At 38.6% G+C, this 576,716-nt stretch overlaps 30 protein-coding genes, 6 long non-coding RNA genes and 1 pseudogene across 56 annotated transcripts; 19 read left to right on the forward strand and 18 right to left on the reverse strand.

The window, feature by feature from the left end:
* The first annotated feature begins 5,789 nt into the window (after positions 1-5,789).
* Positions 5,790-29,245, forward strand: akna (AT-hook transcription factor). 3 transcript variants are annotated; one of them, XM_032570143.1, is made up of 23 exons: positions 5,790-6,022; positions 9,250-9,622; positions 10,565-10,997; positions 12,096-12,393; positions 13,962-14,036; positions 15,914-16,055; positions 16,153-16,238; positions 16,313-16,372; positions 16,445-16,566; positions 16,903-17,224; positions 18,400-18,578; positions 18,762-18,908; positions 20,393-20,606; positions 21,149-21,252; positions 21,777-22,000; positions 22,838-22,976; positions 24,124-24,291; positions 25,993-26,135; positions 26,890-27,000; positions 27,076-27,174; positions 27,846-27,941; positions 28,057-28,195; positions 28,945-29,245. In XM_032570143.1, exons 2-23 carry the CDS (start codon positions 9,313-9,315, stop codon positions 29,195-29,197), a joined length of 3,864 nt encoding a protein of 1,287 aa, XP_032426034.1. In that variant the 5' UTR covers positions 5,790-6,022; positions 9,250-9,312; the 3' UTR covers positions 29,198-29,245. The 3 variants fall into 3 exon arrangements, with proteins under 3 accessions (XP_032426034.1, XP_032426035.1, XP_032426036.1); XM_032570144.1 differs by having other exon boundaries at positions 20,396-20,606; XM_032570145.1 differs by having other exon boundaries at positions 10,568-10,997.
* A 999-nt stretch (positions 29,246-30,244) lies between these two features.
* On the reverse strand, positions 30,245-59,242 carry stxbp1a (syntaxin binding protein 1a). Of its 2 annotated transcripts, XM_032570263.1 has the most exons (20): positions 59,074-59,242; positions 52,890-52,939; positions 52,404-52,485; positions 51,160-51,236; positions 50,009-50,087; positions 49,587-49,690; positions 47,217-47,365; positions 46,968-47,052; positions 45,641-45,771; positions 45,463-45,570; positions 45,308-45,368; positions 43,737-43,802; positions 43,567-43,647; positions 43,321-43,459; positions 42,303-42,412; positions 42,097-42,198; positions 41,735-41,820; positions 40,456-40,610; positions 37,324-37,479; positions 30,245-32,584 (listed from the first exon to the last, which is right to left on the reverse strand). In XM_032570263.1, the coding sequence occupies exons 1-19, from the start codon at positions 59,108-59,110 to the stop codon at positions 37,370-37,372; spliced, it is 1,812 nt and encodes a 603-aa protein (XP_032426154.1). In that variant the 5' UTR covers positions 59,111-59,242; the 3' UTR covers positions 30,245-32,584; positions 37,324-37,369. The 2 variants fall into 2 exon arrangements, with proteins under 2 accessions (XP_032426154.1, XP_032426155.1); XM_032570264.1 differs by lacking the exon at positions 37,324-37,479 and having other exon boundaries at positions 59,074-59,241.
* On the forward strand, positions 37,486-39,559 carry LOC116724675 (uncharacterized). The gene is made up of 2 exons (XR_004340231.1): positions 37,486-37,896; positions 38,165-39,559. It is a non-coding gene; the product is annotated as an uncharacterized LOC116724675 (long non-coding RNA).
* A 1,710-nt stretch (positions 59,243-60,952) lies between the features above and the next one.
* niban2a (niban apoptosis regulator 2a) lies at positions 60,953-87,434 on the forward strand. The gene is made up of 14 exons (XM_032570227.1): positions 60,953-61,172; positions 69,119-69,249; positions 72,087-72,215; positions 72,293-72,398; positions 73,745-73,912; positions 79,187-79,302; positions 81,343-81,447; positions 81,516-81,678; positions 82,912-83,099; positions 83,194-83,349; positions 84,352-84,465; positions 84,553-84,660; positions 84,737-84,848; positions 85,365-87,434. The coding sequence occupies exons 1-14, from the start codon at positions 61,118-61,120 to the stop codon at positions 86,192-86,194; spliced, it is 2,481 nt and encodes an 826-aa protein (XP_032426118.1). The 5' UTR covers positions 60,953-61,117; the 3' UTR covers positions 86,195-87,434.
* Positions 87,435-90,575: 3,141 nt separating this feature from the next.
* slc31a2 (solute carrier family 31 member 2) lies at positions 90,576-98,900 on the reverse strand. The gene is made up of 4 exons (XM_032570370.1): positions 98,486-98,900; positions 94,704-94,770; positions 92,907-93,120; positions 90,576-91,753 (listed from the first exon to the last, which is right to left on the reverse strand). Exons 1-4 carry the CDS (start codon positions 98,489-98,491, stop codon positions 91,564-91,566), a joined length of 477 nt encoding a protein of 158 aa, XP_032426261.1. The 5' UTR covers positions 98,492-98,900; the 3' UTR covers positions 90,576-91,563.
* A 677-nt stretch (positions 98,901-99,577) lies between these two features.
* arrdc1b (arrestin domain containing 1b) lies at positions 99,578-134,373 on the reverse strand. The gene is made up of 8 exons (XM_032570322.1): positions 134,176-134,373; positions 112,041-112,151; positions 108,920-108,970; positions 106,653-106,807; positions 105,762-105,944; positions 104,481-104,657; positions 103,419-103,875; positions 99,578-102,924 (listed from the first exon to the last, which is right to left on the reverse strand). The coding sequence occupies exons 1-8, from the start codon at positions 134,291-134,293 to the stop codon at positions 102,860-102,862; spliced, it is 1,317 nt and encodes a 438-aa protein (XP_032426213.1). The 5' UTR covers positions 134,294-134,373; the 3' UTR covers positions 99,578-102,859.
* A 1,733-nt stretch (positions 134,374-136,106) lies between these two features.
* Positions 136,107-184,502, reverse strand: LOC116724566 (glutamine synthetase-like). 2 transcript variants are annotated; one of them, XM_032570333.1, is made up of 9 exons: positions 184,393-184,502; positions 181,608-181,707; positions 146,103-146,219; positions 144,199-144,373; positions 141,821-141,982; positions 141,604-141,750; positions 140,606-140,733; positions 139,364-139,563; positions 136,107-138,418 (listed from the first exon to the last, which is right to left on the reverse strand). In XM_032570333.1, exons 4-9 carry the CDS (start codon positions 144,365-144,367, stop codon positions 138,097-138,099), a joined length of 1,128 nt encoding a protein of 375 aa, XP_032426224.1. In that variant the 5' UTR covers positions 144,368-144,373; positions 146,103-146,219; positions 181,608-181,707; positions 184,393-184,502; the 3' UTR covers positions 136,107-138,096. The 2 variants fall into 2 exon arrangements, with proteins under 2 accessions (XP_032426224.1, XP_032426223.1); XM_032570332.1 differs by lacking the exons at positions 146,103-146,219; positions 181,608-181,707; positions 184,393-184,502 and adding an exon at positions 145,706-145,819.
* LOC116724517 (tripartite motif-containing protein 16-like) lies at positions 150,219-152,375 on the forward strand. The gene has a single exon (XM_032570269.1). The coding sequence runs from the start codon at positions 150,260-150,262 to the stop codon at positions 151,970-151,972; it is 1,713 nt and encodes a 570-aa protein (XP_032426160.1). The 5' UTR covers positions 150,219-150,259; the 3' UTR covers positions 151,973-152,375.
* Positions 184,503-191,276: 6,774 nt separating the features above from the next.
* On the forward strand, positions 191,277-193,411 carry LOC116724524 (E3 ubiquitin/ISG15 ligase TRIM25-like). The gene has a single exon (XM_032570275.1). The coding sequence runs from the start codon at positions 191,311-191,313 to the stop codon at positions 192,979-192,981; it is 1,671 nt and encodes a 556-aa protein (XP_032426166.1). The 5' UTR covers positions 191,277-191,310; the 3' UTR covers positions 192,982-193,411.
* A 15,644-nt stretch (positions 193,412-209,055) lies between these two features.
* On the forward strand, positions 209,056-211,199 carry LOC116724531 (tripartite motif-containing protein 16-like). The gene is made up of 2 exons (XM_032570281.1): positions 209,056-209,569; positions 209,657-211,199. Exons 1-2 carry the CDS (start codon positions 209,106-209,108, stop codon positions 210,768-210,770), a joined length of 1,578 nt encoding a protein of 525 aa, XP_032426172.1. The 5' UTR covers positions 209,056-209,105; the 3' UTR covers positions 210,771-211,199.
* Positions 211,200-212,522: 1,323 nt separating this feature from the next.
* Positions 212,523-216,823, reverse strand: LOC116724627 (uncharacterized). Of its 2 annotated transcripts, none has more exons than XR_004340179.1 (5): positions 216,499-216,823; positions 216,337-216,402; positions 214,825-215,832; positions 212,813-213,285; positions 212,523-212,677 (listed from the first exon to the last, which is right to left on the reverse strand). It is a non-coding gene; the product is annotated as an uncharacterized LOC116724627 (long non-coding RNA). The 2 variants fall into 2 exon arrangements; XR_004340178.1 differs by having other exon boundaries at positions 212,524-212,707.
* Positions 216,824-218,667: 1,844 nt separating this feature from the next.
* Positions 218,668-220,796, forward strand: LOC116724526 (tripartite motif-containing protein 16-like). Its single transcript, XM_032570277.1, has one exon. It carries the CDS (start codon positions 218,696-218,698, stop codon positions 220,364-220,366), a length of 1,671 nt encoding a protein of 556 aa, XP_032426168.1. The 5' UTR covers positions 218,668-218,695; the 3' UTR covers positions 220,367-220,796.
* A 5,456-nt stretch (positions 220,797-226,252) lies between these two features.
* On the forward strand, positions 226,253-238,346 carry LOC116724520 (tripartite motif-containing protein 16-like). Its single transcript, XM_032570271.1, has 2 exons — positions 226,253-227,925; positions 238,161-238,346. The coding sequence occupies exons 1-2, from the start codon at positions 226,253-226,255 to the stop codon at positions 238,162-238,164; spliced, it is 1,677 nt and encodes a 558-aa protein (XP_032426162.1). The 3' UTR covers positions 238,165-238,346.
* On the forward strand, positions 236,454-238,079 carry LOC116724186 (E3 ubiquitin/ISG15 ligase TRIM25-like). The gene is given in 3 exon segments (XM_032569650.1): positions 236,454-237,419; positions 237,421-237,442; positions 238,059-238,079. Coding segments are annotated over 3 exon segments (981 nt in total). The 5' UTR covers positions 236,454-236,481.
* A 7,609-nt stretch (positions 238,347-245,955) lies between the features above and the next one.
* Positions 245,956-265,494, forward strand: LOC116724529 (tripartite motif-containing protein 16-like). Its single transcript, XM_032570280.1, has 2 exons — positions 245,956-247,476; positions 264,884-265,494. Exons 1-2 carry the CDS (start codon positions 245,991-245,993, stop codon positions 265,063-265,065), a joined length of 1,668 nt encoding a protein of 555 aa, XP_032426171.1. The 5' UTR covers positions 245,956-245,990; the 3' UTR covers positions 265,066-265,494.
* LOC116724522 (tripartite motif-containing protein 16-like) lies at positions 253,530-255,654 on the forward strand. The gene has a single exon (XM_032570274.1). The coding sequence runs from the start codon at positions 253,551-253,553 to the stop codon at positions 255,222-255,224; it is 1,674 nt and encodes a 557-aa protein (XP_032426165.1). The 5' UTR covers positions 253,530-253,550; the 3' UTR covers positions 255,225-255,654.
* Positions 263,377-273,048, forward strand: LOC116724518 (tripartite motif-containing protein 16-like; annotated as a pseudogene).
* An 11,412-nt stretch (positions 273,049-284,460) lies between these two features.
* Positions 284,461-285,328, reverse strand: LOC116724684 (uncharacterized). Its single transcript, XR_004340240.1, has 2 exons — positions 284,688-285,328; positions 284,461-284,614 (listed from the first exon to the last, which is right to left on the reverse strand). It is a non-coding gene; the product is annotated as an uncharacterized LOC116724684 (long non-coding RNA).
* Positions 285,329-286,009: 681 nt separating this feature from the next.
* On the forward strand, positions 286,010-288,168 carry LOC116724533 (E3 ubiquitin/ISG15 ligase TRIM25-like). The gene has a single exon (XM_032570283.1). The coding sequence runs from the start codon at positions 286,075-286,077 to the stop codon at positions 287,737-287,739; it is 1,665 nt and encodes a 554-aa protein (XP_032426174.1). The 5' UTR covers positions 286,010-286,074; the 3' UTR covers positions 287,740-288,168.
* A 6,111-nt stretch (positions 288,169-294,279) lies between these two features.
* Positions 294,280-296,440, forward strand: LOC116724525 (tripartite motif-containing protein 16-like). The gene has a single exon (XM_032570276.1). It carries the CDS (start codon positions 294,341-294,343, stop codon positions 296,009-296,011), a length of 1,671 nt encoding a protein of 556 aa, XP_032426167.1. The 5' UTR covers positions 294,280-294,340; the 3' UTR covers positions 296,012-296,440.
* A 5,012-nt stretch (positions 296,441-301,452) lies between these two features.
* On the forward strand, positions 301,453-303,688 carry LOC116724519 (E3 ubiquitin/ISG15 ligase TRIM25-like). Its single transcript, XM_032570270.1, has one exon. The coding sequence runs from the start codon at positions 301,574-301,576 to the stop codon at positions 303,257-303,259; it is 1,686 nt and encodes a 561-aa protein (XP_032426161.1). The 5' UTR covers positions 301,453-301,573; the 3' UTR covers positions 303,260-303,688.
* Positions 303,689-305,743: 2,055 nt separating this feature from the next.
* LOC116724620 (uncharacterized) lies at positions 305,744-326,697 on the reverse strand. The gene is made up of 3 exons (XR_004340171.1): positions 326,580-326,697; positions 305,988-306,148; positions 305,744-305,891 (listed from the first exon to the last, which is right to left on the reverse strand). It is a non-coding gene; the product is annotated as an uncharacterized LOC116724620 (long non-coding RNA).
* On the forward strand, positions 308,486-326,239 carry LOC116724532 (tripartite motif-containing protein 16-like). The gene is made up of 3 exons (XM_032570282.1): positions 308,486-309,913; positions 324,319-324,324; positions 325,971-326,239. The coding sequence occupies exons 1-3, from the start codon at positions 308,521-308,523 to the stop codon at positions 326,222-326,224; spliced, it is 1,653 nt and encodes a 550-aa protein (XP_032426173.1). The 5' UTR covers positions 308,486-308,520; the 3' UTR covers positions 326,225-326,239.
* On the forward strand, positions 318,483-325,894 carry LOC116724521 (tripartite motif-containing protein 16-like). The gene is made up of 2 exons (XM_032570272.1): positions 318,483-319,733; positions 325,258-325,894. The coding sequence occupies exons 1-2, from the start codon at positions 318,519-318,521 to the stop codon at positions 325,360-325,362; spliced, it is 1,320 nt and encodes a 439-aa protein (XP_032426163.1). The 5' UTR covers positions 318,483-318,518; the 3' UTR covers positions 325,363-325,894.
* Positions 321,767-324,018, forward strand: LOC116724527 (tripartite motif-containing protein 16-like). The gene has a single exon (XM_032570278.1). It carries the CDS (start codon positions 321,799-321,801, stop codon positions 323,467-323,469), a length of 1,671 nt encoding a protein of 556 aa, XP_032426169.1. The 5' UTR covers positions 321,767-321,798; the 3' UTR covers positions 323,470-324,018.
* Positions 326,698-335,405: 8,708 nt separating the features above from the next.
* mamdc4 (MAM domain containing 4) lies at positions 335,406-358,606 on the reverse strand. Of its 4 annotated transcripts, XM_032570156.1 has the most exons (29): positions 358,487-358,606; positions 356,431-356,523; positions 351,608-351,769; positions 350,350-350,475; positions 349,432-349,665; positions 349,230-349,355; positions 348,994-349,149; positions 348,740-348,843; positions 348,240-348,395; positions 347,738-347,828; positions 346,659-346,775; positions 346,132-346,224; positions 345,904-346,041; positions 345,685-345,830; positions 344,733-344,841; positions 344,557-344,661; positions 343,511-343,645; positions 343,282-343,409; positions 341,894-342,110; positions 341,683-341,820; positions 341,304-341,431; positions 341,144-341,234; positions 339,802-339,951; positions 339,011-339,136; positions 338,808-338,932; positions 337,651-337,750; positions 336,907-337,067; positions 336,745-336,810; positions 335,406-336,240 (listed from the first exon to the last, which is right to left on the reverse strand). In XM_032570156.1, exons 1-29 carry the CDS (start codon positions 358,536-358,538, stop codon positions 336,202-336,204), a joined length of 3,612 nt encoding a protein of 1,203 aa, XP_032426047.1. In that variant the 5' UTR covers positions 358,539-358,606; the 3' UTR covers positions 335,406-336,201. The 4 variants fall into 4 exon arrangements, with proteins under 4 accessions (XP_032426047.1, XP_032426046.1, XP_032426045.1 ...); XM_032570155.1 differs by having other exon boundaries at positions 341,144-341,431; positions 345,904-346,038; XM_032570154.1 differs by having other exon boundaries at positions 341,144-341,431.
* A 1,101-nt stretch (positions 358,607-359,707) lies between these two features.
* Positions 359,708-361,931, reverse strand: phpt1 (phosphohistidine phosphatase 1). Its single transcript, XM_032570377.1, has 3 exons — positions 361,560-361,931; positions 360,357-360,484; positions 359,708-360,267 (listed from the first exon to the last, which is right to left on the reverse strand). Exons 1-3 carry the CDS (start codon positions 361,723-361,725, stop codon positions 360,175-360,177), a joined length of 387 nt encoding a protein of 128 aa, XP_032426268.1. The 5' UTR covers positions 361,726-361,931; the 3' UTR covers positions 359,708-360,174.
* Positions 361,932-364,804: 2,873 nt separating this feature from the next.
* Positions 364,805-376,966, reverse strand: LOC116724539 (ectonucleoside triphosphate diphosphohydrolase 2-like). The gene is made up of 9 exons (XM_032570297.1): positions 376,591-376,966; positions 372,271-372,388; positions 371,438-371,588; positions 370,718-370,877; positions 369,537-369,764; positions 368,544-368,813; positions 366,800-366,919; positions 365,365-365,502; positions 364,805-365,284 (listed from the first exon to the last, which is right to left on the reverse strand). The coding sequence occupies exons 1-9, from the start codon at positions 376,705-376,707 to the stop codon at positions 365,072-365,074; spliced, it is 1,515 nt and encodes a 504-aa protein (XP_032426188.1). The 5' UTR covers positions 376,708-376,966; the 3' UTR covers positions 364,805-365,071.
* Positions 376,967-380,437: 3,471 nt separating this feature from the next.
* grin1a (glutamate receptor, ionotropic, N-methyl D-aspartate 1a) lies at positions 380,438-433,584 on the reverse strand. Of its 11 annotated transcripts, none has more exons than XM_032570204.1 (23): positions 433,090-433,584; positions 428,558-428,692; positions 427,723-427,899; positions 422,810-422,872; positions 421,885-421,982; positions 420,204-420,325; positions 418,826-419,000; positions 416,378-416,522; positions 414,594-414,680; positions 413,204-413,339; positions 412,455-412,582; positions 409,836-410,000; positions 408,821-408,939; positions 408,380-408,492; positions 406,114-406,262; positions 405,197-405,354; positions 404,582-404,743; positions 403,521-403,630; positions 403,057-403,202; positions 401,993-402,043; positions 395,181-395,207; positions 392,731-392,841; positions 380,438-381,979 (listed from the first exon to the last, which is right to left on the reverse strand). In XM_032570204.1, exons 1-23 carry the CDS (start codon positions 433,336-433,338, stop codon positions 381,911-381,913), a joined length of 2,895 nt encoding a protein of 964 aa, XP_032426095.1. In that variant the 5' UTR covers positions 433,339-433,584; the 3' UTR covers positions 380,438-381,910. The 11 variants fall into 11 exon arrangements, with proteins under 11 accessions (XP_032426095.1, XP_032426089.1, XP_032426096.1 ...); XM_032570198.1 differs by having other exon boundaries at positions 380,438-381,976; positions 433,090-433,451; XM_032570205.1 differs by lacking the exon at positions 422,810-422,872.
* A 10,211-nt stretch (positions 433,585-443,795) lies between these two features.
* Positions 443,796-457,797, reverse strand: LOC116724557 (cholesterol 7-desaturase). The gene is made up of 7 exons (XM_032570321.1): positions 457,237-457,797; positions 449,761-449,949; positions 449,299-449,477; positions 447,780-447,905; positions 447,341-447,460; positions 445,648-445,824; positions 443,796-444,344 (listed from the first exon to the last, which is right to left on the reverse strand). Exons 1-7 carry the CDS (start codon positions 457,604-457,606, stop codon positions 444,183-444,185), a joined length of 1,323 nt encoding a protein of 440 aa, XP_032426212.1. The 5' UTR covers positions 457,607-457,797; the 3' UTR covers positions 443,796-444,182.
* A 2,921-nt stretch (positions 457,798-460,718) lies between these two features.
* LOC116724528 (bile salt-activated lipase-like) lies at positions 460,719-467,058 on the reverse strand. The gene is made up of 11 exons (XM_032570279.1): positions 466,955-467,058; positions 466,616-466,763; positions 465,022-465,141; positions 464,745-464,942; positions 464,541-464,671; positions 464,347-464,454; positions 464,135-464,249; positions 463,802-463,988; positions 463,420-463,623; positions 462,137-462,346; positions 460,719-460,984 (listed from the first exon to the last, which is right to left on the reverse strand). Exons 1-11 carry the CDS (start codon positions 467,009-467,011, stop codon positions 460,795-460,797), a joined length of 1,668 nt encoding a protein of 555 aa, XP_032426170.1. The 5' UTR covers positions 467,012-467,058; the 3' UTR covers positions 460,719-460,794.
* Positions 467,059-469,584: 2,526 nt separating this feature from the next.
* On the reverse strand, positions 469,585-476,179 carry LOC116724514 (bile salt-activated lipase-like). The gene is made up of 11 exons (XM_032570265.1): positions 476,074-476,179; positions 475,766-475,913; positions 474,286-474,405; positions 474,020-474,217; positions 473,813-473,943; positions 473,015-473,122; positions 472,808-472,922; positions 471,674-471,860; positions 470,208-470,411; positions 469,926-470,126; positions 469,585-469,844 (listed from the first exon to the last, which is right to left on the reverse strand). The coding sequence occupies exons 1-11, from the start codon at positions 476,134-476,136 to the stop codon at positions 469,661-469,663; spliced, it is 1,659 nt and encodes a 552-aa protein (XP_032426156.1). The 5' UTR covers positions 476,137-476,179; the 3' UTR covers positions 469,585-469,660.
* A 1,344-nt stretch (positions 476,180-477,523) lies between these two features.
* Positions 477,524-483,321, reverse strand: gtf3c5 (general transcription factor IIIC, polypeptide 5). Its single transcript, XM_032570287.1, has 11 exons — positions 483,023-483,321; positions 481,850-482,048; positions 481,569-481,779; positions 481,018-481,198; positions 480,815-480,919; positions 479,987-480,101; positions 479,305-479,385; positions 478,954-479,042; positions 478,795-478,877; positions 478,586-478,728; positions 477,524-477,811 (listed from the first exon to the last, which is right to left on the reverse strand). The coding sequence occupies exons 1-11, from the start codon at positions 483,236-483,238 to the stop codon at positions 477,603-477,605; spliced, it is 1,632 nt and encodes a 543-aa protein (XP_032426178.1). The 5' UTR covers positions 483,239-483,321; the 3' UTR covers positions 477,524-477,602.
* Positions 483,322-493,613: 10,292 nt separating this feature from the next.
* gfi1b (growth factor independent 1B transcription repressor) lies at positions 493,614-499,995 on the reverse strand. Its single transcript, XM_032570340.1, has 7 exons — positions 499,803-499,995; positions 499,422-499,525; positions 499,105-499,281; positions 497,329-497,558; positions 496,523-496,660; positions 495,374-495,539; positions 493,614-494,251 (listed from the first exon to the last, which is right to left on the reverse strand). The coding sequence occupies exons 2-7, from the start codon at positions 499,516-499,518 to the stop codon at positions 494,073-494,075; spliced, it is 987 nt and encodes a 328-aa protein (XP_032426231.1). The 5' UTR covers positions 499,519-499,525; positions 499,803-499,995; the 3' UTR covers positions 493,614-494,072.
* Positions 499,996-502,377: 2,382 nt separating this feature from the next.
* Positions 502,378-536,130, forward strand: tsc1b (TSC complex subunit 1b). Of its 3 annotated transcripts, none has more exons than XM_032570148.1 (22): positions 502,378-502,701; positions 506,333-506,616; positions 506,692-506,795; positions 506,947-507,099; positions 507,610-507,754; positions 507,829-507,983; positions 509,173-509,246; positions 509,334-509,512; positions 521,267-521,391; positions 522,333-522,498; positions 522,583-522,704; positions 523,116-523,209; positions 524,180-524,287; positions 525,173-525,788; positions 526,821-526,864; positions 529,728-529,894; positions 531,171-531,353; positions 531,431-531,541; positions 532,099-532,221; positions 533,019-533,206; positions 533,288-533,461; positions 534,122-536,130. In XM_032570148.1, exons 2-22 carry the CDS (start codon positions 506,508-506,510, stop codon positions 534,711-534,713), a joined length of 3,732 nt encoding a protein of 1,243 aa, XP_032426039.1. In that variant the 5' UTR covers positions 502,378-502,701; positions 506,333-506,507; the 3' UTR covers positions 534,714-536,130. The 3 variants fall into 3 exon arrangements, with proteins under 3 accessions (XP_032426039.1, XP_032426038.1, XP_032426037.1); XM_032570147.1 differs by having other exon boundaries at positions 506,404-506,616; XM_032570146.1 differs by lacking the exons at positions 502,378-502,701; positions 506,333-506,616; positions 506,692-506,795; ... (3 more) ...; positions 509,173-509,246; positions 509,334-509,512 and adding an exon at positions 511,996-513,182.
* On the reverse strand, positions 510,092-511,902 carry LOC116724689 (uncharacterized). The gene is made up of 2 exons (XR_004340244.1): positions 510,658-511,902; positions 510,092-510,147 (listed from the first exon to the last, which is right to left on the reverse strand). It is a non-coding gene; the product is annotated as an uncharacterized LOC116724689 (long non-coding RNA).
* Positions 515,183-516,884, reverse strand: LOC116724687 (uncharacterized). Its single transcript, XR_004340243.1, has 2 exons — positions 515,749-516,884; positions 515,183-515,238 (listed from the first exon to the last, which is right to left on the reverse strand). It is a non-coding gene; the product is annotated as an uncharacterized LOC116724687 (long non-coding RNA).
* Positions 536,131-576,716: the final 40,586 nt, after the last annotated feature.

Consider the following 576,716-nt stretch of genomic DNA (forward strand, 5'->3'; position numbering starts at 1 on the left):
CTGGGAAGATGAAGGCCTCACAGGAGTTTGTTTCAAAATTTCACAGAGAAACTCAGTGTGGAGAAACTTAAACAATGGTTGAAGTGAGGAGGACTGAAAGTGACCGGAATCAGGCATTTGGTTGAACGGTAGGTTTTGTTTTATTTGTTTTCTGGCTAACAGTGTGGTAGCTAGCATTTGCTATGCTATGAATTCTGAAAAGCCTGTGAACAGATTGCTGCGTTAGTGTCACTACATCAGCTCGGTGTCGTGTAAAACAGTTCTTCATTTTGAGTGTTTTTGCGGTTGCCTAACAGCTGTTGGTGGGCAATAACCTAAACCAGCCGATCACAAACAAAATCAGCTGTTCAGACACAAAACGCAGCTTAACGCTCTTGTTTGTCCGAAGCTAAAATGGCGGCGGTGCTCTGTTCTAAATGTGGCAGTTGACTAATTTTATACAAGTGGCACAAGTTCAAAACAACATATTTATGTCCATTTTACACTGAAGGTACCTATATTATAAACTAAAATCGGAGATGTAGACTTTTCCAAGAAAATCTATAACTTCTTTAGAATGCAACGTTAGCATGCTACTGTTAGCGTTAGCATGCTAACACTAATGTTAACACTAGAGGGTCCGGCAGATTTTCCGCTGTACTTTATGGTGATTTTGCTAATGTATTTCACTGTTATGAAGCAGATTTTTAGTGGATAACTAATTAGGTTTTTATAAACTGCCACCTAGCAGCTTGAAGAAGAAGAAATTAAAACTATATTTCAGCTTGGTAAAATAAAATACCATCGAAGAAGACATATTGTTGACTTCAAAGCAATTTAAACTGTTTCTTCCAATTATAATTTTCTGTAAAAATAAGCGATGAGGTACATAATATTGCTCGTAAAGGTTTCTATGCCTGAGCTGCTGTCATATTTTCAGCATCTGAACAGATGATAGAAAAACTCCAACTGTTTGGGAAGGAAGTAATTATGGATGTACCAGGCAATCTCCCTGATTTATCTTCCTCTGTTAAACACAAACAGCCTGTCGTTTGAATGCATCACAAAGCTGAATCACAGATTTAATGATATACAGGATATTTTATTACATCTTTTTTCAGGGATACATTTTAGCAGTAAAAACAAGGTGATATTTTATCACTTTATAACTTAGTTTTTTCAAAACAAAACCCTATATTAGTTTTTACTTTTATTATCTTTTACAAGAAGGTTAATTCAGTGTCTGGTGAATTATTTCTCTGTTTATGTGAGGAGATGTTTTGGATCAGAATCCCATCAAAACTCCCACTGATGATGATTGTCAGTTTTCCGGTTTTTGAAGAGTAGATTAGACATAAATGTTTTTGTCATATAATAATAAAGTTTACCTCAAGAAAAACAAAACATGTGAATCAGAAGAAACAGAAGTTTAAAGTCTCTGATCAATCAATAAAGAAGGAAGAGAAATAATTTCTAGGAAACAAGTAAAGGCAAAGACAGAAAGTCTGAAAGTTACTTGATGTAATTTATTACCACCCACATATACTGTAGTTTGTGAAAACAAAAATTCCCAACCAGAGCGGACTCCAGACTGAATATTGTCAATAAAATCCACTAAAACGTTTTTAAAAAAATGATGATTTTGAGATGTATTTATTGGTGAGGAATTTTTAAAGATGGGAATCATTTTAACTTGGGTAATTATACTATAAAAACATATTAATGTAGGATTAGTTTATCAGGGAATAAAATCTAAACTTTGATTCTTTTACTTTCAGTGTGAGATACAGAAGAGGATTAAGGATTTAAGAATTTAATCTCAAAATTATTTTTTTACGCTCAAAGTTTTAACTTTAATCTCAGATTTCACTTTTTTTCCTCAGAATTCTGATCTTAGTCTTAAAATTTAGCCTTTTTTGTCTGAATAGTTCTCAAAATGTTGATTATACTCTAAATCCTGATTTTTGTTTCTCAATTCTGATTTCAATCTTAGTTTTTAGCTTTTTTTCTCAGAATTTTGAATTTAATCTCAGAATTTAGACAGTTTTCCTCAGATTTCAGACTTTTTTCTCAGGATTTTCATTTTAATCTTCAAATTCGACCCTTTTTTCTTTTCTTTTTTTTTTCTACAATTCTGACTTAAATCTCAAAATGTAAGCTTTTTTTCTCATTCTGACATTCCGTTTTATAGTTACAAATATAGTTACAAATCTTTTATAAATTGTGTTTTATTTACTAAAGTCATCATCATGTGACTTTAGTAGATTATTCCACAGATTTTATGGAAAGCCTGAACGTATAAAAATTTAACTGAGTTAAATAAATTAAGTTGGAGAGTGCAGAGCTTCTATTTTTGGTTTTAAGAAAAATTAACAACAATCTACAAATTAGCATTTTACCTCTGCAAAATAAGACGCTCCTCGTCCGTGTTTTGATGTGTTTTAGTAGTAAGAAAAATGGCTTTTTTGTTTGGGTTTTATTGCACAAGTTGCTTATTTTTAATGAATAGTTGAGTAATTTCCATTTTATTTAAAGATATTTTTATATTTTCAGATGAGACACGCTCAGTCTGCCTTTCACCCCACACTGCACCGGTTCCCCAGATGATGATTTAATTTTTTTAATCTGCTACATTTAATCACATTCCCCTCTTGTGGGCCTTTCAGGAGCAGCAATTACACCCGAGAGGGAAAGTAATGAGACATTTACAGAATGACATTGCTGAATATTAAAATAAAAATCCTACATGCAGAGCGAGCGGGCGTTCACGTTCGGTCCGTTTTTAGAAACAGTAATTAGCAGATAAGCGATGAAAGACGGAGAGGAAACAAAAATGAGTAATTTGTTGTGGAGTTTTTCTCCTCTCTGTTCATCACTTTGTTGACTCATGTTGGGTTGAAATTATAGAAATTAATCTGTATTTGGTGCAGGAAGGTGCATCCTGTTTGTTTTCTGCAGATGGAGATTTGCGGTTAATGGATGAAACGAGAGAAATATGGTCAAAACAAGCAGATGGTGATTAAAGATGAATATAAATGTCATCAGCAGAGAGGAAACGGTCCGCCTGGACGGTTCTGACAAATCACCATCAAACACTCGTCAGTCATTTTAGAGAAAAACACCGCATGAGCTTTTCTAACACATCCTGCTGCCTGTTGGCGAATGTCAGCGACTGATTGATGGAAACTGATTTAAAGTGAGTCTGTCATCGGATCAAACTGCTGATTCTGGATTCAACAGACTAATAAAGTAAAGTTCATTTAACCTTCACAGATTCAAAATGTGAAAGATCCACCAAAATCCTCAGAAAATAAACTTTATAACATTTTATTTAAAACCTTTTCAGATGAGTTAGTCTGCCTAGTTTTGCTCTTACAAAAAGAGCCTGCTGTTTAACACGGTGGAGGATCTGTGATGCTGCGGGCCTGTTTATGCTCTAAAGTCACTGGGAGCCTGGACAGAATGCACTGAAGTACCAGGATACTTATATGGAGCTACATTAGAGCCATGAAGTTTGTTCAAAGAAAAATTATTGAAAGTGAACAAATGCTTTATATGAAAACATAAATTTTGCATCTGAAAGAAGTAATTTGAAACTGAAAATATTTTTTATCCAATTTTTTGAATGAGAAAATAAGATATAAAGCTGAAAAAAAAATTAAACAAAAAAATTTTGAAACAGAAATAAAAAGCAAAAAATTTTGAAACAAAAAAAAAGATTTTGAACTGAAAACATACATTTTGAATTTGAATATAAGATTTGAAACTGCAAAAAATAAAAACAAATTGTTAAAACTAAAATGAAAAATTTTAATAATTTCAAACAAAAAAATTCTGTAAAGGAAAAGAATGATATAAAACAAAAAAAATAATAATTTTGAATCTGAAAAAAAAAAGTAACCAGATTTCACTTAACTAAAATAAAAAATGAATTGATTTGAAACTGAAAAGGAATTTTTGAAATTGAGAAAACATAGGAAACTGAAAAAAAATTTTATCAGAAAAATCTTTTGGAAATAAAAAAAACTGAAACAATTTGAAGCTGATAAAAAAATAATTAATAGAAATTGACAAAAACGTGGAAGTGGAAAAGTCTAAATCCACTTTTCAGATTCTATTTTTTCAGTTTCAAATATCTGGCTGTGTTTTAGTGGGCATTTTCTATGTTTAAACATTTCTTTTCAGTGTCTTTTTTTCTTCTTTTAAAAAAAGTTTTGGCCTCAATTTAACTCCATACATTTATATTGAAAAATATCACCATGTCAGTTTCCACTCATTAATCGTTCAGAACCTGCAAAATACCATGTCTAAAAATTAAAACAAGCTAAAGACGCTGAGTTTGTATCCAACTTTTGACACTTTCTTTCCTCCATATTCTCTTCCTTCGGCTGAAACGCCTTCAGGGCATTTCAGGACAATTAATGCATCAGAGACATGTCAGACGTGATATTCAAGCTGCTGCCTGTGTGTGTGTGTGTGTGTGTGTGTGTGTGGGTGTGTGTGTGTGTGTGTGTGTGTGTGTGTGTGTGTGTGGGTGTGCGTGTGTGTGTGTGTGTGGGAGTGTGTTCTCAGGGAAACAGATGACACTTCCCATCAGGTGGAGAAGAGGAAATATGGAAGAAAAGGAAAAATATTCAGCCTGATTTTTTACTGGTGATGGATGAAAGTTAACATCCATCCATCGTCTGCTAGGTGTCAAACTGAAGGCCAGGGGGCCAAATCCGGCCAGCCGTAGTTTTTTACATTTAAATATAACACACATGTGCCTAAATATTATTTTACAAGTCAAATCAAAGCAGTTTTTATCTGTTTATTGCCAAATTATATCAGTCAGTCCCTCCAGTTTTCACACAAATCAACAAATCCACAAACTCTTTTTGCCCTAATGCATAGTGAGTTTACTGCGAATTTTCTGCAAAAATGATCATCGGGTTTAAGTGATGGTACCTCCTACCTATAGGTGGCGGTGTTTCTTACTTCTACTACTCTGCTGCCTCAACCTCATGACAAACACGACAAAGTCACATTTACTGTCTTACATAAGTACAAATACTGTTATTTTTTTGCAAATATTTCTAAACTAGCACCAAAAGTCATAATTTTGCACACAAAAAAAGGCTAAATCCTGGAGGGCTGCTGTACTTTTAATATGAAGTATTTCTACTCATACTTGTGTAAAATTTCTGGATTTTCTACCCCGACTGAAAAACAAACATGTTTTAACCAAAAATTCACCAGACCCAGAGACACACCTGTAGCGTTTGTTAACATTTCTGAACTTTTATACTGAAATAAACTGATTTGGAAAACATTTATTTTGCTTGATTTTGTTATTTTTTGTTACTTATATGAATTATTGTCATTTTGGCCCTTAAAATACCAAAATTTCCATTTAATTTTGTATGTTGTTCCGTCTGATGATGTAATTTTTAAATATTAAATGATTAATAATTTCTCAGTACTTGAGTAGACTTTCTACCAAAAACATTTTCACTTTTACTTGCGTAAAATCTATATATATATTTGCTAATTATTTGATTTAAAAACTTATTTGGAAGAGTATGAAGTTAAAAAAATAGTTATTAAACAGTGTCCTCTTGTGGCGTCGCTTAATAACTACATTTTCTAAGGTTTATTCATGAAAGGCATATCCAGCCTCCTTTTAACATAATGACCAATCACAACACAGGCTGACGTCGGGAGGACATAAAGCCCCCAGCGCTGACTGTAAGGTAAACACTACCTGCAATCTCCAGAAATTCAACACGTATTTTAGAAAATCGTTGGAACATATTTAATTTCTAAAGCACACAAATGCTTTAAATCAGATGAAGGGTACGCTTGCGTCAATAATTTGACCAAGAAATACCTGCAAGTCATAACATTGGGCTAAATTTAACCCGTTTACTCTGCTTGGGGTAATTAGCCTTCCAGGCAGCAGAATCAGTGTTGCGCTCTGGACTGATGATAATTAGCTTTCTAAATGTCACCTGCGGCAACGTTGTCTGGAGGAAAGACGTCCTGTAACATTTTGTAAAACAAGGTAACGCCGTTTTTCTGTCAAAATTAATCTTAAAATGGGCTCTAGACATTTATTTTTAACTAACTTGCTGTCCGTGTTTGTAAACTGTAACGAACTTTTGAACTGCTAGCTAACGGTTTTCTGTGACGCACTTTCTCGTTAATGCTGAGTGACGAATTAGATAATTTTGTGGGTATGAGTCTATATTGCTTTTTGTGTGTTTTAACTTTCAGTGAGTAGTTCCCAGTGGGTGGTTTGTTGTGGCGTGAATGCCATGGAGACACGGAGGGGTGGGACTTTCATTTTGTCTTTTCTTTTCTTTTTTTTCTTTAGTTTTATGGTTTCTAGGCAACGAGCCGCTGCTGTAAAAACCTGCATTTTGCATCTAATTTGCTGCTCCTTTCTTTGGTAATTTGGAGTCGACAATAAATAAAGTTTTTATGCTGTTTGTGCTACAAAGGTTTGCATTATCCAGTTACTCAGTTACAACAATCCTGAAAAACATATAAATTTTAGAAGTAGTTTTACTACACCACACTATTTACTACTGCTAATAAATCTTAAGTACCTATTATAATTGTTGGTTTTATAAGTTTATATTGGGCAAAAAACATTAGGACAGCTTTTTATATCAAAATGACAAAATGACCCAAACAATAAAGTGTAGAAATGACCAGAATATTTATTTTAAAGTCTGCTGAACATAAGAATGAACATAAGGATTTTCTACCTCCTGAATGAAAAACAAACATGTACTAAACAAAAATTCACCAGACACAGACACACATCTGCATTTTTTATTAAAGTTTTTTATTGAAAGAAACTAATTTGGAATCATTTTCCTTGGCTTGATTTTGTTATTTTGTAATTATGTTATTTATATGAATCATTTTGGTCCTTAAAATACCAAAATTTACTTTTAACTTCATATGTTGCTCCATCTGATTATGTAATTTTTAAATATTAAACGATTTATAATTTGATCAGTTACTCAGTAAATACCTTTTGACTATTATTTGAGTATTTCTTTGATGGCTACTTTTTACTTGTATTTGAGTAAAAACATGTTGACGTAATGGTACTCTTATTTGAGTACAATTTTTGGATACTCTGCCCAACTCTGCTTTAAATTACCATTTTTGTTTATTTCAGTTAATGAAAATGCTTTCTTTTTTATCTTTTTTTTTTGTTATTTCGTCAGTTTTATTAACTTTTAGTAACATAGCTTGCGTATTGGTCCACTTGCGTGAGCCTCCAGTGTCCTCGGCTCTGCTTGGTGAACCATAAGGAGATTATCAGTCAAATATCTGAGCCGCCTATCAGGCCGTGCTTCACCCCATCCTCCTGTCTGTGTTTAATCTACCTGCATTTTTCTTTTTTTCCTCAACACGACCTGATTTCACCACCATTTAAAAAAAACCAAACAGTTTTATTTCCCTTATTTTCACCCTTAATTTCTTTAATGTCCATCCAAGATGGCAGCTCCCTGAATGTCAGCTGATTAGCGTTGTAGATGTATGCTGGTGATCGGGGTCTGTTGGGTGTCAGTGAAGCCCCCGGTCAGGAGTTTAGAGCAGATTAACCCCCATATGGCGGCTGAGATAAACCCTCAGTTCTGCAGGGAGATTGAACGAGTCAACAGGTGAGCTTTTATGTTTCTACTGATAAAACAATAGATTTTAAAAATCAGCCGCTCCGTGGGGTTTTATTGTAGCAACACAGCAGCGAATGTTAATCTTACTTCTCTGTGTGAAGGCAGGAGCCTTGCAATGCTCAATCAAACAAGACTGAACTAAATAAAACAATGAGGTGAATAATAAGACGTTAAATAACGTCTTATTTAAGACGTTTAAATAACATCTTATTATTACCTCAGATATTGCCTAATATCTGAGATAATATCTATTAATCCCTCTGAGGTCACATGGCACGACAGGCACATTTTGACACTTTTTTTTGTCTGATATCCTGAATTTATTACCCTACATTGTCACCAAACTACACGTCATATAAAATAACATATTTTATGTCTGTTCTATGCAGTTTTAGAGGATTACCGGGCCGTCTGTAATCAGTTAAAATCTGATGACCGTTTAGATGTGCAGATAAATGCTTACAGAAAACAACAAGACAAACAAAACTTCTGCTTGTGCTTAGATCTAAGATAGATTAAAAAAAATAGATTTAAAAAATTGTGTGGTCATTTATTGTTTTTAATTATTTAATGCAGTTTTTGTGTCGTTAGGTGACATTTGTCTGTCTCCCTTTTATTTTTGTGATTTTGATTAATAATTTAAATCTTAAAAATAACTAAAATTCTTGTTATAATTATACTAATAATAAAAATATTCATTTGTCTATTTTAATTTTCTTGGATATTTTTATTCAAGAAAAATATTTTTTTTCTTTTGCTTTTTTAATTGATTTTTGTTTTTCTTATCTAGAATAGAATATAATTTATTGATCCCAAGGGGAAATTGCTTATTTGTTCACAAGCTACTGCATCCAAAGTAAATACAATACAACCATAAGCGATTATACAATTTAAAATTTATTTTTAAAAATTAATAATATAATATTACATTTGTTTCTTTACAGAGAAAATTAAGTATATTTATTTTAATTAAGTGAATATATACCAAAATAGCTACCTGTTGACAAACATTCACTGGTGTTAATCTTTTTCTTCTCTACGGAGGGCCAAATATGCCACCATCCAGTAACTGTTGCCAAATACATATTCATTAATGTGATCATTTTATATAAAATTCAATGCATAACTAAAGGGTCAACATGTGGAAATCAATAATCTTGATACATTACACAGGCATGATTTAAAAAAAAAAAAGTTATAATTGTATTGTGGCACTTACAACCTTCCACAGTTTAAATTGACAGGTTTGCCATAAATCAGCAAAGAAAAAACATGAAATGATTACTTAACCATATAATGAACATCAGAAATAAATACATGAGGGCGTGCTGTGGTGGCGCAGGGGCCCCACGTTTGGAGGCCTTAGTCCTCGACGCGGACGTCGCGGGTTCGACTCCCCCTCTCCTCACCCTCCTTCCTGTCTGCCTACTGTACAAAAAAAATACAAGCCACTAGCGCCGCAAAAACTCTTCGGAGAAAGAAAAGAAATAAATACATAATTTGTTGAATTTCAGCACTTTTGACCTTCCGTATTTCAATTTCACTGTCGGTATTTCAATGAAGCGTCACTGCATTGGTTTTGTTGGTACCACAGAACCTGAGAACAATGCGACTGCTCCCTGTGCTCGACTGAGAAGCTGAGAGACGTTAGGGCTGAATGGACAGAAGAAAAAACAGATCCGGGGTTCTCCAGTGGACTCCGTCACCCATCCCAGAGTCTCCCTCCTCCACGCTGACCTCGGACGACTCCTGGGAGAAGGACAACAACAATAATGAAGAGGAAGAGGATGACTTCTTCAGGGAAATGAATGAAGATGGCATCATTGGACTGTCGGAGGCCCTGGAGGAGTGGGAATTAGGGAACCCGTGTGGCGATCCTTGCTCCCCAGAGGACACGGTTCCTAGTGGAGGCAACAAGGACTCATCTCTAAAATCCTCAGGAGACGATCTTCAACCCCGGCCAGCCCGTGAGTTTATTTCTCCTGGAAATGTTTTCTGCTTCCAAGTTCTCGTTTTCAAACTAAATGATTAAATATTTGACATATTTTAAAGAGGAACTACTATTAAAAAAATTTACTTTTTGCATGTTTTCTACTTCTATTTGGGTCTTAACTGCTTCTAAAAACTAATTTTAGGCAATAAGTTAAAGTTTTTTGGTGTCTTGAAAATGAGCCATTTCAAAATCCCCCACCCCTTGGTTAGGGTTGCTAGGTAACCAGTGTAACATCCTACCTATTACGTAAAAGCGGAGCTCCAGCATGTTTGGTCAGCTGGTTTTACTGCTATATGCACTGTACAATGGCTGCTGGAAATGACAAGTGTTTTGTTGTTGACTTACCATCCAGAAACCACTTGCTGCAACGCTGTTGGTTGTGCAGGAGGCTCTACTAATGCTTTTCAAAGATGTGCGGTTGTATAATTGCGCATCTGTTTGCAGCCATTTTCATATACGAGTGTAAACTTTGAGTAGGGAGTGTGGCCAGCAGCAGCTTATCTGAATTTATAGTGACAAGATACCCTAAAACGGCTAAAATCTAATTACCTAACAATGATTTTGAGCAAAATATGTTTTGTATCACCCATAGATATATTGTAACCTTTTCAAAGACGCATAATCAATCACATTTAAATGTTTCATCCAAAATTACAGTCCTAAAGTCAATCAGTTTCAGAATTAAATCAGTTTATTTTTGTAAATCTAAGCTTGTATTTGTTTAGTAGAATGGTTTTCTGTTGTAATTTGATAAACTTTTCTTATAAATTGCTAAGTTTAAAACTGTAAAACTAAAGATTCTGAGAAACCATTTTGTAAATCATTGCGTAAAATGAGCTGGTTTATCAGAAGTATTTGTTAAAAATGCCAACCTCTTTTATGTAAAAGTAATTTTTAATGTTTTCTTCCTCCATAGCAGCAGCTGAAAACCCAGAGCCTAACGGTCTGGTCTCTAAGTCCACGGTCACCTCCTCCTTTTCACCTCACCTTTACACGTCCACCGAGGAGGAGCTGACAGCTGCTTTAGGGATCGAAGCCGAAATGTTCCCAGACACAGAAACAGAGTCTTACTGCAGCAGCAGCAGCGTGGGGTCCAACCTGCCGCATCTGGAGCTGAAGCTCAGAGGTTCTCCTCAGCCAGCTGTGGCCATTTCTGAACAAGTTGTGTTGGAGAATATTCCTTCAGAAGGATCAGAAAAGCAGAAAGCTGGACTCCCTCCTGAAGCTCTGAAGTCCAGGACGTGTTCCCTCGGCGGAGCCAAGAACGGCTCGCCAGAGGCCAGAGGTTGTGACAGAAACATGAAAGCTGCTGGAGCCAGAAGTAAGCCTGCAGGAATGGACGAGCTCAGGTGGGCTCATCTGATTGTTTTCAGTAGCAAATCTTCCTCAATATTCTGCTAATGTCAAAAATCAACAGCAACATTTAACAACTTCTGTAATTACATGAAATAAGAAATTAAATTAAAATTGCCTGTTCACGCGATAAGTCATTAAAAATCCCAGATGTAAACAGTTAGTTTCTCCCAGAAAACTTGCTAAATCCGTTGGTAGCGAGGCGCTATGGCTGTCCTCCAGCAAAGAATCCTTACCAGGAAATGTGAAAATATGACTAGATAATGATGTGTTGTACATTATTTTGACTTTGTTTCAAACAAATAACATTTGTTTGAAATCTTTAACATGATGACAAATATCACACTGCTAGAATAATAAAAAAACCTACAGACATTGACAATATTGGTGTTAAGTAAAAAATAAATGTATACATATATGGGTGAAATGAAATAATGCTGTAGTTATACATAGTTCTCATGAGACGTCGCACTTCTGGCAACTTTGTAGCCGGCAGCCATCTTGGCAGGCAGTTGCTATGGATTTGCTATGACAACAATAAATAAGCCACAAGCTTAGAGCTAGCTCTCGTCTCCTTCCTGTCTAACTTATAAACAGTAAAAGCACATTACGAGTATTACACAATTTTGAGTACTCTACCCACCTCTGTGTAATACTAAGATAAACATCAGTGATATTTACTGTAGTACTGAAAAGGTTATTACTTTGGAGTTACTACATAAGCGACGTTTTGGGGAAATTGTAGCCGATGATTTTACACAAGAGACAGCTGCACATTATTCAAGGGGGAAAAAAAAGCATCATCCCCCTACTACTTCCTGTTGTCTTCTTTGTCATTTCTCTCAGTAGTAACATCCAGTCGTTGATCATCTAACTCGTGATGTGAAAAAAGTCTACTGCTGACCAAACCACCTTATTCTATAGAACAAAAATTTTCGCAGTAAAATGTGATTTATTTTATCTCCCCCAAAATGGGAGCGTTTCCATTAAGCAAATTTTTTTTTTGTAATCGCAAACTAAGCAATTTTATGGTTAATGAAATGCAGCTTCTGACACCTCATATCTTAGCTTTCATTTTTGTTTTTCCTTTCCAGGAGAGCATTAGTGTCTCATCAAACCCCAAACTTCTCAAAGGTGGAACCCAGGATTCATTTCCCTAAGCGAGGCTACAAGCCTCCGAAAGGCAGGAAGTCGTTAGAGAGAGCCACGATGTCGCCGCAGCCCCCCTTCGTGTTTAAATCCCCCGCCGACATCGTTGAGGAAGTCCTGTTCAACAGTGACGGATCCTCCTACTCCTCCGATACCAACATGCCCACCAAGGCTCCCAACTCCACCGTCCCTCCAGAGTTCAGGTGTCGGCAGCAGGCCACCACTCTGCTGCAACAGCTGCAGGTACGATCTGGAGGAAACGCGTCTCAGCTAGCGGTCTACTGCAAACCTGACTGGCTTGTTGTGCACAATGGTGAAAGTAGCAGGAGTAACTTAGGTTGGGTAATATGGAGAATTAGCATCATGGAGAACCATTGTCGGGATGATGGGCTGAAGACATTGTGTCAGAAAGAGGAGGAGTTTCTTAAAGAGACAGAGACCCAATTTCAAGGTTTTAAATTTAGGCACAATAGTATGTAAAATTGACTTTTTTAAGCTATACATCGTATTATAATGTTGTTCCGTCATCAAAACAAACCTGGAGTGTTGCTTTGATTCCTTCATGCATGTTTGAGAAATCCTTTAATCACCATGGCAACCATTCAGCTAGGCAAAATGCCTGGGTGGACCTAGCCCCGCCTTCGAGGCACAGCTCCTCCTCTGAGCTGCAGCTTCCAAGCCATAACTCCTCCACTCAGCTCCTTCAGACTAGCCAGCAGCAATTAGCAAACATCTGGTGGATCTGCTGAGCTCATTAAACGAGCTATCTGTCAGTTCAGCGCTGCTAAAAATGTTTTAAAGGGTTAATGGAGGAGCCATGTTGTGATGACATCCTGAAGGCAGAGCTTCAGGAAGAGCAGGAGTTTTTAAAGAGACAGAGGCCCAATTTCAGGGGTTTAAATTACTATATAAAACTTATTTTAGGTCATAGTTGATGTATAGAACATTTTTTATCAGCTGAAGTTAAGACAGTTACTTGGTTGTACTATAAAATGACATTAATACATAATACACTGTAAAAACACAAAAACATACCAAATGTTTTTTCTAGATTCTATGAATTTGGGAATGCTATTTATTTCCTAGAGAGAACAATGCCTATTAATCAACGTGAATACGTCATGTAAAGGTGTCAGATTAACCCAGAAAGGCTAATTTTCATCTGTAGCCCCCTAATCTGCTGATTAAAAAATACAGTTAACATGCATAGCAAACATACGTGACTTATGATTTACAGTAAGCATTTATAATAAAATTAAAACAAGTCACATCCGTAAGAAGAAAACATTATTTTATTTAAAAATTATTCAAGGTACATTTTAGATTATCTAGTAATAAGTGCTTAAGTAAAACGGTTAAACTTTCTTGACGAGGATTTCAGTATAATTCAGGTTAAAAAAAACAACGTAGTTGTCATTAAAAAGTTATTTTTCGGGGCGTGCTGTGGTGGCGCAGGGGGTTAGCACGCCCCACGTTTGGAGGCCTTAGTCCTCGACGCGGACGTCGCGGGTTCGACTCCCGGTCCCGACAACCTTTGCCGCATGTCTTCCCCCCTCTCCTCACCCTCCTTCCTGTCTGCCTACTGTAGAAAAAATACGAGCCACTAGCGCCGCAAAAACTCTTCGGAGAAAAAAAAAGAAGTTATTTTTCTTCATCCATGCGTTCATTCATCCCTCAGTGGATTCATTCATCCTTCAGAAATTATTTTACTTTATATCAACTAACTTTCTTTTATAGTCTAACTTCAGAATCTGGTTTTCCAGAACAAAACTGCTCTGAGGAATATCCACTCACTTTTTGTCGCTCTGCAGGAAGACTACGACAGGCTGCTGACCAAGTACGCGGAGGCGGAGAACACCATCGATCGTCTCCGTCTGGACGCAAAGGTAGTTCATCTCCTAGTCTGAAGTCATTTTTCATATTTGAACCTTTGTGTTTTCTCAGGAAAGCATCGCTTAGTAACGATGCCTTTGTGATTTATCATTGATCCCACTTTTAAAACAATGACTGCAGTCTCGTTTCCCAAAATTGCTTTTAGATTGAAGATTAGATGAAAGATTTTAGATTGAAATTAAAAAGAAAAATGAAATCCAGCTGCCTTTGTTTATTTTATTTGACCACTCTGCAGCTCAGCGAAATAATGCGTCCAGTTTTATTCTTGTTCCAAGATGTCGTCTTAACCACAGGGGGTCAGCTGAGTGCAAACAAATCACATCACAGGTGAACATTATGGTACTTTGTTGAAGGATTGCATCTTTTTAAAGTTACATCCAACTTTTTATTGGTGAAAAACAAGTTATTTTGTCAGAAAGGTGTGTTAAGTACAAGCTGAAACATTATGTCCTATAAAACAATCCCACTTTTTCATTTTAATTTATGTAAAAGAAAAATTCAGTTCAGCTCAATTCAAATACACTGCAAAAACACAAAATCTTACCAAGTATTTTTGGTCTAATTTCTATTGCAGATATCTTACTACTCTTGAAATAAGAGAAAACTAAAGCCCAAGTGACTCCTCAACAAGAAATATGGGCTTATTTTAAGTCAATAATTTATTGGTATTGATGGAAAAGTTAACTAAAAACACTGAAATAATCTGCCAGTGGAACAACTAGTTTTCTGCAATTTAAGGAATTATCTACTTAAAACCAGCTCATATTTCTTGCTGAAAAGTTTAAGTAAATTTTGTCTCAATTCAAGAATATTAAAAGATATTTCCACTAGAAACTAAACCAAAACTACTTATTTTGTGTTTTTTGCAGCGCGTACTTTATTTACCCCAAAAGGAAATCGAATGTTGCAACTCAGATCATCCGAATATCTTCTAAGAGAATCCCCAGTAGCAGTCAGTCATGCAGTGAATCTGGAGAGGTCTCTGACTGAAGACTGTTGTTGTTCGTGACATGCTAACAGCTCAACAATCTGGCAGCAGAGACGACATCCCACAATAACATGCCCTGGATGACACCAGGCCCTGCTAACCCACCTCTTTTGCTTTTGCTGCTCCTCTGTAAATCCATCTGGCTGTGTGGTTAGAAAGCCGGGGGAAGATTTGGGGTTGTAGTTCAGGTATAATTTGACCTTTTGAGATGCTAATCAGTTGTAAAAAATAACTGCTTGTTACCATCATAAAAAAACACCTGGAAGTAAAAGAGCAAAAATCTTTCCAGATTTTTTTTTCTGTGAGTCTTAAAAGGTCAATAAATGAATAAAAGTTCAGCATTTATTGACCAAAGTGACTTTAGATGTGCATAGACTTTAATCTCCTAGTATCATGTAATTATTATATAATTATAATTTCTGCCTGTAGCCATTTGACTTTCTATTAAATAAGAAATTATTATTATTGATATTTAACACTTTAGATGGAGTAGCTTGTCAACAAAGAAGCAATTTCCCCTTGGGGATCAATGAAATCTATTCTATTCTAATTAAAAATACAAAAATCTTGGCCTGACTCTGACATTCTGTCGTAAAGTTGACCTGAATTCAAAGGTCAAAATAAGCTAGAAAACAAGATGGCAGCTTTGGTGAAAAATATTCAGATTTTTCAAAATTCAATATTCAAAAAAACAAAAACTCAATTAATCAGTAAAAATTGATTAATCGCCCAATCCTTCCTCATGGTCCTGCAGTTGGTGCAACCTTTACTTTAACATGCAGTTTCTGGAAATAAAATGTGTAAATGAGCCAAATTGTGAAGTAGAATTAGATATTTGGAAGCAGGTGATTTATAATTTTTCTGGGGTTTTTTTCCGTGCAGGTGAACCTGGACTCCGAGCCTCCAAAGCCCGGTCACGCCGTGCCTGCTGGGCTGAACCAGAAGGCTTCATACCCCTTCAAGATGGATTTATTTCATCCTCACAGAGCTGTGACCTGCTCTCCTGGACGAGCTACTCGTCAGGGTAAGGCCGTCGTCTGCTGCCTTTTTCTAATCTGATTCCTTTTTTACAAACGGAACTGAAGGAATGTGTTTCTGTAACCAGCCTGTTTGTTGAACAGAAAAGTTAGACGCCTCTTCGCCATCCAACTTCGGACAACAACTCTCTAATATCCTCTTCACTCAGTCTGAGAAGTTCCTTCAGCAGGTAACAAAAAACTAAAACAAAAACAAAGTTCTACCAACAGGACTTAAAAATGTAAATTTAGATTTGTTTCCCAGGTGCAAACTTTTGAGGATCTCCTTAAGAAGGATAAACTCGCATCCTTAGAAGAATTAAAGGTGAGAGCAAACCAAGCTTTGATCAGTAATCTGTTTGGCTGCCGTTTTCCAACTTGAGCCGTTTCTCTCCAGCGCGGCGTTTCTCAGCTCTACGAGGGGCTGAACTCTCTAGAAAGAGGATACCTTCTGGCTCGAGATGAGCACAAACTCCTGCAGCAGAGAGAACTGGAAACCCGACATTTTGACCCCGAACGGTGAGCAGGAGAGCCACACAGAGGTTTAATAATCAATTATTCTGACGATTAATCGATTAATCGAATGAAAAAAACAAAGGGGCACATTCTGCAGATTTAACCATAAAATATTAGAGATGTAATTAAGCAAAACTTTGTAACTTTGTACAGTTGTGGCTCAGTTACTGCTCCGAATATGTTGTCCGTTTACTTCAGTTAAGCATTAATCAATTACTAAATTAGTTGACGATTATTTCAATATTTGATTAATCACGATTAATTGTTTCAGCCCTAAAAACTGTTTTCCAGTTCCTTGGCATTCGGTCTGTTTCACAGAGTTTTTTTGCTGTGTTTTAGGAACCTGGAGAGCCTGATCTTTCAGTGCGGGGTGCGGATGGAGGAGCTGAAGGAGCAGATGGAGCAGATTCAGCAGGATCAGCTTAAGCATCAGGAACCGATTCAGCTGGAGTTGATTGAGCATCAGAAACCGATTCAGCAAGAGCAGCTTGAGCAGGATCAGATTCAGCAGGAGAAGATTCAGCAGCAAGAGCCGATTCAGCAGGAGTTGATTCAGCAAGAGGTTCAGCAGCACAAAGCTGTTGCTTCTTGTCGTTCTTCACCTCCTCTGACCTCCTCATCTGGTCCGTCTGAAGGAGAAATAACCCAGACTCAACCGCAGGTTGCAACACTTTCTTCTTTCTGTCTTTTAACGGTTCGCATCTCTGAACGCAACGGAAAATCTAAAAAATGTTTTTGAAGTTGAATACGTATTTCCTGTGTAATTTGGAGTAGGAAGGTCACATTCAGTAATAAATTTCAGACCCTTCTAGGGATTTTATTTATTTATTTCAGCTGTTATCATGCAAAAATTATTCAACCAAAATAGGGCTGCAGCTCACTATTATTTTAGTAAACAATTATTTTGACAATTAATTGATTTTTCCTGACGATTAATCAATTAAACATAAAGAATTGGCATTTTAAAAATAGAAAATGCAAATAGACAAATTATCCAGTTCTTTTTAAAATAAGAAATAAACATTTTATTGCCTAAAATATAAAAACAACATTTCTTGTGATCATTTGTAGCAAACGATAAATTTGCAGCTAAAAGATCCTGAGTAATCCATCAGTACAGTGTTGGGCTAATTTTTAAAAATTATTTATTCGATTTACCAATTAGTACTTAGAGGCAGAAAGTGTCTAACAAGATTTTTTTTAAGAATATGATCCAAATTCAATCTACCAATTGAATTTTGTGTAAAACATACTTACAAAGTTTCTAATATCGTAAATGCAAAATGTATATATTTTTATAAAGTTTTGGTGAAACTACTGCCCTGAATATGTTGCTCTTTCAGTAACATTTTTGTGAGCCAGCAGTTAACGATTAATTGATTACTAAATTAGTTGACGATTATTTCAGCATTAATCGTGATTAATCTCATTAATTGTTTCAGCCCTAAACCAGAATTTAGCACACAGTTTTGTGTGTTAACTCAAACTATAATCACGGTTTCTAAGCAATTTTAAGAATACTTTTCAAATGTGCACTATTGTTTTTTTCCCACACATTGATTTGAATAATCAAAATTAATCTTGGTAACCCTGATTATATTTAACATAATCATTTCCCATAAATTTAAGCTACTTTAGTATCTTGTGTTAATAAAGGAGTATGGAGGTTAAATCCAGAAGAAAGTCTTAAATTTCTACATGAAAACCATAAATATTTTTATGTTATGTATAATTCTGACCATAGTTTTTTTTTAATTAAGTAAAAATGTTTAAAATAAATGTCATTAAAAAATGAAGGCGTTCATGTGTTTGATAAACCGCCTCCTCTCCTTTCAGAGTCCGTCTGAGCCTTCCCAGACTGATTCTGGTTCTGCAGCAGAGCTGGAGATAAACTCCGCCTGTAAAAGGAGTGAGGAAGAGGAAGATGTGGCTGAAGACCTCATGTCTCACTACTTAAGATCTTTGACTAGAAGGGGCAAACGTGATGAATTTGAACCAGCTGATTCGCTGGATTAGTAAGTGGAGTTTTGCTGATTTAAGCGTCTTGTTTTGTTTCTAAACATTCCCAGAAAATCAAAATGACCAGATCTGATGATCGGTAGCCATTTTTAATGTAAATGGAGAATAAAAAAGAATCTTTTTTTCCACTCCTTCAGCATGTTTACTTTGTTGTTTTTATTTATTTTTACTGTGATTAGCTGCCAAACAATGAGGGAGTGTTTCATAGTTCCCAAAGCTGCGTCCTCTCTTCCTTCAAACTCGCCTCTAAAACACGGAGGTGAGAAAGAAGAGCAGAAAGGTTGGAGAAATGGAAACGGCGAAGTCCAGGAAACTTTTTCACAGAGGTGAGTCGAGGTTAAATCACGACTGACTGTTCTGCTGATTCTGAGCTGATGTCTGTGTCAAATTTGAAGGGGACCTATTATGCAAAATTCACATTTTTAATGTTTTTATGCTTCCATTTGGGTCTCAACTGCTTCTGAAAACCAGAAACCAAAGTTTTTTAGTATCTGAAGAACGAGGCGTTTCAAAAACCTCCTGATTGCTAAGGCATGGAGCCGTTGCCTAGCAACCCAAGCAGAGCTCCGGCACGTTTGGTCAGCTGGTTTTACAATGGTTGTACAATGGCTGCTGGAAAAGACAAGTGTTTTGTCTTTTCAATCAGAACCCATCCAATCACTGAATAAATGCTTAGAACAGATAAATGTGTGGATGTGCCAAAACTTTCTCCACCTGAACAGAAACAAAACTGAAGTTATCTTTGGACCTAAAGAGGAACGATATAGAGTTGTAGATCTAGAGTTATAGATCTAGAGTCAATGTACACCTTCAGTTATTACAACTAAAACCAGCGATCAGGCCCGAAACCTGGGAGTAGTGATGGACTCTGACCTGAACCTTCAGAGCCACATAAAGACAGTTACAAAGTCGGCCTTCTATCACCTGAAGAACATTTCAAGGATTAGACTACTTAAAGTCCCTACACCTGTAGCTCAAAGAATAGACTTAAAAATACTGTTGTTGGTTTATAAATCACTGAACAGCTCAGCATCACAATACATTAAAGATCTGATGTTGTTGTATCAACCTTCAGACCTCTCATGTTCTGGTCTACTCTGCATCCCCAGAACCAGAACCAAATGAAGAGAAGCATCATTCAGCTTCTACGCACCACAAATCTGGAGCAAACTTCCAGAAAACTGTAAAACAACTAAAACACTGAGTGCCTTTAAATCTCGACTAAAAACCCAGCTGTTTAGAGTTGCATCTGAAATGTAATTAAATACTAATTTAACGATGGCACTTGACCTATTGTCATGTTTTGATTGTTGATTGTTGCATGACTTTGTGTTTTTGTGTTTTTATGATGTAAAGCACTTTGACATGCCTTGCTGCTGAAATGAGCTATACAAATAAAATTTGATTGATTGATTGATTGATTGATTGATTGCTGTTGACTCAACATCCAGAAGCCACTTGCTGCATTCTTGTTGGTTGTGCAGGAGGCTCCACTTCTGCTTTTCAAAGATGTGCGATTGTATAAATGCAAATCTGTTGGCAGTCGTTTTCACCTGTGACTGTAAACGTTGAGTTGGGGGGGCGTGGCCAGCAGCAGCTTATCTCGATTTAAAGTGACAGAGACTCTAAAACACCTGAAATCTCATTAATACGAATGATTTTGATCAAAAATGTAATGAACATTTTTTGTATCATAACTTGCTATGGGGCAGATAATAAGTTGAAAGGGGTGTGAATATTTTTGAAAAGCGTTTTTAACATTTTTATTTTTGAGGTTTAGATCATTTTACCCACTAACCTGTTTCTGCAGCAGAAAAGTGCAATCGGACGTCTTCTCTGTGTGGCGCACTAAGACCAGCCTTCCCTCACGCTGCCCCCCCTCCACGCCGCCTGCTGCTTCGGCCCGCAGCAGGAAACGTTTGGAGCGGAGCACCAGCCTGAGCAGCGCCTGCAGCCTGGCGGACGGAGCGCCAGAATGGAGGAGCTGCAAGGTCCAGGCAGGAAGCAGGAGGGTCTCGTCTCAGGTCAGCGCTGACTGGCGCAGGGGGTGACCTTCCTGTTACCAGCAGATCTACAATCAGTTTAATCTGCTCCATCAAACAAACACTTATTAATTCATACAACAATAGATGTTCATGATCATTTAAAGGTTTGAAATGATCTGGATTTTAACATTTACTAAAACAATCCAGGCTAAAGATTGAGAACCACTAAATCACATGATGTGTAAGACATGCTACTGGATCTTTCAGTTGCTTAGTGCACTAAGATATAAACATCAGTTTGAGAACTTAGTTTTACTCATTGGACGTCAACCCAAGTGAGATTTGATTTTACTTAATTTTTATTGGTATTGATTTTATCTGTCTGTCATTTTATGTGTTTTATTTTTCTTCATCTTATTAATTTATTACTGATGTCCAGCACTTTGTTTCAGCTCTGGCTCAAGTTGAAGCGCTTCATAAATATACAAGTTGATGAGGATCAAAAATAAATAAATGAAACGTTACTAGTTACTACCCAGTATCATGTCAACAGAAATGTTTTCTCTGTCTTCATTGCTCAGGATCGAATCTCCCCAGAGACGGACAGCGGGTTCATGGGCTCCGAGAGCAGCCATCAGATTCCTGCTGCAGTTTCACTCCGCTACCACCAGATGGCGACAGAGAGGTGGGACGCCCTGATCCACTTCTGATACCGATATTTGGGGTTTAGTATCGGTCGATACCGATCCGATACAGAAAACGTTTTTCTTTTTAAAAAACAGACATTAATGTACTGAATTAGAAATTTATTTTATAATTTTATATAGCGCACTTAAATACAGAAAAAAGTCAGAAGTTTGGTAAACGTCAGTGGAATTAGGAGAATAACAGCCGATGTAAAGTACATACTAAAGAAACTAAAACAATAATTTGGTCAAACATGTAAAAATAAACTGTAACAAACCCTTTTTTCAGAAAGTGTAGTTGGGAATTATGAATATAATTTAAATTAAGTATGTCATAAAGCATAGAATTAGACTGAATAGATCCGCCCTTATGGATCAGAAACATTGTCACTGATCTAGATTTTTTTCAATATCAGGACCAATATAAATATAAATTTCAGATCGATGCACCTCATTCATTGTGTTTCTGTTTCTCCTGGACGTTTGTTTCTGTTTGTTTGAATCTATTAATTTGTTTCTGCAGCATGTCGGCGCCTCAGGACAGAAGCCCAAACAGGCCCCTGTCTGCCTACCAGCTGGATGCGGGGCCCGGAGACGGCATCGAGCTGGGGCTCCGTCAGAGGAGGAGGAGCAGGCAGAGGAGGCGCACCTTCTCCCCCCAGAGCTTCATCAGCCAGAGGAAACAGGCCAGAGCCGACGTCAGGCCCTCTGACCTCTGGACGCTCTTACACTCGAGCACAAACAGCGGTAAAAATCTACTTAATGTGAACACATTAGGTTTTTATCTCGGATTATCGTTTGGTAGAGCATAACTCAGAGTATTGAGAAAATGTACATATTTTTCTAAAATATTCTAAAGAACAGCAATGCTACCTGACATGTTTACAAAGCAACCAATCCAGGAGCTCCATGTATCGTCCTTGGAGCTGATTGGATGAAAATGAAGAAGACTGTGACTATATTTGGTGTTTGGACTTTTAAATAGGAAATACTAAGCATTTTTAGAGAGTGAAGTATTTGCAGATTTTAGTTACTCAAAAGCAGCTGCATCCAGTACAGCTATAATTATTTTTCACATTACGCTACATTTTATAAACATATTGACCCAGCAGTAAACAAAACTCAAAATTAAATGTAAAAAATACACTACTTATTACAATAAAAACCAAAATGTGAACACTTTTTAAGCATGAAAAAGTAATAGTAATCTGTGAATGTGTCATAATCAGACTTTATCTCCCAAACTTATATATTTACATTAGTTACTGAATAACTAGCTTTCATACTGCACTTAACCCACATGTTTATTCATTTTTATATTTAAATATATGTGTTTGAGTTTGGTAAATAAATTTAGAGTCTTAAGTGTATTTCTTGAACTTCATCAGGGCTTAACACATGCTGACAAAATTATGTAAACTGATTAAAGTGACAAACTTGTGTCACAATATTTTGGCTAACTTAATAGTGCTTAAAAAAACCCTCAAATAAAACCAAATATTTTTAAAAGTATAAAAACCAAACATAGTGACTAGCTTCAGTATTTTCCAGCTGTGTTCAGTCATTTCTGTCTCTCTCTCTCAGCTCATTCGGCCTCTGAAGAGCAGCAGAGCGTCCGCTCCGCCGGCGGCTCGCTCTCCAGCTCCCCGCCGGCCGCCCGCCATCGCCATGGCGACCCCCCCAGAGCGCGGAGCTCCAGCCAGGGTGGAGGGGGGAGCCCCATGTGAGTGTGTAGAACTGCAGTTGCCACGGCGACGGCCGAGCAAACAGGGCCGAGTTGGCGCCGACTCCACTCTGTTCGGGTCGCCCTAAACGAGCTCTGGTTGTTATAATTTAACAGATTTTTAGCTAAATGAGTTACAGAAACATCTAATTTCCCTTTGGGGTCAGTGCAGTGGTTTAGAGCTGAGCTGAGTTGGTTCCAGTGTCAGAGTTTGTTTGGTAACAAGCGAATGAAAGCCTAAATTTGGGGGGAAAAAACAACATTATTTACATTTGAAACCATATATTTACTTACCCCTAATAAAATGACTGGCATATTTTTTTCCTCGCTGTCTGAAGTTTAAATCCAACTAAACTTTTCTTGTTTTAGGTCAAAGTCACCAAAATTATTTACATTTGCTAAACTTAGAGAGAATTTGTGTTTTTATCTAAAGTGGTGAAAACTTACCTTGAAAATGCTTGAATTTTACTGTTAGAAAAGTAAAATAATTCATGCTCATAGCTCAGCATGAATGATAATAATAGATTTTATTTAGGTAAATAAACTGAGCCTGAGGATAAAAACGCTGGTATTATTTTTCTTTATATGGTTTAAAAACATTCTAGCTTTCCAGTTCCTACAAAGATCTAGTGGAAAAACACTGAAAAGTTTTAGGTGGATATTTAAAGTAATTTAAAATAATGTGTGTATACTTTGCTGCTGATTATTTTGGTAAAAATAAAAGCATATCTATATAAGAAAACAAATAAGTTTTATTGATCTTATGTAATTTCTCCAAACTGAATTCTTGGTTTTCATTTCACCATAAACGCTGACATTTTCAGAAATAAAACTAATTAAATTTATCACTCTGTTTAAATCAAAGTGCTGGAATAAATATTCCGGTTTATGGAGGCGTTCTGTTTAATCCTATTTAATTTTCTGTATTTTATTGCAGAATCTGCTGCTTTTCAATGAGATTACTAATAGGAGGTACAATCTGTTGTTCACTGCATGGTGTGGTGCTGCATGTTTGTGGGATTTGACTGGCAATATTCCCAGTAAAGCAGCTTTTCTTACTGGTTTGCTGTGTAAAACTAAACCCGGGCTTCCAGGTAAACATGTATCTTATGACCCTGAATCACCCGCCTGTCTTTCTGCTCTGCAGTGACGCGTTCCTGACGTTGCAAGCCGAAGTTAACCTACTGAAGGAGAAACTGGAAATTTCTCAGTGGAACGAGGAGCTGCTGAGCTCGGCGAAAAACGAGAAGCCGCTGGGCGCTGCGACGATTTCGAGAAACTTCTGTCGCCGCCGCTCCTCCTCGTCTCCCATCAGGTCAGATTTTATCCTCCAGCTGCACTTAGTCCCAAGTCTGCAGACGCCTCATTGAAACGATAACTGAGAACGCACTGCAAAAACACAAAATGTTACCAAGCAGTTCTGATCTACTTTCTCCTGAAAATACCGTACAACACTTGAAATAAGACAAAACTAACTTAGAAATAACTTTTCAGCAAGAAATATGAGCTTGTTTTAAGTCAATAATTCCTTAATATTGATGAAAAACTGCAGATTATTTCACTGGGTGGGCAATATTGCAAAATACTTTATCACAATATATTTTTGAAATATCTCGATAATATCACAGAAGATATTCCACATTTTCTGCTTTGTTTTTTTCTTTTTTCAGGTTGTGGAGGAATTATTTTATGAATATATTTATTTGTATAAATATATTTACTTTTTAATAATTTTTATCAATAATTTTTTTTAACAATATAATTTTTATTTATTTTTTGCTTTCCCTTATACAGTCACTACATAAAAAATATTCATACGTACAGGTGCTGGTCATAAAATTAGAATATCGTGAAAAAGGTTGATTTATGTCAGTAAATCCATTCAAAGAGTGAAACTTGTTTATTATATTCATTCATTACACACACTGATAAAAAAACATTTGAAACACATCAGTATTATTATGAATAATAATAATATCTGGTGTGGCCCAGATATCAAGTGAAATAACCTGCCAGTGGAACTAGAACTGGGTTGCTAGGCAACAGGCTGGGCTTGTCTGGGGTTGCTAGGTAACGGCAGTGGAATATTCCGCCAATGGAACTAAAACTTTTTCAACAATATTAAGACATTATTCACTTAAATCAAACTCTTGTTTCTTGCTGAAAAGTCCCCTGTAAGTTATTTTTGTCTTATTTCAAGTTTACTTAGACATTTGTACTAGAAACTGGACCAAAATACTTGGTGAGATTTTGTGTTTTTGCAGTGCAGGGTAAATCTAAGACTGGGTGATATAACAGAAAAATAAAATTTCCAGTGTTTTCATGCTGGAATTGATTTTATATTTTATTTTTTTCTGACTTTCTTTTCTTAAAATGACAGAAAATATTTTCAAAAGTGAATTTTATTTCAGTCATCCCTTCTGTGATTTGTACAACAAAGTATTAGAACCAAACCACAATAATTTTAGTTCAATTTCAAGATTATAGTCATAATATTAGTAGAATAAAGGCATCATTTTACAAGAAGAATGTCTTAAATTATGAGATAAAAGTTGTTTTAATTAGGAAAAAGCTTCTCGTTGTCAAATCTTGTTTCAAAGTTCTGCTACTGATAATAATTTGATGCTGATGTGTTAGAAATACACTGTAGATCCTCGTTTGGTCATTTTGGAGAAACTAGAGCAACAAACATTGACCCAAAACAAATCTTACCTCTCATAGAAGAAAACAATCAACCCACGTAGCTGTAGACACATCAGTTTTCTACAAAAATTTTGTTCATTTTAATTAAATCAAAATTTAGTTTATTATTGAGCAGCTAAAATAAAATAAGGCACCAGAAGTTTGTTTAAAAGTAACCTTTTAGTGGCCCTGAATGTTTTCAGCTTAACGGAGAGACGTTTGGACTCCTCTGATCTAAATAATTCAAACTCCCTCTGAGTGAAACAAGAACTAAAAACATGTTGGAAAATATTTTTTTTCAGTTTTTAAATTAATTTTCTCGTCTGTTTGTCAGATCTGTGGAGTTTTGCAGTGACATCAGTCTGGAGAGGAGATTAGTTCAGACCTTCGATGACATCGAACCGGAGACGTTCGTCTCTCATCGAACCAGAGAGACGAGAGGCGCCGCTGCACCAAAACAACAACAAAATCACTTCTGTGAGTTTACCAATACTTTAACTAGACCCCTACAGGCTGTTCAATCAGCTGCACTATTTTAAAGGTTCCTGGAATTCTTGAATTTCATTTAGGTGTTTTCAAAGTTTGGAAATGTTTGATTTCTGTCCTTGATTAATGTTCAAACTGCACAGTTTAAATATTAGTTAAATTTAACTCTTAATTAAAATCCTAAATTTGGCAAATGTTATTTACAGTTGGAACCAAATGCTTAAAGATAATAAAAAGACAGACTTTTTTTTTTTTGCTTTTCCTTTTTTAGGTCAGTTGGAATCACAAAAATTATTTCTGTTTACCAAATGCCAGAAAACTTGAAGAAAACATTTTTTAGAGATTTTTTTGTAATTTTCTTGGACCAGTCAGTAGGTAGAGGGTGAGTAAGAGATAAAACTTTAGTTTACAAGAATACAATCACAAATTATCATTAATAACAGTAATAAATTATATCACATAATAGTGAATTAGAACTGCCTGCTTTAGTTCATCTGTGTTGTTTTTATCTCCAATCTGGTGCTGGAAAAGTTTGAAAAGTTACCTTGAAAATCCTTACAAACTGCTTGAACTTTACTGTTAGGAAATTGGACGAACCCTGAATATATAAAAACAGGAATAATCGTGATTCAGTCTCTCATTCTGGGTTTTACTGGTGCAACATGCCAATAATTATTTTTTCTCTGTTTTTTTCTTCGCTCAATAACAGGAAGTTGTTTATTGCATCTTATTTTGTTTTTTCCAGTCAGGGGATCAGAACCGGAGCAGCTCCAGTCTCAGGTTTCCAGATTTACCCCAACGTCTCTGGCGCCACATAACGTTTCCTCTGACGTTCGCAGCAGGAACACACAGACGTGTAAGGATTTATCTCACATTCTGCTGCTGATTTAAATAAATAAAACATGGTTTTACTCAGGGTTTGTTTCTGCAGGGATGTCCTCCGCTCTGGAAGCTGCAGACGGACCTGACAGCAAAGATGAGAGTCCTCTTTGTCCTCAGTGTTTGTCCATCCTCAGACAACCTGCTGAACGTAAATCACAAACTTTCATCTTCAGTCTGAGGCTCTGCCTACCCTGAGACGACTCGGGCGAATCTGCTCACGATTTCAGTCATATTGGCTGTTCTGAAAACTCATTCAACTCCAAAAAATATACAAAACCAGCCCAAATCTCAAGTCCTGATAAAACAAGAGCGTATCAGGGGCCTAGTAGGAGGGGGCAGAAGGGAAGGTGTACATTTCTGCCAAAAAATGCAGAAGTTTTCTAGCAAAAACGTATATTTATAGTTTGAAATGTTGAAAATTTGCTAGAAAGAAATCTGAATTTTTTAGATTAATCTCTGAAATTTTCTGGCAAAACCATGGAAATCGTAGAGTTTTGAAAAGTTGAATATTTGTTAGAAAGAATCCAGAAAATTTGAGATTAATTTTAGAAATTCTCAAGCAAAAACATGCAGATTTCTGGAGTTTGAACAGTAGAAAATTGCAAGGAAGAAAGTTTTTCTAGGAAAAACGTGGTCATTTTGAAAAAGTATTGTAAGAAAAGTTTTTTTCTTAAATAATATAAAAACATACCGGGCTTGTTTCCATGTGTACAAGCCTTCATCTACTGCCTCTGAGTTTTATTTAAACATTTTTAACACCTAATTCTGCATGACTTCTTCTGCATAATTGATGAATTTTTGTTTGATGTGTGCTGGTAGGTCCACTAGGTGGCAGCAGAGAGCCATCGGACCCTCCGTGTTGGTGCCGCTGTCCCATCTGTGGACTTCTCAAAATGCACATATGCACAGATTCAGGTGATATAAGGAGAAAATAATCGATTATTACTGCCAGGTTAAAAGACAATAACAAAACAATTATGAAATCAAAGAAAAACTGACTTACTTGGATATGAAACTGTTTTATTCACAGATTGTTACAGATATTTTCCCTCCAGTCACATAAACAACCAGCCAAGTTCCTCAGAAAGAGTTCCCACCAGGAGGTTCAGCGCCGCTGCAGTTTCACCTTCACCCCTGAATCATGTGCCTTTGTACTCGCAACAGCTGCTGTAAGCACTCATCACCCAGAAACACACAAAAACTAACAAACCGAAGGAAAATGCATGAGAAAACCATCAACAATGTAGAAACTGTCAGCCTTTTTATGTTCATCTACGATGATTTACACAATTTAAAACAAAAATCTGACCATTTTATTTATTTTAATAGTTGAAATTGAAATCTGAAATTCTGAGAATTTTCTAGAAAAAACATTGAAATTTCTGAGTTTGAAAAGTTTCAGATTTGATCGTCCCAGGCGATCTTCTCCTCCAGCCAGCAGAGGGCGCTCACATGAACTCTTAATATTTGTAGCGCAACAGAAAATATCAGCAGCCTGAGACGTTCCTGTTTTTATAAATATGTCCAAGTTTAATAATGAGAAAATTACTATTTTCTAATTATTTATTATTAATAAACAGAAATAATTATTTTTGTTTATTTCATTAGCGAGAAAAATAAACATAAACTTGTTCAACTTTTTATTTCAGTTGACATAAAAGAAATGTAATATAATCATGTGCTTTGTTTTTTAACAGTATCATAAAAATGTTATCCCAGTCGGCCATCTTGATACAAGATAAAACTGGGATTTTTAAGAAAATGGCCGCTTATCAATTAATCAACACTCTGATACAAATGGATTTTGATGTGAATTTTTATTTAATTGTGTTAAATAAAAATTTATTTAGCACAAATTGAACAGCAATCCTCAGTTTTTTTTATTATTAATTCTGATATTTTCCTCCTTTTTTCCCAGGCTGCCCTCCAAAACCCGGTATTCCTCTCCTGACATGTCGCCGGGCCGCAGCTCAGGACTCCGGCGTCCCAGAGAGAGGAAGAGCCGGCGCAGACGATCGCACTCGGTGGAGGGCCAGGCGTCGCTGGACGGCTCTCTGGAGCGCGCCATCCGCGCGGCGCGGCGCATGAAGCACACGTCCGGACACATGGCGCGCTCGCTGGCGTCAGGCCTCGTCTCCCACAAGCTGCTCACGCAGTCCTGCTACTACTAGAGGCGAGGCGACAGCAACTCCACCACAGTGAATAAAAACAGCAACTTGTCCGCTTTGTTACTTTTCTTTGGTTTTACTCTCAGGAGAAACTTTTCTATTCGGGTTTTGAAGCTGAATTTTATTGTTGATTTTCCTGCGTTTCGGTTATAAATGTGTGCAAAATTTTGTTATGTCAAAAAAAAACACAATTTTGTAATTATGTTGCTTCCACTTCCTGTCGTCGTCTTCTTTGTCGTTACCAGCAGTGGTAACATCCTGTTGTTGGTCACCTGCAAAACAAAGTTGTTGTTTTTTTTTTTTGCATCCCAGCACAAAAAGCTTTTAGCAAATTTTTAAAAAAGGTTTTTTCCCCATCAGGCAAATTTATTTTGTAATTCCAATTTGTGCAATTTTCTGGTCAGTGGAAACGCAGCTGATAAAAATAAATTAATTTTATGAGTATATTAGATAATGATGTGACATACACTGAAATAACTCATATTTAATAAATACTGTAGATCATATAGATTTAATTACTTCACAGAACATTACATGTGTTGTAAATGTTTTTGTAACTCTTTTCTATACATTTATAAATATGTCTTAACTGTAAACTAACTTCATTTTTTCTCTTTTTGTATTTAAATGTTTTTTATTCTGAACTTTAAACTCGTTCTGCCTGCTGAGATCGGAGTCATTTCAGAATAAGAGCTCGACATTATTTTAGGTATAATTTTAGTCATGTGACCAGATGGGATATGTGACCTACGACCTGCAGAGATCTCCGCTCACCAGCAGATGGCGCCAACCAGCTTTAATGTAAGTCAGACATTTAGCTTTTATTTTACATTAAACTTACACATTTTCACTTGAATTTTAGTCTGAACTTTTATCTAAATTCATCACATTGCTTTATATTTTTGACTTAACACCAAAAATATAAAATACTATAAAATTAATGATAAATCATAATTTCTTCTCCACTTTTCTCACCCATACCGCCAAAACCCAGCTTCAGTTTAATTTTAGTGAAATATTAAGTAGATAATAGAAATCCAGTGACATGTATAAGATGTGAAAGACGGCGATATGTCATGGAAGCCAATTTATTAGACAGCCTTAGTAACATGTCGGTACACATGGTTGTACTGTTTGTGCTTACACACTCGCAAACATACAGTCCCAATAAGTGAAAGAGGACAGACTGTTATTTTTCTCTGATGAATAACTTTTAAATAAATACAGTGATTGGGCAAATAAAGCCTAAATTATAATTATATATATATAAAAAAAACCTCAAGCATTTGCATCACAGAAAACTCATCATAGTGCAAAATACGACTTGTTTGGCCTACAGAAGGGAGGCGATATCACGCAGGTTTAGTTTTATCATTGCAAAGCCATTCAACTTCAGGGACGGGGTTACGTTGCACCACAGGGAAAAACAAAGTATAGTAGTAAATATTTTACCTAGTTTAACATCTACAGCTAAAACGTCACAAACACAGCGGCTTCACAGAAATGTTTTCACTACTGCACTGCTTTAAAATAAACCACAATTCAACAGTAAGACGCTTAAACAGCAACGTATGGCAGATACACGACACTACTTACTCAGTGCAAGGCCCGATTAGTACTAATAATCTGACAGGATACAATACTGAAACACAGCTGGGCCTCTTTTAGGATTAATCATTAATATCAGCAAGCAACAGCCTTTTTTAACAATAACTTCTGTTTGAGTGGAAAAAAGGTTGGTGCAGGAAATTACAGTAAGGAGGGGTGAAGGTTTTAGCTTTCATTTGATATTTTTTTGTTTCTCTTCCTAGCTGAGCTTATTGGGTGAATACTGAAACCAAGAACTTTGTTTTTTTGAGAGTCAAACAAGCCGACACAAACAAGAAGAACGTAAAAATCTCTAACATTGTTCTCCCTGTTGGTGCCCGTCATGTGCTTAACATTTTCAGTAACGTTTTTACTACAGAAAACAGCCAGGTTTGGTAGATTAGCTTATTAGCTTGGTTAGCAAATAGCTAGTTAGCAAATTCAACTGGAGAAAAACTGCTAAGATGTTTGTTGGTTGAAAATGTTTCTTTTTTATCAAATGAAATGTATTCAGATTTTCAAAATAGGAAACAAATTACAAGGATATACAGTAACAGAAGGAGAAAAATTGTTAACTTAACTGGCTAGCTTAGCCTACTTGTTTCACTCTAGCTAGCAGACAAGCTAAACTCGTAAGTTTAAGTTGTAAATATTTAAATGTGGTGACATAAAATTTATTTTTGAAATGGTTAAAAGAAGGAAAAGGTTTAGCTCATTAGCTCAAGCTAATGAGCTATTAGCTCAGGCCAATTAAATTTTGGCGGAAAGTTAATTGTTGTAAAACTTTTTTTGTGGATTAATGTAGAACTGACACACGACTTTAAAGACACTTTCAAAACAAAATTGGTTAAAAAATTTAGATTTGGCTGATCAGATTTCTTTGCTAATGGCTAATTAGCATTTTTGTTGGCAGCTACATGCTAAGAAGCTACTGTTGTAAACAAAGTGATTACCAACGTACGGTATTTAGGACTTATTTTTGCACTTGCTATAGTTTACTTTTGTGCACGTGTTACATTTTGTAAACAAATGTAACACGGTTTGGTTGGTTTTAGCCATTAGCTTAGGTAGCTAATAGCTTATTAGCATAAAACCTTGAAAGAAAAAATATTTAATTAAATCTGGAGATGAGTTGAGAGCAGGAGGCAGCTGTATTTTTAGTTACCCAGCATCGTTTTTAATAGTTTGACACTCAGAAGTTTTTGGCATCGTATTCAACCCCAAGATAGTAAGCTAATCGCTAACTCCTCTGCACTCAAAACACTCGACACAAAAACACGGAACAGTCCACACGAGTCCAAGCATGCTACTGAATACAAACATGTCAGATGGGCGGATGGCGCTCCTCTCTGCTGAAATATGTGAATACATTTATATTGCATGATATATTTTACAAAATGTCGTCTCAAATTGCACATCCCCCTTCGATCTGCCAACAGTAAAACCCACAGGGAGGAGGAACGCTGGAGGAAAAAACTGTTTACACATCCTGGCATAATGTTAGCATACAATAGGACATTTTGGTACATTGCATTTTATCTGGCCTTCAAATATCATCTTTTTTAAATAAATTTAATTAGTTGCATCCATTGTAAAACAAGAATACTTGCAACAGTTTTATTCTTTGATATATATTTTTTCCGTCTTTGTTTTTCTCTTTTCCAGGCATTATGCATACATAACTGATGGATTTGGCTGGGAAAGATGAAGAGGAGGATTCTTAGCTCGTGACTTCCTCGTCTGGTTTGTTCATGGCCTTGAGCTGCTCCAGCAGGCAGGTGGGAGTGAAGATGTGGGTCGATCCTGGAGACAACACACACAAACGCAGCATTAAATCTGAGCGTTTAGTTACATTTAAAACAAAATAAAATGTGTTCTCAGCTTTTGTTATGAATGCCTAAGGCAGATGACAGCAGCCGTTGAAAGAAAAGATGGAAGCCCGGAGTTATGAAATCATAATCAGTTAGTCAGAAGGTTAATAATGAATCATGTAGGGAAAAAAAAAAACAATATTCACTTTAAATAGACGCTATAAAAACCAAAGATTTACTTTGTCTGGTTTCCCGTTACTGACGTTTCTCAGAGAAACAAGAACAATTCAAAGGATTCTTTATTTCTTAAACCAAACAGCGGAAATATTTTAGCTATTCAGCTGTAAATGCTGCGCTGCTGGGACTTCGATGCATTATTAGCATGCACATGCGGCCGAAACCATCGGTCACAACACGAAACACATGAGCAGGCAGGAAATGACTACAAGCTCTCTCTACCAGAAACACTTCACAACATCCGGTCCAAACAGAAGCAGCTGTTTGGTCTCATAAGCACACAGAGAGAAATGTTCAGCATCGACTTTTACTGCGCTTTGAATTTAAACCAATTCCACATTGAAACATGTTTACGGCTGTGAAAATGTGAGTTTAGCAATATTTCATTTCCACTTTGTTATATTTCAGATGTTTGGTTGTGGTTTGCAGCGAATGAAACCCAAAATGTAGTCCTTCGCAAAAATGTGTGATCAATAAAGATTTATGTTTAATACAGCAATGTAGGTAGAAAAGTGATTAATCATGACTAACTAGTAAAATAATCTTCAACTAACTTGTAATCAATTGTTAACTGGAGTTAAAACAAAAAGGTCATTTGATGGAAAATAACATTCAAGCCAAATATATCAAAACATATGTGTAAATATGTTTTAACTTTACCAATAAAATGTTTATTTTCTTAGTTATAAAAAGAACTGATTTGTTTATTTGCATTTTTAATTTATTTCTAATATTGTACAAAAAGGTTTAAGCTGTTAAATAAAATTTTTAGAATGACATTTTTTTCCGATTAATCGTCACAATTATCAATAAGTTAATCGATTACCAAGTTCACACCAATTGCAAATAAAGGCAGATGCAAAATGATATAAATATTTTTCTACATCTCCTTTTCCTTCAACTAAACTTCCCATTAATTCTTGGGTGCAAACTTTTAATAATAATACATTTTATTTATAAATCGCTTCTCAAGACATTTAAAAATGCTCTACAATTTTGTAAAAAATATATATTTTTTAGCAATAATTATTAGCGGTTTAGTGTTTGCTAATTGTTTTGTGGGATATAACTCCAAATTATTCACAGAAAATTCACCTAATCAGAGATTTGTCCGTGAAGCACGTCCAAAATATTTGGGAGAAAACAAATCTAGGGAAGCTGACGCGCTATTGGCTGTCGTTTCCAAAGCAGCCAATCCGGGAGCTCCATTTGTCATGCTTTAAGGTGATTGGCTGAAACCCCAAGAGTGGAGATAAGGAAGACTGCAGGTGTTAGGGAAGTTTCCACCGTGCGTATGTTGGTATATTTGGTGTTAGAACGATTAAACTAAAACGTTTTAAGTGTTTTTAATGAAATTAGCTTTTTGTGGGTCATTTTGGTCCCAAGACCAACATACTTCTACTTTCAAAAATGTTTATTTTTTGTCTTATAAAAATACACCAAATTTCCAAGAAGCTACATTTTGGGTTTCTATGAGATGAACTCCACAATCACCAGAATCAGCAGAAAGTAAAATGCATAGATGTATCACTTTGTGTGTAACCTACCAGAATATACCAAGTTTCACTTAAGGTTTTTGAAGAGCAGGTTTTAGAGTCGGTGTGGTTGAAAGTAAAGTTAAAATAGCAGAATATCCGAACTACCAAACTTCCTAATCTAATATTCTGTCTGCAGAGGAAAAGCTACAAAAACCCTGAAGAAATTATAAAATCCAAAGTCAAAATATGAATCTCTGAGACAGAGGAGGTGCGTTTGTGGCGGCTGAAGACACATTAGTGACATCGTACAACGTGAAAGGTGCTTTTTGGAGTAAAGCAAACAGTTTGTGCCACAACTTTACCAAATTAGCTCAAATATTTGGAAGTTTAAATTATTTCTGAGGCAAACGGGAGTTTGATTTACTGCCAGCACCTTTCACCAGTAATAAGGTTTGTTTCTGATGCAAAGCTGAGAGTTTTTCCATCTGTTGGAGGCAGAATTTGATGGTGAAGTGAGAAAAAACTTGTTAAAGATTGAAATGTTTGAGTTTGTTGTTCTGAAAACAAACAGCTTTGTGGGGTTTTCCCTGCAACAGAAACACAACACTCTGGACTTTGATTTCTAACTACACAGATTCTCCGAATGCATCTAAAACAACAAAGCTTTAAACGTAGATCTGTTGGAGCAAGTGGCGGCCATTTTGCTCAAGAAAACCGTAGTTTATAAGATGGAGGCCAAGTTGTAGCATTACAGGAAAACCTTTTATTTATTGGGTTTGATTACTGTGTTCACTGATGTTTAGGTCTGTAGGAAGTTTAGTTCGTCTTTAAGGAAGCCTGACATTTTTTGCAATCTTTGGTAGAGATTTTGGGGCAATAGTTTTTCTGGTCAATTGAAGTAAGTGGCGGCCATTTTGTTCAGGAAAACCATAATGCTTTAGCATGTTAGTCGTACATAAGATGGTTTTTCTGTTTTTTTTTCTGGTTTTTCATAAGATTTTTTTCTGCTTTGTTTGTTTTCCTTTAAGGAAGCCAGACTCTTTTGTAACTTTTGGTAAAGATCTTGGGCAATGGTTTTCCTGGTCTCCTTAAGTAAGTGGCGGCCATTTTGTTCAGGAAAACCAAAATTTAGCATATTAATCTAAATATTTGATGTTTGGATGGAGTCCAAGTTGTAGTATTACATGAAAACCTTTTATTTATTGGGGTTATGGACTTTCAGATGTTGCTTTTTAGGTCTGTAGAAAGTTTCTTTCTCAACTCAGTTTTCCTTTAATCAAGCCAAACATTTTTGGAGTGTTTGGTAAAGATTTGGGGGCCATTTTGTTTAGGAAAACAGTAATGCTTTAGCAGGTTAGTCAGACATGAGATGGAGGCCAAGTTGCAGCATTTCATGGTTTAAGATGACTTTAAGATGTTTAGGTCTGTAGAAAGTTTCTTTTTTCTGCTCAGTTTGTCTCTTTTCCTTTAATAAAGCCAGACTTTTTTGTAATCTCTGGTCTCTAATGGTTTTTCTTGTCGACTGAAGAAAAACCTAAAGGAGCCTTTGCTGATATTAGCTCTTTGTTTTCTGGTTTTCCTTTTTATTGAAGCTTCTCTTGCGTCAGCTCTAATTAATTTTTTCACCAATGGAAAGAACCTCCTGTCCAACGTTTGTGTTTGTTGGTACCACTAACTGCACGTTTAGCCGGTTTTTAATTTTGGGGGCTTCAGAAGATTACAAAAAAAGTCTGCTTTGTGTTTTTTACCGTCTGCAGACGAGTCGCGAGTTATATTAGCACAGGGGTGTCCAAACTTTTGGCCAAGTTAGTCAAGTCACAGGTTCTCATGGGCCAAAAAAATGAAATAAATTCAAGGTGCTACAGCAGTAAAATTGTTTCATTATTCACTGTTGATTCACTTTGGTATTAAAAGACGAGAATCTAGTTTTCAGTTTCTTTTGGGCAACTTACTTTCAAAACGCTCTAATTAGTCAAGTTTAATTAAATACATTAAAAGTTGATTTCAGTGCAGCAAAGTCAGCTTTTCAGTAAAAGTCTCTGGATAAACATGGTTTCACTTGTAAACAGACAAATACTTTGTGTTGTACTTTATATTTTCTATTCTAAGAGAATTATGTTGGTGATTATGATGGAGTATTTGGGCCACACTAAAAAAAATAAATAAAATGACAAGAATAAAGTCGTAAAAATATAAAAGTAAAGTAAATATTACAAGAATAAAGTCATAATGTTACTAGAATAAAGCTGTAATAATGACTTTATTCTCATTATTTTTACTTTTTTCACATATTTTTATTCATTTTTCATTCTTAGTTTGGCCCTAAAACTCCATGATTGGTAATAATTTAAACCCTGACTAAAAATAAAAACTCTTCCTCTTTGTTAACCATCTGAGCTGAACGAGTCAAATTTGCATCATTCTTGACGACCACAAAAAAAATCATTCCAAGAGCCACAAACGGCCCCCGCCCCGCACTTTGGACACCCCTGTATTATCATGTGACGGCGGGCTGAAGGTGACCAGCCAAAGTTTGTGCTCTGCAGGACAGCAGTAGAACTGACGGCGCCACACGGTGAAGATGTCGGGGGTTAAAGGTGAATGAGTGAGACGGTCTGAAGGAGCTTTGGGTGGCCGTCATAAATCAGAGCGATTTAATCCACCGGCTGAGATGAGGAGAGGAGGCAGCAGGGATGGAGCCACGACCTCCTCAGGGCATGGCCGCCGCCGCCGCCGCCGCCCTCCACAGGCGAGACTCGATCTACAGATTCACCCAAATCAAAGCTTTTAATTTGATTATTTTGGTTTTAAATAGAGAAGAGCCTGCCGGAGTTGGAGCGGACCATGCAGTGAGGAGGGATCAGGAATGCCCATCCCAGTGGGAAACGGGGAGGAAGAGGAGGGGGAAGGTGAGGCACATAAAACAGTTCTGAGTGTTTAAAGAAGAGGGAGGAACCAAAACGAAGCCCTTTGTGCTAAACGTTCAGAAAGGGCTTCTCTGAGCGGCTGCCTTTACTTTGTCCTGTGATTTCTGTCTCCCTCCCTCCCAATCTGTCTCTGCCTCACTCGTCTGAGGGCTGTGCGTCCTCAAAGGACACCCTAGTGGACTCTCGGAAGTCGGGGTGCTGCAGGTCCGATAAGAATTTGGTTGGGGTGAGCAAGTGGGTGGAACCTGTGAAGGAACAGAGGCGGCTTCACCACTCGTCTCACAGCATCCCACAGCCCGACTCTCCAAAATAAACCCCCAAAACACGACGTGAAGAGAAAACACACAGACACTCGTCCACTTGCAGACATGGACCCACAGGGCGGTACCAACCGAGTGAAGTCGGACCCTCCGCCTGCTACAAATACAACTGGTGACCAACGTTTGTGCTGCTGATATTAAAAAAGGTTTAAAGGTCAAAAGTTCAACCAGCCATTATGAAAACCTAACAAAGTTGGTGTAAAATGTTTTCGTTTGTGCTGCTTTTGCTTTGACAATATTAATGAAAGTTGAAAGGTCAACTAACTCCCCTCATCACCCAAACCTAAAATCGGTGTCAAACGTTTGTTTTGTGCCGCTATTGTTTTAAAGATATTGATAAATGTTTCCAGAAGTCATTAGAGATCAACGATTGCCCTGCTCACATTTACTAAATCAAATTAAATTTATGTCAATCCACTCTGCGCTGTTTGTGCTGTAAAATATTTTGTTTGTGCTGCTTTTGGTTTGAAGATATTAAAGTTTAAAGGTTAAAAGTTCAACCAACAATTACCCAAATCTAGCAAAATTGGTGTCAAACGTTTGTGCAGCAAATTTTTTTGTTTGTGCTGCTGTCACTTTAAAGATATTAAAGATAAGTATTAATAAAAAGGTTTCTAAAGGTTATGAAAGGACAACCAGTCTTTTACTTTGAAGACATTAATCAAAGTTTAAAGGTCACAAGGTCAACCAGCCCTCCAGCCCCACATTACCCAAATCTAACAAAATTGGTGTCAAACGTTTGCACAGAAAAATGTATTGTTTGTGCCGCTATCATTTTAAGATAATAAAGTTTCCAGAGGTCAGAGGTCAACCATTTCCCTGCTCAGATTTACAAATTCAAACAAACTTGGTGTCAATCAACTTTGGTTGTGCAGCAAATATTTTCATTTGTGGTGGTTTTTCTTTAACGATATTGATAAATACCTCTGGAAAAGTTTTTTATCAATATCTTTAAAGAGACAGCGGCGCAAATGAAAATGTTTGCTGCACAAACGTTTGACACCAATTTTGTTAGATTTGAAGAAGGTGGGAGGAGCCAACTTCACTCGGGTCACAAACACGCCAACAAAAAAAGACAGAAGAAGACAAGGCTGCAAGTTAAAGATAACAGTTGATTGAGAGACAACAGCTAAAGCAACAGGAAACAAGAAAACAGTGGATGGTTCAGCTTTAAGTACTAATAGCCACAACAGAACCGATGTGACACAGTCGGTACCGTACCTTGCAAAATAATCCACACCTTCTGAGTTTTCCACATTTCGTCTCACCACAACCACAAACTGGAACCGTTTACTGGGATTCTATGTGATGGATTATCAAAAAGAAACTCAAGATTCAGAAATGGAAGGAAGTATTTTTGGTATTTTCCCCCAGAACCAAACATGGAGAAGCGGCATTCAGCTTCTATGCTCCACGAATCTGGAACAAACTTCCATAAAACTGAAAAACAGCTGAAACACCGAGTTCCTTTAAATCTAGACTAAAAACTCACCTGGTTAGAATTACTTTTGACTTTGATCGATGTATTTGATTGACAATTTTGACAAAATGTAATGTTTATTGTTTGTTTTGTAATTGGTTGATGAAATGTACTATAAAAATAAATTTATCTCTATCACTGCCAACTACAAAGTCAGCTGCGCTAACCTTAAACATGGTGTCCGTGTATCATTAAAAAGTCTTAAATTTGTTAACCACAGGTCCTTCATTTTGTTTCAACAGAACTATTTAATCTCATATACATTTTTTTTTTAAATTCTCGCAGGACTTTTCTGTCAGGTAAAAGTTCGAGTCACATTTAAACATCTGTGACTCAAGGCGGTTGAGGCTACCGCTAACTAGATGCTAACATACTCTAGACTAGCTAGCTAGTTTTTTGTGTGTATTGTGGGTAAGTGTAAATTTATTTCCATCTGACTGGTCGGAGTTCGTACATTTCTGTTGTGATATGGGTCTTAAATTCTATTCATAATTGTCTTAAAAAGTCTTAAATTTGAGTTGATGACAAAACATGCAGAAACTACGCTAAAGTACTAATTACAAACGTTAGCTCTGCTAATGCTAATTCAATTAAAAAATACTTTATAGATGCTGGAAATTAAATAAATGTAAAATAAAAAGTGCTACACCAACAAAGTACTGAGTGAAAGCTAACGCTAAAGTGCTAATATCAACCATATTGACACCCAGCATGTCAGACTTAGCATAGGACCAAATTTGCTATTGCACAACCTACATTTACAGTTTGAACTTCAGGAAGTGATTCTTTAAATCCTTCATTCCTGGTTTCATTTTTTATAGTTGTTGAGTTTTGCTAAGTACGCTAAACCTAGCTAAAAATGCTAAAGTTAGCAAAATGCTGAAGATTTTTTTTATTTATTTAGGGGTATCAGACTAAACTTCTCAATTAAGTGTTTTTAATGGAGAAATTATTAATTTCCTATTAACTTATTGTTAGCTCATCAAATAAAACCCCAATAAAATAGAAATCTGTGGTTGTAATGTCAAAAAATGGGAAAAAAACCTCAGATTATAAATAATTTTGCAAGACACCGTCAATAACTTTGAAATACAAATGAGGGAGGAGTTTGCTGGACAAAACTTTGAGTTTTTCCTTCTGGATGACCCAGACGGGACAGATTTTACTGCCCAGGTTTTGATGAAATATTTCCAAAACTTACTGGAAACTCACTGGACCGAACTTTAAAATCCCAACCAGGCAACCTTTCACTGAAGTGAACGAACTTCTTAACTGGATTCCAGGTTAATTAAACCTGTTTGGATTGCAGCTAACGATAAATGTAGGGCTTTTTGAAGCCACATGTCTGCAGATTATCTTGTGCGACTCAGTAGAAAAGTAAGTTAAAGTGAGGATCCAAGATCCAACGTTGCTGCACTCACCAATGACGGCTTCCCACTTCCCGTTAGCCTGCGTGACCTCGTAGGCGCAGCGCATCTCGCTGAAAGACGCGCCTCCGATGATGAACACCATCAGTCGGGGGCCGGTGCGGTACTCTCCCGGGGTCTTGTTCTTGTGCCAGTGTCCATATCGAGCACTGCCGCAGAAAAAACATAATTTATGTTCAAGATTTTAGCTTTTCTCTCCACTCGTCATGCTAACACGTTAGCATTATTTTAAAATCAATTATTATTTTTATCAAAGCAGCCCAGAGTTACCTATGAACTATTTTTAACACTTTGAACAGTTTGGTACAGAAAGTATTTTTTCAAACGTTTTAGCATTTGAGCGCATAAATCAGAAAAAATAAAACACTATTATTGGGTTTTATTGGTAATATTAATAGTTTGCACCAAAAATAATTTGGTTTAGTAATTATTGGTTTTTCCACTTACAACAGGAATACAACCTAAAATTGGTTGTGACGTTATAGCCAGGCCAAGCTCCAACTTCTGAATTGTTCAAATAGTTTAAGCTTTTTGCAAAAGTCACTACAGAATTAGCTCAACAGCGCCCCCTGGCAATGTAAAAAATTATCCTTATTTATCTTACTTGACAATGTGAAACTATGACTTAAAATATGAGTATAAAATTTGGCACAATTCTGGAAATTCCCAGAACATGAACAAAACTCTTGAACTCGAACTTTACAACAAATAGGAAGTCGGCCATTTTGGATTGAACTTGGAATTCTGATTGATTTTGACCCAGTTTTGGCCATTTTTAGCCTTTGAAAGGTTTTGATCAATTGGCCTGAAAAGTAGTGAGTCTGTTAAGAATGAGGGATCTAAAGTTATCAAAATACAGATTTTTTGTGAATGCTATTTGAATAATGGTCAAATACTGAGATCACCAAAGTCCTTAAAGGAAGTTTGGTGTTTTATTTTTGAAAGGTTGACCTACTTGAATTAATCAACACCAAACTGTTCCCAGTAACAGACAACAAGCTGGTGTAACTGGGTGTCCAGTTCAGAAATGTTTGTCTGAGCTGCAGCTTTAATTTTATCTCCATTTGTTCAAAACAGGCTTTTTATTAATCAATTTTCTGTTTGCATTTGGTCTGCAGAAAGTCTGATTGACGACCTAATTAATTTATAGATCACTACCTGCCAATCACCAGTAAGCTACAGTTATCTGACTCATCTTCTGTCCAACTAGAATCGATCCAAACCCTCAGTCTGTAGAGAGAAAAGATCCAAAATGTCTCCAGAACGTGAATACCTGACTGCAGTGGTGCTGAAGGAAGCAGAGGAGCGGGTGGAGATGTACGGATAGTGTTTGGTGTCCAGTTTGTCATCAATCGCATCCTGCAGGAAACACAATAAAACAGTTATTACTCATAGAAACAGGCATAAAACCACCTGAGTCACTAAATATGTTGATGAAACACAAACTGGAAATGTTTGACTAAAGCTGATTTGGATTCATGTTGAGTTAAAATTAAATAACCAATCAGTTAGTCTGACTTTTTTTTGCTTGAAGTAAAAAACAAATACCCAAACGTAATGGGAAAGTTCCTGAGTTTTCATTCTAGTTATTAATTTTTTCAGCTTCTTCAGCTGTGATTTGGAGCTGTGTGTTACCTCCATGATGTCCTTGATCAGCGGAGTCCAGCGAGAAAGCTGGTAGGTTTGTTCGCTCACTCGCTCCTTCCTGTCCATCTTCTTTCCTCTGCGAAGAGTGGACTGAGAAAGCAAAGGAGGACCAAAGAGTCAAGAAAAAGCAGAACGGAAATGACTTAAAAACACGTTAAATTAACAGGTTAGATGATCAGAGGCGAGAATCGTACGTCTGTGACGATGGGGACGCCGAGGTGAGCCATGTTGGTGATGATCTCACTGTCCTCAGGGGGGATCTGAGCGTGTTGGATCAGCTTGTTCAGGTTCTCCTCTGTAATACCTGCAAACACACTTAATATATTCAGCTCTAACGGGAAGGAAGCAAATTACATTTTGAGATATGAGGTTGTAAAATTAAAGAAGGGGTCATTAGGGGAAAAAAAGCAATCCCAACTTACTTTCTCGAGATCCCTAGAAAGTTTTTGAAAAATATTGTGCTTCTCTTTTGGTTGAGAAGGGTGTTTATAAAGACTTTGCAAAGCTGATAGAGGTGGTGGAGTTTAAACGAGAGACGGAGGACGATTTACAACGTTTCTCATGGACTAGAGACGATTTACGAAAGATACTGAACTGCAATCGGAAACCAACTTCAGCTTCGTGTCTCTTAGCATAATATCCTCATCTAGAACGTCTTCATACCGTAGACGTCGCAAATCGTCTCCATACCGTAGGAAACGTTGCAAATCGTCTCCATACCGTAGGAAACGTTGCAAATCGTCTCCATACCGTAGGAAACGTTGCAAATCGTCTCCATACCGTAGGAAATGCAGTAAATTGTCCTCTGTGTCTCATTTAAACTCCACCACTACCAGCTTTGCAGAAACTGTATAAACACTTTTCACCCAAAAGAGAAACACATTTTTATTACCTTTATCATCAGGTATTTGCTGTCTTGCAAAGTAAATAAACCCCTTTTTGTCCAGAGTTTTGTAGTAACTACTTACTTTTACTTGAGTAATTTTATGATAAAGTATTTCTATTCTTAGTTCAGTAAAATTTTCTACCCACTGAATAAAAAACAAACATGTTTAAATTCACCAGACACAGACCTGCAGTTTATACATATGGATTAAGAAAGTAGAGCATAGAAAATGTCTTCTCAGTCTTTGTTCACTGAATTATTCTGGATAAAATGTAAAATTAAAAACAGAGGAGGGGTTATTCTGTGTAAATGTATCGTCTACTCGCCGTTCTTCAGGAAGATGTAGAGCAGGATGATACGGATCTTGTCGTATGTGCTGACGTTGGCGTCCAGCAGGATGGGGACGATGGCCCTCATCGGGTCCTTGATCTTCTCCCCCTCGGCGTCGGTGCCCATAGCCAAGTCCTGAAAAAACCAATTCACACCAGTTATGCTTTTCCTCACAGCATTACCGCGGTACTGTCTGTCTGCTTTAACGGGTCGGGCTGTTCTCCATTCCGACGCGGGCCAACCTGTTCCACGCGGCACAGCTTGTCCACTGTTCCCTGGTAGTGCTTCATGCAGTCCTCAGCCAGCTGCAGGTGAGTGGAGTACTGGCAAAAACACGAAACAAAACACTGAGTGTTATTATCCAGACCCAACGCAGGGAAACGTTTTATGTGGATAAACATGAGGCTCTCACCTTGCTGAGCTCCTTCTGGTACTGAGGCATCTTCTTCAGCATCTGGGACAAATCCCTCATGGTGGTCTGAAAACACAGCAACACTTAAATAATAATCACAACCAAAGATTTAAATGGAGTTTATGTTAAAATTATAAAAGGTAATTCAACTTTTTAATGTCCTTTCACTGCAAAGATGGAAAATAAACATGAAAAACTTGAAACAGCCTCATTGGTAGAGAAAACATGATTTATTATTCATAAGTCTTTCACAATAAGCAATAAATCACATTAAATAATAAAGTAAGCTTGATCGTTTTAATTCTGTTGACATTTTTGAAGAACAATTGTTTTATTTATAGGTTTTGGTTGTGTTTTATTTTGAATATTTAATAAATCTTCCAGGTTCAGTTTTAAGTTTGGTGTCTGAGAAGAAAAACGTATTCATATTTTACTTTTAAATGATTTCAAAAAACCCTCTAAGTCCTAAGTTTCAAATCTCAACCCAGATATTTTTGCTCATTTTAACTGTATAAAGTTCTTTAAATGTCCTGTGAGGAAATATTTTTGCACATTTATCCATAACAACTGGAACTTTCAATATCTAGCAGGTTATTTTTGCAACTTCCATCTAATCAGATTAAAATGAAGTAAAACCTGCTTCCTGCAACAGTGGGAGTGAAATTACCGTAATAACCTGATGTTGGCTGGAAAGTGCAATGTCTCCCCTTTCAGGAACCGTTTGAATTTTTCAGATAGCGCAAAGTGGAGCAGAGTTACGGGTTCAGTCTGGAAGGATTAATCTACGTTTATTTCTCCATCATTTGCTGCGTTTCCATTACAAATGTCCGTAAAACTTTGTTGATATTCAACTAATGTCAATAAAACACAATTTTGCAATTGTGGTGTTTCAATTAAATAAGAAAGAATTTAAATCAAACATGAATAAGTTTGTGCATTTTCTAACACTTCCTGTTGTCTTCTTTGTTGTTTCTGCCAGTAGTAACATCCTGTAGTTCATCATGTGACTCGTGAAAAAAACTGTTTTTATGGCAAATACACTAATTTTAATAAAACCGTAAAAAAGAATCTCATCCTGGCGCAAAACTTTTCAATTTATTTTTATAATTACAATTTGTCCAATTTTATAATCTATGGAGACACATAAGAAACATTAATGTTCCCTCTAGTTGGAAGACTTTCTTTGTTTTGTTTTGTTTTGACGGTGCGCAAAACAAATTTTGCTGGACGATAAATCGTCCTATAAGTTATAAACAATAAATTCTAATAAATATTTAACCCAGGAACTGGGAGACATTTTAAATATCAAAAATAAACAAAACAACAGAAACAACAAATACATAAAGTCTCTGTAGAGAAAAAAGACTAGTTGAGATTGAAAACTCCAGACTGAAGACTACAAAAACTATTTTAATTTATCATATGATTAATTGATTTATTGGTTATTGCTACAGGCCTAGCGGCACCTAAAACAAATTTAAAACACTTTATTCGTTCCATAAACTAGACTTGGTATGAATTAATCTTTACACGGTTTAATTCATGGTATAGTTTCAGATTTAAGGTTTTACCTTCTCTCCAGTGTTCATCCTCTTGCTGGAGGAAAACTCCTTCAGCTGACGTGTTACTTCCCTAATATCAGAGCAAAACCAAAATAAACTCCTTTGAACTACCGTAGAGAGGTTCCTTTACTCCAACAGAGAACGTGACGAAGGCGGATACTCACTGGGACACCTCGGCTATGTGTTTGTGTCTCAGGCTCACCCACAGGTCATCGTCTTCGTGCAGCAGAACCTCCTTCACCCGGGAGTCTCCCATCCCGCTGGTCTCATATCTGAGGAAGACCAGAGACGATTTAACCTCCCATCTCAGAGACTGCAGCTGCTTTTCTGCTTTTCCCTCACTTGTAGACGTCGTTCTCGATGGGCAGCAGGTCGTAGCCCATGGCCTGGAAGGTGAGCTCGTGTAGGACGGGCGACACCGGGTCGAAGCCTCGGTCCAGGATGATCAGCTGAGATCGGGCCTTATCAGGACCCTGCAGACGGAGAAGCACTTACAGGCGTCAACGACACAAAAAGACCAGAGAAACGGACAAACAGGGTGCAGACGGTTGAAACACTTCTAGGTTGGCCTGTAGCATCGAGACTTTCTATGTTTTTCAACCATTTCTGCAAATGTCTTTAAAGGTATTTACACTCCTGACTGATTCGATTCGACTCGGCAACATTTGTTACATTTTCAGCTGCTGAGGTTCGCTTATTGAGCTGAGTGAAAGGACACAAACTAATTGAACAACCTGTTCCCCTCCTCGCCTGTGGGGGCGCTGCACCAAGAACCACAGAAGAAGACACTCAGCACAACTTCTTCCCTCACAAAATGTAAACAAAAATGGAGTAGCATCAGGTTTCAGCAGTTGTAGGATTTCTCTTTTGTCTTTGGTAAAAATCCACGAGCCATTTCTCTTGTTAGCTCTAACTTAGTGAGTTTGTTTTGGTTGTTTTTACCCAGAATGCCCTGGGCTGTAGTCCACTTCCTGCTTTTGGAGCAGTCTCCGGTTCGCTTAGTGTTCACATATGCATTCGAACAGAACCAAAGTTCACTTCAACCAAACTGAGACTGAGGTTTGAAGGCGAACCAGAGTTCAGTTTGTTGGTTCACACCAAGGTTTGCCTACAAAGTCCAGTTCATTAGGGGGGAGATGTGAATGTGCAACCAAAACCTAAACTCTAGTCCACTACAGTCTTCAGTCTCAGTTCGGTTGAAGTGAACTCTGGGTCTGTTTTAATCTGTAAACATCAAAAGGACCAGAGACCGTTCCAAAATCAGGAAGTGGACTACAGTGCAGGGCATTGTGGGTAAATACAACCAAAACAAGCAGGTGAGTCTAGCGCTAGTGGGAGAAATGACTCAAAGACAAATGAGAAATCCTACAACCGCTGCAGTCTGGCGGCGCTCCATTTTTGTTTACATTTCATGAAGAAGAAAGTTGCGCTCAGTGTCTTCAGAGGTTTTTGTCTCATTTCCTTCAGTGGTTCTTGACGCAGCGCCCCCACAGGCGAGGAGGGGAACAGGTTTTTCAGTTAGTTAGGATTGTTTCACCGAAAGGAAACTGGACCAATTGAAAATGTAACAAATGTTGCAATTTTGTCTCCCAATAAAACCAAGTCTACTGGACTAAAACAGAAAAGGAAAAAGAAATTAGAGTTTTAAAGGGATGTTAGATTAAATCACCTCTCCCATGGTGGGGTCGTCGGCCTTGTAGGCATCCAGTTTGTCCTGAACCAGCTGGGCTAAGGTGGCGTTGTCCTTGTACTCCCTAAAAGAGAGAAAACAAGAGGATAAACATAAACATATTAAACAGTCAAATACATTTAATTAAACTTCCTAAGGAGGAATGTCTCTGTTCTGTACTTGCTGTCTGATTCAGACCAAATGTTGCAGGTTTTGGTTCAGATTGTTGGAGGAGTTAAAATGGCTGACCCTCGGTATCGGACGGCCGGGTACTCCTTCAGCGTGGCGCAGAGCGTGGCCAGCTGCTCGGCCAGCCGCTCCATCACCGGGTTCTTCAGCTGGGCCTTATGGGGGCTGTAGAAGCTGTGGAAGGCGTCCGGGTTGTCCAGGGAGTAAACCTGCACACACCAGTTTAACCCAGTTAACCTGCACACACCAGTTTAGCCCAGTTTAACCTGCATACACCAGTTTAACCCAGTTAACCTGCACACACCAGTTTAACCCAGTTTAACCTGCATACACCAGTTTAACCAGTTTAATCGATTATCTTCTACTAGCTACAAACATTTAACATTTATTTTACTTAAACCAGAAAATGAGCCTGTTTGTTTGTTTCTTTCTTTCGCTCTTTTTATTTTTTCACTCTTTTACTTGCTCTTTTTGCTCTCTCTCTTTTTATTTCCTTCCTGTTGCTCTTTCCTTCCTTTCTTTCTCTTTCTGTAGCTTTACTTTTTCTTTTTTTCTCTTTCGTTTTACTCTCTTATTGTGTTTCATTCTTTTTTCTCACTATTTCACTTTCTTATTGTTTTTATTTTCTTTCTTATTAAAGTCTTTTTTCTATTTTTCATGTTTTCTTCCTCTCCTCCGTCTCCATCTGTCCATCATCAGCTCGTTTCTGCTCTGCAGTTGGATCCTTTGCTCAGCAGCGATTGGCTACAACTTCAGCGTATGTCCGGCTCCGACCAATAAGATTCATTCATTCTGCTTGTGGGCGGGACAGAGATTCATCGCTTTGCCTCAAGCAGAAAAACCACCGACTCTGAATTAATCGCTGCTGACAGGAGAGGAGAAACGCAGCAAAACCGCAAAAAAATGGGTTAATGGGGAAGGATGGAGGGAAAAATAGAGAAAAATAAAAAGATAAAAGAGGAGAGAGGAAAATTACAGAATCGACTGTGGGAGTGGAAACATGGAGGGAAAGGAAATGTGAGCGTTTCTGGATCAGTTTCTGGTAAACAGAGCGAATCATGACTCAGCATCTGAGTCTCTGTTTTCTCTCTGAATCTAAAACCGGATCAAAAAAACAAAACAAACTCGCTGATAGTATTCCTGTCCTTCACTTCCTGCTTTAATCAATCTAAAGACACTTTTTATCTCTGGATATTTTTTTCTGCAATTTTCCCAACAAACAACATTTTTCTCATCCAGTCTATGATTTAAATAACAGAATAGAAACAGATTTTCTACAAAGAGAAATTCAGGTGTAAATATTCACACAAAACGTATTAAATATTTAAAAGCAAATTTAAAAACAACAATAGTAACAAACATGGAGAAGCAACATTCAGCTTCTATGAACCATAAATCTAGAATAAACTTCTAGAAAATTAAACATAAACTAAAAACCCTAAAATTGTTTTTGAATCGTCATAAATGGAACTTAAATATTTTGATGTTACAACAGAAAAATGTAACATTTCAGTTTATCAGTGTATTTTTGTGTTTTTATGACGTAAAGCTCTTTGAAATGCCTTGTTGAAATGTTCTATACAAATAAACTTGATTGATTGGTTGATTGACTATAACAGATAAATAGTGTGCAGTTATTATATATAATAACATCAGACTTGTAGTCCATGCAGCTGGGTCTGATCACTTTTCCAAAAATGTACAAAAAATATTTAAAAACATGGGCATCTGTTCAGCTATTAACCTCAAAATACCTTTTTGCTTCATAATTATGCTTCAATATTGTAAGAATAAATATTAATTTTCTGTCTTTTTGGGATTCAGTAACAAGCTGCATCAATGTTAAAGTGAAATACGTTCATATGCAGATGACATCTTACTTTATCTTCGAGATTCACAAATTTTCAACCTGATACTTTTTCTCACATTGAAACTTCATTCTGAAATATACTGACAATGTATTCATATTAAACTTAATTATTTAACCATCTACAAAGAGAACTTTATGAGCAACAGTGAAGTTTTTCTCCTTGGGTCAGACTTTGCTGTTGCTGGGATGGAAAACTGGTAAAGTTGAAAAAGAAAGAACAAACGTATCTTATTGGGAAATGTGGAGAACAATTTAGTTCTGTTGCAGATTTAGGTTTCAAGGCTTCATCTGAATTAATTTAACACCAAAGTAGAGATGTTTAGACATAATTTCACCACATGTGGAGCAAATTAAAACACAATTTAGCACAAAAACACACAGAAACAGTCAAACATGATGGTGGATGAGCGAAGAGATGGACAAACTTACAGACAATGAGTTAAACATGAACTTCTACGTATTGTTGAGTGAAATGTGAGGCTAAAAAAACAGAAAATTGACAAGCAAAATGGAAAACCAGTCAGTAGCCGCGATGTAATTAAATGTAACTGTTTGTTTACCTGAGACTCGTAGGGCAAGAAGGCGATGTTGATCTCTGTCAGAGTCTTGGTGACTTTGGAGGTTCGGCTTTTCACCAGTTCATTGAAGAGCGGATCAGGACAGGCTGGGAAAAACAAAGAAAACATTTAAACCAATGTTCTATAAACTAATAAAAAACATTCATAGTAGAATAACTACAAATTTATACACTGAAGGACTCATTTTAGTTTAGTGATGGTAAAACATTAACAGACTTTTTAAAAGAATATATTCAAGTTCTTAAACACTGAACTTCACTGTTATGCTAACATTAGCATCTTATGCTAATGTTAGCATAAGACGCTAATGTTAGCACATTATGTTTCTTAATAAACCCCAGTTTAAGCAGAAATACATCCATGAAAAGCAACATTTCACAGGGTTGTATTTTTGTGTAACTCACAGTCAGTGAAGAAAACATGGGCTGCCTTGTATTTGGCTGAATGAGGGTCTTTGAAATCCGCCATGAGCGTGTGGACCGACTGAAAAGTTAAAAACAACAGACATATTCTCACTAGGTTAACATGTCTAAACAACCTGAGGTTAATGAGGCAAGTTAAATGTAAAACAGTCATTGTGTTAAATTGATCAGAAACCTGCATTACAAAGTGACTTTAGGTTTCTGCTTGCTAAGCTAATAAAAGAATGCTAGCTAAATTCATCACTACAAACAGTTAAATGATATTAAATAAAGATAAATGTACATTTATATTTTATTACTTTATTCTACTTCATTTTAGACTATTAGCAGCATTTTATGCCAACATAGTTTACCCAAATGGCTCTGTCAGTTTTCAGATTTATGCTAATAGCCAAATTTATCTTTTATGCTACAAAAACTAGCTAGCTCGTTAGCACAGAGGAGATTCTTTGCTTGTTGATTTCATAATTTACTTGTCAGTAACCATATTTATTTATTGATTATTTTTTTAAAATGTTAAAAAAAGGGAATTTGTTTTTCGTTAAATGTTTGAAAATAAACATTTAAAGTTAAATTGAGGTCTGAGCATTCAGTAGACATTAAATCAACTTTAGCTGAAACTGGTGAGAATAAATTCGGTTGTTAATTCATGTAAATGTTTTATTCTTCAGTAGAACTCATTCTGTTGTTTATTTTTATATTTTCCATTTCATCAATATGGTTTCTTGGGGGAAAAAGGAAAATGTGAGGAGAGGAAACGGAACAGAGTCTTCATTTACTTCAAAATAAGAGCATGAACATAAACGTCTAGCTACTTGAATAATTAACAGTTGATAACCAAAACTTTTACAAACTGAAAGTTTATAAAACAGCCAAGTAAATTAGCAAATTTGAAATTATACAGCAAAAAAGAAGAAGAAGCACTAAACACAGAATTAGCTTCGCTGTTAGCGCGTTAGCAGGAGTGTTGCCCACCTCTAGTTTCTGAATCTCTTACATTTGGTGCTTTTTGGGATCTTTTAGCAAACTTCATGTTGCCAAACATGAATTATTTAAATGAAGAATGGTAGAAAATAAACATGAAGTCCATAAAATGTGACAAATGAAAGCTACTGATGATTCGGTATTTTTACCTTCTCTGTTGGTGTAATCAGGTAAATGGCCTCCAGGCTGGGCAGAGGCTCTCTGCGCTTGTTGATGTCCTCCACAACTTTAAAGGTGAAGGCAGACATGTTTAATTAAACATTCATAATCATAATAATGTGTCCTATAACACAGACGTATCAAACCAAATCTGGCCCAAAATAGTGTTTTTAGACTCTAGAGCAAAACTGGCAAATTTAAACTTAAACTGGCCACAAAATTCATTAAAAAAGATTCAAAAATAAGTTTATTGTTACCTTTTTTATCTGCTCAATAATAAACCCAAATTTTATGGAATGTGTATATCAAACATAAAAAAGGCTTTTTCAATTCCCAAATTATTTCAGGTGATCAGTTATTTTCTATTTTCTCGGCCAAATTTGACTTGCGGTCCAGGGCCGAACAAAATCATTTCCAGGGCCACAGTTTGGACACCCCCCCCCCCTAGAGGGGGGTAAGACAACACTGTGTTTAAATATTATTTTATCAATCAAATCAAATCAGTTTGATCTATTTACTGGCAGATTAGTTTAGTTTCTTCCAGTTTCTTGTGGAAATTCACTCAAAACATTTTGAGCTAACGGATAATTGTGAGTTGAAAAACATCTGGTTTAAGTGATGCTAACGTTCTTACTGGTGCTAACCAGCTGTCTCTGCTTTAACTGATGTCAAATTATAGTCCATGATTTATATGGTGAGTAATAAAGTCGCGTTTAATGTCAAACAAAAATAGCAAATATTTCTACATGAGTACCGCAAACACTTTGAGTTTTATTGCAAATAATCACAAAAACAAATTCATTAATGTGAAGAGATGGTCGATAAAGTTTGATTTTAAGAATTTATTCATATTTTAACAGTTTAGTGGGTTTTATCAATGCAGAACCGGCCCTTTAATTCAAGATCTGGATTTGGCCTAAAATGTAAACTCATTTGATTCATTAAGTATAAAACACATAAACTTCAGGTTTTCCCTCTGGTGTATTTTAAGCCTGGCGGGCTGCCAGGCTTTACTTGCACCTCCTCCAGGCTGAGTTTGTTCATTTATTTCACTTTTTTATATATGTTTGGCATTTTAAAAACTTTATAATTGGCGTTTATCTTCCAATAACACATGGTGACATTTTCACATTTCCTGTCAACTTTAAACATTTTTTTAAAATCTCAGAAACAGCAGGAAGCTGGATGATCAACTGGTTGATGGGTTAAACCCTGAACTGGGTTTGTGTCTTACTGGTGATGCCCTCTGTCATGATGTCCGTCATTTTGCAGCAGGAAGACAACATCCTCATGCTGAGCTGGTCCACAATCAGAGCCTGGGGCAGAAAAACACCGACATTAATGCACATAATTATTATCAATACGCTTCATATGTTTAAAAAAAACTGGGAAAATTACTGGTAACTTATAAATGTCTGGGTAAGTTTTATAAATACTGACATTTTTCCCGTCTTAAATCTAATTTCAGGGTTTAGAGAAAGAATAAACTTTTTTTAAAGGCAGTTTTGGAGACAGAACCAAAGAGTTTAATGGAGGTAATTATTAATACGCTTTACGTGTGAAAATAAATTGGAAAAATTAACTGTAACTTACTAATATTTGGTTGATCTTTATAAATACTGACATATTTAGCCAGTTTTTAAATGTAATTTTAGGCTTTAGTGAAAGAAAAAAGTTATTTTAATGCAGTTTTTGGTGAAAATGGTAAGAAATGTCTCACCTTCCATTCTCCCTTCTTCTTCACCTTCTTGATGACATCGTTCATAATCTCTGTAACAAGAGAATAAAGAGATTTTAATCCTGGATTTTATGTAAACAAAGAGCAACAGATTCTCCAACAATTAAAACTTTTATGTCATAATATCACACAAACAATAAAAAGGTGAGTTTGATCAAAACTGGGAGAAATTAGTGCAAAATTTAGCCACCAGTTTGGCCAACTGATGAGTTAATGAATAAACTAAACTATGAATATTTCCTGTTTTGGCTGGAAGTCTTTAATCCCAGCCCGTCTCAGGGATTAACCCGGCCTGCTGCCACATGGATCCATGTTTACGCTGATATTGGCCCGATCAGTGACCGTCCATCTGCCAGCAGGTCCAGGCCGGAAACATTCACAGGGACCGGCGGTTTAACATCATGTTGGACCGAAAGGCTCAGCCTCTCAAACCCCCATGGATTATCACAGATTAACTGAAGATCAAATAAACTGGATTACAGAGCACTAATCTGAAGAAAAAACAGGAAGTGGCAGATTTATGAAGCTCCTTATTGGTTGTTTTCAGGGAATGTGAAACTTAAACTACATGTAAACAAAAATAGAAAGAAGAAAATTCAGATTATTAAGTAATTAAAGATTGGATTAGAGAAAAATTAGAACAATAAAATCTGAAGAAATACAAGAAATAGATATTTAAAAGATAATTTGCTTCATTCATTCAGTTGAAAAAGACAAAAGTTAAAATGTTCCTCACTTATTTCAGCCGTTTGTTGATTTAATCAGAAAATTAGAAAGTTTAAGAATTATTTCTAAAACAGAAACGTTAAAACCTGCAAACTCAAAGCGAAAGCTGCTGACTCGACATTTCCTTCACGCTGCTGTGTGACGCAAACGGATTTAAAAATTCACATTTACCTCAGACACTTTCTAGGAAAAAACTCAGAAATTTCAGTTTGAAAATCAAAAAAAAGAAACAAAATTTATTCTGAAAATAAAATTCTGAATTCTGAAAATTCATACATTTTCAGAAAAATCTCAGAAATTTAGAAAAAAATCAGAAAAAAATGCTAAAAAAATTCTGAAATTTTCAAAAATAATCTCAGAAATTTTCTAGAAAAAAAATCAGAAATTTCTGAGTTTGAAAAGTCAAAAATTGCTAATAAAAATAAATAACTTTAGCCTACAATATGAACTGCCTTAGCTAGTTTTGCTAAATAAGCTACTTGTTTTACAGATTAACTCAAATTTACATAATTTTAAAGCTTAATTTCACTGCTGGAGATGCTGCAATGAATATTTTAAAAATGTAGCATTAATAGAATAATTAAATCAGTAGATCTTACTGTAGAGTTAAATTCAAGCACTAATAAAAATAATGTTTAATTATTTATAAACAAAACTTTCCAACTCCAGCCTGCGCTAACGGATAAATGAGTGGAAAACTGTCAGTGTCAGGAGGAAAGAGCAGTGTGGACTTTTCCTTTCTGTCGTCTCTGATAGAGACACAATGAGAGGGAAGGAGCTGAACAAACACACCAACCAGCTGCGCAAACCAAACATTAAAACATTAACAAACACACATCTCTGCAGCCCCTCCGGCCTCAGCCTGTTCAACAGGATGCAGAATGTGGAGCCGAAGCTACGAAGCTCGTTAAAACGCTAAAGTTGTAAACGTTACAGAGCGATAAAACAAAATGTTTAAAGTTGAGATCTGATCCTGCTGCCAGCTTCACTCTAATCAGTCGGCCTTTAATAAACTGGAACATAAACGTGGATTTAAACAACAGTGATGTTACACAACGTACGCAACTAAAACTTTACAGAAAAGCAAAAGATAGAAGTTTGGAGTTTTTGCGGCTTTATTGAAATTCCTCTTGTAGGTCAGAGAACAAAATCCTCAAGGTGAATTATTTTGCTTCCAAGTTAGAATAAATCTACGGCCTAAACAAAACATGATCATTACATTTTTTGGGAGACAAAATCATTCTTAGATGAAGAGATTGTAGCTGTTTTAGGATGTCCTGTCACTTTAAATCCAAACAAGCTGCTGCTGGCCACGCCCCCCAACTCAACGAGAAAATGGCTGCGCAATTACACCGCCATACATCTTTAAAAAGCAGAAGTGGAGCCTCCTGCACAACCAACAAGAATGCAGCAAGAGGTTTCTGGATTGTAAGTCAACAACAGAACTCTTGTCTTTTCCAGCAGCCATTGTACAGCGGTAAAACCAGCTGACCAAATGTGCTGGAGCTCCAGACTCAACATAAATCAGAGCTCTTCATGCTCTGCAGGTACACTGAGGTGGATTTATTTGTGACTGCATGTTTCAGAGCAGCGTATTCATTGTTTGTTTTTTAGAGAGGGGAACTGCGTCACACACTGGAGCCAGACGAGTGTGTGTGGGGTGTGTGTGTGGACGTGTGTGGGGGTGAGTTTGTGTGTGTGTTGCTTTGGTTTTGGTTCAGTGACGCCTCCAAGGTCAGTGGGAGGCTTCTGTGCAGCATTATTTTAGATGTGCTTCACTTTCCAACATCCATCTCTTCAAATGCAGATTATATAATCTCACTCTTGCTTTCTGAGGAACCAGCAGAGTTTCTGAGTTTATCTGGGTTAAAGGACGAAATGTGAGGATGATTGTTTCTCCCAGCTCTGCTGTCAGGCTGACTGTGATCTGGACTGACTGAATGTGGTTCAGCCCAGTTTTCTAGCACAGAAGCTTCACTGAGTTTGTCTGTGGTAGTAAATAAAACAGCATATTTTGATTTGTGGTTATCTATAAATATGAAAACTAAAGTTATCATTTAGGACACAGTCAGTGCTTGGATCTAGTATAAAATATACCAGAGACAAATTAAATGTTCATATAGTAAAAAAGTCAAAAGGTTTAGCTAACTAACTAGCTGTTAATTCTAGCTAGGTAGCTATGTTTTGTTATATTTGTCACGTTTTGTTAATCTTGTAAGAAATATTTGCATTTTTATGTGAAAAACTAAACTTAGAGAGGAAAAAACAGATAGGCTATATATATACTTTATATATATATATATATATATATATATATATATATATATACTGTATATATATATTTTACCTTAGCCACTTTTTTTCTGCTAATAGAAACAAAAAAAAACAAAGAAATTGTAGTTTATGTTGTTTATATTTCCTACATTTTTGCACTTAATCTCACTGAACATGTACAGTAACAAAAAAATAAATTAAAAATTCAAAGAATCAATTATTATCTGCAGCTCTAATCAGGAGAGTCTAATCTCTCCATCCTCTCCTCGTCCTCCTGCATCTGATGGGGGGAGGGGAGCCTCCGCCTGCTGCCCTTCCCCCCTCTCTCCTCCTCTTCCTCCCTCCTTCCTCCTGGCTGCAGCAGGAACCCTCTCCACCTCCACCAATCCCGTCGCAGGGTGCAGGTGCGGCCCGCCGCCGCGATGTTCAACACGGCTCGGCGCTCCTGTAGTTGGCAGCTTAAATCATTAAAGATGGCGCCACAAGCGCCGCTCATGAGGGCGGAAAGGAAATTATTTTAAGGAACTGATCTGCTGTTAAGCTGCATGTTTAACATCACGGTGAGATTTAATCAGGGGTGTTCAAAGTGCGGCTCGAGGGCCATTTGCGGTCGCCGGACTGATCTTCTACGGTCCTGCAATGCAGGTTAACGGAGAAGGTGATTTTTATTTTTAATTTTAGATAATAAAAATAAAAGATACAAAGCAAAATAAAAAGAAAATTTTTACATTTTCTTTAATTTTATAGTAAATCTGACCACATTTATCCAGTAACCTTTATGCTAAAGCTAAATTTAATTTATTAAACTTCACCAAATACAGTAAAAAGTGAACCAAATCCTGTTTTGTGCTGAGAATAAACTACATTTTTATGTTTTCTTTTTTTCCCAAAACTGGATGCTTTTCTTTAAACAGAGCAAATATGTGATTGGATTAGTTTGTTTTATTGAAATATCTTGTTAGCTTTTTGGCCTGTGAGTATTTTTGACCTGATTTTAGCCCATGTGACCAAACGTTTGGACACCTCTGCTCCAAATTATAAAGAATCACAACAGTTTTTTTGTTTGTTCTTCTTTTGGATAAGGCTACATTAAAGGTAGCATCTCTGCAGACCACACACATCCTGGACACAAACTGTTTCTGATGAGGTTTCATCACCTGATTACAATTTTAATTTTGATTTTTTTTTCCTCCTAAATACTAAACTACACAAAACAAAAATAAAAAAAACTACTGAGTTCCCTGATGTGTTTAATGAAGTATAACATTATTCCTATGTGTGTATTAATATTTATAGGCAAACTAAACCTTTTAAAAAATAACTGATTTAATTTTTTCTCTGTATCAAAAGTGAGACATTTGGCATCTATTGCACTTATAGTATTTCTCCAACCAAAACAATACGAACTGTATGAATCCAGTAAGATAATAACAGAAATCCTATTAAACATCTAATAAGCCATAAATATACAAAAATCTTGTTTTATTTGGAAGGAAAAGCTAAAGACGCACCAGTCATGCCTTTTCTGACCAGTACCAGCTGCCAATATTTGATTTTTAATCTAATTTTGACTCGTTTTGACTCTGCCGCCATCTTTGACTCAGATCTTCCTCCAGAGACGAAGACGGGTCTGAAGTATTTGCTGTATCAGGATTTATGGGGGAAAAGTACCAAAAAAAGTAGCAAAGAAGCAGCTAACAGAAATATTGGTTCAGTATTTTCAGTTTTTTCTGTGGAACGTTACTAAAAATTCACAGAAAATTTATTTTTTATAAAATATTTCTTAAATATTCAACATAAAATGCAGCTGGTAAGTTGGAAAACCCAGAAATACTGAATATTTAGGTATTAATTTATGTTGGATGTGTCAAACATCTGATATTTAGATGTTTTTCTGTTTTTCCTATGAGTTATTTTGCTAAAACCTTTGAATTTGAACAAAGTTTATAGACGTTTACAAAGTTTTATTAAAACAATAAAACAAATAAAGAGCAAAAAACTTAGAATTTGAAAGAAAATCAAAACAAAATGATTTGAGGAAGAAATTAGAAACTACAATAGAAAAAGAAAATAACATTTCAAAATGGAATCTCAAACTAAACCATCTAATTATGCTAGTATTGATCAGATATTGATTTGGTATTGATATTTTAGTTCTGGTTTATACTGTGAGTATTAATGAATATTAAGGCATATTTGAACTATTAAAATAGGGAGCTGTGGGTTTTTGAAGTATCATGACGCAAAAAGATGGAATGGACCAAATGCGACCTGTAGGGGCGCCACGCTACAGGGGGCGCCAAAAAATGATTTCAAGTCTGCATTTTGTATATTTAACAGCTGTATGTGGTTTGAAAACCCTTCCAGCAGAGAGTGAAGGACATCAAGACTGAATTTAAATAAGAAGATAAATAAATAATAAACATTTCCAGTCCATTCCTGCCTTTAGCTTTTCATTCTGATCATTTGGACAAATGGAGCAAATCCTGCGCTGCATCCACAGCAACGAGGCTGCAGCAAATGAAAGCAAACCCACTTCTGTTTTTAATGACCTCCGTTATCCAGGCCTGCACCGAGCGGCGCCTCCATCACCAAACATCCAGCCCTGAACGGCCCGCAGACGGGGTCTAATCAAAGCATCGCCTCTTAAATCGCACATAACGCGCAGCTTCCTCCTCTACGCCCCGATGCGTCACTGAGGATGAACAAAGCAACAATCCGTGCAGGCGAGCTGGGTTGTTTTTACGCAACGACTGCTGCTCCATCAGAGGGTGAGGCTCTGCTGTGATCAGGGAAACCCGCGGGTCGCCATATTTCATTAATTTAACACCTTCAGTCAAACGTCACTGCAGATTATTGATGATATAAAATCGCTGATTGGCTGTTAAGCCGCGTTTGGATGTTTTCCTCGCTTCAAAATGAAGCCAGTAAGTAATTAGAGCTAATAATTACGTTCACGGGTTTCTGCGCATCAGCAGCGCATCAGCTCCCATGCAGGAGATCTGAGCTACACAAGCGATTTAGCACCATCATCATCATCCTCCTCATCCTCATGAAGACCCGCGGCCTGCGCTGAAATCCAAACATCCGCTGCTGCACGAAGCGCAGCGGCAGATTTTCACCAGAACCAGCCCGATAAAGCGCCGTGAACAGGATAAACTCTTACTTTCTCCGACCACCGCCTTTAATCCGATAGGTGCCATGATGCTGCCGACTGCCTGCCGCACGGAGCGATGCGCCTCCTCCCTCCTCTCTGCTCGACTCTCACCGCAGCGGAGGAGTCTCCAGCTGGAAACGTCACTGCGCACCCTTCCCGCAACAGCCCCCCTCCTCCACCAGACAGCCGGGACTGCGTGACATGCGTGATCATGAAACCCAGCTAATTAACACCAACACCGCCTGCGCAACATTTTTACTGCCCAAAATGAGACTTTTATCCCGATGCAGCAACAAAAAACTCGTTTAAAGACGTAAATACAGAGAATCTGCTGTAGGAAATGTCTTAAATTTGAAAAACTGATATTTTATTTATATTCTTAGGTATTAAAATAAAACAAAAACGAACATATGGACAATTAAGTAAAGGGAAAAAACCAAATGAAACTAATGAAAGAGCAGTGGCGCAAAATGTGGGCGCTGCACTACACAGGGCGCCACAAACTATTTCAAGTTGGCATTTTTTGTATTTAACAGAAAATAATATTTTTTCTGTTTATTTATATAGCACCAAATTCACAACAAATGTAGGCTAAAGTGTCGAAATGTTATTATTCTTGTTTCAAAATAAAATAAAAAATAACGTGGAAAATTATGCAGAAGGAAAAAAGTTGTCAAGTAATGAAAGTGAGGCACGTGTGACATGTAGGGGCGCCGTAGCAGAGCGGGCGCCACAATATGGAGGAGAAACTACTGAGTTGGCTTTTTTTTAATTAAACAGAAAAACATTTTTTTCTGATCAAACCATTAATCATTTAACAAATTACATAATCAGACAGAAATATTAAGTTATGTGGAAATTTTGTCATTTCATCGATCAAAATATAAATAATTTACATAAATAAAATCAGGCAAAAGAAATTGGTTTAAAGGAGACATTGGGATCTTGCACCGTTTTATTTATCCACCCAGTTTTAGAAATTATTTTCTTTGTAACTTATGTAGTAAATATTACTAATATTCAGAGTTGGGTAGTAACTAGTAACATTTACTCAATACTTGATTAACTTTTTTGGGGGAAAGAAAATCTACCTTTAGATTATTTTTACTACACTATATTTTTACTTGAGTAATTTTATTATGAAGTATTTATTCTCTTATTTAAGTAAAACTTCTGGATTTTCTACCCACTGAATGAAAAACAAACATGTTTTAATCAAAAATTCACCATAAACAGACACACCTGCACTTTCTGTTAAAGTTTCACAAGTTTTTTATTGAGAGAAACTGATTTGGAAACATTTTATTTTGCCTGACTTTGTTATTTTTGTTCCTTATATGAATTATTGTCATTTTGGTTCTTAAAATACCAAAATCTCCACTTAACTTTATGTTTTGTTCTGTCTGATGATGTAATTTTAAATAATAAATGATTGATCATGTGATCAGTTACTGAGTACTTCAGTAGACTTTTTACCAAATACCTTTGTACTTTTACTTGAGTAGTTTTTGGCTAATGTCACATTAGAAACTCTTAGTAGATTTTAGACTGTAGTTCTGAACGCCGCCACAAGGGGGCAGCAGAGCCCCGTTTTCATAACCCATCAGCAGGTATGCTGTCTGTTTATCTAAGCACACAAAGGGAAACTTCAACACCACATTAACTAAATGTTACAGCCTAAAATCAGAGCTCATAGATCTAATCATGACCGTTAATCAGTGAAGCTGTAAAACCAGTAAAAATATAAAATGTTTCCAATAAAGCCAAACAAGTAAACACATACTCCAGGCCACACCTTTGGCACGGCCGACTGAACACGTTGGACCAGTGATGACTCCCAGAGGGTGTGTCCTGCTGCCTCGCTGTGAAAGGGAGCAGTGTTCACCTCCTCCTCCTCCTCGTCTTCCTCCCTCTCTGGGGTTTTCTGGAGCCAAACAGGAGGGAAGCCACAGCAGCACCGGCCGGACTGGGAGCCTGAAGCAGATTCCCTGCAGAGCGCCGGAGTCTTGGAGGTTTAACCTGGGAGTTATCACCGCTGGGAAACGCTGTCGCCATGGGGGACGTGGTTTCCTCTCACCTGGACGAGAGCAGGCGGGAGATGATTACAGGTTACACCCATTTATCCATTTTATTCTGCCTTTTTAGGCTCTAAAGCACCAAATCGGATCACTTTTCTCCATTGTTAGAGTTCAAATGAGTCTTAAAATGGAGATAATAAGCAGGTTTCCAGCAGAGGCGGGGGGTATGTTTGTCTAAGTTTGGGTCTGATCTGCCTCCCACTGAGAAATGTTCCAGCAGAGCATGGAAGCAAACCCAGCCAAAGGGATTTTACATCAGGGTTCTGCTCCTTTACTGCATTTTTAAATTGTTGGTTGTTTCCCTGCTGCTACTGGAGAGGAGGAATCTGAAGATCGCTGAACTGCAGACTCTGTTTGTTTGTTGTTGCTTTTTGTGAAGCGACGAATGAAATGCTTTCTGATGAAGTCTAGAGAAAAGGAAAAAAGGGAAGGGCCTCTTTGTTCAAATGCTTCTCAAGCAGAGATTCAGCGTTTCTACAGCTGGGTTATATACTTTCACACACTTTGTCACAAGTTTAAATGTTTTTATTGGGATTTCATGTGGCAAAGCGGAGCATTAATGTTAAATGGAAGGAAACTTGTTAGGTTCAAAATCCAGCAGGAAAACCACCTTAGATCATGTTTTCAGATGGTCTAGTCCAAGTCCAGTCAAGACAAAACTCAAAAATTGTTTCTCAAAGATGTTCTGCAGCACCCTGTCTAATGAGGCAGCAGCTGTTTAGTAAAAAATTAGACAAAAAATCATCTCTGGACGAGCAAAATTCAGTTAATTTTTAATTCGTTATCCGATATCGATATCAGATATCGATATTGCCGTTATGGCTGATAACCAATATTTACCGATGTTTTATACATTTCACTACTTAAAAAAAGACCGGAAACAAATGGCAACAAGATAAAAATAACAATTGGTTGTTCATATCGACCCAGTTTTATTTATCAGACCAATATCAATGTGTTAAGAAATCACTAATATCGGCTGATACCGATATTAGTGCCAATGTATTGCGTATCCATATTTCAGCTGAATTTATTTAAATGAGTCAGGGATGTTGGCGAACGTTTGATATTGTCGTAAATCTACCGGATTTATCAAAATGCTAATTTCCATCTGTAGTCCAAACGTGAAGCTGTAGCTGGAATGAAAGGAGCCTGGGTAAATGCACACCACACTTTTCAGATGTTTTCCAGAAGAATGTTGAAAATAATAAACGTCTCAATAATTTATCTATGACTTTTGAACAAATTGAATAATAATACAGTAACCAATTACGAAACAAGCGAAAAACATTACAAAATAATCAAAATCAATCAAATATGTTGATCAATGTTCCAGTTATTCAGATCTAAACAGATCTAAACAGGCGGGTTTTAGCTTTAATTTACAGGAAGTCAGTGTTCCAGCAGTTTTGGAATTTTCTGTAAGTTTCTTCAGATTAGAGGAGAATAAAAACAGTAAAAACTGCATTAACTAATCTGTGACCAAAAAGCAGGAAAATAGTCAGAAACCTCCAGAATACAGAAACATCTGATTCACACCTAATGTGTCCGGATCTGTTGACATATTTGGGTCGAAAATATGCAAATATATTAACAAGAGTTGCGTCAATCCCACTTCTGATTCATTATCAGCACATTATTTCAAATCACAATTAAATGTAGGGAAAATTACACTAATGGTGATTTTTCCAACGTTTATCTGATTTTTTTTTTATTGAACTCTAAAGTGCATAAAGGAAAGTATCGTCTGTTTATGTGTTTACAGGACAAAAGAAGTGTAAATTTTCAGTTTTGGAAAATAGAAAATCTTCTAATTGATCATGAGATTTGTTGGTGTTCCTCACTGGTTGGTGCATCAAGGCTCTAAGCACGGTAGAGGATCCATCATGGTTTGGGTTCTGGTTACAATCAGTCAAATGTTTAAGTGTAATAGAAGAGCTGGTTTCAGCTTCTAACTTATTAAAATTCAATTTAAACTTTATGAGTAGACTCTACATCCTTGGTTAGACGATGTATAAACAATAAAGATTAAAATGTGGAACAATTATATAAATAAAATCTATGATTACTCAAAAATGAATCAATTCACATGAAAACATATAAAAAAATAAGAAGAAAAAAACAATTTGGAAAAGATGTAGAGGAACCAATCATGCATCTACTAACCAAAACTGATGCAGACAAAAAAAGAAAAATATTTAAATTGAATCATTTTAATTCATAATTTAAATGTAAGAATTATAAATGACAAATTAGTTTAATATTCCTTAATGGATGTATGAATTAAAAGAAGAAAAGAGAAAATAACTGCTGAATCAAATCATAAAATGTGGTTTTTATTGATGCATTTATGGGGCAGAAAAAGTGGGAGTTTTCAGTTTCATGGTTAGAATAATTTTAAAAATTACATCACCAGTCAAAACGCAAAACCTGATAAAACCAGAGACCAGATTCACCTTCAAAATGGTTAAAAATGAAGAACAATAAGGTTAAAAAAGACGTTTATTAAAATAAAATAAAAACTCTAAACATACTTTTGGACAAGGCAGTGGCAGCATCAGGCTGTGGGAACGTTTTTTATTTTAGTTAATTTTGTCCTTGCTATGGACTGTAGATTAATAAAACAAGATATTATTAATAACAGTAATAAATGATGGTGAACTGAAACTCTTTTTTTCTTACTTTGTTTTGATTTTATCTCCAAAAAGGTGCTGGAAAAAGTTTGGAAATGGCCTTGAACGTTCCTGGAAGGTGTTTGAATTTTCCCAGTGCAGAGCTGGCGTTGTTTTGAGAGTAGAGCGATGAAGGGAGCAGCAGTGGTAGGGGAGGATAACGAGGCGCAGCAGGCAGCGACATGCCTCACTCGGCCTGGCCGTGTCGCGCCGCGCCCTTCCTCAGCGCCGTCTCTACCTGCTCATCTTCCTCAGCGACTCGCGTGAAACCGCAACCTTTAAGAGCCTCTCAGCCAAAGAGAGCGCCTCGGTTCGTGTCTGTTATTACACGTCCTGGTCTGACTTTGTAACGGCTGTTCGGGTTTGTTTGCGTGGAGCTGTGCAAAAGTCTCAGGTCATTACTCAACAACCAGACTGTTGTTCTTTCAAAGTCGTCTCTCTGAAGGTATTTTATGGGACTCGTTGGATTATTTTCTATGTATTTATAGTAACTGATGCTGATGATTTGGTGTCCAAAAGAAATATGAAGGAAGAAAAGAGATGGAATTAGGGTAGGTTAATCAAATTTTCTGGTTTTGAAGATTTAAATTTATGTTCACCAATGCATTTCTTAGATTTATCGATTTAAAGTAAATCCTTACCTCAACTCTGCTAAGGTTTAAAAGTCCTGCATTTTCCAGGACTGAAGTTGGAATCTCAGTCATTTAGCCTTACTGTTCCCTGCTGAAAGTCTTGCTCTCTCTCGCTTGTTCGCAATCTGAACTGAAGTCAGATTTTGACATGCTGTAGGAAATAAAATTTTCTTTTAATTAGTGCGTATTTTCTCTCTCTGATCCTAAGAATTGATAACCTTAACAGCTTTCACACTGAAGAGTGTTGACAGCTTTTACTGATAGGAAAAAGATCAGATTTTTATCTGGATGCAAGTCCAGCCAGATCAGCGGTTTACATCTCCAGTCCTCCACCATCCTGACAGTTTTTGATGCATTCTTGCTCCAACACATCTGAGTCTAAACGTTGAATTATCTCTTTAGCAGGTTGGCAAGTTTAGCAAACACCTGGATGTTGATCACTCATTTAATCCAGCTTTGTTGGAGCAGAGATGCATCCAAAGATTCCCAGACTGTGGCAATCGAGGAGTTTAACTCAAAGCATATTCATTTGCTAGCGTTGCCTAGTCAAAGTCCAGACCCAAATCCAAAGGCGACAGAGACACTTCTCAAAAGATTTGCAGCTTTAATTGCAACAAAAGTTGGTTCTGAAATATTGCAATGTGGCAAAATGTGAAAACTGCAAGGGGAAGGATTAAGCCTGTCGCAATAAACAATCAATTAATTGCATGATAAATTTAAATGATTTTTATTCCAGTTATATTTTTTCAAGGGAAATTTTGTTTATAGGGATTTCATGACCCATTTTATTTGTGGTTTCAGTTGTAACTGGTGTTTGTTTCCACTTTATGTTGGATATTTAAAATATCTTCCAGTTCCAGTGTGTGAAGGTTTATTGCTCTTTGAGAGGGTCATTATCAAAATATTGATCTCAAACAACAATATTATCATTTATCGCAATAATTATTGGGACAATTTATTGTCCAGCAATATTTGTTATGGAACAGGAATAGGGAGGATACACAACAAGGGACGATTCAAGACTTTTGCACAGCCTTGTTCCTCTGTTGCATGCAAATTGTACACGGATCGCAGCACAAGAGATAAACGGATATCTCAGTTAAGCAAATCTTTAACAGTGGCTGACCACATTGTGTCAACAACCTGTTGGTGTAACTGGGATCACCAGGAAAGGCTGAACTGGAAACGGAATGGTCTGAATCTGCAGAAAAAATGAGATAAATGGGATTTTTTCCAGAATCCCGCGGTCTAAAAGCCGTTTGTCTTTTCTTCAGTCTGTCTGAATAAGACTCCCCACCTCGCTGCTGCGATGAAAAACACAACAGGATTACATAAGATAGGCCACCTGCTTCCTCACCACAGCCTGACCTCAGAGAATAAATCACATTTCCTGGTAAAAACACAGTTTGAATCAGTCTTACTCAGCAGTCCTTCACATTTCAAGACAGTACATTTCTTTTTTCTGTAGAGGAATTTAAGGTTCAACGAGGGAAACCTCCTTACATCAGACCCGGCAGGTGCTTCCACACAGGTCAAACACAGAAGACTGAGTGTTTTGGTTTATTTTTTCGCTTTCTAATCTTTGTCTCCAGTAGACTATTTAAAGCATTCCAGTCTGTTGACTTTGGCCCTGCAGGACGTCTGGTGGAAAGTACCAACTTGGTGCATGATTGTAGAGCCAACCGCAGTGACCCACACTTACCTGGTGCAAAATTTAGTTGGTATGAAGAGCATGAAAGCAAACACCCAACAGAGTGCCGCTGCGTTTGGAGATCAGAATGCAGATGGGAGGTGCTTGATGTGCCAAACCGTTGAGTCATCATTTTTTATTTTGGTTTCAATGAGGCAAGCAGAGCATTTAGACTTAAGAGAACAAAATGGAGAAGAATAAGATGGACTATCACAAAGATCCCAACTGACCTTTTTTAAAAAAACATCTTGACAGTTGGACGTGTTGGTGTGTTTTGAATCATCGTCCGGCTGATGAACCCAACCACAGTTGGGCTTAATATCACAAACTAAAAGTTGGTCATTCTACTTCAGAGTTCATTGACTGATTATGGCAATTCAACAAACTGGTTTGGATAAAGCTGTCCAAACCGACTAGGCGCGAAGTGGAAAAAGGAACCTCAACCCTTCTTAAACCATCATTATTTACAAATAGGGAAAACATAGAACAGTGGCAAACTTTTCCAGGAATGGCTAGCCAACCAGAAACCCTTTCACCAGAGGCGTGGCTTTAACTGGTTCTTCCCCAGTTGTACCAGCCCAGATCCGTCTCCATTTTCAGATCCTCCACAGTTCCTACTTGTTTCTTTGGAACCACTTCAGGAGTGGGACAAGTCGCTATCAGGCACAAGTGATTTGATTGGCAGCAGACTGAATTTGTTGATTGGCCTGTGGAATCCGGGACAAGACAAAATGGAGAACTGCAACTTGGAAGAATGCATACATCGTCAGCTGGACTGAGCAAATCCACAACGAACAAATCTGCTGAGAGATTTTGGAGAAACTGACCGCCCAAGTGTACCCGCGCAAAGTGACATAATCAGTTTCTGCTTGGCTCATAGGTCACCCACACTCCTGCCCAATTAGTGAGGATCACAATACCAATGCAGACACACCCAACTTGGCTGGAACCGAACCAGAGATTGACCAGCAAGAGTGAGACTTGACAATGAAGAAGGAACAAAAGTTACACCAAGAGAACACCGGCGACTCATCCAGAAGATTCCTGAAGAATCCAAAATATCATGTAAAGAACCGCAGAGTTCCTCAGTTACAGTCAGTGGACATGAATCAACAATAAGAGTCACAACTTCCTTCTTCATGAACTTTAAAATTGAGTGCCATCAGACTTAATCAGTTGTAGGATTAATCTGTTGCATAAGACCACGAGCCATTTCTCCTGCTAGCACTTGCACGTTTGTTTTGATCGTATTTACCCAGAATGTGCTGCGCTGCAGTCCACTTCCTGCTTTTGGAGTTGTCTGAGGTCCGCTTGGTGTTCATACATGCATTTGAAACGAGTTCGATTGAGCATCCTTACCTCCCTAAATGAATCAGACTTTATATGCAAACGAACTGGAGTTGGATTAAAGCGGACTAAACAGGGCTGGTGTGAATCCAAGTAAGGTTTCCTGAAATATTTGGGATGAAAAGAAGCATAACGTGGAAACCAACAGTCAAACAAAGTGGTGGCAGTGTGATGATGTGGGGCTGCTGCTTTCTTGCTTCATTACATTGATGGAACCACAAATTTTGGCCTCTAACAGAAAATCCTGACGGAGAATGTCCGTTCCAAATCATGCAACTGCTGAAACTCTAAAAACCACAAAATGAAGGTTGTAATCCAACTGAGATAGAGTGCTGTGACCTTAAAGAAGATGCTTTATGCTCAAGAACGATTGAATGTGACTGAATTAAAGTGATTCCTCCATACTGATGCTGGTTATCAGAAACTTGTCGTCTCTTGCAGCGTTTGCCGTTTCCTCACCGGGTTTTGACTCGTCCCGTCCTCAGACTCGTCCTCCCATCTCGTCCCATGAGACGCCTGCTGTTTTTTAATCAGCCTGTGCGTCCCTGTCCCCCGTCTCCTACACATTCCCTCCATGTCTATCCTGTCCTGTCAGCGTTTTCCTTCCTGCTCTGCTCCTGCCTTCCTGTCCCCACGCTTCCATAAACAGACCAGAGTCCACGTCTGGCTTGTTTACAGCAGTAAAAAACTTGATTTGTCCTCTGCAGGAGGTTCTTGGGACGGTTTTATTGGGATGCTACACGACTACCTCCAAGCTGACACAATCTGGGCTCTTTTCTGTGGATGTGGAAGTGACACGTCAAAGGTTCACTTAGTTACAGCTGCTAAAAGCAGAAACATCTAAATCTGCTGCTTCCCACTTGTTTCCCAAAATACTGTTCTGACTAATTGGACAAAATTAACTGGAAAGGATGAAGTTAGCATTTCAGCTGGGATTATTTAGCCTTGAAAGATATTCAGAGTAGGCTGGTCGCAATAAAAATAATTTCCATTTGTTGATTTATAATTTTCTTTCTACCAAAAACTGACAATAACTAAAGTCTTCAGTTTGGTGTTTTGGTCTCAACTAGCCAAACTAGTTTTGTTTACAGAGACTTTATAATTAATTTTATTTGTTGTTTCTGTTTTATTTATTTTGTATAATTAAAATTAAAAACTAATAATTGATAGTTTATAATGTGTTCTTGCGTTATTAAGCCATTATTACCGTTACGTTACTTAAAAATTGTCTCAAAACAACAATATTGTAATTTATCATGACTTCCTAGGACAAACTGCAGAGTAGTTTGAGAAATTAGTGATTGTCTCACAAACTAAATATTCAATTTAATTACATCTGTGAATAGAATATATTTTAAAAAGCCTCTAAACACAGAATGTCTGCAGTTTGATGCTTTTGGGTAATAATTGACAAATTCAGATAGAAATGATAAAAAATTATGTTTTAACTGACAACTTATTGATTAGATTTTCCAATTTGTGGTTTTGTATTTACAATAATAATATAGTTACCAGTATTTCTTTGGAGATATTAACTTTGCTTTTCACTTTGAAATGTGTAAATTTGTACAAATTGTGCATTTATTAAGAAAATAAATGAGTTTTCTGATTGTATTTGTGTTTTTGCTGCTGCAGCTCGGACCAGAGATGTGATGGGGCAGTTTGGCGATCTGTACGAGAAGCAGTACGCCGTCGCTCTCTTCAACGTCGTTCGCTTCGAGATAGAAGGAGGCGGCGCACCGCAGTCGCAGCTGCTGCACCGAAAGGCAAGTTTCACCGCCCCAAACGTCTACAACACAGAGATGAAAGTTAAATTTCAGCTTCATTTAATGACTATTCTACACCAACGGCCAAAATCCTCAAGATGAACGTGTCCAGGTCAAAGTTTTATTGTTTTCTCCCAATTAAACACGCAAAACTATTAGTGAATTCTTCCTCTTTTAGCTGCACAGCAGTAAATTAAATGTAATATTTTACGTTTGCCTTAATGTTGACAACTACTTAACTTTAAGTTTCTTATTTTCTCTATTAGTTAAATCTCTGTAACAAAAATAAGAATTTTGCTTTGCTGTATTTAGCTAGGAGTAAAGATTTGCTGGATGTTTATGGCACAACTTATTAAACAGAAATAAAAGGAGAAAAAAGTTAACTAAAGAAAAAAAAAGTGTTATACTTGATATTTTCCATTTAAAAAAATATAAATACTTAAAAAATCTTAAAATGTCATGGCAGCTGTTCTTTAACAGCAGTCTAAGACAAAGGAAAGGAAAAGGTCACACAAAATTAATCCAGGGGTCACAAATGGCCCCTGAACCTCACTTTGGACACCAAGTCATATTGAATGGCCTAGTCAAAGTCTTGATCTAAATCCAGGTGAGAATCTGAGGCAAAATCTGAAAATTGCTGGTCTTTAAATGAAGAAAACTGGTTGAAAATCCACAAAATCTAATTATTTATTTTTATTCATCTATTTCTTTTTATAGTATAAATACTATTTATACTAATAGTATAAATACTATTTGTAAATAGTATAAATACATATACTCTTTATTTATACTAAGTATAATTTCCACTTACTTAAGCATTACTTCATGTTGGTTTACCACATAAAACCCTAATAAAACATATAAAGTTTGTACCCAAGTTAAAAATTGTTTATTTTTGCTGCCAAATTAGCTTCACATCTGTTAACCTTAACCTTTAACCCCAGGAACCTAAGCAGCGCAGGGCGTTTTGTGTTTTCACTGCGGCGCTGTTTAGGTAAATCATCTGATGATGAGACAGTCAGTCACTCCTTCCTGATCCTCCCTGCATCTGTGTTGCTGCTGGATTCACAAAACTAATCAAGCTAACAGACGCGCCGCTCCCTCTATTATGTTTTAATCCGTTAACTTCCAGTAGTTTTTTATTTGCGCTGAGTCATTGATCCAGCTTTAAGATCTGAGAACAGAAACAACCTCCTTAAAACCAGGATGAATTTCAGAGCTAACTTTGATAACTTAGCTAACTTTGATAACTTAGCTAACTTTGATAACTTAGCTAACTTTGATAACTTAGCTAACTTTGAAATAATTTAGCACACTTAGCTTCCCCTAAATTAATTCTAAAGCCCTAATTTACTTGACTGTTTTGTAAACTTTCAGTTGAATAAAGTTCAACATCTGTGTTGAAGTTTTGGTAGTCAACTTAATTTAAGTAGACACTTATACTCATGCTTTTATTTTGAAGTGAATGACTGCTCTGTTTCCTTTGGGGTTTTTTTCCAATAACCTTTTCTAACAAGAAACAAAAAACAGACAGTAGAGAAGAAATTAAAATTAAATTGTTGTTCCAGGGTTGTAGTCTCTCAAATAATTTGATGTTAGCGCTTTAGCATTATGCTAAATACAGTTTAGGCATAGCGTTCTTAGCGTTAGCGTAGTTAATGTTTATGATTAACCCTTTATGGCTTCAGTGTTTCAAAGCAATTACATCAGAAAGTGTGACTTAAATCACTTGAAATCCTGAAAATATTTATTGCAAAGGAATTTCAGTTGATTTTGACGGTTTTAAAACTCACAAAGTTCCACGTTTGCAGAAGAGATTTAAAAATTAAAATGAAGATAAAAATAAAACACCTGATTCTCTCACAGCGGTTACATGCTATAATAAGTCACTCCCATTTAAAGACAAATATAACATCAACGCATCTTTTATGAATGAAGCCGAAATCTCTCAACGTCAAACCCTGAAATATAATTAAGTGAAGAAGTGAAACTGCTGATTTACACAAAGTTTTGTAGATGCATAAATGTGATTGGCTGATTGTTTTAAGTAGCGGTTAAACTAGTAAGTTTAATAAGGTTGCTGGAGAGTGAATATAATTAGATCAGAATGTGACTGTATTTAAATAAACTGCAAATCAGAAATTTTATGCATTTAAATGGTGCAAGATTTCTCTGACTTTATTTTGAAGGGATCACAGTTTGTTTTGTTGCATAAAATGCAGGAATGAGCCGATCCAGGATGTTACTGAATGTTTTTAGATTATTTTGTGGATCTTTAATGAATGAAGCTAATGTTGTTGAGCTTTTCCACCCATCACTGGAGAGAAACTGGAGCACATTTCACACATGAACAGAGATGCAGGCAGCTGCTCATATGCATGAAAAATCTTCCATTTTCTTCTGTTTTTAATCATCAAATTTAATATGATGAAAATCCTCAAAATATGGTGCAATGAAATAAAATCCTAACTAATAAATCCATTAGATTAATGCTAGCCTGTATTATCTAACACCTCTATGCTTTAAGAAACACTTCTTTGATTATTAATTGATACATTTTTAGGATACATAAAAGTAAATCTGTTGTAACTTTCCTTGCCTCTGAGTGGGAATTATTTGATCCAAGACAGGAACTCTGCAAACAAACCAGGGTGTTGCACGTCCTTCTGTAAACACCTTGAGGTAAAACTCTCCTCCCATCACTGTTCGGAAATTCCTCTTCAGGTTTTAAGACTCGTGGGAATGAAATGAATCCAAAACGTGTCAGAAATACGTCCAGTCTGAATTGTGTCAGGAACGTCTTCACAGGATTAACGGAAGATCTTTGGTTCTTCCAGGACCCTCTGGCGGGTCACACCATCTTCTCCGGGAGTTTGTTCCAGTACCTGGAGGAGAACCGGAAGTGGAGGAACCGTTTCGTCTTCATCCCAAACAGCTACGCCGTCAACCTCTACGAGAGCAAAGCGGTGGGTGGACGTCGGAGTGAACCGATGCTGGTTCTGAGGATCTGAAACCGGTTTGTTACCCTGTGTTTGCTTCGCAGGCCCACGACCGAATGCTGCATCCAAAGGTTTCCATTAACTGCGCCGGGTACAAGGCCCTGACCTCCATGGAGGAGTACATGGAGCTGCTCAACAGCAGCCTGCCAGGTGGGAAAACGATCCCAACGCCTCAAAATACCGCCGTAGTATTATCATTTATCATTTTTCACAACTATTGTCTCATCAGACATGGAAAATGGTTCTTTCCCATTTGTTTAATAGAGTAAGTAGTAAGTTTTCCTGGATGTTTGGTATAACAATTTGATTTTTAAACATTTTGTCGTTTCATCCAAACAAAAACTTCAACCAAAGTGGAGATTTGAGAAAACTCTGGCTTTGTGTTACATGACAACATGTAACACAATGTTTACATGTTTACATTTAGGTTCCCGTGCATTACAGTCAGTGACTAATAACGCACCAACATATCCACATGATTCCCAACTGACATTGTGTTTTATTTAGTTTATATTCTAATCTGTCCACACAAATGAACTTCCTGACGCCATGTTTAATTCCTAACAGGAAACATCAGGTTGTTTTGAAGCAATCTGATGTTAGCGCTGTAGCATTAGCTTCTGCATGACTAATGTTTATGGTTAGCCCTGTAGGGTTTCGGTGTTTCTCTGCAGTTGCATCACAAAGCATGACTTAAATCATAAACATTTTTGAAAATATTCATTTGTAGAGAAATTTCAGTTGATTTTGACGGTTATAAAACTCCTACAGTTTGTGGGAGAGATTAAAAAAACAAAAAAAAACTATGGAGACAAAAATAAAACGGTTGATTGTCTCGCAGCGGTTACACGACATAAAGGGATTATCTGTAAACACGGTGGATGCCGGCCTTTAGATGCTCACTTGTTGCCATGGTTACCCACATTTATCTTGCTGCTTTAACATTAGCAAGAATGTTGTCAGTCAAATGTGATAAAATAAGTTATTCTACCAAATTTACTATACTGAATGAAATGCAACTTACTGACATTAAACATTAAATGAAAGTGAGTCGATAAATGGCGAGAGAAAATGTTCCAACATTACTTAGTAGTAATAATAAAGCGATTTGAATGAGTGACGCAGGTTTAGCTTTGTGCTACACTGCCCCCTATGGGCCTGGCATGTTTAAAACAACGCTCAGAGCAGATGTATGAGAGTTCATGTGGATCACATGTTTTCTGATTTCCGTGTGTGCAATGACATTACATTTCTTTTAGATTCAGCTACGAGGCCTTAAACTACTTATTTTTTGTTTCTACAGAGTTGAATAAAAATCGGATCCATTCTGATTTTCCTGTTTAGGTTAATTACCCTAGCATTTAGCATACCAAAACATTGACCACAGTACTATCAAAAACACACAAACGATGCTTTAAAGCCACGTCTCTTCAACCGTTTTTAAAATATTTTCTGTCTAAACTACGTCAAATGACTCTTTCTGTTCTTTGTTTCAGAAATCAAGGCCAAACCGAGCAACGCTCCCTTCATCAAGTGTGCGACCCAGTTCCCGCTGATCCTGTGGCACCCGTACGCTCGCCACTACTTCTTCTGCGTGGTGACGGAGAAGGAGCAGCAGAAGTGGCACGCCGTGCTGCAGGACTGCGTCAGACACAGCAACAACGGTAATGACCTCATCACAGATAGGACACACTGTGTGAACGTGGCGTTAGTTTCTGAAGGAATAAAGCTACGTTCTTCAAAGCCTTCTTCACAGATATTTAAGCATTTTTATGCTACTTTGGTGGAGGAATAAAAAAAACTGTCCTTTTTTGTTTGGGCATTGCATTTATGTTTGGAAATATTAGCAGTGAGGAGGATACTTTAGGTTTTTCTTGGTTCCTTTCATCAGGGTGGGGAGCGACTCTTGAACTGTCTCTACTTGCTGTAACATGACTCACATCTCATTGTTTAGAGACACTGAAAACAGAGACGCAGCAGGAAGTTCGAACCACTTTGTTTGTTGTGTTGTCATGCCCCACCTCCTGCCTCGGTGATGTTCGGTTGGCGGCGCGCGCATCGCCTGCTTTCATGACAACAAGGGTCACGTTTCTGAAGTTCAGCACAGTTGATTCTGAGGAATGGTGACGAGCAGGAAATGAGGAACATGTGAACTCTCAGATTCATTGATGAAGAAACGCAGGCCAACATTCACATGAATGGACTTGTTTGATTTCTGCCAGGTGGAAAAGCAGGAGGGATGTGATATTTATGTTGCAACGTATTTACAAAATAAAACCCTTTCTGCTTGAGTAGATGTAGATGGCTGGGACAGACTTTATTTGTTTTAGTTTTCAACTGAACCAAAGCAGCAACAGCACTACACATGTCAGTGCTTTCACTTTTTATTTATAAAACAGACGCTGCGCCAATGACAAACTTCTCTGCTGCTTTTAATGTTCTCTTTAGCACATTCCTTTTTAAACTTCCTATTCCTTCTTAAGTGTTAAGACTGCAATATTATGTGCTTTTAATGTTCTTTATAAATCAATAAATGAAAACAAATCTTATTTTTTCCTTCCAGACCATAACAGGTCACAAGGTTTTATCAGAATCAGTTTGGTTTGTTGATTCTCGTTGCTCCGTATTCAACATTTATCTCCAGTGGTTCCGTCTCACAGAGGCAGACATTTGAAAATATGAAACCAGAAAAAATGAATAGGAATGTGAAACATTGCAGAGATAATTATTGATTTTTGGCTTTTATCAATTATCCTCAATACCTAGATGGGACATAAAGCCTTTTTCTTCAGCTCAGCTCAGCTGACTCTGATGTGGAGAAACAGCAAGTTAAATGTTGACTCAGACGAACCGAGGGCTCATTTGAATCGGCTAAAGCTTTCTTTGTTTCATCCTCGATAATCGGCCAGTAGAGCGACCGGCCACTGCTTTGCATCACCTTAACAAGATGATTTGCAAATAATTCAGTTAATCATCCGCTCAGCACGAAGGTCCCACTAAAACTGGTCGCACTCTAGAAATGTAGAACTGGACACTGAGTTTGTCCATGTTGTTTAAAACAAGCCGTAGAGCATTTTATTTTACAAAATGTGATTTGAGGAAAATTAAGTTTTGAGTACATTAGTAATTTTGTTGCTCATTCTTTGCAAAATACTTAAAGTTTAATCAGGCTGAATGGATGCAGAACATCAGACTCACTTATTTTGAGAATTTTAGACCTAAACTTTGACTAGGCCATTCCAACACACAACGTTTTGGGTTATTATTCCTGCTGGGAGGTTGGTTTTTTTCAGGATTTTCCTGCATTTAGCACCATCTTCCCATCAAGTCAAACTAGTTTTAGTCTCATTTGATCAGATCTTTTAAAAGTTGAATGAAGGTAGACCTGTTACAATAAGCAATTAATCAATAAATTGCTGGTTCTGTTGGACCTCAGTGTTGATCCTGACATATTACTGAAACGACTGGAGAGTTGGTTCGGACTCTTCGGTCCAGTACTTAGTACCGGTTTGAATTTTACATAAAGAACAGACAGAAGTACTCCAAGGTTCTATCCTAGTTCCTCTCTTATTCAATGTCTATATGCTCCCTGTACCTCAGGTTATAACAGGAAATAAGATTAGCTGCCATAACTACGCAGATGATACACGGCTCTACATTACAATGTCACCAGGTGACTCTGAATCCATCCAATCACTGAATTAACTTAACTTGCTCTTTGCACGTTGCTTTACGATGTGAAATCCTGCCTGGTTGTGTGTGTGTGTGTGTGTGTGTTAGCTTAAAGAACGTCTTAAATACACCCTGACTGGGTCTGCTGCTCCCATTCACTCCCAGGCCATCAGGCGGCCGGCGGGTGGGGACCTAAAGCTGCTCGGCGGTTGTGATGTCTGCGGCTGATGGTGTGTTTCCGTGGGTGTTTACTGTCCTGTGGGCTTGGCTGCTTCCATTCACTACAACCATATGGGGAAACAGCATCCATGCATGTCGCTGTATGAAGTGTTAAAGAAAGACGTGCTTAAATTAAACCAGATTTTATTTTAAAGGCGGGAGGAAATTACAAAAAGCAAAGAGAAAAACGTTCTGTGAGGTCAGAGAGGAAAGAGAGAACCGGCTGAGTGTTGGTGAGGCGGGCAGAAAGGGAAATGCCTTAAATAAAACCACCGTGGTAAGTGCTGCCACATGTTCTATTAATAATACATTCAGCACACGCACACACACACACACACACACACAGAGCAGCACAGCTGTAATCTGAACTGAGCTTGTTGCTGGAAAATGTTTAGATTTTTACAGCCTGACAGGATAAAACATGGAGAGCTCCTGGAAAATACATAGAATTAAGATTTAATGTTTTTCTTTCAGGGTCAAACCTGATGCAGTCGAGAATAATTATGTTTCAGATTAATTATGAGATTAATCTGAAACATTTATAAGAGTAAAGTCATAATATTAGCAGAATAAAAACGTGAAGTTAAGAGAAAAAAGCTTTGATTGAATCAATAATGTCAGATTTTGATTGTTTAATTATTTCAAAGTTCTGCTACTGGTGATAATTTGATGCTGATGTGTTAAAAGATGAAGAATGGGCGATTTGTTAAACGGATAGATTCAGAAGATGCTCAACATTCATCTTAATTACTTTTATTAGAGGAGGTCTCTAATAAAATTGCAACTTTATTAATATATTATTTCAACTTTGTCGTACAACTTTACTCTTGTAATATTTAGACTTATCATACGACCAATACAACTTTATTGTCTCAATTTCATCAAGTTATTCTTGTAATATTACAACTTTATAGTATAATTTTGACGGTGTTCTTGTAATATGACTATTTTCATGTTACTTATTCTTCTACAATATAACTAAATTATATTACTTTATTATCCTAATTTTATTTTTTTTCTTCTATGATTTTATTCTCATATTTCAACTTTAATCTCCTAAAACATGACTGTTTATCGCATTATTACAACTTTCTCACATAATTTTATTCTTGTAATTATTTGTTTTCTCAGTCCCAGGCTTCTCTGGTGCAGAATTATGACACATATCTAACTTTAAAAAATAAATCACGTCCAAGTCTGCTTAAATGCAACATGACCGTCCTGACTGCAGATTGTTTGTCTGACTTGTATCAGATTTAGTTCCTCATATGGAAGAGAAACAAACTGGATTTTCTTGTGCAAAAAGATCAGAACTGGGCTGAAATAAATAAATAAAATATTACACATAAAATGCAGTTCACAAGGATTTGCAAATAAGAATTAATAGTTTAAAAAACAAAAGGCTAAAATGTTTAAAAGTAAATAAAAATTAAAATATTTAATAAAATCAGTAAATAGTGATTAACCCTTCACTTTGCTGTGTTGCATCAGAGCGACTGCAGTGAAACAGTTATGATATATTTATATATCTTAATGAAACCACAGTAAAAACATCCAGTATGTTGAACTTTATAAAACATTGTTCTGTTCTGAATTAGTCGCACCGTCTGAAATGAACCTGAAGCCACAGGAATGTCAACAGGTTGATCCAGCAAGTCGCGCATTTTTACGCTTCTCCCTTCGTTGCATGTAGTTTTAATCTGAACACAGAAAAATTCATATGTGCGTCCTCACTGGTCCCAGTGATGCTGATCAGTCTGGTAACGTGTGTTTGAGGGCTGTGGCCATTTATCCACAGAACATGGAGCCCAAAGTCCGGCTGCTCAGCAGAACTTCCTGTCTGGTTTCCCTCCTGGTCCAGAGTTCCTGTCTTTGTGAGCCGCCTCTTAGTCACACACCCGTCAACGGCTTGACGGGCATTCAACGGGGTGTGTGTGTGTGTATGTGTGTGTGTGTGTGTGTGTTAGAGCTTTCAACAAACAAATCACCACTGTGGCTTCCTGTCTAACTCAGCATCCAACTGGAGAGCAGGAAGCTGCTGCTTCTCATGCAACCTGCAGCCTCCAGCAGCTTCCAGCGGCTCGGATCATAAAGTTACCGCTGCTGCTAATGTTCACAGTAAACTGCAGAAACACATCTGGGACGCAGCCACTCAGAATCAGAAGCTCAGTTCTGTTTTCGTGAGAGTAAACTTCCTCAAACCGATCCGACATTTTGTTCTGTCGTTGGCCGGGGGGAGGCTGGGAGGGTTGCCATAGCAACCAGCGGGTCAACATCTTCCTGTTTTTAGGGCTCACACAGACGTGTGTGACGGTGCATCAGAGATGTTCCCACTGATGCACCGAGCAGCAGGTGTGACTCAGTTGGCAGGGAAACAAAATAAATCCAAATATAACATTTTTTATTTTTTTTACTTGTTGCAAAGTTTAATTTTATTTAAAAAAAAATTTTATTTATTTAAATTGCCCGTTTAAATTTTTTTGCATCTTTGGATTTTATCTTTAACTTTGAAAAAAAATCTAAATAATTTTATTTTAATTATTTAAACTATAATAATTGTTATATTAAAATAGATATTTTATTTTACTTATATCGATTTTATTTGGTCAATTTCCATATTTACTTTTTATATTTTCACAATATTTAGATTTATTGGTTTTTTTAGGGATTCTTTTAGGCTTATCTTAATAATCATAATTTTATTGTTTTTATGGTCAGAATGTTATGGTTAAAATATTTGTGATGTTTTTCTAATATATTTAAACATATTTAAATATAAAAGGTATATTTACCTTTGACTAAAAGGTTAATATACAATTATACTTATTTTTTTATATAAAAGAACTTGGTTCAATTCTTTTCAAATACATTTGATGTTTTCTATTTTTCTGTATTAATTTTTTTAAACTTATTTTTAATTATTGAATTAATTAATTTTTTCATTATTAGTATAATTTTCTAGCTATTATGTATATATATATACACACGTGTATATATATATTTTTATTTATTTATTTATTTATTTATTTGCCTATATTTCTGTCCAGGTCTGTCAGAGGAAGACACGGTCCAGACTCCGGCCTTCACCGACTCTGTGAGGCGCTACAGACAGGTCAAAGGTCACTACGGTACCTGGGAGATGATGTGCGGATCGCCGCCTCAGGTCAGGACCTTAAACTATTCACGTCTCAAACATGTTCGCAACTCAGAGGGAGCCTCTGCTTATTTTAACGAGCCACGCCCTAATTGAAGGGCGGATTGTTACCGTGGTGACGGGTTTCCTTCAGGTTAAACACAGAGAAAGTATTTCTCAGGAAGAGTTCTGGTGGAGGTGATGAGAGACGTGCAGCGCTTCGTTTAACGGAGAGGTTTCCTCCTGAATTCTGGAGCTTTTACAAACATTTCTGATGATCATCTCTAAATAATTTACTTTCTGCCAAAGCTTTGTGCTTTTAAATTTCCTCCATAGACTTCAATTATTCAAATTGACCGTCCCGTTTCCTGAACACAGCATTATCTAGCCAACCACAAAAAACAACCGCCAAATTAATGTGCTCATAACTAGCAGGCAATTAGTTAAATTTGACATTAATGTTTCTATTTATATTTCTTTCACAGTGTGAAGGGCAGCTATAAAAGTAAACACAAAGCCTGAATAGTTTCAGTAATCCTGAAACTATTCAGGCCTCGAGCCCTTTGAGCTGCCAGATCCTTCAGGGCAGAACTGAAAACAAGCAGCAACATATTTCTCTGCGTTCCTGCAGCAGAAAAGCAGCAACTGTGTGAAATATGCTTGATATGGAATATTTAGGCATGACGAAAGAAATGCAAAGAGCAAAAGAAAGTCTGCAGCAATCAGTTTCTATGCTATATAGATATATGAAAAGGAGTTTATGAGTGTTACCTCATTTTGATTTCTATAAAGCTAATGCCTTAGATACCTAGCCTGCAGTCTGCTGCTTTACATGTTTATTTATATGTAAAAGTATTTTCTTTAAGAATTTTTTTTTCATAAAATATAGTTGTTTTTTTAAGAAAAAAATGTATCTTAAATATTTCAACAAATTTATATATATCTATAATATACTGTATATGTACACACATTTTTTTTTTAATTCTTAAAATAATGTAAGAATTTTATTCTTCTTTTAAAGACAAAAATTCTTTAAAAAATATGTATTGAAGAAAAAATATATTTAAAAAATTATATACGTTTAGAAAGAAAAATATATATTTACAAAAGTATATATATATTTTTAAGATGGTTTTTGTCTTTTTTAAACTATAAAAAAATATTTAATATACATTTATAAAAAAGAAAATTTAGAATATATTTTCTACAAATATATATATATATATATATATATAAAGATATATTAAAAAAGACAAAAATATATATTTAAAATGAAAAGAAAAAATTATATGCATCAAAAAAACAAAAGTAATTTTTTTCTAAGTTTGTGACTCTTGGACTAAAGCCACAATATTTGCTGCAAACTGATACAGTTTTATCTTGCAGGCCACTTCCAGGCTAACAAGCTTTTAAATAAACAGGCGGTAACAGTGGAGTTTGTCCAGCCGCTCAGTCTGAACAATGTCTCAGTAAACATGTAAGCCTCCATGTTGGTGCTGAGGTCGATGTGTCCTCCGTAAATCAGCCTCCCTAAAGCGACCATGCAGCCACACAGGAAGGAGGGGGTGCTGTTTTTAAACGTCTGTGTTTTCCCTGATTGGTTGTGACTAAAGCTAACACTCCCAAAACGCAGGGAAACTAAAATAAGAGCGGATGGGTCATTTTTAATTCAGTTTATTACGAGGTACTTTACAAAAAAACGTAATTTCAGTTCAATCAGATCTACATTCAGACGAAGCTTTTATTTTTCACACGTTTTTTTCTAAGTTTACTCCAACCTTCATTTCTGAAAGCTGACGTCTTTAGCTCGGTCTAGTTAGCCGGTATTACTTAGCTACATGCTAATGCAAGCTAAATGCTAAGCAGTAGTCACTACTGTCCTAAATTCAATCCATCAGTTTATCAATCCATCCATCTGTCCATCCATCTAGCTATCCATTGATCTATCCGTACACCAGTTCATCTGTCCATCTATCTGTCCGTCCGTTCATCATATTTAGTTCTAGGTATTTCGTTGGTCGTTGCTTACCGAACTGTTCGTCTCCATGACAACCGGGTTCTGTTTTCCAGATCCTGGCTAACCTGGTTCTGGAGACGCTCCAGCCTGAGCTCAGAAATGCGATTGGCCCTCGGCTCAAGGGGAAGCTGCAGGACAGACAGAGGAAGTGGATGTTGGTGAGTTTCTGTCCCACCGACACGTTCTCAGTCCATTCAGTCTCTCTGACCGTCTCCCTGTTCTCCAGATCTCTGACGCCGTGTACCGGCAGGTTCTGACCCAGACAAGCAGCCAGTACGCCGCCCTGGTGGACGCCTGTGAGGCCCAGAAGCCTTCGCTGGACGTCAGACTGCGCGGCGACATGGACATGCTCGTCACAACCAAAGAACACGTCATCGGCAAGATCAGAGGTGGTTGGAGTTAGAAGTTGCTATCGCTGGTTTAAAGCTGCAGTATGCAACTTGTACAAATAAATAAATGTTCTTCACATTTCTGTTAAACCTGTCACCATGTTGTGACAGTAAAATATAATCTGTGAAAACATCAACCTCCTCCACCTTTTCCATGAGCTACTGCTGCCGTCTGAAGAAATGCACCAAAAACAACCAAGCAGAGCTAGGAGGCGGGGCTTAACGCTGCCAATCAATCTTGTGAATGACCAGGAAACAGCTTACTGTTACCGTTTCTCTACCATCATTTTAGGCTATGCTAACTAGCCTCAGCATTGATGCTAGCTGCAGCCTAGCAGGAAGCAAGAAGGTGTATGAGAAGGATGATTGACAGCAGTAAGACCCACCTCCTGGCTCTGATTGGACACAGATTATCTGTCACATTAAAGGGTTAATATAGTTACAGTTTCAACAAATATTTAAAAAATATATTTTATAAAAGCTACATACTGCATCTTTAAGGCTTACTGCTCTGAATTCAACTTTATACTAATTTACATCGCTCTGATAACTGTCATGGCCGCATTCTGCCTGAAAACATCCTGAGAAGCTCAGTTTTCATCTGGTTTATTTTATGAATCATCTCTTATTTTAGGTTCCAGTTTTTTATCTCCGTTTGTTCTCATTGGTCCAATATGACACATCGAGAGGAAGCTTCTTGTTTGAGTCCTTCCAAATATAAAGAAAATGAGTTTCATGGTGATGTCATTGTCATGTCAGCATTGCAAGTTAAGGAATAAAGCAGCTCAGCAGCTTTTCCTTTTATGGGAATTTTATTGGCATGTTGAACTAAACCTAACCAACACGGCATTTAAATGAGATGCAGTAATGCAAACAGGTTATTTAAATAGAGGCTCTCTTTATTCTACTCAAGGTCTTTGTTGCCTCTTTGCTTCCTGGACGCTTGGTAAAACTTTTCCTTCCTGTTTTGCGTTTTCCATCATCACAGTGAACTTTTACACTTTAAAAGTGAGCCTTAAAGCATGTCATCGCTGATCCTGCCATCGTCTCATCATCTCAAAAATGCGGCTCTTCTTATTAAGGCGGGGTGGAATATCTGCATTCCAGCCATGTGTTGAACATACAGTCTGTAAAATCCTCCAGAACAACATGACACATGTTCAACAACGTGTTCCTGAGAGAAACCCACAGGTGTTCTGACTCTTCTTCTGGTGTTTTGTCGCTGACCTCCAGCCCTGGTGATGCCGAAAGCCGAGCAGCTCCTGCGCAGCAGCATCCAGCCGTACCTGGGCTCCATCCTGGAAGCCCTGATGGAGCCCACCAGCCGCGGCTTCGCCGAGGTTCGGGACACTTTCTTCAAGGAGGTGGTGGAGATCAGCAAGAACTCGCTCAACGGCGGCGGCAAAGACAAGCTGGGAGAGGTGAGCGGAGGAACGCGGCGGCCTTAGATTGCTAACCAGGGAGTGTCTGAGGCTACGCCTGAGATCATTGTGTGCGTTTTTGATTGTGCTGCAGCAACTGGGGCGGCTGTCCATGCTGGCCTTCCACCCGGTGAAGATGCAGAGCGGCTACCAGCAGATGCAGCAGCTGAACCTGGAGGGGCTGCAGCAGAGGTTCGACGTCTCCAGCCCCAACGTGTTCGTCAGCAGAGCCCAGATCCTCATGAGGGAGGTGAGACATGCACAACTTTGCTGCCACCTGCTGGCCTTTTACACGCAACACACTTCCTGTGAATATGAACCAATAACCAGAGGTGGGCAGAGAACCCGAAAATTATACTCAAGTAAGAAGGAAAAAGGTATTTGGTATAAAGTCCACTCAAGTGCTGAGTAAATTATCAAATTAATCATTTAATATTTAAAAATTACATAATCAGATGGATGAAAATATGAAGTTCAGTGGAAAGTTTGGTATCTACATTTATCACTTTGACTTTCTGGCATTTTCCTTCCTTTTTATAACAATTTCCTAACTGTACAATGTCAGACGATATTCTTGTTTTAGTTTTGTAAATTTATGGCTTTAATTATGGGAATTCTTAATTTGTAACAGCTTTTTGACAAAGGAAAATTTCTAAGCTTTTTCTTGTAATTATGTAAAATTAATCTTAAAAATTAAGAGGGTTTTTTGGTGGAAATTCACTCCTCCATGGCCAATTTTTAAATATTTTATCTACAGTTCCCCTAACACTCCACAGCAGAAAAACATTGGAATAAGGTACATGTATGTTCCAAGTATGAAAAAAAATATTTGACAGATTTTAGTCCCAAATTTTTATCTACCAACTGATCCATTAATTTCTAGGGCTGACCAATACAATGAATGTTGCCATGACGATATTCCTATGAAATCTTTAGATTTTCAGCTTTTAAAAGACAATAAATAAATAAATGAACATGAAGCTTGGGGATTAAGGGCATGGAAGGTTTATCCAACCAGCTGTAAATGTTATTTAAATAAATTTAAATATGATTTGCTTCCATTAAAATAGCAGCATCGTGCATGCAGGGCGCGCTTTGGTTTGTGATATTTTATGCTTTAGTACTGCAGTTCTCCATCCGTCTCTTTCTTGTTTGAAATCTTTGGTTTTTCCAGGTTTGATATTTAAACTTCTGCATTAACAATGATGGAGTTTCATGTGTGAAAATGTTTTAAATTTGCTCGTCTGGGCAGCAAATGGACAACGCGGTGTTCACGTTTGAGCAGCTGCTCCACCAGGCTCTGGAGGCGCAGGGCGAGGACGACCTCTGCAAAAACATCCAGAAGTGTCAGGACAGAGTTATCAAGGTGAACCAGCCGCAGATCTGCGTTTAAATCCGATTTATTTTTAACAAGCAGAATGAAAACAGTCGGCTCTGTTTGTGTTCCTGCCAGAAATACGACTACGACAGCAGCACGGTGCGGAAGAAGTTCTTCAGAGAGGCTCTGCTGCAGATCATCATCCCCTACATGCTGCAGCAGCTCGCCCCGTCCTGCACACCAGTCAGTAACGCAACGGCTCTGCCACGCTCCTGTCAGATGTCGGTTCGACGTGTTAAAGTTGTGATAATCTCTGCAGGAGCTGCCTCGCTTCCAGGAGCTGATCTTTGAGGACTTGTCCCACTTCCTGCTGGTGGAGAACATGTACGAAGAGGTCGTCCTGCAGTCCGTCTCCAAGGACATCATGATGGGTGAGGACAAAAAACAGCTGTCCTTTGGCTTCACTCCAAGAAAAATGATTTTATCAGAAATTGGGATAAACTATAACATTGTTGTTTGGAAACCATTTTCAAGTAAATATATTGAAAATGACATAATAATAATAAGATCAATAAACTTTAATTTTGTAAAGATCAGTTAGCCTCAGTGCATTGTAAGCCTGGCGGGCCACCAGGCTTTATTTGCTCCCACCAGCCTAAGCGTCAAAAATTTATATTTATTTTAATTCCATTTTAATAATGTCTTTTTTTTAAATTAAGCTTTATTAATCTTTAAGCAGGTAAATTTGCATTATTATACCATTATTAATGTATTACTTGAAAATAGATTAAACAAAATATCGTTTATCACAATTATTTCTGGGACAATTTATCGTCCAGGAATCTATGCTACTGTGACAGGCAGACGCCTTTTCTGAAATTTAAAATAAAAACATGTAGGAACTGTGTGAAGATAAATGACTTTGTCTCTGTTTTGTGTTTGTCCAGCGGTGAAGGAGGCGGCGGTGCAGAGGAGACACAACCTGTACAGAGACAGCATCGTTCTGACCAACAGCGACCCCAACCTGCACCTCCTGGAGGAAACCCCGCCGGTGGACTGGGGCGCCAAGTTCGGATCCGACGGTGGAGAAGAAAAGGGATTCAGAGGCAGACGTAAGCAAGTGGTCTCCATGATCCAGCTGGAGGGGCTGCCCATCCCGTACGAGTCCTGCCTCGAGGTCCCGGGGGTGGAACTCATTCCCGAGGAGGACGGGGACGTTGCCGAGGACGACAGAGAGGAAAACGAGGAGAACCCAGGTCAGTCCGAGGACCCCAAGTCTCCCGACAGCGTGAACCAAATCAGAGACCTGATCAACCCCGTGGTGGAGGTGGCTCTGCCGGATCCAGAAGAGGACGCCACCACCGGGACGGAGACCACCAACGGCACCATCACCATGGAGGACGGGCTGCAGGAGGAAGTGACGCACGTCACCACCATTGTGGGCGACAGCATCAGCAAGTCCAAGTCCATCATGGAGCACCTGATGGGCAGCAGGAAGCAGAAGGAGCTGCAAGACGAAGCGGCCATCCAGAGAGCCATCGAGGAGATGGAGATGGCGGTGCAGGAGGAGGACAGCGAACCGGCGAGCGAACAGGAAGCGAGCGAACACGCGACAGAAGCCTCCGACTCAGAGTCTCAGCCGCTAGCAACGGACTGCAGCTCAAGTAACGACGACAGCGGCTTCCAGTCCCCGACCAATGAGGCCGAGGCCGAAACGATCACCAACGGTCCGGACCAAACGGCCGACCCGGTGGACGTGGAACTGCTGCTAGCATAGAAAACTGTAAAAACCCAAAACCCGATGAGAAAATAGAAATTTATTTATTAATGTGTTCGTCAGACATTTAACAAAAAATAATTGTTAGAAGTAAAGAAAGTTAAATTCATACCTAGTCTAACAAAATTTGTGTCAAACGTTTGTGCAGCAAAATTCTTTGTTTGTGCTGCTATCATTGTAATATTAATGTTTCCAGAGGTCATGAAGGGTCAACTAATCCCCACCTTCTTCAAAACAGACTAAATCTGTCAATTAACTCGACTACATTTATTCCAGATTGTGCAGCAAACAATTCTGTTTGTGCTGCTTTTGTTTTGAAGATATTATTGAAAGTTTAAAGGTCAACCCATGTTACCCAAATCTAAGAGAATTGGTGTCAAATGTTTGTGCCGCTATAATTTTAAAGATATTAATAGAAGACTCTCCAGAGGTCAACCACTCCCTCATTCATATTTACAAAAATCAAAACAATTTGGTGTCAAACAACTCGGATATATTTGTGCTGCTTTGTGCAGCAAAAAAGTGCTGCTTTTAGTTTGAAGATATTATTGAAAATTTAAAGGTCAGTTGGGTCAGTTTTACCCAAATCTGACAAAACTGGTGTCAAATGTTTGCGCTACATTTGTGCAGTGGAAACTTTGATTTGTGCCGCTATATTTTAAAGGTATTAATAGAAAACAAATTTGGTGTCAAAACAACTCAGCTACGTTTGTGCCGCTTTTGCTTTGAAGATATTAATGATGACCTCTGGAAACTTTTTTATTAACATATTTAAAATGATAGCAGCACAAACAAAACATTTTACTGCACAAACTCACCAATTTTGTCAACTTCACCCAGGTTAAATTCATCATCTGCAAACATTTTATCACATTGTTTTAATCAGCTTGCTTCATTCGACTGTAAATGTGTGCATCTGACCAGCAGGGGGCGCTACAGCAACAGCTGAGAACCTCCTGTATTTCCTTTGCTTCAACACAATTATTGATCTTCTAAGGTAATCAGCAACATCTGTTTTAAATACATGAACGTGTTTATAGTAAATACATTGAGTTAAATATGATTTTTTTTTTTATTTAATGTTTTTGTTTAATATTTTATAATCTCATGGGGTTTGTAACCTGTCATGATGTTGTAAAGCTGATTTCATTCGCTCATATTAACGGGATCATAGCGGTGATTATCAAACTGTACGCTACTCTATCAGTTATTTAAATAAAGGTTTGTAGTTTTGTGTATTTCTCAAGAGGTAAAATTTAATTAGAACTGGTGATGGCATTAATTATGCATAATTTGGAAAGCAGTTTGTCTAAAGGCCAATAATGTTCTATAAACTCAGCTATGAAAACAATTTATAAAACTCATTTAAATGTTAATTAACCAAAATATCATCCAGCCACATTTCATACAGTACAAAGTAAATATTTATCTATAACTGAAACGAGTCTGTCAGCAGTCCAGGTTAGGGTGGAGGGTCCAATTCCAGTTTTTCTAGTTTAACTCCACAATGAAGTTATTAAGTAACAAGCTAGAATATCTTAATTAAAATTACATTTAAATATTTTTTTAATTGTCAAATCATTACTCCAGTCACTTTTATAATGGTCACATTGGAGATAGACACTAAAGGGCATTTAATAATTGCAACTAACAACTATTAATCAATTAATAATAATAATAAAGTTGGCACATTCTGCAGATTTGTCATGTAACCACATAAGATCTTTTATACAATATTATAAATACATTAAATGATGCAAGTAAGAAAACACTGCATTGGCTAAATTGAAAGAAAGTATTTCTTTAGTGAACGTTTTGTACCAAAGAATGCATCTGCAGCTAAAAATACTTTTAACATGTGAAAAGCTCAGCTCTTTCTGCTGGAAACAAAGTTGAGTAGAAACAGGCTTAATCTGATTGTTTGGGTTAATTGATTTTTTTTTTTTTTTTTTTTTTTGAACCAAGTGAAGATAAAACTATGCAACTTTAGCTCTGGGTAAAACATTGTTTTTTGTTTTTTTATCTCAAATGCAAAATATATGTATTTTTTTGCACAGGTTTGGCTTAATTACTGCTCTGTTTGCTTTTTTTTATCTCTATATTTAACGATTAATCAATTACTAGTGGCGATTAATCATTTCAGCCCTATACCTTGAAATCAGGGATGTCTGTCTGTGAGAGTCAAACGCTTAAAACCATATTCACTTACAGCTTGAACATAATAAACGCAGACAGAGAACCTTACAGATGACAAAACAAGCCAGCACTGCTGTCTTACCTCTGGTTGTCAGCTTCCTGTGTCCTCATGCTGGATGAAGCCATCTCTACAACATCCGCCGATACCAAGATCTTCTACTCCCATAGTTCCAAGCAATGTTTACTCAAAAAGGCTTTTAAAGATGGTAAGAATCAGGGGAAACCTCCCTGCACGGACAGCTAATGTGTAGGACAGATTCATAACGTGTGAAGGCAGCCATCTTGTTCAAGAAGTCAAGGCACACACAATAATCCCATAATTACAGAAGTCTTGGCATTTACAGGTAAATATTCTGGACTTTTAAAGCAAAAACCAAAAAACGTGCTATTAAACGGAAAAAACAAGAAAGCAGGAGTCGCAATATTACGCACAACACGGTCTCCAGAGCGGGTCTTGCTAGCTGAATCAGAGGCTAGCAAAGCCGAAAATGAGTCCCGCTTTATAAAAGCAGCACATAATGTCCACTTTCATGACTCCTGATAAATTTTAAATTCAACTGGAGGTTCGGGAGTCCGGTTTCCGCCTTTAGGTGAAACCATCCTGACAAAATGTCCGTCATTTCCCGTTTCATTTGTCGATGATAGCTAAGCTAGCAAAGAAGCCGTTGGCTACGTGACGAAAGTCGCGCTCGCGCTGATTGAGTTCAACCTTGACTCGTGTCACGTGTATGGCGCTAAAACAGTGTCAAAATTCACAGATGCTCAGAACAAGATCCACGCTTGTATGTTTTATGCAGACAGATATTTCTTGATATCTATAGTTTTTTTTTTACTTGCTCAGTAGTAAAAAGAACCTGAGTGAAGTTGGCCCCCCCACCTTCTTCAAATTAGACAAAATTGGTGTCAAACGTTTGTGCTACGTTTGTGCTGGTTTGTGCAGCAAAAATTTTCGTTTGTGCCGCTATCATTTTAAAGATATAAAGAAATGTTTTTAGAGGTCATCAAAGGTCAACCAGCCCAACCACCTTCTTCAAATCAGACGAAATGGGTGTCAATCAACTCGGCTACGTTTGTGCTGGTTTGTGCAGCAAAGATTTTCATTTGTGCTGCTATCATTTTAAAGATATTAAGAAATGTTTTAGAGGTCATCAAAGGTCAACCAGCCCTCTTAATATCTTTAAAATGATAGCTGCACAAATGAAAATCTTTGCTGCACAAACCAGCACAAACGTAGCCGAGTTGATTGACACCCATTTCATCTGATTTGAAGAAGGTGGGGGGGCTGGTTGACCTTTTGACCTTTACTCTTTCCTTAATATCTTCAAAACCGAAGCAGCACAAACGAAAATCTTTGCTGTACAAACCAGCACAAACGTAGCCGAGTTGATTGACACCCATTTCATCTGATTTGAAGAAGGTGGGGGGGCTGGTTGACCTTTGATGACCTCTAAAAACATTTCTTTATATCTTTAAAATGATAGCGGCACAAACGAAAATTTTTGCTGCACAAACCAGCACAAACGTAGCACAAACGTTTGACACCAATTTTGTCTAATTTGAAGAAGGTGGGGGGGCCAACTTCACTCAGGTAAAGAAGCAAGCGATAAATCAATAATAAAATAGAGTGAGGGTTCTGTAATAAATTTTTAAAAGCTCTTTAAATCACAATCTGAAACAAAATTATTTTTTAAGAAAAGCATGCAGTTTACAAATTTGATTTTTAATTTTTTTTAAATCTAGTGTTATAAAGTCTAATAGTCATTCTTTCTAAGATCCAGTGGACAACTGGTATTTGCAGGGGTTAGGGGCCACAAGTGCATTTTGTTTTAATTATTTTAGATATGATCTACAAAAAACCCTACACAGAGTCGAGTTTTCTGCAGATTATTTGGCGTTATGTTCAACAAAAACTCCATAAATACTGAACCGTGGACAGGCGGGGGCTCGCTGTAGCTGTCTTTTGCTAACTTTCCATTTTAGGAATATTTCTGTGAAAATATCTCCCCTGAAAAAAGAACACAAACTCTTTTTCCATCAAATACACTTTGGACATTATTCAGGAGCAATGATGCATTCAATGACAGAATGTGGTAAAGGAATTAATATTACTGTCAAACAAAAGATGTTCAAAAACACCCAACTTTTCTGAGTTGGAGGTCTATATTTTCAAAGAAAGATGCAAATATTCAGCAGCTTTAATCTTTATTTTTGATTCAAACAAAACCTTAAATACAGAATCACAAACACTGATCACAAGCTTTTAAGATATGGGTCGTAAAAAGTTTTCCATTTCAAGCCAAACCAAACGGCTACAAGGCAACAGCAGTTTCTGACGGACAAAAAAGGAAAAACAAAATGGAGCATGTGACTGCTGATGGCCAAAATGACTCAGAGGAGTTTCCAGACTAAAAATCAAATGATTTGTTTCCTCAATTAGCAGGACATTTCATTTGAGTTTACTGAAAATATGCAACACACAAAAAGTATCTGCTTTGTAAACAATCTGTTGAAAGAGGCAGATTTCTGATAGTGTTACTATAGCGCATGGGTGTCCAAAGTGTGGCCCGGTTGCCATTTGTGACCCTTGAAATGATTTTGTTTGGGCCCTGGCCACAAGTGAAAAATGGCAACTATTTGGCCAATGGAATAGAAAACAATTAATGACCCCAAAAAAATTTTGAAATTGTTTTTCTTTTAATAAGGCAACAGCCCAAAGGTCATTTGTGTTTTGGATGTAAATTTAGTTTGTTGTCAAGCAGGTAGAACAATAACATGATTACTTTTTGCATTTTTAATTTAGTGAAAAAGTGGCCTGCATGTTGTTTAAATTTCACAGTTTTGGCCTTCAGGGCAGAAGTTTGGACAACCATAGCGCCAACTATAAAGTTGCAGACATTAGCTTTTATTGCCAAAACAGGAAGGCAGAGAGCAGAAGCTGTTTTTTTCTACACACAACTCCTGACATGATACGTTTTAACATAACAGCCCATTAGCCCTGCAGCCAGACAAACCACATTATTTGTGCTCTCGTCCCCTCTGGCCTGATAAACACTTCCTGGTCGACTCCTGCGGTTCTGGTTCCCAGGTACAGGTGAGTTTTGTGCAAGTCATTGTGAGGCAGCTCTCTGTAATGATGCAGTGGAGTCCAAAGAAAGTGACTTCTCATCGCCTGTTCAGTGCCGGACCCGGCCGTACAGAGACATCTGGCCCAGCAGAGGGAAGGCGACGTAATAGCCGAGGGCGGAGCCGAGGACGACGCCCAGGAAGATCCAGACGTTGTAGGACATGACGCAGAGCATCAGCATGTAGCCCAGCGTCACCTGCAGGACGTGGAGGCACGTCTGGATGACGTGCAGCAGCCAGCTGCAGACCAACAGTCATTTCATCATATTGCTAAAGCTGGGGTGAAACGTTACACAAAAATCTACGTTTCGGCATCTCTTTGGTTCCCTTCAGTCAAGAGAAATGAATAAAAAACAGTCAAAATTGTTGTTTAAGGCGTTTTTATTTTACTAAGAGTGCAGATATTTGAGCGTAAACAATGTTTAAATTAGGGCTAAAACGATTAATCAGATTAATTGTGATTCATTGCGAGTATTCAAATAACCGTCAACTAACTTTGGAAAACGATTAACCGTAAACTGGAATATATGGATGTAAAAGTAAAATAACATTTAGAGGAATAATTATTGCAAAATATACATGCATTTAAAATTAAGATAAAAATGTTTCACCCAAAATTCCTCAAGTGGCTTCACTACTAGTTCACTAAAAGGTTGCTGCATTTTAGGAAATAAAATGTTTATTTTCTTATTTAATAAATGTATTCCATTCTTCTTGTTGCATTCCTAATATTAATAGAAAAAGGTTTAAGTGATTAAATAAAAATAAAAAATTAGCTCTCGGTTGAAGTGAACTCTGGTGCTGTTCGAATGTGTATGTGAACGCCAAGCGGACCAAAAGCAGGACGTGGACTACAGCACAGGGAATTCTGGGTAAATACAACCCAACAAACATGCTAACTAGCGTTAGCTGGAGAAATGTCTGGGTTTTTTTTTTTTAACCAAAGACAAAAAAGAAATCTTACAAACGCTAAAATCTGATGCTTCTCCATTTTTGCTTACATTTTGTTAAGAAGGAAGTGGACCTCAGTGGGTTCAAGGTTTTTGTTTGATTTTCTTCAGTGATTTTTGGTGTAGCGCCCCCACAGGCGAGGAGGGGAACAGGTTTTTTAAATAGTTTGGTTCAGTGTGAAAGAGAACCACAGCAGCTGAAAATGTAACAAATGTTGCAACTTTGCAGAAAAAGCCTTTAAGTTCCTTTAAGTTTGAATATGTATCAAATTGCTTATTTGTGCACACAATCTTGATCCATAAATTTGATCCAAAGTTGTTTGTGCTTGGTTTTGGCGTCGCTTTATAAAATTAAAAAATTACAGAACGTTTGTAAATATGTTCGTTATGAATGTGCGTAATCTCTTCACTCCTACCAGTAAACCTCAGAGACTCGTTCCCACCTGTTCCTGCTCGGCGGCCGGGTCTCTGTGGGGGCGAGCGAGGACTCGGAGGCGTCCAGCGCGGAGCAGCTCTCCGTGCGGCCAAACGCCGCGGCGGCGTACGCCGACGGACGCTGGGCCAGCCGGGAGCTGCTGCTCAGCCAAACCCGCCACACTTTGAGGATTTCAAAGACGACGGTCAGCAGCAGGACGACAAACACCGACAGCACCATGCCTGCAGGCCGGGAGAAAAACAGACAACCAGCTCACAGAGCAGCCACCAGGGTCATCAGAGCCAACTAAAACCCACTAAATGACGAAAACTGAAACCGAGAACGGAGATTTCAGTTAACAGAACTATACTCTTATAAAACTAACTAAAACAAAACTAAATTATAGATATAATGTCCTTAATTGTTAGATTTATAAACTATCAGGCTTTAAAGATGATGTGAAATTGATTTTTTCCAAACAAAAACAGTTTATGTCAGTTGTCGGGAAATTACAGCGCTCCATATTCCTCCTAGCAGCTACGCTACGCTAGTCTACAAAATGGCCACCGCAAAAGTCGGGTTACAGCTCCGAACTCGGTTGCTTGTTCAACAATAAAAGCTTATATCTTTAAAAAATTATATTTTCTGTTCAATAAACAATCACAATACAGTACTTGAAGTATTAAAAAACTAAACTATATTTAACTAATAAAACTAGCAGATACGCTCTGAAAAACTAATTAAAACAAACAAAAAGTCACAAAAAAATTAAACTACAATAAAAAACTCAAAACTATTATAATTCTGACATCTATCAGACATTTTATCATGTTTATCTTAATCCAAAAGCAACAAAATTAAAAGGCGGTCAATGCAAAACTTGGACAAAATATCCCCAATCAAATCCTGTTAAACATTATTTAAAGTTTTACTCTGACTGCCTTTGTTGTTAAACATTAAACTGAACGTTTGCAGAGCAGAACAGCATCTGGGTTTTTCTCACGTTTATGAAACCTGCAGAGTGGGAGGAGTTTATTACTGCAACAGGCAGAAACATGACCGAGTAAAACGCTTCTAAACCAGGAACTCCTCTACAGACTAAATAAAGAAAACATAAAAATAAACTTTTTAAATCCCTTGAAAAAGATGATGCCAATTTCATGGCAGATCTTTCCTTAATGTTCCACATTTTTCTACATTTACAGACCTTAGAAAGCATCTCAGATTTTCGACAAAAAAAAGTCTTAAAATTTGATTATCTCCCGGAGTTTATTAGTGTATTTATACATTGTTGCTAGCAATTATAGAATCAAATAAATTGTTAAAAAAGTCATGCAACAGAACAAGCCCCGCCCCTTCATTTGAATACAAGAACATGAAATTAAAACAGTTAAGAAATAAACCCCTAAAATACATAACGTAACGCTACAAAATAAGTATTACAAAATAACATTATGAAATAAATAAATAACTCTTCATTAAAATAATTGTTTTGTTTTTATTTCATATTGGCATTTATTTATTTGGAGTGTTCATTATTTATTAACAGTATTTATTTAAGTTTTCTCTTTGGCATTTGACTTGAGACCCAAATAGTTTGAGTTAAAAGAAAATCTAAATAAACTAAATTCCGATAACATTTCAGCAAAATACCTGGTTTCCCATCAGAACCAGTCTAAATGTTTGGGGATCATTTTTAGTTTGGTAGTTTGTTTCTGTGATCTTTTATCATGCGGTCTGATCTGTGACATTTGAACAAGACGTTCTGGTTCTGATGGGTTGACCTCAGGTGAAAGGTCGCCAGACACCAAGGAGCCTTACTCACCTGCAGGGCCGTGAACGTTCCAGACGTCGAACAGCAGGGTCACGCTGCTCGAGGCCTCAAAGGTCATCTGATAGAAAAAAGAGAAGAAAGCAAAGCTTTAACCAGTTGTTTACCTGAAATATTATTGTTATTACGCTTCCTGGTCTTTGTGGAAAGAACACGAGATTCATTTCCTTCATATTCAAGCTACTAAATAAGTTCGTAATAACTGAGATGCAGCCTCTGTGTGGCCAGATTTCACCTGCAGACGTGACTCTGCTCACAAGTCAGATCAATCAGTCCAACTGTCGTTTTGTCAGAGATCCAGACAGACGGGACCGTTTTGGGATTCTCTTTTCTGTTTCTGCACTCTGCAAACACAAACAGCAGTTCCTGAAATGGTGAAGTAACTGGCAGCCTGCTCTGTGGCCGATCTCTTCCCGACTCGCCTCTTCGTCAGAGTGGCGCTTTGTCCTCTCCAGCTGCTGTGGATGTCGGACTGAGACATTCTTTGTGTTCTTCCAGCGGCCCAGTCCGGCCCGTCTCCCGTCCGTCATCAGTCCTGGTGTGAAGATCTCTGAGCAGCTGCACTCACAGCCTGACGACAACCTCTAAACTCCCAGTACTCCCAGTACTTACAGCACCAGAACCTGCAACTCCGAGGCACTTTACTGCAACTCCAAAGTTTTACTACAATTCCACCGCTTTACAGCAACTCCATAGTTTACAATTTCTGCGCTTTACTGCAACTCCATAGTTTACTACAATTCCAGCGCTTTACTGCAACTCCAAAATTTTATTACAATTCCACCGCTTTACAGCAACTCCATAGTTTACAATTTCTGCGCTTTACTGCAACTCCATAGTTTACTACAATTCCAGCGCTTTACTGCAACTCCAAAATTTTATTACAATTCCACCGCTTTACAGCAACACCAAAGTTTTACTACAATTCCAGCGCTTTACTGCAACTCCAAAGTTTTACTACAATTCCACCACTTTACAGCAACACCAAAGTTTTACTACAATTCCACCGCTTTACAGCAACACCAAAGTTTTACTACAATTCCAGCGCTTTACTGCAACTCCAAAGTTTTACTACAATTCCAGCGCTTTACTGCTGAACTGCAGCATCTTCTGCTCCCCAGGAAGAACCAGCCTGTGTTGCTCTGTGAATCTCTTCCTGCCATCTTTTCTGATTTCCTTTAACTTTCCCATCGTGTCAATCCAGAAAACACAGTGTTCCCAGTGTGGCCTTAAAAATCCATCAACAGGTGTAACTCCAATTAACTCAAATGTGTCGGTTAACCAATCAGAAGTTTCCGAAGCCATGACATCACAATTCTGGCTTCGAAGACTTTAACAATCTTGGGCAGATTCTTTCTCTCATTATTGTGTCTTTTAGCAAATGGAATAAAACAAGAAACGTTTGGTCTGATTTAACTCCAGAAGTGAAAAAATAACATTTGCCTTTTTATTTGGTGTATGTAAACTTCTGGTTTCTTCTACGCTCATAATGATGAGATACGTGACTTTCAATGAACAGAGTCGTGTAAGAAAGAGGAAGAACTGCATCCAAATTCATTTTAGCTTCCTCTATAACTTAAATACTTTTTCTGTTTATCTACTAAACGTTCAAAACATTTGAATAAATACATCGAGCTAATAAACTTTACATAATATTAATAATGAAGCGTTTCTGGGAAGGCAGCAGACGTGTTTCATCAGATTGTGAGTCAAGATAAACACAAACATGAGTCGACTGGCAGGCTGATAATTAGGAGATTATCCAGGAAGATGATTGAGAAAACCTGGAATTTCCATTTTCCAGGTGAACAAAGAAAGCTGAACCGCAGACATGAAGTCAACCTGATCATCTGAAAGCCTGATATGTAAAATTTTGCACAACGAAGCACATTTTAGATATGACTGTTTTGGTTTTACTTTTCAAAGCCAACTTAAAGTCACATTTCTCCAGGATTTGTGACGATTTGTCATCGTTTCTCTTTGGATTTCTGTTGCTTTTCCACTCGGTTTCCCTCAGATACTCGGCCGTTTCCAGAGAAATGCCTTCCAGGTGTTTATTAAACCACTCAACTCCAACCTGTTGATGACTCAGGCAGGTCGAGGCACATAAACTCACATAAACTCGCGTTGCGTCACCTGAGGCTTTAATCTGCAGGTTTGTAAAGCAAATCTAACGGCTTCCTTTCAAAATCTTACACTTTTCACTTCTGGAAATGATTGTCCTACAGTAAATGCAGATTTTGACTTCTAAAACCTTATTCTGTTAATAAAAAACAGATGCAGTTAAAGAACCACAGGTTCAGATTACAGCTGTCATTTCAGACTAAATGGATTATTGCACTGAAATGGCTTTTTACAACATTTTTTATGAGTTCAATCATCTGTGAAGGTTTTTTACCAACTAAAAACTAACAAATAACTAATCGACTCAAAAGAGAAAAAAAAAATCCAGTTAACGATTAATATAATTTGGATACAAGTCATTAAAAAGCATATTTCTATTACAAATTTATAATTTTCTTTTAAATATTTTAAAAACACAGAGGAGTAAAAGTTGGAAAATCTGATTTATTTTTCCATTATATTTTTTTATATATTTACATATTTCCATTTTCTTTATAATTAATCTTTAGATGATTTATAATGTTTGACAAACGGCTAAATGTTTAAAGTTTGCTATATTTCATTAATCATTCTCTGGACATTGGCAGCTTTTTCCACTCATTCTTAATCTTGCTTTCAATCATTGTCAGAAGATTTTAACTTAAATATCTGCAGCTGGGACAAAAGACAAGTTTCCTACCAATTTGCTAACGGAAAACTATTTTTTGAAATACAAAACAGTTTGACAGAAAACTGTGAGTTAGCATCAGCTAAAACTGAGCTAACAGTAAGAGGTTTTGTCCTTTTATGCACATTCCTTTCACTTTTAAACACACTAAGTTTTCAAATTATAGTTAATTTGGTAAATATCTTCTTCACAAAAAATGCTATTTAAAAAAAAGCAAGGATTCAAAATAAGGAACCAAAGAAATAAAAGCAGCCAAAGTCCAAATAAAAAGCTACAGATTTTAAAATCTGATAGTTTTCCTACACCATTTTAAATATATATAATAAATGAACAACTGGATTGATTTTCAGGGATGATAAAAGAGATCTAGAGAAGCTTTGATCAAGTTTTAATATTTTCTAACCCAGATTAATAAAATAAAACTCAATTATAATTTAAAACCACAATATAGAAGTTGTTAAAGACCACAAAAGAGCAACAAATTTCATCAACAAACAAAACACGCCCTCAAGTTTAGCGCTGTAAATCAATAATAAAGTGTGTAATTTTAATATAAATCAATGTAGACTTGTACTTTTCCCCCTTTTAGTAACTTAGATATTAGATTAAAGGTTTAAGTTTGTAAATTTAAATATATTCCTAAATCTACTTTCTGTATTAACAGCAAATTCCACAGTTTCTAAGTTTTTGTAGGAAAAAATGTTTCAACAAATATTCAACAAATATCTCCAAACTGTTGAATCGGATTGATATTTAGAAAAACATGCGGCTGACTATGTATCTAAATATGTCAAGTAAAGTAGGAAAGTTGATGATCAGAGATGTTTTATGATCTGTGTTTTACTTCCAGTTTAAAACAGTGAATGTTTGTTAAACTTAAGCTCCGTCAGCAGTTAGAAAGGATTTTACACACACTAATAAACTTAGAATGGAGCATAACTTCCTTATATGTTGGCTTTGTTTTAACTGCAGACAGAAAACCTACCTGCATGTTGACGGTGAAGCTAACAGTCCGGTTTCAGCTGGTGTTGAGTTCGGGTCCCATCAGAACTTTAGCTGTAACTCCGAGTGCCGACAGGAACGGGCCGCCAGCTGAATGCAGCCCAGCAACCGTCAGCACTTCTTTAATGAACAGAATCACACCCACAGTGACGGCAGGTTAAACCCGTGACATAAATAACCCCCCGAGGCTCACGGGTAATGGAGTCTTTTACAGCCATTAAATACTAACAATTAAATAAACGTCTCCATCGGTTCAGGTTGAAAACAGCTCGAAAGACGAGCTCGTATTCTGTTTTAATCGCTAAATAACGCAGTTTATTAGCGTTAGCTCTCGAAGCTAGCGCAGGCGTTAACATAAACCGTTTTTGTTTACGACGCCATGTTTGCTACCGGAACCATGTGACTAACGGAAATGGCCGAGAGAAGCCGACTAGCTTCGGCGTCTCAACAGCTGATCACCTGAACTCTCGCAATCAGCTGGCAGGAAGTGGTTGAGCGCGGCGGGAAAAAAAATGACCCCCATTAAAATGATGCGCGTCCGCCATGTTGTGAGTGGCAGATTTTCCCACAACAGCTAAAAATTTGGTATCCCGATTAGAAGAAACACTAAAATCAATTAATTTTGATAAATAACTTCTTGACATGTGTTTACATTAGTGTTTGTCGTGGTTATCACTAAAATAAAAACAGAATATGTAAATCAAAATAAGAGGATTCAACTACAAAACACCACATCTTACAACACCAAATCACCTAATTTATTTTTAATTATGACAAAACTATAACTATTATTTTTGTCTTACAAACTTATGGATATCTAATACGTTTGTATTTAAAATGTACTTTTTCTGTTGTTGTTTGTATTATGTACATGTACATATAAAAATACTTCTCAATATCCCGGCTACTAGAAAATCAAAATAATTTTGCTAATCCTAACGACCCATTAAAGTTTCTTGTGTAAATAACTGATCAAAAGAGAAATACTGTATAATATTAACATTTTAAGCACAACAAAAAAGTAAAAAATTGTAAAGGAATAAATACTTTTCAATACAAAGCTGACGGTTCAAACTACAAAAACACATGATGTGATTTTTATTTTTATTATTATTTTGTACAGTACAACCCTGATTCTGCACTGGAAACGTTACATGAACTGGTGAAGGTGCTTTTCTCAGCATGTTCAAACTGCACCTGTAAACAATTTACAAGTAGAAAAATACAAAACTAGACGCCACTCGTTTACATGTAAAAGGAAAAAAAAACATAAACAGCAGGTTTTCATAAAGCTATAGTACCTTTAGTTGAAATAAACAGAAGCAGGTCTGAAAGGCAACACATGTGGAAATAAGAGGATGTCACATTTGTTTTCTAAAATCAGAAAGCAAACAAATAAAAGGTCCAGTGTCTCGCTGCTTTATGAGCTGCATAGAGTGCAGGCCAGTAGAGATTTCTTTGTTGGAAAACAAACAGAAGTGGCTCATGTTGAGTAAAATCCAGACGGTTTAAGGCATGCAGTCACATTATTACAGATACTTTAATATAATTACATTATGACAGATCTAAACCCGATGATTTCGTCTGACGTTGATTGCTTTAAAAAGTGAGAAAATACTCAGAAAATCAATCTGAACAGTAGCTGTGCTCTAGATTCTCACATTTAGGGGAAGGGCGAAAGTTTTCAACAGGGTTCCTTCACATTTTCAACGCTTTTACATGCATTTTAAGTGTGGATGTTTTATGTGAGGTTAGTGCTTCAGATCAGAGTTTCTAAAGCAATAAAAGCTCCAAAACTGGGAAATCTTATTTCTTATTATATTGAGATAATGAGATCTGAAAATAAAAGGTTTGTTGTTTCATTATTTCAAGATTCAACGACAATAATCTAATTTATTTTTAGAGATAATCCTATGACGGTAATCTCGTTTTTTTTGAGTGGTTATTTTTAAGATGTGACATTACAACAGTTTGATGAGGTCATTATATTAAAATATGAGTTCTTTGTTGCAAATACTGTTTCAATATCTCATTATCTTAAGATAATATGTCCTGCTCCTTTTTCTGCATCTCACTTTACTGAAAAAACCTCAGGCTTCATCTTAAGACAAGGAAACTTAAACCCATTTTTGTTGCAATATTGAACTAATAAATCTTTAAAAATACATCAAATTTAGCGACAGGCTAATTTCCAACATCGTTATCTTGAAAAAATGAGATGTCAAGCTTGTTTTAACGTGATAACAGGAGTGTGAAGGGACCCAGATTGACAGCAAAGTGGTAGAAAACATCAACATTCAACATAAATAAAGAGATTTTCTCTAAAACTCACAAATAAACAATCAGTTCACTTCCTTCTCCCTCTTCTGAGCCACACGAAATAAAATATTTTTAATGTGCAAAAGAAAAACAAAAACATTAAATGACGACATAAAAGATTTACAAACTCAGGTGTTGAGGGAAAAACTGCTTAACACAGAAATTAAGTAAAAAATCAGTGTGGCATTTAGTTTTTATATCTTAAATCCAAACACCTCTCACACACACACACACACACATACACACCCACACACACACACTCAAAGTTTCAGAAAGTGCTTTTTTGTGCACATTTATTTACGTTGTCGTCTACAGACTACATGAGCGTTAAGGCAACAGAAAACATCCTTGGATTCGTTTTAGCAACAGCAGAGACTGAAAATTTAAAACTCAGGATTTAAACGGCGAGTTGAGGTAAAGCCTAAACTGACCACCGGGGGGCGCAGTGGGATTTTCAACCTAAATTATTACAGATTAAAGTGGAGTATTAGGGCTGGACTAAGATTTTTATTTTTTTTTTTTAATTATAAGAAAAAAGTCAGAATATTAGCAAAGACACAATTTTACCAGAAGAAAATCTTTAAATTAAGAAAAAGTTGTTTTTTTTAATGAGGAAAAAAGATTGTCTAGTTTGTGTCGTTTCAAAGTCTTGCTGCTGGTAACAGTTTGATGCTGATGTGTTATAAGATTAAATATGTCCAATTTGTAAAACCAGGATAATTTCACAAGGTAGCTAACATTTTAATATTAGATATTTAATGTGTCATCATAAAATTACTACTTTCTTCTACTAATATTAATATTTTATCTAGTAATATGAGTTTATCATAATTACGACTATTCTTGTAATATTATGACTGTTCTCAAAACATGAGTTTATTTTCTTCTTGCAACATTTTTATTCTGGAAATATGACTTTATTATTAAAACTTTTTATTCTTTAATATTACAACTTCGTCTCATAACATTGAGTTTTTTCACATTACAACTTTTTATTGTATTATTTATTCTCAATATTATGGCAATTCTCACATTACTTTTTTCTGGCAATGTTGATTTTTTTCCCCTTTTGAATAAAAAATAAAACCAACACAAGGTGGCAGTATGGAGCAAAAGACAACGTTTAAAAACATTCAGTTAAACTAATAAACCAAGTCAAACCTGTTATCTTTCTGATTGGTCTCGATCAATCGCTGTATTGATTGTTTTTCCGTTACACAGAGCAGTTTGTGAACTTTTCCAGGAGAATATTTGCTAAGCCGATTGATTCGGATCAATCAATCAATCAATCAGGCATTTTCTTTAAGGAACCGACTTGCAATATGCTGAGCAAGCAGGCAGGAATAGTTTGAAAAAGCAGCCAGATACCAAAGGAAAACATTCACAAAGTCAGACAAACTTATCCAGACCTAAAAAAACGACAAGAAATTCTGACAGCTTGGAAACAACAAGAAAACTGAGTTTCTTTCAAAATAAAATCACTTAAACATCCTTCAGAAAGAGTTCCGGTTGGGTTCTGAGGTTTCTGCATCATCCTCAGACAGATGCAGCAGAGGAACTGGCACATTACAAACACACCGCTGCTGCTTTGTTGACGAGCAAAACGTCTGGGGGCCGAATACACGACCCTGACGTACACCCAACCGCTCATATTTGTTAGGACAGCAGAAAAGGGCCAGCCGGAAAGGTCCGAAAGCAACCGGGTGCTACAGTTACTCTAAAGGCATCACAGATGCAACAACTTGCAGAAATAAAAAACAGATTTCACACTCCTCCCAGAAAAAAACAGGTCCGTCACAGAAAATCCTAAATATTGATCTGAAAATACGTTTTAGGCACAAAGTTCACCTGTTGGGTCTGATGTTACCGGCTGGGAGACGAGGCGGAAACCAAAACTCTTAGAGAAATAAGAAACGATCCCTTTTTCAGCCCAAACGGACCGTCTGCAGGGCGGAGCTGTCCTCCAGCGAGTTTCTGTCCAGATGGTGGGGAAAGCATCCAGGCGGCGGCCATGACGCTTCACCGTCTGTTTCTTCTTCTACTGTCCGCTGTTAAAACTAGAGTTCACACTGCTGCAGCTTTCCTCGTACGTCGGCGGCGGTTCTGGAACACAGAGGGTCCAGAATGAGCAAACATCTCTAAAGATGGAGGAATTATACTCAGAATACGACAATATAAACGTTTCAGAAATAAAGATTTTTACTAGATTTAAATTTCCAGATTTCTGAGGAAAAGATGAAACCAAACAACGAATGAACAAATGAACGAAACAACAGACAGTTAATGGATGGATGGATGGATGGATGGATGGATGGATGGATGGATGGATGGATGGATGGATGAATGGATGGATGGATGGATGGATGGATGGATGGATGGATGGATGGATGGATGGATGATGGATGGATGTTTTAATAGATGAATGGATGGATGGATGATGGGTTGATGGATGATGGATGGATGGATGGATGGATGATGGATGGATGATGGATGGATGTCCTGGTAAACCAGTTTCTTAGACTCTGAAGCTACATAATCCTGTTTTAATCCCACCAGCCGTGCTGCTGTTTGGCGCCCCCTGCTGGGCGCCGTCTCACCTTGAGGATAGTCACAGCTGCTGTATTCTGGCGGCAGGATGAGTGAGCAGGATGTGGGGATTGGGTTCACGTCGCCCTCTGTGAAGAACGGTATGGTGGCTCCGGTGGACAGGCAGAAGAGCGGCGCCGTGGCGTCGGGGCGCCGGCCGGGCGGCAGCGCGGCGCCGGGGGCGTGGCTAAAGGCGCTGGGCGACATGGTGACCGGCGGCACCGACGGGTCCTGCTGCGAGTGGCTCTTAGTGGGGATCTCCTCGCTGGTGAAGCCTCCGGCGCCCAGCTCGCCATCCGGGTCGTCCTCCACCGGCGGGGCGCTGGGCATCACTCCGCTGGCGCTGGGAGCCAGTGACGAGCTGGGACTGGGACTGGTGGGGATGGAGCCGACGGGGGACAGGTTCACTGGGATGTTCCCGAGGAAGATGGGCAGAACGACGACCGCTTCTGGAGACTTTAGAGACACCTGGGGCAAAAACAGCGATTTAAACAGAACTGTTTTAATGGTAACCATGGCAACACAAAAAACCTAGTACACACAGGTCTGTTACCACAACCGAGTTCGCTAGACAATATTTTTTAAAATTCTAAATTTTAAACTTTAAACTATGTGGTACATTATTGGTCTCATAAAATCCCAAGAAAATAAATAAAAGTTTGTTGTTTAAATGTGATAAAATGTGGGGGTGCTGTGGTGGCGCAGGGGCAAAGCACGACCACATATTAGTCCTCGTGCCGCCGGAGGTCGCAGGGTCGACTCCCGTCTCTCATTACCCTCTTTCCTGTCAAACTACTTTCACATAAAGGCCACTAGAGCCAACAAAACCTTAAAAAAAGTGATAAAATGTGAAAAAGTTAATAGAGTACTAACATTACTAATCACACTTATTCAACAGAAACAGACAGCAGTTTATAAGTGTACGCTATTAATAATTCAGTAGTTTATATCCAGACTGGATCAATACTGTATGAAAGGATATTAGCGGTTCTCTGTAAAAATGTGAAAAACAGTCTAATAACAGATTTTTAACCACAAATCATAAGAAGATCCACAGACAGACCCATTATTACCTGAATGAAATAATCGATGTCAATAAGGCGGCAGCCGGTGAGCGCCGACTGAGGAAGAGGAGGGACGATGATCTGCTCCCTCCACTCCGCGTGTTTCCCGGCCTTCACTCCGGCTCCCTCCACCTCCGCGATGGTCCGCAGGTCGAAGACCGGCCGCTTGGTCCGATACGTCACTTTCTGCAGGGAGAAACACAGGAAGCTGCATGTAGGTCCAAACGGAAAACTAACCAGCGTTCCTTATGCAATGATTAATCGGATTAATCGTGATTAATCAATAACTGAAATAACTGTCCGTTAATTTAGTAATTGTTCACTGGACGATTTAGTGTCATAAAAAGGTTCTCTGCTGAAAAAACAACGTATTCAGAGCAATAATTCAGCCAAAACTTTACAAAAAATATAAACATTTTGCATTTAATTTGAAAACGAAATTCCTCTTCCCTTCAAATGAACAAGCATTCAACACAGGAAAGCTGTTAGGTAATAAAATCCTTCTTTTCTTATTTAATTAAAGGAATTTAATTATTGGCATATTTACATTTTTATATATTTTTAATATTGTATAAATTCAGCTAAAGTAGTTGAATGACAAATCTACAGAATGTACCAAATTTCTATCCAAATAATCGATTAATCGCCAGAATATTCAATAGGAAGATTAATCATTGAAATAATTGTCAACTAACTTAGTGATCGATTAATCATTAACTGAAATATACAGTCTCAAAAAACTCCTACACCCAAAACTGCATATTATATATACATATCTTGCATTTAAAATAAAAAATATGTTTATATTTCAAATGATCAAGTGTTCATTAAAGAAATGCTGTTGAATAAAATCTTTGTTTTTATTTTAAAAAGGGATTTAATTATTTACATGTTTACATTTTCATTTATTTTAAATATAGTATCAATTAAGATTAAGTGGTTAAATAAAAAAACTGTATGCCAATTTTTTTTTAGCCGATTAATTGATTAATCGTCAGAATAATCGATTATTTTTGATCAAATCAGAATATTTGACTGAATAATGGTGTGAAATTGAATTGATGTTCAGATTTGTAATGGAAGCAAATCAATAAAACCTGCAGATCAAACTTTATGATTTTGACACAAGTGTGAACAGCTTTTATTATTATAGTCGTTTCCATGGAAATATTAAGAGTTTTGTGATTTTATCAGTTCAAATCAAGGGAAAGTGGGGAAAAAAAATCCAGATTTTCAAAAACTTAAATCTCCAAACGTCCAGCAGGTCCTGGTGGCCCCCAGCAGCCGTACCTGGACCAGGCTGGCCAGGACGTATCCGGTGTCCTTCCCGGACTTGTTGTGTATCTCCGTGGAGAGCTTGATGACCTGGCCGGGGACGTAGCCCCGCAGGTCGCTGCGGGTCTTCAGCATCAGCGTCCCCGTCCTCACCAGCAGGTAGCTGAACTTCTTCGTCGTCACGGCGCAGCTCTGCTGCTGCGGGGGGAAGATTTGGATTTTCAAAGTGAATAAAAGCTGAGCCTCTTTCCTGGTGAGAGTCACTGACGAAGCTACGATGGATAGAAAGTACACCTGGGTTTGTGCTTAAATATTGGCAAAACTACTGCAGGGTGTCCAAACTGCGGCTTGAGGGCCGTTTATGGCCCCCAGACTGATATTCTATGGCCCCCCAAAGCTGGTTCACAGATAATTTTATTTTTATTTGAGGATAAACATAAAATTAGCAACAACACAAGATATTCATGTTTTAATAACCTGCCTTTTTGCTTTTTTTATTTATAGTAAACTGACCAATAACTTTTACTCTATAGCAAACTTTAGTCTGAATTTATTTTATTTATTAGCTTCACCACATATACAGAAAATGTTTTCTGAGGAAAATTGAATCAAATCCTGTTTTTAAACTGGATGCCTTGAAGCAAACATTAAAAATTAAATTTCAGGTTTTCCTCTACACCTTGCTTTAGAAAGTTGGATCAGTTCCAGTCTAGATGTTTTGTTTAGATGTGTCCAGAACTACTTCTGTGTTTATGTCTCTTTTTTCCCTTAATAGGACTTTTGACAGAACGTTAGACTTCTTTCCTATATTCTGGGTATTTTGTTATTAATTTTACGTCTTTTCCCCATAAAACGCCCTGAATTAACATCTGTAGAGAATCTACGTTGTGAAAGTTAAACCCTCACTTCGATGTCGGGAACCTCGTTGAGGTTGAGCATGTTGAGGACGTAGAAGGGCCGCTGGGCTTTGTAGTCCTTGGAGAAGCGCGGCGTGTCGATGGCGGCTCTCACGCGGTAAGCGATCTTCCCGAACGGTCCTTCGAACGACGTGGGGATGGCGACTAAAAGATCAAACAAAACAAGAAATAAAACGTTCAGGCGTGACTTTCCCAACATAAACAGATTCTGACGTGTGGCACCACAAAAACTGATCACGACATCAAAGTTTCATATCAATAATTATTATTTAAATATTCAAACATTTAATATGCTGGTTATTTTTGAGGCACAGTGGTGAGACATGAAACCGCTGCCGCGCAAGTTACTCAGCAGGTTGTTGCTAGGCAACCAAAGAGTGAGTGAGTTGCTAGGCAACCAAAGAGTGCGAGTCAGTTGATTAGCTTAGCTAGCCATGAGAGGTTGAAAATAAGATTAGAAGAATAAAACTGCAAATTCACGAGGATAAAGTCAGAATATTACATAAAAAGTCGTAGTATGATGAAAATATAATCATACAACAATAAAGTAGAAATAATACAATAAAATCACAAAAATAGGAAAATAAAGTCAAAATGATACAAAATTAAGTAATAAAAGTATGAGAATAAAGTCACAAAATTACGTGAATAAAGTCGAAGTAATACCAAAATAAAGTAATAAAAATATGTGAATAAAGTCATAGTATCACAAGAACAGAGTAAATATTACAAGAATATCGTCATACAAGAATAAAGTCACAATTATGAGAGTAAAGTCATAATATTTCAAGAATAATGTTGTAATATCATAAGTTTATTCTTGTCAATTTATTATTTTTACTTTCTTAGCGTGGCCCTAATCCTCTATCATTTTTTAATACCACAAAATATTGAAATTAAAGTCCATATGGCCCAGCTTCTTGTATTTAGTCCTGATCTCAGCTAGAAGATAAAGCCCAACAGTTGCAGGCGTGTTACTTTGCCAGCAGGGGGCAGTATGAGCCCCAGTGAACGTCTAACCTCTCCATGATGACGTTAATGTGATTCCCTTCTGACTGGGGGCTTCTGAGGAGGGGAGGATGGAGACCAATTACCCAGAGTGAAGGATGAAGGGCTAAAAATAAAATGGCCGCCCCCCGCTGAGTTTGAGCCGAATCATGCATGAGAGAAGAAACACCAGACAGACTGAAGGTGGCGCCATCAGCACCGCATGGCTTCCTGTTTCACTGCCAGAAGCTTTAAACTGAATTCAAGAGAAACTTTCAGGTTAAGATGTGAAGTTTTAAAGCAAAAAGGATTTAAAACTCACAAATCTAGATCATGGACGCTCTTAAAGGGCCGGTTCCGCCAGAACGTATTAACAAAACCCGTCAACAAATGTTAATAAATGCTTAAAATTAAATTATACTGACCATCTTTGTTTTTGTGGTTATTTTTTATTAGAAAATAAAGTGTTTTTGGTACTCATTTAGAAATATTTGCAATATTTCTGCTTATGTTTGACGGTAAATGTGACTTTTTACTCCTCGACGTTTAGATCATGGACAATAATTTGGCAATAATTAAAGCTGATGCAGCTGTTTATCACCAGTAATTACTTAAACCTGATGTTTTTCATCATTTTGGCCAAAACAGTTCAGAAATTTGTTGATTTTGTGTAAATTTCCACAAAAAATAGCAAGAAACTGTAAGAAATTAAATCTGGCTGTAAATAGATGAAAACGTATTTAATTTGACTGATAAAATAATATTTAAGCACAATGTTATCTGGACGGTTTTATTTATGTAGCCTTCTACAGGGGTGGTGTCCAAAGTGTGGCCTGTGGGCCATTTGTGGCCCATGAAATGATTTTGCTTGGCCCCTGACTACAAGTCAGGAAAGGTAAAAAAAAAGAAGCCTTTTTATGTCTGATATACAGATTTAATAAATATTGTGTTTATTATTCAGCAGGTAAAACAAAAAAAAGAAAAAGATAATAAACTTACTTTTGAATCTTTTTTACTGGATTTTGTTGCCTGTTTAGGTTTATTTTAAGTTTGCCAGTTTAGAGTCAAGAGGGCCACATGTAAACACTACAGCGGGCCGGATTTGGCCCCCGCGCCTCGAGTTTGGCGACTTCAAGCGTGCGTTAAAGATTAGCTAAGCGTTCTCCCGGCATGTCGTGAGCTTATCAGCTGCTGCTTTGTTTTTGTTTCTGTGACGTCGCTGTTGCTCTGATAACGCCGTGGGAACTGAAAGGTGCGGCTGAGACTCACCTGGAAGGACGAACTGGAAGGAGAAGCTGTGCTCGCCTGGAGCCAGGATTCCTGAGAGGGAGCAAAGGTCAAAGGTCACAAACCGGAGAGATATAAACAACTAGAGATGAGAGAGAGAGACTGAAGAAGAAAAGTACAGACTGAAAAAATGAAAGCAGGACGGAAGGAAGGAAAGATGGAGGAAAGAAAGAAGGAGAGGAAGGAAGGAAAGTAGGAATGAAAGAAGGAAGCAAGGAAGGAAAAAATGAAAGAACAACATTTAAGCAGTGAGATAAAGGAAAAAAGTTAGAGAATATAAAATGTTTTTACTAAACTACTACAGGTGAATATGTAGTAAACCTCTCCTCCCCTCCCCCACTTATTGCTACAAGCAAGAACTGAAAAAGAAACGCGTCCTGCTGCTGCCTTCTTCCTAATCAAGCAGATAATTATAAACTACCTTCACATTTTCTGGATACTTTAATAATTATGTTGTTTATTACCAGTTAATTTATAACATAAGGACCAATAAATAGGCGTGTGTGTGTGTCAAACACACACACCTTCACCAGACTGGCTGATTAATTCTCCAGAGGAGCTGACGGCCTAATTAAATCCTTGCAGAGGGAAACAGTTCTCGCCTCGTTAGAGACGGGAGTTTTTCCATTAATCTGATCTGCATCATGTTTACTGTTAGGAAGCAGCGAAACTTTAAACTAAACGTTTTAGCGAACAAGTAAAACCACAGGAAAAGAGGAAAAGAAGAAAAAGACAAAAAGAAACAAACACAGGAAGACAAAAACATAAAAAGAAAGAAAAGAATAAATAGAGAAAAGTAGAGAGAAAGAAACTAAAGAAAAGAGCCAGATAAATAGATAAATAAATAAATATTGCATAAATATGTAGCAGGGATATAAATGAACTCAGTCAGACTTTAGACAGGTTTACTGTGGCTCTGGCCCAGGGCTACACGTTTTGCAGCTGCCCACAATATGTAAATGTTTTGTGTATATTTCTTCTTGCATTCTTTTCTAAAAACAAATAAATTACAAATGGCAGAAAATATTTTCAAAACGTGGCTTTTATTTCAATAATGCTTTTTGTGAGTGAGTTATATAAATATGAATATTAGCACCAGGCTACGAGAATTACTGCTTAATTACAAAAATATGGCAGAATAAAGACGCAGTTTTACCATAAAACATCTTAAAATACGAGAAAAAATCTTTAATGATAAAATTTTTTTTAATGGAGATATCAAAATCTAACTGGCTCTAATTTTGCGCAAATGCATAAATGTTTTGATAAATAAACGTTTCTTTACTTCAGAAAGTATTTACTGGGGCACTAGCCCAGAGCTACACGTTTTTGGGGGGCGCTGACATTTTTATTAATGTATACTGTGAATGTTCATATTAGAGTCATGAACTCATTTCAAATGTGGCCTTTTATTAAAATATTGTTAGATTTTTTATTAATTGTAACTGAACTCAAATATTTGGAAATGATCTTTTTTTGGACCAAAACAGAGTCGTCTGTCGTACATTTTAAAGACACCAACCATCAATTTGTACCTGTAAATGTGTAGATGTGCCTATTAGTATTCTGTAATTTGCATGAGTAAATTATTTATTTATTTATTTTCATTTTTATTTATAATTTTTTGGGACAGGACACCAAACAGGCTCCAGCCCACGGGCCCTTATTCTTCTAAATCCGGCCCTGGATATGAATGCAGAAAGGTCTAAAGATAAAGTTTATTCCTATTGACTGGTGGAGAAACAAAATAATCTATTCCTGGTTTCCGTTAACAGAGAAGAATGACAGGATGAGGAGCGGACGCCGACGTCTTCCCTCGTCTAACCGTCGAGCGACTGTGACATTCCACATCATCAGTCGCCCAGAGCGCGCGCCTCTTGCCCTTTCTCTGAGACTGTGTGTGTCCTCATCCTCCTTCACCCTTCCTGTGTCACCCTCTGACGCCAAGCTGCCCATTTTTGGGAAAGAATAGAAAACAAAGCAACCGCAAAGATAAAGGGAAGCTCAGAAAGTGGGAGGGAGTGCTATGAATTATGTATATCTTCCTCTCTCTGAAGCGTGTTCTCTGCCCGAGTCTTGACAAGTTGATTAAGATCTATTGCTGTGAATCAGAACTATCACATTTGTCTCGTCTTTCATAGAAGTCTTTTCTTCACTCTAAGCTAAAATGCCAAAAATAGCCTTCCTACCAGAGGGTGGCCAGCTGAAACATTAACAGAAGTGTGCGCTAAAGATCAAACCGTAACGGAAAAAAAGCTGCGGTTTGCTGAAGTCGGGTGTTAATGAGTTGTTTCGTTCTGTTAGCTTAAAGAATTCAAAGTAATCTTAGTTTGGGGAATCCAGCCAGCTGCTAGTTAAACTAAAAGTCAAGGTAATAACCAAATGCTAGCTAATAATAGCAACTCAAGCTAAGATTTAACAAAGAGAAAACATACGAGTCAACCTAAAAGCTAATAAAGCTAACAGCTATTGGTGCTAGGAGTCCAGCCAAATGCTATTAAAGCTAGGAGCCAAGCTAACAGCTACTGAAACTGAAAATCAAGATACCTAGTTAAGCTAGGAGTCAAACTAAAAGAAGCTCAAGCTAGGGGTCAAAATAAGAGCTAGTCAAGCTAGGAGTTAAGCTAACAGCTAGTCAGGCTACGAGTCAAAATAAGAGCTAGTCAAGCTAGGTGTTAAACAAACAGCTAGTCAAGCTAAGTGTCAAACCAACAGTTAGTTAAGCTAGGAGTTAAGCTAACAGCTACTCATGCTAGGAATAAAGCTAACAGTAGTATTTTTAGCAGCTCCGATCTTTTTGCCTGAAAGTTTATCTTTAGGATTTGTTTTTACCAAATGTCAGGCATCAGAGCACATCTTTAATCTTAAGGCCAATAAAAATAAGAAAATATCACCAATAAACTTTCCCAAAACTTCTCTATCCTGCAGTTACATGGCGCTTAGCGGTGCAGGGCTCCCATCTACTGTGAGGCTAATACACACCTTTCAGTGTCTTCTAATAGTGGTAGTAAGATTATTAACCTTTTATACATTATATAATTAGTTATTTGAAAGAAAAGGGACTAAATTCAACCTGAACCTCGTCTGTATTTTCAGTAATTACCTTTATCGGCCACAGACAGCATGCTGTTCAGGTAGTGCTCCTCCAGACTCCACGAGGAGTCGTTCATTTTGTTGGAGATGCCGCATGAGCCCAGACAGTTCACCTTGATGGCTGCGGAAAGGAAAGGACAGCAAGCGTCACTCAGATGGCGCTACAAGTCTGCTCATATTTACACTGCAAAAAGCTACTCATTAGTCATTTTTCTATAAATGTTTTTTCAGTAAGTCAGACCAATACAATATTAAATAAAAAGCTTTCATTTACGGAAAAAAGCATCTCTCCAAACCAAAAAAAAGAAAAATATGCACAGAAACATAAAGTTAGCACCTATAATTTTAATAATAATTTGATGTTATCTGTGCTTTAGACCTTGGGTTTCAAACTCAAGGCCCAGGGGCCAAATCTGGCCCGCCATAGCTTTTTATGAGGCCCTCTAAACTCCATATAACATCATTAAGCCTTTCCAGTTTTTAACAAATCTGCAAAATTAACACAAAATCTACAAATTTCCAAAAAATAATTTCTGATTTTACTGCAGATTTTCTCAAAATTGGTCAGAAACATGAAATCTGTAACTAATGCGGCGAGTGATGAAGAGTCACATTTTACATCATACATTAGTGTAAAAATTCCTTACAAACATTTCTAAATATTCACCACAAAATCTGTCATTTTGATTGCATAAATAAATACTAAATAATCACAAAATCCTGGAGGAACAGCTATTTATTGATATTTTAACAGTTTAATTGGTTTTATCACTACAGTCCGGCACAAATAAAGAACAAAATGAAAATGAGTTTGACACCCCTGCTTTAGACCATAATTCATTAATAATTAATTGTTATAAATCATTTTTCTAAAGACCTGTAAAAGCAGGAATCAATTGAAAAACGACAAATCAGACTATTGGAAATTATTGATTTTTTTAAAATTAATTATGCGATTAATAGATTTATTGCTCATTGTGAAATCAGAGCAACAACAAACCCAAATTTGAATCTTAATGAATAATTTTCTCCTTTAGTATTTGTAAGTAGCGTCTCCTGTCCAGCAGCAGGAGCCAGAAACCTGAGCGTCAGCAACGCGGCTGCAGAGGGAACCACTTCCTGTTTGTCCGCCCTCGTCTCTGAGGAAACGCTAACTGATAACTCAACATACCCAAACACGAAAGACGCCGGGAGATGAAGAGGGAAGATGGCGCAGACGCGGCGTTATCTCCTCACAAAGACACAGACAACAATGCAGCAACTATTCATCGCATTATTTCACGTTCTGGTCTTTTATTCTCTGTTCCACTAGTTTATGCATTGGACACATTTTCCTCTCTAGTGACGTATTTTACAGTATTTGTGCGTAAATTACTCAAAATTAGCTTTAAGCTCAGTTATAAATGTATCTTTATCATGATTAAAATCAATAAGATTTAGTTTAAGGATACAAAAAGACTTGTCTATCATTCAAATCTTTTTAATTCTCTCTTCCAACCCACTAATTTCTGTATTTAAGAGACATATTGGATACTTTTTCACCCAAGTAACATATGAAAACCAAAATTTGGATTCATTTGAACACAAAACTTGCTTTAAATTCAATTATAAAAGCATCTTTATCAGGATTATAGTCCATAAAATTCAATTTTTGGTATAAAAACTTGGACTTATCATTCAAATCTTTTTATTCTTTGTTCCAGGTTACTAATTTCTGTATTTTATGGCCGTATTGGACACGGTTTCCATGTGAGTGACGTATTAATCACAATATTTAGAGTCATTTGTGTGTAAATTTGCTGTAAAATCTGTTATAAATTGATCTTTAGCATGATTATACTCTATAAAATAAATTTGTTTGATACAAAAAAATTATTTTACTGATTATTCAAGTCTTTTATTCTTTGTACCAGAATAATAACAAGCCACTAGTTTCTGTATTTAATCATCGTATTGGATACATTTTCCACTCTAGAGACTTAAAGTCATTTTTCTGTAAACGACTAAAAACTTGCTTTAAATTCTCTTATAAATTATAACTGATTGGTTGGTAAATACTTACATTTACTCAGTTACTTTTACTTGAGTAACTTATTTAAAGAAATACTTTTAAGAGTATTTTTACTACGCTGTACGTTTTACTTTTACTTGAGTATCTTTATTATGAAGTATTTTCTCTTAGTTGAGTAAAATTTCTGGATTTTCTCTCCACTGAATGAAAAGCAAAAATGTTTTAACCAAAAATCCACCAGACACCTGCAGTTTCTGTTAAAGTTTCATACGTTTTTTATGGAAATAAAATGATCTGGAAACATTATTTTTTGCCTGACTTTGTTATTTTTTGTTACTTATATAAATTATTGTCATTTTTGTTCTTAAAATACAAAAATTTTCACTGAATTTTACATTTTGGTCCATCTGATTATGTAATTTTTAAATATAAAATGATTGATAATTTGATCAGTTTTGATCAGTAAACTTTTTTACTCTTAAGTACAACTTTGGTCACTCTTTCCTCATCTGATTACAGGCCATAAAATTCATGTTTTGTTATGAAATATCCTAGCTATGCATTTTTGTGAGCTTTATCTTTTAAACAGACGATAAAACAATAAATGTTTTAACTGGAGGAATGTCCCTAAAGCTCGCCGCAGGCTGTGATCTAAAAGCGACGGTATCCGTCACACCCATGCAGGTTTCTGTTCTGCCTTCACACAGTTCGCTCACTCACACCCAAAATGGCAGATGGCTGAGCCGTTTGCACCGGCACGGCTGCTGGCACCGGCTACGGTCACGAGGAGGACGGACGCCTGGCGGGAACAAAACCGCTAGCTAAAGTCCGTTCCTGAAGCTCGACGCACGGGGAAGCAGTCAGATGCTGTTTACAGCCGTCAGCAGAAGAGCTCAGGCCGTGAAAAGGTCAGGACGGGGTCATCTGGTAAAATCCCAGCTGCAGCAGCAGGAAGAACAGCTGCAGCAGCTGGATGTGGAAACACTCGGAGATGCGCTTCAGTCCAAAACGGCTAAATAATAACAGTGGCTGATGGCAACTTTAAATGTTATCAACACGTGTTGTGGTTCCATCGCAGTAGCAGTAAGAACTGGGTGTCCAAACGGAGGCCGGGGGGCCATTTGTGGCCATTGGAGTGATTTTGTGCGGCCAATAGATGCAGACAGACACTTTTAATTTGTAATAATAGTAAAATAATTACAGATATAATTTTCTTACAATGGAAAATGTAAAGTAGTTTGGAAAAGGGTTAAGTAAAGTATTCTTTCCCATGGTGACATTATGTCTTCTTCTAAGCTCCTCAAATATGAGAGTATAAAATGTTTCATTTATTCAGGCTAACTGATCATGCATCATTGTGTCCAGACACAAGAGCAGAGCTCCAAGTTAATGTAAAGTAATAAAACACAGGATATACGGCAGAGAAACTGAAACTTAATTATGGTAGCATCTCTCTTTCCCAGCAGCAGCAATCAATCAATCAATCACATGATGAGTGAAGCTGTCAGTTAAAGAAACCGCCGCTGAGGTAAACTGCCAATTTCACATTCTGAACTCCACTTCCTCTGTAAACATTACTTCCTGTTTTAACCGAGAGCCTAAATGTTGAGGTCACAGAAGTTCAGCGCTAAAGTACCTGATAATATCACAGCTGCCAGATATTACCGCAGTTCAGTCAAGAAAACAAGGAATGAAAAATAGTTTTTAAACTTTAAGCAAAACGGATTTACTGCAAAACAGTTACAGGAACAGGTTTATTAGGACGTGTTCATCTTAAAGTGTAAATATTTTACAAATTAAATGGTAAAATGAAATCTGAGTTGTGCCATTCTGGTTCCTCTCCTTGTGGAGGTTGATTGGTTTTACTGCCAGTATTTATCATTCACTTCTTAAACAACAACAACTAGATTACTAACATGCTGTGCTTCCTTTACCAAAAAACCCAATTCACACATTTGACGTTGAACAGCAGCAGTTTGTTAAAACAAAACAAGATAAAAGTTGTTCTCATCGGAAGGAAGTCAGCTCAAACATCCTGTGTGGAGATCTGGAGCGTAATGTCGAAGAAACACAGAGAAAACCCAAAGAGCTTTTCCACCTAATGTCTCAGTTTACTGAAAACAGAACGAAAAACAGCAGCGGCCTCTGAAACCGGACCGAGTCATGACACACTGGTCCAAATGTAGAACCAGAAATCATGAGGAAGGAGAAGTTAACCAAAGCTTATGAGGTTCCCTTGAAGACATGAGGTGGGTTTTCTACCTACATTACACTTTTTAGCACAACAGTGATTAATTATTGTTTTTAACGGTTGGAAAGAATCTTAAAATAATAAAGATTTATTTAATATAAGTGAAAGACACAGAGACAATGTTCCAAAGTCAAATTCTTTAAAATATGGATGGATGCATAATAGGACTGATGGATGGATGGTTGATTGGTTGGTTGGATGGATGAATGGTTGGTTGGATGGATGATTGGTTGGATGGACAGTAGGTTTAAAACTGACCAGCAGCCATTTTGCAGCATTTAGACCAGTAGCAGGAAATAAAGCCTGTACATCAGATCATGTTTATATCTTAATTTAGTAAAATCAGAATCTCTCTCTTCTATCTTTCATCCCATCAGATCTAAAACTTTCCTCTTATTAGTGAAACCAGATTCTGATCAGGCTGTAAACACGGCAGCAGCCTCTCAGAATCCCAAACCTTTCGTTAAAACCCAAAAACCAATAATCTGAACTTCCTGGTGTGTCTGGTTCTCCTCCCTGCAGCTTATCTGCAGTCCATCCTGCGGCTCTGCCCACATCAGACAGGCAGCGGCAGGCTGGCGGAGCGTTAGCGGGAAGCTAGCAGGGCGTGCTCTGACTCAGCAGCCGCCCCGGTTTATCTCAACCCTGGAGTCCGTCCAGGTCTCAGTCCCACCACAGAGTCAAATTAAGACTCTCTGGCTTTCATCATATCAATGAGCGCCGATCTGATAGCAGCTAGCTACTTCATAAACCTATTAATCCTCATAACTCCCTCTGAGGAGTTTCTCTGTTTATAGAGTCAGTTCCTCCTGATGATTGGACCAGAAGTCACAGATTGGGAATTTATGAAGAGTTATGCACTTCTTTCACAAAAATATCAGAATTACAGCCTAACGTCATGAAACACAGAGATAAATGTGTTTTAACGTAGCTTCAAAACTTTATAGGTTATAGATGAGTGGGTTAAAAAAGACAAAATTATTCTCCTTTTCTATATCTTAGATGAATGGATGGATGGATGATTGAACGGATGGATGGATGGATGAATGAATGGATGGATGGATGAATGAATGGTTGGATGGATGACTGGACAAATGGATGCATAGACGAACAGATGGATGTTGGATGGACGGATGGTTGGACGGATGGTTGGATGGATGGTTGGATGGACGGCTACAGCAGGGACAAAATAAGCTAAAATATAATAAAATGTTATATTTTTAAATGTTTTTGTGGTTAGAGAATAAAACACTAATTTACCAAAAAATTCCCCCAATTTCAATAACTTTTATCTCAATTAAACCGATCAATAAGTCATTGAGCCATTGGGAATAATAAATATACCAAAGTAAAATAAAAAGAAAAGTTTAGTCTGATTCAACTTCAGCAAAGAGAAAAAAATGTTTTTTTGTTGGGTGTATGTAAATATCTGGTTCCAACTGTAAATATTTTCCTAAATTAGTCTTTTAATTAAACGTTTGGCTTTATAACTAAACTGCAGTCTGAGTATCAAGAACCTTCCAAACCTTGAAAACACCTGATCAAAAGTCAAGCATTTTCAAGGATTTCAAGCCGCCGTACAAACCTTGAAAACAACAGCAATGTTTCTTTAGCAACAAATTACGCAAATTTCCCAGACCGCAAGTTAAAAACATGCCGAGTCGACAGAGTCATGTTTCAGGTTTGGAGTTGGGAAAAATGTGTCATATTTCAACGTAAACAGAACTGGGTGAGAGCCGGTTCTGGTACTTCCTTATTTACTGAGTGGCAGCACAAAAGGAAACCTCAGCGAGTTTGTTTGAAACAAAAGATCTCAGCTCCTCAGACAAAACGAGGCGACACTTTATTTATCACAATGCGAGTCAAAAAACATTTAAACATCAACATTCTTCCCATTTCATGTTTAAAGGCGTTTTGTGGCTGCAGAAAAATTATAATATTCAGCTTATAAAGAGCGACAGCATCACAATGTAAACATTCGCAATCACAACAAAAAATAAAAAGTCTGCCTTTGTTGGAAGAGCTGTCATGCCTGCAGAGATCAGTAAATAACCTGCAGTCTGGCCGGGTCCGAAGCCCGGCTCCACATCGAAATCATAACCTGCACAAAAGCTCATTAGTGGAGGGAAAGCTCCAGCAGTCCCTGATAAAACACAGAGCACGGAGGTGGAAGTGTCATGGAATGGAAATGGCTCTGCTGCAGAGAAACCTGGCCAGCAAAATGAAGAAAGGCAAAACGCTGGGCCTAGTCAAAGCCCAGATCTTGATCTCACTGAGATCATTGAGTACAGGCGTCACAAAAAACTGGCGTCACAAACTGGTAGATAGCAACAATCAGTGCTGGACAGTATTCTGTCACAACACAGTGACAGTTTTAACAAATCTGTAAATATATATATTTTTATAAAAGTCACATGTTGTAGCTTTATTAAGACTGTTTTCTAACTGGATATTTTGATAAATTATCTTATATTACAGGCAAATATTAGCTGTTATGTGAATGTGGTAACTTTTTCCCTCATTGAGGAAACACCTTTTTGTTGCTTCCTTCACTTTAATCAGTAAAACAATCATAACACTGGAGAAATGGGGAATGTTGTTTTGATTGAGTCACAGCTCATCCTGTTTCCACCCCAGTCAAACGGCGCCACGGCGGCGGCCATCGTCTTCCTAAAACCGAACACATCATCTTCCTAAAACCGAACACATCGTCTTTCTAAAACTGAACACATCGTCTTTCTAAAACCGAACACATCGTCTTTCTAAAACTGAACGCATCGTCTTTCTAAAACCAAACGCATCGTCTTTCTAAAACTGAACGCATCGTCTTTCTAAAACTGAACGCATCGTCTTTCTAAAACTGAACGCATCGTCTTTCTAAAACTGAACGCATCGTCTTTCTAAAACTGAACGCATCGTCTTTCTAAAACTGAACGCATCGTCTTTCTAAAACTGAACGCATCGTCTTTCTAAAACTGAACGCATCGTCTTTCTAAAACTGAACGCATCGTCTTTCTAAAACTGAACACATCGTCTTTCTAAAACCGAACGCATCGTCTTTCTAAAACTGAACGCATCGTCTTTCTAAAACTGAACGCATCGTCTTTCTAAAACTGAACACATCGTCTTTCTAAAACTGAACGCATCGTCTTTCTAAAACTGAACGCATCGTCTTTCTAAAACTGAACGCATCGTCTTTCTAAAACTGAACACATCGTCTTTCTAAAACTGAGGAATCAAAGTTTGTGATTTGATATTAGATTGTAAACAAATTCCCCATTTGAGAAAAGGAGGGAAAAATGTTGGTGCCAATATACATGTTGTGTGAATAATTGAGATATTTAGCACTTAGCATGCACTCTGTGTGATTCAAGTCTGCACTGTGAAGTGGCTAATTTGGGATTAGCAATCTGGCTTTTGGAATAATATGTTAAGAGCAATCAGCTTGGGACTGAAAGCATCAGATTTATTATTATTTTTGGGAGATTGGTGATCAGTCGATAGTTACATGTGAAGTCGATCTCATCTCCCTCAGCAAAGGTCTAAAAATCGACCACTGTCCTGTTCTGAGAGGTTTGACTCCCAGATCGTCCCTTCATGTCATGTTGCAGCCAACAATAGTTTCCCCACTGTTACAACTCAGCAACTTTCTTGCTATATTTAGCAACATTTCAGACAAAAAATAAATGGAATTGGCAGGTCAGCTTTTCTAAGATTGGTAATCAGCAGTTGGTCAGAAAACTGCAATCGGTGCGCCTCTATTTTTAATACTGCAAACACCAATAGTTTAGCTTCTTTCCTAGAGATTAACCAAAACTGATCGTACGTTTAGGCCTGTCACAATAAGCAATAAATCAATGATTAATTACAACAAGCTGAATCATTTCCATTTGCATGATTTCTGTTTCTACCAAAAACTGGCCCTTTTTTTAAAAGGACAATTTCATTTACAGAAACTTTATGATTCATTTTATTTGTTATTTCTGTTGTTTTGTTTATTTACTTTGGATATTTAAAATGTCTTCCAGTTCTAAAGTTAAATGTTCATCATTTATTAATCTTTGAGGATGTGTTTTTACATTATTATGTCCGTTATATTACTTAAATGGTCTCAAAACCACAATATTATCGTTTATCGCATTAACTTCTGGGACAATTTATCATCCATCTAGCATGGTTATCGTGACAAGCCTACCTTTATTCTCTTGTTTAATTTTAGAGAATATCTGCATTATTTTTCATTTCTATTCCAGCCTTTCCATCAGTGTATAATAAGCCTGGCGGGCCACCAGGCTTTACGTGTGCCCCCACCAGGCTTAGCATAGTTAATTTATCAGTTTATTTCTTTACTTATTGTATTTTTTAAAACTTATAGTTGTTTTTTAGGTATTAATCTTACAGTCTTCCGGAAAATGCATAACTATCAAGTAATATTTTCAAATTTTCTGCCAACTTTAAACATTTTTTCACTCAAAAACATGGCAGCCAGCCTGATGACTGCCCTCTCGCCCCGAGTACTGGGTATTCCTAGATAAAATGGAATAGCTGTACTAAAACTTGCCATAACGAGTCATAAAGCTGACATCTTTTTGCTTCCTGTAACCTGAAGCCACTTTTACTACCTTCATTAAATCTTAAAGCTCTTCAACCGATTAGTCCTTCTCACTTTCCCAGCATCTAATGCCTCGTCAAACAGAGCCACCTGATCTCATGATCCATAACCTCTAACTGTAAGGGAATCCCTTACAGGCGAACAGAGGCTCGTCTGTTCGCCCAGACATGCCCTCGGTTACCTCAGACTGCCAGAGACGTTGCACTGAAAGCTGCTTCAAAGTACGACTCACGCAGCTGACTGATCGGTTGATGAATGTTTGTCTCCGGCTGAGTCTGCTGCATGTAGGACGCATCAATCTTTCGGTGTGTTTGCATGTAAGAGGCTTATCCCTGCAGAATTTACATCATGAAACCAGTAGACGTTTAATCCGCTCCCATGTTACCAAGTATCAGAGTAAGTTTAATTTATGTTAGTTTGGAGGGGAAGGATGGTTGCAGTATCAAGTCTCAGGTGAAAAACACTTCCTGTAACCGGTTTAACGTCACACAACACTTCCTGTTTTTAAAAAAAACAGAAACAAGCTGAAAATTAAAGACATATTGATATCCAATTATTAGTCTAAAAAATAATCATCAGATTAGTCGTACACTGTATTGATGCTAAGTTTTTTAGCTGCAGTTGAAGGATCCTTCACTACAAGAGGAATTAAATGTTATTGTCTTCCATTTCCAGTGTAAAATGTTCATTACAATTTAAAACTTATTGAGAACTACATGATAATGGGCGAAACAACAATATTATCATTTATCGCGATAATTTCTGGGATCCTTTATTACAGAATCAGTATAATATTGTTAATGACGGATTCTGTGCGTGAAACCTTGTGCCAACCAAAGATTAATCCAAAGCCGCCGCAGCAAAAACGTTATGAATTAAGAAACGCTGCTGCCAGGTTTAATCCTGATTATATCTGTGTCAGCAGGGACCTACATTCAGCAGCGGCTGCTCCCTCATTGTTATTACTGGAGGCCAAAACAAAGCAGCAGCAGCAGCAGCAGCAGCCGGAGCTGGTGGTGATAACAGCATACCAGCAGATCATCTCGTCTCTCAACAGGTTTTCTATTTTTAATTCTTCCGCCTTCGGGCGCTGACCTGCAGTTTGTTGCTGCTGCAGGACAGGAAGTGGAAAAGTTAGCAAGGATGCTGGGCAGAAACTAGTTAATTTACTCAATTACATCTAATTTCTTAAAAAAAAATTACTTTTAGGAGTATTTTTACTACGCTGTACTTTGAGTAATTTTATTATGAAGTATTTTTGTTCTTACTTGAGTGACATTTCTGGATTTTCTACCCACTGAATGAAAAACAAACATGTTTTAACCAAAGACTGACCAGACTCAGACACACACCTGCAGTTTGTGTTAAAGTTGTAAAAGTTTTTTATTGAAGGAAACTGATTTGGAAAGATTTTTATTTTTCCTAATTTTGTCTTAAGAATTATTGTCATTTTGTTCCTTAAAATACATAAATTTCTGATGGTGTAATTTTTAAATATTGATGATAATTTGATCAGTTACTCTCTACTTGAGTAACTTTTTACCAAATACTTTTTTAACTTTTCACTTTTACTGTAATTGCTGGGTTCTCCGCCCACCTCTGGCAGAAAAATCCTTTTCCGTCGGAGCTGAAGAACCAGCTGTGGTGTCAGACAGCCCCTCGCCTGTGGAGGTCAGAGGTCAGCTTAATTAAAACGGCTCTATCTGCAGGGAGCGGTGGCGGCAGCTGGTGCCGGGGCCTCCAGACGACCAACATGTGGATTGATGCTCCCCGCCCACCGTGAGCGGCGTTGCTCTGAGCCACTGTGTAATCAGATCCCACATTCCTGAGTCAGAACAGAGCGGCCCAGTCTCAGGGATCCAAAACTCACAGGCAGTGTCTCGTTTAAAGGGGAAGTATTAAAAAAAATCTACATTTTTTAGCTCGTTATAAAGTTTTTCAATCATCAAAAACAAAAATGGAGGTTGCTTTGAGTCTTTCATTAATGTTTGAGAAATCCTTTAATCTCCATGGGAACCATTCAGCTGTGCAAAACGCCTGGATGGACCGAGCCCCGCCTCCTAGGACGAAGCTCCTCCCCGCTCAGCTCCGTCAGACTAGCCAGCAGCAATTAGCTCATCAGCTGACGTCATTATACGTCAGCTGATGACGTATAATCGATAATCATCGTCAGCTGACGATAATCAGCTGATTATCGTCAGCTGATAATCAGCTGATTATCAGCTGACGATAATGCTGACGACATCAGTTTAATGCTGTTAAAAACGTTTTAAAGGGTTAATAGAGGAGCCATGTTGAGGTAACTTCCTGTAGGCGGAGCTTCAGAAAGAGCAGGAGCTTTTAATGTCCCGTCTTAACAAAATATTTTTAAAAAAGAAAAAATATATATATTACCAACAATCAAAGAAGTAGTATGTATGCCATTTGAGTTTATCCTTTCACTCAACTTTCCATTAAAAGAGTTGGAGACAGCACTTTTTAAACATTGCCTCTTTAGTGATGACTGATATTTAAATTAAATATTAAATTTTATCCTTAAACTAAATATTTTTAATATTTAATATCTAATTAAAAACTTAAAATATTTTAATTTTAAATTCAATATTTAATTTAAGAGTTAAATTCAATATTAAAATAATATGAGATTATTTAACATTTATTTTATCTCACAAACTGAATTTTGGGTTTCACCAGCTGTGAGCCAGGCTCATCAGAAATGAACAGAAATAAACATATTAGTAAAATATACTGGTCTTTGATAAGTAGATCCATATGTGTTATGAATTGTGATATTTCATTTCCTTCAGAGCAGTGACATCATTTACAACTCATGATTGTGACTCACACACTTTTCCAGCAAGAGATGTGCAGGATCAGAAGCAACAGCTGCCTGATTTACACAGTTTACAGCCTGATAACGATTCCTGTTCACCGTTTACAACGATTCCTGTTCACCGTTTACAACGATTCCTGTTCACCGTTTATAACGATTCCTGTTCACCATTTATAACGATTCCTGTTCACCGTTTATAACGATTCCTGTTCACCGTTTATAACGATTCCTGTTCACCGTTTATAACGATTCCTGTTCACCATTTACAACGATTCCTGTTCACCGTTTACAACGATTCCTGTTCACCGTTTACAACGATTCCTGTTCACCGTTTACAACGATTCCTGTTCACCGTTTATAACGATTCCTGTTCACCGTTTATAACGATTCCTGTTCACCGTTTACAACGATTCCTGTTCACCGTTTACAACGATTCCTGTTCACCGTTTACAACGATTCCTGTTCACCGTTTACAACGATTCCTGTTCACCGTTTACAACGATTCCTGTTCACCGTTTATAACGATTCCTGTTCACCGTTTATAACGATTCCTGTTCACCGTTTATAACGATTCCTGTTCACCGTTTATAACGATTCCTGTTCACCGTTTACAACGATTCCTGTTCACCGTTTACAACGATTCCTGTTCACCGTTTATAACGATTCCTGTTCACCGTTTATAACGATTCCTGTTCACCGTTTATAACGATTCCTGTTCACCGTTTACAACGATTCCTGTTCACCGTTTACAACGATTCCTGTTCACCGTTTACAACGATTCCTGTTCACCGTTTATAACGATTCCTGTTCACCGTTTATAACGATTCCTGTTCACCGTTTATAACGATTCCTGTTCACCGTTTATAACGATTCCTGTTCACCGTTTACAACGATTCCTGTTCACCGTTTACAACGATTCCTGTTCACCGTTTATAACGATTCCTGTTCACCGTTTATAACGATTCCTGTTCACCGTTTATAACGATTCCTGTTCACCGTTTACAACGATTCCTGTTCACCGTTTACAACGATTCCTGTTCACCGTTTACAACGATTCCTGTTCACCGTTTATAACGATTCCTGTTCACCGTTTATAACGATTCCTGTTCACCGTTTATAACGATTCCTGTTCACCGTTTACAACGATTCCTGTTCACCGTTTATAACGATTCCTGTTCACCGTTTATAACGATTCCTGTTCACCGTTTACAACGATTCCTGTTCACCGTTTATAACGATTCCTGTTCACCGTTTACAACGATTCCTGTCCACCGTTTAACGCCGCAGCAGTTTTAGGAATGAAAATGATTATCGATCAGGATCCAGCTGTGATTTATGAAACCTGAATAATGAGGAGGTAAAGACCCATAAGTGGCTCAATCTGCAACGTTGTTTTCATTCACATTCCAACATCAGGTCTGAATTTTATTCATATCTGGCTCTGGGGTGTTCAACATGCGGCCCTTGGAATTTGTGGCACTTGGACGGATTTTGTGGGACCCCAGCTGCAACTAAAAAATTTTATAAATTTGACCGATAGATGCTGATGACTTAATTTGTAATTTTCTTCCAATGGAAAAAAGTGGGCTGCACAGTGGCGCAGTTGGTAGCACTGTTGCCTTGCAGCGAGAAGATCCTGGGTTCGATTCCCGGCCAGGGTCTTTCTGCATGGAGTTTGCATGTTCTCCCTGTGCATGCGTGGGTTCTCTCCGGGTACTCCGGCTTCCTCCCACAGTCCAAAAACATGACTGTCAGGTTAATTGGTCTCTCTAAATTCTCCCTAGGTGTGAGAGTGTGTGTGTGTATGGTTGTTTGTCCTGTCTGTCTCTGTGTTGCCCTGCGGCAGGCTGGCGACCTGTCCAGGGTGACCCCGCCTCTCGCCTGGAACGTAGCTGGAGATGGGCACCAGCAACCCTCCTGACCCCAATAGGGACAAAGTGTGAACAGAAACTGGATGGATGGATGGAAAGTGTAAAGTACAACACAAAGCGTTTCTGTTTCTGTAACCAACCACATTTATCCAAAAGCTTTTACTGAAAAGGGAACTTTGATGCAGCTTTGATTTAATTTATTAAACTTGAGTAAATATAGCAAGAAAGTCACCCAAATGCTGTTCTTATTACTGAAAATAAATCTGTTCAATCGACCCCAAGAGAAAGTAAAAACTAGATGCTTTTCTTTAAATTCAGCAAATGTGCAAAATCTTCGATGGTGCATTGGAAAAAAGGAAAAAGAAAGTTTCCAAGCCAAAAATTCAGAAATTTTGATGTTATTCTCAGAAATTTTCTACCAAAAACTTGGAAATGTTCAACCTTTCAAACTCAGAAAAATTCAAAATTTAAAAAAAAAAAATTCTAGAAAATTTCTGAAATCTGAATTTTCAGAAGTTTTTTCTAGCAATTTTTCAACTTTTGAAACTCCAAAAGTCTGATTTTTTTTCCCCAGAAAGTTTCAGAGATTAATCTCAAAATTTCAGATTTTTTCCAAGAAAATTTTCAACTTTTGAAATTCAGAGAAATTCCAAAAGTTACACATTTTTTCTAGAAAAATTTAGATTAATCTAAAAATTTCTGGATTTCTTTTTCAAGCAAATTTTCAATTTTTCAAACTCAAAGGTTTCCCTGTTTTATTCCAGGAATGTACTTTTCTTTTTTTATCTGCGGTGGTCCTTCATAAAAATCAAAATCCCTTTCAAATTTTGGAATTACAATAAATACTCATTTTGAAAACAAAAGCAAAACAGACTTTATTTGCTTGATTTTAGGTTACTGGGTTTTCATTCAAATCAACAATTTTGGCCCAGGTGACAAACAGTTTCCACTCCTCTGGTCAGGCTGCATGTAACCGACCCGAATCACTAAAAGCTGCAGCACGAAAACGTTCCAGTTTCTCTCCAGAGTTTTCACCAAAGCAGAGCAAACGTTGCTCCGTTTTCAGATCCTGTGCTTTTCGGCCGAGCCGTCATGTGACTCAGCGACCCGCAGACGCTGGTTTCTGTGAGGTTGAATCACGCCAGACAAAAAAAAGAGAAGCACGGCGCCGTGGGGACGAACACCAACCAGTTAAAGTCGCAGCATTTTAGGAGTTTAAACCCAAAATATCAAAGCAAAGTCAGTGACTCAAAACTCTGCATGGAAAATATGAATGTTTAATAAGCCTCACATGTTAGCCAACCTTTAGCTCATTTTGCTGCTATCAGGAGGACAATAAGATCAATTTGACTGAATCTTTACTTTCACAAAGCACAGGGCGACAGCGGAGAAAACTGTCTAAAAGGAGGCTTTAAAAACTAGAGCTGCACCGATGGCACTTATCTGGCTGATCACCGATATTTAAAAAGATCAATCTGCCAATTCCAGACTTGGACGATACCGATTTATTTTTTGTTTGAAAGAAGTGGCTGAACACTCGGGCTGTTGTAAACGACAGTGTTGTATAGTAACGAAGTAAAAATACTTCACTACTTTACTTAAGTATATTTTGGAGTACTTCATACTTTCCTCGAGTATGAAAATTTTTGATGACTTTCACTTTTACTTCACTATATTTCCGAACTTAATTGCGTACTTTTACTCCGATACATTTTCAATGTGTGGTTTAGTTACTCGTTACAAAAAAGCGAGAGAAATGCAAGTGTTTTGACCCCACCTACTGATTAGCAAGTAGCAAGCAGGCTACCGAACAAAGTCCGTAGCCTGCTTGCCTGGGCTTGTTCATCACCACCAATAGGATACACCTGTTTCGCTTCTCCCATTAAACACAAAGCAAGTCTCGCAATCAGCAGCAGCCACATGGAGGAGGAGACGGAGACCACAACGACTGCAACTACGTCGGACACGGCTCCAGGGGAACCACCAGCTGGTGATGAGAGCCCATGGCCTTATTTAAACACAATATACTCTTTCGTGGGTGTTAAAGATTCGTCGTACCGCATGCAGTGTATGTTATTCCTGCCCGAAGATGTGGAAATTCTATCTTACAAAAACTCCCCGTCCAACTTGAAGAAACACATCGAGGTAACGTCTTATGAAATGGTTATAATCCTCCTGTTTCAGTAACTATAGCTTGGTCACTAGGCACTACTGTATTGTGAAATCTTGACCATAAATGAACTTTGTTTGGCATTGTTTCAGTTCCATACGTGGTGTATTTAGCTTAGGCCTAATGTTGACTGTAGCAGGCTACCTAGACTCCTCTGTTCAAGGGGGACAGAAGCCATAGCGATAGCAATTTAGACTAAATTTAACGAATATAGGAAAGGCATGCAAGTTCAAAACCAGGTTTACAGATGCCAATAAGCTGCATTTCCCTCCCAATTCTTTTTTTCTTTTGCGTAATGACCAGTTGTGTGCACCACCTACTGACTGTAGCATTGACTGATTCACTGATTTGTGAAGTAGAGTAATCGTAACAGATCTTTCTCTTCATGTTGGCCGCATTTTCTGTACTATTTATTTTTCTCATTTTCAGCACTGACCTTACTTGAAGGGAAAACTTAAGGCTTACAAAAACTTTGTATTTTCTGTCCTGGAGGGTTTACTAAGAAGCTGGTTCAGTTGTAAAGCAGGTTAAGTTAACCTTGTGCTATAGGTAAAGCACCTAATTTTCTTAACTAAATGATGCCTGCAGGTATATCTATTAGCAGGTTTAATTTTGCCTGCACTTGGTTGTGTACATTATTTTAACTGTATTTGATAAGTTTACCAAAATATAAAAAATGTCATTCAAACTGCATTTGCCTTGTTTTACTTTTTACTTGTACTTTTCATTACATTACTTGAGTACATCCATTTTTACAGTAATTTCCATACTTGAGTACAAGAAGTTTCAGATACTTTAAGACTTTAACTCAAGTAACATGTCAGTCAGTGACTTGGACTTTTACCAAAGTCATATTTTGGAGAGGTACTTATACTTTTACTTGACTCTGAGATTTCAGTACTTTATACAACACTGGTAAACGATTATTTTAGTAACTGAGTATTGATTATTCTGACAATTGATCAAGAAATCGAATAAAAAGTTGTTCTGTTCTGTTGTAGCTACTTAAGGTAGTAAAAGAAACACATGAGAAAATACTAGAAAGTGGGAGTGGAAAAGTGCACTCACGTTAAATCAACAATATGCATCACAACAGATACGTGATCAATATCAATCGCTAATACGCCTGACAGAATATCGACCGAACTTCGATCCAGAACTGCACAGCATTCTGGGAGATGTAGGCAGAGGAAAGGCTTTAGCCGCTCAACCCAACACCAGCTAAGCTAGGGTGGTGGAATCAACTAACTCTCTCACTCTTTGGTTACCTAGCAACTCACTCACTCTTTGGTTGCTTAGCAACAACCTGTTGAGTTACTTGCTGAAACACTGAAGCTAAAACTCCCACTTGTTCAAAGCTGCCTTTAATAACTGGATCATCATTTTCTTTTAGGAAACTTTTTGTTGTCTCTTTAATTTGTCACTGTGATGTAACATAAGGTTTTTTCTTTGTAAATTCTGTTATATTTCTGTCATGTAAAGCATTTCAAGCTGCCTTGTTGCTGAAATCTGCTACACAAATAACCTTTCCTGGACTACGAGAGGCTAAGTGTTAGCTTATCAACAACAAACACTCCAGTTGGGTTTGATTCGCTAGTCATAGATTAACAACATTGTACAGGAAATGCAACTTGTGAAGCTGAACTATTTAGCTGCAATGCTACTTTACACGCTATTGGCCGGAATTCACAAAGTAGCCAATCCAGTTGCGCCATTTGTGTTCCTTGCTGCTGATTGGCTGAACCCTGAAGCACACAGAAAAGGATGTTAGCTTCTGCGATAGCGCCAAAATGGTTTCCCCTGAGCATATTAATGTATATTAAGATATATTTCATGTTGTAAGCAATTTTTAAAATGGGGGTGTCCAGAAATTGTGAATTTAAGCCAAAAGTGGTCAGTTGTGATCCTTAAAATAATTATTTTAATTGTTTAAAATACTTCTTATCTTTATAAGAATTTAGATTCATCCTGACAATAAACTCCAGATTATAATGTGTGTTATTGGGATTTATTGGTTCTCCATAACAGAACTAATAAATATAGTTAATTTTAAAAAATATGATTAAATGAAATTATTCAGTGATAAATTAGACTGCTGCACTATTATAGGTTTATCTTTATTACAGCTGTATTTGTGTTTATGGCTATAAAACCTAATGCCAAAAAAGACTGGAAAAGGTGTTTAAATACTTTTTATCATTACTTTTGTTGTGATAAACCTTTAAGTTCATATTGTACACCTCTATAAGCATTAAAAGCTTCAATATAGGAACAATACACACGTTTCCTTTAGGAAAAACGCGCCACAAAGCTATAAAGTTCCTTCCTGATGCGTTTCCCTCTATTCTCAATACATTATTATTAAAATATTAGTCTCTAATGTTCTGTGAGGGATTTGGATAACCAAACGCTGAACCCTCTTGATCAACATTTACCGACAGCTCGGTTTTACAGCACGTTAGGGGTCATAAACTCCCCAAACAACAACTGTATCTTTCCATGACACAGAACAAGCTGCAGCTTCATGGCCTGACTCACTTCCTCCGTTTCTCAATGAAACGCTGCGTTTTTATCAGCGCCGATCACAAAGGTAGGGCGCTGATCCTGGAGGTTTTCTACTTTATTCCAACCGTTTTCTGTTTGCTCAAAACAGAAAAAGTTCATTAAAACGTCTTTTTAAACGCGTCCTGAACTGTTCGCCGTCTTTTGTTCAAAGACTCAAGGATCTGCTGTGATGTTTTTATGAAGGAGATAATCGATAGAAATGCTTTCTAATGGTTTCCATCATCAATAATGGAGACAGGCTGAGAGCGGTGCATCGGAAACATTCAGCACTTTAAGAAGCTGCACTTTCTTATTAATATCCACCTGTATTTATTTCATCATACAACATGGTGAACCTCACTGTAGTGTAAATAAATATGATACTAAGATGACCTCCAGTCTATGTATGGAGCGATGAAGAGTTAATTCTGACTGCAGAGATACAGAAAACCCAAAAAATGGATAAATTATTTTTAAAAAACAGACATAATTCACGGTGAAACATGGTTTTTACCAACATGGGCTGAAATGCCGCTCAGGGAGGAAGAAGCAACATGAACTCAGACAAAAACGTCATTTCTGAAGTTAAAGTTATAAGTTTTTGGCCCTATTGACGTTGAATCTGGTTTATAAGGGGGGAAGCTTTCAAGTCTGAGAACATCATCCCAGCAGCGAAGTACGGTGGTGGCAGCATCATGTGGGGGTGTTGTGATGCAAGAGGGACTGGTGAAGAACCAACTTGAAACTTTAAAATGGACAATGACGCTAATTAAAGCTGGAAAAGTCATTAAATCACAGAAGTTGTTGCCATAAAATATCTCAATCTCAAAAAGCTGCTGGGATGTAATAATGGTAGGAATTTTCAGGCATTCACATTTTGCATATCGATCAAATTTTCAGTCAGATGGAAGATATCCAGCTAAACTCAATGCCCAAAAACAATCTGTAGTGCCTGACAAGCTAAAAATTATAGAGATGTCTAAAGGCACAGAAGGAAAAATCAATAATTGATAACATGATTGCATTTTTCAGCTGTAACAGATAAAAATTAAATAACGTAAATCCTCATCAGAGAGTTAATTTATGGTGTTTTCACACCTGACAGTCCGGTAGAGTCGGTTTGATTGGACACCAAAGTTGCAACATTTATTACATTTTCAACTCGTGTCAAACGAACCAAAACCCTTGAAACAGCTGTTCCCCTCCTCGCCTGTAGGGGTGCTGCACGAAAACCTCTGAAGAAGACAATGAACGGAGCTTCCTTCTTCACAAAATGTAAAATAATGGAGTGCCGTCAGAATTTAGCGGTTGCAAGATTTCTCTTTTGTCTTTGGTAAAAAAATCAACGACCCATTTTACGCTAGCGCTAGTTAGCATGTTTGTTTTGGTTGCATATACCCATAATGTAGTCCGTTTCCTGACTTTGGAGCCGTTTCTGGTCCGCTTGGCATTTACTACACATTCAAACAGCAACAGAGTTCACTTCAACAGAACCGAGACCAGAGTTCACTTTTTTGGTCCAATTTTGCGTTCACACCGGCCCAGAACTTTCTAGATGAACAAACTGGGGTTCGATTAAACCGAGCTGGTGTGAATTCACCCTTAGTTAAAAAGGTGTGTGCTAGCAAGGTGGCTAACTAGCCTGGCCCAGTTACACCAATCCTACCAATGGGAATGGTCCAAAACTACAGAAAACTATAATAAGAAGGTTATGGAAAGACAAAAAAAATGCTTGAAAAAAGTCAAATACAGATGTAAACCTGTAATTTTTAAAAATATCTCTAAAAAATGGAAAAAGAAACGCTAACTGCCCTAAAACAAGACAAACTCAGCTTGACTTACTGTAAGAAAAGGTGTGTGTGTAATTATGCGTCATCAGCTGGATCTTTATGGAAGGCAGACTTGCACACTTTGCTGCTGATGGATAACGGCGACGTCAGATCGGACATATTGCAGCCGTGGCGTTTACAGAACATTATCGGACCGAGCTGAAAGCCCAGCTGACTCTTTAGAAGGACAACTTTGGCTCCGGAGTGAAAGAAAGAAATCTGATCCACACGAACATGAAAAGAAGCAAGTTGGAGTAAATCAAAATTAATAAATTGGAGAAGATTTAAATAAAATAACTTAATTTTTTAATCCCGGTTGTATAATCTCACTATTATTTTACATCAAACCTTTTGTTTGAAACAACCTGGTATTTCAAAGAAGAGAAAACAACATTACAGATCCTACACTGTACTCAACAGTCAGCCTGAGTCGTTATCCACATATTCACCTTTGGTTTTTATTTACTTTTTGCCAAACCCATCTGGAGTGTTTGCTACGTTTCCAGTTAAAGTCCCAGTAATGGTTACCCAACTCCAAACATTCACGTTAGCGATAAAAGCTGCACCATCCATTAATCTGTGAAATAATCCAGTTACAAGGGAATACTTTACTGCAGCATTCAAATGCAACACATGCAAAAAATGCTTAATAATTCCCAAACTAACTTATTGTGACATTAATTAACTGGTGCATTTATGCTTAAACATTGAGAAGCACATTCACCAAGGCACATTCAAGGTTTCATGGAAATATCTGCTTTTTCTTTTCTAACTGGAAACAAATTTCAAGTTACAATGCAAATCGTGAAACATAAATAACCCAATAATTTAATCTTTTAACTAAGTTTTACACATCTATGTTAGATAATAGTATAATATTCTTATTTTTAATATAACAATAATAATAATAAGTATATTATTAGTTTATACATGATTATTAATACAAAAAAATTTAAAGAAAATGGTGGTTTCCATTTTATTTGTTGTTTTGTTTATTTATTCTGGATTTTTAGAAATCCAGTTCCTGTGTTTCATGTTAATTAGAAATTAAAGTTTGAGAGAGTCTACTTGCATTATTATCATCTTATTAGTTGAAAATAATCTCAAAAATCAATATTATCGTTTGCTGTGTTTAAAGAAAAGCATCAAGTTTTCCGTTTCTCAGTTGAGCAAAGTTATTTTCAGTAATAAGAACAGGATTTGGGTCACTTTCTTTCAAAACGTTAGCTATACTAGTGGAGTTAAATAAAGTAAACTGAAGTTGATTTGGTTGCCTTTTCAGTAAAAGTCTCTGGATTAACACTTTGTGCTACTTTACACTTTCCACTGTTGGAAAACTACAAATTAAAAGTCTCAATCTGCATTTTGGGTCAAATTTGTATCATTTTCGAACTGCTGCTGGAGGCCACACAAAATCAGCCAAGCGCCACGAACAGCCCACGGACCGCACTTTGAACACCCCTGAGATAAAGACAGCAGCCGTTGTTATTGTTAGAGGAGAATCCCACACGGATCACTTGCATACAATGGACTCGTTGTTCTCCACTACACTTACTTACTTACTTACTTTCCCCCCCGCATAAATACGATGCAACAACGTTTACACACAGAAATCCTGACCGTTTACTGTCAAATGCGTTTAAAAATCTGATTTTTAAACGCGTGGACACCTGTTGTTAATCGTGTTTTTTGCTTCTTCCTCTTCTTAAGAGTTTACAAGCAGCAGACATGACGAAGCAGAGTGTCAGAACAAGCAGGATGTGGTTCAGGACGGCAGGACAAGTAACTAAAACAATCACGCAGCCTGCGGCGGGTTGTCGTGTCGGCACCACCGCAACAATGCGTGACGTCCACCCGCCGACAACTAAAACGTTAAATAAACGCCTCGTGAATTTTTAATCACAGTGGGAAAAGTTTAAGCTACATCCAAACCAGGCGGAGGAAAGAGAGAGGAGCCGCTGACAGACATGTTAAGAACCTTCTTCCTGTCTCTCCGTTTTGTTGCTACAAAACGAGCCCGTTACCTTTGTACTGCAGAGGGCTGCCGGTTCGGATTTTCACAGTTCCGCTAATGGACTCCCCCGGACCGTAAACCACCTTGTTGTTGGCGAAAGTGATGTCAAATTCCTGTAGCTTTCCCATAGCTCCGCTCCGCTACTTCTCTGCTCCGCGTCTGCCGCCGCCGCCGCCGCTCCACTCTCACCTGCTGCCGCCGCGAGCCCACCCTCCCGCCATGGCAACCCGTGACGTCACCGCGCCCGCTAACAAACGGCTGACAACGCATGCTAATTTTTACCAATATTTTTCCTATAACATCAAACTTACGAAGCACAACCCCCTTCTTGTACCTTAAACTGTTTTTAAAAGTTATAATAATAAAGTGGATACTGGATAAGTCACATATTTACACATATAAAACAGCATTTTGGCAGCAAACAGGTGATTCCTAGCGGGCTAACAGCTAAAAGTATAGCATGGTAAAGTTAGTACCAATTAACATCGAAGTCTATAAAATAAAGATACATTGTACAAAAGGGCTACCGGTATATTGAAATTGATTATTTTTTTATTAAAGCTGGTACTGCTAAATTATGTTAAAATTATACTAAATTTTTACCCAAGTAAAAGTAAAAAGTAGCCAACCAAGAAGTGACTCAAGTATATAAAAAGTATTTGGTAAACTGAATTACTGATTAATCAATCAAATTATACATAATTTAATATTTAATGTGTGGACATTTTGGAATTTTAAGGACAAAAATAACAACAATTCATATAAATAACAAAAAAATAACAAATAAAAAATCAAGCAAAAGAATATTTTTTTCCAAAATCAGTTCTTTCAAGAGTCTTAGTGCTGTCAATCAATCTGTGAACACCCTGCTAAAGTTGATAATGATTTCATTTTCAAACACTAAGGTAACTATTTCATTTAGTTTGTTTAATCAAATTGGAAATACTCTTTACCATAATCAAAAATTCAAAAGTACCTAAAAAGTCTATTTTTTCTGTATTTGAAGGTTTTCTGTCTCAAGTGAAAACTCAAGCAAGCTAAATCCATAAAAATGTATTGTCTGTTATCCACTAATCCAATCTTATGAATCATTTTAATTGCCCTGGGATTTTTAAAAAATGTTTACTTACTGAAAACATTTCCCTGAAACAGATTGAATAGCAAATTGTGTTGATGCCGTGAGGCTACCAATGAGGCAACACGTTAGCATTGCCATTCATCACGCTGACGTGGATCAATGATCAAGATTAGATTACCTCATTCATTCATTACGTCTCTGAAAAGTCGATACCAAGAGTCTTCTTTTCTCTGTTTTGATGCTTTTCACTGTGAAACATTCCTGTTTATGGGCTGCTGAGCTATTTTGAGTCTTTCCAGGTAATTCTGACTGATTTATTGGTCCATTTACTGGTAATTAGTAGGCTGTGGTTATGAGAGAAAATCCAACACCGCCATCTAGTGTACACCTGATGGGATTGAATACTGGCTAAAGAAGTAATTTTCTCACTGGAAAATCTTTACAAACACAAACTTTAACGTGTCTGGACTTTAAAATTTAAGACTTTTTGCAGTGTTTTTTTTTTAGTATTGTCCATTATTTAGTTCCATAGATCTTCCAATCATGTCTAACCAGTTTGTTTACTGGCTAAAATGGTTTGGTCTTTGCTCAGATAGGATGTTTGAGTGGGGATTGAATTATAAGGTTTAGCACAGGAATTTTATTTATTTGTCAAAATAATGTAACTTTTATTTAAAAAAGAAAAGTTTCTTAATGTCCAAATTGATCAAACTGAGGTCTGAACTTTGACTAGAACCTTGCAATATCTTGATTCTTTTATTAACATTTTTCTTTATATTGTGTGAGATGACTAGTTAGGGTGCAGTCAGTTTTTACCCCGTACTCCAGAACATTTGGAGTAACCAACACCAGAAAAACACAACTTTAGCCAAACTTTTAATGGATTCTTATTTGTTTTGTACAGAGACGAAGAAACAAAATAATAACCAATTCACTTTTAACCCACTTCAGACAGGAAAACGTAAAGTTTAACATACGAACACATATTTTGTGACAATACAAACACAAACATCTAATTCGAGCTCTTCTTCTATGATTACCGTTGACATTTAAAACAAAAATGGCTGCTTACAGGAAGAGACACTAAAACAATAAATCTAATTCTGTTTACATTTCTACTCTTTCTCATCTGTTTCTCATTGTGTCCATTCAAATCCACTTTCCATGCTCATTTGGTTTGCATCTTTGTTTTCAGATCCTCTTTATGAATCATTTGCATCGGTTTCAGTTATTTTCATGCTCCACGTTTTCCTGCTGCGTTTGTTTTCTTTTTCTTCTTCTAATTATTATTAGACTCTGTTAGATTTTTGTGCATTTTTGCCACCATCAAGTTTTTTCAATGCGTTTGGATGAAATTTGTTATTATTTTATTTTCATTTCATGCCTCTTTTTCACTGTTTTTGTCTATTTGGGGTCAGGTTAAACATGTTTAGTGTTTGTATCGTTTTGGCTGACAGAATTTTCTAAATGCATTCGAAGCTTTAAGTTTTTTTCAGATTTTATCATTAAAATAAAATTTCATTCATTTTAATGGGATTTTATGTGATAGATCAACATTAAAAGCCTGATTTTAAAAAAAGTCGTTGTTTTTTAAGATAAAACCCAACAACCTAAAATTAAGCAAATAAAACCTATAGCTGTTGCCCCTGGCGACCCGAAGAAAATGGATGGATGGAAAATAGTCAGATTTTTTAGGGTTTTTTTCAAAATGGATATTTATTATAGATCCAAAACTAGAAAGAAATTTTTACGATGGCGTATTAGAGCCGTTGTATTTTAAAAAACAGACAAATAAAGGGAGTAAATTTTCATAAACATTCTGGAAAAAACGGAGGAAAAGTTGCAAATTTGTTAGACAAAATTGTTCATAGATTTTGAGATTAATCTCAGAAATTTCCTAGAAATCTCAAACTTTTGGATATTTTCTGAATTTCAAAAGTGTAAAATTAGCTACAAATTACAAAAAAAATCTAATTTTGAGATGGCTCATAAATTTTCTAGAAAAAAAATGTCAAAAGCTTTCAACTTTTTTGAATCCGAGTTTGAGAACTTCAATATTTCCAAGTTTTTGGGAGAAAATTTCTCAGATTACTCTCAAAATTTCAAAGTTTTTTCCTTTTTTTCTAATGCGCCATTGTAGATTTTTTATGTTTGCTGTATTTAAAGAAAAGCATCTAATTTCCCGTTTCGTTTTGGCTAGATTGAACAAATGTATTTTCAGTAATAAGAACAAGATTTGGGTGATTTATTTTTCAAAACATTTGCTATATTTCGTCAAGTTTAACGAATTAAATTAGGAATGCACCGATACAAAAGCTTGGGCCGATATAGATATCCGATATCAATATTTCTTTTAATATTGATAACCGATATAATATACATTTCACTTCTGTTCCGACACCTTTGGAAAAAAACTCCCAACCAGAAACAGATCAAAATAAATATTGGTTGTTTATTAATCAGACCGATATCAATATGTTAAAAAAATGACGGATATCGGCTGATACTGATGTCGATGTATCGTGCATTCCTAAATTAAATTAAAGCTAATTTGGTTGCCTTTTCAGTAAAAGGCTGTAGGCAAACATGGTTTGTTATAAAACAGAAACACTTTGTGTTTTACTTTTCATTCTCCATTGTATAAAATTACATCCTTAATCATTTTACCCTCATTACAAATTAAAAGTCTCCGTCTGCATCTATCAGCCAAATTTGTATAATCTTTTAAATGCCGATTGGGGCCGCACAAAACCAGTCCAGGGGCCATAAATGGCCCACGGACCGCACTTTGAACACCTGTAAGTCAAAAAACAATCATATTTGTGTCACTTCACTCTGCTGTCTGAACACAGCCTAAGCTGACTCCTCCTTCTTGCTCTCTTCTTCCGTTGGATCGAGGAAGCAGGTTTGAGCGATCGCCATGGTAACTGCGTAGGGGTCGCAGTTCGCTGCAGGACGGCGGTCCTCGAAGTAGCCCCGCTTGTCCTTGCCCACCTGCCGCGGGATGCGGATGCTGGCGCCGCGGTTGGCGACGCCGGCGGAGAAGTCGTTGATGCTGGAGGTTTCGTGCAGACCCGTGAGGCGCCGCATGTTGTCCTTTCCGCCGTGCGGGTCGTACACCGCGATGTGCTGCTTGTGCGTTTTGCTCAGCTTGCTAATGGCCTTCTCAATGTACCTGTCAGAAAAAGGAGAGAAGAAAGAGCTGGATTATTTTTAAGTCGGAACTGAAGATGTTTGTGCTTTTAAAAGGGATGCATGCTAATGACATTAAAATTCAGCATAGATCTAAAGAATTTACCTACTTTTAGCAGATTTAAGTTAAAAAAATTAACTTAATCTGGTTTAAAATGTTTAAAAAAACTTAAAACTAATTTCAAGTGTATAAAAGAGGAGTGTCATTTTTGGGCCAAATCACAGGATTTTGCTTTTTGTGATTCTCACTTCAACACTGCAAAAAACAAAAAATCTTACCAAGTATTTTTGCCTAGTTTCTGGTGCAAATATCTTAATGCACTTGAAATGAGACAAAACTAACTAACAAGTAACTTTTCAGGTTGTTTTAAGTCAATAATTCCTTAAAATTGATTTTAAAAAACCTCCTTATTAAATTGGCAGATTATTTCATTTATAACATGGGAAAATGTCTTGTGAAATAATCTGCCAATGGAACTAGAACTGGCTTGCTAGGTGACAGGTTGGGGTTGCTAGGAGACGTCTGGGCTTGGCTGGGGTTGCTAGGTAACCGCTCAGTGGAATGTTCTATGGAACTAGAGCTTTTTCATCAATATTGAGGAATTATTGACGTAAACAATCTCCTATTTCTTGCTGAAACGCTATTTGTAAGTTAGATTTGTCTAATTTTAAGTGTAGTAGAGAGATGTTTGCACCAGAAACTAGACTAAAAATAGTTGGTAAGATTTTGTGTTTGTACAGTGAACTATCAGGAGCAGATTGAAACAGAATTTTCTAACTAAAAATTTTATGTTTTTGCACTTTATAGGGAAGTATACCACTTTAATCAATTCCAAACCCCACATGAACACATTTTTGTTGCTATGAATAGATATTTAGCTTCATGATGAAGTAAATAAAAATCATGTATTTATAAGTATCTACTCACTGCAGTCCTTCTTCTTCCCTCATCTGCTGGGTGCTGACATTGGTGTGGCAGCCAGCGCCGTTCCAGTTGCCTGTTATCGGTTTGGGGTCGAGGGTGGCGATGATCCCGAAGTCTTCACACACACGATGCAGCAGGAAGCGCGCCACCCAAAGATGGTCGCCCATCTCAATGCCTTCACAGGGACCCACCTGGAACTCCCACTGGAGAGGGAAACAGCGACGTTACAGCAGGGGTGTCCAAACTTTGAGTCATTTGGGCGAAAGTAGTATCAGGCCAAAAAACACCAACAACCTAAAGTCAGTTATTGTGCATCTAAACCTGAAAGGGATTTTTAGAATGGCGTATTAGGGTCTATTTAGATTTTAAAAAAATAAAACAAAAAAGTTTTTTTTCCACAAATTCAGAAATGTTCTGGGGGAAAAAATGGGAAGTTTGCAAAGTTAGAATTTTGGTAGAAATAAAAATCAGAAATTTTCCAGAAAAAATATTAAACACTTTTGTGAGTTTGAAAAGTTGGAAATTTGCTAGAAAAAAAAGTTCTGAAATTTTGGTATAAATCTCAAATTTTCTAGAAAAAATGTCGAAAGCTTTTGTGAATTTGAACAGCTGAAAATTTGCTAGAAATAAAAGCAAATTATGATATTTTCTAGAAAATGACAAAAACTTTCACATTTTGGATTTTTTCTGAGTTTGAAAACTTCTGCAAGTATTTTGTAGAAGATTTCTCAGATTAATTAAAAATTTCAGGGTTTTGAGGTGGAAACTTTCTCCTCCTCTTTTCCATTTTTCTTATGCACCATCATAAACTTTTCACATTTTCAGTTTCTTTTGGGGTTGACTGAAAAAATTTATTTTCAGAAATAAGAACAGGATTTGTGTCCCTGCCTTTCAAAACGTTTTCTATATTTAGTCAAGTTTAATAAATTACATCAAAGTCACCTTTTCAGTAAAAGTGTCTTGGTAAACATGGCTGGTTATAAAAACAGAAACAAGTTCTGTTGTTCTTTACATTTTCCACTGTAAGAAAATTATATCAGTAATAATTTTACCCTTATTACAAATTAAAAGTCTACATCTACATCAGTTTGTATCATTTTTTTTAACTGTAGCCGGGGGCCGCACAAAATCAGTCCAAGGGCCACAAATGGCCCACGCACTGCACTTTGGACACCCCTGAGTTAAAGGAAACAATGAAACAACTCGATAATTCAGTTTGATCGTTTTCACAGGTTGCTGATCTACCTGAGACGGCATGACTTCAGCGTTGGTGCCGCAGATCTGGACGCCGGCGTAGAGGCAGGCTTTGTAGTGACACTCCACGACGTCCCGTCCGTACGCGTGGTTCGCTCCGACGCTGCAGTAATACGGGCCTTAAAGTGGAGGAAAAACAAAAACTGTGAAACTAAAGTGGCTCAAAAAGGACACATATTTATTTGGTTTATTTCTTTCTTTCTTATAACATCAGGGATGTTGGACAGTTGGTTTCTTTAACCATAGAAAATTATGACATACCTGCTTTCATTGTTTCATTTTAGACAGATGAGAAAGTGAAACAAAACTGATACACTGGTTTTAAAAAATAAACATGGTTCCAGAGCTGGTTAGTAACTAGTTACATTTACTTGAGTAACTTTTTTGAAAAACATTCCTTTTAGGAGTATTTTTACTACGCTGTAATTTGGGTGATTTTATTTTAAAGTATCTCTACTCTTTCTTGAGTAACATCTTAAGATTTTCTACCCACTGAATGAAAAACAAACATGTTTTAACCAAATGTCCACCAGACAAAAACCTGCAGTTTTTGTTAAAGTTTCTAAAGTTTTTTTTACTAAAAGAAACTGAGTTGGGAAATTTTTCTTTCTATTTATATAAATTATCATTCTGGTCTTTAAAACAAAAAAAATTCCACTTAACTTTATATTTTGATCTGTCAGATTATGTAATTTTTAAATATTAAACGATTGGTAATTTGATCAGTTGGTACCTGAGTAGATGTTTTACCAAATATGTTTTACTTTTACTTGAGTAAAAATATGTTGAAGCAGTGCTACTCTACTTAATATGCAAATTTTAAACTTTTCTTTGTTCTTCAATATAAAAGAGGAACTATAATTTACTTTAGACATAAAATAAACACATTTTGGCCTAAAATATTTTGAAATCCCTGTAAAATACATGTAGGTTTTTCATTGGAAATATTTTTTCCGAGGCAGCTGCCGCTCTCTGGATCACCGCTTCACCTTGTGGTGCTGGGAATCCGTTTGAAGGCCAGCTGAACGGATGTCCATCGGTCCCCAGCAGGGTGTATTCCTGCTCCATGCCGAACCACAAGTAGTGCTCCTTCACCTGCTGCATCACTCGGTTGCAGCTGTGGCGATGGTTGGTTTCTGAAGGAGAAGGAACCGAATGAGACGCAGCACAACTCATTTCTCCAAATGTAAAGGGAGGAGAAGGTACCGGCAGGAAGGCGGTTGTATTTGAGGACCTCACAGAGGACGAGTTTATTGGGGTCAAGGGTGAAGGGATCCCTGAACATGCGGACTGGGATGAGGTACATGTCGCTGTTGGAGCCTTCGGACTGGTAGGTGCTCGACCCGTCGAAGTTCCACTCTGGGATTTCTGATGAGGAGAAGAGACAGCGTTACACTGCGCTCGTAAGATCCCACCCCCGTCTCTCTGCTGAAGGGCAAAAAGCTGCTTGCTAACGATAACTAGCTTTGGTTTTAGCTGTTAAGTTGTCAACATAATACGCTAAATCTTAAATGCACATCTGGCATTTAAAAGTGCTTTGTAGTAATTGTCAACATCAAGATAACAAAGTCAAGAAAACGTTTTAATTAAGGAAAAAAAACTGTGAGTAAGAGCGGAGTAGTTCAGTTACGCTAGCTTGACTATGACAACCTTAATGTAGATGTGCTGTGGAATTCTGTGTGTTTCAGTTCAGTTAAAAAATACAATAAGGCGACTTGAACACCAACTCTGACAGATCATTAGTAGAGCAGGTATTTAAATTAGCTAATCAACCACCACTGTGTTAGTCTAGCTAATAGCATTGGTAGATAATCTACCACAGTGATCACTTATTAATAAACCCCAAATAAACATCCAGCCTGAAAACATAAAACTTTTTGGGCCTCGAGTTTGACACACCTAGCGTAGAGCGAAAACGAAACTGGATTTGTAACATTCTCCACAGCGCTGACGCCACAGGACACAAATAAAATCCTATCATCTCATGCCGAGATCAGCCAAGTAAGAAAAAAGAAGGAATGTTGTAAGAAGAAATGCGTTCAGATTTACTGTCATGAAACATTCCCCACAGCGCTGACGCCACAGGACACAAATAAAATCCTGCTATCTTATGTTCACCTCAGCTAAGAAAGAATAGAGAAGGAATGTTGCAAGAAGAAATGCATTCAGATTTACTTCCAGCTTCCTTTAATGTCATGAAACATTCTGTGGGTTCCCACAGAACAAAAGCAAGGCTAGCTGTCAGGCGTGGCAGAAACTGTATTTATTGGCTGTTACTCATTAAATGTGAAGTTTAAACGTTTCCAGTAAGGTCTGTAAAATGACAGTAGAAACTATTCCTTTGTTTTGTTAAGATGGATGCCATCCTCAAAGAATAGACTTTAAAATACTGTTGTTAGTTTATAAATCACTGAACGGCTTAGCACCACAATACATTAAAGATCTGCTTTTATTGTATCAACCTTCCAGACCTCTCAGGTCTTCCGGTTCTGGTTCTGCTCTGCATCCCCAGAACCAGAACCAAACGAGGAGAAGCAGCTTTCAGCATCTATGCACCACAAATTTGGAACAAACTTCCAGAAAACTGTAAAACAGCTGAAACACTGACTTCTTTTAAATCTCAACTGAAAACCCACCTGTTTAGAATTGCATTTGAAATGTAATCAATTACAAATTTATTGATGTAACTTGACTTAATGATTGCTTCTATATTGCATTGTGATTCTGTGTTTGTTATGATGTAAAGCACTTTGAAATGTCTTGCTGCTGAAATGTGCTATACAAATAAAATTTGATTGATTGATTGATTGATCCTTCTGTTTATTTGACCTAAGATCAAATATAATCTAACTTCCTAGGGTATGCTGGGAAGTTTTAAAAATACATATATTTGACAGAGATATATATTGAATTTTTTAATACTATCAAATTAAATCAACAAACAAATTAAAGTAAAAAAAGTAAAATCACATATTGTAAATTATTTTAAAAAGCAAAATATAAAAATGTAAATAATATAATGAATTATAAATTTCATATATATTTTTACAAATGTAATAATTTCTGTCTTTTCCGTAAGATATTTATTTATTTATTTTTCTTTAAAGATTGTTTCCAGATTTTTTTATTATATGTTCCTTTTTTCTGATCAGTCACTTTTTAATAATTTACAATTATTTTTTATTTTATTATTTTTATTTTAATAATTTCTTCTAACTCTTCTAAATTAAACAATTATCAAGCTTTATAATTTAGAAAGATTAACATTATTTACAATGTTTTTATACTATACCTTGTAATTATATTACATTATATATGTGAATTAATTGCTATTAATATTTTTGAGATATCTTTTATAATATGCACAAATGTTGTCATAACTTGGCTAATAATTTATTTAAATACATTTATGTAATAGTAATAAAAATCACAATTATAGTACTGGAAGACCTGAATGAGTTCATTGATGTTTATTTTATCATTTTTATTTATCTTCATCATTTTATCACTAAATATGTTAAAAATATTTAACATATTTGCTTTTCATTAAGAGGCTGTATTATTAATAAAACAACTTTGTTTACCTTCGATGCTGGTTGGTTCTGAGTCCAGGGTCCTGGTCTTGTTGCGCAGCCCCTCTCCGGTGCCGTCCACCCAGATGTAGGTGACCTGGCACTTCCCGCCCTGAGGCAGGTTCATGTACTGCTGCCGGACCGCCTTGTTGAGCAGCGAGCTGCTGGATACCGTCGCCATGGTTTCCTGTGGTCACAAACGTTTCACCAACACATTTTTACATTCATTCCTCCATTCAGCTTCTTTACTTTTTAATTTTATCGCCTGTGATGCTTCCTGAGTCTCATCACGCTGCACTGATTGTTTTGTTTTTAGAGCCAATAAACACAAATTCTGCCGATTTACGGTAAAATATACAACATTTTACCATAAACAGAGCCAAATTCAGTAGATTGAGTTTAAAATCAATAATAATAATAATAATAATTACATTTACATTTTCTACAAAAACTGTCACATGTTTAAAATGTGTTTTTTTTTTTTATTTACAACATGCATTTTATTAGACAGATAGTGGAATAAATTAACACAGAACAAGGTGAAATAATCCAGTCCACACAAACACACTGTTAATTATCATTTTCATCAAATTTAATTAAGCACAAACATAAGCCGTCTGATATTTTTGCTTCCAATTAACTGAGAAACTGAAAGCAAAAGTCCCTTCAGAAATATTTATTCTCTTAATTTTTAGGTGCTTTTGTGAGTAACTCTAAGCAAAAATTCAGCCTATTTGTCTCATTACAACCAAAAACATTTAACAGACAGATCATTATAAAATGGTTCATATTTCTACAGAAAAATATATGTATTTTATGGAAATATAAATTAAAAACTCTGGAAAGTGTGGCATGCATTTGTATTCAACTTTATAGAACCAAATTTAGCTTGATTCAACTTTCTCTAATATTCAAAAGAAAACTGTTAATTTGCAGTAAATTTATCAGATCCTTATAACTAGCTTTCGGTTTTGAGCCTGGAATGCTTCCTTGGCATCACCCAAATTTTTAGCGACTGCAGCAGTTTCTCTCAGATTTAGGTCAGGTCTCAGGTCAAAAGAAACATATTCACACAACTAAAAGTTTACCTTAAACATAAATCTGTGCGAGAAAAGTTGAAATGTTGAAATAAAAAGCAAGAAGTTTTGTTTTCTCTGAGTTTGAAACTGATTTTCTGTCACATAAGTTTAACTGAACAGGATTAAAAAGAACAGACAGTGAACACCAGCCTGTGGGCTCTCTAGTAAAAATCAGTGTGTCATCAGCATATGTGAACATTTCCAATAGCTACATAACAAAATCAGAAGGACAAACCCAACATTATGTCCATATATTGTGAAATTTATGTCTATGTTCCTCTTTCCCTCTAACTATTGAACTACATATTGAACAAAATTTCCAAATTTGCCTGTAAGTCATAGGTTCAATCCAACAATTAGAGATTATTAATCCACCAATAACCCTATTGAGCAGGAGTTTGATTTCTAAGTTACATTTATTTTAAAACATTTGCACTTACGGTATGTCAGGTCGTTCCAGGTATAGTATCTGCTGTACTTGTTGATCCAGAAAGTTTTGAGCCTGATCAAATGAAACCTGTTTGTGGTATTTAAACTTCCTGCAGGATGACATTTCAAAGGCTGTCCTCCCACACTCCTCCAGGTATAGGAGGAGCTACAGGCATTTTATTGACTGCCAACGAACCCATTTGGTTGTTTTGTTTGAAAAACAAAATCAGTCGACGGTAAGACAAAATTATCTGATGCAACAAAAAAAACATATCTGTAATTCTGACACCTACAAGCTGGAAAAGCAAACAAAAAAACTTTAATCTAAACTGATAACAGCCAAATTAACCCACAAGAACAGCGGAGGAGACGATGAAACCCCAGGAGAGATGGAAATGAGAACCGAACCTGTGAGGCCTTCTGCTGATGCTGAGCGACTGCTGTTTGCTGAGCTGAGAGTCTCGCAGCTCACTGAACACAATTAGAGCACAGAAGCTGCTGGACGTTCAGTTTCCGTCAGATTAGCTGTGAAGAGAGACGAGGCGGACAGAAATTCAGCGACTCAGTCAGAAAAACGGCTGAAGTCACATGAGATGCCGAGGGGTGGCGGTGCAGAAGGAAGAACCACATCAAAATGATAAATTCAACTCAACATAGGCATTAAGATAATAACTGGACAAATTTATTGTAAAATGTCTCAAAATTATGCATTCAAGCACAAATTTACACATATTTACCAATGTATTTTAATAAGAACATATTCTAATTGGTTAAAAGCAAGCTGGTTTCTCATTGACGGGATTAAAAATCAACCAAGAACAATGTGGCACTCTTAGATGGTCCAACAAAGAGAAGTTAGGTAAGTCTTCTGGAGCCGTTTAGAAACTTAAGCATCACCAGATTATTAACGTGTCACCATGATCTGGAACCAGAGCCCAACTATCACTGTTAGATGAAGGGAACTGGTTGGTATGAAGAGGAATACACCAAGCACCACCAAAAAAACAAAAAAAGACACCTTCAAACTAGACTGACAAGACAAATGACTTTTAGAGAGACGTTTGGTAACAAAGCATGTTTAGAGAACTCAAGATGGGGCTTTGAAAGCCAAGAACATCAACCCACCTGTTACACCTGGTGGTGACTTTACCATGCTGTTTGACTACACAAAGTTCATGAAATAATGAAGAACTACCTCCAAATTCTTCAAGTTATGCAAATACGCATCTAGGTAGTGAAGTCTGAAGACAGTTGGATGGTCCATCACCGACCTCTTTTTTGGAATGGCCTTTTCAATCTGCCACTTGTTTAGTGTTGCTAAAACGTAAGTTCATGGATGAGCATCTTTCTTCGTTATCCCATCCATTTTGTTAAATTGTCCTTAGGACTGATGTTAAAGAAAAAATAATTTAAAATAATAATAAAAAAAAAAAGTTTTCCACATTGCTGGCAGTAAGTTGGACTCATTTCCAGTAAGAGTTGTTCTTAATGTTGCCGTTTGTCACTGATTCTGTTCATAACCTCCATTGACAGAATTTCTAGGCGCACATCCTGCCCCAAGTAGAAGAGCTCAAGTATCTCAAGGTCTTGTTCACAAATCAGTGAAAAATGAAACAGAAGATTGACACTGACTGTCGTGGTGTAAAGAGACCTGAGCTAAGCGGTTGGTCTACCTTCCTACCCTCAATGGTCAAGAGATCTGGGTATTGACCAAAAGAACTGGACTGAGGATAGAAGTGGCCAAAGTGAGTTTCCTCTGCAGGGTGCCTGGGCTCTAAGGAAGAAGCTCAATCAGAGGAATCAGAGGACACCGTCCAGGCATTGAGCCTCGGAGGTCCCTGGGCTCAATTTTTATCTAAGAACGGAGAGACGATGCTTCATCAATACTGAGGTTTGCTAAAGTCAGCGTTCCCAAACAGGTATTGCAACTATAAACAAGGCCTTTTAGTAGGATATTTGTCAGGGATTTCAGCGATTTAAGATGGTCTTAACTCTGCAAAGAATAGCGAGACGATGGTGGCTCAGGAGGTGGGAGCTTGTCCGGTAACCAGTTGGCTGCTTCATCTGTCTCAGTTGTTGTGTCGTTAGACATTACTCGGTTTGCCTGTTCCAGGACAGCAGTGGCTACAACGTAGCTCACTACCATCAGTATGTGAAAGTGTTTACACATGGGGGAATGATTGAATGAAGTGTGAAGTGTGTGGGGTTCTCTGCAAAAGATACAACTAAAGGCCATTTACCAAAAGGGGTTTACTAAGGGCAGAAACATATTATTGGCTAAAACAATTACTTAAACTAGATGCAACTAACTAAGACACTGCAGCACATGGAGAATGAAATTCTGTTTTCCTTGGAAAGAGATAATCTAAGGGTGTTTTCACACCTGACAGTCCAGTAGACCTGGTTTGATTGGAGACCAAAATTGTAACATTTGTCACATTTTTAGCTGATGTGGTTTGCTTTCACACAGCACTGAGTCAAACGGACCAAGCCTTTGAAAGATCTGTTCCCCTGCTCAATGCAAAAAGAACCACTGAAGAAAACAACACAAAAGCCAGTGAGGAAAATACTGAGCACAACTTTCTTCTTCACAAAATGTAAAAGAAAAAAAAAAATCTCTTTTGTCACTGGTAAAAGACTACTCATTTGTTTTTGGTTGTATTTACCCAGAATGCCCTAGGTCACAGTCTGCTTCCTGACAGTCTGTCTCCGGTGCATTGAAACAGAACCAGAGTTCAGTTCAACCACACCCAGATTTAGGATTTTTGGTAGACCAGAGCTGACGTTTTTGGTCTGCATCGTAGGCCAATGATAGATTCACACACCTACACACAAACCAGACTTTGGATGCAAATGAACTGGAGTTTGTTTTAAGTGAACTAAACAGGTCAGATGTGAATGCAGTCTATGTGTTACCCGCATATCTCAGTCAAAGAGACTGGAGTGGTTGGTTAACCCAGTTTGTCCTGAAGAACGATTGATGACTCGATCATGTGATTTCCTGTCAGAAGAGATGGCATTTATTGTAAACCTGCTCTCTATGCTGCAGATGATTACAGTTGTATTAACCTGCGAGTCCCTCTCTGACTCACAGGGTTCTTAAATATTTCCTTAAGCATGTTAATTTGAAGGTTTGTCAGAGAAATGACACCAAGATTATAGACAGATTAAAATCCTATTTTCAAGTTTCTCATGCATTCAATGAAAGAAATGGAAACAGATGGTGACAGGTTGCTGGTTATAGAGAGCCTTATGATCAGACACAATCTGATGTTTATGCAAAAAGAATAAACAAAAAAAACCTGCACAACATTTGTCAGTGTAGAATGCATAATTTTTACATTTATGATGCATTATCATTAACCGCTTTTTTGTTGCTATGTACCTGTACGGTTAATCACTTGCAGATTTTAGCAAAGGTGAAATCTTATTTTTGTTTTGAAGATTTTGAAGAAATTATCCATGCCTTCATTACATCTTGATTGGATTATTGTAATTCTTTACATAAAGGCCTGGATAAATCCCTGATACAGCGTCTTCAAGTGACCCAGAAAGCAGCAGGTCGGCTTCGTCCAGACAGCCGGAAGCGTGACGAAGTAAGGCCCGTATTGACCTCCTTACACTGGCTGCCTGGTTCATATCGAATAGATTATAAGACTCTAACAACTTTTAAAGTTTTAAATGGGTTAGCCCCTCCTTACCTTCAGGATCTTTTGAAAAGTCATTCAGTGTCCAGAACTTTAAGATCCAATAATCAGCTGCCACTGAATGTTCCTCGAACTCGACTTAAGAGAAAAGGAGATCAGGCTTTCTCGATGGCTGCTCCTACTCTATGGAATAATCTACCTTTCCAGATTAGATCTGCCCACAGCCTGGATCAGTTTAAATCGCTTCTTAAAACTCATCTTTATTCTTTGGCATTTAGGCCTTCTGGTGTGATGGTTTTATCCCTTCACTTATTATTACTCTTATTATTTTAACATTTTACATATATTATTCTCGTATTATTTTTTCTTTCTTTTGATCAACTTATTTTATTATCATTTTTGTACAGCACTTTGGTGCAGTTTTAATACTGTTTTTAAACTGCTATGTAAGTAAAGTTCACACTGACATTGACTTAAGAGATAATATCTAACATGTCCTACAGCTTTGTGCATTAAAATATTATTTTGTTCAAACTTCAGCCTTTGTAGACCTCCTCACTATAAATAAATATAATGCAACTTGATCTACAGACACAAAAATCAAATGTATCACACAGTCTAGTGAAGGTTGTTCATCTAGTCATTAATAAATAACCTCTGTTTAATAACTACAATAAATAAACTGATTTAAAACCCAATGGATATTAAGTTTTATTTTGTAATACTAAAGAGGTTTTTGGTGATGGTATCTGTGATTAACCTCATGGTTGTTAAAGCTTTGGGTGTAACAAACATCAGCTGTGGGTAAAACCTGATTGGCTGCAGCTTCTCTGCACTGAAACATGAGTTATAAATCAGGTCAAACCAGTTTCTGTTATCAAAGTGAAACGCAGACAGTCACTCTGACTGAAAACAGAAATGGAGCAGAGTCAGTTCGACCGAGAGACTTTCTCCTGCTCAATCTGTCTGGATCTACTGACGGATCCGGTGGCTACTCCCTGTGGACACAGCTACTGTATGAACTGTATTAAAGATCACTGGGATGAAGAGGATCAGAAAAGTATCTACAGCTGCCCTGAGTGCAGAGAGACCTTCATACCAAGGCCTGTTTTGAAGAAGAACGCAATTCTAACAGTTTTAGTGGAGCAGCTGAAGAAGACTGGACTCCAAGCTGCTCCTGCTGACCACTGCTATGCTGGACCTGAAGATGTGGCCTGTGATTTCTGCACTGGAAGAAAACTGAAAGCCATCAAGTCCTGTTTAGTCTGTCTGACCTCTTTCTGTGAGAAACACCTTCAGCCTCATTATGATTCAGCTGCATTCAAGAAACACAAGTTGGTGGAGCCGTCCAAGAACCTCCAGGAGAACATCTGCTCTAAGCATGATAAGTTGTTGGAGGTCTTCTGCCGCACTGATCAGAAGTGTATTTGTTATCTCTGCAATATGAATGAACATAAAGGCCATGAAACAGTGTCAGCTGCAGCAGAAAGGACTGAGAGGCAGAGAGAGCTGGAGGAGAGACGAGGAAACATCCAGCAGAGAATCCAGGACCAGGAGAAAGATGTGAAGCTGCTTCAACAGGAGGTGGAGGCCATCAATCGCTCTGCTGATAAAACAGTGGAGGACAGTGAGAAGATCTTCACCCAGCTGATCCGTCTCCTCCAGAAAAGAAGCTCTGAGGTGAAGCAGCAGATCAGATCCCAGCAGGAAACTGAAGTGAGTCGAGTCAAAGATGTTCAGGAGAAGCTGGAGCAGGAGATCACTGAGCTGAAGAGGAAAGACGCTGAGCTGGAGCAGCTCTCACACGCAGAGGATCACAGCCATTTTCTCCTCAACTACCCCTCACTGCCAGCACTCAGTGAGTCTACACACTCATCCAGCATCAACATCCGTCCTCTGAGACACTTTGAGGACGTGACAGCAGCTGTGTCAGAGCTCAGAGACAAACTACAGGACGTCCTGAGAGACTCATGGACAAACATCTCACTGATGGTCACTGAGGTGGATGTTCTACTGTCAGAACCAGAACCAACGAGCAGAGCTGGATTCTTAAGATATTCATGTGAAATCACTCTGGATCCAAACACAGCAAACACACGACTGGGACTATCAGAGGGGAACAGGAAGGTGACAAGGATGAATAGAGATCAGTCTTATTCTAGTCACCCAGACAGATTCACTGATTATTCTCAGGTTCTGAGTAGAGAGAGTCTTACTGGACGTTGTTACTGGGAGGTGGAGTGGAGAGGGGGAGTTTCTGTAGCAGTCGCATACAAGAGTATCAGCAGAGTAGGATCGGGTAATGAATGTGCTTTTGGAAATAATGATAAATCTTGGGTATTATATTGTTCTCAAATAAATAGTAATTTTTTGCACAACAACATCTGGACTTCCATCTCAGGTCCAGTTTCCTCCAGAGTCGGAGTGTACTTGGATCACAGAGCAGGTATTCTGTCCTTCTACAGCGTCTCTGAAACCTTGACTCTCCTCCACAGAGTCCAGACCAGATTCACTGAACCGCTACTGGCTGGAGTTTGGATTAATAAGTCTGGAATTGGGACTTGTGCAACTGGATCCTTTGTAGAGTTCTGTAAACCCAGACAGATTTCCTCTTTCCTCTCAGATTGTTGATCAGGGTTCATGGTTCTGATGTCTCTGCTCTGCTGTTCTGATCTTCTTTATTTTTCCGGTTTAGTTCTTTGTGTTACAGGAGCCATAAAGGAAATCACTGCTGATGATTTATTTCATTCTTATGACAGAAATATTTCATGAAAATCAAAACTTCTCTGGACTCTAATGGTTTCCCATAAATGTTTTTATCCTTGTATTTCGATGTTTTATTTGTTGTTAAATCAGTTGAGATCAAAGTGATCTGAACTTGCTTCTGTTTTCTATATTGTGATCCAAAAAACCTGAAACATCAAATCATCACTGATGCTGTTTTCTTCTCATATTTGTAGATGTAGATCAGAAAAAATGTCTGTAGTTCTGTCTCTTTGGACGTCTTCAATAAAGAAACTTGATTACAGAGAAATGTTGAAAGTTTTCTAATCATCCATCCATCCATTTTCTTCTGCTTATCCGGGGTCGGGTCGCGGGGGTAGCAGCTTCAGAAAGGAGGCCCAGACTTCCCTCTCCCCAGCCACTTGTTCCAGCTCCTCTAGGGGAATCCCAAGGCGTTTCCAGGCCAGCCAAGGGACATAGTCCCTCCAGCGTTTCCTGGATCTTCCCTGGGGCCTCCTCCTGCTGGGACATGCCCGGAGCACCTCACCAGGGAGGCGTCCAGGAGGAATCCTGAGCAGATGCCCGAGCCACCTCAACTGGCTCCTCTTGATGTGAAGGAGCAGCGGCTCTACTCTGAGTCCCTCCTGGATGACTGAGCTTCTCACCCTACGGAGAAAACCCATTTCGGCCGCTTGTATTCGCAATCTCGTTCATTCGGTCATGACCCAAAGTTCATGACCATAGATGAGGGTGGGAACGTAGATCGACCGGTAAATCGAGAGAATCGCTTTTTGGCTCAGCTCTCTCTTCACCACAACGGACCGGTACAGCCCCCGCTTCACGGCAGATGCTGCGGTAATCCGCCTGTCGATCTCCCGCTCCCTTCTTCACTCATTTGTGAACAAGATCCCGAGATACTTGAACTCCTCCACTTGGGGCAGGACACCCCCCCCCCCCCCCCCCGACCCGGAGAAGAACTCTACCCATTTCCTGCTCAAGACCATGGCCTCGGATTTGGAGGCACTGATCCTCATCCCGGCCGCTTCGCACACGGCTGCGAACGGCTCTAGCGAGAGCTGCAGATCACGATCTGATGAAGCCAAAAGGACCACATCATCTGAAAAAAGCAGAGATGAGATCCTAAGGCCACCAAATCGGATCCCCTGAACATCTTGGCTGCACCTAGAAATTCTGTCCATGAAAGTAATGAACAGTGACAAAGGGAAGCCCTGGCGGAGTCCAACTCTCACCGGAAACGAGCCCGACTTACTGCCGGCAATGCAGACCAGACTCTGACACCGGTCATACAGGGACCTGACAGCCCATATCAAGGGGCCCGGTACCCCATACTCCCAGAGGACCCCCCACAGAGCTCTCTGAGGGACACGGTCGAAAGCCTTTTCCAAGTCCACAAACCACATGTAGACCGGTTGGGCAACTACCATGCACCCTCCAGGACCTTGCCGAGGGTGTACAGCTGGTCCAGTGTTCCACGACCAGGACGAAAACCACACTAGTCTTCCTGAATCCGAGGTTCGAGTATCCAACGGACCCTCCTCTCCAGGACCCCTGAATAGACCTTGCCAGGGAGGCTTAAGACTGTGACTCCCCTATAATTGGAGCACACCCTCCGGTCCCCCTTTTTGAACAGGGGGACCACCACCCCAGTCTGCCAATCCAGGGCAGCTGCCCCCGATGTCCATGCGATATTGCAGAGTCAGCCAACATAACCCTACAACATCCAGAGCCTTAGGGAACTCCGGGCGGATCTCATCCACCCTAGGGGTCCTGCCACTGAGGAGCTTTATAACCACCTAGGCGACCTCATCCCCAGAGATTGGAGAACCCAACCCAGAGTTCCCAGTACTCTGTGTCTCTAATCACTATTGTGATAAATTGTATGTTTGGTCGTCTATTGAGCAGAAACTTTTCCTCCAGAGTGTCTTATTTGCTGCTGGAAAAGATCAGATGTTTGGTTTCGTCTTCATTCATCAACAACACTCAGGATCCACCACCACAGAAAGATCCTGGTAGCAGTAATGAAAAGGAGGTTAAAGCTCCTCCACTGTCAACATTTGGAAAACTTTAAACCTGTGAGAAAGGTTGGAGACGTGTCATAAAACCAGTGGCGATAAAAGTGGGTATGCACTGTAAGCAGAGGGGCGCTGCACTAGAGGGGGCGCAAAAACCATGTGGGAGATTTTTCTAGTCGGCATTTTCTGTATTTAACAGCTGGATGCATGAAATGATCAGTAATAGAGGAACAGCATTGATTCTGCGCCCCCCGCCCTTTCACCCCACCGCCTCTCCCCATACATATACAGGTAGTTTGGGCAGGCGGCCCTTTGAGAAAACGCTGAAGCGTGTTTTATGTTTTTATTTTAAATTTGAATGGTAGTAATGCACTCGACAACAAGGAGCTAAAGATGGGCGGCAGAAAACAAACTCCAGAACAGAATAAAGAGGAGGGATAAAGATGATGGAGGGATGAAGAAAAGCTTTTCAAAGTGGTTGAAAGACAATAGGTAAGTAAAGTCAGTGCATCAACAGGAGGGCTGTAAATATTCAGGTTAGCTTAAACTAGCCTAAAATGGCAGGTGGCTGTTGTCTTGTTAGGGTTGCCATCCGTCCCATAAACTACAGAATCGTCTCGTATTTGACTGTTAATAGTTGCGTCCCGTATTGAACCGAAACCAATTTGTTGGGGCCTGCCATGCAAAGCAATGGCAGGAACCTATTGCTATTCTCCCAAGAAAAGTTTCTTTATTATTGGGGCCTGCCATGCAAAGCAATGGCAGGAACCTATTACTCTACACCCAACAAAGTGTCTCTTTATTGGGGCCTGCCATGCAAAGCAATGGCAGGAACCTATTACTATTGTCGGAGAGAAGCGTCTCTTTAATCTTTATTTTTCTTCCGTAACCGTTAATGCGGCTCGTACCGCTGGGTGCACACCTACAAATGAGGTATCAAAACGTGCAGGAAATTCACGCCATTGGAGCTATTACTTCTGGTGGGATTTGGGCTTAACGTGGCGACATAATTCGCAAAAAACCACGAAAAAAACCCCATTATAACTCAATGGGAAAAATCCTAGAAATACCCTATTTTTGAGGATTTGCTGTGTCGTCACAAATTCACCTAGAAATGCCATTCAAATTTCATTTTGTAGATACGTCTGTGATCTCTTCGAAAGTGAAGACGGCTCGTCGATACCAGTTACGGTTTGTCCACAATTTGCCTCTAAGCGACCCAAACTTTCTCCTTTTTGCTCAAATTAGAGTGACAGCCGATGTAGGTTCAGATCTGGGCACAACATTTCTTTCTCTCATCGCTGTAAATGTTCTGAGTGAGGTACAGATATGAATCTCGGGACTATCGCAGAAGACACATTGAACTGTCATACGCTCGAAACGCTTTTCGAATATGTATTACGGTTCCCGAACAAGAAGGATTTGTTTCCAATGCTTTTTGTCAGTAAAACGTGTTTGCTCAAACACACAATTGTGTGTTTGAGAGCTCAGAGCTCAGAGCTCACACCTGCTGAGACCATTATTTGCCATAGCAACGGATCTCAAGAGGCTATTGGCTGCTGATTTGTACTACAAATACGCATCGCTGTAGTTCTATCTATCCTCAGTTGAAACAGATCAGGACTGAGAACTGGCCTTTAGAACTACCTGCTGCTATGGGCTGTATATAACTGATTTAACTCAGTAACTGTTACACATGGGATTAGTTTGGAACTTTAAAATTAAGCATATTGAAAATTTCAAAATAAAAGCCCTGAATATTTTTACATGACGTAATTGCTCTTTTTGGCTTTATTTGACTTTTCCATCCAAAGCACTGTTACACATGGGATTACTTTGGAACTTTAAAATGGAGCATAATAATAATTTCAAAATAAAAGCCTTGAATATTTTTACATCATGTAATTGCTCTTTTTGGCCGTATATGACTTTTTCATCCAAAGCAATGTTACACATGGGATTAGTTCGGAACTGTAAAATGGAGCATAATAATAATTTCAAAATAAAAGCCTTGAATGTTGTTACATCAGGTAATTGCTGTTTTTGGCTTTATGTGACTTTTTCATCCAAAGCAATGTTACACATGGGATTATTTTGGAACTTTAAAATGGAGCATAATAATAATTTCAAAATAAAAGCCTTGAATATTTTTACATCATGTAATTGCTCTTTTGAGCTTTATTTGACTTTTTCATCCAAAGCAATGTTACACATGGGATTAGTTCGGAACTTTAAAATGGAGCATAATAATAATTTCAAAATAAAAGCCTTGAATATTTTTACATCAGGTAATTGCGCTTTTTGGCTTTATGTGACTTTTTTATCCAAAGCACTGTTACACAATGGAATAGTTTGGCCCTCTGAAATGAAGCATACTGAAAATTTCAAAATAAAAGCCTTGAATATTTTTACGTCATGTAATTGCTCTTTTTGGCCGTATATGACTTTTTCATCCAAAGCACTGTTACACATGGGATTTGTTCGGAACTTTAAAATGGAGCATAATAATAATTTCAAAATAAAAGCCTTGAATATTTTTACATCAGGTAATTGCGCTTTTTGGCTTTATGTGACTTTTTCATCCAAAGCACTGTTACACATGGGATTAGTTCGGAACTTTAAAATGGAGCATAATAATAATTTCAAAATAAAAGCCTTGCATATTTTTACATCAGGTAATTGCGCTTTTTGGCTTTATGTGACTTTTTTATCCAAAGCACTGTTACACATGGGATTCCTTCAGAACTTTAAAATGGAGCATACTGAAAATTTCAAAATAAAAGCCTTGAATATTTTTACATCATGCAATTGCTGTTTTTGGCTTTGTATTACTTTTTCATCCAAAGCACTGTTACACATGGTATTAGTTCGGAACTTTAAAATGAAGTTTAACAAAACTTCCAAAATAAAAGCCTTGACAAAAATTTTAAATCGTACTGAATGGTGCACGTCCGCCTCGCTTAACGTTCTTGCGGTTCTCCGCGTGCCATTGGTTACGTTGCGGCGTTCTTTAGCGTCGATGCCGATTTGTGGCGTGACGACGCCGGGCCCGAACCCCACGGGCGCGCCTTGGCAGGCCCCGGCTAAATTTCTTCCGAAATTTTCTAGTTGGGGCCTGCCATGCAAAGCAATGGCAGGAACCTATTGTTATTGTCGGAGAAAGTGTTTCTTTATTGGGGCCTGCCATGCAAAGCAATGGCAGGAACCTATTACTATTGTCGGAGAGAAGCGTCTCTTTAATATTATTGGGGCCTGCCATGCAAAGCAATGGCAGGAACCTATTACTCTACACCCAACAAAGTGTCTCTTTAATATTATTATAATTCTTTATTTTTCTTCCGTAACCGTTAATGCGGCTCATACCGCTGGGTGCACACCTACAAATGAGGTATCAAAACGTGCAGAAAATTCACGCCATTGGAGCTATTATTTCTGGTGGGATTTGGGGTTAACGTGGCGACATAATTCGCAAAAAACTACGAAAAAAACCCCATTATAAGTCAATGGGAAAAATCCTGGAAATACCCTATTTTTGAGGATTTTCTGTGTCGTCACAAATTCACCTAGAAATGCCATTCAAATTTCATTTTGTAGATACGTCTGTGATCTCTTCGAAAGTGAAGACGGCTCGTCGATACCAGTTACGGTTTGTCCACAATTTCCCTCTAAGCGACCCAAAGTTTCTCATTTTTCTTCAAATTAGAGTGACAGCCCATCTCGGTTCAGATCTGGGCACAACATTTCTTTCTCTCATCACTGTAAATGCTCTGAGTGAGGTACAGATATGAATCTCGGGACTATCGCAGAAGACACATTGAACTGTCATACGCTACAAACGCTTTTCGAATATGTATTACGGTTCCCGAACAGGAAGGATTTGTTTCCAATGCTTCTTTTCAGTAAAACGTGTTTGCTCAAACACACAATTGTGTGTTTGACAGCTCAGAGCTCACACCCTGCTGAGACCATTATTTGCCATAGCAACGGAACTCAAGAGGCTATTGGCTGCTGATTTGTACTACAAATACGCATCGCTGTAGTTCTATCTATCCTCAGTTGAAACAGATCAGGACTGAGAACTGGCCTTTAGAACTACCTGCTGCTATGGGCTGTATATAACTGATTTAACTCAGTAACTGTTACACATGGGATTAGTTTGGAACTTTAAAATTAAGCATATTGAAAATTTCAAAATAAAAGCCTTGAATATTTTACATGACGTAATTGCTCTTTTTGGCCGTATATGACTTTTTCATCCAAAGCAATGTTACACATGGGATTAGTTCGGAACTTTAAAATGGAGCATAATAATAATTTCAAAATAAAAGCCTTGAATATTTTTACATCAGGCAATTGCTGTTTTTGGCTTTATGTGACTTTTTCATCCAAAGCACTGTTACACATGGTATTAGTTCAGAACTTTAAAATGAAGCGTAATGAAAATTTCAAAATAAAAGCCTTGAATATTTTTAAATCATGTAATTGCTGTTTTTGGCTTTGTATGACTTTTTCATCCAAAGCACTGTTACACATGGGATTAGTTTGGCCCTCTGAAATGAAGCATACTGAAAATTTCAAAATAAAAGCCTTGAATATTTTTACATGACGTAATTGCTCTTTTTGGCTTTATTTGACTTTTTCATCCAAAGCACTGTTACACGTGGTATTAGTTCAGAACTTTAAAATGAAGCATACTGAAAATTTCAAAATAAAAGCCTTGAATATTTTTACATCATGTAATTGCTCTTTTTGGCTTTATTTGACTTTTTCATCCAAAGCACTGTTACACATGGTATTAGTTTGGCCCTTTGAAATGAAGCATACTGAAAATTTCAAAATAAAAGCCTTGAATATTTTTACATGACGTAATTGCTCTTTTTGGCTTTATATAACTGATTTAACCCAGCAATTGTTACACATGGGATTAGTGTGGCAATTTAAAATTAAGCTTGATGAAAATTTCAAAATAAAAGCCTTGAATATTATTACATCAGGTAATTGCTGTTTTTGGCTTTATTTGACTTTTTCATCCAAAGCACTGTTACACATGGTATTAGTTTGGCCCTTTGAAATGAAGCTTAACAAAAATTTCAAAATAAAAGTCTTGAATATTTTTACATCAACTACTTGCGTTTTCAGCATTATATAACTGATTTAACCCAATGACTATTACACATGGGATTAAAATAGACTGTTTTGCATGAGCAGCAGATAGATCCTCTATTGCACATGTGTCAAACTCAAGGCCCGCGGGCCACATGTTGCCCGCTACGTCATTTTATGTGGCCCTCTCCCCCCTACCACCGTTTTACAGCCCCATTGATTGACTTAAAATAGGTTTTGAGGACGAATTGACTACAAACTACATATCCCATAATGCCTTCCGATTCTTACCAACCAACATTACGGCTTCTCGCCACTAGAGTGCAGCAGAGTCACCTCAAGCTGATTATTAATTTTCCCAGCGAATAAAACTGAAACATCGACAAGCTAACAAGCTAAAGAGCGAAGTCCCGTGATGTTTCAATCGAGGACTTTTACCGTCTACTGCCCCCTGATTTGATGCCACAGCTTCGACTCCATGCAGCTCGTGTTTTGTCCACGTTTGGAAGCACCTATCTGTGCGAACAGATGTTTTCAATAATGACTTTAAACAAGACCAAGCACAGATCGCGCATTACTGACGAAAACCTACACGCCGTTTTGCGGATTGCCACAGAATAGAACTAAAACCAGACATCGACGAACTGACCAGGGGAAAACGGTGCCTGACATCCGGCCAGAAAACATTGGTAAGCACAAACAAACTACATTTAAATAGAATGAATGTAAAACCAAAACTCAGTATACTGGAATATGCATATAGTTTATTGATTTTGCTTGTGTTTTGTTTATTTACAGAACACAACACAATGAGGATGTGTGTGAGTTGGTGACAGGGTGAAGAGGGATCAGCGTTGTGTTCAAGGACAGGCAACGTCACCTCATTGTTTTGTTCTTATGTGAAATGCATGTTCGTTGTGTAATAAATAACGAAAAAGTTTTGTGAATGAAGTTGAGAGTTAATATCAAAACTTGTTTTTTATTATTTGTCTGCTTATCTTCAAAGCAGACAAAGAATAATTTTCCCAGCGAATAAAACTGAAACATCGACAAGCTAACAAGCTAAAGAGCGAAGTTTAGCTGAGCAGTTTAAAAATACTGAGCATATTTTTAAACTGCTCAGTTTAAAAACTGAGCAGTTTTTAACAGTATTTAAAAATACTGTAATTTTTAAACTGAGCAGTAATTTTACATCCATGCAAACTCAAATGTAATATTTAAAACTTGAATACATAAAATCAGTTATTTAACAATATGAGGTGTTGTTTAAAAATAAAAAAGATAGCAATTTCTTTTTATTGCAGAGACATTAGATTCTTAAATTTATGGTATTCTTTAAATGTTGTAATTTTGGTTCATTGTAAACTTTACCTGTAAAAAGTTTGTAGAAATCTTTAACATAAGGTCAATATATATTTTTAAACTGTGATATGTTGTGTGTGTGCGTTATTGAAAATTTATATTTGTGACAATCATTAGGTAAATGCTAATGAACTGCCTTCCTGCAGTTTATGAGCATTGAACTGTTACTAAACAGTTCAATGCAAGGTTCATTAGCGTTAGCATTTTAGCTTCAATAAGCTATTAGCTATTTATTTTACTTTTTAGCAATGTTTAGTATACTGAATGGAGTAAATCAATTACAGAAAATATCCTAGTGATTTCCCACATACTGATGAAAGCAATGACGCTAACATTAGCGTTTCTGCTGATTTTAGCTGATATACTTACTTTATAATACTGAATGGTGCACGTCCGCCTCGCTTAACGTTCTTGCGGTTCTCCGCGTGCCACTGATTACGTTGCGGCGTTCTTTAGCGTCGACGCCGATTTGTGGCGTGACGACGCCGGGCCCATGCCCGACGGGCGCGCCTTGGCAGGCCCCGGCTAAATTTCTTCCGAAATTTTCTAGTTGGGGCCTGCCCATAGCAATGCATAAGGAGAGCAGTACTGACTTGCGAAGCAAGTCAGTACTGCCTCCATGCATTGCATGGCAGGCACCTATTATTCTACACTCGATAGAATGTCTCTTTATATATTATATATTATTATTCCGTTACCGTTAATGCGGCTCGTACCGCTGCGAGCCCACCCACAAAAGTGGTATCAAAACGTGCGGCTTATTCCCGGCATTGGAGCTATTATTTTTATAAGGAATCGGACTTACGATGGCGACGTAAAAAGCGAAAAACGAGCAAAATTACCAACTGCCGAAACGCAGAGCCTAACTGACACCAACTGCCGCTTTTTTAGAGTGAGAAATGAAGAGAATTTTTGACCCCAAAATGATTTTGAGATCGCCCTCACGCCCACAAATATCGCCCAATTGATATCAAACTCGGTCATGACATCGATACGCCTGCCTGCTCCGGTAAAATGTTTTCGAAATTTCTCTAGGGCTTACGGTTTTCTGTCAAAGTGCTTCAGAGCGAAATAATGCGCCAGGATAACTGACGCTCTCCCAGATTCACTTCCATGTATTTCTGAAAAATTTCTGTGCTCTGCATACACCATTTTTGTCTCATCACTGCAATTACTGTGAGTGAGCTACAAATATGAATCGCGGTACTATGGGAGACGACAAATAGCTCTTTCATATGCTTCAAACGGTTTTCCAATACGTCTCTCGGTTCCTGAACGGCAAGAAGTTGTTCAGGCTGCTTTTTCCATATAAACCAATGGGGTGTCTCACAAAGATAGAAATCTTTTTCCACCTCTCTGTGTCACACACACATGACAGTTAGCAGAGGATTGATAACCATAGCAATGGAACACAGGAGGGGATTGGCTGCTGGTTAGGACTACAAATACGCATCACTGTAGTTCTAATCAATACTCAGTTAAAACAGAGGGCTGAGCTGCCATTTAGAGCAATTGGCTGTTTTGGCCAGTAAATAACGGATTTAACCCAAACACTGTTAGACATCTTAATTAGTGTGATCATTTAATATGAAGCTTATGTATTTTTTCAAAATAAAAGCCTCATTATTCCCCTCAAGTTAATGCACCGCCGTAGGCGGTGCAATAATATTAGCATGCATTATATTTTTCTCTCAGGTTAGGGAACTGCCTTGCGCAGCAAGGCAGTTCATTAGCATTAGCCTTTTACCTTAAATAAGCTATTAGCTATTTTCTTACTTATTAGCCATGTTTAATATACTGAGTGGAGTAAGTCAATTACAGACAACATTCTAATGCCCTTCTGTCAGAACTACAACATGGAGGAACTGTCAGTTACTACAGAGGAGGACTGAGCTGGCCTTTAGAACTACTTGTGTTTTGGGCATTATATAACTGATTTTACCCAACCATTGTTACACATGGAATTAGTGTGGCAATTTAAAATTAAGCTTAATAAAAATTTCAAAATAAAAGCCTTGAATATTTTTACATCATGTAGTTGCTCTTTTTGGCTTTATTTGACTTTTTCATCCAAAGCACTGTTACACATGATATTAGTTTAGCTCTTTGAAATGAAGCATACTGAAAATTTCAAAATAAAAGCCTTGAATATTTTTACATCAGATAATTGCTCTTTTTGGCTTTATGTGACTTTTTTATCCAAAGCACTGTTACACATGGGATTAGTGTGGCAATTTAAAATTAAGCTTAACAAAAATTTCAAAATAAAAGCCTTGACAATTTTAACATCAGATAATTGCTCTTTTGAGCATTATATAACTGATTTAACCCAGCAATTGTTACACATGGAATTAGTTTGGCACTTTGAAATGAAGCTTAACAAAAATTTCAAAATAAAAGCCTTGAGAAATCTTACATTAGGTAATTGCTCTTTTGAGCAATAAATAACTGATTTAACCCAATGACTATTAGACATGGGATTAGTTTGGCCCTTTGAAATTAAGCTTAACAAAAATTTCAAAATAAAAGCCTCAACATGTCCCTAAGGTTAGTGCACCGCCGCAGGCGGTGCAATAATATTATTCTGCATTATCTTTTTCTCTGAGGTTAGGGAACTGCCTTGCCCAGCAAGGCAGTTCATTAGCATTAGCATTTTAGCTTATATAAGCTATTAGCTATTTATTTGACTTATTAGCCATGTTTAGTCTACTGAATGGAGTAATACCATTATAGAAAACATCCTAGTGATGTCCCACATGCTACTGACAGCAATCATGCTAACATTAGCATTTTTGCTAATTTTAGCTGATACACTTACTTTATCATACTGAATGGTGCAAGTCCATGTTAGTAAATATTCTTGTCAATCTCCACATGCAATTGATTACGTTGCAGCTTTCTTTAGCATTGATGCTAATTTCTAGCATCAGAACACTCGGTCCAAACCGACGGGCACACTTTGGCAGGCCCCGGTTAAATTTCTTCAGGAATTTTCTAGTTTATTTATATCTTTATTTATTTTTCTTCCATCACCGTTAATGCGGCTCGTACCGCTGCATGCACCCCCACAAAAGTGGTATCAAAACGTGCGGCTCGGTGCCGAGAAGGGAGCTATTATTTTTATAAGGAATCGGACTTACGATGGCGACGTAAAAAGCGTCAAACGAGCCAAATTTCCAACTGCCGAAACGCAGAGCCTAACTGACACCAACTGCCGCTTTTTTAGAGTGAGAAATGAAGAGAATTTTTGACCACAAAATAATTTTGAAATCGCCCTCATGCCCACAAATATCGCCCAATTGGTATCAAACTCGGTCATGACATCGATACGCATGCCTGCTCCGGTAAAATGTTTTCGAAATTTCTCTAGGGCTTACGGTTTTCTGTCAAGGTGCTTCAGAGCGAAATCATGCGCCAGGATAACTGACGCTCTCCCAGATTCACTTCCATGTATTTCTGAAAAATTTCTGTGCTCTGCATACACCATTTTTGTCTCATCACTGCAATTACTGTGAGTGAGCTACAAATATGAATTGCGGTACTATGGAAGACGACAAATAGCCCTCTCATATGCTTCAAACGGTTTTTCAATACATCTCTCGGTTCCTGAACGGCAAGGAGTTGTTCGGACTGCTTTTTCCATATAAACCAATGTGGTGTCTCACAAAGATAGAAATCTTTTTCCACCTCTCTGTGTCACACACACATGACAGTTAGCAGAGGATTGATAACCATAGCAATGGAACACAGGAGGCGATTGGCTGCTGGTCAGGACTACAAATACGCATCACTGTAGTTCTAATCAACACTCAGTTAAAACAGAGGGCTGAGCTGCCATTTAGAACTATTGGCTGTTTTGGCCAGTAAATAACGGATTTAACCCAAACACTGTTAGACATTTTAATTAGTGTGGTCATTTAATATGAAGCTTATGTATTTTTTCAAAATAAAAGCCTCAATATCCCCCTCAGGTTAATGCACCGCCATAGGCGGTGCAATAATGTTAGCATGCATTATATTTTTCTCTCAGGTTAGGGAACTGCCTTGCGCAGCAAGGCAGTTCATTAGCATTAGCCTTTTACCTTAAATAAGCTATTAGCTATTTTCTTACTTATTAGCCATGTTTAATATACTGAGTGCAGTAAGTCAATTACAGACAACATTCTAATGCCCTTCTGTCAGAACTACAACATGGTGGAACTGTCAGTTACTACAGAGGAGGACTGCGCTGGCCTATAGAACTACTTGTGTTTTGGGCTTTATATAACTGATTTTACCCAACCATTGTTACACATGGGATTAGTGTGGCAATTTAAAATGAAGCTTACTGAAAATTTCAAAATAAAAGCCTTGAATATTTTTACATCATGTAGTTGCTCTTTTTGGCTTTTTTTGACTTTTTCATCCAAAGCACTGTTACACATGGGATTAGTGTGGCAATTTAAAATTAAGCTTAACAAAAATTTCAAAATAAAAGCCTTGACAATTTTTACATCAGATAATTGCTCTTTTGAGCATTATATAACTGATTTAACCCAGCAATTGTTACACATGGGATTAGTTTGGCACTTTGAAATGAAGCTTGACAAAAATTTCAAAATAAAAGCCTTGAGAAATCTTACATTAGGTAATTGCTCTTTTGAGCAATAAATAACTAATTTAACCCAATGACTATTAGACATGGGATTAGTTTGGACCTTTGAAATTAAGCTTAACAAAAATTTCAAAATAAGAGCCTTGACAATTTTTACATCAGATAATTGCTCTTTTGAGCTTTATATAACTGATTTAACCCAATGACTATTACACATGGGTTTAGTTTGGCCCTTTAAAATGCAGCATACTGAAAATTTCAAAATAAAAGCCTTTAATATTTTTACATCAACTACTTGTGTTTTGAGCATTATATAACTGATTTAACCCAATGACTGTTATACATGGGATTAGTTTGCACCTTGGAAATGAAGCTTAACAAAAATTTCAAAATAAAAGCCTTGAGAAATTTTACATTAGGTAATTGCTCTTTTGAGCAATAAATAACTGATTTAACCCAATGACTATTAGACATGGGATTAGTTTGGACCTTTGAGATTAAGCTTAACAAAAATTTCAAAATAAAAGCCTCATCATGCCCCTGAGGTTAGTGCACTGCCGCAGGCGGTGCAATAATATTATTCTGCAATATCTTTTTCTCTCAGGTCGTTTTCTAATAGATGACTGCGTGTTTTTTAAAAACTCAATTGTTTGTAAAAGTTTTGTGTTTCTTTTTCTTGTCATTAGCATTAGCATTTTAGCTTAAATAAGCCATTAGCTATTTATTTGACTTATTAGCCATGTTTTTTCTACTGAATGGAGTAAGTACATTATAGACAACATCCTAGTGATGTCCCACATGCTACTGACAGCAATCACGCTAACATTAGCATTTTTGCTAATTTTAGCTGATACACTTAGTTTATCATACTGAATGGTGCAAGTCCATGTTAGTAAACATTCTTGTCAATCTCCACATGCTATTGATTACATTGCAGCTTTCTTTAGCATTGATGCTAATTTGTAGCATCAGAACGCTGGGTCCAAACCGACGGGCACACTTTGGCAGGCCCCGGTTAAATTTCTTCAGGAATTTTCTAGTTATATATTACTTCTTCCGTTACCGTTAATGCGGCTCGTACCGCTGCGAGCCCACCCACAAAAGTGGTATCAAAACGTGCGGCTTATTCCAGGCATTGGAGCTATTATTTTTATAAGGAATCGGACTTACGATGGCGACGTAAAAAGCGAAAAACGAGCAAAATTACCAACTGCCGAAACGCAGAGCCTAACTGACACCAACTGCCGCTTTTTTAGAGTGAGAAATGAAGAGAATTTTTGACCCCAAATTAATTTTGAGATCGCCCTCACGCCCACAAATATCGCCCAATTGGTATCAAACTCGGTCATGACATCGATACGCCTGCCTGCTCCGGTAAAATGTTTTCGAAATTTCTCTAGGGCTTACGGTTTTCTGTCAAGGTGCTTCAGAGCGAAATCATGCGCCAGGATAACTGACGCTCTCCCAGATTCACTTCCATGTATTTCTGAAAAATTTCTGAGCTCTGCATGCACCATTTTTGTCTCATCACTGCAATTACTGTGAGTGAGCTACAAATATGAATCGCGGAACTATGGGAGACGACAAATAGCCCTCTCATATGCTTCAAACGGTTTTCCAATACGTCTCTCGGTTCCTGAACGGCAAGGAGTTGTTCAGGCTGCTTTTTCCATATAAACCAATGGGGTGTCTCACAAAGATAGAAATCTTTTTCCACCTCTCTGTGTCACACACACATGACAGTTAGCAGAGGATTGATAACCATAGCAATGGAACACAGGAGGGGATTGGCTGCTGGTTAGGACTACAAATACGCATCACTGTAGTTCTAATCAATACTCAGTTAAAACAGAGGGCTGAGCTGCCATTTAGAGCAATTGGCTGTTTTGGCCAGTAAATAACGGATTTAATCCAAACACTGTTAGACATTTTAATTAGTGTGGTCATTTAATATGAAGCTTATGTATTTTTTCAAAATAAAAGCCTCAATATCCCCCTCAGGTAAAAGCACCGCCGTAGGTGGTGCAATAATGTTAGCATGCATTATATTTTTCTCTCAGGTTAGGGAACTGCCTTTCGCAGCAAGGCAGTTCATTAGCATTAGCCTTTTACCTTAAATAAGCTATTAGCTATTTTCTTACTTATTAGCCATGTTTAATATACTGAGTGGAGTAAGTCAATTACAGACAACATTCTAATGATATGCCACTGCTTCAAACAGTTACAATTCTGTCTCTCCCTCTCTGTCTCACTCACATGACAGCTGAGCTGCTCTTTAGAACTACAATGACTGAAGGTTAGAACTACAACATGGCGGACACTGAGTGCCTACAAAAGAGGTCTGAGCTGAATGTCAGAACTACAAACATGGTGGAACTGTCAGTTACTACAGAGGAGGACTGAGCTGGCCTTTAGAACTGCTTGTGTTTTGGGCTTTTTATAACTGATTTTATCCAACCATTGTTACACATGGAATTAGTGTGGCAATTTAAAATTAAGCTTAATAAAAATTTCAAAATAAAAGCCTTGAATATTTTTACATAATGTAGTTGCTCTTTTTGGCTTTATTTGACTTTTTCATCCAAAGCACTGTTACACATGATTTTAGTTTAGCTCTTTGAAATGAAGCATACCGAAAATTTCAAAATAAAAGCCTTGAATATTTTTACATCAGATAATTGCTCTTTTTGGCTTTATGTGACTTTTTTATCCAAAGCACTGTTACACATGGGATTAGTGTGGCAATTTAAAATTAAGCTTAACAAAAATTTCAAAATAAAAGCCTTGACAATTTTTACATCAGATAATTGCTCTTTTGAGCATTATATAACTGATTTAACCCAGCAATTGTTACACATGGGAATAGTTTGGCACTTTGAAATGAAGCTTAACAAAAATTTCAAAATAAAAGCCTTGAGAAATTTTACATTACGTAATTGCTCTTGAGCATTATATAACTGATTTAACCCAATGACTATTAGACATGGGATTAGTTTGGACCTTTGAAATTAAGCTTAACAAAAATTTCAAAATAAAAGCCTCAACATGCCCCTGAGGTTAGTGCACCGCCGCAGGCGGTGCAATAATATTATTCTGCATTATCTTTTTCTCTCAGATTAGGGAACTGCCTTGCGCAGCAATGCAGTTCATTAGCATTAGCATTTTAGCTTTAATAAGCTATTAGCTATTTATTTTACTTTTTAGCCATGTTTAGTATACTGAAAGGAGTAAGTACATTATAGAAAACATCCTAGTGATGTCCCACATGCTACTGACAGCAATCACGCTAATATTAGCATTTTTGCTAATTTTAGCTGATACACTTAGTTTATCATACTGAATGGTGCAAGTCCATGTTAGTAAACATTCTTGTCAATCTCCACATGCTATTGATTACGTTGTAGTTTTCTTTAGCATTGATGCTAATTTCTAGCATCAGAACGCTGGGTCCAAACCGACGGGCACACTTTGGCAGGCCCCGGTTAAATTTCTTCAGGAATTTTCTAGTTGGGGCCTGCCCATAGCAATGCATAAGGAGAGCAGTACTGACTTGCGAAGCAAGTCAGTACTGCCTCCATGCATTGCATGGCAGGCACCTATTATTCTACACCCAATAGAATGTCTCTTTATTATATATTACTTCTTCCGTTACCGTTAATGCGGCTCGTACCGCTGCGAGCCCACCCACAAAAGTGGTATCAAAACGTGCGGCTTATTCCAGGCATTGGAGCTATTATTTTTATAAGGAATCGGACTTACGATGGCGACGTAAAAAGCGAAAAACGAGCCAAATTTCCAACTGCCGAAACGCAGAGCCTAACTGACACCAACTGCCGCTTTTTTAGAGTGAGAAATGAAGAGAATTTTTGACCCCAAATTAATTTTGAGATCGCCCTCACGCCCACAAATATCGCCCAATTGGTATCAAACTCGGTCATGACATCGATACGCCTGCCTGCTCCGGTAAAATGTTTTCGAAATTTCTCTAGGGCTTACGGTTTTCTGTCAAGGTGCTTCAGAGCGAAATCATGCGCCAGGATAACTGACGCTCTCCCAGATTCACTTCCATGTATTTCTGAAAAATTTCTGAGCTCTGCATGCACCATTTTTGTCTCATCACTGCAATTACTGTGAGTGAGCTACAAATATGAATCGCGGTACTATGGGAGACGACAAATAGCCCTCTCATATGCTTCAAACGGTTTTCCAATACGTCTCTCGGTTCCTGAACGGCAAGGAGTTGTTCAGGCTGCTTTTTCCATATAAACCAATGGGGTGTCTCACAAAGATAGAAATCTTTTTCCACCTCTCTGTGTCACACACACATGACAGTTAGCAGAGGATTGATAACCATAGCAATGGAACACAGGAGGGGATTGGCTGCTGGTTAGGACTACAAATACGCATCACTGTAGTTCTAATCAATACTCAGTTAAAACAGAGGGCTGAGCTGCCATTTAGAGCTACTGGCTGTTTTGGCCAGTAAATAACGGATTTAACCCAAACACTGTTAGACATTTTAATTAGTGTGATCATTTAATATGAAGCTTATGTATTTTTCAAAATAAAAGCCTCAATATCCCCCTCATGTTAATGCACCGCCATAGGCGGTGCAATAATATTAGCATGCATTATATTTTTCTCTCAGGTTAGGGAACTGCCTTGCGCAGCAAGGCAGTTCATTAGCATTAGCCTTTTACCTTAAATAAGCTATTAGCTATTTTCTTACTTATTAGCCATATTTAATATACTGAGTGGAGTAAGTCAACTACAGACAACATTCTAATGATATGCCACATGCTATTGACAGCATGTAGAGAAAGATATGTTCAGAAAAACTAACTGCTTCAAACAGTTACAATTCTGTCTCTCCGTCTCTGTCTCACTCACACGACAGCTGAGCTGCTCTTTAGAACTACAATGACTGAAGGTTAGAACTACAACATGGCGGACACTGAGTGCCTATAAAAGAGGTCTGAGCTGAATGTCAGAACTACAAACATGGTGGAACTGTCAGTTACAACAGAGGAGGACTGAGCTGGCCTTTAGAACTACTTGTGTTTTGGGCTTTTTATAACTGATTTTACCCAATCATTGATACACATGGATTTAATGTGGCAATTTAAAATAAAGCTTAATGAAAATTTCAAAATAAAAGCCTTGAATATTTTTACATTATGTAATTGCTCTTTTTGGCTTTATGTGACTTTTTTATCCAAAGCACTGATACACATGGGAATAGTTTGGCCCTTTGAATGAAGCTTAACAAAAATTTCAAAATAAAAGCCTTGACAATTTTTACATCAGATAATTGCTCTTTTTGACTTTATGTGACTTTTTAATCCAAAGCACTGTTACACATGGGATGAGTTCGGCCCTTTGAAATGAAGCTTAACAAAAATTTCAAAATAAAAGCCTTGCCAATTTTTACATCAGATAATTGTTCTTGTGAGCATTATATAACTGATTTTATCCAATCACTGTTATACATGGTATTAGTTTGCACCTTGGAAAGGAAGCTTAACAAAAATTTCAAAATAAAAGCCTTGAGAAATCTTACATTAGGTAATTGCTCTTTTGAGCAATAAATAACTGATTTAACCCAATGACTATTAGACATGGGATTAGTTTGGCCCTTTGAAATTAAGCTTAACAAAAATTTCAAAATAAAAGCCTCAACATGCCCCTGAGGTTAGTGCACCGCCGCAGGCGGTGCAGTAATATTATTCTGCATTATCTTTTTCTCTCAGGTTAGGGAACTGCCTTGCGCAGCAAGGCAGTTCATTAGCATTAGCATTTTAGCTTCAATAAGCTATTAGCTATTTATTTGACTTATTAGCCATGTTTAGTATACTGAATGGAGTAAGTCCATTATAGAGAACATCCTAGTGATGTCCCACATGCTAGTGACAGCAATGATGCTAACATTAGCATTTTTGCTAATTTTAGCTGATACACTTACTTTATCATACTGAACGGTGCAAGTACATGTTAGTCAACATTCTTGTCATTGTCCTCATATGATTGCAGCTTTCTTTAGCATTGATGCTAATTTCTAGCATCAGAACGCTGGCTCCAAACCGACGGGCACACTTTGGCAGGCCCCGGTTAAATTTCTTCAGGAATTTTCTAGTTTATTTATTTTTCTTCCATCACCGTTAATGCGGCTCGTACCGCTGCGTGCACCCCCACAAAAGTGGTATCAAAACGTGCGGCTCGGTGCCGAGAAGGGAGCTATTATTTTTATAAGGAATCGGACTTACGATGGCGACGTAAAAAGCGTCAAACGAGCCAAATTTCCAACTGCCGAAACGCAGAGCCTAACTGACACCAACTGCCGCTTTTTTAGAGTGAGAAATGAAGAGAATTTTTGACCCCAAAATAATTTTGAAATCGCCGTCACGCCCACAAATATCGCACGATTGGTATCAAACTCGGTCCTGACATTGATACGCATGCCTGCTCCGGTAAAATGTTTTCGAAATTTCTCTAGGGCTTACGGTTTTCTGTCACGGTGCTTCAGAGCAAAGTCATGCGACAGGATTTTCTGTCGCTCTCTCAGGCTCTCTCCCATGTATTTTCATATATTTCTCAAAAATTTCAGATCTGGGCACACCATTTCTTTCTCTTATCGCTGTTAATACTGTGAGTGACGTAGAGATATGAATCGCGGGACTATCGGAGACGACAAATAGCCCTCTCATACGCTTCAAACGCTTTTCGAATATGTATTACGGTTCCCGAACGGGAAGGAGTTGTTTCCAATGCTTTTTTTAGTTCAAACTGGCTGGCTCAAACAGAGAATTGTCTCCCCCTGCATGTCTCACTCACAGCTGACAGTTGGCAGAGAGAATTATTTACCATAGCAACGGAACTCAGGAGGCTATTGGCTGCTGGTTAGGACTACAAATACGCATCACTGTAGTTCTAACTATAGTGGAAGACTAGGAGGACTGAACTGGCCTTTACAACTACTTGCTGCTATGGGCTGTATTTAACTGATTTAACTCAGTCACCGTTACACATGGGATTAGTTTGGAACATTAAAATGAAGCATACTGAAAATTTCAAAATAAAAGCCTTGAATATTTTTACATCATGTAATTGCTCTTTTTGGCTTTATGTGACTTTTTTATCCAAAGCACTGATACACATGGGATTAGTTTGGCCTTTTGAAATGAAGCATAAAGAAAATTTCAAAATAAAAGCCTTGAATATTTTTACATCATGTAATTGCTCTTTTTGGCTTTATGTGACTTTTTTATCCAAAGCACTGATACACATGGGATTAGTTTGGCCTTTTGAAATGAAGCATAAAGAAAATTTCAAAATAAAAGCCTTGAATATTTTTACATCAACTACTTGTGTTTTGAGCATTATATAACTGATTTAACCCAATGACTATTACACATGGGATTAGTTTGGACCTTTGAAATTAAGCTTAACAAAAATTTCAAAATAAAAGCCTCAACATGCCCCTGAGGTTTGTGCACCGCCGCAGGCGGTGCAGTAATATTATTCTGCATTATCTTTTTCTCCCAGGTTTTGCTGCGCAAGGCAGTTCATTAGCATTAGCATTTTAGCTTAAATAAGCTATTAGCTATTTATTTGACTTATTAGCCATGTTTAGTATACTGAATGGAGTAAGTCCATTATAGAGAACATCCTAGTGATGTCCCACATGCTAGTGACAGCAATGATGCTAACATTAGCATTTTTGCTAATTTTAGCTGATACACTTACTTTATCATACTGAACAGTGCAAGTACATGTTAGTCAACATTCTTGTCATTGTCCTCATATGATTGCGGCTTTTTTTAGCATTGATGCTAATTTCTAGCATCAGAACGCTGGGTCCAAACCGACGGGCACACTTTGGCAGGCCCCGGTTAAATTTCTTCAGGAATTTTCTAGTTGGGGCCTGCCATGCAAAGCAATGGCAGGAACCTATTACTCTACACCCAACAAGGTGTCTCTTTATTCTTTATTTTTCTTCCGTAACCGTTAATGCGGCTCATACCGCTGGGTGCACACCTACAAATGAGGTATCAAAACGTGCAGAAAATTCACGCCATTGGAGCTATTATTTTTGGTGGGATTTGGGCTTAACGTGGCGACATAATTCGCAAAAAACTGCGAAAAAAAACCCATTATAAGTCAATGGGAAAAATCCTGGAAATACCCTATTTTTGAGGATTTTCTGTGTCGTCACAAATTCACCTAGAAATGCCATTCAAATTTCATTTTGTAGATACGTCTGTGATCTCTTCCAAAGTGAAGACGGCTCGTCGATACCAGTTACGGTTTGTCCACAATTTGCCTCTAAGCGACCCAAAGTTTCTCATTTTTCCTAAAGTTAGAGTGCTTCTCTTGCTGATTAGAGTGAGAGATCAAGACAACTTTTTCCACCCAAATCATTTTTGAAATCGCCATCACGGCCACAAATATCGCACGATTAGTATCAAAATCGGTCCTGACATTGATACGCCTGTCTGCTCCGGTAAAATGTTTTCGAAATTTATCTAGACCGTACGGTTTTCTGTCACGGTGCTTCAGAGCAAAGTCATGCGACAGGATTTTCTGAGGCTCTCAGGCTCTTTCACTAACACTTCACACCTTGGTGTGAAACTTATTTAACATAGCAACGGAACTCAAGAGGCTATTGGCTGCTGATTTGGACTACAAAAACGCATCACTGTAGTTCTATCTATCCTCAGTTGAAACAGATCAGGACTGAACTGGCCTTTACAACTAATTGCTGCTATGGGCTGTATATAACTGATTTAACTCAGTAACTGTTACACATGGGATTAGTTTTGAACTTTAAAATGAAGCTTAACAAAAATTTCACAATAAAAGCCTTGAATATTTTTACATCATGTAATTGCTCTTTTTGGCTTTATTTGACTTTTTCATCCAAAGCACTGTTACACATGGTATTAGTTTGGCCCTTTGAAATGAAGCTTAACAAAAATTTCAAAATAAAAGCCTTGAATATTTTTACATCAGAAAATTGCTCTTTTGAGCTTTATATAACTGATTTAACCCAGCAATTGTTACACATGGGATTAGTGTGGCAATTTAAAATTAAGCTTGATGAAAATTTCAAAATAAAAGCCTTGAATATTTTTACATCAGGTAATTGCTGTTTTTGGCTTTATTTGACTTTTTCATCCAAAGCACTGTTACACATGGTATTAGTTTGGCCCTTTGAAATGAAGCATACTGAAAATTTCAAAATAAAAGCCTTGAATATTTTTACATCAACTACTTGCGTTTTCAGCATTATATAACTGATTTAACCCAATGACTATTACACATGAGATTAAAATAGACTGTTTTGCATGAGCAGCAGATAGATCCTCTATTGCACATGTGTCAAACTCAAGGCCCGCGGGCCACATGTGGCCCGCTACGTCATTTTATGTGGCCCTCTCCCCCCTACCACCGTTTTACAGCCCCATTGATTGACTTAAAATAGGTTTTGAGCACGAATGGACTACAAACTACATATCCCATAATGCCTTCCGATTCTTACCAACCAACATTACGGCTTCTCGCCACTAGAGTGCAGCAGAGTCACCTCAAGCTGATTATTAATTTTCCCAGCGAATAAAACTGAAACATCGACAAGCTAAGAAGCTAAAGAGCGAAGTTCCGTGATGTTTCAATCGAGGACTTTTACTTTTACCGTCTACTGCCCCCTGATTTGATGCCGCAGCTTCGACTCCACGCAGCTCGTGTTTTGTCCACGTTTGGAAGCACCTATCTGTGCGAACAGATGTTTTCAATAATGACTTTAAACAAGACCAAGCACAGATCGCGCATTACTGACGAAAACCTACACGCCGTTTTGCGGATTGCCACAGAATAGAACTAAAACCAGACATCGACGAACTGACCAGGGGAAAACGGTGCCTGACATCCGGCCAGAAAACATTGGTAAGCACAAACAAACTACATTTAAATAGAATGAATGTAAAACCAAAACTCAGTATACTGGAATATGCATATAGTTTATTGATTTTGCTTGTGTTTTGTTTATTTACAGAACACAACACAATGAGGATGTGTGTGAGTTGGTGACAGGGTGAAGAGGGATCAGCGTTGTGTTCAAGGACAGGCAACGTCACCTCATTGTTTTGTCCTTATGTGAAATGCATGTTCGTTGTGTAATAAATAACGAAAAAGTTTTGTGAATGAAGTTGAGAGTTAATATCAAAACTTGTTTTTTATTATTTGTCTGCTTATCTTCAAAGCAGACAAAGAATAATTTTCCCAGCGAATAAAACTGAAACATCGACAAGCTAACGAGCTAAAGAGCGTAGTTTAGCTGAGCAGTTTAAAAATACTGAGCATATTTTTAAACTGCTCAGTTTAAAAATACTGTAATTTTTAAACTGAGCAGTAATTTTACATCCATGCAAACTCAAATGTAATATTTAAAACTTGAATACATAAAATCAGTTATTTAACAATATGAGGTGTTGTTTAAAAATAAAAAAGATAGCAATTTCTTTTTATTGCAGAGACATTAGATTCTTAAATTTATGGTATTCTTTAAATGTTGTAATTTTGGTTCATTGTAAACTTTACCTGTAAAAAGTTTGTAGAAATCTTTAACATAAGGTCAATATATATTTTTAAACTGTGATATGTTGTGTGTGTGCGTTATTGAAAATTTATATTTGTGACAATCATTAGGTAAATGCTAATGAACTGCCTTCCTGCAGTTTATGAGCATTGAACTGTTACTAAACAGTTCAATGCAAGGTTCATTAGCGTTAGCATTTTAGCTTCAATAAGCTATTAGCTATTTATTTTACTTTTTAGCAATGTTTAGTATACTGAATGGAGTAAATCAATTACAGAAAATATCCTAGTGATTTCCCACATACTGATGAAAGCAATGACGCTAACATTAGCGTTTCTGCTGATTTTAGCTGATATACTTACTTTATAATACTGAATGGTGCACGTCCGCCTCGCTTAACGTTCTTGCGATTCTCCGCGTGCCACTGATTACGTCGCGGCGTTCTTTAGCGTCGACGCTGATTTGTAGCGTGACGACGCCGGGCCCATGCCCGACGGGCGCGCCTTGGCAGGCCCCGGCTAAATTTCTTCCGAAATTTTCTAGTTGGGGCCTGCCATGCAAAGCAATGGCAGGAACCTATTACTCTACACCCAACAAGCGTCTCTTTATTATTATAATTCTTTATTTTTCTTCCGTCACCGTTAATGCGGCTCATACCGCTGGGTGCACACCTACAAATGAGGTATCAAAACGTGCAGAAAATTCACGCCATTGGAGCTATTATTTTTGGTGGGATTTGGGGTTAACGTGGCGACATAATTCGCAAAAAACTACGAAAAAAACCCCATTATAAGTCAATGGGAAAAATCCTGGAAATACCCTATTTTTGAGGATTTTCTGTGTCGTCACAAATTCACCTAGAAATGCCATTCAAATTTCATTTTGTAGATACGTCTGTGATCTCTTCGAAAGTGAAGACGGCTCGTCGATACCAGTTACGGTTTGTCCACAATTTGCCTCTAAGCGACCCAAAGTTTCTCATTTTTCCGAAAATTACAGTGCTTCTCTCGCTGATTAGAGTGAGAGATGAAGACAACTTTTTCAACCCAAATCATTTTTGAAATCGCCATCACGCCCACAAATATCGCACGATTAGTATCAAAATCGGTCCTGACATTGATACGCCTGTCTGCTCCGGTAAAATGTTTTCGAAATTTATCTAGACCGTACGGTTTTCTGTCACGGTGCTTCAGAGCAAAGTCATGCGACAGGATTTTCTGAGGCTGTCTGAGGCTCTCTCCCATGTATTTGAATAGAATTTCAGATCTGGGCACAACATTTCTTTCTCTCATCACTGTAAATGTTCTGAGTGAGGTACAGATATGAATCTCGGGATCAACCCAAATCATTTTTGAAATCGCCATCACGCCCACAAATATCGCACGATTAGTATCAAAATCGGTCCTGACATTGATACGCCTGTCTGCTCCGGTAAAATGTTTTCGAAATTTATCTAGACCGTACGGTTTTCTGTCACGGTGCTTCAGAGCAAAGTCATGCGACAGGATTTTCTGAGGCTGTCTGAGGCTCTCTCCCATGTATTTGAATAGAATTTCAGATCTGGGCACAACATTTCTTTCTCTCATCACTGTAAATGTTCTGAGTGAGGTACAGATATGAATCTCGGGACTATCGCAGAAGACACATAGGCCTGTCATACGCTCCAAACGCTTTTCGAATATGTATTACGGTTCCCGAACAGGAAGGATTTGTTTCCAATGCTTCTTTTCAGTAAAATGTGTTTGCTCAAACACACAATTGTGTGTTTGACAGCTCAGAGCTCAGAGCTCACACCCTGCTGAGACCATTATTTGCCATAGCAACGGATCTCAAGAGGCTATTGGCTGCTGGTTTGGACTACAGATACGCATCATTGTAGTTCTATCTATCCTCAGTTGAAACAGATCAGGACTGAGAACTGGCCTTTAGAACTAATTGCTGCTATGGGCTGTATATAACTGATTTAACTCAGTAACTGTTACACATGGGATTAGTTTGGAACTTTAAAATTAAGCATATTGAAAATTTCAAAATAAAAGCCCTGAATATTTTTACATGACGTAATTGCTCTTTTTGGCTTTATTGGACTTTTCCATCCAAAGCACTGTTACACATGGGATTAGTTTGGAACTTTAAAATTAAGCATACTGAAAATTTCAAAATAAAAGCCTTGAATATTTTACATGACGTAATTGCTCTTTTTGGCCGTATATGACTTTTTCATCCAAAGCAATGTTACACATGGGATTAGTTCAGAACTTTAAAATGGAGCATAATAATAATTTCAAAATAAAAGCCTTGAATATTTTTACATCAGGTAATTGCTGTTTTTGGCTTTATGTGACTTTTTCATCCAAAGCACTGTTACACATGGTATTAGTTTGGCCCTCTGAAATGAAGCATACTGAAAATTTCAAAATAAAAGCCTTGAATATTTTTACATCATGTAATTGCTTTTTTTGGCCGTATATGACTTTTTCATCCAAAGAACTGTTACACATGGGATTAGTTTGGAACTTTAAAATTAAGCATACTGAAAATTTCAAAATAAAAGCCTTGAATATTTTACATGACGTAATTGCTCTTTTTGGCCGTATATGACTTTTTCATCCAAAGCAATGTTACACATGGGATTAGTTTGGAACTTTAAAATGGAGCATAATAATAATTTCAAAATAAAAGCCTTGAACATTTTACATGACGTAATTGCTCTTATTGGCCGTATATGACTTTTTCATCCAAAGCAATGTTACACATGGGATTAGTTCGGAACTTTAAAATGGAGCAAAATAATAATTTCAAAATAAAAGCCTTGAATATTTTTACATAATGTAATTGCTTTTTTTGGCCGTATATGACGTTTTCATCCAAAGCACTGTTACACATGGGATTACTTTTGAACTTTAAAATGAAGCTTAACAAAAATTTCAAAATAAAAGCCTTGAATATTTTTACATCATGTAATTGCTCTTTTGAGCTTTATTTGACTTTTTCATCCAAAGCAATGTTACACATGGGATTAGTTTGGAACTTTAAAATGGAGCATAATAATAATTTCAAAATAAAAGCCTTGAATATTTTACATGACGTAATTGCTCTTATTGGCCGTATATGACTTTTTCATCCAAAGCAATGTTACACATGGGATTAGTTCGGAACTTTAAAATGGAGCAAAATAATAATTTCAAAATAAAAGCCTTGAATATTTTTACATAATGTAATTGCTTTTTTTGGCCGTATATGACGTTTTCATCCAAAGCACTGTTACACATGGGATTACTTTTGAACTTTAAAATGAAGCTTAACAAAAATTTCAAAATAAAAGCCTTGAATATTTTTACATCATGTAATTGCTCTTTTGAGCTTTATTTGACTTTTTCATCCAAAGCAATGTTACACATGGGATTAGTTCGGAACTTTAAAATGGAGCATAATAATAATTTCAAAATAAAAGCCTTGAATATTTTTACATCAGGTAATTGCGCTTTTTGGCTTTATGTGACTTTTTTATCCAAAGCACTGTTACACAATGGAATAGTTTGGCCCTCTGAAATGAAGCATACTGAAAATTTCAAAATAAAAGCCTTGAATATTTTTACGTCATGTAATTGCTCTTTTTGGCCGTATATGACTTTTTCATCCAAAGCACTGTTACACATGGGATTTGTTCGGAACTTTAAAATGGAGCATAATAATAATTTCAAAATAAAAGCCTTGAATATTTTTACATCATGTAATTGCTGTTTTCAGCATTATATAACTATTTTAACCCAAGGACTATTACGCATGGGATTAGTTTGGCCCTTTGAAATGAAGTTTAACAAAACTTCCAAAATAAAAGCCTTGAGAAAATTTTAAATCGTACCGAATGGTGCACGTCCGCCTCGCTTAACGTTCTTGCGGTTCTCCGCGTGCCACTGATCACGTTGCGGCGTTCTTTAGCGTCGATGCCGATTTGTGGCGTGACGACGCCGGGCCCAAAACCCCACGGGCGCGCCTTGGCAGGCCCCGGCTAAATTTCTTCCGAAATTTTCTAGTTATTATTATAATTCTTTATTTTTCATCCGTAACCGTTAATGCGGCTCATACCGCTGCGTGCACACCTACAAAAGAGGTATCAAAACCTGCAGAAAATTCACGCCATTCCAGCTATTACTTTTGGTGGGATTCGGGATGAACATGGCGACATAATTCGCAAAAAACTACGAAAAAAAACCCATTATAAGTCAATGGGAAAAATCCTACAAACACCCTAATACCCTACTGGCTAAAACAGAGAATTGTCTCCCCCAGCTGGCTCAAATGAAGTATTGTAAGTCTGAAAAGCGAAAAGAGCAAGTATGAAAAAAAAAAAGATTGTGCCTTGGATATACTGGATTAAACAAAACTTTAAATTTGATTGGTAAACATCCAACAGGTAGATGTGAGTGTGGTATGGATATGGAAACAGTAGAACATGTAATAATTAATTGTGGAAAATATAAAGCAAGTAGAGAGAAGCTAAAACAATAAATTAGGAAATATGATATAGAGACATTTAAACTTAATAAGATATTAATTAAACACAAAATAAATAAAGCGGTTATTAAATTTTTGAAGGTAACAGGATTATATGTAAGAATTTAGATTGGGGGAGATGCTGTCGTACACACTCCAGCACAGTAGATGGCGATAATACATATTAACGTTAGATGTCACCCGCCGCTAAAATCACAAAGAAGCAGAAGAAGCTTAACGGTAAGAAGTGTTTGTGTTCTGTCCATAAAATATACTATTTCATTTAATTACTATATTATTAGAACTGCTTACAGTTGTTAAATGTAATGTGTTCTTTAAGAAATGTGATTGATTTTACAAGTTTGACTGCTGTGGGATATTTTGTTGTGGCTCTGATAGCGTAGCTGCTAGCTTGATGGAATATTTTTTCCACGACAAAAACCGGAATCACAATTTGTTCACGTTAGCAATTTGCTAACTGGCTTTCGTGAAAGCCAGTTATTGATTACATTGAAGCGTTCTTTAGCATCGATGCTAATTTGTAGCGTGACAACGCCGGGCCGAACCGACGGGCAAGCTTTGGCAGGCCCCTGCTAAATTTCTTCAGAAATTTTCTAGTTCTGTATTTCTATACATGTCTGATAGTCACACCACCTGTCACACAGATCTCAACAATAATGACCAAAACATAACACAGGAAATAGTAAGGTCAGCTAAATTGTTGTGGCGGGAGCTAAATAGGACCCCGGACGGTGTTGTCATGGTTACTTAGAGACGTTTTGTTCTCAAAACGATAGCACATTTGGCCACAACAACATCTGGACCTCCATCTCAGGTCCAGTTTCCTCCAGAGTCGGAGTGTACCTGGATCACAGAGCAGGTATTCTGTCCTTCTACAGCGTCTCTGAAACCATGACTCTCCTCCACAGAGTCCAGACCAGATTCACTGAACCGCTACTGGCTGGAGTTTGGCTTGGAGAATCTGCTGAGTTCTGTAAACTTTAACTGTGAGATTCTCACTGCAAGCTGGTCTGACAATAAAATAAATCCTTGAATTCTTGAATTTTTGTTGTGTGTGTTTGACTCAGAATATAGGCGATCGTGTTTTATTGTTTCAGATTTCTCTTGTTTAGTTTTTTGTTGTTTCTTTTAACAAAATTTATGAGAGAAATCCTTTGTGATGGGGCCTCATCTAAAGTTATTAAACTTTGGTTGTTTTCAAACCTGATAGTCCAGTGGACTTGGATTGATAGGGAACCAAAATTGTACCATTTGTTACAGTGTCAGTTGCAGGGGTTCACTTTCACATTACAATAGTTTATGTTTTTTATTTTATAAAGAAATAATATTATTGCTCACCTTTTGTCTTTGTTACGCTTTCCTCACGATCCGTCCGGTCTTCCTCGGGTCTCTCCCTCCTCGGCTAGTCGTCCTCAGAACCCCCTGACCCGCCCGGGTTCTGTAGAGGAAACACACAAGGACGAACATTCAAAGGTTCAGAGCCATAAACAATGAAGCGCCAAACAATTTTAAAATACTGGACATAAAAAGACAATTTTTATGGCCTCATGGGCGGTTGCACAGAGCAGCATTAGAAAAGGGGCGGCACAAACATGCCTGATGATGAGCAAAGTGAGTCTAGGTTACATGATGAGGAAAAAACTACACTAGTTTCAATCCTGCATCTCCCTGAGAGAACTTCCTTAACATTTAGCATATAAGCTACGTCGAGTTGAAAAGACACAAATGTACGGAAGCCCCTAACTGCCAGAGATAGAAAATAAATTCAGGAGCAGTTTCTTGTTAAAAACTATACAAAACTCTTTAACTTTTCTCATTTCATTGAGATATAAGCTATATTTTCATTAGAATGAGATTTATATTAAAGCTAAAATTTGTTCTAGTTTAAACAAGAAACAGTAAAACATCAACAACTCACGGGAAGTTTGAGTTTCCTCTAGACTAAGAAAAAGTTAGAAAATGGAGAGTCAGAGGGAGCCCTGTATTTTTATAACACATTAAAACGAGAAAGTTTGTCATTTTAACAAGTTTATTTTAATCATCATAAGTTTTGTATCTCATTATAACAAGAAAGTTTCTCGTTTTTAGAAATTTTGTACCTCGTTATAATGAGAACGTTTCTCATTGAGAGTTTTGTAACAGTATGGGAAAGTTTGTTGTTTCAACAAGTTTTGTATCTCGTCATTATGCAAAAGTTTTTCAATTTAACAAGTTTTGTATCTTGTTATTATGCACAAGTTTGTCTTTTAAATTTTCTCTTTATTAATTTTTGTCATTCATACAAAAAGGTGGAAAAAATATTATATACCCCTTGTTTAGGCCTGTTTCGATTACAAATTTTGATAGACAATACATTGTACTAGAAGTTATTGTGATAAACAACATTATTGTTGTTTGAGACCATTTTCAATTAATATCATGGTAATGGAAAAGTTATGAATGAACACATTCTAAAATATCAACAAACTTTAAATTTTAATGGACATATAAAACTGGAACTATAAGACATTTTACATATCCCAAAAATAAACAAAACAACAAATAAAATAAAATGAATTGTGTTAACAAAATTGTCCTGACTTTTGTCATCCAGCTTTTGTAGAAAGAGAGAAAAGATAAAAACAATAAGTCATGCAAATGGAAATTATTGAGCTCCTTTTAATTCATCGTGCAATTAATAGATCTGTTTATTGTGACAGGCCTAATCCATCCCTAAATATGTAAAATAAATCAGTTTGTTGCTATGTTACAAATAAACCAACGTTGTCATAAAAAAATAAAAAATGTGGAAGAGCAATGATAGAAATAAGTAATATATATATATTAATCAAGTAATAAAATTATCTACACAAACTTCCAATTATACATCAAAATAAAAAAGTAAATAAATAAACTCAGATGATCAAATACCTTTCTTCTTCGTCGTCGTCTCATTCGGCCTGACAGTGAGCTCTGATAAAGATCTGTGTAGCTCTTATGCAGTCTTTCTATTTTCTCTGATAGTTCGTTTCGGAGCATTTTAATATTGTCAATATTTGGCTCCGTCTGGTAATGATTAGATATCTGCGTATTTCCTGATGCTAATTTGATTTAATATTAATTCTTAAATCTTCACGATACGCACGTAGCCCGTTCCTACCGGAAGAGGGATTTCTTCCTCCATGTTTCCGTCCTGAGTAGACCCCGTAGCATCGTTGTTCGGGACGGTGATGCGGGGAGATTTACTAGCTTTAGCCTCGTTAGCCTTGGCGGTTGACGGTTTGCTAGCCGGAGCGGAGCTAGCAGGTGTTCTAGTTGGGATTCGGTCTATAAAGATTTTGAGAGGATTCCCGACGGTCTTTCATAATCTATATTGTTCATAGTTGCTTTATCTGCGAAAAAAATCAATATTTGTTGACCCGGGAAGCTTTAAAAAAAAAACATTTTTTAAAAATTACGGAGCTGCCTCCCTTTGCTGCTCTTACTCCATTCAACCGGAAGCGGAAGTAGAAAGTTTGTTTGACCGAGTTTTGTAAGAGTCTTGAATTTTGCATCTCGGCAACTCAATAAAACTATTTTTCTACCTTGTTATGATGAGAAAGTTTTTTGTTTTAACGAGTTATGTATCTCGTTGACGAGAGAGTTTCTCTTTGTAATTTTCTCGTTATAGTGACTTATGTCTCGTAGTAATGCAACATTTTGTCATTTAAACTAGTTTTTATCTCAATATAATGGGAAAGTTTTTCTTTTTAACTACTTTTGTAACTTGCACTATTGAAGAAGCTTCTCATTTTAATGATTTTTTTAGCTAGTTTTAATAAGTTTTTCATCTGTTGAGTTTTGAATTTTGTATCATGTTTAACGAGTTTGTATCTTTTTAACGAGAAAATTCATCATTTTAACGACTAAATATTGCGAAGGTTTCTCGTTTTAATGTTAATGTGCTTTGTATCTCGTTACAATGCGAAAGTCTGACATTTTAATGCGTTCTGTGTTTCATTATATAATTAATTTCTTTACAATATTGCGAATATTGATCTTTTATCTCATGTCAAATGTTTCAGTGTCAAATACAAACATTTTCATTCTGAAGCAAAAATGAAATGTTTCTCCAGGTGATCCAACTCGAGCTGAAATGACGCACCTTGAGCGCAACAAAGGTCCAGCTGCGGGTTTTCTGGGTCTGGCGCTCTGTCTGCGGTGTTGCATCAAGCCGCACACCAGGTCGTGCGCGATCATCACGTACAGCAGGAAGATGAGCACAGCGGGATCCATTCAAGCAGAGCTAGAGCTCCTCCTGCAAAACCACCAGGTGTCAACAGAACCAGAGGCCGATGGTGATGAAGAGGAAGAGGAGGAGGTGAAGTTACCTTGATATGCGCTCCAACTTCAGGCGCTCAGCTCGCACGTTTCTCCCCATGACAACGCGCCATGTTCAGAAATCCTCCCCTGGTTTTCGTGAAATGAGGATTTTCATGTTTTTTCTTATTTTTTAGCCCCGGTTTTCCCTCCTGCCTCCCTCGGAAACAGCAGATGGGGGTCGCGCTGCAGCTGCAGCAGCTCAGAGGGGACACCGGAGGATGTTGCCGTAGAGACGCGACCGTTGCTAAGGGCATCGTGTCGTCATCACTTCATCACGAGGTCCGGCGGAGTGAAACCTGTCAGCAGGTTTACAGGCAAGAGGATTTAAAACTCGCCATTCATTATGTGAGGAAGGTTTTACTGGGATTTTGTGGAAAAGAGAATCAAAAAGTGATGGTTTTTAAAAAGATTTCACAAATAAAAACATGAAAACTCAAGTGTGAATGTTTTATTCAGCACCTCAGAGCTAAAGATTATGACAAAGTAGGAACAGGCTAAGGAAAATATAGAAAACAAGACAATAAAGACATAATATTATGAAAATAAAGACGAGAATAAACACATTTTATAAATTTACTCTCGTAATTAGCTTAATATTGTGTTATGACTTTATTTTCCTAATTTTACTGTTTTTATTTAACACAGTGGTAATCCTCCGTCATAAAACAATCCACTAACAGCTGCACGTCTTTTGAAAGACATCAGTTGAGCTCCTGCAACACAAACAATTTTTATCACCATTGGTACTAAAGTCCATATGGGTCTGGACTTTGACTAAAATTAAGGTATTTTTCAGCCTTTAATGTTGCACAGAAGAATATTTTTTGCCATCTATTGCAAGCAGTTTCTATAATGTTTGGAGTGGCTCTTTGTCCAGGGTGCCATCTTGTCAGGGGGCGGTGTGAGTACTAGAGGGACGGAAATCATTTACTCCTAGAAAGGCTGCCAGAAACTACAATCAAACATGTTGGTGTCTCTTAAACAGGTTAGAATATGTCTGTGGCCTAAACAAAACCTGTTCATTACAATTTTTACACAAAATCATTTTTAGAAAATCAGATTTCAGTCTAATTAGTTCTTCCTATTTGAGACTTTTTAAACTACTAAACATGAACAGATATAACTTAGACTTAGACTGACTTTATTGTCATTTTGCATGCACAGGGTGAATACAGAACAAAATTTCGTTGCATACGGCTCAGGACAGTGTTTTGAGCTTCCAATGTTGTGAGGTTACTCCAGAATAAAATAAAATACAGTATAAAATATAAAGTGCAGTAATGACAGTAAAATATAAGTTATTTAGCTCTGTACATGTGCAAGGTATAAAGTGGAGACCAGTTTTTGAGTGCAGTCCAGTTAAGAGTTCAGCAGTCTGGTGGCAAGTGGGAAAAAGCTGTTTCGGAACCTGGTGGTCCTGCACCGGATGCTGCAGAACCTCTTTCCAGAGGGCAGCAGGGAGAACAGTCCATGGTGGGGGTGTGAGGGGTCACTGATGATGTTTCGGCCTCGGGACACGCAGCGCTGGGATGAAATGTCCTGAATGGAGGGAAGGGGGGCCCCGATGATCCTCTCTGCTGTCCGCACCACTCTCCTCACGTTCTTCCAGTCGGAGGCGCTGCAGCCTCCACACCACACAGAGAGGCAGCTGGTCAGAATGCTCTCTATGGTGCTTCTGTAGAACGTCTTGAGGATGGGCGGGGGCAGGTGTGATCTTCTCATCCACCGCAGGAAATACAAGCGTTTCTGTGCCCTCTTGACCAGAGACGTGGTGTTCCCAGTCCAGGTGAGGTCGTTAGTGATGTGCACCCCCAGGAATTTGGGGGTGACCACCTCCACAGCCGAGCTGTTGATGAGCAGTGGAGCGTGGCTGGGCCGGTTCTTCCTGAAATCGACGATCATCTCCTTCGTCTTGTCAACGTTCAGGATCAGGCTGTTGTCTCTGCACCAGTCCACCAGCTGCTCCACCTCCTCTCTGTAGTCCAGGTCGTTGTCATCTCTGATGAGGCCCACCACCGTTGTGTCGTCAGCAAACTTCACGATGTGGTTGGTGGCGAACCTGGGGACGCAGTCGTGTGTCATCAGAGTGAACAGCAGAGGGCTCAGGACGCAGCCCTGAGGGGAGCCTGTGCTCAGGGTGATGACATCGGAGGTGTGTTGTCCGATCCGGACTGACTGAGGTCTGTCGGTGAGGAAGTCTAGCAGCCAGTTGCGCAGGGGGGTGCTGAAGCCCAGGTGTCCCAGTTTTCCTGCCAGATGCTGTGGGATGATTGTGTTGAACGCTGAGCTGAAGTCCAGGAACAACATCCGCACATGAGTGTTCTTCTCCTCCAGGTGAGCCAGGCTCAGGTGTAGGGTGGAGGAGATGGCGTCCTCAGTGGAGCGGTTTCAGCGGTAGGCAAACTGGAACGGGTCGAATGTGGAGGGGAGTCTGGAGACGATGGGTATTTCACCTTGTTGGGTATTTTTATGTTTTTTCTCCCAGTTTGGTTCAGATCCGGATGAAAAAGTGGTTCTTCAGCGTCAGACTGAACCCAAAGCTAATAAACTCCTTGTTTTGCTGCTGAAGAGAAGAAAAGTCAAACCGCAGGGAAGCGATAAAGTTTCACTGCACAGCAATTAGGTTTTAATGCTGTTTAACAAATTACTCTCTGCAGCGTTTCAGGGCACAATTGATTTGATTTAAAACTTAATTTTACTCAACGTTGTTCTGTTAATGTAAGAAACTTAATAAATTATTAATACACAGATTTACATTATGGTCAGATATTAAATTGCTTTAATAAAGGAGAAACCTTTCAGTTGCAAACTGAAAATGTTGTCTGTTGCTTTTAGGAATATTTATCTGAACATGGCAACTAGCTTGTGATGCTGAAGTTGATATTTGATGTCAAAATGAAGATTTGACTTTTCAAATTTTGAGCTGAAAACAGTTTTAGATGCATAAAATCTTGTTTTTATACTTTTCTGGGATAAAAATGTGAAACATCACAATATATGGGAAACAAATGAGTTTACACTCATCAGATTTTTCAAAATGCATAATTCAGTGATAAGTCATATGGAGAGACCTGGTTTTAATTTAAAAAAGCAAAATGGTGCAAGTGTAAAGGAAATAGAAGAAATGAAATCAAAATGAAAACAATCAAAAGACAAGAGCTTTAAAATTAGCTTTATTTATGATCAGTTTGAAACAGGCGACCATGTCAACATAAAGGTTTTTCATTTCTTCTCCATTCTTCATTTGAACGCAAATATTAATAAAGCTGAAGAATTTGGGAAGACAATTATAAAAAACTACCTGAAAACTGACATTATCTCCTAACAGCTCTTTGACATCTGGATTATTTTCTACCAGCTTCAGTTAAATTATTAATTATTTTGTTTTTATGTTTTTGTGGTTGATGGAAACACAAGTTATGTGACACATATTTTACTGAAAAGTTATTTTCAGTTAAAGTTAATAAAGGATCAAAATCTAATCTAAAACTAAAATCTGCTCGGAACTGCAAGGTTCCCACTTCAGCGCCCGCTAACGCAGCAGTGATTTATTATTCAGTCCCGGTTCATGCAGCTTAGCGGTACTGAGAGCCACGATGTCGCTCCGACTTCCCCATGCTGGAGGTCCGGATCCCCTCAGATCTGCATTAATCAGCGCTCTGGCTTTGTGTTTTCTGTGTAAATGTGTGTTTGATTACATGTAGGTGTGATCATTTAGGGTGACACAAGCAGTTCTCCTGCTGTTATATCACCTGCATTTCCCAAAGCCACCATTAGGCGGCAGCAAAGCTCCCCGTGTCACTCCTCCTCCTCCCTCTTCCTGACCTCGGCAGAAATCTGCAGGACAAAGATCATCATTTAAACTGCAGTAATCTGCAAAGATCTTCAAATATTCTTGATATTTTTCATGAATCAGTAATTTTACACACACAAAACGGTTCAAATACAGTAGATTGTAGTAGTTAGAGACCAGAACCAACCACAAACAGCTAATGTCTGATTTTAGCTGCTGGTTTTAAAAGTTCAAACACCAAATATATTCTCCTGCCAGCGAAGAGAGGATGTGAGCTTCTTACTTTCACATCTAGAAAATCAAATGATATAGAATGCTGAAAATGTGGTTATTAAAGACAAATATTTCTATTGCACCAGATATTTTCTATTAAAAAAAGATTTCAATTTGTTTGTAATAATGTTGGACTGATTAATAAAATGTTTCCATCTGTTGCAAACACCTGTGGACAAGCCTGATTTTTAAATTAATAGTTGCTGCCCCCTAGTGGTGAAGCTTCTGTCATCATTTGGTTTCAACAATAGAAACTGAGTTGAATAAAACTCACAGAGACGTTGTTGAATCCTGCAGCCATTGGATGGTTTTGTCTTGGAGGAACAGTCACAGGATCCTCCTGAGATACAATTTAATAAAAATCAAACAGGTTTCAGGAGAGAAAAAGGTGAGAAAAGGTCAAATGATTGGATTTTATTGGGATCTTTTAACTCACTGGAACATATCCTTCGTTACTAATGCCGATAGCGAGCGATGGAGAGTTGGCATCTGGTTTGGTTCGCAGGTAGAAGACGAGCAGAGCGACCAGGGTGCCGATCAGCAGCACCACCACGATCACAGAGGCAGCGATTCCTCCGGCGTTGTCCGGCTTCGAGGCTGAAAGAGAGACGGAAATCATTTACTCCTAGAAAGGCTGAAAAAAACTACAACAAACATGTTGGTGTCTCTTAAACAGGTTAGGATATGTCTGTGGGCTAAACAAAACCTGTTCATTACAATTTTAGCACAAAATCATTCTTAGATAATCAGATTTCAGTCTGATCAGTTCTTCCTATTTGAGCTGTTTTAGGGCGTCTTGTCTCTTTAAATCCAAATAAGCTGCTGGCCACGCCCCACAACTCAACGTTTACACTCTCACCTAAAAATGGATATAAACAGATCTGTTGTATTAGAAACATACATCTTTGAAAAGCAGAAGTGGTGCCTCCTGCACAACCAACGAGAATGCAGCAAGTGGTTTCTGGATATCAAGTCAACAACAAAACACTTGTCTTTCCCAGCAGCATTTGTACAGCGATTAAACCAGCTATTATTTGTTCAGAGTTAGAATTATTTTATCCAGTTATCTGTTGACAAGGCCAGAATATGTGTATGTGATCTACATCCATCTGACCACAGAGTCTCCAGCAACACTAAGGGCCGGCCACAATATTCTTCCTAATCTTTGACTACATAAGAAAAATAGAGCTATTTCATACCTGGTAGTCAGGTAGACGTGGTTCAATTGGGAACCAACATTTCAACATTTGTTTCAGTTTCAGCTGCTGTGGTTTGCTTTCACACTGCATTGTGTCAAACAAACCAAACACACTGAAGAACCTATTAACCTCCTCACATGTGGTGGCGCTACAACAGGAACCACTGAAGGTAACAACACAAAAACCTCTGAAGAAGACACTGAGTGCAACCTCCTTCTTCACAGAAATTAAACAAATGGAGTAGCGTCAGTCGTACCAGTTTCTTTTTGTGTTTGGTAAAAGTCCAAAAGAAATTCCTCCCATTAGCGCTAGACGCTTTGGGTTTGTTTCAAAGGTGGGACCAAGTCAGTGTTTTACAAAACTCAAATCTTTATCCTCAAGTCCCAAGTCAACTCTCAAGTCCAGAGTTTCCCCCAGTGTATTATAATCCTGGCGGGCCACCAGGCTTTACTTGTGCCCCCACCAGGCTAAGCATTGCTTATTTATTACATTTTTTTTTATGTTGGCATTTTTGAAGACTTTACAGTCGATGTTCTGATGTTAATCTTCCAATAACACATAATTATCACGGGATATTTTCAAATTTCCTGTCAACTTTAAACATTTTTTAACTCAAAATCACGACGGGCTGCTGGATGAATGACTGCCAAGCGCCCAACTACCAGGCTTAGCAAGTTTTCTGGGGAAAACCTTGAAGTCCAAAAGTCTGAAACTTTTAATTTCAAGTCATTTTGAATCTTTTTTTAACAATGTTGCAGTTAAATGTTAAATATAAATAATAGGCCATGTTTTCGTTTATTCATCTCAAATCTTGATAGAACATGTGCAGAACACAAAGTATAAAAAACACCATTTTAAAATTGCATTTAAAAATATTGCACAGTTCAGTTAAACTTAGCTGCAAGAATGGTCATACTTAAGCTATAATTTTCCAGAATACAGAGAGGAAAATAAGTATTTGAACACCCTGTGACTTTGCAAGTTCTCCCACTTAGAAATCATGGAGCGGTTTGAAATTTTCACCTTAGGTTCATGTCCACAGTGAGAGACATAATCTAAAGAAATCTGGAAATCCAGGAGTGCATGTGCTATTATACAGACAAATGGTAACATTTAATCATGTTCCTTGATAATATTAGTTTACAATCATGTTTACTTTATTAACTATATTTCTTAAGAACAGTTGGGCCCATTAGTATTAATTATCGTCTTTTTACCTAAGATGAACCTCATGGTCTTATAAAACCTTAGGTGTAACATTGGCAGGATTATTTTTATGATCTGTACTGTGAGGCTGGGCGTAACCAGGATCTGCTTTGGGTGAACCTGATTGGCTGCAGCCTCTCTGCACTGAAACATGAGACATAAATCAGGTCAAACCAGTTTCTGTTACAAGGAAGTAAAACGCAGACAGTCACTGTGGCTGAGAGCAGAAATGGAGCAGAGTCAGCTAAACCGAGAGACTTTCTCCTGTTCAATCTGTCTGGATCTACTGACGGATCCAGTGGCTACTCCCTGTGGACACAGCTACTGTATGAACTGTATTAAAGGTCACTGGGATGAAGAGGATCAGAAAAGAATCCACAGCTGCCCTGAGTGCAGAGAGACCTTCATACCAAGGCCTGCTTTGAAGAAAAACACCATGCTAGCAGCTTTAGTGGAGCAGCTGAAGAAGACTGGACTCCAAGCTGCTCCTGCTGACCACTGTTATGCTGGACCTGAAGATGTGGCCTGTGATTCCTGCACTGGAAGAAAACTGAAAGCCATCAAGTCCTGTTTATTCTGTCTGGCCTCTTTCTGTGAGAAACACCTTCAGCCTCATTTTGATTCAGCTGCATTCAAGAAACACAAGCTGGTGGAGCCGTCCAAGAACCTCCAGGAGAACATCTGCTCTAAGCATGATAAGTTGTTGGAGGTCTTCTGCCGCACTGATCAGAAGTGTATCTGCTATCTCTGCACTATGGATGAACATAAAGGCCATGAAACAGTGTCAGCTGCAGCAGAAAGGACTGAGAGGCACAGAGAGCTGGAGGAGAGACGAGGAAACATCCAGCAGAGAATCCAGGACCAGGAGAAAGATGTGAAGCTGCTTCAACAGGAGGTGGAGGCCATCAATCGCTCTGCTGATAAAACAGTGGAGGACAGTGAGAAGATCTTCACCCAGCTGATCCGTCTCCTCCAGAAAAGAAGCTCTGAGGTGAAGCAGCAGATCAGATCCCAGCAGGAAACTGAAGTGAGTCGAGTCAAAGATGTTCAGGAGAAGCTGGAGCAGGAGATCACTGAGCTGAAGAGGAAAGACGCTGAGCTGGAGCAGCTCTCACACACAGAGGATCACAGCCAGTTTCTCCTCAACTACCCCTCACTGCCAGCACTCAGTGAGTCTACACACTCATCCAGCATCAACATCCGTCCTCTGAGACACTTTGAGGACGTGACAGCAGCTGTGTCAGAGCTCAGAGACAAACTACAGGACGTCCTGAGAGACTCATGGACAAACATTTCACTGATGGTCACTGGGGTGGATGTTCTACTATCAGAACCAGAACCAGAACCAAAAAGCAGAGCTGGATTCTTAAGATATTCATGTGAAATCACTCTGGATCCAAACACAGCAAACACAGAGCTGAGACTATCAGAGAGGAACAGGAAGGTGACAAGGATGATTAAAGATCAGTCTTATTCTAGTCACCCAGACAGATTCACTGATCGCTCTCAGGTTCTGAGTAGAGAGAGTCTGACTGGACCTTGTTACTGGGAGGTGGAGTGGAGAGGGAGAGTTTCTGTAGCAGTCGCATACAAGAGTATCAGCAGAGCAGGATCGGGTAATGAATGTGGTTTTGGACTTAATGATAAATCTTGGGCATTATATTGTTCTCAAAACAAGAGTAATTTTTGGCACAACAGAATTTCAACCTCCATCTCAGGTCCAGTTTCCTCCAGAGTCGGAGTGTACCTGGATCACAGAGCAGGTATTCTGTCCTTCTACAGCGTCTCTGAAACCATGACTCTCCTCCACAGAGTCCAGACCAGATTCACTGAACCGCTACTGGCTGGAGTTTGGATTCATAATACTGGATCCTCAGCAGAGTTCTGTAAACCCAGATAGATTTCCTCTTTCCTCTCAGATTGTTGATCAGGGTTCATGGTTCTGATGTCTCTGCTCTGCTGTTCTGATCTTCTTTATTTTTCCGGTTTAGTTCTTTGTGTTACAGGAGCCATAAAGGAAATCACTGCTGATCATTTATTTCATTCTTATGACAGAAATATTTCATGAAAATCTAAACTTCTCTGGACTCTAATGGTTTTCCTTTCATTTTTTTATCCATGTATTTCGATGTTTTATTTGTTGTTAAATCAGTTGAGATCAAAGTGATCTGAACTTGCTTCTGTTTTCTATATTGTGATCCAAAAAACCTGAAACATCAAATCATCACTGATGCTGTTTTCTTCTCATAATTTTAGATTTAGATCAGAAAAAATGTCTGTAGCTCTGTCTCTTTGGACTTCTTCAATAAAGAAACTTGATTACAGAGAAATGTTGAAAGTTTTCTAATCATTATTGTGATAAATTGTATGTTTGGTCGTCTATTGAGCAGAAACTTTTCCTCCAGAGTGTCTTATTTGCTGCTGGAAAAGATCAGATGTTTGGTTTCGTCTTCATTCATCAACAACACTCTGGATCCACCACCACAGAAAGATCCTGGTAGCAGGTAGATTTCCAGAAAAAGAGATGTTATACAAGATGGGGCCAAAATCACGTTTGCACAGGATCTATCTGCAGAGACGGTGCGGATCAGACGCTGGTTTCACCCGGTGGTGAAGCTGGTTGTTGACATCAGTGCATTCTGCGGATACCAACACAACCCCTGCAAACGTCGGATCCTCCACGGTGGAAAGATCCATCTCTTCTCAACACCTCAAGAAGCTGAACAGTTTTACAAGACTCTTCCAAAATAAACACAGCGGATGCTTTTGGCCAGTGAGTCATGAAAGACAAGCTGGTTAAGAAACAGGTAAACCGATAAGACATTCTAGCTATTCCTGCTCCAATAGAACTGATCAACGATCGGATCATAAGCAGGATAAGTTCTAAGTTAATGGGCAGTTCATATAAACATGGCTGATTGCTGTTATGTGCTCATGTATTCTAAGTCTAATTTGAACTGTTTTTGAATTAATGCTAAAAGTTAAGCCTTAAATAAGTTGTTACCGTTCTATTAAGGGCTAATGGTATAATTTTATTTTTATAGTGGACACTGTGTACGTATAGACCAGTGGTTCTTAACCTGGGTTCAATCGAACCCCAGGGGTTCGATGAGTCGGTCTCAGGGGTTCGGCGGAGCCTCTGCCGCGGAGGTAAAGACACACTTGTGTAAAGTCGTGATGACGCCCCGCTTGGCCATCACTGGCTGCAGAGGATCATTTACATTGCTCGGCCAATCAGGGCTGCGGGGAATTTAGTGCGCGCAGTATCAGCGGCTGTCGTAGTTGTACGTCACGTGGTTTCTTTCTCTTTTTTTTTTTTTGTAATTATTTTTTTATTTAGAAAGACAGATTTCCATCACATTCGTTGATTACAGCTTTATCCATTTAAGATCGTACATAAGTATACAACCTGAGAATCCAAGTGATTTTGTCCATACTGCCTTTCTGGTATTTTCTTTTACAGACTATTACTAATTTTCGTTGTGAACAATAACAAAAATGAACAGAATTGAACAATAACGGGGAATGCACCATCTCGAGCAATAAATAAAACACAAGAACATACAAGGGAAGGGCACATAATTCACAAGAACAATCAAATGAAGTCGGATCTAATTGGTTTTACATACTCAGTCCAATTGGTCCAGATCTTAGAAAACTTTCCTTTTTCAACTTGGAGGGAGAAAGAAATCTTTTCCATAACATAAATCTGATAAACAATTTCAATCCATTCATCGATGGTGGGTGGGTCTGGTTTTAGCCATTTTCCTGTGATGGCTTTCTTACTGGCTGCCAGTATAGCCAGAAGTTTTTTGTCTTGGTTGGTCCATGTGTCCAACTGTAGGTTGCCCAAGCACAACGTTTCACATTTGAATGAAATTTTTACATTGAATATATTTTCAATATGTTTGTGGAACTCTTCCCAATATGGTTTTATTACTTGGCAGTCCCAACAAACATGGAAGTGGTTGGCTCCTTTAGACCCGCAGAGTCTCCAGCAGGCGTCCCCGTTGTTTTGATATCGTCTCTGAATGGGTGGAACAGAAAATCGTGCAATGTTTTTCCAACAAAACTCCCGCCATGTGTTTGATCCAGTCGAGACCCACTGCAGTTGACATATTTCTTCCCAGCCTTCTTGTGAGATTATTACCTTAATTTCCTTTTCCCTTTTCCTCTTCATGTATTCTGTATTCTCATGTTTAGATAGCTGTATGGCATTGTATAACTTAGAGATAATTCTGCTGTCTGATCTGGGTTTAATTAGTGTTAGAAATACCTCCATGAAACTTGAATCATTTTTTCTCAACACCTCTTTAAAATTTCTATTAAAATAATGTCTCACCTGCAGGTACCTAAAAAAATCATCTTTTTCCAGTCCATGATCCTTCTGTAAGGTTTCTAAACTCTGAAATATCCCTTTGTTGACAAATGAATAATAGGTAGTTAAGCCTTTTGAGGTCCATAACTTGAATCTGTTATCATTTCTATTTGGTGTAAAATCCGAATCATAGGCGCACCACCTCATAATTTTAGATGCATCTCTTATTCTGCAGATTTTAGCCAATTCCTGCCAGGACTTGAGAAAGCTACCTGTTATGGAGTCTTCTGGGATCTGCTGTCCTTCTTGTAATTTATAATCACTAAGTAGGGCTGTTATTGGGATTCCTGTTATCGTCGTTCCTTCTATTTCCTTCCAAGCTGCAATATATGATGGTGAACAGAGGCAGACTAAAGGTCTCAGCTGGGCTGCATGGTAGTACTCCTGTAAACAGGGAAGGCCCATTCCACCCTTTTCTTTTTTTAGTTGCAGAGTTTTAAGCTTAATTCTGGCCTTTTTGCCCTGCCACAGATACCTCACTATTAATCTACCCCATTCTAAGAACTGTTTAGGTGGGATTCTGACTGGTAGACATTGAAATAAGTACAATAACTGTGGAAGGATAATCATCCTGATGGATTCTATCCGGGAGCTCAAACTTAAAAAGGGAATAACATTCCATCTATGTAAATCTGATTTTATTTTCAAATTTAGTGGGCCATAATTTATATCAAACAGTTTTGAGAAGTCCCTCGGTAGTGAAACACCCAAATATTTGATAGACTCGGCCTCCCAATTCCAGTTGTACACAGTCTTTATTGAAGACGGTGGATTGTAGTTAAATGTTAATACTTGAGTTTTATTTATATTAATTTTGTAACCAGAGATTAAACTAAACTCTTCGAGCAACTTCATCAGTTTTGGGATTGTCTGTGTGGGCTGTGTTATACTTAACAATAAATCATCAGCGAACAAGGATAGTTTTTGCTCCCCAGATGTCGTTGTGACCTCTGACCTCTGCCTGATCAGTTGACTCATGGGCTCAATAAACAAGGCAAAGAGAAGCGGCGACGCACAACACCCCTGTCTCGTTCCTCTCTCCAAAGTGAATGAATGGGTCAAATCTCCATTAATTTTAATTCTAGCTGTTGGTTTAGTATATAATGATTTAAATGTGTCGATTATCTTTGTATGAAATCCAAATTTTGAAAGCACTTTATATAAAAACGACCACCCCACCGAATCAAATGCTTTCTCTGCATCTAGACTTAATATCAGTGCCTCTAGTTTTTGCTGAGTGACTTCTCTCATAATGTGTTTTCCTAATGTTGTCTTGGGTCTGTCTTTGCCTGACAAAGCCAGTCTGGTCTTTATGTATTAAAGCTGGTAATATGACTTCTATTCTTTTAGACAGTATGGAGGTGAAGAGTTTATAATCATTGTTTAGCAGACTTACAGGACGATAACTCCCACATTCCAGGTTGTCTTTCCCTTCCTTCGGTATGACTGAAATCACTGCCTCTCTCCATGAGGGCGGATATTTTTATTTTCTAAAACCCAGTTGAAAGTTTTCTCTAATGTTGGGATTAGTTGGTCTTGCATAATTTTGTACCATTCTGTAGTGAATCCATCTGTCCCTGGAGACTTTCCCGTTTTAGTTCTCTTGATTGCTGATTGAATTTCCTCGTTTGTAATTTTGGATATTAATTTTTTATTTTGTTCATCAGTGATCGTTGGAAGATTGATCTTTTCCAGCAAGGCATCGATCTGGTTGTCGCTGCTTGTCTGTGACTGGGAATATAATGTTTTATAGTATTTTTGAAAGCAGTTTTTGATTTTCTCCGGATTAGTTTCTATTGCTTTGTTACGTTGTTTCTTATTTTATGTATAGTTCTGCAGGCTTGTTGTTTTCTTAACCTATATGATAAAAGTTTCAGGGATTTCCCACCTACCTCATAGTATTGCTGTTTTATAAAAATAAGCTTTTTTTGGATTTCCTGAATGTTTATTTCTTCTATTTCTTTCTTTAGTTTTATAATCTTGTGTTTGGTGTTGTCATCTTTGGGAGATTTTGCATGTTCTCTCTGTAATCGTTTCAAATCCTCTTCTAATTCCTGGAGTTTTTTTCTCTGATTCTCTTCTCATATGAGGTTATGGATATAATTTTACCCCTAATCTCTGCTTTTAACGCGTCCCAGATTATAGGAGGAGTCACTTCCTCATTATCGTTATTTTCTAAGTATAAATTAATTTCACGTTTTAGTTTATCTCTAATGTCCAATTTGTTCAAAATGTTAGAGTTCAGTCTCCACAGAGTGGACCTCCTCTTATTATTCAGACGGATTGAGATGTAAATGGGACCATGATCTGAAAGAGTATTAGGTCCCATTTCACAGCTGTCTACCCTAAAAAGATCTCCCTGAACATAAAGCAGTAATCTATGCGGGAGTAGACGTTGTGAGCATGTGAGTAGTGAGAGTAATCTCCACTCTTTGGGTTTCTTTCTCTCCAAACGTCCACGACCCCCACCTCACTCATCCAGGTATTTAATCTTCTGCTAATGTTTTTTGCGTCGGGTTTCCCATTTGAAGAGTCAATTTTCGGATTTAATCGGACATTAAAGTCTCCGCCGCATATTAAAATCCCCTGACTTTTTGTTATCATTATATCGACTATTTGTTTATAAAAGGACCAGTCACTTCCAGGAGGAATATACACGTTAAGGAGAGTTATCACGATTCCTTCTAATTTACCTGTAACCATCACAAATCTGCCTTCCTTGTCGTTATATTCTGAAATGTGCTCATAATTTACAGCCTTGGATATGAGGGTCGCCACTCCTCTCCGCCTCCCCGAGCCATGTGAAGAGAAGTAAACATGTTTAAATCCTTGTTTATTTAATTTGGCGTGTTCTGAGTCGTTGAGGTGTGTCTCTTGCAAAAAAGCGACTTGGATTTTATCTTTCTTTAATTTTGATAAGATTCTTTCCCTCTTAACTGGATTGAGTACTCCATTTATATTAAATGATGCTATTTTTAAAGATCCGTTTTGCATCTATGTGATTCCCTCCTCCTTCTCACTCAGAAACCTGGTGCAGTTCCCCCTCCTGGAGGAGAACCGGCAGGGAACAAACAATTAACATAATACACATAAAACTGAACATAATGTGTCCATGTAACTTCCTAGGTAGGGGTCTATTAACCTGACCCTGTTGAGTCCCCACAAGGGGCTGGAAGGAAAAAATCTCCCTCCTCGGTGCAGAGGGAGAGGCCCTTACCTGCAACAGTCGCATGGCTGAAAAAAAAGAGAAAAAACTGAGAAAAGTTTCCAAAGGAAAAAAGGTCCTGAATGAACCGGATTATTCAATAGTTTGTTTCCACCACTAGTTACAGATTTGGTTGAAGATATTTCACAGTTCCTCCCGCCGTCTTCGGTCTGGGGGAGATCCGCTGGGTCCCGGGGGGGCCGCAGGTGTTCTCCTGAAGGTGTTCTCCTGAAGGTGTTCTCCTGAAGGTGTTCTGCTGAAGGTGTTCTGCTGAAGGTGTTCTGCTGAAGGTGTTCTCCTGAAGGTGTTCTCCTGAAGGTGTTGTTCTCCTGAAGGTGTTCTCCTGAAGGTGTTCTCCTGAAGGTGTTGTTCTCCTGAAGGTGTTCTCCTGAAGGAGTTCTCCTGAAGGTGTTGTTCTCGTGAAGGTGTTCTCCTGAAGGTGTTGTTCTCCTGAAGGTGTTGTTCTCCTGAAGATGTTCTCCTGAAGGTGTTCTCCTGAAGGTGTTCTCCTGAAGGTGTTGTTCTCCTGAAGGTGTTCTCCTGAAGGTGTTGTTCTCCTGAAGGTGTTCTCCTGAAGGTGTTCTGCTGAAGGTGTTCTCCTGAAGGTGTTCTGCTGAAGGTGTTCTCCTGAAGGTGTTCTCCTGAAGGTGTTCTGCTGAAGGTGTTCTCCTGAAGGTGTTGTTCTCCTGAAGGTGTTGTTCTCCTGAAGGTGTTCTCCTGAAGGTGTTCTCCTGAAGATGTTCTCCTGAAGGTGTTGTTCTCCTGAAGGTGTTCTCCTGAAGGAGTTCTCCTGAAGGTGTTGTTCTCGTGAAGGTGTTCTCCTGAAGGTGTTGTTCTCCTGAAGGTGTTGTTCTCCTGAAGATGTTCTCCTGAAGGTGTTCTCCTGAAGGTGTTGTTCTCCTGAAGGTGGTGTTCTCCTGAAGGTGTTCTCCTGAAGGTGTTCTCCCGAAGGTGTTCTCCCGAAGGTGTTCTCCTGAAGTTGGTGTTCTCCTGAAGGTGTTGTTGTCCTGAAGGTGTTCTCCTGAAGGTGTTCTCCTGAAGATGTTCTCCTGAAGGTGTTCTCCCGAAGGTGTTCTCCCGAAGGTGTTCTCCTGAAGGTGGTGTTCTCCTGAAGGTGTTGTTCTCCTGAAGGTGTTGTTCTCCTGAAGGTGTTCTCCCGAAGGTGTTCTCCCGAAGGTGTTCTCCTGAAGTTGGTGTTCTCCTGAAGGTGTTGTTCTCCTGAAGGTGTTCTCCCGAAGGTGTTCTCCTGAAGGTGTTCTCCCGAAGGTGTTCTCCTGAAGGTGGTGTTCTCCTGAAGGTGTTGTTCTCCTGAAGGTGTTGTTCTCCTGAAGGTGTTCTCCCGAAGGTGTTCTCCCGAAGGTGTTCTCCTGAAGGTGTTCTCCTGAAGGTGTTGTTGTCCTGAAGGTGTTCTCCTGAAGGTGTTGTTCTCCTGAAGGTGTTCTCCTGAAGGTGTTCTCCTGAAGGCTCGCAGCTTCTCCTTGTAGCTGGACTCCCGGCCGGCTGTAAATGCGCCCTTCGTCGCTCGTCGGTCCACTCTCGTCCAGGACAGTTGCTGCACCTGCTCCATGAGCGTCTCCGGAGGTCTGATGGTTGGCACGGTGAAGCCTCGTCTCAGCAGGTCCTCTGATGCCTCCTCCACCGTATCGTAGGTTCTGGTTCCGTCTTCGTATCCAACACGCAGCTTCGCGGGAAAAAGGGTCTGAAAGTGGATGTTACTTTCCTTCAAAACTTTGAGGATTTCTTTATATTCCCTTCATCTTTTAAGTATGAGAGGTGGATAGTCATGATCCAGGTTGCTGTGATGTTCCTGCCATGTAAACCCCTTCCTCTGCCAGGCCTTACGGAGTATCATCTCTTTCGTACTGAAGCTTAAGAACCTGATGATGATGGAGGTGGTGGCGCGGCGGCTGCGGCCCCACAGACCGATGAGCTCTTTCAGTGTGGAGTTCAGGGTGTCTTCGTTTAACTCAACACCTTGACGGAGGAGGGCTTCGACAAATGAGATCATCGTCGATTCCTTCTCGGATCCCTCCGGTACCCCATATATCCTTATGTTCTCTCGTCTGGATCGACTCTCCAGATCCATCAATTTGTCCTCCAGCTTAGCGTGTAGCTTTAGCATAGCCGTGATAACCTCCTCCGTATTTAGGATCCTTTCCTCTGCTTTCTCCATACGTCCCTCCACCTCCTCCATCCTGGTGTTCACCTTCGCAAGTTCTTCTTTTATCGTCTCAAATTGTTCTTTATTTTCTTGGCGAAACCCTTTTAGTTCCCGCAGGATCAGTTCAGTGTCGGTCATTTTCAGGCGCTGCTCCTCGTGGCTTGTTAGCTTCAACCCGCTAGCTGCTAATTGTTGCTGCGTCTTGATGTTTTGTGTTTTTGTTTGTGTTACAATTCATATTGGTGTGAAAGAGTGTGTGTGATTGGAGATAGAATATCACTGGTATTTTATGTCATATAAATACAACGAGAATGTAAACAGCACCTCTGTCAGTGGATGCCATAGGCAAGAATTTCTCACTTGGGACACCAAGTAGAAGCAGAAATTACCCTGCAGAGTATTTTTTAGTGCTGTCTCGTGGTGCAAAATTTCCAGTTTTTAGAACACCCTATGTGTTAAACTGGATTAAATTATTAAAATTAAGCAACAACAGCAGTAATTGTGACCTGCAGTGTAAAGATTGGAAGGTTATTGAAAGATAGAATCCTGATAAAATAAAAAAAATGAGGTCACAGAGGATTGTGGAAATGATGTATTGGCAAATTAATAGATGACTAAATGAAAAATAAAGTAAGTAAATAAACAAATAGATAAATACATAAATGATTAGGTAGAGAAATAAATTAAATAAAAAATGTATATAGAATTGAGAACTAAAATAGTAGATAAAAATGTTAATTATTCCTTCTAGGCTGAGAAGGTAGTAGTAAAAATAGAATTAAATACAATGAGCTACAGTAGGACCTTTTTAATGAGTTGAGGATAAAGAAAACACAGAAAAGATCTTTGGAGAAACAGCCTCTAACTGTAAGAGGAATTGCTCAGATAACAACAAACTGCAGTATGCAACTGATTCTAGATAGTTTCACAATCAGTCTTTTTAAACTGACTAACATTGTAAGATAGATAAAATATTATTAAATCTATAGGACTTATTGATAATTAAGACAGGATAAATTAGAAGTAACTCTCTTGTTGAATAGAAATTGATTAAATATAGAAAAGTTTGCTAAAATTTACAAGATTTGTTGTTGAAGGATAACATTAAGTTTGAAATAACTTATTGGTTAATGAAAAGGGATCATGTGGAACTATTGTAGAGGATCAATATTAAACTGTAATAAGGGATGATTTAAAAGTGCCTACAGAAAGAAGAGAGGGCTGCAAATAAAATAAGACAAAATAAATAAATAGAACAAAACAGGAAAAAGCAACAAGTATGTTTATTTAGACATGAGAATAATGAGGCCCAGGGAGGAGTTGCAGCCCCCACTCACAGAAGCTCAGCACGGGAGAACAAGCAACAGCTGTGCTGTAACTTCTACCCCCACTAGATTCAACTAACCAACATGTGAGGCCTCTTTACAAAACACTACTGTTTTTTTTTTTAAGTACAGAACAACCCCCACTCACAGCAGCTCCGCAGGAAAGAACAAGAAGCTGTAATGCAAATCATTTTCTCTCCCATCATTTAAAGTACCTCCTGACAAAACATCAGAATATAAGTTACACTTTTAGTAGTGGAACGACAAAGGTACCCCAAAAAGGTTTTTTTTTTAAGTTCAAATTTTAAAATTAGATGAAACTAAAACATATCTGATGATACAAGTGCCTATTGACTCTCTTTCTTGCCATGGAATCATTCCCTCCAAGAGGTGAGGGAGGGGTTTTATGGTAGGGTTAAAGTTTGGTTTGTGATCTGACAATAGAGATTGCTCAGACTAGTGTAGTGACTTTAAAATATAAATTGTGAAATCTAAAAGTACAAAGGATTTAATTAACCTTTTTTCCTAAGGAACATAGAGATTGGCTGTTTAAATCTTATGGTTTTGTTTGGCACTGTAGATTATAGGAAGTTGTAGAGAGTCATTATCATCACATAAGGCAGGATTTTGATGTAGTTTAGTTTCCTACAATTCAGTGAAACATTTTCTTTTTAGTGTAGATAGTTTAAGCAAGCAAATACATAGTGAGCAATGAAATAATGTGGACAATGTTGAATGTAAGTTTTTAGCATCAAAACACTGAGTCTTAATAGGTAAACATGCTTTGTCAAACATTGGTGAAAATTCTTGAGAAGTTTGTAAAATGAATTATTTGAAAATCATAAGAGTAAAGTGAAATACTGAGTTTTAAAACTGGAACGTGAAGTGTTTTGGGAAAATAGAGTCATCTTGAAGGTTAAAATCATGCTGAAACAAATTGTTCTGTTGTTTTGAAAAGTTTACCTTTTAGGAAAAAGGGCAGCATTGAATATGGGTAGAATTTCTCAAGTAAAATAATAAACCTGTTTCATCAACATCTTTATTTAAAGTAGTAGAAATTGTGATGCATTAGCAGGTAATGCATCATCAGGGGGAAGAATATGTTATGGGTTTATCTTTTACATTGCTTAATTAGATTACTGAAACTTATATTACTTAAACAAAATTTTTGAGGAACATGTCTGATCTGTGCTACACATAAAAGTGAAAGGAAAGATATTGTCTGGTGAAATATATGCTTATTTTGAATGGATTTGAGTTGTTCTCCATTGAAGGATGTTCTGACAATGGGCTAAAGTATTTTGAAACCAATAGATGACAAATTTATAGTGATAATGAAGCATATTTTGGTTAATTAACTTGGGGAAATAATTATAGAAATTAAAAATATTATTGTGCTAGCCATTTTCAGAGCATTAATTTAATGGATTAAGAATGTTTTAAGAAATGTTTTGAAGAATCTGTTATTGATTAAGTTATCACTAATCAGTAGAAGTACTCAGGTGGGTCTGAGATGTGGGATTATAATGATCTTTCTAAACTTGATTTTTGTTTTGATTTATATCCATTTAAAATGACTTTGAATAAAACTTTAAATTCTACTACCAGTAAAAGCCCTGGAAAAAATTGGAATATTTTGAAAATGTCTGGATTTGTTAAGTTATACATTGACATTATAATTTCTCCAGGTCTAACTCTTTTGAATCTTTGTTTAAGGAAAGTAATTTAAACTGGACTGTTCACACTGATATTCATTGTTTTGATGGTAAATGTAAGCTGTACAACTACAGCACATCTTTAAGCTTTTGTTATTGTTTTGTTTTTGTTTAGTCTTATATTACAAGATTAGTTTAAAATGAAGATCTGCATATGCTTAACATTCAGGGCAAACATTAATTTAGAACCATGTCTTTTGAAGCAGGTGATTACAGGGTTTTGGTGTTTTCCATCTGTTGGAGGTGTAGTATATAATAATAGAAACGTAAATTGAATGGATCACATCCACCGTTTAATGAGCAGAACTGGACAACTAGGAGATATGCTTTGCATGATGAGTTGCTCATGGCTTTCTACATACAGACAGGCCTGGAGTTCAGAGCTCCAGGCCTGACTCTGGACTCTACAACAAAAGCTGTTGTCTTCGAGGAAGAGTGCGACTGCTTGGAGAAGCGGTTTCACATTTATTTTGATGATAGCAGCCACAGAGGCACGAGCGGTGGAGAATTCACTAGGACAAGGAGTGAAATGAAGATATTTGTGTTGAATACACAGATGAATGATGCCTTTGGAAAATCTGATCTCTGTTTTGTCATTACAGTTTTGCAGCTGTTTTTCTGGTGTCCTGTGGATGTGGTCTCATTCAAAGTCTGCGTTCTTTGATAAAAGATTAAAGTAATTCCCCTGATGGAAAATGACAAAGCCAAATTTACTTTCTTTAAGTTAAGCCATTGTTTGATTATGCTGACACTGATGAAGATGACACTAGAGAATGTTGTACTTATGTTTCTGATGCTAATGAAACTCATGTTGATGACACAATGTCTGTTTTGAAAAACCTGTGACAGGTCATGTCACAGGATGTAGTTTCCTCACGAGGAGATTTCACCTTCTCCTTAAAACTCGCTGTTTAATTGGCATAATAATCCAATTTTCAGTGAGCGACGGACGCTCAGGTGGAAACCTGAGGTTTCCAACCGAGGAGGATCAGGCTACAAGAGGATCGACATTAACTTTTTTTATTGCGTGTTTTCGTTCTTTGCGAACTCTGAAAGAACTTTCGTTCTTTTTTGCGCGTATTTTTGATCATTTCCTGACGAAGACTTCATATTTTGTTTTTTGAGAGACTATCGACGGACATTGAATGAAAAAAAAAAAAAAGAAAAAGACAAGCAGCAAATTGTAATTTTTATGTGTTTCTCATTTTTGACAGAGTGTAATTTTGTGGTGAGTGTTGTCTTTTAAGTTGCAGAGTATTTCTTAGTGATTTTTCTATGTATGTCTGTGTCTTATTTTTTGCGTTTTATACCTTGTGTTTTTGGTTGTATTGTGATAATTGTGTTTTCTGATTTTATATTTTTGAAATGATAAGTATTTCTTCCTCTTGGGTTTTGTTTAAAAAGGGGGACTGTTATATAATTAGGCTACGCTACTCTTTTGGTTTTTTATTTTAGTTTTTTCTTTCTTTTTTCTTTTTATTAGTTTAATACATAGTTTTTTGGTTCTGTATTAGAAGGTTTAATCAATTTTTTGTGAGGTCTGTTTTTTCAGACCTCAAAGGGGGACTGTTGAGGAAAAATGATTATTTTTAGTGCTTAATACAGTTAATCTTACGGCATGTGTAAAAGGTATATTCAACACTCTTATTTTGAACCAGACAGACAGGGGCCAAATGCAGATCACTCAATGGGGCCTCCCGCTGTGCGGCCGGACCACACGAAGCCATAAAATTAGCATTTTCCTGCAGGGCAATAAATTGAGCTTGGGAGAGAGAGACTTTAGATTTCACAGGTATCTGTGAAGTTTTATCTCAGGTTGTTCTGTACCCAGAATGGCCGTGGGACCAAAGGGGGTCAGGGCGAAGCGGTTCGCCCTTTTGTTTTACCAGAGACCAGATGGCCTTTTGATCTTTTCCGTAAATTAGGGGGAGTTCCTAAGTTTCTCTGAGTGCCTAAGGGAGTTTCCAGTTGGTCAACTAGAGGAACGCCTTGGGTGCATATATTAAACAGAAGAAACACGCCTATAGTATAAGACATCGTGTCAGCACTAAAAATTCAGAGAGCGGCCACTATTTTTGCTTTTTTTGCATTGGCTCTCTCCAAAGATGCGTCTTTGCTTTTTGTTCGTCTTTGTTTTGTTTTTTGTCTGTCTTTGTTTCTATAAGGTAAAGAATGCATATCTCTGTTCCTCTGCAGCTTTGTTGATTGATTCATGCGTTGCTTTGTATGAGATTAAACTCTGTGATTCTGTGATGTCAACACGCAGTGTTGTTGTTTCCTTGTTGCTGCACGTCGCTCACTGAGAGCATCACCCGCTGAGGACCCGGAAGATTTAAGGAAGAGAGAGCCAAACGTTTTGTCCAAAGTTCATTTTAAATAATCTTCCCTAATAGTCTTCTCTCGCTCACTCACCTGACTTCAGTCGGCGGTTATTTCTCGAGATAGTGGTACAATCTTGTCCCCGCTTTTTAAGTTATTATATTGGTATATTTACTTAGGTTCTAAGGGGAGAATGTCTCTAATTACTCCGGTTCAACCAGGAGCGCTATCGCTATACGACCATTGTGATGGTGGTCCGGTCCGGAAGTCTCGTATTTAGTATGTTTGATAAATTAATTAAAAGCAGTTTTGGGTACACCAACGTTTGCTTTTGAGTAAAAGCTCCTATTTAATATCAAATGATATAGAATGCTGAAAATGTGGTTATTAAAGACAAATATTTCTATTACACCAGATATTTTCTATTAAAAAAAGATTTCAATTTGTTTGTAATAATGTTGGACTGATTAATAAAATGTTTCAACCTGTTGCAAACACCTGTGGACAAGCCTGATTTTTAAATTAGTAGTTGCTGCCCCCTAGTGGTGATGTTTCTGTCATCATTTGGTTTCAACAATAGAAACCGAGTTGAATAAAACTCACAGAGACATTGTTGAATCCTGCAGCAGGATATGTCTGTGGGCTAAACAAAACCTGTTCATTACAATTTTAGCACAAAATCATTCTTAGATAATCAGATTTCAGTCTGATCAGTTCTTCCTATTTGAGCTGTTTTAGGGCGTCTTGTCTCTTTAAATCCAAATAAGCTGCTGGCCACGCCCCACAACTCAACGTTTACACTCTCACCTAAAAGTGGATATAAACAGATCTGCTGTATTAGAACCATACATCTTTGAAAAGCAGAAGTGGCGCCTCCTGCACAACCAACGAGAATGCAGCAAGTGGTTTCTGAATGGTAAGTCAACAACAAAACACTTGACAAATCGGTGTTTCAATTCAGTTAAAAAATAAAGGCAGCTCCTGTGTTCAGGCTACCACTTATTAATAATCACAAAAAAACCATCAAATCTGAAAACAATACAGTAACGGACTCAATGTTTTCACAACGCCGTATAAGGGCCATCGTAGATAGAAAAAAAAAGTAAATTTCCACCAAAAAAACTCCGAAATGTTTAGAATAATGTAAAATTTTGAAATTTGAAACTTAACATTTTTCCAGAAATTTTTTGAGATTAAACTCAAAATTTGAGTTTTTTTCCTTTTTCTGTTTAGTTTTCCTTAATAAGCCTTTGTAATTCTTTGTGTGGGACATGTTTGCATGTTCTTGGTGTTACTGAATACTGATACAATGGTAGAGCTGGTGTTAGTCAGTTGCTATGGCAACAGGTTTGTGTGTAGCATAGGTGACACACAGACTGATTAAAGAAGAATATGAGTGGTTTTCAGTTATTATTAAACAGTTTTCTGCATTATTCTCCCTTTCACGAGGCTCACCGCACTAGATTAATAATCTCCAGGTTTCATTCATTTAATCAACAGAGTTGTTCTGCTGCAGCAACACGGCGATTAATGACAAGTAAAAAAAATAGTCTTTTTGGCCTCCAATGTGGTTTGCTTTCACACTGCATTGTGTCAAACAAACCAAACACACTGAAGAACCTATTAACCTCCTCACATGTGGTGGCGCTACAACAGGAACCACTGAAGGTAACAACACAAAAACCTCTGAAGAAGACACTGAGCGCAACCTCCTTCTTCACAGAAATTAAACAAATGGAGTAGCGTCAGTCGTACCAGTTTCTTTTTGTGTTTGGTAAAAGTCCAAAAGAAATTCCTCCCATCAGCGCTAGACGCTTTGGGTTTGTTTGAAAGGTGGGACCAAGTCAGTGTTTTACAAAACTCAAATCTTTATCCTCAAGTCCCAAGTCCAGAGTTTCCCCCAGTGTATTATAATCCTGGCGGGCCACCAGACTTTACTTGTGCCCCCACCAGGGTTAGCATTGCTTATTTATTAAATTTTTTTTATGTTGGCATTTTTGAACACTTTACAGTCGATGTTCTGATGTTAATCTTCCAATAACACATAATTATCACGGGATATTTTCAAATTTCCTGTCGACTTTAAACATTTTTTATCTCAAAAACACGACGGGCTGCTGGATGAATGACTGCCAAGCGCCCAACTACCAGGCTTAGCAAGTTTTCTGGGGAAAACCTTGAGGTCCAAAAGTCTGAAACTTTTCATTTCAAGTCATTTTGAATCTTTTTTTTAACAATGTTGCAGTTAAATGTTAAATATAAATAATAGGCCATGTTTTCTTTTATTCATCTCAAATCTTGATAGAACATGTGCAGAACACAAAGTATAAAAAAACATTTTAAAATTGCATTTAAAAATATTGCACAGTCCAGTTAAACTTAGCTGCAAGAATGGTCATACTTAAGCTATAATGTTCCAGAATACAGAGAGGAAAATAAGTATTTGAACACCCTGTGACTTTGCAAGTTCTCCCACTTAGAAATCATGGAGGGGTTTGAAATTTTCACCTTAGGTTCATGTCCACAGTGAGAGACATAATCTAAAGAAATCTGGAAATCCAGGAGTGCATGTGCTATTATACAGACAAATGGTAACATTTAATCATGTTCCTTCATAATATTAGTTTACAATCATGTTTACTTTATTAAGTATATTTCTTAAGAACAGTTGGGCCCATTAGTATTAATTATTGTCTTTTTTTACCTAAGATGAACCTCATGGTTTTATAAAACTTTAGGTGTAACATTGGCAGGATTATTTTTATGATCTGAACTTTGAGGCTGGGCGTAACCAAGATCCGCTTTGGGTGAACCTGATTGGCTGCAGCCTCTCTGCACTGAAACATGAGACATAAATCAGGTCAAACAGTTTCTGTTACAAGGAAGTGAAACGCAGACAGTCACTCTGACTGAGAGCAGAAATGGAGCAGAGTCAGTTCGACCGAGAGACTTTCTCCTGTTCAATCTGTCTGGATCTACTGACGGATCCAGTGGCTACTCCCTGTGGACACAGCTACTGTATGAACTGCATTAAAGGTCACTGGGACGAAGAGGATCAGAAAACAATCCACAGCTGCCCTGAGTGCAGAGAGACCTTCATACCAAGGCCTGTTTTGAAGAAAAACACCCTGCTAGCAGCTTTAGTGGAGCAGCTGAAGAAGACTGGACTCCAAGCTGCTCCTGCTGACCACTGTTATGCTGGACCTGAAGATGTGGCCTGTGATTCCTGCACTGGAAGAAAACTGAAAGCCATCAAGTCCTGTTTATTCTGTCTGGCCTCTTTCTGTGAGAAACACCTTCAGCCTCATTTTGATTCAGCTGCATTCAAGAAACACAAGCTGGTGGAGCCGTCCAAGAACCTCCAGGAGAACATCTGCTCTAAGCATGATAAGTTGTTGGAGGTCTTCTGCCGCACTGATCAGAAGTGTATCTGCTATCTCTGCTCTGTGGATGAACATAAAGGCCATGAAACTGTGTCAGCTGCAGCAGAAAGGACTGAGAGGCAGAGAGAGCTGGAGGAGAGACGAGGAAACATCCAGCAGAGAATCCAGGACCAGGAGAAAGATGTGAAGCTGCTTCAACAGGAGGTGGAGGCCATCAATCGCTCTGCTGATAAAACAGTGGAGGACAGTGAGAAGATCTTCACCCAGCTGATCCGTCTCCTCCAGAAAAGAAGCTCTGAGGTGAAGCAGCAGATCAGATCCCAGCAGGAAACTGAAGTGAGTCGAGTCAAAGATGTTCAGGAGAAGCTGGAGCAGGAGATCACTGAGCTGAAAAGGAAAGACGCTGAGCTGGAGCAGCTCTCACACACAGAGGATCACAGCCAGTTTCTCCTCAACTACCCCTCACTGCCAGCACTCAGTGAGTCTACACACTCATCCAGCATCAACATCCGTCCTCTGGGACACTTTGAGGACGTGACAGCAGCTGTGTCAGAGCTCAGAGACAAACTACAGGACGTCCTGAGAGACTCATGGACAAACATCTCACTGATGGTCACTGAGGTGGATGTTCTACTGTCAGAACCAGAACCAAAGAGCAGAGCTGGATTCTTAAGATATTCATGTGAAATCACTCTGGATCCAAACACAGCACACACATGGCTGAGACTATCAGAGGGGAACAGGAAGGTGACATTGATGAATAAAGGTCAGTTTTATTCTAGTCACCCAGACAGATTCACTGGATGGTGGCAGGTTCTGAGTAGAGAGAGTCTGACTGGACCTTGTTACTGGGAGGTGGAGTGGAGAGAGTTAGTTTATGTAGCAGTCGCATACAAGAGTATCAGCAGAGCAGGATCGGGTAATGAATGTAAATTTGGATATAATGATATATCTTGGGCATTATATTGTTCTCAAAACAATACTAAATTTTGTCACAACAACATTCCAACCTCCATCTCAGGTCCAGTTTCCTCCAGAGTCGGAGTGTACCTGGATCACAGAGCAGGTATTCTGTCCTTCTACAGCGTCTCTGAAACCATGACTCTCCTCCACAGAGTCCAGACCAGATTCACTGAACCGCTACTGGCTGGAGTTAGGGTTTATGACATTGGATCCTCAGCAGAGTTCTGTAAACCCAGATAGATTTCCTCTTTCCTCTCAGATTGTTGATCAGGGTTCATGGTTCTGATGTCTCTGCTCTGCTGTTCTGATCTTCTTTATTTTTCCGGTTTAGTTCTTTGTGTTACAGGAGCCATAAAGGAAATCACTGCTGATCATTTATTTCATTCTTATGACAGAAATATTTCATGAAAATCTAAACTTCTCTGGACTCTAATGGTTTTCCTTTCATTTTTTTATCCATGTATTTCGATGTTTTATTTGTTGTTAAATCAGTTGAGATCAAAGTGATCTGAACTTGCTTCTGTTTTCTATATTGTGATCCAAAAAACCTGAAACATCAAATCAGAACTGATGCTGTTTTCTTCTCATATTTTTAGATTTAGATCAGAAAAATGTCTGTAGTTCTGTCTCTTTGGACTTCTTCAATAAAGAAACTTGATTACAGAGAAATGTTGAAAGTTTTCTAATCCTTATTGTGATAAATTGTATGTTTGGTTGTCTATAGAGCAGAAACTTTTCCTCCAGAGTGTCTTATTTGCTGCTGGAAAAGATCAGATGTTTGGTTTCGTCTTCATTCATCAACAACACTCTGGATCCACCACCACAGAAAGATCCTGGTAGCAGCAATGAAGAGGAGGTTAAAGCTCCTCCACTGTCAACATTTGGAAAACTGAGCTTTAAACCTGTGAGAAAGGTTGGAGACCTGTCATAAAACCAGTGGCGATAAAAGTGGCAAGGAAACCACAACACTGCGTGTTGACGTCACAGATCACAGAGTTTAATCTCATACAAAGCAACGCATGAACCAATCAACAAAGCTGCAGAAGAACAGAGATATGCATTTTTCTCATAAAAATAAAGACACACAAGGGGAGACAAACAAACACAAAACAAAGACAAACAAAGAGCAAAGACGTCTTTGGAGAGAGAGCCAATGCAAAAAGCAAAAAAATGGCAACTTTCTGCAAATTTAGTGGTGACACTAAATTTTATACTGAGTGGGTGTTTTTCTATTTAATTTATGCATTCTAGGCGTTCCGTTCTTTGACCTATTGGAAACTCCCAGAGTAACTTGGAAACTCCCCTCAATCTACGCAAAGATCAAAAGACCATCTGCCTTCTACCGAGACAAAAGAGCGGATAGCTGGCCCTGACCCCCTGTGGCTCCCACGGTCATTCTGAGTACAGAACGATCCTGAGATAAGACCTCACAGATACCTGAGAAATCTAAAGTCTCTGTCTCCCAAGGAAAATGCTAATTTTATGGCTTCGCCTGTGGCCCGGCCTCACAGTGGGGGTCCCATTGAGAGATCTCCCTTAATCTGCATTTGGTTCCTGTGTCTCTGAATGCTTACCCATCTGGTTTAGTTTTAAATGCTTAACACAAACCGGTTCAAAATAAGAGTGTTCCATATATCTTTTAAAATTAACTGTATCAAGCACTATATATAATCATTTTTCCCCAACAGTATGCGCTGTAAGCAGAGGGGCGCTGCACTAGAGGGGGCGCAAAAACCATGTGGGAAATTTTTCTACACTGTAAAATGTAATAAGTTCACTTTACTTCAAAAAAGTTAGGAAACCGATTGCCTCAAAATCTCCAAGTAAAGTAGCTAATTCATTTTAAGGTGTTATAGCTATAAATAACTATGTTTAGACCACTCAGATAATGGCAGTAAACCTGAGTGCCGTTAACTCAAAATCATTAATTGGGTTAACTGTAAAATATTCATTCAGACAACTCATGCAATGGCAGTTAACTTGAGTATAGGTAACTTCTAGATCTAGAATTATAAGACTGGAATATAAAAATAAAGATGATAAAGATGACTTACAAAGCATGTCTTGAAGAAGTCTGTGTTCTCATCTCCAAGGATCACAGGAAGGCCACGGAGCACTGCCGTTCGCTTCGCAGTAATATCTGTACTCTGAAAAATCATATCAAACACACATCACTCCTGTGGTAAAGAATAATCAATTAACAGCTCTGCATACACAGTGGGGTTGTGTATTTTGTTCCCAACATGATAATAAAATAATGACTTTGTATCTGAGAAACTCACCTCGGGTCTGACTTGTTGCAGATACGTCTGAAGTTTCTGGCCAACACTTCCCCCCTTGCTCTTGAAAATCTCAAAGAAGTATTTGTCTAGTTCTTAGAAAAATTCTGAACCCAGGTTTTTGCTCGACAAGCGACAGAACTCTGCCAGAATCTGAAAGAAAAGTATGACAAATTAATATTTAACATGTAGAGATGTTGGACCTCTCAGGACTACTTTTCACTAGCAGGACACTGAAACTAATTCTGTAAGTTAGCAAGAGACGTAACAAACAATGAATTATATGAGAACTAAAAAACTTGATGCATAAAAGATAGGAAGAGTTTTAAATTACCTGACCATCTGTAAAGCTGGCCACCTTTCCATTATGTCCGTCACTGGACGCTCTAAGTTAACCAACTCTTGTCTTCTCAAGGCCATGCATTGAAAACCTAACGTTGATTCAACGTCTAAGTCACTGACCACTTTTTGTATAACTTTAATGTCCAGTGTTGTATAAAGTACTGAAATCTCAGAGTCAAGTAAAAGTATAGGTACCTCTCCAAAATATGACTTTGGTAAAAGTCCAAGTCACTGACTGAAATGTTACTTGAGTTAAAGTCTTAAAGTATCTGAAACTTCTTGTACTTAAGTATGGAAATTACTGTAAAAATGGATGTACTCAAGTAATGTAATGAAAAGTACAAGTAAAAAGTAAAACAATGCAAATGCAGTTTGAATGACATTTTTTATATATTGGTAAACTTGTCAAATACACTTAAAATAATGTACCCAACCAAGTGCAGGCAAAATTAAACCTGCTAATAGATATACCTGCAGGCATCATTTAGTTAAGAAAATTAGGTGCTTTACCTATAGCACAAGGTTAACTTAACCTGCTTTACAACTGAACCAGCTTCTTAGTATACCCTCCAGGACAGAAAATACAAAGTTTTTGTAAGCCTTAAGTTTTCCCTTCAAGTAAGGTCAGTGAAAATGAGAAAAATAAATAGTACAGAAAATGCGGCCAACATGAAGAAAAAGAGCTGTTACGATTACTCTACTTCACAAATCAGTGAATCAGTCAATGCTACAGTCAGTAGGTGGTGCACACAACTGGTCATTTGCAAAAGAAAAAAAGAATTGGGAGGGAAATGCAGCTTATTGGCATCTGTAAACCTGGTTTTGAACTTGCATGCCTTTCCTATATTCGTTAAATTTAGTCTAAATTGCTATCGCTATGGCTTCTGTCCCCCCTTGAACAGAGGAGTCTAGGTAGCCTGCTACAGTCAACATTAGGCCTAAGCTAAATACACCACGTGTGGAACTGAAACAATGCCAAACAAAGTTCATTTATGGTCAACGTTTCACAATACAGTAGTGCCTAGTGACCAAGCTATAGTTACTGAAACAGGAGGATTATAACCATTTCATAAGAAGTTACCTCGATGTGTTTCTTCAAGTTGGACGGGGAGTTTTTGTAAGATAGAATTTCCACATCTTCGGGCAGGAATAACATAAACTGCATGCGGTACGACGAATCTTTAACACCCACGAAAGAGTGTATTGTGTTTAAATAAGGCCATGGGCTCTCATCACCAGCTGGTGGTTCCCCTGGAGCCGTGTCCGACGTAGTTGCAGTCGTTGTGGTCTCCGTCTCCTCCTCCATGTGGCTGCTGCTGATTGAGAGACTTGCTTTGTGTTTAATGGGAGAAGCGAAACAGGTGTATCCTATTGGTGGTGATGAACAAGCCCAGGCAAGTAGGCTACCGACTTTGTTCGGTAGCCTACTTGCTACTTGCTAATCAGTAGGTGGGATCAAAACACTTTTGTTTCTCTCTCTCGCTTTTTTGTAACGAGTAACTAAACCACACATTGAAAATGTATCGGAGTAAAAGTACACAATTAAGTTCGGAAATATAGTGAAGTAAAAGTGAAAGTTATCAAAAATTTTCATACTTGAGGAAAGTATGAAGTACTCCAAAATATACTTAAGTAAAGTAGTGAAGTGTTTTTACTTCGTTACTATACAACACTGTTAATGTCAGGCTTCAACATTGATTCAATATTTCTGCCTAACCATATTTCAACGTTGATTCGCTCATATTTTGCTATCTGGGTTGGGCACGCGCCCATAAAAGACTCACTCCTTTTTTTTTAAAAAAAATATTAAGACTACCACTTGTAGTGAACTTGACAACAAAGAAAGAAAAAAGCCTTTCAGTGTGGTTGAAAGTTAGTAGGCAAGCTAACGTGGGTTAGCTAACGTGGGTTAGCTTGCCTACTAACTTTCAACCACACTGAAAGGTTTTTTTTATCCCGCCAACATCTTTATCCCTTTTCCTTTTTTCGTTTTGCGCCCCGGACAGCTTTTTTCTCTGCCGCTCCATCTTGTTGCCACTAAATAAACATGATATTTTCGACTAACGTTAGTCCCAGGCATCGCTAAATCATTACACATAAAGTGAACCTCAAAACCTGGACTTAAGGATAAATTATACGGCCGAGATAACGAATATAAGTTTGCTAAAAACCAGTGGAACTTACCGCGACAAAACTTAGCTGCAGCAACCGCCATATTGTTGACAGTTTGGCGCTTCTTTCAGACACGTCGTCACTCGTCAGTGGCCAGCTGCGCATGTGCGTTCAACGAGAGCTGCCGAATGATGCCGAGTTTTCTGCTGGTTATGCAGATGCGTCTTGCTCACTGATAACTCCAAGTTCGGGTTACTTGCTGCTGATGAGTTTGATTACTTGCCTCAGTAGAAAGTTGTCTTTGCTAAGTTTAAGTTAGTATAGTCAACAGAGTAAGCTGGAATGAGTTAAGGTCACTTTTCTTTTAGAGTAAGATATACTATTACATCTTACAGTGTAGTCGGCATTTTCTGTATTTAACAGCTGGATGCATGAAATGATCAGTAATAGAGGAACAGCATTGATTCTCCTGCTGTTATATCACCTGCATTTCCCAAAGCCACCATTAGGCGGCAGCAAAGCTCCCTGTGTCACTCCTCCTCCTCCCTCTTCCTGTCCTCGGCAGAAATCTGCAGGACAAAGATAATCAATTAAACTGCAGTAATCTGCAAAAATCTTCAAATATTCTTGATATTTTTTCATGAATCAGTAATTTTACACACACAAAACGGTTCAAATACAGTAGATTGTAGTAGTTAGGGACCAGAACCAACCACAAACAGCTAATAACTGATTTTAGCTGCTGGTTTTAAAAGTTCAAACACCAAATATATTCTCCTGCCAGCGAAGAGAGGATGTGAGCTTCTTACTTTCACATCTAGAAAATCAAATGATATAGAATGCTGAAAATGTGGTTATTAAAGACAAATATTTCTATTGCACCAGATATTTTCTATTAAAAAAAGATTTCAATTTGTTTGTAATAATGTTGGACTGATTAATAAAATGTTTCCATCTGTCGCAAACACCTGTGGACAAGCCTGATTTTTAAATTAGTAGTTGCTGCCCCCTAGTGGTGAAGCTTCTGTCATCATTTGGTTTCAACAATAGAAACTGAGTTGAATAAAACTCACAGAGACGTTGTTGAATCCTGCAGCCATTGGATGGTTTTGTCTTGGAGGAACAGTCACAGGATCCTCCTGAGATACAATTTAATAAAAATCAAACAGGTTTCAGGAGAGAAAAAGGTGAGAAAAGGTCAAATGATTGGATTTTATTGGGATGTTTTAACTCACTGGAACATATCCTTCGTTACTAATGCCGATAGCGAGCGATGAAGAGTTGGCGTCTGGTTCGGTTCGCAGGTAGAAGACGAGCAGAGCGACCAGGGTGCCGATCAGCAGCACCACCACGATCACAGAGGCAGCGATTCCTCCGGCGTTGTCCGGCTTCGAGGCTGAAAGAGAGACGGAAATCATTTACTCCTAGAAAGGCTGAAAAAAACTACAACAAACATGTTGGTGTCTCTTAAACAGGTTAGGATATGTCTGTGGGCTAAACAAAACCTGTTCATTACAATTTTAGCACAAAATCATTCTTAGATAATCAGATTTCAGTCTGATCAGTTTTTCCTATTTGAGCTGTTTTAGGGCGTCTTGTCTCTTTAAATCCAAATAAGCTGCTGGCCACGCCCCACAACTCAACGTTTACACTCTCACCTAAAAATGGATATAAACAGATCTGCTATATTAGAAACAAACATCTTTGAAAAGCAGAAGTGGCGCCTCCTGCACAACCAACGAGAATGCAGCAAGTGGTTTCTGGATGTCAAGTCAACAACAAAACACTTGTCTTTCCCAGCAGCATTTGTACAGCGATAAAACCAGCTATTATTTGTTCAGAGTTAGAATTATTTTATCCAGTTATCTGTTGACAAGGCCAGAATATGTGTATGTGATCTACATCCATCTGACCACAGAGTCTCCAGCAACACTAAGGGCCGGCCACAATATTCTTCCTAATCTTTGACTACATAAGAAAAATAGAGCTATTTCATACCTGGTAGTCAGGTAGACGTGGTTCAATTGGGAACCAACATTTCAACATTTGTTTCATTTTCAGCTGCTGTGGTTTGCTTTCACACTGCATTGTGTCAAACAAACCAGACACACTGAAGAACCTATTAACCTCCTCACATGTGGTGGCGCTACAACAAGAACCACTGAAGGTAACAACACAAAAACCTCTGAAGAAGACACTGAGCGCAACCTCCTTCTTCACAGAAATTAAACAAATGGAGTAGCGTCAGTCGTACCAGTTTCTTTTTGTGTTTGGTAAAAGTCCAAAAGAAATTCCTCCCATTAGCGCTAGACGCTTTGGGTTTGTTTGAAAGGTGGGACCAAGTCAGTGTTTTACAAAACTCAAATCTTTATCCTCAAGTCCCAAGTCAAGTCTCAAGTCCAGAGTTTCCCCCAGTGTATTATAATCCTGGCGGGCCACCAGGCTTTACTTGTGCCCCCACCAGGCTTAGCATTGCTTATTTATAAAAAAAATTTTATGTTGGCATTTTTGAACACTTTACAGTCGATGTTCTGATGTTAATCTTCCAATAACACATAATTATCACGGGATATTTTCAAGTTTCCTGTCAACTTTAAACATTTTTAAACTCAAAATCACGACGGGCCGCTGGATGAATGACTGCCAAGCGCCCAACTACCAGGCTTAGCAAGTTTTCTGGGGAAAACCTTGAAGTCCAAAAGTCTGAAACTTTTAATTTCAAGTCATTTCGAATCTTTTTTTTTAACAATGTTGCAGTTATATGTTAAATATAAATAATAGGCCATGTTTTCTTTTATTCATCTCAAATCTTGATAAAACATGTGCAGAACACAAAGTATAAAAAAACCATTTTAAAATCGCATTTAAAAATATTGCACAGTCCAGTTAAACTTAGCTGCAAGAACGGTCATACTTAAGCTATAATTTTCCAGAATACAGAGAGGAAAATAAGTATTTGAACACCCTGTGACTTTGCAAGTTCTCCCACTTAGAAATCATGGAGGGGTTTGAAATTTTCACCTTAGGTTCATGTCCACAGTGAGAGACATAATCTAAAGAAACCTGGAAATCCAGGAGTGCATGTGCTATTATACAGACAAATGGTAACATTTAATCATGTTCCTTGATAATATTAGTTTACAATCATGTTTACTTTATTAAGTATATTTCTTAAGAACAGTTGGGCCCATTAGTATTAATTATTGTCTTTTTACCTAAGATGAACCTCATGGTCTTATAAAACTTTAGGTGTAACATTGGCAGGATTATTTTTATGATCTGAACTTTGAGGCTGGGCGTAACCAAGATCTGCTTTGGGTGAACCTGATTGGCTGCAGCCTCTCTGCACTGAAACATGAGACATAAATCAGGTCAAACCAGTTTCTGTTACGAGGAATGAAACGCAGACAGTCACTGTGACTGAGAGCAGAAATGGAGCAGAGTCAGCTAAACCGAGAAACTTTCTCCTGTTCAATCTGTCTGGATCTACTGACGGATCCAGTGACTACTCCCTGTGGACACAGCTACTGTATGAACTGTATTAAAGGTCACTGGGATGAAGAGGATCAGAAAAGAATCCACAGCTGCCCTGAGTGCAGAGAGACCTTCATACCAAGGCCTGTTTTGAAGAAAAACACCCTGCTAGCAGCTTTAGTGGAGCAGCTGAAGAAGACTGGACTCCAAGCTGATCCTGCTGACCACTGTTATGCTGGACCTGAAGATGTGGCCTGTGATTCCTGCACTGGGAGAAAACTGAAAGCCATCAAGTCCTGTTTATTCTGTCTGGCCTCTTTCTGTGAGAAACACCTTCAGCCTCATTTTGATTCAGCTGCATTCAAGAAACACAAGCTGGTGGAGCCGTCCAAGAACCTCCAGGAGAACATCTGCTCTAAGCATGATAAGTTGTTGGAGGTCTTCTGCCGCACTGATCAGAAGTGTATCTGTTATCTCTGCTCTATGGATGAACATAAAGGCCATAAAACAGTGTCAGCTGCAGCAGAAAGGACTGAGAGGCAGAGAGAGCTGGAGGAGAGACGAGGAAACATCCAGCAGAGAATCCAGGACCAGGAGAAAGATGTGAAGCTGCTTCAACAGGAGGTGGAGGCCATCAATCGCTCTGCTGATAAAACAGTGGAGGACAGTGAGAAGATCTTCACCCAGCTGATCCGTCTCCTCCAGAAAAGAAGCTCTGAGGTGAAGCAGCAGATCAGATCCCAGCAGGAAACTGAAGTGAGTCGAGTCAAAGATGTTCAGGAGAAGCTGGAGCAGGAGATCACTGAGCTGAAGAGGAAAGACGCTGAGCTGGAGCAGCTCTCACACACAGAGGATCACAACCAGTTTCTCCTCAACTACCCCTCACTGCCAGCACTCAGTGAGTCTACACACTCATCCAGCATCAACATCCGTCCTCTGGGACACTTTGAGGACGTGACAGCAGCTGTGTCAGAGCTCAGAGACAAACTGCAGGACGTCCTGAGAGACTCATGGACAAACATCTCACTGATGGTCACTGAGGTGGATGTTCTACTGTCAGAACCAGAACCAGAACCAAAGAGCAGAGCTGGATTCTCAAGATATTCATGTGAAATCACTCTGGATCCAAACACAGCAAACACATGGCTGGTACTATCAGAGGGGAACAGGAAGGTGACAAGGATGAATAGAGATCAGTCTTATTCTAGTCACCCAGACAGATTCACTAATTATCTTCAGGTTCTGAGTAGAGAGAGTCTGACTGGACCTTGTTACTGGGAGGTGGAGTGGAGAGGGTCAGTTTATGTAGCAGTCGCATACAAGAGTATCAGCAGAGCAGGATGGGGCAATGAATGTGCTTTTGGATGTAATGATAAATCTTGGGCATTAGATTGTTCTCAAATCAATACTAAATTTTGGCACAACAGAATTTCAACCTTCATCTCAGGTCCAGTTTCCTCCAGAGTCGGAGTGTACCTGGATCACAGAGCAGGTATTCTGTCCTTCTACAGCGTCTCTGAAACCATGACTCTCCTCCACAGAGTCCAGACCAGATTCACTGAACCGCTACTGGCTGGAGTTTGGATTAATGAAACTGGATCCTCAGCAGAGTTCTGTAAACCCAGATAGATTTCCTCTTTCCTCTCAGATTGTTGATCAGGGTTCATGGTTCTGATGTCTCTGCTCTGCTGTTCTGATCTTCTTTATTTTTCCGGTTTAGTTCTTTGTGTTACAGGAGCCATAAAGGAAATCACTGCTGATGATTTATTTCATTCTTATGACAGAAATATTTCATGAAAATCTAAACTTCTCTGGACTCTAATGGTTTTCCTTTCATTTTTTTATCCATGTATTTCGATGTTTTATTTGTTATTAAATCAGTTGAGATCAAAGTGATCTGAACTTGCTTCTGTTTTCTATATTGTGATCCAAAAAACCTGAAACATCAAATCAGAACTGATGCTGTTTTCTTCTCATATTTTTAGATTTAGATCAGAAAAAATGTCTGTAGTTCTGTCTCTTTGGACTTCTTCAATAAAGAAACTTGATTACAGAGAAATGTTGAAAGTTTTCTAATCATTATTGTGATAAATTGTATGTTTGGTCGTCTATAGAGCAGAAACTTTTCCTCCAGAGTGTCTTATTTGCTGCTGGAAAAGATCAGGGCCCTCATGCATAAGAGTGCTCAGTTTTCACACTAAAACTTGGCATACGGATAAATTTAGAAAAGTGCAGGCACAAAATAATTTGGATGTATAAAGCCGTACGTACGCACATACTGTAACTCCACACCTTTCCTTTATAAATCCCAATTAGAGCGCAGCTACTGGTCTGCCTGTCGCCACCCATAAATACATGTTAATGTAAATTAGTATAAATAGCAGGAAGTCTGCCACCAGGTGAGGTAGTAACCATGGCAACGGTCCTTGTTTGTAGCAGAATAAGTATTTATATTATAAATAATTATATATTTTATTTAAAAGGTGATTTTAGGGCACATAGAGTCGCCACACAGAAAATAATTTTAAAGAAAAAATTCCAAAAAAAATAAAATAAAGGGTTCGTGACAGACAGAGTCAGAAAGTCATTTGAGTTTGGAAAGTAGTGGAATCATGTGCATAAGTTGCACATTTACAGAACAGAGATGCTTTCTGTCCATGAAGACGCATCCGGGCATGGCTCGACTGAAGGATGACTGCAACTGGACCGGTACCGGTACCGCACGGCTCCTTCTTTAGGTTCTGCTCAGAGCTCCAGGATGATCAGTCTGGGTTAATCCAAACACTAATAAACCATCGTCAACATTTTCCAGCAGATCAATATGATCTCTGATCAATCGCTCCCTCTGGATCCTTATTGGCGATGTTCTCCATCAGAACCAAACGGTCCACATTTACGCTGCAGCTACTTATAAACGTGTGATTATACAAACCTTGATCACATTAAAAATAATCCAACCTGATTGGAGTTAATCTGCTGATCCAACCCTGTTTTCTTTTTCTTAGTGAGAATGAAATGACCCATAGATGCATTTCATGGGCTTTGGCGAACAGAACACTGCGTTACATCTTTATGAGACAAAAACTGAAGAAAAGTACTATTTACATTCTAGTGAGGTTTTCACATGCTTTTATTTTCCTTTTCTTTATTTTGTGTGCATGCTAGGTTATTGTCTGAGGATAAATGCGGTTCAGTTTCATCGTTTACGTTTAAACAATAAAATGTTAAATTTATGGAAAAAAAACATTGAGTTTGATTCTTCTTGGTCTAAATAACACCGAACGTAGTCAGATTTCAGTGGATTTAGGGGAGTTTTGACACTTTGTAGTTTGATATTGTTCACAGAAAGAGTTTGCGTGGCTGCCGAACATTTTCACACCAGGGAAAAAGTGTGTGTAAAAAGTGTGTGTATATTTACGCAAACCTTGACGCAAAGTTAATTTCTATACATGTCGACTTGTGTGTAAAATATGGCGCTGCACATTTTCACGCCAAGAAGAATCTGCTAGAGGAAACGGAGCTTGTTGAAGTATGGCGTGCTAAACACCCAAAGGTTAGAGATTATGCACATTTCTCAAAGGCTCATAAAAGCAACTCTAGAATTGACTCCTTTTGTGTCCCAAACAAGAGGTTCACAGATTAGAGGAATGTCTTATTGAACCCCAAACTATTTCAGATCATGGACCTGTGATGATGTCTTTAAATATGGACCTAGAGAAACCTTTAAAGCTATGGAGATTAAATGTGTCACTTTTAAACAACCCACAGACAATCCAATACACGAAAGACAAATTTAATTTATATTTAGATACTAATGATAGGGACATGATTTCCCCTTTAATTATAAGGGACACAGCCAAAGCAAACCTGAGGGACAAAATTATTTCATTTTCTTCAAAAATTAAAAAAGATCGTGAGAAAAAACAAAAAATCTACAAGAACAAATTAGGAAACTTGAAACTGAACATAAAAGAACAAATAGTGACATTGAATACAACTGAAAAGATGTAGACAAGATTTGAATGAGCTACTAACTTACAAGGCGGAGGGCGCTTTACGCTTCGCCAACCAGAAATACTACGAACAGGGAAACAAAGCAAGCAGAGTTTTAGCATTTCAGCCAAAGAAATCGCAGGCAAGTCGAACCGTCCACAAAGTTGCATGTCCATTGTCCAAAAAGCTACTATCCCATCCCAAAGAAATAGCAAATGCATTTTCAAAATATTACAATCAACTATATGATTCTCCCAACAAAGCAGATAAAATCAAGCAATTTTTTCAGCAAATGAATCTTACTAAACTTAATGATGATGAGGCTAAAGCATCGGTGGGGACAATTGCCAAAGAAGAGATTAAGTTTCAGGCTGAACTTATTCCACTCTCATGCAGAGTGTTTAATTAATCTTTAAGAACCAAAGATCCACCCAAAACATGTGCTGAAGCAATCATTTCAGTCACACACAAACAACGTGCCTCTTATAGACCAATAAGTTTAGTGTGTAACGATGTCGAGATTTTAAGTACCATTTTGGCTAGACTACAAAAGATTATTAATAAACTTATTAACCCCGATCAGACGGGCTTTACACCCAAACAATTCGGAATAAATAATATCAGATGTACCCTAAATGTAATTTCAATTGGTCAACAAAACCCAAACCCATCAATGCTTCTTGGCCTGGATGCTGAGAAAGCTTTCGATCGGGTGGATTGGATGTTCCTGAAACAGGCCTTATCGGAGATGGGTTTCGATTGAAATTTTATTAAATGGTATGAAGTACTGTATTCCAGTCCAACTTCCAGAGTACGAGTTAATGGTTATTTATCAGAATGTTTTCCCTTAAAGAGAGGAACACACCAAGGATGCTGCCTATCACCAATCTTGCTATCAGTGTAGAACCTTTAGCAGAGTTAATCAAGACAGAACCATCAATCTTCGGTATACCAGATAAAATTAGGACCCACAAGTTGTCACTGTATGCTGATGATGTCATATTGTACATTAGAGACCCAATAATTTCCATACCAAATATTTTAAAATGCTTAAGAACTACAGTCTTGTCTCAGGATACCAGGTAAATGAATCAAAATCGGAAGCCATGATGATAGGAGGGACCTGGCCCTCAGAATGATCCAAAACAGTTCATTTCAACTGGTCACCTGATGGGTTTGATATTTGGGAATCAACATTACTACAGATGTTTCCAAATTGTACAAAGCAAATTATGGGAAGTTATTGGATCAAATTGAAAAGGATTTAGAAAGATGGGAAATTTTACCACTATCCTTTTTTGGGAGGATTGAAACAGTCAAAATGAATATTCTCCCCAGATTGCTGTATTTGTTTATGTCCCTTCCTATTTGGATTCCAACAAGAAGGTTTAAAAAATGCAAAAATTGATTTTTACTTTTATTTGGCAGAAAAGAAAGACCAGAATGAAATGTACACAGCTGGCCAGCGGGGAGCCTTACAGAGGTCTTAACTTACCAAATTTAAAATTACATCATTGGGCAGCACAATTGTGGATTATTGGCTAATAAAGACACAACATGGTTAACACTGGAACAGAGCTCAAGCCCTACATTTTCATTACAGGTCCTTGCATTTTGTTCAACTGAAATCTGGAATAAGTGCAAAATTACAAATACGTGGATGAAAAGCCCACAAAGGATTTTGAGCATGTCTAGAAAAAAGCTCCTAAAACTATATCCAGGGCCTTGAACATTTTGGTTATAATGGATTTTTTTACCAGGGCAACATGATTCAGGGTTTCGAATCTGGCAAAATAATTTTTATTGATGATTGTTTTGAAGGTAAGATTGTGAAATCATTTGGTCAGATTCAGAAGTACGGGTTGACTTCATCTGACTTTTACAGATTGTTGCAGTTGAGAAGTAACCTGATGTCCCATATTGAATGGTCTCTTCTTCAATCACGACCTACTGATTAAGAAATGTTCTTCATAAAGGTCACTAAAGAAAATAAATCTGATAAAACTGTCAAATCTATATAAATGTTTACAGTCATGTATGTTGGGGGGCCTCCTGGGATAAAGCAGAGGTGGGAACTAGAAATGAACGTTGTGATTGATGATCAAGAGTGGGAGCAAGTGTGTGAAAATGGACATAAACTGACTAACAGCCCAACTTGGAAAGAATTTTATTGGAAAGTAATCGTTAGATATTTCAGAACACCATGTATTATTTCGAAATTTGATACGGCTAAATCAAATTTGTGCTGGAGACAACGTGCACTAGTTGGGGATCAAAGTCGTATTTTTTGGGATTATCCAAAGATTAAAACATGTTGGGAAGGAATGAGAGTGGAAATTTCAAATATTTTACACATTCATATTTAATGGAAGCCCCTTGTCGTCGTTCTGGGAGTACTCCAGAGAGATTTATTAAGTAAAGAAAAACGGCACCAGTTTGGAATCCTTGTACTGGTAGCAAAGAAAATGATTACGGTATGTTGGCATAAACCTTTACCTCCGACTTTAAATCAATGGAGAGAGAGAAAAGTGAGTGTTTTAGGAAATAATGATAAATCTTGGGTATTATATTGTACTCAAATCGATAGTAAATTCTGGCACAACAACACCTGGATCTCAGTCTCCAGTCCAGTTTGGATTAAGATCCGTAACTTTTACAACTAATGTATAATGCTTTCCTGACCATATGACTTAGTGGAGGCGCCAAAGACGAGGGGCGAAGGAGACAGACATGAGGTCAGTATCTGTTGTAGAGGAGACAAGTGATGACATCAGGGAGGAACAATTACATTAGGGAGGCAACAAAAACCTAAATACCATGATGGGCTGAATTTAATTACTATATTTTATAAATACATGAATAAGGCAGAGCTTTATGGACACATTAAACATGTGATGACATGTTTGCATTCACCTCAGAAAGAATGTAGTTGTGCATAAAACCCAGAAGAACCAGTCAGATGTTGAACCTTGAATTAAATGATTCTCTGAAAACTAAATGCAGAAATAGACCTCTGTCTCATATCTGGCAGTAGAACTACTAAATGCTGTTTTGTTAAAGTTTTACAGCTTTATAAAAAGACGGATTACAAACTGATATGAACACGATGCAAACATTGGACTCTGCAGTCTGTTGTCATTACAGAGCAGTTAGGAAACAGGAAGCATATTTTCCCTTAACCACCAAACACATCTAGTTTCTTCAGCAAGAATGATTCTTTCATTTTATTCTCTGAAGCTGCGGAGAGCTAACATGTTAGCAACCTGAGTTTAAGAGACTCAGTCAGTTATTTTGAACAGAAAACTGTTGTGAAGATGATTCAGCTTAAAATATTATTGCTTTCAGAGCGCTCCTCGTCCTGGTCTCACACACACTAAGTCTGGGTGGAACCAGCAGCTGCTGAAGCTGGAAGCTGATTGGCTGCAGCCTCTCTGCCCTGACATGTGATTGGTGGATCACAACTCAAGCTTGTTTTTTGTTCTCAGGAAATGAAACTAACAGTCAGTGCTACTGAGAGCAGAAATGGAGCAGCACGCGGTTCAGCTGGATCGAGAAACTTTCTCCTGTTCCATCTGTCTGGATCTCCTGACGGATCCAGTGGCTACTCCCTGTGGACACAGCTACTGTATGAACTGCATTAAAGGTCACTGGGATGAAGAGGATCGGAAAAGAATCCACAGCTGCCCTGAGTGCAGAGAGACCTTCAGACCAAGGCCTGCTTTGAAGAAAAACACCATGCTAGCAGCTTTAGTGGAGCAGCTGAAGAAGACTGGACTCCAAGCGTCTCCTGCTGACCACTGTTATGCTGGACCTGAAGATGTGGCCTGTGATTCCTGCACTGGGAGAAAACTGAAAGCTATCAAGTCCTGTTTAGTCTGTCTGGCCTCTTTCTGTGAGAAACACCTTCAGCCTCATCATGATGTGGCTCCTTTAAAGAAACACAAGCTGGTGGAGCCGTCCAAGAACCTCCAGGAGAACATCTGCTCTAAGCATGATAGGTTGTTGGAGATCTTCTGCCGCACTGATCAGAAGTGTATCTGTTATCTCTGCTCTGTGGATGAACATAAAGGCCATGAAACTGTGTCAGCTGCAGCAGAAATGACTGAGAGGCAGAGAGAGCTGGAGGAGAGACGAGGAAATATCCAGCAGAGAATCCAGGACCAGGAGAAAGATGTGAAGCTGCTTCAACAGGAGGTGGAGGCCATCAATCGCTCTGCTGATAAAACAGTGGAGGACAGTGAGAAGATCTTCACCCAGCTGATCCGTCTCCTCCAGAAAAGAAGCTCTGAGGTGAAGCAGCAGATCAGATCCCAGCAGGAAACTAAAGTGAGTCGAGTCAAAGATGTTCAGGAGAAGCTGGAGCAGGAGATCACTGAGCTGAAGAGGAAAGACGCTGAGCTGGAGCAGCTCTCACACACAGAGGATCACAACCAGTTTCTCCTCAACTACCCCTCACTGCCAGCACTCAGTGAGTCTACACACTCATCCAGCATCAACATCCGTCCTCTGAGACACTTTGAGGACGTGACAGCAGCTGTGTCAGAGCTCAGAGACAAACTACAGGACGTCCTGAGAGACTCATGGACAAACATCTCACTGATGGTCACTGGGGCGGATGTTCTACTGTCAGAACCAGAACCAGAACCAAAGAGCAGAGCTGGATTCTTAAGATATTCATGTGAAATCACTCTGGATCCAAACACAGCATACACACGACTGGGACTATCAGAGGGGAACAGGAAGGTGACAAGGATGAATAGAGATCAGTCTTATTCTAGTCACCCAGACAGATTCACTGATTATTCTCAGGTTCTGAGTAGAGAGAGTCTGACTGGACCTTGTTACTGGGAGGTGGAGTGGAGAGAGTCAGTTTATGTAGCAGTCGCATACAAGAGTATCAGCAGAACAGGATCGGGTAATGAATGTGCTTTTGGATATAATGATAAATCTTGGGCATTAGATTGTTCTCAAAACAATAGTACATTTTGGCACAACGACATTCCAACCTCCATCTCAGGTCCAGTTTCCTCCAGAGTCGGAGTGTACCTGGATCACACAGCAGGTATTCTGTCCTTCTACAGCGTCTCTGAAACCATGACTCTCCTCCACAGAGTCCAGACCAGATTCACTGAACCGCTACTGGCTGGAGTTTGGATTTATGTAACTGGATCCTCAGCAGAGTTCTGTAAACCCAGATAGATTTCCTCTTTCCTCTCAGATTGTTGATCAGGGTTCATGGTTCTGATGTCTCTGCTCTGCTGTTCTGATCTTCTTTATTTTTCCGGTTTAGTTCTTTGTGTTACAGGAGCCATAAAGGAAATCACTGCTGATCATTTATTTCATTCTTATGACAGAAATATTTCATGAAAATCTAAACTTCTCTGGACTCTAATGGTTTTCCTTTCATTGTTTATCCATGTATTTCGATGTTTTATTTGTTATTAAATCAGTTGAGATCAAAGTGATCTGAACTTGCTTCTGTTTTCTATATTGTGATCCAAAAAACCTGAAACATCAAATCAGAACTGATGCTGTTTTCTTCTCATATTTTTAGATTTAGATCAGAAAAATGTCTGTAGTTCTGTCTCTTTGGACTTCTTCAATAAAGAAACTTGATTACAGAGAAATGTTGAAAGTTTTCTAATCATTATTGTGATAAATTGTATGTTTGGTCGTCTATAGAGCAGAAACTTTTCCTCCAGAGTGTCTTATTTGCTGCTGGAAAAGATCAGATGTTTGGTTTCGTCTTCATTCATCAACAACACTCTGGATCCACCACCACAGAAAGATCCTGGTAGCAGTAATGAAGAGGAGGTTAAAGCTCCTCCACTGTCAACATTTGGAAAACTGAGCTTTAAACCTGTGAGAAAGGTTGGAGACGTGTCATAAAACCAGTGGCGATAAAAGTGGGTATGCACTGTAAGCAGAGGGGCGCTGCACTAGAGGGGGCGCAAAAACCATGTGGGGATTTTTTCTAGTCGGCATTTTCTGTATTTAACAGCTGGATGCATGAAATGATCAGTAATAGAGGAACGGCATTGATTGACTTCGCTTCCAGACCATGTACCCATCCAGACTTGGTGTGTTTTAAGAGAACGGCCATGTGGTTTACAACAATGCACAGGACGCGTCTGACAACATGAGGAAGAGGAACATGTTTGAAGCGACAGACAAACCAACGGAGGACGCCTCCCAACCCAAACCGAGAGCCTTCTCCCGGGAAGGAGCGAGCAGAACCCAGCGGTGGACCCGGGAAACATGAGCGAAACACATCCAGGAAAAACTGAGGACCTTCAGGCGCAACGACAACATCCTGTAACTTTCTGGTGAATTTCCCTGTAAAGTACGAGTATTACGGACGACTGCAGATCTGGGAACAGGCACGCTTTCTCCAAGGGCGCTGCCATGATGGAGGAGAGACGAGGGGCAGCACCGCGAGGAGCCCCCTGGGGTTCTAGGGACTCTCCTCACTACTCTGAAGGTGGACTGGTACTTCACTCTGGGAAGTCACGTATGTTATGTGTTGTTTTGTTGCTCTGCAGACCCGTCCTTGTTCACCAGAGCATCTGGAATATAATAGGTATTCCTTGTTTGTATATTAATGACAGAAATGAAACAACAGTATAAGATAATTACTCTTAATGTTAAGGTAATTACTCTTAATGTTAAGGTAATTACACTTAATGTTAAGGTAATTACTCTTAATGTTAAGGTAATTACCCTTAATGTTAAGGTAATTACCCTTAATGTTAAGGTAATTACTCGTAATGTTAAGGTAATTACTCTTAATGTTAAGGTAATTACCCTTAATGTTAAGGTAATTACCCTTAATGTTAAGGTAATTACTCTTAATGTTAAGGTAATTACCCTTAATGTTAAGGTAATTACTCTTAATGTTAAGGTAATTACTCTTTATGTTAAGGTAATTACTCTTAATGTTAAGGTAATTACCCTTAATGTTAAGGTAATTACTCTTAATGTTAAGGTAATTACCCTTAATGTTAAGGTAATTACTCTTAATGTTAAGGTAATTACCCTTAATGTTAAGGTAATTACTCTTAATGTTAAGGTAATTACTCTTAATGTTAAGGTAATTACTCGTAATGTTAAGGTAATTACTATTTATGTTAAGGTAATTACTCTTTGCAAAGATGAAACAAGAAAAACAAGATATAAGTTTTTGCCAAGAAACACATCTCTACTGCTGAACATGAAAAAATGAGCAAAATGGGGTTAAAAATGTGAACTTCTCTTCATATACAAAAAGCCGCTCTAGAGGAGCAGCGATTTTATTGTCTAATAGGCTGAATTTTCAGTTCTCCTCACAAATTAAAGACAGAGAAGGACAGTATATACTGGTCAAAGGATACATAGATCATAAAGAAGTCACCTTACTGAATGTGGATAGACCACCCGGAAATAAACAGCTTATTAGGAAAATCTTTGACATGATTGCAACAGAAGTATCTGGGACATTGATATGCAGGAGAGACTGGAAAGTTAACTTAAATCCTTTTCTGGACTCAACCAGCAAAATTACAAAAGCTCAGACAGAAGCAATATAGATTAAAATAACGATTAAAGAATTAGGGTTGGTGGATGTGATGTATGGTGGAACTTAAACCCTCAGGATAAAAAATACACCTTTTTCTCTTATTCTCATCAGATCCATTCAAGATTAGACTATTTCTTTATACAAAATGTTGATAAACATAGAATAATAAACTGTGACATGGGGTGAGAGATATATCTGATCATGCAGGGGTGTATATGACACTCCACCTGGATAATGATCGCAAAGAAACCCTGTGGAGTTTCTTTTTTTAAATAACAGTTTATTAAATGATACTAAATTTGACAGCTTGGTAGAAAAAGAATTGAAAGACTGTATGGACCACAACAACACCGAGTATATTTCTCCCTGGATTTTATGGGACGCAGCAAAAACTGTTCTGAGAGGGACGTTAATTATGTGGTCCTCCCATAAAAAAAAGAAAAAGAGAAATGTTTAAAAGATCTTAGTATAAAATTAAAATCTTTAGAAATACAGCACATGGAAAATCACGATGACCACAGATGGGAGAAACAAGACAAGCTCTAAACTGTTTATATGAAGAGCAGAGAGAGAAAAAAGTTAAATTCATTAAACAGAATTATTATGAAAATGAACCCAAATCAAAGAAACTTCTTGCCTGGAGAATACGTAAACAACAAACTGATAGATTTATGCAGAAAATTAAAACTCCAACAGATAAAAAGACATCCCATTCTCTAAGAGACATTATACTACACTCAGTTATACACACAGCCTCACGCAGCAGACCCGTCCTCAGTGAGAGCATTTCTTGCCTCTCTGGATTTACCATCGATAGGAACAGATCAAAATAACAGGCTAATGCAACAAATAACTGAGGAGGAGATTAATGAAGCAATTTCAAAAATGAAAGGGAATAAGATGGCAGGTGAGGACGGCTACCCGGCGGAGTGGTACAGACACTTCCGGAAATTATTCACCCCTCTGCTTAAGGATTGCTTTAATCATGTACTTTCTGGAGGGGAAACACCACCATCTTGGAGAAGAGCGGTGATCTCAGTGATTCCTAAGCCAGGTAAAGATAAAACAGAATGTGGTTCATACAGACCAATATCAGATTTAAACATTGATTACAGGATATTTGCAACAATACTGGCTAAAAGGCTGGAATTTATAATCCCTGAAATTACAGACACAGATCAGACCGGTTTTGTTCAGAACAGGCAAACCCATGACAACGTGAGACGGGCTCTTCACCTCATAGACCCAATGAAAAACACAGAATCGATGGCTGACAGTTTAGATGCAGAAAAGGCGTTTGACTCGGTGTGTTGGAACTATCTTTATTTGGATTTGGAAAGATTCGGCTTTAATAGTCAAATTATAGGTTGCTTTCGGTCTCTGTATGCGTCACCCTCTGCCAGGATTAGGATTAATGGGGATTTATCAGATAAAATACAACTAGGAAGGGGCTGTCGCCAAGGCTGCCCCCTCAGCCCCACATTGGTTGAGCTTCTCATTGAGCCTCTAGCGCAGGCCATCAGAGAACACAAGGACATTATGGGTGGAACCATTAAAGGCACAATGCACAAGATACGCCTCTACGCTGACGATGTGCTGGTAACGCTAACTAACCCGGAAGTCAGCCTACCTGATCTTCTTTCTTTACTCAAGACATTCAGAACTAACTCAGGGTATAAATCAAATCTACAGAAAACACAAGTTCTCACATTTAATTATCAACCGTCACTAAGAATTCAGAAAATGTCCGGGTTCAACTGGCACAACAAACCTATAAAATATCTGGGAGTCAAAAGTCCTGCAGTTATCCAACCTTTTTGAATGCAATTACATCCCACTGACAGTAGAGATTAAGGCGGATCTACAGCGTTGGTCTCTGTTACCCATGAATCTACATAACCAAATAGATAAAATACAGATGAACCTTTTACCAAGGCTTCTTTATCTTCTTCAGGCTCTGCCTATAAAGGTTCCTGACAAACAATTCCACGATTGGGACAGAATAATCTCACATTTTATCTGGGCTAAACAAAAACCGAGACACTGCAACTGTCAAAAGAAAGGGGTGGATGGGCTTTAACACACCTGAGGATTATTACAGAGCAGCGCAGATGAGAGTTAGTTGGTTGGTGTGACCCAACATGTGAAGCTAAATGGAAAGAGATAGAGCCGTCTTACAGTGATATACCTCTACAATCCTGGATCGGAGATCGTTTCCTTATTAAAAAACATATAGGTTCTGAGCTAATACCCTTATGGATAAAAATACTGGTGGACATATGGCATAAAATATTAAAGCAAGTAAAGACTGAAAGAAATGCTCGAATTTTAAGATGGCCTGCTTATGACAGAGATTTTCTCCCTGCAAGAATGGATAAGAGATTTACACAGTGGTCACAAAAAGGCTTAACAAGTTACTGGAAGATTACAAAGAATAGTGAATTAAAAAGTTTTAAACAACTTCAAGATAACTACAACCTGGAAAAATGTGACTTTTTTAGATACCTCCAGCTAAGACACCACTACAATAAAAGTATAAAATATTTGGAGGAGGACGAGACAGGTATTCTTAAAATCCTATTAGACTGGAGCAACGGAAGACCTCCCAAAGAAACAATATCCAAACTATACTCATGTCTACAAACGGAGAGAAAATGTAATACAACATATATTAAGGTTAAATGGGAAAAAGGAGCCAAAATAACAATAACTGAGGATGTTTGGTTAAATAAATGCAATTCTGTGATTCACACGTCAAGTTCTGGCCTGTGGAAGGAATTTTCCTGGAAATGCATGGTACGTTTTTTTGTTACATCTTACATTAAAAGTAAACATTGTAATGATACTGAAAAGGCAAAATGTTGGAGGAACTGTGGGAATGTGTCTGCAGGACATTTTCATGTCTTCTGGGAATGTATTAAGATCGCCCCCTATTGGTCAGAAGTGATAAAAGAAATCAATACTAAAATGGACTTAAATTTACGCTGTGATTTTACTGTGGTTTTCCTGGTAATTTACCTCAGGAACTGAAGAAATCTGATAGATATCTCCTACTAATATGCAGGTGCAAAGAAGGCTGTAACTCACAGGTGGCTTGAAGTGGAACCACCATCATATTTGGACTGGAAGGACATAATAGAGGAAATTCACGCAATGGAGAGACTAACTTTTTCATTAAGACTTGCCTCTTATAGACACAATAAACACTGGAAGAAATGGATCATCCATCGGAGCTTGACACCAACTGTATAATTAATGTAATTAAGCTTTTTTCCTTTTTTTATGTTGATTGTTACTCAACTGCTCCTGTCAAATTAGTTAGAGGGGAGTCTAACTGTTCAATGTATGTATGTGTATCTCTAAAACTGCTAAAATAACAAAAATAACAAAAATAAATAAATAAAAAAAGAAAGAAAGATCCAATTTGCTAACTTTAGGAGCTTGTTTGGAGGGGAAAAAGAAAAAAGCCTAAACTATTTTAAGATAAACTTTTTGGATCATAATTGTTGTATTTAATATGTTTAATAAAATAATTAAAAGCAGTTTTGGGTACACCAAAGTTTGCTTTTGAGTAAAAGCTCATATTTACTATCAAATGATATAGAATGCTGAAAATGTGGTTATTAAAGACAAATATTTCTATTGCACCAGATATTTTCTATTAAAAAAAGATTTCAATTTGTTTGTAATAATGTTGGACTGATTAATAAAATGTTTCCACCTGTTGCAAACACCTGTGGACAAGCCTGATTTTTAAATTAGTAGTTGCTGCCCCCTAGTGGTGAAGCTTCTGTCATCATTTGGTTTCAACAATAGAAACTGAGTTGAATAAAACTCACAGAAACGTTGTTGAATCCTGCAGCCATTGGATGGTTTTGTCTTGGAGGAACAGTCACAGGATCCTCCTGAGATACAATTTAATAAAAATCAAACAGGTTTCAGGAGAGAAAAAGGTGAGAAAAGGTCAAATGATTGGATTTTATTGGGATCTTTTAACTCACTGGAACATATCCTTCGTTACTAATGCCGATAGCGAGCGATGGAGAGTTGGCATCTGGTTCGGTTCGCAGGTAGAAGACGAGCAGAGCGACCAGGGTGCCGATCAGCAGCACCACCACGATCACAGAGGCAGCGATTCCTCCAGCGTTGTCCGGCTTCGAGGCTGAAAGAGAGACGGAAATCATTTACTCCTAGAAAGGCTGAAAAAAACTACAACAAACATGTTGGTGTCTCTTAAACAGGTTAGGATATGTCTGTGGGCTAAACAAAACCTGTTCATTACAATTTTAGCACAAAATCATTCTTAGATAATCAGATTTCAGTCTGATCAGTTCTTCCTATTTGAGATGTTTTAGGGCGTCTTGTCTCTTTAAATCCAAATAAGCTGCTGGCCACGCCCCACAACTCAACGTTTACACTCTCACCTAAAAGTGGATATAAACAGATCTGCTGTATTAGAACCATACATCTTTGAAAAGCAGAAGTGGTGCCTCCTGCACAACCAACGAGAATGCAGCAAGTGGTTTCTGGATGGTAAGGCAACAACAAAACACTTGTCTTTCCCAGCAGCATTTGTACAGCGATAAAACCAGCTATTATTTGTTCAGAGTTAGAATTATTTTATCCAGTTATCTGTTGACAAGGCCAGAATATGTGTATGTGATCTACATCCATCTGACCACAGAGTCTCCAGCAACACTAAGGGCCGGCCACAATATTCTTCCTAATCTTTGACCACATAAGAAAAATAGAGTTATTTCATACCTGGTAGTCAGGTAGACGTGGTTCAATTGGGAACCAACATTTCAACATTTGTTTCAGTTTCAGCTGCTGTGGTTTGCTTTCACACTGCATTGTGTCAAACAAACCAAACACACTGAAGAACCTATTAACCTCCTCACATGTGGTGGCGCTACAACAGGAACCACTGAAGGTAACAACACAAAAACCTCTGAAGAAGACACTGAGCGCAACCTCCTTCTTCACAGAAATTAAACAAATGGAGTAGCGTCAGTCGTACCAGTTTCTTTTTGTGTTTGGTAAAAGTCCAAAAGAAATTCCTCCCATTAGCGCTAGATGCTTTGGGTTTGTTTCAAAGGTGGGACCAAGTCAGTGTTTTACAATATTCAAATCTTTATCCTCAAGTCCCAAGTCAAGTCCCAAGTCCAGAGTTTCCCCCAGTGTATTATAATCCTGGCGGGCCACCAGGCTTTACTTGTGCCCCCACCAGGGTTAGCATTGCTTATTTATTAAATTTTTTTTATGTTGGCATTTTTGAAGACTCTACAGTCGATGTTCTGATGTTAATCTTCCAATAACACATAATTATCACGGGATATTTTCAAATTTCCTGTCAACTTTAAACATTTTTTAACTCAAAAACACGACGGGCCGCTGGATGAATGACTGCCAAGCGCCCAACTACCAGGCTTAGCAAGTTTTCTGGGGAAAACCTTGAAGTCCAAAAGCCTGAAACTTAATTTCAAGTCATTTTTAATCTTTTTTTTAACAATGTTACAATTATATGTTAAATATAAATAATAGGCCATGTTTTAGTTTATTCATCTCAAATCTTGATAGAACATGTGCAGAACACAAAGTATAAAAAAAACATATTAAAATTGCATTTAAAAATATTGCACAGTCCAGTTAAACTTAGCTGCAAGAACGGTCATACTTAAGCTATAATTTTCCAGAATACAGAGAGGAAAATAAGTATTTGAACACCCTGTGACTTTGCAAGTTCTCCCACTTAGAAATCATGGAGGGGTTTGAAATTTTCACCTTAGATTCATGTCCACAGTGAGAGACATAATCTAAAGAAATCTGGAAATCCAGGAGTGCATGTGCTATTATACAGACAAATGGTAACATTTAATCATGTTCCTTGATAATATTAGTTTACAATCATGTTTACTTTATTAAGTATATTTCTTAAGAACAGTTGGGCCCATTAGTATTAATTATTGTCTTTTTACCTAAGATGAACCTCATGGTCTTATAAAACCTTAGGTGTAACATTGGCAGGATTATTTTTATGATCTGAACTTTGAGGCTGGGCGTAACCAAGATCTGCTTTGGGTGAACCTGATTGGCTGCAGCCTCTCTGCACTGAAACATGAGACATAAATCAGGTCAAACCAGTTTCTGTTACAAAGAAGTGAAATGCAGACAGTCACTGTGACTGAGAGCAGAAATGGAGCAGAGTCAGCTAAACCGAGAGACTTTCTCCTGTTCAATCTGTCTGGATCTACTGACGGATCCAGTGACTACTCCCTGTGGACACAGCTACTGTATGAACTGTATTAAAGGTCACTGGGATGAAGAGGATCAGAAAAGAATCCACAGCTGCCCTGAGTGCAGAGAGACCTTCATACCAAGGCCTGTTTTGAAGAAAAACACCCTGCTAGCAGCTTTAGTGGAGCAGCTGAAGAAGACAGGACTCCAAGCTGCTCCTGCTGACCACAGTTATGCTGGACCTGAAGATGTGGCCTGTGATTTCTGCACTGGGAGAAAACTGAAAGCCATCAAGTCCTGTTTATTCTGTCTGGCCTCTTTCTGTGAGAAACACCTTCAGCCTCATTTTGATTCAGCTGCATTCAAGAAACACAAGCTGGTGGAGCCGTCCAAGAACCTCCAGGAGAACATCTGCTCTAAGCATGATAAGTTGTTGGAGGTCTTCTGCCGCACTGATCAGAAGTGTATCTGTTATCTCTGCACTATGGATGAACATAAAGGCCATGAAACAGTGTCAGCTGCAGCAGAAAGGACTGAGAGGCAGAGAGAGCTGGAGGAGAGACGAGGAAACATCCAGCAGAGAATCCAGGACCAGGAGAAAGATGTGAAGCTGCTTCAACAGGAGGTGGAGGCCATCAATCGCTCTGCTGATAAAACAGTGCAGGACAGTGAGAAGATCTTCACCCAGCTGATCCGTCTCCTCCAGAAAAGAAGCTCTGAGTTGAAGCAGCAGATCAGATCCCAGCAGGAAACTGAAGTGAGTCGAGTCAAAGATGTTCAGGAGAAGCTGGAGCAGGAGATCACTGAGCTGAAGAGGAAAGACGCTGAGCTGGAGCAGCTCTCACACACAGAGGATCACAACCAGTTTCTCCTCAACTACCCCTCACTGCCAGCACTCAGTGAGTCTACACACTCATCCAGCATCAACATCCGTCCTCTGAGACACTTTGAGGACGTGACAGCAGCTGTGTCAGAGCTCAGAGACAAACTACAGGACGTCCTGAGAGACTCATGGACAAACATCTCACTGATGGTCACTGAGGTGGATGTTCTACTGTCAGAACCAGAACCAAAGAGCAGAGCTGGATTCTTAAGATATTCATGTGAAATCACTCTGGATCCAAACACAGCAAACACAGAGCTTGGACTATCAGAGGGGAACAGGAAGGTGACATTAATGGATCATCATCAGTCTTATTCTAGTCACCCAGACAGATTCACTGGATATTCTCAGGTTCTGAGTAGAGAGAGTCTGACTGGACCTTGTTACTGGGAGGTGGAGTGGAGAGGGTCAGTTTCTGTAGCAGTCGCATACAAGAGTATCAGCAGAGCAGGATGGGGTAATGAATGTGGTTTTGGACGTAATGATAAATCTTGGGCATTATATTGTTCTCAAATCAATAGTAATTTTTGGCAAAACAACATTTCAACCTCCATCTCAGGTCCAGTTTCCTCCAGAGTCGGAGTGTACCTGGATCACACAGCAGGTATTCTGTCCTTCTACAGCGTCTCTGAAACCATGACTCTCCTCCACAGAGTCCAGACCAGATTCACTGAACCGCTACTGGCTGGAGTTTGGGTTTATGATATTGGAGTTTGCGTTGGTACCGGATCCTCAGCAAAGTTCTGTAAACCCAGATAGATTTCCTCTTTCCTCTCAGATTGTTGATCAGGGTTCATGGTTCTGATGTCTCTGCTCTGCTGTTCTGATCTTCTTTATTTTTCCAGTTTAGTTCTTTGTGTTACAGGAGCCATAAAGGAAATCACTGCTGATGATTTATTTCATTCTTATGACAGAAATATTTCATGAAAATCTAAACTTCTCTGGACTCTAATTGTTAGGTGAAATGTATATATTATCATATATTTGTTGTTTCCTTTATAACAATAGTGTTTCATATTTGATGTTCCTTGATTGTTTTCTTTTCCCTAAACATAAAGACTGTTTCTGTGTGTTTTGATCTACTTTATCTCCGTCTTCACAAGAGGGCCTTCCTGAAGAGAAGAGTGATAACCGTGCTCACGGGGTTTATTGCTCACCAGGACTTCTTCTTCCTTTGAACGGTTAGATAGCTGACGAATCGTCGCCTTGAAGATATACGACCTGTTCTGTTTTTACTCTGTGTTTTAATGCAAGATAACATGTGTTTAGTTAGTGATTGCCATTAGCACTGCAACTAAAATGCTTTGTCCCCACCCTTTAGAGTTGCAGTGCTCTCTGTGATAGGGACTCTGAAAGTAATAAAAAGAGAGGAGCGGACAAATGTGTTTCAGAGCGGTTGGAGATTTGTAACTGTAAACACATCTCTGTCCGTTCTCCTCGCGAGTACAAAAGAATCTAACTGTCTTGTCTTTTCTGTGTTTGTTCAACTTGTCTTTAATAGGTGTCAAACCTGACATTTACTTGGTCCTTCGATTGCCAGTCGCCAATACACCAGAAGGATTCCGGCAGGTCTGGTCGACCCCAGTACAGACCGTGCGCACGGCAAGTTTCCTAGTGGAAACTTTTCAGATCCTGTTCAAGGGCTGGAGCTCGACCTGCCTGCTGGGATCTGACGGTTGACGGTGCTCCAGGGAAAGACAACGGGGGTGAGTGATTCTTGTTTAAAAGTGGCGAGTGACTGAGGGTCAATTCTAGACTCTAACAGGTAACAAATAGAGCACGAAATCCGTGGAGGACGGCGGAGTCCTCGCGCAAAATTCCGTGGTTAGGTGGACGGAGCCTGGTGCCTTCCTGTTCAGGGAGACGGGGCCCGACGAATACCCGTTGCAAAAAAGGACGGAGGAGTCCTGCGAGAACAGGCGCTTAAATTCCGCGACAAAAATAAAAAAAGTGTGTGACTGTGCGAGTGATTTTTACCTCATGTAAAATAGTAGGACTGTAATCAGCAAACCTCTTGAGGATGCAGAGGTAAGAACCCCCACTTGAAAGAGTTGAAGCGTGGGTTACCTCAACAGGTTATTTCAATTGCTGGCCTACTGAACAGAACCCCAGTTTTTAGGACTCCCTAGGCGTCGACAAACTGGGCCAAATTTTCATAAAAATGGGGAAAGAGATAAGTAAAAATAAGCCGACAGACAGTTTAACATCAAATGACTGGAAATATGTCGAAACCCAGGATCCTGGTAAAATAAAACATTTGGATAATTGGATAACAAACTATAACTTTGACGGCCGTCTAAACTGACAAAAACTTTACTGCAGGATAATATCAAACAAAAAACAAAGTCAAATCCAAAGAAAATGCGTTAATAGGGGTATGACGATGTGAATTTTTGGTTAGAATTAGCGCTAAAAAGAGAAAATGGGCAGAATAACTCTAAAAAAAGGAGTGTAGAACAAAATAAAGAAAGGAATGTGATGTACTACAGCAACGAGGATAATGAAACTGGGTCAAGGAGGCAGATAACGCAGCAACAAGCAGCAGGTGGGGGTGGAGAACTAGATGGTGCTTCTACAAAAAACGCAGAGGGGGTAAAACCGGGAGGGCAGAGTAGAAGTTTATACCCAGCTTTGCCATCGCCCCCTGAATATGAGGAGAGCGATAGTGACAGACCTATCACTAGATCAAAAGAAGAAAAAAAAAAAAAAAAAAAAAAAGCCTTAGTAGGGATTACATCTTATAAGGAAGATGTAAACCGTTTTGTTGAGGAGATGAATAGCCTGCGCCAGTCCTACCATCTGAACGGACACGAAGTCCAGCAAGCATGGATGACTGCCCTAGGTAGCGACTGGCATCATGTTCGAGGAGGGTGGAACCCATTAAGTGGGTCTCCTCCTGCAGTTCTTGCACATAATGATAGGGAACTATCAACCAGAGTTGATGCTTTAGCAGCAAGAACAATTCAAAAATTTAAATGCAGAGCAAACTACACTGAGATAAGCAGAATCACACAGGGGGAGGAAGAAACTTTTGATGCTTTTAGAACAAGAATGATGAACACATTTAAGATGCACAGTGGACTGGTGGAAAATGATGACGAAAATGGTCCATATAAACAACTGTTAAAAAATGCATTACATGCAGGGTCAAAAGACGCAATAAGATCATGGGTGACTAAACATTACATAGGATTGGGGACTGGAACCTTAGATGAATACATTAATCATGCTATTCATGCCGAGAAGGTAGTAAAAGAGAAGAAAGAGGTTCCAGGGGTTTTCCTCCAGAATGAGGAACAAGTTTTTTATCAATGGGGACGAGGAAGGGGAGATTTTAGAGGCAGGGGTCAGAAATAAAAAAGGAAGATTTCTTTGTCGTCCAGGGATATGGGGAACCATATTATCACTATTCATTGGATGTGCCTAACAGGCCTCCACACAACATTGCACAGACTCTTCTGGCGGAGGGGCGTAAAGCCATCTCTGCCCCGCAGGATCAAAGATCTCCTGAGAGTCTTCACATCACTCTTTGGGTTAAAACAACTCCAGTAATTAAAGACCTTATTGAGGCAGGAGTCGTAGTACGGTGTGAAAATTCTCCGTGCAACACTCCTATTTTTCCTGTCAAAAAACAGCCCCCTTCTATCGGATGGCGGATGGTTCAGGATTTACAAGCAGTAAACAATGCTGTAATCCAGAGGGCACCGTGTGTACCTGACCCACACACATTGTTGAATTCCCTTAGATCAGATGCAAAGGTATTCACTGTTGTAGACATCAGTAATGCCTTTTTCTCAGTACCTGTTGATAAGGAGAGTCAATTTTGGTTTTCTTTTACTTTTGAAGGGAACAGGTACACATATACCAGACTGCCCCAGGGCTACTGTGAGAGCCCTACAATCTACTCTCAAGTGATGAGTGCCAGTATGTCAACATTTCAACCCCCAGGAGGGAGCCAAGTTTTGTTATATGTAGATGATGTTTTATTAGCCTCTACAAACATGGAAACCTGTAAGCAAGACACCTTAGCGCTTTTAAAACATTTAGCTGAAGAAGGTCATAAGGTCAATAAAAATAAACTCCAGCTATGTAAAGAACAAGTAAAATATTTGGGTCATGATTTGAGTGCAGGGGGACGAACCATAGTGGAGGATAGAAAAACAACAATTCTCCAAGCCCCCAAACCACAAACGAAAAAACAGATGATGTCCTTTTTAGGACTAACTAACTATTGTCGAACTTGGGTGCCCAATTATGCAGAACTTGTGGCTCCTTTAAGCAAATTGATGTATGAAAAAGATCTTAAAATGTCCTCTCTGCTGAGTTGGACAGATGAAGCAGAAGAGGCCCTTTGCAGAATAAAACAGGCCCTTGTGTCAAGCACAGCACTGGCTCTACCAAACTATAAAAAACCTTTTGTTCAAATGGTAGATTGTAAAGGTCATTTTATGACTTCTGTACTGGTTCAACAACATGGTGATAAAATGAGACCAGTAGCATATTTCTCTTCTAAACTAGATAGTGTGGCGTGTGTTTGTAGATCTTGAATAAGTCCTGTTTTCCACCCTCGGGCTTCAACTTGAAGTGTTTCTGTTATATAATTGTTTAGTTTTTGTTTTGTTTTGTTTTTTTTCCCCATTCTGTCTCATCCTGATGTAATGATTATTGTTTAAGGTATTTTAGGCTGCACCTACCAGCTATCGCAGATGTTCCCACATATGTATATAAACACCTGGTTCAGCTCAGCTAAAGCTTTTTGTAGGATGGGAGGAGGAGTTTTCATGAATGTTTACAAATGACTACTAGAAATGGCTTTTTGAGATTTTCTTTGTGTTTTTAGACAGTTATCTCAGAAACAATCAAGTATACGAACAGTCAAAACTTTTGTATGCTCTTTTCTAAGCTGAAACTAAAGTTTAAAGTGCTTTCCTCTGCCTTTTGAGTTGTGATCATGTACTTAGTCCATCTGTGCATTTATCTGTAGTTTTGTTACATATTGTTTTTGTTTTTCTCATTTCTTGATGTTTCGCAGATATGAAGGGCTACAAACTCATTACAAGAATTTTTAAGGGTTATTTATGAAGCATATGTAGCGATAAGTGAAGTCCTGCCGTGGAATGAAGGCACACCAACCTCACAATATGTAACGTAGTGTGAGAAACACTGACCATCACTATTTACTTGATACATTTTATTGTATTGTAAAGGACCTAATAATGTGTGTATTCGTGAAATGGCCATATTCAGACTTGTTATGTTGTCAGAGGGGTTGGGTTGTTTAAAATTTAATCACAGAAATACTCGACGAGGTTTTTCTTTTTGTTGATACTGATTTGTTGTTCTCCTTAAGTTCTGACCTTTGGTTCAAGAAAACATGCTAAAGGTTAATTGACAGAATTAAGACCTTCCAGTCACCTTTCTGTAATATGCTTGCATACAGCTCTCAATGAAGAGCCAGATTATTTTGCTGTGGTACATTTCTATTCAAAATCCTTTTTCTTTGGTCTTTAATGTTTTAATTTTCTGAGAAGCTAAAGTTTGGGTCTCTAGTAGCTGTAAAGAATCATTAAAACTGCCAGAAATAAGCACTTTTACTGTTTTAAATCTTAGAAGTTTCACTTTTCCGTTAAATTTCTTAAATAACATTTTGATAGTTTAGGTTTGATGCACTTTTAATGAAATGGCGAGTAAATATGTTGTTTTTGTTTTTATTTTTGTGTTTTCATCAGGGAACGACTGTTGTATTGTGTAGTATGTATGGAACCAAGGCCTCTACTTCGTGTGACTCCAGCAACCATCACAAAACAATGTCTATTAGAAGTAATAACTAAGACTAATCCTAATAGCACCTGTGTGATTTATGATTCAATATTTCCCCTTACAGCCGCAGATGAAACGAACAGGGTCTGGGAAAAGATTAGGAAATCTTTCAGACACCATGTGTACTGCTGTAATCAATGTAAACAATGACTTTAACCCTGTTTCTCGTGCAGATGTTTGGTGGTGGTGCAGGGACGACAGACTTTTTGATAGATTACCTCGAAAGGTAACAGGGTGTTGTGCATTAGTTTCCTTATTGTTACCTGTGTCTGTCTATCCTATGTCCGCAAAAGATCTAATTCACACCTTATCTAGCATTTTGCCACAGCAGTGGCATCATTTAGAGAAACGCGAACTAACATGGAAAAATTATGATGATCCCACGTACATCGACGCCATGGGCATCCCTCGCAGTGCACCTGATGAATATAAATTAGTCGACCAAATTTCAGCTGGTTTTGAATCTTCAATTTGTTGGTGGTGTACGATAAACTAAAACGTAGACAGAATTAATTACATCCATTACAACGTGCAAAAACTGGGCAATTGGACACAGGCTGGTTTCGAGGCGGTGCACGAGCAGCTGGCCGCTACCTCACTGATGGCTTTCCAAGGCCGCATAGCTCTTGACATGCTGCTAGCTGAAAAAGGGGGTGTGTGTGCCATCTTTGGAGAAAGGTGCTGCACATTTCTGCGAAACAATGCAGCAGCTGATGGGAGCCTGACGAAGGCCATTTCGGGTCTCCGCAAGATGACAGAACTCTCTGGTGTGAATACTTCCATGTGGGATGCATGGATGGATGTTTTTGGGAAGTACCAAACCCTTGTGTCCTCTGTCTTAGTATCAATTGCAGTCTTTGCTGCAATTTTGACCTTGTGTGGATGTTGTTGTATTCCTTGCCTGCGTTCCTTGTTTAACCGTCTCATTACCACAGCAATCTCTCCCATGGAGGACCGGATGGCACAGATGTATCCTTTGTTAGTCAAAGATCCTGACAAAGAATACTCTGATGAGGATTCTCCTGACCTGTATCCAGATCCTAACCTTTGGACTGAGTATGGTCCCTGAGTGTTAGCATGTTTGCGTTCCTAAAAATGAACTCCCGGCTGAAAATCGTTTGAAGTGGCTGCCTTTGGAGGGATATGAGAATTGGAACAAATATGTGATAAACAGGGGGGAATGTTAGGTGAAATGTATATATATTATCATATATTTGTTGTTTCATTTATAACAATAGTGTTACTTATATGATGTTCCTTGATTGTTTTCTTTTCCTTCAACATAAAGACTGTTTCTGTATGTTTTGATCTACTTTATCTCCGTCTTCACAAGAGGGCCTCCTTGAAGAGAAGAGTGATAACCGTGCTCACGGGGTTCATTGCTCACCAGGACTTCTTCTTCCTTTGAACGGTTAGATAGCTGACGAATCGTCGCCTTGAAGATATACGACCTGTTCTGTTTTTACTCTGTGTTTTAATGCAAGATAACATGTGTTTATTTAGTGATTGTCATTAGCACTGCAACTACATGTTCTGTCCCCACCCCTTAGAGTTGCAGTGCTCTCTGTGATAGGGACTCTGAAAGTAATAAAAAGAGAGGAGCGGACAAATGTGTTTCAGAGCGGTTGGAGATTTGTAACTGTAAACACATCTCTGTCCGATCTCCTCGCGAGTACAAAAGAATCTAACTGTCTTGTCTTTTCTGTGTTTGTTCAACTTGTCTTTAATAGGTATCAAACCTGACAGTATTATAATCCTGGCGGGCCACCAGGCTTTACTTGTGCCCCCACCAGGCTTAGCATTGCTTTTTATTTTATTTTATTTTTTTAAGTTGGCATTTTTGAACACTTTACAGTCGATGTTCTGATGTTAATCTTCTAATAACACATAATTATCACGGGATATTTTCAAGTTTGCTGTCAACTTTAAACATTTTTTAACTCAAAATCACGACGGGCCGCTGGATGAATGACTGCCAAGCGCCCAACTACCAGGCTTAGCAAGTTTTCTGGGGAAAACCTTGAAGTCCAAAAGTTTGAAACTTTTAATTTCAAGTCATTTTGAATCTTTTTTTTAATAATGTTGCAATTATATGTTAAATATAAATAATAGGTCATGTTTTCGTTTATTCACCTCAAATCTTGATAGAACATGTGCAGAACACAAAGTATAAAAAACACCATTTTAAAATTGCATTTAAAAATATTGCACAGTCCAGTTAAACTTAGCTGCAAGAACGGTCATACTTAAGCTATAATTTTCCAGAATACAGAGAGGAAAATAAGTATTTGAACACCCTGTGACTTTGCAAGTTCTCCCACTTAGAAATCATGGAGGGGTTTGAAATTTTCACCTTAGGTTCATGTCCACAGTGAGAGACATAATCTAAAGAAATCTGGAAATCCAGGAGTGCATGTGCTATTATACAGACAAATGGTAACATTTAATCATGTTCCTTGATAATATTAGTTTACAATCATGTTTACTTTATTAAGTATATTTCTTAAGAACAGTTGCGTCCATTAGTATTAATTATTGTCTTTTTACCTAAGATGAACCTCATGGTCTTATAAAACTTTAGGTGTAACATTGGCAGGATCATTTTTATGATCTGAACTTTGAGGCTGGGCATAACCAAGATCTGCTTTGGGTGAACCTGATTGGCTGCAGCCTCTCTGCACTGAAACATGAGACATAAATCAGGTCAAACCAGTTTCTGTTACAAGGAAGTGAAACGCAGACAGTCACTGTGACTGAGAGCAGAAATGGAGCAGAGTCAGCTAAACCGAGAGACTTTCTCCTGTTCAATCTGTCTGGACCTACTGACGGATCCAGTGGCTACTCCCTGTGGACACAGCTACTGTATGAACTGTATTAAAGGTCACTGGGATGAAGAGGATCAGAAAAGAATCCACAGCTGCCCTGAGTGCAGAGAGACCTTCATACCAAGGCCTGTTTTGAAGAAAAACACCCTGCTAGCAGCTTTAGTGGAGCAGCTGAAGAAGACTGGACTCCAAGCTGCTCCTGCTGACCACTGTTATGCTGGACCTGAAGATGTGGTCTGTGATTCCTGCACTGGAAGAAAACTGAAAGCCATCAAGTCCTGTTTAGTCTGTCTGGCCTCTTTCTGTGAGAAACACCTTCAGCCTCATCATGATGTGGCTCCTTTAAAGAAACACAAGCTGGTGGAGCCGTCCAAGAACCTCCAGGAGAACATCTGCTCTAAGCATGATAAGTTGTTGGAGGTCTTCTGCCGCACTGATCAGAAGTGTATCTGCTATCTCTGCTCTGTGGATGAACATAAAGGCCATGAAACTGTGTCAGCTGCAGCAGAAAGGACTGAGAGGCAGAGAGAGCTGGAGGAGAGACGAGGAAACATCCAGCAGAGAATCCAGGACCAGGAGAAAGATGTGAAGCTGCTTCAACAGGAGGTGGAGGCCATCAATCGCTCTGCTGATAAAACAGTGGAGGACAGTGAGAAGATCTTCACCCAGCTGATCCGTCTCCTCCAGAAAAGAAGCTCTGAGGTGAAGCAGCAGATCAGATCCCAGCAGGAAACTGTAGTGAGTCGAGTCAAAGATGTTCAGGAGAAGCTGGAGCAGGAGATCACTGAGCTGAAGAGGAAAGACGCTGAGCTGGAGCAGCTCTCACACACAGAGGATCACAACCAGTTTCTCCTCAACTACCCCTCACTGCCAGCACTCAGTGAGTCTACACACTCATCCAGCATCAACATCCGTCCTCTGAGACACTTTGAGGACGTGACAGCAGCTGTGTCAGAGCTCAGAGACAAACTACAGGACGTCCTGAGAGACTCATGGACAAACATCTCACTGATGGTACCTGGGGTGGATGTTCTACTGTCAGAACCAGAACCAAAGAGCAGAGCTGGATTCTTAAGATATTTGTGTGAAATCACTCTGGATCCAAACACAGCAAACACACGACTGGTACTATCAGAGGGGAACAGGAAGGTGACATGGATGAATCAGGATCAGTTTTATTCTAGTCATTCAGACAGATTCACTAATTATTATCAGGTTCTGAGTAGAGAGAGTCTGACTGGACCTTGTTACTGGGAGGTGGAGTGGAGAGGAGAACCAGTTTATATAGCAGTCGCATACAAGAGTATCAGCAGGGTAGGATCGGGTAATGAATGTAAATTGGGATATAATGATAAATCTTGGGCATTAGATTCTTCTCAAAACAATAGTAAATTTTGGCACAACAGAATTTTAACCTCCATCTCAGGTCCAGTTTCCTCCAGAGTCGGAGTGTACCTGGATCACAGAGCAGGTATTCTGTCCTTCTACAGCGTCTCTGAAACCATGACTCTCCTCCACAGAGTCCAGACCAGATTCATTGAACCGCTACTGGCTGGAGTTTGGATTAATAAGTCTGGATCCTCAGCAGAGTTCTGTAAACCCAGATAGATTTCCTCTTTCCTCTCAGATTGTTGATCAGGGTTCATGGTTCTGATGTCTCTGCTCTGCTGTTCTGATCTTCTTTATTTTTCCGGTTTAGTTCTTTGTGTTACAGGAGCCATAAAGGAAATCACTGCTGATCATTTATTTCATTCTTATGACAGAAATATTTCATGAAAATCTAAACTTCTCTGGACTCTAATGGTTTTCCTTTCATTTTTTTATCCATGTATTTCGATGTTTTATTTGTTGTTAAATCAGTTGAGATCAAAGTGATCTGAACTTGCTTCTGTTTTCTATATTGTGATCCAAAAAACCTGAAACATCAAATCAGAACTGATGCTGTTTTCTTCTCATATTTGTAGATTTAGATCAGAAAAATGTCTGTAGTTCTGTCTCTTTGGACTTCTTCAATAAAGAAACTTGATTACAGAGAAATGTTGAAAGTTTTCTAATCATTATTGTGATAAATTGTATGTTTGGTCGTCTATAGAGCAGAAACTTTTCCTCCAGAGTGTCTTATTTGCTGCTGGAAAAGATCAGGGCCCTCATGCATAAGAGTGCTCAGTTTTCACACTAAAACTTGGCAGACGGATAAATTTAGAAAAGTGCGGGCACAAAATAATTTGGATGTATAAAGCCGTACGTACGCACATACTGTAACTCCACACCTTTCCTTTATAAATCCCAATTAGAGCGCAGCTACTGGTCAGCTTGTCGCCACCCATAAATACATGTTAATGTAAATTAGCATAAATAGCAGGAAGTCTGCCACCAGGTGAGGTAGTAACCATGGCAACGGTCCTTGTTTGTAGCAGAATAAGTATTTATATTATAAATAATTATATATTTTATTTAAAAGGTGATTTTAGGGCACATAGAGTCGCCACACAGAAAATAATTTTGAAGAAAAAATTCCAAAAAAAATAAAATAAAGGGTTCGTGACAGACAGAGTCAGAAAGTCATTTGAGTTTGGAAAGTAGTGGAATCATGTGCATAAGTTGCACATTTACAGAACAGAGACGCTTTCTGTCCATAAAGACGCATTCGGGCATGGCTCGACTGAAGGATGACTGCAACTGGACCGGTACCGGTACCGCACGGCTCCTTCTTTAGGTTCTGCTCAGAGCTCCAGGATGATCAGTCTGGGTTAATCCAAACACTAATAAACCATCGTCAACATTTTCCAGCAGATCAATATGGTCTCTGATCAATCGCTCCCTCTGGATCCTTATTGGCGATGTTCTCCATCAGAACCAAACGGTCCACATTTACGCTGCAGCTACTTATAAACGTGTGATTATACAAACCTTGATCACATTAAAAATAATCCAACCTGATTGGAGTTAATCTGCTGATCCAACCCTGTTTTCTTTTTCTTAGTGAGAATGAAATGACCCATAGATGCATTTCATGGGCTTTGGCCAACAGAACACTGCGTTACATCTTTATGAGACAAAAACTGAAGAAAAGTACTATTTACATTCTAGTGAGGTTTTCACATGCTTTTATTTTCCTTTTCTTTATTTTGTGTGCATGCTAGGTTATTGTCTGAGGATAAATGCGGTTCAGTTTCATCGTTTACGTTTAAACAATAAAATATTAAATTTATGAAAAAAAAACATTGAGTTTGATTCTTCTTGGTCTAAATAACACCGAACGTAGTCAGATTTCAGTGGATTTAGGGGAGTTTTGACACTTTGTAGTTTGATATTGTTCACAGAAAGAGTTTGGGTGGCTGCCAAACATTTTCACACCAGGGAAAAAGTGTGTGTAAAAAGTGTGTGTATATTTACGCAAACCTTGACACAAAGTTAATTTCTATACATGTCGACTTGTGTGTAAAATATGGCGCTGCACATTTTCACGCCAAGAAGAATCTGCTAGAGGAAAAGGAGCTTGTTGAAGTACGGCGTGCTAAACACCCAAAGGTTAGAGATTATGCACATTTCTCAAAGGTTCATAAAAGCAACTCTAGAATTGACTCCTTTTGTGTCCCAAACAAGAGGTTCACAGATTAGAGGAATGTCTTATTGAACCCCAAACTATTTCAGATCATGGACCTGTGATAATGTCTTTAAATATGGACCTAGAGAAACCTTTAAAGCTATGGAGATTAAATGTGTCACTTTTAAACAACCCACAGACAATCCAATATACGAAAGACAAATTTAATTTATTTTTAGATACTAATGATAGGGACATGATTTCCCCTTTAATTATAAGGGACACAGCCAAAGCAAACCTGAGGGACAAAATTATTTCATTTTCTTCAAAAATTAAAAAAGATCGTGAGAAAAAACAAAAAATCTACAAGAACAAATTAGGAAACTTGAAACTGAACATTAAAGAACAAATAGTGACATTGAATACAACTGAAAAGATGTAGACAAGATTTGAATGAGCTACTAACTTACAAGGCGGAGGGCGCTTTACGCTTCGCCAACCAAAAATACTACGAACAGGGAAACAAAGCAAGCAGAGTTTTAGCATTTCAGCCAAAGAAATCGCAGGCAAGTCGAACCGTCCACAAAGTTGCATGTCCATTGTCCAAAAAGCTGCTATCCCATCCCAAAGAAATAGCAAATGCATTTTCAAAATATTACAATCAACTACAGTATATGATTCTCCCAACAAAGCAGATAAAATCAAGCAATTTATTCAGCAAATGAATCTTACTAAACTTAATGATGATGAGGCTAAAGCATCGGTGGGGACAATTGCCAAAGAAGAGATTAAGTTTCAGGCTGAACTTATTCCACTCTCATGCAGAGTGTTTAATTAATCTTTAAGAACCAAAGATCCACCCAAAACATGTGCTGAAGCAATCATTTCAGTCACTCACAAACAACGTGCCTCTTATAGACCAATAAGTTTAGTGTGTAATGATGTCAAGGTTTTAAGTACCATTTTGGCTAGACTACAAAAGATTATTAATAAACTTATTAACCCCGATCAGACGGGCATTACACCCAAACAATTCGGAATAAATAATATCAGATGTATCCTAAATGTAATTTCAATTGGTCAACAAAACCCAAACCCATCAATGCTTCTTGGCCTGGATGCTGAGAAAGCTTTCGATCGGGTGGATTGGATGTTCCTGAAACAGGCCTTATCGGAGATGGGTTTCGATTGAAATTTTATTAAATGGTATGAAGTACTGTATTCCAGTCGAACTTCCAGAGTACGAGTTAATGGTTATTTATCAGAATGTTTTCCCTTAAAGAGAGGAACACACCAAGGATGCTGCCTATCACCAATCTTGCTATCAGTGTAGAACCTTTAGCAGAGTTAATCAAGACAGAACCATCAATCTTCGGTATACCAGATAAAATTAGGACCCACAAGTTGTCACTGTATGCTGATGATGTCATATTGTACATTAGAGACCCAATCATTTCTATACCAAATATTTTAAAATGCTTAATAACTACAGTCTTGTCTCAGGATACCAGGTAAATGAATCAAAATCGGAAGCCATGATGATAGGAGGGACCTGGCCCTCAGAATTATCCAAAACAGTTCATTTCAACTGGTCACCTGATGGGTTTGATATTTGGGAATCAACATTACTACAGATGTTTCCAAATTGTACAAAGCAAATTATGGGAAGTTATTGGATCAAATTGAAAAGGATTTAGAAAGATGGGAAATTTTACCACTATCCTTTTTTGGGAGGATTGAAACAGTCAAAATGAATATTCTCCCCAGATTGCTGTATTTGTTTATGTCCCTTCCTATTTGGATTCCAACAAGAAGTTTTAAAAAAATGCAAAAATTGATTTTCACTTTTATTTGGCAGAAAAGAAAGGCAAGAATGAAATGTACACAGCTGGCCAGCGGGGAGCCTTACAGAGGTCTTAACTTACCAAATTTAAAATTACATCATTGGGCAGCACAATTGTGGATTGGCTAATAAAGACACAACATGGTTAACACTGGAACAGAGCTCAAGCCCTACATTTTCATTACAGGTCCTTGCATTTTGTTCAACTGAAATCTGGAATAAGTGCAAAATTACAAATACGTGGATGAAAAGCCCACAAAGGATTTTGAGCATGTTTAGAAAAAAGCTCCTAAAACTATATCCAGGGCCTTGAACATTTTGGTTATAATGGATTTTTTTTTACCAGGGCAACATGATTCAGGGTTTCGAATCTGGCAAAATAATTTTTATTGATGATTGTTTTGAAGGTAAGATTCTGAAATCATTTGGTCAGATTCAGAAGTATGGGTTGACTTCATCTGACTTTTACAGATTTTTGCAGTTGAAAAGTAACCTGATGTCCCATATTGAATGGTCTCTTCTTCAATCACGACCTACTGATTTAGAAATGTTCTTCATAAAGGTCACTAAAGAAAATAAATCTGATAAAACGGTCAAATCTATATAAATGTTTACAGTCATGTATGTTGGGGGGCCTCCTGGGATAAAGCAGAGGTGGGAACTAGAAATGAACGTTGTGATTGATGATCAAGAGTGGGAGCAAGTGTGTGAAAATGGACATAAACTGACTAACAGCCCAACTTGGAAAGAATTTTATTGGAAAGTAATCGTTAGATATTTCAGAACACCATGTATTATTTTGAAATTTGATACGGCTAAATCAAATTTGTGCTGGAGACAACGTGCACTAGTTGGAGATCAAAGTCGTATTTTTTGGGATTATCCAAAGATTAAAACATGTTGGGAAGGAATGAGAGAGGAAATTTCAAATATTTTACACATTCATATTTAATGGAACCCCCTTGTCGTCGTTCTGGGAGTACTCCAGAGAGATTTATTAAGTAAAGAAAAACGGCACCAGTTTGGAATCCTTGTTCTGGTAGCAAAGAAAATGATTACGGTATGTTGGTATAAACCTTTACCTCCGACTTTAAATCAATGGAGAGAGAGAATAGTGAGTGTTTTAGGAAATAATGATAAATCTTGGGTATTATATTGTACTCAAATCGATAGTAAATTTTGGCACAACAACATCTGGATCTCAGTCTCCGGTCCAGTTTGGATGAAGATCCGTAACTTTTACAACTAATGTATAATGCTTTTCTGACCATATGACTTAGTGGAGGCGCCAAAGACGAGGGGCGAAGGAGACAGACATGAGGTCAGTATCTGTTGTAGAGGAGACAAGTGATGACATCAGGGAGGAACAATTACATTAGGGAGGCAACAAAAACCTAAATACCATGATGGGCTGAATTTAATTACTATATTTTATAAATGCATGAATAAGGCAGAGCTTTATGGACACATTAAACATGTGATGACATGTTTGCATTCACCTCAGAAAGAATGTAGCTGAGCATAAAACCCAGAAGAACCAGTCAGATGTTGAACCTTGAATTAAATGATTCTCTGAAAACTAAATGCAGAAATAGACCTCTGTCTCATATCTGGCAGTAGAACTACTAAATGCTGTTTTGTTAAAGTTTTACAGCTTTATAAAAAGACGGATTACAAACTGATATGAACACGATGCAAACATTGGACTCTCTGCAGTCTGTTGTCATTACAGAGCAGTTAGGAAACAGGAAGCATATTTTCCCTTAACCACCAAACACATCTAGTTTCTTCAGCAAGAATGATTCTTTCATTTTATTCTCTGAAGCTGTGGAGAGCTAACATGTTAGCAACCTGAGTTTAAGAGACTCAGTCAGTTATTTTGAACAGAAAACTGTTGTGAAGATGATTCAGCTTAAAATATTATTGCTTTCAGAGCGCTCCTCTTCCTGGTCTCACACACACTGAGTCTGGGTGGAACCAGCAGCTGCTGAAGCAGGAGGCTGATTGGCTGCAGCCTCTCTGCCCTGACATGTGATTGGTGGATCACAACTCAAGTTTGTTTTTTGTTCACAGGAAATGAAACTAACAGTCAGTGCTACTGAGAGCAGAAATGGAGCAGCAGGCAGTTCAGCTGGATCGAGAAACTTTCTCTTGTTCCATCTGCCTGGATCTACTGACGGATCCAGTGACTACTCCCTGTGGACACAGCTACTGTATGAACTGTATTAAAGGTCACTGGGATGAAGAGGATCAGAAAAGAATCCACAGCTGCCCTGAGTGCAGAGAGACCTTCATACCAAGGCCTGTTTTGAAGAAAAACACCATGCTAGCAGCTTTAGTGGAGCAGCTGAAGAAGACTGGACTCCAAGCTGCTCCTGCTGACCACTGTTATGCTGGACCTGAAGATGTGGCCTGTGATTCCTGCACTGGAAGAAAACTGAAAGCTATCAAGTCCTGTTTAGTCTGTCTGGCCTCTTTCTGTGAGAAACACCTTCAGCCTCATCATGATGTGGCTCCTTTAAAGAAACACAAGCTGGTGGAGCCGTCCAAGAACCTCCAGGAGAACATCTGCTCTAAGCATAAAAAGTTGTTGAAGATATTCTGCCGCACTGATCAGAAGTGTATCTGCTATCTCTGCTCTATGGATGAACATAAAGGCCATGAAACAGTGTCAGCTGCAGCAGAAAGGACTGAGAGGCAGAGAGAGCTGGAGGAGAGACGAGGAAACATCCAGCAGAGAATCCAGGACCAGGAGAAAGATGTGAAGCTGCTTCAACAGGAGGTGGAGGCCATCAATCGCTCTGCTGATAAAACAGTGGAGGACAGTGAGAAGATCTTCACCCAGCTGATCCGTCTCCTCCGGAAAAGAAGCTCTGAGGTGAAGCAGCAGATCAGATCCCAGCAGGAAACTGAAGTGAATCGAGTCAAAGATGTTCAGGAGAAGCTGGAGCAGGAGATCACTGAGCTGAAGAGGAAAGACGCTGAGCTGGAGCAGCTCTCACACACAGAGGATCACAGCCATTTTCTCCTCAACTACCCCTCACTGCCAGCACTCAGTGAGTCTACACACTCATCCAGCATCAACATCCGTCCTCTGAGACACTTTGAGGACGTGACAGCAGCTGTGTCAGAGCTCAGAGACAAACTACAGGACGTCCTGAGAGACTCATGGACAAACATCTCACTGATGGTCACTGAGGTGGATGTTCTACTGTCAGAACCAGAACCAAAGAGCAGAGCTGGATTCTTAAAATATTCATGTGAAATCACTCTGGATCCAAACACAGCAAACACATGGCTGGTACTGTCAGAGGGGAAAGGCAAGGTCAGATTGATGAACCAAAATCAGTCTTATTCTAGTCACCCAGACAGATTCACTGATTATTCTCAGGTTCTGAGTAGAGAGAGTCTGACTGGACCTTGTTACTGGGAGGTGGAGTGGAGAGGGGAACCAGTTTCTGTAGCAGTCGCATACAAGAGTATCAGCAGAGCAGGATCGGGTAATGGATGTGCTTTTGGATATAATAATAAATCTTGGGCATTAGATTGTTCTCAGCACAATAGTGAATTTTGGCACAACAACATTTCAACCTCCATCTCAGGTCCAGTTTCCTCCAGAGTCGGAGTGTACCTGGATCACAGAGCAGGTATTCTGTCCTTCTACAACGTCTCTGAAACCATGACTCTCCTCCACAGAGTCCAGACCAGATTCACTGAACCGCTACTGGCTGGAGTTGGGATTTATGAAACTGGATCCTCAGCAGAGTTCTGTAAACCCAGATAGATTTCCTCTTTCCTCTCAGATTGTTGATCAGGGTTCATGGTTCTGATGTCTCTGCTCTGCTGTTCTGATCTTCTTTATTTTTCCGGTTTAGTTCTTTGTGTTACAGGAGCCATAAAGGAAATCACTGCTGATCATTTATTTCATTCTTATGACAGAAATATTTCATGAAAATCTAAACTTCTCTGGACTCTAATGGTTTTCCTTTCATTTTTTTATCCATGTATTTCGATGTTTTATTTGTTGTTAAATCAGTTGAGATCAAAGTGATCTGAACATGCTTCTGTTTTCTATATTGTGATCCAAAAAACCTGAAACATCAAATCAGAACTGATGCTGTTTTCTTCTCATATTTTTAGATTTAGATCAGAAAAAATGTCTGTAGTTCTGTCTCTTTGGACTTCTTCAATAAAGAAACTTGATTACAGAGAAATGTTGAAAGTTTTCTAATCATTATTGTGATAAATTGTATGTTTGGTCGTCTATAGAGCAGAAACTTAACCTCCAGAGTGTCTTATTTGCGGCTGGAAAAGATCAGATGTTTGGTTTCGTCTTCATTCATCAACAACACTCTGGATCCACCACCACAGAAAGATCCTGGTAGCAGGTAGATTTCCAGAAAAAGAGATATTATACAAGATGGGGCCAAAATCACGTTTGCACAGGATCTATCTGCAGAGACGGTGCGGATCAGACGCTGGTTTCACCCGGTGGTGAAGCTGGTTGTTGACATCGGTGCATTCTGCGGATACCAACACAACCCCTGCAAACGTCGGATCCTCCACGGTGGAAAGATCTATCTCTTCTCAACACCTCAAGAAGCTGAACAGTTTTACAAGACTCTTCCAAAATAAACACAGCGGATGCTTTTGGCCAGTGAGTCATGAAAGACAAGCTGGTTAAGAAACAGGTAAACCGATAAGACATTCTAGCTATTCCTGCTCCAATAGAACTGATCAACGATCGGATCATAAGCAGGATAAGTTCTAAGTTAATGGGCAGTTCATATAAACATGGCTGATTGCTGTTATGTGCTCATGTATTCTAAGTCTAATTTGAACTGTTTTTGAATTTGCTGTTCTTCTTGTAATTTATAATCACTAAGTAGGGCTGTTATTGGGATTCCTGTTATCGTCGTTCCTTCTATTTCCTTCCAAGCTGCAGTATATGATGGTGAACAGAGGCAGACTGAAGGTCTCAGCTGGGCTGCATGGTAGTACTCCTGTAAACAGGGAAGGCCCATTCCACCCTTTTCTTTTTTTAGATGCAGAGTTTTAAGCTTAATTCTGGCCTTTTTGCCCTGCCACAGATACCTCACTATTAATCTACCCCATTCTAAGAACTGTTTAGGTGGGATTCTGACTGGTAGACATTGAAATAAGTACAATAACTGTGGAAGGATAATCATCCTGATGGATTCTATCCGGGAGCTCAAACTTAAAAAGGGAATAACATTCCATCTATGTAAATCTGATTTTATTTTCAAATTTAGTGGGCCATAATTTATATCAAACAGTTTTGAGAAGTCCCTCGGTAGTGAAACACCCAAATATTTGATAGACTCGGCCTCCCAATTCCAGTTGTACACAGTCTTTATTGAAGACGGTGGATTGTAGTTAAATGTTAATACTTGAGTTTTATTTATATTAATTTTGTAACCAGAGATTAAACTAAACTCTTCGAGCAACTTCATCAGTTTTGGGATTGTCTGTGTGGGCTGTGTTATACTTAACAATAAATCATCAGCGAACAAGGATAGTTGTTGCTCCCCAGATGTCGTTGTGACCTCTGACCTCTGCCTGATCAGTTGACTCATGGGCTCAATAAACAAGGCAAAGAGAAGCGGCGACGCACAACACCCCTGTCTCGTTCCTCTCTCCAAAGTGAATGAATCGGTCAAATCTCCATTAATTTTAATTCTAGCTGTTGGTTTAGTATATAATGATTTAAATGTGTCGATTATCGTTGTATGAAATCCAAATTTTGAAAGCACTTTATATAAAAACGACCACCCCACCGAATCAGATGCTTTCTCTGCATCTAGACTTAATATCAGTGCCTCTAGTTTTTGCTGAGTGACTTCTCTCATAATGTGTTTTCCTAATGTTGTCTTGGGTCTGTCTTTGCCTGACAAAGCCAGTCTGGTCTTTATGTATTAAAGCTGGTAATATGACTTCTATTCTTTTAGACAGTATGGAGGTGAAGAGTTTATAATCATTGTTTAGCAGACTTACAGGACGATAACTCCCACATTCCAGTTTGTCTTTCCCTTCCTTAGGTACGACTGAAATCACTGCCTCTCTCCATGAGGGCGGATATTTTTATTTTCTAAAACCCAGTTGAAAGTTTTCTCTAATGTTGGGATTAGTTGGTCTTGCATAATTTTGTACCATTCTGTAGTGAATCTATCTGTCCCTGGAGACTTTCCCGTTTTAGTTCTCTTGATTGCTGATTGAATTTCCTCTTTTGTAATTTTGGATATTAATTTTTTATTTTGTTCATCGGTGATCGTTGGAAGATTGATCTTTTCCAGAAAGGCATCGATCTGGTTGTCGCTGCTTGTCTGTGACTGGGAATATAATGTTTTATAGTATTTTTGAAAGCAGTTTTTGATTTTCTCCGGATTAGTTTCTATTGCCTTTGTTACGTTGTTTCTTATTTTATGTATAGTTCTGCAGGCTTGTTGTTTTCTTAACCTTTATGATAAAAGTTTCAGGGATTTCCCACCTACCTCATAGTATTGCTGTTTTATAAAAATAAGCTTTTTTTGGATTTCCTGAATGTTTATTTCTTCTATTTCTTTCTTTAGTTTTATAATCTTGTGTTTGGTGTTGTCATCTTTGGGAGATTTTGCATGTTCTCTCTGTAATCGTTTCAAATCCTCTTCTAATTCCTGGAGGTTTTTTTCTCTGATTCTCTTCTCATATGAGGTTATGGATATAATTTTACCCCTAATCTCTGCTTTTAACGCGTCCCAGATTATAGGAGGAGTCACTTCCTCATTATCGTTATTTTCTAAGTATAAATTAATTTCACGTTTTAGTTTATCTCTAATGTCCAATTTGTTCAAAATGTTAGAGTTCAGTCTCCACAGAGTGGACCTCCTCTTATTATTCAGACGGATTGAGATGTAAATGGGACCATGATCTGAAAGAGTATTAGGTCCCATTTCACAGCTGTCTACCCTAAAAAGATCTCCCTGAACATAAAGCAGTAATCTATGCGGGAGTAGACGTTGTGAGCATGTGAGTAGTGAGAGTAATCTCCACTCTTTGGGTTTCTTTCTCTCCAAACGTCCACGACCCCCACCTCACTCATCCAGGTATTTAATCTTCTGCTAATGTTTTTTGCGTCGGGTTTCCCATTTGAAGAGTCAATTTTCGGATTTAATCGGACATTAAAGTCTCCGCCGCATATTAAAATCCCCTGACTTTTTGTTGTCATTATATCGACTAGTTGTCTATAAAAGGACCAGTCACTTCCAGGAGGGATATACACGTTAAGGAGAGTTATCACGATTCCTTCTGATTTACCTGTAACCATAACAAATCTGCCTTCCTTGTCGTTATATTCTGAAATGTGCTCATAATTTACAGCCTTGGATATGAGGGTCGCCACTCCTCTCCGCCTCCCCGAGCCATGTGAAGAGAAGTAAACATGTTTAAATCCTTGTTTATTTAATTTATCGTGTTCTGAGTTGTTGAGGTGTGTCTCTTGCAAAAAAGCGACTTGGATTTTATCTTTCTTTAATTTTGATAAGATTCTTTCCCTCTTAACTGGGTTGAGTACTCCATTTATATTAAATGATGCTATTTTTAAAGATCCGTTTTGCATCTATGTGATTCCCTCCTCCTTCTCACTCAGAAACCTGGTGCAGTTCCCCCTCCTGGAGGAGAACCGGCAGGGAACAAACAATTAACATAATACACATAAAACTGAACATAATGTGTCCATGTAACTTCCTAGGTAGGGGTCTATTAACCTGACCCTGTTGAGTCCCCACAAGGGGCTCGAAGGAAAAAATCTCCCTCCTCGGTGCAGAGGGAGAGGCCCTTACCTGCAACAGTCGCATGGCTGAAAAAAAAGAAGAAAAAACTGAGAAAAGTTTCCAAAGGAAAAAAGGTCCTGAATGAACCGGATTATTCAATAGTTTGTTTCCACCACTAGTTACAGATTTGGTTGAAGATATTTCACAGTTCCTCCCGCCGTCTTCGGTCTGGGGAAGATCCGCTGGGTCCCGGAGGGGCCCACAGGTGTTCTCCTGAAGATGTTCTCCTGAAGGTGTTGTTCTCCTGAAGATGTTCTCCTGAAGGTGTTCTCCTGAAGGTGTTCTCCTGAAGGTGTTGTTCTCCTGAAGGTGTTGTTCTCCTGAAGGTGTTCTCCTGAAGGTGTTCTCCTGAAGGCTCACAGCTTCTCCTTGTAGCTGGACCCCCGGCCGGCTGTAAATGCGCCCTTCGTCGCTCGTCGGTCCACTCTCGTCCAGGACAGTTGCTGCACCTGCTCCATGAGCGTCTCCGGAGGTCTGATGGTTGGCACGGTGAAGCCTCGTCTCAGCAGGTCCTCTGATGCCTCCTCCACCGTATCGTAGGTTCTGGTTCCGTCTTCGTATCTAACACGCAGCATCGCGGGGAAGAGGGTCTGAAAGTGGATGTTACTTTCCTTCAAAACTTTGCGGATTTCTTTATATTCCCTTCGTCTTTTAAGTATGAGAGGTGGATAGTCATGATCCAGGTTGCTGTGATGTTCCTGCCATGTAAACCCCTTCCTCTGCCAGGCCTTACGGAGTATCATCTCTTTCGTACTGAAGCTTAAGAACCTGATGATGATGGAGGTGGTGGCGCGGCGGCTGCGGCCCCACAGACCGATGAGCTCTTTCAGTGTGGAGTTCAGGGTGTCTTCGTTTAACTCAACACCTTGACGGAGGAGGGCTTCGACAAATGAGATCATTGTCGATTCCTTCTCGGATCCCTCCGGTACCCCATATATCCTTATGTTCTCTCGTCTGGATCGACTCTCCAGATCCATCAATTTGTCCTCCAGCTTAGCGTGTAGCTTTAGCATAGCCGTGATAACCTCCTCCGTATTTAGGATCCTTTCCTCTGCTTTCTCCATACGTCCCTCCACCTCCTCCATCCTGGTGTTCACCTTCGCAAGTTCTTCTTTTATCGTCTCAAATTGTTCTTTATTTTCTTGGCGAAACCCTTTTAGTTCCCGCAGGATCAGTTCAGTGTCGGTCATTTTCAGGCGCTGCTCCTCGTGGCTTGTTAGCTTCAACCCGCTAGCTGCTAATTGTTGCTGCGTCTTTTCTCTCTCACCCACCTGACTTCAGTCGGCGGTTATTTCTCGAGATAGTGGTACAATCTTGTCCCCGCTTTTTAAGTTATTATATTGTTATATTTACTTAGGTTCTATGGGGAGAATTTCTCTAATTACTCCGGTTCAACCAGGAGGCTCTCGCTATGCGAACATTGTGATGGTGGTCCGGTCCGGAAGTCTCGTATTTAGTATGTTTGATAAATTACTTAACAGCAGTTTTGGGTACACCAACGTTTGCTTTTGAGTAAAAGCTCCTATTTACTATCAAATGATATAGAATGCTGAAAATGTGGTTATTAAAGACAAATATTTCTATTACACCAGACATTTTCTATTAAAAATAGATTTCAATTTGTTTGTAATAATGTTGGACTGATTAATAAAATGTTTCCATCTGTTGCAAACACCTGTGGACAAGCCTGATATTTAAATTAGTAGCTGCTGCCCCCTAGTGGTGAAGCTTCTGTCATCATTTGGTTTCAACAATAGAAACTGAGTTGAATAAAACTCACAGAGACGTTGTTGAATCCTGCAGCCATTGGATGGTTTTGTCTTGGAGGAACAGTCACAGGATCCTCCTGAGATACAATTTAATAAAAATCAAACAGGTTTCAGGAGAGAAAAAGGTGAGAAAAGGTCAAATGATTGGATTTTATTGGGATCTTTTAACTCACTGGAACATATCCTTCGTTACTAATGCCGATAGCGAGCGATGGAGAGTTGGCATCTGGTTTGGTTCGCAGGTAGAAGACGAGCAGAGCGACCAGGGTGCCGATCAGCAGCACCACCACGATCACAGAGGCAGCGATTCCTCCGGCGTTGTCCGGCTTCGAGGCTGAAAGAGAGACGGAAATCATTTACTCCTAGAAAGGCTGAAAAAAACTACAACAAACATGTTGGTGTCTCTTAAACAGGTTAGGATATGTCTGTGGGCTAAACAAAACCTGTTCATTACAATTTTAGCACAAAATCATTCTTAGATAATCAGATTTCAGTCTGATCAGTTCTTCCTATTTGAGCTGTTTTAGGGCGTCTTGTCTCTTTAAATCCAAATAAGCTGCTGGCCACGCCCCACAACTCAACGTTTACACTCTCACCTAAAAATGGATATAAACAGATCTGCTGTATTAGAACCACACATCTTTGAAAAGCAGAAGTGGCGACTCCTGCACAGCCAACGAGAATGCAGCAAGTGGTTTCTGGATATCAAGTCAACAACAAAACACTTGTCTTTCCCAGCAGCATTTGTACAGCGATAAAACCAGCTATTATTTGTTCAAAGTTAGAATTATTTTATCCAGTTATCTGTTGACAAGGCCAGAATATGTGTATGTGATCTACATCCATCTGACCACAGAGTCTCCAGCAACACTAAGGGCCGGCCACAATATTCTTCCTAATCTTTGACTACATAAGAAAAATAGATCTATTTCATACCTGGTAGTCAGGTAGACGTGGTTCAATTGGGAACCAACATTTCAACATTTGTTTCAGTTTCAGCTGCTGTGGTTTGTTTTCACACTGCATTGTGTCAAACAAACCAAACACACTGAAGAACCTATTAACCTCCTCACATGTGGTGGCGCTACAACAGGAACCACTGAAGGTAACAACACAAAAACCTCTGAAGAAGACACTGAGTGCAACCTCCTTCTTCACAGAAATTAAACAAATGGAGTAGCGTCAGTCGTACCAGTTTCTTTTTCTATTTGGTAAAAGTCCAAAAGAAATTCCTCCCATCAGCGCTAGACGCTTTGCGTTTGTTTCAAAGGTGGGACCAAGTCAGTGTTTTACAAAACTCAAATCTTTATCCTCAAGTCCCAAGTCAAGTCTCAAGTCCAGAGTTTCCCCCAGTGTATTATAATCCTGGCGGGCCACCAGGCTTTACTTATGCCCCCACCAGGGTTAGCATTGCTTATTTATAAAAAAAATTTTATGTTGGCATTGTTGAAGACTTTACAGTCGATGTTCTGATGTTAATCTTCCAATAACACATAATTATCACGGGATATTTTCAAATTTCCTGTCAACTTTAAACATTTTTTAACTCAAAATCACGACGGGCCGCTGGATGAATGACTGCCAAGCGCCCAACTACCAGGCTTAGCAAGTTTTCTGGGGAAAACCTTGAGGTCCAAAAGCCTGAAACGTTTAATTTCAAGTTATTTCGAATCTTTTTTTTAACAATGTTGCAATTAAATGTTAAATATAAATAATAGGCCATGTTTTCGTTTATTCATCTCAAATCTTGATAGAACATGTGCAGAACACAAAGTACAAAAAAACATTTTAAAATTGCATTTAAAAATATTGCACAGTCCAGTTAAACTTAGCTGCAAGAATGGTCATACTTAAGCTATAATTTTCCAGAATACAGAGAGGAAAATAAGTATTTGAACACCCTGTGACTTTGCAAGTTCTCCCACTTAGAAATCATGGAGGGGTTTGAAATTTTCACCTTAGGTTCATGTCCACAGTGAGAGACATAATCTAAAGAAATCTGGAAATCCAGGAGTGCATGTGCTATTATACAGACAAATGGTAACATTTAATCATGTTCCTTGATAATATTAGTTTACAATCATGTTTACTTTATTAAATATATTTCTTAAGAACAGTTGGGCCCATTAGTATTAATTATCGTCTTTTTACCTAAGATGAACCTCATGGTCTTATAAAACTTTAGGTGTAACATTGGCAGGATTATTTTTATGATCTGAACTGTGAGGCTGGGCGTAACCAAGATCTGCTTTGGGTGAACCTGATTGGCTGCAGACTCTCTGCACGGAAACATGAGACATAAATCAGGTCAAACAGTTTCTGTTACAAGGAAGTGAAACGCAGACAGTCACTGTGACTGAGAGCAGAAATGGAGCAGAGTCAGTTCGACCGAGAGACTTTCTCCTGTTCAATCTGTCTGGATCTACTGACGGATCCAGTGGCTACTCCCTGTGGACACAGCTACTGTATGAACTGTATTAAATGTCACTGGGATGAAGAGGATCAGAAAAGAATCCACAGCTGCCCTGAGTGCAGACAGACCTTCATACCAAGGCCTGTTTTGAAGAAGAACGCCATGCTAGCAGCTTTAGTGGAGCAGCTGAAGAAGACTGGACTCCAAGCTGCTCCTGCTGACCACTGTTATGCTGGACCTGAAGATGTGGCCTGTGATTCCTGCACTGGAAGAAAACTGAAAGCCATCAAGTCCTGTTTAGTCTGTCTGGCCTCTTTCTGTGAGAAACACCTTCAGCCTCATTTTGATTCAGCTGCATTCAAGAAACACAAGCTGGTGGAGCCGTCCAAGAACCTCCAGGAGAACATCTGCTCTAAGCATGATAAGTTGTTGGAGGTCTTCTGCCGCACTGATCAGAAGTGTATCTGCTATCTCTGCACTATGGATGAACATAAAGGCCATAAAACAGTGTCAGCTGCAGCAGAAAGGACTCAGAGGCAGAGAGAGCTGGAGGAGAGACGAGGAAACATCCAGCAGAGAATCCAGGACCAGGAGAAAGATGTGAAGCTGCTTCAACAGGAGGTGGAGGCCATCAATCGCTCTGCTGATAAAACAGTGGAGGACAGTGAGAAGATCTTCACCCAGCTGATCCGTCTCCTCCAGAAAAGAAGCTCTGAGGTGAAGCAGCAGATCAGATCCCAGCAGGAAACTGAAGTGAGTTGAGCCAAAGATGTTCAGGAGAAGCTGGAGCAGGAGATCACTGAGCTGAAGAGGAAAGACGCTGAGCTGGAGCAGCTCTCACACACAGAGGATCACAACCAGTTTCTCCTCAACTACCCCTCACTGCCAGCACTCAGTGAGTCTACACACTCATCCAGCATCAACATCCGTCCTCTGGGACACTTTGAGGACGTGACAGCAGCTGTGTCAGAGCTCAGAGACAAACTACAGGACGTCCTGAGAGACTCATGGACAAACATCTCACTGATGGTCACTGAGGTGGATGTTCTACTGTCAGAACCAGAACCAAAGAGCAGAACTGGATTCTTAAGATATTCATGTGAAATCACTCTGGATCCAAACACAGCAAACACATGGCTGAGACTATCAGAGGGGAACAGGAAGGTGACAAGGATGAATAAAGGTCAGTCTTGTTATAGTCACCCAGACAGATTCATTGATTATTCTCAGGTTCTGAGTAGAGAGAGTCTGACTGGACCTTGTTACTGGGAGGTGGAGTGGAGAGGGTCAGTTTATGTAGCAGTTGCATACAAGAGTATCAGCAGAGCAGGATCGGGTGATGAATGTGGTTTTGGATATAATGATAAATCTTGGGCATTAGATTCTTACCAAAGTAAATTTTGGCACAACAACATTCCAAACTCCATCTCAGGTCCAGTTTCCTCCAGAGTCGGAGTGTACCTGGATCACAGAGCAGGTATTCTGTCCTTCTACAGCGTCTCTGAAACCATGACTCTCCTCCGCAGAGTCCAGACCAGATTCACTGAACCGCTACTGGCTGGAGTTTGGGTTCATTTTACTGGATCCTCAGCAGAGTTCTGTAAACCCAGATAGATTTCCTCTTTCCTCTCAGATTGTTGATCAGGGTTCATGGTTCTGATGTCTCTGCTCTGCTGTTCTGACCTTCTTTATTTTTCCGGTTTAGTTCTTTGTGTTACAGGAGCCATAAAGGAAATCACTGCTGATCATTTATTTCATTCTTATGACAGAAATATTTCATGAAAATCTAAACTTCTCTGGACTCTAATGGTTTTCCTTTCATTTTTTTATCCATGTATTTCGATGTTTTATTTGTTGTTAAATCAGTTGAGATCAAAGTGATCTGAACTTGCTTCTGTTTTCTATATTGTGATCCAAAAAACCTGAAACATCAAATCAGAACTGATGCTGTTTTCTTCTCATATTTTTAGATTTAGATCAGAAAAATGTCTGTAGTTCTGTCTCTTTGGACTTCTTCAATAAAGAAACTTGATTACAGAGAAATGTTGAAAGTTTTCTAATCATTATTGTGATAAATTGTATGTTTGGTCGTCTATAGAGCAGAAACTTTTCCTCCAGAGTGTCTTATTTGCTGCTGGAAAAGATCAGGGCCCTCATGCATAAGAGTGCTCAGTTTTCACACTAAAACTTGGCAGACGGATAAATTTAGAAAAGTGCGGGCACAAAATAATTTGGATGTATAAAGCCGTACGTACGCACATACTGTAACTCCACACCTTTCCTTTATAAATCCCAATTAGAGCGCAGCTACTGGTCTGCCTGTCGCCACCCATAAATACATGTTAATGTAAATTAGCATAAATAGCAGGAAGTCTGCCACCAGGTGAGGTAGTAACCATGGCAACGGTCCTTGTTTGTAGCAGAATAAGTATTTATATTATAAATAATTATATATTTTATTTAAAAGGTGATTTTAGGGCACATAGAGTCGCCACACAGAAAATAATTTTAAAGAAAAAATTCCCAAAAAAATAAAATAAAGGGTTCGTGACAGACAGAGTCAGAAAGTCATTTGAGTTTGGAAAGTAGTGGAATCATGTGCATAAGTTGCACATTTACAGAACAGAGATGCTTTCTGTCCATAAAGACGCATCCGGGCATGGCTCGACTGAAGGATGACTGCAACTGGACCGGTACCGGTACCGCACGGCTCCTTCTTTAGGTTCTGCTCAGAGCTCCAGGATGATCAGTCTGGGTTAATCCAAACACTAATAAACCATCGTCAACATTTTCCAGCAGATCAATATGATCTCTGATCAATCGCTCCCTCTGGATCCTTATTGGCGATGTTCTCCATCAGAACCAAACGGTCCACATTTACGCTGCAGCTACTTATAAACGTGTGATTATACAAACCTTGATCACATTAAAAATAATCCAACCTGATTGGAGTTAATCTGCTGATCCAACCCTGTTTTCTTTTTCTTAGTGAGAATGAAATGACCCATAGATGCATTTCATGGGCTTTGGCGAACAGAACACTGCGTTACATCTTTATGAGACAAAAACTGAAGAAAAGTACTATTTACATTCTAGTGAGGTTTTCACATGCTTTTATTTTCCTTTTCTTTATTTTGTGTGCATGCTAGGTTATTGTCTGAGGATAAATGCGGTTCAGTTTCATCGTTTACGTTTAAACAATAAAATATTAAATTTATGGAAAAAAAACATTGAGTTTGATTCTTCTTGGTCTAAATAACACCGAACGTAGTCAGATTTCAGTGGATTTAGGGGAGTTTTGACACTTTGTAGTTTGATATTGTTCACAGAAAGAGTTTGCGTGGCTGCCGAACATTTTCACACCAGGGGAAAAGTGTGTGTAAAAAGTGTGTGTATATTTACGCAAACCTTGACGCAAAGTTAATTTCTATACATGTCGACATGTGTGTAAAATATGGCGCTGCACATTTTCACGCCAAGAAGAATCTGCTAGAGGAAATGGAGCTTGTTGAAGTACGGCGTGCTAAACACCCAAAGGTTAGAGATTATGCACATTTCTCAAAGGTTCATAAAAGCAACTCTAGAATTGACTCCTTTTGTGTCCCAAACAAGAGGTTCACAGATTAGAGGAATGTCTTATTGAACCCCAAACTATTTCAGATCATGGACCTGTGATGATGTCTTTAAATATGGACCTAGAGAAACCTTTAAAGCTATGGAGATTAAATGTGTCACTTTTAAACAACCCACAGACAATCCAATACACGAAAGACAAATTTAATTTATTTTTAGATACTAATGATAGGGACATGATTTCCCCTTTAATTATAAGGGACACAGCCAAAGCAAACCTGAGAGACAAAATTATTTCATTTTCTTCAAAAATTAAAAAAAATTGTGAGAAAAAACAAAAAATTTACAAGAACAAATTAGGAAACTTGAAACTGAACATAAAAGAACAAATAGTGACATTGAATACAACTGAAAAGATGTAGACAAGATTTGAATGAGCTACTAACTTACAAGGCGGAGGGCGCTTTACGCTTCGCCAACCAAAAATACTACGAACAGGGAAACAAAGCAAGCAGAGTTTTAGCATTTCAGCCAAAGAAATCGCAGGCAAGTCGAACCGTCCACAAAGTTGCATGTCCATTGTCCAAAAAGCTGCTATCCCATCCCAAAGAAATAGCAAATGCATTTTCAAAATATTACAAACAACTATATGATTCTCCCAACAAAGCAGATAAAATTAAGCAATTTTTTCAGCAAATGAATCTTACTAAACTTAATGATGATGAGGCTAAAGCATCGGTGGGGACAATTGCCAAAGAAGAGATTAAGTTTCAGGCTGAACTTATTCCACTCTCATGCAGAGTGTTTAATTAATCTTTAAGAACCAAAGATCCACCCAAAACATGTGCTGAAGCAATCATTTCAGTCACACACAAACAACGTGCCTCTTATAGACCAATAAGTTTAGTGTGTAACGATGTCAAGATTTTAAGTACCATTTTGGCTAGACTACAAAAGATTATTAATAAACTTATTAACCCCGATCAGACGGGCTTTACACCCAAACAATTCGGAATAAATAATATCAGATGTACCCTAAATGTAATTTCAATTGGTCAACAAAACCCAAACCCATCAATGCTTCTTGGCCTGGATGCTGAGAAAGCTTTCGATCGGGTGGATTGGATGTTCCTGAAACAGGCCTTATCGGAGATGGGTTTCGATTGAAATTTTATTAAATGGTATGAAGTACTGTATTCCAGTCCAACTTCCAGAGTACGAGTTAATGGTTATTTATCAGAATGTTTTCCCTTAAAGAGAGGAACACACCAAGGATGCTGCCTATCACCAATCTTGCTATCAGTGTAGAACCTTTAGCAGAGTTAATCAAGACAGAACCATCAATCTTCGGTATACCAGATAAAATTAGGACCCACAAGTTGTCACTGTATGCTGATGATGTCATATTGTATATTAGAGACCCAATCATTTCTATACCAAATATTTTAAAATGCTTAAGAACTACAGTCTTGTCACAGGATACCAGGTAAATGAATCAAAATCGGAAGCCATGATGATAGGAGGGACCCGGCCCTCAGAATTATCCAAAACAGTTCATTTCAACTGGTCACCTGATGGGTTTGATATTTGGGAATCAACATTACTACAGATGTTTCCAAATTGTACAAAGCAAATTATGGGAAGTTACTGGATCAAATTGAAAAGGATTTAGAAAGATGGGAAATTTTACCACTATCCTTTTTTGGGAGGATTGAAACAGTCAAAATGAATATTCTCCCCAGATTGCTGTATTTGTTTATGTCCCTTCCTATTTGGATTCCAACAAAAAGTTTTAAAAAATGCAAAAATTGACTTTTACTTTTATTTGGCAGAAAAAAAGACCAGAATGAAATGTACACAGCTGGCCAGCGGGGAGCCTTACAGAGGTCTTAACTTACCAAATTTAAAATTACATCATTGGGCAGCACAATTGTGGATTATTGGCTAATAAAGACACAACATGGTTAACACTGGAACAGAGCTCAAGCCCTACATTTTCATTACAGGTCCTTGCATTTTGTTCAACTGAAATCTGGAATAAGTGCAAAATTACAAATACGTGGATGAAAAGCCCACAAAGGATTTTGAGCATGTTTAGAAAAAAGCTCCTAAAACTATATCCAGGGCCTTGAACATTTTGGTTATAATGGATTTTTTTTACCAGGGCAACATGATTCAGGGTTTCGAATCTGGCAAAATAATTTTTATTGATGATTGTTTTGAAGGTAAGATTCTGAAATCATTTGGTCAGATTCAGAAGTATGGGTTGACTTCATCTGACTTTTACAGATTGTTGCAGTTGAGAAGTAACCTGATGTCCCATATTGAATGGTCTCTTCTTCAATCACGACCTACTGATTTAGAAATGTTCTTCATAAAGGTCACTAAAGAAAATAAATCTGATAAAACTGTCAAATCTATATAAATGTTTACAGTCATGTATGTTGGGGGGCCTCCTGGGATAAAGCAGAGGTGGGAACTAGAAATGAACGTTGTGATTGATGATCAAGAGTGGGAGCAAGTGTGTGAAAATGGACATAAACTGACTAACAGCCCAACTTGGAAAGAATTTTATTGGAAAGTAATCGTTAGATATTTCAGAACACCATGTATTATTTTGAAATTTGATACGGCTAAATCAAATTTGTGCTGGAGACAACGTGCACTAGTTGGAGATCAAAGTCGTATTTCTTGGGATTATCCAAAGATTAAAACATGTTGGGAAGGAATGAGAGTGGAAATTTCAAATATTTTACACATTCATATTTAATGGAACCCCCTTGTCGTCGTTCTGGGAGTACTCCAGAGAGATTTATTAAGTAAAGAAAAACGGCACCAGTTTGGAATCCTTGTACTGGTAGCAAAGAAAACGATTACGGTATGTTGGTATAAACCTTTACCTCCGACTTTAAATCAATGGAGAGAGAGAATAGTGAGTGTTTTAGGAAATAATGATAAATCTTGGGTATTATATTGTACTCAAATCGATAGTAAATTATGGCACAACAACACCAGGACCTCAGTCTCCGGTCCAGTTTGGATGAAGATCCGTAACTTTTACAACTAATGTATAATGCTTTTCTGACCATATGACTTAGTGGAGGCGCCAAAGACGAGGGGCGAAGGAGACAGACATGAGGTCAGTATCTGTTGTAGAGGAGACAAGTGATGACATCAGGGAGGAACAATTACATTAGGGAGGCAACAAAAACCTAAATACCATGATGGGCTGAATTTAATTACTATATTTTATAAATGCATGAATAAGGCAGAGCTTTATGGACACATTAAACATGTGATGACATGTTTGCATTCACCTCAGAAAGAATGTAGTTGAGCATAAAACCCAGAAGAACCAGTCAGATGTTGAACCTTGAATTAAATGATTCTCTGAAAACTAAATGCAGAAATAGACCTCTGTCTCATATCTGGCAGTCGAACTACTAAATGCTGTTTTGTTAAAGTTTTACAGCTTTATAAAAAGACGGATTACAAACTGATATGAACACGATGCAAACATTGGACTCTCTGCAGTCTGTTGTCATTACAGAGCAGTTAGGAAACAGGAAGCATATTTTCCCTTAACCACCAAACACATCTAGTTTCTTCAGCAAGAATGATTCTTTCATTTTATTCTCTGAAGCTGCGGAGAGCTAACATGTTAGCAACCTGAGTTTAGAGACTCAGTCAGTTATTTTGAACAGAAAACTGTTGTGAAGATGATTCAGCTTAAAATATTATTGCTTTCAGAGCGCTCCTCTTCCTGGTCTCACACACACTGAGTCTGGGTGGAACCAGCAGCTGCTGAAGCTGGAAGCTGATTGGCTGCAGCCTCTCTGCCCTGACATGTGATTGGTGGATCACAACTCAAGTTTGTTTTTTGTTCTCAGGAAATGAAACTAACAGTCAGTGCTACTGAGAGCAGAAATGGAGCAGCACGTGGTTCAGCTGGATCGAGAAACTTTCTCCTGTTCAATCTGTCTGGATCTACTGAAAGATCCAGTGACAACTTCCTGTGGACACAGCTACTGTATGAACTGCATTACAAAGTTCTGGGATGAAGGTGAGAAAAAGGAAAACTACCACTGTCCTCAGTGCAGGAAAACCTTCACACAGAAGCCTGACCTGCAGAAAAACACCATGTTAGCAGCTTTAGTGGAGCAGCTGAAGAAGACTGGACTCCAAGCTGCTCCTGCTGACCACTGTTATGCTGGACCTGAAGATGTGGCCTGTGATTCCTGCACTGGGAGAAAACTGAAAGCCATCAAGTCCTGTTTATTCTGTCTGGCCTCTTTCTGTGAGAAACACCTTCAGCCTCATTTTGATTCAGCTGCATTCAAGAAACACAACCTGGTGGAGCCATCCAAGAACCTCCAGGAGAACATCTGCTCTAAGCATGATAAGTTGTTGGAGGTCTTCTGCCGCACTGATCAGAAGTGTATCTGTTATCTCTGCTCTATGGATGAACATAAAGGCCATAAAACTGTGTCAGCTGCAGCAGAAAGGGCTGAGAGGCAGAGAGAGCTGGAGGAGAGACGAGGAAACATCCAGCAGAGAATCCAGGACCAGGAGAAAGATGTGAAGCTGCTTCAACAGGAGGTGGAGGCCATCAATCGCTCTGCTGATAAAACAGTGGAGGACAGTGAGAAGATCTTCACCCAGCTGATCCGTCTCCTCCAGAAAAGAAGCTCTGAGGTGAAGCAGCAGATCAGATCCCAGCAGGAAACTGAAGTGAGTCGAGTCAAAGATGTTCAGGAGAAGCTGGAGCAGGAGATCACTGAGCTGAAGAGGAAAGACGCTGAGCTGGAGCAGCTCTCACACACAGAGAATCACAACCAGTTTCTCCTCAACTACCCCTCACTGCCAGCACTCAGTGAGTCTACACACTCATCCAGCATCAACATCCGTCCTCTGAGACACTTTGAGGACGTGACAGCAGCTGTGTCAGAGCTCAGAGACAAACTGCAGGACGTCCTGAGAGACTCATGGACAAACATCTCACTGATGGTCACTGAGGTGGATGTTCTACTGTCAGAACCAGAACCAAAGAGCAGAGCTGGATTCTTAAGATATTCATGTGAAATCACTCTGGATCCAAACACAGCAAACACACGGCTGGGACTATCAGAGGGGAACAGGAAGGTGACATTGATGAATTATCATCATTTTTATTCTAGTCATCCAGACAGATTCACTGGATATTTTCAGGTTCTGAGTAGAGAGAGTCTGACTGGACCTTGTTACTGGGAGGTGGAGTGGAGAGGGGGAGTTTCTGTAGCAGTCGCATACAAGAGTATCAGAAGAGTAGGATGGGGTGATGGATGTGCTTTTGGATATAATGATATATCTTGGTCATTATATTGTTCTCAAATCAATAGTAAATTTTGGCACAACAACATTCCAACCTCCATCTCAGGTCCAGTTTCCTCCAGAGTCGGAGTGTACCTGGATCACAGAGCAGGTATTCTGTCCTTCTACAGCGTCTCTGAAACCATGACTCTCCTCCACAGAGTCCAGACCAGATTCACTGAACCGCTACTGGCTGGAGTTAAGATTTATGACACCGGATCCTCAGCAGAGTTCTGTAAACCCAGACAGATTTCCTCTTTCCTCTCAGATTGTTGATCAGGGTTCGTGGTTCTGATGTCTCTGCTCTGCTGTTCTGATCTTTACTTTTCCGGTTTAGTTCTTTGTGTTACAGGAGCCATAAAGGAAATCACTGCTGATCATTTATTTCATTCTTATGACAGAAATATTTCATGAAAATCTAAACTTCTCTGGACTCTAATGGTTTTCCTTTCATTTTTTTATCCATGTATTTCGATGTTTTATTTGTTGTTAAATCAGTTGAGATCAAAGTGATCTGAACTTGCTTCTGTTTTCTATATTGTGATCCAAAAAACCTGAAACATCAAATCAGAACTGATGCTGTTTTCTTCTCATATTTTTAGATTTAGATCAGAAAAATGTCTGTAGTTCTGTCTCTTTGGACTTCTTCAATAAAGAAACTTGATTACAGAGAAATGTTGAAAGTTTTCTAATCATTATTGTGATAAATTGTATGTTTGGTTGTCTATTGAGCAGAAACTTTTCCTCCAGAGTGTCTTATTTGCTGCTGGAAAAGATCAGATGTTTGGTTTCGTCTTCATTCATCAACAACACTCTGGATCCACCACCACAGAAAGATCCTGGTAGCAGTAATGAAGAGGAGGTTAAAGCTCCTCCACTGTCAACATTTGGAAAACTGAGCTTTAAACCTGTGAGAAAGGTTGGAGACGTGTCATAAAACCAGTGGCGATAAAAGTGGGTATGCACTGTAAGCAGAGGGGCGCTGCACTAGAGGGGGCGCAAAAACCATGTGGGAAATTTTTCTAGTCGGCATTTTCTGTATTTAACAGCTGGATGCATGAAATGATCAGTAATAGAGGAACGGCATTGATTGACTTCTCTTCCAGACCATGTACCCATCCAGACTTGGCGTGTTTTATGAGAACGGCCCTGTGGTTTACAACAATGCACAGGACGCGTCTGACGACATGAGGAAGAGGAACATGTTTGAAGCGAAGGACAAACCAACGGAGGACGCCTCCCAACCCAAACCGAGAGCCTTCTCCCGGGAAGGAGCGAGCAGAACCCAGCGGTGGACCCGGGAAACATGAGCGAAACACATCCAGGAAAAACTGAGGACCTTCAGGCGCAACGACAACATCCTGTAACTTTCTGGTGAATTTCCCTGTAAAGTAGGAGTATTACGGACGACTGCAGATCTGGGAACAGGCACGCTTTCTCCAAGGGCTCTGCCATGATGGAGGAGAGACGAGGGGCAGCACCGCGAGGAGCCCCCTGGGGTTCTAGGGACTCTCCTCACTACTCTGAAGGTGGACTGGTACTTCACTCTGGGAAGTCACGTATGTTATGTGTTGTTTTGTTGCTTTGCAGACCCGTCCTTGTTCACCAGAGCATCTGGAATATAATAGGTATTCCTTGTTTGTATATTAATGACAGAAATGAAACAACAGTATAAATTAATTACTCTTAATGTTAAGGTAATTACCCTTAATGTTAAGGTAATTACCCTTAATGTTAAGATAATTACTCTTTATGTTAAGGTAATTACTCTTGATGTTAAGGTAATTACCCTTAATGTTAAGGTAATTACCCTTAATGTTAAGATAATTACTCTTTATGTTAAGGTAATTACTCGTAATGTTAAGGTAATTACTCTTTGCAAAGATGAAACAAGAAAAACAAGATATAATTTTTTGCCAAGAAACACATCTCTACTGCTGAACATGAAAAATTGAGCAAAATGGGGTTAAAAATGTGAACTTCTCTTCATATACAAAAAGCCGCTGTAGAGGAGCAGCGATTTTATTGTCTAATAGGCTGAATTTTCAGTTCTCCTCACAAATTAAAGACAAAGAAGGACAGTATATACTGGTCAAAGGATACATAGATCATAAAGAAGTCACCTTACTGAATGTGGATAGACCACCCGGAAATAATAAACAGCTTATTAGGAAAATCTTTGACATGATTGCACCAGAAGTATCTGGGACATTGATATGCAGGAGAGACTGGAAAGTTCACTTAAATCCTTTTCTGGACTCAACCAGCAAAATTACAAAAGCTCAGACAGAAGCAATATAGATTAAAATAACGATTAAAGAATTAGGGTTGGTGGATGTATGGAGGAACTTAAACCCTCAGGATAAAAAATACACCTTTTTTTCTTATTCTCATCAGATCCATTCAAGATTAGACTATTTCTTTATACAAAATGTTGATAAACATAGAATAATAAACTGTGACATGGGGTGAGAGATATATCTGATCATGCAGGGGTGTATATGACACTCCACCTGGATAATGATCGCAAAGAAACCCTGTGGAGTTTCTTTTTTTAATAACAGTTTATTAAATGATACTAAATTTGACAGCTTGGTAGAAAAAGAATTGAAAGACTATATGGACCACAACAACACAGAGGATATTTCTCCCTGGATTTTATGGGACGCAGCAAAAACTGTTCTGAGAGGGACGTTAATTATGTGGTCCTCCCATAAAAAAAGAAAAAGAGAAATGTTTTAAAGATCTTACTATAAAATTAAAATCTCTAGAAATACAGCACATGGAAAATCACAATGACCACAGATGGGAGAAACAAGACAAGCTCTAAACTGTTTATATGAAGAGCAGAGAGAGAAAAAAGTTAAATTCATTAAATTGAATTATTATGAAAATGAACCCAAATCAAAGAAACTTCTTGCCTGGAGAATACGTAAACAACAAACTGATATATTTATGCAGAAAATTAAAACTCCAACAGATAAAAAGACATCCCATTCTCTAAGAGACATTATACTACACTCAGTTATACACACAGCCTCACGCAGCAGACCCGTCCTCAGTGAGAGCATTTCTTGCCTCTCTGGATTTACCATCGATAGGAACAGATCAAAATAACAGGCTAACACAACAACTAACTGAGGAGGAGATTAATGAAGCAATTTCAAAAATGAAAGGGAATAAGATGGCAGGTGAGGACGGCTACCCGGCGGAGTGGTACAGACACTTCCGGAAATTATTCACCCCTCTGCTTAAGGATTGCTTTAATCATGTACTTTCTGGAGGGGAAACACCACCATCTTGGAGAAGAGCGGTGATCTCAGTGATTCCTAAGCCAGGTAAAGATAAAACAGAATGTGGTTCATACAGACCAATATCAGATTTAAACATTGATTACAGGATATTTGCAACAATACTGGCTAAAAGGCTGGAATTTATAATCCCTGAAATTACAGACGCAGATCAGACCGGTTTTGTTCACAACAGGCAAACCCATGACAACGTGAGACGGGCTCTTCACCTCATAGACCCAATGAAAAACACAGAATCGATGGCTGACAGTTTAGATGCAGAAAAGGCGTTTGACTCGGTGTGTTGGAACTATCTTTATTTGGCTTTGGAAAGATTCGGCTTTAATAGTCAAATTATAGGTTGCTTTAGGTCTCTGTATGCGTCACCCTCTGCCAGGATTAGGATTAATGGGGATTTATCAGATAAAATACAACTAGGAAGGGGCTGTCGCCAAGGCTGCCCCCTCAGCCCCACATTGGTTGAGCTTCTCATTGAGCCTCTAGCGCAGGCCATCAGAGAACACAAGGACTTTATGGGTGGAACCATTAAAGGCACAATGCACAAGATACGCCTCTACGCTGACGATGTGCTGGTAACGCTAACTAACCCAGAAGTCAGCCTACCTGATCTTCTTTCTTTACTCAAGACATTCAGAACTAACTCAGGGTATAAATCAAATCTACAGAAAACACAAGTTCTCACATTTAAATATCAACCATCACTAAGAATTCAGAAAATGTCCAAGTTCAACTGGCACAACAAACCTATAAAATATCTGGGAGTTAAACGTCCTGCAGTTATCCAACCTTTTTGAATGCAATTACATCCCACTGACAGTAGAGATTAAGGCGGATCTACAGCGTTGGTCTCTGTTACCCATGAATCTACATAACCAAATAGATAAAATACAGATGAACCTTTTACCAAGGCTTCTTTATCTTCTTCAGGCTCTGCCTATAAAGGTTCCTGACAAACAATTCCACGATTGGGACAGAATAATCTCACATTTTATCTGGGCTAAACAAAAACCGAGACACTGCAACTGTCAAAAGAAAGGGGTGGATGGGCTTTAACACACCTGAGGACTATTACAGAGCAGCGCAGATGAGAGTTAGTTGGTTGGTGTGACCCAACATGTAAAGCTAAATGGAAAGAGATAGAGCCGTCTTACAGTGATATACCTCTACAATCCTGGATCGGAGATCGTTTCCTTATTAAAAAACATATAGATTCTGACCTAATACCCTTATGGATAAAAGTACCGTTGGACATATGGCATAAAATATTAAAGCAAGTAAAGACTGAAAGAAATGCTCGAATTTTAAGATGGCCTGCTTATGATAGAGATTTTCTCCCTGCAAGAATGGATAAGAGATTTACACAGTGGTCACAAAAAGGCTTAACAAGTTACTGGAAGATTACAAAGAATAGTGAATTAAAAAGTTTTAAACAACTTCAAGATAACTACAACCTGGAAAAATGTGACTTTTTTAGATACCTCCAGCTAAGACACCATGACAATAAAAGTATAAAATATTTGGAGGAGGACGAGACACGTATTCTTAAAATCCTATTAGACTGGAGCAACGGAAGACCTCCCAAAAATACAATATCCAAACTATACTCATGTCTACAAACGGAGAGAAAATGTAATACAACATATATTAAGGTTAAATGGGAAAAAGGAGCCAAAATAACAATAACTGAGGATGTTTGGTTAAATAAATGCAATTCTGTGATTCACACGTCAAGTTCTGGCCTGTGGAAGGAATTTTCCTGGAAATGCATGGTACGTTTTTTTGTTACATCTTACATTAAAAGTAAACATTGTAATGATACTGAAAAGGCAAAATGTTGGAGGAACTGTGGAAATGTGTCTGCAGGACATTTTCATATCTTCTGGGAATGTATTAAGATCGCCCCCTATTGGTCAGAAGTGATAAGAGAAATCAATACTAAAATGGACTTAAATTTAGGCTGTGATTTTACTGTGGTTTTCCTGGTAATTTACCTCAGGAACTGAAGAAATCTGATAGATATCTCCTACTAATATGCAGGTGCAAAGAAGGCTGTAACTCACAGGTGGCTTGAAGTGGAACAACCATCATGTTTGGACTGGAAGGACATAATAAAGGAAATTCACGCAATGGAGAGACTAACTTTTTCATTAAGACTTGCCTCTTATAGATACAATAAACACTGGAAGAAATGGATCATCCATCGGAGCTTGACACCAACTGTATAATTAATGTAATTAAGCTTTTTTCAATTTTTTATGTTGATTGTTACTCAACTGCTCCTGTCAAACTAGTTAGAGGGGAGTCTAACTGTTCAATGTATGTATGTGTATCTCTAAAACTGCTAAAATAACAAAAATAAATAAATAAAAAAAGAAAGAAAGATCCAATTTGCTAACTTTAGGAGCTTGTTTGGAGGGGGAAAAAAAGAAAAAAGCCTAAACTATCAGAAGAGAAACTTTTTGGATCATAATTGGTGTATTTAGTATATTTAATAAATTAATTAAAAGCAGTTTTGGGTACACCAAAGTTTGTTTTTGAGAAAAAGCAACTATTTACTATCAAATGATATAGAATGCTGAAAATGTGGAGACAAATATTTCTATTGCACCAGATATTTTCTATTAAAAATAGATTTCAATTTGTTTGTAATAATGTTGGACTGATTAATAAAATGTTTCCACCTGTTGCAAACACCTGTGGACAAGCCTGATTTTTAAATTAGTAGTTGCTGCCCCCTAGTGGTGAAGCTTCTGTCAACATTTGGTTTCAACAATAGAAACTGAGGTGAATAAAACTCACAGAGACGTTGTTGAATCCTGTAGCCATTGGATGGTTTTGTCTTGGAGGAACAGTCACAGGATCCTCCTGAGATACAATTTAATAAAAATCAAACAGGTTTCAGGAGAGAAAAAGGTGAGAAAAGGTCAAATGATTGGATTTTATTGGGATCTTTTAACTCACTGGAACATATCCTTCGTTACTAATGCCGATAGCGAGCGATGGAGAGTTGGCGTCTGGTTCGGTTCGCAGGTAGAAGACGAGCAGAGCGACCAGGGTGCCGATCAGCAGCACCACCACGATCACAGAGGCAGCGATTCCTCCGGCGTTGTCCGGCTTCGAGGCTGAAAGAGAGACGGAAATCATTTACTCCTAGAAAGGCTGAAAAAAACTACAACAAACATGTTGGTGTCTCTTAAACAGGTTAGGATATGTCTGTGGGCTAAACAAAACCTGTTCATTACAATTTTAGCACAAAATCATTCTTAGATAATCAGATTTCAGTCTGATCAGTTCTTCCTATTTGAGCTGTTTTAGGGCGTCTTGTCTCTTTAAATCCAAATAAGCTGCTGGCCACGCCCCACAACTCAACGTTTACACTCTCACCTAAATATGGATATAAACAGATCTGCTGTATTAGAACCATACATCTTTGAAAAGCAGAAGTGGCGACTCCTGCACAACCAACAAGAATGCAGCAAGTGGTTTCTGGATGGTAAGTCAACAACAAAACACTTGTCTTTCCCAGCAGCATTTGTACAGCGATAAAACCAGCTATTATTTGTTCAGAGTTAGAATTATTTTATCCAGTTATCTGTTGACAAGGCCAGAATATGTGTATGTGATCTACATCCATCTGACCACAGAGTCTCCAGCAACACTAAGGGCCGGCCACAATATTCTTCCTAATCTTTGACTACATAAGAAAAATAGAGCTATTTCATACCTGGTAGTCAGGTAGACGTGGTTCAATTGGGAACCAACATTTCAACATTTGTTTCAGTTTCAGCTGCTGTGGTTTGCTTTCACACTGCATTGTGTCAAACAAACCAAACACACTGAAGAACCTATTAACCTCCTCACATGTGGTGGCGCTACAACAGGAACCACTGAAGGTAACAACACAAAAACCTCTGAAGAAGACACTGAGTGCAACCTCCTTCTTCACAGAAATTAAACAAATGGAGTAGCGTCAGTCGTACCAGTTTCTTTTTGTGTTTGGTAAAAGTCCAAAAGAAATTCCTCCCATTAGCGCTAGACGCTTTGGGTTTGTTTCAAAGGTGGGACCAAGTCAGTGTTTTACAAAACTCAAATCTTTATCCTCAAGTCCCAAGTCAAGTCTCAAGTCCAGAGTTTCCCCCAGTGTATTATAATCCTGGCGGGCCACCAGGCTTTACTTGTGCCCCCACCAGGGTTAGCATTGCTTATTTATTAAATTTTGTTTTTATGTTGGCATTTTTGAAGACTTTACAGTCGATGTTCTGATGTTAATCTTCCAATAACACATAATTATCACGGGATATTTTCAAGTTTCCTGTCAACTTTAAGCATTTTTTAACTCAAAATCACGACGGGCCGCTGGATGAATGACTGCCAAGCGCCCAACTACCAGGCTTTGCAAGGTTTCTGTCATGTGTTTGCAGAAGTGACTGTTGGTCGGACAATGTTCTCCGTATTGCGTCTGCTGGACTGAGTGTTTGGCCCGAGTGTTCTGTCATGATGGATTTACTATTTTCAGACCCACATGCAGAACACAATACAGGAGAGGTATGTACGGTAATTGGTTTATTGTGAAACGACAAGTAAAGGGTGTGGAAGCTCTGGTCTGGTCCAGGGAGGAAACGGGTTCACGGAGCGATCGGCTCTCTAAAGAGGCAGAGCAGAATGGTGAGTTGCAGGGTGGCCATCAACGTCACGGGGGGGGGAGGGGCGTCGGCTGGAGGGCAGAGCGGGCTGGTCCGGACGGGTTTAATGTGGGACACATGGAAGGTGGGATGGACGCGGAGGGAGGTGGGCAAACGGAGACGGACAGCGGATGGATTGATGACGGCTTCTATAGTAAATGGACCAATATAACGGGGAGCTAATTTTTTAGACATAGATTTGAGGGGAATGTCTCGGGAGGACAACCAAACCTGTTGACCGGGTGTGTAGGTGGGAGCAGGAATCCTCCTGCGGTCAGCCTGGCGTTTAATCTGTTCGACAGTGCGGTTGAGATTGTCTATAGTAGCCTTCCAAACCCTCTGACAGCGACGGATGTGGTGACGGACGGAGGTGACAGAAATATTCTCTTCCTCGGCTGAGAGTAGAGGTGGTTGATAGCCGAGGGATGCTTCGAATGGGGACAGACCTGTAGCAGCGGAAACATGGCTGTTATGGGCATACTCCACCCAAGGGAGATATTGAGATATTGAGTTGGAGGATGAAAAACAACGAAGGGTGGTTTCAAGATCCTGATTGAGACGTTCTGTTTGGCCATTGGACTGCGGATGAAAACCAGATGTGAGTGAAACATTGGCGTGTAATGCTGAACAAAAATTCTTCCAAACCTGGGAGATGAATTGTGGTCCTCGATCCGATAGGATGTCCTGCGGGATGCCATGAAGCCGGAAAACTTGTTTGACCAGAAGTTGTGCTGTTTGGAAGGCCGTGGGTAATTTACGGAGGGGAACGAAATGGCAAGCTTTGGAAAAGCGGTCAACAATGGAGAGGATGGTGGTCATGCCTTTGGAGGGTGGCAACCCGGTGACGAAGTCTATCGATATGTGGGACCATGGGCGCTTTGGAATAGGAAGTGGCTGAAGGAGACCAGCCGGGGGTTGATGGGATGTCTTATTACGGGAACAGATGGTGCAGGCTCGAACATAATCCCGGACATCTTTGTGAACGGACGGCCACCAGAACCTTCGGTTGACTAGGGCGACGGTGCGACTGATGCCGGGATGACCAGAAAACTTTGATGCGTGGATCCACTGAAGAAAACGGGCCCGGGCGGAGGAAGGAACGAAGGTCTTATTGGGTGGACAGGAATCAGGAGCTGGGTCGGACAGTTCTGCTTGTTTTATAATGTCTTCTATTTCCCAGGTTATTGCTGCAACTGTGCAGCTGGGAGGGAGGATGGTGGCTGGAACCTTCTCAAAGTCGTCAGGTGAGAAGAGACGGGAAAGGGCATCAGGTTTTATGTTGCGAGATCCTGGGCGATATGAAATGGAGAGGTTGAACCGGGAGAAGAATAACGACCAGCGTGATTGTCGTGGATTTAGCCGTCTCGCGGAACGTAGGTAGGACAAATTCTTGTGGTTGGTCCAAACCAAGACTGGAAGCTCTGCCCCCTCCAGCCAGTGTCTCCACTCCTCTAGGGCCATCTTTATGGCTAGTAGTTCCCGGTCCCCCACATCATAGTTCCTTTCAGGTGGTGTTAATCTGCGTGAAAAAAAGGCACAGGGGTGAGTTTTATTGTCTTGGGGTGATATCTGAGACAATACTGCTCCAACTCCGGAATCAGACGCATCCACTTCTACGATGAACTGCCTAGAGGGGTCCGGTTGAATGAGGATGGGTGCGGTGGCAAAGAGGTTCTTGAGACGAGAGAAGGCAGCCTCAGTCTCCGGGGTCCAACTGAAAGGAATCTTGGTAGAGGTTAGAGCGGTAAGAGGTAAGGCTGTCTGACTGTAATTGCGGATAAAACGACGGTAAAAATTGGCAAATCCGAGGAAACATTGTAGCTGTTTGCGGGTCTCTGGTCTTGGCCACTCCAGGACCGCCCGAATCTTTTCCTCCGTCGGCCTTACCTGTCCGCCCCCAAGAATGAAACCCAGAAATGACACAGACGACTTGTGGAATTCACACTTTTCTGCCTTGACATATAGCTTGTTTTCTAAAAGTCTCTGCAAAACCAGACGGACGTGATGCTTGTGTTCATCTAAGGATTTAGAGTAAATCAGAATGTCATCGAGATAAACGAATACAAAAATGTTTAGGAAGTCTCTTAAAACATCGTTTATCAGAGCTTGGAAAAAGGCAGGAGCATTCAACAATCCAAACGGCATAACAAGGTACTCAAACTGCCCAATGGGTGTTTTAAATGCTGTCTTCCATTCGTCTCCCTTACGAATGCGCAGAAGGTGGTAAGCATTTCTTAAGTCCAGCTTGGAGAAAACTGTTGCTCCATGGACTGGTTCGAAAGCTGATGACAGCAGCGGAAGGGGATATTTGTTTTTAACTGTAATATTATTTAGTCCCCTGTAGTCAATGCATGGTCTCAATGAGCCATCTTTTTTCCCTACGAAGAAAAACCCTGCTCCCAGGGGTGACGAAGATGGGCGGATTATGCCAGCGGCTAACGACTCTTTAATGTATTTTTCCATGGTTTCTCTTTCAGGACGGGAGATGTTATACAATCGGCTGGAAGGTAATGGGGCACCGGGTAAGAGATCTATGGAGCAATCGTACGGACGAGAAGGAGGTAGAGAGAGAGCCTTAGACTTACTGAAAACGGGAGCGAGATCATGGTATTCTGGAGGAATGATGGACAGGTCGACTGGATCAGCCTCCTGCGGCTCAGCCGGCGGAGGACCTGGGGGAACAGCTGAGCGGAGACATGATGAGTGACATGACGTGGACCAAGATTCTACACGCCTGTCTGACCAGTGAATTTGTGGGTTGTGTTGTTGCAACCATCGAAACCCAAGGATTATAGGTGAGTTGGATGTGGGAAACACGAAAAATGAAATGAACTCACTGTGATTACCGGAGATTATGAGGTGAAGCGGTTTGGTTTGGTGGGAGATCTGTGGAAGAGTCTTCCCATCTAGGGCAGTAACTCGCAATGGAACAGACAAAGGTTCGGTTTCTATGGCCATTTGTTTAACCAAGGATTCGTCTATGAGGTTCTGTTCGCAGCCAGAGTCAACAAGGGCAGACAACGGGATGGAATGATTGTGATAAATTATTGTGGCAGGTAATAATAATCGAGGAGAGTCTTTGCTTAACAAATGGTCCGCCAACCTCCTCGTTCCTAAAGGCGGACCTGGGGGTTTAAACGGACAGGGCACTGAGCGAGAAAATGACCAGGGGAACCACCATAAATGCATAGGCGGGCTGATATGCGTCGTTGCCGCTCCTCAGGAGTTAGCCGAGTCCGCCCCACCTGCATGGGTTCGGGCTCCTGGGGAGCTCGGGGAGGAGAGACCCCCGGAGTGAGAGTCAAACCCCCCAACTGTTTCGCTGGCAGATTTCTCCGGCTCCTTTCTCTAGCGCGAGACCGGATTCTAATGTCAAGACGAATAGTTAAATCTATCAACTCGTCTAACGTTTTTGGTTCGTCTAGTGTAGCTAGTTCGTCTTTTAATGATTCGTTCAGGGCATTAAAGTATGCACTCTTTAATGCCGCGGCATTCCAGCCAGTCGCTGCAGCTTTAATGCGGAAATCCACCGCAAAGTCAGCGACGGTTCGGTGACCCTGCTTAATGTTCCATAATTCACGGGAATTAAAGGATTTGTCAGAATCGTGGCTGAAAACTTGTCTAAACTCCTTTAAAAAATCTTCAAACGAGCACCCGTACTGAGCTGGATCCGGGAAACGGGCTTCTGCCCATAATAACACTCGTCCAGACAACAAAGACAGAACGTACGCAATCTTTGCGCCGTCTTGGGAGAAACTTTGTGGGGCATGGTTAAAGATGATTGAGCATTGAAGCAGAAATCCATTACATTTACTTATATCACCTGAGAATCACTCCGGAGTTGGAGGACGGATGTCGGAAAACGTAGGCTGGATTGCGGGGACTGGAGCTGGATCGGGTGCGGGAGCTGGGGTCGGAGCCCGAGGAGTGGAACCCTGGAGAAAATGTGCTAATTCGGTTAAACGTTGATTAGTCTCTGCTTGCTGTCTGCTTAGTTCTCTTAATACGGTTTCGTGTGTTTGCAGAAGTGACTGTTGGTCGGACAATGTTCTCCGTATTGCGTCTGCTGGACTGAGTGTTTGGCCCGAGTGTTCTGTCATGATGGATTTACTATTTTCAGACCCACATGCAGAACACAATACAGGAGAGGTATGTACGGTAATTGGTTTATTGTGAAACGACAAGTAAAGGGTGTGGAAGCTCTGGTCTGGTCCAGGGAGGAAACGGGTTCACGGAGCGATCGGCTCTCTAAAGAGGCAGAGCAGAATGGTGAGTTCAGGGTTGTCGGAAACGGGAGAGTCACAGAATTAACGGAGCTTACTTGTGGTTCGATGGTGTGAGATCCAGGAGGGTTTACTGGGAGGTTCGGGGTCTTTGTCTTTTAAGTGGTCCAGGTGGTCCTGTGCCTGACGGCTGGTGTCCAGGAAGGAAACGGGGGAGTGCGTCGGAGGGCGGACAGATAGGCTCGGGCTTGGCGGGGACAAAGGAGCGGTGCAACTGCCAGTTGTGGAATCCGGGGGGGGAACTTGTAATCAGACTGAGGAGGTGAGTCTGGGAACTCGGGCAACCAGTGGGTAGGACCCACGGCGTCACGAGGGGAATCTCGATCAGAGAAGCAGACAGGATCCGTAAGGGCTTCTCCGGAGGGAAAAACCTGAAGGCAGAAAACAACAGGAAAAAGTCACTGGGGAATTAAGGTCAACGAGGATTCAGATCAACGAGGAAAGATTAGAGGCTAGTTCTAGGAGGCTCAGAGGTACCGTGTCTGGCTAACACTCGGGTGCTGAAGGACTGGCAGGAGCCTCCTTTAGTATACGCCGCTGATGAGTTGATCAGGTTCAGGTGTGCTTGATGGCGGTCTACACACACACTCCAGTCGGGTGAGTATGGCGCCATCTGTCGTGAAAGGTGAGTGTATGCACAGAAAAACCCACAAAAGAACCAAAGGAACCCCGAACCACAACAGTTTCTGGGGAAAACCTTGAAGTCCAAAAGTCTGAAACTTTTCATTTCAAGTCAACAATGTTGCAATTATATGTTAAATATAAATAATAGGCCATGTTTTCTTTTATTCATCTCAAATCTTGATAGAACATGTGCAGAACACAAAGTATAAAAAACACCATTTTAAAATTGCATTTAAAAATATTGCACAGTCCAGTTAAACTTAGCTGCAAGAACGGTCATACTTAAGCTATAATTTTCCAGAATACAGAGAGGAAAATAAGTATTTGAACACCCTGTGACTTTGCAAGTTCTCCCACTTAGAAATCATGGAGGGGTTTGAAATTTTCACCTTAGGTTCATGTCCACAGTGAGAGACATAATCTAAAGAAATCTGGAAATCCAGGAGTGCATGTGCTATTATACAGACAAATGGTAACATTTAATCATGTTCCTTGATAATATTAGTTTACAATCATGTTTACTTTATTAAGTATATTTCTTAAGAACAGTTGGGCCCATTAGTATTAATTATTGTCTTTTTACCTAAGATGAACCTCATGGTCTTATAAAACTTTAGGTGTAACATTGGCAGGATTATTTTTATGATCTGAACTGTGAGGCTGGGCGTAACCAAGATCTGCTTTGGGTGAACCTGATTGGCTGCAGCCTCTCTGCACTGAAACATGAGACATAAATCAGGTGAAACCAGTTTCTGTTACAAGGAAGTGAAACGCAGACAGTCACTGTGACTGAGAGCAGAAATGGAGCAGAGTCAGCTAAACCGAGAGACTTTCTCCTGTTCAATCTGTCTGGATCTACTGACGGATCCAGTGGCTACTCCCTGTGGACACAGCTACTGTATGAACTGTATTAAAGATCACTGGGATGAAGAGGATCAGAAAAGAATCCACAGCTGCCCTGAGTGCAGAGAGACCTTCATACCAAGGCCTGTTTTGAAGAAAAACACCCTGCTAGCAGCTTTAGTGGAGCAGCTGAAGAAGACTGGACTCCAAGCTGCTCCTGCTGATCACTGTTATGCTGGACCTGAAGATGTGGCCTGTGATTCCTGCACTGGAAGAAAACTGAAAGCCTTCAAGTCCTGTTTAGTCTGTCTGGCCTCTTACTGTGAGAAACACCTTCAGCCTCATTTTGATTCAGCTGCATTCAAGAAACACAAGCTGGTGGAGCCGTCCAAGAACCTCCAGGAGAACATCTGCTCTAAGCATGATAAGTTGTTGGAGGTCTTCTGCTGCACTGATCAGAAGTGTATCTGCTATCTCTGCACTATGGATGAACATAAAGGCTATGAAACAGTATCAGCTGCAGCAGAAAGGACTGAGAGGCAGAGAGAGCTGGAGGAGAGACGAGGAAACATCCAGCAGAGAATCCAGGACCAGGAGAAAGATGTGAAGCTGCTTCAACAGGAGGTGGAGGCCATCAATCGCTCTGCTGATAAAACAGTGGAGGACAGTGAGAAGATCTTCACCCAGCTGATCCGTCTCCTCCAGAAAAGAAGCTCTGAGGTGAAGCAGCAGATCAGATCCCAGCAGGAAACTGAAGTGAGTCGAGTCAAAGATGTTCAGGAGAAGCTGGAGCAGGAGATCACTGAGCTGAAGAGGAAAGACGCTGAGCTGGAGCAGCTCTCACACACAGAGGATCACAACCAGTTTCTCCTCAACTACCCCTCACTGCCAGCACTCAGTGAGTCTACACACTCATCCAGCATCAACATCCGTCCTCTGAGACACTTTGAGGACGTGACAGCAGCTGTGTCAGAGCTCAGAGACAAACTACAGGACGTCCTGAGAGACTCATGGACAAACATCTCACTGATGGTCACTGAGGTGGATGTTCTACTGTCAGAACCAGAACCAAAGAGAAGAACTGGATTCTTAAGATATTCATGTGAAATCACTCTGGATCCAAACACAGCAAACACAGGGCTGAGACTATCAGAAAGGAACAGGAAGGTGACAAGGATGAATAGAGATCAGTCTTATTCTAGTCATCCAGACAGATTCACTGATTATTTTCAGGTTCTGGGTAGAGAGAGTCTGACTGGACCTTGTTACTGGGAGGTGGAGTGGAGAGGGAGAGTTTCTGTAGCAGTCGCATACAAGAGTATCAGCAGAGCAGGATGGGGTAATGAATGTGGTTTTGGACGTAATGATAAATCTTGGGCATTATATTGTTCTCAAAACAATAGCGAATATTGGCACAACAGAATTTCAACCTCCATCTCAGGTCCAGTTTCCTCCAGAGTCGGAGTGTACCTGGATCATACAGCAGGTATTCTGTCCTTCTACAGCATCTCTGAAACCATGACTCTCCTCCACAGAGTCCAGACCAGATTCACTGAACCGCTACTGGCTGGAGTTTGGATTTATGAAACTGGATCCTCAGCAGAGTTCTGTAAACCCAGATAGATTTCCTCTTTCCTCTCAGATTGTTGATCAGGGTTCATGGTTCTGATGTCTCTGCTCTGCTGTTCTGATCTTCTTTATTTTTCCGGTTTAGTTCTTTGTGTTACAGGAGCCATAAAGGAAATCACTGCTGATCATTTATTTCATTCTTATGACAGAAATATTTCATGAAAATCTAAACTTCTCTGGACTCTAATGGTTTTCCTTTCATTTTTTATCCTTGTATTTCGATGTTTTATTTGTTATTAAATCAGTTGAGATCAAAGTGATCTGAACTTGCTTCTGTTTTCTATATTGTGATCCAAAAAACCTGAAACATCAAATCAGAACTGATGCTGTTTTCTTCTCATATTTTTAGATTTAGATCAGAAAAAATGTCTGTAGTTCTGTCTCTTTGGACTTCTTCAATAAAGAAACTTGATTACAGAGAAATGTTGAAAGTTTTCTAATCATTATTGTGATAAATTGTATGTTTAATTGTATGTGATAAATTGTATGTTTAGGTCGTCTATTGAGCAGAAACTTTTCCTCCAGAGTGTCTTATTTGCTGCTGGAAAAGATCAGATGTTTGGTTTCGTCTTCATTCATCAACAACACTCTGGATCCACCACCACAGAAAGATCCTGGTAGCAGGTAGATTTCCAGAAAAAGAGATATTATACAAGATGGGGCCAAAATCACGTTTGCACAGGATCTATCTGCAGAGACGGTGCGGATCAGACGCTGGTTTCACCCGGTGGTGAAGCTGGTTGTTGACATCGGTGCATTCTGCGGATACCAACACAACCCCTGCAAACGTCGGATCCTCCACGGTGGAAAGATCCATCTCTTCTCAACACCTCAAGAAGCTGAACAGTTTTACAAGACTCTTCCAAAATAAACACAGCGGATGCTTTTGGCCAGTGAGTCGTGAAAGACAAGCTGGTTAAGAAACAGGTAAACCGATAAGACATTCTAGCTATTCCTGCTCCAATAGAACTGATCAACGATCGGATCATAAGCAGGATAAGTTCTAAGTTAATGGGCAGTTCATATAAACATGGCTGATTGCTGTTACGTGCTCATGTATTCTAAGTCTAATTTGAACTGTTTTTGAATTAATGCTAAAAGTTAAGCCTTAAATAAGTTGTTACCGTTCTATTAAGGGCTAATGGTATAATTTTATTTTTATAGTGGACACTGTGTACGTATAGACCAGTGGTTCTTAACCTGGGTTCAACAGAACCCCAGGGGTTCGATGAGTCGGTCTCAGGGGTTCGGCGGAGCCTCTGCCGCGGCCATAATTTATATCAAACAGTTTTGAGAAGTCCCTCGGTAGTGAAACACCCAAATATTTGATAGACTCGGCCTCCCAATTCCAGTTGTACACAGTCTTTATTGAAGACGGTGGATTGTAGTTAAATGTTAATACTTGAGTTTTATTTATATTAATTTTGTAACCAGAGATTAAACTAAACTCTTCGAGCAACTTCATCAGTTTTGGGATTGTCTGTGTGGGCTGTGTTATACTTAACAATAAATCATCAGCGAACAAGGATAGTTTTTGCTCCCCAGATGTCGTTGTGACCTCTGACCTCTGCCTGATCAGTTGACTCATGGGCTCAATAAACAAGGCAAAGAGAAGCGGCGACGCACAACACCCCTGTCTCGTTCCTCTCTCCAAAGTGAATGAATCGGTCAAATCTCCATTAATTTTAATTCTAGCTGTTGGTTTAGTATATAATGATTTAAATGTGTCGATTATCGTTGTATGAAATCCAAATTTTGAAAGCACTTTATATAAAAACGACCACCCCACCGAATCAAATGCTTTCTCTGCATCTAGACTTAATATCAGTGCCTCTAGTTTTTGCTGAGTGACTTCTCTCATAATGTGTTTTCCTAATGTTGTCTTGGGTCTGTCTTTGCCTGACAAAGCCAGTCTGGTCTTTATATATTAAAGCTGGTAATATGACTTCTATTCTTTTAGACAGTATGGAGGTGAAGAGTTTATAATCATTGTTTAGCAGACTTACAGGACGATAACTCCCACATTCCAGTTTGTCTTTCCCTTCCTTCGGTATGACTGAAATCACTGCCTCTCTCCATGAGGGCGGATATTTTTATTTTCTAAAACCCAGTTGAAAGTTTTCTCTAATGTTGGGATTAGTTGGTCTTGCATAATTTTGTACCATTCTGTAGTGAATCCATCTGTCCCTGGAGACTTTCCCGTTTTAGTTCTCTTGATTGCTGATTGAATTTCCTCTTTTGTAATTTTGGATATTAATTTTTCATTTTGTTCATCAGTGATCGTTGGAAGATTGATCTTTTCCAGAAAGGCATCGATCTGGTTGTCGCTGCTTGTCTGTGACTGGGAATATAATGTTTTATAGTATTTTTGAAAGCAGTTTTTGATTTTCTCCGGATTAGTTTCTATTGCTTTTGTTACGTTGTTTCTTATTTTATGTATAGTTCTGCAGGCTTGTTGTTTTCTTAACCTATATGATAAAAGTTTCAGGGATTTCCCACCTACCTCATAGTATTGCTGTTTTATAAAAATAAGCTTTTTTTGGATTTCCTGAATGTTTATTTCTTCTATTTCTGTCTTTAGTTTTATAATCTTGTGTTTGGTGTTGTCATCTTTGGGAGATTTTGCATGTTCTCTCTGTAATCGTTTCAAATCCTCTTCTAATTCCTGGAGTTTTTTTTCTCTGATTCTCTTCTCATATGAGGTTATGGATATAATTTTACCCCTAATCTCTGCTTTTAACGCGTCCCAGATTATAGGAGGAGTCACTTCCTCATTATCGTTATTTTCTAAGTATAAATTAATTTCATGTTTTAGTTTATCTCTAATGTCCAATTTGTTCAAAATGTTAGAGTTCAGTCTCCACAGAGTGGACCTCCTCTTATTATTCAGACGGATTGAGATGTAATTGGGACCATGACCTGAAAGAGTATTAGGTCCCATTTCACAGCTGTCTACCCTAAAAAGATCTCCCTGAACATAAAGCAGTAATCTATGCGGGAGTAGACGTTGTGAGCATGTGAGTAGTGAGAGTAATCTCCACTCTTTGGGTTTCTTTCTCTCCAAACGTCCACGACCCCCACCTCACTCATCCAGGTATTTAATCTTCTGCTAATGTTTTTTGCGTCGGGTTTCCCATTTGAAGAGTCAATTTTCGGATTTAATCGGACATTAAAGTCTCCGCCGCATATTAAAATCCCCTGACTTTTTGTTATCATTATATCGACTATTTGTTTATAAAAGGACCAGTCACTTCCAGGAGGAATATACACATTAAGGAGAGTTATCACGATTCCTTCTGATTTACCTGCAACCATAACAAATCTGCCTTCCTTGTCGTTATATTCTGAAATGTGCTCATAATTTACAGCCTTGGATATGAGGGTCGCCACTCCTCTCCGCCTCCCCGAGCCATGTGAAGAGAAGTAAACATGTTTAAATCCTTGTTTATTTAATTTATCGTGTTCTGAGTCGTTGAGGTGTCTCTTGCAAAAAAGCGACTTGGATTTTATCTTTCTTTAATTTTGATAAGATTCTTTCCCTCTTAACTGGGTTGAGTACTCCATTTACATTAAATGATGCTATTTTTAAAGATCCGTTTTGCATCTATGTGATTCCCTCCTCCTTCTCACTCAGAAACCTGGTGCAGTTCCCCCTCCTGGAGGAGAACCGGCAGGGAACAAACAATTAACATAATACACATAAAACTGAACATAATGTGTCCATGTAACTTCCTAGGTAGGGGTCTATTAACCTGACCCTGTTGAGTCCCCACAAGGGGCTCGAAGGAAAAAATCTCCCTCCTCGGTGCAGAGGGAGAGGCCCTTACCTGCAACAGCCGCATGGCTGAAAAAAAAGAAGAAAAAACTGAGAAAAGTTTCCAAAGGAAAAAAGGTCCTGAATGAACCGGATTATTCAATAGTTTGTTTCCACCACTAGTTACAGATTTGGTTGAAGATATTTCACAGTTTCTCCCGCCGTCTTCGGTCTGGGGGAGATCCGCTGGGTCCCGGAGGGGCCGCAGGTGTTCTCCTGAAGGTGTTCTCCGGAAGGTGGTGTTCTCCCGAAGCTGTTCTCCCGAAGGTGTTCTCCTGAAGTTGGTGTTCTCCTGAAGGTGTTGTTGTCCTGAAGGTGTTCTCCTGAAGATGTTCTCCTGAAGGTGTTCTCCCGAAGGTGTTCTCCCGAAGGTGTTGTTCTCCTGAAGGTGTTGTTCTCCTGAAGGTGTTCTCCCGAAGGTGTTCTCCTGAAGGTGGTGTTCTCCTGAAGGTGTTGTTCTCCTGAAGGTGTTGTTCTCCTGAAGGTGTTCTCCCGAAGGTGTTCTCCTGAAGGTGTTCTCCTGAAGGTGTTGTTGTCCTGAAGGTGTTCTCCTGAAGGTGTTCTCCTGAAGGTGTTCTCCTGAAGGCTCGCAGCTTCTCCTTGTAGCTGGACCCCCGGCCGGCTGTAAATGCGCCCTTCGTCGCTGGTCGGTCCACTCTCGTCCAGGACAGTTGCTGCACCTGCTCCATGAGCGTCTCCGGAGGTCTGATGGTTGGCACGGTGAAGCCTCGTCTCAGCAGGTCCTCTGATGCCTCCTCCACCGTATTGTAGGTTCTGGTTCCGTCTTCGTATCCAACACGCAGCTTCGCGGGAAAAAGGGTCTGAAAGTGGATGTTACTTTCCTTCAAAACTTTGAGGATTTCTTTATATTCCCTTCATCTTTTAAGTATGAGAGGTGGATAGTCATGATCCAGGTTGATGTGATGTTCCTGCCATGTAAACCCCTTCCTCTGCCAGGCCTTACGGAGTATCATCTCTTTCGTACTGAAGCTTAAGAACCTGATGATGATGGAGGTGGTGGTGCGGCGGCTGCGGCCCCACAGACCGATGAGCTCTTTCAGTGTGGAGTTCAGGGTGTCTTCGTTTAACTCAACACCTTGACGGAGGAGGGCTTCGACAAATGAGATCATCGTCGATTCCTTCTCGGATCCCTCCGGTACCCCATATATCCTTATGTTCTCTCGTCTGGATCGACTCTCCAGATCCATCAATTTGTCCTCCAGCTTAGCGTGTAGCTTTAGCATAGCCGTGATAACCTCCTCCGTATTTAGGATCCTTTCCTCTGCTTTCTCCATACGTCCCTCCACCTCCTCCATCCTGGTGTTCACCTTCGCAAGTTCTTCTTTTATCGTCTCAAATTGTTCTTTATTTTCTTGGCGAAACCCTTTTAGTTCCCGCAGGATCAGTTCAGTGTCGGTCAATTTCAGGCGCTGCTCCTCGTGGCTTGTTAGCTTCAACCCGCTAGCTGCTAATTGTTGCTGCGTCTTTTCTCTCTCACCCACCTGACTTCAGTCGGCGGTTATTTCTCGAGATAGTGGTACAATCTTGTCCCCGCTTTTTAAGTTATTATATTGTTATATTTACTTAGGTTCTATGGGGAGAATTTCTCTAATTACTCCGGTTCAACCAGGAGGCTCTCGCTATGCGACCATTGTGATGGTGGTCCGGTCCGGAAGTCTCGTATTTAGTATGTTTGATAAATTAATTAAAAGCAGTTTTGGGTACACCAACGTTTGCTTTTGAGTAAAAGCTCCTATTTACTATCAAATGATATAGAATGCTGAAAATGTGGTCATTAAAGACAAATATTTCTATTGCACCAGATATTTTCTATTAAAAAAAGATTTCAATTTGTTTGTAATAATGTTGGACTGATTAATAAAATGTTTCCACCTCTTGCAAACACCTGTGGACAAGCCTGATTTTTAAATTAGTAGTTGCTGCCCCCTAGTGGTGAAGCTTCTGTCATCATTTGGTTTCAACAATAGAAACTGAGTTGAATAAAACTCACAGAGACGTTGTTGAATCCTGCAGCCATTGGATGGTTTTGTCTTGGAGGAACAGTCACAGGATCCTCCTGAGATACAATTTAATAAAAATCAAACAGGTTTCAGGAGAGAAAAAGGTGAGAAAAGGTCAAATGATTGGATTTTATTGGGATCTTTTAACTCACTGGAACATATCCTTCGTTACTAATGCCGATAGCGAGCGATGGAGAGTTGGCGTCTGGTTCGGTTCGCAGGTAGAAGACGATTTTTTTAACAATGTTGCAGTTAAATGTTAAATAAGGAAAATAAGTATTTGAACACCCTGTGACTTTGCAAGTTCTCCCACTTAGAAATCATGGAGGGGTTTGAAATTTTCACCTTAGGTTCATGTCCACAGTGAGAAACATAATCTAAAGAAATCTGGAAATCCAGGAGTGCATGTGCTATTATACAGACAAATGGTAACATTTAATCATGTTCCTTCATAATATTAGTTTACAATCATGTTTACTTTATTAAGTATATTTCTTAAGAACAGTTGGGCCCATTAGTATTAATTATTGTCTTTTTTTTACCTAAGATGAACCTCATGGTCTTATAAAACTTTAGGTGTAACATTGGCAGGATTATTTTTATGATCTGAACTTTGAGGCTGGGCGTAACCAAGATCTGCTTTGGGTGAACCTGATTGGCTGCAGCCTCTCTGCACTGAAACATGAGACATAAATCAGGTGAAACCAGTTTCTGTTACAAGGAAGTGAAACGCAGACAGTCACTGTGACTGAGAGCAGAAATGGAGCAGAGTCAGCTAAACCGAGAGACTTTCTCCTGTTCAATCTGTCTGGATCTACTGACGGATCCAGTGGCTTCTCCCTGTGGACACAGCTACTGTATGAACTGTATTAAAGGTCACTGGGATGAAGAGGATCAGAAAAGAATCTACAGCTGCCCTGAGTGCAGAGAGACCTTCATACCAAGGCCTGTTTTGAAGAAAAACACCATGCTAGCAGCTTTAGTGGAGCAGCTGAAGAAGACTGGACTCCAAGCTGCTCCTGCTGACCACTGTTATGCTGGACCTGAAGATGTGGCCTGTGATTCCTGCACTGGAAGAAAACTGAAAGCCATCAAGTCCTGTTTAGTCTGTCTGGCCTCTTTCTGTGAGAAACACCTTCAGCCTCATCATGATGTGGCTCCTTTAAAGAAACACAAGCTGGTGGAGCCGTCCAAGAACCTCCAGGAGAACATCTGCTCTAAGCATGATGAGGTGATGAAGATCTTCTGCCGAACTGATCAGAAGTGTATCTGTTATCTCTGCTCTATGGATGAACATAAAGGTCATGAAACAGTGTCAGCTGCAGCAGAAAGGACTGAGAGGCAGAGAGAGCTGGAGGAGAGACGAGGAAACATCCAGCAGAGAATCCAGGACCAGGAGAAAGATGTGAAGCTGCTTCAACAGGAGGTGGAGGCCATCAATCGCTCTGCTGATAAAACAGTGGAGGACAGTGAGAATATCTTCACCCAGCTGATCCGTCTCCTCCAGAAAAGAAGCTCTGAGGTGAAGCAGCAGATCAGATCCCAGCAGGAAACTGTAGTGAGTCGAGTCAAAGATGTTCAGGAGAAGCTGGAGCAGGAGATCACTGAGCTGAAGAGGAAAGACGCTGAGCTGGAGCAGCTCTCACACACAGAGGATCACAACCAGTTTCTCCTCAACTACCCCTCACTGCCAGCACTCAGTGAGTCTACACACTCATCCAGCATCAACATCCGTCCTCTGAGACACTTTGAGGACGTGACAGCAGCTGTGTCAGAGCTCAGAGACAAACTACAGGACGTCCTGAGAGACTCATGGACAAACATCTCACTGATGGTCACTGAGGTGGATGTTCTACTGTCAGAACCAGAACCAGAACCAAAGAGCAGAGCTGGATTCTTAAGATATTCATGTGAAATCACTCTGGATCCAAACACAGCATACACACGACTGGTACTATCAGAGGGGAACAGGAAGGTGACATGGATGAATAGAGATCAGTCTTATTCTAGTCACCCAGACAGATTCACTGGATGGTGTCAGGTTCTGAGTAGAGAGAGCCTGACTGGACCTTGTTACTGGGAGGTTGAAGGGAGAGGGTTAGTTTATGTAGCAGTCGTATACAAGAGTATCAGCAGAACAGGATCGGGTAATGAATGTGGTTTTGGATATAATGATAAATCTTGGGCATTATATTATTCTCAACACAATAGTGAATTTTGGCACAACGACATTTCAACCTCCATCTCAGGTCCAGTTTCCTCCAGAGTCGGAGTGTACCTGGATCACAGAGCAGGTATTCTGTCCTTCTACAGCGTCTCTGAAACCATGACTCTCCTCCACAGAGTCCAGACCAGATTCACTGAACCGCTACTGGCTGGAGTTTGGGTTTATAATACTGGATCCTCAGCAGAGTTCTGTAAACCCAGATAGATTTCCTCTTTCCTCTCAGATTGTTGATCAGGGTTCATGGTTCTGATGTCTCTGCTCTGCTGTTCTGATCTTCTTTATTTTTCCGGTTTAGTTCTTTGTGTTACAGGAGCCATAAAGGAAATCACTGCTGATGATTTATTTCATTCTAATGACAGAAATATTTCATGAAAATCTAAACCTCTCTGGACTCTAATAGTTTTCCTTTCATTTTTTTATCCATGTATTTCGATGTTTTATTTGTTGTTAAATCAGTTGAGATCAAAGTGATCTGAACTTGCTTCTGTTTTCTATATTGTGATCCAAAAAACCTGAAACATCAAATCAGAACTGATGCTGTTTTCTTCTCATATTTTTAGATTTAGATCAGAAAAATGTCTGTAGTTCTGTCTCTTTGGACTTCTTCAATAAAGAAACTTGATTACAGAGAAATGTTGAAAGTTTTCTAATCATTATTGTGATAAATTGTATGTTTGGTCGTCTATAGAGCAGAAACTTTTCCTCCAGAGTGTCTTATTTGCTGCTGGAAAAGATCAGATGTTTGGTTTCGTCTTCATTCATCAACAACACTCTGGATCCACCACCACAGAAAGATCCTGGTAGCAGTAATGAAGAGGAGGTTAAAGCTCCTCCACTGTCAACATTTGGGAAAACTGAGCTTTAAACCTGTGAGAAAGGTTGGAGACGTGTCATAAAACCAGTGGCGATAAAAGTGGGTATGCACTGTAAGCAGAGGGGCGCTGCACTAGAGGGGGCGCAAAAACCATGTGGGGAATTTTTCTAGTCGGCATTTTCTGTATTTAACAGCTGGATGCATGAAATGATCAGTAATAGAGGAACAGCATTGATTCTGCGCCCCCCGCCCTTTGACCCCACCGCCTCTCCCCATACATATACAGGTAGTTTGGGCAGGCGGCCCTTTGAGAAAATGCTGAAGCGTGTTTTTTATTTCTATTTTAAATTTGAATGGTAGTAATGCACTCGACAACAGGGAGCTAAAGATGGGGCGGCAGAAAACAAACTCCAGAACAGAATAAAGAAGATGGAGGGATGAAGATGATGGAGGGATGAAGATGATGGAGGGATAAAGATGATGGAGGGATGAAGATGATGGAGGGATGAAGAAAAGCTTTTCAAAGTGGTTGAAAGACAGTAGGTAAGTAAAGTCAGTGTATCAACAGGAGGGCTGTAAATATTCAGGTTAGCTTAAACTAGCCTAAAATGGCAGGTGGCTGTTGTCTTGTTAGTGTTGACAACTTTTTAAAGTTCCCGGAGAAGAAATTTGTGAGGAAAAGAGATATTATACAAGATGTAGAAATAAATTTCTACAAGAATCTAATTTGATTGAGCCAGAAATACATCGGATAACCAAAAGATGGCAGGTTCAGGTGATTCACTCTTCCTTTACCTTTATAATAACGCCAGAGGAGTCATTATTCTTATACATAAGTTAATACCATTTCAAACTATAAAATCAATCAAAGACCCAAATGGGAGATATATGATTGTACAGGGACATATTTCAACATTTAAACTAAATTTGATAAATATTTATGGACCCAACAATGATAACCCATCCTTTTATGAAAACGTATTCTTAACCTTGTCAACCCTGGAGGGACTTTATATTAAAGGAGGGACTTTAATTGCACCCTAAACCCAAGTCTGGATAAATCTACTCAAATTGATACCAGTCATACACAAACCAGGAAAATACTCCTTGCAGTAATAAAAATAAACAATATAACCAAGAATTAAAATCATTAGAGAGACAAATTAAATCCAGCGAAGTAGATCTATATCAGAGCAATGATCCTACAAAATTACACAAACTGACTGTTTTAAGAACCAGATATGATAAATTAACAGAGAAAGTGGCAAAAAACTTAATGTGGACTAAACAAGCATTTTATGATCAAGGAGAAAAGGCTGGTAAATTATTGGCTTGCAGGATAAAACGGATGCAAGAGGAAAGAACAACTAACAGCATAAAATCAAAATCGGACATTTTAACCACAGACCCTTCAGAAATAAATGAAAATTTTAGAGAATTCTACAAAACCTTGTATAAGTCTGAATATTCTGGAAACAAAGAAGCACAAGCTGCATTTAAAAAAAAATTAAAATTCAAAACTCTTTTAGAGAAAACAACTCTTGATAGTCCTTTAACAATAAAAGATCTATCTGAACCAATAGACAGCATGAATAGCGGTAAAACCCCAGGTCCTGATGGACTTCCAATAGAATTTTATAAAGCATTTAAAAATAAATTAATCCCACCACTTCTCAACATGTATGAGGAATCATATAAATCTGGAAGACTCACTGAGGTTAGCTACAATAACTCTTTTACTAAAACCAAACAAACCCCCGACTGAATGCTCCTCTTATAGAGGAATCAGTCTTACGGGATGTGACACAAAGATTTTGTGTAAAGCCCTCTCTAGGAGATTAGATAAATACCTGCCCAGTTTAATAATAGATGATCAACAAGGATTTATTAAAACAAGACAAGGCTACCATAATATAAGACGGGTTCTTAATGTATTACATGAAAAACATAATTGTAAGGACACAGCGATGTTATCATTGGACGCACGTCAAGCTTTTGATAGAATAGAGGACATTTCTGTTTGAAGTGCTGCCCAAATATGGACTTGGTGAAACCTTTCTAAAATGGATACGACTACTATATACTGATCCCACAGCACAAGTTTTAACCAATAATAACATGTCAAGACCTTTAAATTTACAAAGGTCAACCAGACAGGGTTGTCCTCTGTCACCACTGCTGTTTGTATTGGCAATAGAAACTCTGGCGATGGCTGTTAGAGCAAATACAGGAATATCAGGAAGTAGAGCTGGAGGAAGAGATCAGCTCATTTCCTTGTTTATGGATGACATCATATTTTTCATAAGTAATTTAAAGATCAGTATTCCTAATTTATTAAATCTAATAAAAGAATTCGGTGAATTTTCAGGATTTAAATTAATAATTCTAAATCAGAGTTAATGTTTCTTAATGAAGAAGAAAGGAGAAATCCTATCGTGGTTACAAAATTTAAAATAACTACAAAAGGTTTTACTAATTAGGCATTAAGATCACCCCATCCCTCAATGAAATAAGAGCAGCAAATTATAATCCCCTTGAAGAAAAAGTTACAGAAATGCTTAATTGATGGTCAAATTTGCTTACATCCATCATAGGCCGAATAAATTTATTAAAAATGACAATCTTGCCTAAATTTTTCTTCTATTTTCAAACACTTCCATTGCCGCTGTCAGATTCATTTTATGACAGTCTGGACAAACTATTTAACCAATTTATTTGGAGTAATAGAAAAGCAAGACTCCGTTTAAAGCTACTCTATTTGCCCTATGAAAGAGGTGGACTTCAAGTCCCTAATCCCAGATGGTATTATATGGCCGCCCAACTAACACCAGCTACTCATTACTTTTGTCTGATGAACCTCCAGCTTGGGTAGACACTGAACAGCAATCTGTTCCAGATTTACCCTTAAACACCTTTCTATATTCTTCAGATAAAAATACACTTAAAAAAGAAGGAACCCTTTCTTAAAAAATACAATTATAACTTGGCATGCAGCACATGAACATGTAGGTGACAGTCCAGAGTTATCACAATTTACCCCTATTTGGGGTAATGAAAGGTTCACCCCAGGGAAAAATGATGAAGGATTTAAACTATGGATGATCTGTCAGTTGGTGTTCAAGTCGCCTTATTGTATTTTTTAACTGAACTGAAACACACAGAATTCCACAGCACATCTACATTAAGGTTGTCATAGTCAAGCTAGCATAACTGAACTACTTCCCTCTTCCTCACAGTTTTATTTCTCTTAATTAAAACGTTTTCTTGACCTTGTTATCTTGATGGAAAACCAAAGGCATTCAGAAAATTAAAGATCTATATGCCGATGGCATGTTGCTTACTTTCTATCAGTTATATAAGAAGGATTTAATACCCCCAAAACATTTTTTTAAATATTTGCAACTGAAAAATGATATGTCATCAAACCTGAAACAAATAGTTGACATTCCACCTTTAACAAAAATAGAAGAGGTGTGCTTTGGGGACTTAAAAGGGAAGGTTTTCTTTCTGTGTCCTATAATTTGTTGATGCTTTCCTCTAAAGATTCAACAATAGATAAGTTAGACGCTTGGAGAAGAGATTCTCTCAAAGATATAGATGAGGAAGACTGGAATCAGGCTTGTTTAAAAGCACAAAAACAAACAATAAACACGATCTAAACTTCTGCAATATAAATGGCTAATGAGAACCTATATAACACCAGTTAGGCTTCATCATATTCCAGATACTTGAACTAAATGTTTATTTGAAAAATGAACTCTTCTCCATTGTTTGTGGGAATGTCTTAAAACTCAGAAGTTTTGGAGGGATGTTATTGGGTGTCTATCTGAATTGTTTAAGCTGAAAGTCCCATTAGAGGTTAAAATCTGAGTTCTAGAAATAAACCCAGTGGAATGTAAACAATCACAGATGAAACCTAAACTGATAGTTACAGACTTCTTCAAGCCAGAAGATCTATTGCATTATGCTGGAGGAGCATAGAAGCTAATTAGCATTAGCGTCCAAGCTCCTCCCTGGGACTCTGGAAGAAAGAAATTGCAAATTTGCTCGGACTGGAAAACCTGACAAACATCACCAAGGTAACCAGCGAGACTTTGAGAACCTCTGGGAGCCAAATATGAGGATCATGGTTACTGAAGGTGGAGCTTATTAATGGGGGTCTTGAACAGATGTCTTGTCTTGTCTACAATTTCTATTCATATATTGCCTTGTTATTTTTCTCTGTCTTAATCTAAAGGGTTTTGTATATTTTTGGAACTGAATACATGTTTACAATGTTAAGTTTGTTGTTCGTAAGTTTGTTGTGTAAAAAAAGAGAAAATTCAAAAGAATATATTGGAAAAAAAAAGAAAGAAAGTAGTTGTGCATAAAACCCAGAAGAACCAGTCAGATGTTGAACCTTGAATTAAATGATTCTCTGAAAACTAAATGCAGAAATAGACCTCTGTCTCATATCTGGCAGTAGAACTACTAAATGCAGTTTTGTTAAAGTTTTACAGCTTTATAAAAAGACGGATTACAAACTGATATGAACACGATGCAAACATTGGACTCTGCAGTCTGTTGTCATTACAGAGCAGTTAGGAAACAGGAAGCATATTTTCCCTTAACCACCAAACACATCTAGTTTCTTCACCAAGAATGATTCTTTCATTTTATTCTCTGAAGCTGCAGAGAGCTAACATGTTAGCAACCTGAGTTTAAGAGACTCAGTCAGTTGTTTTGAACAGAAAACTGTTGTGAAGATGATTCAGCTTAAAATATTATTGCTTTCAGAGCGCTCCTCTTCCTGGTCTCACACACACTGAGTCTGGGTGGAACCAGCAGCTGCTGAAGCTGGAGGCTGATTGGCTGCAGCCTCTCTGCCCTGACATGTGATTGGTGGATCACAACTCAAGCTTGTTTCTGTTCTGAGGAAATGAAACTAACAGTCAGTGCTACTGAGAGCAGAAATGGAGCAGCAGGCAGTTCAGCTGGATCGAGAAACTTTCTCCTGTTCCATCTGTCTGGATCTACTGAAGGATCCAGTGACAACTTCCTGTGGACACAGCTACTGTATGAACTGTATTACAAAGTTCTGGGATGAAGGTGAGAAAAAGGAAAACTACCACTGTCCTCAGTGCAGGAAAACCTTCACACAGAAGCCTGACCTGCAGAAAAACACCATGCTAGCAGCTTTAGTGGAGCAGCTGAAGAAGACTGGACTCCAAGCTGCTCCTGCTGACCACTGTTATGCTGCACCTGAAGATGTGGCCTGTGATTCCTGCACTGGGAGAAAACTGAAAGCCATCAAGTCCTGTTTAGTCTGTCTGGCCTCTTTCTGTGAGAAACACCTTCAGCCTCATTATGATTCAGCTGCATTCAAGAAACACAAGCTGGTGGAGCCGTCCAAGAACCTCCAGGAGAACATCTGCTCTAAGCATGATGAGGTGATGAAGATCTTCTGCCGCACTGATCAGAAGTGTATCTGTTATTTCTGCTCTATGGATGAACATAAAGGCCATGAAACTGTGTCAGCTGCAGCAGAAAGGACTGAGAGGCAGAGAGAGCTGGAGGAGAGACGAGGAAACATCCAGCAGAGAATCCAGGACCAGGAGAAAGATGTGAAGCTGCTTCAACAGGAGGTGGAGGCCATCAATCGCTCTGCTGATAAAACAGTGGAGGACAGTGAGAAGATCTTCACCCAGCTGATCCGTCTCCTCCAGAAAAGAAGCTCTGAGGTGAAGCAGCAGATCAGATCCCAGCAGGAAACTGAAGTGAGTCGAGTCAAAGATGTTCAGGAGAAGCTGGAGCAGGAGATCACTGAGCTGAAGAGGAAAGACGCTGAGCTGGAGCAGCTCTCACACACAGAGGATCACAACCAGTTTCTCCTCAACTACCCCTCACTGCCAGCACTCAGTGAGTCTACACACTCATCCAGCATCAACATCCGTCCTCTGGGACACTTTGAGGACGTGACAGCAGCTGTGTCAGAGCTCAGAGACAAACTACAGGACGTCCTGAGAGACTCATGGACAAACATCTCTCTGATGGTCACTGAGGTGGATGTTCTACTGTCAGAACCAGAACCAGAACCAGAACCAAAGAGCAGAGCTGGATTCTTAAGATATTCATGTGAAATCACTCTGGATCCAAACACAGCAAACACACGACTGGTACTATCAGAGGGGAACAGGAAGGTGACATTGATGAATCAAAATCAGTTTTATTCTAGTCACCCAGACAGATTCACTGATTATCCTCAGGTTCTGAGTAGAGAGAGTCTGACTGGACCTTGTTACTGGGAGGTGGAGTGGAGAGGGGAACAAGTTTATGTAGCAGTCGCATACAAGAGTATCAGCAGAGCAGGATGGGGTGATGAATGTGCTTTTGGAAATAATGATAAATCTTGGGCATTATATTCTTATCAAAGCAATACTAAATTTTTGCACAACAACATCTGGAACTCCATCTCAGGTCCAGTTTCCTCCAGAGTCGGAGTGTACCTGGATCACAGAGCAGGTATTCTGTCCTTCTACAGCGTCTCTGAAACCATGACTCTCCTCCACAGAGTCCAGACCAGATTCACTGAACCGCTACTGGCTGGAGTTTGGATTTATGGTACTGGATCCTCAGCAGAGTTCTGTAAACCCAGATAGATTTCCTCTTTCCTCTCAGATTGTTGATCAGGGTTCATGGTTCTGATGTCTCTGCTCTGCTGTTCTGATCTTCTTTATTTTTCCGGTTTAGTTCTTTGTGTTACAGGAGCCATAAAGGAAATCACTGCTGATGATTTATTTCATTCTTATGACAGAAATATTTCATGAAAATCTAAACTTCTCTGGACTCTAATGGTTTCCCTTTCATTTTTTTATCCATGTATTTCGATGTTTTATTTGTTGTTAAATCAGTTGAGATCAAAGTGATCTGAACTTGCTTCTGTTTTCTATATTGTGATCCAAAAAACCTGAAACATCAAATCAGAACTGATGCTGTTTTCTTCTCATATTTCTAGATTTAGATCAGAAAAATGTCTGTAGTTCTGTCTCTTTGGACTTCTTCAATAAAGAAACTTGATTACAGAGAAATGTTGAAAGTTTTGTAATCATTATTGTGATAAATTGTATGTTTGGTCGTCTATAGAGCAGAAACTTTTCCTCCAGAGTGTCTTATTTGCTGCTGGAAAAGATCAGATGTTTGGTTTCGTCTTCATTCATCAACAACACTCTGGATCCACCACCACAGAAAGATCCTGGTAGCAGTAATGAAGAGGAGGTTAAAGCTCCTCCACTGTCAACATTTGGAAAACTGAGCTTTAAACCTGTGAGAAAGGTTGGAGACGTGTCATAAAACCAGTGGCGATAAAAGTGGGTATGCACTGTAAGCAGAGGGGCGCTGCACTAGAGGGGGCGCAAAAACCATGTGGGAAATTTTTCTAGTCGGCATTTTCTGTATTTAACAGCTGGATGCATGAAATGATCAGTACTAGAGGAACAGCACTGATTCTGCGCCCCCCGCCCTTTGACCCCACCGCCTCTCCCCATACATATACAGGTAGTTTGGGCAGGCGGCCCTTTGAGAAAACGCTGAAGCGTGTTTTTTGTTTTTATTTTAAATTTGAATGGTAGTAATGCACTCGACAACAAGGAGCTAAAGATGGGCGGCAGAAAACAAACTCCAGAACAGAATAAAGATGATGGAGGGATGAAGATGATGGAGGGATAAAGATGATGGAGGGATGAAGAAAAGCTTTTCAAAGTGGTTGAAAGACAGTAGGTGAGGAAAGTCAGTGTATCAACAGGAGGGCTGTAAATATTCAGGTTAGCTTAAACTAGCCTAAAATGGCAGGTGGCTGTTGTCTTGTTAGGGTTGACAACTTCTTAAAGTTCCCGGAGAAGAAATTTGTGAGGAAAAGAGATATTATACAAGATGGGGCCAAAATCACGTTTGCACAGGATCTATCTGCAGAGACGGTGCGGATCAGACGCTGGTTTCACCCGGTGGTGAAGCTGGTTGTTGACATCGGTGCATTCTGCGGATACCAACACAACCCCTGCAAACGTCGGATCCTCCACGGTGGAAAGATCCATCTCTTCTCAACACCTCAAGAAGCTGAACAGTTTTACAAGACTCTTCCAAAATAAACACAGCGGATGCTTTTGGCCAGTGAGTCATGAAAGACAAGCTGGTTAAGAAACAGGTAAACCGATAAGACATTCTAGCTATTCCTGCTCCAATAGAACTGATCAACGATCGGATCATAAGCAGGATAAGTTCTAAGTTAATGGGCAGTTCATATAAACATGGCTGATTGCTGTTATGTGCTCATGTATTCTAAGTCTAATTTGAACTGTTTTTGAATTAATGCTAAAAGTTAAGCCTTAAATAAGTTGTTACCGTTCTATTAAGGGCTAATGGTATTATTTTATTTTTATAGTGGACACTGTGTACGTATATAGACTCACCTGCATTCAGGGCCGTGCAGAGACCTATGGAGGGTCAGGGGCTCAAATTTTAAAAATGGCACATTGAACAAAAACTCTGTACAACAACACAGCAACAACCCATATTAATCAAGAATCTAATTGGATCCTACTGTATCATTGCCATCATGCGGGGAAATGCAAAGCAAATATAATCTATATTTTCCCCAACAGGTATAAAGTTTCTGTTTCTGCTGCTGACAGTCCTGGAGGGCTGAGCTGATCTGAGACTGTAGCTGTTAAACAGACCAGAGGAGAGAAGGTCAAAGGTCATAAAGTTATGAAATAAGCTAATTTGCTGCCATTTTACTAATGAAGCCCTAATAATATCTATTTAACCTCTAGAACAACCTGGCTGCAGACTGATTTATAGATCAGAAAGCTCAAAAGGGTTAAATCTATATAATAGTTTGATGTTAAACCTCTAGATCTAGAATTATAAGACTGAGATATGAAGTCAAAGAAAACTCAGTAGCTGCTGGTAGGGGCCGTTCAGGGGCCTCCAGACACTCAGGTTATGTGGTTATTAAAGACAAATATTTCTATTGCACCAGATATTTTCTATTAAAAATAGATTTCAATTTGTTTGTAATAATGTTGGACTGATTAATAAAATGTTTCAACCTGTTGCAAACACCTGTGGACAAGCCTGATTTTTAAATTAATAGTTGCTGCCCCCTAGTGGTGAAGCTTCTGTCATCATTTGGTTTCAACAATAGAAACTGAGTTGAATAAAACTCACAGAGACGTTGTTGAATCCTGCAGCCATTGGATGGTTTTGTCTTGGAGGAACAGTCACAGGATCCTCCTGAGATACAATTTAATAAAAATCAAACAGGTTTCAGGAGAGAAAAAGGTGAGAAAAGGTCAAATGATTGGATTTTATTGGGATCTTTTAACTCACTGGAACATATCCTTCGTTACTAATGCCGATAGCGAGCGATGGAGAGTTGGCATCTGGTTCGGTTCGCAGGTAGAAGACGAGCAGAGCGACCAGGGTGCCGATCAGCAGCACCACCACGATCACAGAGGCAGCGATTCCTCCGGCGTTGTCCGGCTTCGAGGCTGAAACAGAGACGGAAATCATTTACTCCTAGAAAGGCTGAAAAAAACTACAACAAACATGTTGGTGTCTCTTAAACAGGTTAGGATATGTCTGTGGGCTAAACAAAACCTGTTCATTACAATTTTTGCACAAAATCATTCTTAGATAATCAGATTTCAGTCTGATCAGTTCTTCCTATTTGAGCTGTTTTAGGGCGTCTTGTCTCTTTAAATCCAAATAAGCTGCTGGCCACGCCCCACAACTCAACGTTTACACTCTCACCTAAAAATGGATATAAACAGATCTGCTGTATTAGAGCCATACATCTTTGAAAAGCAGAAGTGGTGCCTCCTGCACAACCAATGAGAATGCAGCAAGTGGTTTCTGGATGGTAAGTCAACAACAAAACACTTGACAAATCGGTGTGTTTCAATTCAGTTAAAAAATAAAGGCAGCTCCTGTGTTCAGGCTACCACTTATTAATAATCACAAAATAAACATCAATTCTGAAAACAATACAGTAACGGACTCAATGTTTTTCACAACGCCGTATAAGGGCCATCGTAGATAGAAAAAAAGAGTAAATTTCCACCAAAAAAACTACGAAATGTTTAGATTAATGTAAAATTTTGAAATTTGAAACTTAACTTTTTTCCAGAAATTTTTTGAGATTAAACTCAAAATTTGAGGTTTTTTTTCCTTTTTCTGTTTAGTTTTTCTTAATATGCCTTTGTAATTCTTTGTGTGGGACATGTTTGCGTGTTCTTGGTGTTGAATACTGATACATTAGTAGAGCTGGTGTTAGTCAGTTGCTATGGCAACAGGTTTGTGTGTAGCATAGCTGACACACAGACTGATTAAAAAGAAGAATATGAGTGGTTTTCAGTTATTATTAAACAGTTTTCTGCGTTATTCTCCCTTTCACAAGGCTCACCGCACTAGACTAATAATCTCCTGGTTTCATTCATTTAATCAACAGAGTTGTTCTGCTGCGGCAGCACGGCGATTAATGACAAGTAAAAAAAATAGTCTTTTTGGCCTCCAATGTGGTTTGCTTTCACACTGCATTGTGTCAAACAAACCAAACACACTGAAGAACCTATTAACCTCCTCACATGTGGTGGCGCTACAACAGGAACCACTGAAGGTAACAACACAAAAACCTCTGAAGAAGACACTGAGTGCAACCTCCTTCTTCACAGAAATTAAACAAATGGAGTAGCGTCAGTCGTACCATTTCTTTTTGTGTTTGGTAAAAGTCCAAAAGAAATTCCTCCCATTAGCGCTAGACGCTTTGGGTTTGTTTCAAAGGTGGGACCAAGTCAGTGTTTTACAATATTCAAATCTTTATCCTCAAGTCCCAAGTCAAGTCTCAAGTCCAGAGTTTCCCCCAGTGTATTATAATCCTGGCGGGCCACCAGGCTTTACTTGTGCCCCCACCAGGCTTAGCATTGCTTATTTATTAATTTTTATTTATGTTGGCATTTTTGAACACTTTACAGTCGATGTTGTGATGTTAATCTTCCAATATCACATAATTATCGAGAGATATTTTCAAATTTCCTGACAACTTTAAACATTTTTTAACTCAAAATCACGACGGGCCGCTGGATGAATGACTGCCAAGCGCCCAACTACCAGGCTTAGCAAGTTTTCTGGGGAAAACCTTGAAGTCCAAAAGTCTGAAACTTTTAATTTCAAGTCAACAATGTTACAATTATATGTTAAATATAAATAATAGGCCATGTTTTCGTTTATTCATCTCAAATCTTGATAGAACATGTGCAGAACACAAAGTATAAAAAAAACATTTTAAAATTGCATTTAAAAATATTGCACAGTCCAGTTAAACTTAGCTGCAAGAATGGTCATACTTAAGCTATAATTTTCCAGAATACAGAGAGGAAAATAAGTATTTGAACACCCTGTGACTTTGCAAGTTCTCCCACTTAGAAATCATGGAGGGTTTGAAATTTTCACCTTAGGTTCATGTCCACAGTGAGAGACATAATCTAAAGAAATCTGGAAATCCAGGAGTGCATGTGCTATTATACAGACAAATGGAAATATTTAATCATGTTCCTTGATAATATTAGTTTACAATCATGTTTACTTTATTAAGTATATTTCTTAAGAACAATTGGGCCCATTAGTATTAATTATCGTCTTTTTACCTAAGATGAACCTCATGGTCTTATAAAACTTTAGGTGTAACATTGGCAGAATTATTTTTATGATCTGAACTGTGAGGCTGGGCGTAACCAAGATCTGCTTTGGGTGAACCTGATTGGCTGCAGCCTCTCTGCACTGAAACATGAGACATAAATCAGGTCAAACCAGTTTCTGTTACAAGGAAGTGAAACGCAGACAGTCACTGTGACTGAGAGCAGAAATGGAGCAGAGTCAGCTAAACCGAGAGACTTTCTCCTGTTCAATCTGTCTGGATCTACTGAAGGATCCAGTGGCTACTCCCTGTGGACACAGCTACTGTATGAACTGTATTAAAGGTCACTGGGATGAAGAGGATCAGAAAAGAATCCACAGCTGCCCTGAGTGCAGAGAGACCTTCATACCAAGGCCTGTTTTGAAGAAAAACACCATGCTAGCAGCTTTAGTGGAGCAGCTGAAGAAGACTGGACTCCAAGCTGCTCCTGCTGACCACTGCTATGCTGGACCTGAAGATGTGGCCTGTGATTCCTGCACTGGGAGAAAACTGAAAGCCATCAAGTCCTGTTTATTCTGTCTGGCCTCTTTCTGTGAGAAACACCTTCAGCCTCATTTTGATTCAGCTGCATTCAAGAAACACAAGCTGGTGGAGCCGTCCAAGAACCTCCAGGAGAACATCTGCTCTAAGCATGAAGAGGTGATGAAGATCTTCTGCCGAACTGATCAGAAGTGTATCTGCTATCTCTGCACTATGGATGAACATAAAGGCCATGAAACAGTGTCAGCTGCAGCAGAAAGGACTGAGAGGCAGAGAGAGCTGGAGGAGAGACGAGGAAACATCCAGCAGAGAATCCAGGACCAGGAGAAAGATGTGAAGCTGCTTCAACAGGAGGTGGAGGCCATCAATCGCTCTGCTGATAAAACAGTGGAGGACAGTGAGAAGATCTTCACCCAGCTGATCCGTCTCCTCCAGAAAAGAAGCTCTGAGGTGAAGCAGCAGATCAGATCCCAGCAGGAAACTGAAGTGAGTCGAGTCAAAGATGTTCAGGAGAAGCTGGAGCAGGAGATCACTGAGCTGAAGAGGAAAGACGCTGAGCTGGAGCAGCTCTCACACACAGAGGATCACAACCAGTTTCTCCTCAACTACCCCTCACTGCCAGCACTCAGTGAGTCTACACACTCATCCAGCATCAACATCCGTCCTCTGAGACACTTTGAGGACGTGACAGCAGCTGTGTCAGAGCTCAGAGACAAACTGCAGGACGTCCTGAGAGACTCGTGGACAAACATCTCACTGATGGTCACTGAGGTGGATGTTCTACTGTCAGTACCAGAACCAAAGAGCAGAGCTGGATTCTTAAGATATTCATGTGAAATCACTCTGGATCCAAACACAGCAAATACATGGCTGAGACTATCAGAGGGTAACAGGAAGGTGACAAGGATGTATCAGGATCAGTTTTATTCTAGTCACCCAGACAGATTCACTGATCGCTCTCAAGTTCTGAGTAGAGAGAGTCTGACTGGACCTTGTTACTGGGAGGTGGAGTGGAGAGGGAGAGTTTCTGTAGCAGTCGCATACAAGAGTATCAGCAGAGCAGGATCGGGTAATGAATGTGGTTTTGGACTTAATGATAAATCTTGGGTATTATATTGTTCTCAAAACAATAGTAATTTTTGGCACAACAACATTTCAACCTCCATCTCAGGTCCAGTTTCCTCCAGAGTCGGAGTGTACCTGGATCACAGAGCAGGTATTCTGTCCTTCTACGACGTCTCTGAAACCATGACTCTCCTCCACAGAGTCCAGACCGGATTCACTGAACCGCTACTGGCTGGAGTTCGGATTTATGAAACTGGATCCTCAGCAGAGTTCTGTAAACCCAGATAGATTTCCTCTTTCCTCTCAGATTGTTGATCAGGGTTCATGGTTCTGATGTCTCTGCTCTGCTGTTCTGATCTTCTTTATTTTTCCGGTTTAGTTCTTTGTGTTACAGGAGCCATAAAGGAAATCACTGCTGATCATTTATTTCATTCTTATGACAGAAATATTTCATGAAAATCTAAACTTCTCTGGACTCTAATGGTTTTCCTTTCATTTTTTATCCATGAATTTCGATGTTTTATTTGTTATTAAATCAGTTGAGATCAAAGTGATCTGAACTTGCTTCTGTTTTCTATATTGTGATCCAAAAAACCTGAAACATCAAATCAGAACTGATGCTGTTTTCTTCTCATATTTTTAGATTTAGATCAGAAAAAATGTCTGTAGTTCTGTCTCTTTGGACTTCTTCAATAAAGAAACTTGATTACAGAGAAATGTTGAAAGTTTCCTAATCATTATTGTGATAAATTGTCTGTTTGGTCGTCTATTGAGCAGAAACTTTTCCTCCAGAGTGTCTTATTTGCTGCTGGAAAAGATCAGATGTTTGGTTTCGTCTTCATTCATCAACAACACTCTGGATCCACCACCACAGAAAGATCCTGGTAGCAGTAATGAAGAGGAGGTTAAAGCTCCTCCACTGTCAACATTTGGAAAACTGAGCTTTAAACCTGTGAGAAAGGTTGGCGACGTGTCATAAAACCAGTGGCGATAAAAGTGGGTAAGCACTGTAAGCAGAGGGGCGCTGCACTAGAGGGGGCGCAAAAACCATGTGGGAAATTTTTCTAGTCGGCATTTTCTGTATTTAACAGCTGGATGCATGAAATGATCAGTAATAGAGGAACGGCATTGATTGACTTCGCTTCCAGACCATGTACACATCCAGACTTGGTGTGTTTTATGAGAACGGCCCTGTGGTTTACAACAATGCACAGGACGCGTCTGACGACATGAGGAAGAGGAACATGTTTGAAGCGAAGGACAAACCAATGGAGGACGCCTCCCAACCCAAACCGAGAGCCTTCTCCCGGGAAGGAGCGAGCAGAACCCAGTGGTGGACCCGGGAAACATGAGCGAAACACATCCAGGAAAAACTGAGGACCTTCAGGCGCAACGACAACATCCTGTAACTTTCTGGTGAATTTCCCTGTAAAGTACGAGTATTACGGACGACCGCAGACCTGGGAACAGGCACGCTTTCTCCAAGGGCGCTGCCATGATGGAGGAGAGACGAGGGGCAGCACCGCGAGGAGCCCCCTGGGATTCTAGGGACTCTCCTCACTACTCTGAAGGTGGACTGGTACTTCACTCTGGGAAGTCACGTATGTTATGTGTTGTTTTGTTGCTCTGCAGACCCGTCCTTGTTCACCAGAGCATCTGGAATATAATAGGTATTCCTTGTTTGTATATTAATGACAGAAATGAAACAACAGTATAAGGTAATTATCCTTAATGTTAAGGTAATTACTCTTAATATTAAGGTAATTACTCTTTATGTTAAGGTAATTACTCTTTATGTTAAGGTAATTACACTTTATGTTAAGGTAATTACCCTTAATGTTAAGGTAATTACTCTTAATGTTAAGGTAATTACTCTTTATGTTAAGGTAATTACTCTTTATGTTAAGGTAATTACACTTTATGTTAAGGTAATTACCCTTAATGTTAAGGTAATTACTCTTAATGTTAAGGCAATTACTCGTAATGTTAAGGTAATTACTCTTAATGTTAAGGTAATTACTCTTTGCAAAGATGAAACAAGAAAAACAAGATATAAGTTTTTGCCAAGAAACACATCTCTACTGCTGAACATGAAAAATTGAGCAAAATGGGGTTAAAAATGTGAACTTCTCTTCATATACAAAAAGCCGCTCTAGAGGAGCAACGATTTTATTGTCTAATAGGCTGAATTTTCAGTTCTCCTCACAAATTAAAGACAAAGAAGGACATTATATACTGGTCAAAGGATACATAGATCATAAAGAAGTCACCTTACTGAATGTGGATAGACCACCCGGAAATAATAAACAGCTTATTAGGAAAATCTTTGACATGATTGCAACAAAAGTATCAGGGACATTGATATGCAGGAGAGACTGGAAAGTTCACTTAAATCCTTTTCTGGACTCAACCAGCAAAATTACAAAGACAGAAGCAATATAGATTAAAATAACGATTAAAGAACTAGGGTTGGTGGATGTATGGAGGAACTTAAACCCTCAGGATAAAAACTACACCTTTTTTTCTTATTCTCATCAGATCCATTCAAGATTAGACTATTTTTTTATACAAAATGTTGATAAACATAGAATAATAAACTGTGACATGGGGTGAGAGATTTATCTGATCATGCAGGGGTGTGTATGACACTCCACCTGGATAATGATCGCAAAGAAACCCTGTGGAGTTTCTTTTTTTAATAACAGTTTATTAAATGATACTAAACTTGACAGCTTGGTAGAAAAAGAATTGAAAGACTATATGGACCACAACAACACAGAGGATATTTCTCCCTGGATTTTATGGGACGCCGCAAAAACTGTTGTGAGAGGGACGTTAATAATGTGGTCCTCCCATAAAAAAAAGAAAAAGAGAAATGTTTAAAAGATCTTACTATAAAATTAAAATCTTTAGAAATACAGCACATGGAAAATCACAATGACCACAGATGGGAGAAACAAGACAAGCTCTAAACTGTTTATATGAAGAGCAGAGAGAGAAAAAAGTTAAATTCATTAAACAGAATTATTATGAAAATGAACCCAAATCAAAGAAACTTCTTGCCTGGAGAATACGTAAACAACAAACTGATAGATTTATGCAGAAAATGAAAACTCCAACAGATAAAAAGACATCCCATTCTCTAAGAGACATTATACTACACTCAGTTATACACACAGCCTCACGCAGCAGACCCGTCCTCAGTGAGAGCATTTCTTGCCTCTCTGGATTTACCATCGATAGGAACAGATCAAAATAACAGGCTAACACAACAAATAACTGAGGAGGAGATTAATGAAGCAATTTCAAAAATGAAAGGGAATAAGATGGCAGGTGAGGACGGCTACCCGGCGGAGTGGTACAGACACTTCCGCAAATTATTCACCCCTCTGCTTAAGGATTGCTTTAATCATGTACTTTCTGGAGGGGAAACACCACCATCTTGGAGAAGAGCGGTGATCTCAGTGATTCCTAAGCCAGGTAAAGATAAAACAGAATGTGGTTCATACAGACCAATATCAGATTTAAACATTGATTACAGGATATTTGCAACAATACTGGCTAAAAGGCTGGATTAATAATCCCTGAAATTACAGACACAGATCAGACCGGTTTTGTTCAGAACAGGCAAACCCATGACAACGTGAGACGGGCTCTTCACCTCATAGACCCAATGAAAAACACAGAATCGATGGCTGACAGTTTAGATGCAGAAAAGGCGTTTGACTCGGTGTGTTGGAACTATCTTTATTTGGCTTTGGAAAGATTCGGCTTTAATAGTCAAATTATAGGTTGCTTTCGGTCTCTGTATGCGTCACCCTCTGCCAGGATTAAGATTAATGGGGATTTATCAGATAAAATACAACTAGGAAGGGGCTGTCGCCAAGGCTGCCCCCTCAGCCCCACATTGTTTGAGCTTCTCATTGAGCCTCTAGCGCAGGCCATCAGAGAACACAAGGACTTTATGGGTGGAACCATTAAAGGCACAATGCACAAGATACGCCTCTACGCTGACGATGTGCTGGTAACGCTAACTAACCCAGAAGTCAGCCTACCTGATCTTCTTTCTTTACTCAAGACATTCAGAACTAACTCAGGGTATAAATCAAATCTACAGAAAACACAAGTTCTCACATTTAATTATCAACCATCACTAAGAATTCAGGAAATGTCCGGGTTCAACTGGCACAACAAACCTATAAAATATCAGGGAGTCAAAGGTCCTGCAGTTATCCAACCTTTTTGAATGCAATTACATCCCACTGACAGTAGAGATTAAGGCGGATCTACAGCGTTGGTCTCTGTTACCCATGAATCTACATAACCAAATAGATAAAATACAGATGAACCTTTTACCAAGGCTTCTTTATCTTCTTCAGGCTCTGCCTATAAAGGTTCCTGACAAACAATTCCACGATTGGGACAGAATAATCTCACATTTTATCTGGGCTAAACAAAAACCGAGACACTGCAACTGTCAAAAGAAAGGGGTGGATGGGCTTTAACACACCTGAGGATTATTACAGAGTAGCGCAGATGAGAGTTAGTTGGTTGGTGTGACCCAACATGTGAAGCTAAATGGGAAGAGATAGAGCTGTCTTACAGTGATATACCTCTACAATCCTGGATCGGAGATCGTTTCCTTATTAAAAACATATAGATTCTGACCTAATACCCTTATGGATAAAAATACCGTTGGACATATGGCATAAAATATTAAAGCAAGTAAAGACTGAAAGAAATGCTCTAATTTTAAGATGGCCTGCTTATGATAGAGATTTTCTCCCTGCAAGAATGGATAAGAGATTTACACAGTGGTCACAAAAAGGCTTAACAAGTTACTGGAAGATTACAAAGAATAGTGAATTAAAAAGTTTTAAACAACTTCAAGATAACTACAACCTGGAAAAATGTGACTTTTTTAGATACCTCCAGCTAAGACACCACTACAATAAAAGTATAAAATATTTGGAGGAGGACGAGACAGGTATTCTTAAAATCCTATTAGACTGGAGCAACGGAATACCTCCCAAAAAAACAATATCCAAACTATACTCATGTCTACAAACGGAGAGAAAATGTAATACAACATATATTAATGTTAAATGGGAAAAAGGAGCCAAAATAACAATAACTGAGGATGTTTGGTTAAATAAATGCAATTCTGTGATTCACACGTCAAGTTCTGGCCTGTGGAAGGAATTTTCCTGGAAATGCATGGTACGTTTTTTTGTTACATCTTACATTAAAAGTAAACATTGTAATGATACTGAAAAGGCAAAATGTTGGAGGAACTGTGGGAATGTGTCTGCAGGACATTTTCATGTCTTCTAGGAATGTATTAAGATCGCCCCCTATTGGTCAGAAGTGATAAAAGAAATCAATACTAAAATGGACTTAAATTTACGCTGTGATTTTACTGTGGTTTTCCTGGTAATTTACCTCAGGAACTGAAGAAATCTGAAAGATATCTCCTACTAATATGCAGGTGCAAAGAAGGCTGTAACTCACAGGTGGCTTGAAGTGGAACAACCATCATATTTGGACTGGAAGGACATAATAGAGGAAATTCACGCAATGGAGAGACTAACTTTTTCATTAAGACTTGCCTCTTATAGATACAATAAACACTGGAAGAAATGGATCATCCATCGGAGCTTGACACCAACTGTATAATTAATGTAATTAAGCTCATTTCAATTTTTTATGTTGATTGTTACTCAACTGCTCCTGTCAAACTAGTTAGAGGGGAGTCTAATTGTTCAATGTATGTATGTGTATCTCTAAAACTGCTAAAATAACAAAAATAAAGTTAAAAAAAGAAAAAAAGTAAAAAAAGATCCAATTTGCTAACTTTAGGAGCTTGTTTGGAGGGAAAAAACAAAAAAGCCTAAACTATCAGAAGAGAAACTTTTTGGATCATAATTGGTGTATTTAATATGTTTAATAAAATAATTAAAAGCAGTTTTGGGTACACCAAAGTTTGCTTTTGAGTAAAAGCTCCTATTTACTATCAAATGATATAGAATGCTGAAAATGTGGTTATTAAAGACAAATATTTCTATTGCACCAGATATTTTCTATTAAAAAAGATTTCAATTTGTTTGTAATAATGTTGGACTGATTAATAAAATGTTTCCATCTGTTGCAAACACCTGTGGACAAGCCTGATTTTTAAATTAATAGTTGCTGCCCCCTAGTGGTGAAGCTTCTGTCATCATTTGGTTTCAACAATAGAAACTGAGTTGAATAAAACTCACAGAGACGTTGTTGAATCCTGCAGCCATTGGATGGTTTTGTCTTGGAGGAACAGTCACAGGATCCTCCTGAGATACAATTTAATAAAAATCAAACAGGTTTCAAGAGAAAAAGGTGAGAAAAGGTCAAATGATTGGATTTTATTGGGATCTTTTAACTCACTGGAACATATCCTTCGTTACTAATGCCGATAGCGAGCGATGGAGAGTTGGCATCTGGTTTGGTTCGCAGGTAGAAGACGAGCAGAGCGACCAGGGTGCCGATCAGCAGCACCACCACGATCACAGAGCCAGCGATTCCTCCGGCGTTGTCCGGCTTCGAGGCTGAAAGAGAGACGGAAATCATTTATTCCTAGAAAGGCTGAAAAAAACTACAACAAACATGTTGGTGTCTCTTAAACAGGTTAGGATATGTCTGTGGGCTAAACAAAACCTGTTCATTACAATTTTAGCACAAAATCATTCTTAGATAATCAGATTTCAGTCTGATCAGTTCTTCCTATTTGAGCTGTTTTAGGGCGTCTTGTCTCTTTAAATCCAAATAAGCTGCTGGCCACGCCCCACAACTCAACGTTTACACTCTCACCTAAAAATGGCTATAAACAGATCTGCTGTATTAGAACCACACATCTTTGAAAAGCAGAAGTGGCGACTCCTGCACAACCAATGAGAATGCAGCAAGTGGTTTCTGGGTATCAAGTCAACAACAAAACACTTGTCTTTCCCAGCAGCATTTGTACAGCGATAAAACCAGCTATTATTTGTTCAGAGTTAGAATTATTTTATCCAGTTATCTGTTGACAAGGCCAGAATATATGTATGTGATCTACATCCATCTGACCACAGAGTCTCCAGCAACACTAAGGGCCGGCCACAATATTCTTCCTAATCTTTGACTACATAAGAAAAATAGATCTATTTCATACCTGGTAGTCAGGTAGACGTGGTTCAATTGGGAACCAACATTTCAACATTTGTTTCAGTTTCAGCTGCTGTGGTTTGCTTTCACACTGCATTGTGTCAAACAAACCAAACACACTGAAGAACCTATTAACCTCCTCACATGTGGTGGCGCTACAACAGGAACCACTGAAGGTAACAACACAAAAACCTCTGAAGAAGACATTGAGTGCAACCTCCTTCTTCACAGAAATTAAACAAATGGAGTAGCGTCAGTCGTACCAGTTTCTTTTTGTATTTGGTAAAAGTCCAAAAGAAATTCCTCCCATTAGCGCTAGACGCTTTGGGTTTGTTTCAAAGGTGGGACCAAGTCAGTGTTTTACAATATTCAAATCTTTATCCTCAAGTCCCAAGTCAAGTCCCAAGTCCAGAGTTTCCCCCAGTGTATTATAATCCTGGCGGGCCACCAGGCTTTACTTGTGCCCCCACCAGGCTAAGCATTGCTTATTTATTAAATTTTTTTTATGTTGGCATTTTTGAACACTTTACAGTCGATGTTCTGATGTTAATCTTCCAATAACACATAATTATCGAGGGATAATTTCAAATTTCCTGTCAACTTTAAACATTTTTTAACTCAAAATCACGACGGGCCGCTGGATGAATGACTGCCAAGCGCCCAACTACCAGGCTTAGCAAGTTTTCTGGGGAAAACCTTGAAGTCCAAAAGTCTGAAGCTTTTAATTTCAAGTCATTTTGAATCTTTTTTTTTAACAATGTTGCAGTTAAATGTTAAATATAAATAATAGGCCATGTTTTCGTTTATTCATCTCAAATCTTGATAGAACATGTGCAGAACACAAAAGAATAAAAAACACCATTTTCAAATTGCATTTAAAAATATTGCACAGTCCAGTTAAACTTAGCTGCAAGAATGGTCATACTTAAGCTATAATTTTCCAGAATACAGAGAGGAAAATAAGTATTTGAACACCCTGTGACTTTGCAAGTTCTCCCACTTAGAAATCATGGAGGGGTTTGAAATTTTCACCTTAGGTTCATGTCCACAGTGAGAGACATAATCTAAAGAAATCTGGAAATCCAGGAGTGCATGTGCTATTATACAGACAAATGGTAACATTTAATCATGTTCCTTCATAATATTAGTTTACAATCATGTTTACTTTATTAAGTATATTTCTTAAGAACAGTTGGGCCCATTAGTATTAATTATTGTCTTTTTTACCTAAGATGAACCTCATGGTCTTATAAAACCTTAGGTGTAACATTGGCAGGATTATTTTTATGATCTGTACTGTGAGGCTGGGCGTAACCAAGATCTGCTTTGGGTGAACCTGATTGGCTGCAGCCTCTCTGCACTGAAACATGAGACATAAATCAGTTCAAACCAGTTTCTGTTACAAGGAAGTGAAACGCAGACAGTCACTCTGACTGACAGCAGAAATGGAGCAGAGTCAGCTAAACCGAGAGACTTTCTCCTGTTCAATCTGTCTGGATCTACTGACGGATCCAGTGGCTACTCCCTGTGGACACAGCTACTGTATGAACTGTATTAAAGGTCACTGGGATGAAGAGGATCAGAAAACAATCCACAGCTGCCCTGAGTGCAGAGAGACCTTCATACCAAGGCCTGTTTTGAAGAAAAACACCATGCTAGCAGCTTTAGTGGAGCAGCTGAAGAAGACTGGACTCCAAGCTGCTCCTGCTGACCACAGTTATGCTGGACCTGAAGATGTGGCCTGTGATTTCTGCACTGGGAGAAAACTGAAAGCTATCAAGTCCTGTTTAGTCTGTCTGGCCTCTTTCTGTGAGAAACACCTTCAGCCTCATTTTGATTCAGCTGCATTTAAGAAACACAAGCTGGTGGAGCCGTCCAAGAACCTCCAGGAGAACATCTGCTCTAAGCATGATAAGTTGTTGGAGGTCTTCTGCCGCACTGATCAGAAGTGTATCTGCTATCTCTGCATTATGGATGAACATAAAGGCCATGAAACAGTGTCAGCTGCAGCAGAAAGGACTGAGAGGCACAGAGAGCTGGAGGAGAGACGAGGAAACATCCAGCAGAGAATCCAGGACCAGGAGAAAGATGTGAAGCTGCTTCAACAGGAGGTGGAGGCCATCAATCGCTCTGCTGATAAAACAGTGGAGGACAGTGAGAAGATCTTCACCCAGCTGATCTGTCTCCTCCAGAAAAGAAGATCTGAGGTGAAGCAGCAGATCAGATCCCAGCAGGAAACTGAAGTGAGTCGAGTCAAAGATGTTCAGGAGAAGCTGGAGCAGGAGATCACTGAGCTGAAGAGGAAAGCCGCTGAGCTGGAGCAGCTCTCACACACAGAGGATCACAGCCAGTTTCTCCTCAACTACCCCTCACTGCCAGCACTCAGTGAGTCTACACACTCATCCAGCATCAACATCCGTCCTCTGAGACACTTTGAGGACGTGACAGCAGCTGTGTCAGAGCTCAGAGACAAACTACAGGACGTCCTGAGAGACTCATGGACAAACATCTCACTGATGGTCACTGAGGTGGATGTTCTACTGTCAGAACCAGAACCAGAACCAAAGAGCAGAGCTGGATTCTTAAGATATTCATGTGAAATCACTCTGGATCCAAACACAGCACACACATGGCTGAGACTATCAGAGGGGAACAGGAAGGTGACAAGGATGATTAAAGATCAGACTTATTCTAGTCACCCAGACAGATTCACTGGATATTTTCAGGTTCTGAGTAGAGAGAGTCTGACTGGACCTTGTTACTGGGAGGTTGAAGGGAGAGGAGAACCAGTTTCTGTAGCAGTCGCATACAAGAGTATCAGCAGAGCAGGATGGGGTGATGAATGTAAATTTGGATATAATGATAAATCTTGGGCATTATATTCTTATCAAAACAAATGTACATTTTGGCACAACAACATTTTAACCTCCATCTCAGGTCCAGTTTCCTCCAGAGTCGGAGTGTACCTGGATCACAGAGCAGGTATTCTGTCCTTCTACAGCGTCTCTGAAACCATGACTCTCCTCCACAGAGTCCAGACCAGATTCACTGAACCGCTACTGGCTGGAGTTTGGATTTATGACACTGGATCCTCAGCAGAGTTCTGTAAACCCAGATAGATTTCCTCTTTCCTCTCAGATTGTTGATCAGGGTTCATGGTTCTGATGTCTCTGCTCTGCTGTTCTGATCTTCTTTATTTTTCCGGTTTAGTTCTTTGTGTTACAGGAGCCATAAAGGAAATCACTGCTGATCATTTATTTCATTCTTATGACAGAAATATTTCATGAAAATCTAAACTTCTCTGGACTCTAATGGTTTTCCTTTCATTTTTTTATCCATGTATTTCGATGTTTTATTTGTTGTTAAATCAGTTGAGATCAAAGTGATCTGAACTTGCTTCTGTTTTCTATATTGTGATCCAAAAAACCTGAAACATCAAATCATCACTGATGCTGTTTACTTCTCATATTTTTAGATTCAGATCAGAAAAATGTCTGTAGTTCTGTCTCTTTGGACTTCTTCAATAAAGAAACTTGATTACAGAGAAATGTTGAAAGTTTTCTAATCATTATTGTGATAAATTGTATGTTTGGTCGTCTATTGAGCAGAAACATTTCCTCCAGAGTGTCTTATTTGCTGCTGGAAAAGATCAGATGTTTGATTTTAAACCTATTTAACACAAATTAATGTCATTCAGCGGTGAGGATGGAGAGAAAGAAGAGAAGATGAATCAGTACAGACAGAGGAAGGCAACAGGTTAGTCTGATATCAGGTGGAAGTGAGGGAACAGCTACTTAATCCCAAGAAATAATTTTTAAACATTATTTTTAAAAACTGTATTAAGATCTGTAACTTTTACAACTAATGTATAATGCTTTTCTGACCATGTGACTTAGTGGAGGCGCCAAAGACGAGGGGCGAAGGAGACAGACATGAGGTCAGTATCTGTTGTAGAGGAGACAAGTGATGACATCAGGGAGGAACAATTACATTAGGGAGGCAACAAAAACCTAAATACCATGATGGGCTGAATTTAATTACTATATTTTATAAATGCATGAATAAGGCAGAGCTTTATGGACATATTAAACATGTGATGACATGTTTGCATTCACCTCAGAAAGAATGTAGCTGAGCATAAAACCCAGAAGAACCAGTCAGATGTTGAACCTTGAATTAAATGATTCTCTGAAAACTAAATGCAGAAATAGACCTCTGTCTCATATCTGGCAGTAGAACTACTAAATGCTGTTTTGTTAAAGTTTTACAGCTTTATAAAAAGACGGATTACAAACTGATATGAACACGATGCAAACATTGGACTCTCTGCAGTCTGTTGTCATTACAGAGCAGTTAGGAAACAGGAAGCATATTTTCCGTTAACCACCAAACACATCTAGTTTCTTCAGCAAGAATGATTCTTTCATTTTATTCTCTGAAGCTGCAGAGAGCTAACATGTTAGCAACCTGAGTTTAGAGATTCAGTCAGTTATTTTGAACAGAAAACTGTTGTGAAGATGTTTCAGCTTAAAATATTATTGCTTTCAGAGCGCTCCTCTTCCTGGTCTCACACACACTGAGTCTGGGTGGAACCAGCAGCTGCTGAAGCTGGAGGCTGATTGGCTGCAGCCTCTCTGCCCTGGCATGTGATTGGTGGATCACAACTCGAGCTTGTTTTTTGTTCTCAGGAAATGAAACTAACAGTCAGTGCTACTGAGAGCAGAAATGGAGCAGCAGGCGGTTCAGCTGGATCGAGAAACTTTCTCCTGTTCCATCTGTCTGGATCTACTGAAAGATCCAGTGACGACTTCCTGTGGACACAGCTACTGTATGAACTGTATTACAAAGTTCTGGGATGAATGTGAAAAAAAGGAAAACTACCACTGTCCTCAGTGCAGCACAACCTTCACACAGAAGCCTGACCTGCAGAAAAACACCATGCTAGCAGCTTTACTGGAGCAGCTGAAGAAGACTGGACTCCAAGCTGCTCCTGCTGACCACAGTTATGCTGGACCTGAAGATGTGGCCTGTGATTCCTGCACTGGAAGAAAACTGAAAGCCATCAAGTCCTGTTTATTCTGTCTGGCCTCTTTCTGTGAGAAACTCCTTCAGCCTCATTTTGATTCAGTTGCATTTAAGAAACACAAGCTTTTGGAGCCATCCAAGAACCTCCAGGAGAACATCTGCTCTAAGCATGATGAGGTGATGAAGATGTTCTGCCTCACTGATCAGAAGTGTATCTGCTATCTCTGCTCTGTGGATGAACATAAAGGCCATGAAACTGTGTCAGCTGCAGCAGAAAGGGCTGAGAGGCAGAGAGAGCTGGAGGAGAGACGAGGAAACATCCAGCAGAGAATCCAGGACCAGGAGAAAGATGTGAAGCTGCTTCAACAGGAGGTGGAGGCCATCAATCGCTCTGCTGATAAAACAGTGGAGGACAGTGAGAAGATCTTCACCCAGCTGATCCGTCTCCTCCAGAAAAGAAGCTCTGAGGTGAAGCAGACGATCAGATCCCAGCAGGAAACTGAAGTGAGTCGAGTCAAAGATGTTCAGGAGAAGCTGGAGCAGGAGATCACTGAGCTGGAGAGGAAAGACGCTGAGCTGGAGCAGCTCTCACACACAGAGGATCACAACCAGTTTCTCCTCAACTACCCCTCACTGCCAGCACTCAGTGAGTCTACACACTCATCCAGCATCAACATCCGTCCTCTGAGACACTTTGAGGACGTGACAGCAGCTGTATCAGAGCTCAGAGACAAACTACAGGACGTCCTGAGAGACTCATGGACAAACATCTCACTGATGGTCACTGGGGCGGATGTTCTACTGTCACAACCAGAACCAGAACCAAAGAGCAGAGCTGGATTCTTAAGATATTCATGTGAAATCACTCTGGATCCAAACACAGCAAACACATGGCTGAGACTATCAGAGGGGAACAGGAAGGTGACAGTAATGGATCATTATCTGTCTTATTCTAGTCACCCAGACAGATTCACTGGATATTTTCAGGTTCTGAGTAGAGAGAGTCTGACTGGACGTTGTTACTGGGAAGTGAAGTGGAGAGGGGAACCAGTTTCTGTAGCAGTCGCATACAATAGTATCAGCAGGGTAGGATCGGGTAATGAATGTGCTTTTGGATATAATGATAAATCTTGGGCATTGCATTGTTACCAAAGCAATAGTAATTTTTGGCAAAACAACAGTTCAACCTCCATCTCAGGTCCAGTTTCCTCCAGAGTCGGAGTGTACCTGGATCATACAGCAGGTATTCTGTCCTTCTACAGCGTCTCTGAAACCATGACTCTCCTCCACAGAGTCCAGACCAGATTCACTGAACCGCTACTGGCTGGAGTTTCGCTTGCAGAATCTGCTGAGTTCTGCAAACTTAAATAACAAGACTGTCTTACTTTATTGCTCTGTTATTGGGTCTCTGGTGTCAATATCTGTTCATGTGTTTGACAAGGAATGTAATTGATCATGTTTTTGTGTAATATTCATATTGATTTATTTCTTATTTCTCTATTGGATTGTATTCTTATTTCTCTGTTTGTCCACTTCCTGCTTTTGAAGTGGTCTCTGGCCCGCCTGGTGTTAACATATGCATTTAAACCACACCAGATTTCACTTCAACCGAACCAAGAATGAGGTTTGTAGGTGGATCAGGATTCAATTGCAAAAAGTTCTCCAAACAAATCAGACTTTCTAGGCAAAAGAGCCAAAGTCTCATTAAAGTGGACTGAACAGGGTTAATGTGAACGGAAATACTTGTAGCCTACTCCTTTAAAATATTTTTGTGCCTACATTTCATAATTATATAAATTACTTGTGTGACCATGTCTAACGTGTGCTACAGCTTTGTGCATCTTTAAAATATAATTTTGTTCATATATCAGCCTTTGTGGAACTTCTCACTATAAATAAATACAATGTGAACAAACCAGACCATAATGTAACTTGATCTATAGATAGAAATATCAGATGTATCAGACAGTTTAGTGAAGGTTGTCCTTTAAGTTACTGATAAATAACCTTTGTCTGTTTAATAAATACAATAAATAAACTGATTTAAAACACAATGGATATCTATACTAAATAATACTCTTTAGTATTATTTTTAATACTACAGAGGTTTTTGGTGTTGGCGTCTGTGATTAACCTCATGGTCTTATAAAACTTTGGGTGAAACCTTAACAGGATTATTTTCAAGAACTTCACTTTGTAGCTGGGTGGATCTGACACCAGTTGTGGGTAAAACCTGATTGGCTGCAGCCTCTCTGCACCGACACGACTCATAAATCAGATCAAACCAGTTTCTGTTCCCAAGGAGTAAAACTCAGACAGTCATTGTGACTGAGAGCAGAAATGGAGCAGTCAGTTCGACTGAGACCCTTTCTCCTGTTCGATTTGTCCTCAATGCAGAGAGACCTTCACATCAAGATCCGTTTTGAAGAAAAACGTAAAGAGTATCTGCTATCTCTGCTCTGTGGATGAACATAAAGGCCATGAAACAGTGTCAGCTGCAGCAGAAAGGACTGAGAGGCAGAGAGAGCTGGAGGAGAGACGAGGAAACATCCAGCAGAGAATCCAGGACCAGGAGAAAGATGTGAAGCTGCTTCAACAGGAGGTGGAGGCCATCAATCGCTCTGCTGATAAAACAGTGGAGGACAGTGAGAAGATCTTCACCCAGCTGATCCGTCTCCTCCAGAAAAGAAGCTCTGAGGTGAAGCAGCAGATCAGATCCCAGCAGGAAAATAAAGTGAGTCGAGTCAAAGATGTTCAGGAGAAGCTGGAGCAGGAGATCACTGAGCTGAAGAGGAAAGACGCTGAGCTGGAGCAGCTCTCACACACAGAGGATCACAGCCAGTTTCTCCTCAACTACCCCTCACTGCCAGCACTCAGTGAGTCTACACACTCATCCAGCATCAACATCCGTCCTCTGAGACACTTTGAGGACGTGACAGCAGCTGTGTCAGAGCTCAGAGACAAACTACAGGACGTCCTGAGAGACTCATGGACAAACATCTCACTGATGGTCACTGAGGTGGATATTCTACTGTCAGAATATCAGAACCAGAACCAGAACCAAAGAGCAGAGCTGGATTCTTAAGATATTCATGTGAAATCACTCTGGATCCAAACACAGCAAATACATGGCTGAGACTATCAGAGGGGAACAGGAAGGCGACATTAATGGATCATTATCTGTCTTATTCTAGTCACCCAGACAGATTCACTGGATATTTTCAGGTTCTGAGTAGAGAGAGTCTGACTGGACCTTGTTACTGAGAGGTTGAAGGGAGAGGAGAACCAGTTTCTGTAGCAGTCGCATACAAGAGTATCAGCAGAGCAGGATGGGGTATGGAATGTAAATTTGGATTGTGAAGGAAAAATTTAGTAACAATGTTTAAATAAATTTGAATGTACACTTTATGATGTTTTTATTAAAGGTTTGCACTCAGTTGCAGCTCTTCTGACCCTCCTCAAATAAGTGAAGAACAGGGTGTTCAGCAGTTAGAAATGTGAGACATGGCTAAGGTGATAAGCCTAGGTTGTAGAAATTCAGTTTCTAGTATCTGTTTAGCCATCAGCAGAGAGGCCTTATTGGAGAAACGCCTAAAGTTGAGCTGTGAATGTGTATGCAACTCTGCTCCACTGGAACTGACAGATAAGTAACGTATAGATTTTTACCTGACACTTGAGCCAGGGGGTGTGACTAAGTAATGTGTGATGTATCCTATGTAAATGAGGGGACGTTCAGCCCCAAGTCAGAACTCATCCGATTCTCACTGAGATGTGAGCTTTGTATGTTTTCTCCATTTGCAAATGTTAATTAAAGCTGTGTTTGTTTTCTCCTAAAGCTGAAGTTTGGTCTCGAATTTTGTGCAACTTAACAGGATATAATGATAAATCTTGGGCATTATATTCTTTTCAAAACAAGAGTAAATTTTGTCACAACAACATTTCAACCTCCATCTCAGGTCCAGTTTCCTCCAGAGTCGGAGTGTACCTGGATCACAGAGCAGGTATTCTGTCCTTCTACAGCGTCTCTGAAACCATGACTCTCCTCCACAGAGTCCAGACCAGATTCACTGAACCGCTACTGGCTGGAGTTTGGCTTGGAGAATCTGCTGAGTTCTGTAAACTTTAACTGTGAGATTCTCACTGCGAGCTGGTCTGACAATAAAATAAATCCTTGAATTCTTGAATTTTTGTTGTGTGTGTTTGACTCGGAATATAGGCGATCGTGTTTTTTTGTTTCAGATTTCTCTTGTTTTGTTTTTGGGTTGTTTCTTTTAACAAAATTTATGAGAGAAATCCTTTGTGATGGGGCCTCATCTAAAGTTATTAAACTTTGGTTGTTTTCAAACCTGATAGTCCAGTGGACTTGGATTGATAGGGAACAAATATTGTACCATTTGTTACAGTGTCAGTTGCAGGGGTTCACTTTCACATTACAATAGTTTATGTTTTTTAGTTTATAAAGGAATAGTATTATTGCTCACCTTTTGTCTTTGTTACGCTTTCCTCACGATCCGTCCGGTCTTCCTCGGGTCTCTCCCTCCTCGGCTGGTCGTCCTCAGAACCCCCTGACCCGTCCGGGTTCTGTAGAGGAAACACACAAGGACGAACATTCAAAGGTTCAGAGGCATAAACAATGAAGCACCAAACAATTTTAAAATACTGGATGACATAAAAAGACAATTTTTATGGCCTCATGGGCGGTTGCCCAGAGCAGCATTAGAAAAGGGGCGGCACAGACATGCCTGACATTAATGTTGTTTCCACGTATCATCTCCAATGTCCGCTGGACTTCGGGTTGCGCCGTGTCAGCTGAGCAAAGTGAGTCTAGGTTACATGATGAGGAAAAAACTACACTAGTTTCAATCCTGCAACTCCTGGAGAAGACTTCCTGAACATTTAGCATATAAGCTACGTTGAGTTGAAAAGACACAAATGTACGGAAGCCCCTAACTGCCAGAGATAGAAAATAAATTCAGGAGCAGGTTCTTGTTAAAAACTATACAAAACTCTTTAACATTTCTCATTTCACTGAGATATAAGCTCTGTGTCGTCAGAATGAGATTTATATTAAAGCTAAAATGTGTTTTAGTTTAAACAAGAAACAGTAAAACATCAACAACTCACGGGAAGTTTGAGTTTCCTCTAGACCAGACATGGGCAAACTACGGCCCCCGGGCCATATACGGCCCGTTAGGCTTTTTAATCCGGCCCGCCGAACCTGTCCAAATTATAGTAAAAACCCATGGATGTGTAAAAACCTCATTCATTTCCCTTTTTTTTAATTCTCCAGGCAAATGTCAAACAAATCTTTCGCTCATTTTCCCACACTGGCCATGCAGAAGGCCACCCGAAACGTGAAGAAATACTGCAAATCAGGGGCGTGCTGTGGTGGCGCAGGGGGTTAGCATGCCCCACGTTTGGAGGCCTTAGTCCTCGACGCGGACGTCGCAGGTTTGACTCCCGGTCCCGACGACCTTTACCGCATGTCTTCCCCCCTCTCCACACCCCCCTTCCTGTCTGCCTACTGTAGAAGAAATACGAGCCACTAGCGCCGCAAAAACTCTTCGGAGAAAAAAAGAAAAAAAAAAAGAAAAAAGAAATACTGCAAATCACTGGACGACATGCACAGAGAATTCTGCCGTCGGTTCACTGATTTTGAAAAAATTGAAAAGTCACTTCAGCTGGTGTCCTGTCCCCTGTCACAAGACCCCTAAACAGCACCGCTGCAATGAGCTGCAATTGGAGCTGATCGATCTTCAGTCTGACTCTGTCTCAAAAGAGAAGTTCAGATCTCTAAAACTGAATGACTTTTACGCTTCACTTAAGGAAGCCACATTTCCAAACCTCCGGAGGACGGCACAGAAGATGCTGGCATTGTTTGGCTCGATCTACAGTACAGACCAAAAGTTTGGACACAACTGTGTGTCCAAACTTTTGGTCTGTACTCAGTTCAGACCAAAAGTTTGGACACACCTTCTCATTGAATTCAATGAGAAAGTGTGTCCAAACTTTTGGTCTGTATTGAGTTAGACCAAAAGTTTGGACACACCTTCTCATTGAATTCAATGAGAAAGTGTGTCCAAACTTTTGGTCTGTATTGAGTACAGACCAAGTTTGGACACACAGTTGTGTCCAAACTTTTGGTCTGTACTGTATGTGTGAGCAGACTTTCAACGTCATGAACATCAACAAAGCCCATCACAGATCCCGGTTAACTCACCAACACCTCAGATGTATTCTGCCACAACGAAACTAACTCCAGACTTTGATGCACTGGCAAAAAAAGGGGGAACGACAACACTGTTCCCACTGAAATGTGACTTTCTCTACTGTGTTATGAAAAAAATAGCAACTTGCGCATTTACGCACAGCAGCGGTACAGTAGCTTAATTAGCATGCCGCACATCGCTCTCAATTTAAAGACCCCCTTCTTTCGTTGGGTAATATGTTCTGAATGTTGTAAGTGATTCCATTGATCTTTTTCCACTAACTGTTGATTTCTTTAAATTTTCACCTTCAATTGTGTCTGTTTTTCATACATTTCAATCCCCATGTTTAATAAATTACATTGCGTGTCCAAATGCTTCTGGCCAGGCCCCTCTGCCAAGTTTTAGAACCCACTCTGGCCCGCAAGTCAAAACGTTTGCCCACCCCTGCTCTAGACTAGGAAAAAGTTAGAAAATGGAGAGTCAGAGGGAGCCCCGTATTTTTATAACACATTAAAATGAGAAGTTTGTCATTTTAATGTGACAAACTTTAAAATGACAGAAATTTTGTACCTTGTTATAATGAGAACGTTTCTCATTGAGAGTTTTGTAACGGTATATGAAAGTTTGTTATTTTAACAAGTTTTTTATCTCGTCATTATGCAAAAGTTTTTCAATTTAACAAATTTTGTACCTTGTTTTCATGCAGAAGTTTGTCGTTTAAATTTTCTCTATTAATTTTTTGTCATTCATACAAAAATGTGGAAAAAATATTATATATCAACATATATATATATATATATATATATATATATATATATATATATATATATATATATATAAACTTTACATTTTAATGGACATTTAAAACTGGAACTGGAAGACATTTTACATATCCCAAAAATAAAAAAAACAACAAATAAAATAAATTGTGTTAACAAAATTGTCCTGACTTTTGTCATCCAGCTTTTGTAGAAAGAGAGAAAAGATAAAAACAATAAGTCATGCAAATGGAAATTATTGAGCTCCTTTTAATTCATCGTGCAATTAATTGATCTGTTTATTGTGACAGGCCTAATCCATCCCTAAATATGTAAAATAAATCAGTCTGTTGCTATGTTACAAATAAACCAACGTTGTCATAAAAAATAAAAAACGTGGAAGAGCAATGATAGAAAATATGATAGAAATGATAGAAATAAGTAATACATACACTGCCTGGCCAAAAAAAAAGTCACCACCAAAAAATGGTCACACTCTAATATTTTGTTGGACCGCCTTTAGCTTTGATTACAGCCCGCATTCGCTGTGGCATTGTTTCAATAAGCTTCTGCAGTGTCACAAGATTTATTTCCATCCAGTGTTGCATTAATCTTTCACCAAGATCTTGTATTGATGATGGGAGAGTCTGACCACTGCACAAAGCCTTCTCCAGCACATCCCAAAGATTCTCAATGGGGTTAAGGTCTGGACTCTGTGGTGGCCAATCCATGTGTGAAAAAGATGTCTCATGCTCCCTGAACCACTCTTTCACAATGTGAGCCTGATGAATCCTGGCATTGTCATCTTGGAATATGCCCGTTCCATTTGGGAAGACAAAATCCATTGATGGAATAACCTGGTCATTCAGTATATTCAGGTAGTCAGCTGACCTCATTCTTTGGGCACACAATGTTGCTGAACCTAGACCTGACCAACTGCAGCAACCCCAGATCATAGCACTGCCCCCACAGGCTTGTACAGTAGGCACTAGGCATGATGGGTGCATCACTTCACCTGCCTCTCTTCTTACCCTGATGCGCCCATCACTCTGGAACAGGGTAAATCTGGACTCATCAGACCACATGACCCTCTTCCATTCCTCCAGAGTCCAATCTTTATGCTCCTTAGCAAACTGAAGCCTTTTTTTCTGGTTAGCCTTACTGATTAGAGGTTTTCTTACGGCTACACAGCTGTTCAATCCCAACCCCTTGAGTTCCCTTCGCATTGTGCGTGTGGAAATGCTTTTGCGTTCACAATTAAACATACTCCTGAGTCCTGCTGTTGTTTTTCTTCGATTTGATTTGACCAAACGTTTAAGTGCGTTGGACAGTTCTTAACCCAATTCTAGTAGTTTCTGCAATCTCCTTAGATGTTTTCTCTGCTTGATGCATGCCAATGATTTGACCCTTCTTAAACAGACTAACGTCTTTTCCATGACCACAGGATGTGTCTTTTTCCATGGTTGTTTAAGAAATGAGGAGTTACTCATTGCATCAGCTGGGGTTAAATAACTTGTTGCCAGCTGAAAGATAATCACCTATGCAGTACTTATCCAATAGGAGGCTTGTCCCTATTTGCTTAGTTAAATCCAGGTGGCGACTTTTTTTTTGGCCAGGCAGTGTATATATATATATATATATATTAATCAAGTAATTATTATAAAATTTATATAAAATATAATTATAAAATTATCTACACAAACTTCCAATTATACATCAAAATAAAACAGTAAATAAATAAACTCAGATGATCAAATACCTTTCTTCTTCGTCGTCGTCGTCGTCTCATTCGGCCTGACAGTGAGCTCTGATAAAGATCCGTGTAGCTCTTATGCAGTCTTTCTATTTTCTCTGATAGTTCGTTTCGGAGCATTTTAATATTGTCAATATTTGGCTCCGTCTGGTAATGATTAGATATCTGCGTATTTCCTGATGCTAATTTGATTTAATATTAATCCTTAAATCTTCACGATACGCACGTAGCCCGTTCCTACCGGAAGAGGGATTTCTTCCTCCATGTTTCCGTCCTGAGTAGACCCCGTAGCATCGTTGTTCGGGACGGTGATGCGGGGAGATTTACTAGCTTTAGCCTCGTTAGCCATGGCGGTTGATGGTTTGCTAGCCGGAGCGGAGCTAGCAGGTGTTCTAGTTGGGATTCGGTCTGTAAAGATTTTTGAGAGGATTCCCGACGGTCTTTCATAATCTATATTGTTCATAGTTGCTTTATATGCGAAAAAAAAAATCAATATGTGTTGACCCGGAGGCTTTAAAAAATTGTTTTTCTTTTCATTTACGAGCTGCCTCCATTTGCTGCTCTCGCCATTCAACCGGAAGCGGAAGTAGAAAGTTTTGTCGTTTGAATGAGTTTTGTAAGAGTGTCTTGAATGTTGTATCTCGGCAACTCATTAAAACTGTTTTTATTTTATTCAAATGAGAAATATATTATTTTCTTTACAATATTGTGAATATTGATCTTTTGTCTCATGTCAAATGTTTCTGACAAATGTACGGATATAAAATGAATTGACTACTAAACGAACAGATATAAAATGACTTAACTACTAAACATGAACAGATATAAAATGACTTAACTACTAAACATGAACAGATATAAAATGACTAAACTACTAAACATGAACAGATATAAAATGACTTAACTACTAAACATGAACAGATATAAAATGACTAAACTACTAAACATGAACAGATTTAAAATGACTTAACTACTAAAAATTAACAAGTATAAAATGATCTAACTACTAAAAATTAACAAGTATAAAATGATCTAACTACTAAAAATTAACAAGTATAAAATGATCTAACTACTAAAAATTAACACAATAGGCTCTATGCTGCCATATAAAAGCGTCATTATGGACACCAGCAGAATTTAAAGAACAGAATGATCGATGGGAAATATAAAATATACTAACTATACTAATTTTTCCTGAGTTTCAGGCTTTACATTTGGCTGTAACTCATTTAGAGCCAAATGTAAAGCCTGTGTTGGTTCTCTCGAAGGTTTATTACCGCTTCCCTGAAAGCCTTTCTAATTGAACTGAAGGTCTTCCAGCGCGGCTGAAGTCGGCTTGCCATTGTTACCAGGACATTTCTCTCTAGTATCGGGGTTCCTGCCTCCAGGAGAAGGAGGATGTTCTCTACCTTCTTGCACTTCTTCATCAGGTCTTTGAAGATGGTGTTCCCCTGGAGTATAATTGTCTCTGGACTCATTTTGAGAACTCTGGTTTCGGTTTCCGCCCAGAGTTTCTCAAAGAGTCGATCACAAATAGAATTATACTGTATTAGAGGGTAATGTCTCTTTCCTGATTTGTCAATAATCTGCTGGATAACTTCCCTGACCAGACTTCTTACAGCAGTTCTTCTCATGTTTACCTCTTCGGACTGGTCTACCTCTGGCATGCCGAGGGACTGGTCTACCTCTGGCTCACTGAGGGACTGGTCTACCTCTGGCTCGCCGAGGGACTGGTCTACCTCTGGCTCGCCGAGGGACTGGTCTACCTCTGGATCTCTGAGGGACTTGTCTTCCTCTGGTTCGCCGAGGGACTGGTCTACCTCTGGATCTCTGAGGGACTTGTCTTCCTCTGGTTCGCCGAGGGACTGGTCTATCTCTGGATCTCTGAGGGACTGGTCTACCTCTGGCTTGCCGAGGGACTGGTCTATCTCTGGATCTCCGAGGGACTTGTCTACCTCTGGCTCGCCGAGGGACTGGTCTACCTCTGGCTCACCAAGGGACTTGTCTACCTCTGGATATCTGAGGGACTCGGTTTTTGATCGTTCCAGTTCCAGCTCAGCAGGAATCATATTCTCACAGATTTCTGCTGGAGGTTTTACTGGATGAGAATCTGTCAATCTGTCTGGCTCAGGAGGTGAGATCTGATCAATATTAGGCTCCTCTTCCTGTAGCTCTGCTGTTGCCTTGACTTCTTGAGGAATATCGGCTGCTATGGCCGTAGTTTCCTCGTTGTCTTTGGCCGGCTGAGCTACAGACTCTTTAATGTCCAAAAGAGAAGCCTCTCCTGCCGACATTTTTACATCTTCCACCTGAATGATCAATGGAGCCACCTTCGCTGAACGTCTACCAATGAAATTCCTGAAAAATCTCTTTATCTTTCCTGTCAGACCTTTAGACTTAGGTTTTGGTTCACACGTTTCACTGTCGGCTTGTTCCTTGAATTTCTCAACAAATGAGGGCGTTCTATCCAAAAAGTCCTTTATAATCAAGATGGTTTCATCCACCATAAGTCTGACTATTGACGAGCAAGGTGCTTTCTCATCATTATCTGTTGGAGTAGCACCTGAGTCCAAGCTGTGTTTCCCTCTGGCCAGCAGATATTTTACAATCAGCCTGTTTAAATTATGTGTTCTCTGTAATTATGTCTTCTTTGATCTCCAGGATTTTCGCGACGCATTTGGAAACTTTGTTCCCCACAGCCTCCTTCAAGTTCTTCATGGTGCAACTTTCCTGACTAAGCAGAAGGTTGCAGGTAAACATCTCCAAAATGAATCCAATAGTTTCCTGCAGAGCTCTGGTGGTGGTGGCGTCTGCGTTTCCGTTTGCCAGTCTTAACCAGTCCTTTCGGATGAGGGTTCTGACAAACGGGTCGACCGCAGCCATCAGGGCTTCCACGGTGACGTTCTGGATCTCGGATGGTGAACTCTGACTACTCATTATTTGGCAAGTTGGAGATAATATTCGTTTTTTTGCAACAATAGCGAGATCAACAGGCTCTGCCAGGAACGAGTGCAAAGTGATGTTTAGGGGGAAAAAAGCAAATAAAGACCCTGACCTATGACGTCCGTCCGCACGTCATAGACATCAAACCGCCCACACAGCAGCGTCATGTCCTCACGTACGAAGTCACGTTGAGTCAGGAGCCACTTTACTGCGCCTGGATGAAGTGATGGAGCTGCAGCAGGAGGAGAAGAAGAAGAAGAAGTTCTTGTTCTGCACTTCAGTCAGGGATGAGATGATAACCTCAGTGTAGCTGGAGGTCCGGTTCCGGTTCGGTGGAAATGTCTCTCTGGGCGGTGAAATGGACACTTTGTTTCCTCGGCTCGGTGACCAGCAGCACCGCTTCATCTGACCTGGATGTTGGAGGCGAGTCCGGATCCGGGATGCTGCCGACAGGTAAGAGGACTCACCTGTAGAGGAAACTCACCGGAAATAACGCTTTTTCTGCGTTTCTATTTATTCAATCATAATTTCTGCCTCTGAATTGTCAGCTTTTTTGAAGTAAGTCTAAAATAAAACATTTAAATAAAGCGAAAAGTAAAAAATATGACATAAATATTCATAAATGGGAGTTATACTTACAATAACTTAAATATTTAATGTTATTATTTTAGAGTTTTGTGTTAAACATGAATTTATTAAACCGTTTTTATTAGCCATCTGTGGGCGGGGCTAACTTTATTAACCAATCAGATGTAAAGTTTTATTTCTTCATTAGTGACATATTAAATACATTAAAACAAGCTTTTAATATCTGCACATGATCAATATAGTTTCAATGTACATTACTATTTAAATCTATTTATTTATTAGGTTGTGAGTTTTTTGCTTTTAAAGTTAAATTTTCCAGGGTCTCTGTGGTTAATTAGTGTTAATCAGCTTCGCCTTGTTGGGTATTTTTATGTTTTTTCTCCCAGTTTGGTTCAGATCCGGATGAAAAAGTGGTTCTTCAGCGTCAGACTGAACCCAAAGCTAATAAACTCCTTGTTTTGCTGCTGAAGAGAAGAAAAGTCAAACCGCAGGGAAGCGATAAAGTTTCACTGCACAGCAATTAGGTTTTAATGCTGTTTAACAAATTACTCTCTGCAGCGTTTCAGGGCACAATTGATTTGATTTAAAACTTAATTTTACTCAACGTTGTTCTGTTAATGTAAGAAACTTAATAAATTATTAATACACAGATTTACATTATGGTCAGATATTAAATTGCTTTAATAAAGGAGAAACTTTTCAGTTGCAAACTGAAAATGTTGTCTGTTGCTTTTAGGAATATTTATCTGAACATGGCAACTAGCTTGTGATGCTGAAGTTGATATTTGATGTCAAAATGAAGATTTGACTTTTCAAACTTTGAGCTGAAAACAGTTTTAGATGCATAAAATCTTGTTTTTATACTTTTCTGGGATAAAAATGTGAAACATCACAATATATGGGAAACAAATGAGTTTACACTCATCAGATTTTTCAAAATGCATAATTCAGTGATAAGTCATATGGAGAGACCTGGTTTTAATTTAAAAAAGCAAAATGGTGCAAGTGTAAAGAAAATAGAAGAAATGAAATCAAAATGAAAACAATCAAAAGACAAGAGCTTTAAAATTAGCTTTATTTATGATCAGTTTGAAACAGGCGACCATGTCAACATAAAGGTTTTTCATTTCTTCTCCATTCTTCATTTGAACACAAATATTAATAAAGCTGAAGAATTTGGGAAGACAATTATAAAAAACTACCTGAAAACTGACATTATCTCCTAACAGCTCTTTGACATTTGGATTATTTTCTACCAGCTTCAGTTAAATGATTAATTATTTTGTTTTTATGTTTTTGTGGTTGATGGAAACACAAGTTATGTGACACATATTTTACTGAAAAGTTATTTGTAAGTTAATTTTGTCTTATTTCAAGTGTACTATGATATTTGCAGTAGAAATGTACTTGGTCAGATTTTGTGTTTTTGCAGAGCTGTGGTCATTTATCAGAAGGGAGGTGAAGAAAACAGGTCCAATAAACTAAAACCAGTCAGCATTTGGTAGAGAAATTGAAAAATAAAGGATCAAAATCTAATCTAAAACTAAAATCTGCTCAGAACTGCAAGGTTCCCACTTCAGCGCCCGCTAACGCAGCAGTGATTTATTATTCAGTCCCGGTTCATGCAGCTTAGCGGTACTGAGAGCCACGATGTCGCTCCGACTTCCCTATGCTGGAGGTCCGGATCCCCTCAGATCTGCATTAATCAGCGCTCTGGCTTTGTGTTTTCTGTGTAAATGTGTGTTTGTTTACATGTAGGTGTGATCATTTAGGGTGACACAAGCAGTTCTCCTGCTGTTATATCACCTGCATTTCCCAAAGCCACCATTAGGCGGCAGCAAAGCTCCCCGTGTCACTCCTCCTCCTCTCTCTTCCTGACCTCGGCAGAAATCTGCAGGACAAAGATCATCAATTAAACTGCAGTAATCTGCAAAAATCTTCAAATATTCTTGATATTTTTTCATGAATCAGTAATTTTACACACACAAAACGGTTCAAATACAGTAGATTGTAGTAGTTAGGGACCAGAACCAATCACAAACAGCTAATATCTGATTTTAGCTGCTGGTTTTAAAAGTTCAAACACCAAATATATTCTCCTGCCAGCGAAGAGAGGATGTGAGCTTCTTACTTTCACATCTAGAAAATCAAATGATATAGAATGGTGAAAATGTGGTTATTAAAGACAAATATTTCTATTGCACCAGATATTTTCTATTAAAAATAGATTTCAATTTGTTTGTAATAATGTTGGACTGATTAATAAAATGTTTCCATCTGTCGCAAACACCTGTGGACAAGCCTGATTTTTAAATTAATAGTTGCTGCCCCCTAGTGGTGAAGCTTCTGTCATCATTTGGTTTCAACAATAGAAACTGAGTTGAATAAAACTCACAGAGACGTTGTTGAATCCTGCAGCCATTGGATGGTTTTGTCTTGGAGGAACAGTCACAGGATCCTCCTGAGATACAATTTAATAAAAATCAAACAGGTTTCAGGAGAGAAAAAGGTGAGAAAAGGTCAAATGATTGGATTTTATTGGGATCTTTTAACTCACTGGAACATATCCTTCATTACTAATGCCGATAGCGAGCGATGGAGAGTTGGCATCTGGTTTGGTTCGCAGGTAGAAGACGAGCAGAGCGACCAGGGTGCCGATCAGCAGCACCACCACGATCACAGAGGCAGCGATTCCTCCGGCGTTGTCCGGCTTCGAGGCTGAAAGAGAGACGGAAATCATTTACTCCTAGAAAGGCTGAAAAAAAACTACAACAAACATGTTGGTGTCTCTTAAACAGGTTAGGATATGTCTGTGGGCTAAACAAAACCTGTTCATTACAATTTTAGCACAAAATCATTCTTAGATAATCAGATTTCAGTCTGATCAGTTCTTCTTATTTGAGCTGTTTTAGGGCGTCTTGTCTCTTTAAATCCAAATAAGCTGCTGGCCACGCCCCACAACTCAACGTTTACACTCTCACCTAAAAATGGATATAAACAGATCTGCTATATTAGAAACATACATCTTTGAAAAGCAGAAGTGGTGCCTCCTGCACAACCAACGAGAATGCAGCAAGTGGTTTCTGGATTGTAAGTCAACAACAAAACACTTGTCTTTCCCAGCAGCATTTGTACAGCGATAAAACCAGCTGACCAAACGTACTGGAGTTCCGTATGGTTGCTAGGTGACGAAGGAACTCTACTGGGGTTGCTAGGTCACGGTGCAGTCCCTGTCCAACATGGACTAATCAGAAAGTTTTTGAAGTGATGATAAATTTCCTCCCCTAATTTCCAGTCTTACTTGGTTTTGTGTCTCTAGTGGCGCAGTCGAACCCAACGGTGTACTCGATGTCATCCAGAGCTACAAAACCTGATGTGCCTTTGATGCCTTCAAACACAATCTGTTAAAAATAAGAACAAAATGCAGCAGAGATGTCAGCTTTGACATGCTTTAATCTCAATGACTTACAGACATGGTGGATGTTATTATTTCCGTACAACAATTTTGCACATGCGCACAACACGGGAGGGCAAAAAGACTATTTTTTTTACTTGTCATTAATCGCCGTGCTGCCGCAGCATAACAACTCTGTTGATTAAATGAATGAAACCTGGAGATTATTAATGTAGTGCGGTGAGCCTCGTGAAAGGGAAAATAACGCAGAAAACTGTTTAATAATAACTCAAAACCACTCATATTCTTTTTTAATCACTCTGTGTATCAGCTATGCTACACACAAACCTGTTGCCATAGCAACTGACTAACACCAGCTCTACTAATGTATCAGTATTCAGTAACACCAAGAACACGCAAATATGTCCCACACAAAGAACTACAACGACATATTAAGGAAACTAAACAGAAAAAGGGGAAAAAACTCAAATTTTGAGATTAATCTAAAGAAAGTTCTGGAAAATAAGGAAAGTTTCAAATTTCTAAATTGTACATTAATCTTAATATTTCTGAGTTTTTTGGTGGAATGTTTTTTCTATCTACAATGGCCCTTACACGTCGTTGTGAAAACCATTGAGTCCGTTACAGTATTGTTTTCAGAACTGATGTTTATTTTGTGATTATTAATAAGTGGTAGCCTGAACACAGGAGCTGCCTTTATTTTTTAACTGAATTGAAACACACCGATTTCCGCAGCACATTTGCATGTTGAAGTTGTCAAGCTAAGCTAGTAGTGCTAGCATAGTTAACTGACCTAGTTCCCTCTCTTTCTCTCTCTCGCTTTTTTTAAATTAAAACTTTCCACTCATTGTTATCTAGTGTTCGTAGTGTTGACAATTAGTAGCAAAGTACTGCTACTCCTTTTTACTTTTAAATATCACGCGTAGATTTGAGATTTAGCGCGTTGTGTCGACACCTAAACCGTTAATCTTAAGTAGTCGTCGTCATCGTCAGCGAGTGTGACGTCACGTACCAAGTTTCTATAGTTTTCTGGAAAGTCTGACCTGGTATCCCTCACGAGACGTGATGTTCAGTTCAAAATGCCTCCAAGGTCCACTGAGTTCGTTCACGATCAGCTGCTGGTAGATGATACCTCCAGACAGGCTCCATACCCTCAGCTGGCAGTCCGCTGGGAACATTTAACCAAACATGACGCATCCGACGATCCAGACTCTGGCGTCCATTTTATTAAAACAACCGTTCTTACATGACTGGGGCTTGTAGGCCCAGAACCTCAGACAGTTGGGCTTAAACGGCGGCAGTTGAGGGCTCACCAGCCAGGCCTTTTCATTGGCTGCTGTCCGGTTGCTGCTTGGGAAGAACAGGAAGTGACCTGGAGGCAAAACGAAGAAGTTAGTCATCTGCAGGGCGTATACACTTTTCCAACAGTAAAATTCAAGCACTTTTCAAGGTTTTCCAGCACAACATTTAGCTGTTTTTTAGTTAATTGGTTTTGTTCGTATCTCCATTTTCAATTCACTATTATATGATCATTTATTACTTTCCTGGTAGTATTCTAGTAAACTAAAATATAACTAAGTTTTATGTTTTGAGATGTCTCTCAAAGACGACCTACACACATGACTGGTCAGAGAAAGTTTTAAAAGAATCTCTAAAAATGTTCTCACTGAGTTTTATGTCATCCAGCAAATATAGGGAATTTTGGTATTTCTCGCTGGCCCAAAACAATAAATATTTTGTTTGATTTAGTTTCAGACAGAGAGAAAAAATGTGTATGTGTCTTTTTATTCTGTGTGTAAATATCTGTAGATAACACTTTCCAAATTTAACCAACATTATAATAAAACAGTTTCAATATCAAGCACTTTTCAAAGACTTCTTATAGAAATCAGGCACTTTTTGAGCCTTGAAAAACAACTAAGTAAAATTCAAGCATTTCAGGCACCAGTTCAAACCCTGATTTTGGATTAGAACCAGAAGAGAACCTCTTTGAAAACCGATCAAAGCAGCTCCAGTGTTGTTGTCTTCCTCTCTGACCTTTCTCTGTTCCCAGTGTGTGGTCGAGAGGTGGGACTGGATAATGCTTTTCCTTCTCCGGACTGGTCAGCTCCCAGTCCAGCTTCTCCCGTTCTCTGTCCTGAATGTTGATCCAGCTGCACATCCCGTTCTCCAAACTGCACTTGGACCCTGAGGTAGAAAGTCTGAACCTCAATATGCATGAAGTTCAAGCTTTTCCTTTAAGGAAATCTGACATTAATGATGCAGCTGATGGTTCCATGTGTCACATAAGATGCTCTTTTTTTCCACAATGTCTCTGCATAATATATTTTTTTATGTTATCGTATTAATCCAGACTCAGAGAAAAATTTCTGCTTGTTATTTTCTCCATTCTCTTGATATGACCTGAGTCAAATCTAACTAAATTGGTGTCAAATGTTTGTGCAGTAAAGATTTTTGTTTGTGCTGCTATCATTTTAAAAATCAGGGGAATTAAAGGTCAACCATCCCACCCTCCTTCTTCTAATCGACAAATTTGGTGTCAATCAATTCAGCTACATTTGTGCAGCAACAATTTTTGTTTGAGCTGCTTTTGGTTTAAAAATATTAATGAAAGTTTAAAGGTCAAAAAGTCAACCAGTGCTACATTACCCAAATCAAACAAAAATGGTGTCAAATGTTTGTGCTGCGTTTGTGCAGTAAAAAAAAAAAATACATATTTGTGCTGCTCACATTTACAAAGTCAAACATATTTGGTGTCAAGCAACTCAGCTACATTTGTGCAGCAAAAAATGTTTGTGCTGCTTTTGCTTTCAAGTTATTGCTGTTGACCTCTGATGATAACTTTTTTATTAATATCGTTAAAATGATAGTGGCAGAAATGAACATTTTTACTGCACAAACGTAGCACAAACATTTGACGGCAGTTTTGTTTGATTTGAGTAATGATTTGATTTGGGGGTTGACGGTTTGGCCTTTAAACTTTCATTAAATCAGCACAAACAAAACATTTTTTGCTGCACAAACCTAGTCAATTTGATAGATACCAATTTTGCCTGATTTGAAGAAGGTGGGGGCTGGTTGACCTTTCATGACCTCTGGAAACATTTACTAATATCTTTAAAATGTTAGCAGCATAAACAAAACTTTTTGCTGCACAAGCAAAGTTGCTTGGCACCAAATTTGCTAGATGTTGTAAACCTGAGTGGGGGCAGGTTGACCTCTAGAAACTTTTTTCATGAATATTTCTAAGATGATAGCGGCACAAATTAAAATCTTTGAAGCACAAACGTAGCACAAATGTTTGAGACCAATGCTGTTAGATTTGAAGAAGGTGAGCAGTGTCACCTTCACTCAGCTCCTGACTCAGATCAAAACAAACCTTGATCTTCACATGGATGAGCCGAGACTGTGATGTCATCAACAGCAACGTGGGAACCTCGACTTCCTGATCCGACGACCTCGAACTCCAACTGCGGAGCAAAACCAAGTGAAACACCAACCTGACTGGGGAAGAAATGCTCTCTAACGTCGCTCTGTACCTGCCACGACACAAGTCCAACGGAGACGTTGCCGTTGACGCGACGCCAGTCGTCTCCCTCATTCAGGTTCTCAGAGAAGATCGGGACTCTCTCTCCCTTCTGGGGTTTGACGTACACCGTAAAGAAGGCTGGAAGGTACACACCACCAAGTGATTTATAGGAGCAGAAAAAGATTTATAAGACAATTTTAGTTCTACTGGCAAATTAATAAGGTACAAATACAAAATAAAATAAAGGAAAAAAAGGGAAATAGTGAAGTGTTTTGACAGAAAGTAGCTTTTTTAGGCTATGTTCACACAGCAGGTGGAAATTATTATTATTATTATTTTTTGAACATGAAGGTCTTGCAGCCTTGCAGTGTTGTAGGTATAACACTCACCTGGGTTCCCTTCTGTCATATGATACCAGAAACTGACACATTCGGGTTTGGTGGTTCCTTGTTGGACGGGGGAGATGAGGACAGCGGCGCTACCTGGTGGTAGAATGTCTGCGTCTGTGTTGACCATCATGTAGTAACCTGGACAGAGACAGCAGGATGGGATAAATCTTCTGTTTTCCTGTTTTCTGTTCTCTGATCGGGTTTTGCTGACCTAGCTCGGTCCCCAGAGTGTGGTCTGTTTTGGGTCCGTTCGCCGTAGTGGTGTGTCCGTTTCTGTGGAGCCAGTTTATGGCGCCGTAACTGCTGTAACCACACTTCTGGCCTTCAAAGGAGCATTTTCTGGGTATGGTACACGGGCCGACCAGAAACGCCACATCGTCGATGGCAACCTGGCCGTCGAAACCGGACCGAACTGCTTCGAACATCAACTGTTGGGTGATGACAAAGATTTTTAAAGCTTCACTCTGTTGTATCTATACAGATGGAGCAGATTATTTAACTTATAATGAGACATTTTTCTCATGTTATAAGTGAAATAATCTGCCAGTGGAGCCAGTACGTTTTCATCAGTATTAAGGAATTATTGACTTATTAGTGAGGAAACAGTTTTTAAGTTGAACTTGAACTATAAGGAGAAACTTTGTAGCTGCTGGGTGTAACTATAGTTACAAAGTTACTTGTAATCTCACTTATTTAATTTTGAAATAAAGCAATCAGTTACTTTTTAAAGTATTAATCAGTAATCAGTAGTATGTGTGGACATTTATCGTATCGGTTATCATTTATCGTGAAACATTTCTTATAAGAGTTTTGATTTATCGTTATGATAAATTTCACTTACTGATGAAAACTGAAAAACAAAATTTACAGTCTGATCGGAAATGTTAGTTTATCACTGTGTTCCCTGAGAGCATCAATCAATATCAATAATTTGAAAACATGATTAAATGCAGTTATTGTGTGCAGTTTAGTGGCATTTTGAAGAGGCCTGTTTCAAATGAGAATGTTTTTCAAGAACAATATTTGTGTGCTGCAGTTACCTAAAAGATTAGTAATAAATAAATATTGAGATAAAATGTTCAGTCCATATTGCCCAACCTAATCAGTAGTTGGATTACTTTTTAAAGGTAACACTGGGAGGCATTTAGTTTTCATCTAAAAATGATTCTTTGTGTTGTCTACATGTGATACATAACATGTTCATTATACTTTGCTGGAACTCAGCTTTGGTTGCTAGGTGATGGTCTGGGGTTGCTAGGCGATGAGCAGAGCTTCTCTGGCGTTGCTAGGTAACCGGGCAGTGGCTGCTGGTTTGTGACATTCCGGAGGTTTCATATACTAAAAAACATTGACTTATTGCCAAAAGATGCGTTGGTGTTTTGTTTTTGTTCCTTTTTAAAGTTTTGGTGCCGTTTTTAGAAGCAGTAGAGACTCAAATGAAAGTACAAAAATGTACAAAATGTGAATTTTGCATTATACTTTTCACTCAACAACTAAAATCTGAAAACTGCTTTTTGCATTTCCTCAGGTTACATCTGATCATTTTAGACTTTCAAGCAGAACAAAAAAAACTTTGTATCTGATTGAATGGTTTGACACCTGAAAGTTTGTGTTTTGCTGCGGTACTGGGCAGTGCGCTTCGTGCCACTCGTTGCCGTGAGCGCCGCTGCGGGTCCACAGTAAAATCTCATATCCGAGGCCGTCGGTCAGCTTCACGTTCAGAGCACCTGGATGGGACCAGGGAGTTAGAGTCATCGTTAATCCCTGAAGAGATGCTCATATCAGGTGATCAGAACATCTTGGAGCAGTTAGCTCTGGGTTAGCTCACCTGCGTTCGGCCCATAGAGTTTGTAGTAGAAGGTCAGGCAGCTCTCTGTGGCAGTGGACTGCTGTGGGAATGAAAGCAAGCGCCCAAACGCTCCACGCAGCGAAGGACTCCACATGTCCACAACGAGGCTCGTGCCTGATCAACAGCAACAAGATCAGGATTTCCATCCCAGAGTACAGAAAGATTATTGATATATTATAATAATTCAATCAAAAAGTAAAACTCGCACATTATTTATTAAGCACATTTCTATTGTCCAATTATTTTTAATACAAAATGTTTAGTTTTAGAGTTTTTATTTATTTTTAAAAATAAAAAGTATATATATTTATTAAAAAATAAAAATATATTTTTTTTATTTCTAAGTTGATAGTGCTTCTAAGTTGATGATTTTTTCTAATTAAAGGTATAAAAATTATGTTTTTTATGTTTAGATGTTCAGCAATTACGACAGAATATTACAGCCAAGCTAAAAAAAATTAAAAATAAATAAAATTATAAGAATAAAATCATAATATTACGAGAATGAAGTGAAAATAACACAGAAATAAGTCATTGTATTACGACTATTACAAGTATTATCACTTTATTTTTTTAAATATTATGACTTTGTTTTCATTTTATTATGATTTTATTCTCATACAACCTTAATCTTGTAATAATGTGACTTTATTCTCGTATATGTATAATTTTTATCTCGCAATTTAAAAAAAATCTTTTCTTAATAATCCTCCATTGTACGCAATAAACTAAATTCAGTCTTTAATATTTAGTTTTTAAACAACTTAGAAACACTTTATTTAACTTTATTTTCTTATTTTATTTCTGTTTTATTCGTCCTCCAAAGAAAGATTCATTCACTATAGATAAAGGTTTTTCTGTTACCATCAATAGAAATGGTGAAACATTTTATAACCTGAAGAAATATTTCTGTATAAAACGATTCAATTCCTTCACATGTTGAGGTTTTCTACAAGTGATAAGGGAGGTAAAAATTAAGTTGGGTAAAAAAACCCAACTTGTTCCTGTATAATCTATGATCTCACCTACTCCGATGCTGTGATCCATCCCAGTAACCACAGACCAGTCAAAGTTGTCACTGTTGTCCTGATACCAAGCGCACAGTCCGTCCTCAAAGATGCATGACGCCCCTGTCATCCAGAGAAGTTAAATTACTTCAAACATTCGTTATTTTTTATTTAGAAATCATTCTGAAAGCTACCTGTCGGTGAAGACGGAATGTAGTCGGCGTGGCAGCTGATGAACTGAACATTCCTCACTTTGATCCAAGCAAAAGGCTGAACATCCACAGCGCGAGCTTCAAATGCTAGCTGGTTAAAAAAGAGAAGATTAGCTGTTTTGATACAGACAGAGAGTTACGATACGTCTACATTATATTTATTAACTGTACAGATCCCTGCCAAAATACTAGGTTTTTGTTGACATTAGTTCTACCAGCATTAAAGCGCTATGTCAACATAGAAGCTAATGCTAAAGAGCTAAAGCTAAAGCGCTAAATTCAACCATGTCTCGACAACAGGTGTCACAACACAGTACATTCATGTAAGTGGTGTATTCTTCTGTATACCTCATTCGTTTGTTATTGGGTTCTCTTGCCATTTACACAGCAATAAATTTACTTTGTAAAATCTGATCATGATCAGAGGAAACAAAACTGCCGATTTCACCTCCTTCAAAATAAGAGCATGACTATAAACAGCTAAGAATTTTTAAAAGTCAGTAACCAAAACTTCAACCCATATGTTGAACATTATTGAATGGAAGGTTTACAAAACAACCAAATTAATTAGAGCTTTAGAGTTTATCTGGAAAAATTTACTTAGCTAAAACGCTAAAGAGTTAGACAAAAAAGTAGGTCTGTCCAACATTGCTAAAATAAACAATAAATTTTTTTTCAAAGTTAAATTTGATATAGGCTCGGCTTGGGTTGCTTGGTAACAGGCTGGGCTCGGCTGGGGTTGCTAGGTAACGTCGCAGTTCCTGTCCAATGTGACTTATCAGGATATTTATATTTAAAAACATGAAATAATTGCCAAAAAAACAGCTGGTTGTTTTTTTAAGCGCCTGAGTTTTTTTTAGAAGCAACAGAAACCCAAATGGAAGAATAAAAATATGCAAAATGTGAATTTTGTGTAATAGGTCTGAAACCTGACCTGGAAGCGATGTTTCCTGACTCCTATAGGAACGTCAACGTGTTGCCAGGTCTCCTCCTCGTCCCCTGCTCCTGTTTTCCCACTGAACTCCCACAGGTTGGGCCTCACTCCCAACAAGCTGTCGATCACTCTGACAGAAAGCTCACCTGTACCACAGACAGACTTTCACTTCTGGGAAGAGAAAATGCTGCGAATTTCACAATTGGGATGGGAAATTACCAATGTGATCCAAACTCCCAGTGAGCGCAAAGTCGAAGCTCAGGTTACACACCGGACCGGTGGGGCCCAGGAGGGGAGTCCGAATCTGGGCTTCGGTTAGCTGCTGACCTGCAGCCTCAGCTACATATAGGAACTCTGCTTTGAATCAAGAAAATAAATTATAAATTAATGCCACACATTATTAGAGACACAGTATGCATCAGTTAATTGAAATGGCCCAGTTTCTACCTCCAGTTGTTGAACTTTTGTCCAGCAGCCAACCTTGACTCCCAATACTGGTGTCAGTCCAGCCTGAGCTGCCTTCAGGATAGGAGAAATCCCCTGCAGCAACGATCCAAGAAGAGGTGAAACTTTGTCTACATGGCTAAACAAAAACTTCTTTTATCAGATCTGCAATGGTGCAATAAGAACATTGTAGATGAAAAAAAGGAGGAAATTTCTGCCAAAAAACTCAGAAATATTCTAGAAAAAACGTGGAAATTTCTGAGTTTCGATAGAAAAAGTTTTTGACTTTTGACATTTCCACGTTTTTCTAGAAAATTTCTGAGATTGATGTCAAAATGTCTGATTTTTTTCTTGCAAATTTTCGACTTTTCAAACTCAAAAATTTCAATTTTTTTTTCTAGAAAATTTCTCAAATTTATCTCAACATTTCTGATTTTTTTGTATAAATTTAGTAATTTTTTTCCATTTATAGCATAATGGCCCTAATACCCCATCATACAGGTCCCTCAATTTAGAATAAACAAACTCACCGCATTTTGCTTCGTCCTCTGCAGCATCGCAGTCAGCCTGAAAATCACACATCTTCTCTGGATCATCAATGCAAGGATTCTTTGGAGGTTTGGGGAATTTTTCCAGGGTGGTATTATCTATTTTGTGCAGCAGATAATTAAACATTTTAGAAAACATTTTCACAAGAACCTAACTCGGCACAGGATCTAAGGATTTGCTTCTTCACAAAAAAACATTAGCCAGAGAAAAATCCAACATGGTCTTCAAGGAAATTGTATTTTTGCAATAAACTTTCCAATATTTATCACAGACGAACACTTCTTCTGTCAAATCATTCATAATCGAACGCATAAAAGTCATATTTTCTAATTATTTTTTTGATTTTTCAAAATGGCCAACACGGTTAGTGTTTGCAATCAAATTGCCAATTAGATGAATGTTTGGTGTCAAATCATAGCCTATATTTAAAGCCATATAAATCATCAGACATATTTTATTGATCATGTCTTCTTTTTCTGATGGACATTTTTTAAAATGGCTGTTATACAAATTATAAGGCCAGTCATGGGCAGAGCTACACAAAAAGTTAGGCTCACAAATTTAGCACTAATATGCTAAATAAAAATCTTAGCTATGCTAATGCTAATGCTTGTAGCAGGAGGCAACGCTAAATTGTGAAACACATTGAAAAATTTGCGGAAGCTAACGCTAAACCAGTAAAGGCATAAATAATTTGTAAAAGCTAATGCTAAAAATCATTTAATAGAAAATTTAAGGTTATTTTTATTGATTTATTTGTTTGATTGATTTATATTGCTTACAAATTTGCATATATTTTTTTTTTTTTTTTTTTTTTTTTTTTTTTTTTGTAACCCCTCCAGGGGGTCTTTTTGTGGGCTCTAGTGTCCCTTTTCATGAAGTAGGCTGACAGGAAAGGGGGAGGGAGAGGGGGGAAGACATGCGGTAAATGTCGCCGGGTCCGGGAGTCGAACCCGCGACAGCCGCGTCGAGGACTTGAGGCCTCCAAATGTGGGTCGCGCTAACCCCTACGCCACCACGGCACGCCCCACAAATTTGCATATATTAGAGATAATCATACCAGATGACCAGCGGCATTCAGGGGACAACATGATGCTGTCGACTGCGATTCCTCCATAGTCCAGGTCTCTGATGGCTGCCATGATGAGAATCTGTAGAGATTTAACAGAACAAAAAATAACAAGTTATATTTTCAACATTTAATCAAATGTTTTCACCCCTTTTTTGCTTTACCCTTTCTATTGGGTAAAGCAAAATGTGTTTTTTAACAAACATGTTTTTAAGAAAAAAGTACCTTTAATGTCAAAGTGAAAATGATTTTTACAAAAAGTCGACATTCAAATAAAAATAACATTAAAAAGTGATTGCATGGGTGTGCTGTGGTGGCAGGGTTGGCCCAGACGGCCATTTTTCACCATCAGTCCTTAAACTGATGGTAAAAGTCAGCGGCGGCCATTTTGTATCATCAGCATGTCTTTCATTGTTATTGAACATTATTTCTGTCTATATTAATGATAATCTACTGTATCGTTATTTATGGTAGGTGGTGCTTCATGTCTTACCTGGAAGGTGTAGTTGGACACTATCTCCACCTCCGCCTTCACCCAGAGGTCTCCTAAAGCTCCGCCCCTTTCCCAGACAGGGTAGATGAGCTGGTCCGCCACCAGCACCGTCAGCCCGCCGGACCGCGGCCCAAACTGATGAGTGTACATGACCATCTATGGAAAAACAACGAAACCAAAAACATGTAAACAAACTGAGCCCAGAAAGAGGCTCAGAGGACAAACATTTTATTTTTAGAATTTACAGATAAGAGACAGAAATATCTAGAATTTATTCCTTAAAATACTGAAAACCAACCATCCATCCAACCATCCATCCATCCATCCATCCTTCCTTCCTTCCTTTCTTCCTTCCTTCCTCCCTCCCTCCCTCCCCTTCACCACCAGACCTAGAACATCTGGAGGAACTGGCAGAAACTCCTTTGTATTTTGTAATGAAATGTTAATTTAAATAATGGTAAATAATGACTAAAGCTGTAATCCAGCCTGTTCAAACTGACCTTACATGGATGTGAGCTGTTGGTTGGTTGAAGACGTGGGCTCTGAAAAGCCGCCCAGTCCATGGTGAGACCGCCATCAGGGACCGTGACGTACAGGAAATACCCTGCCGTAAAAACAATCAAAGGTTTTAGTACGGGACCAAAAGGTTCTGTAGGCTGTAATTATTCTGGACCAGTTCAGAACTGGTTAAAGATTTAAACTTCAGGAGAATCTGACCAGTTTAGCTTTGACAGTGTAATAAAAAAAGAAGCACCTGATGCTGTATTGTTGGAGTGATCTCTGCCTGGACCTTTCCAAGGATCGGTTCTGGAGATGTTCTCCTGATTTGTTCTGATCCATTTGAGTTTGGAAAACGATCTCAGGTCCCAGTCACACAGATCCTCCTCAAAGTCACAGCGGTCGTAATCATCTGGAGGATAAAATAAAACAAATCTCTCTCAGTGTTTCGGCTGTTCTGCAGTTTTCTGATGACGTGTTGTCATCTCTTACCGCAGGGCGCCTCGTCGCTGCCATCACCACAGTCGTCCGTACCGTCGCAGACCTGCCGCTGCTCCACGCAGCCTCCACCACCACACTGCACCATCCCCTCTGGGCAGCTGGTCCCAGCAGGGAGCGCTGTTGGGTTAAACACGTAGAAACAAATCCATGATCTGCTCATGTGAAAGTTTTCTGTTCTGATTAGTCAACTCACAGGGCAGAGCGCAGTCCAGGAACTCCAGCTGGTCTATGGCTACGTCTCCGTTTTGTCCCGCCGAGCGCGCCGAGTGGAGATGGATCCGGAAAGGGGAGGAAATGCGGCCCAGGAAGACGGTGGCTTCCCTCCAGCTGCGGGCGCTGGAGGTCTCGGGGCGCCACACGACGGCCTCCTGAGAGTCCTGGTGGAGGATTGAAGCCCACAGAGGAGTTGGACCTAAACCCGTGAGTCCTGTGGTCAAAACATGTCAACACAACGAATGTCAACGTTGTCAAAAAGATGAATCTGGTAATTCTACACCTAGTAGAATTAAAGACATATATCATCATCCCTCTCAGAGAGCTAACTTTTAATGTTTGTATAGACCTTAAGAAGAGAAACAAGCCCACAGCATCACATGTCTCCACCATGCTTTAGGTGCTTTTCTGATGTCAGAACTTTTTCCATTAAGCTCAGTTTTATTCGTATCAGAGCAAAGATAACATCTGCAGTTCTACACCAAACTTAAATATGAAGAATTACAACATCTACTACTATAGATTTATAAGATTAGAACTCAAAAACTCAATGGATGGATGGATGAGCTAATGGATGGATGAACTAATGGATGGATGGATGGATAGATAGATGGATGAACTAATGGATGGATGGACTGATGAATGGATGAGTGAACTAATGGATGGATGGATAACTTAGTTGATCTGAATTGTGGCTCCAGTCTATGGAAACATTTATATTCTTCCTTTTTCAGGCTCACATTTCTCCAAATCCTACATTTTAACTAAATGTTCCTGTAGTTTATAAAATAACTGATTTTCAAGCTTTTCACATGTTTTTTTTTCTCTACCAGTGAATGTTTAGGGTGTTTCAATCGTTGTTTACCAGCCCGGCCAACGCTGAGCAGTCTACGGTTACCTGAGTCCCACAGGAAGTATCTGAGTCGCAGGCGGCACGTCGGCGAAGAGCCCTTTATCTCCGGAGAGATTAGAACTGAACTCTGAAGAGACTCTGCCCCCACTGCACTCACTGACATGAACCAGCCTGGATGGCAGGAGACAGTACATGTTTTCATTTAGGCTATAAAGATTAAAGTTTACTGAAGGATTTGTTCTAATGATGCTTCATGCTACCAGCTGATATCTATGGCTTTATCATCACCTGATATGTTAATGATATTTAACAGCAACATATTTTATTTACAGTGCCTTTCAAAAGTATTGTACCTCTTGAACATTTTGTCATGTTACAACCAGAAACTTTATTGTATTTTTCATCATGTTTTGAAACGCAGACGAGTAAAGTTTTGAATAAAAGGGTGCTCCATAAAAAAATACATGCCACACCATTCAGATTTTTACGAATTTAAAATTAAGGTCAAGACAAATGTTTAAAATATTTGTCGTTCAGTTAGAGGTGCTTATGTATGGAATAACTGTGTGAAGCTAAAACTTTGTTTTTCATTCTTTAAATTTACAAAAATTATTTGCTAAATAAATAAAAACAAGGTTTTATTTTGATTGTTTCTTTTTTATGAGTTTATCTACAGGCTGTCTGCAGCTTTGATTGTATGTATAAAAAAGTGAAGATATAATAAGCTTTTACTGATACTTTTTTCGGTTTATAACTGTAATTCTACCATTGCCAGGAATTATATTCTTTATTATCCATTTCTGTATTAGTTTTTTTATTTTGTTTTTTTCTGCGTTGTGTCGGTTTTTGACTTCTATATGAAAAGATTTAAATGACTGAATATTTTTTATTTATATATATATATATATATTTGCAAACCATGCATAATTTTCACGTTACTTCATAACGATGAACTACTCTGTGTTTACCTGTCACTTCGAATGGTAAAAAAAACCAAACACACACTTTAATGGTAATGTAAGAAAGATTTATGGGGTGGCCATACTTTTGCAAGGCACTGCACACAAAAGTACATCACTAACAAATAATCAGGGATAAGCATAATGAGAAAAGATTGTTTTAAGATCTTTAGACAACGAACATAATATAACATAATGCATATTTTGAGACAAATTTAAACATAAAATAAAGTATTTTCAATCAGTTTCTTGGCAAAAATGCTCCAAACGTGTTCAGAAAGCCTTTTGTACTTCAACTATTGTTTCTGTGTTGTGTAAAAATTTAAGAAAATGTAATTTTACACCTGTAGCTGTGCCGGTGGTGTAGTCGGAAGTCGGTCCGCTCTCCGGCAGCTCGCCCCCGCTCTGAACTCGCTGCCATTTGTATTCCTCACCAACAGATTCAATCTTCCATCCACACACTCCTTCATCCTCAAAGTCACACTCAAATGATTTTCCAGAGTACCCTTCAGAGAGTTTAGTTTTCAAAAAAAACCCCGTCATATATGTCGTGTTTTTATGAAAAATGCGCTGAGTCGAACTGTATCATCGTTATCAGTTTATTCCCGGATCACCAAACATCCAGCCAGACTTCATTACACAATCAGCCTCACCTGGACTACTTAAGCCTGTCGCTCCATGACGTCACCACAGGTGGCCATTTGTAGTCTTAATTATACATAACATTAACACCACATCTCCCCTCTCTAGAATCAATGGGTAGACTACCATTGATTCAACAGACCTTAGAGGATTATTCTGCCTCTATAGCTGGAAGGTCTGTTTCTACCTAGAGCTAGAAGAAAAAGCTACAATAAATAGAAATATATATTTAAATTTTTAGCATAACATTTACATCAATCATTTTATTTCCCTTAGCTACAAATTCAGTCTATCTGGTTTCACAACCCGTCTCCCAAACCTGGTTCTAGGAGTAGGTGAAAGTTCAGGAAAGCTCTGCTGTGAAGATTCCTCAGAACTCGGTGGAACTTGTTCTGCACCAACATCACCTTCTGGTACTTCTGGCTCTGTCGAAGGCTCCATGGTAACCAAATGACGACGATTTCGCCTAATCAATCCATGGGGTCCTTCCACAATGTATGACCGTGGAGTAGAATGACTGGTAACCACTGCTCCACTTGTGCCTTGATCTTTAATCCACACGCCTTGTCCTGGAGTAAGTTTACTAAGAACTCTTGCTCTGTGGCGTGAATCATATCTCTCTGCATCCTTTATCCTTCTCTCCTTTTCTTTTTGAGCAATGAACTTACTTTCTGGAAGAACAGGCCTCAACAAAGATGGAAGTGTTGGCACAGTCGTGCGAAGCCTTCTTCCCATAAGGAGCTCCGCCGGACTGTACCCACTCCAAAGTGGGGTTGCTCGGTAGGCGAGTAAGGCTAGATAGGGATCAGCTGCTTTCTTCAACAAGTTCTTTATGGTTTTAACTGCACGTTCAGCTTCCCCGTTACTTTGTGGATATCTTGGGCTACTTGTAATATGGCTAAATCCATATAACTTAGCAAATGTAGCAAAAGCAGCACAGGAAAACTGAGGACCATTATCTGTGATCATCACTTCTGGAATGCCGTGACGTGCAAACACAGATTTCAGGTGAGGAATCACATCTGCTGATCTTGTGGGACTCAGTTGAGCAATTTCCACAAATCTTGATGCATAATCCACAACCAGAATATAATTTTTCCCTTGCAAAGTAAACAGATCGGCCCCAAGTTTTTGCCATGGTCTGTCCGGATACTGTGATGGCATCAATGGCTCTGTGGGATTCTCTCTCTCTCTGTTGCAGGTGTGGCATTTTAGAACCAGTTCTTTTAGCTGCTGGCCCAGTCCAGGCCACCACACTGACTGCTGTGCACGTTCTCTGCATTTCACCACTCCCTGATGTCCCTCATGTAATTTCATGAGCACATCATTTCTCATAGTTGAAGGAATAACAAGTCTGTCTCCTCTTAACAAAAGACCATCCTTCACCGTAAGAAATGCCTTTTCAGCCCAATACAGTCTGAGTGCGGGTTCACTGTTGTAGTGTGTAGGCCATCCTTCCTCACACAGCTGCATCACACGGGCACATATACTATCCCTTGTCAGCTCCTGTCTCAGCTCCTCAAGGTAGCCAGTGCTTGCAGGCAGGTGTTGGATCACATTATCTACATAAATATTTGAATCGTCAACCAACTTTGCTTCAGTTGTTGATAAATTTTCTATCATAGGAGCACGTGACAGCGTATCAGCTGTCCACAGATGTTTCCCTGGCACATATGAGATGGAATAAGAATATCTCATGAGACGCATTCTAAAACGCTGAATACGTGGTGGAAGATCATCTAACATCTGGGAACCCAAAAGACTCAGAAGCGGTTTATGATCTGTCTCCATTTGGAAATGTTTGCCAACGAGATAATTACTGAACCTTTCACAAGCCCAAGTAAGACCTAAAGCTTCTTTTTCCACTTGTGCATATCTCTGCTCAGTCTGTGTTAGAGATCGTGACACGTATGCAACAGGTCTCCACTCCTGACCCCACTTTTGGAGCAGCACACTCCCCAGACCATAAGCTGACGCATCTGCTGAAACCTTACATTCTCGGTTAGTATCGTACATGGCTAACACTGGCGGGGATGAAAGCAAATCTTTCAGTTCTTGAAATGCTCTAGCTTGATCAACTCCCCATATCCAACAGTTTTTCTTTGACAAGAGATCCCTCAAAGGCTTGTCTCGCTCTGCCAACTTTGGAATAAACCTCCCCAGCTGGTTAACCATTCCAAGGAAACTTCTTAGTTCACTCACATTTCTTGGTTCTTTCATCTTTCTCACAGCTTCTGTTTTATTTGGATCAGGACTAACTCCATTAACAGAAATAATATGGCCCAAAAATGTTACACTCTGTTTCGAAAGATCACATTTATCAATGTTCAGTGTAATACCGGCTTCTTGAATCTTTCCAAGAACGGTATACAGACGAGCATCATGCTCCTCCTGTGTTCGCCCCCACACCAACACATCATCCATGTGGCAAACTACACCCTCTAATCCCTCCGTAACCTCTGTTACCATTCTGTTCTGGAAATGCTCAGGGGCAGAAGCTATACCGAAGGGTAGCCGTTTAAAATAATAACGACCAAAAGGTGTAATAAAAGTTGTATATTTTGCAGTATCTTCAGTTAAAGGGATCTGCCAGAACCCCATATTAGCATCTAATTTACTGAAAATGTTAGCTCCTGCTAACTTACCGAGTGTTTCATCTACAGAGGGAAGAATATACTTCTCTCTGCACACAGACTCATTCAGCTTGGTGAGGTCAACACATATGCGTACAGCCCCTGTCTTTTTAGGAACAACCACCATTCCTGAGCACCAATCAGTTGGCTCCTCAACTCTGCTAATCACCCCCAAACTTTCCATACGGGACAGTTCTTGCTTGACTTTGTCCATCAAAGGAAGTGGAATCCTTCTGGGCGTCTTTAATGAAAATGGTTGAGCTCCTGGTTTCAGTTTGATGGCATAAGGCTGTTTCACTTCTCCCAAACCACTGCATAGCTTTGGATAGCTAGTTTTTAATGTTACAACAGTTATCTCATTTAATCTAGCTACAAGCTCCAGCTTCTGAATGGCTGGTCTACCCAAAAGTGCAGTTTGCAGGTGTCTCATAATATACACACTTTCTTGTATCTCTTTTTCTCCTTTTTTCATTAACATCTCAGCAACCCCCACAATATCCAGTGCATTTCGCCCTGGTCCTAACAGCTGCCTGGTAGCTTTTTTCAGGGGGGGGGAACTCTTGTCTCTATAGATGTCTCTGTACATGGCGTATGGCAGGACCGTAACATCAGCACCAGTGTCAATCTTGAATGAGATGTTTCTTTTATTTATTTCAACATCCACCCTCCAAGGCTCATCTCCCTTGGTAATACTGCCTAAAAACAAAGAGTCATCTTTTTCGACAGCATGTACAGTCTTGAGCGTCCTACACACCCTCTTATAATGTCCCTTTTTCCCACATAAATGACAGTTTTCCCCATTTGCCGGACAATCACGTTTGGGATGGGATGGAGAGCAGCCACACTTATAACATTGAGAAATCTCCCTTTTATTATTTGTAGTAGTGCGCAACTTAGGTTGGTATTTAGCCTTGGCATGCTTAACACTGCTTTTGTACACCCTGTCGACAGATTTTCCATTTTCTGTCTCCGATCTGATGCCACTACGCAGACAGGATTGCTGCCGTTTCACCTCTTCACTTTGTCTCGCCGAATTAATGGCCTTTTCCAGCGTCAAATCTGGGTCGAGCTGCATACGCTCAGATAATCTTTTATCCTGCAATCCCACCACCAGTCTGTCACGAATCAGTTCATCATGTAGCGCTCCATAACTACAATGCTCTGCTAGCGCATACAGTGAAGTAACAAAGGCATCTACGGTTTCATGCTCCTCTTGTTTGCGCATGTTAAACCTGGCTCGCTCATAAATGACATTTTTCTTAACAACAAAGAAAGCTTGAAATCCATCACGAACTCCTTGATACGTGTTTCTTTGGTCAGGTGGTAATGCTAATCCCCGCAGAACATCATCCGCCTCGTCTCCCATGCAATAAATGAGCGTGTTAACTTGATTCTCCTGAGAACTAGAATTCAAGTTACTTGCCAAACGAAACCGTTCGAATCGCCGTATCCACTTGGCCCACTCCTGCGGCTTCGTGAAGTCGAAAGATTCCGGCGGCTGGATGCTGAACGTTGCACATGGACCAGCAGAAGCGACTCCCTGTACGTTGTCATCAGCCATGCCTCCGGTAGAATTGCAGCCTCCGATGATTTACACTACAGCACTCCTGACACCATGTCGTGTTTTTATGAAAAATGCGCTGAGTCGAACTGTATCATCGTTATCAGTTTATTCCCGGATCACCAAACATCCAGCCAGACTTCATTACACAATCAGCCTCACCTGGACTACTTAAGCCTGTCGCTCCATGACGTCACCACAGGTGGCCATTTGTAGTCTTAATTATACATAACATTAACACCACAATATATCAATTTACATTCAAAACTACTAATGGCTAGACTGTACCAGCCGTTAGGAAGTAGGCTAACGGCTAGTAGCTTCAACTTACCACAGTTTTGCTCGTCGCTACAGTCGGAACAATCACACACAAAGTCACATTTCCCTTCAGGAGTCTCACACCGCGAAGACCCCGAAGCACAAACTGCGCAAAAAGACGAAATATCCAGTGAAGTTTAGTATGTAGCTGAATACATATCATCAAGTGTAAACATGTTCACTTTACAAGAGTTTATTTTTGATGGAGATATACATTTTCAATTTAAAACATCTATGCTTTTATTCTTAAACATATTTTAAGGGTATTATTACAAAAATTATAGTTTTTATAGTTTTCCAGCCGAATTTGTTTTTAAAAACAATATTAATTTAGATAATATGTGGAAGTTGACGCAAGCTAAGCTAATGATGCTAACCTACGTTCCGTTTAGAAAATTTAAGCAGTGGCTATTCAATTTGAATGAATCAAACTTACTTTTAACTTGTAGTATGTATGTAAAATTTACTATAAATCAAACCTACTTTTACTAAGTAGATTTAACCTATGAGTAGATTGGCAATTCAGAAAGCACAGTATTATGAACCTTTGATAGTTTCTTGTATAAACATTTTTTTTGCTATGCTAACTGTATAAACAGGTGCTAAAATTTTCTATACCTGATGAAACGACTCTAAAAGACAATAATTTCCCCCTCAGAAAACCACATATATGAATCAAATTATAAAAACAAACATATTTGTTAGTAACTTTGTTAGTTTGCTAATCAAGCTATATGAGCATTCACATATAATTTTGTTAGCAAAAAATATTCTCTTAGTATAATAGCACCTAAAATTAATTGTGTCATAAATATACAAAAGTAATAGTTCTCTCTCTTTAAATAAAGTATAATATGTTTTTTCTATGAACTGCAACTAAAATTTATAGAGGAAAATACTCATAATTAAACTGGCATCATTTTGGCTGCTGTTTACATTTAGTCCTAGGTTTAGCATCCATATTTGAATTAAATCTAATCAAAATAAAGAAAATTTCCTTTACCAAGACAGTTTTGTTCACAGATTTACGGCCTAGCATGCCCTAGGCTAAACAATTCTGATTAAATTAGTTACAAAATAAGATGCTTTTTCACTAGCTAGCTTAGCAGCAGCTATGAGCAGCTGTTAGCTTAACGCTGTTAACCTAATTCCTTAATTTCTTCATGATTCTCCAAACTAATCTCATTCTAAATGCTGCAGTTTGGTTTAACATCCTAATGTGAATCAAATCTATTTAAAAGAAGAATTATAATCAAAGAAGTGTTATGTCCGTCTGCTTGACGCTTGCACTAAATATATTACATGAAGCTCTTCTAAACTCTTTATCAGGATATTTCTAAAAATGTAGCTATGACCCAGAATGCATCAGGCTCAAAGGCCAGAGTAATAAACATACTTTTCACATTTTTATAATAAAATGTTTAATTGATCTGATGCTTCTAATATGAAATGTCATGTTTTCATTTACTTTAAGTGGAAAATCATCATAATTAACAGAAATAAAGGTCTTAAACATCAGTCTGTGTGTAATTCATCTATATTCCTGAAATACTGTTTTCAGTAACATCCTTATCTATTAAATGGTATATATATGACTATATATACTCTTTGGTTCATTGTAGACCAGCATATGCCATTTATTAGACTTTTAAAAAATGTTTAAGCAAAAATAATTGCCAATAATAATGAATTGTTTACTTTAAACAATCTTAAATCTTTCTGAAAAGTTACTTTTAAGTAGTGTTTGTCTTATTTTGAGTGCAATAATACATTTGGACTAGACACTTGACAAAAAATTCTTGGAAAGTTGTTGTGTTTTTGCAGTGACGTATTCAACAAATAGGTCACCCATAATTTATGATGTAACTGGTGCAATAAAGTTATGACATCTTAATAAACCCATAAAACTTTCTGAATTCAACAAACTTCCAAGAGTCTGACTCTCTTTAATTTTGATTATTTGAAGCTAATATCATCTCTGAGTGTTGATTTTTAAAATTTTAATAAAAGTTAACCAATTTTCAACCACCTAAGTCATTAATTTAAAGTAATTTTTAATTTTTTCTTACCGAGCTGCAAACAAAACAGCAACAGGACCGTCGAGCTCCAAAAACGCAGCATATTTTCCCTTCCTTCACATCTCAGTCTGAAAACTGTCCATGGAAATTTCACCAGCCGATCCGACCTTTATTTCCCAGAGATAAAAGGCGGACTTTAAAATTACCCAGCATGCAAGTGACAGCCATAAAACACCCCCGGGGAACAGCGAACATCTGTATATTGCTCAAGAGATACTTGTACGTGCTGGAAGTAAATGTAATAAATACTATGTACTAACTTTAATATATCATAAAGGAAATTGTTTTTTTTGTTTCTTTAATAACTTCCTCCTTCCTGTTTGGCAATTCAGCACATGAACAAAACATTTCACTGTAAATAATGACAATATCTTACCTGATTCAGCAGTATTTTCACAAGATCTTTGAGTTCAGGTCTGGAGTCGATTTGTACATTTTCCTCTCCTGCGCAAATCAGTTCAATTCTCATCTCCCTTCAGTGTTCTGTCTGGATTTTCTCTCATTGACTTGGATTTCTCCAGTAGAATTTAAACCAAGCCAATCAGGAAACAGAGGAGACATTGTCAACAATAATGCTGATTTTCTGTGATGTTTTAGAATTGTAGTCTGACTGTACTTTTAGCAATGGCAGCAGAGGAATAAACGAAACCATTGAGTCCGTGTTGGCCACGGTTCCAAATATTAACAGCCATCTTTGTTTGGCTTATTGCTTCTCTCTTTGCAATCTCATAATAATGACTTTGAAAGTTGAAATGATTTCTTTTGTAAACGTAAGTATGACTTCTTGTTGGGCTTTTTTGGCTTCTGTAGGTAACAGATGTTAAAGAACAGGACAGATTTTCTCCACTAAGTCACAATTTTTGTTGCATAAACATGTGAAAATATTAATATTTGGTCAACCGCTAAGTGTATTGACTTTATTATTTGAAAACAAGAAGCAGTTGTTCATGAAGTGGATTTCAAAATTGCCTTTTCAGAACCTCAGAAGCTTTTATTGCTGTATTTCAAAGTTGCTTGTTCTGATTTCCCAATTTGAAATACAGGAAAAACTGCCTCGAATTTGAGATCCTTACTGGAAAAGTTGGAAATCTCATATTCAGTATATCTTCTGTTGTGCATCTTTATTATTGGCCATCTTATTTAAATGTTTGATGCATAGAAAGTACAGAATTATGTTGTGATTTTTTTCAGTAATTTTCACATTAAAAGAACCAAAATCCAAAGTAGATTTAATTGAAAGGTTTCTTTATAATCAGAAATATGAAATAATGCAGGAAACAAAATGTAACAAAGGACCATTACATCAAATTGAAACAAAAAAGAATTACGTATTTTAGTAATTATTTACTACCTTTACCACAGGAGTTCAACTCTTTTTCAATAACACAAAGAAAACATAATGTTCACCCTGTAAAACTATCAACATTTACATTTTTTACTCCACATAATCTGGACTTAAAAACCGATTATGCTAATATGTAGCTAGTATTTTGAATATTAGCACAACTGAAGGAGGTTGTAAAAACTATAAATGAGATTTAACACTAATGTATCAAGTCAACAATGACAACTATGCATTAGTTGTCCCTTCTTGATGCAGTGAATAATTGATGAAGTGTCTATCAGAGTTTCAAAGGTTGAAACTGAATGACAGTCCAGAATATTTAATCCTATTTATGTCAGTAGCCTTCGTTATCCCAGGTCACCTCATAGTCTGGATACTTCTCCTTCAGTTTCTCTGTGGTCTCTGCATGGTTTGCTCTTCCATAGCCCTGAAACAACAAGCCAAACATTAACCTCCCATCACAGTAACTGTAATTTAAAAAAAAGCATGAATTCAGGCCACATTGTTTCTCCGTACCAAGGAGTATCCGTACACATGGATCTTCTTGGCTTCTGGATTATGTTTTATCCTGCCTCCTCCGATACACTCGCAGTCCAGCAGGCCTCCGTCCTCCAGCTCCGCGGAAACCCTATCGTAGATATCACCTGCTCCAAACAGCAAGGGTGTTTTATCAAATATTATGTGCAAACTGAAATAAGAACTTATAAAAATGGTAATTATCACTTTTACAGTTTTAGATTTCATTATGAATAGCACAGAAAGGGTCATTTTGAATTCCCTCCTGTTGAAATCTCCTACAAAATTTCATGACTTGATGTTTTGCACCATGTGAAGATATTTTGTCAATTGGTAAATCTTTAAATTATTATGTAAGAGATTCAAATATAAATAAATATTTTGATGAATTTGCACAAAAATCAAATCTAATTCAGTGTTGAGGTCAACTTTTTACATTTCCAGGCTCTGATAATACTAACTCCCTCAAAAAACAAGCAAAACAAACAAAAAGATAAAATTATCAGGAAGGGGGAAAACGGAGAAATCTTAAATGTCAGTTAAGGTGTTCAGTTAAGAAATTTACAGAATATTCTTTATATTCATGAATTTATATCCTTATTTGCATCATTACATCAAAATGGAGACAGCAATTCCTAAAAATGGAAATTAATGAAATAAATAAATAAATAAGCCTTTACTTAGAGACAAAAAAATAGTCCATACAGTTAGAAAAAAATCAGTAAGAAAATTCTTGAATTTTTATTATGATTGGTGAGAAATTTAAGATAATACATTAATATCCAAAACATGTTGAAGCATAATATTGTAAGAATATTATGCTTCATTCATATTCTTACAGTATCTAAATGTTGTACTTAACAAACTCAGGTTAAGTCATTTATTTATGTAAAGCTTTGTTATCAACTTCTGAAAACTAATAAGAAACATCTAGGTGATACTTAATGAAATTGGCATTTGAAGAGTTCCAAAAAAACATAAATTTATAATTACAGCCTACTTCGAATGAATAATTGTTTTTATGCATATATTATATTTGATGGCAAAATTTGTTAGAGCATTTATAAAGTCCCAGAAAGAACTATAGCCGTTTCAAACGTATTTTTCAGTTAAAATTTTTTGTGTATTTGGTTTGAAATCATTTCTTTTTATGGCCCCAATTTAGCTCCATACAGAGTGTTTTATGGCAGTTTCAGTATTCACCGTGGTACTCAGCCCAGCCGTATCCTCGGACTATATCTATCTCCGAGTCGTCTCCTTCCTCTCGGCTGTAAACCCGGATCACGATGTATTTAAAAACCCCAGAAGGGTCGATGTCTGCCCGCGGTATGTTAGCCATGACAGCCGCTGCTTTGGTCTGGGAGCACATCTCCCAGCTCTTTAGCAAACCGAGCACCAAAGCAAGCAACAGCAGACCGAAAGCGCGGACTTTATCGTCAAACTCCAGCCCCTGCGACTGTGCGACGAAAACCCCAGCGGACGGTTGTGATAGTAGTTGGACGTTAGGAGAAAAATTAAAAGGAAAGTGCTCTCAAACCTGCGCCGCCATGATGCGGCTAACGAAAAACACGGTCACTTCCGGTTTGGGCAAACGATGTGGAAAACTTTAAATGTTAATTTAGTAATTTAAGCTACATACTAACAGTGCAAAAATGTTTACTACATAGCTAAATCGCTTCTATTACTTTATTAAATGTTAAGACAAAAAGCGTTTATCTTTTTCACTTAGCTTTTATTCTGAAGGCTAACAGGAAGCTGCTGTTCGTGCTCCACTACCAACTATACGTCAAGACGCCCGCCTTATTGTGAGGGTCATATTTGGCTAACAAAACGCCAAAAATGTGTTTTGAAGCAGGGTTTTCGAAAGATAGTTCCACAAAAGTGTTACAATAAATATAAAAAAAACTTTGGTTAGTTACTGTATGTTTATATAAATTTACGTCTAATACAGATGATCATTGAAACAAGGCTGTATAGGTTTATGACATTTGCAGCTTCACTGCTCCAGGTTCAACGTCCATAGTTCAAAATACCATAAATAAATCACTAACAATCATTCATGAAATACACTCCTGTAATCCATTTGCAGTGTTTAAGGAACCTCAGTCAGGATGTACAGTAATGGTCACAAACAACATTTTTATTCAGCAAAAATTCAACACAGAGCAGGCAGGTGTTGGCAGGAGAAGGAGCTCTTCCAGAGGAAGATTCTGGCAATACACTGGAGGAACAATGTAAACCAGAGGATGAAGGAAAAAAACATTTATTTGATTTGTTGTTGTACTGCCTCATTGGCCGGGCTGTTGAAACCTCAAGTTTTAGTGGCTCTCTTGAAGTTGTTCATGCCACACATAAATGGCTCTCAGAAAAGGCTTGGGCTGAATTTAACGAGGAGGAAATTCATAGTGACTCTCAAGAAGATTTTCAAATACGTACATCTGTAAAACCTTGGGGAAATCCAGTAAAGTTGTGGGAAGTTTACTCCTGTCAGAAAATACAGAACTGGACAAAACAATTGTGGCAGCTTTCTTGAAATGTCTGAGGAAACCTGTTGGGAAACCGTCCTTAGTTAAGCGTTTTTTCCGAGGCCTGGGTAAAGCCGTATGCACACCCTTAAAAAAGACAGCATCTGAGAAGTCCATCCAACATGTGCAGAGTCCAGTCTGCCAAAACGAGACCACCTGGGATGAAACTGAAAATTCAGCGGTTGAGGAACCCTGCATTGAAGATCATGCAGGAGAAGAGGAAGCACCACCAGGTTCTGATTTAAAATCAAAACCTGGGAATCAAACCTGTGGCATCCAGTCTGAGGACTCCTTTAGACCACCTTATGCAGGTATGCATTTCAGCGAGTGAGACTTGGAGGGAAGTCTGTAATCCGGATAAGCGTAAGAAAATGGATGGATGGTTGTCTCTAAGCATACAAGGGTTTTCTCCGGGTACTCTGGTTTCCCCCCAAATTAATCTCCCTTTGGGATCAATTAAATATATTTGAATTGGCCCAGTGGGTTTCTGTAGGTGTCTGTTTTAGCATTTCTGTCTGAATATTGTTTGTGAAAGGTGTTCCTCAGACAATCCCTTTACTTTTGAAGACCAGACTCAGCGAACGTCCATCAGAACAAAAATTATTCTGTTGTGGGTGTCAGTGTCCAACTAAAATGAATATAGCTGCCTTGTAAGGTCCTAATACCTTATAACATTTACAATAATTGTGTTTAAGTTTCCTTTGTTTGTATTTACTGTTTGCACTGATTGTGTTTATTCACAACATTTGGATAGTTAAGTCATTTTAAGCTTGTTTGTTTAGTAGTTCAGTCATTTTAAGCTTGTTTGTTTAGTAGTTCAGTCATTTTAAGCTTGTTGTTTAGTAGTTCAGTCATTTTAAGCTTGTTATTTAGTAGTTAAGTCATTTTAAGCTTGTTGTTTAGTAGTTCAGTCATTTTAAGCTTGTTGTTTAGTAGTTCAGTCATTTTAAGCTTGTTATTTAGTAGTTAAGTCATTTTAAACGTGTTTGTTTAGTAGTTAAGTCATTTTAAGCTTGTTTTTTTAGTAGTTCAGTCATTTTAAGCTTGTTTGTTTAGTAGTTCAGTCATTTTAAGCTTGTTTGTTTAGTAGTTCAGTCATTTTAAGCTTGTTTGTTTAGTAGTTCAGTCATTTTAAGCTTGTTTTTTTAGTAGTTCGGTCATTTTAAGCTTGTTTGTTTAGTAGTTCAGTCATTTTAAGCTTGTTTGTTTAGTAGTTCAGTCATTTTAAGCTTGTTTGTTTAGTAGTTCAGTCATTTTAAGCTTGTTATTTAGTAGTTAAGTCATTTTAAGCTTGTTTTTTTAGTAGTTAAGTCATATTGAGGCGCTAGCATGTTGATACTAGCATGTTGACTAACACAAAATTACTCCATTCAGCATGCTAACATTAGTGTATAAAGTAAAATTACCCAAAATGCTAAGGTTAAATGCTATCAGTATCATCTGTGGTACCTCCTGTATGTTGATTTACTCCATTCAGTAGGATAAACATAGCTAATAAATATAAAATAGTCTAAAATGCTTTTTTTAGGTAAAAAAAACTAATGTTAGCATAAGGACTACCACTAGCAAGAAGGGGGAACAGCATGTTGACACTAGCAGTGGGATGTGCGTAAATGCTTTCAGTAACATGGTGACTTACATCAGTGGTTCCCACAGTGTGGGGCGCGCCCCCTAGGTGGGGCGCAGTGCCATTGCAGGGGGGCGCAGGAAGTGGTATGGATGAATTAAAAAAAAAACAACAGTTACACAAAAGTGATTCACTATAAAGATGGTTTGTAGTTTTTGTTGCAACCTGAAGTGTGAAATAAACTTCAGTGGAGTTTGAAAACAAAATGTGTGCTTTATGTCTGGTTGAACGATGTGTGCCATGTTGATTCTTTTTTCTTTTTTTGGGGGGATTTTTTTCATTTATGACAAACCAAATAACCCAAATTATTGCTGTTCATTTTCGACAGTGTAGCTTTACAAACCAGACCAAACAGCCTCATTAAATACAAACTTATTGGCCGTCTGGTGTCACTGAAAGATTGTGTTGTATTATGAATCTAATTAAAAACACAAACAGTTCAAACAAATGCCAGTCCTGCAGATTATGGCGAAGCAGATGTACACTGAAGTTGCTGGAAGAAGCAATAACAACAAAAACCAAAAGTCCTGTACGTTTCTTTTCTTCACAGCATGATGTTGTATCTAGATGGCGTTTTCATCGCCTCCTTTCTTCCTCTTGCTTCGCGCTCGAAACAGCAGACAGACGCAGATGATGAGGAGGACGATGAAGAGGAAGAGGAGCATTCCCCACGCTCCGACGGTGAGAGATTTCCTCACCCCGGCGCTTTCCGCAGGCAGCAAATTGCTCAGCACCAGCATGTAGCCCATAGCCCAGCCCACCGACGCGTCGCCCGCCTGCAGAAAGAATAAACAACCAAACTGACGACTGAGGATCACCGGATGTCAGTTATTCATTTAAAAGTTGTTTTTTTTACCGTATTCTGAAAGGAAATGCCAGGGAACGACGCGTCGTCAAAGCCGTATCCTCTCAGCAGCAGAGCTTTGATGAACACAGAGGAAGCGCAGAAATCCTTCAGACGATCGGGATTTTCTGCCTCCGACATCATCTGCAGCTAAACAGAAGTTTAAATATTCAGTTTCAACACTAAATATTTAGCTTAGAAGGAGCTTTAGGCTAAATATAGATCGCTAAGTAAATTCATAGTTTGCCAGCAAAATAACTAGCTTCAAATTAAATATTTAGTTTCCTAATTAAATATCTAGATTCACATTAAATATTTGGATCCAAAATAAATATTTAGTTAAAAGCTAAATATTTAGCCTGCTAATTAAATATGAAGTTTACTAGCTATATATCCAGCTTCAAACTAAATATTTAGTTTACAGCCAAATATCTAGCTCCAAGCAAAACCTTTAGTTTGATGCCAAATATTTAGCTTGCAAACAAATTTCTTAATTTGTCATCTAAATATTTAGTTTTAAATATTTATAATATTTAAAAATGTTTATATTTTAAAGTATTAAATTTAAATAAGAAAGTTTTTATTGTGTTTTAATTCTCAATAAAACACTAAATTATTTAGTTTTTCAAAAATAAATATTTTTTAATTGCCTGATTATTTTCTGAGTGGCAATTAGTTGTTAAAAAAATACTGAATATCAGAAAACAAATATGATTATGAAAAGTTTAAGATTAAATAATTTATAGGATTCATTTTGAATTTTTTCTCATCTGAACTCCAACTGTATAAGGCTCCCACAGCGCCCTCTGGTGGCCACATCGTGGAACAACACAGGAAAGAGGCTTTTGCGTCCAAATAGTTAGTTGGATTAATCTGTGCTATGCAGCGTTTGGTAGTAACTAGTTACTTTTACTTGAGTAACTTTTGGGGAAAAAAAATACTTTTAGGAGTATGTTTACTACGTTGTACTTTCTGCTCTTACTTGAGTAAAATTTCTGGATTTTCTCTCCACTGAATGAAAAACAAAAATGTTTTAACCAAAAATCCACCATAAACAGACACACCTGTAGTTTCTGTTAATTATTTTATTGAAAGAAACTGATTTGGAAAAAATTTCTTTTGCTTGATTTTGTTCTATATGAATTATTGTCATTTTCATCTTAAAAACACCAAAATTTCCACTTAACTCTGCATTTTGTCCACCTGATGATGTCATTTTTAAATATTAAATGATTGATCATTTGATCAGTTAATCAGTACTTGAGTAAAGTTTTTACCAAATACTTTTTTACTCTTATTTGAGTAACTTCTTGGACGGCTACTTTTTACTTTTACTTGAGTAAAAACATGCTGAATTAGTGCTGATCTTACTTGAGAATTTTTTTTGGGTGCTCTGCTGACCTCCATGTGATATTAATGTGTTAAATAGTCAGATTAAATCGTTTACCTGGCTGTAGTTCATGCTGCACACCGTCTTGGTGGCGTTCTCCAGCTGCAGGGGCGTACTGACCTTGACCCCTGTGACCTTCTGCAGGGACGAGTGAATGAAGTAAAAAGCAGAAAACGCCTGGTGATGAAAAAGGAAAAAGAGAGAGTTTAGACGTAAAAACTGGTTAAATCAAAGCAACTCTGTGCGCCTCGGGGCTGAACAGAGTTTTACGGCTGAATTTTCCCTCATCTTGTTTTGACGTGTCCATAATTTATGCGCCTCGGTGCATTTTTAATCTGCAGCTTCAGGGCTAATGGCATCTTATTCCACAGAGGGACATGTGCTGCTTAATTTTCCTGCAAGGGACAGCAAGTTTGTAGAGCTTTGCTTGTTGCCTAGCAACCGATCTCTAATGAAACACAGTGGATTTAAAGTGGTAGTTATCAAAGAAATCAAAGGAAAACACACAAACAAACAAAAGTGATAATAGATCATCTCCAATCAATAAAATCTATCAGAAATCAGCTGGTTTTGGTTTGATTAGGGTTCAAATCAGTTTCAGAGCCTAAAACTGAATGTTTTCCACACATTGTGGTTTAAACCAGGGGTGTCCAAAGTGTGGCCCCGGGGACATTTGTAGCCCTTGGGATGATTTTGTGTGGCCCAACAAAACTGATATATTTTTAACCTGAAAATGTTAAATATACACAAAGTTCATTTATTAGCGTTTCTTTTATATTTCATATAAAAATCATGTGACTTTTTTATAGATGGAAAATAATTTCACTTTAAAAAGTTATGTGTAAACGTTAAGGAAAATGTCGTACTAGTGTTGGTTTCATCACAATATAGCTTTTAAATTCATTGCCGTGCAGGAAAAGGAGAACAAATTCACAATAATGTTAGTTTTATGTTTTTGATTGGAGAGAAAAAGCTAATTTTGGCCCCTGAAGACGTTCAGATTGGGGGATTTTGGCCTCTGATGCAAAAGTTTGGACACAAAAAGACGTTTCTAAGGTATCTGGGAGAAAAACAAACCCAAAGCCTCACAGATCCTCTGATGAATTTTACTGGCTTTTCCACATATTCTCTCTTATTTTTGAGCCATTTTCACCTGGAGCTTTTGTTGGTGAAAATCTTAAACTGCTCTCCTGTCACGACTTTAAAACGTGTTTTGAATAGTGGATGTCTACTGGGATCAAGGATGTGAAAATCTCAGTGTTCTGAAAGATCAATAAACTTTAAATTCTAATGAATATTTAACACTGGAACTAGAAGACATTTTAAATATTCAAAATAAATAAACAAAACAACAGAAACAACAAATAAAGCAAATTATAAAATCTTTGTAAAAAAAAAATTTGTCCGTTAAAAAAATTAGACCCAAACACCAGACTGAAGACTTTTCTCATCCAGTTTTTGGCAAAAAGAGAAAAAAACGATAAATCACATGTGTTTGTTTTAATTGATCATGCAATGAATTGATTTATTGCTTATTGTTACAGAACTGGTCAAGATCATTATTTATTTATTATTACTTTAGGATCATCTGACTGAGTGGGAATAAAATTTTTATGCTCAATTGGTCAGAAAATATTAGCTGATATAAGCGAAAAGTAGGTTATACATTCAGTTTCAAGCATCCAGCATCCCGATGTGAGTGAAGCATCTGACACAGAATACATTTCCTTAAACTAAAGGTATAATTTTAAAACAATTTTTAATTTGTTTTACAAATCTTTACTCCTTCAGCCTTTCTCACCATGAAGTTGCCGGTGACTTTCGGTTGGAAGACTTTATCAAACGAACACCGCGAGAAGGGGCAGCCGTCGTAGAGGAAGAGTTCGGACACGTTGTGAAAGCAGTTCTGGTAATGTCCGCTGCCACGTAGCGTCAAGCTCCTCTGAGGGTTGTAGGTGTCGGGTTTGTACTGCACGGTGCACGGCGAGTCGAAGATATTCTCCATTTTCAGTGTCCTGGTGAAGTTTGCAGGATAGCAGGGATGATTGACCTCCGGAGCGTAACCCTGAGACTGAAACACACAAACAAGGCGGACATATTGAATTAGAGTCAATAAATTGCAAAAGCTGCTAACTATAACATGTCAAATGTTGAAATTTCAGACTGAAATGTAAGATTACAAAAGGTGAATATATGAATAACATGAGTGAAAGGTAGATAATGATATTCTGTTGAAGTTCCTCACATCGTCCAGCAGAGGGTGCTGGAAATATTCATTTTCCAATGGCAAAGAAATATAATTTTTTTAATAATACAGGACATGTATTAAATAATAGAGTTTGTGCCCAAGTGTGTTTCTGAGTAAAAATTTGCTGAATTATATGAAATAAACATAAAAGCAGAGGGAAAAAATCTGCAGCTGACCATAATTTTATTAATTGATTATTCAGCCCTAATTGTACTTAATTAACATTTTATGTTTAGGAAAGTATAATCTTGAAATCTTATTCTAACACAATTACAAAAAGTTAAAACTTTCACCATTCTTGAACTGCAGTCAGGGGCCACACAAATTTATTCGAAGGCCACAAACGGCCCCCGGGCCACATGTTGGACATCCTTCCTTTAAACCACAATATAGAACTAATGATTATTGAACCGCAGGGAAACTTTCAAGTTTGTGGACTTTTTGTTTTGTCCCTTCACTGATTGGTCCCAGCGGTGCGACCTCAGATCAGTTTTAGTCAAATAATTGAGAAATTTGGACGCACTGAGAGCAGAAACTGCGTCTTACCTTCACGATTTGGGCCAGCAGTTTCTTTAAAAGCTGGTCCTGGCCGTAGCACAGGAAGCTGTGAGTGTACAGCGAGTAAACATGGCCGTAGAGACGCAGCTCCTTCCTGTTCGCTTCGTCCTCCACCTTCTGCTGAGTAACAAACGTGATCTGCGTCGACGCGCCGCCGAAGTCCAGCGCTCCCACCGTCGCTCTGCCGGAGCTGAACCAACGTCCCACAAACCCGAACTGCACAACACAACACAACACAACACACACTTAGATACAAACATTTACCAGGTAAACAAAAACCAAACACAGTTTTAATTCAGAGAAATATGACATTATTTCCTGTTAATAAGGTCTTGTTATGGTATTCAACAGCAACATTTGATGTTTTTACACCCAATGGGCATGACTGCACTGCAAAAACACAAAATCTTACCAGGTATTTTTAGTCTACTTTATTTATAGTGCAAATAAAACTAACTTAAAAGTAACTTTTCAGAAAGATGTAGGAGCTTGTTTTGAGTCAATGATTCCTTAATATTGATGAAAAAGTTCTAGTTCCACTATTAGATTATTTCACTTAAAATATGGGAAAAAATGTTAGTTAAATAATCTGACAGTGTAATTTATAATTTTCCATCCGTATTAAGGGATTATTGACTTAGGAAAGCTACTATTTCTTGCTGAAAAGCTACTTGTAATTTATTTTTGTCTTATTTCAAGTGTACTGAGATATTTACACTAGAAACTAAAGACAAAAATACTTGGTAAGATTTTGTGTTTTTGCAGTGTGGTTTGAGAACGAAGCAATAATTTAGAAATGAAACATCTTATTTATTATTTTAACAAAATAATAAATATTTTGAAACAATCCAAACAAATAATGTAAAATAACTTCCTGCTCAAATTAAAGTTTTCTGCCATTTAGCAAACAGGAATAATTTTAGTGAATTTTACTGACCGAAAACAATAAACTTCAAGTTTGATTTAACTTCAGACAATGAGGAACAAATTTTATCTCTCTTTTCATTAGGTGTATGAAAATATCTGGGTTCAAATGTAAATAACATTTTCCAAAATTAGGATTTTAATTTCAAATTGAAATTCAAGCATTTTCAAGGATTTCAAGGCCCCTGAATGAAACCTGGGTTATTTGGTAATGTTTTGCCCTGTCAGGTGAAAATGAAGTTGACCTTGATGAAGTTTCCCTGCAGGTAGTTGACGGTGACCCAGCCGTAGGCGCCCTCCTCCCGTCCGCTCAGGATCACCGCTCCTCTGTAGCTGAAAGGAAACGACTGGATCTCGCTGCCCACTTCGGCCAGAACCTGATCCGACTGCTGTGGACTGGACTTACTGGAGGGAAACACATGTTTTCTCAAAATCAGATTTATTTCCAGAATTTTGACTTTTTTCTCAGAATTGATTTTTCCCAAAATATTTTGATGTTTTTTTCTTTAGAATTTTGACTTTTTTAAATAAGATTTTGACATTTTTTTCATCTTATTTCTCAGAAATCTGATCTTTTGTCCTCATAACTGATTTTATTTCACAAAATTCTGACTTTTTTCTCAGAATTGATTTTATTTCTCAAAATGTATTTTTCCTCCAGAATTTTGACTTTTTTCCTCAAAATTCTGACTTTTAATCTTGGAAAGTTAAACTAAGAATAAATCTGGTGAATTCTATGAAAAAAGTCTGAATTGGTGCCTCTAACCTTCTTCTATTCAGAACTGATTTCATTTAATTGATAAATATTATTTTAACATACTATGGTTGTTTCACGTGTCCCTATGGGCCACATTAAACTTTATGGCGGGCCGGATTTGGACCCCGGGCCTTGAGTTTGACACATGTGCTGTAAACAAAGCATAAAAGCTCAAAGGTGTAAAGAGCTAAAACACAAAGTGACTCACTTCAACAGCCTCATGCCGGCCGTGGCTCCCAGGTACACAGGTGTGTTCGGGTGTTTCTCTTTGGGAATCTCTTCAACGGCCCGGTTCAGACACGCCCGTAAGCTTCGGCCCGCCGCGCCGACTTGGCCAGCGTAGCTAGAAATCCCCCCACCTTAGTGAGGGTTGGGCAGAGAATCGTAAAAATCAGCCGATTACGTCGCTGTGTTGCATCACTTGCTGTGTCAGGTTATGTGGCGGCTGTTTTATTATGTCACTGTTAGGATTTGTTTACACCTGTAAGGCTAGAAATGCTGGTTCCCATGACATCTACCTGCACAGGTAGCCATGTTCAGAGCAAAATAAAGCTAGCAATTATTTTAGTAATTGATTATTCGATTAATTATTCTGCTGATTAATCAAAAAATCAGATAAAAATGGGAGATTCTGCAAATTTAAGTTTATTTTATATAATATTACAAATACATTAAAACTTCTCTTTTCAGGTAGAAAATAAACATTATATTACCTAAAACGCTTTATCAGTTGTAAAGGATGGCTAAATAAAAATATGCAAAATGTGGCAAATTTTTAATCTGATTAATCATCAAAATAATCGACGAATAATCATTTAAATTAGTGGGTTTTAACATCATGTGAATTTGACAAAATAAATGGGTAATTGGGAAATAAAAGACTAAAAGTATTGACTTCTTGTGATAGTTTGTCCTTTTCCCCCTGTAGCTTTTCTACACAGAATCGTCGTGGCAGTTGGACGAGTTTCCCTGTAGGATTAAGTCTGACTGGTATTTGACATGCAAAGCACTGGTTTTACTGGCGCCGCCGCCGATTCTTACCGTCCACGGAGCATTCGCTGTGCTGGGTGACCACGCCGGTGCCATTTTGTTTATCTGCAGGCCACTTATAGATATACAAAGACGTGTGGGAAGAACCGGCATCCAGGACAATCCCATACTGCAGAGGAAAAACAGAACAAGGAGGAAGCCATCACTGCCTGTAAACCTCGGTCTCGGTTCGGATGAAGTGAACTCTGGTGGATATGTGAACCCGGTGCCGCTCCAACAGCAGGAAACGAACTACAGCGCAGTGCATTCTGGGTTAATACAACCAAAACAAAAGCGCTAACTAGCGCTAGCAAGAGAATTAGCTTGATTTATTTCACAAAATACAAATCCTGCAACCTCTAAAATCTGACGCTACTCCATATTTGTTTGTTTCATGAATGAAGTTCCGCTCAGTGTCTTCTTCAGAGGTTTTCGTGTCAGTTCAGCGCCCCCACAGGCGGAAAGAGGAACAGCTTCTTTCAGTTTGGATCGTTTGGCTCAGTGCAGTGTGAAAGTGAAGGTCAGCAGCTGAAAATGTAACAAATGTTGGAGCCCAGTAGAGCAGAATATACCGGACTACCAAACTCCACTTCATTTGTCCAGAAAATCCGGTTTGTTTGGGGAGATGTGAATGCGTAATCGAATTCTGATGCAAACCAAAAATAAACTCTGGTCCACCTAAAAAACTGAGCTATATAGTTTTGACTAAATCTAAAAGCATATTTTTAAGTTACCCAGAGAAAAGCAGTACTTAAAAGTTTAAAATAAAAGATTTCCCCAAGATGATTATGGTATTTCTCAGCCTGAAAAACACATTAATACAAGAAGATAAGACTTACACAACCCAAATGATCTTCTTTTTCACACATATTTCCACATGCAGAGTATAAAACACCGGGATATTCATGCACAATTACGCACCTGCACATATAAACCTAAAATTAATTCAAGTGTTCTTCCTTCAAATGTTTTCTCATTTCTGTTGTGCAGTGAGCTGTAGCAACCTACTTACTGGAAACACAATGAGCTTTCACGCTCCGCTTTGTCCTTTCACTTTATTAGGGGAAAAAATGTGTTTCTCTCCCTGGAAGCTGTAAGAAAATCATTTCTTTGTGTTTGCGTGTGGCCAGTTAATGAAGCAGCTTTAATAAACCTTAAACAGAAAACCAACGGATATCAGTCTGGTTGCATAATTAAAGTAGAACAATGTGGTAGAAACTTGAGCCAAACTGTGAAGAAATCCTGCTCTGAATATCAAAACAACTCTGCAAAACAGTTTCTCAACAAACGTGGAAATATCTCTTGCTAATTTAGTTAGTTACTCGTCGTCTTGGTTTCACTCGTTATCATTTTTCTCTCCGGTGAAGTTCTGATTTTTATCTGCCGTTTAACTGAACCATCTGCTGTTTATCAGTGTTTTCACAGAAACATGTCAGAACATTTTTATTTCAACAATGCCTGTAGAGTCATTTATGTTTTACTTGTATTTGACATGCAAAACGCTGGTTTGCATGTCAATTTGTTTTCTTTAGCTGCTGTTCCTGTTCATGTAAAAGCTACCATTAGCCATGAAGCACAGAAAGTTAGCATGATCTTTTTGTCTTTCCTTTGGTTTTTTATTTTGTTTGTATTTCCTTTTAATTCCTGTAAAGCACTTTGTATTGCCTAGTTGCTGAAAATGTGCTATATAAATAAAATTACTGTTACCTTCACCTTTATCACTGAATAACAGCAAGCTACTACTGGAAGTTAGTTTTTACAGCTAGCTGCTACAGTTAAGATTTGAACTGACACAGCTAACAAAAAGTTAACATTAGCACTAAAGCATTAGCTTGCTACTTCATGTAGTAGCTAGATCCTACATGACGTAGCTAGCTTCTTATTACTACAAGAAGCTAGCAATAGCATTAACGCATTGTAAACTACTTCTGAAAACTAGCTTTAACACCAAGGCAACAAAAGCTACTACTGAAAACTAGCATTAGCATTAAAAGCAATAGTTTTTACAGGAAGTTAGCATTACCACTAATAATGCCAGCAGAAAGTTTGTGTTAGCACTGCAGTAATAAAGAGTATTACTCACTTCTTACAGGAAGTGAGTATTAGCACTGAAGCTAGGTTAACTACTATAAAATTTCAGCATTAGTACTGAAAACACAAATAACTGCTATCAGAAGTTAGCATTAGCACCATGCTACAGCTAGCTGTTCCAGGTACAGTTAGGTAATATAGAAAGTTAGCATTAGTAAGGAGGGACAGCAGAAAGTTAGTTTTAGCTCTGCAGTACAGCTTGCTTATACAGGAAGCAAGAAGTTAACACTAAAGCACACACCAATTTAAAGCAGCAATCAAGCTACAGGAAGTTAGCATCAGCACAACAGAACAGCTGGTGCTACATAAATGTCTTCTCTTTCTCAATCTACCTCTTTTTTATGGCCAAAAACTTAAAAAAAAAGTGTTGTGATCATCGCTGTAGCTTGTGCTTCGTTTTTTCTACAACACACTTTTTTCATCCACTAAACTTTCCATTAATTTGCTTAGATGCAATGCTATTAAGCAATTAACTTGAGTACAGTGTCAGTGCTGGACGACTGTGAGGTCAGCAGTCTTCCCTGTGACTCTGTTGGCCAGAATCAGACATTTCTGCATTGAAAATCCTCTTTATTTTGCTTTTTATTTCACTCTGACGTAAAGTTTAATTAGCTGTAAGCCATAATTATGTAAACTGAATGTTTGAAATGTTAATATTTTCTCTTTTTCAATTGAATCTGTGAGATGAAAGTCCTAATCAGAGGTGATAGAAGTATTTTAACATATTTTTACTCAAGTAAAAGTAAAAAGTGCAGCGTAGTAAAAAAGTATTTATTTCCAAAATGTAACTGAGTAAATGTAAGTAGTTTCCACTCGGCTCTGATTCTATTTCAGGAGGTTTAGAAGAAACTCGACTGCAGTTTCTAACAAGTCGTTTCTAACAAGTCGTTTCTTGTCTTTGTGATGTAAACACGCCTGCAGGTAAAACGGTTCCTGACACAGGAATCAAACTCCGTTTCTAAAGAATATAAACATGACTAATTTACCGAGTATCAACCCTGATCCGTTTACTCAGCGCTTCATTTCCTCATATTTACATCACACACACACTTTTCCCATCCGCTGGTTGGTTTTACAGTCACTGTAAAAACCAAATTTTGTTGCTTCAAAATGTTAGTTTTCAATAAATTAATTGATAAAGTAACATTAAGTTAGTTTAATAAACCTGAACTTAATTTTTTAGTATAAATGCCAAAGTTTTCTGAAACTACTTGCATAGAAAGTTGAACTGGTTCACCGTATAATTTGACATCTTGAAAATAAATTTGCTTAAAGGAAACAAAACAATTTAAAATGTTTTGCCACTATGACGAGGTTTATTTTTTGTGTTTTTGTGGAAAAAAAAATGTTTTCACATCATGAGTCACATCAACAACCTGTTACTACTGGCAGAAACTACGAAGATGATGATAACAGGAAGTAGCTGGAGGATGATGGTTTTAATTAATAAACTTATTTATATGTGATTTTAATTGAATTTTTTTTAATTTAATGGAAGCAACACAATTGTGAAATTGTGGTTTTTCGACATTAGCGCAGATTTGTAATGGAAAAACAGCTAATGAAGCTTTGGAGTTTAGCTTCTCGCCTTAAAGCTGCATATGAAACTTTTATTTTAAAAAACTTCTCTTACATATTTGTTGAAACTGTTACTATGTTGTGACAGTATGTTATGAAACAAATAATATGTGACAAAACTGAGTTCTTCTGACTTCTCCTAGTGCTAATTGCAGCTAGTATAGCATATTGTGAATGCTAAGGCTAGTTAGCACAGCCACTGAAGATGGCGGATAAACGGTTTTCCTGTAATGGTAAGTTGTTCCTCTGCCATCAGCAGGTTTAGCAAGGAGTACATGAGTTTGATTGGCAGCGCTAAGCCCTGCCCCTGGCTCTGATTGGTTGGTTTTGGTCTGGTTCATTTCTTCAGATGGCAACAGTAGCTCAGGGACAAAGTAGAGGAAATCAGTGTTTTCACAGATTATCTGTCTCAAAACAAATTTAAAAAAGAAAAAGAAAAAAAAAGATTTTATAAAAGTTATAAACAATTGTTTATGACAAATAAAAAAGTGTTTTAATTAGTTAAATTGACTTAATTTATTTGATTAAAGTCAACTTTGTAATTCACCATAAACCCAAAAATCCTCTGGATTTAATTCAGCAAAACCTCAGTCAGAGTTAAGTTAAATTCACTCAAGTTTTTCAATTAAAAACAACGTGCCGGTTTTACAGTGCGACCCTTACCAAGAACCCCGGCGCGTCCTGGACGTCCTGGGAGGGAATGGTGAGCAGCAGGATGCCGACCAGTCCGAACAGCAGCAGCGCGATGGGAGCGATGGGAAGGGCGGAAAACTGAGCCATGAAGCGAAAGTGAGACTTTCTGCTTCTGGAAATGAGGCTTCACTCAGCAACAAGTGGAAGAGGAGGAACTGTTGCTCTTCCTCTTTCTGACCGCTCCTCTTCACCTGCTGGCTTCCTGCCCAGCAGCTGACATTTTAAAGTCTGACTCAGATGAACGTTCAAAGTCCGGAGCGGCTCCACACCAGCAGGAAGCAGAACCACGGATACCGGAGCCAGTGGTTCAGCAATGCCTTTATCCTGCCGGAGCTGCTTTACATTCAGCGGCTGCAGCGGGGAGGAGCCTCGGTGCGGCTCCGAGCTGCAGCCTGCAGAGGAGCTAATTCAACTTTATAACATAATAAACTCACAACTGGTTGGTTTGATATATTACTGAGGATTAGAGCAACTGTAGATGGGAAAAGACTATAGGAGAAAATTTCTGTCACAAGATCTGACATTTAAATAAATATACACTGCTCAAAAAAATAAAGGGAACACTTAAACAACACAATATAACTCCAAGTAAATCAAACCTCTGTGAAATCAAACTGTCCACTTAGGAAGCAACACTGATTGACAATCAATGTGATTTTGTTGTCAGCACATTCAACTTTGTACAGAACAAAGTATTCAATGAGAATATTTCTTTCATTCAGATCTAGGATGTTATTTGAGTGTTCCCTTTATTTTTTTGAACTTTAATATGTATATAAAAGTTGAAAACTTTAGACTTTTAATAATTTTCACAGGTTCAAAAGCTGAACGTTTTTCACATTTGAAGCAAAAAATAATAATTTTCTAGAGAATTTCTGAAATTAATCTCAAAGTTTCTTAATTTTTCTTGCAAATTTTTGTTTTTTCAAACTCAGATATTTTCATTTTTCTTTTACAAAAAAAATTGCTTTTTCTTGAAAGAATTCCTAGGAATGTATTAAACTCAAATTGTAATTTTTTTTTTTTGTAGTTTTAAATGTTTGATTTTAAACTCAGAAATGTCCAAGTTTTTGGAAGAAAATTTCCAACTTTTCAAACTCCGAAAGTTTTACGTTTTTTTTTTCATCAAAAAAATCTGAAATTTTTAGATTAACCTCAGAAATTTTCTAGAAAAAAAATGAGTTCAATTTCTGAAATGATTTTGAAAAGTTGCAGTTTGACAGAGAAATAAAAATAAATTTTACTTAGAAAAACTTTATAAAGTCAAAATTTTTATACTTTTATAAATTCAGAATTTTCCATACTTTAAAAAAAAAATTTAATCTCAAAGTTTCTGATTTTTTTCTGGAATCTTTTCCAAACTCAGAAATGTCTGTTTTTAAAAATAAAATATGCAAAAAAATAATAATAATAATTTTGATTTTACTATCAGCAATATTCTTCCAAAAAAAATATCCACAGTTCCAAAAATTTAAAATGTTCAACTTTTGGCAATTGTCAGAGATTCAAATTTTTCTGGAAAAGTTCAGATTTTAATCCTAACATGAAGCCTAGGCGCAAATTCAAACTGGAAGACTCTTTTATCCCCACCGGGACCCGTTAATTGAAGCGACCTGCCCACAATCGTCGACCTATCAACGCCGGACCAAGCCACGTCACGTCCAATCACCGACCAAGTCCCAGCTGATAAGGACCTTCATTCATGGTGTCCTTCGCTCTCCAGCCGAGCTCAACCCACCACCACCCCTTCTCCTCCATTCGCCCGGTCCTGAGGCCCGCACCCTTCTTCAACCTCCACCACCAGTGCCGGGCCCCGGGGGATGACGTTCCTAACAGCATCGGGAATGCTCATCTGAAGCCTATCGCTAACGCTGCGATAACCGTTATCCCCAGCCGGGGCCCGAGCGCCAAAGACTTTAAATTCTGTTTGTCAATAAACTCTTCTAATTGTCTTCTCATCTCCGTCTGAGTCTCTCCAGATTGAAATAAAAAACCAGACAAAATTTAAACTTTAAAATTCTAGTTTTTTCTAGAAATTTTCAGATTTTTTACAAGAAAGTTTCTGAGATTAATCTCAGAAACTTTTCAGGAAAACTTGGAAAATTTTGAGTTTGAAATGTTTAAAACTTTCTTAAAAAACTCTAATTTTGACATCGTTGTATTTTTTTAATACACAGTCGTACAAAAATCATAATTGTGACATAATTTTATACATACTGTATGTATATATTGATTTATGTCTCTGATTGTGATTTTATATTTTATTTCTTCGAATCCTAAACAGTAAATTATGGGAAAGTTAAACTTCAGCTCATCTCAAAGATTTATGAAAAAGTAGCTCAGATCTGAATCTCCGCATTAAAACAGTTCCCACAGTTTGTAAGGACAATGTTTACAGTAGCAGCAGCGTGAAGCCGTTTTTTAACGCTACTGCAGATGATGCAGAAAAAGCAGAAACACTTCAGAGGAAACGGCAGCAGCGCTTCGTCCTGCAGCAGGAAGCCGAAGCTTCACAGGTTCCTGTGGCTTTTATCTCAGCAGGAATCTTTCGCCAAACGTCCCATGAAAAGGTCGCAGGTTTCTGCAGCGACTCTGACCTCCAGCGATAAACTGAAATGTGAGTTTAACACATGGAGGTGAAAGGTGGTGGAGACAACTGAAGGATCTGACAAAGAGGTAAAGAGACTGACTGGCTCTTAGCTGCTGGAGGTGATTGAGCAACAGTGAAACTGTAAACTGAGGATTTGAACAAAGCAGGTCACTATGATGATGTTACACAACCAAAACGTTACGACTTATGGAAGCTTTATGGGCTCAAAAGTCTAAAAATTGCAACTATTAAAACTCAGAAATGCCCAAGTTTTTTTCTAGAAAATATTTTACATTATTCACAAATATTTGACTTTTCAAACTCAAGAAATTCAATTTTTTTCTAGAAAATTTCTGAGATAAATATGAACACTTTTCCACTTTTTGATTCTCAAACTCAAAAATTTCCAAGTTTGTCTAAGAAATTTTCTGAATTCTTTCTATCAAATTTTAGACTTTTCAAACTGGAAAATTTCCAGTTTTTTTATAAAATTTTTTGAGAATAACTTAAAATTTTCTTTCTTTTTTAAAGAAAAACTCTGGGACTAATCTCAAAATGTTGGAGTTTTTCTTGCAAACATAAAAAATTGCCTAGTTTCTTTTTTTTTCTTAAAATGTTCTGTGACGAGTTTCAAAATGTTGAAGCATTTTCTCATAAATATTCAACTTGTGGAGCAAGAAAGTGTTTTTTTTATTATTCTAACATTAATTTTAATTTCAGAGATTTTTCTATTAAATTTACTTGTTAAATTCAGAAATCTCCAAGTTATTTCTAGAAAATTTCTGAGGTTAATCTCAAAATTTCAGTTTTTTCCTTAAAATATTTCCAAGAAAAACAAACAAAAAAAATAATGTAAAAAAAAAAGAAAATTTCTGAGATTAATCTCAAAATTTCAGTTTTTTCCTTGAAATATTTCCAAGAAAAACAAACAAAAAAAAATAATGTAAAAAAAAAAAGAAAATCTCTGGGACTAATCTCAAATTTTTCCCAGCAAAATTCAGAAATTGCCTCGTTATTTTGTTTTTCTAGAAAAGTTCTGAGGTGAGTCTCAAAGTTTGACTTTTTTCTTGTAAATGTTCAACTTTTGGATCCCAGAGGTTTTCGTGTTTTTTCAAGAAAATTTCAGAAATTAATCTCAAAATGTAAAGAAGTGTTTTGTTTCTACACAGAAATCATGATGTCAGTTTTTCACCACTGAAGCCGGTCAGTCAGAACCAGAACCAGAACTTGTGGATGTCTTTATTTACAGCAGTAGAAACGTGAAGGTTTAAAGCTGCAGAATGTAGGAACAAAACAGGAACGTCGCCGTCGGGGTTTCCTGCTGCGCGTCTGGACGCGTTTCTGAGTCTCAAAAGTTCTCCGGGTTTCCAGCTGCAGCTCAACGTCCCACATATTTACACGTCGTTCAGTTTAAGTTTCCTCACAGCTCAGTTTACTGTACATGGCAAATATGCAGAAACAAACAAAAGCACTATGTTGTGTTATCAATACAGAAGCATGCAGAGGCTTTACAAGCAGCTTGGTTCTGTTGGAAAGTAAAATGCATTCTGGGTAGTTTTGAGCTGCAGTTCCTTGGTGATTCAGCTAAATTAAGGAGACCAATCAGGATAAAGTGCACAGCGGCGCCGGACGGCTCCAGCTTGGAGGCAGCGGGTGTTTCTCACCCCCAGTAAACGGGAAACGGCCCGTTTCCCCAGCTAACCGAGACGCGGCTGCAGCTTTCGACTCACTCTGGTCGTTTCGTGCAAAAGTTCGCCACACTCGGTTTTGCACGAAAGGCCGAGTGCTGGTTGGCTGGGGAACGCGGCCCTTTGATGCAACCCCTTCCAAGAGCTGGAGGCGAGAAAGACTGAGGCTGCAGGAGAGAGGAAGAGAGAATAAAAAACATTTTCAAATCCATTTTATCGTCTCCTTTTTTTAAGAAATGGAAAACTAAGTAGTCAAAGCTTTTGCTAACATTTAAAAAAGCTGCCTTGGGCATGTAAGTGCAAATAAACGTTTCCTAGAAATTGCATTAATCATTGTCATCATTCAAATACATAAAGCTTCTACGTTTTCATATACAAGCACACGCATGCTTTCATTTTCACCAGAAGACACGAGAAGCTCCTTTCTAAGTGCCATTATTCCCAATAAAATGTCTAAAAACGTTTAAAGTGTCGATAAAAACTCAGATATAATTCCTATTAAAAATAATTCATCTCTAGCTCTTTTCGTATTGCAGCACAAGTCGATTCTTCTGCTCTGTTTTAGCCTCAACTGGAAGAGAAACATCGTCACCGAAAACAGATTTTCATCCCTAAAATGAACCGTTTGTCTAAAAGCTACGCAGGAAATCGATAAAAATCAAACACCGAACATTAAGTTTATGCTAGTAAAAGGACAAAACAAGGCTAAGGTAATAACATACAGAAGGAAAAGATTGTATATGTGGGTAAGATGGGTTCTTCTGTGCATGCTTAGCAATCCTAAAAACATCTAAGACCAGGTAGAGAATCCTGGTTTTACTGGTTTTGTTTTTAAAAAAGGTGCAAAGTTCATCAGAGTCGTTTCTTCTTCTCCAGGTTTTCAAGGAAACATGGAGTCTTTTCCTTCTTCTTCTTCTGACTCGTCTGCTTCGTGAACGGCCTCAGCGTCGCTCTCTTTTCTTTTCTTTTCTTTCTTTCTTTCTCTCCCTCTCTCTGTTTTTGTGTTTTGTTTCTACACCACGGTGCTGACGGACGGGTCAGACAGGTTGAGCTGGCCCGTGGCGTCAGTGGGTGGGAACTGCTGCAAACGTGACGGGAAAAATGGAGGCAAAGAACGACAAGAAACACACAGAAGAAAGTCAGTTAGCGAGAAAACGAGACGTTTTCTAAAAATCAGTCTTTGTTTCTAATGTTGTAGCGGGAGGAAGCTAAACGCTCTCAGGGAGGAAAACGAGACGGAGCAGCAACACAAACGCAGCTTTGATTTGGAGAAGAACGGAGAGAGAGACGTCACACAATTTAGACGGAAAAAAGAGAATAAAGTTCAGCTGAGAGAATAATGAACTGTCAGAGACTGAAGTCTAAAATTGGCTGGAAAAAAATGACATAAATTTGAGATTAATTTCAGAAATTTTATAGAAAAAACTGAAACTTTCAGGTTTGAAAAGTCAAAAATTTTCAACTTTTTTTTAAAAACTTTTATGAAATAACCTAAAATAAAATTTCTGAGCTTGAATCTATCAGTTTAATATCTATGTTAGATATTTTCTGGAAAAACTGAACATTTCTGAGTTTGAAAAGTCAAACATTTTTAAAAGTTTTTCACTTTTCTAACGTAACCTACAACGAAATTTATTGGCTTGAAAAATGTCAGAAATATTTGGAAATATTTCTGACATATTTCCATATTTCTGACATATTATTCTGAAAGAATTTGGAAATTTCTGACTTTGAAAAGTCAAAAATGTTTTACGTTTTAATATTTCTGAGATTCATCTCAACATTTCAGATGGTTTTTTTTTCTAGCAAATTTTAAATTTATAATTTTAGGTTACTTTATACAAATAAAACATATCAACTTTTTAAACTCAAAATTTTAAAAAGTTTTTTCTAGAAAATTTTTAATTAATTTCCTAGTTTTATTTTTGACTTTTAAAATTTAAAAATGTCATGTTTTTTCTAGAAAATTTCTGAGATTTTTCTCAAACTTTCAAAATTCTTTGGCTGAAATTTACTCCTTTTTTTCAACCTACAACGGCTCCAATACGCCGTCATAGAAAGAAGCCATATTGTTTTTCTTTACAAATAAAACCAGAAAAGTGTGGCATGAATGAATATTCCACCCCTTTGACTTTGATACCCCAAAGTAAAACAAATCATTTCTTTTCTACGGTGAATATTTTTAGGTGATTAGTTTTCACATTTGCACGACTGCAAAAAGAAAAACAACTAGAATGTTGCATCTAAAACCAAATAAAATCATAATTTTCTCTCATTTGGCTGCAGATGTTCGACAGCTGAAACCTAAAATAAAACTTTCTGGTTAATAATGTGACCACTAGGTGGCACTCATGGCTCATTGTACTTTAATTCACAGATACACAGTTAGTAATAATTTAGAAAACAATAGTAATAATATGGGGAAAGTAACGCACCCGGTCATGACACAGCAGGACACTGAACACTTTTCACAACATGAGGCCACAAATTAATAAGTAATAACTTTTTCATCCTGTTTTTACAAACCGCAGCACATAAGATCAGCCTGTTGTCACGGTTACCATGGGGACAAAAAACAAAAATATTCAACCAAAAAATTAGATTTTCACAGATGCTTTCAGTTACGCCACAATTTTCTAATTTTGAAAAAGTGTTTTAGAACAAAACCTTATTTTCCTTCTGAAATTTAATAATGCTGCTTTGTGTTGGTCTCCCTCATGAAGCTCCAGTCCAGCACATATAATACAACACAGGAGTGTTAATACTTTTGCAAAGCACTGGACGTTTATTATAATTTTCGCTGCTGGATTTTGCCTGAGAGCGGTTAGACGGGAGGAGGCGAGACGCCGGACAGCAGCAAGTTTAACGCAGCATCATAATTTAGCCTCAGGAGTAGGAATTCATTTTTATTAAACACATTTGTAGTTTTTCTCTGCATTGTTGCAGGAACAGCAGAGTCTCTCATTTTTGCAGCTTAGAGGGAACCTGTGTGAAGTTTGGCTCGTCTTTAATCTGAGGTGTCAAATGTTTGTGCAGCACAAAATTTCCGTTGGTGGCGCCATCATTTTAAAGACATTCATAGAAAAGTTTCCAGAGATCATCCTCCATATCTTCAAAGCAAAAGCAGCACAAAGTAAAATTTTTACTGCACAAACATTTGACTTTTGTTATATTTGGGTAACATGGCGGCGGCTTTAAACTTTCACTAATATCTTCCAAGAAAAAGCAGCACAAACGGAGTGGAGTTGATTTTGTCGCTCATGTTGTGAGGTTTGAACAAGGTTAGAGGGCTGGTTGACCTTTTGTGACCTCTAGAAACATTTATTAACATATTCAAAAATGATAGCGGCACAAACAAAAAATTTTGCAGCACAAACATAGTTGAGATAGTTGAGCTGATTGACACCACATTTGTTAGATTTGAGGAAAGTGGTTGGGCTGGTTGACCTTTCATGACCTTTGGAAACATTTATTAATATCTTGAAAACAATAGCGGCACAAACAACGGCTTCTGCGTCACATGCAGAACAAAATGTTGTGGCGCTGGGCGACCTTTCATTTAAATCTTCAAAGTAAAAGCAGCACAAACTAAAATTTTTGCAGCACCAACAGTCGAGTTGATTGTCATCAATTTTATTTAGATTTGAAGAAGGCGGGGAGGGGGCTGGTTGATCTTTCATGACCTTTGGCAACATTAATATTTTTAAAAAGGTAGCGGCACAAACTAATCCTTGCAGCACAAACGTTTGTTGGATTTGAAGAAGTGGCCAAACTTCACTCAGGTTGAGGAGGAGAAGTTTAATTGCTGTCAGATTTCACGCTGCCGCTGCGTCAGACTCTCGCGCCTCGTCCTTCCTTCGCCGCTCTTATTTTGCGGCATCACAAAGAGCTGAGAGGGGAAACAAGATCCCGTTGTCAAGAGTGTAGCAAAACTGTTTTCTGCTGAATTTTGTCTCATTTTGGAGCAAAACAACATGTGGAGAAACATGTCCGCCAAACATAAAGTCAACTGCAATCCCAATCGTCACATTCGTTGTTCAGGAAAAGTATTTTTATGAAACTGGAGCAGTGAGTAGGGAAGGTGTGCCCGTCTCATCGCTAACGTTCCTATTCAAGCTGATTACGTTGCTTAGCTGCCTCTTACCTTGAGCTAACAGAGCCGAAACACTGGAGCGCCTGAGCTTATGATGCTAACATGCTAACAGAAGGAGCAACATCCAGACTGAGTGCTGTGCAAAACTTCTGTTGGTGGAAAGTTTTCAGGCTTTTTTTGGAGAACTTGGATGATTTGTTGGTTTGTTTTTATCTGAATTTGGCAACTTTTTCAATCAAAACGCCGGAAAATTTTAATTTTGATTCACTGAAATAGTTTAGGTCCGTAAATATCTGGATATTTGTTTAAACTGTTTGGTTTTAGTAGGAATAAATGAATTTCTGAAGCATTTTGATGCTTATTTTCAATAAAAGATTCAGCTATTGTTGTACACTGCAAAAACAGAAAATCTGACCAACTGTTTTTTCTAGTTTCAAACATTTTTGTTCATTTGAAGTAAGAAAACTAACTTAAAAGTAACTTCTCAGCAAAATATATACCAATAATTCCAAATATAAATTAAAAATATTAATTCCACCAGCAGATTTTTTCCACTTATAATGTGGGAAAAATGTTTTCTTATAAATAAAAGTAATTTGGCAGTGTAACTACAACTTTTAATTAATATTGTCTTATTCAAGTTTACTATAATATTTGCACTAGAAACTAAACTAAATTACTTGGTAAGATTTAGTGTTTTTGTAGTGTCGTCTGAAAATAAAACAATAATTTAACTAAAAAGAAAAAAAAAATCCCCAAATTTATTAACTTGATTAAAAAAAAGGCATTTGAAACATCAGAAATAATTAATATTATAAATATTGGACCAAATAAAACAAGTCCTGCTCAAATTAAAATGCGTAAATATAACTTTTTAATCAATATTAAGGATTTATTGGTTTAAAAGTTACCTGTAAACTAGTTTTGTCTAATTTCAAGTGTATTAAAATATTTGCACTAAAAACTAAACCAAAAATACTTGGTAACATTTTGTGTTTTTGCAGTGTACTGTAAGCCAAGTGTCCATAAAATGTTTTTTTTTTTTTGTATTTGTTTTAGAATTTCCTCTAACAATTGTAACAGATTATATCTTTGTTGGCTTTTTATGACAAAGGACCTCAACATTTGTACATCAGAGGACGCACCTTAAACAAAAATGAAAACTTTCTCATGAAAAAGCTGCCAAAAGCCAAAGAAAACCTGAAATCCGACTTTAAAAGGTCACAATAACGTCTAACGAGTCGACTGAAGACTTTTGCACAGTACTGATCATTTTTTAACCTCCAGAAATCAGTTTTGGATGTTCCTCGTCGTCAGACAGCTTACAGCCCCGTTTGCTCTCCGTATACCTTCCATTCCCTCGAGGGCGTTTTTAACGGCGTCAAGTGGACCAGTCAAAGTAAGACATTTTACTGACATCACAAGCACAGGTAAGGCTTATAAAGCTGCTTATTCCAGAGGACAGTCTACACACTGTTGCTACGGTAACTACAGCTAGGACAGGTAAAGGAGTCGGCATGCTTGCAGAGGAAGAGAGGAGCGGTGTGGCATGTGGGTGAGGGACACTGACACTCAAGTCCATTGATATCCATTAATATAAAAAAGAAGAACATTGATATAAAATTAAAATAATGGTCAAAGACTGGAGATGGTTGGTATTTAGATTTAAATTTAACTGTATCTTGATTAAATTTCTCATTTTTTCCCCCCAATCGGGGCTCCAGAGCCAACTTTCCAACCTTAAACTACACAAATTAACAACCGTATAGAAATAAAACTAGTAGAAGGAAACTTTGGCAGCAGAAAAACAGATTTTAAAAATAGCCTAAATCTATTTTAGCCATTTTTAAGAACGTAGCTGATATACGATACATGTGCCTTGATAAATACCCCAAAATACAAGAGTCAAACGTTTCCAGGTTATTTTCTTTCTCTCCGCAGATGTTCAGATAAGTAGTAATGTTGAGGTGAAGCAGCTTCAGGTGACCTCAGGGTCAACGTTAGGCAGCTTCAGGTGACCTCAGGGTCAACGTTAGGCAGCTTCAGGTGACCTCAGGGTCAACGTTAGGCAGCTTCAGGTGACCTCAGGGTCAACGTTAAGCAGCTTCAGGTGACCTCAGGGTCAACGCTTAGGCAGCTTCAGGTGACCTCAGGGTCAACGTTAGGCAGCTTCAGGTGACCTCAGGGTCAACGTTAAGCAGCTTCAGGTGACCTCAGGGTCAACGTTAGGCAGCTTCAGGTGACCTCAGGGTCAACATTAAGCAGCTTCAGGTGACCTCAGGGTCAACGTTAGGCAGCTTCAGGTGACCTCAGGGTCAATGTTAGGCAGCTTCAGGTGACCTCAGGGTCAACGTTAGGCAGCTTCAGGTGACCTCAGGGTCAACGTTAGGCAGATTCAGGTGACCTCAGGGTCAACGTTAGGCAGATTCAGGTGACCTCAGGGTCAATGTTTTGTCACTTCAAACTTTTTCCGTTCAATTCCTCAAACTCACAAAGAAACGATTTTGAGCTCAACTGTAAAAGAAATGCAAAAACCCTGAAACTCTCATTGCGTCAAGCAAACGCTTTGGGTGAATTGGCCACTCATTCACTATATAGTGTGCTGCACAGCAGGTCGTCCATTTTGTAATAAAAAATATTATTATTATTTTTATTACAGTAACTTTTCAACAGCTTATTAAAAAATCTGCTGGTATAGTAAAATGTTCATTTTATTGATCTTAATAGATCATAAAGAAATGCAGTCTATCAAACAGGACATAGTGTTAGCATGTCAATGCTAATATTAGCAAAAACAAACTGTTTTTATTATTATCTGCTATATAATCCACTAAATATTTGTTATGTTGAACATTAAATATGCTAATAGAGAGATTGTTTAATTCATGAGTTTATGTGCAGCATAATGTAGTGCTGTCTGAGCAAACAGAGAGCTAAATTAGCATTAGAATGCTAACATTAGCATTACCAAACGTGTATATACAGCACAATTATTTTATTTTTACTTGGCACACTAAATGTAGATGCTACATAAGTTGTACCCTGAATCAACAATTAAGTGTTTTGTAGTTGTGTTTAATCAAATATCATCAATGCTAGTGCTAACAGGCTAATGCTAAAGTTTAGTTGTAGTTGTTCTACCATGTAGTTGACTAGAAATGTGTTTTCTTGTACAGTAAATGTATTTTACAGAGGCACTGTATACAATATTAAGATGTGTAAGTGATGCTGACTTAGCCAACAAAGGATAATGTTAGCATGTAATCAGCAATGTTGGCATGCTAATGTTAATATTCAACAATCATTGTATTTTTAATTCAATATTGGGTACTAAAAATGCTTCACATGCTAAATACACTGTATATATGGTGTCAAGTGTAATATTGTGCTATCTAAGATAACCTAGCTTGATGCTAGTGTTGTAATGCTAATGCTAGCATGCTAATGCAAAAATTAAATTTTAATTTCTTTTATCGCCAAAATATTGCACCAAAAAATTGTCACATATATGAGTTAAAAAGAGAATTAATGTAGCATCTTTTTGGCATATGCTGCAATAAATGTACAAAACACAACGTTAGCATTTTGATATCGACGTTGGTGTTGTACCACAAATGTTCAACTATATTTTACACCTATCATACAGTGCACTAGAATTTTTTTCATGGTGCAGAAATTTTCTTTAAAATGCATAAATTATTATAGTTAGCATTCGCAGGCTAACATTAATGTCATGCTAGGTGTATCGGTAGTCATTTTTAACCAATCATTCAACATGTTAACATGTTAATGTTAAAATGTTCAGTAACATGTTAACATTACTGTTAACATGTTGTTACTAAAAATTAGCCATCATTATTAATCCTGTTTATCTGTTAATGTACTAAATGAATATTGTGGACTGATTCCATTGTTATATGCTAACGCCAATGTTAGCAAGCAAATTATAATTTCTAGCTGTATATTTTCATCTTCTATGTAACGCAGTAGAAACTGTTTCATATTAAGGTAAAAATACTGTAAAAGGTTGTGAAGTGAATCAGTTATCAAGAAGAGCATTGCAGTACTCCATGTTAGCGCTAACACTATTATGCTAATGCTAATGTCCAATTTCAAAAGACAGATCACAAGACATTTGAGCCAGGACACAGTAAACTAACTCCACAAAAAATTAGCTCTGTGACAATTATTATTACTGTTATGCAGTGAATCCTGAGCCAAGTAACTGCAGTGTTAGCATGCTAACGCTAATGAGCGACACAAACTTATTGGAGGATTTAATACGTTATCAATGTCTGCTATGATAGGAGCAGTTTCAGTTAAGTACCTTGTTTTGATAAGTAGTAAATAGGTTTTTTTTCATAACTGGTTTACGATAATCAGACTCCGACAAACATTTCGAAGCTCCAACATGTCCAAACAAACCCACTTGCTGCGCTGCACCTTTAATCAGATAAAGCTTGACATGTGGCTTCAGCTGGTGCATGTTTAAGTAATTATTCTGGCAATCAGTGGGATGTTCTACTAACATGTGGGGAATCGAGGTCAATCTGCTGGAATGATCTGAATTTAAAACAACCAACAACCAAACAGGTGTTTTATTTTTACTCAGGAACAAAAACCCAAAGGAGGAAAATCCGTCCCTCTTCTTGACCTACAACCAACCAGAAAACAATTAGCAGCACTATTGAGTTTAGATAGGTAAAAATTTAAGTTTTAGGAACAATGAGTAACAGCTACATCCTTTTATTAAGTGTAGGATGACCCTGCTGTTCCCTCTCTGACTGCATTTTCAACCTAAAACAAACAAACTACCATTTAAATACAGTAAACATCAAATGTACTCTTTGATTAAAAAGTACAAAACAATTTACCTCAATTCAGCTTAATTCACTGTGGTTGTACACCCAATCTTTCAAAATAAAGAACTACTATGACACTACCTCATTGATTTTCCCACATTTTTTAACATATCTGCTCTGCAAGAGATCATTTGTTTATAAATAAAAATACATGACCAGAATTTACCCAATGCCTCAGAAGATTTGGAATAAAGGAGACATAACGATAAAAAATGTGTTTTATGGCACAGAAAATGTGTTGTAGAGACGCTGTACATGGCATTTGTTATGAAGTGTACTGTTAGCATGATAATGCTAATGCGAGCATGCTAAACCTTAAGTAATAATGGACATTAAAGCTCAACTATCCTTCTTCTTATCATGATCGTAGTACAGAGTTGTTGAGATTAGTTTAAAAAAGGTAAAGTAACCAAAACTATCTTTAGCAAGCTAGAGGTTATGTTAGCATGTTTACGCTAATGTTTCTGAGCAATTAATCTAATGCAGAAGCACAACAATCATCCGGACCTGTAAAGTCGTCCTCCTGTTAGCTAATTCTGGAGCGCTAGCTACAACATTTGTTCCCACTGAGAAAAAGATGCTATGCTAAGGCTAACACATGTTAAGTGAAGCTAGCCCTGCTAGCTATATCTACTTTGTGAACAAAATATAGTGATTGAGTGACATTCACATTTCAAAGACAGCTGCAGTCGTTGAAAAATATTTAAAAAAAAATAATTATGCTTGTCCTGTGATAGAGTCTGACAGTCCTCAAAATCTGTTGCATGATTACAAAAGAAGAAGAATTCAAACAGAAACGAAGACAGTCGCCTTCACCTGAAAATACAACCTGAAAGAGACATGCACAGTTCAGACCACAAGGAAAATAAAGAACTGTGACAAAGAAAACATGAGAAATCAAAAGATTATCAATAAAAATCCATGAGTGTAATCCTGAAAATAGACATGTTGTTAAGTCAGTCAACGCGGTGGGTTTCTTCTCAGGAGGACTGGCCATCACTACTGCCTTGATTATGAATTTGGAAAGAAAACAAAACAACAAAAACAACATGAAACCAAAGTTACAGAACACCAGCGCATGCTCGACAAAACATGATCAAAACCCAAACTGAGGAAAGTGCAGGGTTGGTTGCAAAGGAACTGTGGATACACACAGGATCAAGCAGTCAAAATGACTCCACACAATCATATGAACAGACAGGATCACACACTGCAGCGCCACCACCAGGAAAACCACTGCCATAACCCACACCGAAACCAGGTTAGGAGGGAAGAGCAGCTCAAGACAAAACACGGCTTGCTGGCTTTTGTCGCCCCCGTCCTCTTGAAGACCCCAAGTGTCCCTAGAGACCCCGGATTATCGGGAGGCTTTAAGGAGACGCTTTATTTTGAAGGGGTGTGAATAAAACAGACGGCAGACTGTGGTAAACATGGAGGAGTCTTCAAGAGTGTTTATGACTGTTGTCGTTAAGTGTGATTCGGTAAATAATAACACTTTTAATGAAAAGTTGACATTGTTTAAGATTTCTTCTTGACAACTAGACATTAGACAAGAAATTATAAATATGTTATAACAGGTATTGATTGTCAGACTTTAAAACGTTACGTAGCTTTGTGTGTGAATATTACATTACTCTATAATTTATTGTTAGTCTTTTTGAATTAATTTGCAAAGTTCATAAGTGTTATAACATATTTATTACAGATTATGAAGACATGATTAATGTCAAGTATATAACAAAGACATTTATTGTTTTGGATATAGTCAAGTTGTCTTTGTTGTGACTACTTGATATTAACCAAGACAAAAATGTATTTTTGACAACCAGACATTAACAAAGATATTATTATCTATCATAAATACGTTATAACAAGTGTTGATTATCAAACTTTAAAAAGTTATGTAGCTTTATGTCTTAATATTACATCACTGTCATTTATTGTTAGTCCTTTTGAATTAATATGGATAGTTCATGTGTTATAACATATTTATTACAGATTATGATGTCTTATCAATGTCCAGTTATCATAGTAAAAACAACTTTGTCTTTGTTATGACAACTTGGCATTAACCAAGAAATTATAAACTGTTATAAATATGTACTGATTATCAAACTTTAAACAGTTAGATTATGATGTCGTGGTTAATGTCAAGTTAACAAAAAAAAAATTTATTGTTTTGGATATCAAGTTGTCAAAAGTTATTTTCCGTCTTGGTTAATGTCAAGTTGTCATAAAAATGTTATAGCAAGTATTGATTATCAAACTCTAAAAAGTTATACAGCTTTATGGCTTAATTTTAATCTAATTAATCCAACAATATTCCAGCAAGATGTCTACAAAGCACTTATGAACTCTGCCTATTTATTCAACTTGACTTTATGTCAAATTGTCATAACAAATAAATTTTTTCTTTGTTAATGTCAAGTCGTCATAACAGACACTTTAAACCAAGTCAACGTTTCATTAAAAGTGTCATTATATACGGACTGACATTAACGACAACAGTCAGACACTCCTGAAAACTCCTTCATGTTTACAACAGTCTTACGTCAGTCTCACACACAGCCCTTCAAAATAAAGCGTTTCTGTTTTCTCCTCTCAGCTGCTAACCTCGGCCACCCTGACCTAGGATCCTTCGCTGGTCGACGCTAACGGAGCGGTAAACCCTACATGGTGATGGCTGATCGATGGCAAAAGGGACAGACACTTGGCTGCGCAGAGTCGCGTGGAAATGAGTGGGCTGGACATGGGACTCGTTCGGATGTGGGGGGATGTATGCAGAGAGGACAGCGGAGGAGAGAAGGAGGTGAAACCAGAGACAGAAAAGGAGGAGAGAAACGTGGAGTGGAGGTCGTTGATCCTTCGTCTCCTTACCGTGTCTTTGGAGGACCTACGTCTCTTGATGCTGGAAGCCAGGGTGGTACTGATGGACCTAAAAGAGGCTTTCTTTTTGGGGTCGGGCTCTGCTCTACCACTTTTCCTATCCTAAAATGAATATATGTAGAAACATTATTCGTGCGCTACGGCCGGGGTGACGACTGTGCCGCTCAGTCTCACCCAGTCGCTCTACACCCAGCACCCGACACCCCACCTTAGTGTCTACGTTTTTTTTTAGAAAGGATCTTGTAGGACAAACACTAGAGCATTTAAAAAAGTAAAAAGAAAATGAAAGGAGGGAGGAAGACAGAAAGGGATAAAGCTTGTCATTAGATGTGTGTCTGTTCTAGGTCTTACTGCACAGGATGGTGGAGTAGTCCTCCAAAAATGTGCTCAAACATCCTCGGAAATGCACTGGGATGAGTGATGACTAGAAAAGATGTCAGTGATTGTGATATTTATATTTACTTAGACCATCTAAATGAATGGCTGCTGCCTGAAAACACCCAACGGATCGTAGCCTTGAAATGGGTTGACAAAAAATGCTAAACATGACCTATTGAGGTACGATGGATGTGAAAAGTTTGCACTCCTGGGTTTTTGTGATGTAAAAAAAATTATCAAGATATTTTTGATGCTACTGATACTTGACTGACGTTCTTTGCCTTTAAAGGGCATCTTGAGTTGGCAACAACGCTGAAAATCTGTCAGATTGACTCCAGTTGGGAGATTTACTTTAACTAAACCATATGAGAGTTTTTTAAGCACTTAACACAACATCTAAATTGGATCTGAATCCAGTTTTGTTAAGTTATCCAGATTTGGACTAGTTGTTGTTCTTCAGATCAAACTTCAAACTTTCCCAAACTAACAAACACTCATGGACCACCTAACTAGAAATTGCCCCCACAATAACACAACATCTCAATATTTACAACGTGAAGTAAAAATATCCGTCTCTTAACTCATAGTTTGTGTTTCTCCTACTGAAGGGCGATACTGTTTAGTAAACGGGATTGGCTGCAATAAAGTTCTTTGCTATTTGTAATTTAGAAAAAAATAGATTTGAGTTGCTTTGGCAAAAACAAACATTTTCTTTCAGCCAGTAGGCAGCCCAACATTAATAAATGTATTTTAGGTGTTATGATGCAGTTAGCCAGCGTGGGGCGCAGCGCTGCGTCACTGGCATATAGTGTTCATATTTTATAAATATGTTTGTTTAAAAACGTGAGAAAGCCACAATATTCTGTTTATTAATTCAGTATTTAACACAGTCGATACAAAATAATGTTAATATTAGTTTGTTTTTTTTAATTCAGCACATTATATTTACTCAGTCATGTCATGGAAAGACGGTCGGCACTTTTCAGACACCAAAATCCAAGTTTTTAAGAAAATGGCCTCTCATCAATTAATTGTCAGTTGATCAATAAGATCAATCAATTTTATTTTAACTCATTAATTGATATTTATCCTCATTTCGGAGGAACATTTCCAGACTCAACATCGTCTCATTTCTTTACATCACAAAAACAAATCATCTTCAGAGTTGTGTGCAAACTTTGCATATTCAGTGCAGTACGACGTTAAACGGCAGCGTATCAGGGCCATCATTGATACAAAAACCAGAAAACTTTTGCCAAAAAACGCAGAAACTTTCTAGAAAACAACAAGGCAATTTCTGAGTTAGAAAAGTCGAAAATTTCCTAGAAATTTTTAGATTAACCTCAAAAAATTTCCAGAAAAAAACTACAAAATTTTACGATTGAGCTCGGAAACTCTAGAAAAAACCAGGACATTTTTGAGTAGGAAAAAAATAAAATTTTTTAGCTTAACAAGTCAAACATTTGCCAGGAAAAAACTGAGAAATGTTTTAGAAAGAAACATGGAAATTTCTGAGTTTGAAAAGTCAAAATCTTTTAACTTTTAAAACTCTGAAAATATCCACAGTTTTTTCTAAACGTTTTCTGAAAATCTCAAAATTTCTGAGTTTTTTTTCAAGCAAACGTTCAACTTTTAAAACTCCAAAATGTCCAAATTCTTTCTGTAAAATTTCTGAAAACAATCTCAGGGGAGTCTGATTGTTTTGTAACAAATTTTCAAGTTTTGAAACTCCAAAATTTCTACTTTTTTCTAGAAAATTTCTGAGACTAATGTAAAGATTTCAGAGTTTTTTGGCAGAAATTTACTCCTCCTTTCTCTTTTTCTACCCACGATGCCCCTAATGCACCGTCACAACGTCACGATCGAAGCTCTAGCGAATACTTTCACTTACTTTTCAAAACAAAAAGTGGAGAAGTTATTTCAGAAATAACTTCTGCAGCCATTTTGGCGCCCTCCCTCCCTCACACCATCAGAGCCCCACAGCTACTCTCACAATGACTGCATGGTTTGTGTGCAGAAATAAACAAAACCAAATAAATAAACTCATATTAATGTATTCTTACATCCTGAGTCTCTACAGAGGAAGAGGGCTGCATAGGGGGGAGAAAAGAAAAATAAAATAAATTTCCATCCACCTGATTATTACTTTATACAAGATCCTTAAGCAAAAGCCAAGGGAACTAAAAAATAAAAATTGATAAAAAAATAAATTAAAATGTGGCGAATATTTATTTAAAAACGTCTAGCAAAGCAAACATCCACATCCAAAGCCAGGCAGGTATAAAAAAGTGAGAAGCTACAGTTTTGGATGCATATCGAAGGGAAAACAATAGCGACAAAAGTCGGTAACTGAAGCCCATTTAAAGTCATTATACCGTAAAGCGGTATAATGGAAATTCACCCCACACACAAGGGAATGTGATGGAGCATGACTGGGTGGAATGGGTCCCTAACGCAGCAGCAAACCCATGTTCTTAACTAAATTAAACCTTATATGAAGCAGTTTAAATAACCAACTATATGACGAGATTAGCAAAGATGCTCCTTCCTAAAAAATAAATAAAAATAAACGAAAAGGAAGCGCTCTAAGATGGATGTTGGTTAAAGAATATGTGGTGGACAGTTTGGGGTCGGGCAGTGTGGTGTGAATTTCAACATGCCTTCATGGATGGAGGGGCGTCATAAGGGAGGAAAACATAGAATAATAAGAATAATAATAATTAAACATTAAACAAAGAGCAGCACAGAGCGATGGCGGCCAGTGCTGGGCCTGCGGAGCATCGCCTCTCATCAGGTCACATGACTCGGCTGTGTCAGCAGGACTTTCACTTCAGGAGGTTAGCAGGAGATCGCCGCTTCACATTCAGTAACGGAAAGTAAAAAAGAACAAAATCTGTTTGTTTTTCCTGTTGAAAGATGAGACCTCATGTTGGTAAATAGTTATGCAAAGTGGCAACGCTTTATTAGGAGGAGGAGCACAAGGCTGCCATGACGACGTCTGAGACATGGAGGAGTATTTAGAAAAGTTTACGGCTTTTATGAAGTGTTATTCGGTAAATAAAGACATTTTTAATGCAAAGTTACATTAAAACCTGGATGAAAAGTGTTAACTTTACAATACTTGGCAAATAATGATAATTGTAAAAGAAAGTTGCGTTAAAACTTTAATTAAAAGTCCATTAAAAGTGTCAACTTTGCAATATCCTGTAAATAATGTTATTTTATAGCAAAGTTACATTAAAGGCCATTAAAAGCGTCAACTTTATAATACTCTGTAAATAATTATATTTTAGAGCAAGGCTGCATTGCATTAAAAGTGTCAACTTTATAATACTCCGTAAATAATTATATTTTAGAGCAAGGCTGCATTGCATTGAAAGTGTTAACTTTGCCTTATTTGGTAAATTATGACACTTTTGAATCAAAGTTGCATGAAAATATGCATCAAAAGTCCATTAAAAGTGTGAACTTTACAATACTTGGTAAATAATGACAGTTTAAATTAAAGTTTCATTAAAACTTGCATTGAATGTCCATGAAAGTGTCATCTTTGCATTATTCAGTAAATAAGATCACAATTTTCTGAGCAAAGTTGCATTAAATGTCCATTAAAAGTGTCATTATTTACCAAATGACACTTCATCTGTAAACTCCTCCATGTTTCTGACGGCGTCCTGTCGGTCTTATGCCCCCCTTCAAATAAAATGTTACCGAGTTCGTTTTGCTTCACAAGATAAAAACAACAAAGTCAAAATAAATCAAAGCCCGAGTGACGACACATCCCTTCTTCTGGTAACGTTTAGCAGGTGAAGCCGCCTGGCGGCTCGGAGGCCTGATGAGGCGCTGGTCGTGTCGGCCATGCTGGGCATGCGGAGTCATCAGACCAAGCCAGGAATGGGACTTATGCACCAAATAAACGGCGGCCGCCTGTTTCCCGCCGGAAACAAACTGCAGCGTTACTCTGTTACCGTCGCTCAGCTTCAGAGCCTGGTGCTTTTTCAAGGTGTGGCCAGTTTTAGTGGTTCAGAGAGTGCACCTCTGAGTAAGATCTGCTTCAAAAGGTGAAGCTAAAGCTCAAGACGGGAAGCGCCTCAGCATGAGAAATGGCAACAGTGATGTAAATCTTTAGAATGTAAGATGGTGCAATCAAAGGAGAATCCTTTATTCCTAGCTTTAGTTTCATTTCTGTTGGCTTTTATTTAGCCTAATTAGCTGTCAGCTTTATTTATAGCTTGTGCACCTATCTTAGTTTTTAGATCACTTAGCTATTAGCTGTGAGAAGTTAGCTTCACTCTTAGTCTGTTACAACAGCTTAAGTCTTAGCTTGTTTATCTGTCATTTTAGCTTAAGCATCTTTTGTCTTGACTCTCAATCTAAGCAGCTTGATTTTTAACTAAAGTTCTTGTTAGCTTCCACTTTAGCTTAAGTAGTCAATGGCTACTCAGCTTGTGTAGCTGTTAGCTGTTTTCTCAGACAGAACTGTTAGTTTTCCCTAAGCTTAGGTAGCAGATAGCTAGACCCTCAACCCAACTAGCTGTTTCTAGAGTTAGCAGTTAGCTTGGCCTTTAGTCTGCTACAGCTTGTTTAGCTGCTCATTTTCTGTTAGCTTAAGCATCTTTTATCTTGACTCTCAATCTAAGCAGCTTGATTTTTTTACTGAAGTACTTGTTAGCTTCCACTTAGCTTAATTTATGATTGACTACTCAGTCTGTGTAGCTGTTAGCTGTATTTTTAGACAAACTTGTTAGTTTGCTCTAAACCTAACAAGCAGTTTCTAGACGAAATAGCTATTAGCTGTTGAGAGTTAGCTTGACCTTAAGTCTGCTACAGCTTGTTTAGCTGCTAATTTTATGTTAGCTTAAGCATCTTTTAGCTTGGCTCTCAGTCTGAGCAGTTTGATTTTTAACTGAAGTACCTGTTAGCTTCAGCTTTAGCTGAAGTAGTCATTGGCAACTCAGTCTGTGTAGCTGTTAGCTGTAGGAGAGTATTCTCAATATGAGTAGCTATTAGCTTAATAACTGCATAGCTTTTAGCTACTTGAGCTCCTGGTTCCTTAATTCAGATTACATATCCATATGCTTGACTTTTAAATTGTAAAACTGACTCTGACTTGGATTAGCTGTTAGCTGATTTTAGCTAAAGTAGCTTTTGGTTTGAATTATACCCAGATCCGCCGTTAGCTTCGGTCGTAGCTGTTTAGCGGTTCATTTGATATAACGCTTCTCGTTACATTATTATTTCTATTCATCACTTAAACTCTGTAGGAAGAAACGTCGTTATTCAAGACAAAAGGTTACAACAAAAAACAAACATTTGTAAAATAACAGCGGTTATTCATGGCTCTTCATTGAATTAATTTGAATAGAATTACATTCTTAGGAAAATATATATTCTTATGATGTTAAAACATAGACACAAATTTAAATAAATATATAAAAATATACATCATAAGGATCTACATCACAATTAAGATAGAAAAACAGCTTAGTGCCTCTGAGTCATGCATTAAACCTTACAGCTTTTGCACAAAAAAAAGCAGCATCTTGCACAGATTTAGTCAGATGTGCACTTTCTCTGAAGCTACATTTATTTTTGAATGTGCACAGTCCTCCATAATGCTGTAATACACTAACCTGAGGCAGGATAGGCACACAATTACATATGAAAGACATACAAGCAGTAAAAATGATCCCAACGATGAGACTGCAGGTTTTTCTGCTTGCCGTACTAAGGAAGGAGGACGGCACATAAACTGATCTTATATCTCCGTCATCATGATTTGTGTCCTACATAAGCAAGTTGTCACTTCCAATTTATGAAAACTGGAGCGTGGAGTAATCAGCGCGCCCAGATAGGATTCGAAATAACATTCAAGCTGAACTAATTGAATTAGTTGGACTCTGCAGGCGCCCTCGGTGGTTGTTCTGCAAGATGCCGCTGCAAATACGTCTCCACAGTGACGGTCAATAAGCAGCGGCGGCCATCTTTGTCCGCCAGACAACGAGATCCTCAGAATATCAACATGTTATGTGTCGTTCTCCTTTCTCAGTGATGCCACCCTGCATGCATTCAATCTGCTTCATGTTTCTGAAACTTGAACATCCATATGAGGAGACTAACAGATAGGTCTATCAGCGTGACGTAGACGCCGTTAAACAGGCACTTACATTCATACTGTACCTTCCTCCAGCCCCTGCTGTGTCATTCCAGCAGGGACAAACACAGACAGACAACAGACACACTGCCAGGGCCGGATCACTGACTCTCAGTGCGATCGGCCGTCAAACCACAGAAAACCTGAGTAACGGTCAGAAACCTCACAGCTGCACTGATTGCGTCGGAGCACAGCTGCAAATCATATTCTTGATTGGCCGAATAGAGGAACTTTTTCCTGCTGCTGCTTGATTAGAGCTGAAATCAGTCAACCCGAGTAAAAAAAAGCAGATTCAGACGGATACAGTACCGTGCAAAACCATTGAGTGATGCTTTAGCTCTTTGTTTAGCCTTCATGTTCGTTAGCCGAGAAAGTTTGTAGCGAAGTGTGAATGTGCAATTGAACTCTGGTCCATCTACAAACCTGTTGGTTTGGTTGAACTCTATAGATATGTTGCAAGATCCTGCTCGCTAACAATGACTAGCGTTCGTTTTAACTGTCAAGTTCTCAACATAACGTGCTAACATGGCTTAAATGTTCGCCTGCTACAAGAAAAAGGATCCAGTGCTTTGCTAATAATTGCCAACACAACAAGTAGATAACAGGATCAGGAAAAAGTTTTAGTTAAGAAAATATTGCGAGGAAGAGGGAAGTAGTTCAGTTATGCTAGCTTGACTATGACAACCTTAACATGTAGATGTGCTGCAGAATTCTGTGCGTTTTGGTTTATTTAAAATCTAAAAAATGGAACCTAAACACACCAACTCTGGCAGATCATTAGCAGAGGAGGTGCTTAAATTAGCAGTGTTAGTTTAGCTAATAGCAGTGTTAGCTAATCTACCACAGCAATCACTTATTAATAATCACAATATAAACATGAAGCCTAAAAACATAAAACTGTAACGGACTGAATGTTCTGTTCTTTGTGTGGGAAATGTTTGAGTGTATTTTGGTGTTGAATCCTGAAACATAAAGTTGTCATTTGCCATGGAAACTAGTCCGTGCGTAGAGTAGCCGACACAGAGAGCGAGAAAAGAGAAGAATACAAGCGGTTTTGAGTTGTTCTTTAGCGTATTTTCCTGTGTTTTGTTGCTGTGGCACTACACTGGATTAATGATAGCTACGTCTCCAGGTTTCATTTAATTAACTGAGTTGTTCTACCGCGGCAGCGCGGCGATGGATGGCATGTGAAAGAGTCGTCTTTTTGCCCTCCATATTTGGGCGCATGTGTGAAATTCTGCGTAAATGCAACCAAAACTAATTTGAGAGTCTAAAGTTAGCGGGAAGAAATCCTACAACTGCTAAACTTTTACGGCTCTCCATGTTTACATTTCATGAAGAAGAAAGCTGCGCTAATTGTTTTGCTCAGAGGTTTTTGTGTTGTTTCTTTCGGTAATACTTGGTGCAGCGCCCCCACAGGCGAGGAGGGGAACAGGCGTATCAATTAGTTTGGTTAGTTTAACACAATGCAGTGTGAAAGCAAAACACAGCAACTGAAAATGTAAGAAATGTTGCAGTTGTGGGGGAACACCCTAAAAAACTTTCAAAGTTTGATCTTTGTCTTTGCCTCAGCAGATCTTAATAATCGTAGCGACCATGAACTCTCATAAATCTTAATTTTACTAATCTCATAAAATTTGAGTCAACAAATAAATCACAAAATTTTTGTTTCTGTTTTTTGTTGGAAATTTAGTAAAATATTTTTTTTTAAATTCCCAACCTGAATAAAATGATTTCATTTGGACTCGCTAACATAATTTATAGTAAAAGAATGAACATTTAAAAAATTTAACATTACAAAGTTGGCTTAACGTAGAAATTAGTTCAGAAGTTGAAAACATTTTGTTAAATAAAAGCTTTAAAAAGTTGGGGCAATATTTAAAAAATTTCTCTTAACTAATCATTTTTATTTTAATATAATTTCTAAAGACAGTTAAGTGTTTTGAACTTGACAGCTAAAGTCAAAGCAACAAGAAAACTAAACTGAGTCAAGTGGAGTGACCAAACTCTGTTTTACAGTGCAACTTTTTCAAAAGGCCAAAGATTTTCTCCTTTTTTTGTCTTCAGAAAGTGGATGGCACTGATTAATATATTTTAATGTAGCATTTATCAACTGTTTTAACCATTTTTAAATGTTTTTTATGGCATTGGTCTTTAATCTTGGTAATCAGACAGGAAATGGACGAAACATTTCAAATTAATCCCAAACAGTGAGCGTTTAAATACCAAACATGAAGCTTTTGCACAGTACTGTACGTGAATAGTAAAAATAAATAAACCAGAAATCTCTAACCTGGAAGAACATGTTGAAGGTTTGTGTGAACTGACCCTTTAAACAGATTGTTTTATGATTGTGCTGCTCTGCAGAGCCTCAAGCGTGTTTTTCCTGCTCTGCTGCACGTCATGTTTCCGCTGTCTAGCAGTAAAAATGGGTCGCTACTGTCCGACTCAGACAAAGCATTGATTGTTTTTATGCTCTATTTGTATGTTTTGCTCCTGGCTGTTGAGAGAGAGAAGAGGTCAATGTTGGGACAATCAAAGCATCAGTTCTGCTAAAACCACTGCTACTTTTCTTTGACCTTACGAAGCAGATCAGCTTAAAGAAACACTCCACCATGCCATGAAGCAGCTAAGAGAGGTTTTACATGACATCACTATGTTAGAGGCGACTTAGTTTACTTATTTTCTACTAGCGAGCGGTGACGTAGGAGTGCTACATACTAACGAGGGAGTCCCAGTCACCGCTTGACTTCCAGAGGCTTCCTTACTGTCCTGCAGGCACACACAAGAGATACGGCTGCAGTTCGACTCCTGAAAACAATCCGGACCCTGAAAGCGGCCTTCCAGAACCCGCAGGGACGACATAGAGCTGGGTTTTATTTTGGGCCGTGTCGAGATAATGAATGTCCTCAGAGGGCCGGTTGTGGTAGAATGTGTTGATGAAACCCAGGAACAAACCTCTAAAACAGGAATAAAGAGCCGCTCTGCACTCAGTGAGTTACAGTTAGAGAACGCTGGACTCCATTTCACATCGATGGAGTTTGGCAGAATGAAGAAGAAGATTATGACCACAGAAAAAAATAATTCTGGGTTTTATTTTCTAAAATCTAAAGTCAAAATTCTGAGAAAAAAGTTTTTCTCAGAATTTTGACTTTATTCAGAATTTAAATTATTTTTGGATACATAATTTTGTTTTCTCTGAATTTTCACTTTTTCCTCAGAATTTATTTGTTTCCAGATTTTTGTCTTTCGTTTCAGAATTTTTACTTTTTTCTCAGAAATTTTTTTCAGAATTTTGTCTTTCGTTTCAGAATTTTTACTTTTTTCTCAGAATTTTTTCTCAGAATTTTGTCTTTTGTTTCAGAATTTTGTCTTTTCTCTCAGAATTTTAAATTTTTCTCAGATTTTATTTTTTTCCTGAATGTTTACTATTCTGAGAATTTTGACTTTTGCTTCAGAATTTGTACCTTTTCTCCCTCATAATTCTGACTTTTGATCTTAGAATATTAAAATCTGAATGATTCTGGTAAATTCTAAGAAGAAAGACAGAATTTTTTTTTCCGGTGTCCCTAATCCTCTTCCACTGAAAACTGCTTTCCTTTGATTGGTAAAATATTTTTTAAGCATACAACTGTAAATTTCAAGGCTCTATTGCGTGTCCGTCTGGGCCACATAAAGCTTGATGGCGGGCCGGATTTGGCCCGCAGGCCTCCAGTTTGACACGTGTGCCTCAGATAAAGGAGGTGGCGGTTCTCGGGTTACCGGCGAAGCAGAATCGTTCCTACCTGCAGGTTCTTCCTCCAGACGTTGACGGCCGCAAAGGCCAGCTGCATCTGCTTCCTGCGGGCGTCTTTATGGCGTTTGTAGGCGATTTCGATGAAGATGAGGAAGATCCCCGCCGCAATGCCTCCGGCCACCAGCATGAAGACTCCTGGTGTCGGGGGAGAGAAACAGAAAAACGGAAACAGGTGAGGATCCGGTCTCGGATAACGCCGCTCCCGCTGAGCATGAACGCTTGTGATGCTCAGCGGTCGCCCCGGTTTCCTTCACCAGCTCCAAGTTGACGACAGCGGCTGTAAACAACAACAACAATATGGAAGAACGGCACAAAACTGTCACTGAGCACCCACACTGACACCAAGAAAAAAAGTACGGCAAAGGTATTGGACAAAAAAGGGCTACAGTAACTTACCACTGCAGTTTTTGTCCAATCACTTTTAAGGCTTTTTCTACGCAGAGGGGACCATACCTGCCATGTTCTCAAAGGTGAGTGTGGCTGGGGCATTGCTCCGTGAGTCACACTCCTGGTATCTCACCCAGGTTTTATCTAGGTCTTCCATGAAGCCGTTCTCATGAGAACTGCAGGGGGTCGGGGGGAGTGGGGAGAGAGGTGGAGAAGTTAATACGGCGCCTCCAGAGGCAGAACCTTCGAGCCGCTTACTCCCATGTGGAACAGAGACGGATGGTCCAACAAACAGACAGAAACTTGACAAACAATGCTGGAGAGGGAAGATATAAGAAGATGTCACATAAGCCGATGTATTGAGCATGGATGAGGATTAGGGCCTGAAAAAAGAAAAAAGAATTATTTTTTTTCTCAGGTTTATGAGAGAAAAAAATCCGAATAAGAACCAACAGCAACCGGACTTTTGATCTCAGGAGATTAAAGTTAAAATGTTGAGATTAAAGTCAAAATTCAGAGAAAAAAGAATTCAGAGAAAAAAGTCAGAATTCTAAATTTAAAATTAGAATTCTTTAAAAAAAGTTGAAATTCTGAGATTGAAATCAAAATTTGGAGAAAAAATTAAGAATTCTGAAATTCTGGTGAAAAAAGTAAGAAATCTGAGATTTCTGAGAAAAAATTATTCTTTATCTGAGAAGTCAAAATTCTGAGATTGAAGTCAAAATTCAAAGAAAAAAGTACGAATTCTTAGGAAAAAAAGTCGGAATTCTGAGATTAAATTCCAAACTCTGAGATAAACATAAAAATTCTGGAGATTAAAATCAAAATTCTGAAATTCTGAGGAAAAAAAGGTCAGAATTCTGAGATCAAAATCAAATTTTAGAGATTAAAGGAAGAATTTTTCTAAAAAATCAAAATTCTGAAATTCTGAGGAAAAAGTCAGAATTCGAAGATTTAAGTCCGATTTTTAATTCTTTAATTTTTTACATCGGCTCTAATCCTCCTCCATAATTGCATATTGAATGACTGTAAACTATCGGATCGTGACTATAAAATCATACGAATAAGAAAGAAATGAAACAAAAACCAAAGTTCATACGAGAATCGCAGCTTCCGCTGGGACAGACCTGAGAATGGCCAGGGACACATTCTGTTTCCAGGGGCTGTCCTTGCGCATGCCTATGCCAAAGCCCGAACGGAAAAACAGCTCTCCCGTGGTCACCAGGTCGCACTTCTGCGAGGCTTCAAACTCCAGCACCGCAGAGTCCCAGATGAAAGCATGCAGCTTGCTGTGGGGGGGGAACGGGCAGGAAGGGAGGGAGGAGGGAGGAGGGGAAGGAGCGGGTTATGGTGCAACAGTACAATGATTTACATACACATTTACGCCTCCCAACCTTCTCTTCCTCGCACACCAAATCAAGTGTCATTCAGCGTTTACCAAATGAAATCCAAGGCCAGACGGTCGAGGCCGCCTGCCCCCGTCGGGTTCTGACGTTCGGCCGGGTTTGACCTGGAAAAGGGCGCGCCTACGCTCAACGTTAGCTCAACCTCACGCTCGTTTGTGTCAGCGCCAGGAGTAATGGACCCGGGACAGAATGAAAGGTTGCAGTAAGTCCTGCTGCTTCCATCTGGCCCGGAGGTCCATGTTCCCTTCTGGCCCGCCATAAACCGGACTGGCCCTAATCTGTGCGAAGCAGCCGGCCGACGTACGCTCCGGTCGGCCCGGCCTGGCCGAGACTCACTTGTCACGCACGGCCTGGATAGCCTCTGCAGCACTCTCATAGTTGTGTTTCTCCATGTGGCGGTACATAGTGCTAAGCTCCACCTGTCGTCGGAAGTAGATGTCCACGGAGCTTTGCTTCACCGTGGCGTAGATGAATTTATCAGATGGGTTTCTCAGCTGCACACAGAGAAGGACAGCAAACATTCAATCATTCATCCTGTCTTCTGCTAACAGTTTGCATTGCTGGCTTGAGTTTGAGCGCTTGCTAAGATGGCTGTAAGTAGCTGTTAGCTTGAGTTTCATTATAAGTTGGCTGCAAGTAGCTATTAGCTTCAGTTTGATTATACTAGGTTGGCACAAAGTAGCTGTTGGCTTTACTCAAAGCAGTCATTAAATTGATTTGGATCAGTTTTTAGCTTGATTCTAAGCACCTATTAGCTGGAGTTTGAGCATTTTCTAAGTTGGCTGGAAGTAGCTGTTAGCCTGACTCAGAAAAGCAGCTAAAACAACTCAAAGCCGTCGCTAAATTGATTTTGAGCAGTTTATCAGCTTGACTCTGAGCATTTATAAATGTTACTTTGAGCAGCGGTCAGCTTGTGTTTAAGAATTTGCCAAGTTGGCCATGAGTAGCAGTTAGCTTGACCTAAGATCAGGCGCTAAATTGACCCCAGCAGCCATTAAATTGACTTGGAGCATTTGCTATCCTGAAATTTTGAGCAGCTATTGGCCTGAGTTCAGCATTTGTTAAGTTGGCTCCAAATAGCAGTTAGCTTGACTAAGATAAACCACTAAATCGACCCCATCAGCCATTAAATTGACTTTAAGCAGTTGTTAGCTTGACTCCAACCAGCTGCTAGCTTGACTAGTTACATCCTGGTTAAATAAAAGTTGAAAAACGAGCAGCTGAATCATCTGAATGGTTGGTGCGTTTCCCACCCTTGGGTCATTGATGCCGGTGATGCGCTCCTCAGGCCGGTCCAGCACCAGGAAGGCAGCCAGGTTGGCAGTGTAAGAAGCCACAATGATCATAGCAAAACCAGCCCACACCATGCCAAGGATTCTCGCTGAAAAGCTGCGCGGTGCACCTGTGTTGAGATCAAGACCTGTTTTCAGTTCTGGTGACTTATAATACTTCCTAGAACAGGTTAGGAAAGATCTATGGCCTATACAAAACATGTTTATTACATTTTATGCATAAAATCAGTCTTAGATAATGAGATTTTAGCTGTTTTAAGCTGTTGCTGGCCACGCCCCTTTAGTGAATCTTTACACTTGCATGTGAAAATGGCTGCAAACAGATCCACAATTATACAAACGTAGATCTTTGAGAAGCAGAAGTGGAGCCTTCTGCACAACCAACAAGAATCCAGCAAGTGGTTTTTGGATGGTGAGTCAATAACAAAACACTTGTCTTTTCTAGCAGCCATTGTACAGCGGTAAAACCAGCTGACCAAACGAGCTGGAGTTCATCTTGGGTTGCTCAGTAACAGGCTGGACTTGGCCGAGGTTGCTAGGTAATGGAGCAGTGTCTGTTGATTGCAACTTAACAATAAGGGGTTTTTGAAACGGCTCATTTTAACTTCAACTTATTGACAAAAAACGACTGGGTGATGTTTTTGTTTTATGCTTAGACTGTTTTTAGAAGAAGTTGAGACTAAAATGAAAGTATTAAAAGGTGAAAAAGTGAATTATGCATAAACGTTGTTAACCCTGTTGATCGGATTTGCCTTTAGCTCGACTGATTGGTGGCTTAGTTTGTCTGTTCTTGGAACAAACAGATGGATTCAGTATTTGTTGTCGGCAGATTGGTTGTATTTTCCCGGTAGCCCGCTTGTTTTTTGACTGATTCTGTCACCATGACGACGCCTTCCCTGGAAGCTGCAGCTTCCTGGGTGATTTTCTTCACCCTGTCAAGAATCCAAAGTGAGGAACCTCCAGGCATCCCAGAAGCCATTACCAATGAAAGGCAGCATTGTCTGCCTGTCCAGCAGAGAGCAAACAGACCAAAGCTGCCTTCAGCCCACAGAGGGACGCAGGGAGAACTTTCTATCATCTGATAAAAGTTAAACTTTATAACACACTGGATATTAATTTCTGATTAAGAGGATTTCCCCTTTTAATTGGAGTCGTGATCTATTCAAATGAAGAGGAGTGAAGCCAGGCAACTTTCAGAGCTGCTAGAGTTGGTTAAAGTAAGTCGAGATCAGGGACGCCTTTCATTTTGGATCGTATCGAGATTATGAATGTCCTTAAAATGTGTTAACAAACCTCTAAAATATGAATAAAGAGCCGCCTCTGCACTCAATGAGAACTTCTTAAAGGTAAACAGCCGTGAACTTCATGTCACACTCATGGAATTTGGTGTGAAAACTATAGAAGAAGATTATGACCACTGGAAAAGAAAAATCACTCTGGCTTTAATTTTCTCAAATCAAAAGTGAAAATTCAAGAAAAATGTCAGAACATTTTTAATGTTTTTTTCTCAGAATTTTGACATTTTCTCAGAATTGATTTTTTCCCAGAACTTTTGCTTTTTTCTCAGAAGGTTTTATTTCTCACAGATTCTGACATTTGATCTTAAAAAAATTAAAGTCAGAATAAGTCTAGTAAATTCCAGGGAACAAGTCAGATGTTTTTATTTTTTGGTGTCCTCTTCTGTTTAAAACTGCTTTCATTTGATTAATAAAACACTATTTAAGCCTACAACAGTTATTTTTAAGGCTCTATTTATGAATTCCTCTGGGCCACATAAAGCTTTATGGGGGGCCGGATTTGGCCCGCGGGCCTTGAGTTTGACACTTTGCTCTTGATGTATTAGTTCCAGTGGCATTTTATTTCATATAACATGGAAGAAATCTCATGTTTTAAGTGGAACTAGAACTTTTTCATCAACGCTAAAGGATTATTGACTTAAAACAAGTTTGCTGACAAGTCACTTGTAAGTTAGTTTTGTCTTACTTCAAATGCACTAAGATACTTGCACTAGAAACTCGACCAAAAATGCTTGGTAAGGTTTTGTGTTTTTGTAGTGTGGGAAATGCGCCGTTACCTAGCAACGCCAGTCGAGTCCAGTTCCGTTACCTAGCAACCCAAGCGGAACTCCAGCAGTTTGATGAGCTGGTTAAAACACACTTGGTAACATTTTGTGGTTTTGCAGTGAAAATAACCCAGTTAGATAAGCAAATACGTTGTTAAGTCTGACCTTCTCCAATTCCAGAGTTCAGCAACACTCCCCAGGAGAACCACATGGCAGATGACAAGGTGAGGGCATCTTCTTCTTCTTCCTCACTGTTTACTTTAAATCTTCCAAATGGACTAGAGGGAAGAAATCGGGAGGGTTGCAGAGGACAAAATGAGATTTCTTTGAGGACACACAGGGGAATGAATCCCAGCATTTTCCCAGGAGAAGGAGGGAACTGAACATGAGTGAGCGAAGCAAGACAGAGATTAGCTGTCGGAGGAAAGGAAAAAGGCTAAAGACTGTAGCACGGGGACAGAGCAGTGGGATGGTCGGAGGCAATCTTCACCTCTGTCTGCCATCTCATCCACACTGAGGGAAGATCTGCAGTGCTGAGGAGTGCATATAAACATACACACACTGTGTATACAAACACACATATGGACAAACACGCCCTTCTTGTACCTGAACCGGTCTAGAAGGTAAAGCATCACCGCCACCACATGCACCGAAAGACCCACCAGCAGCCACAGCGTACTCTGGAACGGCTGCATAAATGAGTCCAGCGTACTTCGAGGAATTTCCTAAAAACACATACAGTATATTAGGTTATCAGTCGATTACATCAGAATGATAGGCGGGCTGCAGAGGTCGCATCCGGTTTGTTGCAAAATACGTTAAACAGCAACAGTGGAGGCAAAACAGCAACAAAACTATACAACACAGAAATGATGATGAGATCTGAATACAGGAATTAGTCCACTTACTAGATTTTTATCTTAGATACTTATAACATGGAAAAAATTTCCATGTTATAAGATGGAAAAAATTTCCATGTTATAAGTTGGTTCTTGATCTGATTTCATGCTGTTACTCTGACTAGGTAGTTTTTAGCTTACAATAACTGTAAATAGCTGTTAAATCAACTCTGAGCACATTAGCTTGAGTTTGAGCAGCTGTTAGCTTGAGTTTGAGCAGCTGTTAGCTTGAGTTTGAGCAGCTGTTAGCTTGAGTTTAAGTAGCTGCTAGCTTGACATTAAGTAGCTGTTAGCTTGACTTTGACCAGCTGTTAGCTTGACTTTAAGTAGCTGTTAGCTTGAGTTTGAGCAGCTGTTATCTAAACTAAATTTTGTTAAGTTGACTCCGACTAGCTGCTAGCTCGACTCAGAGCTAGCAGCTAGCAGCTAGCTAACTATACTCTGAGCAGCCATTAAGTTGACTCAGCTTGATTCATAGGAGCTGTTAGCCACACAGAGCATCTGTTAGCCTAACTTTGAGAAGCTGACAGTGTTTCTCTCAACTGCTGTTCAGTAAAATTTGACCTCACTGTTAGCTAGCATCTGGCCAGCTGTTAGCTAGATAATGGTGGGAACTGTAACAGCTGAAATAATGTACAGAATAATCAAAAAAGTTAAATTTAACACAGTAGGACTTCTAGTAATAAATAGCTGGGCAAAAGGACCATGTGTGTGTCTCTCACCTTTTTGACTAGAATAGTGAGGCCTTGATATTTAAAGGGTTTAGAGAACTCTATGTACTGGGCACGCTCGTTGTTTATGGTCAGCGGGGCCACAATCATGTCAGCCAGCCCACCCAGCAGCTCTCCCATCATGCCGTTCCACTCCTTCTTGTTGCTGTTGTTCACCTGAAGTACAAAAGCAAAGGCATCAATAACCCTGCAGTGCGTAGGAGCGCTAGTCTGCACACACAGAGGCGTCAGACATGAAACTGGTTTGAGGCGGTTCACGTTGCAGGGCGCAAACTGCAAGAGCATCGTTTGCATTTCCACAGCTTTTTTAATGTAGTAGTGAGCTTTGCATCCCTCTCAGCACTTTCCAGTGTTAGAAAAAGTAGCATTAACCCAGAAACTCTGTGTGCTAATCTGACACGACGCTGCGGAAAACACAACAGGAGCGACCGAAGCATGAAGACAAACTCCTTACGACAAAACATCCTGGCTGACATCCATGATCTTCCCAGCTATAAGTACTGATTGTTGGCAGCCAAACCACTTTAAGGCACCATGCTCCCTCAATAATTCATCCAGTAACTAAATATGTTGTTTTTTTACAGAGTCTGAGTGTCTGCATGGCAGAAGTTAAAGAAGAAATGCAAGACAGAAACGGATAAATCATCCTGGTAATTATTGTTGTTTTGACACCATTTTCAAGATATTCAGCTCTGGGGAACAGAATTGAGAGAGAACTGCACTGAGCCCCATTGAAAACCTCCTGGTTATTCCTCCAAATATTGATTTCTGAGTTAAATTAGTATTGTTGTTTATGACCTTGTTTTCTTTGCATTATTTGAGGACTGAAAGAACTGCATCTTTTCTCATTTTCTGTAAATAATTTGCTTGGAAGTTTGTTGTCAGTAGTTCATAGAGTAACAGAACAATGTTCATTTCACTCAAACATAAACCTAAACAAAATTAAAATTGGAGAAACTGATCATTTTAAGTGGTCTCTTAATTTTTTCCAGAGCTGTATTTTGTTAGTATTTTGACCAATAAACTCTAAATTTGTATAGAACACTAAATAAACATTAAAAATAAAACATGACACCAAGAACAATAATTAAAAGCTTCTGTAAACAAAGTATTAATAATCAGAATGGAAATTATTGAACTTATTGGCTAAAAATGATCTATATTCATACGAATGAAGTAAATTATGATTTTGTTTGTGCTGCTCTTTGTGTTTTATGTCTGCTGCAGCGCTACAGTGGGATACCCTACTTTGATGTATTATGAATAAGGACAGAAGTTATTTTTGGTTCAGCCAGTTTCCTCCTCTTCTCCTCTACGGATCTCTGCAGTAACCTCAACCCAGATGAAAAGTGGACTCCTGCAGAGCTTCCCATAAAAGTACTAACCAAAAACTGACCTAAAACATTTAAAACGATGCATTTAACAACCACAGGGTGCTCTCTATTCTTCTTTTACTTTATTAAATTGTCTACAATAATTAGAAACCAAAAGGTGAGCTATTATGCTTCCTTGAACAGTTTAGGATAGATCTATGGTCTATAGATACATGTTTGTTACATTTGTTGCTAGAAAATCATTTTTTAATATAGATTTTATCTGTTTTATGGCATCTTGTCACTTCAAATCCAAATAAGCTGCTGCTGGCCATCAACTCAACGTTTACACTCGCACATGAAAATGGCTGCAAACAGGTGCCCGATTACACAGCCGTACATCTTTGAAAAGCATTAGAAGAACCTCCTGCACAACCAACAAGTGGTTTCCGGATGGCAAGTCAACAACAAAACACTCGTCTTTTCCAGCAGCCATTGTACAGCGCATACCGCGGTAAAACCAGCTGACCAAACTAGATGGAACTCAGCTTGGGTTGCTAGGTAACGGGCTGGAGCTCACATGTGGTTGCTAGGCAACAGTGGAACGGCAGGTTGAGGCTTAACGTTCTGGAGTTTCTTGAAATGGCTCATTTTCTAGACACCAAAAAACATTAACATATTGCTAAAAACTCAGCGAGGTGTTTTTTTGTTGTTGTTTTTTAAGTGCTTGGTTTGTTTCTAGAAGCAGAATGAATCCAAATATTAGTACCAAAATGTCCAAAATGATAATTTTGCATAATATGTCCCCCTTATCTGAGATGGAGTGTTTATTTAGTTTGTTTTATTCATTTTTCTTGGATGTTTGATGTGATACTTCCTACAAAACATTTAGTAATTAACAAAAGATGAATTATTCCCTTTTCTAACTAAGTTACAGATTTATTTGTGGGGGTTCAGGACCACAACCGCCTACAAATAACGAAAATTATGAATACTTGAGTCCTTTTAAAAACTCTTATTCGATAATTCAAACAACAGAAATATATGTCAATATGTGTTAATATGCACATATTATTTAGCATTACAACAGAATCTAGCATCTATGTTACTCCTTATCTGCTCTCAGCCAATCAGAGAGGAGGAAAATGAATGCTGCTCCTGGATTGGCTGCTTTGCAAACGCCCAGCCAACAGCTTCACAAGATGCATTTTCTTTCAAATATTTTATAGATGTGCTACAAAAAAATTCCAAATTAGTGATTTTTAATTTTATTTTTATGAAATGTGTTTTTTTTCACCCGCTCTTGGGTTCCAAACTTCCCGTCAGCCACCAGGTGGACCTCGTAGGTGAAGTTCATGGTCATGGCCAGTTTGATCAGCAGGTCGACACAGAAGCCGTAGCAGCACTGCGGCACGATGGGACGCCCTGGAAAAAACCACCAACATTCATGCTGGACGTCACATTTACTGGTTTTAATATAAATATAAAGGCTGAAGAGACTTTCGAAGAGATACGTCAGAACAGAAGCTGCATTTTAATCTAAAGTGAATTTATTTCAGAATGAACTCATATGCTACATAGATTAATTATTTTTGGAGTGAAATATTCCAACTTAAGCTTTAATGTTGATGATTTACAGGTAATGAAAATAAAAAAATATATTTTTGTTAAAGAATCTCAACCAGATGAGATGTTGTACCGTTTTCAATATTCTCAGTAGTTTACCCCGTATCTTTTTGACTGAACCGCTTCACAGTCCTACTGAGGGTGCAGTTTTCCCTGTTTGTTGATTTTTTTGCTCTAGCACATTTTTTTCTTCCACTAAATTTCTCATTTTTCATCTTGTGGCTTATCCACTTTGTAGAAGGTGTCAGTGATTGTCTGCTGGTCCAGATTGTGTCTAATAGATATTTGAAATAAATCCCTCTGTAGGTAATGAAACTACGTAACCAACTCATTTACTGCTTACTGAACTAATTTAACCTTTGAATAATATTCTAACTTACTGCATATGTGGCCAAATGAGAAATGCGTCTGTTGTTTTACCTGGGATGGTCTCGTTGGGCCCGGTACAGATAACCTTCTTTATAATCACTCCATTTAATGCCTTTTCCTCGTTGCAGGTCCCGTCTTGCATCGTCGGTTTCACATACACAAACGGCTCCTGGTGAATCGTCACAATCTGCAGCAGGTATACAGTTCGGATTAAACTGTAATCGTTAAAAAGCATTAAAAAGACTCCTAAACTTGAGGCATGGAGCATTTAAGCAAAATGATAATTTAGCAAAAGAGGATAATCTGTCAGCATCTTGTTAGTTAAATCCACAGATCAAATCTGAAGGGAAAGAAAAAGGATTTAGTTTCCTTCAAAGAGCTGAAAACCTGCAGTAGATAATACACTTTAAAAACAGATGGATAAATCTTACACTGCAAAAACTCAATCTTACCAAATATTTTTGACTCATTTCTAGCACAAATAACTTTGTCAACTTGAAATAATACAAAACTGACTGACAACTGTTCAGTTAAATACATGAGCTTGTTTTACATAAATAATTCCTTAATACTGATTAAAAAATACTAGTGATCGGTAGAATATCTAGCAGTGGAACAAGAAGTTTCCCCATATAATAAGTTAAAATGTCTTCAAGTTTACTAAGATACTTGCAGTAGAAACTAGACCAAAAATATTTGGTAAGATTTTGTGTTTTTGCAGTGTACACCATTTGAGTCAAAACAGGACAATTCATCAGAAAAGATAAATCTGTGCGTCTCTTTAGTTGAATCCACTGAAAAGTAACTAAAAAGATCAAATATCGCACAAAAAAATAAGGATTTTTCGGTTTTCAAATAGCTGAAAACTATTTCAGGAGTAGCTGACCGATGGTGCTGGTGTTCCGCTTAGGTTGCCAGGCAACAGGGCTGGACTTGGCTGGCGTTGCTAGGTAACCGCAGAGTATCCACAATGCAGAAACACAACATTTACCAAGTATTTTTTGTCTAGTTTCTACTGCACATGTCTTAGTGCACCTGAAATAAGACAAAACCTGCCCAGAAGTAACTTTTCAGCAAGATATAGGAACTAATTTTAAGTCAATAATTGGCTAATATTGATGGAAAAAGTTCTAGTTTTACTGTTTAACAAGATTAAATATTTTTTAAAGGTGTAAGTGAAATAATCTGCCAGTGAAACTAGAAACTTTTTCATCCATATTAAGGAATAGTTCACTTAAAACAAGCTCCTATATTTTGTTGAAAAGTTACTTCTAAGCAGTTTTTTTCTCATTTCAAGTGTACTAAGATATTTGCAGTAGAAAATAGACCAATAATTCTTGGTAAATGTTGTGTTTTTGCAGTGCAGCGCAGCTCCTGTGGTGTGAGGACATCGAATGGACGTGTGTGTGTCGAGGTGACAGCCGTGTCCGAGTCCGCCCACCTTTAATCGGGTCGACATCTGGAAGCCCTGCGGTTTCTCCGTCTCCCCTCCAGGCCAGATGATCTTGCGCTGATTGTTCATCACCACCTGCAGCGACGCCAGACACGCGGCGGCGGCGTTAGCACTGACAGAAGGCATGCTGCTGATGAGACTCCAAACACTGCGGGTGAGCATCACTAATGAGTCAGAGCGGCTCTGTTTTTATTGCCTTCACCTCTGCTCTGTGTTACACCTGCAGCAACTCACCAACATGCAACCCGATCCGCGCCGTCCAGGCGGGTTTTCTTCTTTTAAAAGCTTCCAGGCGACACAAGGAACAAAACTAACATCTTGTAAGATGTTTATGTTGGTGCTGCACTGCAGAATACTTTAGTAATCCATTACAATTTTATTCTGATGGTTAATTGATTAATCAGATAAAAACATTAGCATATTCTGCAGATTTTACTTATTTAATACAATATTACACTCAAGGTTCCCCCAGAAAACTTGCTAAGCCCGGTGGTTGGTCGCTAAGGCAGTTGTGTTTTTGAGTTAAAAAATGTTTAAAGTTGACAGGAAATTTAAAAATATCACTTGATAATTATGTGTTATTGAAAGATTGGAAGATTAACACAAACTATAAAGCCTTAAAAAATGCAATTTTTTTTAAAGAGACTTAAAAAAATAGCTAATAACGCTAAGCCTGGTGGGGTCACAAGTAAAGCCTGGTGGCCCGCCAGGCTTATAATACACTGAGGGAAACCCTGACGCTGCAAAAACACACAATCTTACCAAGTAGTTTTGTCTAGTTTCTAGTGCTAATATCTTAGTTCACTTAAAATAAAACAAAACTAACTTACAAGTAACTTTTTAGCAAAAAATAGCAGCTTGACTTAAGTAAATAACTCCTAAAAAGTTCCAGTTCCACTGGCAGATTATTTCACTTATAAAATGGGAAGAATATGTTATTACAAATTAAATAATCTGCCAGTAAAATTAGCACTTTTTAAAATCAACATCAAGAAATTATTGACTTAAAACAAGCTTTTATATCTTGATGAAAAGTTACTTGCAAGTTATTTTTTTCCTATTTCAAGTGAACTAAGATATTTGCACTAGAAATTAGACCAAAAATACTGTGTAGGGTTTTGTGTTTTTGCAGTGTAAATTTGTTTTATGTAATATTAAACATACAGGACAAAAAATACAAGTAAAAAACACAAAAAAAACATTTTATTGCCTAAAACGCAGTGAATTAAAGTAAAAATTATCCTGACATCAACATGTGGAAAGTTCAGCTTTTCTGATTGATTATCAATGTGTAGGACTGATCTGTTGATTGCTTTTTCTATTAATTGAGTAAGAATTGGATAGCCGAAGACTCTCAACAGATTTATTTTATAAATTTAAACCAGGAAAGCTAAAACTTGAGGAGTTCTGTGTACAAACAAAGAAGGTTTTCCACATTTTTAAAGCTAAATATTTATATTTTAGTCCAGTTTTGGCTTAATTACGGCTCTGAATATGTTATTCTTTCATAAAATGGTCTTTTTATGAATCTGTTTACACAAGTTAGCAATTTATCAATTAGTTGAAGAGTATTTCAATAACAGATTAATCGCGATTAATCGTTTAGTTTATATGCATTTGTAGCCCATAGTAGTGAAAAACACGCCTAAACATCCCATTTGCTGATGACATTGTGATGCTCAAACGGATTATGTATCCAGACTGGATTTATTTCAAACCAAATAACCAGCAAAAAGAAACAAAATACTAATTTGAGTTTTAATAAGCGTTACCTGTGTGCCGTTGTAAATGCCGACTTGAACCATGCGAGACTTCTGGTAGTTGAGGATGGTGTAGTGGGCGTATTTCCTGTCTCCGTCGTCGTTGAACTCGACGCGTCCAGTCAGACCCTCCGGATATTTGGACGACATCAGCACTCTGTGGGAAAAAATACAATTATTTACATATAAATATGTGTTTGCATTGCGATTAATTACAGTAGGGACATTCTAAGAGGAATAAATAAAAGATAAAGTCAAAATAAAATTAGAATAAAGTCATATTTTGAGAAGAAAACGTCATATTGAGAGATAAAATTATACTATTATGGGAATAATTTTTTTTATTTTTTATTTTTTTTAACTATATTCAAATTTGTAATGTTTATTTTGTTTATTTTTATTCTGTTGTGTGTTGTTTTTAACTTCTTTGTACAAGCACTTTGAATTGTCTTTGGCTGAAAGGTGCTATATAAATAAAGTTGCCTTGCCTAATGTTGTAAAGTTACAAGAAGAAAATCAAATTTTGAAAAAAGTCATAAAATTACTAGGATAAAGTCAAAATAATATGAGAATAAAGTCAAATTTTGAGGATAAATCACAATATTATGAAAATAAATACATATTTTGAGAAAAGAAACTTGATTTTGCGAGGTAAAATCCTATGACGGAAATAATATAAGGTTATGAGAAGAAAGTCATAGAATGATGAGAATAAAGTCAAATTTCAAGAAAATAATCATGATATTATAAGAATAAAGTCAAATTATTTTGAGAATAAAGTCAATATTATGATTATTCTCTGAATACTTCAACTTTCTTCTTGTAATTTTATGACTTTATGACTTCTCATACTTTTTTAAAGCAATTTTTAGCGTGACCTAAAATGATGAATTATGAAATAATTCATCATTTAATATGAATTATTTCCTTTCAGCTCCGTCTGGCTGTCAAATGCAGCAAATTGACACGTTTCTACCGGACAATGTGATTATCATGACAGAAAACAGGCTCGACTGTTTGCAGCTGCATCAGTTTTTATAAAAACTGCGTTTTCTTCAGTGACGCAGCAGCGAAGCCTCTTGTAACTAGGTCAGCTCCATCTGCAGGATGCAGAACCTGAACTGGGCTAAAGCTGATGGTAAAGGACATTCTCTGCATTTTCAGGCATATGTTCAGAAAAGAAAGCATGAAAAACACACAGCAAGTCAGCTGGCCTGAAGAAATGACCAAACCATGATGGGTAAATATCTGTTTTCATTTGAAATGAGCTGCCATGAGTAGGAACGATGGGTGGAGCATTAGGTTGTCTGATAGACGCCTCACCAGTTTCCTCTTGCAGGTTTGTAGTTATTTATTTAATAGTCATATGACAAACAACCAGCTTTATGCTAATTGCATTGCAGCACCTATCCAGTCCCTCCAGGATGTCACTCTGCCTTTTTGTTATTTGTTGTGGAATAAAACGACTCATTTTGCGGCAACTTTTCACAAAAACTTTGTCAAAGTTTCTCATTATTTTTAAGCTTTACTTTCCCATCGAAAAAGTCAAGTTCCCAAAAAACAGATAGGATTCCCATGTAGTTTACAATTACACAGCAAATCACATTTTCAAGTATCTTATTGAAACAGCACCTCAAATAAAGAAAACTGCAGAACAACTGAAACACTGAATTCCTTTAAATCCAGACTAAATCCACCTGTTTTGATTTGTTTTTGAACCATAATAAATGAAACATTGACCAACATTTTGATGAGTAATGGTGACAATTAACAAAATTGTTTACACTGCAAAAATACAAAATCTCACCAAGTAATTTTGGTCTAATTTCACATTCAAATATGTTAGACGAAACTAACTTAAAATTAACCTTTTAGCAAGATACAGAGGCTTGTTTTAAGTCAACAATTCCTGAATATTGATGAAAAATTACCAGTTTAATTGGCAGATAAATTAACTTACAACATGAGGAAAAAGTCTTGTTATAAGTGAAATAACGTTTTTTGCAAAAACAATTTAAAAAATGTGAATGTTACCATTAAGCGTCACACAGACTTTCAACTAACTCAGTGGTGTCCAAACTTTTTATCATTAAATTTAAAAAGCAAAAATTTGTAAATTGTGATTTTTATTTTTACCTGCTTAAAAATAAAGAAAAAAAGACAATTTCCAAATTTGTTTTCTATTTTGTTGGTGAAAATTTTACCGTTTCTGACTTGTGGTCATCGGGCTGATCAAAATTATTTCAAGCACCACAAATGGCCCCCGGGCCACACTTTGGACAACCCTGAGCCAGCAGGTTCGGCGTTCGACAGACGTTGTGAAACGGGAAGTTAAACTTGGCTGGATTGGTCGAAATCCAGCCGAGTTCCAGTGATTGGTCAGATTTACGGAAAAGTTGCAATGATTGGTGAAAATCAGAGGAAAATTTGTGAATGTTGAGTGATTTGTGGCGAGCGCACCGCTTAAAAAGAGGCCCCGTCTTCCAGATGTTGGTGTTGCCCACGCAGCCTTTCGGTGGTTCTGTGATGTTCTCCTTCTCAAACAGCTCCTGGATGGACTGGGCCACCACCGCCACGGCGTCGGTGATGTGGGCCGATTCGTTCTTCCCATTGATGAGCTGGAGGGCGATCAGTCCTGAGACCCGGCGGCAACAAAAACCGTCACCAAAAAAATCCACTTAGGACCACCACACCACCAGGGGGCCCCCAAGAACATCAGACTAGCATCATAACTTTTTTTTTTTTAAAGTACCATTGAATAATACAAACTAAATGACATTACACATGGAGATTGTTGTTATAGTTCGTACGCCAATTAAATCTTCCTCCTGTTGAGTGCTGTCACTGTTGGGGAAATATAAGATATCAAACTTAATTTGTTTCCTGTAAATTTAGTTTTTATCAGCCGATGTTTTATTTTTAAATAATTAAAATTATATTGCTCCTTAAACATTAAATATCTACCAATTTATTTTAAGTTTGCTACTCCTGTAAGGTTAAAATCAATAAAAAAATATAACGCTAGCATGATGTAAGCTAATTATAAATTATGCTAATGTTACGCACATATGCTAGCTAAGGAATGGTAAACCATGTTAGTATGGGTGTTAAATTTGGATTCATTTATTATCTTTACATGCAAAAGCCTGAAGTATGTTAACATGTAAAAGAGAATATTGTGTGCTATTTAAACAAAAATATAATTAGCATTTTTTAAATTCGCTAATGTTTTACATCAAAGGGGACCTATTATGCAAATTTCACTTTTGCATGTTTTTATACTTTTATTTGAGTTTCTGCTATTTTTTAAAAAAACAGCCCAAGAGCCTAAAAAACACCCAGTTGTTTTTTGGTGTCTGAAAAATGAGCCATTTCAAAAACCTCCCAATTGCTGAGTCACATTCGACGGGCACTACACCGTTACCTAGCAACCCCAGCCGAATTCCGCCCGTTACCTAGCAACCGGAGCTGAGTTCCACCACGCTTGGTCAGCTGGTTTTAGCACTGTAAAATGGCTGCTGGAAAAGACAAGTGTTTCCAAATAAATCCAAATAATCTGCTGCTTATTTGGATTTAAAGTGACAAGAGACCCTAAAACCACCCGACCTGTTCATGGAAGCATAATAGGTCACCTTTAAATTAAAAAAACCAACTAAATTACTTCAGTTCTGAGTGTTTGGGTCTATTTAATCCTTCAACACAGAAGGTTGAAGAGTTTAGCACAACATGCAGGTGTTCTGGTATTAATCTAATGATTACTAGCTAATCTCTGGGATCCTTTGTGTGTTTCTGTTTGATTCTGGACCAAACGTCGGGGCGAGTTTCTGGATGGACGTACCATCAGGCGCCTCGCTCAGAGCTTTACCGGACATCTCCCGCTCCCCCACCAGCCACACGTAGCCCGAGCCGGTCATGTTGAGGAAGCGGGCCGCCTTGTACACGGCGGCAGCATCGTCCTCGCTGGAGATAAAAAAACAAAAACATTGTTAAAATATTACACTGCTTCCGTTTGTTGGGACTTTAAACCCTCGTTATGTAAAATGACAGATTACAGGAAGCGAACCTGCTGGTAGCTTTTGTGTAACTCATTTTCTGTGGCCACATTTGCCTGCTTTTTGGATGCTGTGCAGCTGGAAGCGTTTTCTCCTCTCTCTTTTTGGATTTTTATGGTGCGTTGCCATGGCAACAAGCTTGTTTTTACAACCGGAAGCAGCTAATTAGCATCTCAAAAGCTGGAATATCACCTGAACTACGACAAATCCCAGAAGAGCTGAAAAGGAGGCCAACATTTCTCTGAGATTTAAAGAGGAGTAGCAAAAGCAAAGGAGGTGGATTATCAGCGCTTGCTAACAACTGATTCTGTCACCCAGGACATTTCTGCTGCCCGGATATTGAGGTCCAAGAAATTACGCAAGTAAGAGTAAAAAAGTGTTTGGTAAAAGTCTACTGAAATTATCAATCATTTAATATTTAAAAAATACATCATCAGACGGACAAAAATGTAAAGTTCAGTGGAAATTTTGGTATTTTAAGAACGAAAATGACAATAATTTATATATGTTACAGAAAAATAACAAAATCAGACAAAAGAAAATGTTTCCGAATCAGTTTCTTTTGATTAAAAACTTATAAACTTTAACAAAAACTCCAGGTTTGTGTCTGTGTCTGGTGGATTTTTGGTTAAAACATGTTTGATTTTTATTCAGTGGGAAGAAAATCCAGAAATTTACTCAAGTAAGAGCAGAAATACTTTATAATAAAATTACTCAAGTAAATGTAAAAAGTAATTTTTCTTCCAAAATGTTACTCAAGTCAATGTAACTAGTTATTACCCAACTCTGTCTGTAATTTGTTTTTAATTTTAGGAACTTCTAATGTTACAGGCAGCTGTGGGTAAGGTACCAAAAATTGTACTCGAGTAAAATAGTATTTGGTGAAAAGTTACTGAGTAACTGATGAAATTATCAATCATTTAATATTTAAAAATTACATCATCAAATGGGCCAAAATATAAAGTTAAGTGAAAGTTTGGTATTTTAAGAACCAAAATGACAATAATTCATATAAGTAACAAGAAATAACAAAATCAGGCAAAATATTTTTTTTCCAAATCAGTTTCTTTCAATAAAAAACTTACAAAACTTTAACAAAAACTCCAGGTTTGTGTCTGTGTCTGGTGGATTTTTGGTTAAAACATGTTTGACTTTCATTCAGTGGGAAGAAAATCCAGAAATTTTACTCAAGTAAGAGAAAATACTTCATAATAAAATCACTCAACGTACAGTGTAGTAAAAATACTCCTAAAAGTACATCATTTCAAAAAGTTACTCAAGTAAATGCAACTAATTACTACCAAACTCTGCATTTATATTTGTGGTTCTACAAAATGTGAGCAATATATTAAAGATATATTAAATATAATATATATATATATATTAAAGACTTTGTATATTTATCTCTGCTGACCATGCAGCTTCTTTACCTGCTGAACCGGGCAGAAAGGTGAAAGGTCGCCTCACCTGGCGGACAGGATGACGACTCGGGCCTCCAGCTCTTTAGCCTCCAGCAGCAGCGCGGTTAAGTTTGTCTCCTGACTGAACTGTAGGACTTTCTCTGCCTGCGGTTGGGGCAGAAGAAAGGTCAAGCCAGCTACTTTTCCCGAGCACAGACACCATGCTGCCGCTTTACCTGCGTGGTACGAGCGTGGCCAATTTGGTTTGAAAAAACGAGAGACAGAGATTAAAAAGGAAAGCGATCCAGGGGAACCGGCTGAACTAAAAAAAGAAAAAGCTTGAAGGGAAAAAAACTTTTGCATTTGTCTGCATGCAAACTGAGGGTTATATCAAGGCTCCAAAGAAGAACGTGCATGTGTTAGGTAGAGGGGGAGAAGAAGGTCAATGCAACCAGTAACTAAAAACAGGTGAGGAGGGGAGTGAGGGGGGCGTTCTCCCTCCGAAAAGATAAATAAATCAAATTAAAAAAATTAAAACTGCTGAAACCAGGGAGGTGCTACGGAAAGGGAGGAAGTAGCTTCTGGGAAGTCTGAGTCCCAAACTACCGGTCCTCCACAAAGGAATGAGCTTGCAAACTGTTTTCTTTTTTTTCGTATGCGTGTGTGTGTGTGTGTGTGTGTGTTTTTAAGAACATGCATTCCTTCATTGACGGAAAAAAAAAAATTAAAATGAGAAAAGCGGGGCTCGGTTCTCTTCTTCTTTTTTTTTTTTCTGGAACAACCGAAAAAAATCTATTTTTTTTTTCATACCAAAATCATTCTTTTTTTTTTTTAAATTATAGGGAAATGTCTGAAAGTAAAAAATCAAAGAAAAGACGTGCTACCAAGAGAGAGGGGGCATTTCTGGGTCGGCTGGTGACTGGTTTGGGCTGGTTTCTAGTTGCTACGTTTGGAAAGTTGGTGGGCGGCGTGCATTGACCATGCAAATATACCTTAGGTCCTCGCTTGTTGTCATAGGACAGTTGGTCGAGGTTTTCATAGTTCCTTTTTTTATTCTGATGAGTAATGTGCACAGAGAAAATATGCAGACACAGAAAAATATTATAAACAGTTGAAAATGGAGGGCAGTAAAGCATTCCAACAAATCTCCACTTTTCTGCTTCAAATTGGGAGCTTTAACATTGGGGCTTGCAAAGAACATCGCCACAGGAATCAGAAATGACTGAAATGTGCTGGGAAGTAAAGATCAGGAAGGTTTATTGCGCTTCCTGACGTAACTGGAACATTTTAAAATCTAATTTTAATGTTTTTGTGCTTCCACTTGGGTCTCATCTGACTCTAAAAACAGTTCAAGAACTAAAAAAAGACAACCAGCCGTTTCAAAACCCTCCCGATTGTCAAGTTACAGTCAAAAAATAGAAAATCTTACCGAGTATTTTTGGTCTGGTCTCTAGGTCAAACGTCTTGACAAAAGACAAAACTAACCAACAAGTAATATTTCAGCTTTCCAAACTGCCTTTCACTCATTTTCTAATAATATAAGTACACTCTACAAAAAGTAGAGAAAACATGTTCAGTACATTTCTGCAGTAAACAACAAAACTCTTGTCTTTACCAGCAGCCATTTTAAAGCGGCTGGCCAAACTGCTGGAGTTCCGTTGGCGTTGCTAGGCAACGGGCCTGGGCTGACTGGCGTTGCCAGGTAACGGCACAGTGCCCACGCTACAAAAAGACAGAATCTCACCAAGTGTTTCTGGTCTAGTTTCCACTGCATGTTTGTTAGCACACTTGAAATAAGACAAAACTAACTTACAAATAGAGGCTTGTTTTAACCAAAATTCCTTAATATTAATGAAAATGTTTTTAATTCCACTGGCGGATTATTTCACTGGAAAAAATGTGTTAGTATAAGTGAAATAATCTGCCATCTATGTATGAATTATTTTAATTTTGATGTTAAAAATACCAAAATCTCCTCATAACTTTATATTTTGGTGAGTCTGTTGATGTCATTTTTACATATTAATGTTTTGATCAGTTACCCAGTACTTGAGTAACATTTTTACCAAATACTTTTTCACTCTTGAGAAATTTCTTGAACTATCGAGTTTGGGTTTTAACGAACAAGCCCAGCATATCCTCCTACAACAGAAGTTTTTGTTTTTTCTGCTCATTTCTGTTCATCACGGCGCCCAAAATAAATCCCTCTTTACGTTCTTTATGCTCTTTTTTTCCTCCTTAAGTGGCGCCGCATCAAAATTACATGGTGGGTCTTTAAAAGGCAGAAGAAACCTGGCACTTTGTGTCTTTTCTCAGCAGTTTGTGCTTTAATAATTTACAGCTTCTCCAGCTTGCCTCCAGCTCTCGACCCAGGCTGTTCTCTCCTTTTACAGAATGTTGCATCAGTTCGTTTTTGTAAAGAAGCAAAGATCTACTTTTATAAATTCAAAACACTCTGTATTTTTGAAAAGTATGCAGAGTCCTCTAGACTTATTGACACAAAAAACCTTATAGTGAAGGGATATTTTATTCTGCAGGATTATTACAGTTCTGACAGAAAAAGGAGTAAAAAACTCAGATTATTATTTTTTTAAATATGGAAATTTCTGAGTTTGAAAATTTGCAAATTTGTGAGAAAAATCTCAGAAAGTTTGAGATTAATCTCAGATTATTGTTTTTTAGGAAAAACTTGAAAATTACTGAATAAGAGAAGTTAGAAATTTGTGAGAAAAATCTCAGACATTTTTAAATTTTTAGAAAAACGGGACAATTTTTGAGCTAAAACAGTAAAAAAATTTGCAGGAAATTGAAACTGGAAAAAAAAAGATTTGAAACTGAAAAATTATTTTGAAAATGAAAATAAAAGATTTGAAATTGGAAAAAATATTATAAAGAAATTTTTAATTTTAATTTAAATTTGAAATTTAAAAAAAACATTTAAAGTGAAAGTGAAGATTTGAAACAGAAAAAGAAAATGTTCAGATTCAAGGTTTGAGTTTTGTTTTTTCAGTTTTTGATTCTTTTTCAGTTTCAAATCTTACTTTTTTCTCTTGAACAAACTTTGTGGCACCAATTTAGCTCCATAGATGGCTGTATTTTGTACTGTATGACTTGGGTTAAAGGTTTTGTCAGTTTTATTCGGTGTGTGTAAATATGTGGCTTCAGCTGCAGGTTGTGTGGGAATTAGAAACACAACGTGTCGTTTTTATTCGTTTATTGACAGAACTGAACCCAGTGACGCGTACAGTAAACACACAATTAGTCCTAGAATCAATTTTCTCTCTGTTCTTGTCTATTTGTGTGGATTTTCAGTCTTCTTCCGTTCCACTCTGAGCTTTCGGTACAATAATCGCTTCCTGAACTCGGATGTATTTCCACAGCAGCTAGACGTTAAACTGGCGCAGCAGTTGTGTATAAATATCCACTCCTGACTGGCGTCTCACAGGAAAACGAGCGGCGGCGTTAGATGGAGAGCACAGATGGGCTCATTCTGACATCCAAACTGCACCGTGCATAAAAGCAGCTTCCTGGATCCTCATCACAAGCTTTTAATTGTCTGTTTTTTCTCCGTAAATGCAGGATGCGACTCTGGGCTAAATGATTTGAGCTGAGTAAATGGCGGCGTGATTTTTTTTTTCTTCTGAAGTGTTTTCCTGTTGGCGGCTCGCGCTGATCCCAGCAATCAGAGCAGCTTTCGCTTCAACTTGGGCAAACAGCCTCGGGTGGATGTCATATTCTGAATCTCTGCAGCTTCTGATTTAATTAAGCCTCCGAATCGGGACTCATTTCACTCCAGCACACAATTACAGCAGAAAGTCGCCCCGAGAGGAGCGAAAACCCGTCCCACAGAGATTACCTCCTGTTAAATGGATCGAGTTCAGGTTCAGTTTTTCTTTTCATCCTAATTGTGTTTCTACCTAACTGGGGAAACTTTGTTATGTTCTAACTCTGAATTCAGCTTACAAAAACATTTAGGAACATGATCCACTTTTACTTTTTCTCATGTCACAAATGCAAACTTGAATGAGTTTTATTTTGGATTGATTATTTGCATTAAAAGATGAACGTAAGCAAATCATTCGGTTCCTTTTTAATGATAAAATAAACATTTTATTACCTAAAATACAGAAATATATAATTCCTTTAGTACATATGAACTGGGTGAAGCTAAAATTCACTTGAGTTTTGAGTGAAACAAATTTACAATAATAGTGTTTTTATTTTAAATGCAAAATGTGTAAAAATTTTAGCAGTTTGGCTTAATTACTGCTATGAACACAGTTTTTTTCAACAATTGGCTTTTTTTAGTCTGTATGCGCCAATTCACGATTAATAGATTACTAAATAAATTGACAATTACTTCAATATAATCACAATTAATTGATTCAGACCTATTAAAATAACTTATAAAATAACTCTGGTTTATTTTTGTCATTTTTCTTTGCAAAACGATTTATTAGCTGCCTCCAGGAGTCAACAACACAAACGTAAACAACAAGAGAGAAATGTTTTCTCTGAAAATACGTCACTATTTTCAGTTTGTTTCAGCTAAACATGAAAACATTCAGGTTCACTTTACATTCTGTGCTGGTGACAAAGTTTTATTTGGCTTAAAAAACATAATTAAAGAGAAATTTCCAGCAGGTAGAGAATCAGAAAGCTCCAACTAATGCAGGAGGTTTCCCAACACAAACAATAAAAGATGGAATTTGGTGCCAAAATTGTGTTTTTCAGAAATTTATGCTATGTGAAGTCAAAAAAAATAAATTTTTATTTCATTTTTTAAATAAAAAATGCACATTTTTGTCAGAAAACAGTTTTGTAATGTCAGGAGGAACATTTCTGACATTGTTAAAAACTCACCTCCAGTAAAGTGACCGTTGGTGAGACAGATGTGATGTAACTAATAAAGTAACTTGTAATCCAACTACTTTTTAAACCAAGTAATCAGTAAAATAACCATAATAACATAAATTCAGTAACAACACTGATTTATGTAGGTTCAAACAAAGATGAAAAAGTATTAAAATATGTATAAAATAAACAAAACTAAGGTTAACTTATTAAGTTGCTATTAATGTTAAGTGTAGCTGAGAACCTTTTTAGGGTTCAAAAGCGCTGTATAAGAGATTTAATTTAATTTAAAATTACTTTTTGGTTGGATTACTTGTTTAATGTGTTTTTATTAAAATATTATGTTAAGCCAACAATAAAAAATCTATTTATTTTTCTGTCTGAATGTTTATATTTTTAATTTTCTAATCTTTTTGCAGGTTCTTGTGCAATTTCCCTATAAAAAATGTCCATAAACTCTAAACAGTTTCCTTGTCTTTTCTGTAGGAAATCATCCCCACAGCATGATGCTGCCACTGCCTTATTTCCCTGAGAGGATGTTCAGGATGATGTGCAACGCAAATTTTTTTTTTTACTTTCTTATGTAAAATTTTGCAAGTAAAACAAAAAAAAAAATCAACCTCCTTCTGCTAAAGGAAAAACATTAAACTTTGCATCTGTAACGTGACAAAACATGCCAAAGTTTCTACAGTAAAAAAACCATTTTGTTTTTCTGCGATGGTTTGCAGAGCCCCATGTTAAAGTCCACTATTTGGCTCCCAGTGTGGATAGACACAAGATAATTTGGACTGTGGCGAAAAGCAACGTGAAGATGAGCAAATAAACATACAAACTTCTGTCAGATTAGACCACATTAGACGCTGTTGATGTCTCTGGGAATGTTAGCCAATGTTTACACAATGGTGAGAAAGAGATGTGCTCAGACAACAGAGAGGGAAACAGCTAGGTACACAGAAGATCTCCGAAAAACACTCGCACACACTCGTTCTCACACACTCCCTAAAGGTGGAGGGAGGAGATGAGGGCGGGTCGCAGCGCCCCGGCGTCTCACCTTCGTCTCTCGCTCCTCCAGCAGCGTCTCCAGCCTCTTCTGAGCCGCCCGGCCCTCGTGGTCGTCGCTGACGATCAGGATGATGTGGTTCCAGTTGAACTCGCGCATCAGGTCGAACCAAACGTGAGCTTGGTGGGAGTACGGCGGGACCGTCCGCAGGAAGGACAGGTGGATGCTCTGAGGAGAACCGAGAGGGAAACGGACCGGTGAGGAAGGGAAAACTTCACAAAAAAGAAAACATAATAATTTACCATCTGTTAAGAGATTAATTTCAATCCCTGCAACCGCGGGAGGATGCTCTATCTCCAAACACTCATTATGAATCAAAAAAGAAGCTGCAGTTCTGTTGCTGGTAAGCTTTGTCTCTGAAAAGTTATATGCAATTCTGATATTTCAAATTTCAAAAGTATTTTTTATTACTTTTAAAATTAATCACTTTTCAAAGTTTACTCCAGGGTGTTTTTCCACTTAAGTAAAACCATATTACTTAAATAAAATCTGTAAATGTTTCCAGTGTTGTGAAATCCTCCCTCTGATGTTAATGGAGATCTTCCAAGGCCTCCTTTAAATTTTTAATGCCTCGGCTTTTTTTTAACTCGTCTGATTGCTTTTAAGAGTTCATTACTGCGGTTTGTGCGTCATAGCTTTTTCTTTTTTACATCAGGGGCAATATTAATGGCAGACTTTCGACTTTCATCTGGAAAGCCGTTTAATCACAACTCCCCTAATGGACGCTGATGGGACGTTTAATCTAGGATGCTCTGGAAGGCGTCCCTGGGGAACTCCTTAATTCATGCGAGTGCCGACTCTCCAGCCGTTTTCATCCGTCACTCACTTTGTCGGAGTAGATGGACATGCGCGTGGTGAGCCCCACCACCGGGATGCGGTAGAAGCCGGCGGTGTAGGAGACGGGCGTCGGGGTGAGATGGTCGCTGGACTGAGGAGGGTGACTCACCAGGATGGCGTAAACCTGCAGAGAAACGCAGGAAAAGAAGGATGAAAACGCTAATAAATCACAACAACACTAATATATATATTTTTTTAAATGTTTAATTTTTGTATGGAGATATAAGAGGGTCGTAAATGTGGAACAGACTTCCAGAAAACTGCAAATCCGTTAAAAACTCACCTGTTTAGAGTTGCTTTTGAAGCATATTAAATGGAACATTGACCAACATATTTTATTTGTATTTCTGATTTTGATGATGGCACTCGACAAAATGTAACATTTCTTATTCTAACTTGTTTCTCCATTGGTTCATGCATGTTGTTATTTACGATGTGAAACTCTTCCAACTGCCTTGACGCTAAAATGTGCTATGTGGTTCATAAATAACTCACTTATTAAATTATTCAATTAATAGTTTACATAATTAATTATTTAAATTTGAAAACAAAAAAAACTTTCTAAAAGTATAACTTATTAAATATTAAATAAAACTTTAATATTTAATTATGATTTTTTAAAAACCATATTTTAAAACATTTAAGTCATTATTTTCATCTAGTCTTTATAACTGTTCTGAACTTCCTCCATAGTGTTTGGTGTAAAAAGCAATAAAATATATTTTAGTTTTAATTCTATGGAAGAACATTTCAGCCAACATGTATCTCATAAATGTGACAATCTTCATCCCGGAGGGAAATAAGCTGCTTGCCGACGATGACTACCAGTAGTTTTAGCCATCAACTTGTCAACATAATGCACTAAATCTTAAATGTGCATATGAAAGTTTTACTTTTCTTTTGACAAAACTTTTTTGACCTTCCAACTTGCCGCTGTGAGGTAATCTCCTCCTGTCTCCTGTTCAGCTGGTAAAAATATAAAAGAAAAACCGAGCAGTGCTTCGCTACTAATTGTCAACACTACAACAAGATAAAGTTAATTTAAAAAAAATAACAAGGGAGAGGGAAGTATTTCAGCTATGCTAGCTTGACTATGACAACCATAACATGTAGACGTGCTGTGGAATTCCATGTGTTTCGGTTGAGTTATGAAATAAAAAAAGAAAGGCAACCCACAAACTAACTGTGACAGATTATCAGTAAAGCAGGTGTTTCAATGAGCTAACCAGCCGCTGCAGTGTTAGATTAGCTAACAGCAGCGTTAGCTAATCTACCACAGACACCACTTATCAATAATCACAAAGTGAACATCAAACCTAAAAACATAAAACTGTAATGGACTGAATATTCACTTCTCTGTGTGGGAAAGTTTTTTTTTTGTTTTGTTTTTTGTGGAGCCATTGTCAGTTGCTATGGCAACCTGCCTGCATGTAGCTTAGCCTACACAGAGCCAGAAAAAAACAACACTAGGGGTTTTGAATTGTTTCTGTTATTTCCCCTTTCCTGTGGCTCACCGCACTAAGTGAACAATCTCTACGTGTCCAGCTTTTATTTTGTTAACGGGGTTGTTCTGCTTCTGCGGCTACGGATGGCAGGTAAATGAATCGTCTTCTTGCCTTCTGGCATTGTGCGCATGCGCCAAACTTCCGGCTGTAAACAGTAACATACTCCTTCAAGTCACTCATCCTCCTACTCACCTTCAGCATCTGTCACATTTGAGCTGTGGCAGCTGGTGTTCTCATATTTTATAGACTAAAACATCTGACGAGAGCCGGCTAGCGCGTTGCTAGCATGTAAACAAATGCCGTTTCCGGTTTGCGGCGGAAGTCGCGCCCATTATTCACGCAAAGCCTCATGGGAGCTAGGAATAATGAATATGATTTTGATCTCAGTTTTTTAGCATCAGTTGAAATAATTTGGTTCTGAATCAACAGAAAAATCCAAACTGTGTCTTGTTTTATGATTATTAATGGGAAACCAGAAGATTTACCCCCATTAGCATCTGCAGCTATTAATTTAGACATCACATCCTGCAGATAAATTAAACCAGACTCCTCTCTGCTCCAAAAAGTTGCATAAAAAGGTTAAAAATAACATTGTCGTCTGGAAGGATGTTAGTCACGCAGGAGGAATAAGTCTTTTGTTCGTCATTGTGGGTGTTTGGGTTGGAAACCAGAGCGGATGAGACGCCTGGGAGGCGGGCGGGGAGGAAAGGGGATCAGGCTGGCAGAGACACTGCGGCCCGGATTATTGGATGGGAGCTTCCCGTATGGCTGGGTCAGAAATGAGGTCTTCCTTCCAAGGAATGCTCGCAGGCAGCTCTTCTCCTCCATCTGCCACTGCGTCCTACAAGCTAATCTCATCTGATTAAACTCCCCGCAGACTTTCTGTCCACTTCAGACGGTTTGTTCTCATTTGCACATCAGGACTGTTTGGTGTTTTGGGTGCACATGTGATCGGATGGGCCTGTGTTATTCCACGGGAGTGCATCGGTTTGAGGCGATACAGCAAGCAGAGGATGAGAAAGCAGATCTGAACCTGTGGGTGTTCTTTCTGGGTTTTTGTATGAAGCCTAATTATGTGTGTGGGAGAGAGATTCACGCCTCGGGTCGCTGTGACATAACGCCGGCGCTTCTTCCAGGGTTCACAGTAAAATTCCAGCATTTTCAAGGCGTTTTCACACTTTTTGCACCACTACAGTTTGGAGGCAATAACAGTACAAATGAAATAAAGAAGGCAGTTTTATATGGAAGACGATTCGGGTCAAGAAATAAAAATATAAAATAAAATTCTAACTTTAATCTTAGAATTTTCACTTTTTTTCTCAGATTTCTGACTTAGTTATTTTGTTGTTTCAGGACTTAATCCTCTTCTTCATTTCACTATTTTATGATCATTTATGATTGTTACCAACAAATTCTTGTGATATAGGTTTGCTAATGGATTTTATCATTTCAAGCAGCCCGTTGAGGACATTCATAATCTGGACACGGCCCAAAATGAAGATGAGTTTGCCGTCTCCGCATCAGCGCGGCAGTAACAGAAATCATCCCTCCTGAAAAGTTGTCGTCTTGCTCAGTTAAGCTGCGGTTTGCCTTGAACTATCCCCCGGCTGCTTCTTGCAGGCGTGTTTTAATGTTCTGCAGATTTTCACCCCTGACCTGCTCCTGTGCACTTCAGTAGATCTGCAGCTGTGCGCCCGGAAAAGTGGAGCGGTCCTATCGTCTGGAATCTGCCTCAAACCAAAGGCTATTTTTGAACGCCGGCGCTGAAAGATCTGTGGGGAGTTCGTCATGTAGGAGCAACACAAAGTGGAAAGAAACATCAGTTTCTAAATGTTGAGAGGAATATTTATGTTTTGAAGCTAAACTCAGATCAAGTCTGATTTTTATGTTGCAGCCGCATTTAAATGGATTTATTATTATTATTAAGTCAGCAGATGTCAATACTTTAATTCACAAAGGGCAACTTATGTAACATAGAATTATAACGCATGATATATGTCCACCTTTCATTTCTGTCAGTTTTGCTCATTTCAATACTATATAACACCAATAAATTTATTTCCTACACAGGAAACGTCAGTCGACTCAAAACTATGTCTTTCACAAAGCGTACTGAAAAATTACTGACTTAAAACAAGATCATATTTTAAAACTAACTGAAAAGTTGCTTTCCACTTAGTTTTGTCTCATTTCAAGTGCCAAGATATTTGCACTATAACTAGACCAGGAAACTTGTGTGAGGTGCAAATTCACAAATTCATTCTCATAATTCCGATTTTAATCTGCTGAGATTAAACATCAGAATTCTGTGAAAAAGTATGAATTTTGATTAAAGTCATGATTTTGATGTTAAAGTCAGAATTCGGTGAAAAGGAGTTCAAATTCTGAGATTACAGTCCGAATTATGAGCAAAAAAGTCAGAATTTTAAAATTAAAGTCAGAATTCTGACAAAAAGGCCTGAATTTTGAGAATTCAGAATTTGAGGGGAAAAAGTTGTAATTTTGAGTTTACAGTGAGAATTTAGAGATTAAATTCTGAATTGTAAGATCAAAGTCAAAATTCTGAGAATAAAAGTCTGAATTTTTAGAAAAACGTCAGAATTCTGCAAAAAAGTACAAATTATGAGACTAAAGTCAGAATTATGAGGAAAAGTTTGAAATCTGAGATTACAAAAAGTTTGAATTTTGAGATTGTAGTCAGAATTCTCAGATTAAATTCTGAATTGTGAGAAAAAAGTTAGAATTCTTAGATTATTCTCCAGATTATGAGGAAAAAATGTCAGAATTCTGAGATTAATGTTAGAATTTCGAGATTAAACTCAGAATTGAGTAAAAAAAAAAAACAACAGAATTTTGAGAAAAATGTCAGAATTTTGACAAAAAAAAAAGAAATCTGACTTTCTTTCCTCTTCCAGTGGCAATAATTGTCTTCCGTAGATTTCTCCTTCAATGGAAAATGAAAACTTTGAACGTGTCATGGTGGGGAGCCTCTGCTCCGACGCGGCGGGTCGGTTACCTGGCTGTGGATCAGGTCCTCGCACACCGACAGAGCCATCTGGATCGCGTTGGCCTTGTGCGTGACGGAAATGGCGTTCAGCTTGAACTTGTCCCGGCCGTACACCTGGTTGGCCTGGTTCACGGCATCCTTGAACACCTGCTCGTACCTCTTCTGGCTCAGGACGGCCCCGATGTTCACGATCTTGGGCTCGCAGCCGGCCCGCGCGCAGGAGCACGAGAGGAGCACCGCCAGCAGAAACAGACGCATCGCGTGGAGCGCCAACCCGCACAGCGCAGCCCGGTCCCTTTTCTCCGCGGTGGCGGCTCGGCTCGGCTCGTACTGAGCGAGGCGGGCGCGATCCAGGTGGGCGACGAAACCGGCCGGGGCGGGGGGAGGATGGGAGCCCCGAAAAAGGAAAACGGAAGCCCGGAGAGAAGCGCTGGCTATGCGAAATGCGGAGGAATGTGCCTGATCAGGAGCGGAAACCTCCGAAATGCATCTTTTTTCTCTGTTTCTCTAAAAAAAATAAAATAAAATAATTATTTTTATTTTTTTTAAAAAAAAGGCTAGCTAAATCATCGCACTAGCTTCCGTCGAACCGCGTCCCAGCCCGTTTGGACTCCCGAACCGCGTCTGGAGCGGAGCCGGTGCCGGTGCTGTCCTTGGTGCTGACAGCTGTGCGATGCGCGCCGCGGCGATCGGCTGCTTGTGCGCGCTCCCGCGGGATCCGCTTCATTCAGTCCGAGCAGCTTCTGCGGTTCCGCTGCTGCTGGGATAAAACAGGCAGGTTCTGGTTGGGAGGTTCTGGTTGGTCCAAACACATCAGAGGAAAGAAACATTTAAAAAACATCAGCAAATTGTTTGTTTCTGCTCTTTTGATGCTTCAAGTATTAATGAACAGTGGCGTACAGAGAACCAAAAGTGCCAAAATCTGATAAATAAAATAAAATAATGTTAAATTATTGCAAATAAGTGAATATTTGTGTGCAACTGTATAGTTGACATTATTTTTGTGTGTCAATAACTGATTAGATGAACATATTTAAGCACAAATTATTTTATACAATATTTTTATGACTAAACATAAGTATAAATGGCTCCTGTTATTTAATTGAGTTAAAAATACCGCAGCTCAACTGACCAATCACATTGCCTTCAGCAGTTTTAGCCCCACCCATTTGTTTAGATGTGTTACGTTATACAGAGTTAAATAAAATAATAACGTACTGCAACATAGGATTCTGAAACGATTGTCTTTATTTTGTGAAGTGAATTCCACTTTTAAAAAAAATATTACACATAAATATGTATTTACCAACTTGAATTCAAATTCAAATCCAATTCAAAAATACTTTGTTAGTCCCAAAGGGAAATTAAATGCTGTTGTAGCTTTTAATTCAAATTCTTCCATTTAAAATTCTCAGTTGGAGAATTTTGGCACTATTGGTCCTCCATACTAATTAATAATAAATATTATGAAACCAAATAATGCATAAAAAATATATGTAAGAAATCCATATAAAAATTAATGAAATAAATTGAATGCAAATTTATTTAAACGATGATTTAAAAAATCTCTAATCTCATAAGACAGTTAATTTTTTTTCTCTTGATCTTTATTTTATTTAATATATATTTTCATCTCAGTGTTTTTGAGCAACGAGGTGATAAAATTCAATTTGGGTCATTATTTATCCCTCCTGGGTATAAAAAAAAAAAAACCCTGAAACGAACCAAACCTCATTAATCACACCAAACACGGGCGCCATCTTTCTTTCTTAATTTCTTTCTTCCTTTCTCGTCTCCTTAAACATTTAGTCTCGTCCTCAGAGACGAGATAAACCCAAACACTAAGTAAACAGCGCAGGTACCGAGTTTCTCCTCCTGCAGTCTAATGTCTGCCTGTTTCTGTTGAACAAGCTGCTGCTGCTGCTGCTGCTGCTGCTGCGGGGATCGTCCCTGCAGCCTGGGCAGAAACCAGGCGAATCAGCCTCCCGGTTGCCATGGAAACAGGCTTCTTTCGCAACAAGAGCGCGCGCGCCCTCAGTGGAGCTCTCTCTGCCGCGAGGACAATAATGATAACAGTAATAACAATAATAGTAACAATAATAGTAATAATAATAATCATAAGGACGACACAGACAGAGCAGCAAAACCAGACATTAAATAAAAACAACCAAGAATCGTAATTTTAATTCACGTTTAATTCACATTATAACAACAAGCTTCGTTGTATTTTGCTAGTATTTATTATTTTGTTTGCGCAAACTGAAGTTACGAAATTATAGGAAACACGCCGATTTTGAGAAGAAAAGAAAAACAAACAATAAGATTCTGCGCTGGGATGAAATGACGACATAAAACAGACGAAGCAACCTATGGCGTAACATCGGTGTGCGCATGCGCATCGCCACAGCGTAGGGCGGCTTGATGGGTAGCACAGATAGTCAGAACACCAGCCGTAGTTTGATGAATTTCATAAAACTGTAATCTAAACATTTCTTTTCCGCATCACACGAGTCACGTGACCAACAGCAGGATGTTACTACTGGCGAAAACGACGAAGAAGACGACAGGAAGTAGTCGGAGGATGATGTCTTTCTCTGGACAATATGCAGCTCACAGGTTCGTCGCAGTTTATAAAAAGATTTTACATAATTTGAATGTGTTGCTCTTCTGTAAAAACATGTTATTTTAATTTAACTTAGTTTCTTATTTCATTAATGGAAGCAACTGCGAAATAATTGTGTTGACATCAGCGGAACAACAGCAAAGATTTGCAGCTAAAGTTGCACCGAATTTGAAATGGATTTTCTCATTTTGCAAATTGAAGTCTTAAAAGTGCGGTGTGCGTTTTTATTCAACACCACCTTCCACTGCAAACAGTCTCATCTAGAGGCTGAAATATTTTTCTTTCTTCCAAAAGAAAAAGCTCAAGCACAGGTAAATTGGAAGGAGAGCCTCAGCGAAGGTAAATTTGAAGGTTGTGCCAGTTGGATTAAGGTCTGGACTTTGACTGGACCATTCCCAACATATGAAAATGTCCTATAGTGGTATGCTGAGGGTTATTCTCCTCAGTACTATTGTTTTTGCAGCCTCCATCTTCAACTCTGACCAACTTCCTCATCCTTGCAGAAGAAAAACATCCCCGCAGCATGACGGTGCCACCACCATGTTGGGTGAGTTCAGCATGTAGAGTTAGTTTTATTTTACAAGCTGTAGCAATAAGAGCTGAGAAACATGGATTTAAAATAAAATCAATATGTAATAGCAGCAAATGTACTCATGTGAAAACTACACTTTTATTTACGTGAGGAATATTTGGTATAAATAACAGCATCTAAGTGTGATGATAAAAGTGTTTTTCCATTAAAGAGCTAAAACTAGACAGAAAGTAGAAGAACTACCAAATATGGTCGTCTTTGTTTTTACTGGACAGTAAAAATAAAACAAAGCAAAAGTAGTTAATATTAGATGCAGGACAACGAAAGAAACTGTATTTTCAAAGGAGAAAAACTTTTTTCTCTGTTGTTTTTTGGATCAACATCTGAATAAATCATAGAAGGATGAGCGAGCGTGAGTCCTGCTTTTCCCTCTGGGCTCGTCTGGAAGGATTTATTTTTAAAGGTTTTCCTCATTAAGGCGAATAAACAAAGTCCCTGGAGCAGGAAAACATTTAGAACATTACTCAGAGAGAAGAAGAAAGGTCTCTGTCATCTGACAGCCTATTGAGGTCATTATGGAAGAAAATGGGGAGTAAAATTCTGCCACAAAAAAATAACTGAAATTCGTAGAATAATCTCAGAAATTATCTAGAAAAAACTTTGACATTTTTGAGTTTGAAAAATCAAAAATGTGCTAGAAAAAAATCTGAAATTTTGAGATTAATCTAAGAAAGTTTATAGCAAAACATTGAAAATTCTGAGTTTGAAAAGTAGAAAATTTCACAAAAAAATCTGAAATTCTTAGATTAATCTCAGAAATTTTCTAGAAGAAATTAAGAAAGTTTCTGAGCTTGAAAAGTGAAAAATTTGCTACAAAAGATTCAAGATATAAAGAGCTTGAAAATTTGATAGAAAAAACATAACAAATTTTGAGATTAGTCTCAGGAATGACCTAGAAAAAACAAGAAAATATCTGAGTTTGAAAAATTCAAAAAAAATAAAACATTTTGAGATCACAAAAAAATTTCTTATATTCTTATATTAAAACAAAAGCAGAAAAATATTTTAAAAACAATTCAGACAGGAGAAGAAATGTCTCCATCACCACCAATTTCCTAGAAATACCAGAAAAAATAAATAAGTTTTAGAGTAAAGCTATGATTAGCTCGCAGCCTGACCGTCACAGGCGGCTCGTTATCTTCATCCTCCTCCTCATCCTCCTCCTCACACATCGATAAAACTGGACCAGAATCGGGCTTCAAACAGAACAACAACTCTCCGGTTGTTTGAGGATAAATCATAAACACAGCGAGACAAAAACCAAGTTCACACACACACACACACACACACACACCAACACACACACACACACCCACGCACCCACACACACACACACACACACACACACACGCTGCAGGAAGACGCTTTGAGTGATTCACACTCCGCCCACACACACAGTCCTCTGCAGAGCAAAGGGAGGAACTCGTGTTTCTGTGTGGATATTGCTCTAAAGCAGCAATTCCCATATCAGCAATTCCTTCTAATAAGTTCTGGAAAACAATATGAGAAGATGGAGGATGTATCAGAGCGGGGACATTAAAACGCACCGCGGGGCCGTTTGGTCCCGTTTGGTCCCGTTTGGTCCCGTTTGGCCCCTGAATGAAAGCTGGGCTCTTCAGCATCGAAGGCTGATGATGTTTTATTATTCATTACTGCTAAATCTGCTGTGGAATAATTTATTAAAAACTGCTGGAGTTGTGTAGTTACTTTTACTTGAGTAACTTTTTGGGAAAAATTTACTTTAACTACGCTGTAGTTTTGACTTTTAATTGAGTAATTTTATAATAAAGTATCTCTACTTTTAATTGAGCAAAACTTTTGTATACCCCGAATGAAGAATTAGTTTGTTTTAATCAAAAATGAACACACACCTGCAGTTTTTGTTAAAGTTTCACAGGTTTTATGTTCAAAATTTTATTTTGCCTGATTTTCAAATTTGATTTTTATGTGAATTATTCTCATTTTGGTTCCTAAAATGCCAAACTTTCCACTTAACTTTATATTTTTTAACTTTATACTTTTCATTTTTAAATATTAAATGATTGATGTTTTGATCAGTTACTCATTGCTTGAGTCACCTTTTTACAAAAACACCTTTTTACTTTCACTTGAGTAAAAATATGTTGAAGTGCTACGGAGTATAATTTTTGGGGAATCTAATACAATATTAATAGATCAAATTTAGGCTTGTATTTGGTTGTAACAATGTAGTTTGATACACACATAATGAAGAAAACATTCCTATGACAACAATTAATGCCTGAACGTAAAAGTTTCTACTGAAATCCTCCAAGTGTCCCCCCTGCTGGTCATTTCTGGTATTGCACACCAAGTTGCAATATCAGCAAGAAATTGATTGCTGTTTTCTTAGCGGCTTGTTTTACTTACGCAAAGTGATAAATATGAACTTAAACAAATGCAACCAACCAGAACAATATTTATATGCATGAATTAGAAGTTTGTTTTAGGAAAAGCAAACAAAAAACTTCACTCAACGTAAAGCTACAACAGTGAACTGCAGATATAAAAAAAGAGAAGTAAATTTCCACCAAAAAAACGTACATTTTGAGATTAATCTCAGAAATTTCCTAGAAAAAATAAGGAAATTTCTGGGTTTGAAAAGCTGAAAATTTGCTAGAAAAAAAATCTGAAATTTTTGGGAATTTTCTGGCTTTGAAGAGTTAAAATATTTACAAGAAAAAACAAAGAAATTTTGAGATTAATCTCAGAAATTTTCTCAAAATATTTCAATTTCTGAGTTTAAAAAGTCTAAAATTTGCTTGAAAAAAAATTATATTTTGAGATTAACCTCAGAAATTCAGTTTTGAAAGTCAAAAATTTTAAACTTTTAGAAATTTTCTGAGTTTCAAACGTTGAACATTTTCATGTCTTGAAAGTCAGAAATGTCCAAATTTCTTTCTTGAAAATTTATCAGAATTAATCTCAAAATTTATGATTATTTTTCTATAACATTTTTGACTTCAAATTCAGAAATCTCCATGTTTTTTCTAAAATTTCTAATTTTTTTCTATAATTTACTCATTTTCTCCTATTAACAACGGCTCTAACATGCAGTTGTAAAGAACAAAGGCTGAATAATATATTTTTAAAAATACACACTAATTAGGGATTAATGTCTAAATCATCATAGATTTTTGAAATGTTAACCAATTTTCCAATATGTGGAAGGTTAAATGACACAAAACTAAAATAATTTCACTCATTTCTTCAAGGTTTTAACATCTTAACGATATAAAATCTTTTTAGTCATTGTCCCTCCTCTCTCTAAAACCCTTTTGTTGTTGAAGATGAAGGCCTGAGTGAATGAAAGATGAATCGACGTCGTTGGAAGCATTCAAACTGCGAGTGAAGTGAAGGACAGAACAGTCAGAACGTGTTGCGCTTCAACGCCTACATGCCTTAGCGCTCAACATGACAGCAGCTTGCTTCTCTGCAAACTGCCTGTCCTCCTCCTGGTCTGTGCAGCAAATGAAAGCTAGCATGCTAAAGTGGAATGGTGTGAAGAAAACAACTGGTTATACGGGGAGTGAGGCTGAGCGAAGAGGCTCCTGTTGGACTGGAATCGAACCTCTTTCTGCAAGAGCTGTGACAAAAATGACGATGAGACCTTGAAATTTATTGATTTAAGGAGACATTTTCAGATGGATGCCTGCCTTTCCAATGTGTTTTTCATGTTAGCGCGAGCTTCTTGCATAAATCATGCATGTGGAACTCGACTATTCTTCCCTTCTGGTTCGTTTTGTCTCAATGCTGCAGCTGAACATGGAAAATCTTTTCCAGATTCTAATTTTTACTTTTAAAAAGCTAAAAATAAAAGCCCCGAAGGATGCTGCGGGCTTTATTAATCAGATTTTTGTGTCACAGCGGAGAATGCCTGCTAGCTAACTGTGTAGTAGCGTTTCTGAAAACCCCAACCAAGGTCAGGCGGGAATAAAGCCTTAAAGTTTTACAACCCAGCTCAATTGTAAAAAGGGAAAATTACATAATAAACTCTGGTGGATGAACTTCTGTTAATCGGTTTATGTGCTAACAGTGCAGCTAATTTTTCGCTTAGAGCTTTAGTGTTTTTGCTAGCTTTGAAAACAATTATCACTAGCCCATTTAGCTTTACTAGGTTAATTTTTACTTGACAGTTTTGTAAACATTCAACAGAATAAAGTTCAACATCCATGTTAAAGTTTTGGTTATATACTAACAGCACGGTTGAATTTCGCACTTTAGCATTAGCTTCCATTAATACTGCGTTGGTATAGCACTTGAGCAATAGCTTCTACTAATACTGCACTGGTGTGGTACTTTAGCATTAGCTTTGAATGCTAAAGAGCTACATTAGAAGCATTGGTATAGCATTTTAGCATTAGTTCTGTTAATACCGCATTGGTGTAGCGCTTTAGCATTAGCAGAACTAATGTTTTGAAAAGTGCTTTAGGATTATCATTATTCTTCCAGTCATTATGGTGAAAATCTTTCATTTGTAAATTAGATTACAGGACATACCTCCAAAAATGAGCTTTGTTGTTCCTGAGTGGCTTTACAAACTGAAATCTAGCATCGTGTCTCTTCTTAATATTCCGTTTTAATTGGCGTTGTCTCACAAGGAAGCAGCGTATTTGAAGTGTTGCCTTAAAATACATCCGCTGGTTTGTTAATGTTTAGCTCAAATATTGCTAATCCACCCACTATTAGCAAAAGATGTCACTATCTGACATCTTTTTTAATGTCAGATAGTGAGAAAAATATGTATTTTTATGTTTTTGATATAAATATCTGTTCTGACGTTTATTTCGAAACTTTTCTTTGTTTGTAAAACATGGTCATGTTTAGGGCTGAAGCGATGAATCTGATTAATTGCGATTAATCAATCATTGAAATAATCCTCAACTGTTTTAGAAACTGATAAACTGTTAAGTGGAATATAAAGACTCAATGTTCTGAAGGAAGACACTCAGATTTGAGCTAAAACTGTATAAATAATACATACATTTTGTATTTAAGATTGAAAAAAACATGTTGGTCTGTAAATATGTTTTACCCATAACTCATCAAATGGCATTTGTAGCTTCACCAGGTTCAAATTCTGTAAAAATCTCCTTTAAGCACCAATTAATAACTGGTATTAATTTATTAATCTGTTAAATCAACATTTACTAGCTGCTAAATGTTCTAATGTTCCTGTAACGTTACCTCCATCATCAGTGGCCATGCTAGCTAGCCTTAGCATTCATGACATGCTATGCTAGCTGCCCCTAGCAGAGAGCAAGTGTTAAACCCGCCTCATGGCTCTGATTGGGTGTTTCTAGGTATCACTGGGAGCACTGGGAGCACTGGGAGATGGCAGCTTGACTTTTTCACAGAATATGTCTCATACCATCATAGTGACACTTTGAACAGTTAGAAAGTATTTTTTTAGCTTTAGCAAATATTTTATTGCCTAATATTTGTATTTTCTTATCTAAAAAAATAAATGTGCTTGTTTGCATTTTTGTAATACTTTATATTAAAGGTTTAACTGGTTAAATGAAAAATCAGCAAAATGCAAATTTATCCTTTTAATCGTAATAATAATAGATATATTAACCAGTTATGTTAGTTGCAGCTGTATTCATGCTTATTAAAAGATGACTCCCGGTTTTCCACAGTCCTGGACTTACAGTCGTTCCGGTGAGATTCTGCAGAATGAGGTTCTGCTGGTCCGGTGGGCCAGGCGGGAGAGTGGTGCGGCGTGTTGTGTGAGCTGAAATCATGCGCACGGTTTGCTGCAGATGGGACCATCACCGACTCCTGACACTTCCGCTGCAGCCAAACCCAACTCTTGTGGAGCAGATGCCTGATGATGGGCCCCATCTGTTGTTGTTTGTCTGCTTTGTGAAGCTCGTCGCAAGGCTGCAGATTCAACTCGACATCCACTAATACAAAGAGCGTTTTCCGTACCTAGCGGGTAATTTTTCATACCCAAAACAGGCCTAACAAGCTTTCAAAACTGTGTCTTTCCTCTTTAAATAGCCAAGTTTACTTAATTATTAATGTGACGCTTCAGCACAAACAATCCTCCCATAAACCAAAACAGAAAAAGTGTTTTTACAACATGGCGAAATGCAGCAGACTAAAACCCTTTTCCCCGCCGATTCTGCTCGATTTAACCCGCTAACATATCCAACTGGAAGCTTCTAGCTAAGAAATGCATGAGAGACAGCTTTAATCTGCATATTTAAATAAACATTACAGCTGTGGATCATCTGTCGGCTACAAAAATTAATATTCAGGAGCAACCGAGATGATGACATTAGCTGTTTGGCTAAAGCTAATGTTGTTTCTGTCACACTTTAAAGTTTAACATCAAAAGATTTTAGACAAATAAGAAATCCTACAACCACTAAAGTGAGGCTACGGCATTTTCGTTCACCTTTCCTGGGGAAGAAAATGGCGCTGATCTTCTTCAGAGGTTTTCCTGTAGTCTACTTCAGTGGTTCTTGGTGCAGCGCCCCCACAGGTGAGGAGTTTTTTCAAAATTCGTTAGTGAATTCTAGTCTGACTAGAAAGTCCGATTCGTTTGGGGAGATGTGAATGCCTAATCAAACTCAACACCAAACGGACTGGAGACAACTCTAAACGCAGGAAGTGAACTACAGTGCAGGGCATTCTGGGTAAATACAACCAAAACAAACGAGTCGCAAGTCTATAACTAGTGGGAAAATTTTCCAGTAGTTTTTTTTTTTTACCAAAGACAAAAGAGAAACCCTACTACTGCTAAAATCTGGTCCCACTTCATTTTTGCCTACCTGTCATGATTTCCAACTGAAGGGAGTCTACCAGGTAGGAAAACACCTTTATGGTGCATCATTCATACCAGTCCTGTTTAGTCCACTTTTATCCAAGTCTAGTTCGTTTGCCAAGAAGGTCCGGTACATTTGTGGAGGTGTGAATGCACAATAGAACTCTGATCCGCCTACTAACCTCAGTCTTGGTTCTGTTGAAGTGAACTCTGGTGCGGTTTGAATGCATATGTGAACATCAAGTGGACTGAGAACCGCTCCAAAAACGGGAAATGGACTTCGGCGCAGGGCATTCTGGGTAAATACAACCACAACAAATTCGTGAGTCAAGTGTTGGCGTGAGAATTAGCTTGTGATGTTTTACCAAAGACAAAAGAGAAATCCTACAACCTCTAAAATCTGATGCTACTCCATTTTTGTTTACATTTCGTGAAGAAGGAAGCGTCTTCTTCAGAGGCTCCTGGTGCAGCGCCCCCACAGGCAAGGAGGGGAACAGGGTTTTCAAAGTGTTACGATAGTTTGACACAATACAGCGTATATTCATCAGTAAAACCAGCAGACCAAATGTCGTCTTTGGTTGCTAGGTAACGGCTCAGTGCCAGTGGAATGTGACTCAACATTCCGGAAGTTTTTGAAACGGCCCATTTTCCAAACACCAAAAAACATTAACTTATTGCTAAAATAAAACAACAACGAAACAGCTGGATGTGGTTTTTAAGCACTTGGGTTGTTATTAGAAGCAGAACAGACCCAAAAGAAACTATAAAAACATGTGAAGTGTAAATTTTTGTGAAACATTTACCTGTGAACAGAACATTCCTTCAGGTTCAAACCATCCCATAATAAACTTATACAACAAATTCACACTTTTAGACAGTTTTTTATGTGCTTATTGTTAGTAAAAATTTCACATTAAAGGGTTAAAGAGAATTTATTTCTCTTCATGATCTTGGATGGATAATTTTTGTGCTTGGCCTTTAGGAAAGCATAAAAAAAACTGCATAGCTAAATTTTTTCAACCTGAAACAGATAAAAATAATTTCTTCTCTGAGAGGTTTCTTGGAGCCAGACCGAGGCGACCTCCGGAGGCGGGTCAGAAGTCCAGAGTGTCCCGCCGGTACTCCAGCCGCGGGCTGTTCTGGCTGTAGAACTGGCTGAACCAGCGGCGGTGCCTCCGAACCGCGGCGTCCTCCTTCACCAGCAGGGGCTTGGAAATGTACATCTTGTTGTTCCAGATCATCACGTCACGTTCAAACTGCGGACGCAAACAAACAAACAAACAAGCATCTGGATCTGGTGACTGAACTGGGACCAGGAGTTTATTCTCATTATTATGTTTGTTGTGCTGTCTGGTCCCAGTAAATTATCGTGACTCAGCAGGGGGTCTGCTGTTAAATGTCACTCCACAGTGACTTTAGCTGCTGCTGAGATCTGGCATTTTACTTCCCAGCAGCTGTCAACTGTTTCTATTCGGCGCCACATTGGAGAAAAAAAAGATTTCTGGAAGTTTGATCAAACTATTGGATTGTAATTATAATATGCAGCTTTTAAACCAGGATTTTATTTGATATTTATGGTAATTTACACGTTTTTCTGTCTCGTTCAAACAGCTGACAGTGTTTCTTCACCGCCCAGCTAATTATCATCTTTAATGAGACAGTATTTACACTTTTTCAGTGACTGTACGGCGCGAGGAGGAGTGGGTGATACATGCACCCAGTGATCGCTTCAGATTAAAGTCATTTCGGAGGAAATACACAACATACTGCTATTAAAGAACAGATCCAACATTTAAAGATAAAATATTTAAAAATGGATTTTCAGTTTTCATTTAATTTGCTTAAAATTAAATTCATAATAATTTATTTTACTTCTAACATGAACTTAACATATGGAAATAAGCTTAAATAAAATAAAACTAAAGGTTAAAAATTATCCTTTCAAATTGATTAAATGTTAATATAGTATAGTATTTGAAGATTTAAAAAACAATATATTACAAAATAAAATAAGTAAAAATAAAATGGAAAAAAAGTATTGAAGGACTAAACCAAAGGTAGTAAAAATATTCCTCTAAATAAAATAAGTATTTATACGCACAATAAAAAATGAGCAATATAACGTAACAAGTGATTCAAAAGGACATAAAGAAAGACTGGATGATAAATGTAATAAATAAATCTGAGTTTATAAGCTCACCACTAATATGAAGCTTCTTTACTATTAAAATAATTTTTTTTAAAATTATTACAAAGATTAGCAGGACTAAACCATCAATGCAGTAGCTGATAAAGGAAAATTAGAATTAATCCTTTTGTTACAAACTTGCAACTGATAATGAGCAATTTTGGCATGTGTAAAATAAAGCAATTTAAAAAATATGAATAAAACAGAAAAAACAAAAGGTAAAGCAGCTGAAAAATACAGCCAATAATATATTCAGACCAGAACAAATCTCAAATTCACACCGAATGAAGAACAATTTCACTGTTTATGTTTAAGATTTAATAAAATATGAATTAAAAGAACTGAATAAATATGAATTCATAATGCTGCACCTGAATGGATTCTCCTTTGAGGATGAATTTGGGCACCACAGCTGGGATGTTTCGCTGGTAGAACATGGTGTGAGTTACGCACTGCAGCAGAGGCTCGACCGGCGTCACGCAGTGCATCATCAGGCCGCGGCCCAGGAAGCTGTGGTCGAACCGCAGGAACACCACGCCTGGGCCCACCTGGAACAGTTACGAACGGCACTGAACCGGGAATAAGAACATAAACTGCTGCGTTTAGAGCTTAAAGCCATTGATTACTGTTCTTAGGCCTGTGATTTATGAATGTAGTTATCAAAAAAATGTACAGTATACAATATAAATTAGCTAACTATGTAGCTACCAACACTGTGTAGCAGAAGCTAATGCTAAATCGCTAGCTTCAATTCAAATTATAACCCTTGAGCACCAATTTAGTTTTAACATGATAATTTACATGTTCTATAAAGTCCTTACATACTTTTTTATGTTCATATCTTTTTCTCTACTGTTTTATTTTGTTCTTTGAATTAAAGTAAAACGGAGGAAACAGGAACTGCTGTGTAAACGCTATTCAGTCACTTCAAAATAAGAGCATGAATATTAACGGCTTGAAGGATTCTTAGCAGTTTATAACCAACAGTTCATAATAATTTACATGTTCTTTAATTCCTTTGGATATTGTTTTTATGTTAATATCTTGTCTACTGTTTTATTTTTTTCCTGTATTTTTCCTGTTTGAAATAAAGTAAAATAGAGGAAACAGGAACCACAATGTACACACCCTTCCCTGACTTCAAAATAAGAGCATGAATATAAACGGCTAACTACTTGAAGTATTTTTGTTTTAGCAATTTATAACCAAATTTCATTGTACATGTTCTAGAATGTCCCTAGATATTGTTGATATGTTCATGTCTTGTTATCCACTGTTTTATTTTTGTTTCTTGTTTGAAATAAGGTCAGTAAGAAAACGGAGGAAACAGGAACTGCTGTGAAAACACTTCAGCTACTTCAAAATCAGAAGTATCTGACTAACTACTTGAAGGATTCTTAACAGTTTATAGCCAAAACTTCAACACAGATGTCAAACTTTATTCAGCTGGTTACAAAACAACCAAGTAAATTAGAGATTAACATTTTTTCTGAATAAATGTATTTAGGGGAATCCAAGTGCGCTACATGTTTTCACAGTTAGCTAAATTAGCTCATTTAAGTAGAGGAAACTTATTTATACATATCTACCAACCCTGAGTAGGAATATATAGTTTATATACTTTAGATCAACATTAGATTATTTTTCTTCTTTTGCTCTTTTCTTTGGTTTGTTATTCTGTTTGTATTTCCTTTTAATTATTGTAAAGCACTTTGTATTGCCTTGTTGCTGAAAATGTGCTATATAAATAAAATGACCTTTTACCTCAAAGCATCAATTTCTGATTTTTTGGACCTTAATGTACATTTTATTAAGCACTTCTTTGCTGCCTTATTTTTATATTTTAGGTAGACTTTCTGGGAAACTTATTAATATCCATCTTCTTTTGTTTTTTGGTTGTTGTTTTGCAAACTTATACACAGATTAAAGGGCAATTCTATAAAATAAACAAAGACACTTTTTAATTTGAAGAAAGTAATACAAAAAGTCTCATTTATTATTTTAATTGTATTATTTTAAAATGTAAATGTGTGGTTTCAGCTGTGTGTACTGTATTTACTGTACCTGTCTGGCCACAACGCGCAGGTCCAGCACAGGCAAACGGCATCCAAACACGGTGAGTGAATGATTGACCCTCATCTGAGAGCAGTGACTGGTGGGTTCAGGCTCTGGATCCCATTCAACCTACGAGGGAAACGGAGAAACAAAACAGACAAAAGTGATTCACTATTACAGTCACAGTGAAATAAGGATTACAAAGGTCAGATAAAGACAATATCTGGATTCCTCTGGCTTATCAAGAACGATTTGTTATATAAAGATGCAAATTCTCCCTGATAAGGCCGATAAAAGTGTTTCCATGAAACAGAAAAAGCTCCAGAGGACATCTTTGGTTGAATAAACAGGAGCAAAGTGCACAGAGATAACAGCGACTAAATGAAGCAAAGAAGAAGCTCTGAACATTTTTAACATTTATAGCAAAAGAGAAGAAATGTTTGATTACTTTCCAGTCGTGTCGCACAAACTCCCAGGTTTTGCTGTTGGTGTAGCGCAGATCCACTCCGCTGGGGATGCCCGGAGTGTGCAGGTGATCCAGGTGAGCGATGTCCGCTCCGTTTTCTGGAATCTCCTGAAGAAATAATTCATTTTAGCATCAACAGCGACATGTTTCTCTGTTTTTTAATGAACTGCCCCATAAATGTTCACTGAAAACCAAAAGTCAGCAAGTTAAATAATGTAAAAGACATCAAAAACTGAAAAATCCCACTCTCTCATAAGTCTGTAAATGCATCAGCAAACTCCATCTTCTTTGGTGCAATTTTTATTTTTACTTTAGTAGAAGATAAGATAAAGGCTATCAAGAGTATCATAGGCTTTAAAATTTCAAATGCAAAACTCTGAAAACAAACTTGCCAAAAACGTAATGATCCATAATTAAGGAATAATAGAGATTTAAAAAGTCACAAAAATATTGGTTAATTATGACAAGTAAGCTATATTTTGAAGTATTGTGAAGTCCTAAATCCAAATACAGTAAAGGAAAATTTAGTGGAAGAAAAAAAGTGTGATATAAAGAAAGGAAACAGTCAAGCAACAGATTTACTAATATGCAAAGTTGGAAAAGAAAAAAAACATGCAAAAATGTTGGTTAGTCACTGCCAATATTGTTGTTGTAATATTAAACAATAATTTGAACTTTTCCTGATATGGTCAAAAATACTAATGGAAAATTTAGAGGAAGAAAAAAGTATAGGACAAAAATCAGAAAGGTGGGAAATAGGGAAAAGTTAAAAAAGGGTTGGTTATCGCTAGAATATTAAGCAATAACAGGAAATTTTCCTAAAATAACCAAAAATATCAAATTTAGTGGACAAAAATCGTGTGATATAAAAAAGCAAACAGTGAAGCAACAGATTTACTAATAAAAAAAAAATAAAAAATACAGATGAAAATGTTGGTTAATTACCAATCTTGTCACTGTAATATTAAACAAAAAATTGAAAATTTCCTAATATATCCAAATATACCAATGGAAAACTTAGTGGAAGGAAAAAAGGCGAACGGTAAAGCAGCAGATTTAGAAGTACACCTCAAATATACATTATGTACATTATGTAGAAGAAAAAAGTGTGATAAAACAGATAAACTAGCACAGTTCACACTGTAAAAACAGAAAATATAATCAAGTATTTTTGGTTTAGTTTAGTTTATTACGCATGAAATAAGACAAACCTAACTCAAAAGTAACTTTTCAGCAAGATATAGTAGCTTGTTCTAAGTCTATAATTCCTTAATATTGATAAAAAAAAGTTCTAGCTCCATTGGTAGAATGTTCCTGTGCGCCGTTACCTAGCAACCCCAGGAAAGCCCAGCCCGTTACCTAGCAACCCAGTTGTAGTTCTATTGGCAGATTATTTCACTTGTATCATGGGAAACATGTCTTGTTATACATATTTTAAGCTTTAATAGTTCAGCTGCTTCCAGATATACGTGAATATTTAGTTTGAATTTTTTCCACCTGCCTGAATGTGGCAGTTGATGAAATGCTCGGTTCTGCCTCTGTAGACCCACTGGCCGTTAGCGACCTCCGGCTGCTCTGGGACGCTCCACTGCGGCTCCAACCCGTCACAGTGGAACCAGACCAGAACCTGCTGGTTCACCTCACAGCTGGGCCAGCGGCGCACCTGGGCGGACTCAGGTACTGAGAGAGAAAAACATACTGTATGTATACACAGGTAAGAAATTACAAGAAATATACTGACTTTATGATGCAATACTGAAGGAGCTCAGGAAGAAAATGTAATTATTCCAGATTTAAGAACAGAAATTGAGGACACAAGGAAGGAAGAATGGAAAGGAAGGAAGGAGAGACCATTGTGAAAATAGAAAACAGAGTAAAGACATAAAAACTAATATTTTCCAGCATATTTAGCGACTGAACCACTGAAACCAAAGACAGGAAGCTGCCTGTGCTGTTTTCGTACCTTTATCTGAGTACGGAATCTTCTCACATTTCCCGTCGCTTCCCCGATACTGCCAGCCATGGAACGGGCATTCGATGCAGTTTCCCAACACGCGACCCCCCACAGCCAGGTTGGCGCCCAGGTGGGGGCAGTACGAGTCCAGCACATAGGCTTTCCCATCGTGGCCCCGAAACACCACCAGCTGCTGACCTGAACGACAAAACATAAAAAAAACAGGCCATGAAACGGTTTTCCACTAGTAGGTGGTATCAGAACCTTCAACAGAACCTACTTCTAGCTGGTACAATAAGTTAGCTATAGCAGTGCAACACAGCTAGCTGGTACAATAAGTTAGCTATAGCAGTGCAACACAGCTGGTTGGCACAGAAAGTTAGCCTTAGTACTTCTAGCTGGTACAGCAAGTTAACTTTAGCATTTCTAGCTTGTACAACAGATTAGCCTCTGCACTACAACATGGCTAGCTGGTTCAGCAAGTTTGCTGTAACAATGTGACACAGCAGATGTGTCCAAATTCAGTAATGTAATGTTAGCATCAGTGCTGCAGCAACCCTAGCCACTAAAGGAGTCAAATATGTTGTATTTTTAAAATCTTTTTATTTATTCTTGTTGATGCTAGAGCGTGCTTAGCACCAGTTTTATCCAATTGTACATATTGATCTGGGTTGCTGTGGTCTGAGCTGAACAGGTAGCGCTAATACTTACTGAGCTAATGAGGATGGAAAGGACCAGAGCAATATTCACCAGGGTGTAGTTTGACATTTAACAGGCAGAAATGTCAACAGGGGCGGTCGGTGGAGCTGCACACTTGACACATGTTTGATAAATATCCAAGCCACTCAGAATATTATTTTTGGATCTTATGTAATATCCTTTTGCTGCTCAAAATAGCATCATATTTAAATAAAGCCAATGAGATCAGGCACTAAATACACTTCTATAAAAGTAAACAAACCAACTTGTATTGCATAATTAATGTAAGCAATCTTGCATAATTTTTTGAAAAATATAATCCTTTTAAATAAATGTAACAGAAACAATTTAGTCAATGATTATTATTCTATGGCATGCCATTATGGCATAACATAATCTGACACTTCATGATGGAAGTGAACATCATTAAGGTAAAGGAGATCTGTGTTGATTTCTGAAATGGCAACAAGACAATCCAAGAACTGCGACAAACAAGGCTGGTCAACGACCTTATGCAAATGATTAATTTGCATAAATATCCAATATGGCTGCCACAAATAAAATGCAGTTGCATGTAGGAACTATTTGTTATCATCTATAAAGGTTTGTATCTCTTTAAACCAGCGAAAGACACAATAAAACCTCAACCTACCTGCTAGCAGCAATTAGCAGCAAAAACAGATGGCTAATCCCACTGGTTTTCCAACTAGCAACGTGCTAATTTTGGTTGTGATGTCATTCACAAATCCGAGTTTTAAATTATCAATCACCACATAAGTAGGAGTGTGCCAAAATATTGTTTTGTATAAAAGTCCCGATTCGCCAAATAAAATTCCCCAAAATCTGCCGGCCTCCATCTTGTAGCTGTGTGAAACGCCGGCCTCCATCTTGTAGCTGTGTGAAACGCCGGCCTCCATTTTGTCACCATGCAGTGTTGATTGTTGTGTACAAAACCAAAACTTATTAGTCTCTGAGGGGGCGAACGTTCCTTGTGATGCCATTTTCATTATATTAGTTCCAAATTGTCTCAAAATAAAAAGACTATTGTTTATCGCAATAATTTCTGGGACAATTTACCAACCAGTAAAGTTTGTTAAATGCGCTTTTCATACCTGCAGTTCTTCAAAAGCAGAAAACATCTGATTTCAGGCCATTTCTCAACATTCTGTTGACATCTTAAGATTAATCCACTTTTTAATTACTTTTTCTTCAGCTGTCACAGTAATCGAGCCTGTAGGCTGAGCTGAAGATAAGGATGAATTGGCCTGTTAAATTAATCGCATGATGAATTAAAATGACTTCAAAAATTTCCATTTGTTTAATTTAATGTTTTTCGTCTTTCTTTTTCTCAAACCAAAAACTGGATGAAAAAGTTTTCAGCCTTTTGGTTTCAACTACCACTTTTTTGAAAGATATATTTGTTTACAGAAACTTCATAGTTCATTTTATTTGTTGTTTTGTTTCTTTATTTTGGATATTTAAAATGTCTTCCAGTTTCAGTGGTTCAAAACGACAATATTATCGTTTATTCCGATAACTGCTGGGACAATTTATCGTCCAGCAGAATTTGTTATTGTGACAGGCCCGTTTTAGGCCCGTTTTGGCCCCGTTGTGAAAGATAACTTACTGAATAAATGTGCTAAAAACAGGCCTGTCACAATAATACATTTTGCTGGACAATAAATTCTCCCAGCAATTATCACGATAAACGATAATATTGTTGTTTTGAGAGCCTTTTTCAAGCAATAAAATGGTAATAATACATTCTCAAAGATTGATAAACTTTAAATTGTAATGAACATTTAACTCTGGAACTGGAAGACATTTTAAATATCCAAAACAACAAACAAAATGAATTATGAAGTCTCTTAGTTGACTTTAGACCAGTTTTGGTAGAAAGAGAAAAACGATGGAAATGACTGAGCTCATTTTAATTTATCATGCGATTAATTGATTTATTGTTTACTGTGACAGGAATAATTTTCCTTCTTTCTTCCTCTGAGTTCAGCTGGAGCAGAGCGATCTGAGCCGGCTCCTTCATCGCCCTGGCAGGATATCGTGGACGGATAACAAGAATAATCCAAACGCACCGTGACACAGCACTGCGACGCTGCCAGAGCCTGTCGTACTGCAGAACTCGATTCCCGTCTCAATCTGTTATGACAGCATCAAGCAAAATGTGCTCTGTAGGCAGAATCTGATACAAGACGACTGCAGGAAGCGGACGAGAGGGAGACACAGAAACGATTCCCAGCCGGTGTCAGCAAAATATGGGAAACTGAAGCCACTGAAGGCTGCAGGGAAAAAGAGCCAAACACGGTTTTTATGAGTAACTCTGCTGCAGGATGAACACAACTGGTAAGAATGTAGGTTTTCCTACATCAGTATTTAAGAAAAGTTATATTTCAGGGGTATCCAAAGTGCGGTCTGGGGGTCATTTGTGGCCGTTGGACTGACTTTGTGCGGCCCCAAACTGCAATTCAAAAATGATCCAAATTTGACCCGTTGATGCAGATGGAGGGGCGCTGTAGAGCAGTTTGGCCACGCCCATGTGCGATTCCACCAGAATCTGAAAATTTTCCTCAGGGGACAATTTTTCGGTCAAGTTTGGTGAGTTTTTGAATATGATAAAGTGGCGGGAAAAAATTAAATAATAATAATCGAGAAATCTTGCGATTCCAATCGGCCCTGCGCCAGCGCTTCGCTGCTCGGGCCTAAAAAAACGAGAAGAAATCTGTAAATACACAGATAAATAAATCAGACTCTTAAAAAAAGTAACATTCTTACTGGCTGTAATCATCCCTGTTGCTTGCGCATCAATTTATCTACCCCAGGTTTTCCTTCCACTCAACCTTCTGATAACACAGCAATAAATCTGTAACCATTTCTTTGCATTTTTATTTATATTCTGCTGATTATCCCATCAAACAGATGGACAGTGAAAGGAAAATCTGGTGGTAAAAGCGGCTCTCCCTGTTGTGTTCCAGGCTCAGAAACTCTTTCATATTCGGCTTGTTTTGGTGATGAAATCCACGCGAAGCGACAGCAAACATGAAAGCCTCACATCCTCTTTGAAACCCCGTTTTTAAATGATCAAACGCCCCCAACCAGCCAGCAAACTGCAGAGAGACGAGAACAGAATGTGAAGCCTCAGTAAATCAGAAGGAAACATTTCCATTCTGCTCACCAAGCAGAAAAAACTTTATCATAATTATACAGATACAAATAAGAATCGCTGCGATGTAAATGAATGTCTTTGTAGAAAAATGTTGCAATTACAGCTGCAACTACGACTGAACCAGCAGAAACAAAGGATCTCAGCCATACACTGCAAAAACAGAAAATATTACCAACTAATTCAGTTTAGTTTTTACTGCAAAAAAAAATAGTATTTTAAGTAAATAATTTCTTAATAAGAATGAAAAAGTACCGGAGTAAATTCAACACAAACGTATGACGGACTTTTCAACAAATTTTTTCGCAACAGAAAACATTTAAATCAAATGAGTTAAGGAGGCAAATTACTGATTAATTACTTAATATAAAGTTAACTGGTCTCATTAATCAACTAGCAATTACTCTATAAGCGGCCAGTTGAGTTTTTGTTTCAGAAAACATCATTAAATTTCAATGTTATTATGTGTCACCTGCATTAAATACTGACTGAATAAATGTGTTTTCTCACACTAATAAACTTTAAGAATAAGATTAACCAAACAGAAACTTGTTATGTTCCTGAAAAGAAAAGAAAGATGAAACTAAATAATCTTGTCGAGTGTTTACAGTGGCATTTGGGGGGGTTTGTAGAAAGAAAAAAAAGGAAATTTCCACAAAAATTTCTGAATTTTTATATAAAAACAAGAAAATTTGTGAGCTTCAACGGTTGAAAAATTGTTAGAAAAGAATTCTGAAATTTTGACATTTCCAATATTTACTAGAAAAAACATGAAAATGTCTGAGTTTCAAAAGTTTAATTTGTTTGCCTTTAGAAATTACAAGATTTCCATGTTTTTCCAGAAAATTTCAGGGATTTATCTCAAAATTTGGCAGACATTTACTCTCTTTAAATTTACTTTATTTTTTAACATCTACAGTGGCTATAGTGGCGTCATAGATTCTGCACATTTTCTGTCTTTTTGCTGGACTAAACTAATTTATTTTCGGTAATAAGTACAGAACTCGAGTCACTTTCTTTCGAAACGTTTCCTAAATTTAGCCAAGTTTAACAAATTACATAAAAGCTGGTTTGGTTGCCTTTTCAGTGAAACTCTCTAAATAAACACGATTTAAAGCGAGGCTATAAAAACATAAACACTTTTTGTTGTATTTAACATCTTCTATTGTAAGAAAATTACAAATTAAAAGCCTCCACCAGCTTTAACAATTCAAATTTGTATCATTTTTGAATTGCAGTGGGGCCACACAAAATCAGCCCAAGTGCCACTAATGGCCCCCGGGCCACACTTTAAACACCCCTGGAACTAATTTGTGTCTAATAAACCAATAATCAACAAGTGGAGTATAATTTTCCTGATGTTTGATGATTGTTTGTCTTGTTCTGCCCCATAAAATGACATTAATATCTTATAAAGGAACTGAAAATGTGCTAAACTCTGTTGTCTGGTAAATTAGCAGCTGGCTAAGCCAGGAGGAAGTTTGTGGTATTATTTAATGAACTCGTTGACTTCCAGCCACACCTCTTCATTTCAAAGGTAACCACAAGTCAAAGACGAGGTCAGAGAGTTTATCAGGAACTTCGTTTCTGCAGAAAGTGTTTCCAGGGATCCCAAAACAAAACCCAAACGTCTCTGTGAGTGACAGCAATCTGGTATCGTGGCTCCAGCTCAGACAGAACAAGGAAGCAAATAAAAAGAAAACACAACGGGCCTATGAAAAATTTTGATCTGGATTAAACCAAAAGTAAAACAGCATAAAAGCTGTCAGTTTAGACTGATATTTTCTTTCACTTTCAGGATATTTTGCTGCATTTTGTTCCCAGTTTCACCATTAAATGTTTACAGTTTCACAAATCCAAAAGGAAACCGTGAGTGTTGTTCTGGAAACCCAATGAGGGTTCTGCAGAACCGGTATAAATTCCTGCCTATTCAGCAGAACCCTGGTACTCCTGGTTTCAAGGCTGCAGTGTTGATGTTGGAGCACTGACAGGTTTACAGCAGCAACGAGGAAGACTACTGGCTAGACAAGCACGAAGGAGCGAGAAGGCGCAGAAGAAAGTGGCTGCATGCAAAAACATTAACAGAAAGTTGAGTGGAAGGAAAACCTGAGGTAGAAAAAAAGGCACCGAAGTGGTTTAAAACACACCTGAAGCGTCTTACCAAGGCAAAATCAAAGTTAGTAGAATCTATTTACAAAAAAAGTCCTCTATCCAGAAAAATTGAGTGGAAGGAAAAACTGTGGGTGGATAAAAACAGCCTTGAGAGAAATGTGGAGCAAGACTAATTAAAAAGCTCAGAGAATCTCTCAATACAAAGCTATACTGAGCAGATATTAGAATTAATTGGGATCAATAAAGTATTTTGGGATTTTAATTACATTTAACTGAAAATACTGAACACACTTTCTATTAGAAAGATCATCCTACGTCGGTTACTGGTGTTATGTAATAATCTGACTTCCTGAGAAACTGGATTTGGAATCAGTTTTAAAAAACTTAAAGATAAATAATTACATTTATTTTATATGAAACTAGTAACATAAATCTTTGAAACTGCAGCTTCCAACCTCGGAGGTGGAGCTATGTCCACCCAAGCGTTTTGCACAACTGAGTGGTTGCCATGGGAACTGCGTCACGAAAATAAAATAAATAAATAAATAAAAAGTTTTGGCACAAGGATGATTTGGTTTTTTTGCCATCAAAACCGCAATGAAAACTTGTTTATCGCATCAAACCAGTCACATGATCAACAACAGGATGTTACTACTGGTAGAAACTAAGAAGAAGACAGGAAGTAGTTGGAGGATGTTTTGTTAAACTTATTCATGATTTGATTTTAATTGTGTTTTTTAAAATTTTCTATATTAGTGGAATGTCAACAAAGTTTTGCTCATTTTTGTAATGGAAACGCAGCGACACCAGGTATTTTTTTAATGGGGTAATAACTGTAAAACATGACAAAAAACTAAAAACAACTATTTTACATAATCCTACCCAAGACCAGTAAGCCTCTTTCGTCTAGCCAGCTTTTTTCCTCAAGTATCACTTAAAGTTCAACTTATTTAACTTTAATCAATTACATTTACTTCAGTAATATTTTTGAAAAATGTACTTTGAGTAATTTATTATGAAGTATTTCTACTCTTACTTCAGCAGAATTTCTGGATTTTCTTCCCACTGAATGAAAAACCAAACATGTTTTAACCAGAAATTCACCAGATACACACCTGCAAGTTTTATATTGAAAGAAACTGATTTAGAAAAAAAATATTATTTGCTACTTATATAAATTTTTGTCATTTTGGTTCTTAAAATACAAAAAAACCTACTGAACTTCACATTTTGGTCGTTCGATTATGTAAATATTAAATGATTAATAATTTGATTACTTTTTACCAAATACTTTTTTTAGTCTTACTCGAGTAATTTTTTTTACTTTTACTTGAGTAAAATCTTTTGTTCACGCAGTTTCCACAGATTTGTCGAAATGACGTCACACTTCAACACTGACAAAATAAAACATCAGAAGAAGAACTGGAAGAAGTTTGAATATTTTCTGTGTTACCAGAACAAAATAAAGTGGAATTTCAGCGTTAAAAGTTGCGCCATACCTAGAATATAGGCGCTTCTGACCTCTCCCCGGCCCAGCATGTGGGAGTCCAGAACCCGGTACCAGCCGTTCGGGTAAACCGGCGGCAGCTCCCCGACTTTCCTCCGGCGGCGCGCCTCGTTCGCAGCCCGCGCCTTGCTGCGCCCGTCCTCGGCGATGTATCCCACATCCTCCGGGGTCCGGAGCAGCTCCAGGGGCCGGAAGAGCAGCCGGTGCAGCCGGACCAGAACCAGGACGGCGACTCCGGCCGCCACGCACAGGACGAGCCGCTTCGCAGAGCCCCAGTCCTCCAGGTGGAAGTCACCTGAGGGAAGCGTGAGGAGGACGGCTCCGAGTCCCAGTCCCACAGCCAGAGCCGCGTACATGGGCATGTTGTCCCTCGGGGGCTTCGGTTTCTGCAGGCGGTTCGGGTTCAGGAAGTGACACCACCACCAAGTTCGGATTTATTTGCAGGCGTTTGCGCGTTAATGCCACATCTGAAGCTGAAAAGTTTTGGGGAGGATGGTCTTCCAAAGGGCTGGTGCTGCGATTCAGCAGCAGGGTTGAAGTTGAATTTAAAAAAAAAAAAAAAAGTAGGCCAACAGCAGAGAGGGTTTGGATGAAAGTTGGCCAGAAGGTGTCACCATACTGTAGAGAGCCGGACATCAAGTTTCAAGATTTACAGCGTCATGATGTAAGAAGATTGATCCATACACTGTGAAATATTTATGTTTTTTATTATTGTTTTGGTCATTTTTACATGACATTGTATTGGGGCCGTTGTAAATAGGAGAAAAGGAAACATTTCTGCCAAAAAACAAAAATTTTGAGATTAATCTTAGAAATTTACTAGAAAAAATGCTGGAATTCCTTAGGTTGAAAAAAAAAACAGAAATTTTGAGATAAATCTCAAAAAATCTAAATAAAAGACAAGAGATAAATCTCAAATTTTCTGAGTTTCAAAAGTAAAATAAAAAAAGACTTTTGTACATTTTTTGAGTTTCAAAAGTTCAGAAATTTTGACTTTTCAAGCCAACAAATGTCCTTGATTTTTTTTTTCTAGAAAATTTCTGAGATTAATCTAAAATTTTCTAAAAAATGTTTTCACAAATTTTCAACTTTTCAAACTCTGAAATTTTCAAGATTTCTCTAAAAATGTCTGAGATTAATCTAAAAATTTCAGATTTATTTTTCACAATTTTTTTTATTTTGAAAAGTCAGACATTTTCAAATTTTGCCTAGGAAATGTCTGAGGTTAATTTCCAAATTTCAGATTTTTTCTTTCAAACTGAGAAATTTTCAAGTTTTCTCTAGAAAATGTTTGAGATTAATTTCACAATTTTTTCTTACAAATTTTTTCTAGTTTCTCAAAACCTTTGTTCCAGGCTAGAAATCAGTTTACTCCTGTTTAAAGCTGTAAGTTTGCAGTTTGTGCTGAAGGTGTTGTTGTAATTTTGCCTTTGGCAAAATGTGGCAGCGCGGTAATGACCCACCCAAGTTTTTAGGCAACATCAAATGCGGTGTAACGCTTTCAGCATTAAGATGGTTTATTTTGGAAACCGTTGAGCATTTAAATGTGTTTTCATAATGATGATGTTACATCATAACTGAAGTGCCAAACAGACTTGACCTTTTAAAAATCAGTCCAACTAAGGTCAGCCTCTCCCATCTTTTCGTATCTCTTCATCGCTAATTAGCAGCTTCAGCAATGGCTTCTACATAAACTCAGACTTTGAAATGTAGATTATCCAGACTTTCAGGTAAGACGTTAATCATCAGCAGCTGGCGTTCAGCCGTGTGGCCCTACCCTGTTAGACAGAAACAAATCCCCTCCAGGGTTTTGTGACGGATCACAAGGAAACTTCTGGAGCTTCCTCCCTGGTCGTCGGGGGAACGTTGAAGACATCTTCATCAAGGACGGCGTTGATATTGTCAGGGAAGAGTCACATTAAGCCACTATTCAAAGTGTATTTCAATCCACTTTATAACGGCACCTGTTTGAACAGAAGGTGTGCTATTATTCATCTTTATTACCTTCATCTGTTACTGCTAGCTTAAGCTAAATTGCCCCTGGAGGATAATAAAGATACCTGGACTTTGACTCTTCGTAAGCTGTTGCATTAAAAATACTTAAGATTTAATGTTTAAGTTGTCGTAAAACACCAGCCCATCAATAAAATGGAAGTTGATGCTTTGCTGAATGAACAAAAGCTTTCGTCTGCAACAGAACAATATTCACAGGAGTGTTTCTTGTTTTGCATGTGTCTTATTTTATGAATTAAGGATGGTTCATAAATCATTTCACCAACCAATAAAGACATTATGTATTAAGCTAAGGAACTGATCAAACAAGAAACTAGCTGCCCAATGAAACAAAAGACTAGCAAACTGAACAACCAATACAGCAATTATTCAGTTTGCCAATCATGAACAAACAAACCTGCTAAACAACCAAGTGGCCAAAGAATCAACCAATTACATATTCAACGCACCAAACACAAAACTGCCAACCAATCAACAAATTAATCAGCCAACTGAGCAACTAGCAATCTAACCAAGACACCAACTAATTAGCCAACCAACCAATAAACCAATTATTCAATCTACCAAGTAGGACCCAACAGACCTGCTAACCAACCAAGAAGCCAAACTATTCTTCAGTCAACCAAACAGCCAACAAACTAACCAAACACACTATTTATTAATCAACCAACATGCCAGTTATTCAACCACAACCCTGCTAACCCACCAATCTACAAATTCCTCACCCAAACATCCAACTAACCAAATAACAAATGATTCATATTGACGATACAAAAGTGTAAAAATATTAGATCAATATTTTTCTCTTTTCTTACGTTTTACTGGTGTTAAAACTGGAATAAAAATCATTAATTACAGGGATATGTCATTTTGGGTGGGAATCGTGTTGATAATGAAAATTATAAAAAAAATACCAGACATAAATACTTTCATAATATTTCAAATACATTTATTTGATTTCTATTAAATGGATTTAAATAAGGTTTGCTCATTTTGTTCTTTATAACAAAATTCACAAACAGCAGCAGGATTTAAAAGAAATGGGTCCTAAACGCCATCTGCTGTTGTTTTTGCGAATTGAATTAAATTAATAAAAATATTTCTTCTAACTATATTTTTTAAGTAAAATTACACAGAATATTTTACTTAAATGAAAACAAAAAACAAATGGAAAAAAAAACACAAATCCAGTATTATTATTATTACTATCAATAATGATAATAATAATAATTTATCATTCATTTTATATATAAATCTGAAACATGAAAATAATAAAAATGTGAATCAAAATTATTTAAATATTAATTTTTTTTCTGATGCTGTGGGTTTTTTTTGTAAGTCACAATATTAAGTACCACTTTAGAAAGTCTTAACATGATTTAAAAATAGAAAAACAAAGTGTACACAGTTTAAAGTAACCAGTTTAAACACAAGTAAGTAAAGGAAAAAAGTAGACAAGTGTTTTTTATTTCTTTCATCCATTTATTTTTATAAACCAAGGCTTGTGATCGAGGGCTTCATCTCCAGCCGCAGCTCTTTACTCTGAGTCCGCGTACATGGTGGGAAGGTTGGGCAGGACGCTGGTCCAGAAGTTCACAAAGCGCATCCTCAGCTTCTCTCCCACAGACGTGCCGTCCGTGCCGCTATTGATCTCCACAAACTGGTGTCCACTGGACGTGAATTCTGGCCACGAAACCGGGACGCTCAGGCCTCCTTGGTTAGGGTCTCTGCGGACCAGAGACACAAAACGTCATTAATGTGGGTCAGTCTTTCTCAAACTGCAGCCCGCGGGCGCCCCTAGTGGCCATAACGGTACTGCACGTAACGGACCGTTTATTTGCCGTGACGTCAGCTGTATGCTAGTTTGGGGAGCTAGTTTACGGCTAGTTTACCGAAGGGTTGTGTTTAAAAATAACAATGAATAAATGGCTTAAAACCGAGTCACTCAAAAGAAAAAGTGAAGATTCCAGTGGAAAGAAAACAACGTGAGGATTATTTATGTGATCGGAGGAAGGCAAGTCATACGGGCTGAGAGTTTTGATGTGTCGTGAACGAGTGTCGTTCTTTGATTTTTACGACCTTGCTTGCATAATGCTCTGCTGGTAACTCAACAGCTATTTTTACTTTTATTTAATTCAAAATGGTTAAATTAAATTTAATTACCGGTATTTAAATACAATAGATAAATGGTTATAACTGATGAGATTTGTGGTGATTTTATATTTAATGGTGCAGAAGAGGATTTTTGTTTTTGGAAAAGCAACAAGTATATTTTCTTTTTCCCTTTTTTTTTGAGATCAAACGTTAAAATGTTTAGAAAAATGTCAGTACTCTAAATTCTCAAAATTTAGACTTTTTTATAATAATCTTTACTCTTTTCTAAGAATTCTGATATTTTTCAGAATATCAGAATTCAGAAAAAAGTCAGAGCTCTTTATTTTTTCAGAATTTTTCAGAATTCTGAAAAAATTGTGACTTTCTTTCACAATTCTGACTTTTTTCCTCATAACTTGTACTTTTTTTCTAAGAATTCTGGTATTTTTCTCAGAATTCCGACTTTTGATCTTAGAAGATTAAAGTCCTAATAAATTTTGAGAAAAAAGTTAAAATAATTTTTTTCAGTGTACCTAATCCTCTTCCATTGAAAACTGCTTTCATTTAATTGATTAAAATATTGTTTAAGCATACAAAGGTTATTTTTAAGACTCTATTTATGTGTCCCTCTGGGCCACATAGAACTTTATGGCGGGCCAGTTTTGGCCCGTGGGCCTTGTGTTTGACACATGTGGACAAAGTGGTTCTCATCCTGACAAAGTTTGAGAAGAACTGATGCAGATCTATTTCCACACTTGTAATTGGATTTTGGGTTGCATTCGTACCCCGTTTTGGCGAAGTTGGTCCAGTAGGCGATCATGTACCCGGAGACGTCCCGATGGCGCGGCCAGTAGCCCAGCGGGGTGGAGAAGGGCTTTCCAAAGACGTACTGCAGGTCGTCAGCGTGGTCGGCGCCCAGCCAGCCTGGGAAGGGGGCGAGAAGGCCTCCCAAACGGTTGGGCTCAGAGAAGACGTACGAGTAGGTGCGACCAGTTCTTCAGTGGAAAACAAGAAGATTTAAAGGATTAAAACAATAAATATCACCTAAAGCTGGTGAATATTCATACAAAGCCTCACAAAAGTATTCATTTACACCAGAAATGAATACTTTCTGAGGAAAAGTATTCATTAAATAACCTTTAATGTAAGGGAGGAGCATTAATGTGGGGTAGAAAGAAAAACAATAAATTGTTTTGCCATTTTTATCATCAAAACCTGAAAACTGTGCAGTTACACAAACTGTCAGGTCCTGCTAGCAAGCTTCCTAACTAAATATTTATTTTCAAGATAAATATTTATCTTACTAACTAAATATTTAGTGTGGAGCTAGATATGTAATCTGTAAACTAAATATTTCGCTGGTCAAATAAATATTAATATAAAGTGAGGCTAAATATTTAGCTTTCTAGCTAAATTTTGGTTTAGTTTACTGCTAAACATTTAAATTACAAAATAAATATTTAGTTTGTAGCTAAATTATGTAGTTTGTGAAATACATATTGAGCTTTCTAATTACATACTTAGTATGAAGCCAAATATTTAGCTTGCTAACTAAATCTTCAGCTTGGAGCTAAATGTTTATCCTGAGGCTAAATATTTAGTTTGCTACATAGAAATATTGCAAACTGAATATTTAGTTTGTAAATAAACATTTATCTTGCTAATTAAATATTTAGTTTGGAGCTAACTGTTTGGTTTGAGGCTTAATATTTAACTTACCAGCTAAATGTTAGCTAAATATTTAGCTTCTTAGCTTAGCTCAATATTTAGTTTGGAACTGGATATGTAGTTTGTAAAGTAAGTATTTAGCTTGCTAGTTAAATATTAATTTAAAATTGTGACATTTTATAAATTAACGTGGTTGAAATGTAACTTTGAAAAATAAGCCAAATTTTTTTACTTTTATGACAGGTTAAACAAAAACAAATACTTGTAAAATGTTTCACTTTTTAACATTACAATTAGCACAATGTTTTGATCAATGCCAGCTGAAACGTTGAGGCCAGCCTTTACAGAAATGACCGAAACATTCGAGAGTGATATTTGTAAATACAAATAATCTTCTTACCTTGCTTTGGAGGCATGAAGATAAAGAGCAGCCTGAGTGGGAATCAGGAAAAGGTAGTCCGTTTCGATGGCCACAACAGTTTTCTTGACAGTCTCCCTGCTGGGTTTGCTTCCCCAGTCCAGGGTGTACGTGGAGAAGGCGTTTTCCGAACCAAGCGCTCCCTTTTCCTTGGTGAAGGAAGCCAAGAGCCTCTTAACATCATCACTGCAGTCAGCAGAAGGATGTAAAGCACTTATATTTATGATACATTTGACCATTTTAGAAATTGAACTGGATTATTGGGAGCAAATGCCAAAGAAGCTCTGGGTTGTTTAAACTGTTTCTACCTTTCCGGACCTGCTCCCTATTCACTAAATGTTTCCCAATGTTCCCTTGAACTCACATAGGGGTGTCCAACAATGCAGAGTTGACTGATGGGACATCAATGCCTGTGAAGATGTGTCCGTCCATGTCGTTGGCTCCGGCTATGTAGTCGATGTCGGCGGCGTTGTGGAACAGATTGGATGGATCATCCGGCAGGAAGTCGCCATCAATCACAGGAGACAGAGCCATGTTGTACACCAGAGGGTCTGGTCAACGGAGAAACAGGGCTAAACATGTTAGGCTAAAGTGATCAAGAACAATTGTATATTTACACAGCAATGTTCCGCTGTGGAGAGAGTCTTGAAGATGTAAAGCTGTTGAAAAGTAGGTCCATATTCAGCCTTTGACTTACCGTCAGGTGAGCCAGAGAGATGGATCTTTCCTGCCAATGTCAGAGCCTTGGGGTCGGTCATTCTCAAACATGTGGCCATGCGACTATCGGTGGGACAGTTGACTTGCAGAGCAACCTGAACGGTTAGGTTCCAAAAACAACCTGTCGCTTTTGTTTGAAAATATGTATTTCAGATCATCCATAAAATGAAAAACACAGGAGGAGTCATGTACCTCTTCAGCTAACTTGCGAGGATTTCTGTTGATAGCCCAAGGGCAAAGGGCGGCCCCACTTTGGGAGATGGCTCTCCTGATTATTCCCTGGTTGTGGGGAGTGAGAATCTGAGAGAAAAAAAAATCAGAAAGCAGATTCTTTTTAAACATCCCTACAGATTGATTTAGATATTTTACTGTGGGCAGCTTCTGACCTGTAAACCAACACTGGCTCCTCCGGCGGACTCTCCAAAGACGGTGAGGTTGCTGGGGTCTCCTCCAAATGAGCGAATGTTTCTGTGCACCCATGCAATGGCGGCCTGCTGGTCCCACAATCCATAATTTCCTAAACATGATCCAAAGTGAGTTTGCAAGAAAAAAGTCAATTGAACCTCTGGATGTTTTCAAAAGATGCCTACCTGGCATAGTAGAGTCTCCAGCACTCAGGAAGCCAAGGGATCCCACACGGTATCCCAATGTCACTACAATGACATTTCCTCTGTCTGCGAGTTCCTGTCCGCTGTACAGATAGTTATCCAGGAAGTTAGCACCCGTCGAGCTTCCAACCAAGAAGGCTCCACCGAAAATCCAGACCATGACAGGCAGATTGGAGGCCACTGAAAATTTAAGGGAACATTATTACACTTAGTCTTGGTCAAATTTCAGTCACACTTCAGTCTAAGTCTAAGAGTTTACCTGAGTTGATGTGAGGAACCCAGATGTTCAGGTAGAGACAGTCCTCGCTGCCATAGACGTCGTCCATGAGAATCGTCAGCTGAAAGCATCTTGGCTTGTAGCTAGTGGCCTTCAGAGTGCCTGATCAGAATTAACACACAAACATTATAACACGACTGTTGGATCCACTCCTCCGATTCCACTAGGGGGCTCTACAGTTTATTTCACCACCGGAAGTGGTTTTAAGTCAACGCAATCAATCTAAATTAACCTTAAAACTACTTCTTTCTTACGTTTTTGAGTATTGCCCAAAGTGGAGAGTTGATGCTGAGTGTTGTTAGCTTTTGAAAGATACGTTTTTCGCTCTACATGTGGGTTTTGGCAAATTAGCTTTAAGCTAATAAAAATGCTAGTGGTTTCAATGAGTTGTTTTGTACATGAGCAGCTAATTAGCATAAAGCTAGCTCTCGTTGATAGCGCAGTGGTATTTAAAGCTGATGTTTATTATACTGTAAAGTGTTGAAGGAGTAAAGTATGTGTTTTATAATTTTGTTGGTTAAATCAAGCATAATTACCCAAAAGCTGTACTCAAGTAAGAGTAGAGATACTTCAACTTGTTTTTACTCATGTAAAAGTAAAACGTAGCCATCCAAAATAATTACTCAAGTGAAAGAAAAAAAATATTTGGTCAAATGGCTCAACTACTGAGTAACTGATCAGTCGTTTATTATTTAAAAATGACCTAAGCAGATGGACCACAATATAGTTTTGTGGAAATTTTGGTATTTTAAAGACCAAAATGACAATAATTTACATAAGTAAATTATTTGTTATATAAAAAATGATTTGTTATATAAAAAATAACAAATCAGGCAAAAGAAGATTTATTCCAAATCAGTTTCTTTCAATAAAAAACTTAAGAAACTTCAACAAAAACTGCAGGTGTGTGTCTGGATCTAGTGAATTTTGTTTTTTGTTTAGTGGGGAAAAATCTAGAAATTTTACTCAAGAAAGAGTAGAAATACCACGTAATAAAATTACTCAAGTAAAAGTAAAAAAATACAGCGTGATAAAAAAAAATTGTAAAAGTTATTTTTCCCCCCAAAAAAGTTACTCAAGTAAATGCAATTAAGTTTTAGTTACTTCCCATCTCTGCATCTAAAGGTTTAAATCTCGGTTTTAGGTTTGTTTTTATTGGAATATTATTCAATGCCAAATATTGCAATTTAGTTTTTTCTTCGTTTACAGTAAAAACACCCAGAAATGAAAAGCAAACCGTTAAAATAAAACAAAATGTATTTAAAATTTTAGTCAACGCAGGCAGTCAAATAGTTAATAATTTGAAAAATTTGCTGATAATGAGAAAAATCTTCACCAGATGTCACAGAGCCAGGAGACAAAGAAGAAAGCAACACATTTTCCTTTAAAGTCTATTGGATTATAATTAATATAAAATGTGTGGAAGTCTTCAGCTTCCTGTTTGTGACCAATAAGTTGGCCAATCAGGACACAAAGTCCCAGAATGGTCCCATATAGCTGAAATCTTTACTATAAAGGCTTTTTGTAAGCGACATGTTTGGTAACCTTAACTGGTAACTGTGACTGGTTAACCCACCGTCCCAGCCAGAGTGACGCGTTGGCTTCTCAAACCTTCCAGGAGGGGCAGCGAAGGGAATGCCTTTGAAGACATCCATGTGCCGCAGATTCCCAAGGCGAATATTTTCTCCCTGCACCGTTCCTCCCTCGGTAGAGACAATCCCGAGCTGCAAAGATAAACACGGAAACGCTCAGTAAGTAGATGTTTTTGGTTTTTAATATAATAATAATAATTCATTTCTAGTTGGGTTTAGAACACGTTTAACCGTTTAAAAGCTGTTAAATTAGACTTTATTTTTGCTGTGGAAGACGATGAAATTCCTTGATGTGAGGATTTTGCTGTTGGAGAGAAACTCACGGAGATGGCGGAGACGGCCTCCAGAAAAACGGCAGCAGCAACCAAAACCCCAAGCATTATGGTCAGGATTCAACTGTGAGCAACAGGATGGTCGTCAGCCATGCATTTATAAAGGAGACCTGCCCACCACACACCCTCCACAGCATCTGGCACACACCCACCCAGTGTGCGGCTTTTCCCACAGTTACACAATCAGTAACCAGCTCAGGTGTTAGTCTTAAGTTATTCAAGTATTGCTTTTAAAACACGAGGAAAATGCTGTTGTGAAAGTTTAATTTCTTCTTTTTTGTGCAGTTTTGGAACATGAATAATAAAATAAAGTCACCGATGTTTGAAAAAGTTACAGGATATTATTATCGATTTGCCAAATTTAGCCAAAAATCGATGGAAACCAGCTTATGTAATGAACGTATGTGAAAATTGACATGTGATTTTGATGTTCTACCAGATTCTCCAGGTTAAATAAAAACAGAAAACCTCCATCTTTGTCTTAACTTTATAGCTTTTATTTGACATTCCAAAAAATACATTTATATGATTTGTAACTGCTTCACCGAGGTCAAAGTGCACATGATCATCCTTTCAGAGGAACCTTTTATGGATCCTTGTTGTGTTTTGGCAGCATCCATCCGTTGTTTTTTCCCCTCCAAGGTCGTTGGGCGAGAGGCGCCCTGAACAGGTTGCCATGCCAACACATGGGTACAACAACGTGGATAACTAAAAATAACTTTATCAGGAAGCCAGACTTGGTTTACACAGCTGTCTTACATAGCGTAAAGTCCCGAAACGCTACGCAGTGTGTGAGGCTAAGTTTATGATACACTTCTTCATCAGTCTGACTAAATATAGACTTGAGAAACAAAACATAAACAATCTTTAAAATTCTGCCGTCTTTACCAGATTCTAAAGTTATTTAAATCTATTTATAAGAAAACAACAAAACGGCAAAATGTGAAAGGTTCGTAAAATTATTTTCAGTTAGTCTACCAATACCTATAAGTGAAAAACTATCAATAAATCTGAAGTGAAAAACTATCAATAAATCTGTTAATTTTAGCTTCTATTTTATAACTTCCTGTATATTATTCCTCAATAGGCACTGATAATTGTTTTATTTTTTATTTACAGTTCTTTTGTCACTGTTTCCTCCATTTCACCTGGTGGTTCTTTTCATGTCTACAAAAGAAGTATAACTCCAACTTTTATGCAGTTTAGCTGAATAGCCAGTCAGGTAGCTATATGCTATCGTGCTAGCTAGCTGGTATGGCCGGATCATGTGGAGAACGGGTGTCAAACTCTTTTTCATTTTCTGCCAAATCAGGATCATGAACGCTCTTAAAGGGCCAGTTGTGCCAGAATGTATAGATAAAACCTGTTCACAAACTGTTAAAATATCAATCAATTCTTGATGTTGAGGGACTGAGAAGATTATTGAACATATTTTCAGTCAATCCAGGACGGAAAATCCTGAAGGAATCACAAAATCCAGGATTTCGTGATTCTTTTTTTTTTGGCCATAAAAATCAAAATGTTTGGAAAAATGACTGTAAAGCCGACTTTTTATTACTTGCTGTGTATATCATGGATAATCTGACATCAGTTAAGGCTGAGGCAGCTGTTTGGTACAAGTAAGAAAGTTTTTGACAATTTTTGAGAAAAATCTGCAATAAACGCCCAATTGTTAGCGCAATTTGTTGATTTTCCTTGAAAATTTCTAGAAAGTGGAGGGACTGATTGATATAATTTGGCAGTAAACAGATTAAAACTGCATTGATTTGATTGATAACATGACATTTACGCATACTTAGCATTTAGTCTAGAACAGGGGAGCCCAAAGTCGGTCCTGGAGGGCCGGCATCCTGCATGTTTTAGTTCTCTCCCTGGTTTAAAGCACCTGGATCCAATGACGGCTCATTAGAGGCCTAAGAAGAACATTGACCTGCTGAAAAGGTTGTTGGTTCCACCAGGGAGAGAACTAAAATGTGCAGGATGTCGGCCCTCGAGGGCCGACTTTGGCCACCACTGCTCTAGATTCTAGAGGGCCACATAAAAAGCTGTGGCGGGCCGGATTTGGCCCATGGGCCTTGAGTTTGACGCCTGTGATGTAGAGTTTGTGCATCAGCACACACTGTACAGTTTTTTTGATAAGAAAATGACACATCTGGTCATATCTGTAGTTATCAGAGAAGACTTATCCACAGCTTTGAAGCGGAGTTAAAAATAGATGCTACTGAGTTGAAAGTAGAGCATGATGTCATCGGCATATAGACAAATCCAAATTCATTTTCAGTATTTAAGAAATTGATGGATGTTATTATTTTACTTCCTAGTTCCATGTCTCAGGAATTGCTCAAGTTATTTAGATTAATTTAAAGTTTTTAAGCACCAATGGCATTCTAAAGGCCAAATGAAATGCAAAAATAAGGAAGTTTTACATTCTTGAAAATTTGTTTTTCTTATTTTTCTTTGTAGTTAAAATAACTACAGCACTACTGCATCTTGACAATTAGTTGGAGATATGGAGTAATGGTAACGAGGCAGCAATAAAAATCTAAATATATCCATTTACTTTCTAAATTTTTATTCAGTGTAATATTTTTTTGTATGAAATAAAAACCAAGAAAGCAGTGTTTGTATTCGTCACACGTGTGTTTATTGTTTATGAACCAGCACCACTAGACATTGGCTTCATTGCAAACACAGGTTTTATTCTGAGTAGATGGAGGGAAGGTTGGGAAAAATGCTGGTCCAGAAATTCACATAGCGCAACCTCAGCTTCTGCCCCACGTAGCCGGCGTCCATCTTGGAATTGATCTCCAAGAACTGGTGTCCAGTGGACGTAAATGTCGGCCATGTTGCAGGTGTTCTCAGATTTCCTACGTTAGGATCTCTGTGAACCAGAGAAGTAGAAAATTTCACCAGCCTTGATCTATTTCCAAGTCTGAAGACATATTTTGTGTTGTATTCATACCCCGTCTTGGCAAAGTTGGTCCAGTAGGCGATCATGTGTCCAGACAAGGTCCGATGTTTTGGCCAGTACATCAGCGGTGTGGAGTAAGGCAATCCAAAGACGTACTGCAGGTCATCGGCGTGATCAGCGCCCAGCCAGGGCTTGTTGTAGATTCCCAAACGGTTGGGCTCAGAGAAGAGGTACGAGTAGGTGCGACCAGTTCTTAAATGGAGAAATGAAAAGATAAAATGCTTTCATTATAACCAAATATGTTATATTTGTAAAAGAAATGTGTTTTCTTACCCTGCATTGGAGGCGTGGAGATAAAGGGCAGCCTGAGTGGGAATCAGGAATATGTAGTCTGTTTCAATGGCCACGGCAGTTTTCTTGATGGTCTCCTGGCTGGGATTGGATCCCCAGTCCAAGGTGTAGGTAGAGAAGCCATTCTCAAAGCCAAGGGTCCCTTTCTCCTTGGTGAAAGCACCCATGAGCCTCTTGATCTCATCGCTTCAGTCAGGACAAGAATGTTGGACATTTAGATCTGGTAAAAGGCATCAAATCCTGTGCAAAAGTTTTGAGTTCAACTTCTTTGTAATGTTTTAAAGTGATCAGTAGTGTCCCCAGCCTTTTGAAAAGTTACCTTTCATGCTTCCTTAAACAGCTTAGGATAGATATGCGAGTGATACAAAACATGTTTGTTACATTTTTTGCACAAAATTAATTTTAGATAATGAGATTTTATCTGCTTTAGGGCGTCTTGTCACTTTAAAACCAAATAAGATGGTGCTGGCCACGCCCCCCAACTCAACGTCTACTCAATGCTCCAAACAGATGCACAACTATACAACCGAAAATCTTTGAAAAGCAGAAGTGGAGCCAACCAAAACGCAGCAAGTGGTTTCGGTAAGGTCAACAACAAACCACTTGTCTTTTCCAGTAGCCATTGTACAGGGCATACAGCGGTAAAGCCAGCTGACCAAAAGGTGCTGCTACTCTGCTTGGGTATCTAGGTGATGGGCTGGGCTCCTGGGGTTGCTAGGTAACGGCGCAGTAGCAATTGATTGTGACTTAGCAATCAAATAACATTTCCCAAAAACGTGAACTTATTGCCAAAAAACAGCTGGATGTTTTTTGTGTTTTGTTTTAGGAGCAAATGGACGTATAAAAACTTGCAAAATGTGAAATTTGTATAATAAGTCCCCGTTAAAGGTTTTTCTTTGGATTTTGGATGCTCAACTTTGGTCTAGGTCCTGACTATTTCAGTTATTTCCAGAAGACATGGATTTTCCTTCTTTAGCCGGATACGTTAAATATTCCACACATTTCAACAGAAATGTGAGTAACTCTATTCTGTTACTCTTAGAATAGAGTAACAGTAAAATTGCCTGTTTTATTTCAAACAATCTGAGCCACTAGCAACGGATGATGGAAGAGTAACAGGCAGAAAATGGGTAAATGAGCAACCAAAGTCCAAGAAAAACCCCTGAAAAGCTTCCTTGGATTTTGGTTGCTCATTTACCCATTTTCTGCCTGTTACTCTTCCATCATCCGTTGCTAGCAGCTAGCAACGGATGCTAGCTACTAGCTACCTTATGCTAGCTACCTTCCAACGGATGAAAAAATCCAGAAAGGTTTTTTCAAAATCCAGAAAGCTGACAGAAGTGATCAAATTACTTTCAGGCTATTAAAATTACAGGTGATTTGAAACTTTTACCTGCTTTCAACAAACTTATTGTGTCACAAATCTAGTAAATACAACTTGAACTCACACAGAGGTGAACGTCAGAGGAGAGTTGATCGACGGGACATCATAAAAGGTAAAGATATGTCCGTCCATGTCGTTGGCTCCGGCCATGTAGTCGATGTCGGCGGTGTTGTGGAACAGATTGGACGGGTCATCGGGCAGGAAGTCGCCGTCAATCACAGGAGTAAGAGCCAGGTTGTCGACAAAAGGGTCTGACCGACAGAGATACTGACTCAGATTAATCTGATTTAACAGTAAAGCACTACATATTTGCTTCAGATATAATACACTCTGATTTTCACCTCAAGTTTTCTTGTTATACTTCACTAAGAAAGTTTTTCATATTGAAAAAAGATGCTTAAAATCATTAATCAAAGTTATTTATCTAACAAAGGATTTTTCAACAAATGGGTCAAATTTGTTGAAAAACGTTAGAATGCTACACTGACATCGTATAAGTGGAAACTAGCCATTGCTAAAGCTACTGCTAATGCTAAAGGGCTAAATTTAACCATTTTGACATCAACCATCAGTCAGTGAAATGTGTTACAACACAGTACATTGCCCTCAATGGGGTCAAATTAGCATACAGCTAATTTTCATGGCATTTCCTTAGTTTAATTTTTAAAATATGCATAGTGATATCAATAAAATAAAACATTCAGTAGTGGTAACCACTGACTAAACAGTTAGTTGGGCTAAACCTAAAGCACTGCTCATAAACATTAGCTCAGCTAACGGTAGAGCTCCACACTGACATATTAGTGTAAATTAGCCATTGCTAATGCTAAAGCGCTAAATTTAACCATTCTGACACCAACCTCAAGTCAATGAATTGTGTTACAACATAGATGTATTTGTGTTAAGAAAATGATTCTTTTGAACAAACCATTCACTCGTGGGTCCGGTTTTAGAGTTGTTGAGTGTTGTGACTATAAACATCTACCTATCGGAGGAACACCTAACGGTCGATAAACAACACTTCAACAAACATGTTGAACTTTATTCAAATGAAAGTTTACAAATCAGCCAAGTAAATTAGCACTTTTGAATTTATTTAGAAAATTAATTTAGGCGAAGCTAAGTGTTTTCAAAGTTAGCTAGAATGCTAAAGTCCCACTATTCGTGCATTAGCAGATGAGAAGGAGTGTGGAGTTACCGTCAGGAGAGCTGGTCAAAGAGACAGTTCCCGCTTTAGTGAGAACCTCTGGATCCGTCATCTTCAGACAGTCGGCCATTCCGCTGTCAGTGGGGCAGTTGACTTTCAGAGCAACCTGGAGAAAAAGCTCTAAAAATGTCACATTGCTGATGTTTTACAGTATGCATGTTAATGATCCCTACAACACGGGTAATAGGAGCCATGTACCTCTTCAGCATACTTGCGAGGGTTTCTGTTGACAGACCAAGGGCAAAGGGCGACGCCGCTTTGGGTGATGGCTCTCCTAATCAATCCCTTGTTGTGAGGGGTGAGTGTCTGTCAGAGAAACAGGAAACACATTTATTAACATCCTTTCCAAGTAATTGAGAAAGGTTTCTAATAGTCATGGACATCACTAACTAAAAGGTTAGTTGTGCTAATGTTAAAGTACTAATCATTAGCATTAGCTTCACTAACGCGAAAGTGTTACACTCAGATGGTATTCAGCAGAAGCTAACGCTAAAGTGCTAAATTCAAGCATGTTGAGTTTTGCTAGCTCTGTTGCTGATTTAGCCTAGCTAACCACAGTAGGATTGCACATATATGAGTTTTTAAGTGTGTTTGTCAGTGTTGTATTTTTCTATATACATACCATTTGCTCAATAACATTTGTTAAAAAAACAAGAGACAACATGAGAGGAAACCTTCAAAATAAGAGCATGAATATAAACATGAACTACTTGAAGAATTCCTAACAGTCATTAACTTCTAAACACACATCGAACTTTATTCAACTGAAAGTTTATAAAACAACCAAGTTAATTAGCGCTTTAGAATTTATCTGGAAATATTAACTTAGGGGAAGCTAAGTGCACTAAACAAGCACTAAACAAAAATTTAGCTCCAATATTAGCACATTAGCATATTAACAATGGTGGTGTGCCCACCGATTGCTTTTATTCATTCAATATAACATCTGCTTATGTTCTTAAAAATCTGCTGAATGGTCCAAGTTAAACCTCTGACCTGGAAGCTAACACTGGCTCCTCCGGCGGATTCTCCAAAGACGGTGATGTTGCTGGGGTCTCCTCCAAATGCCTGGATGTTTCTGTGCACCCATGCAATGGCGGCCTGCTGGTCCCACAGCCCATAATTTCCTAAACGAGATCCGACAAAGTGAAGATTGCACGAAGCATTGAAGGTACCAACTGGATCTTTTTAAAGGGTTCCTACCAGGAAGAGTGGAGTCTCCAGCACTCAGGAAGCCAAGGGTTCCCACACGGTATCCCAACGTCACAACAATAACGTTTCCTCTCTCTGCCAATTCCTGTCCATTGTAGAGATGGGTTCCCATGAAGTTTGCTCCAAATGACTCACCAAACATGAAAGCTCCACCGTAGATCCAGACCATGACGGGCATATTGGAGGCCACTGGAAAAAAAACAGACTTAGTTTTGGTCTAAATTTGATCGCCTCTGAAGGTAAATGTAGATATTTACCTGAGCCAATGTGAGGAACCCAGATGTTCAGGTAAAGACAGTCCTCGTTGCCAGAGACGATGGTCATGAAAGGGTTCAGTTGAAGGCATTTGTCCCTGAACTGGGTGGCCTTAAGTGTACCTGATTAGGCACATAACAACACAAGGTGGCATTTTAATGGATTAATTAACTAGTAGAAAATAATTCAATCAAATGGCTGCAACTCAATGCATTCATGCATCTAAATGTGATAACCTCATGAAATTCAAAGAGTGGATAGTAGCTTGTTACAATTTATCAGTTATATTTACTTGAGTAACTTTTTGGAAAAAAATTACTTTTAGGAGTAGTTTTACTACACTGTACATTTTACTTTTACTTGAGAAATATTTTTATAAAGTTCCCACTCGTTAATCTTTTATTTTGTAATTATAGTATTATTTTGTTTTGTTTATTTCTTAATTTTAGTCTGTACAATTCGAGAATTTTGATATAATTTTACATATTTGTCTGTCTGATGACTATTTTTAAAACATTAAATCAGATGTTCTGATGCTCAGTAGAGCTGCCTTTTTAACCGGATACTTTTTTACTCTCACTTGACCAATTCTTCGAACGGCTAAGTTATACTTCTGCTTGAGTACTCTTATTTTTTATTTTCTGCAACACACCTCGTCAATGATATTTTTGTTGAACATAAAAAAAGATCGAAGATGCAGCTTGGGAAGCTAAACCTAGCCAAAATGCTACTTGACACGCTATTGGCTGCCGTTTGAAAACCAGCCAATCCAGTAGTGCCATTCATTTTTCTTGGCGCTGATTGGCTGAATCCCCGAGAGCGGATATAAGGAGGACCAATGAATATTGGAAGAGCGGTAACGTTAGCTTGTGCTGCCGCGGTACTGCTAATGGTACCATAGAACTGCAGACGGTCAATACTGTCCAAATTAATGCATATTACGCTATTTTCGGTGCATAAACTATTAAAATAAGCAGTTAAAAGTGTTTTAGAGAAATTCTCAAATATAATAGTCCTCAATTTCCGTGAATCTCGGGTGATTAACTGTTAAGTTCGTAGTAGCAAGTATCACATCTATCCAGTGATTTTAAGATAAAACCAAATTTTGGTTCACCCAAATACAGCAGCCATTTTCAAAAAATGAAGTGACCCAAACCCTGCTTCTATTGCTGAGAATGGACAAGATTGTTTTCAATTGAATTAAAAAATAAATAACTAAAATTAAATGAAAAATTAAAACTAAATAAAATGTTGCATGTTTAGTTTAATGCTTAGGAGGTAAAAATATATAAAATAAAATATAATTGTAATTATATTTTTGTCAAAATAAGTGTAAAACTGTGTAATTTAAATAAATTGCACCTCTCCCACTACATATTTAATTTAAATAAATACATTTAAGTTGCTTTCTGGAAGTAAACAGATCTGGAGTCTTTTGCACATCTGTCCTGGTTGTTATGGACAGTATGTTTGGTCACTCACCGCTCCAGCCTGGGTGACTCTTTGGCTTCTCAAACCTCCCAGGCATGTCAGCGAAGGGAATGCCTTTAAAAACATCCATGTAGCGACTGAAACCCAGGAGAAGGTTTTGACCCTGCACCAACCCTCCCTCGGTGGACACAACCCCGAGCTGCAAGGGTCACAAACAAACTAAGACTGAGTCATTTTAGGCTTAAATAAGTCCTTTTTGATAGAAAAACATAAAATATTAGTAGTAATATAAGAATCTCTTTATCTCTAGATTATTCAGATTCTGTTCGTGTGAGATTTGCTTTTTGAGGAGGACTTACAGAGGTGGCAGAGATGATCTCCAGCAGAACGGAAAGCGCCACCAAAACCCCGAGAACCGCCATCAGGAATAAAACCCTGAAAACCAGGATGATTGCCAGGCTCGCGCTTTTTAAATAGCATCTGACACATGTGCAGACATGACACATAATCATTAACCAGCTCATGTGTGCATGTTTCTGAGTTTTCCTCAGATAAATATTACACTTCACATAAAGAAAAAACAGTCATCATGTAAAGTTTAATGCCAGTTTTTCAACTTGATTGAAATTTGACTTTAACATGACCATAAATTTGCTACTTTCCTCAACTTCCACGTCAGGAAAAGACCCAGAGTATCATATCAGTTTCTCAAAGCGAGCCAAAATGTTTTTGCCAAATGACCAACTCATGGAAATTTATGTGATGAAATAAACTAAAAACAGACATGTGAAAGGCTACGTTTTAGGCATATTGCACCTTTAAATGATCTCATGAAGACAAACCTTCAAGGATAAATAAAAATAATTCAAACATGAACCTTTAGAGACACACAAAAAAATTACAAAATCAGTCTTCTATCACCTGAAGGACATTCTAGGAATTAACAACTAAGATATAAACAGAAAAAATTATGTTTATCTTTAGTTGAATTGACAACAACAGTGTCATTTTTAATCGGAAAAAGAAAAAGCACTGTGTGTTTCTGTGTGAGATTGGATTATTGCCTATTATAAACTGATTCAGAAAAACAAAGTAATTTAATTTAATTTAATTTAATCACAGCAGTGTTTTCACAGGTCTGCCTAAAAACCAGGCAGCTTGTTGATCCAGAACGCTGCTGCTGCTGTTCTCTCTAAAACCTGGAAGATTGAGCACATCACCCAGTTTTAAAGTCCCTGTAGCTAAAATACACGTTAAAATTCTTTTTAGCTTATAAATCACTGAATGGTTTAGCAATAAAAATACAGTTAAGATCTGTTGTCATATCAACCGTTCTGTTGTAATTTTTCTGCGTTTCGTCTCGCAGCACATCAGTAGTTTTTGGTTGAGTGTTTATATTCACCACAGAACCGCATGAGGCGCGTTTTGCATCCCGCATCAGGCTTTGTTTGGACCATTTCTCTTTCCCGTTCTGAGATATTTCCGCCATCTTTGTTTCTGTATCAACGGCTCCGCTTAAGGATGGACCAGCAGCGCCCTCTGCTGGTTGGAGGCCAAATTACAACACTAAATAAGGTCCAACAGACGTTAATAGTCAATCGATTGGAACTAATTTTAATCTAGTGAACCATTAATCGACAATTAATTATTATTCGATTGATTGTTTGTAATCACACAATCAGGATGGCTCCTTTGGAAGTTTTCCAGGTTCCTCTCTCTGGAAAGAGATTTCCCTGTTGGACCACCGAACGGCAACCTGATCTCCAACGAGTGGAGGATCTTACAAGTAAAGACTCAGCACCTCAAAGCTTTAGAAGAAATTGATTTCTTTATTTACATTTTACAAAAAACCCTAACTTTTTACATAAATGGACACCAGATTATTTCGTCACATATAATCTAGGATTTCTGTCTCCATCTCATTTTCACTTCCTTCTGAAGGCTGAAACTCATCATCCTCGTTTTCCTCTTCGTCTTCTTTGTTGTCACCCTCCTCCTCCTCTTCATCGTCCTCTTCCTCATCCTCTCCTTTCGGATCTTTCATCGTGTATTTTACATGTCCTCTCCGTCGTCTCTTTGGTAACCTGTCTTGCTTTTCTGAAAGAAAAGGAGAGAAAATGAACTGAAGGATTAAAAACAAAAAAAATCATTATCTTTAAAGGTGACCTATTATGCTTCCATGAACAGGTTAGGACAGATCTATGGGTGAAACAAAACATGTTCACTACATTGTTTTACACAAAGTCATTCTTAGATAGTAAGATTTCTGTCTGCTCAGTTCTGAATGTTTTAGGGCGTCTTCTCACTTTAAATCCAAACAAGCTGCTGCTGGCCACGCCCCCCAACTCAACGCTTACATTCACACATTAAAATGGCCGCAAACAGATGCGAAATTGTACAACCATACGCCTTTGAAAAGCAGAAGTGGAGCCTCCTCCACAACCAGGAAGAGTGCGGCAAGCTGTTTCTGGGTTCCGGCAGCCATTGTGCAGCGCGTACAGCAGTAAAACCTGCTGTCCAAATGTTCTAGAGCTCAGCCTGGGTTGCTAGGTGACGGGCGGAACTCTGCTGGGGTTGCTAGGTAACGGCTCAGCGCTCATGGAATTTACTCAACAATTGAAAGGTTTTTAAAACGGCTAATTTTCCAGACACCCATAAACACCTGGGTGTTTTTTTTAAAGCACATTTGCTGTAGAAGTATAAAAATATTCAAAATGTAAATTTGACTTAGTGCTTTAAATCCAGGCACGTATAAATCGTTGAATAGTTAAGATTAAATGAAGATGGTGGGATTTCTCACTATTATCAAATATGTAATACTTCATTGGTCGATTATGAAAAGAGGAAATGCATCGAAGTTGTTTTTCGTACCTGGTTTCTTCTCCCTGACCACCTTCTTAATCATAGTGGAGATGATGTCTCTCAGCTTATCCGTGGTGCCGACGACACACCAGCCGTCGCGCTCGTCACACTCCCGCTCCTCGCCGTTGTTCTGGCTTATCGCCTCTCTGATGCTGGGGAAGCAGAACCGTTAGCGACCGCCGGCCACAGCGGGACAGAGTCTTAAAGACGCCCGGTACCTGTCCACGTCCAAATCACAAAGCTGGTAGAACATCTGTCTGTGTGGAGGCAGCAAGCCGTCTCTGAAGATGTAAGCGGAGTCCTGCACGAGCAGAGGAGGTCGTTTCAGGACAAAATGCTTAAAATTGTTCATTTTCTTGATGTTTTTGTTCACCGACCTTCAGCTGGAAGGAGACGGGAGGCGGGTCGCGACTGGTACCGGGGCCTTCTGGGGCGGGAATATCCATCAGGCTGGCAGCCGGAGGAGCTTAGGAAATGATTAGTGGCAGCTTTAGTTTCAAGATTATATTATTGTGAAGATAATTCTGTTCGATAGACGCCATCAATATCAATAGATAATTCATCTGAGAGAATATTCATGCCAAATATTTCAGATATTTCTATGTAACCCCTTAATAATTATTGATATTGACTGATATGTAATGCTTGTACCATAAGATTTTCAGCTCTACAATCAAAACGCCTAAACAAATTTGCATGAATTTGCATGAATCAGCTCATATTGAAACCTGTTTTGTTTAGCGTGGTCGGCAGACTGTAGCTCAGGGTGCTTCTCTTGGCTTTCACCGGTATGTTGGGTGGAGTGTAGCCTTAAAAAAAGAAGAAAAGCATGGTGAGAATGCAACACACCACAAACAGTTGGCTAGCATTCAGCGTCTATGAGACGAGACGAAAAACATGAAGACAGTCCAGGTAACTGTAGGAAACTGGAGAAAACAGTTTGTTTGTTATATACACACACACACACACACACACACACACACACACACACACACACACACACACACACATATATATATATGGCATATAAGGTAACAACTCCTTAAATGTAAATATGCTATAGCCAAACTTCACCTGCTTCAGATTTTTAGACAGTAAAATGTTTTCCTTAATTCAAAAAGGAACTGAATTATTTATTTGCATCTTTTAACATATTTCTAATATTGTATAAAAAACTATTAAGTGGTAAATTAAAAAATATGTAGAGTGTGCCATTTTTAAAATCTGATAAATCCTCAGAAAAATTGACGCATTAATTGATTAATCATAACTTAAAGCCCAAATTTTCTTCCAGATTAGGAAAAGAACAGTTGCAATAAATCCTGAACAGAACCAGATTATTACTGACGTTGTAACTTCATCAGGAACAAGGTGGCTGGTGTTTTGATGCAGTTCTTTGGTTCTCCTCACCGTATTTGGAGCTGACCCGGATCCTAAAGTCCAGCATCTGGTATTTCTTGGACCCTGTGGTCGTTCTGGGGTCGTAGCCGAGTCGGACCCACAGGCTCCTCCAGGGTCCGGTGACCTGGAGAAGAAACACCTGGAGGTTAGAAAACAACAACTGACACAATCCTGTCCAGGCCTGTTATTCCTGTCCATGTGTGCAATATTTTCCTTCCACTAAACTTTCCATTTATTTGATTTGATTCTGTCTGGTTAGCAAAGACCTTTTGTGGTTTACCCTGAGCGTGTCTATGAGACTACTGGAGTTTGACAAAATGTCACATTTCTGAATTAAAATGTAATTTTTAAATTGATCTTTATTTGTTGTAACAACTTTCTGAGATTCAGAATTAATGTTAGAAGTTTTACTTTCTAAATTTAATTACGGAAACAAATTTACCTTTAAATTATTGTGTTGTTTATTGATATGCGTGAGTGGTTGAAGTATTTTGTTCAGACTTTTAACAGCAGAAAGTATTTCATGAAATTAAAAAAGACAAAAGAAAGAAAAGAGGAAGAAGTTGACAGAAGACAGAAAAAGAGGAAAACAGAAGGAAGAAATAAAAGAACAGAAAGTGGAAGAAGAAAAAACATGAAGAATGAAACAAAAACATGGACAAGAAAATGAAAAAGACAAAAGGAAGAAGAAGAAAATAAAAAACAAGAAGAAGAAAGAGGAAAAAACACAGAACAACTGGAGGCCCAGCAGTTTTTTGGCTTCTGGTTGGGCAACATTTTGCTGCAACATTGAGCTGCGGTCTCCAGGTTGCGTTGCCTGCAGAACGCGCTGCTCACCATGTAGTAGGCGTAGACGGGCAGCAGCAGCTTGAGTTTATCCGGGTGGAGGTCCAGGTTGGCCTTGAGGGCGTTGCGGGACCAGATGGGTCGACTCTCAAACATCTGAGCAGCAAAATGTTTTCCAGAGATTAGATAAAACCAAACCGTTCAACATTGCATAACAGAATCAGAATCGGCCGTGTTTCCAGCTGAGCAAATACCTTCTTGACCTTCTCCTCGCTCTCCAGGTCGTGCTCCTTCAGGCACACCCGACCCCAGTTGACCCGCGCCGCCTCCAGGCACTCGCTGGGAACGGCGGGGTCCGTGAAGCTGACGAAGATGGCGTTGTGAGGCCGCCGGGCGCGGTTCAAACCGATGAAGTTCTTACTGACGGGCAGAGGGCTGCAAACGCAAAACAGGAAAACATTTACAGAACAAATCAAACAAATCCTCGTACCCCTACGGAAGAGGAGCAGGGCCACTGACTGGTCATCTCAGACAAGTCAGAATTCTGAAGAAAAAAATAAATTCTGAGGAAAAATGTCGGAATTCTGAGAAAAAAAAATTCTCAGAAAATAAAATTTGAAGTTTAAAAATCAGAATTCTGAGAAAATCCAGTCAAAAATCTCAGAGGAAAAATGTCAGAATTTTGAGGAAAAAAAAGGTAAATTTTGAGGTTAAAGTCAAAAATCTGAGACTCAAGTAAAAATGTTAGTATTTTTCAGTGGCACTGATCCTCTAGCGTATTCTCCCTGGCTTAAGGTCGACCTACAGCGACGACACCAGCTTCTGAACGGCGTCGGGTCGGTAGAAGTAATCCACCGGACTGTCGAGGCGTGAGAAAATGGCCGGGGGCAGGAAGTAAGGAACGTCCTGCGCGAAGAACGCTTGATTCTCCGCTTTATGGAGGATGATTTTGTCGTAAAGAGAGACGTTTTTTCCGTTCTGGGAATCCACAGCGAGGCACTGGAAGTCTACCATCCCTGCAGAGCAAATACACGTTTTTATTTTCTCTTAATTTAACAAATGAAGTGAAGCAGGTTCAGATTTTACCCTGGAACTTGTACGTCGTTCCTATGATTCCCATCACGTCCATCTGGATCTGAGCGTCTTTGGGGTCTTTTTTCCGGACCCGCCGTCGCACCCTGAGGAGGAGGTTGCTCGACGGGAGCCGGTTTCCACACATAGAGTGGCAGAAGGGGTCACGGGGTCGGAAACGCATCTCCAGTCGCCTGCTGGGGTCACTGAACGTCTGTGGGAAAACCAGAAATACGAGTTCAATAATCAATAATCATATTTGGGAATCACAATAACAAAATAAACTTTCCATCTTTAAAGACGTAAGCAGATAATTCTAACACTGAATGCTAAAATGTTAAAAGAAAAAACATGGAGACGTGGTTTTAAAGGAGTGTATTAGCGTTGTCAATCATCCTCATGTACTCGATACTAAATGGTCTACTGGTGGAGAAACACCATTACACCTTACAGTGATCGGTGGCCATGCTAACTAGGGTTAGCATTCACAACAGGCTCTGCTAGCTACGCCATAACAGAGTGCAATGAGCAATGCCACACTGAGAGTGATTGACAGCGCTAAGTCCCGCCCCTAGGCTCTGATTGGTTGATTTTATTCACCACTGGGAGAGGACGGAGGAGTTTAATGTTTTTCACAGATTATTTTATACCGCACTATGTCACGACATAGGAAAAATATATATTTTTTCCAAATCAGTTTCTATCAATAAAAAACTTATGAAACTTAAAAACAACAAAAACTCCTCCAGGTGTGTCTGTTTTTAAAACATGGTTGTTGTTTTTTTCATTCAGTGGGTATAAAATCCAGAAATGTTACTCAGGTAAGAGCAGAAATACTTCATAATAAAATTACTCAAAGAGCAGTGTAGTACAAATACTCCTAAAAAGTACTTTTTTCAAAAAGGTTACTCAAGTAAATGTAACTAGTTATTACCCAACTTTGATCAACCTGCTTTTTTTGTTTTATTTTTCTGTTTTTCCATGACAAAACATATGATCCCTGTTACGTAAGATAACATATTTCCTTTCTTTAAAAAAAGAAAAATGTTTTATCCGAACTCCAAAGGGGAACAGAATATTTTAGCCTGACGTTCACAGCCGGTAATGTTTTGTTACCCTAGGGGTTATTTTCTGTTTTAACCGAATTTCGCACAAATCCCGAACCAGCAGCAGTTTGGTTCCGCTTACTTTCGTCACCGTCTGCTCTCCTCCCAGAGTCTCCAGCATCCTCTCCACGCTGGTCACCATGGCGGGATACTCCACGCACACCAGCTTCTTGTTCCGCAGCTCCACGGAGGACGAGCCGCCCGGCGTGGACTCCCCGGTCCGGCCGGACAGGCTCAGCTCTTTCAGGGTAAAGTTTAGCGTCACATCCCCCTGATCCGCAGCACCCGCAGCCGCCATTGCTCCCGTTAAAAGCGAGCGAAAACGAGTAAGAAATGTTCACTTTCACGTCGTACGCGGACGGTGAACGTGCAAAATAAGCTCGGGCGGAAACAAGTTCTCGATGTAAAAGGTTCCGCTTCCATTTCCAGAGCCAAATTCTATGATTCACTAACCGGTATGAAAATAAAATAAATAAAAATTGCTAGCTAGACAGATTTCTAGCTTTTGAAGGCGAGTATGTTGTTACAGAATTTAGCAGTAACAATATTTTTATATATTTTGAAATTGTTGACTTGGATCACAACACTAAATCAAAAGCAAAAGAAATTAGTCATTTAAATTTTGGTTGACTCACAAATTTTTATTGTTTTAATTTTTTCACAAGCTTTTAGAGTTGACGTCGGAATAATATTATGTTATATTGTATTCTCTATTATACTATATTTTCTTTTGTAAACTTCTATTTTCCTGTCATTGCACAGAAAAATTAGAATAAAAAGAACTCATGCGTTACATGTCATGAGTTATTTAAGAATTTTAAGCAAATTATTTAGATCTGAAATAATTTCTGTGGAATTTGGAAATATATGAAATTACAGAATTGATTTTTTTTTTAGAGAATTAACTGTTGGATTGTATTTTTTAGAGATTTTTTAAAACATTTTAATTCCTAGCAGTATTTTAGTTATTGATATTCTAGTTTAAGAAACAATAATGTATTTTTTGTGGGTTTTAGATTAAACTTTCATCATTTGATTTAAAAAGTTTCATGTATTGCTGATTAAACATGTATAATTAAATTTCAAAATATGATGAATAGGTTAGTATTTTTAAAATATTCAAATAATAAATAAACAATTATTTATTGTTTATTTATTATTTAAACAATAAATAAATCAAAATTATTTAGTTAATAACAATGACAAACAACTGATTCTTCTTTTTGTAAAATAACTGAAAATAATAATAATAAAAAAACATAAACGAAAACATTTATGCAGCACAACCACCTGAAGCAACTGGAGGCTTTTAAAACCATTTTACAAATGATTTCATTAAGAACTCCTCTGGTTTAATTTGTAGACTTTTGAATATTTTAGTATTTTGTTACATTTTCACTCGCTAAAAGTTAAATTCTTGTAATAGAGGACAAAATGTGGAAAAGTCAAGTTTTTAAATCTGTAAGAATGACGTTGTTGCTTTGCCGTTTCTGGCCACATGAGGGCAGCACTCTCAAAACTATCGCGAGGCAACACCTGTCTGTCTGTCTGTAAGTAAGTTGTTGTTTTTTTAAAGCTTACACTTTACCAACCGGTTCTTTAAAAATTCTTTATGCAAATATTTTGGATTTGTAGCTGGACGATTCAGCTGCTGGTAAAAGTAATCTGAGAAATCCTGTGTTTTAAAAAGGATCTGAATAAACAAGATTTTTTTCTCAGACTCGCCCTGGAACTGTAAACAGATTATCATCCCATGAGGAAGAAACAGAGACGCTTCTCTCGTCTGAGTGTTGACAGAGTTATCTAAGATGCTGCTGGATACTCATCCTTATTTATTTTAGCTCAAGTTTGTCTTCTGCAGACATCACACATCGATGCTATTGACATTGTTTCTAAACTTACTTAAAATAAGTCATTTTTAATGATTAAATTAAGAAAAATTCAACCTTAATTTGATTTAGTTGTAGCAATTAGTAAAAATAGATCAAATGTTACTGACCTGCTACAGTCATTTTTTTAAAGTGTGGTTTCTGTTTGAGGAAATAAACCTGATTTCCATTACAAAGACAAACCCAGCTGTAAAAACAAAAACAAAACAATATTTGGAAAGTTAACTTGTGCTACTTGCATTGAATTTAAGAGCTAAAGAAGCAGTTATTATTTTTTGACTTGTGCGATTAAGTCAGTAAAAAACTGAATGGATAGACTGAAGTTTAAAAGTTTCATCTAAATGAAATAAATGGAACTAGTATTTATTCTGCGTATAGTAGAATAAATACTACTTTACTATACTATCTTACATCAGTATCTTTTGATGTAAAATAAATTATCTTCCTGAAAAAGTTACTTTTAAGTTATTGTTGTCTTAATTCAAGTGTAGTCTGGTACACTAGAAACTTGACAAAAATTCATGTGGAACATTTTAGTTTTTGAAGTTTAGAGGCAATTACTGTTTTCAATTTTCTATCAGAATCTAAATAAATACACTTTATTTGTGATTACTGAGCCACTGTTTGTAACTCAAATGCTTTTTACAATGTGACCAAGAAAAACCTAATGTTTTTGACCAATTTTGAGAAAAATTTGCAGTAAGATCAGAAAAAATGTGGGATTTGTTGATTTTATGTGAATTTTGAAGATTTGTGAAAAACTGGAGGGACTTGTTGAGGTTGAGGGCCACATAAAAAGCTGCGGCAGGCCAGATTTGGCCCCCGGGCCTTGAGTTTGACACATATACTAAGCCATTAATCAGCATAACTACTGAGTCAATGTAACTAGTTACCACTCAGCTCCAGTAAAGCACTGACAGAAAACCCAGCTCATTGTCACTGGCAATCTGTTTGCACAGTGGCGAAGATTTGCTCGATCTTCCTCGTCTTCCCTCTTTGTCTCGGCCATCCGTTGTTCACAGACGTCCCCGTCCCGCGGCGTTTAGTCGCTATCTGCCCGCTCCTCCCCGTCTCGCGGCTGCTGCAGCCGTTACAGCGTGGAGAGGCCATGATAAGGTTATCAGCCTGGACCGGCGGCTGCTGCCCGATGATTTCAACCCTCTGCTTTCACTCATTTCTTTGACTTCCCTCGTCACGTTCCGCTCTTTCTTCTCAGCAGCTGGGGTTTTTTTATCAGTTGAGGAGGAAATCTGCATTTGGATGCATGACTTCGAAGTTTGAGACTCAATTTTTGTAGTCAAATGGATTATTATGTTGATCTGCAGGGCTGGAGTTAGAAGAATTTGGGGCCCCGGGCTGGAAACCGTTTGGTGCCTCAACCACTAAAGCAGAGGTGCCAAACTTATTTTAATTTTGGGCAACATCAAGATTATGTGATGGGATATTAGGGCCACATTAAGGAAATTAAAAATAATAATAAAACTTCAAGAACAAAGTCATGAAATTACAAGAAAAAAGTAATAATATTACAAGAATAAACTTGTATAAGGATAAGTTTATTTTATTTTTGCAATACTACAAGAATAAAGTCTTTCTCATTATATTGTGACTTTATTCGAATTCTTAATTTTTTTTTGACTTTGTAACATTTTTATGACTTTCATGAGTTAACTGCATCTGCAGTCCAAAGAGCCATTTTGCTTCCCAGTCCAGCTAAATTAAATGTGTTTAGAGCCACAAATGTAAAAAAAACAAACAACTTTTTGGATAATTATATTTTTTTGTTATTCCTTCCAAAACCTACAATAACTTTCAAATAGTTGAGCATTTTTTATGTTGAAAAAATCCCAGAAATGTTATTACAAAATGGCCCTAGACTCTTGTATGAAGTATAATGTCTAAATTAGTAACATATTTTAATTAGCTTTGCACGTTAATCAACATTACCACACTTCACGGCAGTGTAAATAATAACCATCAATAATGGCCGATGGTTAGCATGCTAGCTAACCATCATCCATTATTGTCAAACAAAAACACAACACTTCATTATAAAATTCACAGGTCAGAACATAATACACACAGTTTTATTTAAATATGTCTGAGAAAACATGTAATCAATAAAAAAAATTAAATTAAAATCTGTGAGCTGCCCCCAAAATTTGGAGCCCTGAGCTACTGCCCTTATAAGCATTTGTAAGCAAGTGAATTATTACCACAGTTTACTGGTGCAAAACAGCTTTTAAATCACCTAATAACTGGAAAATTTTGAAAAAACTTATATACTATAGATAAAAAAATAAAAATAAAAAAAACATTTTACTTTGTTTTTGTAACAGAAGAATAAGAGAGATCGATTGGCTGCTATTCCTAAGATACCCATAATGAAATCATCATCTGTATTTGTACAGATTTGGTCGAAATGTAGCATGCAATATGCAAAGCAGCACACAGCATGCAAAAATATTCAAAGGCCTGGAAAAAACCCTGCGCCTTGATGTCTTAGAGATTTAGCCACTCTTCCGGATGAATCATAACAGGTTCGCTAATCTGGATGCAAAGCAATGGAAGCACCAAAACAACCACTAGTAAAAGTGAAGAAGTGTGGAGGGACACTGGTTTGTCTGGTTTCTTCAGGTAGTTTGATGTTAACCACATCAGCCTGCAGAAAGATTAACGCAGAGTCGTATTACAACCACAAACTTCTGCTTTTTGTTTGGGTTTTATGTGGCAAACCGCATAATACATAACTGAAAGATGGAATGAAAAGTGTAACAGACATCTGTATTCAACCCCCTTTACTCTGATACCCCTAAAAGAAAATCTACTATACACTGTAAAAAACAAACAAAACAAAACAAAACTTAAAAACTGTTTTTTCCTGTGCTTTCATATCAATGCTAGTGAGATATACTGTAAAAATACAGAATATTTTAGTTTTCAAATACCAGAAATGTTTGTGAATAAAACAGGAAATATACTTCAAACATACGGGAATTTTTCAGTCTTTAAACAACATAAATGTTTGTGAATGTACCAGGAGATAAGCTGCTAAAACACAGAACATTTCAGATTTGGATTAGGTTGGATTTTGAGGTCACGGTTAGTTAGAAAACTGACCTTCCAAGTTCAGACATGTTCTGTTCTTGTTTTTATTTTTGGACTTGGAATATTAACTTCCAAGAACTCAGAGAAAACAGCTGGTTGAATCAACACAACTTAAAAAATGAGAAAGGTTTATTACAAGCCAAAGTTAAGTCTAGTTTCCAAGATTTGGGATATATTTAATGTCACTTTTATATAATTCTTTTTAAGTACATCTAATTGCCTCAATTTGTTTAAAAAACGTAGTTAGACTTTTATTCAATTTTATCTGAATGTCATAAAGTAGATTTAAAGACAGGTGTAAACTTGGAAAGAAAACACGTTGATAGAAGTTGATGGTTTTTGTTTTTGTTGACTCCTAATGCTCAGTCAGGCATGGACAGAAGCTAGCGTCACTTAGCCGTCACCACAGGACTTATCTGCAGCCAGGCAGGACTGCAGCCCTGCATCACGCCCCGTACTGACAGCAGCGATCGCTCTGCCTCTTCCTGGCGTCAGTCACACAGAGGAAATCTGCAGACAGTTACTTTTTCTGCTCAGCAGTGATGCTGGCATTTCATTAAACATTAAAAAAACAAAAACGTTTTGCTGTTTTTCCTCATTTTTTCTGTAAAATTTCAATTATTCGTGTCTTTATGTGTAGATAATTTGACCATATTTTGAATAGTTTTGAATCTTTGTGTGTAAAAATGTCTTAGAACTTGTATATTACACTGCAAAAACACAAAGTATTTTTGGTTTAGTTTCAAGTGCAGATATCTTGGTGCACTTGGAAAAAAGGCAAAACTAAATTACATGTAACTCTTCAGTAAAATATAAGAGTGCAAATATAAGTGAAATAATCTGCCAAACTTTTTCATCAATATTAAGGAATTATTTACTTAAACCAAACTCTGACATCTTGCTGAAAAGTTACTTGTAAGTTAGTTTTGTCTAATTTCAAGTGTGCCAAGATATCTGCAGAGTTCCGTTGGGGTTGCTAGGTAACGGGCTGGCCTTCCCTGGGGTTGCTAGGTAACGGTGCAGCGCCTGCTGATTTGTTACATTGCATTCCAGAGGTTTTCGAAACGGTTCATTCAAAATTGGCTTTGTGTTTTCTGCTTTTAGAGGCAGTTGACACCCAAATGTAAGAATAAAAACATGAATGTTGTTTAATAGGCACCCAAACTTCCTTAATATGGATGAAAAATAACCTTAACTTGTAATATGGGTAAAATGTCTTGTTGTAAGTGAAATAATCTGCCAGTGGAACTTTTTCATCAATATTAAGGAATTATTGACTTAAAACAAGCTCATAAAGCTTGCTGAAAAGTTACTTGCAAGCAGAGGTGGTAGAGTACTCAAAAAAGTAAGAACTAGCCATCCTAGAAATTACTCACGTAAAAGTATTTGGTTAAAGTCGACTGAGTAACTGATCAAATTATCCTTAATATTTAGAAATTGCATAATCAGATCGACCAAAATATAAAGTGGAAATTTTGGCATTTTAAGGACCAAAATGATAATAATTCATGTAAGTAACAAAAAATAACGAGAACATTTTCCCACATCAGTTTATTTCAATAAAAACTTTAACCTGTGTCTGGTTGATTTTTGGTTAAAACATGTTTTGTTTTTCATTCAGTAGATAGAAAATCCAGAAATTTCTCTCAAGTTAGAGTAGAAATACTTCATAATAAAATTAAAATACTGCTAAGTATATTTTTTCAATACAGTTACACAAGTAAATGTAAGTAGTTACTACCCAACTCTGCTTGTAAGGTAGTTTTCTCTTACTGCTAGCGTACTGATATATTTGCAGTAGAATCTCTAAAACTCCTTGGTTGATGTTGTGTTTTTGCAGTGTACGGTTTGATGACAGAAGCTTTAAAACGGTAAACAGTGATTCGGATTCCCAGGCGTGACTTTGAACTCTCCGGCAGGGAGAACGGCTCCCTCCCTGGACTCCCTGAATGCATCATTGATGCCTCGGGCGTTTGCTCAGACACTCTTCACATCCTGCACGGCTTCCAGAGTACTGGCTGCGGCTCATTTGCATGGAGATTTGCAAAACAAATCCAGAACATCCTGCTTTATCTCTCTACCTGTTTCTGCCAGATAGTTTGCACACTTTGCAAAACTTTGGCTGTGTGTTTCATATTTCTGCTCCAGCTGATCTTTAAGGAGAATAATGTGGCTTCTTGCATACATTTTTTTGAAAAACAACACAGAAAGCACAGCTTTAAGCAAAATTTAAACCATATTACCTAAAAAAAAAAAAGTTTTTAACCCCCTGCAGACCTAGCAGGTATGACTGAGGAAACAGTTTCGTTCGGTTTTTCCCGTTTTCCCCCAGGCAACCCCCGGCAGCCGCGGCCCTCCCCTTCCAGGACTCGCGTCCTGTTTGCTCAGTCCCACCCTGGAGGATCCCAGGCTTTTGTTCTGCTGCTTACCTGTGCACCGTTTTGATTTGCTCCGTCTCCTCGCACTGGGGTACTGCGGTGGCAGCACGTCTAACTGTTCCCAAGGACTAAACCCTGACCCTGTCGCCTCTATTTGCCAACAAATTTTGCATACAGAGACCTCAGATTTGTTTGTCAGACGGTCCGTTCTCAGGAATGCTCTGATTTCTGCAGCTATGGTTTGCAGTCGTGTAAACGCTTTCAGATTAGATTTGCAAAAGACTGGAGTTTCTTCTTCACTGTTGGAAATAACTCAAATGTTTAACATTTACAACACACACACATCCATTTTGAATTTGTACGCTTGCAAGACACAGCCTAACAATTAAAGAAAGGTTGATTTCCTTCAACATCTGGAAAAATATCCAGAATTACTGGCTGTTTGTGGGATAAATGCAGCTTTTGCATGTGTGTGAGAATCGGTGAACTGTTTAAAAGTATTGTTTTCCAAAGACAGATTGTGAATTTGCATAATTCCTGTGTGTTTTTTTAATTTATCTGGAAGAATTCGGTGTTGTGTTTGGTGAAGGCCTCAGAGGTTTGCAGTTAGCTGAAGTGGCAAGAAGAAAGTCATGAAAGAAAAGCAAAACCAGTTGTTTGGTCAAATAAGGTCAGTTTGGACCACAGACATGTGGAAGAACACTTCAAAAACACAAAATCTTGCTAAGTACATTTTTTGTCTAGTTTCTATGTATCTTGAAATAAGATCAAACTAAATTACAGGTAAATTTCCAGCTAGCTATAAGAACTTGTTTTAAGTCAGTAATTCCTTAATATTGATGAAAAGTTCCACCGGCAGATAATTTCACTTATAACAAGAAATTTTACCCACATTATAAATTTTAAGTACTTTTACATCCATATTAAGGAATTGATATTTATAGAGTATCGTTTATGCAAAATTCACATTTTGCATGTTTTTGTACTTCCAGTTTGGTTCCTGCTGCTTCTAAAAACAGACCAAGCGTTTGTAAAAAAAATTTTAAAATAAAATAAATAAACACCCCGCCATTGTTGGGCAGGACCTTCATGTTTTTTGGTGTCTGGAAAATGAGTCGTTTCAAAAACCTGAGTAATGTAAAGTCACAAATCAGCAGGCACTGACCCTTCACCTAGTGACTCCAGAGAAGCTCAACCCGTTACCTAGCAACCCCAACAGATTTCCGCCCGTTTCCTAGCAACACAAACTGAGCTCCAGGACGTTTGGTCAGCTGGTTTTACTGCTGTATCAATTCAGTTCAAATTCAGAAATACTTTATTAATTCTTGTAATTCATATTAATATAATAATAAGAGTTATTGTAGATGATGACTGCTGATGAGGAAAGATCTCCTGTGGCAGTCTGTATTACAGTGAATCTAAAGAAGCTTCTGACTGAAGACACCCTGTTTTCCTAATACAGATTCATGAGAAGGATGGTTACTGCTGTATGCGCTGTACTGTACAATGGCTGCTGGAAAAGACAAGTGTTTTGTTGTTGGCCAACCATCAGAAACAACTTGCTGCATTCTTGATGGTTGTCCAGGAGGCTCCACTTCTGCTCTTCAAAGATGTACAGTTGTATAATATATATCTGTTTGCAGCCGTTTTAACGTGTGAGTGTAAATGTTGAGTTTGTGGGTGTGGCCACCAGCAGCTTATTTGGACTTAAAGTAGCAGAAGGCTTTAAAATAGCCAAAATCTCATTATGTAAGAATAATTTTGTGCAACAAAATGTAACAAACAGCAAGAAAAAAAAGCTAATTTCTTGCTGGAAATGAGCTTAGTTAGTTTTGTCTCATTTCCACTTGACTAAGACATTTGCACTAGAAACTACACCAAAAATATTTATTAACGTGTTTTTTCAGTGCGAGGCGTTACTGACTCGTCCTCGTTGAAAGGTGAGCGTAGTTTCTGCGCCGGCCTCCTCGTCAGATTTAAAGGCCGTTCCTGATGATCTGATTTGCCTCCAGCAGCTTAACGCGCCAGCAGCTTTGGTGTTTGAGGAAGGCGGCGTTTGTTGCCGTTTGTTTGTTGTAAGTAAATCCAACAGACTGGAAGGGTGGGGTGGCAGTTAACTCAAGTAATCAATCCCTTTTCCACACACACACACACACTCATTAATCCCTGTTTCCCAATGAAACCAAATGCAGAATTCATTAGCTTTCCTCTGATTTGACTTCTGGTTTTTCATGTTTTTGAAGCCATTTGTGTTTCAGTTCCTGAACGCTTCCCTAACTGTCCCTTCCTGCTGCTTTCTAGTCCACTATCAGGCGCTGCGCGTGGATTTGCATGACGCTCCAGGTGTGTTATTTGACTGCAGGATCACTCTGGTCACGCAACAGATTTTCACCCAACGTAACAGTCCTGTAGGAATCCTACATCCTGCTTTAGATGAGAACGTGGCTCAAAAACAAACAAACAAAAAATACAAGTGTGTGGTTATGAAACACGGACTATTATCAAAAAGGAAAAACAGAGATTTTCCAGGATTGCAGTTTATATCAAATCGTTTATTATCCCCAACAACCTGAATCATTCAAACACTGCAAAAATACAAAATACTACCCAGTATGTTTGTGTAATTTCTAGTTCAAGTACACTTAAAATAAGACAAAATTAACTTCCAAGTAATTTTCAGCAAGATAAGAACTTATTTAAGTAACTAATTCTGTAATATTGATTCTAAAAGTTATTAGCTTCACCAGCAGATTACTACATTCTTCCAATATTATATGTGAAATAATCTGCGAGTGAAACTTGTACCTTTTTTTTATCAACATTGCAGAATTATTTATTTAAAATAGGCTCTTGTATCTTGCTAAAAAAAAGTTACTTTTAAGTTACTTGCAATCAGAGGTCAGTGGAGTAGAACTACTTCAACATATTTTACTCAACTACTCAAGTTAAAGTAAAAAAGTGTTTGGTAAAAAGTTACTCAAATACTGAGTAACTGATCAAATTATTTAATATTTAGAAATTACATAATCAGATGGGCCAAAATATAAAATTAAGTGGAAATTTTGGTGTTTTAAGGACCAAAATGACAATAATTCATATAAGTAACAAATAAATAACAAAATCAGACAAAAAAAAATTTTCCAAATCAGTTTCTTTCAATAAAAAACTTATGAAACTTTAATAAAAGTTGCAGGTCTGTGTCTGGTGAAGCTTTTGTTTATTTTTTATTCAGTTGGTAGAAAATTCAGAAATTTTACTCAAATAAGAGTAAACATACTAACTCTGTTCAAAGTGAAATAATCTAAATAATCTCTTTCTATAAGCTAAAATATTTTATTTCACTTATTAAGGAATTATTTCCTATTTCCTGTCAGTTAGTTTGTCTTATTTCAAGTGCACGAAGATTTTCAAAGAGTTCCGTTGGGGTTGCTAGGTAATGGGCCAGTCTTCCCTGGGGTTGCTAGGTAACGGGCCAGTCTTCCCTGGGGTTGCTAGGTAACGGCGAAGCGCCTGCTGATTTGTAACATTAGATATTTGAATTGAAACTAGACTACAAAACTTGGTGATATTTTGTGTTTTTGCAGTGACCAGAATATAAATACAAAATTATACCAATTTTTTCACATTTATACAGACATTTAAAAATGGATTCCTATATATTACATTTCAGTTTCCCTGAGGGAGTCCTACCATCCCAGGCACACCTGACACTCATTGTTTTAATAGAAATCTAATATGTACAAACGTTCGGGAGCCTTCACTTCATGCCGTGCTGACTCTCGTGATGCCGGCGCAGATCCACCTTTCTCTGGAAGCCCTTTGAGCAAACGTCACACCCAAACGGTTTGAATCCCGTGTGCTTCCTGCTGTGGGTGATCAGGTTGGAGCTCTGGCTGAACGCTTTGCCGCAAACCTGGCACTTGTGCGGCTTTTCGCCTGCGAAAATGAAAAATGTTTCACTTTTCTTTTTTTTTTTTACCATGACTGATTTGATTTTTCCTTTAGCTGCAAAAAAATCAGAGTTGCTTAAAAACAGCATCAGATGTTTTCACCTCATAGGTAAAGTTTCTATTAGCGACCAATCGAGAAGAATCGCGCCATTGTTCAGATTTGTAGAAGCCATGCTGTCAACAAATGTCAACTGAACAGACTTCCTTTTATAGAGCGCGGCGCGAAGCAGGAAAACCAGACATGCAAATTGACGGGATATTTGTTTAAACTTCTTTTTCTGATTTATCAGCGGCTTTATAACCTCTGGAAACAATTCCTCCATGCTGCACCTGGAAAGTAGCTGATATCATCCAGCACATCTTTGGACAGAAACAAAACCCGAAACTGGAAATCAAATTAAAGCTACAAATCCAGTGCGGATGGACGACGGCGTGTTAGGGCAACACTAAGAAAAAATAAAGTCATAATATTACAGGAATGAAGTCGAAATAATATGAGAATGAAGTCATAATACTATGACTGTATTTTTGTAATTTTATGACTTTATTCTCGTATTATTTCAACTTTTTTCTCATCCGACTTTATTCTTATAATCTTTTAAAATAACTTTAATATATTGTGTTCTCTGCAAAAAAGAGAACAATTTCAATTGCAATTACAAAATTGCACAGTTCTAAATATTGCATTATGTATGATCTGAATAAATACAAAAAAGCTACTTTCAAATGATAGGTTAACTTATTTGTGCTAAAATCCTAAAACTGTTGTTTTAGCTGCAGATGAATCTTAATCAATCTACAAATAATCAAACGTTCACTAAAGGGTTGCTGTGTTATTGCATTTTAGGCAATAAATTGTTTATTTTCCCATTTTAAAAATAATTTTCAAAATGTATTTATAATATTAAAATAAAAATCAGCAGAGTGTGATCATTTTTTATCTGATTCATCGTTGGAATAATCGATTACTAACATAATTGTTAACTGCAGCCCTAAAAAGTGTAATATTTACAAAATATTACACTTTTCCAAACAGCTGATGTTTGAATGGTTGATACTGCAGCAGGTTGAGTCCAGAACAGAGTGGGAGGATCGCCGCTGTCATTACCCGTGTGGATGTACGTGTGCTTCTTCATGTCCGACTTCTGATGGAACCGTTTCCCGCAGTACTGACAGGGGTAAGGTCTGGTGTCGGAGTGGATGAGCAGGTGCGTAGACAGCGTGGAGGAGCGCTTGAAGGATTTACCGCACATCTTGCACTCAAAACTTTTTTCCTGAACATACAATAAAATTAAACAATTTAGCCCCATTTGATAGTTTTTACAAGTCATAAGCTGCGATCTTTTAAAAGTAGAACTCCTAATGAAAAAACCTTTTTTTGCATAAATCATCTGAAATTCCTCACGCAAATGTCTCTGTATTCGATTCAAAACATTACGTTAACAAAGACAAACATCTGCTTTCATGCTAACTACTATTAGCAGTACAAGCTAATAGTACATTTCTAATCATTTTATAAATTCAAACACAAAAGAAACATGTTAACAAGTTGACATTACAGCACAAATACTGTATTTATTACAGTAAAATTCTGGCAACTACAGCTGCCAGTATTTTACCATAAATTACACGTTTTTTTTCTTCTTTTTTTTTTTTTTACAGTGTATAGCTATATAAAACTCAGATTAGCTGGGAGAGCTTCAACTTTCCCAGTCCGTTCTTGTTTTCCACTGAAAATCTGATTTCCAGGTACAAAGAAAATGCACCATTACCATTCAATATGGCTGCCGGGCTTAAAGATAATCCAGGTATAAACCATTTATTAGTAGCACTTTTAAAACCAGTATCCCACTCTATAACCTGTATTAGTGATTTTTATAGTGCTGGATGCATAATTGGATAGTTTAATTAACATTTAGATATGCCGTTGTTGTTTAAGCTAACTTTTGTTAGCAGCACAAAACAATATTAAGGTATTTATCTGATTTTAACACAAAAACAGTGTATAACTATGTTGATGACAGTATGGTAAATGAGATGAAAACAATCAGAAGTACAAATAAACGGCTTTTCACTACCGCCATTATTCGGCAGCCATATCGAATTTTCACTTTTGATGGGGTTTAAAATAGATTTTTCAGACTTAAAGAATCAATAATTTCTAAAATAAATGAAGCATGGCAACAAACTACTGCTTTCTCAGTTTTACAAGTTTACAATTTTTACAAAATCTGAAGTAATTTGTGTTTTTGTTTACCTGGGAGTGAACGTTCATGTGCTGCTCCAGACTCACAGCGTGCCCAAAGGTTTTCCTGCAGATGCTGCAACCAAATGGTCTCATTCCGCTGTGTGACCGCCTGACATGAACCTCCAGTCCATGAGAAGTTGAGAAAACCTGAACGACAAAAAAACAGTAAAAATAACTTGGGGAAATTACATACAAATGTTGATTTCACTTGTTAACAGAAAACATTTACTCACACCAACCTGGCTCTTGTTTAATCGTGACTTAAGCTGGATTACCCACATGCTTTGATTCAGTTGCATCAACATGTTCTCACACACATGTTGGAGAAAATGTTGATGGAAATGGCAAAAGTTCAAACAAACTTCCTTAACTTTGCAAAAACAAAAAAAAAAGTTTTTACGCTAGTTTGAAGTTGTTTTTAGCTTTCCTGAAAAAGAGTTTTGTGCTAAAGGAAAAATTTAAACATCTTTTCGGAATAATACCATGAAGTAGCAAACAGTCTGTGCCATACCAGAGGCACAAAACTTCTGAAAAGTTCCTGATCCCAGCCTTCTATTTCATTTTTCTGAGATGTGTGGTTCATGCTAGTTTTTAATCTCTACTTCCTGTTTTTTGCTCCATTGTAGAATTGAACTTGAGGGGGCCGCCCAAAATGCCCCAGAGGGCCGCAAATGGCCCCCGGGCCGCACTTTGGACACCCCTGGGTGGAATAATTTATACAAGGCGAGGTTGGTTTTGATTGCCCCTTATGTTAATAAATGAAATCATCATTTTAAATATGGATATTCCATGCAGTGATGAGAAAAGCTGCCTACTTTGTCACAGGTGATGCAGTGGTAAGTGTTGGAGGTGGGGGAGTAGTGCGTGCTGCAGTCCAGCGGCTGCTGCGGCGGCGGACTGCGGCTGATGTGGCCGCCATACAGGCTGCTGGCGTGCTGCAGCACCGTGGGGCTGAAGCTCAGCTGCCGCAGCTTGTAGGACGACGACATCGACTCCCAGGCGTACGAAGGCTTGTAGTAAGGCGGGAACTCGGCCATGTGGGGCTCTAACACAGGGAGGACAAGTTGAAAGGTGAAATATTATGCTTTCCTTAACAGGTTAGGACACAAAACATGTTCATTACAGTTTGTGCACAAAATAATTCCTTGATAATGAGATTTTAGCTTTCCAGCAGCCATTGTACAGCACACAGAGCGGTAAAACCAGCTGACCAACCATACCGAAGTTCTGCTTGGGTTGCTAGGTAACAGGCTGGGGTTGCTATAGGTAACGGTGAAATGCCTGTGGATTTGTAATGTTGCATTCCGGAGGTTTTTGAAATGGCTCATTTCCAGACACCAAAAACAATTAACTTATTGCCAAACTGCTGAGTATTTTTCTTAGAAAGCAGCTGAGAACTAGATGAAAGTACAAAATGTGTTCATAGTTTCAAGTTTATTCTTTAAAAATGGGACATTGGATATCATTTAACTTTTACATGCAAATATATGAGATGATAGCCAAGTGTCTAATTTCCATATCTAGTCCCACTGGCAGGTTGATGATAATATGAAGTTTAATAAGAAGAAAAGAAGAAGCAGAATCAGAATATGGTATAAAAACCTTTTCACTGAACTCTGATCCAGAACCGCACAGCATTCTGGGAGATGCAGGCAGAGTAAAGACTTGAGACTCAACCTCTCACAGCTAGCTAAGTTAGGTTGATACAATCAACTAACTCACTCGCTCTATGGTTACCTAGCAACAACCTGCTGGGTTGCAAGTACCAGTTTCTGGTTTTGCCACAACTGTTTAAAAATGAACAGATAAAACAGGAAAGGCCTCACAATCAGCTTGGCAGCATTTCACATATTTAAAACACAAAAACTAATCAATACATAGTTTTCATGTGACACACTTCCGTGAACTTTGTAACTGACAGCCATTTTGGCAGGCGGTTGTTATGGAGTTGCTATGACAACAATAAAAAAGCCTCAAGCTTAGAGCCAGCTCTCGACTCGTTTCTGTCTAACTTACAAACATTACAACTACTTGAGTACTCTACAGATCTCTGTGTAATACTAAGATAAATATCAGCGATATTTAGGGTGCTACTTACAGCTGAACTAGCAAAATTAGCTTAGCTACTGTAGCTTTTATTTGCTAGCTAACACCGACATGTAGCCTACATGTTTATTTATTTAAGTACTTGCTCTGCCAGTTACCAGAACCTTGTTATTAATCTGAGGAGTTCGTTCATCCTTTACAAATCAATTTAAACATTGATTGTTTGTGTCCATGGATATCAGGAACTCTATTTTATATGCACTCTTTGTGTTAACTAGGCTGCTAACTGTATCATAGTATGAGATCGGAGGAACATTTCCGGTCAATCTCTCTATTATTGGTCAAGAACTCCCACATATTTTCTTTTTGTTGATCTCAAGCCATCCCGCTATGCTTTGCGCTGCGCTTGCCTACTAAGATGGCGCGGACCATTTCCGGTTCAGACTTGTTTGCAACTATGTATGATTACCAACTGATATGAAACGCTTAAAACGTCCGGACACGGGCCCCTGCTAATGTAAAGCCTGTCTGGTTGAGGTACCGACCTGTTAGGTAGTAGGGCTGTGAGGGGGCCAGCGGCGGGCTGGCCGGCTCTGGGTGAGCAGGTAACGGACACTGCGGCTCTGAATCCTCCGGAGGGGAGCACCTGTCTGCGGACAGCGAGGGCCCCTCGGACAGGGGCTCCTCTGATGAGTCTGTGCTCTGCAGCTGCGACGGGACTTCTGATAAATACACAACAAAACAGTTGAGCACATTGCAAGCAACTTTAATTTTTAATGCATGCGACATTTAAGAAAATATCGTTTATTTAGCGAAGAAAAAGTGATGCATTTTCCATTTAAAGTTACAGATAAAGTCTCACCCTGGTCTTCAAACTCCGCCGGCTGCTCCTCTTCATAACTGCGGTGGATGTTATAGGAGGCGCACCGTTTGTTTTTCACCAGAAATGACCGCGGCATGTTGTTTCTGCGTCGCAAAAATAGCACACAGAACATTTTCTATTTGTTTTTAACGCAATAAATAAAACGAAGTATTCTAAAATGTCATTATAATGTTAAATAAATATGTAAACTACACATTAGAGTATGTTTTTTTAAAAGGTTTTAGAACTGGTTAGAGCTAAAATGTAATTTTGAAGAAGTTTTTCTTCTTTTTTTTAGCAAAACAATAAAAGATATTGTTAACTACCCGTTCGAGTTATTATACAATTTATGAAAATGTGAAACTGTTGGCACCGACTCACCGTTAATTGAGCCCGAATTAAAACAACAATAATAAACTTTACAGATCCAAAATGCGTCGCAGAGAGAAAAAAAAAAACGCAGAGAAAGAAATCCGTTTCCTAAAAGTTGCAGGAGCCTTAAAGCAGAAAGAAGCATCATCAGCGCTCGCAGCTCGGTCTTTTTCTCCCCTCCCTGATTTTCAATCAGATAACTTCGCAGGGGAATCTGACTGTGGTTTCAGCCAATGAAAAGTCCAAGCTGCAGGTGGAAATTTGCTTAGAAAAACAGCGGCCTTCGGAACAGTTATACAAAACAGCCGCGACTGCATGAGGGGAAGAGACTGGGGTTTTTTTTTTAAAAAACATGCGAAATATGCAACAGTAAAATAAAATAAATTCTGCGTAATTAATTAAAAATGCAGAAACAAGAAAAACAAAAACTTTACTTCAACTTTTAAAACAAATCCCCAACGCTTTCTGTTTGCTTTACTGGATTTGCGCAAAGTAAAGTAAAATAAAGTTTTGTGTAAGATTTAAGAGTCTTTAGCTTCCACATATGTAACTTTAGGGCTGCACAGTGGAGCAGTTGGTAGAGCTGTTGCCTTGTAGCAAGAAGGTCTTGGGTTCGATTCCCGTCTTTCTACACGGAGTTTGCATGTTCTCTCTGTGCACGCGTGGGTTCACTCCGGGTACTTCCAAAAAACATGACTGTCAGGTTAATTGGTCTCTAAATTCTCCCTAGGTGTGAGTGTGTGCGTGGGGGTGAGTGTGTGTGTGTGCGTGGTTGTGTGTCCTGTCTGTCTGTCTCTGTGTTGCTGTCGACCTGTCCAGGTGAACCCGCCTCTCTCCCGGTACGTCAGCTGGAAATAGACACCAGCACCTCCCGACCCCACTGGGGACAAGGAAGTTAGAAAATGGATGGATGGATTTGTAACTTTAGCGCCTCCAAAGATACACACACCCAACCAGTCTGCTTATCCAAGCACAGCTAACTGGTGGTTGCTATGGCGACGCAAAAAAACACCATTTATTGAGTCAACTGAATGGAAAGTTCATTTTAATAATAAAAAAACCCCCACCATCATCTTCCTCTTCATCATTATTATTTGTGAGAGTTTTGGTGCAAGAAAGACATGAAGTTTGAGTGCAAGAGCGACATCTAGTGGAGAAAAACCTCAATGTGTCATACAATAAATAACGTAATATGATATTACATAATGACATCATATTATATAAAATACTATAACAAATTAGAATGTTATTGCCAATATTGCAATGTTCGTTTATTTCAGTAACTCCATTATTAAGTGAAGCAGATTATTTACACACATTTGATGTTTTTACGCCTTTATTTCTGTTAATTATGATGAGTTTATGCTTACGGTTAATGAAAATACAGCATTTACACCAGACAAATGTGGAGATATAATGCTGCCATCATGTGAACCTGATGACATGTACAATTTATTAGTCTCAGTCTAAAGTTTAATTAAGAATTCATGGTGAGTCAAATCTGGCTTAATTTCAGCGAATTTTCAAATAACAGCTGACAAAAATTAAAAACTGGCAGCTGTAAATGCAACATAAGGTGGTTTTATTTCCACAATTCCTAAATAAAGCTTTAGGATTGGTTGATTCTGACTTTAATCTGAAAGAATTCTGACTTTAAAATCAGAACTGTAGTTTTATTATGAAATTTAAAATGTTATTATCAGAATTCTGTCTTTATTATGAGACTTTAATCTGAAAGATTTTGGACTCGAATCTCAAAATTTTGACTCTAATCCCACATAATTCTAACTTTATTATCAAATTTCAAACTTTCATATCAGACTTTTGGCTTTTATCTCTAAATTGTGATTTTAATGAGAAATCAAACTTTAATTTCAGAATTATGACTTTAATCTCAGAATTCTAGCATTATTACAATTCAAATTTTAAAAATGATTGTAAAAATTTGACTTTAATCAATGAGAATTCAGACTTTAATCTCAAAATGTTGGCTTTATCATTAAAATGTAAAACATTATGATCATAATTTTGACTTTAATCTAGGAAAATTCAGACTTTAATCTCAGAATTTTGACTTTATCATTAAAATGTAAAACATTATGATCATAATTTTGACTTTAATCTAGGAAAATTCAGACTTTAATCTCAGAATTTTGACTTTGTTGTTAAAATTGAAAACATTATAACCAAAATGTTGACTTTAATCTATGAGAAATCAGATTTTAATCTCATAATTCTACCCTTATTATTAAAATTGCAAACATTATTAACAGAATTCTGCCCTTAATCTCAGAATTAATACTTTTCTCTCAGAGTTAGTTTTTTTTTCTCTCGGAATTAAAACGTTAATACCACATTTCAAACTTTATTATCATAATTTTGACTTTCATTTCATAATTCCGGCTTTAATTTGAGAATTTTGACATAAAGATTTCAGATTTTCTTTTCTACAGTGGCAATAATTATCTTCTGTAAAACAAACAAAACCTTCACAGACGTGTTTCTGTAAAATCTTATTTAATTCGCTTTTAAAAAAAAACAAACTAAAATCTAACTAACTGAATCGCGCGTGCGCTCTCTGCATGTGGGTCACGCGAAACCGCATTACACGCAGTTCAGCCCTTCACCATCAGCGATGGGAAAACAAACTTTAACTGCGCGACAGAGATAAGAATCAGCCGTTTTCCGTGTGAAAGCTGGAGCGGCGTGTCGGCTGTCGGGATTAGGATGATTTTCAGAAGCTGTCCCGGTTCGGTGCCGCTCGAAAAGCGGCAGCATTGAAGCGCAGAGCCGCTCGGAGTTGCGGGATTAGTTCGCTCGCAGCCTGACAGCGGAGGCTGACTGCGGTGGGATGGGCTGTGAGGTGTTCAAGATGGCGGCGCCCTGTGGAGTGAATCTACTCTAACAGGTAAACAGCTCCACTTATTTGCGAATAATGCGGTTTGTTATCAGCGGGTTCCAGCTCAGATGTTGCGTTGGGTTCAAACCGAACCGATCTGGCCGCTGTAGATCGAATCGAGCCGGAATGACACCGGGAGTAAATGTTGCTCGGAGTGTGGGTCGCTGGTCCCAGCTAACGTTAGCTGTCGGCGCTGGGTTGACTTGTGTTTTTTTCCCTACTGGACAGACCTGGTGATGGATAGGCTTGATATTTCAGAGATTACATCCTGATTGCATCTCTGGTATTTATTTAATTTTTTGTGAAATCGCTGCTCGACGTGTCACGGAAAAGAAATGTTCGTGTTTTAGAAGCGGGTAAAGTAAAGCCAAGCCTGCCCATTGTTCTCTGCGAGTTGTTTACGACAAGCAGCAGCAGCAGCAGCAGCAGCCAGTGGTCAGTCTTCATGCAGCAGCTGCTCCTCTGCTTTCTGACTGAACCATGTTGCATTTAATGCATCTCATTGCTCGGCTTTACCTTAAACATGCAACCAGCTGGCAGTAAGTATTCACGGGTTCTTTTGTTGTTGGTTTCTTCGAGTTAAACCCACCAGGATGTTTTTGCTAAGGCCTGCAAAATTATTCCAAATTCAGTGCGTTTTCAATTCATTTCAACAATTATTTTTAAGGAGGGAAAAAATGCTGTAAACTTGTATGATTTAAGTGTCTTTGGTAGCAGTCAGTGCTGCAACAAATCTAAAGACACTTCTGACTGAAGATTTTCTGTATGACAGTCTCATGACATGCTAACAACTCATTATCACAACAGAGACGGTATTTCACGGTAACATGACCTGGATGACATCATCAGCTGTTAGGAAGCTCTGCTAATCCACCTCATTTGCTTTTGCTTCTCCTCTTTAAACGTCTATTTGGTTTTATGGTTGTTAGTTTGAACTTCCTCTCTTTCTGCTCTGCATCCATGATGTCTCCTTTACAACTCCCCTGGGATTTTTGGGTCGTAGTTCAGGCATGATTAGAGCTTATGAGATGCTAATCAGCAGCGCCCAGTTGTAAAAAACGGTACCTGTTGCCACAGTTACGCATCATAACATCTGTCTGAAGGCAAGAAAGTAAGAGCGAAAATACTTCCAGCTGCACAGCATCCAATAATTGTCCAAAAATTTATATATAGACACGGTAGACTGTGAAACCAATTATTCCTCATTCATGAACAAGACCTGAAGATATTTGAACTCTTCTGGAAAAGACTCAATACTCTGGTTTAGAATTTTATTACATTTTATTAAATAAATAGCTGAGAGAACAAACTGGGCAAATAACACAGGCAGAAAGGTTCATTCAAATTCCCAAACAAAGTTATTCATCTTCTTCCTGAGTATCCACTGAGTAGTATGGCGGCTAGTTGGGGCCATTGAAGTCAGAAAAAAACCCTCAAAATTTTTAGATTAATCTCGAAAAATTTCTAGAAAAAAAGAAAATATTTGAGCTCCAAAAGTGAAAAAAATGCTATTAAAATCTCCAGAATTTTGAGATTAATCTCAGAAAATTTCTAAAAAACACAAGAGAATTTCTGAGTCCAAAAGTTGTTGAAAAAATAGCCCAAATAGCCAGAAACATTTTTCCAAATTTTTCTGACATTCAAAAGTTGAACATTAGTGAGAGAACTCAGTAATGTTGAGGTAAATCCTGGAAATGTTAAAGAAAAAACAACAAAATTTCTGAGTCCAAAAGTTGGAAATTTGTTAGAAAACATTTTGTGCTTCTAGAATTTTTTAGAAATTTATTTTTTTCCAAAAATGGAAATTTTTGAGTTTCAAAAGTCAGAACTTTTCGACTTTTGGAAATTTTCTGAGTTTCAAGAGTTTACATTTTTTAAATTTTCAAGCGCAGAAATGTTCCTGTTTGTTCTAGAAATTTAAATTTCAGCGTTATTTGGCGGACATTAACTCCTTTTTTTTATTTCTATCCACAATAGCCCCAATTCGCCACCGTCTGCAGCGCCTCGCGTCTCCCACTCAGATAGTTATCGTTTCCAGGGCCTCCCTGGTTGCGGCGGCGCTGCATAAAGCGTCTTTGTGATGCGGAGCATTCCCCGGCTGACTGAGATCACATTGAACGTTGCTCATGTTCGTGTCTGCTCTCCTCACCCGGACGTCCAGCCACATGAGTCAGCAGTCGATTGAAACAGAGGGACGATTGAGCTGCGGACGCTTCTCCGCATCAGAAACGAGCGCTGAGCTGATTGGTCATGGCACAAGCGCAGCTACGTTTGAAAAAACTTTCAGTGGATTGTCATTTTTTTAGCAGCTGTTTCTCTGCTCAGACGTTTGAAGTGAGATCTGAAGAGCCGATGAGATCGGTTTGTGCTGAATCATTGTTCCAGGTTGGTGAATAAGCTGCCTGGCATTAATGAGCTGCCCGTCAGGATTACACTGTAAATCTGCTGCCGACGGAATATCTAATCTTTGTTGATATTAGAAAACATTCAGGCTGTTAATTTTGATCTACAGTTTCATTTTTCTCTAAATGAGGCTGATGAAAGTTGGTGCCTCAGGAAAAGAAACCAAGCTAAAGGCCTGGATTTATTTTATTAATCAAATCAAAGCAGCTTTTATCTGCCAAATTATCAATCAATACCTCCTGTTTTTTGCAATTCTGCAATTTTTAACGCACAACAGTGAATTTATTCCAAATTTTCTACAAAAACGCTCAGAAGCATTTGTTTTTAGTGACGCTAACTCCCACCTGCAGGTGGCAGTATTTGTTACTTCTACTACTCTGCTTCCCCAGCCTGACTTGATATAAAGTTACTATCTGTGCTCGATATGGAGACTAAAAAAGTCACATTTACCGTCTACAATAGGCGTAAATATTCCAAAATTCCTCATAAATGTTTCCAAACTAGCTACACAAGTTCAGTGATATTCTAAGGAAAAATTACAATAACGGCAAAATCCTGGAGGGATTGATTACTGTGATCAATCCATCAATGACGGGAAATAATTTCAAAATGTAACTAAAAAAAAATCCAGATTTTTTACAAATAAAATTTTCAACACCCAAAAATTTGATTAATCAATAAAATCGATCAGGATTAGGGTAAAAATGACTAATAGGGTTAACCATAATTAATCAAAATTTTATTGCATCTTAAAAAGTTTTTCTTATTTAAAAAATGAATTAAATTGTTTATTTGTATCTGTTAATGTATTTAATACTGCATAAAAAAGGCTTAAATGGATGAAAGGGAAATCTTTTATTTTTTTATTAATCAATTAATTGCTAATTGGCGTATACAAAAAAAAAAAATCCACTTGCTGAAAGAACAACATATTCAGAGCAGTAAATAAGCCAAAACTGTGCAAAAAATATAAATTTTGTATTTGTGATTTTTAAAAATAACATTTGTCTCTAAATATATTTTTCCCCAAACTCCTCACATTGCACAGCTTCCGGTGGAAGGAATGCTGTGTTGTCGCATTTAAAATGTTTTTTTTATTTTAAAAAATGAATTATTGTATAGAAAAGGTTTAAGAAGTTAAATGAGAAATCTGCAGAATTTAGAAACATATATTGTTAGAATAATTGATTACTAAATTAAATGTTAGTTGTAGCTCCTGTCTCCAAAATTCTCTCAGATTTCAATGAGGATGACCCAAAGACGTTCTGGACCTGTTTCTGACTCTGGGTTTTGGTTCCGACCCGCCAGCGGTGCCTGGAGACTGTATTGGTGGGCGGGCCCCAGGAGTCCTCCAGGCAAGCCGGGACTGACACTGTGAGAGACACGCGGCCTCCACCTCCAGCACTGCCGCCATGGCCAGGGAGCAGCCCAACGTCGGGGACCTCCTCCCGCTCTTGGAGACCTCCGACCTCCAGCAGCTCGAAGAGATCCGGAGCCTCATCAACGACCAGCTCTGCACCGGTGGGTCCATCCGGCTCCGTCGACCTGAGCAGAAGTAAACAAACGAGCCGGTTAAAAATGCTGCTTCCCTTCCAGAGCGAGGCTCCATGCTGCTGAACGCGTTGGTGGACTACTTCCTGGAAACCAACTCCGCCCAGGCCCTGCATATCCTGTCCTCAGTCAGAGAGCCACACGACAAGGTGAGAGTCCTGTCCAACCCGACTTCGGTTCGTTTGTAATTAGCTGTAACCCTGGATGTTGCTCTCCTTTATTCCTTTACGCATAAAAACCATCAGTGTTTTTCTAACTTTCCTTGTTGTAAACACATCCAACCTTTTTTCCGCCGCCCAGCACCTTCTGGACAAGATGAACGACTGTATGGCCAAACCAGCTTGCCGGCTGCCCACCCTCATGCTGCTCGGCCACGTGGTCCGAAAGCAGCCGTCCTGGATCCACAAGATGGCCCGCTACCCTCTGCTGCTCTCACTGCTGAAATGCCTCAAGGTAAGCCGCCATGTTGGCACAGAGCATCAGGGAGAGATGGTTTGGTTTGTTGCTGATGATCGAGATTCTCATGGAGTTAATGGTTTTTGGTGGCAGTGAGAACCAGACCCCGTCTCCCTGTCACTCTGATTTAAATACAAAGGTCTGTCCTTCAAAATAGAGCATCCTGCTTCTAGAAGACACATTTAGGAAAATCAGTTTGTTTGCAAAGCAGGGAGTTGGATGGATGGATGAGTGAACTAATGGTTGGATTGATGGATGGATGTTGGATGGTTGATTTAATGGATGGATGGATATTTGGATGGTTGGATGAACTGCTTCCTGTCTCTATCTTTCCCCCTTTAAACCATTTTAATTTGCTTGTATTAATTTTCTCTAGTTTAGCTCATAGGATCAGAAAACGGCATCCTCTCAGTCCAGAATCAGACCAAAGTGTAGATCGGATCCCAGATTATCCTTCTGCCCTGGAACCTGAACGTTTTCTCCATGACCTCAATGTTTTCCCTGCAGACGGACACAGATGTAGTGGTGCTGGTAACCGGAGTTCTGGTGCTCATCACTCTGCTTCCCATGATCCCTCAAGCCGGGAAGCAGCACCTCTGGGAGTATTTCGACATCTTCGGCCGCCTGGCGTCGTGGAACCTCAAGAACCCAGGTAGGACAGGAGGCTATATGGTAGCTCCGTGTTTGTCCAGCTAACCATCCCACTAACCGTCTCCTCCCATCCAGGTCACGTTTCCGAGGTCTACCTGATCCACCTCCACGCCTCCGTCTACTCCCTCTTCCACAGGCTCTACGGAATGTATCCATGCAACTTCGTCTCCTACCTGCGCTCCCACTACAGCATGAAGGAGAACATGGAGACCTTCGAGGAGGTGGTGAAGGTGAGCTCATGACCCATGTTGCTGAAATGTGGAAAAGTCTAGCCAAATTTCACATTTTGCATGATTTTGTACTCCCACAAGACTGAACTGGCGCAGGATGGCACAGGAAGTGACCTGCGCCATCTTGGTAGGCAACTGTATTGCAAAGCATAGCTGAACCAGCAGAACGTCTACTGACGATCTTGACCAATGTGTTAGATAAAAATAAATCAACAAAATGGCTGCTGTCAGGATCGACCCATATGAGACAGAGAATGTGGATAAGCTGCCGCCGATCTCATAGTGCCTTACACTTAACTGCCTTGTGAACTTAATAAGTGCGAACAACGTGGACGAGCTTCGCCTGAAATCTATGGATGCATACAGTTAATATTTAAATGGATTTGTAAAGGACGTACAAACTCTATGTGTGAATGACAAGGTTCTGATGACTGGCAGTTGGTACATGTAACACACATGTAGGCTACATGTCAGTCTTAGCTAGCGGATAAAAGCTATATTAGCTAAGCTAATGTTGGTAGTTCTTCCGTAAATATCGCTGATATTTGTCTTAGTTTTACACAGAGGTGGGTAGAGGACTCAGGTAGTTGTAATGTCCTTATATTGTTTGTAAGTTAGGTAGGAACAAGGTGAGAGCTAGTTCTAAGCCTGTGGCTTATTTATTGTTGTCATAGCAACTCCATAGCAACTGCCATGGCAGTTAGTTACGGATACCTACCAATATGGCTGTTGGCTACAACGTTTCTGGAAGTGAGACTTTGCATGAAAACTATGAATATAACGTCACAAATCGGCAGACACTGCCTGTCACCTAGCAACCAAAGCTGAGCTCCAGCATGTTCGGTCAGCTGGTTTTACCGCTGTACAATGGCTGCTGGAAAAGACAAGTGTTTTGTTGTTGACCTAAAATCCAGAAACCACTTGCTGCATTCTAGTTGGTTGTGCAGGAGGCTCTACTAATGCTTTTTAAATATGTGAGATTGTACAGTTGCGCATCTGTTTGCAGCCATTTTCAGGTACGAGTGTAAATGTTGAATTGGGGGCGTGGCCAGCAGCAGCTTATTTAAATTTAAAGTGACCGGAAGCCCTAAAACAAATAAAATCTCATTATGTAAGACTTATGATTTCATAAGCAAAATGTAATGAAGCATAACTGGTCAGCGTTAATAATTGTGTGAAACCCTTTCAGCCAATGCTTGAACATGTTCGTATACATCCCGAGTTGGTGACGGGAACCAAGGACCACGAACTTGACCCCACCAGGTGAACCCATCCTGCTCCTCCTGGATAAAATCCTTCTTTAGTTTTATTCGTTTCTCTCTTCCTGATGGCTCTCTGCTTTCTTTCCAGGTGGAAAAAGTATGAAATCCATGATATCGTCATTGAATGTGCCAAAGTGTCCCTAGACCCAAAGGAGGCGTCCTGTGAGGAGGGCTACGCCACCATGCCTGAGAACTTTTACCCACAAGCCCACCTGCGGGCGCAGGACTCCACGTCGAGCCCCTACACAGACCTGCACAGCAGCTACGGTGAGAAAACACATTGACACGTTTTAATGCTAAATTCATCTCATATTTCTGTTTATTTCATTGCCAAAAATCAAGATATACATTTTCTCTCAAAGTTTTCACAGCCCTGTTTAGAAATTTTTTATGTATTAGGACTAGGATTGAAACGATTAATCACGATTGATCATTGGGGCCTGCCATGCAAAGCAATGGCAGGAACCTATTACTCTACACCCAATAAGGGTTTCCTTATTCTTTATTGCATGTCTGACTCACAGCTCACAGTTGGCAGAGACAATTATTTACCATAGCAACGGAACTCAGGAGGCTATTGGCTGCTGGTTAGGACTAACTATGATGGAACACTCAGTTGAAACAGATCAGGACTGAACTGACGGGCACACTTTGGCAGGCCCCGGTTAAATTTCTTCAGGAATTTTCTAGTATTATTTATTTTTCTTCCGTGATCGTTAATGCGACTCGTACCGCTGCGTGCCCAGCCACAAATGAGGTATCAAAACGTGCGGAAAATTCACGACATTGGAGCTATTATTGTGGTGGGATTCGGGGTTACCATGGCGACATAATTCACAAAAAACCTTTAACTTCAGATGTGAGCTGGTTTATTTGTCTTGATGCTCAGTGTTGCCAGCAGTCTGTAATAACAAATAAATTGCCATTAGGCTAACATATTACAGGAATAGAGGTTCAACTAATACAAACTCAAACAAAAATATCGAACGAGAAATAAACTCAACCATCAACATTTGCATGTAAATCCACAACATACACAAATAACTCAATTTACGTAAAGGTTACATCATTAGGCGCAGCCTCGGTGAAAACACGAACACAGCCCTTTGGCTCAGTTTAGCATAAGAGGCACTTTGGCGCCATCATGTGGCCAGATAAAATCACTACACAATGGCGGCAGCTGGCAGCGCATATATCTGCTGCAATAACTCAATGGAAAGTAATAACAGATGCAGCCGAAATGCAGTTACAAACAATGGGATTTAAGGTAAACCTACGAAGGCCGAGCAGGTTCAACTGAGTTCCCAGCGCTCAGAAAGCCCCACAACATCGCATACTCGGTCTCCCGTAGTTAACACACATAACAAACTGAATCTAGAATAAACAAACAGCACGCTACATGCAGTACTTACTTTCTGTCATCAACTTAACACTCGGAGCATCACTTCTCAGGACTACACCAGGAATGCGGTCTTCGCATGCTAAGAATGTAGCAAAACTGACCCGGAAGTATATTAAATTGCTCTCATGAGCGGTAGCGCAGCACTAACTGAGACTTGCGTCACTTCCTAGGGTAAGTTTGAAACCAATATTACAAAATAAAATACAAAAAATATCAGCGCCTTCTATACAGCCGCCCCCAAATGTGGCTACACATTTGCTAAACATAAAAGGCATTACTAAGTTTTGGGGGGTGTCTGGCTGCTCTTCTCAGTGTCCTTTACTTCAGCTGGTAAAACAACCAACCGAGCAACTGGTCTAGTGTAGACATGTTCACTAACTTTCACATCCGCTGATCTGATATGTCCATCATCACTACGATGAATCTTGATCACATGACCTACTGGCCATAAGGCGCGGGGCAGCTGGGGATCCACAATCATAACGATTGCATTCTGGAGAAGTCCAGGAGGATTTGATTGCCATTTGTGTCTTGTCTGTAAGCCAGGAAGGTATTCTCTGATGAACCTTGCCCAGAAGTGATCAGCAAGAATCTGTGAGTGCCGCCAACGTCTTCGACTGAGGTTTTCTCTCTCTGGGTAGACCACCTGGGGTAGGGATCCATCAGGCCGCCCCATGAGGAGACTATTTGGAGTCACAGGGTCCACGTCTGCCACATCAGTTGATACATAGCCCAAAGGCTTTGAGTTCAGTATTGATTCCACCTCCTGAAGAACCATGAGAAGTACCGCCTCCTGAAGAAGTTGGGAACCCACACAGCTTCGGAGAGCTGCCTTCACTGAACGAACTTCTCGCTCCCACACTCCGCCAAAATGTGGGGCTGCTGGGGGATTAAACTGAAACTTAATCTTCTGGGAGGCTAATTGCCCCTGCAGCGTCTCTGACATATTGGCAAAGGCTTCTCTGAGTTCCCGATCCCCTCCCTTAAAATTGGTCCCACAATCAGACCATAGCTCTGCAGGCTTTCCTCTTCTGGCAATGAATCGTCTCAGGGCCATAAGGAAAGCATGTTCAATATTATGTTATTTTAAGAAACACGTATTGATGCTGAAACACCTATTTATTGATATTTTAACAATTTAATTGGTTTTCATCAATATGTTCTGGTGCAACAGGCCCTTTATGAACATTCAGGTTTTTGATCTGGCCCAAAACAGAAATGAATTTGGATAAAAACGAGTGAATCATGGACTATTTTGAATGTAAACAAGAATAAATAGTGAGATATTTGGTGGTGGAATGATGTCACACCGCCAGCAAAGGAAGATTCTGTGATGTCACTGGCGATGCAGTCTGTGATGTCATCAACTCAGAATTGTATGTGACACAATTCTGCATATTTTTCATTGCTTGCAATATCACTGACTAGCTCAGACGTGCGCAAAGCTCTTTCCAATCGACGGTTCAAGTAATTTACGACAGATTTTGGCTAAAGGATTTGAGGTAGAAATGTTTCACCAATTTCAGAAATACCGCAACGGGATGATGGGACTCCAGGCAAGAACGGGAGTCTGGAAAAACCCCCAATGCAGCTTCGCTCCTGCACACTTGGATATTTTACACGGAGAAACCCAAAGACTGGACTCCAGTCTGGAAATGGAGAGCGCCAGATTAGAAGACCTGAGAGCTGAAAAGGACGACATGTTTTTAGAAATGTCCCAAAAGATTGCGTCCCTGCAAGACAACGAGAAACGTCTGCAGGAAGAATTGGCTCGGCTCAGACATTCATACAATGAACTGAACTCTAAATATCATAGTGAAGTTTCTGGATTACAGCAAGACGTGGAGAGATATCAGCAGGAGGCGAGACGTGAGAAAGACGCCAATGTAGAGAGGGAGAGACAGAATCTGCAGCTAGTCAACAACCTAAGAGCTGAGAAGGAAGAGCTCTTCCAAAAAATGGCAAGAAAGATAATAATTCTGCGACACAGGGACAGGCAGATGTTCCATGAACTGGATCGGGTTCATGTTTCACATGAGGAGTTAAAATGTAGACATAGAACAGACGTAATGGAGTTACAGCAGCAGATTGAGACCTACCAGCAAAAGATAAAGCAAGATCAAATGGCTCTTTTACAAAGACAAAAGGCGGAGAAGCTTATATGGGACATAAACCGATCTGCGCTGCAACAAATCGAAAAACTTCAACAGCAAGAAGAGAAATATCAGCAGGAGATCAGATGTTTGAAAAATGATTTACAAAGAGCGAAAGAGGATCTCCTGCTGCCCAACACACTGAGACCTGAGGAAAATGATATACAACAAAAAGACATCACAGATTCCCAAGATGAGGAGGACGGCTCACAGGACCAAGTGGACCCGGTTGATGGCTTAAGTCAAGAGGATTCTCCAGAGGAGAAAATGTCAGGAGAACCTTTATCAGGTTGTTCCAACGATCCGGAATCCTCAGAAGAGACAGAGATCACCCGAGAAACCGTCCTGGAGGATTTGGACAATCTGGATGCCATGCAGGACGGTAAGAAGAAAAACTCTAAAATTTCATTTTGGAAAAGAGTATGGAACATTCTGCGATGGCAGAAGCCAAAAAGAAAAACAAAACTAAAGAGTGAAGACTGTCAAGAACATGTCTAATGTTCTGGATTTTTATGATATTTAGAGAAGGAGAAAGACGAGCAAGAGAGGAAAACAGGAATCAAACTCATGGAGGTTGTAGCCTCTGTGTACGGGGCGCCAGGCCACGCTCCGTCAAATTTAAAACGTTAAAGTTTTATCTCTCATTGACAAACTAGAAAATAGATCCCTTCCCAACCCAATTGGAAAAAACGTGGGCAGCACGGTGGTGCAGCGGTTAGCGCTGCGTCTTCACAGAGACCATCTGTGTGGAGTTTGCATGTTCTCCCCGTGTTTGCGTGGGTTTTCTCCGGGTGCTCCGGTTCCCCCCACATCTCCTAAAACGTGTAGGTCAGGTCAGTTGGTCACTGCAAATTGCCCCCAAAGATTTGAAGAAACCCCAAACACATGTGCAGCTTTATTGTTAAACTTTAAAATTAATTGAATTAGCCGTACGTTAGCCCTTTTCCCTTCGCTGCTTTAGCGCCGCAGCAACACTGGGCTCAATTTTTATAGCAACGTATTGATTTAAGAGTTAAAATTTCTTCTTTTAATAGTAATGATTTCTGTTTATTTTCACTGTACTTGTGCTTTTATGGTTTGTCCTTTAGTTTACCGTTTCTACTCACTTTTTATATTAAATTGCACTGAATTGTAGCTTTTAAACTGTTTAAATCTGTATTTTAAAGAAGATTAGCAAAAGGATCATGCAGTGGCTTTTTAGTGCGACTGTGGCTCAGTGGGTAGAGTGGTCGTCTTGTGACCAGAAGGTTGTAAGTTCGATTCCAGCTGCCTCAGCAACATGTTGAGCTGCCCCGGGGCGGGGCACTTAGCGGCAAGTTGCCCCCCGACCTGCATGTCGGTGTAAATGTGTGTGTTTGTAAATGTGACTGTAGTGTGAAGCGCTTTGAGTGGTCAACATGACCAGCAAGGCTCTACACAAGTTCAGTCCATTCACCTGCTTTTCTTTGATAAATCCTGTTTTTCTTTTTATACCAAACATAAAAAAGTTGATTTAACAGGTTTGGATTCTTCAGGTTCCAGGATGTTAAATTAAGATTAGAGTTTAATCTGTACATAATATTAGATGATAATTGTAATCATAATTTAATTCTCTGAACCATAAAGAAACCCAAACTTGTTTTATCTGGTTTGTTTGTTATAAGAACAAAACAGGTTTTATAAAAACTAAAAGTTACTGTGTGATCTTTCTGTTAGTCTTTATTTAGAAATACAGATTCAAGGTAGTTTAACAAACTTAACAAAAAAGTGCAATTTAACATGAAAACCTGTAGAAAAGGGTAAAAAGAAGAACAATCCATGAAAGCATGAAAACAGAAAACTTAATCAGAAATCATTTCCATTACAGGAAGAAATCAATTCTTAGATCAATACTTTGTAATAAATATGAAGCTTTTGTGTTGTTGAGCTTATGTGTTGTCTGCTTGTATAAGAGAAGGAAAAGGGGCTTAGAAATGAATAATTCAGTTATTTTTTAACCAGTTTATAGTAAAACTGCAATAAATAAAATAAAATAATAAATAAAAATTGCCCATAGCATTGCAGGCACCTTTTGTTCTACACCCATGCTAATGTAAGCCTAAATACTTTCTGTAGCATGTGGGGTATCATTTGAATGTTGTCTGTAATTAACTTACTCCACTCAGTATATTAAACATGGCTAATAAGTAAGAAAAATAGGCAATAGCTTATTTAAGCTAAAAGGCTAATGCTAATGAGCATCTTTAATATTATTTATTTTTCTTCCGTGATCGTTAATGCGACTCGTACCGCTGCGTGCCCAGCCACAAATGAGGTATCAAAACGTGCGGAAAATTCACGACATTGGAGCTATTACTGTGGTGGGATTCGGGGTTACCATGGCGACATAATTCACAAAAAACCTTTAACTTCAGATGTGAGCTGGTTTATTTGTCTTGATGCTCAGTGTTGCCAGCAGTCTGTAATAACAAATAAATTGCCATTAGGCTAACATATTACCGGAATAGAGGTTCAACTAATACAAACTCAAACAAAAATATCGAACGAGAAATAAACTCAACCATCAACATTTGCATGTAAATCCACAACATACACAAATAACTCAATTTACGTAAAGGTTACATCATTAGGCGCAGCCTCGGTGAAAACACGAACACAGCCCTTCGGCTCAGTTTAGCATAAGAGGCACTTTGGCGCCATCATGTGGCCAGATAAAATCACTACACAATGGCGGCAGCTGGCAGCGCATATATCTGCTGCAATAACTCAATGGAAAGTAATAACAGATGCAGCCGAAATGCAGTTACAAACAATGGGATTTAAGGTAAACCTACGAAGGCCGAGCAGGTTCAACTGAGTTCCCGGCGCTCAGAGAGCCCCACAACATCGCATACTCGTTCTCCCGTAGTTAACACACATAACAAACTGAATCTAGAATAAACAAACAGCACGCTACATGCAGTACTTACTTTCTGTCATCAACTTAACACTCGGAGCATCACTTCTCAGGACTACACCAGGAATGCGGTCTTCGCATGCTAAGAATGTAGCAAAACTGACCCGGAAGTATATTAAATTGCTCTCATGAGCGGTAGCGCAGCACTAACTGAGACTTGCGTCACTTCCTAGGGTAAGTTCGAAACCAATATTACAAAATAAAATACAAAAAATATCAGCGCCTTCTATACAGCCGCCCCCAAATGTGGCTACACATTTGCTAAACATAAAAGGCATTACTAAGTTTTGGGGGGTGTCTGGCTGCTCTTCTCAGTGTCCTTTACTTCAGCTGGTAAAACAACCAACCGAGCAACTGGTCTAGTGTAGACATGTTCACTAACTTTCACATCCGCTGATCTGATATGTCCATCATCACTACGATGAATCTTGATCACATGACCTACTGGCCATAAGGCGCGGGGCAGCTGGGGATCCACAATCATAACGATTGCATTCTGGAGAAGTCCAGGAGGATTTGATTGCCATTTGTGTCTTGTCTGTAAGCCAGGAAGGTATTCTCTGATGAACCTTGCCCAGAAGTGATCAGCAAGAATCTGTGAGTGCCGCCAACGTCTTCGACTGAGGTTTTCTCTCTCTGGGTAGACCACCTGGGGTAGGTATCCATCACGCCGCCCCATGAGGAGACTATTTGGAGTCACAGGGTCCACGTCTGCCACATCAGTTGATACATAGCCCAAAGGCTTTGAGTTCAGTATTGATTCCACCTCCAGAAGAACCATGAGAAGTACCGCCTCCTGAAGAGGTTGGGAACCCACACAGCTTCGGAGAGCTGCCTTCACTGAACGAACTTCTCGCTCCCACACTCCGCCAAAATGTGGGGTTGCTGGGGGATTAAACTGAAACTTAATCTTCTGGGAGGCTAATTGCCCCTGCAGCGTCTCTGACATATTGGCAAAGGCTTCTCTGAGTTCCCGATCCCCTCCCTTAAAATTGGTCCCACAATCAGACCATAGCTCTGCAGGCTTTCCTCTTCTGGCAATGAATCGTCTCAGGGCCATAAGGAAAGCATGTTCAATATTATGTTATTTTAAGAAACACGTATTGATGCTGAAACACCTATTTATTGATATTTTAACAATTTAATTGGTTTTCATCAATATGTTCTGGCACAACAGGCCCTTTATGAACATTCAGGTTTTTGATTTGGCCCAAAACGGAAATGAGTTTGGATAAAAACCAGTGAATCATGGACTATTTTGAATGTAAACAAGAATGAATAGTGAGATATTTGGTGGTGGAATGATGTCACACCGCCAGCAAAGGAAGATTCTGTGATGTCACTGGCGATGCAGTCTGTGATGTCATCAACTCAGAATTGTATGTGACACAATTCTGCATATTTTTCATTGCTTGCAATATCACTGACTAGCTCAGACGTGCGCAAAGCTCTTTCCAATCGACGGTTCAAGTAATTTACGACAGATTTTGGCTAAAGGATTTGAGGTAGAAATGTTTCACCAATTTCAGAAATACCGCAACAGGATGATGGGACTCCAGGCAAGAACGGGAGTCTGGCAAAACCCCCAAGGCAGCTTCGCTCCTGCACACTTGGATATTTTACACAGGGAAACCCAAAGACTGGACTCCAGTCTGGAAATGGAGAGCGCCAGATTAGAAGACCTGAGAGCTGAAAAGGACGACATGTTTTTAGAAATGTCCCAAAAGATTGCGTCCCTGCAAGACAACGAGAAACGTCTGCAGGAAGAATTGGCTCGGCTCAGACATTCATACAGTGAACTGAACTCTAAATATCATAGTGAAGTTTCTGGATTACAGCAAGACGTGGAGAGATATCAGCAGGAGGCGAGACGTGAGAAAGACGCCAATGTAGAGAGAGAGAGAGAGAACCTGCAGCTTGTCAACAATCTGAGAGCTGAGAAGGAAGAGCTCTTCCAAAAAATGGCAAGAAAGATAATAATTCTGCGACACAGGGACAGGCAGATGTTCCATGAACTGGATCGGGTTCATGTTTCACATGAGGAGCTAAAATCTAGACATAGAACAGACGTAATGGAGTTACAGCAGCAGATTGAGACCTACCAGCAAAAGATAAAGCAGGATCAAATGGCTCTTTTACAAAGACAAAAGGCGGAGAAGCTTATATGGGACATAAACCGATCTGCACTGCAACAAATCGAAAAACTTCAACATCAAGAAGAGAAATATCAGCAGGAGATCAGAAGTTTGAAAAATGATTTACAAAGAGCGAAAGAGGATCTCCTGCTGCCCAACACACTGAGACCTGAAGAAGATGATTTCCCAAAACAACACATCACAGTTTCCCAAGATGAGGAGGAAGTCTCACAGGACCAAGTGGACCCGGTTGATGGCTTAAGTCAAGAGGATTCTCCAGAGGAGAAAATGTCAGGAGAAACTTTATCAGGTTGTTCCAACGATCCGGAATCCTCAGAAGAGACAGAGATCACCCGAGAAACCGTCCTGGAGGATTTGGACAATCTGGATATTAAAGCCATGCAGGACGGTAAGAAGAAAAACTCTAAAATTTCATTTTGGAAAAGAGTATGGAACACTCTGCGATGGCAGAAGCCAAACAAAAAACAAAACTAAAGAGTGAAGACTGTCAAGTACATGTCTAATGTTCTGGAGGTTCAAACTCATGGAGGTTGTAGCCTCTGTGTACGGGGCGCCAGGCCACGCTCCGTCAAATTTAAAACGTTAAAGTTTTATCTCTCATTGACAAACTAGAACATAGATCCCTTCCCAACCCAATTGGAAAAAACGTGGGCAGCACGGTGGTGCAGCGGTTAGCGCTGCGTCTTCACAGAGACCATCTGTGTGGAGTTTGCATGTTCTCCCCGTGTTTGCGTGGGTTTTCTCCGGGTGCTCCGGTTCCCCCCACATCTCCTAAAACATGTAGGTCAGGTCAGTTGGTCACTGCAAATTGCCCCCAAAGATTTGAAGAAACCCCAAACACATGTGCAGCTTTATTGTTAAACTTTAAAATTAATTAAATTAGCCGTACGTTAGCCCTTTTCCCTTCGCTGTTTTAGCGCCGTATCAACACTGGGCTCAATTTTTATAGCAACGTATTGATTTAAGAGTTAAAATTTCTTCTTTTAATAGTAATGATTTCTGTTTATTTTCACTGTACTTGTGCTTTTATGGTTTGTCCTTTAGTTTACCGTTTCTACTCACTTTTTATATTAAATTGCACTGAATTGTAGCTTTTAAACTGTTTAAATCTGTATTTTAAAGAAGATTAGCAAAAGGATCATGCAGTGGCTTTTTAGTGCGACTGTGGCTCAGTGGGTAGAGTGGTCGTCTTGTGACCGAAGGTTGTAAGTTCGATTCCAGCTTCCTCAGCAACATGTTGAGCTGCCCCGGGGCGGGGCACTTAGCGGCAAGTTGCCCTCCGACCTGCATGTCGGTGTAAATGTGTGTGTTTGTAAATGTGACTGTAGTGTGAAGCGCTTTGAGTGGTCAACATGACCAGCAAGGCTCTACACAAGTTCAGTCCATTCACCTGCTTTTCTTTGATAAATCCTGTTTTTCTTTTTATACCAAACATAAAAAAGTTGATTTAACAGGTTTGGATTCTTCAGGTTCCAGGATGTTAAATTAAGATTAGAGTTTAATCTGTACATAATATTAGATGATAATTGTAATCATAATTTAATTCTCTGAACCATAAAGAAACCCAAACTTGTTTTATCTGGTTTGTTTGTTATAAGAACAAAACAGGTTTTATAAAAAAATAAAAGTTACTGTGTGATCTTTCTGTTAGTCTTTATTTAGAAATACAGATTCAAGGTAGTTTAACAAACTTAACAAAAAAGTGCAATTTAACATGAAAACCTATAGAAAAGGTAAAAAGAAGAACAATCCATGAAAGCATGAAAACAGAAAACTTAATCAGAAATCATTTCCATTACAGGAAGAAATTAATTCATAGATCAATACTTTGTAATAAATATGAAGCTTTTGTGTTGTTGAGCCTATGTGTTGTCTGCTTGTATAAGAGAAGGAAAAGGGGCTTAGAAATGAATAATTCAGTTATTTTTTAACCAGTTTATAGTAAAACTGCAATAAATAAAATAAAATAATAAATAAAAATTGCCCATAGCATTGCAGGCACCTTTTGTTCTACACCCATGCTAATGTAAGCCTAAATACTTTCTGTAGCATGTGGGGTATCATTTGAATGTTGTCTGTAATTAACTTACTCCACTCAGTATATTAAACATGGCTAATGAGTAAGAAAAATAGGTAATAGCTTATTTAAGCTAAAAGGCTAATGCTAATGAGCATCTTTAATATTATTTATTTTTCTTCCGTGATCGTTAATGCGGCTCGTACCGCTGCGTGCCCAGCCACAAATGAGGTATCAAAACGTGCGGAAAATTCACGACATTGGAGCTATTATTGTGGTGGGATTCGGGGTTACCATGGCGACATAATTCACAAAAAAAACCCATTATAAGTCAATGGAGCAAGGAAAAGAAAAATCCTAAAAATACCATATTTTTGAGGATTTTCTGTGTCGTCAAGAATTCACGTAGAAATGCCATTCAAATTTCAATTTGTAGATACGTCCGTGATCTCTTCTAAAGTGAAGACGGCTCGTCGATACCAATTACGGTTTGTCCACAATTTGTCTCTAAGCGACCCAAAGTTTTTGATTTTTCAAAAAATGAGAGTGTAACTGACACCAACTGCCGCTCCGCTGGAGTGAGAAATGGAGGGTCATTTTGACCCCAAATCATTTTTTAACTGCCTTGCTGCGCCCTTGCATTAGCCTTTTAGCTTAAATAAGCTATTACCTATTTTTCTTACTTATTAGCCATGTTTAATATACTGAGTGGAGTAAGTTAATTACAGACAACATTCAAATGATACCCCACATGCTACAGAAAGTATTTAGGCTTACATTAGCATTTTGGCTAATTTCAACTTATGCATTCATTTTAATATACTGAATGGTGCAAGTCCATGTTAGGCAAGATGCTTGTGACTTTCCACACGCTAATGACTACTATTTAGCTAAGTTTAGCATTGATGCTAATGTTTAGCATCAGAACGCTGGGTCCAAACCGACGGGCACACTTTGGCAGGCCCCGGTTAAATTTCTTCAGGAATTTTCTAGTTTATTGAAATAATCATCAGCTAATTTAGTGATCAATTAATTGTTAACTGGAGTACACAGACTGAAAACAATGTAACTTACTGGAAAAATAACATGTTAGCAGTAATGAAGCCAAAAGTGTACAAAAAATATCCACATTTTGTATGTAAGATAAAAACATCTTTACATGTAAACATGCTTTAGCCAAAACGTAGCTTCAAAGTTTCAGCTCTACTAAAGGCATGCTATGACTTTTTGGAGTCTTTTAAGTGTAAGATTAGTTTCAGGCTAAGATTTTAGCAAGTATTGATCCCTCATTTTGTCGGCAGTAACTTTGCAGGCGCTACGTTTATGTTTACATTGGTCGCCATGTTTGTTCTCAACAGGAAGTTCCTCTTCGACGCCGTTCTCGACTCCGCGGCAGCCGCTGCCCCCGCCCCTGTCCCTGCCGCCCCTCTCAGGGACTCAGTCCTCCTCGTCCTACCGCAGCCCACAGACCTCCAGACGGCAGGTAAGATCATCCATCAGCTGGTTTAGGGCTGCACAATCAATCGATTTTCGAAAATTTAATTTTTGGAAAATCTCCTATTTATTTGGGCTTTCAACTCTGCGATGAAATGTTAGGGCCAGGCTAAGATTTTTGTTTTTTTAATTCAGAGAATAAAGTTATAGTATTACAAGAAAACAGTCAAAAAATACGAAAATAAAGTGTTATTACCAGAATAAAGTTTAAACATTTTGAGGATCAAGTCATAATTTTATGAGAACTCCTACGTGAAAAGTGATGGTATCGCTGTTATAAATTTCAGCACCTGAATCTATTTTCATCACCAGAAGTTGGAAACGATCTCAATAACTTTCATTAAAATAACTTTTTTTCTCATTTGAAAAAATTGGGAGATTTTATTTTTTTCAAATTGCCCAGCACTAGTTTGTTTTTTTTGTTGTTGTTTTGTTTTTAATGTCTTAAATAAATATGAAGAGAATTTGGGCCACTGAAAAAAGAAAAAAAAAATTCTGATTTTAATCTCAAAATTCTGACTATTTTCTTCATAAATGATTTTAAGATTCTGGCCGCTGGGAAAAAAAAAAATCTGGTTATTTATTTTCCAGAAATCTGACTTTTCTCAAAATTAAAAATTTATTTTTTGGTTCTAAAAGTGTCGTTTTTCTAAAAATTCTGATTTTAATCTCAGGATTCTAACTTTGCTCAAAATTGGAACTTTTTTTCTCAAATGTCTGGTTTTAATTTCAAAATGTTGACTTTGTTTTCAGAATTCTGATTTTAATCTGATAATTCTGATTTTAATTTCAGAATTCTGACTTTTCTTCTCAGAAAATTGAAATCAGAATTTTGAGAAAATGTCCAAATTCCTTTCTATTTTTTCCCCCTTTTTTTATTATTTTTTATCTGCGGTCCTAATAGTCCTCTGTTTGTTTGTGTTTGTGCAGAACTCAAACAGTGAACTGAACTCTTCCTGTGGGGGGAAGGACCCCCTGTGGAGCCCCTCCTCTCTGTGCGGCATGGCCACGCCCCCTTCCTCCCGGGGCATGTCGCCCAACCTGGAGCTCTCCCACAGTGCCTCACACCTTCCTAGCCGCTTCCACTGCACGTCAGGTACAGAACGAACGCCGCGCCGCAGCGCTCCACCATGTTTAACGGCGCGGCTGAATTCGTTTGTTTCCGTTTCGCTCTGAGCAGGAGGAAAAGGAACGCCGGCCTCCAGCACTCCAGCCACCTCATCCCCGCCTCCCACTCTGTCAGATGACTTCCCTGTAATCTCCTTGCCAGCCAACACGGTCCAGTCCAGTCCGCCGAGAAAAGTATGAAAACTCCCCGTCTGTTTTATTAATGGCTCTGTGGCACAAATATGCAGTCATGGCCAAAAGTTTGACAGAGATAAAAATGTTTTTGGAGCATAACTGCACTTCAATTGTTCAAAACTTTGTATTTTACAGTTTTGTTGCCCAGATGGGAACAAATTGTACATATATTTGTGCAAAAAATACACATTTAAAGAGCAAAATTTAGTGCATCTCTTTAGTGGAAACATATTTAAGTTGCATTTTATGGCTATGAAGCATTAATCTGCATCTGATAGCCACTGCTCAATAAACCGAAGCCACTATGTTCGCCACAACATTTCGTCCATCGCTGTTTAGGTTGCCATATAGGAATTAACTCGATGAAGTCCTAATAATATAACTTTTTTTTTTATTTTTTTTTTTTTTTAGGATCGTCGACCAGGAGAAACCAGCAAGCCTGGACTGGTGAGACAGGAGCATGTCAGAGAGATGGAGAAGAGTGGAGAGGGAGCTGCAAACAGAGGTTAGACACATTAAAGGTGGACCAGATCCCACAAATAAATAAAACAAGGTTAACTTTTCCAATCAGGATACACAGAAGACACTGGTAACTTGTCTGTCCCAAAATTTCTGCAAATGTGAGCAGCTTTCATTGAACTCTTGGGCTACCTTAGCTTAGCTTAGTTTAAATTTACCTTAGTGTGTCATATCTTAGCTTATCTTGTGTTAGCTTAGTTTAATTTAGCTTATTTGCACCATAGCTTACATTGTTTGTAGATTATCTTGGCTTATTTCTCTTTACATTATCTTCTTTTCACATTATCACATCTTACGTTATCTTGGCATAGCTTAGCTTATTTTTTATCTTATTGTGTTATCCTATCTAAGCTTATCTTGGTTTAGCTTAACTTAGCTTATCTTTGCCTTAGTCTACCCTGTTTGTAGCTTAGCTTAGCTTATTTCACCTTAGCTTAGCTTGTTTTTACCATATTTTGTAATATCTTAGCTTCTCTTGGTGTAGCTTGGTTTAACCTGTTTTAGCGTAGCTTATCTTTACCTTATTGTGTTGTGTCTTATCTAAGCTAATCTTGGTTAAGCAGCTTAACTTTTGCTAACTTAACTAAGCTAACCTAAGGTAGCTAGGTTAACTTAAGTCAGTTAAGCTAAGCTAAGTTAGCTTAGTTAACGTAGCTTTGTTTAGTCTTACCTTAGCTTACTTTATTTCTAGCTTATTATAACTTATTTCACCTTAGCTTATCTTTTACCTTATTGTCTTGTATCATAGCTAATTTTAGCTTAGCTTGTTTCACCTCAGCTCATTTTTACTATATCTTACCTTGACTTAGCTTAGCTTATTTCTTGCTTAGTTTAGCTTTGTTTGTACCGTACCTTATCTAAAATGAACCACAGAATCTGTGAAACCTTTTCTGTTTTCTGTAAGCGTACTCTTCAGACATCCGCCGTCCTTAAACATTTGTTTCTTTTCTTATCAGACGCAGGAAGTGCAGCGAATGTCACCATGACGCTGACGGAGCTGTCGGTTTTCGTGACGAAGCAGGAGCTGGACCTTCAGCTGAGAACGGAGAAGGAGAGAGAAGAAGGTCAGTTTGTGATGCAAAACAATGCGACCATGAAAAATCATGCAAAGTTGCATTAAAAGTGATTTTATTTACAGAGTTACACTTCATGACAACAGCCAAAAACATTCAAGAAAACTTGCAGTCATGTCTGTCTTATGCACATCCCTTCAAATAAAAAACAAAAACTAACTTTTAGCCAATAAATAGTAGCTTGTTTTAAGTCAATAATTCCTTATGATTAATTTTAAAAAGTTCTATTTCCATTGGCAGGTTATCTGACTTGTAACAAGACATTTTTCCCTTATTAGTGAAATAATCTTACTGGAACTACTACTTCTTAAATTAATATTAAGGAATTATTGACTTAAAACAAGCTAATATATATATGTTGCCAAAAAGTTACTTATAAATTAGCTTGGTCTTATTTCAGGTGCTCCAAGATAATATGAAAAATATGAATATGAATAAAAACTAAACCAAAAACATTTGGTAGGATTTAGTTTTTGCAGTGCTGGTGTGAAAACTTTTCAGCAAGATAAAGGATCTTGTTTTAAGTCAATTTTGATGAAAAAGTACAACTTCCACTTACAGATTATTAGACTTGTATCATGGGAAAAATGTCTTGTTATAACGGAACTAGAACTGGGTTGCTAGGTAACGGGCTGGGCGTGGCTGGGGTTGCTAGGCAACAGCGCAGTGGAACATTCTACCGGTGGAACCATAACTTTTTCATCATTATTGACTTTAAAAGAGCTTATATGTCCTGCTGTTACTTATAATTTAGTTTTATTTGAAGTGTACTAAGATATTTACAGTAGAAACAACTTAAAAATAAATACTTAAGCTTTTGTGGTGTGTAGTCGATTAATCAGATTAATCATGAATTTCTTTGTGTTTCTGCTGCAGCTGCCATCACAGAGGAGCTGATGAAACTCACTGAAGACAAGCAGGAGCTGCCGGGGCTGAGAGGCTACGACTCTCCTTTCTTCCACACCACTGAGACTCTGACGGGCCGCCAGACGCAGAACCCGACCTCCTCCACCAACGCCCACCCGGGCGGCCCCATCAGAGAGCCGCGCTACGCCGCATCCACTCCGGACAGAGCCGAGAACGCCTCAGGCGGCGGCGCTGGCGACAGAGCAGCAGCGTCGGATCGGTCCGCCGTGGATCGGTCCTGGTCCTTCCAGTCCGGCTTCACCCCCATCGACCACCACCTGCTCCGGAGCCCCTCCGCCCCCGACGACGACTCCTCCAAGTTTGAGATGTTCTCCCCGAGCCCGTGCGGCAAAGTGCCGGTTCCGTACGAGTCGCTGTTCGCGCTGGCCCTGCCCAGGGCCGCCTCGCTGTTCGTGGGCCAGAAGACGTCAGAGGCGGTCCACAAGGCGGCGATGGAGAGGCTGCTGCAGCGCGAGGAGGGCCTGGAGGACGGGGAGGAGGAGGGCGTGGTGTCGGCGTCGCCACTGGAGGTGTTGGATCGCCTTGTTCAGCAGGGGAGTGACGCACACGACAAAGTCCTGAAGAGGTGATGCTCAAGTTTTACGTTTAGTTTCTGGTGGGCAGCTGGGCCTAAATCAGTGAACCTCATGATGACTTAAAACAAACGCATTTATCGTTTCCCTCTCTCTTTCTACCAAAAACTGGATGATAAAAATCTTCAGTCTGGTACTTTTTTCTCACAGTTATTTATTTGTTGTTTTGTTTATTTATATTGGATATTTAAAATGTCAATATGACATTCTGGTTTTAAATGTTCATAAGCATTTAAAGCTTATTTATCGGCGCCTGACGACGTCTCCAGTAAGTTTGAGATGTTCTCCCCAAACCCGCCGGCAAAGCGCCGGTTCCGTACGAGTCGCTGTTCGACTTGTACGGAGTCGAACAGCGACTCGTACTTGTTCTTGCATTGTTCAATTCCAGAACAGTGTTTCTTGCATTGTATTACTAGAAAATGTTCTCAAAACAAAACAAAAATATTATCGTTTATCATGACAGATCTACTTCCAGAATCCACAGTCAATGGTAAACATATCACTTTATTACATCACAAAAACAACTTTCAGAAATAAAAACAAAAAATAAACACTTTGAAGACAACATGGCAGAATACATGTAATTTTTAGGTTAAAAACATGATTAACTTTATTATAGCAGAACTTAAATTGCTTGCAGTTCATTAAAATGTCTGTTCTTTGATATTTTTACTATCATTAAATATAACATCAGTTGATATAAAATTTCCAGAGTTGCATATTATGGAACAACAATTTTTTTCCTTTACATTAGTTCTAACTTTTTAATAAGATAAAAATGTGAATTTTGACTAAACGATATATATTGAAATGAATTCACAGGTTTTATGGTATAAACAATAATTCTGAAAAACAAATAGTGACATATTTTACTTCATAAAAAAATTTAAAATGAGATTTTTTTTCTCCTGTTGGCAGAAAACTGCAAAAACAGAAAATCTTACCAATTATTTTTGGTCCAGTTTCTGGTGTGTTTGTTTATTTCGTCAATGAACTTGTTTTGGTTTTGTCTTTTCCTTTCACAGATTACCTTTGCCAAGTAAGTCAGCTGACTGGACTCACTTTGGAGGTAAGGAGCTGCAAAAGGAGAACTTTTCTCTTCGATGCTCAACAGATTGTTGTTAACAGTGAACAAAAAGAAACAAATATAAAGTGAATAAACCAGGAAGTAGTTTAGCAGATTCAAAATGTTTCTGGAATTAAATCTTTTGTCAATCTGGTCATGTTGTAAGAACAGAGAGGTGCTGAAATCTTCTGGTTGGGCATCTTTTTCTTCCTTCCACTCAACTTTTGATTCATATTTTTGTCTTTAACAGTCAGCTATAGTGAACTGCATTTGCATTAACCATAAAGTTGTGCAAATTTTAGTTACAAAAATACATTTGCACGGCAATTTAAAAATAAATAACATTTTTTGATACATTTTTGATCTAGGATGGTTGTATCAAAATTTGTTGTTTTTTTTTTTTGCAAAAGTGCAACGAAAAAAAAAGACTTTTGCAACCGGATGGTCACTACTGGAGGAAATGACAAAAAAGAAGACAGGAAGTAGTTGAAGGGCATGTTTTTTTTAATGACTTATTGCGCATGTGTCAAACTCGAGGCCTGGGGGCTAAATCTGGCCCACCATAGCTGTTTGTGTGGCCCTCTAGACTCCAGACCATAAAATCAACAGATCCTAGGATTTTTTTATGCTAACACATGACTAAGTTTATTGCAAATTTTCCACAAAAATGTAAAAATGTTGGGTTTAAGTGATGCTAACTGTAGGAGTCAGCTATTTCGTACTTTTATGACAAAAAGTCACATGTAACATCATATGTCATATGCAAATATTGCAAAATTACTTTCAAATATTTCTAAATGAGTTCCATAAAATCAGTGATTTTGATTGCAAAACAGTCATAAAAACAGTTGCAAAATTCTGGAGGGACTGAACAGTGTGGACAGATGTTCAATATTATTGATAAACCACAGAGAGCTATTTATTAATATTTTATCAATACATTCTGGCACAACCGGCTCTTTAAGAGCATTCATGATCTTAATTTGGCCCAAGACGAAAGTGAGTTTGACACCTCTGACTTATTGCGTGAACAAACTTATTCACATGTGATTTTAATTGCATTTCTTGCAATTGTGTTTTTTCGACATTAGCGCAATATTGACAGGTTTTGTGCACATTTTTAATGGAAACGCTGGTATTTACTGCAAGCATGCATCACTCAAAATGTTTTTCTACTTGACATAAATCACTGAAAGTTTTTCTGTTTGAAACAAACAAAAAATTAGGATTTTTATGAGATATTCAGTAAACTTAAAGTAAAAGTTGAGTTTTTCTGGGCTCTGCAGTCAGTGAGTTATCAGAGGAGCACCAGTGATGTGTCACATGCTCCGAGACATGAGTGGTATGTTAAAGTGTTACTGAGCTGAACAGGGAGTTTTCTCTTTTCAGCTCAGGCTGATCAAAACAAAGTTCCCACAGTTCCCATGAATCCCTCCACCTCCGAAATGGAAAAGCCGACCACTTAGAGATGACTCGGCTTCTGTTGTTTGGATGCCAGACCACAAGAATCTCATTTTCTCCAGCTGCAGCCCACAACAACATGCAACTCTAATTAATCTTCTGGAATTTAATAAACCTCCCTGGTTTTCCTGATGGAAGTCATGTCATTTCTGCTGCCTTCACTGCAGGCCTGCAGGTGAGAGGATGTTTCAGGACTCACAGAGCTTTAAGGAAGTATTTCTACTGGGGCTGAAACGATTAATCGTGATTAATTGATTTTTGAAATAATATTAAACTAATTTAGTATACGATTAATTGTTAACTGGAGGATACAGACTCAAAAAAGGTCATTTGCTAAAAAAAACTTTATGTTTAGGGAGATTTTCTTTCTTTAGGTTGTGTAGAACAAGGATAAGGTTAAACGGTTAATTCGATTAATCGATTAATCAATCATTGACATAATTGTCAACTAATTTAGCAACTGATTAATCATTAACCGGAGTAGTTAATGAGAAGCAGGCCTGCAGATGAGAAACAAGATCAAGACTTACCGAGCAGAAGTATTTGGCCTGAAACGATTAATTATATTAATCGTGATTAATTGATTATTGAAATAATTGTCAACTAATTTAGTAAACTGGAGGATACAGAGTCAAGAAAGGCTATTTGCTATAATAAAGCCCCATTTATATTTACTTTTTATGCTTAGCCAGATTTGATTTCTTTAAGTTGTGTAGAACTCAGATAGAACTAAAGCAATTAATCAAATTAATCGTGATTAATTGATTATTGAAATAATTATCCACTGATTTTGTACATGTTTAATCGTTAATTGGAGTATGCAGAATCTGAAAAGGCCATTTGCTAAAAAAAAACCTTCATATTTTTCATATTTAATTGTATGGAATAACTTAGAGTCACGATTAATAATCGATTAATCGGGATTAACTAATTTAGTGACCAATAAAATGTTAACTGGAGCACACAGACTCCTAAAATGGCCATTTGGTTAAAAAAAAGAAAACCTTCATATTTAGTGTTTATGTTAGTGTCAGGCTAAGATTTTATTATTTTTCTAGAATAAAATTGTATGACAAAAATGTTCAAATAATACGAAAATAAAATGTTAATTTTACTAGAAAAAAAGTCGGAATATTAAGAGAATTGAGTAATTTTTGAAAAAATAACAAAAAAAATCTCAATAACAGTGGAAGCTGGGAGATGTTATTCTGGTAAAAATGTCTTTATTCTACAAATATTATCCTTTTCTTTTTCCATTTAAACAAAACTTCTTGTAGGGAGACGAACGACTGAGAGAAAAGTCATTTTTTCAAAAATATTTTCTGTAATTTTTAACCTCTTCTTTAGTAAAGAAGGTGATTAAAAGTGAAAATCAGAGGTGTAATTTTTGTTATCCTCCTGTCAGGCTCGGCTCCTCTGGACGAGCTCCACACGCTGCGCAGCCAGCTGCTGCTGCTGCACAACCAGCTGCTGTACGAGCGCTACAAGAGGGAGCAGCACGCCGTCCGCAACCGCCGGCTCCTCCGACGCATCATCAACGCCACGGCGCTGGAGGAGCAGAACAACGCAATGGCAAGTTTCAACTCTTTACTACTTCTTACCCGCTTTCCAAGAAACAGGCAGTTGCTAAGTTAACATAACTAAAACAGGGCAAGCAGGAGTTTATCTATCTTTCATATACGTTTTAATGTATCTTTTTGTCATGCTTGCAGATGAGTAGTGCCACTGAAAACAAACAAAAAAGGATTCTGGCTTTTTAAATTTTGAATTCTGACTTTAATCCTGTATCAATCTATGTGCTAAAATCCAAATAAATAGCCAAACATTCTAATGTGTCTATCAGTTATGATGACAGTTTATGAAATTAATCATGTTGCTGTTTATTCTTGAACCTGTATTTTATCCAGACTGAAAGTCTGTCCCAAATTCATCGAGTTCAGTTTTAAGACTAGACTTGCTCAATGGTGCGAACACTATTTTAACAATTAGAAAAGTAGGAATTTTGAAGAAGAAAAGATGAATTCTGAGAAAAATGTCCAAGTTCTGAGAAGAAAGTAAAGAATTCTATTTGAAAATGTCAAAATTCTGAGGAAAAGTTGGAATTCCAAGAAAAGAAAGTCTGAATTTTGAGTTAGTTGGAATTTTGAGTTAGTTGGAATTCTGAAACAGTTGGAATTTTTAAAAAACTGACGGAATTCTGAGAAAAAAGACGGAATTCTTAGAAGTCAAAATTCTGGTAAAAAGTCAGAAATCAGAGAAAAAAGTTGGAATTTTTAAAAAACTGTCGGTATTTTGAGAAAAAAGTTGGAATTCTGAAACTGTTGGAATTTTTAAAAAACTGTCGGAATTCTGAGAAAAAAGATGGAATTCTTCTGACTTCTTTCAGAATTCTGAAAAAAATCTGAATTCTGAGATAAAGTCAGAATTTTCAGAAAAAAAGAGATTAAAGTAAGAATATTTTTCAGTTGCACTAATCTTTATTGTTATTTTTAGCCAAGTTTACTAAATTGAGTAAAAGTTGACTTGGCCGCAGTAAAAGTCAGTCTCTGTTTAGATGCAGTCCTATTTAGTCTAAACATTTTGTTGTAAAACGACAAATATTGTGTTGTAATTAATATTTTCCATCGTATGAAAACTGTGCAAATAATAATTTCAACCTAAAGAAAAATAAAATGCTTAATGAACAAATTCGCATCATTATTGAACTGCAGTTGTTGACCACAAAATTACTCCAAGGGGTAGAAATGGCCCCCGCACCACACTTTGGGAACCCCTGATGTAGTTTATTGGTATAGACGTTGAAACCCTGAGCATTGTGTGTGTTTGGGTTTCTCCTGTGCACGTGCAGAAGGACCAGCTGAACCTGCAGAGCGTGGACATCGTGTCTCTGAGGGACAGCCTGCAGGTGGAGCAGCAGCGCTACCGGCAGCTATGGGACGACCGCGAGACCGTGGTGACCCGCCTGCACAGCCAGATCCGGCAGCTGCAGCAGAGCCGCGACGACTACTACACCAAGAACCAGGAGCTGCAGGTCCGAAACGCTGAGATTGTACCAAACAAAACCCGTTCTCCCGTCTGGGTTTCTAACCCTGATAACGGCTTCCACAGAGCAAGTTACAGGAGTGTCAGAAGAGGATGGACGACCTGGAGGCGGAGCTTCAGACGGCCAACAACAAAGTCGGCCACACCGGGCATCTGCTCAACCAGATGACTGTCAAGGTAGAGTCCCATTTGGTCCATTTCTTTAACCGAATCGCAGAAAAATACCAAGAAAAACCCAGTTTAACAGACAGAAGACGAGGTGAAGTCACAACGTTTATCTGTTTTTATAGATGCTTTAATAATCCCAGCATAGAAATGTGTTTAGTTTATACTGAACTCGCATGCTGGAGTTTATTTAAGCCATTGATGGACCAGTTTAGACTGGGGAAGTGGACTGGGTTCTGCTTTAGAGCAACACAAACAGGTTTCAGTTTCACTGCTGGTGAAACTTTTTCTGGTTTCAATAAAGTTGGAAAAACAAATGATTAGAAAAAGAATTAATTTCTATAAATTTCCTCTTTTTAGTTACCCAAATGTTTCCATTCATTCATTCATTCATTCATTTCTTCTTTTTGTTGTCCAAATGTTAAAGCAGAGCATTGTGGGTAACGTAGTACTTCTTGACCACTATGTCTTGAGTTCTGTCCTCCTCCTTAAAGCCGACGTCGTCCTTATTTGTGTCCTAATTGCCTGTTTGTCCTTCCATGTCCCTGTTTGTCTCCTTCGTCCTTCAGCTGAGCAACAGCGAGAGCAGCCAGCAGCAGATGAGCTTCCTGAACAAGCAGCTGCTGCTGCTGGGGGAGGCGCATAAGCTGTCCATGCAGGACGCCCAGCAGCCAGGCATGAGCAACACAAAGGTACGACGGCCACAACAGGTGTGTGTGTGTCACACGCAGAGAACTGGAGCAAAATCATATCGTCTACCAATCAGAGTGAAGTAGTTAGATATATTTACCCAGATGTCCTTTATTATTGTTCTTCATTAGTATTATAGATGTGTTTTTAATAGAGAAAATTAAACGTTGATACAGACACTTTAGACATATTTTACCATCATTTGTACTAAATATTAAATACTGTTTGGATGGAATTTTGAGAAAAAAGTCGTAATTCTCAGAAAATTAAGAATTTCTGAGAAAATTCTGAGAGAAATGTCATAATTCTGATGGAAAGATGAAATAGACAGAAAAAGTTGGAATTCTGATAGTAAAGTTGAAATTTCAAGGAAAATAGTTGGATTCTAAAAGATTTAATGAGAAATTCTGAGAAAAATTCTGAGGAAAACTCAGATTTAAAATTTTTTTTTATTTACAGAGGCCCTAATAATCCTCTACCGTAATATTTGGTCAAGTGTAATAGATTAAATGAAAACAAAGTCGGCTTTTAAGTAAAAGTCTTTGTTCTGACGTAGTTCTATTTATTAGAAAAGTTTTTCTGTAAAAAGATGAATCTCATGTGTCGTAATTAACAATTTCCATTGTGAGAAAATTTTTAAATAAAATTTCACTCTTAAGAAAAATTAAAAGTTCAACAAACAAATTTGTGTCATTTTTTAACTCCACTTGGGACCACAAAAAATGTCAGTGTAAGGTCCACAAATGGCCCATGCGCCACATGTTGTTTCACTGAAGCAGCTGTTCCCGGTTGTTGCTAGGAGACGGAGATGCTGCGGATGTCCCACATGAAGGAGGTGGACTCCCTGAGGCAGAGTCTGCTGGCCCAGGGCCAGAAGCTGGAGGCGGCGCAGCAGCGAGCGGCCGAGCTGGAGACGCTCCTCTCCAAGAAGGAGCACCTCATCGCCGAGCAGAAGAAGTTCCTGGAGGACGTGAAATGCCAAGCCAAGTGAGCGTCCGCCTCCGATCCGACGTCCTCTGACCCGTTTCCTTTCTGACCTCGTCTCTTTTGGCTTTGTTTTGTGTGCAGGGCGGAGCTGCAGGCGTCAGACTGCAGGTTCCAGGCTCAGAGGAGAATCACCCAGCTGCTGCAGACTGAGCTGCTGCAGCTCTACAGCCAGGTGGAGATGGAGGCTCCGACCGCCGCCGGCAGCAGTTCACCACCAGGGGGCAGAGCTGAGACACGCACGCATCCAGACTGCAGGTCAGGAAGGTTAAAAGCAGAAATTCATCAATTAATACCTACATTAGTGATTTAGTCGAGTTCACAAACATCTTACCAACAACCTGGATGAGTCGGTCTTTTGTTTTTCTTTTCTTTTCTTTCTTTGATTTTCTGTCTTTTTTGTCTTTCTTTTTCAGTTTTGTTTTATTTTTCATCCCTTTTTCTTATTTCTGTCAGCATCTTATTCTTTCTATATTTTTTCCTCCTTTTTTTCTTTCATTTGTCTTTTTTATTTTTCTGTCTTGTTCTTTTTTCCTCTTATTTTTCACTCTCCATTTTATTTCTTTGTGTTTCTCTTTTATATCTCCCCTTATTCTTTGTTTTCTGTCTTGTCTTTTGTTCTTTCTTCATTTGTTTTCTTTTTTCTTTCAATCTCTTTTGTCCTTCATTCTTTTTTCTTTCATAATTTCTTTCTTTCCTTCTTTCATATATTTTTATTCTTTTTCTGTCTTTTTCTCTGCTTCTTTTAATATCTTTTTATATCACTTTTTTCTTTTTCTTTGTACCTTTCTTTGTTTCAATCACTGTTTCTTACTTTCACTTTCGTTTTTATATCTTTTCATATATTTTTCTGTCTTGTTCCTTCCACCTTTCTTTCTGTTGGTAAACTTCTCCCTCTCTTTTCGTTTTGCCCTCCAGCGGCGTCGCTGCAGGCGGTCTTCACGCTGTCAAGCAGCCAAACAGCCCATCGCCTCGCGATTCCCCACGGGGGACGAACGGCAGCACTTTATCGCCGGGGCAACCGAAGGCAAGCGGCTCCTCCTCGCCCCTGGGCAGCTCCATGAACGGAGCCCAGGACCTGACGCCGCCACTGCTGATGGAGCCGTCGGCGCTGTGCCCCCACGCCGCCCTGCCGGCCGCGGACGCCCCGCTCACCGTGGGCTCCTACCCCAGCGCCAAGAGCTTCCTGGGCATGAAGGCGCGCGAGCTTTTCCGCAACAAGAGCGAGAGCCAGTGCGACGACGAGCAGCCACCGCCGCGCCTCGCCGGCCTCGCCCACGGCCTGAAGACCGAGCTGTGCGTGGAGCCCGGTCCGGCCGGCCCAGCTGCCGTCACTGTGCACGCCAAGGAGCCGCCGCCCGAGCCCAGACTGCGACCCCTCGGCCAGGGCAGCCCTCACAGAAAAGCCGGGCCTGGGCAGGTCGGCGTTAGGGGCCCCTCGGGGCCCCGTTGCCCTCGGCAACAGCTAAAGATTATGGACTACAACGAAACGCATCACGAGCACAGTTAAAGTCGGAGAACTGAGAAACTAACGGAGTAAAGCTACAAATCAGCAGAAGAGTCACACGTCCGCAACTCTTTGGCATCAGTGTTATTTGTCCTCTTAAGTGGACAACAGGATTTCCTGCTTCTCTTCTCCTTTTTATGTTTTTTAAATCATTCCAATATTTTTTTTAAATGAAACACGCAGAACATTTGAGTCATAACATGTAAAAGCTTCTGGGAATCACTGAAAGCTACAGTATGCAACTTTTACAAAAAATATTTTTTACATATTTCTTAAAACTACCATGTCATGGCAGTGTGTTATCAGACAGATAATGCGTGAAAAGATTCATTTCCTCCACTTCCTCCCTGGCCAGAAACAACCAATGAGAGCCAGGAGGAGGCATAAATATGCTAATGGTAAAGAAAACGCTCATCTGTGGCTATGCTAACTAGCCTGAGCATTCACAACATGTTATGCTAGCTGCAGTGTATTAGAGAGCAAAGTAGGTATGAGCAGCACCAGCCAAGATTGATTGGCAGCGCTAAGACCTGCTTCTTGGCTCTGATTGGTTGTTTCTAGTTAGCATTGGAAGCTAGAAAAGGAGCGAAATTTTTTCACAGATTATCCGCTTAATACCAAACTGTCACGACAGTTTCAGCAAATATCTAAAAGATGCATTTACTTTATAACGTTACAACTGAAACTTTTAAGGAATTCCCAAATTTCCTTGAAGGAAGCTCAGGTTGGATCTAGATTTTTTTGAAATTTGGATTATGAAGTAAAACTAAAGAAAATCCGAAATGAATTCTTTCAATAGTTTTTAAAATTATTTCCGACTCTACAAGAGTCCTGGCTGAAGGTTTTCCAGATGTTGACCCTTCCGGCTTTGTTGGAAAATGTAGGAGTATTAATAATCTGAAACATTTCCTTGCTAGCTTTAATGGTCAGGAAGAAAATGTTGCCAAAACATCCTGAGGAAAGCAGGCTGAATGTACAAACTCAATATCCCACTTCTCCTGGATTCAGTTGTTTTGTTTTGATACACAGTTTACTAACTGGTTCATAGCATTTCTATCTTCCATGTAAACAATAATGGCGATTCCAAACATCTGGTCCAATGGGTTTCCTGCATTTCTTAGTTTTTATTTAATTTTCTGGAACTGATCATGAAAAGCCTGTTGTCCACTGGGAACTCCTGCTGTCATTTCCTTCTGCCTCGCTATCTGAAGCATGTTCAACAAACCTCTTTAAATGCCAACTGTAGAAAGGACAGGAAACCACCAACAGGAGGTACAATCAGCACAAACACACGACAACCAGGACTCCGACACGACCCGGAGCATCTGGGACAAAACGGCAAATAAAAGGAAGTTCATAAAGCAGTGGCTTGTGTTTAACTGTGAACAATAAAGATCGTCTTCAATGTTTTGCACTACAATTCATTGTTTGTTTGTTTTGTTCATTAGGTCTAACTTTAGCTATTAAACTTGTCGGAGATGTCGCCATTAAAAGGAGGTCTCTAAACCACAAACTGCGGGTTGTTCCGTTGACAATTTGAGCCGACATTTTGTTTTTTTCAATGATCCAAAAGTGTTTGTCACTGATTGGCTGGCTGCCCAGGCGTCTCTCTTTCGAGAATCCTGATTGGTCAAGGCACCAGAGGCGATAAAACGGTTGTTTGGCTAGCTAGCTCAAACGCGAGGTAAGCTGCATTTCTTAACATTTCGGAATATTTTTCGAAAGTTTTCTTGTGTTCTTGAAGTTTTCCGGAGTGTTATGATGATTCCTAACACTTTTCTGATAATTACTGTCGTCTTATTGCATTTTTCTGAGCGGAAAAACTATCGTGGTAAAAATGTCTTTTTCAAAAACGGTCAATATTGTAGCAAAACGTACAATAAAAATACAAGCACTCTCAGTGGCAATGAATACATATATTATATACAGAAATATTTATAATTTTTTAAATAAAATAAATTTGTGTTACGCTTTAGAGCTGAAGTGGCTGATTAGATTAATCAGGAATAGCCAATCGATGGATAAATTATAGAACAACCTGAAACGTTTTTTTTTAACAATAATTTGCTGATATTTGAAGATAAAACATTTTAGGCTGATTTGAATGGAAACACAAGCAGCTGGGTTTGGATATTAGCTAATTTTTCTCCAGTAGCAGTGATATTTATAGTTTCAGTTGAGTATTTGTCACTGTAGCTGAATTAGGAAGCTTAATATTCCTTAAATGTTGGCGCTTAGTCATATCTGGGAGTTGTTTTGGTGTCATGTAACGACTTTCTGCATAAGTTAAGCTTTAAAACAATTCTGAATCTGTTCGGTACACCTCTAGTTATTCTAAAGCGCAGAAGAAATAGGCCTATTTAAAGTAATTATGTTTAATTGCTTGTGTGTCGGTGACAACGGCCACCAGAGGGTGTAAGTGTAACTTTGTAACAACAAAAACGCCATCCCATCCCAACGGTGAAACATGGTGTGGGAGGCATCATGCTTAGCAACATCCCATAGTAAAAAAATGATTAAACTTTTTTTCCCAAAGGTTTTATCTATTTTGAAGCATAAGAATAGAAGTACAATGGCGTTTTTCAGAAATTGTGACAAATTTATATATAAAAAATGATCAATTGTCTCTTTTTCAAAAGGTCAGGGAGTTTTAGGGTTGTGACAAGACTTGAGAATCTACATTACAAATGTAACTGTAGTCATTTTGTTTATTTTTCTGACGAACGAAACGTTTGACTCCACAGTAACCACTTGGTGTCGCTGGAAAACCCGAACTCTGATGGTTCGTTTCAATCCTTCATCATCATCATCATCCTGTGTGTTTTTCTTTTTCTCCTGAATTCTGTCTTTGTCCCACCAGAGGACACTGTTGCTCCAGAATCCGACTCCAGAACCTTCCTCCGTCCATGTTGGCATCAACAGGTAGAGCAACCCGGCAACCTGGAGCCAGTCAGCAATCACAGGTGATTCAGGTGCTTCATTCTGGGTTTCTAGAAGTATTTTATTAAAAAGGGAACTGAAGGTTATTAAAAAAAATTGTTTTACTTCATAATCATAAACAATGTTCCTGCTGCATTTTCTCCTTATTTTGGTTCGTTAAAAAGCCTCACAGTTTGACACAAACAGCCTCATGGTGTCATATTTGGTCTCCATAAGATTCGTTTTCGAATGAATTGACCTTTATTCTCAGTTAATTCACGGGAGGAGGTGTACTGCCTGTAGTTTTTAAGAATTTTATAATGCAGTTCATGTAGCTTTTTAATTTTTTTCATATATGAGCTTAGGAAGTGTTTATTAGCCAGTTACACAACAACTTCAAAACATGGGAAATTTACAAATTTTGCTTAAATTTTTCTAAATTTATTCTGTATTTTAAAAGATTGTCTGACACAATATCTTGTGATATATATATATGTATAGATTATTCTGAGTTACATGCCAATTGATGAGCTGTACAGGTTTAAAATGTGGGAAAATAGCAAATACTTTAGCAAATTTAACAAGCACTTGATTCTGATTTTAACATTTTAATATAATGTTTATATTTATGTATTATTTTGTGATTTTGTTTTCTGTTTTGCTTATATTTTTAGTCACACGCCAAAGGTTTGGGGTTCAAAACATGGGAAATTTGCAAAATTTCTCTTAGATTTTCCAAAATAGTTTATGTATTTTTATATTTTACATAAAAACTAGCAAACAATTCATTTTACACTGGATTCTTGAAGCTTATTCTGAGGCACACATCACTTAATGTTTTTTAAATATGGGAAATTTTTAAAATAATTTGCTTTAATTTCTTTTAATGGATACAAGAAAGAGTTTTTATCAGCTGTTTTGTGGTTTTTGTTCCATTTTTTTATTCTTCTTTCTAGTTACACATCAATTTGTGGATAGTGGAGGTTCAAAATTCAGAAAAATTGCAAATAGTTTTGGTTTAAAATTAATTTAAACGTTTTTGAGAGCGTTGCATTGTAGTTTTTAATAATTAAAAAGAAGGAAAACAATTGTTTTTGCTACATTGTATCAAAAGCGTTCTTCATAGTTTTGTGTGGCCCTGTATGACTGCACTGTTTTCAACTTTTGAGTTTTTCTGCGATTCTTTTTCTAAACGTAATTCTTTTAGTTAAACCGACCAAATATGATTAGTTTATCAAATGTGTGCATGTACTGCATGAGAAAAGAGAGTCCAAAAAGAAAAAAGTCGTATGATTAATTTACCAGCAATCCACAGGGTCAAGGAAATTGATGCCGGATAATTGGGCACACAGGGAATCCTCGGCAATTTGTGCTTTCAGACTCTACTTGAGAAATTAGATGTCAGTGCAAATGTGAAATTGCTTCTCAATGTTCTCAAAGATTCCATGAAAATTTTAATATAAATCTTAAGTATTTCCAGCCAAAGGGATTCTTCCACTTCCCCCCCCCCACATTTTATTTCTTCTCCAGACTTGAAATGAAGTCCTGTGAAAACGATCCGAATGAAACGAAAAGTGCGTGAGGAGGGGAGCAAAAAGACGTGGCGGCTCGTGTAAAAGTTCGAGGCTGTTGCTCTCAGTAAAAATCCTCATGCAAGAATTTATTACACTCCTTCTGACAGGAAGTACAGCTTGAATCTATCTAAAGACGAGTGATTATAATATTCAACATACCTACAATGTAAATCATAACTCGGCTGTTGCCGCGTTCGTCTCTTTTATCAGTGCGGGAGACGGCGGAGAATAAATTAAAAAGGAGGGAAAGTAGCTCGAATTTCAGGTTACAGAATGAAAAAGTTATTTTGGTTTGTATCAAATTTGAAAACTTTTAGCTGATCCATTATTTTTAATCCACATTTGATCAGTTTGGCTGACTGCCAACACCAGGAGGAAAATGGTCAGCTTCATACGTCTGCTGATATTTTTTTTTAGGAATATAAATTCGAAAGAGGAAAATACTTCTTCTGTTTTAGCTTAAAAGTTTCAGGTTATCCCATTTTAAAGTAAAAGATAAAGCAACTTGGCTCTACATGAGGAAAGTAATTGCATTTAAATCATGCATTAATTGTAAATAAACACCATTTTCCCATAAGATCAATAACTTACTTAAATTGGTACCTGCCTGACGGCATGAAGTAGACTAAAACATCCCAAATTTAAAGAAATTCAACAACAAATGAGAAATAAAGTCATTTCTGAATCAGAAACTCACTCAAGAGTTCATAAAGAACCCAGAAAAACAAATGCAGGCCTCACCTGTCTCAGTTTAAGGTCAAAGTTCAACAATAAGAACGAGATAAAACTTAAGCTCAGTCTCATGCTTTTCTTACATCAAACTAACTCATCATTTTGAGAAATAAAACATTCCAGCAGTCAAACACGGTGGTGGCAGTGTGAGGATGTGGTGGCTGAACGCTTTGGACGCGGAGTAAAATGGATTAAAACTTTCCCATTGTTCAGGTTTTCTTTTCCTGGCTTCAGGATGTGTTTGATGATCTGAAACGTCTAACAGAGAGAATCTGTAAGGGGTTGAATACTTTTTCCATTATGACAAAAAGTTTGATGCCAAACCAAATAATTTTATTTGAAATTACAAATAATTACATCAGCCTTGACCTGGTTGAGAAAAAGCGTTACCTCAGCATGATGCTACCTCTACCATACATCACCATGACTTAGACAGATCCTTTGAGTCGTTCTAAAGATGAGTGATTATAATATTTAGCATAAAGCATTTTAAAAGAAAGAAATAATCTTACATTTGAGCTGATGGGCAATTTTTTAAAAATTTTAGAGTGAATAAAGTTTTGTATGGAAGAGGATCAAGGGCACTAGAGGAAACAACTTTTGATCTCAGGAGAGTAGTCAGAATTTTCAGAAAATTCATAATCCTGAAGCTATTGTCAGAATTCTGAAAAAAAAGTCAGAATTCTGAGAGAAAAAATATTGGAATTCTGAGAAAATTATTGGAATTCTGAGGAAAAGCATCATCATTACGAGTAAAAAGAATTCTGAGGACAAAAAAGTCAGTTTTTTGAGAAAAAAGTCAGAATTCTGAAAAAAATATTGGCATTCTGATGAAAAAAGAATTCTGGGAAAATTCTGAGGAAAAAAAAGAATTCAGAGAAAAAAGTCAGAATTCTGAAAAAAAGTCAAAATTCTGAGAAAAAAACAAATCTGAGAAGCAAAGAATTCTTAGAAAAACGTCAGAATACTTCTTGTTATTGTCCCTAATCCTCTTCCGTAGTTTGGCTCCATTGTTTTCCCGATGATCAATCTCCATTTTAACAGTTCATCTGGAAGTGAATAAATCATAACCATCGCCATCCGGAGTCTGATCAAAATTTATGGAAGATCAAAACAAACTGATTGCAACTCTCCAAACTCCGAGTTGCACTTATTAAATATAAGTGTTTATTCCTCACGGATCCCTCAGTGTGCCGAAAGGGGAGAAAATGCTAAACAAGAATATTTTTGGTAAGCATACTCCATACTGACACTGTGGAAAACGGCTTCATTTGTCCTCATTAAAAGCTTAAAAGTTCATGAATAAATAATCCTTAAAAAGGATACTTTTCCCTCCTTTTTTAGTCTTAAGGCCTTATGCTAAATAAACTCCCTGACTAAATAAATATGCTGCATAAAGGCTGTTTAGAGCGGCGTCCACCCCCTCCCTCTGCCTCCAGATTTAGATGGCTGACGTTCACCTGAAGATCAGATCCGATCCGATGCCGGCTGTCAGTTTTGGAGGGAAAAAATTGGACCTCCGAGAGTCGACTTAATGCAATTAAAGCGAGGATGATGAGTCCTTTTCTCTCTCTTCCTCTCTCTGTGTGCCGCTTGAATCCGTAAGCAAGGCGGGATGAAAACTTAAAGGCGAGAAGAGAAGAAAAGAGTCGGCGCATGGACCGGTCCCAGCGGTTTAATTATTTTAATTATCTCCCTTCTTTCAGCTTTCCTAAAAAAGAGGCCATTAAAGGATGCCCGTTTGGGTTAATCTGATTAAAAAAACAAGATGGAGGACGAGATGAAAGGCTGCAGATGTCAGTGCTAATCAGGGGAGTTAAAACTGCTATTTGTGAACTGGGACGGTTGTTAAAGCGGGTGGAAAGTAGAAAGTAGAGACCCGCCATCTTATTTTTTTTATTTATTTCTTCTCTTTCGTTTCAAATCGCCTCATCCTGCCGCCGCTGCTTGTTGGTAAACGCCTCAAGCTGACGCCATGTTGGATCCGCCGCCGGCTACAGCGGGACGAGGTAGCCGCTAAAGAGGGGAGAAATGAAGGTTAAAGTTTGGTTCTCTGGCGTTTCCGCTTCCTAATTCATGAAAGACGGCGGCGTTGGCAATTAGCAAAAGCCGGAGCGAGAATAAACCTGCATCGTTTTCTTTTTAATCCTGACAAAAAAAGTTTTACCAATTATCCCAAGTCTAAATTCTTCAACTTGAAGTTTTTTTTTCTGCACATATGGGTTCATATCTTCAAAAAGTGTTTATTTCACTAATCTAATTTAAAAAATGAAACTCGTACATATTCATTTCACTCAGAGGGATTGATTCCAAGCCTTTACTTCTGTTATTTCTGATGGTTTGGTTTACAGCTAATAAAAAAATTCCAAATTAATTTTTCACAAGTCTAGAATATTACAGCAGATCAAGTTAAAATAGAATAAAATGTTCTGTTGGCATCCACAATCATCAATACACAGTTACTTGCCACTGGCTGCTGTATAAAAGCATTTTATTGGAAAGTTGAGTGGAAAGAAAAAGTGTATTGATTTTATTAATCAAATTTTAGTTTTTTTAAGATCTATTTTTCCTTTTTTCATGATGCACTCTTGTTTTTATTGTACAGTGACGTCAGCACATCTGCGGCGGCCATCTTCTTTGTATCAGATCGGTATCGGCCGATACTAAAACTCAGATATCGATATCGGAAGTTAAAAAAGACGCTCATGATGATCCTGGGATGCATCTTCATGTCGTTGCTCTTGATTCTCCCACTTGCGAATCTTCCTCAAACTTTTGAGATTTCTGGTTTTGTTTCTCAATCCTCTAAGGCGCTTGAGTCAAACTGAAGGTCCGGGGGCGAAATCCGGCCCGTCGTATGTTTCTATGTGGCCCACTATGCGTAAATGAAACTTTCAAGATAATAGTTATGTGCTTCAATCTTATTCCATCAATAAAATCAAAGCAGTTTTTTGCTGTATACTGCCACATTACATCTTTGTGCAAAGATGTTCTATGTTATTTAATCTTAAAGCTGCAGTAGGTAACTTTTATAAAAACATTTTTTTTAACATTTTTGTTAATATCATCATATCTTCACAGAAGAATAGAAGAAAGATAAACTGTGAAAAGTCCAAGCTCCTCTGTGTTGACTTCAGAAACACATCACTCAGAAAAAAATCAACCAATCAGAGTCAGTGGGTGGGGCTTAGCACTGTCAATCAACATCATGTACAATCCCAAATGTTCCTAAATGGCTGGCAGACAACTTAATGTTACAGGAAAACCGGTAAACCGTTTATCCACCGTGATCGGTGGTCATGCTAACTAGCCTTAGCATTCATAACATGCTATGCTAGCTGCAGCACAACAAAAAGTCAGACTTCTGAGAAAAAAGATTTTTGAGGCAAAAAAATCAGGGGTGCATAAAATTCTGAGAAAAATGACAATTCTAAGAAAAAAAATCAGAATTCTGAGAAAAGAAAATCAGAATTCTTTTTCTTATTTGGCCCTAACCCTCTTCCGTAGTTTGGCTCCTTGTAGCAGATCCATTATTTTTCTGATGAACAATCTTCATTTTAACAATTCATCTTGAGGTGAATAAGTCATAACCATCGCCATCCGGAGTCTGATCAAAATTTATGGAATTTATCGGGGTATCGATTTCTTATTCTTATGTTTTTACGACATAAAGCACTTTGACCTGCCTTGTTGCTGAAATGTTCTATACAAATTAACTTGATTGAAAAAATTGCAAATGCAAATTTGCAATTTGCATTTGCAAATTTGCCACCCTTGGTGGCCCCCAGGTCTAATCAGCCCTTTAAACTCCTGGTGGATGCGGCCCTGTCCCACTGCTTCCAGATTATTTACCACCCTCCACTCTGCAGCATGTCAGCGTCCATAACGCCGCGGCTTGTTTAAAACTTCCTCCGACTGCAAAAGGCTTGACATTTGTTCGAAACCAAACACAGGTGATGAAAAAAACCCCAACAAAGATCTTCTTTCAAACCAAATCAAGCAGAAGGAATGTCCTGAGTGTGTACAGAGATGGACGGGAGCCCATGCAATATTAAAGCGGCATGTCTGCCGATGCCAACAGTGCCACTCCTCTCCGCTGCTCCCGCCTCCCGGCTTCCCGGCCATCGGCTCTTCCCTCAAGGTGACACTTCAAAGCGGGCACGCAGACGTGGCAGGCCTGGCTGTCGGCATGAAGCCAGCCTCCCCCCGCCCCAACTCTACCTCAAAGACACAACTCCTTCCCCCTGCTGGGCCGGGTCAGCGCCAAGATCCACACTGCTCGCCGCCTCGGGAGCCCCTGTCATGAAAAAAAGAGGAGACTCTTCTCCTCTCCACCAGCTTAATTAATAACGTTCCGAATGCGAGGCTTTCCGAATCTGCAGCCTTCTTCCCTCGCAGGCTATTGGTGAGCGGCGAGGCCTCGACAGAAGGCTGGGGACGCGTCCAAGTCATTTGGATTCCGATGATTGCAAGATGCATGCATTATTGGACACAGTGGGTGGGATGCAAGTTATCGATTCATGAGTCAATCCAAAGTTCATTTCATTTCCTCGGTAGGGACAATGCACATAGAGATTTTGGTAAATGCAGCAGAATTAGCCTAAAAGCTATTGTTCATCTGTGATCCATAGATAATGACTAGTCTGTCTAGCTAAAAACAAAGTTAAATGACTTGGAGCTGCAATATGTGACTGCGGTAAAAATATCTTTTTACATAAAACTGTCAAAATGTCATGACTGTATAATACGAGACAGATAATCTGAAAATATGAATCTTCTCCACCTTCTCCCTGAGCTATTACTGCCATCTGAAGAAATGCACCGCTCTCGACCAAAAACAACCAATCAGAGACAAGAGGCGGGGATTAGCGCTGTCAATCAACCTCATGTATGCTCCTTATGCTCCTACATACTCTTACTGTTACAAGAAATCTGTTTATAGCTGTCATCAGTTGCTATGCTTATTAGCCTTAGCATTAATGACATGCTATGCTAGCTGCAGCGTAGCAGAGAGCAGACAGAAGGGTGATTGACAGCACTAAAACCCGCCTCCTGGCTCTGATTGGTTGTTTCTAGTTAAAACTGGGAGAACTCAGAGGAGCTTGATTTTTTCCCCCACAGATCTCATGTATTGTCATGACACAGGGACAGTTTCATCACATATGGGAAACTGTATATTTTATAAAAGTTACATGCTTTAACTTGATTTAATTTATTTAGTAGGGACAAAAGTCAAGTAACCACAAGTTAGAAAAAAAATTTTTTTATTTAATTTGTAGTTTTCCAATAATTATGGTTACAAATAGTTCAACTTGGAAGCGGTTGAAAACTGCTTGTGTCTGTAGACTAATTTGTAGTTTTTCAAGAATTATGGATGTAAACTGTTATAAAAATGTAAGAGAATTAATTAAAATTCTTTCCATTTATTTTGGTTCTGATCTTGCTCTTGGAATTAGGACTCTTTGTTAAAGTGAGAGACATCGAGTCACATAACCACATTTTTTTCACGTCAGACTTTATAGATTCAATCGTTCTGTGGCGATTTTCTCCATTTTGTTCACAAAAAATTAAAATGATATTTTAACAGAACGTTAAAAAATATATTTATGAGCCCAGAAAACCTGTAGAGCCCAGTGAGTCTTCTCCAAATTCTGCGTTTCATCCCCTCATTTCTGGGTTGCACTGTGTGCCTCCTCGTCTGGATGTGTTTTTTTTAAAACATGTCTCTCTTCTGTGGATGATTTGAGACAAACCAAAGAAATTCAGCTTGCTCTCCTCAGCCGGTCTCAGAGGTTGGAGGGGTTAGAAAAACCTAAATGTGCGCACACATTCCCAGCCTCTGTAATCACCTGTCAAAAACCTGCAGGGAGAATTTTACCGAGCTCGCCGTGATCGATATTTGCTGATGTGCCTGGCTGCATCAGGCTCAAATAAAAGCAGAGAGCAGGAGACAAGGCAGCGCAGGCGGGTCGCGGGGAGGTCTGCGGCGCTGCCCCGTTTGATGTCTGTGGAAGAAGAGCTCATCAGCGTGGAGAGCAGGCCTCATCTCGGCATGCCGGGTCACAGCCGCCTCACCCCCACTCCCACCCTGAGCAGCACAAGGCTGATTGTCTCGCTGTCAGGCCGAGTGGGCCCTGGGTTTTTTTTCCCAACCTGAGAGGACGGATGAGTTCCAGGAAGCCGGTCCCTCATTTTTATTCTTCATAATAGGATCCATGTTAGTGGTGGATGCTCCTGCTACCACCACGTAGTGTTAGTATCTATTATTCTTAATTTACATTATTATTAGTTACAGCTTACATAATGTTGAATGCATAAAAACTGACTGAATAAACAGAAAATTGTGGCTTTCTCACATTATTATAGAGGGATTATTTGGGCTGCATCCTTTGAAGGCCAGATTTGTAGGCTGGTTGCATGATAGCTTGGCGATGAGGTCTGTCTGAATTCAAAGACTCCTTCAAACGCCTCCTTCTTTTCTCCAGATTTGAAGGATGGCTTCGGTGGATCCTTCATGCCCCGCCATGTCCCATAATTCAGACAGGCAAATTATTTTTGTTATATTACACTTTAAGTGACACAAAATGATTTTTTACAAGAATGTAGCTGTGACTCCTGGCACATTGTTTTACAAACTCCCGCCAGCTTTCCCCAATTCAAAAATACTTTATTAATCCTAAAGGGAGGTTAAATGAGGGGAGTATTATTCACACAGGTAACATCTAGTTGTAAAGTGTTTGGGTTACTGAAATATTTAATTTATTCCTGAGCAAATCAGGTTGACTGATTAAAATTAAGCCTTCAAATATAATAGTTTTATTTAACTGTAATGTTTTAACTGAGATCTGGAGAGTATTGAATTTGTAAATGAATAATTTGCTTATATTCATTCCTTATAGACATGAGTTAAACATTTTAGAATCAAATAACAGATTTCTTTACTATAAAAGGTGAAGAATAATACAGGAATCTGGAGTAAAACGTGACCAAAAAACAAACTTCGGCTCTGTTTTTTTTCCCCTTTGCTGCTCTGTGCTTTTCGCTGTCGCGGTTGCTAGGCAACATGAGTTGCGCTGCGGTGGAGGCTAGGCAGCTAGCCGAAGGCTACACCAGCTTTTCTCTTCCGGTCGTCGTTTATTCGCCGATCGGACACAGCTTTTCTAAAACACAGCGGATGCGCGCGCAACTTGACTTGCACCTAGAGCCGCGGAGGCAGCTGGTTGCCATGGTTATGCTTGCTGTTTTAACGTTAGCTAGCATGTTGTCAGTCAGCTACTACATCTGTTCATCGCAGGTTGATAAAAATAAGTTATTCTACCAAACTGACATTAGTGCATGAGATGCTCTTAGTGACACAAGAACATGAAATGCAGGTGAATCGATAAATGAAGAGAGAAAATGGCTGAAACGTAAAATATTACTAACTAGCAATATTTGATCATTAGCTGTCAATGAGATATGTTGAGTCCCTCTAAATAAGACAAACATGTAGATAGTGAGCAATAAGGGTACTTTCATGAAATGAAAGTTTTCATTTAAAAAATAAAATTGTGAAAAGGACAAATAAAATAATTTCCTCCTAGTTTAGTCACAATTAGAGGTAAAGTGAAGATGTAGCTTCAGCCATCAAGGGAATATACAATAATAACTTCCATGTCTCATCATTATGAGACAATATCTCAGAGAAATGACTTAGCTGTGTTGCAGTTATGAGATACTATCTCAAAATTTTTATGTTTTCTTTCATCACATTGGTGAAAATGGGTTTCCATGGGATCTGGCATCTTCCAGGGCAACTGAGGCCGACACTCGGATGATGTGATGATGAGGAAGAGGAGGAAGAGGAGGGGAACTCATCCAAACTCACTCCACCTCTTCATCCTATCAGTCCTGAACTCACGTTGCGCCTGTATTTTCATTCACTGCATGCGCTCCCTCTGCCTGGTCCGTTGCATCGTTGATGGGCTGCAAAAAAACGGGAGTGAAAAAATAAAAAAGTTAATGTTAAACAACCCCGCGTGGCTCAGAGAGAGCCGTGGTTAAATGCTACACAGCTCCTAACCATAAGGTCTGCAAGAACGAGCTCAGCCACCAGAGCATTGCGGCATTTAGGGCAAGGAGCTGCTTGCCGACACGCTGATATAATTAGGTCGTAATAAATAAGAAAGGCAACGGGGAGCGAGGGCGTGTTTCAGCTGCGGCCTTAGAGGAAGCAGATAGGTTAGTTTCTGAGGAAAAAAGCCACTCACCTATCTGGATTTCTGCTTCTCATACATTTATCTGCTGTCCTACTTGCAGAGGCCTGATTGTTGTTTAAACCCCAGAAGCCCTGGCCCTTTAAGCGAGCTAACTGGGATGGTTTGTCGGCTCAAACTAACCCTAATTAGGACACTTACTGCACAGCGAGGGTATCTACGAACCCAAACCTCTGCCCTGCTGTTTCCCCTCCGATTAAGCTTCTTTTAGACAACGCTTTAACCTCCCACAATGTCTCGGTAATTAACTTCATCAGCTTTCAATTCTCCTTTAGGTTTGGCAGAGCGGATGAGGCTTAGTTTTGGCCTCTGTTGAGATAATAGTCTTAGAAATCGGCTAATCTTGTCTGTCTGTGTTTTATCTCCACCAGTGTTGCTGTTTTTACCGAGTGTTACCTGCTGTTCGCCTTGGCGACATGCATGTGCATGAGGCGGCCTCGTAATGAGCGCGGCATCGGGTTTTAATAAGCAGAGCTTTACCCACAGATCCTTCTGTGATTTGCATCCATGTCTGACACGAGGCGTAAAGCGGGGTGATTGATTCATGGCTCGTCCCTTATTGGAGCAAGGCAGAGAGAAGGAGAGATAGAGAGAGGGAGTGATAGAGGAAGGGTTGTAGATTTATTATCAAGCCCAGCGACAAAGGGAGGAAGAGAGTGTGCATATGTTAATCCGCTGGCTGAACGATGATCAAAGACTGGAACAAGCTGAGCCCTGCTGATCGCCTCGGGGCAAGCGATGCTCTCCAAGCAGCTGGGAAAGTGTGCAGACGAGGAGTAAACAGATAGTTAGAAAAATCAATAGCCGAGGTTTCAGGCCGCGGTTTGGTGTGAAGGTCAAAGGAGGCTGGCGTCTGCGGCGTGCGTGGAGGGATGTCTGGAGAACCGGAGTCTTTTTAGGCCAATTTAGACCGTGTTTACAGCTGAGTCCGTGTACAGGAATGAAAGAAGCTGAGGTTAAGGCTGCTTTAGTCTCTTGGAAAAGACATGATTGTTGGTACAAAAAACTAAGTATACCTTTTATGCTTCCCCTACACACAATGTGTGTCAATACAGCGACCAGACCTAGAGAAGCTAATTGTTGCCATAATTCAGGCAAGGCTTATACAACCATTTCAAAACTATTTGAAGTTTGTCATGTTACAGAGAGAACATTTTTCCATGAGTGGAAAACTGAGTTGTCAATTTTAAAACTCTCAGCTTATTATATTACAGAGAGAAACTTTAGTCATGAGTCAATCAACCATCCCAGAAGGAAGGATGGAAGTTCACTGCACAAAGCTTGAAGAAATCGCAATATGCCCAACAGCTCCAACTCGGACTCTTACCAAAAACTCACCTGTTTCAACACCAACCCAGAATATCTTAATTCTATCTGTCATGTTAAAACTGCTTCTCTTAGTTCTAAACTCCAACAGTTTATATTTTTATTTTCATTGGACTATTTATTTATGAATCCTTTGTTTGCCTGTCGTTGAATAATTAAGATAGCTTAGCTTTTTAGCCTCACACTTTGGCGTCTTTTAACTGCTTCCACTTCTGAAGCGGATTGTTTTTGTGATTAGTCACTTTGTTTAATCTGTTAATGATGCCATCGCCTCGGGCTAAATGCCTGATTTGTGCTCGCCAGTTTATTTATTCATTTGTAGTTTTGACGTGTTAATCTGCATAAACGGCGCAGAGCTCCACCAGGACTCCGGGATGCCTGGCTGCACCTGTCAAATACAACAAATACGAGACGCCAGGAAGCAGTCACCCCTCCTATCTCCACCTTGATCGGAGTTGAGAGCTGCCTGTCAATCAGATATTTTGCACCCTGTGCTGTGAGAGAGATGCTGATATTCAAACATTATCCCAATCTCACAGCTGCAGCACTATTGAAGCTATTAATTATGGTTCAGAGAATATTTTTGTGGTCTTGGCATCTGAATTTATGACTCACTTATCGGTATTTATGCCTAGTAGAACCAGTGATAGAGGAAAAAAACATCCCAAGGACAGTCTCCAATAGAAAATGTTGAAAAATCCAACCTTTAATTTAAACTGAAGTGAATAAATCATTTTGTTTTACAAAACAAGAAGTGACAGTTATTGGTATTTCTGGTTTAAAAGAGGCAATAGTATGTAAAATCAACTTTTTTTAGATTTACACCATGTTATAATGTTATTTCGTCATCAAAAACAAACCTGAAGTGTTGCTTTGAGTCTTTCATGCATGTTTGAGAAATTCTTCAATCTCCATGGCAACCATTCAGCTGAAAACGCCTGGGTGGACGTAGCTCCGCCTTCGAGACGTAGCTCCTCCTCTTTCCGAGGCTTCTCTTCCTCTGGGTTGCCGTTTCCAATCGTCAGAGCTTTCCCCTCACAGAGCAGACCTCCCTCGCTACTCCCCCACTCAGCTCCTTCAGACTAGCCAGCAGCAATTAGCAAACACATGGTAGAACTGCACATGTGCTGAGCTCATTGTAGGAGCTACTTCTCAGTGCAACCCTGTTAGAAACATTGTTAACGGGTTGATAGAGGAGCCATGTTGCTTTTAGTTTAATTTATTAGTAATACCAACCAAATGGAGACTTTAATGAACTTAGAGTTTAAAGTAAGAGGTTTAGCCATAAATAAAGACAAAGAAATTCAGAAAAAGATAAAAAAATGTAAGATCTAGTTTTCTGTTTTAAATTTTTAAGTATGTTTTTAAGCTAGCAAACTTGAAAGATCATAAAAATTGTACTGCTTTGCTTATTTGATTAAAATGTCATGTTTAGTTTGTTTAATTAGCAAATAAAAATAAAAAAACAAATAGCTTTTTCAATTATAATTGAAAATACTAAAGATTTTGTGGTGAAACTTGACATATTCAGTCAAAAGGTTTTTACACCCCTAAATTAAAATATAATATTCTCATTTTTTTTACATTCATGTTAATGTTGTACAAACAGCATTTAGCAATAAATTATCTGGTGTAAAACTATTTAAAATAAAATGAATAATTTACCAAAAAGATACAGAAAATTAGTCTAATAACTTTTATCTCTTCTCAGATAATTTTGGCAACAAAATCTACAACTTTTAGCCAAACAGGAGAGTTTATGACACCGAAGATGTCAGAAAGAAGCAGTGACCTCTGGTGCAGCAGTCTGGCCACGAGCAAATCCTCTGGTACTTTGTCAAACAGCCTGAGACCTTATAATTTATTACAACCCCGGCTCGGTTAGCCCTACAGCAGGCCCCTGGTTATGTGATGCAAATTTTCTTCACTGAAACAAATGGAAGAAATATCAGCAAACTCTGAGTAATTGCTGGTGCAAAAACTGCACAACTTTAGCAGCGGTGGAGTCGGAGGAAAGTTATCTCTCATTAGCCGGAGTCGTGATAAAGTACGGCGAACCTGACGTCGAGCCAAGGCGGTGCGCCCAGCTGGGCCTAATAAAGGCGAGTAAGATGCAAAATCTATTTTGCCGGAGTTTGTTGCAGGCGAGAATATTGCGAGTGGCAGAATCAATTAGATTCATCTCCCTGTTCTTTTATGCTCTCCTCTGTGGTTAAAATTTCTCCACATTCGGTTTAGATGTTTTATTCATCAAGAAAACTTCATTTGTATACAAATATAGATGTGCGCAGTGAGGCTTCCACTCTAATAACCCCCACAGTACACTTAAAAACTGAGGTCTTTTGCAGTTCTTCATCGGTATATCAAGGAATACAACATTAGGTTTTACAATATTTCGTCCACATGTTGTACTGTTTCATGAATGAAAAACACAAAATCTTACCAATACTTTTGGTCTAGTTTCTAGTGCAAATATCTTTGGACACTTGGAAAAAAGACAAAACTAACTTGCAAGTAACTTTTGAAGAAGACATATGAACTTGTTTTATATCGGTAATTCCTTAATATTTTTTGAAAAAGTACTAGCAATGGCAGAATATTTCTCTTACAGCATGGAAAATATGTCTTGTAATGTGTAATGATAAATTTGGTCCTATTGAGGGTAATAACATGGTGGGTATTAATATGATTTAATTTAATGCCTTAGAGCTTTAGCAATAGCTTTTGCTGTATACTACATCATACAGTGCATTATCAGAAATACTGTTTCTGATTAGCGCATTAGCTTCTGATAAATACTTTCATGGTACAAAGTATTAGCAAAACTTACACTTTTAATTAGCGATTTAGCATTAGGTTCTGCTATATACCATGTTTGTATAGTGTGCTAGTAGAGCTAATATTTATGATTAGCTCTGTAATGTGTATTATTAGTGCTTTAGCTTTAGCAGAACTAAGATTTATGATTAGAACTTTAGCATCAATGGAACTAATGTTTATGATTAGCATTTTAGCACAAGTGGAACTAAAACTTAAGATTAGTGCTTTATTGTAAGTACTAATAATAAGAACTTTGATTAGTGCTAGGACTAAAGTGATTATCATTTTAGCTTTAACAGACCTAATATTTATGATTAGCTCTTTAATGTTAGTGGAACTAATGTGTATGATTAGCGCTTTAGCTTTAGCGCATCTAATATTTATGATTAGAACTTTAGGGTTAGTGGAACTAATGCATATGGTTAGCGCTTTACCATTAGTATTTGCTATGTATGTTTATGATTAGCGCACCTAGCTTTTCAGTTAGTGTTGCCTACCACTTTCAGTTTTACATTTTGAGCTTAGTCCTGAAATAAATGAAGTTTTTAGTTATGTTTTTATGTATTGAGTTTTTAAGGTGGTCTCTTTGTGTGGAGATAGATCTTCAGTATTGGCTTTTCAGCTTGTTAGCTCCATATTTCTCCTGAAACGTCTGTCAAAATATGAATCCTGTTGGATGACAGATAACATGCCTGTGAAGTTACAGATCTGCCTGATGCACATGCAGATTAGTCGGGAAAAACCCCTTCATATGTGGAGTGGGGATAACACTTGTAGCCGCACGCTGACGTCAACAGCTGTTCTCAGACAAGCCCTTTGATGACTCTGTGATAGCAAAAGAAAAAAAAAGAAGAGCTCTCCGGATTGCCACTTTTCCTAACCGGGGAAATGTCAGCGATGATCAGAGTCCCCCTGCAGCCTGCGCCTGACACGATGAGGCACTGATGAAATGGCTTTGGTGTTAATGGTTGTCACAGTGATCTTGACCCTCTCTGGTCGAGATCAGAGCCCTGGCAGCCGTGGGAGATGCCAGACAGAGGTAACCGTACGCCTCCTTTAGCCTTTCCACTTTTAATTCGGGGCTTCTGGGAGCAGCTGAGCAGGAATTTTAAACAGAGAGAAGACACACACAGGCAAGTAATGATGAGGTTATTAGCGCCGAGGTGACTAATTACCTAATTGTCCTGTCAAAACGGGGAGCAGGAGGAGGGAGTTGAGCTCTAAGGTGAGGAGAGCGGCTTCAGGCCAGCCAGCTCCCTTCACTACAGCTTTCTTTCCCCGTGGCGTCCCCCCCAGCCGGCTGCTCGGGTCCCTATGACATCTGCTCAAGCCCTCCTCCTCCACATGCGCTCGGACGCCTGGGTACCCCTCCCACGCACGCCTCCCCGTGCAGATGTTTGGGTCCCTGGGTCTGCCCTGCGTGGAGAGCGCCGGGCTCGTTTGATGTGTGATGAAACGGAATGGAGCGAGCCACTCGGGGGCTCGGGGAAATCAGGAGGGGGTGGCGGAGGAAGATGAGAGGTGAGGGCGGGGGCTGGGGACTTACAGAGACGATGGCTGGGTGTAGGTCTCATTCGGATATGAATCACAGCCAGTGATTGATATCACCAGGTAATAACTAGCCTGGTAAGAACCAGCCCCTTGTTCTATGCTGTTTGCTTCATACAGAGGGTCTTGACCCTTGGCGATTGAGAAACGTTTGGTAGCTAAAAGCTTGGACTTTGTGAAGGTTTTAAACTTCACCCAATCGCTAATTTTTGTCTGTGACATATTGAATGCTCCATTTTGATGCTAAACTAGGAGGTTTAGTGTCAAACAACTTCCTTATTTTTGGGAGATTGGTCAATGGCCAATCTTATCTACCTCAGCAAAGGTCAGCCATTTTCCTCTTCTGCTTTCCCAGGAGAAAGGTTTGACTGATCTTTTATAAGTCTGTTGGTGAAAGCATCATCTCTTCTGCCATCATCTGTTGGGGTAAAAGCCCAACAACCTGATAAAGAAGGCTGGTGCTGTTCTGGGGACGACTGTGGAACCGATTGAGATGATTATGCAAAGACGGATTTTTCATAAAATCAAGAAAATGGTGGACAATCTTGACCATCCTGTTCATAAGACTGTCTTGGGAATACAGAGTATCTTCAGATTCTCTGATACAGACCGCTACCTGCCAACAGCCATCACTATCTACAATAACAATTTGAAAACTTGAATTACATTTAATTTCCCTTTTGTGATCAATAAAGTACTTTTGAATTTGAATTGACTGGCCCACCAGGTCATGTCTGCACGTCTGCAGTTAACAATAGTCACAGACTCAACCATTTTCTTTCTATATTTAGCAACATTTCAGACTAAACAAATTGGTATTGGGGTGCTGGGGTGGCGCAGGGGTAAAACACAACCCATGTATGGAGGCCGTAGTCCTTGATGCGGCCATCACAGGTTCGAATCCCGGCCTGATGAACCTTTGCTGCATGTCCTCCCCCTCTCTCATTACCCACTTTCCTGTCTGACCTCTCTCAAATACAGTTCACTAGAGCCAATATAACCTTCTCAGAATCTTTTGTCAGAATTCAGAGAAAAACTTCATTCTGAGATTAAATACTGACTTTCATCTCTCACTTCTTTTTCTCAGAATTCAGATTTTTTTCTCAGAATTCATAATTTTCTCAGAATTTTGAGAAAAAGTCAGAATTCTTAAATCAAAGTCAGAATATGATCTCATTTCTTTTTCTCAGAGGAAAAAGTGTCAGATTTGAGTCTAAGTTCACAAATTTTACTTAGAATTCTGACTTTTTTTGGAAAATTGCATCAGAATTCTGAGATTAAATTCGAACTGATCTCAAAATTCTGACTTTTTCTCTTAGAATTCTGAGTTTTATATCAGAATCCTGAGGAAAAAAGACGTAATATAGTCTCAGAATTATTTTTATTTCTTCTTAGTATTATGACTTTTTTGGAGAATTCTGACAAAAGGTCAGAATTTTGAGTTTAAATTCAGAATTCACAGAAAAATGTCAAATTTATCTTTCTTTTCAGCTTCCCTAATTCTCTTTTGTAGTAAATAATAGAGATAGAGAGACAAAATTAAAACGAGAAAAGGGAAAAAAGCCAAGAAACTGAAACGGTTGATTGGGGGGATAAAAAAGAAAATAAACTGTTGAAATAGAAAATGAACAGAAGAAGACAAACCAAGAAGAGAATACTAGATGGAACAAATTGGCAAACGGAAGAAAAGAAAACATGAGAAAAGACAAGAAAGAAAATGATGTTTGAGGAAAAGTTGGTAAAAACTGATCTGATGAGAGAGAAACTAAAACAGAAACCGCTTCCTGCTTTGCTCCACATCCATTCTCCGCTGCCCAATCCGGCTCCCTGCGCCGCATGCTAATTACTGCTGTGGAAGAACCTAAAGCTAATGATGAGGAGGGCGAGAAAAGTGATGATGATGATGATTACCGCTTAGTGCGCAGGGCATTAAAAAAAGGGAAAAGTTTAGCAGAGAGGAAGTGGGTGAAGGAGCTCTAACGGGGGATCAGGTGAAGCGATGGATAGGTTAGCAGTTAAAGATCAAAGTGAAAAACAAAGACGGATTTCAAACGGGCCCGGAGAGCTTGGCAACAGACCCGCAGCTCCTCTGATAATACTTAGATCTATAAATGTTTCTTTTTTATTTATTTATTTTCTTATTTATTTTTAAAATTATTCATCGCCATAATAATTTGGGCCTAACAAGCACTTGAGGGAGACGGCTTCCTTTTTGCATCTCTTCTTCCACCCCCCTCTTTCTTTAGTTCCCTGCTCCGCGGTGCCGGGAGCTCTGGGATTTGGGGGCACTATTAGAGAGAATTTCTTTTATTTGCTACTAATGAATGATATGCATGCTACTATTTTCTTTTTTCTTGTGTACTTTACGAGCGAGTAACAGCACGGATTGGGGAAGGAGCTGGAGAATTGGACTCCTTTTCAAGGCTTTTGTTCGCCTAACCCTCTTCTCGCCTTCCCAACGAAGGCACAAGGTTTTTACCGTCACTGTCGCCGCCAGATTTCCAATTTAAATACGCCATCATGTTTAACACCACTGGTGGGGCATACTTTGACTTTGCTTTGCTATTATTAGTCCACAATGTCTGCTTGAAATACCTATACAGTTGAAACCATAAAAAGAAAGATTTTTTTCTCACTTTCTGAAGTTAAATCCAACCAAACTTCTCTTGTTTTATCTTAGTTAGAATTACTAAAGTTATTTCTATTTGTTAGATGCCAGAAAACTAAATAAGGATATTGTTTTTAGAGTTTTTTGCTTATATACATGTGGCTAGTATTAGAGGTAATGTCTTTTAAAATGTCTGACTTGGGTCAAACCTTTTTGGTTTAACTTAAAATGTTAAACCAACTTCCTTGGTTTAACATTATATAAATGCTTACACTGCAAAAACACAAAATCTTACCAAGTATTTTTAGTTTCTAGTGAAAATATCTTAGTACACTTGAAATAAGACAAAACTAATTTACAAGTAACTTTTCAGAAAGCTATAGGAGCTTGTTTTTAGTAAATAATTCCTTAATATTGGTGAAAAACACCAGTTACATGATTTCAGATTATTTCACTTGTAACATGAGAAAATGCCTTGGAAAAATTAAAATAATCTGCCAAAGGATCTAGAACTTTTTCATCCATTTTAAGGATTTATTGACTTAAAACAAGCTCCCATATCTTGCTTAAATGTTACTTATGTTAGATTTTTTCTTATTTCAAGTATACAAAGAAACCAGACCAAAAATACTTGGTAAGAGTTTGTGTTTTTGCACTGTAGGCACTGTGCCGTTGGCTAGCAACCCCAGCCAAGCCCTGCCCCGTTACCTAGCAACTCAAGTTGAATTCCAACACGTTTGGTCAGCTACCGCAAGTTTCCAGCTCTTTGAAAATCACAAATTCCTTATTTTTTTGTCCGATATTTGATCATTTTACATTTTAGGACAAACTTATCTTTTTATAAATTCTAAATTATAGTTCTTTGTTTTCTCAAATGATAAAAAAAATGCAAAAACACAAAATCTTAAAAAGTATTTTTGGTCTGGTTTCTACTGCAAGTATCTTAGTAAACCTGAAAATGACATTTGAACTCTTCCTAGTTCCGCTAGCAGGTATTTCACCAGTACTTTTTCATTTTCATCAATATCAAAGAATTATTTACATAAAACAAGCTCCTATATTTAACTAAAAAGTTACTTGTAAGTTTTGTCTTATTTCAAATGTATTAAAATATTTGCAGTAGAAACAAGACCAAACATACTTGGTAAGATTTAGTGTTTTTGAAGACTAAGAAACATGTTAGAAGGACCATCATTTTCTTAAATTATCCACTTAAGTCCAAAATGAACCAAAATATGTCCAATATTTGAGCATAGATATTTAATTAGTTTCCTGGAAAGGTTTTGCTTTCATCTCTGAGTAAAAACCACAGGAACCAGGTAAAGCTCTTCCTCTGTGAGCACAAACCAGAGACAAAGAGAGGGACATAAACTTTTTTGCCTGCAGTAACGGCAGCAGCTCTATATTCTGAACGTTAAAGCAGCAGCACACATCAGTGTGGGTATAAACACGGCCCGATAATGACCTCCCTCCTGACTGCTCAGAGCCTCCCCTCTTCCGTCCCTCTTCTTCTTCTTCGGTGTGATGAGAGTTGACCCGACTCCCCCCAAAACTTTGAAGCTGCTTTTCTGCCACCGTCTTCCCAAATCGGAGGCTTGCAGGATGGGAATAGACGGAGGCGGTATCGTCCCGCTCCCTCCCCCTTTGGAGCGTGCTGCAGCAGAGGTCGTGTGATGAATGTTTGAGCAGCGGTGATAAAGCTGCTCTTTTCCTCGTGCTGAGAGTTATGCCAGAGGCTTCGCAGGCCTCAGCGGCCGGGCCGGGCCGAGCCGAGCCCAGCTTTATCTCCTGCAGTGGGCTGCATGGACGGGGCTTTGGGGAATCGGCGAGGCAAAAGGTTGACTCCATAAGCACAGTCACAATGCATCACAAAGAGGAAAACTTGTGTTGAAGGACAGACTCAAGCTGTCAGTTTTCACTTCTTTTAAACTCTGAAAACTTTGTAGAATATGTTGGACTCCTGGTTTGTTTTGTAAATGACCGTCTACAGAAATTTTTATGGCAAACATGTTGAGGAAAGAAGCTTTGGTCACTTTCTGTTGTGGAAGCGCTTTGTATGCTAGCGCTCATCATCTATCAGACGAGACGTCGGTGTCTTATTCAGGCATTGGAGCGGCTCTGTATCGCTCTGTTTTAAAGAGATTAAAGTTCTCCATTATTTCATTGAGTTTATGAGGAATCATGGGGAAAATGTCTTGCTATAAGTGAAATAATTTGCCAGTGGAACTACAACTTTTTCATTAATATTGAGGAATTATTTACTTAAAACAAGTTTCTGTTTCTGTTTCTTGCTGAAAAGTTTCATGTAAGTTAGTCTTGTCTTATTTCAAGTGTACTACGATATTTTCAGGAGTAACTAGACCAAAATTACTTGGTAAGATTTTTTGCGTTGTGGGCACTGTGCCGTTACCTAGCAACCCCAGTGAAGCCAAGCCCTGTTACCTAGCAACCTAAGCGGAACTCTAGAACGATTGGTCAGCTACTGCAAGTTTTCAGCTTTTTAAAAATCAAAGTTTAACATTTTTTCTGTGATATTTGATAATTTTTGCTACTTTCAGTGGTTTCAACTAAAGAGATCCATTTCAGACAAAAAAGATTAGTATCGGCCAAAATCGGAATCGGCAGATCAGGCGTTTTATAGAACGTAATTGGCGATCGGTCAGAAAACTGCATTTGGTGCAGCCCCAGTTGAATCAATGCAATTCAATTTATTGATCCCAGAGGGAAATTGAATGTTGTTGTAACTCATTGATTCAGATTCTTCAAGCAGTTATTGTAGATGGTTGTTGGCAAGTAAGATCTCCTGTAGCGGTTTGTACTGCACTGAGTTTGAAGAAGCCTCTGACTGAAGATGCTCTGTTTTCCCAGAACAGTCTCATGAAGATCTATCATTCTTTAATTTTCTTGATTTTCTGAAGAATCCTTCTTTGCATAATCGTCTCCAGAGGTTCAACAATCATCCCCAGAACAGAACCAGAACAGAACTTTCTTTATCAAGCTGTTGAGCCTTTTTAGCTCCCTGGCTCTGATGCTGCTGCCCCATCAGATGATCGATGAAGAGATGATGCTTTCAACAATGGACTTACAGAAGAGCTGCAGCTTCTTGAAGGATCTTAGCTCTGTCCTTCTTATAGGTGCTTCACTGTTGCGTCTCCAGTCCAGTCCGTTGTCCAGGCGACCACCGAGGTTTTTGTCTTCCTCAACCAACTCTTCTTCTCCCACAAATAAAAACACAGCTAGTTTCAGCCAACTGTCTTAATGATGTGCAGCAACAGGTGCAGGAGGGTTAGCGGTGAACCTAAAACAAAACAACCAGCTAGTAACTTTAATCTTCGGGTAAAATGCTGAAGCAGCTTGAGTCTGAACTAAAATAGAGAGATGAACGTGAACGTGAATCTAGCCTGGAGATGTTGAATCTCCATCTTTATTTATTTGTGCTCAGCTTGTTGCTCCCCAAACTCTGAACATCTGTGCCGAAGGAGGTAAGAGGGGGATGTGGGGTGACGGCAGGCCACATGGGGTGGGTCTGTCAGCTCACCTGACTGCTGCTAGGCAGGCCTGCCCACGGCATGACCACAGGCTAGGGGCCTCCTGTGGGCCTCCAGCAGGGGTCTCTAGCCTCCCTGAGCCCATTAAAGCATCCCAACTATCCACCTCTGCCCGAGTGGCCCCCTCCCAGCCCTGAAGCCCTCTGCCCCTGGATGCCAGCTCTCTCTGTCCTGCTCCTCTCTAACTATTGTTTCCCACTGTTTGCAGCGCCGCGTCTGTAATAGGAGTGGTTTGGGGCATGGTTTTTTATTCCTGTTTATTTCTCTTGCCTTTGCTCGAGGTGTCCTCGGGCTGCACAGTTTTTGATGCGGCTCCTGAGACGCTGCAGCTTCCCAGGTTGTGGGCGTATTTTTAGAAAACAAATCCCAGTAAGACCTTTTTTCCACTTACTGCACTAATGTATTTTGACTGGCAACGCTTCCACGAGTGTCCTAGCCTCCTGTGAACGGTCCAACATGGAGGACTGCTCAAGATTTTGACCTGATTGTTTGTACTGCTCAAAAGCTTTAAATCACCTCTAATTTCTGTACATTTTCCTTCCAAGCAGCTAAACTGTCCTTTAAAGGTGACCCTTTATGCTTCCTTGAACACATTAGGTACATTTTTTACACAAAATCATTCTTACATGGTGAGATTTCAGACTGCTGATTTCTGCCTGTTTTGAGTTTCTTTCAGAATGCTGTTTTAAAGCCTATTGTCACTTTAAATCCAAATAAACTCACTGTTTACACTCGCATGAGAAAATGGCTTCAAACAGATTCTCAATTATACAACTGTACATCTTTGAAAAGCAGAAGTTCAGCCTCCTGCACAACCAACAAATATTAAACAAGTGGTTTCAACAGACAAACACTTGTCTTTTCAGCGCATACAGTGGTAAAACCAGCTAACAAAACATGCTGGAACACCACGTGGGTTGCTAGGTAACGGGCAGAATTCCATTGGGGTTGCTAGGTAACGGCACAGTTCCTGTCGACTTCACAATTGGAAGGTTTTTTTTTAAAAAGCTTGTTTCCCAAACACCAAAAAACATTAACCTATTGCCAAAAAACCGTGAAAAATAATGTGAATAAAATGGGAAGAAAAAAAGCATAAAATGCATATTTTTTGTCCTAAACAGGAGAAAATGTTTGACACGAGACTTGAGAGGTGCATTATCTTTCAGTTAATCTTCATTTCTGTTTGGTAATTACCTTATTCAGCCTCCGTCACGCTGATACTCCTAAAATACTCCAATTCAACCTATTGCTTTGTTAGTGGAAGGAGCTCACCTTTATGCTCAGCACGGGTTGCTAGGTAACGGGCGGAACTCTGCTGGGTTTGGAGAATTTTAAAACGGCTCATTTTAGAGACACCGAATAACATTTAATTACTACCAAAAACCAGCTTGCCGTTTTTTTTAAAGCACTTTGGATGTTTTTCAAAGCTGTAGGAATCCAAATGGAAATCCAAAAACCTGCAAAATGTAAATTTTTTAATACGTCCCTCGTTATAACAAACAGCCTCTTCCACAACACTCATGATCTTGATGTGGCACAAAATGAAAATGGGTTAAGTTTGAGAAACACTGACCTACCACTTACCAAAGGTTTGCCACAGACTATGTCAACGCAAAAATGTCATTACCTTCAACTAGGAGTTGAAGGGTTTGACTTGGCCTCCAGTGTCTGCTAAAGTCAAAGTGTCTGCTGATTACGTCTTGGTACCAGACACCAAAACACATCTCCTGGGAAGTCGGGGCTGTTTTGGCTCAAATCGCACCTTTGGTTCATTGGTGATAATGTCCTTTCTGTTTGGCGAATGTTCTTCTTTTTTCTCGCCTGTTCTTGCAGGAAATATTTCATACTGATTCTGAATGAGGCTTTCAAAGAGAAGCAGTGGGGTTGATTTGGATCGCAGGGGGCGCTCATACATTCTGGACGTCCTGCGGTTCTATGTCCGTCTGAGTATTTTAGATCCAAATAAAACGAGCGCCCCCAGAAACAGACGTTGCATGAGAATCTGAGCCAGTGACTGCATACGCGCGGCAGAAATACCAGGAGGAAACGCGCTTGTCTCCCATTTGCAGAAGCAGTTTGTGAACGTGAGGTTCTGAGGCGCGCCGTAATAGTTCAATTTATAATTAATCACATCTGATTTGCCAGATTGCTGTAGACTTTGGGAATAAAAACATGGGAGTGTTGGGGCTTTAAATTTTTTTAAAGCATAAAATATTCATGGTGCATGATGGATATATAAACTGTGTTAAATCTGTTGCCTTGAATATTGATTATCCCTGATTAAAAATGCAGTTTGATAAGGAAGTTGTCAGCGGTCTGTGGTCAGCCTCCCCATGTTTACGGCTTTCAGATTCCTGTTTTTAAAACTCCTGACCTCCTAGTGGCGTTTCGCTGCTTCTTCTTCGTCTGGCCAATTAGCTGTAGGGCTTTTTAACGAGCGAGGCCATTAACTCTAATTATCTCTAACTGCAATGTAATAAAAAGGCAAAACTCATCATTTTGAAGGATGCCGATGTTGCCACTAAAGCCTGACTGGAAGCAGCTGTTGACTTGCTGGAGAGGGTCAAACCGTGAAGGAACTCTCCCCCGAGCTCAGCGAGAGGATCAAATATTACTAAATGATTTGCATGCAGAATTATTAGAAGCAGTAGACTGTGCATTGAGACAGTAACTGTATGTTTTAGAGCTAATATTGAAATATCGAGGATAACAGAGTATTTTAAAGGGTTCTTCTTCCGGATTATAGTTTTTGATAATTAAGAAGATGAGCAAAGGTTTTCATCTGAGCAAAACTGTTCATATTAAAATATATGAATAGAGCTCAAACTTGGATCTATTAATTGTTTTGTGACAATAACATATTTATAAAAGATGGCCTCAGTAACTTAAAGATGGATTTATTTTGTCAGTCAGCTCAAAAATACAGAAATGGGTTAACAAAAATGTTAAAAATTCATTCTTATTTCTAAATTTCATCATAATATTTTATTACTGTTGAGCTTGAGCACAGGTTGGATGAAAGTAGAAATCCACTGGACTCCTGGGATTTATGGTGGCTGGTCGCTCCATTCCAGGTTCCCCTCCCTCCAGCAGCGAAACCTTAAAGGTGTGACCTTGATCAACTTTAGCACTGAAGATGAAATTAGGCCTTTGTTGTTCATGCTGGGACACAATGACTGGATTAAAGACGTTATTCAGTCATTTATAACGTCTTGTTTTTCCCTTATTGTAAGTGAAATAACCTGCCGGTGGAGCTAATAATTATTTACCCAAAACAAGCTCCTACTTTTTGCTGAAAAGTTACTTGTAAGTTAGTTTTGTCTTATTTAATTGTATTACAATATTTGCACAAGAAAATAGACTAAAAATACTTGGTAACATTTTGTGTTTCTGCAGTGTTTATTGTTGATGGATACATTTATGAGTCTGAATATCTCATTGAAAGTATTTGCTTCTCAAAGTGCTGGATGTGGGAGATGAGTTGTATCGACACTTAAAGATCCGATTTCATTTTATCCCTAAATTAAATCTCTATGCTTAAACATTGGATTACGGTTCTTCTAAGGGTGCATTCCCATTTAGTCCGCTTTAGTCCAGTTCATTTGCCTAGAAGCTCCGGTTCATTTGGCGAGGTGTGAAGAAAACTCTGGTCCACCTTCAGACCTTAGTTTGGTTGATGGTGTGGTTTGAATGTGTGTGTGAATGCCAAGTGGACTGGAGACCAGGAGGAGGAGTAAATTTCCACAAAACATCTCAGACATTTTGACATTAATCTCAGAAACTTTGGAGATAAAATTTTTTGGAATTTCACATTTTGATGTTTGAAACAAACCATTTCCAAAGTCTGCTTTTTTTCGCACAATTTTTTTACTTTTCTAACTCAGAAATTTCCAAGTTTGACAATTTTCAAACTTTGAAACAGAAATGTTCAAACATCTAAAACTTTTTACTTTTGACATTTTAAAGTCTGTTCTTGAAATTATTTTAGATTAATCAAAATTTTTTTTAGTATTTTTCTTGTAAGTTTTGACTTTTCAAATTCAGTAATGTCCATGTTTTTTTAAGTAAATTTCTTAGATTAAACTCAAAATTTCATTTTTATTTAATTGCAATTTTTGTTACTTTTCTTACTCAGAAATGTACAAGTTTGTTCTAGAAAGTTTGTATTAATCTAAAAATGTTTGAGTTTCCCCCCACCTCCCTTTTTTAAACGTTTCTAACTGAAGCTTTTTCTAGATAATTTCTGAGATGTTTTTGTGTCATTTCCTTCAGGGGTTCCTGGTACAGCGCCCCAACAGGCGGGGAGGGGAACAGATTTTCAATTAGTTTGGATCCCTTGACAGTGAAGTGTGAAAGCAAACTGCAGCAGCTGAAAATGTTACAAATCTTACAATTTTGGTCCCAAATCAAACCGAGTCTACCGGACTATCAGGTGTGAAAACAACCTGAGATTCTGTAAACCTCCAGTCTGAGATTTCAGCTGACAGAAGCAGGAAGATGCTGGGGCGGCGGCGTGCCATAGCGCACAAAAAGAGAGAGAAACGGAAAGAAAGAGAAGAGATAAAGAAGGAAATCAACGACTCGTGATGTCGGCGTCGCAGGGCTCGGCATAAATCGTCGCAGATTACGAAGCCTGTGGAGATCTTTCGACTTGTGTTCCTCCTCTTGCCGCCTCTGTTTGACATGAGAGCGAGCGCCGTAATCCGCTGCGCTCAGAGGTGCACGGGCTCTGCTCCCTTCTGGGCTTTGAACCTTTTGCTCACCTCACTCTCGGGTCTCTGGTGCGTCGAGGTACGCCGCCGCACGTCAGACAAAGAAATTAAAGATGGCAGTTTACAGGGAAACACTCGGCTCTTTTTGGTTACCATTGCTGCAAGGGGAAGCTGACAAATTGATTTAAAAGGATAAAATACGAGCCCCTTTCCCCCCCTTGCACCTTTTAAAACATATTTACCGCCTCGCCTGTTCCCGTTTTGCCACTTTGGGAGCGTTTCTTTCCCCGTTTATGCTCTCATTCATTTTTTATGTTGGTAATGGCACTTCTTTTAGCAGCTCTTGTTATCCGTCAAGTTTTTCTTTATGTTTTCATGTGAGATTAGATGTGTGTGTTTTCCAAACCAGGACTGTTCTTTTGTTGCTCACAGCTGTCCCATATTAGAGATCAGCCACTATTCCCCAGACGCCCAGGGCTTTTTCAGAGCACTTGCTAATTGGCTGTAATCTCCTTTTTAAAGTTGAAAGCCAGAAAGCCTCCAACCATGCAGTTTACAAGCAATTAATGCAAGAGAACACCAGTACTGCTGGTCACAACTGGTGTATCCTTCCCTTATCTCACATGTGTCAAACTTAAGGCCCGGGAGCCAAATCCAGCCCATCGTAGCTTTTTATGTAACCCTCTAGACTAAAGATTCCTAAACCTTCCCAGTATGTTGCTCTCCAGATAGCATTAGCTTCCCCCTTTTACTCGATATTATTTCATTTAATAAAGGTGAACTATTATGATTCCTTGAACATTTTAGGGTGGATCTATCAGCGATACAGAGCATCTTCATTATTTCAATTTTTTATTTTTTTCACACAAAATCATTGAGATTTCAGTCTGGTCATCTCTGCCTACGTTGAGCTGTTTTAGAGCGACTTGTCTCTTTAAATAAAAATCAGCTGCTGCTGTCCACGCCCCCATTACATCAATGTTTACTTTAGCACCTGAAAATGGCTGCAAACAGATTCTCAATTATACATCTGTACGTCTTTGAAAAGCAAAAGTGGAGCCTCCTGCACAACCAACAAGAATGCAGCAAGTGGTTTTTGGATGGCAAATCAACAACAAAACACTTATCTTATCCAGCAGCCATTGTACAGCGGTTAAACCAGCTGACGAAATGTGCTGCAGCCCTATACAAAACATCTTTATGAAATTTTTTTTGCACAAAATTATTCTTACATAATGAGATTTCTGCCTATTTTGATTTCTTTTCAGAAAGAGCAGTTTTATAGCCTCTTGTCACTTTAAAACCAAATAAACTAAACGCTTAAGCTCACATATGAAAATGGCTGCAAACAGATGCACAATTATACATCCGTACATCTTTAAAAAGCATTAGTAGAGCCTCCTGCACAATGAACAAAAATAGTTTCTGGATGGTAAGTTAACAACAAAACACTTGTCTTTTCCAGCAGCCATTGTACAGCACGTACGGCAGTAAAACAAGCGGAACGAATGTGCTTTCGCTCAGCTTACGTTGCTAGGTAACGAGTGGAATTCTGGTGAGGTTGCTAGGTAACCGGGCTGTGCTTTGCTGAAGTTGGAGAATTTTGAAACGGCTTATTTTCCAGACACCAAAAAATTAACTTATTGGCAAAAATCAGCTCTGTGGTTTTTTAAGAAACTGTAGAAACCCAAATGTAAGAACAAAAACGTTCAAAATGTGAATTTTACAATAATATTTAATAATTTAATAGTTGATGTTGATGGGTTTTATCAGCCTATTTGAGAACATTCAAGTTCTGTATGCTGTGGCAGAAAGGGAAAGATGAGTTTGATTCCCCTTCCTTGTCGGATCTCAGCAGCAGATCGACTCGGTGTGTCGCTCAGCGAGCCGGGCCTTCTGGGGGGAAGAGCAGCGCTAAGACGACGGCGACAGGAAACAGGATTTGGTCTGAATCTTGAAGTGTCCGCGGGGGACGGCGGCTGGGTGTTTTGGGGGGGATCCGCAGGCGCTGATGAAATAATAATAATGCAGAGTTGGTAAGGCTGAAATTTGCACATGAAAATCCTCTCCCCGTCGACGACAATCCCTGCCTCTCGCAGTTTCCATGCAAACGAGTCGCCCTGGGAGAGCCAGCGAACCCAGCCGCAGAGACACAGCGGGGCTTTTTTGTTCTGTTTTGTTTGTGTTTGTCTTGTTTATTTTTAAAAGGATTTTTAAAGGATGATAATATATTTTAATTTTTTCCTTTGTTTTGTTGGGGGGGGTTTGTTTTATACAGATTCTCCACAGAGTTTGACTTTTCTTTTGTTTTTAATTGGAACATAATGCTTGGAGTCTAAATAAGGAGTTTCTGTGAGGGTAATGGCTCATTTCTAAGTTTCTTTTTGAATTCTTCCCCCAAGAGTTTCCTCCATCTTTTGCTTTTCTCTTCTGTAGAAAGTAATCCTCGCTCTGCTCTGAGTTGTTGGGGAATCTGGATGAAGGTCATTAACTCTATGTCCATTGCTTGTTCTTTTGTTTTGTAGAGAGTACTCCTGACCCAAATCCGTCAGAGCTATTAATCGATCTATTGCTGCCGGTGACTTTGTGTATTTTCATTCCTGTAGAAAGTACCTCTGACCCAGTGCGTTTCTTTATTTGACGTAGAAAATACTCCTGGTTAAGTTCTTCTTTGCTAAAGTCTTTTTCTTGTGAGATTGTTCACTAAACTTCTGAGGGTTTTTTTTGACTCTTTGATTGCAGAAATTTTGTTGGTTTTTTTTCTAGTAAATTTCTAAAATTGTACTTGAAATTTCAAAGTTTTTTCTTTGAAATTTTTAGCTTTCCAAAATTAGAAATTTCTAATTTTTTGAGGAAAATTTCTGAGCTTAATCTAAATATTTCTTAGTTTTCTATAGCAAATTTTTGACTTTACAAACTCAGGAATTTTCTAGAAAACTACTCAGATAATTTTCAAAATTTTTGGCAAATTTTTGACTTAAAACAGAAATTTACTGGAGATTTTTCTAGCAAATTTCTGAGATTTGAAACTTTCCATGTTTAATCTAGAAAATTTCTTAGATTAATCTCAGTATTTCTGACTTTTTATTCTGCAAATTTCCAACTTTTAGCACTCGGCTTTTTTTTCTAGAAATCTTTTAGTAATAATTTCTTTTTTTCTCTGTTTTTAATCCACAATGGCCCCTAATACATCATTGTAAATTTCTAACACTTATAACTTTTTTCTCCGACAGAAAGTACCCCTGGCTCACTGCTTCCATCTTTACCTTTCAGTTTAAAAAATATAACCATCCAAATTAGGTCGTGTTTATTTTAAGAGCAAATTGTTAGTTTATTATTTATCAACAACATGACGTCGTTTTCCATTACAACCATATTTAGAAAGTGATTACCGCGGTCAAACATGTCCGCTGGTTTGTAACGACCAACTGTTTGCTTTACTAATTGATTCCTTTAAATTAATTATCTTTACAGCAACTTGTTTACAAACCACAAATTAGCTGGAGGTTTCAGCTACTCTGGATTCCTGTTACCCCCATCCTGGAGGAACTGGGGACCAGTTGGACAGACTAGGAATGAGACGGACGGACGGGGCGGGGGGACAAGAGAGGCAGGGGGCTGCATGTCAGTCCGCTCTCCTCAGTCACGGCCAGTTAGTTAAAGCAAACGCAGCCTGGACCCAGGAGACGACGCGGGGCGGTGGAGAGTGCCAATCACGGCCGAGCTCAGAGCATTCGCCACTGCGGCTCGCCTTGAGCAACTTTTTATTAATTTAATAAACATCCCGCAGAGACGGAGCGATGTGGACTTGTGTACCCTCGCAGACAACGGCGCTGTTCGCCGGGGCCTAATGAGATGTGCAACTCAAACACGCGCTGAAACCGAACGTATAATGACGCGTCTTTGAAAACAGCCGTTGGTGCATCCCTGGGGCACAATCGCCCAATAAATGTGCAGAGAAAGAAATTTGTGTCTGTTGCTTTTTGGAGGTTTGGTTTGTGAGTCCCAAGTTTGGAAATAGGCGACACATTTAAAGAAAATCTTTAGAGTAGGAGTCAAAAAAAGGCCATGTTACATAACAAGGAGGATTCCAGGGAATAATAACTAGATATCCGATTTTAATATCAACACTGTCTGCTAGACTCGGTTCGATTGGGGAGCAAAATTGTAACATTTGTAGGTGCGGTTCTCTTTCACGCTGAATTGTGTTAAACGAACCAAACTAATTGAAAAAGCAGTTGGAGGGGCTGCTGCACCAAAAACCACTAAAGGAAACGACAGGAAAACGTCTGAAGAAGACACTGAGCACAACTTCTTTCACAAAATGTTAACAAATATGGAGTTGTGTCAGATTTGAGCAGTTGTTTCTCCTGCTAGAGCTTAATGAGCGCGCTTCTTTTGGTTGTATTTACCCAGAATTCCCTACTCTATAGTCCACTTCTTGCTTTTAGAGCGGTCTCCAGTCCACTTGGTGTTCATATACGCATTCAAACCACACTAGAGTTCACTTTAATCAACCTGAGACCGTGGATTTTAGGGAAAGGTTTGTTTGGGGAGGTGTGAATGTGTAATCCAACTCTGATGCAGACCAAAAAGTGAACTCTGGTCCGCCTAAAATTCTCAGTCTCAGTTTGGCTGAAGTGAACTCTGGTGCAGTTTGAATGCATATGTGAACACCAAGCGGACCGTAGTCCACTCTAAAAGCAGGAAGTAGGCTTTAGCACAGGGAATTTTGGGTAAATAAAACCAAAACAAGCACGCTAATGAAGTGCTAGCAGGAGAAATGTCTTGTGATCTTTTACCAAAGACAAAAGAAAAATTCTGCAACCGCTAAAATCTGACCCTACTCCATTTTTGTTTACCTTTTGTGAATAAGGAAGTTGCGCTCAGAATCTTCTTCAGAGGTTTTTGTGCCGTTTCCCTCAGTGGTTCTTGCTGCAGCAAGAGGAGATGAGCAGGAGTTTCAAAGGGTTTGGTTTGTTTGACACAATGCAGTGTGAAAGAGAGCCGCAGCAACAAATGTTACAACTTTTGTTCCCAATTGAACCGAGTATACCAAACTATCAGGTGAGAAAACACCTTTATGGTGTTAATGGATCATCTTTCCACTTTCACTCCAACAGATTTGTGTGTTTTGTAGTGGAATCGTATCATTCCACTAAAGTGCCATTATTTTGTATAACGCTGTAAGTTTCCAGGCCTTTGCTAGTAAATTACCTCGACAACATCCTCTTATTTCTCTCCTTGGAGTCCTTCTAAACATTTCTCCTCATCCAGGATTTCATTCTGATTCTCATAGTGACGTTGAGGAGAGCGCAAAGTATTAGGAAAAATAATAAAGGTGTGAGTTTCTCGCTGCGTCAGAGTGGATGGGAGTCGTTAGGAGGGGCCAGCCGACCACCATCACCAGCTCCGGGCAGACGCTGTCAAACAGCGGATCGACCCCGGCTGCATCTGCTTACCGATGCTTGTCTACGTTAATGCGTGCATCCTGCTGTCTACATAATTTCGCAGCTCCCAGCGCCGCCTCGGCTCGCTCTTTGGCTTTGACTTTTCGCTCCTCTTCCTTCCTCGCCCTCGCCCTTCCGTCTCAATGTCGCTCCATATATTCATGAATTTCCTGTTTATCGTGAAAACTTATGCATGGAAATAGAGAGTGGGACGAAGAAAACAACAACTGCATTAAAAAAAAAGACAAACAGGTTTTTTTTTTGTCTCGTCTGGTTGCAGCTTCGTCCTCCTGGGACGAATGCAAGAAGACCCCGCTATCTTCTGTCTTCCCTTCTTCTTTTCATTTCCTTTTCCCACCTTTCCCCCGCTCTTCGTCTCCCCTTCACGATGTCAAACCCAGTTACAGGCAGAAGAGCTCTCCTTCTTAAATAATTCACAAGTTGATTAATAGACTCACAAGGGTATAATTAGGCAGGGGAGAGACAGTGGCTAGTGTAACCAGTACAGTGCTTATGGGAATTACAGAGTGGCTATTGAGGAAATAGAGAGAGCACTGGTGAGGAGGGAGGGGAAAAAAAGAAATGAAATAAAATAAAAGCGGCTGCAGAGATGGACTGGTGGAGGAGGGGAGCGGGGGAACCTTTTTTCTGAGTCGATGTGTTGGATATGAGGCAGCCACTCCAGGAGTATTGAGCCTAGGGTTTGTTTGATGTGGAAATTGGACAGTTTGAATCCGTCTCCTTTAATTTTTCACAACTTACAGGCCCCCCCTGGGTGCCTCACATATCTCTCATAGTATATAAATTAGTTTTTTTCGCCTCACTCCTTCATTTTTTAACCCCTTTCACAGCATTAGCCACCTGATGTTAAAATATTGGGTTTAAAAAAGCAGAATTGTGCACTCCAACGTGACGTTTGTCAAGCAGGCAGTCATCAGCGTAGAGCTTCACTTGTGTTGCCTCCAAGGCATATTTTGTATTCTGAAAGGGAAGCACGTTTCGGCTGCCAGACCGGTCTTCAAAAAACAACAAACAAAACAACATGGCAGAGCAACAGATCTCGCTTCTTGGTTCAGATTGTGTGTTTTTGTTGTGGTGATCTCTGTCTGCTTCAAATTTGCAGTTAAAATACAAAAGGATGAAGAAGTGATGGAAAAACACCCAGACAGGTTCAACAATGGCTTTCCCTTTTCCGATTTCAGGGAAATTCTCTTATAGATGTTTTCTTCTGTACTTGGAGTCAAAGTAATAATAATAAAAAAAAAGAAACAGCCTGTTTTACTGGAAACAGGAAATTATGAACCAACATGGCTCATACATTGAATTTCCAAATTTATCTACGAATGTTTGACCTTCAAACCATTCAGGAAAGAGACGGTTTTCTGTCTCCTGGACATGTTTTGGTTTCAAAATGTGCAAACAAACTCCAGAACAAATTGTGAAGATGTGAAATTTACATTTTGGACATTTCCATGCTGTGATTTGCATTTCTACTGCTTCTAAAAACAAACGATTAAAAAAAACAACAAAACACCAAGGCATTTTTCTATCAATAAGTTTATGATTTTTGGTGTCTGGAAAATGAGTTGATTAAAAACTTCCAGATTATTAATTCACATTCCATTGGCGCTGGAAAGTTGCCTAGCAACCCCAGCTGAGCTCCAGCATGTTTGGTCAGCTGGTTTAACGGTGTATGCGCTGTACAACGGCTGCTAGAAAAGGCAAGTGTTTTGTTGTTGACTTACCATCCAGAAACAACTTCCTACATTATTGTAGGTTGTGCAGGAGGCTCAACCTTTGCTTTTCAAAGATGTATGATTATGTAATTGCGCATCTGTTTGCAGACATTTTCACGTGAGTGTAAATGTTGAGTTTATTTGGATCCCAGTTTAGGAGAAATGGGCCAAAAATGTCAGCAAACTACTTAGACAAACTTGTGGAAACCCAAAACATTTAACAAAAATACTGAGAAAATCTACATAAACGTGTCAATTTAATCTTTTGCTCTGCTACTTAGCATATTAGGGGTGTTTTTGCATCTGATTGCCTGCCAGTCTTAGTTAAATTGAGGACTAAAGTTGCAACATTTGTTACATTTTCAGCTGCTGTGGTTCGATTTCACGCTGCACTATGTCAAATGATCCAAACCTTTTGAAAAACCTGTTCCCCTCGTCGCCAGTGGGGGCGCTGCACTAAGAACCACTGAAGGAATCAACACAAAAAACCTCTGAAGAAGACACTGAGAGCAACTTTGATCTTTGATTTAAAAATTTTAGAGAAAATCTTTTGAAAAAATTTGAGTGTAATCTCAGAAATTTTCCAGAAAAAACTTGAACATTTCTGAGTTTGAAAACAAAGACTTTGAGTTCAGAATGTTCGCCTTTTGGAAATTTTCTCAGTTTCAACAATCAAAAATATTTGACCTTTGGAAATTTCAAAAGTCTGAGATTTTTGATTGGGTAATTTTCTGTTTCAAATGTAAAAAAACAATTTGACTTTTAGAATTTTCTTGAGATTCAAATGTTACAAATTTTCAACTTCTGAAACTCAGAAGTTCCAAGTTTGTTTTCTTAAAAATTTCTGAAATTAATCTCAAGATTTGTCAGTTTTATGGTGGAAATTTACTCAGTGGCTCTACTGCGTCGTTATAAGTTCCCCTTTCAAATACAATTTAAGTTTCCCTTTTTTTACTCTGATCCAGTTTAATAAATAATGAAAAAGTTGAATCTTTGTGTGTTTTTGTGCTCTTGGCGACCCACTGGATGTTTTGCCACACCTGTGTCGCTTCTAGCTTCCTCGCCGTTTCCAGCTTCCCAACATGCGGACGCGTCCCTCCTGAACCAGGCAGGAACCGACGGCCCGGTCGTCTCTGATTCGTCGCCTCGCGTGTTCCGCGTGTCAACTCAAACTTAAACTCCTCCGTTCTCCTCTCATCACGTCGGCTCCAGATGGCTGTGTCAAAACGGATCCCGCGCGCCGGAATGAAAAAGGTGGAAAGCAACACATTTCTCTGTTTGTTGAAACTGATAGATAGACTTTGAAATTCCTTTCAGGCGTGCAGGAGGAGACGAGCCTTGATGCCGCCGCTCGTTTCATTCCTCGCTCTGAATTATCTGACGTGGAGGGAAAAAATGCACCACATGCTGGTTAATTTGGTTCTCCCCTTTCAGTTGCATTAATTATCCTTCCTTTGCGGAGAATTAATCTTGATAATTCACCATCGGGCGCGGATGCCCCGCCACCAGGAGGCGCTGAGAGGTGCAGGACCCCTGTGTGTTGATTTATTTATCTGTGTCTGGATTAAAGCCCCTGCTCCTGATGAAGGGGATGTCAGAGGAGCTTTGACAGCCACAGAGGCAGCAGAGTGTGTGCGATTTGGTCGCTGCGTCGGCAGAAACAAGGAGTGTCGATGGCATCTTTGAAGTCTTGACAGACGAGAGTCTCTGAACATCGCCTTAATCTCGCCTTCCTTCAGAGCAGGTTGGTTCGGCTCCCCCTGTTCGCCTCGTTCTCCTAATGACACAAACCATTCGGCGGCCACGCGTGACAGCATTTCATCTGGCGTAATGCGCGCTGGCTGCTCACTTCAAACGGGCCGCGGCGCCGGACGCGCTAGACCGTTGTTGGGACGCCGGCCCTGCGCGCGCCTCCTTCACACCGTTTGATTGCGCTGATTGTTTCCGTGGTAAATACAAAGAATCTACCTCAGATGATTGTCTGGGAATTAGATCAGCAGGGAGTGGTGACCTTTGAACTCTTATCACGATTGTCATTTGGTTTCCCAACATTAAAAATTGTTTCCCCCCTTTAGGATTTATTCTGTTTATTTGCTTCCTCGTCACGCTTAAATATTTTTAAATGATCAAACAAACCAAGCCAGATGAAGAAAATCTTATCAACAACAAAACACTTGTCTTTTCCAGCAGCCATTGTACAGCTCATACAGCGGTTGAAACCAGCTGACCAAACGTGCTGGAGTTCCGCTTGGGTTGCTAAGTAACGGGTTGGATTCAGCTTGGGTTGCTAGATAACAGCACAGTGTCCATGGAACGTGACTTAACAATTAGGAGTGTTTTGAAATGGCCCATTTTTGAGACACCAAAATATTAACTTATGGCCTAAAACCAACTTGGTGTTTTTTTTTAAGTGTCTTGCTGATTTTAGAAGCATAAAAATCCCAAACAGAAGCACAAAACCTCGCAAAATGTGAATTTTGCATAGTTTGTAACATTTAAGCTGACCAAACTAATCTGATATAAAAAAAGTATGTCCCTCTCTTCTTGATGTAAGCCTCTTCTCAATTGTCAAGTCGCACTCAAGCCGGTTTGGTTCTGGTTCGGTTCTGGTCAAGTTGGGTTTGTCTCCATTGGCGGTGTGTTCCTCACTATGGGGGTGTGAATATGGGCAGAAATGTGAGAACTTAAGTGGCCAGTTTCCATGCATTCTAGTTGTTTTACCCAGAATGCACTGAGCTGTAGTCCACTTCCTGCTTTTGGAGCAGTCTCCAGTCCAGTTTGCATTCCAACCGCACCAGAGTTCACTTCAACTGAACTGAGACCGAGGTTTGTAGGCAGACCAGAGTCTGGCATAATCAACTCAAAAAGCAAACTATGGTCTACCGACAAGCCTCAGTCTCATTTCGGTTGAACATATGTGAACGCCAAGCGGACCAGAGATCGCTCCAAAAGCAGGAAGTGGACCACAGCGCTGGGAATTCTGGGTAAATACAACCAAAACAAACACACTTTGTGTTAACGGGGGAATGCTTCATGGTTTTTTACTAAAGACGAAAGAGAAATGCTACAGCAACTAAAATCTGAAGCCACTCCATTTTTGTTTACATTTGGTGAAGAAGGATGCGGCGATCATTGTCTTTTTCAGAGGTTTTCAATGGTTTTTGGTGAAGCGCCCCCACAGGCAAGGAGGGGAACAGATTCCTCAATTAGTTTGGTTGGTTTGACACACTGCAGTGTGAAAGTGTAACAAATGTTGCAACTTTAGTCCCCAATTTAACCCAATCTACTGGACTATCAGGTGTGGAGACCTTCTCAGATTCATTTGATTGTCATTTATGTAAAAAAAAGGAAAAGCAGAAGTAATCCATGAGTGGAAACCGTACTGTTCTCTGTTTTCAGCTTATTTCTCACCGGTGCAGATCAATTTTCATTATCCTTTGTGACAAACCCGTAGCAGGAGTTCAACCTGAACGAAGCGCGAGGGTCGTTGGCGGTCGGAGGCCGGGGCGGCCGACGGGGGTTAATTACTCCATTACCGGGCAGCTCAGCCAGGAGCTGTTTAAACAGGCCCCAGTCAGCAGAGGATTAGGCCTCATTACTCCAGCTAAAGTTACGCCTACAACCCTTCCACACCACACGTTACTGCAGGTTTACTCTGCAGATTATTCGCGGAATAAAGGAATGAGAAAGAGATTAAAAGGAGGGACGGGTGAGGGGGAGGAAGAGCAAACGGATAAGTCGGGCTGTATCATCACCTGAGCTCTGCCAGGGCTACAATTATCCCCCAAAATGCCCGAGCGTGGCAAGATTAGGATCTGATTCTCGGGTTACCCTCCCTCCGATTGACACGGAGCGCACGGCCGTCTTCTGCCAGCACCTCTCCACTGTCTTCCTGCTCCAGGTGTCTGATAGCACACGGTGATAATGGGGATGCTCTCATTTACAGGAAAGACAAACCTCTCGAAATTAGGTTGATGTTAAAGCTCCGCGAGCCAAAGAGTCGGTTTACAAGGGCACAAAATAGTTTGTTTCACTGTAAAAACACAAAATATTACCAAGGAGTTTTGGTCTATATCTTAGTACAAGGCGAAAGTAACTTCTCAGCAAGATAGAGGAGCTTCAATAATTGATGAAAAAATACTAGTTTCATTAGCAGATTATTTTACTTAAAACATGGGGAAAATGTCTTGCTATATGTGAAATATATGCCAATGGAAGTAGTACTGGGTTGCTAGGTGACATGCTGGGCTTAGCCGGGGTTGCTAGGTAACGGCGCAGTGGAATATTCTACCAGTGGAACTAGAACTTTTTCATCAATATTAAGAAATTATTGACTTAAAACAAGCTTCTATATTTTGCCAAGAAGTGCCTTGTATGTTTTTTTTGTTGTCTTATTTGAAGTGTGTTTAAAACATAAGCACTATAAACTGGACAACAATACTTGGTAGGATTTTGTGTTTTTGCAGTGTTGTATGTTAAAATGGTGACTGCACTGCAAAAACACAATATCTTACCAAGTATTTCTGGTCATGTTTCTAGTGCAAATATCGCTTGCCTTTTGGTCTGTATCAGAGTTTTGATACGCATTCACACTTCCCAAACAAATGAAACTTTCTAGGCAACGTGGAGATTTATCCGTTCTTCATCCCGAGTTCTTGATGTATGAGGTTGAAAAAGAGTCGGTGAGTTGAATCCATCGATTCCATTTATTAATACCAAAATACAGCTGGTCCATTTCTCATGCCACCTTTAGACATTAGCCAGATAAAATGGCAGCC

This window comes from Xiphophorus hellerii, chromosome 8, assembly GCF_003331165.1.
Source record: "Xiphophorus hellerii strain 12219 chromosome 8, Xiphophorus_hellerii-4.1, whole genome shotgun sequence".
NCBI lineage: Eukaryota > Metazoa > Chordata > Actinopteri > Cyprinodontiformes > Poeciliidae > Xiphophorus > Xiphophorus hellerii.

Coding starts and splice junctions, on each gene's coding strand:
- akna (XM_032570143.1), top strand. CDS start 9,313: ATGGACAGAAGAAAAAACAGATCCGGGGTTCTCCAGTGGACTCCGTCA. Junction 9,623..10,564: donor TCTTCAACCCCGGCCAGCCC/GTGAGTTTATTT, acceptor CTTCCTCCATAG/CAGCAGCTGAAAACCCAGAG. Junction 16,567..16,902: donor CGACATTTTGACCCCGAACG/GTGAGCAGGAGA, acceptor GCTGTGTTTTAG/GAACCTGGAGAGCCTGATCT.
- LOC116724557 (XM_032570321.1), bottom strand. CDS start 457,606: ATGCCCATGTACGCGGCTCTGGCTGTGGGACTGGGACTCGGAGCCGTC. Junction 449,478..449,760: donor GATTCCGTACTCAGATAAAG/GTACGAAAACAG, acceptor TTTCTCTCTCAG/TACCTGAGTCCGCCCAGGTG. Junction 444,345..445,647: donor TCAAAGGAGAATCCATTCAG/GTGCAGCATTAT, acceptor TTGCGTCCGCAG/TTTGAACGTGACGTGATGAT.
- LOC116724521 (XM_032570272.1), top strand. CDS start 318,519: ATGGAGCAGAGTCAGCTAAACCGAGAGACTTTCTCCTGTTCAATCTGT. Junction 319,734..325,257: donor TATCAGAGGGGAACAGGAAG/GTGACAAGGATG, acceptor GGGAACAGGAAG/GCGACATTAATGGATCATTA.
- LOC116724531 (XM_032570281.1), top strand. CDS start 209,106: ATGGAGCAGAGTCAGTTCGACCGAGAGACTTTCTCCTGTTCAATCTGT. Junction 209,570..209,656: donor GAGAACATCTGCTCTAAGCA/TGATAAGTTGTT, acceptor AGGCCATGAAAC/TGTGTCAGCTGCAGCAGAAA.
- mamdc4 (XM_032570154.1), bottom strand. CDS start 358,538: ATGCTGCGTTTTTGGAGCTCGACGGTCCTGTTGCTGTTTTGTTTGCAG. Junction 349,150..349,229: donor CAGCGACGAGGCGCCCTGCG/GTAAGAGATGAC, acceptor TTTATCCTCCAG/ATGATTACGACCGCTGTGAC. Junction 343,646..344,556: donor GGATCACAGCATCGGAGTAG/GTGAGATCATAG, acceptor GCTGTTGATCAG/GCACGAGCCTCGTTGTGGAC.
- LOC116724517 (XM_032570269.1), top strand. CDS start 150,260: ATGGAGCAGAGTCAGTTCGACCGAGAGACTTTCTCCTGCTCAATCTGT.
- arrdc1b (XM_032570322.1), bottom strand. CDS start 134,293: ATGGGAAAGCTACAGGAATTTGACATCACTTTCGCCAACAACAAGGTG. Junction 112,152..134,175: donor CAGCCCTCTGCAGTACAAAG/GTAACGGGCTCG, acceptor TCCTTTCCGCAG/CCATCAAGGTGAACTGTCTG. Junction 106,808..108,919: donor CTTCCAGTTCGTCCTTCCAG/GTGAGTCTCAGC, acceptor TTGATCTTTTAG/TCGCCATCCCCACGTCGTTC.
- LOC116724520 (XM_032570271.1), top strand. CDS start 226,253: ATGGAGCAGCACGCGGTTCAGCTGGATCGAGAAACTTTCTCCTGTTCC.
- LOC116724532 (XM_032570282.1), top strand. CDS start 308,521: ATGGAGCAGAGTCAGCTAAACCGAGAGACTTTCTCCTGTTCAATCTGT.
- phpt1 (XM_032570377.1), bottom strand. CDS start 361,725: ATGTGCTCCCAGACCAAAGCAGCGGCTGTCATGGCTAACATACCGCGG. Junction 360,485..361,559: donor CGGCTGGGCTGAGTACCACG/GTGAATACTGAA, acceptor TGTTTGGAGCAG/GTGATATCTACGATAGGGTT. Junction 360,268..360,356: donor ATGTGTACGGATACTCCTTG/GTACGGAGAAAC, acceptor TTGTTGTTTCAG/GGCTATGGAAGAGCAAACCA.
- gfi1b (XM_032570340.1), bottom strand. CDS start 499,518: ATGCCGCGGTCATTTCTGGTGAAAAACAAACGGTGCGCCTCCTATAAC. Junction 497,559..499,104: donor ACAGCCCTACTACCTAACAG/GTCGGTACCTCA, acceptor TCCCTGTGTTAG/AGCCCCACATGGCCGAGTTC. Junction 496,661..497,328: donor ACTGCATCACCTGTGACAAA/GTAGGCAGCTTT, acceptor TTTGTCGTTCAG/GTTTTCTCAACTTCTCATGG.
- gtf3c5 (XM_032570287.1), bottom strand. CDS start 483,238: ATGGCGGCTGCGGGTGCTGCGGATCAGGGGGATGTGACGCTAAACTTT. Junction 481,199..481,568: donor CAGAAGCTGGTGTCGTCGCT/GTAGGTCGACCT, acceptor TTGCGTTTGCAG/CCCTCTGCCCGTCAGTAAGA. Junction 479,386..479,986: donor CCGGGTCAGCTCCAAATACG/GTGAGGAGAACC, acceptor TCTTTTTTTAAG/GCTACACTCCACCCAACATA.
- LOC116724519 (XM_032570270.1), top strand. CDS start 301,574: ATGGAGCAGCAGGCAGTTCAGCTGGATCGAGAAACTTTCTCCTGTTCC.
- niban2a (XM_032570227.1), top strand. CDS start 61,118: ATGGGGGACGTGGTTTCCTCTCACCTGGACGAGAGCAGGCGGGAGATG. Junction 81,448..81,515: donor GACAGAGGAAGTGGATGTTG/GTGAGTTTCTGT, acceptor CCTGTTCTCCAG/ATCTCTGACGCCGTGTACCG. Junction 83,350..84,351: donor CCCAGATCCTCATGAGGGAG/GTGAGACATGCA, acceptor TCGTCTGGGCAG/CAAATGGACAACGCGGTGTT.
- LOC116724514 (XM_032570265.1), bottom strand. CDS start 476,136: ATGGCGGTTCTCGGGGTTTTGGTGGCGCTTTCCGTTCTGCTGGAGATC. Junction 474,406..475,765: donor GAGTCACCCAGGCTGGAGCG/GTGAGTGACCAA, acceptor GTGCCTAATCAG/GTACACTTAAGGCCACCCAG. Junction 472,923..473,014: donor CTCGCAAGTATGCTGAAGAG/GTACATGGCTCC, acceptor CTTTTTCTCCAG/GTTGCTCTGAAAGTCAACTG.
- LOC116724526 (XM_032570277.1), top strand. CDS start 218,696: ATGGAGCAGAGTCAGCTAAACCGAGAAACTTTCTCCTGTTCAATCTGT.
- stxbp1a (XM_032570263.1), bottom strand. CDS start 59,110: ATGGCACCTATCGGATTAAAGGCGGTGGTCGGAGAAA. Junction 45,369..45,462: donor CACATAGCCGAGGTGTCCCA/GTGAGTATCCGC, acceptor CTCTGATATTAG/GGAAGTAACACGTCAGCTGA. Junction 41,821..42,096: donor TGATCAAGGACATCATGGAG/GTAACACACAGC, acceptor TGTTTCCTGCAG/GATGCGATTGATGACAAACT.
- tsc1b (XM_032570146.1), top strand. CDS start 512,156: ATGTTTCACCAATTTCAGAAATACCGCAACGGGATGATGGGACTCCAG. Junction 523,210..524,179: donor AGAGGGAGCTGCAAACAGAG/GTTAGACACATT, acceptor TTTTCTTATCAG/ACGCAGGAAGTGCAGCGAAT. Junction 531,354..531,430: donor CCAAGAACCAGGAGCTGCAG/GTCCGAAACGCT, acceptor CGGCTTCCACAG/AGCAAGTTACAGGAGTGTCA.
- LOC116724539 (XM_032570297.1), bottom strand. CDS start 376,707: ATGGCTCAGTTTTCCGCCCTTCCCATCGCTCCCATCGCGCTGCTGCTG. Junction 369,765..370,717: donor TGCAGGGAAACTTCATCAAG/GTCAACTTCATT, acceptor TGTGTTGTGCAG/TTCGGGTTTGTGGGACGTTG. Junction 365,503..366,799: donor GCAGCATGAACTACAGCCAG/GTAAACGATTTA, acceptor ACTTCTGTTTAG/CTGCAGATGATGTCGGAGGC.
- LOC116724533 (XM_032570283.1), top strand. CDS start 286,075: ATGGAGCAGAGTCAGCTAAACCGAGAGACTTTCTCCTGTTCAATCTGT.
- LOC116724525 (XM_032570276.1), top strand. CDS start 294,341: ATGGAGCAGAGTCAGCTAAACCGAGAGACTTTCTCCTGTTCAATCTGT.
- LOC116724522 (XM_032570274.1), top strand. CDS start 253,551: ATGGAGCAGCAGGCAGTTCAGCTGGATCGAGAAACTTTCTCTTGTTCC.
- LOC116724524 (XM_032570275.1), top strand. CDS start 191,311: ATGGAGCAGAGTCAGCTAAACCGAGAGACTTTCTCCTGTTCAATCTGT.
- LOC116724566 (XM_032570333.1), bottom strand. CDS start 144,367: ATGGCGACGGTATCCAGCAGCTCGCTGCTCAACAAGGCGGTCCGGCAG. Junction 141,751..141,820: donor ATACAACCGCCTTCCTGCCG/GTACCTTCTCCT, acceptor CTTCTCCTTCAG/AAACCAACCATCGCCACAGC. Junction 138,419..139,363: donor AGGGAAGAAGAAGGACTGCA/GTGAGTAGATAC, acceptor TTTTTCTGACAG/GTACATTGAGAAGGCCATTA.
- grin1a (XM_032570204.1), bottom strand. CDS start 433,338: ATGCGTCTGTTTCTGCTGGCGGTGCTCCTCTCGTGCTCCTGCGCGCGG. Junction 427,900..428,557: donor TGTCCATCTACTCCGACAAA/GTGAGTGACGGA, acceptor GGTTCTCCTCAG/AGCATCCACCTGTCCTTCCT. Junction 406,263..408,379: donor GAACTCTGGAATTGGAGAAG/GTCAGACTTAAC, acceptor ATCTCAACACAG/GTGCACCGCGCAGCTTTTCA.
- LOC116724529 (XM_032570280.1), top strand. CDS start 245,991: ATGGAGCAGAGTCAGCTAAACCGAGAGACTTTCTCCTGTTCAATCTGT. Junction 247,477..264,883: donor AATTTTAACCTCCATCTCAG/GTCCAGTTTCCT, acceptor ACTCCATCTCAG/GTCCAGTTTCCTCCAGAGTC.
- LOC116724527 (XM_032570278.1), top strand. CDS start 321,799: ATGGAGCAGCAGGCGGTTCAGCTGGATCGAGAAACTTTCTCCTGTTCC.
- LOC116724528 (XM_032570279.1), bottom strand. CDS start 467,011: ATGCTTGGGGTTTTGGTTGCTGCTGCCGTTTTTCTGGAGGCCGTCTCC. Junction 464,943..465,021: donor GGTTCCTCACATCAACTCAG/GTAAACTCTTAG, acceptor TTAAATTTTCAG/TGGCCTCCAATCTGCCTGTC. Junction 464,250..464,346: donor CTCGCAAGTTAGCTGAAGAG/GTACATGACTCC, acceptor CTAACCGTTCAG/GTTGCTCTGCAAGTCAACTG.
- slc31a2 (XM_032570370.1), bottom strand. Junction 93,121..94,703: donor GAACGTTCACGGCCCTGCAG/GTGAGTAAGGCT, acceptor CCCGGCCTGCAG/GCATGGTGCTGTCGGTGTTT. Junction 91,754..92,906: donor CGGCCGCCGAGCAGGAACAG/GTGGGAACGAGT, acceptor GTTGGTCTGCAG/CTGGCTGCTGCACGTCATCC.